The 574474-nt window shown below is 48.1% G+C and overlaps 3 protein-coding genes and 2 long non-coding RNA genes across 15 annotated transcripts; 1 reads left to right on the plus strand and 4 right to left on the minus strand.

Moving 5' to 3' along the window:
- Positions 1-59072: 59072 nt before the first annotated feature.
- LOC108176811 (translation initiation factor IF-2) lies at positions 59073-61566 on the minus strand. 2 transcript variants are annotated; one of them, XM_051849791.2, is made up of 2 exons: positions 60047-61566; positions 59073-59419 (listed from the first exon to the last, which is right to left on the minus strand). In XM_051849791.2, exon 1 carries the CDS (start codon positions 61288-61290, stop codon positions 60211-60213), a length of 1080 nt encoding a protein of 359 aa, XP_051705751.1. In that variant the 5' UTR covers positions 61291-61566; the 3' UTR covers positions 59073-59419; positions 60047-60210. The 2 variants fall into 2 exon arrangements, 1 of the variants encoding a protein (XP_051705751.1); XR_011387453.1 differs by lacking the exon at positions 60047-61566 and adding an exon at positions 59718-59856 and having other exon boundaries at positions 59281-59419.
- A 2401-nt stretch (positions 61567-63967) lies between these two features.
- Positions 63968-429844, plus strand: MKLN1 (muskelin 1). Of its 10 annotated transcripts, XM_070071316.1 has the most exons (25): positions 64174-64302; positions 97055-97204; positions 98671-98735; positions 238830-238904; positions 240282-240453; positions 240789-240922; positions 256891-256929; positions 260516-260722; positions 290113-290182; positions 307454-307596; positions 309900-309988; positions 321097-321206; positions 323314-323506; positions 340808-340885; positions 346844-346909; positions 361787-361899; positions 373300-373512; positions 382262-382483; positions 385530-385659; positions 413960-414107; positions 415014-415128; positions 415578-415717; positions 419103-419205; positions 425166-425220; positions 429497-429844. In XM_070071316.1, the coding sequence occupies exons 10-25, from the start codon at positions 307562-307564 to the stop codon at positions 429616-429618; spliced, it is 1932 nt and encodes a 643-aa protein (XP_069927417.1). In that variant the 5' UTR covers positions 64174-64302; positions 97055-97204; positions 98671-98735; positions 238830-238904; positions 240282-240453; positions 240789-240922; positions 256891-256929; positions 260516-260722; positions 290113-290182; positions 307454-307561; the 3' UTR covers positions 429619-429844. The 10 variants fall into 10 exon arrangements, with proteins under 10 accessions (XP_069927421.1, XP_069927420.1, XP_069927417.1 ...); XM_070071318.1 differs by lacking the exon at positions 260516-260722; XM_070071320.1 differs by lacking the exons at positions 97055-97204; positions 238830-238904 and having other exon boundaries at positions 63968-64302.
- LOC138849068 (uncharacterized) lies at positions 136189-137190 on the minus strand. Its single transcript, XR_011387454.1, has 2 exons — positions 137096-137190; positions 136189-136337 (listed from the first exon to the last, which is right to left on the minus strand). It is a non-coding gene; the product is annotated as an uncharacterized lncRNA (long non-coding RNA).
- Positions 250082-262169, minus strand: LOC103348641 (uncharacterized). The gene is made up of 3 exons (XR_516957.4): positions 261854-262169; positions 256341-256515; positions 250082-251165 (listed from the first exon to the last, which is right to left on the minus strand). It is a non-coding gene; the product is annotated as an uncharacterized lncRNA (long non-coding RNA).
- Positions 429845-441431: 11587 nt separating the features above from the next.
- On the minus strand, positions 441432-484128 carry PODXL (podocalyxin like; the record flags this gene model as incomplete). The annotated part of the gene is given in 9 exon segments (NM_001082766.1): positions 441432-444978; positions 445508-445675; positions 445805-445866; positions 446010-446157; positions 447859-447918; positions 448090-448161; positions 448435-448685; positions 451170-451793; positions 483763-484128. Coding segments are annotated over 9 exon segments (1653 nt in total). The 3' UTR covers positions 441432-444780.
- Between the last annotated feature and the right edge of the window lie 90346 nt (positions 484129-574474).

Raw genomic sequence — 574474 nt, forward strand, 5'->3', positions numbered from 1 at the left:
AAAATAAAATAAAATGGTAAAAATGTGGAGGCCGGGGTCAAGAAGGAAAACAGTGATCAAGAGGAACTGTGAACATGTTAAACGTGCCAGGCTTCCATGTGCTAGTTACTCCCTTCTGAAACTCCCACAGCATTCAAGGGTGACCTTTTTGACCTGTGAAGTGAGCTGGACTCAAGACCTTGAAACTACCCAAGCAGACTGCCAGGTCCTCGTGGGCTCCTGCTCGGCTCCCAGGGCTATGTATATGTGTCCTCCCCACAGCCAGACAGGCGGTGGATCAAGGAGGCTCCATTTGCTGCACGCCCTCATAAAAATCTCCCAGGTGGATTCCCGGTTTCCCAAATGAAGAAAGCAAAACTGCACCCCAGAGTACCTCGGATTCCCCACCCCTTGCCGAGGTGGCCAAAGCAAAAGCTAAACTAACCTCTGATGCCTTTCTCTCCTGTCGTCTTATCCTCTCGGTCACAACGTTACATCCCTCCCAGCCACTGAATCCCCACTCCACTGTCTCCTTTAAACCCAATGCCAGGGCTCCTCCGCCAGCACATGGGTAAAAGCCAAGTCCTATTCACCCTTGAAACTCAGCTTGGCCTCCCCCAGCGCCTCCTGACGCCTCTCTGGGCACCTGCCCACCCTCCCCCGCCGAAAGCTGGCTGGATACCCGCCACCCTCTCCCCAGCCACACACTGCTTTTATCCAGCGGCACTGTCTGTAGCACCGGGGTCTCTGAAATATAAATGTCTCATAAATCTTTGTTTTACAAAGCATTTGCTTTTAGGGGAGGAAAAAAGAACAAAAAAGGTGTAGTCTGCTTAAAGAGCTGGCACTTTATCAGGGAACATGGCTTAACAGATTTCAGTCATGGAACTGGTGATTTCCAAAACAGATTTTTTTTTTTCTGCTTCCATAGATTTAAGACAGACTCATGAGCAGAATCTTCTGAGGTCATTGATTTTGGCTTTAACATAAAGTTTTCACCGGAAAGACATCCACTTTTGCCCAAGGAAATAAAATTCAATCTCTCCGCTCTCCTACATGAGGACGGTCAGGAGCCGAGCGTGACGTCACCGACCCAGAGATCTTGGTTCCTAACCTGGGGCAGGAAACGGCCTCACAGTGGCCGGTGCTCAGGGAGGCGTCTCTCAGTCGCACCCCCGAAGGACTTCACACCAGGTGCCCTGACATCTCCACTTCCGGGGTTGAGAGCAGGTCTCTGAGGGTGTGCCTCTCTCTATCCAAAACACGCAGAGGTGCCGAGTCACCCACCAGCGCCATGCTTCCTGAAGAACAGAGAGCTGGCAGACCCGCCCAGCACCCGGGACTCCAGCTACTTCACCCAGACAGGGTCCTCGTCTAAGAAATGACGATAGCATACGTACACCCGGCCACGCTAAGCCAGCATCCCCGTGCCAGGAAAAGACAGCTATCGCTGTCAGGAAATCTGGGAAAGACCACTATTAACAGTCTGGGTGTTACAGTTTGACTCCAAAGAGCACCCGATACAATGACTCAGTGAGCACCACCCAAGCATCCCAAAGCAATCTATCGTAGCGAGTCAGCAAGAGCCGCCCAGCTCCTGGGCGGGCATTCTGGAAGAGTGGCGGCCCATACACTCTGCAGAGGTACCGACTTACAGGCCAGGGAAGTGAGTCATTTGCAGCGTGATTCTCCAGCTGTGCAAGGCAGCACCAGGGACTTCTATCCCGCACAGTTCCCTGTAACCTGCTGGTAGCCAGTCCCTGCTGCCATCCCTGGGCCCAGGCAATCACGTATGATACGATCGCATCTCAAGCTCCATGTAAGTGGTGTCACACAGAATGTAGCTCTTGGCGCCTGGCTTCTTTCACTCGGTGTGTTTGGGAGGTCGGCCCCTGTTTCAGGATGTATCTGCAGCAAAATCCAGACTTAGTCTTTTTTGTGGCCAATATGGATATGCCACTTTTAATAAAAGAGATTTATTTATTTTGTTTTAAAGTCAGAATAACAGAGAGGAAGGGAGAGACAGGGAGCGAGGTCTTCCATCCACTGGTTCACTCTCCAAAGAGCAGCAACAGCCAGGGCTGGGCCTGTCTGAAGCCAGGAGCCAGGAGCTTCTTCTGGGTCTCCCACGCAGGTGCAGGGGACCAACCACTTGGAGCACATTCCACTGCTTTCCCAGGCACGTTAGCAGGGAGCCGGATGGGAAGTGGAGCAGCCAGGATTCGAACCAGTGTCCATATGGGATGCTGTTACTGCAGACGGTGGCTTCACCCGCTGGGCCACAGCGACGGCCCCCATCCACATTTTGCTAGCCCTTCACCAGTTGATGACTCTGCCATGTTTACCATTGTTGGCTATTGTGAACAACGCTACCGTGACTATTTAGTTTTTGAATGGGCACAATTTTTTAAAATAAATGTATTGAGGGGCAACTGACATGCGACACACTGCACATGTCTGAAGTACATGGCCGGATGAGCTTGGGCATATGAGGCACTCGTGAAGCTATCACGGGCAATCAAATCAATAAACACACACACCACTCCCCAGCGCTTCCCTGGGCTCTTCCCTTGGGAATTCTCTGCTCCCTCCACCCCAAGCCAACCTCAGGCAGTCACTGATCTGCTGGCAGTACAGGTCAGCCTGCATTTTCTAGAATTTTTCCTCCATGAAATCAGACAGGATGGTACTGTGGGGAGGGGATGGTGTCCAGCGTTTTTCATGCAACCCAGTTAAGAGCACTGTGTTTGCTAGCTGCTGCTCCCCTTCCTTGCTGAGTGGCATTTCAGTGTATGGATATACCAAGACGTGCTTATCCGTAGACCTGCTAATGGACACTTAAGTTACTTGCAGATTTTGGCAATCACAAATAAAGCTGCTATGGACACTGTCTACAATCTTTGCCTCAACATATGCTGCCTTTCTTGACAAAATACCTAGGAACGGGAACTGCTGGGTCATAACTTTTGGGGGGTTTCCTGATTTTTTTACGTTTATTTACTATTTTTATTTATTTAAAAGGTATGGCAACAGAGAGAAGGAAAGAGAGAGAAAAGGAGGGGAGAGGATGGGGGTTAGGGGAAGGAGAGGAAAGGAGAGAATGGAGGGGAGAGGAGAGACCTTCCATCCACTGATTCACTCCTCAAATGCCTACAACAGCCAGAGCTGGGCCAGGCTGCAGACAGGAGCCAGGAGCTCCATCTGGGTCTCGCACTTGGGTGACATGGACTCAAGTACCTTAGCCATCACGTGCTGCCTCCCAGGGTGTGCCTCGGCAGGAAGCTGGATGCGAAGCACGGAGCAGCTGGGATCTGAACCAGGCGCTCTGAAATGGTGGTGGGGCTTCATCCACTGCACCACAACAGTCACCCGAGGGAAGGTTAAATTGTTAAAGAAACTGCCAAACTGTTTTCTCTCATGGCTGTACCGTTTTATGTTCCTGATAGCAATGTGTGAGGATTCTGGTTTATCCACATCCTTGTCAACACTTGGGTTGTCAGCCTTCTAAATTGTGGCCATTCTACTGAATGTGTAGCAGCATCTTCCTATGGTTTAAATTTGGATTTCCCTAATGACTAATGATGCCGAAGCTGCCCAAACACCTTGCGTCTGTGAGTGGAGCTGTCACGCAGGTTGAAGGGAACATTGAGAGCTGCCTCTGGGTCTCCAGCATCCCTCGGATTTCGCTTTTCGCTGGGCTCTCTGGAGTAACCTCCTGAGCATGACAAATTTAGCAGTGCGTCACAGACGTGTGCAGAGCGTCTCTCAGCCCTTCTATTTTCTCTCATGTGGCCCATTTCCGGGGTCTCTCTGTTAAATGGCTGGCTGGCAGCCCCAAACCAACAACTAGAAATGCAAGGCAGCAGAACTGTAGGTTTTTCCACTAGGAACTAAGTATGCCAGTGGCAGCCAGCCAAGCTGTGTGCTTTTGCCCTCTACCCTCATCTCCACTCCACGCTCAGGCTGTCGTTTCTGGCAAGACTGTGAACTGGTAACTCTGCACCTCTCGCCAGCTCAGCTAAGGGTGGAGCTGGAGAGGACGCCCCAGGCGGGAGGCCCACAGACCCCCAACTCTTCCACCTAGCTCCCCGTATGTTACTAATGCATCTCCATGTACTGGCTGCCTTCTGGGTTGACTTCCAGCGCTCACAAATATAAGTTTTCCCCATCTTGTCTGATTTTATACTTGTCTTACTGAAAATCGCCTGGCCTCCTCAAACCATTAATGGAAATGACCTTGGCAACCCATTTTTAATTTCTCAATTTCTCCTAACATAAAGCATGACCATAATTCAAAAATAAAGTATGGCTATAATTCTACTTCAAGCATCAGATACAGACACGCTCTCCAAGTCTGATATGAAATCTATCATCATAGCTTGACTGTTTTCCATTAAGAGAGTGACTCCTCCACACAGTGCCAGCAAGCTAGCATCCAAGTACCAAAACAGCCAGAGGTTCTGTCATTTTGAGACTCCAAGGGGTCAACCGACTGATTGCTTGGACCTCAGCCAAGGCTGTTGACCAGAGGAACCCAGTGATGGCCCAGACACAGTGGATTTTGTGCTGTCGTTAACAAAGCCTTTCAAAGGCAAAAGCAAGTCTTTCAGATGTTATTAGTAGCATTACGTATTACAATTATTCTCAACCGAGACTTCATTATATTCCATTTTTCTCCAGTCACTTGAAATACTATTTAAAACTATACCCAAGGCCAGCACCGCTCACTAGGCTAATTCTCCACCTGCGGTGCCGGCACCCCGGGGTTCTAGTCCCGGTCGGGGTGCCAGATTCTGTCCCGGTTGCTCCTCTTCCAGTCCAGCTCTCTGCTGTGGCCCGGGAAGACAGTGGAGGATGGCCCAAGTGCTTGGGCCCTGCACCCACACGGGAGACCAGGAGGAAGCGCCTGGCCCCTGGCTTCGGATCGGCACAGTGCGCCGGCTGTGGTGGCCATTTTGGGGGTGAACCAATGGAAGGAAGACCTTTCTCTCTGTCTCTCTCTCTCACTGTCTAACTCTGCCTGTCAAAAAAAAAAAATTTAAAAAAAAAAAAAAACCAGTATACCCAAGCCTTTTACCACCATTACTTGGTCTTTACAGGAGGCTTCGTAGTTCACTGAGCTCTTTCACCTACTACCTCATCGGATCCTAATCTCTGTGTGGTAGGTTGAGCACACATCCTCACTTTGTATCTGATGGAACTGAAACACATAGGGTTTGGGACTGGCATTGTGGTGCAGCAGGGCAAGCTGCTACCTGCAGTGCTGGCATCCCATATGGTCACCGGTTCAAGTCTCGGCTGCTCTACTTCTGACCCAGCTTCCTGCTAATGTGCCTGGTAAGGCAGAAGAGGATGGTCCAAGTGCTTGGGCTCCTGCACCCACATGGGAGACCTGGAGGAAGACCAGGTGGCCATTTGGGGGGTGAACCAACGGAAGGAAGACCTTTCTGTCTCTCTCTCTCTCTCTCACTGTCTAACTCTGCCTGTCCCCAAAAAAAAAAAAAAAAAAAAAAAAAAAAAACAAACAAAAAACAAAAAAAAAAAACCATGGGGATTAAGTGTCCCAAGTAGTTTGTAAACCAGATCTAAACCCCAATTATTCTGGCAATGTTGCGTTTCGTGTGACCTTGGGCATGTCTCTGCCTCAATTTTTTCAAGTGTTTCCATGATTTGCTTAAAAAAAAAAAAGGAAAATAGATTAGCCCCCAAACACCAGCTTTTTTCAACACTTGCAGGTGAGGACTAATTTCACATTTGTTTCATTAAATTTTTTAAGACTACTGGAACATGAAAGCAAATACTGGGGCCAGTGCGTGGCATAGCAGGTAAAGCCGCCGCCTGCAGTGCCGGCATCCCATATGGGTGCCGGTTCAAGTTTTGGCTGCTCCACTTCCAATCCTGCTCTCTTCTGTGGCTGAGAAAGCAGTAGAAGACGGCCCAAGACACTGGGCCCCTGCACCCGTGTGGGAAAACCAGAGGAAGCTCCTTGCTTTGGATCAATGCAGCTCCGGCTGTTACAGCCAATTAGGGAGTTAACCAGTGGATGGAAGACTCTCTCTCTCTCTCTCTCTCTCTCTCTCTCTGACTCTCCTTCTCTCTCTGTGTAACTCTGCCTTTCAAATAAATAAATAAATCTTAAAAAAAAAAAAAAAGAAAGTAAATACTAAGGAGAAATGAAGCCAAACTTAACAGTTGCAAAGGTAAACTTTAACATAATCAATGCCAAAATCTCCAAATCTACCCCCAGCCCCTCTCTCCCTAAAAGTATTTCTACACTACAGACTGGATAGACTGGATAGACCCCCCACTGTACTGGGCAGTATCTTATAGACATATTCATTGCATTTACGTTCAGAGTCTATTAAATCCTCTTACCGGGTAAGCACTAACCCTCTCCACAAACACACAACCAGGTACTGGGCTTCAGTGCCGCAGATCTGCAGGGCCTTTGTGGGAAGTAACAAGATTTCTCTAACACACACACTGGGGCAAACACATTGCAATTTATCTTAAAAAGATGACAAAAAGTCCTTGAGTGCATGGTTCCTCCACGGAGGGTTTATGCTCCCTCTTCCTTTTCCCCACTCCCCCCTTGCACCTGCCCTGCTGTGGCTTTGCTCCCCACCCTGCCTACGGAACCACCCTCGTCAGGGTCACTCATGTCCTTCTTGCTGCTGACCCAGGAACCCACTTTCAGCTCACACGCGAGCTGACCGGCAGCAGCTGCTTCCCCGAATCCCTTCTCCCCTTGGCACCCAGCAGACCTCAGGGCCCTGGTGCCTCCTGCTCCCTCCCCAGTCTCACTACCCCAGTGTTCCCAAGCCTCCCTGTGACTCTGAACAGCAATTAAACGCTGCTGGCTTCAAATCTGCCCTCTGACCCTGACCTCTCCCCGGACTCTAGACCGCCTACTTGATCTTCCACTTGGATGTCTACAGAGGCATCGCGAACTTACCAAGTCCGAACTGAGCTTTGAGCGCTGCCCCGGACTGAACCCACACAATCCCCCGTCTCCGCAGCCCCACTCCTCGGGTGTTCAGGCTGAAAACTTGGGAGGCATCCTGGCCATCTCCCGTTCTCCATACCCTACATCCAGCCACACAGCACCTCACAGCCAGCACTGCCTCGCGCTCATTCCTGCAGATGCCCCCACCCCAGACTACTCTCGGCACAGACGTTCTGGAGCGACCATGCTTAAAAACCCACCAATTCCTCTTCATCTCATTCCACGTCAAAAACCCCTGGAGCACCCACTGCTCACATGCCGTGACCACTCATTTCCTATCATCTCCTCCTCTCCCTCCTCACCTTCTGCACCCCAATCCCCAGCCGCCTTCTCTGTTCAAACACGCCAGGTTCACACCTGCCTCGTGGTCTTACTATTCTGTCTGCCCAAACATCCACAGGGCTCCTTCCCTCCTGGTGGGAGACTCTCTTCCGGGAGGCTCTCCCTGAACGCCCTACTTACTGCTGAGCCCCTGCTGCCTGCCTTCCGCGTGCTACCTATTACGCTTACTTCCTTGTTCTGAATCTGTCTCTCTGCCTTGTTCATTTCATTCACTACTATGCAGCCGGAGCTTACTATACCGTCTGCCGCATGGTAAGTATCTCATGAATGGGGGGGGGGGGGGGAGGTCCTCCAAAACGCTCGTGAACATTGCATTAAAGAAAAAGCTGCATATGGGTTTCCAAAACTTTTGCATCAAAATAAACATCTTTTAATTCCACCTCCCCACAACTTCTCTGAAGTGCCTTTGTACTTGATGAACCCAAGTATCGTGTTCTTTAAACAACACAGAGTTATATTAATTGACCCATACACAGACCAGAAAGTCCGAGGACTACAAAGTGCTCCGTAATGAATGCTGATCACGTGTGATGCCACACATCAGTTCTGGCCAAAAGAAACAGAAGGCAAGCCACAGGTAATTTTAAATTTTTAAGTCACATTTAAAAAAAAAAAACAGGTAAAATTAATTTTAATGCTTTATTTAACTCACTAAACCCAAAATACTACCATCTCAACATGTGATTATTTATTAATAAAATTTGTAACAGTCATTTTCTCACACTAAGTCTTTGAAATATGACAAGCATTTTATGCAAAGCACACCTCAGTTAGTACCTACCTGTATTTCAACAGTGACAGGTGGCCAGTGGCTACCACACTGGACACTACAGACCAGCTACACCCCACTGCGGTGTGCAGTATCTTATAGGTAAACTCACTGCATTTAAGTTAAGAGTTCAAAACCAGGTTCTGGTGCCATCTCATGGCTTACTAGTTTCGTAAAAACACTTTTCAAGGACAAAGCAAGAGGACCAATGGATGTTATTCTGAGAAACTATGTTTATCAAGACAGCTGACTCAACAATGAGAAGAAATGAATGCCCTTCTTCCCCAGCCTCCTCAATTAGGGAAGAAAGTTAAATCCAGGGACGCCCTTTGCTCTCCTCTGCGTTAGCATAAAAATCACTTCTACTTTCAGATAGGAAAAATGATTAAAATTCTGTTTCTACTAAATTTGTATGTACGTCAAGTTAACCAAAAGCCATCCTGTATTAAAAGACAATTTTAAATGCTTAGTAACAGCTGTCTTACCAATATTTCTGCATTTCATCGTGTTAAAGTCAAATGAAGTACTAAGAAGAATGCTCTCACATTTTTATATGCAAGTCCTTACTATACTTCCTCACAGCTAAAGCAGTACACATGGAAAGTGTTTTCATGAACTATTTTTTATCATCAGGGATTAATTTCTCTCAGAATCCATTTACAAATATGCACTTATTAGAATGATCATAATTGCCACCGTTATTCAACAAACATAATTTAAAAACCCAGTTAAAAATGTATCCTACTGTAAAACTTTTTTTTTAGTTACTTAATTTAAAGCAGTGAAGTAGCTTCACCTACTTCTTTGGCTGCTGCAGGGGGCTCTGAGCCGGTCTGCACTGGCATCAGCAGGGCGGGGACGTCCCGGCTCTTCTGACCCCCGCCCCATGCCTGTGTGGGGAAGGAAACCAGAGTCAGCACCACGCCAGCTCTGCCCACTCCTCCCCTGGTACTCCTCTGAACCGAAGCAGTGCTCTCCTTTCACTGAGACACCCGGTCTGCACACACCAAATTCTGTTAAATACGGGATACGCACCATTCTTTATTCATATGAAAACTGTAGCTCCTTCAGCTTAAACGTTTTTGCACATTTTTTTTTTTGGCCTAAAATCAGTGGGTTCCCCCAAGTGGTGCCCCCTCGCAACTCATTCATCTATTAACACTTCAGCAAGGGGAGTCTTCTCTCCCAGCGCAAATCTCTCCAAGTCATTTCTCACCTCAAAACTTTTCAAGAGCCTTCCCTTGCTCTTGGGAGTCGCCCTTGATCTTGGACAAGGCCTGGTGTGACCTGGTCCCTCCCCTCCCCAGCTCTCAGTTCCCGGAGCTGAGGGTCCCTCGCCCCAGCCCCAGCGTGCGGGCAGTGGCTCTTGTCTTTCAACCCTGAGAGGCCTCCACAGGGTGCAGACCACAGGACACCAGGCTCCTCTCTCAGCGGGCGCACAAGGACGCAGCACCTCTCCTGCAAAGTACTCAGCCGACCCTGCGTCTGTTTCCTTGCGTGTTCGCAGGAGGCCCAGCCCCCCAGACTGTAAACATCACTGCAGTGTAACGACCACGCTGCTTGGTTCACCCAGCACCCAGCCCGGGCTGCGACGCTGCGGGCCTCCAACCAGTGTTTGCAGAAGGAATGAACGAGGAGCCTGGAGAAAGGTGGTGGCAAGGGAACCTGGTGGTTTCGGACACTCTGTCATCACCCCTTCCCAGAAAACAGCAGGATCTCTGTCATCATGAAAATAGTCCCTCCATGCGACACAGAAGCCAGAATCGAGGGAGGGGGCCAGGGCGGAAGGGGACAGAAAGTCCTGGGACTGTTGATGAGCCCATGTCCTACTATAACTGTAGTCTCTCTATAGTATATGAATGCTACTAACTTAAAGAATTAATACGGGCCGGCGCTGTGGCGTTGCCGGTAAAGCCGCTGCCTCCAGTGCCGGCATCCCATATGGGCGCCGGTTCGAATTCTGGCTGCTCCACTTCTGATCTAGCTCTCTGCTATGGCCTGGGAAAGCAGTAGAAGATGACCCAAGTCCTTGGACCCCTGCAACCACGTGGAAGACCCAGAAGAAGCTCCTGGCTCCTGGCTTTGGATCTGCGCAGCCAGTGTAGCCAACTGGGGAGTGAACCAGTGGATGGGAGACCTCTCCCTCTCCCTTTCTCTCTCTCTCTCTCTCTGCCTCTCCATCTCTCTCTGTGTAACTCTTTCAAATAAATAAATAAATATTTTTTTAAAAAAAGACCAAAGCAGTGTATAAATCAGAGGTCATTTAAAAAAAAAAGAATTAAGTAGAATGTTTTTAAAATATGACACTTGGGTCTCAATAATTGGCACCAATTTTTCTAAGTTGATACTGCAACCACCCAACGGCCTCCTCCTCGGGTGAAGGGACGTATTTATCGATGTCACTCTTGGTGTGTGTGTTGTCTTGACAGAGTTGCTCCAGAACTCTCCCGCTGCCACTTGCTGCACTGTCCTTAGGTTTGCAGATGCTACCCCGGACGGCAGGAAGAAGAGCAGCTGAAAACCGAATCGGGGCTGCTTTCCCTTTAAGAAGTTCTTTGGTCTGCTCGGCTCTGAGTCTGTCGGTAACTGCTGTTCTCGGCCGTGGCCATGGCCCAGGCAGTCTGTACTGCTAGGGCTCCATGGCACTCACGCGCGGCACCAGCCCGCATGCCCTTCCATCTTCAGGCCCACACTCTTAGGCCTCCGCTGGTTCTTCGTGGACTCAAAGAGAATACTGCATCGATGCAGGATCTCTTAGGTGCTGGACTAAATTCCACAGGAAAAAAACTGGGCCAAACTGGATTCTGACACTATTACTACACTGGTGGACATGGTTAAACCTTGTTTCATCTCCCCAAAACATTCACAATCGTTTACATTATCCCTGGATTATCACAGCCTGTAATTTAACGAGTAGAAACTATGCACCTTCAACGTGTATTATTAGTGTTTTTCTTGAGAGTCCATATAAATGAACACTGCTCTAAGCAGTGTAGGAAATATTCACCACTACCAACAACTCCAGAAATACGCACCCATGTGATCTAGGATAAAAAAAAAAATCCTCCAAGAACCATATTCACGGCCATTATCAGCAACGAATGAGAGGCTGAGGAACTTCAAGGCAGGCGTTTTATCCACAGCATCTATCTTGATGAAAACCTCACGTGACTGGCATAAATCACCAATCTTCAAAAACACCCGAGGCACTTCACGGCCTCGTACACTGCTGGCCAGGAGCGCTCTGGGCTTCAGCAGTGGAGGACAGGGCTCGGTCTGCACCCCATCTACCCGGATGAGCAGCTGACTGATAACACCGCACCAGCCCACAGCATCTGATAACACGCGCAGATCAGCCCCAAGTCTACAGGACACGCTGAACTATTTTGCAAAGCCTCAGGATGCAAACATTCAAACACACATCACTGCCGCAGCCACACGGAAGTGTGTGCCTTTAGGGTGTTGTGCAAAACACGGAGAGCTCATTGTTATGTTTGTCCCTCAAATATTTCTGCAGAAGTCATTTCTCCCACAGCACATCAGTTGTGAAGACTTGAAACGTCACGAAAACTTGTGTTCATGAGCACAAGTTCCTGGAAAAAAAAAAAACAACTCTCCCCTGCTGCCCTTCACTGTGAACTGAACTAAATGACCTCCGTGCGGGCAAAAATAATTAGCCCAGCTCTTACGGTTCATGAAAGATGTTGTTTGCTTCCTTCAAAGTGTAAAAGCGTCACGTTCATCATCAAAAATAGAATTCTCCCCTGCAGGCGCTTGTAAGAGGACTTGACGATGAACAGAGCAAACTCGGCACCCCTGTGCAAGCCACGTGATGACACTGAATAGCCCTGCAGAACCACGAGTGTTCTCGTGCACGCGGCAGGGGCCCTGGCCTCGCCGCCCCCAGAATGCCCCTGCGCTCACGCAGCCCCGGTGCACCCCCGGATCCCTCTGCCTCCCACACGACCTAATCCACTGGCCACACACCGGGATCTTTCACCTCGCTGGGGCTCAAGATGTTTTTTCACTGGGTTCTTTAAACAAAGGTCCACGTGACAGGTTTCTGCTGGGGTTTAGTTCCAGGAAACACTTGGTTTCTTCAGATGTTTACTGCATCTGTCTCTCTTCTCCTCACTCTAGCGAGAGGCAAGTGTCAAGTCAAATGCAGGGTCCCACTCTGCACAGCACGGATAGGGCAATACTGCATCTTTTCATTTTTGCTGAAGGTTAAGCTGGCTTTATTTTTTATGAAGTTGTTTTCACCTTTTGAGCTGAAATGTGTACACTGCTCTAAATGTTCTCAGAGGTCTGAGAAGCTGTAAAATTTCCAGTATGACAGATATACATGATGGTGATCTGTTTCTGAGTTCCAGAATAAAATGGAGAAGGGGGACAAACCCTACTGCACTATGGTGCGATACTCTTTCCACTGAGAAGGCATAAACACTCACAACTAGATGCTCTGTCATCCAAAGACTCTGCAAGAAAACAAAACAGACCTCTATCCTCCAAATTCAATCCAGGCCCCCGAAGAAAAACACTAGCACATCCTCTTAATGGAATTTCTGTGCAACATTTAAAAGCCTGAACCTTTTCACAAATGACATCACATAGAATACGTGGATAATTCCAAGCGTTTTGGAAAACCAAGCTACCCTGGTTCCAGGACAGCTGTGCCCGCTCAGTCACCTCACCTGACAAGCAGTCACGGTTCCAGGTGTGGCCGTCGTGCTCAGCGCAGACCATGACTGCTTTTGGCTCTTTGCTTACTGCTACTGATGTTCAGGAACTGAAGTCGTGCGCGACTACAGGACCACTAAGAATCTGAAGACACTGTCTCCTTATACCCTATCTATACCCCACCTCTAGAAAATGCAGAAGTTAGAATACAATCACATTTTGTAAATGCAGGAATCCCGACAAGAAAATAAACAGAATAAGAAGATAAAAGTAGGGGTTGGCACTGTGGCATAGAAGGTAAAGCTGCTGCCTGGAGTTACCGGCATCTCATATGGGTATCGGTTCGAGTCCTGACTGCTCCACTTCCCATCCAGCTCCCTGTTAATGCGGCTGGGAAAGCAGCAGAAGATGGTCCAAGTGCTTGGGCCCCTGCATCCATGTGGGAGACCAGAAGGAAGCTCCTGGCGCCTGGCTTTGGCCTGGCCCAGCCCTGACTATTTGGGATATTTGGGGAGTAAACCAGCAGATGGAAGACCTCTCTCTCTCTCTCTCTCTCTCTCTCTCTCTGCGTCTCCTTCTCTGGAACTCGTTAAGATAAATAAATACATAAATCTTTTTTTAAAAAAAAAAAGGATAAAGACTTAAAAAAATTGATAGACCAGAGTTTTACTTAAACTGAGTTATAAATTTGGCCGTACATTCTCTGGTAGACAAAGCAAAAGAGGAACCCAATGAATCCTGATTAACCCCAAAATTAGCACTGGACATGGTGGGAAGGAGGAGTAGGGGTCTGTCCTGGTACTGAAACCTCAAATATGCCGGCCTCAGCCTGGCTCATTAGACAAGTAACACATCGAGGGTCTTCAAGACTGCCATGGAGAAGCCAACACTGTGGTGCAGCGGGTTAAGTGGTGGCTTGCAACAACCCCAAGCCAGTCCACATCCCACCTCAAAGCTCCAGTTCAAGTCCCAGCACCTCCGCTTCCCAGCCAACTCCCTGCTAATGTGCCTGGGAAGTAGTGGATGATGGCCCACATGACTGGGACCCTGGCACCCAGGTAGGAGGGAGTTCCTGGCTCCTGGTTTCCACCTGTTCCAATGCTGCAGGCATTTGGGTAGTGAACTAGCAAAAGGAATATCTCTTTCTTCTCCCCCCACCCTTTCCTCCCTCTCTGATGTTCTGCCTTTCAAAAACAAATCGTTGGAAACCATCGTTTAAAGATATGTGGAGTGGTTCATCTAGTGGTTTCCTATGGTAGATAGCATATAGACTAAGAAAAGTAAAGTTCTCTGACAATCGGGGTAAAGTAAAACCCAGATCTGTCCAAGACAACTTTCTGTAATGATGACAACGTTCTGTGTCCACTCTGTCAGACACGGTCACTACTAGTGTATGAGGCTACTGGGCACTTGAATTGTATTCTAAGAGACTGTATTTTTAATTAAATTTAATTTTAATATTAGAGAAGTAAAAATAGACACTGCAGGTCAACAGCACCTGTCACCAAACATTTTCAGTAGCAGAACAATGTCTGAGTTGGCAAACACACAGAAAATCCAACACATTTAAGAAAAATACGGTATATTACATCTATTTATTTTTAAAATCCAAATTTTAAATATTTTTATGGTAAATGAATATAATAGGTAAAAATTAGAAATTTACAGGATTACAGGTGACAATTATAAATTTAGATCACTCTCATTAAAATTTGATTTCTTTGAATAAGGTGCAAATTTGCTTTTTAAAGTTTTATTTATTTATTTGAAAGAATGACTGGGGACGGTGGGGGAGGGAGGCTTGGGGAGGACAAGGAGTAGGAAACAGACAGAGGGAAAGATTTCCCATCCACTGGTTCACTCCCCAAATGCCCACAATGACTGAAGCCAAGATCTGGAAACTGGGTCTTCCCTGAGGGTAACAGGAACCCAGGTACTTCGTCCATCACCTGCTGCCTCCCAGGCCCCTTAGCAGTGGAGATTAGATTTGAAGTGGAGGTGGGACGTGCACTCCGATACAGAATGTGGCCACCCCAAATGGTGCTTAACCCACTGGGCCACAACACCTGCTCCCAGCAATTCTGTACTTGGTTTGGATGCACGTGCAATGCCCAGAAGGGACTTCCAGGTGCACACATTGTGAGGCCCCAGCTACCAAAGACGCACACAGCAGCCTCCAGTTCAGGAGCACAGCAGGGTGGCTCTGGGTGCTTACCCTCAGTGGGAGGGGCTGGCAGGGAAGTCCACGGGGCCAGCCAGGAGCCATCCTCTCTGCCTCCAGACGACAATGCACGCTTAAGGAAATGGAAATCACAGCCACGCTGGCCTAGGAGCCGCGACATCCTACAATGCTCTCAGTGCAGCTCCCAGGATTCCCAAGGACTTCTCAGTTGCTGCAGTCAGTGTTCTCAGGGAAGCTCCGGACCGAGCACGGAGTGTTCCTGCCGAGTTCCTCCCCACCCAACAAAGGTCACTCTCATCACAACAACGTCGCCTAGTCACAAGGTTGACTTTCTCCTTTTATTAGGGTTCAGGGGAATGGAGGAGAAAGTTCATCCAGGGTCAGATTTGTCTGTCCCCACAGAATGAGAAACAGTTTTGTCAATTCTTTAAGCCACTTCCAAGATCCAAAAACAGTAAAAAAAATTTAAATCCTAGCATATCAGGAATAGAAAATAATTTCATGAAAACCTACAACAAAAATCATATTTAGTGGTGAATAATGGGACTATTTCCTTTAAAACCATGATATTTCAAGATGAATGCAATCATCACTTTTCTTGTCAACACAAAACAGATAGAAATGAAATATAAAAACTTAATGAAGTAACAAAGCTGTCTTTATCTTTGAGAGATAATTATTTATATAGAGAATTATTATGGAAAACTATTAAAATTAATTAAAAATACATTTATCAACTTTGCTGGATAGAAGATGAAGCATAAAATTTAATATAACTCCTATAACCCAGAAATCACTTTGAAATTTTAACAGGAACAGCCTGCTTTCAGAGAGGCAGCTAGAACTAGAAGCTATGAGTCTGAAACACCTGTAAGCGCTTTATGGAGAAAATTTCAAAGCTGAGTATTCATGTGGCAGTAAAATATTTTTATTTTTTAAAGTTGAATGAAGAAATGTATTTGTGGATCAAAGTTTTTCTTTTTTTTTTTTTTTAAGATTTATTTATTTATTTGAATGTCAGAGTTAAAGAGAGGCAGAGACAGAGACAGAGAGATCTTTCATCCACTGGTTTACTCTCCAAATAGCCGCAACAGCCGGAGCTGGGCCAATGCAAAGTCAGGAGCCAGTAGCTTATTCCAAGTCTCTCACATGTGTGCAGGGGCCCAAGCACTTGGGCCATCTTCTACTGCTTTCCCAAGCCATGGCAGAGAGCTGGATCGGAAGTGAAGCAGCCAGGACCAGAACCAGCGCTCATACGGGATGTCGGCACTGCAGACGGCGGCTTCACCTGCTACGCCACAGCGCCAGCCCAGACGAAAGTTTTGATTTCAATATGATCTCAATCAAAATATATGTAAGATCTTTAATGGATCATTGTAAGTTCACTCTAAATTTGTCAGACAGTTGGGTGTTGTGGCCCAGTGGGTTAAACCACAGCTTGGGACACCCACATCCAAGTTTAGGGTGCCTGGAACTGAGTCCCACCTCCACGTCCCATCCCGCTTCCTGCTGATGTGCCTGAAAGGCCGGAGAGGACGGCCCCAGAGTTCGGTCCTCTGCCATTCATGTGGGAGACCCAAATGGAGTTCCTGGTGCTTAGTTCCAGTCTGGCCCAGGCCCAGAGGCTGCGGCCATTTGGGGAGTAAACCAGCAGATGGAAGATCTCTCTCCCCACCCACCACCCCCAGCTCTCTACCTTTCAAATAAATGAGTAAGCATTTTTAAATGGTCAGTCTCCAGTTACTGTGCTAGTTCCCAAGGATCCGTAAGTGCACAGGATCATGTTCTACTCCCACAGCGCCTACAGTCAAGGGTGGTACTGACTGACAAGTAGTCTGTCACAACGCCGTACGGTGAGTCCCTGGCAGGACACGCACAAGGGGCGGTGAGGAATCAGACCTGAACAGGACGTGTCGGCTAGCTGCCTTTGACTGCAAAGAATAACAGTACCAAAACAACCAAGCTGCCTCGTCTTCACAAGACGAGAAATCCCAAGGACGGATGATTCGACACCGCCAGGAAAGGCACGGGTTCCAGCTGTCTGCTCTTCCACTCTCAGAGCGGAGACCGGGGCTTGGCTAGTTCCCTTCACGCAGGATGCTGGAGCTGGCCCACGGCGGGCAGAACTTCCCCGGGAACTCTGCTCTGTGGGGAAGGAAGAGCATTCCTGAAACCTCTCTGCTCCGCGGAGCGCTGTTACCGGGTCACACCCTCGTACACAAACCAGTCAACGGGCAAGCGCAGAGGCCAGGGCGGGCTGGGTGGAGCCCACTTCTCCAAAGCAGGTGGATGTGCAGAGAAGTGTGGATGCTCATACACAACAGAGGTCCTGTCAGAAGACGAGAGGGCACCGGAACGTTGCAGAGAAGGCAGCCCCTTTGTCTACAGAGGATCTGATTTGGCACTAAGGAGAAACACAGAGGTACACATGCTTGGCCGGTGACAGATCCAGGGAATGTCACAGTTACAAGTGCTGACTCTAACCGTTAAGAGGCCCATGCACCACATCAGAACAGTCGGGTTTGGTTTCCGGCTCCGGCTCCTGACTCCAGCTCCCTGCTGATGCAGACCCTGCGGGGCAGTGCTGGTGGCTCTCCCTGGGCTCCTGCCACCCACATGAGACAGCGAGACTGAATTCGTGGCTTCTGCCTTTTGCCCTGGGTCAGCCCCAGCCATGGTGAGCATTCGGGGAGTGGAACAGAAAATGTGAGATCTCCCTGCCTTTTCAAATAAATTAAAAAAAAAAAAAACATTTTAAAGTACATTTTAGAAGCCTACATAGTATTGCATATCTTAGATGTCATTGTGGGGGCCGGCGCTGTGGTACAGTAGGTTCATCTTCCACCTGCGGCACTGCTATTCCATATGGACTTCGGTTCGAGTCCCAGCTGCTCCTCGTCCAATCCAGCTCTCTGCTACAGCCTGGGAAAGCCATGGAATATGGCCCAAGTGCTTGGGCCCCTGCACACACGTGGGAGACCTTGAAGAAGCTCCTGGCTCCTGGTTTCAGATGGGCTCAGCTCTGGCCATTGTGGCCATTTGGGGAGTGAACCAGAGGATGGAAGACTGACCTCTCTCTGCCTCTGCCTCTGCCTCTCTCTGTCTGTAACCCTACCTCTCAAACAAATAAATAAAATCTTTTCTAAAAATGTTACTGTGTAACACAAAATAGGATGGCATTTTTAATCTAGCTCAGCTGATCTTGAAATTTTTCTAGATTTTATTTATTTGAAAGGCAGAGTGACAGAGAGGGAGAGACAGAGAGAAAGAGATCTGCTATTTGCTGTTCATTCATCAAATGACCACCAATAGCCAGGCTGGTCCAGGCCAAAGCCAGGGACAAGAACTCCATCCAGGTCTCTGATGTGGGTGGCCAGGTCACAAGCAAGCACCTGTGGCCATCTTCCACTGCTTTCCCAGGTACATTAGCAGGGAGCTGGACCAAAAGTGGAGCAGCCAGGACTCGAACTGGTGCTCCGATATGGGATGCTGGCACCGCACAACGCTGGCCCCTGATCCCAACTTTTTAAAAACTGTTTACAGCATTTGAACTAGATTCTTCCCCCTAGGTTTCTTTTCCAACTCTCATAGGAAAGATGCAGGCCTCAACTTGAATCCTCCGGAATCCTGCTCTCTGTGGCCCCCTAGTGCTAGCCATCTGGAACGACAGCCCTTTCATATAAGACTTGAGACACCAAATCGTTCTGCTTATTAAAGCAGTGTAAGCTTCCGTTCTCTAATTTTTCTTCTCTATATGTAGTCATGAAATCTCCAAAAGTAACATCTCAGACACCCTTCACAACCGTACTGAGACTGCGACTGAGACAAGCAGAACATCTACAAAGCCAGGAATTGTCGGATCATTCATGGTCAACAACATTGTTTCCTTTAACAATCGAAGTTACTATTGAGGATCCTTCCGTTTCATTTGGGTTTGTTTCAGACAAGTTTCTAATCGTTGGCTCACATGCTTTTTAGGCTTTGTTTCATTCCTGGAAACTACCTGTCTCCATGTCTAGGAACCATAAAAGATACAATCATTGCCTCTAAGACACAACCAGAGACGACTTGTTGACAGACATTCTTTCGACGAAGTACAAAAGGGGCTCCACTTCCCACCTGACCTTGAGTCCCTGGGAGGCGGTGGCGATGCCCCAGCTAACGTGAGAAAGGCAACTGCATTAGGTTAGGGAGGAAGGCTGAGCGCCGACTCATGTCCAGCCGTCTGTCTCATGCAATCGTAACACTTTTTTTTTTTTTTTTTGGACAGGCATAGTCAGACAGTGAGAGAGAGAGACAGAGAGAAAGGTCTTCCTTCTGTTGGTTCACCTCCCAAATGGCCACCATGGCTGGCGTGCTGCACTGATCCGAAGCCAGGAGCCAGGTGCTTCCTCACATAGCATGAATAGGGGAAAGAGTTCAGGAATAAAAAGGTAATGAGATTATAAAATCCAGGCATATGACGCCCTCCCCTCCAGAAAAAAAAAAGACAATTATTAATACCAGGAAAAGCAAAAATGTTTTGGTAAAATGAAAAGTAATGGAACCAGCATGTGGCATAGGAGATAAAGCTGCCACCTGTGAGGTCAACATCCCACATGGGTGCCAGTTTGTATCCTGGCCACTCCACTTCCAATCCAGCTCCCTGCTAATGACCTGGGAAAGAGCAGAAGATATTTGGGCCCCTGCCACCCACATGGGAGACCCGAATGAAGCCCAAGGATGACCGTTGTGGCCAATCGGGAGAGAACCAGCAGACCCCTATCTGCTTCTCCCTCTCCCCTCTCTCTGTAACTCTTTCAAATAAATAATGGAGATGGAGGAGGAGGGGGAGGAACAGGAGAGGGAGGAGGAGGGGGAGGAGAGTAGCTATATGACCCCATGGCACTGTGGCATAGCGAGCGGGTTAAGCTGCAGCCTGCAACACCGGCATCCTGTGTCAGCGTGCCAGTTTGAGTCCCAGCTGCTTTGCTTGCAATCCAGCTCCCTGTTAACATGCCTCAGAAAGCAGTGGAAAATGGCCCAAGTGCTCAGGCCCCCACCACCCATGTGGGAGACCAGGATGGAGTTCCTGGCTTCTGGCTCCAGCCCTGTTGTAGCCCCAGCCACTTCAGGCAATTGGGAAGCAAATGAGTGGATTAAAGCTCTCTGTCTCTCTGCCTCTAAAATATATAACAGAAAAAAATTGTTACAAAAACTAGCGGAGTACAGACTAGAACCAGAGTATGTCACTATGGCTATGCCATTGTAGAATCCTTGTATCTAATTAAGTGTTTTTTTTTTTTCACTCTAGAATAAAATATAGAGAAAACACTGATATTTTATTGAAATAAAATTCATTTTTTACTGTCCTTGTTGTGGCTATCTTGTTTCATTTTATGAAAGAAAAGCAAATCCACACAAGCTGAATTGGAGACATGGCAGTCTATACCAGGTGCTGGGAAAACACGGCGTCAGACCTCCCTGCAAAGGGTCACTCACTGTCCGAGACAAGGACAGGACGAACGACAGACACTCAATGCCACTGGGATTAGTACCGCAACCCTTACCTGTTCAGCGCCTCCACGTCCCCGTCTGCAAAGAGCTCAAAGAGAACCGTGACTGTTTATGAGTGGGTGCGTACTGCTGCCTGGCCCAGGAACCACCTGCCACATCAGAAGAAAAGGCCCCAAAGACAAACCCAGTCTGCCTAAAGCCCACACATGCCCTTGGAGGTCACGTTTCTAAAACCAGTCTATTATTTTTATAAACAAAAAAACCAACTGTACTCCTGAGTCCACAGTGCACAGGTAACTGGGAAAATTATGACTATTATGTATGTATGCATAGATGTATTTAAAAAGTGATGAATCTCAGGACCAGTACTATGACACAGTGGGTTAAAGGCCCAGACTGAAGTGCTGGCATCCCATATGGTTGCCGGTTCAGGTCCCAGCTGCTCCACTTCCAGTCCACTTCCCTGCTACTGTGCCTGGGAAAGCAGTAAAAGATGGTCCAAGTCTTTGGGCCCCTGCACCCACATGGGAAACCTGTAAGAAGCTCCTGGCTCCCAGTTTCAGATTGGCTCAGCTCCAGCTGTTGCGGTCATTTGGGGAGTGAATCGGCAGATGGAGGACCTTTCTTTTTCTTTCTCTCTCTCTCTCTCAAATAAAATAAAATTTTTTAAATAAGTGATGACTCCCTAAAAAACTTTTCAGTTCTTTCCTTTTTTCCAGTTTACAAATATTTTATTTATTTAGAAGTAGTCCCTTAAAATATGTCTTATGAACTACATATGAGGAAAAGTGAAGTTCCTTTATCAAGAAATAAAATGTAGGGGCTGTTGCTGTGGTGTAACTGGTTAAGCTGCCACCAGCAATGTCGGCATCCCATAAGGGCACCAGTTCATGTCCTGGCTGCTCAGTTTCCAATCCAGCTCCCTACTAATGGTCTGGGAAAAGCAGAGAACAATGGCCCAAGTATTTGGGCCCCTGCCACCCACTCAGGGAACCCGGATGAAGCTCCTGGCTCATGGCTTTGCCCTGGCCCAGCCCAGGCCATTGAGGCCATCTGGGAGGTTGAACCAGCAGAGAGAGGAGCTCTGTGTGTCTCTCCCTCTGTCTCTGTAACTCTTGAGAAAGGTCTTCCTTCCACTGGTTCACCCCCCAGATGGCCGCACTGCACCGATCCGAAGCCAGGAGCCAGATGCTTCCTCCTGGTCTCCCATGGGGTGCAGGGCCCAAGCAGTTGGGCCATCCTCCACTGCCTTCCCCGGGTCACAGCAGAGAGCTGGACTGGAAGAGGAACAACCGGGACAGAATCCGGCGCCCCAACCGGGACTAGAACCCAGGGTGCCGGCACCGCAGGTGGAGGATTAGCCTACTGAGCCGTGGCGCCGGCCTCCCTAACTCTTACAAATAAATAAATAAATCTTTAAAAAGAAAACAAAACGTGACAGTGAACTGTTTTCAACAGCCAGCCAAGTACATTATTTGTCACTAGATGGCACTGTACTGGGTTATTTTTCCTTCTTTAAGACTTACTCTTCCAGTCCAGCTCTCTGCTGTGGCCCGGGAGGGCAGTGCAGGATGGCCCAGGTCTGTGGGCCCTGCATCCGCATGGGAGACCAAGAGAAGCGCCTGGCTTCTGGCTTCAGATCAGGGCAGCTCTGGCCATTTCAGCCTACTGAGAAGGAAAGACCTCTCTCTCTCCTTGCCTCTCTTTCTCTATCTGTTTAACTCTTGACTTTCAAATAAATAAATAAATATTTTTAAAAATTTACTTTTTAGCACAATAAGATCAATTACAATTTTATTTGTCAAAAAAAAAAAAAAAGGGTTTTTTTGGAGCCAGCGCTGTGGCGCAGTGGGTTGACGCCCTGGCCTGAAGCGCCGGTTCGAGTCCCGGCTGCTCCACTTCCGATCCAGCTCTCTGCTGTAGCCTGGGAAAGCAGCAGAGGATGGCCCAAGTCCTTGGGCCCCTGCACCCGCGTGGGAGACCCGGAAGAAGCTCCGGCTCCTGGCTTCAGATCGACAGAGCTCCAGCTGTTGTAGCCAACTGGGGAGTGAACCAATGGATGGAAGACCTCTCTCTCTCTCTCTCTCTCTCTGCCTCTCCTCTCTCTGTGTAACTCTGACTTTCAATTAAATAAATAAATCTTTAAAAGAAAAAAGGCTTTTTCCAGAGAAAGATGGTAAAAATCAAATTAGTCCTGCTTTTTAAGTTATGTCGTGGCTTTAGAATTAGATATGGTGGCCGGCGCCGCGGCTCACTAGACTAATCCTCCGCCTTGCGGCGCCGGCACACCGGGTTCTAGTCCTGGTCAGGGTGCCAGATTCTGTCCCGGTTGCCCCTCTTCCAGGCCAGCTCTCTGCTGTGACCCGGAGAAGGCAGTGGAGGATGGCCCAACTGCTTGGGCCCTGCACCCCATGGGAGACCAGGATAAGCACCTGGCTCCTGCCATCAGATCAGCGTGGTGCGCCGGCCGCGGTGGCCATTGGAGGGTGAACCAACGGCAAAGGAAGACCTTTCTCTCTGCCTCTCTCTCTCACTGTCCACTCTGCCTGTCAAAAAACAAAAACAAAAACAAAACAAAAAAGAATTAGATATGGTTTCATGGAAAAGGAAACAACAATATAATCAAGATAAATTTTATTTTTAAGCTAATTTAAGCCTTAAATATCTGCCATCACCTGAGCAGAAATGATTCTGAAGGTCCCTCCTGCTTCCAATGCCCTAAATTAGAACCGAGCTGTGTTGGGCTGTTCCAGTGCGCTGGTCTGCTCTGACGGGCAGGCGGGTGTAACAAATAGATAACCAAGGTTGCATAATTCCATATAACTAATAGAACGCTGCCACTCGGGATGCAGGCAGCCCATGCCACAGGGCCTGGGATGGAGTCCCACCTCTGCTTCCCATTCAGTTTCCTGTTCACGCACCTGGGAGGCAGCAGATGATGACCCAAGTACTTGGGTCCCTGCCACCCACGTGGGAAATCTGGCTGGAATTCTTGGCTCTTAGCTTCAGCCTGCCCTAGTCGCAGCTGTTGAAGCCACTTAGAGAATGAACCAGCAAATGGAAGTGTGGTCACTCGCGTGCTCTCTCTCTGCCTTTCAAATAAATAAGTCTTAAAAAAGAATTATATTTTGCATGCAATCTCTTTAAATGTTTAGATACAGGCTGAACATCCCTGATCCAAATGCCCTAAATCCTCCCCGGTGTGAGGCTTTCTGGAGTGCTGGCATGACACCACAGCAGAAAATGCTGTACCATGAAACTGTTTAATGCACAAAATTATTAAAAACATTGCATAAAACTACCTTCAAGCTCTGTGTATAAGGTGCACATGAATCATGGGCCCCATTCCTCCAAATGTTTCATTATCCATGACATATATGTAAGTATTATTAAAATTGAAAAGAATTTGAAATCCCAAATACTCCTGGTCCCAAACATTTCAGATTAGGGAAACGCTATATGTATTTAAGCAAGCTGAGACCACAATGTCTAAGCAAATAAGAGAGGTAAAGAATTCTGATGTCATTGCTTTATTACTTATAACTATTACTTAGTAGTTTTATCCATTTTGCCTGAAAAGCTTTCACACACTTACAGCTACCTTTCCTTGACAGCCAGCCAAACAGCTGGCCAAACGGCCCCTGTCCCTGCTCCACTTTGAGGACTGATAAACTAGACGCAATGCTGGAAAAAGTGACAGGTGCAGGTGACAGGCTCAGCTAGGTATTAGCAGAACTGATGAGTTATCTTTCTGTCAGCATCAGTATGATCCAAGTCCCTTAACATCTAACTTATTACAAAAAGTAACGCAAATAAAATATCCAGAAACAAAAATAAAATTGCTGGGCTACGTTTATGGATTAAAATAAAAGAAGGTTCCCGGTCTGCCTTGGGGCTTGTTTGTTCTTTGCATTTGCCTCTGGCAATGTCACCTAGTGTCAAAAAGGCTTGCTTCCTCCCAAATCTTATCTGTTAAAGCTGAGTTTCCAGCAAGGTCGCTACCCCCAGGGCAATACACAGTGACCTGTGTGCCTGGCCTGTGGCCCAAGGCTCCTGAGCCCCCGGCAGCCCTGTGATACAAGTACTGTTATGCAGACCCTGGTGCTGGCATGTACTAGACAAATAACCAGGGAAGGCAACCATGGAGTGACAGCCTGCCCCGCCCCCACTGGACCAGCCAACTGGAGGCAAGGTCTGCAGCGGATCCCCCTTTGTATCTTCCCAGAGCAGGCAACAGCACTGGTACTTAGCAAATACATTCTGGGTGAGAAAGTCAGCCAAGGTGTCGCCTTTGCCCCAAGGGAAAGTCCTGCCCCATGCAAACTCAGTCTCATAAACCTTAACAGTGCAGGCAATTGAGGAAAAATAAACTAAGGTCAGCTAATCCTTCCGTCTTAACCCCTGCATCCCAGTCTGTAGGACAAACACCCAAATGCTAGCAGCCCTTCAGATGCTATATTCTAATGAGTATCCTGGGCTTCCTCCTCAAGTGAATGATGAAATGCTAGCTGCCCACCCCCCCACCCCCCCAACACACACACACACCTGCTTGTAAGTACCTGGTCCCCGCCATCCCCCACCACACACCTGCTTGCAGGTACCCGGGCCAAGTGCAGCCTTGTTCCACGAGATGACAGCCAGAGAATAACTTTCTGCGCGCCCCCACACAGAGATTCTCACTTGATTTTCATTACATGCGTGGCAGTTCTCTCGTAGGAGGACATATTCTGCTTTCTCCTGCCTGCTAATATGAATCCCCTACTTGGTACTCTGCAGGGAACAACAGAGTTGTATACCAAAACCTCACTGCCATGTTAACCTGGGACTGCAAATGCTACCATCTGGATCCCACGTTAAGCACGACAGTCTCACAGGGCTCAGCCGTCACGGTAGGTTGACAACATGAAAAGGGCTCTCCTGTGCCTCCCGTGACTGCTTTCCGTGTGACAACAATTCCTCAGTCAGTCCTCCATCTACGCCGCTCCAAGGCCTAGGCTGAGCCCTTCCCCCAAGCCCTGGGTAAAGAGAGGACGTCCTCTTCTCTGGGTCAAAGATCTAATCCTTCCGGGTCACAATCCCATAACCACTGGACTCTCCCCTCGAAGAGACTTCCTGCAGCAGACTCAGCCACACTCCCGTTCCATTGGCACGAATCACCTTTCCTGGCAAAAGTCAGTTTTTGCTACAACTTCCCAGCGTCACCCACTTACCTGACTCAGCGAGAGTCACATAAATTGCACACGATAAAAATATCCTCTGCTGTACCTTGATCACTGCTCTTGCCTTGACGTTTGAGTGAGACATACCGAATAAACATGTGCTTAGGGTTTAAGACCCGTGATCCTACTAGGTTAAGCCAATGTCTGCAGCTTACAGAATGAGAAATGTTTACCACGGACATTAGCTGCTTTCAAACGTGTGCGATCTGAACAAGAGAACAGCCTTCAAGTAAAGGAGAGGAGGTGCCTTTCTCTCTAACCAGCTGGGTGCCGACACACATAAACGAGCCACGGACGCCATCTTCATGAGCAAACAGAAAAGGAAGTGGAGAGCAAACAATACCCATGGCCATGACTTGGCAGCACCGTCTGCAGGAGGACTGAGGAGTGTTACGGCCCTCTGACTGACTGCCTTACTGCTCTGTTTCCGTCCTGACTCTCGAAGCTAATCTGATCCACTCTGACGGCCAGAAAACCACTCAACGTTTTCCAAAGCATCTCCTGCAAGACCGAACCTGGCCTTTGGCGCTCTGCTTTCTCTAAACTCATTCCAACAAAGCACTTGAGAGGATAACTTCTGAAAGTCAACACAGTCTTCAGACTCTGGGTCTCTCTAACAACTGGTCACAGGATGCAGCCGAAACTCGAAATCGCTGGTGCTCACAGAGCTTCAAGCCAGAGCACTGCACAGTGACGAGATACGCACGGCCTCCCCCTACCCACGCCCGCTGGCTTACTTCTAACAAGGACCCAGGTTCCAGAAGCCACCCCTCTGCCAAGGGCCTTGTTATTTTCTCAGGACAAACTCCCACGCTATGTTATGGTCACTGCCTAGATGTTCAAAGAAAATGTCTTTCACTGGCACAACATAAAGGATACAAGAATCCAGAGAAACATGAATAGACTTCAACAAAGCACTTTCAACACGGCAAATCTCAGATGGTGGCTTTTGGTTTCAAGCAGTGTAATCAGATTACTCGAGGAACATTTTGTTTTGGTGAGATCCTTAAAAATGAGTGGTTATGTATTTTCCATTTTTAGAAAGTTTCTCCTTTTCTATTTGTAATTAACACAGAAGCTACAAACTCAATTAAAAACAGTACTTTCCTTCAGAGTCCTATCCTACAAACCTATCAACTGAGTCCTACATACCACCCCAGATAAATACTAAGTTGGACAAATACACCATTAAACATTAAAAACTATGGGGGCCAGCGCCGCAACTCACTAGGCTAATCCTCCGACTTGCGGCGCTGGCACACCAGGTTCCGGTCGGGGCGCCGGATTCTGCCCCGGTCGCCTCTCTTCCAGGCCAGCTCTCTGCTGTGGCCAGGGAGTGCAGTGGAGGATGGCCCAAGTGCTTGGGCCCTGCACCCCATGGGAGACCAGGATAAGTACCTGGCTCCTGCCTTCGGATCAGTGCGGTGCGCCAGCCGCAGTGCGCCGGCCGCGGCGGCCATTGGAGGGTGAACCAACGGCAAAAGGAAGACCTTTCTCTCTGTCTCTCTCTCTCACTGTCCACTCTGCCAGTCAAAAAAAAAAAAAAAAAAAAAAACTATGGGAACTGAATTAATTAAAGGTTTGATCCTGGTTTTTAAATGCTCACATACCAAATAAGTGCAGTTTGCTGTCATGCACACCAGGAAAACCTTAAAAAGCACAAGTTCATTAAATTCAAAGCAGAGACCTCCAGAGACAGGACCTTGGGAGAGGCCAGAATGTCACTGTCGGTATCAGGAAGATCAGGATTCAAGGCTGACTCGGCTACTTGCCAGCCCAGTGACCTCACGCAAGCTACTTCAGTGGTCTGAAATCCAGTTTACTCAGCTGTGAGATGAGAACAGCCACAGCGTAGTCACCTCCCAGAACTGCTGGGCGGATCCAACAAGTCCAGTGAAGCATTTGCAGCTCCTGGCTCTGGACAGGATGTGTCTAACAAACGTGAACCTCCTCCTTCCAACTCCCTCCCCACGTACAGCGGGTACATGGTTCTTGAACACTTGTCGTGGTAGACCACAGCTGTAGGAGATTCTGATACATGCTACAACACACATGAACTTGGAAGATGATAGCCTGCGTGGAAGAAGCCAGTCACAAAAGGACAGGAATTGGTGGGATCCTCTCCAACGAGGTTCCTGGAGTAGTCAGGTGCACAAAGGCAGAGAGTAAAACGCTGGTGTGTGAGAGGAGGAGGGAGTGGAGGGTTGTCGCATGGGGACAGAGCTTCAGCTGTAGAAAATAAAGACATTCTAGAGACGGACGGCAGCGGCAGCCACAAAGCGCCAGTGAAATGCACACTTACAAATGCCTACGACAGCACATTTTATGTTGTGTGTATTTTACCTACCAATCACTCAATGTTTAAAAATTCTTTTGGAAAAATATTTAGGAAAATAAATAATTTTATTACTATATTTTACCTGTTCCAGCTCCAAGCTACAAAGTCCCATGGGAGAAAAATCCAGCAACTGCACCGCTCGGGAGCCACATGCTATCCCTTTGATGCTGACTACCTTCCGCTGCCTGCTGCTGGTGAGCGCTCCAGCCCTACAACGTTGGCCACAAGCGTTCACCGTCTTCTCAAACCCTCTAGCCCATCCATGTCACTGCTTCCTGCCTGGAGGTCTGTACGGGTGAAGGCACGCTCCCCTGCAAACCTAACTCCATTCACGAACATCCTCAACCCCACTTCTCAGCCTCTGCAGGAGAATGTGTACTTTTTTTCTTTTTGTTTTTGGACTCATCCTCTTGCCACTCCCTTTGAAAATGTTTTCCCTTGGGTCTATGTCTCTCTCCTACTTCTTGCAGTGTATAGGTGTAGACAACTAACTTATATTAAAGACCTGCCTACTCCCCTTGGTCTGTAGTCTACCTCCTACTTTAAATGACGTACCCAGAAATGGCACTCTGCACCCACTGCCACCTGCTGATGCTCACTACGCTCCATCACTGGAATGACGTTCCCAAAGCCACTATTAATTGTTCTTACCAAAACAGCCTCTGACTTGTAAAATGGCTTCATTTTACACCCCATCCCAGCTTGACCTCTTGGGGGCATCTGATATTATTAACCACCTCCCTTTTCGAAATTGTTCTCGGATGGCTCCTTTCCTGAGACGGGTACACCAGAGCCCTGTGCCTGGCCCCTTCTCTCAGCGAGCTCTCCCTAGGCAATCTCACCCCTTCACCGTGTGGGCCCCGAGGCCCTGCAACTTCCACCCCTCAACACTGGGCTGCCGTCTTTCTGCCAAGCATCTCGGTTTGGTTGCTCCCTTCTCAATCGGCTAAAACCAAACCCAATCACGCCTCTCTGCTCTCCTCTCTCTCTAGTCGGAAAGTCTCACAAACTCCAGGTCCCCGATCTGCATGGCACACGCCTGCACCCTGAGCTTCCCGGGGTCTGGCCTGGGCGCAGGTCTCCCCAGGGGCCATTGGCTTCACCCAGGCCTTGCCTGGAAAACACACTGCACCGGGCTGCCTCGTCTTCTCCTCGGGTGCGCATCCACACCAGTCTCCTGATTTTAAAACTTCCAATGAGGGGCTCATGGCCTGCAGGGCACGAATGTGTCATCACTCAGCTCTACACAGACAACCGTGTCCAGCCTCATTTCCTGTCCCAGTGGGTCCCACTTCCGGGGGCCTTAGGGTCCAGATGTACCGTCACGCAGCTCTACACACAGACAACCATGTCTACCCTCACTTCCTGTCCCGGTCAGTCCCACTTCCGGGGGCCTTAGGGTCCGGGTGTACCGTCACGCAGCTCTACACACACAACCATGTCCACCTCACTTCCTGTCCCGGCCGGTTCCACTTCCGGGAGACTTAGGTTCCATCTCACTCCCCGGAAACCAGTACTTTACGGCTCCACCGCGGGGCCCAGGCCGTTTCGAAGCGTGTTCCCCAGTCTCCACGTGCCGGGCGGCTGCACCCTCCAAGGCTCGGCTCCAACGCCGGCTTCCCAGAGGGGAGTTCCCAGCACGGTTCCTACACGAGGCTGCGACTGGCAGAGTGGCACCACACTTCCTTATTCCTCACCCCTCAGCAGGCTCAGAATCCTTTAAGACTCGCATCTGTGCCCCCAGTGCTCAGGGACTCCGCTGCCTCGCTGATGGGCCACAGTGTGTGTTACAAGGCTTGGGAAAAGTCCCTCATTCATTCACCTGTGGTCTGTTAGGTGTGGCGATGGACAGGTGCATACCAGCCGGCCTTTCCCACTGAGGAGATTGTCAGGAACACAAACACACCAACGGCTGTCAGGTGCAGGAGAAGCCGAGAGACACAAAGTGTTTCCCGGGACACTGCAGAGCGAGGAGAGGACGGTGTGCCTGGCCAGTGCAGGGCCCTGGGGGTGAGGAGCTGGTTGGAGGATGCATCTGGGACGGACGATGCCCACAGTGAACAAGCAGGGAAAGAGAAGCGGCCAGAAACATGGGAGGGGCAATGGGCAAATTCATTTCTGTCTCCTGCCCCAAGCCCTGGTACTCAAGGTCAGGACACAATCTTTGCAAATAGCCCCCATCTTCATTGTGAAAATAAACAACGACATCAGGATATCAGCGATCTCCGAGATGCAAACTCTCACTCCTGTTGTTCTGTCCCTCGCCATCAAGGCCAGGAACACGGGAACAGCCGCTCACCTGTGTATAGAAAGCTAAGAACCTGTGTGGCATACAAGCCTGGGGCTGCCCCATCCTTTGTCCAATTTTTTATCTGACAGGCAGAGAGACAGACCTTCCTCCCACCGGCTCACTCCCTAAACGGTCACTGGGTGCCAGGTTCAGGCATGGGGAGAAGGAGCTGCAGCAGGGGGAGCACCCTGGGAGTCTCTGCCCGAGAGCGCAATGTCAGGGGAGCGGGCAGTGAGGAGGGTAGGAGCAGGTGCTTGGTGGAGCCCTGAAGACAACACTTGGGCTGCCCACACCTCACGTCAGGGTGCCTGGCTTGTCCCAGCTCCACTTCGACTGCTCCAGCTTCCTGCTAATGTGCCTGAGAAGGCTGCAGATGGTGGCTCAAGTACTGGGTCCCTGTCAGCCACCTGGGACGAGACCCAGATGGAGTTCCAGCTCCCGGCTCTGGCCTGGCCCAGCCCTGGCTGCTATGAACCAGCAGATGGAGCGCTGTGCTCGCTGCGCTTGCGCTCTCTCTCTGTCCCTCCCTCCCTCCCTCCCTCTTGCTGTGGTCCTATCTTTCAAGTAAAATAAACTTTTAAACCGAAAATCTCATAGGTATTCATTGCAAGTTCAATGACAAAGCATCTGAATGATGGAATCAGGCTTTAAGTTGGGAGAGAAGGAGAGGAAAAAAACAGGTGGCCGCTGCGCAGGGTCAGGATCTTAGAGTCACAGTAGCAAGGAAAGGAAAAGGGTTGGGGTGGGGGACACATGTAGACAAGGGTAATTAAAAGCATCATGCGTAGTAAAAATAACATTCTCCGAACACAAACGAGGTGGAATCCAACTGCACTGCCCCCTATGTAAGATCTGAGCGGAGGGCCCATTCCTGGTGCGCAGGGGGCGTTGCAAGGAGGCAAGAAGATCCCACAAGAGCTCAGCATCCAGCAAGGAGCAGCACGCCAGCCCCTCCTCCTCCCACCTCAAGCACTTTTTTCAAAGTTAATCATCAAATTAAATGTTATAATCCAATTTCCAAAACCGTGCTACTCCACTTCAACTGCTGTCACCGATAATCATCTCGCAGGAAGCGCATTCCTTTCAGACGTCACTCTCTTCGCATTCTGCCACGTCTGAAGCTCTCGGCACCGCCGTTCCCCTTCCTGCCAGGGAGGAGCGGGCTCCTCGCTCTTGCGCAGGCTGCAGAGCCGGCTCTCCTGAGGGCACGCCAGGCCACAGCCTCCCCTGGAGGGGCTCTGTTCTTGCTACACACTCATCCCCTGGCCACACAGTTTACCCTTGGCCCTGGTTCTCTAGTTTCAACTCCCCAGGAATTTACCCTTGGATGTCCACAGCTAAACAGGCACCCTTGACCCCTCAAACTCCGTGCCTGATCATTCTGCACACCTGAAACCCTGGAGACCGGCACTCGTGCTCCGTCCCTCCCATCCCTCTGTGGTATCTGCTCCCTGGGGTCTCACTCCCTTCTCCCACTGCCCCTGACCAAAGCCATCACCACTTCCCTAGGATCAACCTCCCATTTCTCCCCTTCTTCACTGCTCCCGTGATAATAAACATGACTGTTTCCTTCTCAAAATTATACCCTCACTCCTTTTTTCTTGATTTATTTAACTAATTTAAAAGGCAGAGTAACAGAGAGAGGGAGAGACAGAGAGAGAGAACTTCTACCTGCTGGTTCACTCCCCACATGGCCGCGATGGCTGGAACTGCAGAGCTGCACCAGGCTGAAGAGTGTGGAATTCCTTCTGGGTCTCCCATGTGGGTGCAGGGGCCCGGGCTTTTTTTTTTTTTTTAAAGACTTATTTTAGGGGCCAGCACTGTGGCATAGCGGGTAAAACCACCGCCTGCAGTGCGGGCATCCCATATGGGCGCCGGTTCTAGTCCCAGCTGCTCCACATCCGATCCAATTGCGTAGTGAACCATCGGATGGAAGACCTCTCAACCTCTCTCTCTCTGCCTCTCCTCTCTCTGTGTAACACTGACTTGCAAGTAAATAAATCTTAAAACAAACAAACAAACAAACATGAATCTGTTCCTAGATTCCTCAACATTCGTCTCTTTCAAAGTTGGAAACTTGGGGCCGGTGTTGTTTTGCTCCCAAATCCCTGGGCCACAGAAACAGTTCAGAGATAATAAGTGTTTGTTGGTGTTCCAAGTCACTAAATTTGGGGAATCTGTTATATGACCATAGATTACTAGCTCAGAAGACTCCACTGCCAAGTGCATCACACCCAAACTTGCTGGTCTCAAGGTCAACCCTGCAGGGCCTTCGTTGCTCTCTGAATACACACTCCATCCAGCCAGCTGCTTCAGTGCCCTCCCGTGACCCCACAGTTCTGCCCCGACTTCAGCCACTGCAGTGCGCCACTACACTGAATTCTACACTTTTCTTGTAGGCTTCATTCAAGATCTACCTAAATAGAGTTTTTGATAATTTTTAGTGTATATAAATAAAGGTATCTGGCTTTCAAAACTACCTTCATTACTTAGAAATTGTGACTTCTACTGTCTTTATAGTCCCCGTATTTCTGAACACAAAGACACAATTTTTTGTTTAAAATTAGCTTTCACGATGCAGCTTTAAAAAAATTTTTGTGTTGGGGACGGCGCTGTGATGCAGCGGGTTAAAGCGCCGGCATCCCATATGGGTGCTGGTTCTAGTCCTGGCTGCTCTTCTTCCAATCCAGCTCTCTGCTATGTCCTGGAAAAGCAGTGGAAGATGGCCCAAGTCCTTGGGTCCCTGCACCCACGTGGGAGACCTGGAAGAAGCTCCTGGCTCCTGGCTTCGGATTGGCACAGCTCCGGCCATTGCAGCCATCTGGGGAGTGAACCAGCGGATGAAAGACCTCTCTCTCCTTCTCTCTCTCTCTCTTTCTCTCTGCCTTTGCCTCTGCCTCTGCCTCTCTGTAACTCTGGCTTTCAAATAAATAATTAAATCTTTTTTTAAAAATGCATACATAGAGAAAATGTTAATTTAGGGTACATGGATCCAATTTTTAAAATGAAATATATCAATATGTACTGAGCTGGTCAAACAAAATACACAGGTGAAAAAAGTAACAGCTGGCGCCGTGGCTCACTAGGCTAATCCTCCATCTTGCAGCGCCGGCACACTGGGTTCTAGTCCCAGTCCGGGCACCAGATTCTGTCCCGGTTGCTCCTCTTCCTGTCCAGCTCTCTGCTGTGGCCCGGGAGGCCAGTGGAGGATGGCCCAAGTGCTTGGGCCCTGCACCCGCATGGGAGACCAGGAAAAGCACCTGGCTCCTGGCTTTGGATCAGCGTGGTGCGCTGGCTGCAGCGGCCATTGGGGGGGGGTGAACCAACAGAAAAAAGGAAGACCTTTCTCTCTGTCTCTCTCTCACTGTCTAACTCTGCCTGTCAAAACAAAAAAAAGTAGCAACAAAAAATAATAATATACTTAACAAGAAATATGCAAATCTCAACTGAAGGAAACACTAAAACATTCATAAAAAGACACACATGAAGACAAGGGCATCTCTCTTTTTTTTTTTTTTAAGACTTATTTATTTGAAAGACAGAGTTAAAGAGAGAAGAAGAGACACACATACACACAGAGAGAAAGAGAGAGCGAGAGAGAAAGAGAGAGATCTTCCATCCACTGGTTCACTCCCTAAATGGCCACAATGGCCAGAGTTGGACCAGGCAGAAGCCAGGCACTTCCTCTGGGTTTCCCACATGCGTGCAGGGGCCCAAGTATTTGGGTCATCATCCCCTGCTTTCCCAGGTGCATTAGCAGGGAGGTGGATCAGAAGTGGAGTAGTTGGGACTCAAACTGGTGCCCAAAGAGATGCTGGCACTGCAGGCATAGGCATAACGTTCTACACCACAGTGCCGGCCCCAGCAATTGATCCTTATCATCGTGTCAGAAAACAAGTATAGTAACAGCCAGGAAATGCTAGAGGGAGGACTCAGTAAATCCAGACACTAAATTACTCTATGGGGGTGGGACATCAGCAGCCCACACTGGAGTGCTAGGTTCAAGTCCCAGCTCCCCTCCCAATTCCAGCTAACGCAGATTCTGAGAGGCAGCCATGATGGGTCAAGCGGCTGGGTCCTCGCCACCCACCTGGGAGACCTGGATTGAGTTCCCAGTTCCCAGCCTCAACCTTAGCAAAGCCCCAGCCACTGTGGACATTTAGGGAGTGAATTAGAGAATGAGAGTTCTCTCTCTCTCTCTCTCTCTCTCTCTCTCTCTGTGTGTGTGTGTGTACCTGCCTCTCTCTCTGTGTCTCTCTACATCTCAAATAAGCAATTAAGGAAGATTAGGAAAAAAACACAAATTAAAACTAAATCAGGGCCAGCACTGTGGTGCAGTGGGTTAAAGCCCCAGCCTGCTGTGCCAGCATCCCATATGGGTGCCAGTTCTAGTCCCAGCTGTTCCACTTCCCATCCAGCTCTCTGCTGTGGCCTGGGAAAGCAGTAGAAGATGGCCCAAGTCCTTGGGCCCCTGCACCCACGTGGGAAAACTGAAAAGAAGCTCCTGGCTCCTGGCTTCGGATCGGTGCAGCTCCAGCCATTGCAGCCATTTAGGGAGTGAATCAACGGATAGAAGACCTTTCTTTCTCTCTCTCCCTCTCACTGTCTGTAATTCTACCTCTCAAATAAATAAATAAATAAAATCATAAAAAAAAAGGAAGAAAGAAAGAAAATTGCCTTGGCCAGCGCTGCGACGTAGTGGGTAAAGCCACAGCCTGCAGTGCCGGCATCCCATATGGGTGCCGGTTCGAGTCCCGGCTGCTCTACTTCCAATCCAGCTCTCTACTGTGGCCTGGAAAAGCAGTAGAAGATGGGTCAGGTCCTAGAGCCCCTGCATCCGCATGGGAGACCCAGAAGAAGCTCCTGGCTCCTGGCTTTTGATTGGTGCAGCTCCAGCCATTGTGGCCAATTGGGGAGTGAACCATTGGATGGAAGATCTCTCTCTCTCTCTCTCTCTCTCTCTGCCTCTCCTTTCTCTGTGTAACTCTTTCAAGTAAATAAATAACTCTTAAAAAAAAAAAAGAAAGAAAGAAATTGCCACTTTTTCAGCACAAATGACCTGAATCCCACAGGAGTGATATCATGTTACTCTCAGTTGTTTGAATAAATGCACACATAATTTTAAGAGATGATTCTCTCTCTTTATGTAATAAACAGAATACAACCCAGGGAAACTCTACACACACCCTCCAGGAAGCGGGCTTTGAAATGTTTACAGCACTGTCATCCACAGTGGGAAAATCCTGAAACTCAAACATGAGCCACCAGCAGAGTGGAGGAGCACACAGTGTACTCCTGGTGTACACTGGGAATGTACAGTGGGAAACCAGACAGCAATGAAAATCAGCCGACCAGGCTTCCTGCATTGCTTAGCTACACGTGCAGTCAGTGTGGAGTGGAGTGAGGAAGACACAGCAGGGGTGGGCACTGTGGCACGGTAGTTAACCACATCCCATGCAGGAGTGCCTGGGACGGAGTCCCCCCTCTGACTTTAATTCAGTTTCCTGCTAATGCACACCCAGGAGGCAACAGATGAGTGTGGCTCAAGTTCTTATGTCCCTGACACACACATGGGAGACCCAGATGCAGTTCCTGGCTCCTGTCTTCTGCCTGGCCCAGTCCTGGTCCTTGCGTGCATTTGGAGAGCAAACCAGCAGATGGAAGAAAATTCGCTGGGGCTGGCACTGTGGTGTAGCGGGTAAAGCCGCAGCCTGAAGTGCCGGCATCCCATATAGGCGCCGGTTCGAGTCCTGGCTGCTCCACTTCTGATCCAGCTCTCTGCTACGGCCTGGGAAAGTAGCAGAATATGACCCAGGTCCTTAGGCCTCTGTACCCAAATGGGAGAACCAGAAGAAGCCCCTGGCTCCTGGCTTCGGATCAGCACAGTTCTGGCCATTTCGACCAACTGGGGAGTGAACCAGCAGATGGAAGACCTCTCTCTCTCTGCCTCTCTTCTCTTTGTGTAACTTTGACTTTCAAATATATAAATAAACCTTAAAAAAAAAAACTTGCACTTGTTTGCTTGCTCTCACTCTGCCTTTCAAATAAATAAAGCATTTTTAAAAGCAAATTTCCAATTATTTTTTTTAAAAAAGGAACAGAAGAATAAAATCCAGTATGATTCCATCATGTACAAAGATCAAAACCAGGCAAAATCAAAACTATTACTTGGAATTACGCATGTGTAGCAGTAACGCAAAGGGAGGGAATGAGGAGCGCCCAGCTGAGGCCAGCCGGGCCTTCTGTCAAGGGAAGCAGGAGGATGTGGTGAGGAGGGGTGAGGAGGGCTGTCCCCCAGCCACAGGTACTAGTGATGGCCCATCTCCCACAGCGGATATTAACTTTGTTACTATTCATCAACCCCTCCCCCCAACACACACACACCACTCGGACTGCAGGTACAACAGCATGTCCCAGCTATTGAAAAGTTTTAAAATAAGCATCTATCAAATGATGTGCGTTCAAGGCATCACAGGTTCATTGCTACTTGCCTCAGAGGAAGTCTCCTTAAACAAGAATCAACCAACCCAACTGGCTAAAGGGAGAAAGGCTATTTCCAAAGCCCTCCCCACTATCTTTTTCCAAGTTCTAGCTACAATGTATCACTTGTCTATTATAATTGAAGAAAGTGTGCAGATTACAAAACTCCCAAACCTGTTAGGTCAGCTGGATTGTAGCCTCTTTAAACATCACCCACAATTTTCCTGTGCCCGTGCTGTGACACAGCAGGTTACACTGGCGATGCCTGCATTTCACATCAGAGTGCCGGTTCAAGACCCAGCTGCTCAACTTCTGATCCAGCTCCCTGCTACTGCACCTGGAAGGCCCCAGTGCCTGGACCTCTGCAACCCAGATGGGAGACCTGAATGGGGTTCCAGGCTTCAGCCTGGCTCAGCCCTGGATGAACCAATGGATGAAGAGCTCTCTGTCTCTCCCTCTCTGATGTTCTGCCTTCCAAATAAACACATACATATATAAAATAATTATGTTCTGTGTGCAATCATGACAGCCCAAACACACGTTATGTGCAAGAGCATGTTTGTGTGTGTGTGTGTGTGTGTGCGCGTGCTTTTAGGGGTTTACTTACAAACATGCATACACTTCCTAGCTCGGTCAGCAGAGGGTCTCCAGTATTATTCCCCAATAGAAATAACCAGGGCTGCTTGAAGACATGATTGATTCTAGGGCTGGGACGGGAAGTTTCAAAATGATCCTTGAATGTCTTCTGAAGTGAGAAGGGGAGTGCTCAAAAAATAAAAAAATTCATGAGTGCCCAGCCAAAAGACATAGGAGCAGCTCTGAGGGACTGCCACTGGGCAAATCTGGGACAATCTGGACAACTGTTATGAAGCACAAACCAGCGGGGGAAAAATTCATGAGTCCATACTAATAACAAATAGACAAATTGGTGCAGGAGATTTGTACGGTGTTAACACGACTCCCCATGGATGGTGTATTAGTTACAAAAGGGGAGGCAAAAACAGAGTAATTGCACCCTGGAGAAATCAGACAACATCTTTTCTGGTAATCAAAATTAACAGTGCCAGAGAGGGACAGATGGACAACAGGTGCTCCAGATGCCGTGCCTGGGATGGGTACAGCATCACCTATGCAGTATTCTGGCCAACCTACGCCTGCCAAGTGAGGAAGCAGCAAACGTGTGCAAAATGAGGAACTTCTATTCTCCTTCTTCAAGGGGTCTGGTACCACCGTCTCTAAAAACATCATTCTGACAAAAGACCGACTGTGACAACATTGGTGGGACTGTATGTCAGACCTCACACCTCACAATAAGCATGATATGTGACCCCACACACTGGATCTCAACCCCAGGGGAAGTGTTTTGAAAGATGATATTACCATTGGTTCAACTCTTTACTTAACACAGAATTATTCTTAGATGTTTAAATCCCATTGAAAATTGATCCCTGTTAAAAATAAGAGAAAGAATAAGTGAGGGAGGAGATGCACAGTTTGGCACACGTTCCTTCGGACTTACCCCTAAGGGGAAAGCTAAAAACTTGCCATGGGACTCCAAATCCCATTAAGCTGGCAGGTACCAATGCCATATTACTTGTTAAAGTGATCATTTTAAGCTCATAACTGATCATAAAGATAGGATTAAGTGTCAAAGGGATCACATATATAAGACTAAACGTCTGCCAATAATAATTGATAGAATTAAAAAGGAGAGAACGATCCAACATGGGAAGCAGGGACACACAGCAGACTCAAGGAATGACAAATGCCCTAAACAGCACTCTTGCCTCAGAATCAGCCCTTAAGGCATTCAGATCTGGATAAAAAGCCCATGAGAGCATTTCATGTATGGAAAGCCAGGTCACTGTGGCAAAAAAATGACCTACATGAATGATCTCTCTGAGTGAGATCCTGGTGGAAAGAAGGGGCCATCGAAGAGGGAGATACCTTTCTCTGAAGGGAGGAGAGAGCTTCCACTTTGATTATTGCCATGTCTAAATAAGACTGGAGTTTGTGGACTCAGGAGGCTTCCATAGCCTTGGCAGCTCATGACAGGAGCCTCGGGTAATCACTGACTTCATAAATAAGAGTGTCAATTGTTAAATTAACAACAGGAGTCACTGTGCACTTGCTAGGACCTCTGTCCTTAATGTGCTATACTATGAGAATTATTGGTAAAACTAGTCTTCAAACGGTACTTTATACTTCGTGTGTGTGGGCGCAAACTGTTGAAATCTTTACTCAGTATAGAGTTGATCTTCTGTATATAAAGATAATTAAAAATGAATCTTAATGAAAAATGGGATGGAAGAGGGAGTAGGAGGTGGGATGGTTTGGGGATGGGAGGGCAGGTATGGGGGGAAGAACTGCTGTAATCTAAAAGTTGTACTTATGAAATTTATATTTATTAAATAAAAGCTTTCTATAAAAAAAGATGGTATTAAGTCACTTGGCAATACCACCACATAAGTAGCAGATTAAATGGAAATGTAACAACAGAAATCCAAGAAGCAGTAACTATTACCTAAGTGAATTTAGGAAACACACCCTGAAATATTTAGAAGCAAAAAAAAAAAAGGCTGTAATATATGTAACTTATCTTCAAATGATTCAGAAAAATGCATGTCCACACATGTGCATGTATACAGAGAGAAAATATGCACAAACGTTAATGAGGGGATTTAAATAGGTGACAAAGGACATAAAATAGGGGCCAGCACTGTGGCACAGTGGGTAAAGCTGCCAGTTTTGTGGGTGCATTGCCAGCACCCCACGTGGGCACCAGTTTGAGTCCCAGTTGCTCTACTTCCAGAACAGCTCTGTGCTAATGCACCTGGGAAAGAAGCAGAAGACAGTCCAAGTCCTTGGGCCCCTGCACCACGTGGGAGACCCAGAAGAAGCTCCTGGCTCCTGGTTTCAGACCAGCTCAGTCCCAGCCGTTGTGGTCATTTAGAGAGTGAACCAGCAGATGGAGGATCTCTCTCTCTCTCTAACTGTGCCTTTCAGTTAAATAAACATATCGTTTAAAAAGTGGATAAAATAATATAAAATAATGAATGGGTTTCCTTTGTATTATCCTTTGTTTTTTAGAGAACTTTAAGAACGTTTATGCCTATCCTCCAGATGAAATGCTTCCGCAATCTTTGAAAAGTAACTATCCTAACAGTTCCTCCTTCAATAGCCTAACGATAGCCCTGTTTGCTAAGTGTTCATCTGCGAGATCAGGTGTCTCAGAATGACCACGTGGTGTTTCTGGGGAAAACCTGAGGCGATGGAGCTGAAACATGACAAGCAGCCCTGTTCACATAGTGGCCAAGGCTGCTCTTGGCTCTGGAGTTGGGTCCCCGGCCTACGGTTCCCTAGGCCTTGATCTTCTCCTCTGTCGGATGGGAATGAGAGCAGAGTCGAGGCTGCCTCCCACTCACCGAGCAGCAGCAGCGGTGGTACTTCGACTGTAACCTATCTGGCATGGGGGCTCCTGGCCTACAGCGCTGACCACAAAGGAAAGAGCAGAATTAACTCCGTTTCCCCACACTACAGTAAGGATGCTCCGACTTCAGGTGACTGGCCCAGGGCCTCAGGCAAAACAACCCCTGGAGTGGAAACAGCCCCCATCACATCCCCACAATGAGATGCAAAGACCAACACTGTGCAGTCCTCCTCATCTTCTTTCTTTCAGGGAGTGGGAGTGGAGTAAGGGGAGGAAAGGAGAATGAAAAGAGGAGGGCAGAGAGTGAGAGAGACAAAGCCCGCGTCTCATCTGTACCTTCATCAAGTCATGATCCAAACTGTTTCCTTTCAACAAGCCCACAGGAAGCCATAGCCCGTCTCCCACTGCACATCAGCATGGTGGGGTGTGCAACCCGAGGTCAGCTCAGCCACTCTCCGAGTCCCCATCAGCTGAATGAGCTCACCAAACCCGACTTCCTCACCTGCAAAGTCGCATGCAGTATGCTGATACACGGTCTGCTGAATTCCTCTCTCTTGAAGGCCAAACAGAACTACCTACCACTCTTTCTTTGTTTTTTAAGCTTTATGTGTTACTTTACTCAAAAAGCAGAAAGAGAGAGAGGGAGGGAGAGGGAGGCAGAGAGGGAAGGAGGGATAGAGGGAGGGAGGGAGGGAGACACACACCTTCCATCCGCTGGAAGATTTGGGTTGACTCCCCAAATGCCCACAACAGCCAGAACTGGGCCAGGTCAAAACCAGCAGCCAATGAAGTTGTCCCATGTGGGTGCAGGGGCCCAAGTACTTGAACCATCATCTGCTGCTTCCCAGTGTGCATGAGCAGGGAGCTGGGTCAGAATCAGACACAGCCGCACCTCCCTTACTCCCTTACTTGCTATCATTTTGCCTTTCAAATAAAATAATGAAATCTTTTTAACAAGATTTATTTATTTAAAAGTCAGAATTACAGCAAGAGAAGTAGAGAGAGAGGAAAAAAAAAGAGAGACATTCCATCTGCTGGTTCATTCACCGCATGGCCCCAATCACCAGGGCTGGGCCAGGCCGAAGCCAGGAGTTTTGTTTCTGGGTCTCCCCCATGGTTGCAGGGACCCAAGGACTCGGGTCTTCCTTCACTGCTCTCTCAGGTTCATTAGGAGTGAGCTGGATCAAAGTGAAGCAGCCAGGACTCGAACCAGTGCCCAGACAGGATGCCGGCACTGCAGACAGCAGCCTAACCCGCTATGCCTCAGCACCCCAACTAAATCCCGTTTTACAAAAGAAGCGTCCAGAAGCATCTATCAAGGGGAGATCATCCGTCTGCATTAACCACAGGACGCCTAATGGACACTGGGAGCCATTCAGCACTGATGAATCAGCAGAGGCCTCCCAGAGAAGAGGCACCAAGTGCCGATCGATAGCTCTGTATTAATCATAGAGAGATTTGGCCGAGTTCTTTCTGGGATTAACTTTAACCCTTTGTGCAACATGTCTCAAAGCACTGAGAAGCCGTAATTCACAGGGTAGCTGCCAGAGACGCTCACTCTGAGGTTCATCATGTGACACGTGATGCAACCATCCGTCAGCAAAGGGGCACATGGTGGTCATCAAGTTTGTCACCCCGCGACCCTTGGATGGTTACACCACAGAGTCACCCAACACAGCTTTCAGGAAGCACGTTCAGCGCTGCGTGACGGGACATAAAACCCTAAGCCGGCGCCGTGGCTCAATAGGCTAATCCTCCACCTTGCGGCGCCGGCACACCGGGTTCTAGTCCCGGTCGGGGCACCGGATTCTGTCCCGGTTGCCCCTCTTCCAGGCCAGCTCTCTGCTATGGCCAGGGAGTGCAGTGGAGGATGGCCCAGGTGCTTGGGCCCTGCACCCCATGGGAGACCAGGAAAAGCACCTGGCTCCTGGCTCCTGCCATCGGATCAGCGCGGTGCGCCGGCTGCAGCGGCGGCCATTGGAGGGTGAACCAACGGCAAAGGAAGACCTTTCTCTCTCTGTCTCTCTCTCTCACTGTCCACTCTGCCTATCAAAAAAAAAAAAAAAACCCTCACACGCAATAATCAAATCGTGATCAACTGGAAGAATCTGGATTTCTAGAATTTACTCAAGATTTTGCTTGTAAACGTTGCCTCAACTTCAGTAAAAATCCAAGAATCTATCTTTAAAACAAACAAACAGAGGGACGGGTTTGGTCGTGAATCGCCCCTCGCCGGTTCTAGTCCCGGTTGCTCCTCTTCCAGTCCAGCCCTCTGCTGTGGCCCTAAGGACACCCTCATCCCCTACCAGAGCTCCAGGTTCGAGTCTAGACTGCTCTGCTTCTGATCTCTGTCACTCTGCCTTTCAAATAAAAATAAACATCTTTTTATCAAATTATTTCAATTACTCCATCTTTTTTAAAAAAATGAAAAAAACTGAAAAGAACGGTACTTCTCAATGCTCATTTTGACGTAGAGCTTTCTGATGCACTCATCACCTTTTATTATCAGAGGCAGCATGATGCATCCACAAGGTAAACTGAGCCCCATCTGCTGCCTTCTGTACTTTTCTACTGAAAATAAAACTCCAAACTTCTTGTTTCTCCTTCAAGGGAAGAAGACACAAGCATCCCTTTCTCCAAGAATAATAAATAGATTTCCCCTACATTTTCCTTTGTGCTTTTTCCTGTAAAACTTGCGCACTTAGGCTGGCGCTGTGGCATAAAAGGTTAAGCCTCCACCTGCAGTGCTGCCATCCCATGTGGGCGCTGGTTCAGGTCCCAGCTGCTCCACTTCCAATCCTCCTCCCTGCTAATGCACCAGGGAAGCAGTGGAGGATGGCCCAAGTCCTTGGGCCCCTGCACCCATGTGGGAGACCAGGAAGAAGCTCTTGTCTCCTGGTTTCGGCTTGTCCCAGTCCCGGCCATTATGGCCATCTGGGGAATGAACCAGAGGATGGAAGATCTCTGTCTCTCCTTCTGTTTATAGCTCTGCCTCTCAAAAAAATATTAAAGAAAGAAAGAAAGAAATTCACACACTTACTGGGCACTAGCTCCCCTCAAGTCTTTCCTCTCTCCCACTAGCAGCTCCTAAAAAAAAAAAAAAAAAAAAAAAAAAAAAAAAGACACACACACACACACACAAACAAACAAAAAAACCTCTTACACCACACACATCTCCTTTCCATTTGGTGGAGCAAACAGAATGCTTCCCTCTGTTAGGGACCAAATGCTGCCTGCAGCCCAAACCCTAGGTTGAAACTCTATCTGCTAATTCGATGGTGCTGGGCGGTGGGGCGTGCGGGAAGGGCCCAGGATTAGTCCAGGTCATGAGGGCTCAGTGTCCTGGTCAGGTCCTGAGGGTTTGCTTCCTCTCTGCCCTGTGAAAACACAGCAAGGCGGCGCCATCCGAGCAGCCCGGAAGCCGGTCCTTGGCAGACACAGAATCTGCCAGTGCCCCGGCTCTGGTCTGGCTCCTCCAGCCTCCGGAACTGGGAGAAATGATTCCCGTGGTTTGTAAGCCGCCTGGCCTATGGCGACCTGTCCCAGCAGCCTGATGGCCTAGGACACCTCCAAAAACAGAAAGCGTGAGAATGTTCCTCCCGTCTTCTTTGCTTCCTGTCTCATTCTCCAAATGTCTTTAAGATAACTGGGTGAAGATCCTCCTGCACACCACTGAACTAACAATAGCAACAACATACGACTCTAATGAATGATCCAAAACCCAATTCAAGAGGGCAAAGTCAAAAAGGACGTTCAGGGAGGATGTCCCTGGGCCCCAGCCACCTAATTCCTCTCTCCAAGGCACGAAATCTAGTTCATTCCCCATGCTTCCGGAAACCATGGACCTATATATAAGCAAACATTGATACATTCTCTTTTTCACATTCTTCTATGCCTTGTTCCTACTTAAGATTGTATCTTTGAGAACACAGCATATTGGGAAACAAAGAACTTCCTGATTCTATTTTTATGGCTACATATGACGCTACATACATATAAGCCAGTTTCTGCAGCTCGAGACTGTCATCCCACTGACTCATTCGATACACGTCGTGCCAGACCTGTTTGATTTTTATAGACAAGGGGCAGACACTGTGGTGCAGCAAGTTAAGTTGCGGCTTGAGACACCTGCGTCCCGTATCAGTGTGCCTGAGATCTAGTTCCACCTCTGCTTCTGACCCAGCTTCCTGCTGATGCACGCCCTGGGAGGCAGCAGGTAACGGCTCAACAGCTTGGGGCCCTGCCACCCACATGGAAGACCCGGGTGGAGCTCCTGGCTTCTGGCTTCCACCTGGCCCAGCCCTGGCTATTGTAGGCATTTGGAAAGTGAGCCAGGAGATGGAAGATCAATTTATCTTTCTCTTTCTTTCTTTCTCTCTCTCTCTCCCCCCACTTCAACTCCTCTGTCACTCTTTCAAGTAGATAAAACTTTAAAAATAAAAATAAAGGGGCCAGCACTGTGGCTGAGCAGGTTAAGCCGCCACCTGCAGCGCCAACATCCCATAGGAGCACTGGTTTGTATCCCAGCTGCTCCACTTCCGATCCAGCTCTCTGCTGATGAACCTGGGCAAGCAGCAGAAGATGGCCAAGGCAGTTGGGCCCCTGTCACCCATGTAGGAGACCCAGACAAAAGTCCTGGCTTCTAGCCTCAGCCAGCCCCCAAGCCTAGACCATTGCAGCCATTTAGGGAGTGAACCAGCAGGTGGGAGCGCGCTCTCTCTCTCTCTCTCTCTCGCTCTCTCTCTCTCTCTCTCTCTTTCTGTAACATAAAGATAAAACCTACACTGGCCATTTCCTAGTCCCAAGCCTGTGTCCTAACCTAGCCCAACCACTTCCCTTGCATTCTCCCAAAAGAAAATTCCGAAGGTGCCCAGTCCCTGACCCTGCTGCAATTTCACAGCCCCTCAGGGCCACTGCTTGGCTGCCGGGCCCATGTCCTCCTTTTATAGGAGGTGGGTGTCCCGCACTGTGCCAGGTGCTTCCTCCTTCCCTCTCCCAGCAGAGAGCACTCTGGGGGCACTGGGGCAGCCCCTTACATGGCACCCAGCCAGAGGACAAAGCCCAGGGTGAGTGCCATCCTTGCAACCCCCCACAGCACCTGGCGCAGTGCAGGACACCCACCTCCTACAAAAGGAGGACATGGGTCCGGCAGCCAAGCAGTGGGCAAGCGACTGCCCAGCTACCTAGGAAACGTGTGCAGTCTCACCTTGGTGGCCCGTACTGGAAACTCACTGCCGTCTTCCCCATCCTTCCAGATCATCTGCACAAGCGCCACCAGCGCCTGCATACCCTCCTGGGAACAGAAAAACCTGTTCCACAACTCCAAATAAGTTCAAGCGGCAACCCTCTCTAACATTTTTTTTTTTTTTTTTTTTTTTTGTATGGCAACATAAGTCCCTCGGACTGCAAGCATAGAAAGCGCCAGCAATTGTCCGTGCACCATTCCTGCGTGGTACCCGCTCACCCCTCACCGGTGTGAAACCCCGGAAGACCTGTCCGCCAGGGCGACACCTGATCCCCGCGGCAACCTGTGTCCGGGAACGGGGTAGGCGGAAGTGTGGTTCAGCAGCAAGAAGAAACAGAAGTGCCACTCACTGCAAAACAGGAACGGCACCGTCCACTCAACACAGCCAGAACCTCGTACACGGATGACAGGAAGCAGCTCGTTTCTCTCCCCTGAGTACATCAAGGACCTGGGAGAGGCCTTTTAAGATACAACACTCCGGCCGGTGCCGTGGCTCACTAGGCTAATCCTCCACCTGCGGTGCCGGCACCCTAGGTTCTAGCCCCAGTTGGGGCGCTGGATTCTGTCCCGGTTGCTCCTCTTCCAGTCCAGCTCTCTGCTGTGGCCCGGGAAGGCAGTGGAGGACGGCCCAAGTCCTTGGGCCCTGCACCCCATGGGAGACCAGGAGAAGCACCTGGCTCCTGGCTTCGGATCGGCGCAGCACGCCCGCCACAACAGCCCCTTGGGGGGTGAACCAACGGAAAAAGGAAGACCTTTGTCTCTGTGTGTCTTTCTCTCTGTCTAACTCTGCCTGTCCAAAAAAAAAAAAAAAAAAAAGATACAATGCTCCAAAAGCTAGGATCCAAAGAGGCCTGTCAACACCTGGTCCAACCCCTCACAGCCAAGGGAGTTTAGCAAATGCTCGCTTTAGCCCTCCAAACACTCTGCCCATGTCACTTCTCAATCTCCTAACGCAGAGGCAGAAATGGATACTATGGCGCAAGAGCTCAGCAGACGTGTGTCACAGTGTGTAAAGTTAATTGTCTGAGTCGGAAAACAAGACTGAACTCAATGCTCTCCAAGGCCCTTGTCCTCTGATCCTTGACAAGGGTACACTTACGTATCTGATAGAGATGAGACTGTCACATTTTTCAGTACCGAACTCTATCACAGTTCTACGCAATTTGAGAACTTTATGTTAACCCAAATGACATTTTTGTTTATTCAAAGACTTCTGAAGTAGAAAGAACCTTGAAATTCACACCTACTCGATTATTAGTGCCTAACTGTGGCAGAACATCCCTTAACCTGCAGCCTGAAACCTCCCTGAACACCTGCTGAGCCACCCCCAGGAGCTCAGAATATTATACATTTCCCATCTATTTTCCATTCAACATGGAATAATAAACATGTAAGGCTACCTTCAAAAAGTTCACAAAAAAATAAATATTACTTTACTCATTTATTTTTTGCAAAGCTTCAAAGGACTTTCTCGTAGCTCGATTGATCCTCTGCACAGGAGCCCAGCAGGGCACTGAATGCCAAGGTAAAGGCCCTGCACTGAACCCCACAGGCATCAGGAGATCAGTCGGGAGTTTGCAGCAGCTCCCAGGCTCAGAGAATGCTGGTCCCAGCAAGCCAGGAGGCAGCTGAAACATTGTCAGAAACTAGTGAAAGCCCCACCCAGGGCGGAGGCAAGGCGAGTGAGCACACAGCAAGGCAGCGCAGGACCTGGTGAAGTTCGGAAGATGGACAAAGCTACTTAGCAGATACAGACAGAGCGGACAAAGCTACTTAGCGGATACAGACAGAATAGGAATCCAGCCGCCGCCAAGTTCCGGGTGCTCCCAAGTGAAAGCAGAATGCAGGAGAGGAGGTCGGAGGAGGACGGGTTTTGTCCTCTGCGTTTACAATTGGAAGCAACTGTGGGACCCCCCCAAAGATACCCACTGAGAGTCTGCAACACAAAAAACTGAATTTTAAAACCCATGCATGTTTTTTAAGATCTATTTACCTATTTATTTGAAAGGTAGAGTGATAGAGAGAAGGAGGAATGGAAGAAAGAGGGTGGGGGGAGGCAGAGAGAGAGAATGTTGATCTTCCATGCCCAGGTTCATTCCCCAAAAACCCACAACAGCCACGCTAGGCCAGGCTGAAGCCAGGAGCCAGGAACTCCATCCTGGTCTCCTACATGGGTGGCAGGGGCCCAAATAGTGGGGTCATTATCTGCTGCTTCCCAGGCACATTAGCAGGGAGCTGGATCGGAGGAGGAGCAGCTGGGACTGGGACCAGCACTCAGATACGGGGCGCAGGTGTCCCAAGTGGCGGCTTAACCCACTGTGCCCCAGCGCTTTCGTAATACGCCTTCTCTGTGAACTTCTCAAAGACCCCTCACATGCACGGACTTCAACATTTTTGGCATCAAAATGAACTCATCTTTAAACTCCATCTTCCGTGAACTGTCTGAAGCAGCCTCATAGTAAAGTTTGCACCATCACAGAATTCTGCAGACCGACATCTGCGTTGCCACCCGGGAGGCTCAAAGAAGGCCTGCCGTGCGGCAGGATGTCTCTGGGCTATGTCTACCAGCAATGGGAGAACAGAAGAAACAGAAAACAACCCAAAAAGGAAGGAAATTGAGTGAGGAATGCAGAAGGAAAGGAGTCGCAACAGAAGAGAAAGAGCCCACATGCCAGGGCCCCGGTGCACCGGCATCCCACAGAAATTTCCAATGGATTCCAGACACTGTTAAGCCTTTTTATTTGTTTTCCTTTGTTTCGTTTTGGACAGAAAGTATACCCAGCGGGAACTTGTTTACTTGTGCCTGCCCTGAGACTCCATGTGGAGGATTAGCAGGATTCCAGGGTGGAACCCAACACACACTAGACAGTTTACCCACAACGTCCGAGGCCAGACGTGCTGGTGAAGAGGAATCCTGCCCGAGCCTGGAGCTCTCATTCCCAAAGAGCACAGTGACCGACAGCGACATTCCAGCAGGTGCCACGCGGGTATACTCACACGGTTATAATTCAGCACTGGAAAAAAACAACTTACAGGCAGAACGTGGGCCTTTCAGTCCAGGGACGCTGCCATGGTTTTACTTGTCCACAGTATATGGCCCTTGTCTGGGTTAAGAAGCTGAAACCAGGGGCTAGCACTGTGGCGCAGTGGGTTAAGCCACAGCTGTGGTGCCAGCATCCCACATGGGCTCCTGTTCAAGTCCCGGCTGCTCCTGTTTTGATCCAGCTCTCTGCTATGGCCTGGGAAAGCAGCAGAAGATGGCCCAGTGCTTGGGCCTCCAATACCCGTATGAGAGACCGGAATGAAGCTCTGGGCTCCTGGCTTCAGCCTGCCCCAGACCTGACTGTTGCAGCCATTTGGGGAGTGACCTAGTAGATGGAAGATCTCTCTCTCTCTCTCTCTCTCTCTCTCTCTCCCTAACTCTTTCAAATAAGTAAATAAACCTTTGAGGGAGAGAGAGAGAGAGAGAGAGAGAGAGAGAGAGAGAGAGGCTGAGACCACACAGACACAGACTGAGCACAGGATCCCAAGCCACCACCACAACCACACATCGGAGCAAAAGCTATTCAGCTACTACACAGCATGCTTTTGCATATGGATAACCAGTTAAAAACCTTACAGCAATTCTGTTTGGCCATTTCTGTTGTTCAGAATTCCAAATAGGTGGGCACTGTGGCACAGGGAGCTAAGGACGCAGCTTGCAATGGCCGCATCCCATATTTCAGCACCATCTGGAGTCCTGGATGGTCCTCTTCCAATCCAGCTCCCTGCTAATGAAGTGGAGGATGGTCCATATACTAGGGTCTCTGCCACCCACATGAGAGACCAGGAGAGAGTTCCTGGCTCCTGACTTAAGTCTGGCCCAGTCCCAGCTGGTGCAGTCATTCGGGGAGTAAACCAGAATAAGGAAGATCTCTTCCCCCACCCCCACCCCACCCCCAACGCTCTTTCAAATAAATAAGTCTTTCTTTTGAAAATAAAAATTTTACTTATTTATTTGACAGGTGGAGTTACAGACAGTGACAGGGAAAGACAGAGGGAGGTCTTCCATCCGCTGAATGACTCCCCAAATGGCCACAATCAGCTGGGCTGATTCAAAGCCAGGAGCCAGGAGTTTCTTTCAGGTCTCCCACGCGGGTGCAGGAGCCCAAGGACTTGGGCCATCTTCTACTGCTTTCCCAGGCCACAGCAGAGAGCTGGATCGGAAGAAGAGCAGCCAGGACCAGAACCAGCATCCAAACAGGATGCCAGCATCGCAAGTGGAAGATTAACCTACTGCTGGCCCCATAAATAAGACTTTTTTAAAAAACCCCAAATGACCTTTTACTTTTTAAAGGCATGAACTTTGCAAATATTCTGCAAATGATATGAAATGACTAAATAGGATATGGATTCACTAAACCTAGTAAATCCTTGTTCCAAACGACTTGTTAGGGAGTAACAAAGAGACATGGCGGCCGGCACCGTGGCTCACTAGGCTAATCCTCCACCTTGCGGCGCCGGCACACCAGGTTCTAGTCCCGGTTGGGGCGCTGGATTCTGTCCCGGTTGCCCCTCTTCCAGGCCAGCTCTCTGCTGTGGCCAGGGAGTGCAGTGGAGGATGGCCCAAGTGCTTGGGCCCTGCACCCCATGGGAGACCAGGAAAAGCACCTGGCTCCTGGCTTCGGAACCGGCCGCAGCGCGCTGGCCACAGCGGCCATTGGAGGGTGAACCAACGGCAAAGGAAGACCTTTCTCTCTGTCTCTCTCTCTCACTGTCCACTCTGCCTGTCAAACAGGCAGAGAGAGAGAGAGAGACATGGCAAAGAAAAAAAACCCTATGTTCCTTTGTCAGAAGAAATAATTTAGTAAAGGAAGGAATCTTAATTTACGACACTCTGAACATGGGAGCAGGGGGGAGCACTGTGGTACAGTGAGCTAAGCTGCTGCCTGCGATGCCTGCATCCCATATGGGGACCGGTTTGAGTCCCAGCTGCTCCACTTCCCAACCAGCTCCCCGCTGTTGCACCTGGGCAAGCAGCAGCAGATGGCCCCAGTCCTTGGGCACTGCCACCCACATGGGAGACCCAGATGGAGGTCCAGGGTCCCAGCTTTGGCCTGGCACAGTCCTGGCTGTTGTGGCCATTTGAGAAGTTATCCAGCAGAGGGAAGATCTCGCTCACTCGCCCTCTCTAACTCTGCCTTTAAAATAAATCAATAAATCTTTTTTTAAAAAAGGGAGTGACTTTGCTATCTTTTTCCAAGAAAATCACAGAAGCATATCAATGCTTAGGTCCAGTAATTTTTCACAAGCTAAAAGGCATAAAGTAAACCACAGATTTTAAAGATAAGTTCCAAAGATAGGCTATGAATGGTATTTAAAAAAAGAAAAAGAAACCTTTCACTTGTTATTATCAGTACGTGCATTTTCAGGTAATAACTGCTAAAAACCAGAAAGTCATCATTAATTCTCTTCGGAAAAGAACTTGTGAAAAGTACTAGAAAATTCTGAAAAGCTAAAAAAATAGGAAAAGCGAAAGGAATAGGAGCAGCAGTAAGGACAAAAGTGATGACGGAGTGTTCTGAGCACGGCGATAATTAATCTCTGGAAACATAAACAAAAAAAGATAACCGGAGATCTGTACAAATGGATGATACGTGCAGTGACTGCATGATACATCGGTTTAAAGGCAGAAAGCAAAACAATTTTCAGCGGCCTTGACAATGGACAGATAAGTAGCTTTGGTGTAGCTGTGAACATAACAAAAAAGATTCAGCGCATACTAACAAAAATTCCCCTAGAAATGGGACACGAGCGCTCAAGGTCACAGGCCATGTGCAAAAAACTCGGCAAGAGAAAACAGCTGCGGTAGCATTTTTTCAAAGTGAGCTGTACAAGAATTAGTAGAAGCAGGTTTCCAGAAACTCCCCAAACCACTCATATGAGGTCTTTAAATGAAGACGAAAACAACAGAACCTTCCAAATTCCAATCAACAGGGCTCCTGGTACAGAAAACACAATACAGAAAAGGGTACTCCGGCAAACCCATCCCTAACTCCCGGAGGACAAGGCGGGACGGCCACGCTGCAGGCGTCTAATTTAGGGAGCCCTGGGCTGCTCACCCTGGGACCACACAGAGAATCTGCCCTGATGAAGAGACCACCTCTCAAAACACTCAAGTACTTCTGGGGGGGCTACAGCCACACCAGTATACGAATAAACTCCACCCCAGTTAGACCTTCTTCACCCAACCCCTCATGTTACAGATGAGAACAGAGACTCGGATGCTGTCCCCAGGATGCCCAGCTGGTTGGAATACAGGGAAACCTGGTATCCCAAATGGCCATGAGTCATTACAGCAAGGAGCACTATTCTACCTCGAAGTTGTGTCCAATAAACTGAGAAATATCGGCCACGGCACGGAAAGCACCATTCCAACAGGAAAAGGCAGGGGAAGAGAACGTGACAGTGGGACCGTTGAGGAAATTCACATGGGGTCTCCAGCCAAGCAGAGGTGGGCGCGCTGCTGTGAAAGAGAAACGCCAGGGGTTGCAAGAAGGGAACTTGAAAGGATGTGAGAGGGCAAAGACAAGATGTGGCCACTCAAGCACTGGTCTCGCTGTGTGAGAGAAAAAAGACATGGTGGGGCGGGGGGGCACTGCTCGTGCCACCCACACCCCACAAGGGAATGCCAGTTCCAGTCTCGGCTACCCAGCTTCCAATCCAGCTTCCTGCCGATGCACCTGAGAGGCAGCAGGCGATGGCTCCAGTACGTGGGCCCCTGCTACCAGGTGGGAGACCTGGATGGAGTTCCAGGCTCCTGAGTTCAGCTTGGCCCAGCCCTAGCTGTTGTGTCATCTGGGGAGTGAACCAATGTATGGACGTTTTCTGTGTGTGTGTGTGCGTGTGTGTGTGTGTGTGTGTGTAAGGAGGGTGGTGTCTGTTATCTGTCCCCATCCCCACCCTGGTCACTCTGCCTTTCAAATAAATAAGAAACTATTTTAAAAGAGAGAAAGAAAACAGAAAAACATATGAAGTGTCTTTAACAACTTAAAGACAAGCACAGGAAGGGGAACAGGCATTTGGTGCAATTGTTACGTCACCACCTGGGACACTCACACCCTGATCTGGGTCCAAGTCCTGGCTCCACTTCTAACCCAGCTCCCTGCTAGTGCACACCCAGGGAGGCAGGGGATCATGGTCCAAGTGCTTGTGCCCCTGCCACTCACGTGGGAGACCTGGGTGGAATTCCTTGCTCCTGGCTTCAGCCTGTCCCAGCTCCAGCTGGTGTGGAAATAAACCAAAGGATGTAAGATATCTATCAAACTCTCCCCTCCTCCCCTGCCCGGCCTTTCAAATAAATAAACGAACAAATAAATTACAGAAGTGTTTTTTTTTTTAAGATTTATTTATTGGGGCTGGTGCTGTGATATAGCCGCTTAAGCTGCCACGTGCATCATCGGCATCCCATATGGTATCCCGGCTGCTCTACTTCTGATCCAGCTCCCAGCTAGTGCACTTGGGAAAGCAAGGAAGACAGTCCAAATGCCTGAGCCCCTGCCACTCATGCGGAAGACCCAGATGAAACTCCTGACTCCTGATTTCAGCCTGGCCCAGCCCTGGCCACTGTGGCCATTTAAGGAGTGAACTCGTGGATGGAAGTGCTTTCGTGCTCTCTCTCTATATACACAATTTTGCCTTTTTGTTTATTTATTTGAAAGGCAGAGTTACGGGGGGTGGGGGGTGCTGAAGGGGAACAAATCCCAAGAAAGATAAGAGTCACTGCAGGACAGCAGCTCCTGGTGGTCTCAAGCCCCCAGGGAGACTGCCAGGCCAGGCCCAAAATGCCAGGCCGGAATTCAAAACCGCTGCCCGGGTTTGTTACAAAGATGGTGTGTCACAGATATGAGTCAAGAAATGACAGCAGGCCTGGGTGGGAACCCACGCGTAGTTCTTCACAAAGGCAGATCCAAATCAAAGACTGCACCCTTGAAACATGGCTTAAAATCAATTCCATGGCAATTCCATTCCAACTCTAAGGTTTGAAGGTTCAACTATTTCATAAAAGCAGTTAAAAAAAAATACAAAATTTCTACAACTAAAACTTGAAGACGTGAAAGACACTGAGTTCTCATGGCCTCCGCCCAGCCTTGTAGCCTGCGCTATACAAATGATTTGTATCCTAATCCATAAAACACACTCAGGATTAAGCAGCATGGGCGCCTTCCAGAAACTTGATTTAAACAAGATAACGATCATAAAGCAATCTAAAAATGTAAGCACTGCATGAATTCTGGGCCTCACTTTGGAAATGCATTTGATATAAGTCAAATCGTAGCATCTGGTGGTATTTGGAAGTATTCATCGGAAATGAGAAGGAAAGCTCATTCATTCATTTTTTTTTTTCTAACAGAGAAGACCATGCTGTCTTGACGCAGGATGTCTGTAAAAGTTCCCCTTTAAAAACTCCTTTAAGAAATTGCATTTTTTATCCTCCCACTGCCTACGTCTCACCTGTTTCTTGTTCTATTTTCCTGCTCTCAGATGAGGCTCTCTGGAAGTCACGTGCCTCACAGAGACATCTGGGTTGACAGCGGACCACACGGGCCAACAGTGGTCCTGTGAGATTCTATTGCCTGGAGACACCACAGCCGTCTTAGCTTGTCCGGGTGTGTTCTAGTGTTCTTGCAATGACGGGAGCTCCTAATGATGCTTTCGCCACACTGGTACCATCAGTAAGCGATGCATGGCTGTGTACATTTGCCCCACGAAGTGTGAGTTTTGTTTTTGTTTTTTTTTTTCTTCATATTAGAACATACCGTCAAACCTCACTTCAACTCACCTCAAAGCTGAGAGCCTCTGACTCTGCACCTGGAGTCTGGTTGCACTTGCAATATGTCCAGGGCCTCACCTGCCCTTGTAGCACGCCTTGGAATCCCTGCCAAAGCCTCCCCACAGCCCCCTCACCATTATACACCTGTGCTTCTCAGGCAAGCGCTCCTTTAAGACGATCTTCAGGCACCCCTACCCGCCACTTCCTACTGGACTCCAGTCCCAGAGCCCCCTTATTCAGCAAGTGCAGAACCAGCCCTGTCCCCCAGAGCGCCTCAAAAATAAAGAACCACAGTCTCTGATGTACTGGTGAGCCATCCTGCAGCCGTGACTGAACCGTGTGGCAGGGTCTTCAGGGATCATCCAAGTTAATGCTGTCACAGTCCGCTGTGGCCTAGGACAACAGCTCTGTCTCACGAAAATCATTTTATTTAGGGAGCCCCCAGTTTTATAACATGCTGCATCATATTCCACAGCTGTACGTTAAGAGGCTAGCAAGGTGCTCGTTCAAATCTAATACAACATTTGGGTTTCTGGAGTGGCTAACAGCCTTCTCGTAGAAACATCCCAACATATTTTTATCCGGGGACTTCTAATTAAGTCTAATTAATACCCAGTCTGCATTTTAACAGACCCCAGGTTTTGGGAAGATACATGGAATTCTAAATACACTCTCAAAATTTAATCCATTTTAAACTCAGTCTGCCATATAGCAATTTTTTAAAAACATAATATTAGAGAAATCAAGTTACGTTACGTCCCACAACTTGAAAAGGGTTTGAAACAACAGGCAGAGAGGGTCCCGCCATCGTGGTACAGCAGTTTGAACAATACCAGCATCCCACACAGAGTGCAATGTGAATCCTGATGCTCCGCTTCCAACCCAGCTAATGCGTCTGGGAAGGCAGCGGATGATGGTTCATGGAGACCCAGATGGAGTTCTTAGATTTGGTCAGCCCTCAGTGTTGCTGCCAACTGGGGAGTGAACTAGCGAATGGAAGATCTCTGTCTCTCTCTCTCTCTGTTGCTCTGCCTTTCAAATAAACAAATCTTTAAACAAAAAAGAAAGAAAAAGGAAGGAAGGAAGGAAGATAGATCATAAAACTTCAGAAGAGACAGTCTTACCCAACAGTTCAAGTGCGGGCCTCTGTCTGAGCAACATTACCTACACCCTGTAGGAATGCACATTCCTAGGCCTGCCCTAGACCTACAAACCAGAGCTCATCAGTGATGCTGACACACACTGAAGTCTAAGAACCCCTCTGCAATGCAGCCAGTCCACTGAGGAGAAAGAAGGCAGCCAGTAACCAGTAACCACTGCAAGTTCTTCATGGAGTTCGTGACCTCGCTCAGGAGAAATGGTCAATAGTCTCAAAGATCGTTCTGACGCCATATACTGGAGCCCAAGGAGTCCCAAAGAATCCTTCAGGCAAAAGGCATCTGGACCACCTGCACTATTCACTACCATCACTAAGACTTAGACTCAGGCAGATACACAGTTTGGTCATAACTTATATTGAGCTTCAAAAAAAAAAAAAAAAAAGCAAAATCCATATGACTGAGCTCTTCACCAAAGTAACAACTCAAATCCCACAAGCTTTTCAGAATTTGTTCCATTAATTCTGGTTGCTACTAGCAGCCCTGGGCTGTGTCTTACTACTGTTGTGTTTCGGTTTGGTTTCAAGGGCAACAGTGGGAACTGATGGAAGCCATGATTGAGTGTTGTACGTGAGGGCTTTTTTTTTCTTTTTGCCCCACCAAAAAGTTCCACACCAAAGGTGTTAGGAAAATTAACCATAAAAAGACTTACAGACCAGACATTTCTTAAAACAGAAGTCCCCTCTCCACGATTTCATAATTTACCTCGGAACGTATGCTGGGACCTTTTTTTGTTTTTGTTTTTTTGCAGACAACAGATCTGTATTTCCCAGTGTGTTTTATTACTCAATAACTAGTTTTCATTTGTGGTAGAATGGAAGGAAGACAGCACGCCCTGGAAACAAGCCGCTGCGGATGAAGACAGGCCTAGAGTCAACCACACACAGAGCAGGGGTGTCGGTGCCCAGGACAGAGAGCAGACCAGCTGCGGCCTTAGAACAAGAGTTCTCCTTCGAAGCAGACGTCTGACGGTCTCATACCTTTCCATACACATACGTCTGTCTAGCCATAGTGATCAGCACAATTAAACATCTGCTTCTGTTTACCTCTTAAATACCCTCGTGGTGAAGCTTGTAACTTGGGTGTCAGGGTTGCCACAGGCAGAGACTTAGAGGCTTAGGGAACAAATGTCTCCATTCCTGCTTTGCATAGTGAAGCTGTTTTCTCAACGCTATGCCATGGGAAACAGTTCCAGTAGCTTTTCAGACTCTATTACTGGATGAAAATTACCTTCGATTCTCCAGACCAAACTCTCTTACTAGCATAGTCCATGCGCCATTTTATTTCCTCAAAATGAGCATTCACGAACCAGTTCCTGGAAGCAAAAGTCATGAGGACTTCAAATTGATTCATGCTTCCAACTCTCCACGCAACACAGGCACCAAATCTTCGTGTGCCTTTGCCCCTCAAATCCATCAGCAAGCGAGGATAACAAGTCCTGCTACCCGTGTTACAGGAGCAGGGCAAAGTCACTGGGGTCACTGGGACCTCCAGGGGCTGCACCCCTCGGGAGGTGTGCAAAGCCCGTGTGGTTAGAGTGGGGGCCTGCCTTCCCCTCAGCTTGGCGGTACTGCCTCTGAAATCATGGAACAATCATTCATGCACTCAACAAACATTTACGAGCACTCCGAGGTGGGAAGCACCATGACCAGCAAGACAGTCCCTGCCTCTCGAAATACATCTTCGGAAGGCACCGATTAAACTCACGGGATCTGCATTTTATTTCTACGGCCATAGAAAAAGCTCTCAGAACACACAAAGGGTCAAAACATCACCCATGGGAGCCATGATGTCAAGCCCTACAAGATGAACCAAGACTTTTCTTTGAGAGGCAGAATACCTTTGCCTGTTTACATGTCGAATACTAGATATAAATGTGAAGAAACCCTCTATCACCGTGCTGTCCACTACAACAGCTGAGAGCTTTTACCCACAAATCAACTAGAAACGCAGTTCTATGTGACACTTAACCGTCTCAGTGTCTGCCAGCTACCACCCTGAGAGTGCAGTGCACAAACCACCTCTATGACTCAGAAAGCACTACAGGAGGGCGCTGCTCTACAAACACCCTGCTAATACAGGCACGGGTGGGATGAGAGGCGGAGAAGGATCTGCACTGGGCTGTAGTAACAAAACAGCAGATCGGTCAGTAAGGAATGCCACTTCCTCCTTCCCAAATACAATGAAAAGTGGTCGGAACACCGAGCAGCCCCAGTGCACATTAGCAGCCAAGAAAACTGACGCGGTATGATGGGCCAGTGGAAAACGCAACTGGGAAGCAAGCCAGAGACTTAGTTCTTGTCCTTGATGCTGTGACCAGTGGTCTGTACTTTCTGTGTAAGGGTGTGTGTGTGCTTTTTTTTTTTTTTAAGATTATTTATTTGAAAGGCAGAATTATAGAAAGAAAGAGAGGAAGAGACAAACACAGAGAGAGGTCTTCTTCCCGATGGTTCACTCCCCTAATGGCTGCAACAACCAGAGCTCGGCCAAACAAGCTAGGAATCAAGAGCTTCTCCTGGGTCTCCATGTGGGTACAGGGGCCCAAGGACGTGGGTGCAGGGGCCCAAAGACCTGGTCCATCTTCCACTGCTTTCCCAGGCCATAGCAGAGAGCTGGATCGGAAGAGGAGCAGCTGGGACTTGAACTGGCACCCGTACGGGCTGCTGGCATTCCAGGCAGTGGCTTCACCTGTTATACCAAAACACTGGCCTCAGGGATGTCTGTTTTTAACTTGGCAGCATGAAGATGGGTGACCCTAACTACAACATGAATAACGCAACTCAGGCGGGAGTAAATTCAACTGGGATCCATGCAATAAACTTAAGTGCTTACTGTGTACCAGTGATACACAGATTTAAAAAAAAAAATCACCATCCACACCTGCGAAGATTCCAATTTACTGCAGGCTGCAATATACAACAAATACAATCATGTCAGGCTGTGATAAACACCTTGGAACAGTAGGTATGAGGGTGATGCAAAAAAAATTCATGAAAAAAAAAAAAACCAGAACTTAGAGATTGTGGTGCAAAACTCCATGCATACAGGGGTCTTCCAGAAGTTCATGTACAATGCATATTACTCAATGACTATGCACAGAATTCAGAAATTTCTTCTATCAAAGATAAACTTATCTTCCCCATAAACATACATGGAGAGGACACGGGGAGGCTACTTTTAAAGGGTTTCTGAGGAGAAATCAAGGAAAACTGCCTAGAGGAAGCACCCAAATGGGAAGTCATGCAAAGCAACCCATGTGGCTTGGCAAAGCTGGAAACAGATGCTTTGCTTGGTGACCCAATAGAGGAAGGTCGCAGGAGCCGCTTCCACCTGCGACCACCGCTGTCCCTGTTCACGTCGGCTTGCCTGGCTGAGTCTATAAACTCTCTCACCAAAACTGCAAGTCATGTGAAAATCAATCCAGTACCTAACAATAACACACCCACGTCCGCCATGGGGCTGAAGATATTAGCAAAAGCATCAAGAAAGGTCCTTATGACACAGGACCATTTAACAGATACCACTCCCACAAACACTGGCAGGGGTATCTACTGCGCTCAGAGAAGCCTCCGCTCCTGTTACCATCTGGTCTCTCCAAGAGATATCAACGGACACAGTTTCCAAACAAACGGATGGCTCCACCTCTGCATGTTTCCACCAAGAGTTTATCCGCCCAGGAGACAAAAGAAACAAAGCAAGGCGAGAAGGAAGACAGGGAAGCTGCTTCTGCACACCAGACCGGAGCTTTTTTTTTTTTTTTTTAATTCCCCCTCCAACAAATTCACTGCTGTGGAAAGTTCGTCTGCTCCGTTCGGAGCGTCTCGTTCAGGGCGACGTGAGACACACTTGGAACTTCAGTCCTCTTCAACTTTACACAACTTTAAACTTCCAGGAAGCTGATCTGTCCAAATTACTCCTCGCTCCACCAAACAATTCCATCTTCTTAAAACAGAAGCCTACAGGCCTTACAGAAGTCACCAAGGGCGTCCCCTCCCTTTAAAAAAAAAAGCAAAACTTAGGGGCGGGTAGCACCATTCGGGGAGCAAATCAGCTGAACCAGCGGATGGAAGACACACCACTGCCCTTGAAATAAAAAATACTTTTAAGGAAACAAGCAAAACTTCCCAGTTTAACAGTGGAGAGGCACTTGGGCGCACAGAAACGCCCAGGCCCACAGGCAAACACTAAGTCTCACAAACAGGCGGCGCACGTTTGGGCAAACGCACGTTTTCAGGCAAGCAAGCCTAAGGGTTCAAACTGTGGGTTTGGGGTCAGCCTCCCTGGGTACTAACCAGCCAAGGACTCCTTTCTGACCAGCTCCCAACGCGGGGCACATTGCGATTTTGTCCTAAAGATGATCAGTTTCTCGACTCTGCTCCTTTAAGCTGGTCACCTGTTACGTTCTCAAACCCAGCACAGCGCAGAAAAAATGACAGGGGGCGGGGTAGGAATACGCACTGGCCAAGCTCTCCTTAGTAGATCCGACTGGCCTAGGGCTGGGACAGGGACAAGGACAGGGACAGGGACTGGGACTGGGACAGGACAGGACCCCGTACGGGTGCTCAGGTGTAGCAGGCGTAGGAGCGCACAGGTCTCCCCACGTCCACAGGGAGGCACACACCTGTCGGGTCCGCTGGACCAGCGCGGACCGAGGCCCTCCTCCCTCCTCGCCGTGGAGACCGAGGAACCCCAGCGTCACTGAACTCGGCGCGAGACACGCGTGCTCGGGCTCCGAGGGGGCCCCCGCGACCCTCGCCGCCGCCTCGCGGCCCCAGCGGACGCCGCTCACCGCCCGCCCCCGGCCCTTCCGCCCCCGGCACGTGACTTGACACGCGCCAGCCGCACGCGGGCTCCACCAAAACAAAAACACAGGAGCCGGCGCGGCGGCGGCGCGCGCGCGGGTGGCCCGGGGCTCGCAGGGAGCGGGTGCGCGGGGGCGGCGGGGAGCGGGCGCGCGTCCCCGCCGTCGCTGCCCGGCGCCGCGCCCGCGCCTCCCAGCCCCGGGCGCCGGCCGCGCGCGCCCGCTCCCCGGCTGGCCGGGGGCGGGAGGGCAGAGGGCGCCACCCTGTTTACCGCCGGGAGCCGGGCCGCGCCCGGAAGCGGCCTCCAGGGAGAGGCCGGCGAGCGCGCCCCGCCCGCGGCCCTGCGTGGGAGGCGCCCGCGGCCGCGCGGACTCGCGCCGGCGCCGCGCTGTGGGGGAGGCCCCGCGCGGCCGGCCCCGTCACGACTCCGCGCGCGCTGGGCCCGCAAGCCCCTCACGTGGCCGCCGCCGCCTCCCGGCCGCGCGGGCTGCGGACCCCCGCACTCCGAAGGGCCTCCCGCGCCGGTCCCCGCCCGGCCTGGGACGTCAGCCCCCCTCTCGGACCACCCGGCCCACACCTTCCGCCTGGGCCGGGGGGGCGGAGACGGCCCGAGCTGTCGGGAGCCCCCGATTCTCACCGACGAAGCTCGCCCGCACCCCTCGCGGCGCCTGTCACGCAGCAGCCTAGCTGCGCACGGAAACAGACATTTACCACGGGAGCGAGGGAGGGCTGCACCGTCTTGATTTTTCCTCCCTGATTTCCAAAAAAAGGAAAAACGCGAAAACCCCAAACCGAAGCCGCAGCTCCGCCGGCGCGCTGGCTTTAAGACTCCCCGCGTCGTCCCGCCGCAAGCACCAGACTTACCCCGCAGCCAGGCTCGGCGCACGCACCTGCTCGCACCGCGTCCTCCGCGCACCGGGAGCCCCACCCACCCGCCTTCGGGAAAACTGCGCCTGGGGGGGTGGGGGCAGCGGCGCTCCGTGGCACCCGTCCCAAAGTCACGAGGCGGCGGGGACAGGCACCCCTCGCTCCACCCGGGAACGCCGGACCCTCCCGCCGCCATCACCCGGGCAACCCGAGGCGTCCCGCGACCCTCCTGGCGAGAACCGGGTCGGAGCCCCAGGCTCGGGTTCCAGGGGCGGCGGCTCCTCCTCCTGCGGCCCGAGTCGCCGCGACCCCAGCAGCCAGCACGCCCCCCGCCCCTATTTCTCGTGGCCCGCAGAGGTGGGCGCGTGGGCACGGCGAGAGTTGGCCGCAGGTTCAGCGGCGTGACGGGGTGGGATGTCCAAGTGCACACAGCACCCCCCTCCCGCGCCCTCCTCCTCCTCCTGGTCTGTTTACCTCAAGTTTGAATTTTATCTGCGCAACATGAGCTGGAATGCGGACATGGGGACACGCTCGCTCGCGGCCGGCCGCAGCTCGGGCGCCGCGCGCGTGCAGCCACCGCAGGGGTGCGCGTGGCCACACAGACATGGCGCAGCGCCCCCCAAGCCGGGGCGCGGAGTCCGGGGGGCAGCGCGGGCGGGCGAGCGGCAGGAATGCCGCGGAGGGGGCGAGCAGGCCCCCTCCGCCTCTCAGGGGTGAGGGGGCGCCCCTTCCAGCCCCCTCCCCCCCGCCCCGGGATCTCGGCGAAGAGTCGGGTTCCCACCCCAAGTCCGGCTGGGCCGGCTCCGCACCCTGCAGAACTTACCTCGGGCTGCTCACAGGCTGCCACGATCCTTTTCTCGTCGCTTCCTCCCGGGGCGAGGCGCGAGGGGAAAATGATGCGCAGGTCGATTTGCAGAGCGCCTGCTTGGAGAATTTCCCATGGACGGTGGCGGGCAGCGAGCGACTCCGGACGCAGGTGCAGAGCCGGCCGCGGCCGCCGGCTCAAAGTTGTGCGCGAACTGGGCGGCAGGGTCCCCGATGTGCGCTGGGGACCCCGGCCCCCGGTTCCCCCCCGGTCGCGCCGGGCTGCTGCGTGCGCTGGGCTGCCGGGGAGGTGGCGTAGTTTCTCTTCCTCCCACCTCTCGTCACTCACTTGTTTTCGTGGGCTCCCCTAATGCTTTCCTCTCCACGATGTTGTTTCATTATATCATGTCCATCATGTGACACCGGAGAGGCCTCTCTATGGAAACTTAAAGGGGCTCCCACGTGACTGCAGCAGCGACAACAGCGGCGGGACTGGCGGCGGCCGCGCCGGCGTGGGTTCCACCGCCCCCCGGAGCCCCCTGCGGCCCCCGAGAGCGCCCGTGGCGCTGCGGGAACCCGGGGAAGGGAGCCGCGGCGTCCCCGCGCGCGCTGGCGAGCCCCGCAGCTGGAGCGCCCCGAAGCCCCCTCCTCCGGCCGCAGAGCCCACGCTCGGTGAAAATGACAGCGCGTGGCTCCCACTGCGTTTCCCTCTAAGAGCCACGAGTGTTCTCCCCGGCCAGATCAGATTTCACCGAGTCCGAGAAAGAAAAGCCGGGCTGGGCCCTCCCCATGCGCGTTCAGTACCCATCGCGGGTCGAACCGAAACGGCAAAACCGTAAGGAGCAGCAGAAGCAGGCGTTGGAGACGTAATTACCGTCAGCGCCCGCTTGAACGCTGGCTGGAATGACAGTCCTCCCGGAACTGCGCGAGGCCAAAGGCGACGCGGTTTTTCTCTCTTCCGCAGCTATATGGTTGCTGTGTTGCTGACAACAGTAAAAAAAAAAAAAAAAAAAAAAAAAAAAAAAAAAAAAAAACTTGTTTGTGTCAGGAAGTGAGGTACGAAGATGTGACCTGGAAGGTAGAGAAGAAACCAGAGTGGCAGTGTTTGCATCTTGCAAATGGTGACAGCAGCCTAGCTGCTGTTAAAAAAAGAAAAGAAAAGAAAAGAAAAATGCACGGAAAAGGTAAAAGAATCAGAAAAGCATCTTTGTCCCTTCATGGCCCGGCACATGCCAGACACTAGAACCCGGTTACACTGCAAGTGCACGCTCATGCCGTGTGCGCACCTAGCCGAAGAGAAATACATGTGCGTGTCCAGAGTATGGTGAACCTCTCATGTTGCCATCACTTCTAGCATTTAACTGAAGCAACGCTTGGAGGGCATATTCAGGTCCAGAGAGATCTCAGCTTTGGGTAGCTTCCGCTAGTAGTGACTCACACCTGAAATCCCCAATCTTTACCCCAAAGTGGTTTTGGCCCGTGGGGACTTCATCCTGCAAAGCTAAGCTCCATGGTGCCATGCCCGGGTCCCAGTTCATGCTTTTCCATGTTACAAGGAAAGCTGCCTGGGTTGGCCGCATGATGAAGAAACTTCGCAAGAAAGCCGAGACTGGGTGGGAATCCACTGTCCTCTCTCTCCGCCTCATCAGTTTACCTACCCACCAGCCATGACGCATCACCACTGTGTCCCTTCCATGTCCTAGCAGGTCCCCCAGGTTTCACCATCCCAGCTCATGCCTGGTTCACCCCTCTCCCCCCTTTCTGGCCTTGCCTCCCAACTGAGTCCCTTTTCGGCCAGGGCGCCTGGCTCGGACTTCCCAAGTCCTCTGCGCCCCCTTTCCCAGCTCCTCGGCCTCTGCACCTCTCTCTCTCTCTCTCTCTGACCTCCTGTCATCTCCTCCCCAGGCTGGCCCTCGCCTTCCGGGGGCCTCAGCTTACCTCTCTTTACCTGAAACGTCCTGCCCCTTTACTGGGGCGTACTCCACCCCTCCTCTCTCGTCCCATCCCTTCTGCCGCCCAGCCCGTCTTCCAGGCACGGCCCGGCCTGCTCGGCTGCAGCCTTATTTTGCAGGCGTGACCCTGGGCTGGGGAGGGAATGTGTGGTGCAGCGTGGGGCCAGGCTCCCCCCCTGGGCTGGGGCCCCTGCCTCGCGCCCTCCGCCCCGCCCGAGGCCCGGGTGCGGCGCTTCCTGGGCGGACGGCGGGGACTTTGCTGCCGCAGCTCCGGTTCTGCTGTGTCATGCAACGAGGCGGCGGCGGCGGCGGCGGCCGGAGCTGGAGGGAGGAGGGGGAGGAACCTGATCCTCGCGTAGCGAAGGGCTGGAGGCAAACAGCGGGCTCCCCCAGAGCCGCCCCGGAGCAGGGAGGGCTCGGCCACCCCAGCCCCCGCCCCTCGCGGGCACAGGGTAAGTGGGGCGGGCAGGTGGTCGTCTCGGGAAGGGAGCGCGCAGGGGCTTAGGTGGGGCGGCGGGGAGCAGCGGGAGCCACCGAAAGGGCCCCAGGCCATCCTGCGGGTGGCCAAGGCAGACGCAGCAGTGGTTAGAAATAAAGCCCCGGCGCGGAGCCGCGCTCCCCCGAGGGCGGAGTCGTGCGTGCGGAGCTCGGGACGCAGCTGGAGGCAATGATTCTGGGGGTCTAGGGACGCGCGCCCCATCAGCCCCGGCGGTTTTGGGCGCCGCTGAGGAGCATACGCCAACGTACACCATATTCCTTGCAGCCTTGCCTTCTGGGTTGTCTCGTTTGAAACGAGGCACGGGGATGGGAAACCTGCCCAACCTCACTTTAGCCACGAAAATAAAGCTCTTGGCTTGGGGCCCTGGACAGGCAGCCTTTGCTGCAATTAAACAATCAATAGGAAAAGGAGCTTCGTTGCCCTCGCCACCCTCTTCCCCTGCGCTCCTTGGGGGTGGGGTGGGGGGAACTCGTTGGGCTCCAAGGAAGAACACGCGCGCCCTTCCCTCACACCCGACCCCCATCAGCCTCCGCTCCACACACACTGCGTGCGCCCCCGGGGGCTCACCCCGGCCCCCCTGGGGCCTGCGAGCCTGCGGGCCTTAGCAGGGCTGACGCCTAGACCGCCCCCGACTCTGAACGCTGTCATCTTCTTGCCCCCTGGGGCTTTCAGAAGCAGACGGAGCAGTGCAACTTAGGGACGGGCTGGCCGCCGGGGACCTGACTTCTTGCACCCCGGTGCAGTTCTGCGCACCTTACCATCACTACTGCTTCCCATGTCGCTCCTGGAAATTTCAACGCACTTTCTGAAGCATCCTTTCTTTAATGTCAGTCGTACGTTTGGAAGTCAGGGGTTGACGGGATTAACTGAGAAGCTAATGACTGTCTCACAAGCACATGCTGTTGCTAGGGAACTCGCGTTCACCTGCTCTCTGTATTCACCAGCGCGCCGTGGGGAGACCACAGTGCTCAGGGTGTTATTAAAATGAATGGCATTTGGTTGAAGGCATTCTTGCCTCGGCTGCAGCATCCCGGATTATCATCTATGGCCTCACACCCACGGATCTTGTTTTCCTCATTTGATTTCTGGGTTTGCGTCACTGCTAGGGACACTCAGGCTAGACCAGTCAGGTTCACTTCCCGTTTCTCAGAACTGGTTTGTATTTGTCTCGGAGCACTCCCTGGTAAAATATTATCAAGCCGAGGAAAAAAATCTCTGCTTTTTGTTGAAAGCAAAGTATCTCAATTAAATCCCAATTCCCATGGAAAACATCATCCTTTGAAGAATAAATTCGACCGCCAGTAGCCATTTGAAAAATCCATTCTTGAAATGAAAAACCCAGAAAAATCCATCTTCTGTATTTCTCTTACCCAGAATGTTCATTCCTCAGCACTGAGACTAGCAGAAACTCCAGAGAGTAGATTGAAGTATGATATTTCTAAAATGTGGCGCAAAAAAAAAATGCACAATGAAACTGGGGAAATCATTTTGACTAAATAAGGCACAGAATTGAATGGAATCCAGGCCCAGGAAGGACAAATAAGCCTGGGTGAGCGCTGTGGCTCTCCAAGAACACCGTGTGATTATGAGGCCAGGCTACAAATAGGAAGCCCCATCACTTTGTGTACTAATTGTTACCAATTCCTCTCTGTCCTGGACAGGACAACCTTGTCTTTTTTGTTTGTTTGTTTGTTTGTTTCCCCAGTTCCTTCCTCTTTGTAACAAAGACATCATAAAGATAAGCGCTAGGTAAACAGGTGAGTTCTGATGCAGATAATTTATTCAGATGGGATATAAAGCCCTTGGAAAAGGGTAGATATAATGTTGAGGTAAGATCAGCCAGGAAACTGGCTCCCACTGATGTAGACTGGATGACCTTGGACAAGCCCTTGGAGGTCTCCTTCATGGAAGCTTAAATGAAAGTGCTGAACTAACTACAGGATGGGTAAGGTTCCCTACATGGACAAAATGCTGTGGTTAGGTTGAACTCAGTATGTAGAACTTCATCTTTAGCAGGAGGTCTCAATGTCAGATATCAGCACTGAACTTTTGGTACCTTTCCAGAGAGCCTTTTGCTCATGGGAAACGATTTGCTGTTGGTACATCCATTTTTATTGTCAGGTGCCAAGCAAATCTACCTTGGTCCTGATGTAGAGACTCTATCCTTGCTGTGGTGGTGTCTTAGAAACAAGGTGATACAAAATACAAAAGGATATAGGAGCACAGGGAAAGGTCTTTCTGTTGCTGTACTTGTAGTTAATGCAAAGCTCGTAGACAAGCAAAGAGGCAGAGGATGGAGGAAAGGTTATACCAGAAATAATCAACTGAATCCTCATGGCACTAACAGTCTGTTACCCTTATTTAGTGATAGGCAAATATAGATAGTTTGCTTAGTGATTAGAATTTTTCAGATTCAAGATATGAAGAAGTAGCGTGAAGAAATGTGAGATTTGTGCTGGAGAGAAAAGACCTGACTTTGAAACTCGACTCTGCCACTTTATCCATTATTGAGAGCCTGCGGTGTGTCAGGTACTGTGCTAGACACTGAAAATATTAAGCGAAAGAAGACACAGCCCCTTGCTCTGCAGGTCTTCTAGGATCATGGGGAGACAGGTGCATACTGTGAGCCACACAACCGGGAGATGGGAGATGGTGTCGGCAGGGGAGTTCAGGATGGGTCCCTTACCCTGAGTGGTTCTAGTCGGGTCCCTATAACGCAGAGCTCATCTTAACGTAAGTTCTGAGGGGTAGAGAGAAATAAGCCAGATAAGAGGGCAAGTGAAAGGGAAGGTATCCCAGGTCCAAAAAAAAAAAAAAAAAAAGAAAAGAAAAAGAAAAAAGAAAAGAAAAAAAAATCACTGTGTGTAAAGACCTTGGTAAAAAGGTGTCCCCCGGGAGCTGAAGTAGTGCGCTCCCAACACCTGCGCTGTGCGGATCCACGGCAGAAGTCCTGCAGGCGATATCCACACAGCTCAGCAGGGCCTTTGCCGAGAAAGGTCCGGTGTGTCTCCCAGGATGCCTGGACTTCTCCTAAGCCCAGTGGAAAGTCACTGATGAATTTCAAGGAGCATAGTGAAGTAAGCAAATATGCATTTTGAGGAAGATCACTCCAGGGCCAGCATTGTGGTGCATCGGATCAAGTCGCTGCGTGTGATAGTGGTATCCCATGTCGGAGTACTTGCTCCAGTCCGGATGCTCTGCTTGTGATCCAGCCTCTTGTTGGTGTGCCTGGGAAGGCAGCAGATGGTAATCCAAGTGCTTGGGCCCCTGCCCGCCACGGTGGACTTCCAGGTTCTTGGTTTTCACCTAGCCCAAACCTGCCTGTGATCATTTGGGGAGTGAACCAGTGGATGGAAGCACGTGCTCTCTCTGTGTGTCTCTCTCTCTTTCAAATAAATTAATCTTAAAAAAAAAAAAAAAAAACAGAAAAGAAAAGAAAAGACATGGCAAGGATATGGTACAGTTAAGCCACTGCTTGGGATGCCCACATCCCATATCAGAATGCCTGGTTCAAGTCCCAAACACTCCACTTGCCATCCGATTTCCTGGTAATGTGTCCAGGGTGCACCAGGTGATGATTCAAGTACTTGGATTCCTGCCACCCAGTGGGACACCCAGATGGAGTTCCTGGCCCAGCCCTGGCTCTTGCAGGAATCTGAGGGGTGAACCAACAGATGGAATATCTATCCTACCTATCTATCTATCTATCTATCTATCTATCTATCTATCTATACATACATACATACATATATATATGTATATATCACCTAGCCTCTCCCCTTCTCCCTCCCTCCCTGTCTCTCTACCTTTTAGATAAGTTAATAACAAAAAGTTTTTTAAAGAGAAGAGGACCTCCTATGGGACCCTGTGAAGATGCCAACATGTACAAGGAGAGGGCAGATGTCCACAGAGGTGGGAGGAACAGGAGAGTGAGTGCCGCAGCCCGGGAGGAGGGGCGGCAGTGTGAAATGCTAGAGAGCGACCCGTGCAGAGGAGAGCTGGGCAGTGCGCGGAGTTAGCCTCAGCGAGGTCAGTGGTCTGTCTGGAAGAGGCCGGTGGCGGTAAAATGAGGACAGTAACCAGACTGCACTGGGTGGAGCCGTGGAGGAGAGTGGAGGAAGCAGATAGAGGAAGCGGTCTCCGCTAATCAGTTCATACCCTCTCCATGTGGGCTTCCCTGTAATGGAGTTAGCGTCTGATGATTCTTTATTATTAGAATAAAAACACTGACTAAATTGTGACCTTAAAAAAAAAAAAAAAAGCAACCCAGATAGCTACTAGAACCTGGAGATGAGAGTATTTGAGGAGAAACCAAAGTTCTCCTGTAGGGGAGTAGTTTCAATAAGGAAAACACCGACGATGCCAGACATTTGGGCAAAAGGTGTAATAAACACTGCAATGAAGGCAACACAGAAGGATCTTTAAAATATGTAAAAATGCTCAGCCCTTTTCATTATAAAAGGCATGCTCATTGCAACTGCAATGAATCTGTTATATATATGTGTGTGTGTGTGTGTGTGTGTGTGTGTGTATCAGGTTGACAAAAACCAGGAAGTCCCCTACTTTGGCCAGCCAGACAGGGAGGGAGGCAGGTACTTTCTCGGGCAGAGGGAGGAGAAGTTGGTGCAGTTCTGAGGAGGGCAACCGGGCAGTATTTAGCCAGTCGGTAAGTGTCCAGAGCCTTTGATCTATCAGCTCTACGTCAGTGTGTTGGTCCCAGAGATATACTCACACATATATCGAAGAATGGCTCTTGTAGTACCATCACTGACACATTATTTATAGCAGTTAAAGACTAAAAACAGGCCGGCGCCGTGGCTCACTAGGCTAATCCTCCGCCTTGAGGCACCGGCACACCGGGTTCTAGTCCCGGTTGGGGCGCCGGATTCTGTCCCGGTTGCCCCTCTTCCAGGCCAGCTCTCTGCTGTGGCCAGGGAGTGCAGTGGAGGATGGCCCGGGTGCTTGGGCCCTGCGCCCCATGGGAGACCAGGAAAGCACCTGGCTCCTGGCTCCTGCCATCGGATCAGCGCGGTGCGCTGGCCGCAGTGCACCGGCCGCGGCGGCCATTGGAGGGTGAACCAACGGCAGAGGAGGACCTTTCTCTCTGTCTCTCTCTCTCACTGTCCACTCTGCCTGTAAAAAAAAAAAAAAGACTAAAAACAGCCATCCACACAGAAGTGGTTAAATAAGTGATGGTAGAGCTACACAAGTGAAAGGTAGCTATTAAAATATGTGAGGTGAGATAAGGCATACTGATGTGAAAAGATCTTCGTGTGTATTAATAAGCAAAAAAAATTAAGATGAAGAACAACATGTGTATCTTACTAAGCTTGAACTTCTGTTTAAATTAATTATTCTGTTTGGAAGGCAGAAAGACAGACTCCAGATGCCTTCAACAGCCAGAGCTGGGCCAGGCCAAAGCAGAGAAATTCCATCTAAGTCTTGCAGGAACCCAAGTACCTGGGCCATCACCACTGCTTCCCATTGTGTGTATTGGCAGGAAGCTGGAATCAGGAGCAGAGCCTGCCCTTGAAACCCGGTGTTTGGATGTGGGCTGTGAGCATCCCAAGTGACAAGTTAACCTCCAGTCCCAATGCCTACCTTCTATTTCTTTTTTGAGGGACAATGTGCACTTTTTGGTCTGCGGGAAGGACAAGCACAGGTGTGAAGAGACCGGGGGAAGGGTATTTCAGTGGCTTGTGTGGGAGAGGGGGCTGCCCAGGTTAAAGGTAATGGCATGGGACAGAACTGTCCAAGTCAGCAGTTGTCTTAAATTATGTGATTGATTGGCGGGCGCCGCGGCTCAACAGGCTAATCCTCCGCCTTGCGGCGCTGGCACACCGGGTTCTAGTCCCGGTCGGGGCACCGGATTCTGTCCCGGTTGCCCCTCTTCCAGGCCAGCTCTCTGCTGTGGCCAGGGAGTGCAGTGGAGGATGGCCCAAGTGCTTGGGCCCTGCACCCCATGGGAGACCAGGAGAAGCACCTGGCTCCTGCCATCGGATCAGCGCGGTGCGCTGGCAGCCATTGGAGGGTGAACCAATGGCAAAAAGGAAGACCTATCTCTCTCTGTCTCTCTCTCTCTCTCACTGTCCATTCTGCCTGCCAAAAAAAAAAAAAAAAAAGAATGTGATTGATTGGGAAGAGGGGGTTGTGGCGAAGGAGGTGCCATCGTGGTTGATGGAAGCGTTCTTCCACGACTGGCTTCGTGAGCAGAGGCGTCAGTTACCAAGGTGGAGAATCCTGGGACGGTTGTAGAATTGCAGGGGAGACCAGAAGTTCCGTCTGAGAAGAGACCTGCACTGCAGGTTGTAGCTGAAGCTCCCAAGAGCCGCTGGGTCCGGATTTGTGAATCAGGAAGAAGAGTGCCTGGGGAGGGCAGACAGACTCAACAGGAGGGGCCGGTGCTGTGGGGTTGGGCCGCTGTCTGCGGTGCCAGCATCCCACATGGGCACCGGCTGCTCCACTTGCAATCCAGCTCCCTGCTAATGAGCCTGGGAAGGCAGCAGAGGCTGGTCCAAGTGCTGGGGCCCCTGCACCCATGTGGGAGACTCAGATGAAGCTCCTGGCTCTTGGCTTTGGCCTGGCCCAGCCTTGGCTGTGGTGGCCATTTGGGGAGTGAACCAGCGGATGGAAAAATCTCTCTCTCTCTCTCTCTCTGTAAATATGACTTTCAAATAAATAAATCTTTCAATCTTTAAAAAAGAATATCAACAGGAAAGTGAGCCCAGGACTAAACTCTGATCATTTAAAGACTGGATAGAAAAGAAAGGACACGCAGACCAGAAACCAGAGGAGTGAAACCAGGAGAGTGTGGGGGCCAGACACCAAGAGAAGAACGTGTTGTGGAGGATCAGCCTCTTGGGCACTTTTCGTTTTTTTTTTTTTTTTTTTTTTTTTGACAGGCAGAGTGGACAGTGAGAGAGAGAGAGACAGAGAGAAAGGTCTTCCTTTGCCGTTGGTTCACCCTCCAATGGCCGCCGCGGCCGGCGCGCTGCGGCCGGCGCACCGCACCGATCCGATGGCAGGAGCCAGGAGCCAGGTGCTTTTCCTGGTCTCCCATGGGGTGCAGGGCCCAAGCACCTGGGCCATCCTCCACTGCACTCCCGGGCCACAGCAGAGAGCTGGCCTGGAAGAGGGGCAACCGGGACAGAATCCGGCGCCCCGACCGGGACTAGAACCCGGTGTGCCGGCGCCGCTAGGCGGAGGATTAGCCTAGTGAGCCGCGGCGCCGGCCTCTTGGGCACTTTTAAGAGTCGAGGAAGATCCCTGCCCACCTCTTCTCAGACATCCCAAGCTCCTGGAGAGTTGGGATTACTTTGTTTATTTTTATATCCCCTGGGGCTTGCCCAGTGCCTCACACATAATGAATGATGGATAAACTTTTGTTGAATTGGGAAGAGACACAAAGGCATAGGCTAGAATGTATGTTTAGGTCTCAAAAAATAAACAAACAAAACAGATTCCCTTGAAGTTTACCGCAAAGCAACTTGATTTTCTGAAACTTGAGGTTCTGCCCCTCTGTTTTGCTCTCCAACTGACACATTGATGGCCATCTCCCGGTGCCAGGCTGTTGCAATATTCAGTGCCTTCTGGAAGCATTTGGTAAGTCACAGTCACCTGTGTGTCCTCCATCCAAGGCACTTTGATTTTTATTTAGTTCCTGGGTGATGACGAGAAGAGCAGTTTTCTTCTTCTGGTTTATCTGACTCCAGCCCACCAGCCCAGTCAGCTGATGGAGCCCGGGGGCGGTGGGGTCTGTTTGGGGCACTACAGCTGTGTAAGGCACTGGAAGCCCTCGGAAGCGTGCCCAACACCAGCTTCCCATCCCAGAGCAGAAGGACGCTGCATAGGAACAGGCCGCCAACCTTTCAGAAAAGCCATCAGCTTCTTAGTCCCTTGTTTGTGTAAGGGTGCAGCTGAGGCAGCACCAGCTTCCCTGAGGCTCTGTAGAGGAAAAGTTTGACTTTTTTCTTAGTACATGGAGACATGGAGACATGGAGATCTTATACAGAAATAAAGCATGCCCTGGATTTAGACGTTGGAGAAATTAAAATAGTAGCCACTGCTTAAACAATGTTAAATATGTTCTGACATCCTAGATTATTTAGTTAGACCAGAGATCAGCAAACTTTTTATTTTTTTGGTAAGAATTGCCTTATTTCATTTGAAAGACAGAGTGTGTGTGTGTGTGAGAGAGAGAGAGATCTTCTATCTGCTGCTTCACTCCCCAGTTGGCCACAGGAGCCTGGAACTACATCCGGGTCTCCCTTCTGGGTGCAGGGACCCAAGCACTGGGAACATCTTCAGCTGCTTTCCCACATGCATGAGCAGGGACTGGATTGGAAGTGGAGCAGCCAGGACTCGAACCAGCGCCTTGATATGGGATGCTGGTGTTACAGGCATCAGATTAACCTGCTGTGCTATACTGCCGGCCCCAGCAAACGTTTTGTACCAAGAGCAGATAGGGAATATTTGAGACTTTACCAACCACACGGCCTGTCCCACCTGCTCGGTTCTGCCATTGGAGTGCGGAAGCTGCCGGAGAGGACTCACAAATGCACGAGTGTGGCCGAGTCCCAGGACAACTTAACTGCAGACCCTGGGACTCGGGTTTCACATGATTTTCATGACACGAAACATCACCCTTCTTTTGATTTTTTTTCCCAACCATCAAAAAACTCGAGAACTATTTTTAGCTCCCAAGCTGTACAAAAACAGGGCGTGGGCTGACTTTGGCCTGTGGGGCAGGAGCCTGGCAACCTCAAATTTGGACAAGCTTAAAGATCATGTCATGAGAGAGATTTGCAGATTTCGACTTCTGCAGAAGATCATCTGTTTTCATATGCGTATTCCTTTATCTTTATTTTAACTCCTCAAGTTTACATTTGACTCTGCAGAATAAAGTATCTCCCCTCAATTCAGTATTTATTGAACATTGCTCCTCCTGTCCTGGCAATGTACGTGCACAAATGTAGTATTTTTGTAGAGAAATAAAAATCATTATTGCCACTTGACTTTATAAACACCCAAATCAAGAGAAAACACAGTAGTTCTAACCACATTTTTAAACTGCATTAATTCAAGTATGAATGAGCTACATCTTACATAGTACAATCCTAGGTAATATGGAATTACACATAAAGGAGGCTGGAGAGTTGCTAAGTAGGCAGGTAGGTAGAGGAAAAATCTAGTGTCTGAGAAGTTCAATTAGAATTGATTGAGTGCATCACAGTATAAATGCATAAATGTAGTCACTTACAACAACTGATTCAAAGGAAACTAAGCTTTTTTAAAAGGTTTATTTTATTTATTTGAAAGGCAGAGTTACAGAGAGAGAGAGAGAGAGAGAGAGAGAGAGAGAGAGAGAGAGAGAAATCGTTCATCCATAGGTTCACTCCCCAGGGCTGGACCAGGCCAAAGCCAGGAGCCAGGAGCCAAGAACTTCATCCAGATCTCCCCTGTGGGTTCAGGGACCCAAGGAATTGGGCCACCTTCTGCTGCTTTCCCAGTCACATTAGCAGGGAGCTGGATTGGAAGTAGAGCAGCCAGGACTTGAACTGGTACCTATATGGGATGGGTGGTTTAACCGGCTATGCCACAGTGCCAGCCCCCCAAGAAAACTAAGTTTCAATCTGAGCCTTTTTGTGTCCCAGCTGTGTGGCCTTGGGCTGGTTACATCAACCACATAAGCTTCAATCTCCTCTTAAAAAAAAAAAAAAAAGAAAAGAAAAGAAAAAAGGCAAACATCTGATTTTTATTTGTTTGAAAGAGTGACAGAGAGAGGTACCTTTCATTCATGGTTTACTTGCCAAGTGCCTGCAACAGCAAGAACTAGGCCAGGCCCAAGCCAGGAGCCAGGAACTCCATCTGGGTCTTCCACGTGGGTGGCAGGGGCCCACCCTATCCCTATGTTAAAAGGAAGAAATTGAGGGCCAGGTGCCTGGCATAGGAGGTTCAGTCATTGCTTGGAGTGTCTGCATCCCATATCAGAGTTCCAATTTGAGTGCCAGCTCTTCTGCTTTCTATCCAGCTTCCTGCTAATGCCTGGGAGGTAGCAGGTGATGGCTCCAGTCCTTGGGTCCAGGCCACCCATGTGGGAGACCCAGATGGAGTTCTGTGCTCCTGACTTTGGCCTGACCCAATTGTAGGCATTTGGGGAGTGATCAATCAAATGCAAGATCTCTCTCTGTCACTGCCTTTCAAATAAACAAATCTGGAAATAAATACATAGGGACAGTAATACCTGGGAAAAACAGGATAGTGTATATAAATCAGTGAATCCAGTACCTGGGATATGGTGAGCAATCAGTGAATGGCGGCTGTCATTGGGTTATATGGTACTATGAAGGGATGTCACTTTTGCAAAAGAAGCCCACGGCCAAAGGCAAAGCGGAGTACTCTTGTAAGCCAAGAACTCAGACACGTGAAAACCCATAAGCCCGAGGATTGATGCTTGCTAGAGAACATTTGGGTGACAGCAAAGGCAGAGGTGACATTGCCACACGCACTAAAGCACCTGGCACGTTGTCTTGCTTTGTTGTCACAAGCAACCAGCTCCTGGGTTATCTACGGAGCTCCCCCAGTGGCCGGAGCTCCCTGGCCTCCCTAACACTGAGATGTTTGTGGGGTCTGACTGGCATTAGCCCCACCATCCTGCTCCCCTCTGTCAGGTGAGCTCAGAGCCTCAGAGGTCTCTCAGTCCTCTCTGCTGCGCCCTCCACCTGCTGGCTCCCCAGTGCTGTGCTTCCATCTTGACCGCCACACCGGCCGTCTGTCCTCATTCTGCCTGTCCACTGGTTCCCCTAGATGTGAGGCTCGGTCCACTTCACTGTGACTACGATGCCGCATTGAGCTCAACTTCGACCAGTCCTCTTCCCCAGAGGCCTGTGTTTGGCAGCCCACACCCCTGCTCTTTAAACCATGGCACACAGGTGCCTTGCTCTCCAGGGACAGCTCACTGCTGAAGTGAGGCAGGACTGGGTCTCAGTAGCTTCCTGAACTTGACCTTGGTGTGAGAACCCAGGGCTCACCCAGCCCGGCTGCCCTGGTGCAGGCTGGCCCATGCGTTCCCAGCCCATCCCCTGGGGGGTACCCCCACCCCGGTTTTGGCTCATACCCTCTCCCCGCCGGCTGTGTGTTGTCAGCCAGGCACCAGCATGCCTTGTGATGCTGTGATGGCAACATCAATAATGCTTTCCCATACAAATGACAAAATTATTGGCACAGGGGCATGATATAGGGGTAACAGAGAGCTTCAATTTATCTGGCCGCTGACAATCTAAAAGTGAGCATCAAAGAACACTGGCACGACTTAAATTTAAACTAATTGCTTATTGAAAAGATACTAGTCTATGGTTAATTCTAACCCACTGAGAAAAATGTGTTGGCAAAGTAGAAATGGCAAACAACTTAAAACATGTGATTGTGGCACTCTTGACGTTGTCGTAACTAGAGAAGGCAATTTGCACTTGCTAACCCGACACAGAGAAGATGGGCAAGTCAGGAGAAAATGTGAACGTGAGACCTCCTGGCCAGGAACTAGAAATAAAGCTCAAGAGAAGTTAGGTAGTCCTCCGCCTTGTGGCGCCGGCACACCGGGTTCTAGTCCCGGTCAGGGCGCCGGATTCTGTCCCGGTTGCCCCTCTTCCAGGCCAGCTCTCTGCTGTGGCCTGGGAGTGCAGTGGAGGATGGCCCAAGTGCTTGGGCCCTGCACCCCATGGGAGACCAGGAGAAGCACCTGGCTCCTGCCATTGGATCAGCGCGGTGCGCCAGCCACGGCACGCCGGCCGCGGCCGCCATTGGAGGGTGAACCAACAGCAAAAGGAAGACCTTTCTCTCTGTCTCTCTCTCTCACTGTCCACTCTGCCTGTCAAAAAATAAAAAAAAAAAAAAGAGAGAGAGAGAGAGAAGTTAGGTGATGTGAAATGTGGATTCTTATCAGACCAGGGATTCCAACAGAGAAAGGGGAAGCATCTAAAAAAAGACCAGTGTGGGGCTGGCATTGTGGCACAGCAGATTAAGCTGGCACCAGCATCCCATATGAACATTGGTTCAAGTCCTCGCTGCTCCGCTTCTGATCCAGCTCCTGCTAATGTGCCTGGGAAAGCAGTCGAGGATGGCCCAAGTGCTTGAGCCCCTGCCACCCATGCGGGAGACCTGGAAGAAGCTCCGGGCTTCAGCCTGGCCCTGCCCCAGTTGTTATGCCACTTGGGGAGTGAACCAACAAATGGAAGATTTCTCTCTCTGTGTGTGTATGTGTGTGTGTGTCCCTCTTTGTCACTCTGCCTTTTAAGCAAATAAATCTTAAAAAAATTTTAAATTAAAAAACAGTGTTGGCTCAAGCAGTGTTCTTATAAGCTAGCATTGTGAAAGGCATGAACAAGGGCAAACCGTGTTGGTCCAAGACCTGCAGTGGCCACGCTGAAACCTTGGATAGTACCAAGTCCTGCGTGTGCTATGTTTTTTCCCTATACGTACATACTTACGATGAAAATTTAACTTATAAGTCATGCACAGCAAGAACTTAGCAACAGTAACTAATAATACCATAGAATAATTAGAACAGCACACAGTAAAAAAGTTATTTAAAACTCAAGACATGTTTCCTTTTCTTAATTTTTTTTTTAATCTGAAAGGCAGAGAGACAGAGAGACAGAGAGACAGCAAGAGAGAGAGAGAGAGAGAGAGAGAGAGAGAGAGAGAGAGACAGGGATTTTCCACCCACTGGTTCACTTCCCAAATACCTGCAACAGGGCTAGGCCAGGCTGAAGGTGGGAGCCAGGGAGTCTGCCAGAGTCCCCCATGTGGGTGGCAGGGGCTCAGGTCCCATGTGGGTGGCAGGGGCTCAGGTCCCATGTGGGTGGCAGGGGCTCAAGTTCTGGACCCATGACCTGCTGCCTCCCACGATGCCCAATAGCAGGAAGAAGGATCTGAATAGAGCCAGCTGGATCTCACGCACTCTGGTGAGTGATTTGGGCATCCCAAACAGCACCTCAACCCCCTGCACCACAGCCCCAGCCCCAGCCCCAGCCCCAGTCCCAAAGAAGGAATTGGTTCACTCAGCTCAGTCACTGTCAATTGCCCTTGGCAGAGGAGGGGTCCACTTTCTGTCCTCGACGCGGCACTGCTGCTGGTGACCACCAAAACTTAGTAAAAGCCAGGAAGGAGTTTGGCGCCACATTCAGAAGGGTGTTGCTACTGAGGAAATGGAGGGGGTTGGAGGAGCACCGCTGATGGGAGACTAGAGAGTTTTAAAGGCAGGCCTGAGACAAGAAAGGTCGGACCCCAAGAAGGGGTAAAGAGAGGCCATTGCCAGCGCACAGAAGCCAAGTCACCGGACGTGTGCGAGACAGAGCGGGCGGATGGACATAGAGATGTGTGCTGAGAAGATTAGGCGTGGCTGAGAAGCCAGAAGCGACAGAGGCCCTGCTCCGAAGATGCTCCGGTGTCTTGTCTGAGATGGGCTCAGAGCGAGAATGGCTTGCGTTTGGAGGGAGGTTCTGAACTGTGCCTGGTAGCTATTATGTGTGTCTCACTCTGTCCTGTCTCAGAATAAATCAAGTGATGGACTCAGAACCCTGGGGCTCCAGGCTCCAATTTATTTGGCTTTGCTAAGCCCGATGGAAGGCTCTGTTGAGAAGATATTTCGATCCAGACGTAAGTCTAGGATCCCAAATCAGGAAAAGATGTTCAAAAGTGGTATAAGCAAGACGCTGGGTTAATAAGAAAACATTTTTAAAGATAGTTATTTATTTATTTGAAAGTCAGAGTTACACAGAGAGAGGAGAGGCAGAGAGAGAGAGAGAGAGAAAGAGAGAGAGAGAGAGAGAGAGAGAGGAGGTCTTCCATCCGATGGTTCACTCCCCAATTGGCCACAACAGCCGGAGCTGCATTGATCCGAAGTCAGGAACCAGGAGCTTCTTCTGGGTCTCCCATAAGGGTGCAGGGGCCCAAGGACTTGGGCCATCTTCTACTGCTTTCCCTGGCCATAACAGAGAGCTGGATCAGAAGAGGAGCAGCCAGGACTCAAACCAGCGCCCTTATGGGATGCCAGCGCTTCAAACCAGGACGTTAACCCGCTGCAGCACAGTGCCGGCCCCAAAAGAAAACTTTTTTTTTTAAAAAAAGGGCAAGGAATGGTCCAGTTAAGTAACCAGGGAACAAAGTAGCCAGGAGCCAGAGTCTTCTTCAGAATGAATTCAAGGGGTGGGACTGGCATTGTGGTGCACAATATTAAGCTGCTGCCTACAATGCCAGCATCCCATATAAGCTCCAGTTCAAGTCCCAGCTGCTCCACTTCCTAACCAGTTCCCTGCTGATGTGCCTGGGAAAACAGTAGAAGATAGCCCAACTACTTGGGTCTTTCCCACCCACATAGGAGACCTGGATTGAGTTCCAGCTTTGGCTTCAGCCTGGCCCAGCCCCAGTTGTCACAGCCATTTGGGGAATGAACCAGCAGATGGAAGATCTCTCTCCTTCTCTCTCTTTAACTCTGCCTTCCAAAAAAAAAAAAAAAAATAGATCTTTTTTTTAAAAAAAAAAAAGTGAATTCAGGGAGAATTAGAGCTGTGGTCTATTTCTACTAGGTCTCTGGTATAGTCTTAAGGAAAGGGTTAGCGAGTCCATAGATCAGTTGGCTATGAAGGAAATTGTCCCAGCCACAGCTCAGACTTTTAGAAGCTGTGATATGCCATGTGACCTGGTTACAACTTGAACATAAAGGAAAGAGGCTGGAGCTGGTGCTGTGACGTAGCAGGTGAGGCTGCTGCCTGCAGTGCAGGCATCCCATATCAGTACGAGTTCAAGTCCCAGCTGTTCCTCTTCCGATCCAGCTCTCTGCTATGGCCCAGGAAAGCAGTAGAAGATGGCCCAAGTGCTTGCGTCTCTGCACCCATGTGGGAGACCTGGAGGAAGTTCCTGGCTCCTGGCTTTGGATCAGCTTAGTTCAGGCCATTGTGGCCATTTGGGGAGTGAACCAGTGGATGGAAGACCTCTCTCTATCTCTCTGCCTCTGCCTCTCTGTAGCTCTGCCTTTCAAATTAAAAAAGGGGGGGGGCATGTAGTCTCATGATTTTAATTCTCGTAGCTACCATGTTTAATTATTATTTCCATGTATTTGAAAGGTAGAGCCAGAGAGAGGAGAGAGACATACAAAGAGGGGGAGAGTGGGAGAGGTCTTCCATCTACTGATTCGTTCCTCCAAATGCCTGCAACAGCTGGGGCTGGGCCAGGCCTAACACAGGAGCTAAACCCAGGTCTCCCACGTGTGGGGCAGGAGCCCAGGCAATCGAGCCATCGCCTGCTACCTCCCAGGATGCATTAGCAGGGAGCTGGATTGGAAACAGAGCAGCTGGAGCTCAACCCAGGCCCTCTGATGCAGGGTGCGGGGGTCTCAAGTGGCAGCCTAACCTGCTGTACCCCAATACCTGCCCCTCACTTCCTATTAAATCCACAGTGTGGGCACTTGAAGACAGAGTTCTTATCTCTATTGTACCCACACACTTTCCAGCTCTCCCAGCCACTCCGTCTCCTGGAGTAGCTACGGGATTCTGGGAAAGTTGACTCCCTTCTCATCTCCAGGGGCAGCTGTCATTGCTTTGGCCCCAGTGACCCACTAGGGTATGGGCACGGGTCCTAAATCCATCCCACCAAGAACTTTGCTGGGGAAGCCTGGCCACAGATGCCTGCCTTCTGGAAGAGAATGCAAAGTGTGCGAACCTGGGAGTTTGGGGCCACCAGCCTGGTCCGAGAGGGGAGATTCGGTTGAGAATGGAGCTGTCTCCAGCGACCAAAGCAGAGACATGAAGGGCAGACTGTGAGGTCCTATCTGCTTGGTGGGAGCCACCTGACGACCAGCCCTGGCCTGAGCCTTTGAACTTTTCATTCCTGGGGCCAGTAAGTTCTGTTTGTTGTAGAAGCCAGCTTAAGTTAGTTTCTATATCTTGAAACCAGAGCTTCTCTCCAGGTCAAAAAGCCAAAACAAACATGACCAGGAAGGAATGGGTTAAAGGGTGAAATATGGAAAATGCACCCACTTAAGAGAAGTGATGTATATTGGAAAGATGAGAGTGGCCTTAGCATTTCTTGATCTCACTGTAATAAAGGTCTTTGTGAGCAAAAGAGTAAATGTAAATGGTATAGGAAAGAAACCAATAATATTTTTGATTACTTACAACTGTTTAAAAAAGATTTATTTATTTTACTTAAAAGGCAAAGTAACAGAGAGAGAGAGAAAGAGAGAGAGGGAGAAATTTCCCATCCACTGGTTCACTTCCCAAATGACTGTAACAGCTGGGGCTGGGAGCTGCATCCTGGTTTCCCATGGGGGTACGTGGACTGTCATCTGCTGCCTTCCCAGGTGCATTGGCAGGACTGCTGCATTGGAAGTGGACCACCTGTGTCTTGAGCCAGCACTCCTCATAAGCGGCAACTTAACCCACTGCATCACAACGCCAACCCCCCTACAACTTTTTAACTTTTATAGCTAAAAACCTACTTCTGAAAACAGAATTAAAAGATAAATGAGAGGGCCGGCGCCGCGGCTCAGTAGGCTAATCCTCCGCCTTGAGGCGCCGGCACACCGGGTTCTAGTCCCGGTCGGGGTGCCGGATTCTGTCCCGGTTGCCCCTCTTCCAGGCCAGCTCTCTGCTGTGGCCTGGGAGTGCAGTGGAGGATGGCCCAGGTGCTTGGGCCCTGCACCCCATGGGAGACCAGGAAAAGCACCTGGCTCCTGGCTCCTGCCATCGGATCAGCGCGGTGCGCCGGGCCGCAGCGCGCCAGCCACGGCGGCCATTGGAGGGTGAACCAACGGCAAAGGAAGACCTTTCTCTCTGTCTCTCTCTCTCTCACTGTCCACTCTGCCTGTCAAAAAATAAAAAAATAAAATAAAATAAAATGAGAGATTCTAGAACGTCATATATATATATATCTATATATGAGATGACAACGTTTAATGCCCTTAATATATAAACAGCTCTTGCACACTTATAAGACAAAGATAATATCTCAAACAAGAATGGGTAAAGAATATGAAAAGTCAGAAAGAAAACAAAAAAAGGAATTCAACTGGTCAATGACAATGAAAGTCCAGTTTCACTAATAATTAAATTAAAGTAAATGCAAATACAAGTAGACGTCAGATGCCTTTATGCCTCGCAAGGTGTTAAGAACTTTGAGATGATACCTTGCATGGATACAGCTGCAGGGGAATAAGCACACTCATACACTATCAGGAGTGGAAATTGGCACAAGGATTCTAAAGAGCAGGTTGACATTGTGCGTTACAAAACCTTAACATATGCAAACCATTCACTATAATTTCATGTTAAGATTTTATCCAATAAAATAATGATAGATCCAAGGTTGAATGTAAAAATTATTTTGTGCAGCTTTCTTTTTAAAAAGACATTTATTTAGTTTTTTTTTTATTTGAAAGGCAGAGTGGCTAAGAGGAGGGAGAGAGAAAGAATGAGAGAGATAGAGAAAGAGAGAGAGAGATCTTCCATTCACTGGTTCATTCCCCATATGGTCCCAATGGTCAGGGTTGGACCGGGTGAAAACCAGAAGCCCAGAACTCCATCTGTGTCTTTGACATGAGTGGCAGGAACCCAAGTAGTTTGGCCATCACCCGCTGCCTTCCCAGGCACTTTAGTAGCAAGCTGGACTGGGAGTGGAGCAGTTAGCACCCCGATGCGGGAGGCAGGCATCCCAGGCAGCAGCTTAACCCCTTGCACCACAAGGCCTTCCCCAGTGCAACATTCTTTTTTTTTTTTAATCTGGCTTTACTTTTTTTTTTTTTTTTTGACAGGCAGAGTGGATAGTGAGAGAGAGACAGAGAGAAAGGTCCTCCTTTTGCCGTTGGTTCACCCTCCAATGGCCGCCACGGCTGGCGCACTGCAGCCGGCGCACCGCGCTGATCCGAAGGCAGGAGCCAGGTGCTTCTCCTGGTCTCCCATGGGGTGCAGGGCCCAAGCACCTGGGCCATCCTCCACTGCACTCCCGGGCCACAGCAGAGAGCTGGCCTGGAAGAGGGGCAACCAGGACAGAATCCGGCGCCCCAACCGGGACTAGAACCTGGTGTGCCGGCGCCGCTAGGTGGAGGATTAGCCTAGTGAGCTACGGCGCCGGCTTGCAACATTCTTTAGAATATTGTATGCCTGTAATCAAAAAGAATTGCAGTGTTTTCCTATGATGAGATCTATGCAACCGTAAAAAGCAGGTTATGGAAGTTGTCACAACATCACAAAACGTTGGTCATTTATTTTTTTAGTGTATTTTCTCAAAAAAAAAAAAAAAGGCAGAGGCGGGCATTGTGGCTCAGCAGGTTAAGCTGCTGCTTTCTATGCTCATCCCATAGTGGGGCGCCTGCTCAAGTCCCGGCTACTCCAAGCTTTCCATCCAGCCCCCTGCTAATGTGCCTGGGAGGCAGCAGATGATGACCCAAGTCCTTGGGCCCTGCCACCACGTGGGAGACCTGGATGGAGCTCCTGGCTCCTGGCTTCCGACTGGCCCAGCTCCTGGCATCTAGGAAGTGAACCAGTGGTGGAAGACCTCTCGCTCGCTCTCTCTTCCCCCCTTTCTCTGTTTGCATTCCAAATGACTAAATAATTCTAGTCTTAAAAAAAAAAAAAAAAAAAAAGACTGCACTCTACACAGAACAAATTAGTCATAATATCTTGGTGGTGGAATGACAATGGATTTTATTTTCTCCTTTATGATTTCCATATATTCCAAATCTACCTCCGTAGACATGCATGTTCTTACCAGAATAAAAAAGAAATTCAAAATAAAATGAGAGCCCAAGATGAATGATAAGGGTGAATTTAAATGTGATTTAAACTTAAATTTGGATGAGATTCGAGTTTAAGTGAGAGTCCACTCTTCTGATCCATACGAACTACATCTAGCGACACAAAAGGAACTTCCAGGTAAGATCAGACTGCAGGAGAGCAATCCCAGAGGATGGGTGAATTCCTGCACACCTGGGGTTAGGCAACCATGCCAATTTTTGCAAGGGACAGCTGGTGGATTCCAGAACCTGAAGTCAGAAAAGCTCAGTCTGCTTAAGAAAGTTGGTGTCAACAACAATCAGCACAGACTCGCTTCGGCTAAATACTTTCAACTGTGCTCACGTCCTTACCCCCCCACTCCCCACTCTAAGTCGGGTGGGCCGCCTTCCAGACCTCTGTGCAAGGTATCGCTGCTCTTCTCCTTACACAGAACTCAAGCCGGAGGCCACGGGTGACAGGTGATTTGCCCCAGATCCCAAGGCTAGTTTAGTTTTTTTTTTTTTTTCTTAAAGATTTATTTATGTATTTGAAAGGCAGAGCTACAGAGAGGCAGAGAGAGAGAGAGAGAGAGAGAGGTCTCTCTCCATTGGTTCACTCCCCAAATGGCCGCAACGGCTCGAGCTGAGCCGATCCGGAGCCAGGAGCTTCTTCCAGGTCTCCCACACGGGTGCAGGCGCCATCTCCTACTGCCTTCCCAGGCCACAGCAGAGAGCTGACTTGGAAATGGAGCAACTGGGACTTGAACCGGCACCCATATGGGATGCCAGCACTGCAGGTGGCAGGTTTGCCCGCTATGCCACAGTGCCAACCCCGCTAGTTTAGTTTTATTGTCCATAAAGTTCCTAGGTCAGAAGATTAAAGGCATTTTTGTCATATGGTGGGAACTTGGTGGACCCTGTTATGGGACATGGGACAATGTGATGCAGTAGGATTAGGAGATGAAATGATTATACATAGAAGTGTGAATTGATTGGGGGATAGTTTGCCTGGAGATATCCCAGTGGTAACAATTACACCACGTGTTTCCTATGCACAAGCTTCTGTGTAGAGGTGCGTGCCGTCCCTCTCTCCATCTCAGAGAATGAAGCTGAAGAAACAGGATAGTTATCGTCCACGTTTCACAGTCGTGTGGATCAAGGCTCCAGTGGGTTATGAGCTTGCTTCTGAGTAGATGGCTAACAGGCAGGAGAGCGGGATTCAGTCACAAAGAATCTGGTTTCAGAACCATAAGCTTAACTAATATACTAATGCGTCTTCTTTCCATCCTTGGCTCCTGTCGTGTGCAACCTATTTTTTCTTTCTACTAAAAGAAAGATGTGTTAATCTGGAGTAATGACTCAAAAGGAGTCCTTTTGCTTTGGATAGAATGCTGAGAGACTAAAAGAAAGGAAGGCAAGAAAACCAACACTGCTCTCCCTTCAGCCTAGGGGTCACTTTGCAATGTAGAGAGGATTATCCCAATTTTCACTGATAAGTGAGTTGAGAGCCAAAGATCATGGGGGTGTTCAGGATTACTGGGCTACGTAACAAAACCAGAACTGAAATTTAGATTTGTTGGACTCCTAAGACTTTGCTCTTTTTTACTTTAGCTAACAAAAACCAAATGTAAGAATATGGTATTTAGTGGGGAAAAATGCAAAATGCTGCAATTAGCGTTAAAAAAGTCAACTGTCAACTGCATAAATACAGGATTTGGGAGACCCAACTTAGCATTTCAAGTGCAAAAGACCTCAGACTTTGGGTTGCTTATGAAGGACCCTGAGTTGAGAGCAGTGTGGCTGTTGGAATATTCATCCCATCTCAGGTGGCAGAGGAAGCATGTCGTAGGAAAGGGAGGGAATGCATCTATTGGTTTGTACACTGCTTATACCTGCTGGGGCACTGGGGGAGAATTGCAATTCCTTCTGAGTGTCACATTGTGAAAGGGACTTTGACAGCCTAGGCTGTGGATAGCCAGGGGAGAGCAGCCAGCTGGAAAGAAAACCCAAGCATGTACACACACACATGCTTGCAAGAGTGGATTATTTCATGGCAACAGAAAACCCCAGAAGTGGTGGGAACCTACCTTCAGTTAGCTGAAGGGCTGCTACATGCAAGACATCCTTTCACTGTGTGAGGCTCCTGAGAACAGAGTGCTGAGGTGGGCAGGAGGCAGATTTGGGCCAATGAGTGAAAAACTAAAACACGGCTGCCGCTTGCACATCTCTGGCACCAGCATGCCAAGCCTGATGCTTTCTTTATACATAGCAAGCCTTCAACAAGTGGGTGTTGAACGGAATTGTCTGTTACTGTGCAGACAGCTGTGCAGTGGTTGTCTTGTGGGGTTGTAAGCTCACTAGGGAGATCTGAGCAGAAGCTCCGTGGCCACCTGTTGTCCAGAAGGCTCTCATCCAGTAAAAGCTGCCCTCCACCTTGTCCACTTCTACCGTCTTCTCAGCCTTCAACAGGTGTGCTTTACCCAGCCTGTTGCATGGTGGCTCCCAGCCCCTAGAAACTGAGCTGAACACATCCTCAGACCGCCCTCATCCTATCCCGGGGGAAACGTGACTGTTGGCTCCTCCTGTCACCTGCAGACCTGTCCTCGTCCCAGGCTCCTCTTTGGCTCCTCTTACAGCTGCCTGCCTGCGTTCTTCAGGGCTGTGTGCCTGGCACTCTTCTCACTGTGTGCCCTCCCCAGGATACCCTGTCCATCGTGAGGGCTCAGCTACCACTGACCGGAGATATCGGAACCTCTACGTTTAACCCCCAACCTCTCCTTTGACTGGCTGCCCTGCCAGCTTCCTGGCTAGGATATCCCACAGTCACTGCAAGCTGAGTAGGCTGCTGATCGCCCCTCCACTCCTGTGCTCCCTGCCATATTTGCCTAGGTAACATTCTTGCACTTCAACCTCGACCAGTCTCCCCTACTCCCAAACCTCTACCTAATCAATAACTGTGTCCTCAGTGCTACTGGTAAATCTCCCCCTGGATTTGTCACTGCTTTGCATCCCCTGCTGCTATGGTGATTCAGACCTTAAGCCTTCTTGAGACTACTAAGTAGTCTTCTAATGGGCTTTCCTGGCTCCAGTTGCCCCTTACCTTAGCTCAGCCTTCATCCTGCCACTAGTTTTTATTTTTAAAATATGAATGACCACATTTCTCTCCTGATAATTGTTTATTGTCTCCAGTAGAAAGCCCAAACTCCTTAGCCATAAATCACAGTTCTTCATGATATAGCTACAATGTGCTCATTGGTCATGTCTAGTGGCAAACCAGATTTTTCTCTGAACACAGTTCTTCTTTTCACACCTCTGTGCCTTTTCTCATGCTATTCCCTTTACAATAAAAGCACTCTTCTCCTCTTGGCCAGCTCATCTCCTCCTTGGTGCCCAACTCAAATTTTAGTGCCTCTTGGAAAAGAATCCCTCTTCCACATCAGACCCAAGCCAGGAGTTTAGGGAGTGTGTCAGAGGAGTGGTATTTACAGGAATGGACTGAATGGGCGATTGTAGAGGGAACTTCCAACATTCAGAGATCAGGAAGGAGCCACTGAGAGAGACTGAGAAGGAGCAGACAATGGAGCGGGAGGAAAACCAGTGGGGTGTGCTGGAAGCCAAGCGCAGGAGAGGCACTGGTGGTCCTCAGTGCCAGGAGGCTGCCGGGAAGACAAGATGCAGACTGAGTGCCGACCTCTGCGTGTGGCATCACAGGAGTCAGTGACGGTCACAGGGGGGTTGTCAGTGGCATGACGGGGACAAAGGCTGATTGGATTGGCACTAAGAGATGGACGGGAATGAGGAAGTAGACGCACATTGCCTGGGTGAAGATGGATAAAGAAGTGATGTTTTAGAGAGGATTCCTTGATTGCTCTGGAACCGAAATAGATAAACAGTGATGTTGAGCTCCTGGAACTAAGCAACAAGAATGTGCAAAGCTTTTGTTAAGTTCCAAGGGAGGGGATTGCATTGTGGCACAATGGGTTAAGCTACCACCTGCAATGCCGGCATCCTGCATTTGCACTGGTTTGAGTCCCGGCTGCTCTAGTTCAGATCCAGCTCTCTGCTTATGGCCTGGGAAAGCAGTGGAAGATGGCCCAAGTGCTTGGGCCCCTGTACTCAAGTGGGAGACCTGGAAGAAGCTCTGGGCTCCTGGCTTATGCCTGGCACAGCCCTAGCGATATGGCCATTTGGGGAAACAAATGGATGGAAGATCTCTCTCTCTCTCTCATTCTGTGTGTGTCTGTGTGTGTGTGCGTAATTCTGCCTTTCAAACAAATACAATAAGTCTAAAACAAATTGCCAAGGGAATCAGGGCATGATGGATGAACAGTGTGGTTAGTCCAGAGAGGGGCTTGGCCTGAGCCCTGTTGTCCTTGGGTCTCATTACTTCCACGCACAGCTCAGTTAGGACTTATCAGAGAGTGCTGTGACCGAGAGCTGGCCCTGCAGGGACTTGGGTGCAGAATGTCCCAGACTATCTCCAAAAACCTCTTGATGGTATGCGGGGTTGCAGATGAGAAGCCCATGAGGCTGGCCCTCATTTTTGGGGGGGCTGAGCGGCACCAAGTCTGAACAGTTGGGAAGAGGTAAATGGGAAAAAATCTGGTCCATCCTGCATGCATGTCTGAAATTATGCATTTCGAAATATTTCTGTATTAAACTTTTTAGATTGAGATGACAATGGAGACGGGCTGAGTGGGCCCCTGGATTTGATGGCTCCATAGGTTTTTCTTTCCTCTTATCTCTGAGTCCAACAGTAAGGAACAATGGAATACAGGCCTTGGGTTGACCTTTGCTTCTCAAATAAAAAAATATTTGAGTTTCTTCATTATTAAAGAAGTTTTAGTTTTTACTTGAGAAGCAGAGAGGCAGACAGACAGACAGACAGACACACACACACACACAGAGAGAGAGAGAGAGAGAGAGAGCAAGTTCCATTCTGCTGGTTTACTCCCCAGATGCCTGCAGCAGCTGGGGCTGGGGCTGGGGCTGAAGCCAGTATCTGGAAACACAGCCAAGGTCTCCCACATGGGTAAGAGGGACCCAATTACTTGAGTTATCACCACTGTCACTGCATTAGCAGGAAGCTGGAGTCAGGAACTGGAGCCAGGTTGGAGCCCGGGTTGCCCAGTGTGGGATGCAGGTATGTCTCAACCTCTAGGCTAAATGCCCAGTCCCAGGCCTTGACTTTGTGCCGTTCCCTATGTGATAGTCCTCAGATAGGCCACGTTTCAGAGAGCACTTGGGTGCAGATCCCGTACAGAATGTGTTTTGCTGACAGAGGGTGGTACATTTCCCTTTACAGAGTCATTTATGGGGATACGCAGGGCCTGGGCTGTGAAATGGAGCCACCATGGAGTAACTGAAGAACCTCCCAGCCCATTGTGTTTCCTGCAGTATTCCAAATGCAGCAGTACTCTTCTTTGCTTGTGCCTTTGCCAGTGCTGGCCCCGTGCGAGGGTCACCATGCCCTCCTCTTTCGGGTGTGAGCGGCTCTGGGAAGCTTTTCACTTCTACTCAGATGGAGCTACATCCCACCTCTGGGCTTTGCAAACTGTTTTTGTGTCTTGGTGTTCTCCACGGTTGCCGGAATGAGTGGCAAGTGTTTGCTCTCTGCTGCGCTCCTTGAGCTGCGAGTTTCTTGAAGTCTTAGATTTTGTCTTAGAACAATTTGTGTCCATAGTGCTAGTACACCTGGGGCACACACTCAGTGTTTGTTGAACGGGTGCATGAAGGCTTGACTGTGAATGAATGAATACATGAAAAGATCAGAGGAATGCTATCCACCCTGTTTTAGCCAATAGGAGAATCAATGACTTTCCATATGTATATGCAAAAGTTGTGGATATAAATATAAACTGGATCCAAACCCAGCTGAGATGACAAGGTCATTGCAACTAGAGAGAAGAGGGGTCTACCCCAGTGACTGGCACCTGTGTGGGGCACAAGGTTATGAGAATTGTGCTGATGAAAAGCAGAGTTGGGTAGCAGGAATGGATGGGTTTCAAGCTAGATTTGTGAGACAGAGTTGATCTGTGGCACACATGAACATTTTTGTCTTTGTTACTTCTTTTATGCAAGGTATTTTTCATTTGAAAAGGTAAGGGCAAAGCACCTCATAGTGAATATGTTTATATAAAGCATGGTTTCGTTGTTTAAAAAAAAGTAAAATAAATCATCTATGACACGTGTAGAATGGAAGTTACATTGAACCAGTCATTTCATTCCCACAGCCCTCAGTTCCTTTCATGCATACTTTGTAAAATGATAATAGCCCTTACTAGTATTTACATTGTAAAAGTGTTGCTACTGTAAATTAGATCATCTAAATGGGTTCTGATGTCTTGTTTGATAGACAAGCATGATACACAAATGAGGTGTTATTATTTGGTTTTCCTTTGCAGCCCCGTTAAATGAGAATTAAATGGGAACTCTGCTTTGAGCAATATCTAGCAAGGAAATGATTACTGACTTGAGTCAAATGAAAACCAAAAAATCTTCAACTGAAAACTCAGTGTGTACAGCTTAGCCTGTCTGTGCATAAGGCAAAAATATCGTGTATAGTTCTACCTGAACTTTACTGTGTTCTTTATCGCCTCCCTGTGCCCCAGTCACACACTGGCAGCACTGAAGACCTTAGTGTGCCCTTCAGAAACCCAGGTACCTGGGATGAATACAACTTGGGGAAGACGCTTCCATTATTGAGCCATGCTGCCAGTTTGCTTGTTGATTCGGAGCGAGCTGGGTGGCGTCAACTCTTTCTGTGCGCTCCTGGTTCCTAGCATGGGGATAGCTGTTACTGTCACCTGTCCAGGTTGATTCCCACCTGTGCCTATGGCACCCATGAGCAGCTCCAGAGCTTTCCTGCTTCTTGGAATGCAGGATTCTGCTGGCAGGAGAGGGGAGCTGGGGAAATAAGGTTTTGGAAATTGTTGTTGGAAACTGCATTGCGTATCATGAAGGCTTGAGAATTGGAACGATGCCCTGAGGACCGCGGGTCACAGAGAGCTGGCTGCTGCTGCGGTTCCCATCTGTGTGGCATGATTGTGTCCGGCCCCTGTGGGTGCTCAGTAAGCTCCGCCCACTTGCGGTGCTTTGCTCCCTCCTCTTGCACTGCAGGAGCAGTGTCCAGACCTTGTCCAGACCCCTCGCAGTGCCCATCCATTATGTCTTGGCGCTCCTTCACTTCCTAGCACCGACCTTCGGCATTGCTTGTGGTGGTGGTCATCTGTTTCCCACCTGACCCATTTATTTTGGTTTCTGGATTTTGCTGTCACAGAGGCCCCCTGCTTGGATAGCTGCCTGGCCAGCTGTGGGGCCAGCTGCCTGCTCCAGGCTCCAAGGTGAACAAATTCCTCTCCTCTCCCTCTGATGGCTCCCGGTACGTGCGCCATGACCACAGACGAGTGATACTGACAGCGTGATAACTGTGTCTGACCATGTTTGTCCCTCTGCAGGTCGCTTGTTGGGGGGGGGGGGTGCTCAGAGAGCCAGATATACATTCTTGTATCACAGTGGGCCTTGGTCCTCGTAGCTTGTGTGGACCTTAGTGACCTACACAGAGAATAAAAAGGGAGTATCTGGCTTACTCCATGGCTTTAGCCAAGTGCAGCACAAATTGTTGTGCCACTGTCCTGAACATGGGCCATGACTAGCAGGAGCGTTGCCATGGAGGCAGCTGGGCTCATGGAGAGGTGGTAAGCGGTTCTGAAGATCCTGCAATATGGTGGTGGGGCTGGGGGGACGCTGCTTCCTTACCCTCAGGAAGAAAACTAGGGATTATGTCTTTCAGGTCCATTTCTATTTATTTGGTTGAAAGGCAGAGTGAGATTGAGAGCGAGAGATCGTCCATCTACTGGTTGACTCCCCAGATACCTGCAATAGCCTACCAGACCAATGTCAGGAGCCTAGAACTCCATCTGGGTCTCCCACATGGGTGGCAGGGTCACAAGGACTTGAAGCATCTACTGCTATCTCCTAGGGTGTGCATTAGCCGGAACCTGAGAGCTGAGCCAGGACTCAGACCCAGGCACTCCAGGATGGGATGTGTGTATTTCAGGCAGTGCCTTTTTTTTTATTTTTTTATTTTTTGACAGGCAGAGTGGACAGAGAGAGAGAGACAGAGAGAAAGGTCTTCCTTTTGCCGTTGGTTCACCCTCCAATGGCCGCCGCGGCCGGCGCGCTGCGGCCGGCGCACCGCGCTGATCCGATGGCAGGAGCCAGGAGCCAGGTGCTTTTCCTGGTCTCCCATGGGGTGCAGGGCCCAAGCACCTGGGCCATCCTCCACTGCACTCCCTGGCCACAGCAGAGAGCTGGCCTGGAAGAGGGGCAACCAGGACAGAATCCGGCGCCCCGACCGGGACTAGAACCTGGTGTGCCGGCGCCGCTAGGCGGAGGATTAGCCTAGTGAGCCGCGGCGCTGGCCTTCAGGCAGTACCTTAACTGCTGTGCCAGCCACATGCCCAGTCTTCCATTTTTAGGGCAAACTTTCTTATTTTTAAGATTTATTTATTTATTTGAAAGGCAGAGCTATAGACAGAGGGAGAGAGAGAGAGAGGACTTCCATCTACTGGTTTACTCCCCAAATAGCAACAAAGGCTGGGGCTGGGCCAGCCTGGAGCCAGGAGCTTCTTCTGGGTCTCCCATGCGGGTGCAGGTGCCCAAGGACTTGGGCCATCTTCTGCTGCGTTCCCAGGCCATAGCCGAGATCTGGATTGGAAGAGGAGCAGCCGGGACTGCGACCGGTGCCCATATGGGATGCCAGCACTGCAGGCAGTGGCTTTACCCACTACACCACAGCGCCGGCCTCCAAACTTTTTTAAATAGCTATCCAACATTCCCTGGTTCTGCTTACTCCTCACTTCACTGTGATTTGACTTTTTTTTTTTTTTTTAAGATTGACTTATTATTTGAAGGGAGGTGAGAGAGAGCGAAAGAGACAGAAGTCTTCCACCCACTGGTTCACTCCCAATAGCCTAGGCTATATTAGGCCAAATCCAGGAGCCAGGAACTCCATCTGAATCTCCCATGTAGAGGGCAGGGGCCCAAGCACTTGCGCCATCTTCCACTGTTTTCCTAAGCGCACTAGCAGGGAGCTGGATCTGAAGCAGAGCAGCTGGGACTCGAACCAGCACTTGGGTATGCAACACCAGAATGCTGTGTGGCAACTTAGTCCGTTGCACCACAGCCTGCCCCTGAGCTGCCTTCTGACTCCACAGAGCCTGCTCCTTGCCAGACTGGCCCAGCACCTCCTTGGTGCTCACCCTGTGGGTGTCTCTCTGCCTTTTTTCTGCCTGTTCTCTTGAGAGCACTTGATGTTGTTGAGACCGTCTAGGGGAAAGTGCTTTTCCATTGCCCGGCCATGCGTCTGTCTCTCCCAGCTCCCTGGCTGCTCCTTCGCACTCTGTCAGGGGTCCTGGGGGAAGCTTGGTTGTTTACCTCTGTCTCCCCAGCCCCTTTTCTCTTCCTGACCCTCTCTCCCAGGGTGCCATCCATCCCTGTCACTTCTGTTCTTGCCTGGCACGTACCAGTGACTCCTAAACCTGTGTCCCCCTCTACCACTGAGCTCCCCCGCCGCACAAAACAAACCAGTCCCAGGCTGAACGCGTCACCTTCTGCCTGCACTGTCTTCAGTGTTGTATTCATGTTTGTGTTGTCTTGGTGAGTGACGTCACTGCCCACCTGATCTTCCAAGCTGTCTATCAGATCCTGAGTCATGACTTGTTCTTCTTCAAACCTCCGGCATTTAATCAGTTGCGATTTTCCATTGCTTCTGTCTCCTCTGGAGCATGGAGTATAGATTTCTGCATCATTTGGTCTTGCAGACTTCTAGTGGTCATCTCTGACCACCCTGGCTAGGACCCTCTGCCTTAGTTTTACTTTCAGTGTTTAAATATTCAGCAGACATAATAACCTGATACTTCCAAAACCTGCGATGCTATGCCCTCCACCCTAAACAACCGTGCCTCCTCTTATTTTTGTTATGTATTTTCATTTTATTTGAAAGGCAGAGAAAGAGTCAGAGAGACAGACAGGGACAGATCTTTGATCTGCTGGTTCACTCCCCCAATACCCACAATAGCCAGGGCTGGGCCAGACCATAACCGAGAGTACAGAACTCAGCCCAGGTCTCCCACATGGGTGGCAGGGACCAAGAACTTGAGTCACCACCTGCTGTCTCCTGGGGTGTGCATTAGCTGGGATTGGAAAGAGAGCAGGACTCTGCCAGTATGAGCTGTGGGCGTCCCAAGTGGACGCTTAACCTTTACTGCTGCACCCAAAGCCACCTACTCCTTGTTTGACTCCCATCACTGAAGCCACTAACTTCCAAGTCTCCCTCTTCGACTTCTCAGAACTCTTCTCTCCGTGACACACTGCTTTCTCAGAGCTGGCTTTCCTATTTCTCACAGCCCTCTGCTGTGAGGTCCCAGTCAGCAGGGGCCATACGCATGATGTTAACCTTTCATTGCCAACCAAGTATTGGGTACACAATGGATGCTCAGTGAATGAACAGATGTTAACATCAGAAGTATCATTGTGAGGACATAAAGGGCATCTTTAATTACAGGATGCGATTCGTGTTTTACTGAGAAAAGCTTTGGCAGGACCCTGTAATCCTGTAATTTCAGAGGGGTTTGAGGAAATTATGTAGAAGAATTTATCAACACTTAGAATCATGGGCAGAGGATGATGGAGAGAGGTGGATTTCCACTCTCTCCTCTTCGGGCTCCTTTTCCAGAGTTCAGTATCCGACTTTCTGAGCCGGGTTTCGGGGTGACCCACGCCTTCCCTCCTCCTGTTTCTCTGTAAACCTCTGGACTCATAACCTACTCCAAGCTTGCCAACACGGGGATTGGAATTAGGTACATGTTAGATTTTCATTCCTTTTTTTTTCTTTCCAAGATTTATCTATTTGAAAGATAGAGTGACTGAGAGAGAGAGAGAGAGAGAGAGAGAATCAGATCTCCCATTTACTGGTTCATTGCCCAAGGGGCCGCAAAGGCTGGAGCTGGGCCAGGCCGAAGCCAGGAGCCTAGAGCTCCATCCAGGTCTTCAGCATAGGTGGCAAGGACCCAAATACTTGGGCCATCTTCTGCTGCTTTCCCAGGCACATTAGTAGGAAGCTGGATCAGAAGTGGAGCAGCTAGGACTCAGTGCCACTCATGTGGGATGATGGGATTGCGGCATCACCTTAACCCACTGTGCTACTGCACCAGGCCCAGCTTTTCAATTCTTTCCTCTATTATTTCGTTGCCATATGCTGCAATCATCTTAAAATTTTCCTCTGTGGATCTTTGTCGCAAGATGTTACTAGGGTGCGACTCGTTGTTATCAGAATCTGTGAGTATCTTATGCACGTAAAGAAACATTACAAAGTCTCCTTAGGATTTATGCCTTTCAGAGTTTTCTTTTTTGCTTCACAACTAATCAAATTCTTCCTTATTGTTCTACTGATTTTTTTTTTCTTTCGTATGATCCCACATAGAGAAAGGGGGGCTCTATGCCGGCGCTGCGGCTCACTAGGCTAATCCTCCACCTTGCGGCGCCGGCACACCGGGTTCTAGTCCCGGTCGGGGCGCCGGATTCTGTCCCGGTTGCCCCTCTTCCAGGCCAGCTCTCTGCTGTGGCCAGGGAGTGCAGTGGAGGATGGCCCAAGTGCTTGGGCCCTGCACCCCATGGGAGACCAGGAGAATACCTGGCTCCTGCCATCGGATCAGCGCAGTGCGCCAGCTGCAGCGCGCTGGCCGCAGCGGCCATTGGAGGGTGAACCAACAGCAAAGGAAGACCTTTCTCTCTGTCTCTCTCTCTCACTGTCCACTCTGCCTGTCAAAAAGAGAGAGAGAGAGAGAGAGAGAGAGAGAGAGAGAGAGAGAAGGGGGGCTCTGAGAAAGCAGGAAGACTGGCTGTGCTCTTGGGTACACCTCTTCGGGTCAGGTGCACAGGGAGACTGCAGGACGTGAGCAGAGCAGTCCGGCTTCCCCGCAGCCCTGCCTGAGCCCCGCGGCCGGCACACAGCCCTCGCGTTCATCCCCCACTCGCACTTCCTTTGTCTCTCACCTTTTGCTTTTCGTAACACTTAGTGTCATCTGCTCCCTTTCTCCGTGTTCATTGTCTGATTCCTCTGGGAGACTGTAAGCTTCCTGAGGGCAGGGTGCTCGTTTTGGTCGGCGCTGTACTTGTATGCTTGGCACACGGAACGGTAACTGGTACATGGAAGACACTCAATAAATATTTGGTGATTGGGGTTGGCATATTGGCGTGGTGGGTAAAACCTGCCTCCTATGACTCCGACATCCCACATGGACGCCAGTTCGAGTCCTGGTGGCTCTTTCTTTCTTTCTTTCTTTCTTTTTTTTTAGACTTATTTATTTATTTGAAAGTCAGAGTTAAAGAGAGAGAGGAAGAGAGAGAGAGATCTTCCATCTGCTGGTTCAATCCCCCACATGGCTGCAACAGTCGGAGCTGGACCAGGCCAGAGCCAGGAGTCAGGATTTCTTTAGGTCTCCCACATGAGTGGCAGGGGCCCACCCACCTGCGCCACCTTCCGCTGCTTTCTCAGGCCATTATCAGGGAGCTGGATGGGAAGTGGAGCAGCCAGGACATGAGCCAGTGCCCATATGGGATGCCAGCATTTCAGAGCAGTCGCTTTTACTGGCTACAATACAGTGCTGGCCCCTGCTTCTCCACTTCCGATCCAGCTCCCTGCTAATGGCCTGAGAAAAGCAGTAGAGGATGGCCCAGGTGGGCGGGCCCCTGCCACTCATGTGGGAGACCTAAAAAAACTTACGGCTCCTGGCTTCGGCCTGGCTCAGCCCTGGCCATTGCAGTCATCTAGGGAGTGAACCAGCAGATGGAAGATCTCTCTCTCTCTTTCTCTTTTTCTCTCTCGCAGTGTCTGCCCCCCCAACTCTGACTTTCAAATAAATAAATAAATCTTTAAAATAATTTGATTGAATGAATGATGTCTTTATTTTATTTATTTATTTAATGACAGAGTGGGGGAGAGAGAGAGATTTTTCTTCTGTTGGTTCATTCCTCAAATGGCTTTACAGCCAGGAATGGGCCAGGCCAATGCCAGGAGCCAGGAACTTGACTGAAGTGTCCGGTGCAGGTGGCAGGAGTGCAGTCCTTGGGCCATATCTGTCCATTCCCAGACCCATTAGCAGAAATCTGGACCAGAGCAGATCTGCTGGAACTGGAGCTCTTATATGGGCTGCCGACACAAGTGGCAGCTCAGCCTGCTGTGCCACAACACCCTCTCCAGATGCATTTTTTTAAGATTTATTTTTACTTATTTAAAAGGCAGAATAACAGGTAGCAGGGGGGGAAGAGAGAGAGAGAGAGAAAGACCAATAGCCAGAGCTGAGCCAAGCCAAGGCCAGGAGCCTGTAACTCCATTCAGGTCTCTGCCGTGAGTGGCAGGGGCCCAAGCACTTGGGCCATCTTCTGCTGCTTCCCCAGGTTCCATGAGCAGGACGCTGGATCTGTGTCGGAGCAGCTGGGACTTGAACTTGTCCCGGATACGGGACACTGGCAATGCAGGCAACAGCATTATCCACTGTGCCACAGTGCCAGTCCTCAGAATGATGTCTTTTAAAGCTGCTGTTTTAAAATTCTAAAACTTTATTTATTTTTAATTTTATTTAAAAAGGCAGAATGACAGAGAGAAATATCTTGTACCCTCAAATGCCCTCCACAGGCAGGGCTGGGCCGGGCCAGTGTCCAGAGCCCAGAACTCCATCCAGGTCTCTCCTATGTGGGTGGCAGGGACCCAGAGACTTGATCCAACACTGCTTTCTCCCAAGGATGCCCATTAGCGGGACGCTGGATGGAAAGCAGAGGAGTCAGGATTTGAACCAGGCACTGTGACCTAGGTTGCGGGTGACCGGAGCAGCAGCCCAACCTCTGCCAAATGGCTTGTCCCTGTTTGTTTTCACAGAGGCCGATGCCCACCAGGTCTCAGGGGATCCGGCGCGGAGTCTGGTTTGAGCCCTGTCCTGCTCAACACTTCAGTGGACGGCTAAGATGTTGGCACTGGTGGGCGTGCGGAACACATTTACAGAGGACACACAGCTGGCAAGGATTGCAAGTAGGTTGGAAGACGCACTCGGCACTCCCTCCTCCAAAACCTCGACAAAATGCAGTAATGAATCATATCTAACAATATAAAGTTTAATGGGTACACATATAAAGTACACAGAGATCCCAAAATTCAATTACACAAGCACAGGGCGGAGGCGGGATGGCTTACAACTCTGCACGTCAGGAAGATTTAGAGTCTCCTGTTGATTGTAAGGAGAGGATGAGTCAACCCAGTGTGATGCAGCTTCAAAAAAAAAAAAAAAAAAAAAAAAAAAACCAGTCTTTTGTTGTATTAATAGAAATACCGCGTTCTAGAAGGGGACTGGTTGTCTAGTTCTCGCTGGTGGTCAGGCCACATTTGTTCTCTGGAATTCTGGGAGTCAGACCTTCAGAGACGCTGATAAACACAAGAGTGACAAGGATGATAAGGGACCTGGTAAATTGTGTGATTCAGAGACAACAAAAGGACCTAAGGTTGTGTGTGGGTGTGTGAGGGGGAGAGTGAGAACCAGCATGTGTAGCTTCCTTTTGAAGTTCAGGAGCCGATCCTACAGAGGAGGGACCTGAATGACAGACTGGGGTCTGGGAGGAGAGGGGGAGGCGTGTTTATCTGAGCCAACTGGAATGTATCAGCAGCTAGATTTGCCTAGCAACCAAGTGGACAACCACTGGAGGTAGCAGATTCGCTGGTTCTGGTGCTGTGGCTGTTCTCCGGTTTGCTAAGTCTCTCTGTGACAGAAGTTCACACACAGGGATGAGGGAGTGAGGGGAAGTAGGCTGAATTCTAGCAGCAAGCACACATGGAGTGCTTGCCATGTGGAGAGCCCTGGAGTAGATGACTGGCATTTCTAATGTTCACATCCATCCGACTACAGCTGCACTTTAGAGAGGAGAGGGATGGGACTTAGAAGGACGAGGTAACCCATCCAAAGTCTTACACCCTGGTGCAAGGCTGAGCTGGGATTTGAATGCAGGCAGTCGGATCCCTGGCTGTCATTGTTAATCTGTAATTATTCTTTATTTCTAGAAAGCGACTCTTTTCCACGCCGAGAGTCTATCACTCTAATGGAGCAATCAAACCAAGGAGTTTATTATCTCAAGGGGTAGACGATTCTTTGGCCAGTACGTCCCTTCTCCTAGTTTGCAAGGGGTAAATCAGTCTAGACATTTGCCCCTTGTGGTGCAAAAGATGGAGCTCGGGTTAGGACCTGGCTCCCCCTGGGTGCTCAGTAAGTATTTACAAAGTGAGAGGAATGAGCAAATGCAACCCCACGCGATTGCCCGCATCTGAAATGACAGACTCTCAGTAGATTGCGCCTGAAGGAAGACAAGCACATTTCTGGGTGCTTTACTGAGGACACTTGGCAAAAAGGGATAATCCACGCTTCCTGGCCAGGGCCTGAGCATTCCTGCTCAACTGTTTGCATAATGTTCATTTAAACAAATATTTACGGAGCGCCTGTCCTGTGCCAGGTATGTCCAACGTGCTGAGGATGCAGAGGTGACTCGGAGATGCACTGTCAAGGGCACACGGACAGGTAAGCAGATCTTTTTGCTATGCTGTTCTAAGCGCCATAGAGGTGGGTGCACGTGTCTGCATGTGTGTGTGTGCGTTTTAAGTATTGTGGGTACACAGAGCAGAAAGAAACTAATTCTACTTGGTTGAAAGAGTTGTCTAATCCTCGACTAGGCTTTAAAAATAGCTTCTGCATATGTTGTTATTTGAGCTTATCCCAGCTCCCTAAAGACCGTGGGAGATTGTGATCTGTTCTCGTCCAGAAGATGAAACAGAAGCTCCTGGAGGTTAAGCGACAGCCTCAAGGTCATTGTAACTGCTGATAATAATTGTCAACTTTTACTGAGAGTTTATGTTAACAGTGGCTCTGTCGTAAATACCTTTAGGAATTTAATCCCCACGACGCTTCCATACAGTAGTTATCGATACCGTTGCCATTTTACAGATAACAAAACTGAGATACAAGATTTAGATAACGTGCGTAGAGTCCCAGAGGTAGAAAGTGGAAAACCAGGCTGGCACCTGCCCAGTCCAGTGTTAGCAGCCGTGCACTTACCCTGGCACCGAACACTGTGACCCATCTCCTGGAGACCAGAAGCTCACACTCGGCTGAGACTCCAAGTTCAGACTTCGTTCACGTGAACTTGCTCTCTATCAGACATTGTATCAAAGGAGAAGAAATGGTGGTGTGGTACAGCGCATGCACCTACGGTGTTTGGGAGATGGATGGTGAAATCCAGATTGTTTATAACACAACTGCTGACGAGGACGGTGGTATGTTTTAGATTCTGGTTTAGGTGCGCACGGTTTGTCAGAGCAGCCAGAAGGTGGCCTGTTGTTCTCCAGGTTGGCAGTCTGGGCTCAAGGGACTACAATTTTTTTACCCAGGGGAATTTACCACCAACACTTACCCTGTAGCCTTTTGAGATCTAATTGTTTTTTTCTAAAAGGAAGAAAAGATGTAAAGTGATAAGAATGAAAGAAGCTAAATCCAGCACCTTGTATATTAGCAAGAATGGAGATAAAGAAAAGGAGTGGTACCCAAGCTTTCTCTCCATAATAAAAATTCTTGGATTGAAAGATAATTCAACCCAGTCTTATTGTGCTTTCGTAAGAGTGAGCTGTGTGTCAAATCTGACTGCGAGAGAATCGTTTATTAAAAATGAATGTAGCTGATGTCCCCTTTCTCAACAATTACTACTCAGGCTACTGTGGCCTTGACCTGTGAGATCAAAGCTATTGTGTTTTGAGATATTCGTGTCCCATAACTTCTGGAGATTTAGGAATTTTCAAATCAGCTGGAGACTGGGATTTCTGTGGTCAGCAGAGGTGAACGTTCTTCTCACTGTCTCCCGCAAAGCAGGTGGGCTTTTGGGTTTTGTTTGGTTTTGAGCGTTTTGTTTGGTCATTTGTGTTGACTTCATAGATGCGCCTGATGGACTTGGCCTTTCTGTGTATGGATTTCTATTTTCTTGGCTTCGGTTCCCTGGAAACGTTTGTTCTGACGGCGGTAGGAGAGTTAGTTGAGTCATGCTTTATTTCTGCTGCTCCTGTCTATTTCTAATATCCTGTAGTTCAAGTCCACTTATAAGACGTTGTGTGACCTGCTTTTGTGCCTCTACAAATAGAATGTTCCTCTTTGTAGCTCTAGAGCAACCTTGCAGCAGTAGTTAACGTGGGGCCTAGACAGTGCACAGCAGGAGGATTCTATTGTGTTAATAGCCACCACCAGGGCATGTTTTGAAAATTATGTATGAAATTCTTAATTGCATTTAGCACTTATATGTGAAATTTCAAGTTTCCTAGATCAATTATTTTGTTATCAAGTAGCCATATACTTATAAAATTATTTTTCTTTTTTGATCACTGAGTCAAAAAAAGTTGGAAAATTCTTTTCTCACATATTCCATTCTTTTTTAAAGCTTATTTATTTCTATGTATTTGAAAAACAGAGAGAAATAGAGAGAGTTACAGCGAGAGAGAGAGAGAGTTCCCCTCTGCTAATTCACTCCCTAAATGCCCACAACAGCCAGGGCTGGGCCAGGCTGGCGTCAAGGAACCAGGAACTCTATCCGGGTCTCCCCTGTGGGTGGCAGAAGCCCAAGCACTTGAGCCTTCGCTTGCTCTCTCCCATGATGCATGTTAGCAGGCAGCTGCCTGGGAAACCGAGGTGGGACTTAGCCCCAGGCGCTCTGACATGGGAAGTGGATGTCCCAAGAAGCTGCGTAACCCACTGAGCCACAACGCCCGCCCTATATATTTCATTTTTTAGCTAAGCCTGAAGGTAAATTGCTTTTAAAAACCACATCCCAAACAAAAAACCGTTTTTCATGAAACTGAGAGTAAATGAATAGCATGGGCTCTGCTGGCATCTGGGATGTCCATCTAATTAGAACTCACAGAGTTCCAACCATATAATTTCCTAAAGCGGAGGTCCTTTATTCCTAACCTTGGGTCCTTCGCGATGAAACAAGTGACCCTTGGTGGAAGTATCTCAAGAATCATTCTCTCGGGTTGACCTTTGGTTTGAGGTCGTCAGCGGGAGATCCTGCCTGTCCCCAGCCTTGTCGGTGTCTGCACCTGCCTGTTTGTGTAAGGGCCGAGGCGTGCCCCTCTCTGCCCTCCTCGTCTCCTCTGACTGGTTTCCGCATCAGAGCAGGCTCCCCCTGGGCGCCCTGGCTCAGCTGGGCAGTCCCCCGCAGGACTCCCTGGAGGGAGGGGAGGCGCCGTACTCCATGATTGCAATGAGATGTTTGGAAGTCACCCGTGTGGTGCAAGGCTCAGTACCAGGCAGCAGGGACGGCTAGCAATGCTCTTGTGACCGTTGCTCATAACTTTAAACAGAAACGGGAGAGCTGGAGGGATCGGCTTCCTGTGTAACCTTCAGCACACGGCTTCACCTCCCGCCGAAATAACTGCTACCCAGGGCTGTTTTCTTAAATAATTGCTATTATATATGACAATAGTTAGCACAAAACCTGCAACATACTTGCAAGCGTCCACTGAATTTATGTGAAGCGTGTAATATTCCATGGAAACTCAATCAGGCAAATGCACCCACATGTATCCGCCCCTGGCCATTTGTGACACCGGCAAGGTTCACTTTAAATGGGTTAAGTGCGTCTATCTGTGTTTTTACTACGAAATCCTCAACAAAATTACAAAAAGCTACTTCAGTGATAATCTGCTAACATATTTCATAACAGGAGTCAGCTATAGTTTATTTAGAAGAAAATGATGTGTGTTAACAAAAGAAAAAAATCAGATAAATAAAATGACTTTCAAAATATTGAAGTGACAGTTATCTGATCATAGAACATTCAGATGATAGATGCATTTTTTTTTTTAAAGACAGAGTTACAGAGAGAGGTAGAGACAGAGAGAGAAGTCTTCCATGCACTGGTTCACTCCCCAGTTGGCTACAATAGCCCGAGCTGTGCCAATCCGAAGCCAAGAGCTTCTTCTGGATCTCCCACGTGGGTGTAGGGGCCCAAAGACTTGGGTCATCTTCTCCTGTTTTTCCAGGCCATAGCGGAGAGCTGAATCAGAAGTGGAGTAGCCAGGACTAGAACCAGCGCCCATATGGGATGCCAGCGCTTCAGGCCAGGACTTTAACCTGCTGTGCCACAGCGCTGGCCCAGATGCTTATAAAATATACTTGTTTTTTAAGTTGCTTTTTAAAATCTTTTCATGATTTTACAGGAATCTTTTTCTCATTATTGAGTGACCAGCCACGCTGTGCTTCACATTAACTATTTTTTTTTTTTAAACTAGTGCCCATTTGGGATACCAGCATTGCAAGCAAAGACTTTAACCTGCTACTCTACCAATGCCAGCCCTGGGCCTTCAGGGTTTGTTGTTTTTTTTTTTTTTTTAAAAGATTCATTTATTTATTTGAAAGTCAGAGTTACACAGAGAGTGGAGAGGCAGAGAGAGAGAGAAAGAGAGAGAGGTCTTCCATCTGATGGTTTACTCCCCAAGGGCGCAACGGCCGGAGCTGTGCCAATCTGAAGCCAGGAGCCAGGAGCTTCTTCTGGGTCTCCCATGCGGGTGCAGGGGCCCAAGCACTTGGGCCATCCTTCACTGCTTTCCCAGGCCACAGCAGAGAGCTGGATGGGAAGTGGAGCAGCCAGGACTCGAACCAGCACCCATATGGGATGCCAGCACTGCAGGCCAGGACGTTAACCCACTGCACCACAGTGCCAGCCCCAACGGTAACTATTAATACACCAAAAATGACCGCTCCCTGTCCTTTTCCTGAGTGGCACCTTGCTGTGTCCTCACGTTCATTTCAGGGACAGGAAAGGAGTGACTCACTGTGATAGCTGGTGCTCTCCCTGCGTACCAGAAAGCAGGGAAGAGACGCACCCCCTCCGGCCCCCTTCGCCTTGGAAGGAGTCTCCCAAGTTCACAGGCACCAACACTGCAGTAAACTTAAAAGACAATTTGCTCAGACACTTCTTTCCATCTGCAAGTTATTTGGACTGAAACATGAGGTGCTGGATTTCAGTATGAAGGTAACTTTGCAGGGGAAAGTTTGTTTCAACTAAAGCAGTTGCTTTTGTGTTATATAAGAAAATTAGCAACTTCTTCCTGAGCTATACATTTAACATGATCCTATTACATCAAATGACAGAATTTCCAAAGCTCAGAGTTCAGAGCTGTATTTTCATAAACTATTAGCTGTACCCACTCAGAACTAAATGTCTAAGTAATTAGCCTTGCTCAGTCATGTTTAAAAGGTACAATATTAGGCATGGGTGTTTGATCTAGTTGCTATGATGGTGGTTGGGGTACCTGGGTCCCACGTCAAGGTCTGGCTCCGTTTCCAATTCCGGATTCCTGCTTATGCGTACCCTGGGAGGCAGAGGTTCAAGTAGTTGGGGTCCTGAATTGAACTCCCAGCTCCTGTCTTGTGCCTGGCCCAGCTGGCCACTGTGGGCATTTGAGAAGTAAACCAGTGCCAGCCTCCAGAGAACTATTTCAGGTGGCCAGTTTGACTGCATAGTTCTAATCAGATCTATCTTACAGACAAGAGGACTTCAGAACAGGCATTTGGCACAGCAGTTAAGATACCACCTGGGCTTGAGCTTGGGTCCTGGCTCCGCGCCTGAGTCCAACTTCTTGCCAATGGGCAGCCTGGGAGGTTGCAGGTGATGGCTCAGACCGCTGGGTCCTTGCTGCTCCCACAGGAGACCCAGACTGAGTTCTGGGCTCCTGGCTTCAGTCTGACCCCGCCCCAGCTGTTGCTGGCAGTCCTTTCTCTCTCCCTCTCTGCCTCTGCCTCTGTCTGTCTCTGTCTCTGTCACTCTCTCTCTCTTTTCCTTTCAACAAATAAAAAGTAAAGGAACAGCGAAAACACTTTCAAACAGTCTTTGTCATCCTGTCATTGGTGGAAGTGCTGACATTGCCGTTCTGGTATTACGAGACACGCAGCTGGTTGTCATATAATGGGGTAGTCTACCAGGCTTGGTGCCCTTGAGAGTCAAGATTCTCAGCGTGGAAGAGGATGCAGACATAAATACAGACCCTGTCGTCCTGAATTTGACTTGAGTCTTTTAAAAAAGATTTATTTATTAATTTGAGAGGCAGAGTGACAGAGATAGAGGGAGAAATCTTCCATTTGCTGGTTTATTCCCAAAATGCCTACCAGCAACCAGGGTCAGGCCAAGCTGAACCCAGCATCCAAGAACTCTATCTGGGTCTCCCACATGGGTGGCGGGAGCCCAAGCACCTGGACCATCATATGTTGCCTCCCAGACACACTGGCACGAAGCAGGATCAGCAGTGTGGGGAAGCCAGGACTAGAACTGGCACTCGGATATGGGGTGAGGGATTCTAAGTAACAGCTTAACCCACTGTGCCCCAGTGTCCACCCCTGGAAGTTACTGATACAACCTGATGCTGTACATGAATGAGATGTATTCTGTGGCTCCTCCATTCTCCAAAAAGTACAAGTCAATAGTAATGCACACCCTGGTATCCATATTATAATAATCTGGCCACAGAAGGAAAAATATCTGCACTTATATATATAGACATATATATTGCAAATATGAATGTACACACTTAATATACATGTAACATGAGTTATTTAGCTAGTCTTCTATTTCTGATCATTTAGATTGCTTTTGCTTCCAATTCTGAATACTTATGTATAATTCTGTGACAAAGCGTTTGTGTACTTATTATTTTCTCCTTAGTATAAATTCCAACAGGGTAGGAACATCTGTGAGCTCTTCATGAGTATTGTCAAACTGCCTTGCAAACGTGATCTCAGGCCAGACGGCAGGGTGACCATGTCGATCCTTAAAGACGTGTTAGAAATTTACGTGGACACGTTTCTGTCAATCTGATATGTCAGCTAGAACTGCTACCACACTTCCTCCTCTCTCCTCCTTGATTTTTCTTATAGGAAGATTTAAAAAGTATTAATACCTTATGGAAAAACTACATTGATAGTACATTTTCATATTTAAATAGGAATTCATAATTGTATATCAAGCAATATTAAATGGCCTCATCAAATCTAATGTAGTACTTGTAATTGATGTTTGGAATTATAAATGTCTTAGTTGTAAACATACATATCATGCACGTATTAAGATATGGATTTTTGGGGCCGGCACCTGGTGTAGTGGGTAGTGCTGGCATCCCATATGGGTACCAGTTAGGAGTCCCGGCTGCTCCACTTCCGATCCAGCTCCCTGCTAATGGCCTGGGAAAGCAGCAGAGGACGGCCGGAGTCTTCGATCCTGCACCCATGTGGGAGACCAGAAGAGGCTCCTGGCTTCAGGCTGGCCCAGCCCTGGGCATTGTAGCCATTTATGGAGGGAAAAAGCAGATGGAAGATCGATTCTCTCTCTCTCTCTCTCAACTCTGCCTTTCAAATGAAATAAATAAATCTTTTTTCAAAAAACATATTAGTTCCCTAGATTTTGGTAATTTTGGTAGCTACCTTGGAAATTCCTAGGGATGTTTATTGTAGGCTTACCTTTGCAGAACTCATTCTGTGTGAAGCTTTATTTCCCAGCATTCTTTAGGAAATCAGCTAAATCTGTGGACATTGTTTCACATGCACCTCATGTATACCATTCCCTATGAAAACTGCAAGCCAATAAAAGTAGCCCATAGACAAAAGCATTAGACTCTTAGTGCTCAAGGCAACTTCAAGATCGTTAGCTTTGAACCCTGCATTTTCTATTATGGAAAACTGGGGCCAAGAGGCCACATGCACCTGTATGAAAGTCATGGACATACTTCACAACCACGGACGAGGGCCCTAGTCTGACTCGGCACAGGTCCTCCTCGTGTAGCTCCTTGGAATGTGCAAAACTGGAAGGCGGGATGCAAAAACAGGAATGCAAAAACAGGATTTGGGGTACAGACCTTCAAAATCCTATGATGTCACCTTTTTTTTTTTTTAATAAAAAGTATTTATTTATTTTGAAAGCCAGAGTTACAGAGAGAGAGGAAGAGACACACAGAAAGAGCTCTTCCTTCTACTGGTTCACTTTCTGGATGGCCAGGCCAAAGGCAAGAGCCAGGAGCTTCAGCTGGGTCTTGCACACAGGTGCAGGGGCCTAAGCACCTGGGCCATCTTCTGCTGCTTTTCCCGGGCCATTAACACTGAGTTGGATGGGAAGTGGAGCAGCTGGGACTTGAACCAGCACCCACGTGGGATGCAGGGGTCACAGGCAACAGCTTTATCCGCTACACCATTGTCACCTTTTCATAAAAAAACCTACAGAAGATGGATCAACAACTCCATTATAAAATCCGGGAAAGGAGCACTTCTGTTATCTGGGAAGCCAGAAATGAATTCCAGTGTTCTAATACTTAGTAGGCTTTTTTTTAAATGTTATTTAAGGTATACAAATTTTATATATACAGATTTAGGAACACAGTGATATTTTTCACCCTACCCTCCCTCCTGTCCCCACTCCCACCCTTCTTCCTCCTCTCTCTCCTATTCCCACTCAATTTTTACAAAGATCTATTTTCAGTTGCTTTATACTCCTAAGATGAACTCTACCCTAAGTGGAGAGTTCAACAAATGGTATGAAGAAAAAAACCACTGTTTGTCAACAGTGGAGACAAGGGCTGTAAACAGTCGTGGAATCTCGAAACGTCCATTTCACGCCAGTCCGTTACCTGTCAAGTACTAGTAGGGGTTTGGAGCCAACCAAAAGATCCAGTGTGTGAAGGCCCCCTCTGTATCCCTGTGAGTCATTGTAAGCACTCGGTTTGCATGGTCGCAGTGAATTCTAACAACAGTGCAGCCGGGAGAGGCCCTGTGGCTTACCCCCGCTAATGGCGAGGGTGCCGACTCAGGATCTGCTCCCTGGAGGCACCCACAGCGGCAGCTTCCGTGTGCCGAGCGTGGCCGTCAGTGTCACTGCTGCTTCGGCTGCCGTGGTTCCGACTCTCCAGCTCTGTCCCTCCAGGGTCAACGCCTCCACCTTAGCAATGCATTCCTTTGAATACTAGGACGGAACTCCTGAAAGCAAAGATTTTGAGAAACAGCCCTTTGGAAGCCCTCATCTGCTACTTGCCATGTGTCCCCTGCCCCTCAGTTCTCATCTATAACCTGTTTATGATCATAACTGCCTCACAAGGTTGTCGGAGGACTAAATAAGATGACTACCTGGCACTCGGTAAACATTCAATAAACGCTAACTGCCCTAATCGGCTACCATCGTCATCATCATCAGTGTTATTAATGCCATCCATAACAGCATTGTCATTTCTTTCTCTCCTGTGGGCAACATTTTAATGCAGAAACTCCTGGAAGGGACACTACATTCCCCAAGGGACAGGTGACTCATCAGTTGTTTTTGTCCGGACTGGCCAGAGCCGAGCTATATTAGAGCACCAGGCGTGAAAGAGAGGCAGGCACGACCCAGAGGCGACTTGGGGCAGGTCTGACCCCCAGCTTACGAACACTCTCCTGTCATCTCTATTGGGCATCCGGGGGGACCCGCTGGGGACTGAGGGAGGCCACTAGCGGCAGACCACGCAGCCAGGGTCCTGTGTCCCTGCCAGGGAGTCCCCTGCGTGGGCCACCTGCCTGTGTGTGCTGCTCTCCGCCAAGTCCTCTGTTGACTGTGCCTTTGGCCGTGGAAAGTTTTCACTCTGCCCACTCCGTATTGCACAATATGAAAGACTTGGGTAAGACTCCTTGTTAACCTGTGTACACGCTGTGCCATGAGACCAGAACCGAGTGTCATCTCCCTGTTCCTCGGGGGCTTGAAACCTAAAGGAAGTCCATGACAGCATCCTCTCCAGAATCCTGGGCTGGCCACTTATGCTGGAAGCCTGACCATTTTACGCTACCAGCTTCTCCCTTGGGTGTAAGTGTTTTTTGCTTTTCTGTATTTTATAATTCAAACCATTTTGTGTACTTATTTTCACTTGTACTTGCAAATAGAATCAGAGTGATCTTCCATCTGTTGGTTCACTCCCACCTAACGCCTGCAAAAACCAAGGGTGGGTCAGGCCAGACCCAGGAGCTAGGAACTCAGTCCAAGTCTCCCACAGGTATAGCAGGGTCCCAAGTACTTGAGCCATCGCCTGCTGTCTCCCAGGACGTACACCAGCTAGAAGCTGGATCAAAAGGGGAAGAATCTGGACTGGAACCAGGCGCTCTCATATGGGATTCAGGCACCCCAAGTCTTAAGCACTGAGCCAACGTCCTGTATTTTATTTCTCACTTTTCACCATTAGCGAAAGGAAATGAGCATGTGGTAAAACAGCAAACCCCGCAGACGTTGTTCAAGGTGTTTGCTCCCATCCTGGCCGCCTGGGAGCACTGACCACAAACACCCACGATTGATTCATTCACCCAGAAAATGTGGTGGGTTCCCCCTCCTTGTTGGCCGTGGCTCTTAGTGCTTGGAAGCCAGCAGCAAACAGAGCAATGAGATCCTTGCCTTCTGTTAGGGGCTGATGGCCACACACGAGATCCATGAGCAAATGACCGTGGCGGGGTGAGACAGAAGGAAGCATGGGTGGGGGCTGGGTCGGGGGACAGGGTCCCTGGGGTGGGAGTAAAGGACAAGAAGGAAGGCGCTGCAGTGGGGAGTGTTCCAGACAGGAGGAAGGCTCGTCCAAGCAGGGGGTAAAGGGTTTTCAATTTTTATCTATTTTTAGGTATAAAACACTTCTGAAGGGGTTGGTGTTGTGGCTCTGTGGGTTAAATCATTGCTTGGGATAACTGCATCCCATACTAGAGCTCCCTTTGTGATCCAGGTTCCTGCTAATGTGCCTGGGAAGGCAGAAGATGCTGGCTCAAGGACTTGGGCCCCTGTCACCCATGTGGCAGAGAGAGAGAGAGAGAGAGAGAGAGAGAGAGATTTTTCCACTTGCTGGTTCACTTCTCAAATGCCTGCAATAGCTGGGGCTGGGCCAGCCAAAACCAGGAACCAAGAACTCCACGTGGGTCTCTTACATGGGTGGCAGGGACTCAAGAACCTGGGCCACCATCTGCTGTTTCCCACATGCGTTAGCAGGAAGCTGGAGTGGAAGTGGAGCAGCTGAGACTCAAACCAGGCACTCTGACGTGGCATATCAAAAGCTGTGGCTTAACCAGCTGCACCACAGTTCCCACCCCAACAAATCAACTGTTTTTAAAACAACTCATTGATTTTTAATACTATATTAATAATCAAAAAGGTCTTCCAAAAGTACATGGAAAATATATGTAATGAAAAACAGTGCATGCGTTTTAATTGTTTTTGCATCAAAATAAACATCTTTTTTAAAATATTTACTTGAAAGTCAGAGTTACACAGAGAGAGGAAAGGCAGAGAGAGAGAGAGAGAGGTCTTCCATCCAATGGTTCACTCCCCAGTTGGTCGCAACTGCCGGAGCTGCGCCCATCCAAAGCCAGGAGCCAGGAGCTTCCCCTGTGTCTCCCATGTGGGTGCAGGGGCCCAAGGATCTGGGCCATCTTCTACAGCTATCCTAGGCCATAGAGGAGAGCTGGATGGGAAGTGGAGCAGCCAGTACTAGAACCGGTGCCCATGTGGGATGCCGGCGCTTCAGGCCAGGGCATTAACCCACTGCGCCACAGTGCCGGCCCCTAAATAAAACCTCTTTTAACTGAATTTTTCTAAAAGCTTTTTGAAGTACCATTGCCATTGCCTTATTCCAAAAGATGTCCCTCCTCCAGAAAGAAACCCCATCCCTTATCATTCTCATTCTCTCCTCGCTAAAGCCCCCAGCAACCACTAGCCTATTCATCTATGGACTTGCCCATTGTGAATATTTCGTATCAATGGAATCATGCAACATGTGACCTTTTGTGGCTTCTTTCAGCACAGTGTTTGCAAGACTCATCTATGTTGAAGCATGTATCAACCCTTCATTCTTTTTGATGGCTGAATAACTGTCTATTGTATGAATAGACCACATTTGATTCATCCATTCATTGGCTGGTGGACATCTGGGTTGTTTCCATGTCTTAGCTGCACATTTGTGTCCAGGTCTCTGTATGGACATGTTTTACAATTTTCTTGCATATATACCTAGTAGAATTGTTGGCCATAGGGTAACTCTATGTTTAACTGGAAGCAAGTTTTGAGCATGATGCATTGCTTAGTATCTCCCTTCTCGGAAGGGGAAGCATAGGACCAAGTGGTTGCTTTAACGAATGTCCTGCCCTCTTGATTTATTTGTTTTAAAAGTTTATTATTTATGTATTTGAAGGTTTATTTTATTTACTTGAAAGGCAGTTACAGAGAGAGAGAGAGAAGGCGAGACAGAGGTCTTCTATCCTCTGGTTCACTCTTCAGATGGCTGCAACAGTTTAGGGTTCTAGGGGCCCAAGCACTTGGGCCATCTTCCGCTGCTTTCCCAGGCACGTTAGCAGGGAGCTGGATCTGGAGTGGAGCAGCCGGGATGGTTACCAGTGTCCATATGGGATGCCTGCACTGCAGGCAGCGGCTTAACCTGCTAGGCCACAGCGCCGGCCCCTTGTTTTTTATTTGAAAAGGCAGAGCAGCACGAGAGGGACAGACAGAGAGGGAAAGCAAGTGAGCTTCTATCTGCTGGTTCACTGTCCCAAATGGCCACAATGACATGGGCTATGCCAGGCTAAAGCCAGAAGCCAAGAGCTCCATCCAGGTCTCCCACATATGTAGCAGGGACTGAAGTACTTGGATCATCTTCTGTTGCTTTCCCAGGTGCATTAGCAGGGAGCTGGATCGGAAGTGGAGCAGCTGGGACTCGAACCCGTGCTTTAAAATGGAATGTCGGTGTTGCAAGCAGTGGTTTAGCCCGCTGTGCCAGAATGCCAACCCCTGTCCTAATGATATAAGAAGGTGACAGATTGGGGGGGGGGGGCTCCTTAGCATTTTATGTGCCAGTACCCTCAAGGTCAAGGTCAAGGGTGCTCCATGGTTGTATTCTTCATACAGATACTACAGAGGCCCCCTCCATATAATGAACAGAAAGTGGCCATAAGGAAGCCCCCTCAAAGCAACTGGAAGTCCAACCTTGAGCAGCTGAGGGTCTCCAGTGGTAACTATGTAGCATAATGCACCATGCTTCCCACCCTTTCTCCTAGGCCCACACTGTCTCAAGTGGTGGCCACTGTGGCTATGAAGTGGTCTGAATTGACATTTTCAACACACAGAAGACTTGGAGAGACAGGGAAAAGACCTCATTAGATTTTTTTTTAACATGTGGAAATGATATTTTGGACATGTCGAGTGAGGGAAAATACCATGCTAAAAATTCATTGCACCTGTTTCTTTGGACTTTTCTTAGTGGGCTACCAGAAAAATGTAACTGACACGTGGGGCTCACATTGTGGCTTGCGTTATGTTTCTGTTGGACTGCCCTTGTTCTAGACCATTCCGCGCGGTAATTCGATCAGCGGGATGGTGCTGGCATCCCCACATTATGGGTGAGGAAATTCTGGCTTAGAGAGCTTAAGTAAATTGCCTGAGATCATGCAGCTGGGGCTTAAACACGGCTCTGTCTCCAGGCCTCAGCTCTTGCCCATTACCTCTGCCGTGCCCCCACGGTTGAGAAACGTCCCCCACAGAATACGGAGATGGCCGGGACCGTGGGCTCTGGTGAAGAGCTGTGTGTGTGTGTGTGTGTGTGTGTGTGTGGCAGGGGAGGGGGTGTCTCTGTCATGCTGCCTCTGAACACAGCCCCGTGCAGATGTGGAGGGGGCAGAATGGGGTGCAGTCCCAGAACCTCCCCCCCCCGGGGGGGAGGGCTCCCGAATGTTCCTGGTTTGCAGTGGCTTAGGGCTCCCCCAGTGAGGACACAAGGAAGACGCGAGCGCCCGGACTGTTACTTTCACTTCGTGATCCTGCAGGAAGGACCACGTCGGAGTCGCAGGTCAGCCTCCCGGTGAAGCTCAGGGACCTGCTTCCTCCCTGCTGTTTCCTTAGGTTTGCGAAGACCTCCCTGGAGCAGGCTTCCCGGTGCCCCCCCCAGCCCCCGTCCCCGCCCCTCAGTTGCGGTGGGGAGCCGTGGGGGAGCCGGGAAGGCGGACCCAGCCCTTCAGCTCCGGGTTCACGGCCACCTCCGCTTGCTCTCAGCGAGCCATCGGTGCGCTTCCCCCTCCCCAGAGACGTCTCCTGGGTGCATCCGTAATGCCAGCTGTGCCTGTTTCTTAAAGCGCTATGAATTAATTTTACATGCATGGTGAGGACCATTTTCTTATTTGACTTCGGATGTGGAAGAAGAAGCTCTGTTTGCAACACCAGCCCTTGGGGCTGTTTTCCCAAGTAGGGAAGGCAGGGGGTGTAGGATTGGAATCTTTGGGAATTAACACTTTGCTCCTTCCCAAACTTGAAACCCTCCCCCACCCACGGGGGCTAGAAATGTGACTGAGAGCCGTTAGGCAAAACAAAACATTTCTCTCTCCCTTCCCTCCCTAGACTACACATTTGAAGCATATCGAGAACCTCAAAAATGAAGCCCTAAGAGGCTAAGGATGCCCAGGCCAGTATGCGCTGTGCGTTTGGTTTGTTTTTATTTTTTAATTCACTGTCTAATTTTTAGTGCCACTCAATTCGGTTCACTTTGACCTAAATAACTACATGGAAAATAAATTCCAGCATTTGTTTTTGTTTAGTCATCCTTTCTGAAAATTCTTTAGCGGTTTCAAATGCGATTCAGACGAGATGACAATGAACCACAGACAGAGGAAATCAGAAAGATAAAATGGGGCTGGGAAGGGCAGATGGCACGAATTCTGGTCCTTTTTCCAGAATGGATTGGCAGGATGACCTTCAGGAGAAGTGAAGCTCTGCGAGTGTTTATTGAATACCTACTATGTTCTGGGCATGGTAGCGAGAGTTACAAAGATACACAGGACATGAATCCTGAAGAAACGTACCACTCAGGAGGACAGAGTGTGTTCACAAAACCATGCCCCAGATGGCCCAGATGTAGCAGGATCGAGCTTACCGGAGCACAGAAGAGATAAGACTGGTTCTAGCCGCCGGGGAGGTTGGGGCTGACTTGGTGAAGGAAGTGGTATGTGCCGTGGCCCTGGGAGGATGGGTGGGATCTCTGGGTGAATCTGATAGGGTAGGGCAGGGGGTGCAAGCAGAGGTGTGCAGTGAGGAAGCTCAGAGCTGTGTGCATCAGGAAACTTGTCAGACAGGAAGGCACTGTTAATTCTGAATAATAAGGGGAGATCAGTCTTGACTGCTAGCTTAGCATCCAGCTGTGGTAGGGCTTGAATTCCATTCTGCAGAACTGGGACCTCAGGGGAGAGCCGCACCAGTGTGGTTGATCCTGCAGCTCCTGGGTGCCATGAGTGGATGGGAAGGCAGGCTGCTGGGAGATGGGGGTTGGGAGACCCCAGTGGCCATGGGAATGGATGGGGAGGAGGCGCTCCGGGGACCCGGCAGAGCGTGGTGATGATTGGATTTGAGGTGTGCAGGGTGACGGAGGCTCTGAGATTGGTGAGTCAGACATGCCGACACTGTGGAAGATTTATCGGCAGCAATGCTCAGTTTGGTCTTGGTCAGGGTTCGTCTATTTTTTTTGAAAAAATTTTTTTATTTATTTGAAAGTCAGAGTTACACAGAGAGAGAAGGAGAGGCAGAGAGAGAGAGAGAGGTCCTCCGTTCCTCCGGTTCACTCCCCAAATGATCGCAACGGCCAGAGCTGAGCTGATCCGAAGCCAGGAGCCAGGAGCTTCTTCCAGGTCTCTCACAGGGGTGCAGGGCCCCAAGCACTTGGGCCATCTTCTGCTTTCCCAGGCCACAGCAGAGAGCTGGATAGGAAGAGGAGCAGCCAGGTCTCAAACCGGCACCCATATGGGATGCTGGCGCTGCAGGCTGGGGCTTTAACCCACTGCGCCACAGTGTGGGTCCCAGGGTTAGTCTATCCTGAACCCACCCAGCTGAAGTGATCACAGGAACCACGAGGCAACCCCTGACTGCCCCCTGCTCAGAGCCCTCGTGCCTTCTCGGCTTACTCTGGGTTGACTTCTTAGAAGACCACCGCCTTCTCCCTCCCCTCCCCTCCCCTTTCCACACCCGGCTTCTCAGTGGGCAGAGCCCAGCAGGCTGCCCAGCTCAGGGCTGACCCAGGGCTTTTCCCAGTGTTCCTCCAATGCTCCTAAGCCCTGCTCCCTCCCTTCCTCCAGCTCTTATTCCAATGGCTCCTTTTTGGTGATCACAGTGAGTCTACCTCCCACCCCCTTCCTGTTCTTGGTGACCTCGGCCACTGGCACTGGCTGGCTGTGTTTGTCGGTCCATTATCCCAGCCTGGAAACCGAAACTGTGAGGCAAAAAAAAAAAAAAAAAAAAAAAAAGCCTCCATAATGAAATAACCCGATGTCTTCCGGGCTGCAGTGACGTCTGTGACCCTCACACACCATTCCCTTGGAGAAGCCACTTGGCAGTGGGTATGCAGGGTGATAAAACGTTCATGTCCTGGAACTTTTTATGTTTTGGAAACTGTATAGTCACGTCGAAGAAGAGACTCTAAAATATGCAGGAAAATGTATACTAAGGTGAAATTTGTAATATCAAGAAAACGGAATGATTCTGGCTGGCAATATAAGGAGATAGTTAAATTAAGCAAATTACTGTTCATTTACTTAATGATATAGTACTCACTTGTTAAAAGGATAGTTATGCAAAGCTGGTTAGCAACAAGGAAATGCTTATGAGATAATGTTATATTTAAAAGAAGAGAGCACACAATTGCACGCAGTATGGTTTCAGTTGTCTTTAAATATGCATACGAAAAAGACCAGGCAGAAATGATCCCAAATGCTGCTATTAAATGCCCTAAGCTAATGGAGATATAAGTGGCTTATTTTTTTTCTAAATCTTTTTGGATATATTCCACATTCAGGTTGTATATCCTTTCTGTAATTATTGGATTATTTTTGGAAACTCAAAATTTTAGAACCGTGGCTGCAACACAGCGCCTCCTGTAGGCCGCCTCATTGGCTCTCAGTGGTAAGTGTGAGTTTCCAGGCTGATGGAAGCAGCCTTTGGAACTGAGGGCCAGGCGTTGTGGACAGCTGGTTAAGCTGCTGCCTGGGACAAGTGCCTGCGGTCGAGCCCCGCCTCCACTTCCAACCCAGCTTCCTGCTGATGCACCTGGGGGCGGGCACCAGATGACTTGAGTCCCTGCCACCCACAGGAGAGACCTGGATGCTTCATCCTGGCCTAGCCCTGGCTGTTGCCGGCATTTGGGGAGTGAACCAGCGGATGGAAGTCTCCCCGCCTCCTCACTCTCTTGCTTGCTCTGAACTGAGCGCCACTAACATCTGTGTTTGGCCCCACAACTCCTTAGAACCCCAATCTCAGTTTCCTACCCAACCCTTTCCTTTTCTCCACTTCCCTGCCCAGGGTTACCCTGTGTCCACCTGAAGGTGAAGGTCACACTCACGAGACATTGAAGAGAGGACCCCTTGCCCCGTGTACCTTGGCAGCTTCCAAGTGCACAGATTGGGGCCAAGCCACTGTATTCACGGCTCCTATTTTTCCGATTTTGGCTAACCCCTTCCCCATTGGTCGACATAGGGGTTCCCATGTTCCCGTCTCCGTAGTGCTCCTCACCATCTGACACAGTATATATGTGTGCTTGTTTATAACCATGCTGAGAAACAGCTATGATTGATAAAAAGGAAAAACAACAATACTCCAGTGTGTACCAGCTAAGTGCTAGGTAAGTTCCTTCTATCTTGTAGATCAACACAACCTTACAAGGCAGCGACATCAGTCTTACATTTTAGGGATGGGGAAACTGGGGTGTGGAGAGGTTAAACAACTCACCCACGTTCACGTAAGTAGGAAGTTACCAAATTCGAATTGATTATTTGTTCATTCATTCATTCATAGGTGAGGCAGAGAGACAGCAATAGGGAGACAAATAGAAAAGTGCCCACCTGTGGTTCTCTCCTCAAATGCCTGCAACACTAGGGCTGGGCTGAGGCACAGAATGCTTGTTAGGTGCCTCATATGGTGGTAGGAATCCAACCACCCGAGCCCTCATTGGGTCTCCCAGGGTCTGCATTAGCAGGGAGCTGGGGTCAGGAGCCGGAGCCAGCGCTGAACCCAGGCACTCTGATGTGGGATGTGGGATGTGGGTGTCTTTACCACCAAGCTAACCACCTGCCCCCAAGTTGGCATTTAAGCTCTCTCCTTTCTGACTTCAAATCTTATGTGGTTAGCTGCTACACTGAGCATGGATCAATTAAGACAGTGTAAGTTAATGTGTTATATATTTTTAAGATTATTTGTGGCCGGTGCCGCGGCTCACTAGGCTAATTCTCCGCCTTGCGGCACCAGCACACCGGGTTCTAGTCCTGGTTGGGGCGCCGGATTCTGTCCCGGTTGCCACCCTTCCAGGCCAGCTCTCTGCTGTGGCCAGGGAGTGCAGTGGAGGATGGCCCAAGTGCTTGGGCCCTGCACCCCATGGGAGACCAGGATAAGTACCTGGCTCCTGCCATCGGATCAGCACGGTGCACCAGCCGCAGCACGCCAGCTGTGACGGCCATTGGAGGGTGAACCAATGGTAAAAGGAAGACCTTTCTCTCTGTCTCTCTCTCTCACTGTCCACTCTGCCTGTCAAAAAATTTTTAAAAAAGATTATTTCTTTATTTATTTGAGAGGTAGAGTCACAGACAGTGAGAGGGAGAGAGAGAAAAAGGTCTTCCATCTGCTGGTTCACTCCCCAAATGGCTGCAATGGCCAGAGCTGGGCTTGATCCAAAGCCAAGAGCCAAGAGCTTCTTCTGGATCTTTCACATGGGTTCAGGGGCCCAAGCACTTGGGCCATTTTCCACTGCTTTCCCTAGGCCATAGCAGGGAGCTGGATCGGAAGAGGAGCAGCCGGGATTTGAACCAATGCCCCTATGGGCTGCTAGTGCCACAGGCAGAGGATTAATCTGCGCCCCAGTGCCAGCCCCTAATGGATTATATGGACATTACCTAGGTGAAATAAACCACTGAGTAAGTGAGTAATTCCACATGAAACTTGTACTTAGTTGACTGAGTTAGGCAGCCAGCTTATCGCCCCAGTTTGTCTCTCTGCGTGTCCACAGTGTCTCATAACAAATAGAGATTCTAAAATTAACAACAAGAAGTATTTTAACCATGACTGTCTGATTATCTGCAATATTATAAAACTTAGCAGTTAGCTAAAATGAACTTTATCTGTGTGGATTAATGATTTCACCTGAACGGTTTAGAAACTCTTCTTTGGGACGAACAGCAACTTTTTGTTGTTGTTGTTACAGCAAACCCTGTAGTTATTAAATATTCAGTGAGATCCTTTAAAATGGTGGCTTGGACTTAAGAATGAAGACTATGAATAGGAGACCAGGAAGATGTCAAAAGGAGTGCACATTCCGGCTATGACTAATAGGGTTTCAGAGGAAATTTCTAACAAAGAGATTTTCCATTTAATAACCCATTTATTTCAAGCAACAGTAAGTTTAATAAAGATCCTAAGCAAAGTCAGTGTAACAGAACTGAAGGAACTGAGTAGAATTCCCCAGGAAATATCACTCGTGTTCACCACTGTACCACTCGCATTTTCTTGGGTGTCAGCTTTGACAAAAATCCCACAGAGCAAACCCTCGCAGCTCCTGCCTTAGAGGGGAGGCACGTAAGTAGGGAAACAGAGAGAAGTCATACGATCGTCTCTCCACCGGGAACATTTGTGAGAGCTTCGCCTGAGCTGGGCTGTGCTGTACACTGCACTTGTTGATGGCATTCTAATGCTCAAATCACAGGCAATAGGAACAAGACTTGCACTCGTTTTATAGATAGGTTAATGAAAAAACCAAATCCCTGAGGCATAGACGTATTAAAGTAGCTTGTTCAAGAGAAAGTGTTTAAAGTAAAATACAGAGGTGGGCACCCTGCGACAGCAGGCTTAGCTACCACTCGGGATGTCCACATCCCATATGGGAGTCCCAGCTGCTCTGGGTCAGCTCTAGCTCCCTGAAAATGTGCCTGGGAGGTGGTACATAATGGTCCAAATGTTTGGGTCCCTGCCACCCACATGGGAGACCTGGATGGAGTTCCTGGATCCTGGCTTCAGCCTGGCCCTGTCCCAGATGTTTGTGGGCATTTGGGGAGTGAACCGGTGAATGGCAGACCTATCCTTTCTCTCTCTCGCTCTCGCTCTCGCTCTCCCCTAAGAAACAGAAGATATTTGCTGGCTTACCTTCACTGTGATGCTGAGTGAATAACCTTCTATAAGGAATGTCAGCTTGTATGTTAAAAAAGGAAACGGAAAGACCTTTTGAATTGCAGTGGCCGCTCGGCCAGGGATAGTTCCATGGGAGAACTGGTTCGGTGGTGCGATTTGAGACTTTAGAGACTGCGTCCCTTAGTTCTGGTTTGTGTTTTCCTGGCTCCGCGGGGTCTCCACCGCCGAGGAGTCTGCACTGGGGGAGCTGTCCTTGTGGGAGCGGTCAGGGAGGAGAGTTCCTGCCTGGGGTCTCTGGCTTCTCATGCAGTTGTCGCCTGTTTCAGCTGATCTGTAGAAATCTGCCCACCCGCTGTGTCAGACGGGTTGGGAAATTTTCTAGGGAGACCGTGCAAACTCTAAAGTACTGCATACGAGTTCATTTTCTTTCCCGTCTTAGATCAGGAAATGGGAACCTGGAGTTTTCTGATGAGTGAAATTGTGTCGAATGCCTATTTTGTACGTAATACAGTTGTAAACACTGCAAAAGGTCAGGATGACATACACACACGCATAAAAAAGTTAAACAGGGTGGGCGTTGTGGCACAACAGATTAGGTTGGGGGCACCTGCGTCCCATATCAGACTGGCTGGGATGGGGTCCTGCCTCTGCTTCCAATCCAGCTTCCTGCTAACACACACCCCGGGAGGCAGCAGGTAGGTGGTGGCCCAAGTATTTGGGTCCCACCACCCATGTAGGATACCTGGATGGAGCTCCTGGCTCCTGGCTTCAGCCCTGTGACTATTTTCCCAAAGGAGTTGTATGCATGTATTATTTTGTATAAATTAAGACATAGCAAACTTGCAAAGAGTAGGGAGGACTTGGGTTTGAGAAGTCATAGGAAAAGGGTACATTTCAGGTCGAGAGGAGGAGAAGAGCTAGAAGATCGCCTGCCCTTCAATGTACTAAGTGTGTGTGGGAACAGTGAGTAGACCAGTGGTACCTGCACAGAAGGAACAGAACAGTAGAGAAAGCCAGGCCAGGTGGAGAAGAGCTGGGGCATGGAGCGGGGAGTGTGACCCTCTCACCCTTGACCGGAAGCACTGCCAAGGGCTGTGGACAAGGTGGCTCGGGACTGATGAATCTGGCTGCCCAAGAGTGGTGATTTACTTAGTCATAAAGATGTTATTTTATTTTCATTTGATTTGAAAGGCAGAGAGACAGACAGACATGCACAGAGATTTTCCATCCCTTGGTTCACGCCCTAAATTCTCACAACAGTGGAGGCGAGGCCAGCTTGAAGCCAGAAGTCAGAAACTTAATCCGGGTGTCTCGCGTGAGTGGAAGGGATGCACATGCCTGGGCCATTGCTGCTGCCTCCCCGGACACACATTAGCAGCAAACTGGGTAGCCAGGACTTGACTCAGGCGCTCCCCCGTGGGAGGTGGGCCCCCAATCAGCTACTTAGCCGGTGTACCAAAAGCTCACCCCTCAAGAGTTAATGAAGACCTAGCAAAGTGAGCTGGTATGATTGCAAGCCTACCTGTCTTGCACTACATGAAAAAAACCACAGAAATGTCTCCGATTGTGACTGCAACAATGAAGACTGCCACTTCTGCAGACCTGTAGTTAGACTCTCCAGGAAACACTGACACACAGAAATGCTTCCAGAGGCCACAGGGGAGCAGCCACTCGCGTTTGGTCCATACTGTGAATTCCACTAGAAATCTTAGAGAATGTTTGACATCTGTGATGAGTGACTTAAGATGGAGGAAAGGGGTTCAGCTGCTGGATTCCCGGCTGCTCCACTTCCAATCCAGCTTGCCTGCTAATGCTCCTGGGAAAACAGCAGAAGATGGCCCAAGTCCTTGTGCCCCTGCACCCATGTGAGAGGCCCAGATGAAGCTCCTGGCTACTGGCTTCAGCTTGGCACAGCCCCAGCTGTTCTGGCCATCTGGGAAGGGAACTGTGGGAAGCAACTGGGAGCAACTGGGACTAGACTAAGTTACTGGAATTAAGACTTATTCTATGCATCTGCTCTCCCACAATATGGCGCTGGGAGAGGAGGAAACAGCTTCTACACAGCTGCCTCCAGTTCAACCAATAAACAGCAGGACCTGCTCCTGATTGGAGGGGAGCAGCATACTCGGCATGTGGGTAGCAGAGTTGGGATTGGTGGAAGAGGACTATAAAGGAGGAGAGAGACAACATGCACCAGGAACATCTATCTGAAGGAACACCTGAGCAGCCCCCGAGAGAGCCGGCCGGCGGTGTGCCGCTCCCCCGCGGAAGTGGGGAAAGTGGCAGGGGGAACCGCCCTTCCACGGAGGTGGAAGGGACGGTAGCCAACCCGGGAAGAACCAGCAGCAAACCCGGGGAGGGCCGAGCAGACAAAAGAACAGCGCAGGGTCCTGTGTCGTTCCTCTGCGAAGAGGGGGAGTGACATAATGGTGCTGTGACTCGGATAGGAAACCTAGGCAGGGTTTAGTGTCGTTCCCCCACGAAGAGGGGGAGCGACATAATGGTGCCGTGACTCGGATAGGAAACCTAGGAGGGAAGAAGCGGAAAGAAGTGGGAAAATACCGGAGAGAGAGACTAGCAAAGAGCCTAGGGAAAAGCCGGACGGAAAAGGTGCTGGAAGAAGCTATTGAAAGCCTAGGCATAGACTCGGATATGGACTACGGGGGGAAGCTGGGAGAAATCTCTAAGGTTGAAAGCGAAAGTGAAAGCTAGAAGAAACTTAGACTCGGATACAGACTGTGGGGGAGAAGCCAGGAGAAATGAGAGGGGAATATTGTTGGAAGAAAAGTTAGGAAACATACCGGGTAGAGAAAAATGTTAGGGAGGATAAAGCCGCGGGGGCAGGCTGAGGCGGAGACGTAAGCTAGCTTGGGATTCGTCAAGTCAGCCCGGGGAGCAAAAGGCGAAAAGCTAAAACCAGAGGCGGAGACGTGTAAGCTAGGTTGGAATCCGTCAGATTAGCCCGGGGAGCAAAAGACGGGAAGCCAAACCGAAGCGGAGACGTGAGCTAGGTTGCATTTCGCCAGGTTAGCCCGGGGAACTTAGACTGAAAACCAAGAAGCGGAAACGTAAGCTAGGCTGTGTGATTCGCGGAAGCTACCACGCGCAGAGAGAGCGCGCAGGGCATGAGCAGGGAGAGCGACAGGAACCAGGGGATAGAAGATCTCTCTCTCTCGTTCTCACTCCTCTCTCTCGCTCACTGTTTCTCCCTCTCTCTCTGTAACTCTTTCAAATAAATAAATACGTCTTTAATTGAAAACAAGTATGGGGACGATTTCAATCCCCAGCCCAGGAAAAAAGACTGGACCAAATTTGTGAAAATGGAGTAAATAGAACTTGGGCTTTAAAGCAAAAATCAGGTGTCTTCTGGAACTTGGCATTTGTTTCAGTTCATTTGAGCTTTCCTCTGGTGAACTGACAAAAATCAATATTTTCTTTAAACTTGTGTTTACAACTGTCACACCAAACGCCATAGATGATGTACACTTTATTCAAGTATTTTGTGCACACACACACACACACCTCATGCATTTGTACATATAATAGAATTTGCACGTAGAATGCTACAGCAAACACCTGCAGCTACTGGGTGTGGGGAAGGGAGTGGCCTAAAGGCGATCGTGGAGGAAGCAAATCTAATCTGAGGACAATCACCAGGGCCCGTGGAGCCCTGAGCCATGGCCCGCAGCAGGAGCAGCATTTCTTTATTGACCGACAAGGGGAAGGGGGACGCATCTGAGCCCCAGAATGGTGATGAGCTCTGGGCTGATGAAAACATCGTCTTTATCTACTGCAAATTCTCTTGGAAACACGCCTTGCTGCTTGCCGAACAAGCTGGTCGTTGACACTGGGTTCTGGTTTTCCTTGTGTGCAAACGGTGAACGCGCTCCAGCCCCGCCCTGCCCCTCACCCTACGCCCCACAGCTTCCCCTCCCACCCCATGCTGTCCATGCTACTTCAGGGAAGCACATGGAATCCGCCACAGGCAAAAGTGAGTTCCCACGCCAAAGATGCCACGCCAAAGATGGTAAAGTGAGTCACAAAAGGCAGGAAAAATTCAAAGAGGCTTTGAAAACCCCAAGGACAATGGGCAGGTGTTGAGTTGCAATGGGTTGAGCGTCTGCCTAGGAGTGCCTGGTTCCAGTCCGGGCTACTCTGCCTCCTGAGAGGCAGCAGGTGCTGGCCCAAGTGCTTGGGCCCCTACCCATACGGAGACCCAGATGGAGTTCCTGACTCCTGGCTTTGGCCCGGCCTAGTCCTAGCTGTTGTGCGAGTTTGTGGAGTGAACCGGCAGATGAAAGATCTCTCTTTCTATCTCTGTCATTTGGCCTTTCAAGTAGATAGAAATATAAATAAATTTTTAGAGTTTCCAAAAAATGTCTGCGGGAGGAGATTTTGGATTTCCTCTGTTGCATTTTCCTCGGAACCCTTTCTCTTGTTTCTTTAATCCTTCTTCATCCTTTAAAATCACCCTGTGGCATCTCTTCCCCTCCCGAGGGTGAGGGGGGCAGGAGGCAGCCGGCCTCGGTGTGTGGGGAGCGGGCACTCAGGCAAGCTGGTCCTGCGCCTTCCACCAACAGACAGACTCAGATGCATTGCATGGGGACATTGTTTGGAATCAAAGAAAATCCTTTAAAAACGCCCTCATCGTTTTCGTGGGTTCCTCCACACCCATCATAAGAGGGATTGGTAGTTCCATCCAGTTAATATTTACTGCTACCTGCCAAGGTAAATATAAGAAAAATTTCAGGTAGTCCCGATGGCTTTGCCCTCATCGAGAGGATTATAGAAGAAGAGCAAATACGGAACCTGAATTTCAGGCACAAGGCAGACAGGGCAAAGCTGTGCTCCGTCTCTGCCCGCTCTCTCTTCCGTCTCCCTCTGCCTCTCCCCCTTCCCCGATTCATTGGGCTGCTGTCCCTCCATCCCTCCTACCTCTTGTTCTGTCTCTCTCTCCCTCCTTAGAAACATGAAACAGCCGGAAGAGACCTGTCCCCGGGCTGCTCTTCCTTTTCCCCATGAAAAGCAGTGGGGCTGATGAGAGTGGCCCCAGCTTCAGCAAGGACTGAGCGAGCAGCAGTGACTGGGCCATCCTGCGTGAGCAGGAGGTGCCGCTGGCTTTGCAGTCACACCAGGTTCTTTACAATGGAGGGAGGGGCAGGTGGATGAGCAACGGATGCCCTACGATCGATCGATCGTGCGGAGAAAAAGTAGGAGCAGCTAGAAAGTTAGGAGACGTTTCGACCAGAAAAAAACACAAAACACCATGAGTGGCTGGTGCCACAGCTCACTAGGCAAATCCGCCTGCGGCACTGGCACCCAGGGATCTAGTCCCGGTTGGGGCGCCGGATTCTGTCCCTGTTGCTCCTCTTGCAGTCCGGCTCTCTGCTGTGGCCCAGGAAGGCAGTGGAGGTTGGCCCAAGTGCTTGGGCCCCTGCACCCGCATGGGAGACCAGGAGAAGCACCTGCCTGACTCCTGGCTTCGGGCTGGTCGCAGCACGCCGGCCGCGGCGGCCATTGAGGGGTGAACCAACAGAAGGAAGACCTTTCTCCCTGTCTCTCTCTCTCTCTCACTGTCTAACTCTGCCTGTTAAAAAAAAAAAAACAAAAAACAAAAAAAAAACCAACCACCATGAGTTTATCTATTTATACATCAAGGTGTTGGAAGGGAAATATGCAAATCTATGCAAAACAAATAGACTCTGATGATGCTGTCACAGGTTCCCACAAGCGAGGGAGCAAACTCCCTGTTCCTTCTGGGCTGAGCTCACTCACGGAACCCCTCTCCGGGGAACTTACTCTCTTCAGCTCATTTCTGCTTTCCCCTGTTGTTCAGGGATAAAACTTCTCCTATTTTAACATAGTTAACATTGTTCTTAAAGTGAACCTGATTAGAAGTACATAACATATTTTATGTTGCCTTTTTAAAGTTTTATTTATTTGAAAGGTAAATGATGGGGATGGGGGTACAGAGAGATCTTCCACCCACTGGATCACTCTTCAAATTCTTGCAAACTCGGGAAACAGGAACTCAATTCTGGTCTCCAACATGGGTGACGGGGACCCAAGTAGCGGAGCCATTATCTGCTGCCTCCCAGGGCGCACATTTGCAGGAAGCTGGATCAGAAGCGAGGCTGGAACTCAGACCCAGGACCTCTGCTGCGGGATATGAGGTCCCGAGCCGCAGCTTAGCCACTGCAGCCCGACGCCGACCCCTGTATCAAAACAAGGAATGCTTACTATTTATAGCACCGCTTACATGTCTATAATTACTTACGTGAATTAATAACAGCGCACCATACCATCAAAGCATTCTTCGTAGAATCACATCTCCAAGTACTTGTTTATAAAAATTATTCATTTCCTTACCTTTTAAAAAATTTGTTGGAAAAACAGAGAGGCAGTCGTACCTATGTTGCTTTCAAGATGTAGATGTGCTTTGGTAATCATAAAACATTTTCTTTTGCACTTTTTGTTGGTCTGAAGGTTCCTGTGACGTTTTTGTAAGCAACAGCCAATTTAGACATGCTAGCTTATGTCACCAATGAGCCTTGCAGTGCAGAGCTTATGGGCTGGGGGGCTGTGAAAACTTCTTGTCTGTTAAGCCTTCCTCGCGAAGTGTTTGTTAATTGTTCGCGCCGGTCCTTGGTAATAGCTTGCCAGCAACAAGCGAAAAGAAAGCTGGGACTGTGTCGGAAACCTCGGGCGGCCTGCATTGCCCCTTCTCAGGCGGGCTCTACCCAATAGTGGCCCCCTTTCAGCCGCTGCGGCAGCCCGCGGAAACAGCAGGCTGTTGTCTGAGACGAGGCATCATAGGAAGCATGGTGCCTGCTGCTTTTCCTGCAAGTAACAATCATCCATTTAGCATTCTGCCGGTGCCCTTGAATTCCGTGGTAGCCAGCTTTGTGTTCCATGCTGCGCTGAGGCCAGTCTGAGAAAGGCGAACCTTCCAGCCTGCTGTTGGCCCTTGCATGGGGACCGGGGCGGCCGTCTGGTGTGTCACCGGCACCTGGGTATGCACTAGCAGTGTTCCTGGAACGTGCCAGGCCGGGAGCAGTACTCTGCAGAAAGGATGAAGTTTGGTGTTCCTTCTGATCCTCGCTCAGTAGAGACACAAAGCCCAGAAAGGTTACATTCCAGACGGCCGCAACGGCCGGAGCCGCACCCATCCAAAGTCAGGAGCCAGGAGCTTCTTCCAGGTCTCCCACGCGGGTGCAGGGGCCCAAGAACTTGGGCCATTCTCCACTGCTCTCCCAAGCCATGGCAGAGAGTTGGACTGGAAGAGGAGCAGCCGGGACTCAAACTGGCGCCCATATGGGATGCCGGCGCCACAGGTAGAGGATTAACCTACTGCGCCATGGTGCCGGCCCCCAACATTCTATATTCTTTTTGTAAGGCGTACATGCACAGGGACTTCAAAAAGTTTATGGAAAGAAAGAATTAAAAGATAAACTTATTTTGGTACAAAAATTTTTTTTAATATTTATTTATTTATTTGAAAAGTCAGAGTTGGTGGTAGGGGAGAGAGAAGTCTTCCATCTGCTGGTTCACTCTCCAATTGGCTTCAACAGTCGGAGCTGGGCCAGGCCAAAGCCAGGAGCCAGGAGCTTCTTCTGAGTCTCCCACGTCAGTGAAAGGACCCAAGGACTTGGGCCATCTTTCATTGCTTTTCTCCGGTCTTTTGCAGAGCTGGACCAGAAGTGGAGCTGCCGGGACTCGAACCGGTGCCCATAGGGTAGCTTAATCCGTCATGCCACAGTGCCAACCCCGGTCCAAAAATTTCTGAAATACATGCATAATTGTTTCATAGTATACATTTTCCATGCATCTTTGAAGATGCCTCATGTGTATTTGTGCGTGGTTTTTTATACCATTGACCAGTCACTCACACGCACTCACATACCCGTATGCATATGTGAAAATTAGAGCCCGTTGTGACCTTCTGTATTTGTGCTTGTTTTTGACTTCATAGTCTATTAAATTCTGAAAGTAATATGTTAAAATCCACCAATATGGATGTCATTGCAGCCAATGCTCCTTGTCGGTTAATGTTTTCAATTTTGTGGTATGTATTTTTGTTACGTAATATGGCTGGCAACTGTTATACATTTGTCACTTTCATAATTTTACCACCAGAAATTTGGCTCACTGCACATAGAAGCATACCCAAACCATGGTGGCCGAATTAGACAGAGATACATTTTTCCCAAATGTGACCGAGGTGTGGGGGTGGGGCCCAGTTGCCCCTGTGGTCACTGGAATGCAGGATCCTTGTGTCCTGCTGCTCTGTCACCCTTCCTGCGTGACACCTGTTTTGCAAGTCATGGCTGCAGAAGGGCCCCTGCAGCTCCAGACATCACATCCGTATTCCGGTCAGGCAGGTGGAAAAAGAGGGATGCGACAGGACTGAAACAGACTTCCTCAGGCCCCGCCCTCCCACCTCTGCCCGGAACTTACTGTTTACCCCTCATCGTAAAAGGGGATGAGAAAAAAGATACTTTTCCATCTGGACACAGTGCAGCCCCAAATTAAATCAAGGCTTTGTTAGCAATGGGGCAGAGGCCAGGCCGGTGTGGGGGTGTGCGACAGCCTCCCTCATGCACCTGTCACTGTTCTGTCCTCTTGTTCCCACTGAATGCCCTTGGCCTTGAACCTCACACCGATATTGCCGCGCCTGCTTTTGGCTTTGCCTGGCATCAATTTCCCAGCCACACCACCTTCTCTGAGGCGCGTTCCTTACCCATAGCTTCATCCTTGTCTTTCAGCCGATCTGAAATGTTGTCTTCTGAAAGGAAAATCAACTCATTCAGATTTAGAAGGGCAGCAGACATATGTATGTTTGTTCTTTCCATTTTGTTTTATTTTTATGCTTAATACGCTGCCTTGGGACTTCTTTCTTCCCCCTTTCTTTAGGCTGATGGGCTTGATCATGTCGTTGGAGAACATTTCCCGCGTGCGTTAAGTAGCAAGTTTTCCTGTAACTGCTTACTTCCCCGAAATAAATGAACGCCTTTTTCTGATTCAATAGCTGTATCCCTGTGTCTGGGTGATTCATTGTGAGTATGCTGAGGGAGAAATGCAATTTATTTCTTTAATAGTGAAATAATAAATAAGGTCATTGGCGCCATGTGATAATTAAGGAAGTTTATTTCTTTCATTTCCCTTCGACATCACACGTAGACAGCAGCGAATATTTCACCAGTTCCCTTAGGAGGAGCTGGAACTGGGCCCGGCCTGGGTCAGGCTGCCAGGGCCAGCACTTTGCTGATCCTTTTCAGAGTCCACCTATCGGAAGAAAAAGGAAAATTCTGGGCCTCGCGTTCTCCCCATCCTCGCGGGACCAGATTATTCGAAGTGTTCAGCATTCGTCTTTCCACTTCTCTCTCACTCTTTACTGAAGGCAAAGCAAGTGTTCCCAGGGCTGGAGCAAATAACAACCCATGCTAACACCTTGTAAGCTTTGTGGGCTGCCAGCTCCATTTGCATTTGTTGTTAAAGAGCTTTGTAAGCCTTTTTTTAAAAAAAATTTTTTCCCATGGAACGTCTGAGTTCTACAAAGTTCCTTGTAGTTCTGGAAGGCACTGGCATGTGCAATGTAGCTCCAGATGAGCTGGCACAGGCATTACTCCTTTCTTGATATTTGTATATGGACATGAAGATGTCGCTTCTGAAAGGAGCCTTTTTTTTTCCCTGTCTGGCTCCAAATTATACCTTCCAGCTCATGCCACAGCGGTGCGTTTCTTCCCAAGAGTGATCGAGGGTCCTGAAATTCAGCGAGCGGTCCGAGCACTACCATTTAGGCAGGAATGTTGCTGTTTTTAGCATGAGAACATGATAAAAGGAGAAACCAACGTTTTATTAAAGCCATTTACCTTCTACTCCGCTCCATCGTCCTAATTGACTTCTCTCTTACAAATTATTATTATTGTAGATCCCTGTGGTGTGATGGGGCTGTAAACTGGCACACGTTCTGGAAAGTCTTAGAATGATCATTCTGCACGGCAAAGTTTGAGCTCTGCAAATATGTCTACGAGTGATAGACATATTTATAAGAAATTAAATAAAAAAGCAATCTATTTCATGCAGGAAATCTCCACTTTGAAACAGTCGGGGTACAGTGTCTGTCCCTGGCATTTTCCCCTGTGTTGCTGAGAGTGCAATATACGTGGCTGGAGCTGAGGGACGGAGACTTGGTTCTGCTCTTGGGAGGACCCGACTTCCTGCCCGCCACTGCTACGCTCCTGACACTTCAGACAAACCAGGCAGGTAACGGTGTCACAGGAAGAAAATAGCTCAGAAGTTTACAAAGTTTAGATCTCTTCCCCTCCTCCTGTTTTCCCTCTGGCACTGACTATGAGAAGGGCTTGCCCTCACATCAGCCTCAGGAGAAGTGGAAGAGATTTGGGAATGAGAAAGAAAACTGTCTGGGCCGGCGCTGTGGCATAGCGGGTAAGGCCGCCGCCTGCAGTGCCGCCGTCCTATATGGGCGCCGGTTCGAGTCCTGGCTGTTCCACTTCTGATCCAGCTCTCTGCTGTGGCCTGGGAAAAGCCAGTGGAAAATGGCCCAAGTCCTTGGGCCCTGAAGAGGCTCCTGGAGGCCTGGCTCTTCCACTTCCCAACCGGGTTCCCGTTAATGCATCCCAGTAGGCAGCAGGAGGCAGCGTAAGTCCTTGGGCCTCTACCACCCATGTGAGAGACCCAGATAGAGTTCTGGGCTCCTGGTAACAGCCCTGGCTGTTGAGGGTATTTAGGGAGTTAACCTACAGATGAACAATCTTTCTCTCTCTCCTCTCTCTGTCTCAAATAAAGTGGCAATAAATAAAAATATTTAAAAGTGATGAAAAGAAAATTATTAGGGGGAAGTATATAAGTAAATTTGCTGTCAAGTTTTAATATTAAAGTTTGAATTTTTGAGCCAGTGCTGTGGCACAGTGGGTTAAAGCCCTGGTCTGCAGTGCCGGCATCCCATATGGTCACCAGTTCGAGTCCTGGCTCCTCCTCTTCCCATCCAGCTCTCTGCTATGGCCTGGGAAAGCTGTAGAAGATGGCCCAAGTGCTTGGGCTCCTGCACTCACATGGCAAGCCTGGAAGAAGCTCCTAGCTCCTGGCTCCTGGCTTCGGATCAGCACAGCTCTGGCCATTGTGGCCATCTGGGGAGTGAACCAGTGGGTGGGAGACCTTTATCTCTGCCTCTGCCTCTCTGTAATTCTGCCTCTCAACTAAATAATAAATATTTAAAAAAAGAGTATTGATTTATAGTAGGAGTCTAATTTTACTGGTATCTGTTAAAAATGAGTCTCCCCCAGATCGGCCATTGGTTGCCAATTGCTGAGGCTGGATGACAATTACAAGAGTGCAAATTAGGGTCATTTTTTTCTATTCCTTCAACCTTTGGGTATCTTTGATACTTTCCATGACAAAAAAGTGGTTTTTTTAAAGTTTTTAAAAATTTATTTTCATTTATTTGAAAGGCGAAGAGACACAGGCAGGCAAAGAGATTTCTATCCACTGGTTCATGCCCCAGATGCCACAGTAGCCAGGGCTGGACCAGGCCGAAGCCAGGAGCCAGGAACTCCATCCAGGACTCCCACAGAGCGGCAGGGGCCCAAGCACTTGGGCCATCACCTGCCGTTTCCTAAGATGCATCGGCGGCGGGACGCTGGATCGGTAGGGGAGGAGCCAGCCCTTGAACCACGCACTGGGATACGGGCCACAGGCATCCCCAGGGATACCTGAACGGTGCCCGATCCCCATCAGCACCGATGCCGAAGCAGTCCGGATTCAGTTTGGTGACAAAATGCGTGGAACCTGGATGCGAGTCCCGCCGCTGACACCCTGTGATGGAACCCGGGGGACAACAGCTTGTACAAACAGCTGGGACGGGGAAGCCTCCGTAAGAAAAGACGGAGAGCGGCCCTTCATCCTCTAGTTAGCTTCAGCTTCGTGTTCCCCGGGCTCAGAGAACTAGACGGGGAATCAGGAGTTGCTGTTAACCTGCCTCAAAGCATTCCACTGACGGCGTCTCTGAGTGCCTCTGTTTCTTTTTCCACTGGAGTAGGAAGAAACCCCGAGACTAAACCTTGCATGGCCCTGAAGCTTTTTTGAAAAATTTTCTTTTTCCTACGGTATCCCGCAGAATTCTGTTCCTAAAGAGACTCCGGCTCGTTGGCCAAGGACAACTAGAGAGCAAAGGCCATCCAAGAATGAATGGTCCTGAGTCGGTTTGCTTGCACCACTGGTTTGTGAAATTTACCACGTCAGCTGCCACGGATTGCATTCTCTCCTCGGCTGGCCTGGGCGTGGGGCGCGGGCCGCTGACCTGCCACGCTCACGGAGCTCCTGTGCGCGAGCGCCAGCCACAGGCACGCTCGTGACCCTTGCCCAGCGAGCTGACGGCAGCATGAGCGAGGGTCTGAGGCCCTGGAGGGTAGCCCTGCAGTGACCCCAGCCAGGCCCCGCGGGGCCATGTGCTCATGCCACACTTCCTGACGCATGGCTTCACTCAGATGTCAATGAAATGTTAAGGTACCTGTGGCGTGGAAGGCACAAGGGGACATCTCACCCAGTATCAGGAAGACGTGGAGACGCCATGTTCCTCAAAGTGAAACCCTCAAAGGGACAGAACGCAGGGGACAGGGAGCAGACAATGCCTTGTCGTTAAAAATCAAGTAAATATTTGCCAAGAGGATTCCTTACATTTCTGGAGTGCCCAACTCTTGCTATATAAAACACTTTCACAGGGACTGGTCTGGTGACACAGCAGGTTAAGCTGCAGCTTACAATGAGGGCATTCCATAGTGGAGCGTTGGTTCGAATCCCAGCTGCTCCATTTCTTTTAGTTATTTATTTGAGAGGCAGAGTTACAGATGGGGAGAGAGAGAGACAGGGAGAAAGGTCTTCCTGGTTCACTCCCCAAATGGCTGCAATGGCTGGAGTTGGGCTGGTCTGAAGCCAGGAGCCAGGAGCTTCTTCTGGGTCTCCTGCATGGGTGCAGGGGCCCAAGAACTTGGGCCATTTTCTACTGCTTTCCCAGGAGCATTAACAGAAAGCTGGATTGGAAGAGAAGCAGCCGAACCTCGAACTGGTGCCCAAATGGGATGCTGATGCCACACAGGTGGAGGCTTAGCCCACTATGCCACAGCACCGGCCCCAACGTCCAGCTGCTCCGTTTTCAATCCCCACTCCCTGCTGATGTGACTGGGAAGGCAGCAGACGATGGCCCAAGTCCTTGGACTCCTGCCACCCATACGGCAGACCCAGATGGAGTTCCAGGTTCCTGTCTTTGGCCTGGCCCAGCCCTGGCTGTTGCAGCCGTTTAGGGAATGAACCAGCAGGCGGAAGATCTCTGTCTCACCCTGTCACTGTGCCTTTCCAATCATTAAATAAATCTAAAAAAAAAAAAAAAAAAAAAAAAAAAAAAAAAAAAAAAAAGGAGGAGGAGTTTAGGAACCAGTGCTGTGGCATAGTAGGTTAAATATCCACCTATAGCACCAGCATCCTATATGGGCACCAGTTCAAGTCCCAGCTGCTCCACCTGGGAGAGCAGTAGAAGACGGACCAAGTGCTTGGGCCCCTGCACCCGTGTTTGAGACCTGAAAGAAACTCCTGGCTTTGAATCAGCCCAGCTCCAGCCATTGCAGCCATTTGAGGAGTGGACAAGCGGATAGAAGTTCACTCTTCTGTCTCTCCCTGTCTCTGTCTATAACTCTGCCTTTCAAGTAAATAAACAAATCTTAAAAAAAAAAATGGGGCTTTCACATGTATTTCTATGTGTTCCTTCCAGTAAGGTAAGGCAAGGTAAGAGGGGCCTTGTGACCCTGAAGCAATCACATTTCCAACCTGAAAACCTGCACCTGGCTGGAGGAGCGAGTGACACCAAAGCCCCGCAGGTGTCCCGGTACCCTGTGCCGTGCCCACCCCTGACCGCTGCTGGCGTTGTGCGCCTCTGTACTGCCTGTGGTCCTGGGGGGGGAGGGGAGGCCGAAGGAGAGAAGGCATGAACTCTTCCTGTAGGAGTTCATGATCTCCAAGGGAAAATGCAAGCGTTCCTCCTGAAACATAGAATTATTGTGTCAGGCTGCAAGAAATAGTCTATAGATACAGTAACAATTGGATTGTCTTCATTGTAAGATAACGTACTACCAACCCTCCCCAATACCTTGAATAACATGCGTGTGGGTGCCTCGGAGTACTGCTCCATGGAATGTTCCAGAAGTTTTCCTGGAGAAATCCCATGACTCATTCTGGACCAAGAGGAAGGCCAATGCGCACATCCTGCCCGGCTCTCCGGGGACGCTGGTCACCTGTGAGAGCCAGTTCTTGAGTCCTTGGATTCCTGTTGGCCACGGTTGTCATCTCAGACCGAGCACTGGAGAATCCAGGGAGCTGGGCCTGGCCCGGGCCATGTCAGGGTCCCCCAGCCACCAAGGAAGCGCCTCCTCACCCCCTCCCACCTGCCTGGTAGGCACGGGCAGTGGAAGAGAAGCCTCAAAGCTTCTGTAAGGCCGGGGCAGAAGAACGGACGCTCGGACTCGGCGCCGACTTCAGTTTTCCAATGCCCCAATTAATGCTCAAACTTACCATTTTCCAAGCCATTATTTCTTTTAAAAAAAAAAGCTTTTAAAGATTTATTTACTTTATTTGAAAGAATTGCAGAGAAAGAAGGAAGAGACAGAGACAGAGAGATCTTCCATCTGCTGCTTCACTCCCCAAAATAGCCACATTGGCCAGGGCTGGGCCAGGCTGAAGCCAGGAGCCAGGAGCTTCATCCGGGTCTCCCACGTGAGTGCAGGGGCCCAAGCACTTGGGTCATCCTCCACTGCTTTCCCAGGCTTATTAGCAGGGAGCTGGATCAGAAGTAGAGCAACAGGATGCGAACCAGCATCCATAGCACATGCTGGCATGGCGGATGGCGCCTTAACTTGCTGCGCCACAGCACTGGCCCCCCTTATTTCTTTTTTTTTTTTTAAAGATTTATTTATTTATTTGAAAGGCAGAGTTACAGAGAGAGAGAGAAAGACAGAGACAGAGAGAGGTCTTGCATCCTCTGGTTCACTCCCCAGATGGCCCCACCAGCCAGAGCTGTGCATATCTGAAGCCAGGAGCCAGGAGCTTCTTCCAGGTCTCCCACATAGGTGCAAGGACTTGCATCTTCTCCTGCTTTCCCAGGCCATAGCAGAGAGCTGGATCGGAAGTGGGGCAGCTGGGACTCGAACCGGCGCCCATATGGGATGCCAGCACTGCAGGAAGCAGCTTAACTCGCTAGGCGACAGCGCTGGGTCCCCCATAAGTGTTTATGAAAGTATGACTGGCTTGGAAAAACAGGCGAGCACTCTAACAATTTCAATTAAAAGACAACAAGTAACAGCGACGAGCACAAAGCAAGTGCTCGGGACCACAGAAGCGTTCAGGATTTGAACTGTTAGTTGCGCAGAATAAGTGCTGAGCTTGCGTGCGTGGCCGCGCGGTGCAGGGCGAGGCGGTGGAGGTGCTCTCGGGGATGTCTTCCAAGAGGCAGTCTCGTGGAGCCGGGTGTTGATCAGTGAGTGGGCGTCAGCCAGAAAGAGAAGAGGGCTAGCAGTGTTCCAGGCTCAGGGAACATTGTGTGCAGAGTCAGAGAGGCGTGAAATAGCACAATACATTCAGGGAACTCCAAAGTGCGACCGGAGCCCCATCCTCTGCGTGACACACAGTGAGCATTTGTTAAATGAGTATTCGCGATGAGAGTCTAGGAAATGAGACCAAACAAACGACACGATGCTAGTGCCGTTCTGGCCAAACCACCAGGCAGCAGCCCTAGGGCTGGGGGACTTTGAGCCGTGCAGTGGAGTGCCTGCCCTGGTGCGGGCACCACCTCCCTCCCCCTGGGCAGTCCGGCTCTTCTACTGCTAGACAGAGGAAGTGCCCTGGCTTCCTTTATCTCTTTTTTTTTTCTTTTCAAAGAAATCGGGGTGAATGACAATGGAGTTGTTGGAGGTGCGGATGTGCCAATGTTTTTGTCCAGAAACATAGTGCTCTAGATCAGGGGTCAGCAAATTCTGGCCTGAGGGCCACATCCAGCCCACTGCCTGCTTTTGTAATTAAGTGTTATTGGAAGCCAGCCACGCTCGTTTGTTTACGTGTTGTCTGGGGCTGCCTCAGCACTGCAGCCGCAGCGCTGCGTGGCTAAGACGGAGGCTGTGAGGTCTGGAGAGCCTGACTCACCCCCCTGGCTGGTCCGTCACAGAAGGCGTTTGTCAGTGCTTCATCCATATGCGGCCCTTCTCATTGGATCTGCAGAAATCAGTATTGAAAGCAAGAGAGAGAGCTGGGTGAGAACCAACGTGACGAGCCCTAGGTTATGGAATTTTGAAAAGTTGACTAATAAGGAGAAGGGCCATGGCAATACATAAAGTATACACATAAAGTGTGCAATGCACCTGACTAGATGCATGCATAGAGTCTGATTGGCTTTCAAATTTTACTCTGAGCTCCTGGTTATCAGAAAAGAAAAGGGGGGAGAGGGACTCGGTTATCTGCATATCTGCACTCGTTAGCTCTGGCCTTATAACAAAGCCTGTTTGGATATAGGGACTTGTGACAGCTCCTGCCCGCTGTCTCCCCTAAGGCTGGGATTGACTGAGTGTAGCTTCAAAGCTGCGGGGCCCAGCTGGCCGTGATGAGCTCGTTGGCAGGTGTGTGGTCAGCAGGGGTGTTGGCTCGGGGCTGGCTGGGCGGTGGGGCTCTGGTCCACTCCAGCAGGCTAGTCCAGGCCTGCTCACCTGGCGGCAGCAGGGTCCGACGGAGAAAGCAGAAACGCCCTGGAGGGGTGAGCCAGGAACCGGCGCGATGTTACTTCCTTTCCACGCTAGTGGTCAGCACGAGTCAACACAAAGGGGTCAGGAAATGGACTCCAGCTTTCGATGGGAGGAGCTGCAGCAGCTCCCGCGGGAGCAGAGAGACAGTGGGGGACAGAACTGGGGCATTGGGGCCCTGTTTGCAATCACAAGCAATCATTCAGAATCCAAAACAGCATGTATGCCAACCACACATTTTTAAAAAGTCATCTCTGTGGTCTAAAGTGGAAAGATTCATCATCCATCAGTCCCTTCAGCCCCACCCACAGATATGAGTCACCAGCGTCTCCAGCTAAGAGGACCGCTATCCTGTGGCTAGTGACAGATACGGAGGAGGTGTGGGCAGCAGCCACGGAGATGTAGTACGGCGGGAGACCGAGCCCTGGCCCCCGACTCACACAGCACCTGCTGAATGTCACCAGGTCCTCAGACTTGGCTTTGATGGCTTAAGGGAGAAGGACAGTCATTATCACAGACATCCCTAAGCAAACATCAGCCTTTGAGAGCAAAGGCTGAGCCGATCTAGATGTTCAGGGCCGCTGTTCTGTTCCCCTCCACTTCTGCTGTCAGCTGGTGTTACAGCCGGATCCTGTCTTCCAAGAAGACATTGCTACCCATGGTAGGCACATAACTGATAAGAGAGATAGGGGGCAGTTTATTTTTTTCCTTAACTCACTAAACATAAGATTTTTTTTTGGACAGGTAGAGTTAGAGAGAGAGAGAGAGAGAGAGAGAGAGAGAGAGAGAGGTCTTCCTTCTGTTGGTTCACTCCCCAAATGGCTGCCACGGCCGGTGCTGCGCCAATCCAAAGCCAGGAGCCAGTGCCTTCTCTTGGTCTTCCATGCGGGTGCAGGGACCCAAGGACTTGGGCCATCCTCCGCTACCCTCCCGGGCCACAGCAGAGAGCTGGACTGGAAGAGGAGCAGCCGGAACTAGAACCCGGCGCCCAGATGGAGGCGGAGGATTAACCAAGTGAGCCACGGTGCCAGTCCCGTGGATATTTTTGATTTATTGTTAGGAAGATCTTTGCCATCACCAAACTTGTCTTGGTAAATGATATGTATAAATGAGCATTAAATAGCCACCATGATGTCAGAAAACTTCCTTGGTTCTTCCTGTCCTGGTACCACGTGGCTGTCGGTGAGAAGAGAACAAACATGAGTAGCCCTTGCTTCGTAGAATATTTTAGAACCCTCTCCCCAGATCTGAAGCAACAACGAAAACCCCAATTCCCAAACCAGCCAGAGGCAACCACGAGGCTCGGGTTCGAGCACATCCTTTCTGGCCTGGAGCTGGTCGAGGGCCTTGGCTGGTGCTGGGATGCTCAGACTTCCCTCTGTGGTGGCAGCAAGAATGGGTGGGGAGAGGGACAGGAGAGATTGTAAGGAATCAGCAGGTGCCTGTTGACTCTCAGGAAACCTACTTGCACTCAGATTCGGTGCAAAACAATGGCGCTGTTGGAAGGATTGACAAGCAGGAGGCAAACCCTGCAGGATGCTTGCAGATGACAAGCTTATGGGAAGCCTGGTGGAGGTGGGGCCGCCCCAAATCGTGGCTGCAGAACAGCAGACTTTAACCTGGGTTCAGTGGCGTGCCATACGTAGACTACCAGGTGGAGGGCCTAGCAGAGTACATGTCAATCACTCCAGGCTCCCCTCCTCCCGCTGGGTCCCCACCCACCTGAGGGACAGCCTGCCAGCCAGCCAGCTGTCACTGCAGATGTCAGCTGGGAGGAGCTGCGGATGCTTGGTGGCGACGAACAAAACGCAGGTCCAGGTGGCTGGAGCAGGGTGTGTCCCCTCTCCGCCCCCTCCCCTCCTCAAAGCGTGGAGGCGCGGGCAGCCAGCCCTTCCTTCTGCCGAGGAAGTGTGAGTGTGTTCTCTCAGTCCTACCTTGGCATTCCTTGATGTCTTAGAGAAGCAGATGACCCCGGCTGAGCAAGACAGTCAGCAGAATAGCAGCCCTTGGTGCTGCAATTGGAAATTTCCATTCTTTGCTTGCAGCTCTGAAAAAAAAAAAAAAAAAAAAAAAAAAAAACTAAAGAGCCCAGTAGCTGGGAAATTTCCATGATGGAAAATTTTAACATATTCTTTAGCTCTAAACTATGCAGGTTTATAGAGACTATTTTTTTTTCTTTTGGTAATTTCCTTCTTTAACAATAATTTATGAACATGGTGGCACCACAGCTGTGGGGGGAAGGAGGGCAGGATGACCCAGAGGGGAGTGGGTATGTGAGGCAAAGACCATCTCTTCCCCAGACCATACACTTGCAGATGTGGGAACGCATCCAAACTAGACCCATTGTGCCCTGGGGCACCGCAAAGGAATCTACTTGGGTTCTGGAAGTGGAGACTTGAATGGGTGCAACCTAGGAACAGGACCTGGCCAATTCGGTTGCAGGAAAACCCAGTCTCAGGCAGGTGCCTCAGACCAGGCACAGCTACAGAAACCTAGATATGCGCAGGAAACCCTGGGGAGCCTGTGAAGCCAGGGATTCTGAACCAGGGGTCTGGGGTGGGGCCTGAGCTCCTGGCTGTCTGTGCCCTTCTGCCCTTATGAGGACCACCCTGTGTGGGGTGGCTGAGGGGCCCTTTCGGGGTGCTGTGAGCTCACCTATAGCAGATGCTACCCAAGCTGGTTGCAGGTGACTGCCCTTAGCAGTGCTTTCTCAGATCCCACTACAAGGCTGCCTGTTCCAGCAGATTCCAGATGGAAGCTTCTAGAAACCACTGTCTTTCCAGGGAAAGCCCTGTGTCTAGCTGGAGACGATTCCTAACCCAGTCCTGATTCTCGAGGGATTCCCCAGCATTGTGGCGCAGGGGAAACTCCAGCGAAGCGGCATCCAAGCATTGAGGAATGGCTGTTGACCTGTGCGGGATGGGGACCACAGGGCCAGGATTCTTCTGCAGCTAGAATCTCTGTCTCGTTGTACTGAAATAAAACACAAGGGAAATTGGAGAATTTTCCATTTTATTAACAGCGATCTCACCGTTCTGCTACTTATTTTATTGAGAGCGAGCGAGCAAGCAGAGTGTGTGGCTCTGTCTTCCAGGGAGTTACTTCCAGGAGATCTGTCAAGTATGTGCTGTGTATATTTTTAAAGCACCATTGGTCCCATTTTTTGTTTTCTGTTCAACCGAGCTTTGGATGGGTTATTATTACTTTCTTTTCTTCAAATTAAGGTTCACAGAAGAGCATATGGAAGGAAACAGCAATCGTGAAAATGTGATGTTGAAATCAGTGTAAGAGGCAGGAAATAGATTTGACTCTATAATAAAGGTATTAAAAATATATTAGCAGTAAGTATTCTAGTATGCTAACATCAACGTAATATTTAAAAATTCTAAGTGGCTTACAAGATGGCTTGGGGATTTGGACATCAAGAGACTGGTTTATGTCTTCCTTTCAAAGGTCTTTGCCATGGGGTCAAGGCATGATTCAGCATTGAAACAGGCTTCCTGATTTTTTTCCTTACGTAAGAGATAAGTTTGCTTTTTTTTTTTTTTTCCTCTTACTATAAGTCTTGAGAAGCAACTTTTTAACTAAGGCCTACCTTAAAACCTATAATCAATCAAAGAGAATTCAATCCATATGAAGTCATATTTTTCCAGGAATTCTTTTTTTTTTAAGATTTTTAAAAAAATCTGTTTGAAAGGCAGAGTTAGAGAGAGTTTCCATCTTCTGGTTCACTTGCCAAATGGCGGTGACAGTGGGCTGGGCTGAGTCAGGAGCCTGGAACTCCATCTGGGTCTCCCATGGACTTGAGGCGTCTTATGCTGCCTTCCCAAGTGCATCAGCAGGGAGCTGGATCGGAAGTAGAGCAGCCGGGACTCTAATGGGCGCTCCTATAGGATGCCCGCGTCGCAGGCGGCAGCCTAACCTGCTGCGCCACAGCACCGGCCCCCAGGAATTCTAGTTTTATCTTTGGGGTAAAATTCATATAACATAAAGTCAACCATTTTGAAATGAACAGCGCAGAGCTATTTAGCATATTCCCGATGTAGAACAATCACATCTTGTATGTAGTTCCAAAGCTCTTCATCACCCACACGGAACTCCATCTCCTTCAAACAGTGGCTTCCCACTCCTGCACCCGCCCCTCCAGACCCTGGCAACACCGGTCTACTTTTCATTTCCATGGGTTTACCTATCCTGGGTATTTCATAATGGATTTATACACTATGTGGCCATTTGAAAAAAAATCACATCATAATAATAAACATCATAATTACAATAAACTATAGCATTATGGCATGCTTAAAATAGGTGAGGCTGGGCAGGCCTTGTGGCTCAGGGAAATAAGCCCCCCCCCAGATACCTGCACCCCATACCATAATGCCTGGGATCCAGTGCTCCCCCACTTCAGATCCAGCTTCCTACTAAGGAGCCCAGGAGGCAGCAGATGATGGCCCAAGTTCTTGGGCTCCTGCCACCCATGTGGAAGACCCAAATGGAGTTCCTGGCTCCTGGCTTTAGCCTGACCCAGCCTTGGCTGTTGCAGGCATTTGGACAGTGGACAATGGATGGAGGATCTCCCTCTCTCTGTGTCACTCTGCCTTTCAAATGAATGGATAGATAAATATTTTTTAAATGAGGCATTTAATCCATTGAACAAGCATATGAACGAGTGCCATTACTATAACCCATATAGATGAGAACACTGGGCGTTTGCTGGAATGAATTGCCTGAGAACCATAGGTTACAGCCAAGCAGGGGACAGCCTTCCTTGGCCAGGTCCACGTATTCTGGTGGTTTTCCAAGTGCCACAGTCACACCTCAGCTTTGTTCCGCTTATCACAGACAGATGGGTAGATCCTCCTTCTCAAGTTGAACAACCTCACGCAGCTTGATTCAGATCCTGAATGTGTTGTTAGGTGCTCACAGCTGCTGTTTCTCTAGCAGTGCAGTGAGTCCAGGCAAACTCTTTTGAAGAGCTCATTAAATCTGCTAAAATAAAGTCTCAGAGCAGGTGCATTCGTTAGCTGAAATGCAGATGATTATGTTAATATCGCATTCAGGTGACACAGTTAAAGGCCTCAAAATCAGGGAGGATAAAGGGATTTTCAAAGCTAAAGTTAACTTCTTCCTTTGCAGGACACTTTGTTCTGAAAAGCATGCCGCCGAGTGCAGCTGTCCAGCACAGGGACTTCCATTGTTACCTCCCAGAATTAAGGCTGCTAGCGGGTCTCCTCCTCTCTGCGGTGCAGTTTCTTGGGTCTCCATTCAGGAAAGACGTAGGACTGGTTTTCAAGCAGGGGGGTCTTGGCATCCCATTTGTAATTTCTGGTTGGGCTGGACCTAAGCTTACAGGAGACATGCTAAAGTGGATGATTAAAATATATAGACAATGGGCTGGCGCCATGGCTCACTAGGCTAATCCTCTCCCTGCAGCGCCGGCACCCCGGGTTCTAGTCCTGGTTGCGGTGCCGGTTCTGTCCCGGTTGCTCCTCTTCCAGTCCAGCTCTCTGCTGTGGCCCGGGAGTGCAGTGGAGGATGGCCCAAGGGCTTGGGCCCTGCACCTACATGGGAGACCAGAAGAGGCACCTGGCTCTTGCTATCGGATCAGCGCAGCGCCAGCCGTAGCTGCCATTTGGATGGTGAACCAATGGAAGGAGGACGTTTCTCTCTGTCTCTCTCTCTCTCACTGTCTAACTCTGCCTGTCAAAAAAAAAAAATATGTGGACAATGACTCTCAGTTTGGAAAATAGGGGCCAAGTCCTTGACTTTTTTCTCATCTCAAAGAAATGTTGAGCATGAACTATGTGTGTGACCACATGCAGGGCGTCTTCAAATTATCTGGGGACAAAGCATATTGGGAAAAAATTACACATGGGTTTAGAATTTTTGCACCAAAATAAAATTATCTCTTAATCCCATTTTTCTGTGAACTTTAAAAAATAAAAGATTTATGGACTTCATTTGAAAGGCAGAGTGATAGGGAGAAACAGACATGAGAGGCAGAGAAAGAGAGAGAGAGAAAAAAAACACGAGAGGCAGAGAAAGAGAGAGAGAGAGAGAGAGAGAGAGAGGGAGAGAATCTTGCATTTGCTGTTTCATTCTCCAAATGCTTGCAACAGCCAGGGCTGGGCAAGGCAGGCTCCAGGAGCCAGAAACTCCATCTGGATCTCCCACGTGGGTGTCAGGACCCCAGGAATTTGGGCTGTGACCTGCTGTCCCACAGGCCCATTAGCAGGAAGCTGGATCAGAAGCACAGAGTGGCCAGGACAGAAAGCAGTGCTCAGGATGGGACAGTGTCCAAGCTGGTGCTTAACCCGCTGTACCACAACTCCCATCCCTCCATGAATTTTTCCAAGTGCCCTCAAATGTATTTGGGAGACTGTACTCCAGAATGTTATCAAGATTTTCAAAGGATAATTTAAACTTTATTCAGCTTGTATTTTTTATGTTTCAAATTTTCTATAAAGAATATATATACATATATTTTGTGAGTTTTAAATTTAAAAAATTCTTAATTAAAAAACTTTATTTTGGGGGCCAGCATTCAGGCACAGCAGGTTATGATGCCGGCATCCCGTACGGTAGTGCTGGTTTGAGTTCTGGTTACGTCACTTCTCTTCCAGCCTCCTGCTAATGCACCTGCAAAGCAGTGGATGCCGGCATAAGGACTGGGGCTCCTGCACCTGCATGGAGCTCCTGGCTCCTGGCTTTAGCCTGGCCTCACCTTGGCTGTTGTAGCCATTTGGGGAGTAAACTAGCAGATGGCAGATGGAAGATTCTCTCTCTCTCTCTCTCTCTCTCTCTCTCTCTCTCTCTTTCTCATGCTGCTTTTCAAATACATAAGCAAATAAGTCTTTTTTTTTTTCAAAGATTTTATTTATTTATTTGAGAGGTAGAGTAACAGATAGTGAGAGGGACAGAGAGAAAGATCTTCTGTCCGCTGGTTCACTCCCCAAATGGTTACAAGAGCTGAAGCTGCGCTAATCTGAAGTCAGGAGCCAGGAGCTTCCTCCAGGTCTCCAGCATGGGTGCAGGGGCCCAAGGACTTGAGCCATCTTCTGCGTTCCCAGGCCATAGCAGAGAGCTGGATGGGAAGAGGAGCGGCTGGGACTAGAACCGGTGCCCATATGGGATGCCAGCACCACAGGCGGAGGATTAACCTACTATGCCACAGCGGTGGCCCACAAATAAGTCTTTAAATGTTTTAAATTTAAAATTTACAATGTTTAAAATATTAAAAATTATTATGGAGCATGTAATCTTCCCACATTCTGTTGCTTTACCTATAAAACTAGGTTACTCCTTAATTGTCTAGCATGTGGGGGCTGGATGAGATGTTTCCCCAAATTCTCTTCCTCTTCTCAAATCTAGGATAACTGTGGAAACGTTGGCTCTTCCTTTTAGAAGGAAGCATCAGAAAATAAGACAAGGTATCCAGCCACTTACTAGAAAACAAACATGCTTCAAGATTTTTTCTTTTTCTTTTTTTTATTTATTTGACAGGTAGAGTTATAGACAGTGAGAGAGAGAGAGAGACAGAGAGAAAGGTCTTCCTTCCATTGGTTCACTCCCCAAATGGCCACTACGGCTGGCACTGTGCCGATCTGAAGCCAGGAGCCCGGTGCTTCCTCCTGATCTCCCATGCAGGTGCAGGGCCCAAGCACTTGGGCCATCCTCCACTGCACTCCCGGGCCACAGCAGAGAGCTGGACTGGAAGAGGAGCAACTGGGACTAGAACCCCGTGTCAATATGGGATGCCGGTGCTGCAGGCGGAGGATTAGCCAAGTGAGCCACGGCGCCGGCCCTATCTTTTTCTTTAGACCCTCAATCAAGTGAGCATTCATTAAAGTGAGTGCATTTGCCCCTCACAACAGGAAAAATACTGAGCTTTTAAAAATTATTTGTTTAGGGACCAGCACTGTGGCATAGAGGTTAAGCCACAACCTGCAGCGCTGGCATCCTATTGGGAGCCAGTTCGAGTCCCGGCTGCTCCACTTCCAGTCCCGCTCCCTGTTAAAGCAACTGATAAGCTCTAGTCCTTGGGCCCCTGCACCTGTGTGGGAGATCTGGAGGAAGTCTTGGCTCCTGGCCTCAGCCTGACTGAAACCCAGCCGCTGCGGCCATCTGGGGAGTGAACCAGCAGGTAGAAGATCTGTCTTTCCTTCTTTCCCTCTGTTACTCTGCTTTCAAATAAATTTAAAAAAAATCTTTTAAAAATTTATTTTATTTTATTTGACAGGCAGAGAGGCAGGAGCTGACACTGTGGCATAGTAGGTTAAGCCTCCATATGGATGCACCAGCATCCATATGGGCGCCAGTTTGAGTCCTGGCTGCTCCTCTTCTGATCCAGCTCTCTGCTATGGCCTGGGAAAGCAGAGAAAGATGGCCTAAGTCCTTGGGCCCCTGACCCATGTGGAAGACCTGGAAGAAGCTTCTGGCTCCTGGCTTTGGAATCTGCCCATCTCTGGCCATTGTTTCCATTTGGGGAGTGAACCAGTGAATAGAAGACCTATCTTTCTGTCTATAACTCCATCTCTCAAATAAATAAATAAAACTTTAAAAAAAAGGCAGAGAGGAGGAATGATCAATCTCATGTCATATTTATTCCCCAAATTCCCACAACAGCCAGGACTGGGCCAGGTTGAAACTGGGATCTTGAACTCAACCCAGGTTTCCCATGTGGGCAGCAGGGACCCAAGTACCCAAGCCACCATCTGCTGCCTCCCAGGATACACAGAACAGTGCTTGGCCTGGATGGAGCCAGGAGCCAGGACCTCCGTCCAGGTCTCCCACATGGATGGCAGGGACCCACGTACTTGAGGCATCATCTGCTACCTTCCCAGGTGCTTACCAGGAAGCTGGATCAGAAGAGGAGGAGCTGGTTAAAAACTTGCCATGGGACTCCAAATCCCATTAATTGGCAGATACCAATGTCATCTTGCCAATTAACATGATTAGTTTAAGTTCATAGCTAATCATAAAGATAGGATTAAGTGTCAAAGGGATCACATATATAAGACCAAATGTCTGCTAATAACAACAGATAGAATTAAAAAGGAGAGAACAATTCAACATGGGAAGCAGAACACATAGAATGGCAACTGCCCTAAACAGCCCTCTGGCCTCAGAATCAGCCCTTAAGGCACTTGGATCTGGTTAAAAAGCCCATGAGAGCATTTTAGGCATGGAAAGCCATGACATTGTGGCAAAAAATGACCTACATGGAAGATCTCTGTGAGTGAGATCCTGGTGGAGGGAAGGGACCATCATAGAAGGAGGTACCTTTCTCTGAAGGGAGGAGAGAACTGTCGCTCCCCGTCTTCGTGGAGGAACGACACAGGACCCTGCGCTGTTCTTTCGTCTGCTCGGCCCTCCCCGGGTTTGCTGCTGGTTCTTCCCGGGTTGGCTACTGTCCCTTCCACCTCCGTGGAAGGGCGGTTCCCCCTGGCCACTTTCCCCACTTCCACAGGGGAGCGGCACACCGCTGGCCGACTCTCTCAGGGGCTGCACAGGTGTTCCTTCAGATAGATGTTCCTCCTAGATGTTCCTGGTGCATGTTGTCTCTCTCCTCCTTTATAGTCCTCTTCCGCCAATCCCAACTCGGCTGCCCACACGCCGAGTACGCTCCAATCAGGAGCAGGTCCTGCTGTTTATTGGTTGAACTGGAGGCAGCTGTGTAGAAGCTGTTTTCTCCTCTCCCAGCGCCATATTGTGGGAGAGCAGATGCATAGAATAAGTCTTAATTCCAGTAACTTAGTCTAGTCCAAGTTGCTCCCCACAGATCCCCCTTTCTTTTTATTTTTGGCGTTGATACGCGCCTGTCTTCGGTGCCCCGTGGCACACACTCTGCTCTGCTTGCTAGAGTTGCCCACAGGTGCTTACAAGTCCTATCAATCAGGCAAACCGAATCCGGGTCCTCTCTTCACCATGTTGCGAGGAGGTTTTTAGGCGCTGATGCGTGCCTGTGTTCGGTGCCCTGCAGCGCATGCTCTACTCTGCTAGAACTGCCTGCAGGTGCTTACAAGCCCTATCAGGCAAACCGAATCCAAGCCTTCTCATTGCCGTATTGTGGGGAGACTTATTGATGTTAATTCATGCCTGTCTTTGGTGACCTGCGGCGCATAAGCTGCTAGCCGCCCGCAGGTGCTTATCGTCCTAATCAGGCAGACCGAATCCAAGCCTCATAGCCGTGCGTGTTGTGGGGAGGCCTTATTTTTCTCTATTTCTCTATCTCCAGGCATTCCTATTTCTCCCATTTTACTTCTGTCTTCCAGCATTCCTATTTCTCTCATTTTACTTCTATACTTCTGTTTCTCTTATCCCTGCGGCTTCCCGGTGCCCGCCCCGAGGCTGCTTCTCGGCGGCTTCCCGGCTCTGAGCCGCTTCAGCCCGCGCTTCTCTCATCTGCGCGGCCTCCCGGCGCCCGCCCAGCGGCGGGCTCCCGGCTCTGCGCGGCTCGGCTTCGCGCGCACACTCCGCGGTCTCCACGCCCTTCGCGCCCGCACCACGGCCTCGCGGCAGCCCCGCGTTCCCTATCTATTCACGCCCCGTGCTCTCTCTGCACGCGGCGGCTTCCGCGAATCACACAGCGTAGCTCACGTTTCCGCCACCACCGGTATTCAGTCCAAGTTCCCCGGACTAACCTGGCGAATTCCAACTTGGCGGCCCACGTCTCTGCCTCTGGTTCCAGATTTTCGCCTTTTGCTCCCCGGGCTGACTTGAAGAATTCCAAGCTGGCTTACGTCTCTGCCTCGGCCTGCACTCGCGGCTTCATCCTCCCTAACATTTTTCTCTACCTGGTATGTTTCCCTAAGTTTTCTTCCAACAATATTCCTCCCTCATTTCTCCTGGCCTCTCCCCACAGTCCGTATCCAAGTCTAAGTTTCTTATAGGTTTCACTTTCACTTTCAACCTGCAGTCCGTATCTGAGTCTAAGTTTCTTCTTGCTTTCACTTTAAATCCTAACTTCTTTCCCACAGTCCGTATCCGAGTCTATGCCTAGGCTTTCGATAGCTTCTTCCGGCACCTTTTCTGTCCGGCTTTTCCCTAGGCTCTTTGCTAGTCTCTCTCTCTGTTATTTTCCCATTTCTTCCCTCCTAAGTTTCCTATCCGAGTCACGGCACCATTATGTCACTCCCCCTCTTCGTGGAGGAACGACACAGGACCCTGCGCTGTTCTTTCGTCTGCTCGGCCCTCCCCGGGTTTGCTGCTGGTTCTTCCCGGGTTGGCTACTGTCCCTTCCACCTCCGTGGAAGGGCGGTTCCCCCTGGCCACTTTCCCCACTTCCACAGGGGAGCGGCACACCACCGGCTGGCTCTCTCGGGGGCTGCACAGGTGTTCCTTCAGATAGATGTTCCTGGTGCATGTTGTCTCTCTCCTCCTTTATAGTCCTCTTCCGCCAATCCCAACTCGGCTGCCCACACGCCGAGCACGCTGCTCTCCTCCAATCAGGAGCAGGTCCTGCTGTTTATTGGTTGAACTGGAGGCAGCTGTGTAGAAGCTGTTTTCTCCTCTCCCAGCGCCATATTGTGGGAGAGCAGATGCATAGAATAAGTCTTAATTCCAGTAACTTAGTCTAGTCCGAGTTGCTCCCCACAAGAACTTCCACTTTGATTATAGCTTTGTCTAAATAAGGTCGGAGTTTGTGGACTCAGGAGGCTTCCATAGCCTTGGCAGCTCATGACAAGAGCCTGGGTGATTACTAACGTCATAAATAAGAGCATCAATTGCTAAATCAACAACAGGAGTCACTGTGCACTTACTCCCCATGTAGGATCTCTGTCCTTAATGTGTTGTACTATGTGAATTAACAGTATAACTAGTACTTAAACAGTACTTTATACTTTGTGTGTCTGTGTGAGTGCAAACTGTTGAAATCTTTACTTAGTACAGAGTTGGTCTTCTGTATATAAAGATAATTAAAAATGAATCCTAATGAATAATGGGATGGGAGAGGGAGTAGGAGGTGGGATGGCCTGGGGGGTGGGAGGGCAGGCATGGGGGAAAGAACCACTATAATCCAAAAGTTGTACTTACAAAATTTATATTTATTAAATAAAAGCTTTCTATAAAAAAAGAAAGGTAGAGAAACAGAGAGAAAGAGACGGAGCTCCCATTGACTGCTTCACTCCCCAAATGCCCCAACCCCCAGAAGTGCCAAAGCCAGGAGAGAGAGAGACCGTCTTGGTCTCCATGTGGCTGGCAGGGACCTAAGTACCCGAGCCATTGCTTGCTGCCTCTCGGGGTGCACATTGGCAGGAAGTTGGAATCAGGAGCAGAAACAGAACTCAAACCCAGGCTCTCTGATGTGGGATGTGGTTACCCAGACAGCATTTGACTGCCATGCCAAATGCCAATACTGGTAGGAAAAAAAAGGTGGGGGGGAGCTGGGACTCAAACCAGTGTTCAGATTTAGGATGCAGGAATCCCAAACAGCAGCTTAACATGTCTCAGCACTGCTCCTAAATTTATTTTTACCTTTTTTTTTAATTTATATGTGCTGTGATACCTTTTTAAACTAATATTTGACACATTCATTTCTTTTTATGATTTATTTATTTTTTGAAAGGCAAGTTACCCAAAGGCAGAGGGAAAAGGCAGGGTGAAATTATGGACAGTATCTCTGAGCCATATAATGTAATGGTTTTCTACCTTTATAAAAATAGATTTAGGCCAGCGCCGTGGCTCACTAGGCTAATCCTCTGCCTAGTGGCGCCGGCACACCGGGTTCTAGTCCCGGTCGGGGTGCCGGATTCTGTCCCGGTTGCCCCTCTTCCAGGCCAGCTCTCTGCTGTGGCCAGGGAGTGCAGTGGAGGATGGCCCAGGTGCTTGGGCCCTGCACCCCATGGGAGACCAGGAGAAGCACCTGGCTCCTGCCATCGGATCAGCGCGGTGCGCCAGCCGTGGCGGCCATTGGAGGGTGAACCAACGGCAAAGGAAGACCTTTCTCTCTGTCTCTCTCTCTCACTGTCCACTATGCCTGTCAAAAAAAAATAGATTTATTTAATTTATTTGAAAGGCAGAGTTACAAAGAGAGAAGGATAGAAAGACAGAGAGAGAGAGAGAGAGAGAGAGCACATCCATCTGTTGGTTCACTCCCCAAATTGATGCAATGGCCAAGGCTGGGTTAGGTTGAAGCTGACAGACAGGAGCTTCTTCCGGGTCTCCCACATGGGTGCAGGGGCCCAAGCACTTGGGCCATCATCTGCTGCTTTCCCAGGCACATTACTAGTGAGCTGGATCGGAAGTGGAGCAGCTGAGACTCGAACTGGCGTCCATATGGGATGCCAGTGCAGCAGGTGGCAGCTTTACCTGCTACACCACAGTGCTGGTCCCAGCTTTCCACCTTAACTAGGCACTTGCTGCACACTGTGGTCGTAACTTTTTCTGTTTGAGATGCAACAGCAAACTAGCATGAATTTCTTTTTCATTCTTCACAATTCCCTGAATAGAAGATTTGTTCTTACCGACCCATCCGGTAATAAGAACTTACTGTTCTTATCTGATCATAGTTACTTCAGCATATGATTTTTTTTTCTTTCCTCATTAAGCCAAGAACTTTGGACTTTTTGCTTAAAGGAAGAGTTTTACACCTTCTCTTGGACATACCCCAAGTGCCAGCATCACGCCTCTGTGCTTTGGGGCCATTATTAAGGAAAAAGGGGGTGATTAGATACAAGTTCTGCAGTACCTGACAATTAATCTGATGGCCAAGATGCCTGCAGATTGACGAACAGTGAGCAGCAGGGACAGCATGGATGCCCTGGACCAAGGGTGATTCGTGTCCTAGCGGGATAACATGAGATTTCGTCACCCTACTCAGAACACAGCACAACTTCAGCCTTGTGCATTGTTTATTACTAGGATTGTGCACGTAGTGTCTTCAGACCAAGGCTGACCGTAAGCAGTGAAACCTTGGATAAGGGAAACAACTGCTCACACATACGCATATGCACCCTCACCTGAGAGAAGAGCCTGGCCACACCCCTGCTCCAAACAGCCATGATGGCTCTCATCAGCCAGAACTCCTGGTGAGGCAGCTCCTCCAACTGCTGGACAGCTCCAAGCCTCCTAGGGACACTTTTCCACCCCACGCCACCCTGCTCCATTCACGGCTCAGGGCTGGCATATTCAGAAAAGCTGCAGATTCCACACAAAGTGAGAACAGTGGCCAGAGCGCACTCCTGTCCTCCCATAGCAATGCAGGACACAGAATTGAAACACTCGTGAGGAACCGAGGTTCTGTCTCTTCTACAGCATACTCGATGGTCATCCAACCTGAACCTGAAATTTTCCAATGGCAAAACATATGCAGGCCAGTGCCGGATTCTGTCCCGGTTGCCCCTCTTCCAGTCCAACTCTCTGCTGTGGCCTGGGAAGGCAGTGGAGGATGGCCCAAGTGCTTGGGCCCTGCACCCACATGGGAGACCAGGAGGAAACACCTGGCTCCTGGCTTTGGATCGGTGCAGCACAGCGGCCGTAGTGGCCATTTGGGGGGTGAACCAATGGAAGGAAGACCTCTCTCTCTCTCTCTCTCTCTCACTAACTCTGCCTGTAAAAAAAAAAAAATGCAGGGGCCAGTGCCGTGGCTCACTAGGCTAATCCTCTGCCTTGTGGTGCTGGCACACCGGGTTCTAGTCCCGGTCGGGGCGCCGGATTCTGTCCCGGTTGCCCCTTTTCCAGGCCAGCTCTCTGCTGTGGCCAGGGAGTGCAGTGGAGGATGGCCCAAGTCCTTGGGCCCTGCACCCCATGGGAGACCAGGATAAGTACCTGGCTCCTGGCTTCGAATCAGCACGGTGCGCCCGCCGCAGCGGCCATTGGAGGGTGAACCAACGGCAAAGGAAGACCTTTCTCTCTGTCTCTCTCTCTCACTGTCCACTCTGCCTGTCAAAAAAAAAAAATGCAGATTTTCTCACTTTTACACTGACAGATAGGCAGATAGATCCACAGAGGCATTATAAGCTATCCTGGCAAGAACGAGTCCTAAGCCTGCCACCCTCTGAAAACTCAGTGGTGTTCATATTTCTGTTACTGATGCAGGCCCAGTCTCAGGGAAGCGTAACCACCTTGGGTCCACCAAGAATGCAGGGAGGCTGAAACACTGAGCTGAAAGACTCTTTGAAGATTTTACAGGCTCATGATGTCCATCACACCACAAGAGCCCACCACAGAAAAGGAAAACCTGTAAAGAATTTATTAGCCTTGGGACTGGCTTGGGATGCCCACATTCCATATTGGAGTGCTGGATCCAATACTGGCTTCTTTTTAAAAAATATTTATTTATTTATTTATTTGAAAGGTAGAGTTACAGAGAGATAGAGGCAGAAAAAGAGAGAGAGAGACAGGTCTTCCATCCGCTGGTTCCCTCTCCAAATGGCCACAACGGCCAGAGCTGTGCCAGTTTGAAGCCAGGAGCCAGGAGCTTCTGCCAGGTCTCCCACATGGGTGCAGAGGCCCAAGGACCTGGACCATCTTCTACTGCTTTCCCAGGCCATAGTAGAGAGCTGGATCAGAAGTAGAGCAGCCAGGACTCCAATCAGCACCCATAGAGCATGCTGGCACTGCAGGTGGCAGCTTTACCCACTACACCACAGCGCCAGCCCCCAATAATGGCTTCTGATTCAGCTCCCTGCTAATGTGCCTGGGAAGCAGTGAATGTTGGCTCAAGTACTTGGGTCCTTGCTTCCCACGTGGGAGACCCGGATGGAATTCCTGGCTCCTGACATGGGCCTGGCCCAGCATTGACTGTTGTAACCAACTGTGGAGCTAACTAACACATGGAAGATTATTCTCTCCCTTTCTTGTTCTACTTTTCAAATAAATAAATGTTTTTTAAAAAGAATTTGTAAGCCTGAATACCACAGTATTGTCCGAGTCGCTTCCTAATGCATCCTGTTGTCCCTGTGACACCTGTACAACAAAAGACAACTTCTGAGATGATTTGTCTGGGGGATCTTGTCTTGAATAATATTCCACTTATAAATACTAAGTTGGGCAACGTGTTCCCAAGTTACCTAAATTTTACAGACTATGATGTTTCTTTCAGAAGGATTTGGGGAGTTCAGCACTATTCTGAAAGAACAAGACATGACACCACAAAGAACAAAAATAGCAAAAGATAATTCTTTAAAGAGAGAGTGCCCTGAGGAAGTAGGCAGATAGCTTGTCTTTTCACATTGGCTGAATGGGAGAATCTTTTAAATCGAGTTGTAATGATGGAAGTGACACTGGGTTTTGGGGAAACAGATTTGGAAAAAAATTAACCCATAGAGAGAGTAGAACACCGAACTATAATTTTAACTAAGTAAATAGAATGAAGAGATGTTGACACGATTATTATTTGAATGAATTGCAAAAAAAAAAAAATCAAGCAACACGAAAGAATGCAAGAACAAAACAAGAACCAACACTAAAAATACCACAGCTCCTAAAAATAGCCACCACAAACATGAGAGGAATATCACTTCAGACATGGAAAGAGAGATATTTTGGAATTTTAAAAAATGACTTCCACTCGAGCAACTAAGCAGAAGGTTGTGGACGATGGCTTAATTACAGTAGATCCAATTAAACGTCTATTTCATCCGAGAAGTTATGAGAGGAAGTGCATTAATTAGAATGCTCCGTCCCTCAGCAATTATAAATATTTTGATTTACCTTTATATATCCATGATCTAACCTTCGATTCAACTGCATCTGAAACACACTGTACTGTTTCCCTAATACTTCTCAGCTTACAAATCAGCATTGTACTGATTGTCCATTTTTCTCAGGTAAACCTCTGCTACTGATAGACTAAATATTTCCCTGAACCAAGATCCATTCTTTTCCTTTTTCGATCTTTGGTGTTATTAACATGTGTCATTCATTCTAGGGAGTGTGGTGGAGACAAGGATTTAGCCTTGTGGTTGAAACACCTGCATTCCGCTTTGGAGCCCCTGGGTTCACTTCCCAGCCCTGACTTGACTCCAGCTTTCCATTAAAGCAGATCCGGCAAGACGGTGGCTCCTGCCATGTAGCTGGGTTCCTGCCATGCATGTGGGAGACTCGCATAGAGTCCCTTACTCCCTCTTGGCCTAGGTCCCAACCCAGCCCTGGCTGTTGCAGGCATTTGGGGAGAGAACCAGTGATGAGCACTCTCCCTTCTTCTCATTCTCTTTCTCTGCTTCTCGAATAAATAAAGAAAATTAAAGAATTGTTTTTAAAATGTGTCACATTTTGATTCCTAGACATTGGCATGGGGAGGAAGGATGGAAAGAGGTTGAATAATGGATACCGCAATACAGCTAACCAGAAGGAAAAAATTCTGGTGTTGCCCAGTATATGGGTCGCTGTAGTCACAGGAACCTGTCCATAGTTTATGAAGGGCCGGTGCTTTGGCCTACAGGATTAAGCCGCTGCCTGCAGTGTCGGCATCCCATATGGGCAGTGGTTCAAGTCCTGGCTGCTCCACTTCCAGTCCAGCTCCCTGCTAATTCACCTGGGAAAGCAGTAGAAGATGGCCCAAGTGCTTGGGCCCCTGCACCCACATGGGAGACCCAGAAGAAGCTCCAGGCTCCTGGCTTCAGCCTGGCCCACCCCAGCCATTACAGCCATTTGGGGAGTGAACCAGCAGATGGAAGACTCTCTGTATATCTCTCTGTCTGTCTCTCTGTCTCTCTCTCTCTCTCTTCTTCCTCCTCCTCCTCCTCCTCCTCCTCCCTCTTCTTCTGTAACTATGAATTTCAAATAAAACAAATGAATCTTTTTAACAGATATGAGAGAAGTTTAAAGTTTCCAAATATAAAGAAATGATGAAGAGAAGGAAATGCTAACTACTGAGATTTGATCACTACATGTTATCCAAAGTCTTAAAAATCACACTACCCCATAAATATGTACAATTATTACATGTTAATGAAAGAGACATAAAACCCTGTAGAATGTAAAAAAAATTATAAAAAGGTGTCACTTTTAACCCCATGTGATTATCAAGTCCCCCCCTCAGATTCTTCTCTTGAAGAGATGGAGTAATATTTATGTGTTTGTTTATGTATAGAAGGAAGAAGCAAAATCTGCCTCCTGGGCTTCTAACTGCGCCTCACTAAACTACATCAGGGCAGAAATGTAACTGGAACTTTTCAAACTCAAGGCCATTGTGCTTCATTCTGCTGCCAAGCTTGGGGATAGTATGGTCTTCATTATCTGAGTTAAAATCGGGGTGCTGGTGCTGGGTGTTGGAATGGCAGATTGTCCCAATTATTCTCATTTGAAAGTTGTCGTTCGCATCTCCTACTTGTATTTGAATAATGATCATGCAGAATTAGATGTCATTTCCTGACTTAGCAACTTACATTGAGAAAATGCAGGTCAAGTGGGCTGAAGAAGAGAGCCGATATTTCCTTGGTAACCTGCATATCACAACCAGAGGAAATTGCTTAATCAAAAGAACAGATCTGTGCAATAATAGACACTGGAACATTAGACTACCTGATCATTTTTCCTGAAAAAAAAAAAAAAAGAAGGAACCAATTTTAGCCAATTAAATCGTATTTTTTTCAGTGTTCTCACTGAAAGAGATAAGTACATTTTTAATGGATCCTAAGCTGAAAGTGACATTAAACCTGTCTCTTACTATTGATAGCTAATACATAACAAACAATAGATAAGTCAGTGCCTCTGCTACTTTGTTTAAATGTTGTTGTATAGCAGGAGCCACATTGGATGTAAAAATGCTCAAGTTCTACTTAAAAATACATCCAAGAAATGGCCACTTTAGTTTTTTAATGTTTGACGCTTCGAACTCCATTAGCACTCACTAATATGCCGCAGTCGGGAAAAGGCCAACCTGCTTTAGTGAAAACTTTGAATGTGGTAACATAAGAAGCGTGTGGTGATGTCCCCTTGTGATACAGTATGAAATTGTCCCAGTCTGCTGGGAGGCATCTCCTAAAGGAGGCTTTGGCAGACGATAGCCCGACTTCTTAACCATGTTTGCTTAACCGCTGTGCCAAACGCCTGCTCCTGGGACAGTTTTGGTGAGATTCTTATGGAACCTTTAGGCAAATGAGTGTTGCTGAGTTATCTGAACCTATTCAGTTCCTATTCACTGAGCAGTTACTGTATGCTTGGCATCACGTTGGAAAAATTCCATCCTCCTGAGTTAACAATTCGCTCTAAAGTACCATTAGTTTTGCCTAGTGACACTTTATCTCATGCTTTATTCAGCACCTGTCTAAATGTACTCATTCATTCAAAAGATACGGTAACAGTTATAATGGGTTACAGGCACAAATTCAAAGTGGCTGTGGGGGGCGGGTCTTGGAGTGAAAGTCTCTTACCATGTGGACAAACACCCATCAATCAATTCACGAACCAGCCAATCCATCAACAAGTCCTTACTGCCAGCTAACATACCTAGCCCGAGGTTTCTCAACCTTGGTGCTATTGACATTTTGGATCAGATAATTTTTTGCTGTGGACGGCTGTTCTAGGCATTAGAAGAGGTTCAGCAGCAAACGGGGCTGCTTTTCATTAAATGCCAGGAGCACCCCCACTTCCAGTTCTGATCATCAAAAATGTCTCTGACATTGCCTACCCATCCTGGGTGGGGCCCAGGGACTGGGGCACCTGTCCCCGGGAGAGCTTCTGCACTGGTGTGTCTATCACGCCTTCTCTACTGGGTGATCAACATCTTGAGGGCAGAGACCCAGGGTGAGTCATCACTCTGCTACCCGTTCTCCACCAACCAAATTGAGTTTCTGGCACACAAATGCTTCTTGATGCAAGTTCTGCAAAGAATAAAATATCTCCAGGTACCTCTGATGTCATTAGCTCTGCACAAGGCACCTTGGTAAACCCAGGAGATAAATAAGGTATCTGGGATAAATTATACAAATTTCTATAAGTTAAACAGTCATCCCATGGCACACCCACTTTGGGGACAAATATGTACATCCGAGTGGGGGGCTTTGCCACATCGGAAATACGTTTCCCATGATGACCTTTGATCCAGATGCGACACCTTGGCCATCGCTGTTTATAATTTAAGTCCCAGAGTCCTAGAGCCATATTTGTTGGCAGGAGTGGGAGGTGTTTTGACTTCAGGGACATTGCCTTCATTTATTAAAAGAATCTTGGGTTTGGTTTAATAATGTGAAACTTACGGTTCAGATTCTTTTCTGTCATGTTAGAAGTAGAGCATCTGAAAGCCTTGTCAGTGATCTCAGTAATTCTGGTTTACTTCGATTCCTGGAAATTGCCATAGGGCTTTAAAGGAGGAGGGAAAAAAAAAAGAGTGAGGAAATTTTCCCTGCGGGCAGTTGGGGAAAACAAAAATATTTTTGTGCTTTGGAGACTTCTCAGGAAAGCAGGGCTGGCCAGCAGCGGCTGCATCTGCACAAGGGGGATTTCCACATTTGGGAAAACGTGGTCATAATTAATGACTTAGGAAAGCCAAGAAAATGGACCCTGTTGGAAAAATATGATCTTCAATGGCCAAGTCATTGTCAACTGATGGGGCCAGAAAATTGGATTCTTTTAGAAAGCGGCTTTTATTTGTGGACACTTGCCTATAGGTCCTTCCTTCTGGGGAGCTAATAAGTACCCCGCCCTTGCCTGGGAAATCAACTTCCCATAGCCAGAGCCACTCTCGCTGTCTCTCCAGGCCCCGGGGAGCATTTGCTTTAGCGTCTGGCCTGGACACTGGCCTGGAGTCTTCTGCTTTGAACATGATGTTTCGATCTAGCCAGCAGGGCTATTAGCATCCATTAGAATAGAGATGATTATCCAGGATTCTGGGACAAGGCTGGGAGGATGAGATTGCCTGATCCTAAGGGCTCCAAGTCCCGGGTCCTGTGCTGAGAACATTGCAAACTTATCCTGACTTGGAGAGGAGGAAGTTGAGACTCAGGGGAAGCCATGCAGCATTTAGCTGCCCCATGGTGCTCCTTGCATCTTCAACTCTTGCATAGGAAGTCCGCTTCCTAAACTGGAATTTGCTCGCTGCGTGTCAGCAGCCCCTGGCTTACTTAGCGGGTATGCTTAGCGTGTCCTGTTCCCCCATCGAGTTGTTTAAACTAGATCTGGGCTGGGGCTGGGCTCAGCTGTTCTTGTTCTCAAGAGGAGAAATGCAGGTTAGCAGGCTCAGCGCCATTCAGGGAACAGTCATGTGGTCAGAGCATTCTTACCCTGCCTTTTGGCTTTCTTTTATCTTGGTGATAAGTTTGATTAAAACAGGTAGGGTAAGGGCAGGTGCTTGGCCTGGAATTGACTCCCGTGTTCCACAGTGGAGTGCCTGGGTTTGCATCTCAGTTATGGCTCCCAATTCCAAAGTCCTGCGGATGCAGATCCTGGGAGGTGGCAGGGATGGCTCAAGTAGTTGGGTCTCTGACACCCTCAGGGGAGGCCCTAATTGAGTTCTTGGCTCCTGGCTTCAGCCTGGCCCCAGCCCCAAATGTTTCAAGCATTTGGGAGAATGAACCAGCAACTGTGAGATCTCTCTCTCTCCCTCCCTCTCTCTCTTTTTCTCTCAAATAAGTAAGTCAATGAAATTAAGGAAAACATTATGATCAATTTTTGCCTCTTCACTCGTCATTTGATCAAGATCAGAAATAGCTTGCTGAATTTCAAGAGGTTTTGCAAGGTGAAGGTCAAGGTTTTTAGAAAGGAATTTATAGCTAAGAAAAACACAAACCTGTTTTTGACATGTAGATTCCACTAACGAAATGTAGCACATTGCTTTGTGAGTTGAAAAGGTTGCAGGTTAAGTCAAGTCCCCGGAAGCAACAACTCCAGGCGCTAACCCCACGTGGCATGGCTTCTAAAGTTAGCCCAGTCTTGCAACCGCAGGGAATCTGGGAAAACAAACCCAACCAGGCTTTAAGAGCCTAACTGCCCTGGACTGAACTTCAGTGAACATTACATTCCATTGAAAAATCACAGCATTGGGAAATAACATATTTGTCGTCCGTTGAATTTGAAACATCAATTAAATTTTACAAATATGTGTTTGCTGAGAGCTTCCTGGACACAGCCAGGCACTGCTGCCTTTACTTAGAGATGGGAAAACCAAGAGGATGCATTGCTCTCTCCTGCTGTGTCACGGGTTACCACAAACTCAGGGCTTAGAACAACAGCCCATTGATTCTGTAGGTCTGCGCTTCTGTGGGTCAGAAATCCAGGGGGCTCGATCCTCTCTGCAGAAATCCAAATATTAGCTGGGCTGGGCTCTCCTCTGGGGGCTCTGGGGAAGAAGCTGCCCTCAGTCCCAGGCAGGTTTCTGGGAGAGCTCAGTCCCCTGTGACGCTGGCCCTGAGGTCCCCTTTCCTTTCTGGTTCTCAGCTGGGAGCCGCCGGTTGCTTCTAGGGCTTGCACACTGCTCCTCATGGGGTCCCTTCCGTCTTCACAGCCAACAGTCACCTTCTTTCTCATCCATGAAATCTCTCTGACTTTCTCTTCTGCTATCTGTGTAAGAACTTGTTTGTTCTCTGGCCGGCGCCGCGGCTCACTAGGCTAATCGTCCACCTTGCGGCACTGGCACACCGGGTTCTAGCCCCGGTCAGGGTGCCAGATTCTGTCCTGGTTGCCCCTCTTCCAGGCCATCTCTCTGCTGTGGCCAGGGAGTGCAGTGAAGGATGGCCCAAGTCCTTGGGCCCTGCACCCCATGGGAGACCAGGATAAGTACCTGGCTCCTGGCCGTGGTGGCCATTGGAGGGTGAACCAACGGCAAAGGAAGACCTTTCTCTCTGCCTCTCTCTCTCTCACTGTCCACTCTGCCTGTCAAAAAAAATTTTTTTTTAATTAAAAAAAAAGAACTTGTTTGTTCTCACCGGATTGGGCCAGGCTCACCGGGGGAATCTCTTTCCCTTGAACTAAGCATACCTGTGGGGGTGGGAATCCTAGGCAGCATCTTTAGAATTCTACCCACCAGAGGAAATAACCGCCCAGGTAACCTGAGATATCATCTAGAAAGAGACTCTTAACAGTAGTGAACCAAAGAATTAAATTTTCTATTTTATGGTTGTTTTGTTATTAAGCATATACACCCAGTTTGATTTAAATATATGGACATTTTGTGAGTGCACAGCCCCATGGTTTTCACTGATGTGTGATCAAGAATGTGTCCGGGGCTGGCTGTTGTGGTGCAGTGCATTAAGCCTCCACTTGGGAGGCCTGCATCCCACATCGGAGTGCTGGGTCACATCCCTGCTACTCCATTTCTGACCCAGCTTCCTGTAATGCACACCTGGGAGGCAGCAGATGATGGCTCAAGTGCTTGAGTTTCTGCTTCCCATGTGGGAGACCAGGATGGAGCTCCTGGCTCCTGGCTATGGCCTGGCCCAGCTCTGGCTGTTGGGGGGTGAACCAGCAAATGGAAAATCAGTTTCTCTCTCTCTGCCGTTCAAGTAGATGAAAATAAATATTTTTTAAATGTGCCCAGGCTGTGTTGGGACTGGTTATTTAAGGGGTCTGTAGAGGTCAGACAGGCAAGGTCCAGGCTTGAAACTGGACGTGGATGTGTGGAGAGGGAGTTGATGATGGTAGGTGAGTAAGGGTCAGTGGCTAAGATTCCAGTGACTATAGAGGAACAGTTACTTCCCACTTTCAATATATTCACTGAAGACATCTGTGGATGGGAATCCTTTTTCCTATCTTCTATGTTATTTAAAAGAAGATTTGTTTACTTGAAAGGTAGAGTTACACAGAGAGAGGCAGGGAGAGAAAGAGAAAGAGAGAGAGAGATCTTCCAACCACTCATTCACTCCCCATATGACCACAATGACTGCATCTGGGCCAGGACGAAGCTGGGAGCCAGGAGCTTCATCCGGGTGCCCCACATGGGTGCAGGGGCCCAAGAACTCCAGCCATCTTCCACTGCCTTCCCAGGTGCATTAGCAGGAAGCTGGATCAGAGGTGGAGCAGCCGGGACTCAAATCGCTGCACATATGGGATGCAGGTGTTGCAGGTGGTTGCTTAGCCCGCTACCCCACAATGCTTGCCTCGTCCTTTTTCTATTTTCTATGGGCTGCTACCTTCTTCCCCAGATCACTTTGAAATGACCTAAAGCTCAAAATCCAGGGGAGTCTATGTGTGCCATTTACAAGCAGTATTTGAGAACATTCTAAAGATGGAGGTGTTTTGGACCATGTGGGATCGACCGTACCACGATGTGGCACCCCTAGTGTGGATCTGAATTTCCCAAGCTCTGCACTGCGTGATCTCAAGAGGCATGGCCTGCCGGCTGCACCAGGGTCTGGGCTGCAGGGGAGACTGAAGGCCCAGCTGGCCACTGACCTGCAGCGTGGGCCCGCAGAGGGTCAGCTTGAGGTTGGAAGGGCTGGAAGAAGCTGAGAGGATCAGGGCAGGAGGATGAAGGAAAATGGTGTTTTAAGTGCTCCAATTCCGTCATTTGAGCTGAAGCACAGCCTGTTGGGAAATCTGGTGTTCTGGTCAGGGGAGCAGAGATGCCTTGAGCCTTTGGAAGGAACACACAGAGAAACATGCAGACCTACAGAAGGACAAGGATGTCTCCTTCCAGGGACGCTTTCACGTTCCCCTTCTTGACTTCCTGGCCAAAAGTGGAGGCAAAGGGGGACATGTCCCAAACGTTTCCTTTGAATTTTCCCATTCCTTTGGAAAGAGGTTGGGAAAATGCAATCCTATTATTAGACTAAGAGGATGAAGCCGATGGAGAAGGCATTCTGGCTGCACTGGGAGGGCCACGGGATGCAGAGAGTGTAGCATGCTTCGCTTCGTAAAGGAGAGCTCATGAGGAAAGAAGTAGGGAAGAAAAAATTAATGTCGCTTACTAATTGTGACATCTCAAAGCAAAACCACATTGTATACTTTTCACTCATAAAGTGATTTTGCTCTCTAAAGGAACACTAAGGGTGCTGATACTATGTTACAGATGTTAATTGTATTCCCAAACTTTGCACTTCAAAATATTTCCCTTCATTTAAAAATCCTTGAAAAGGATCAGCCAGGTGCCTTGACCTGGGAGTCAGAAATGCAGCAGTGAACCCAGCAGGCAACCTGATTCCCATAGAGCTTATACTCTAGTGTGGGAGAAGCCGGAAAGCAGACAGGCTTACACCTCAGTACCTGATACACAGAGGTCGCTATGGCTAGGTAGCAGTCGGTGAGAGCTAGACATGGAGGAATAGGAAGGAAGAAAACAGTGCACAGTGCTGGGTGACCAGGCGGCTATGTTAGGCTGGGTGCCAGGAGAGATCTCTCCGAAGAGATGACATTTGGACACTGATAGCCGTGACAGGGAGAAGATGATGGTGGAAAAATCGGAATGCCAGCCCTCTGCTTAGAACAGGTGGTGCAAAGGTCTCCAAGACAGTAAGATGGAGAGAATGAGGGCCCCGGTGGACTCAGTGGTAAATGAAAAAGGTATGTGAGATGAAGTTGGGCCAGTGGGCAGAGGCTAGCTCATTTAGGCTGGGCAGGGCATGGTAAGGGATTTGATTTTGAGGGAGCTGGGAAGCCATCAGAAGGTTTTGACAAGGAAGTGACTTTCTGTTTGGGTGGTGATTGCACAGAGCAAGCATGGAATATAGAACTGTGTGTGTGTGTGTGTAACTTTTTTTAAAGGAGATTTATTTATTTATTTGAAAGTCAGAGTTACACACACATATACACACGCACAGAGAGAGAGAGAGAGAGAGAGAGAGAGAGAATCTTCCATCACTGGTTCACTCCCCAAATGGCTGCAATGGCCGGGGCTGGGCCAGGCTCAAACCAGGAATCAGGAGCTTCTTCTGGATCTCCCAAGTGGGTGCAGGGGCCCAAACACTTGGGCCATCTTCTACTGCTTTCCCAGGTGCATTAGCAGGAAGCTGGATTGTAGAGCAGCCAGGTCTCAAACTGGCACCTATATGGGATGCTGGCATCACAGGAGGTGGCTTTAACCAATACACCACAATGCTGGCCCCAGAAATATAGAACTTTTTAGAAAGAATTTGCACCAATTCAGGTGATCAAGGTGGTTTGCACGAGTTAATAGCAGTGAAGCTGGAGAGAATGGAGTCGTTAGGATTTGTATGGTACTAAGAAGAGGACTTTCTGTCGTTTGTAGGTGAGATCCAAGTGAAAGAAAGCAATCAAAGACATCCCCTCTTGGGCTGGCGTTGTGGTGCAGCAGGTTAAGCTGCCACTTGCAATGCCCACATCCCATATGAGAGTGCTGGTTCAAGTGCTGTCTGCCCCACTTCTGGTCCAGCTTCCTGCTAGTGCACCTGGGAAAACATCCGATGAGGGCACAAGTGCTTCGACCCTGCCACTCATGTGGTACACCCAGATGGCACTCCAGGCTTCTGGCTTTGGCCTGGCACAGCCCTGGCTATTGTAGCCATTTGAGAAAGTGAACTAGTGAATGGAAGATATTCTCTCTCTCTCTCTCTCTCTCTCTCTCTCTCTCTCTTCCTCTCTCTCCCCTCCCTCCCTCCTTCCTATCTCTCTCTGTCACTCTGTTTTTCCAAGGAATCCCCTCTATCCTCAACTTGGGCGCTAGGTAGATGGTGATGCCACTAGTGAGACAGGCAGGCTAGGAGCAAAGAGTGTAGCAGGTGCCATTAACTCCCTCCCCAATAGTTATTCCTTTCCTCTTCCTTTGTAACAGAGCCCTGACTTCTTGTAGATGACAAGAATCCGTTCTTTTTTGCTGCACTGTCAATTTGCCCATCTCCTTGGCAGCTGATGGTGACTTATTTCTGTCTGAAGAGACCTACATGAGAACTTCTAGGGATGAATATGGCTGTCCAGAATGTAATTGCAATGGCTGTAACTAGAACAGCCACTTTCTGACTGTAAGATAAAAGGCATGAAGACTAAAGACCAATTGTGTCAAGGACAATGAAGCAGAAAAATAAAATACCTTTGTCCCGGACTATATAGTTGAACAGCTGATCCAACACCTCTAGCCCTCTACTGTCAGACATCTTGTTTACGAAAAGAAGTAAATTGCAATTTGTTTAAGCTTCTTGTTACTTGATGCAATGAGGTTGAGGGAGAGTCAGGAACTCTCTTTTGATTGTGTTAAGCTTGAGATGCCTCTTGGACATGCATGTGGATGTGACTGTCTAAGCTCTTCCTTTCCTTAATGGAAGATGAATCTTTAGGTCTTTCAGCTCTATAGATAGATAGATACAGCATAAGACTATAAAACTAGAGAATGTCTAAAGGTAAGTATAAAACAGAACACAAGGGCTGACGTTGTGTCGTGGTGGGTTCAGCCACCACTTAAGACCCTGCATCCCATATAGCAGGGTCTGATTCAAGTCCTGGCTACCCTGCTTCTGACCTGGCTTCCTGCTGGGATGCCTTCTGGGAGGCAACGGATGGTGGCTCAAGGATTTAGGTCCTTGCCATCCACATGGAAGACCTGGATGTAGTTCCCAACTCAGTTGTTGCACATATTTGGGGAGTGAATCAGCAGATGGAGGACCCCTCCCTCTGTCTCTCTCTCTCTCTGTCTCTCTCTCTCTCTCTCTCTCTCATCTCTCCTTCTCCCTCTGCTGCTCTGTTTTCCAAATAAACAAATATAAACATTTTTTTAAAAAAAGAATTGGTATAGTTTTTTTAAAAGCCAGCATATTTGCAGTGGTCACAAGGGAACTGATAGAGAAGCTATGGGGCTGGCCCCCCAAGTATTGTTAATCAAGGAAGGTTGAAGGTGTTGAAACAGGAAATAGAGCAAAGAACCAGGCAGATCTCTGCATTCCAAGCACCTTCCATCACCAGGCAACATTGGCCTGGAATAGAGTAGATACTTTATCAAGATATCTTCTTAACAATGTATCACAGTGTTCATGTATCTCTGAACCTCCTCCTCTGATACATAACAAATAGCCTAATGAAAATTTTCCCACTGTCTTACCTAGGGAACCTGAGGATGGCCAAATCGAGCTTTTAGCACAGTTTCTGGTTGCTGGTAAAAATCAACATCTACAAAGCAAATTGCACCTGTTTCCATTAGAGCCATCACCCAGAGCTAGGTCTCCAGTTTGGTACATTAAAAGTTTACGAACCCATGAAAAATGCTTTATTATGTGCTGGATGGTTTTGGACTCCATTTACAGAAAGCAACAATTTTTTTTGCCAGTGACCTATCAGAAATGACTATTGATTTTGTGTGTGTGAACAAGAACTGAGTCTGCAAAATTGACTTCCCAGGAAAAGTATTTTGTAGTCTGCTCATACTGTGAGTCCGTGTTCTCCTGATGTTAATTGCTCATCTTATCCTATTTTTGTGTTCCCTGTTTATCCCTATGCCTGAGATTTTTGCCCCTTCACCTTTCACTTTGTCTTCCCATCATTTGTTACAACCAAACCTTGTATTTTTTTTAACAGTTTGGATCTGCATTAATTTTTAAATCCCTGAAGGAACATTATGTTCCCAAACATTATGTTCTGTACTCTCATGCTCATATCACTTTGTGTAGTGCCAGACACCTCCTGGGATCTCAGGAAATGTTGTTTCTTTTTAGAAAATGGGTGATTACTCTGGGATGCCCATAAAATATTTCTCAGATGAGTTACTTTCACTGTTTATTTATCCCAAGTGGTCGAGGGCCAAATATTGGTTAATAGAAAGACTCTAAGTCTTTGGAGAGGCTTTGCTAGTCTCTCTTCACGTCTGTCAAAGCAGAGATAAATACCAACTGGTCTTATAGCAGCATTGGAGAGGAATGACAGAAATCACTGGGAACACTTCTGTTAAAAAAATGAAATGTGAGCGTAGACAATTAGCCTAGTGGTTAAACTTCCCCATCGCGCGTTGGCATGCCTGGATTTGATTCCCACCTCTGCCTGGGAGACCTGGATGGAGTCCTGAGCCCCAGCTCAGCCCCAGCTGTTGGTATTTGGGGAGTGAACCAGTGGATGCGACCTCTGTCCCTGTCTCTGTGTCACATAAACAAGTTTAAAAAGTGTTTTTTAATGTGAAATGCTAAAGGGAGGTATCATTCTTAGCCTCAGAGCTAAGCTGAGCTCATGGCCCTGACAGATGCTGCTGCTCACAACAAAGAAAGTCCCCCAGGATCCCTTTCTGCTGGTGGCTCCCACTGCAAACCTGCTGCAGCCACAGTAGTCCCTCTTCTCTCAGCTGTCTCTGGAATGTTCCAATGCCTTCCCCCAGGGCACTCTGGAACCTTGCTCTGAATTCCTGCAACTGTTGGAGACAGAGGAATAGGACCATGGACAGAGGTTTAGCCGAGCAGCCACTGCCAATAGGCAAGCCGGGTTCCCTGGGAGGGGGTCCCGGCGGCAGGCTCCTGTTCACCCAGGGTTTGTTTCCTCCTCTCTAGCTCCTTCCATGTGGCACAGTTGCTTCTGGAACCGCTGGCTCCATCCACACTCCATGCTCCTGAGACACATAAGGAATGTTCATTCTTGCAAATGCAGCTCTAAAAGCATTTTCAATATAAAATATTTCAAACAGAGAAATACAGAAAGTGGTTTAACAAACATATATGTATAAAACATCCACCTTAAAAAATCTGAAGATTGGACATATTTGCTTTAGGTTTGGTTGGTTGATTTATAAAACATCTTACAATACAGTTGAGGCCCCTTACCTCTCCCTTATCCTATGTATTTCTCTGTTTGCCTTCTCTCATTTCCCAAAAGTAACCATTATCTTCAAGTTGTTATAAATCATTCCCATGCATGCTTTTATGCTTATATTGAATGTATATATTAATAAGCAATAGAGTAGTTTTGTGTTTGCAAAGTGTGAAGGAATACTTTATCATGCTGTATTAACATTCCGCCACTTTTTTATTCATCAGTAATTTTCAGATTTGTATATATTGCAAAACAAAGAACAAGCTCCTTACTTATAACTGTTGTATAATTTTCCTTTGCTTGAAAATACATGTTATGTCTTGCTTAATGACATTTAGGTTATTTTAGTTTATTGTTTTCTATAATAAACAATATAAAATAAATATATTTAATGTTTACATAAATTTTGGATATTTGCATACAAATATTTTGGGTTTTCAATCTATTTACATTCATATGTCTAAAGCATATTTTTAAAATAAAATAAAATATATTTTATAAAACATTAAAATATATAAATAAGTAATTAATACTTTCCTGGGGAATACCATGTGAGAGTTTTCTTTAAAATTTTTTTTATTTAATTGGGAAGCAGACCAGCAAGGAGAGAGATCTTCCACCTGCTGGTTTACTCCCCAAATGTTGTAATAACTAAGGCTGGATCAGTCTAAAACCAAATTCCAAGAACTCAATCCAGGGGTCTCACCTGGGTGGGTGAGGCCCACCACGTGGGCCCTCACCTGCTGCCTCCCATGTTGCACATTAATAGCAAGCTACAATAGCCAGCAGGTTGGGACTCAAACCCACGCAGGCATCCAAAGGGGTGTCTTAACTGCTGAGCCAGACACCTGCCAAGTGTGCGCGTTTCTCTCAGGGTTTCTCACGTTGCATTGTTGATGTTTCGGATGGACACTTTGTTGTTGTGGGTTGGGATGGTGAGCAGTACCCCTGACCTGTACCCATTGGGTACTGGCAGCATCACTTCTCCTTGTCCCCAGGCTCGACAACCAAAAATGCTTCCCCACGCTGCCTAATGAGCCCTGGGGGACAGAGTCATCCTTGGTCGAGGGCCTTTAATCCAGGCAATATATGTAAGAAAGGAGATACTAGGTCTTAGAATTCATTTCCATCTATATGGTCATTTTGCTTTCCAAGAATTCAGTCTCTCCACATTTTGCTAACTTTTGGTACTCTCAAAATTTAAAGTTTTTTGCAGATTTATGGGTAGGAAATAACAACTTCAATTGTTTTATTTTGCTTTGCTTTTACTTACGGTGAGATTGAGCATCTCCTTGTATGGCTATTAAGTTTTCTCTTCTGGGACTTGCTTGTCTGTGTTCTTTGCCAAGTTTTCTTTCAAGTAGCCTGTTTCTCTTATTGCTTTGTGGGAGTTCTTTATAATTTTTGAATACAAATGTTTTCGGCTTTCAGAATTTTTCATTTATTTATTTAAGAAGTAGAGAAACAGACAGCTCCCATCCCCTGGTTCGTACTTGCAAATGTTGGCAATGGCAGGGCTGGGCCAGGGCCTGGATGTTACCCAGGGCTTCCACATGGGTGGCAGGGACCCAGTTGCTCGAACCATCACTGCTACCTCCTGGGGTCTGCATTTTATGGAAGCTGGAATCAGGAACTGGTGCCAGGAATGGAACATAGCAGTCCTGTGTGGGATGCAGGCACTGGAACAGCCAGGCTAAACACTTGCCCCTGAATACTGCATCCTGATGGTTTAATATCTGAGAAAATATTTTCTCCTGGTCTACATTTGTCTTTTCAGTTTATTGGGTTGTCTTTTTATTTTAAAGTGATAAAAAGTGTCAGTATTTTCCTTTACATTTTATTCTTTATTACCTCTTGTGCTTTATTTAGTAAGCTCTTCCCTATCCTAAGGGTGCAAAGATAATCTCATATTTTTTCTGAAAGTATGTTAGTTTGCATTGAGATCTTTAAATGTACTATGATGTGAAACAGGAAATAAATATTCAATTATTCCAACACCATTTATTAAATAGCGCATCTTTTCACTTCGGGCTTACTATGCCACCTCTGGCTTTGAATTGTGATGTCCCAGTGTTCAGAACTGACTTGGTTCTGGTGGGTGGTTACCCGGACAACAGACAAGATCTCCTTCTACCTGTAGCTGTGGTCTCCACCCCATAGTGTGCAGCCGGAGACTGGGGTCAGCCTGGAGGGGTGTGTGTGCAGCATCTCTGGCCAAGGGGATTCAAGTGACGTTGTGCTAGAGTGGGGGATGGCATGGGCTGGGCAAGTTCTCCTCTCCCCTAAAAAGCTGCATAAGCAGAAGCTTTGTCCTTCCTTCCTTGCACAAAGATGAAAGAGCATGTGATGCCTGATATGTGGTAGCCATCTTGCCACTCCGAGGGAACACATTGGAGACCAGCACCCTGAGAATGGCTGGGCAAACACAGAAGGGCCCTAGGTCCTGTGATGCCATCGCGTGGCCTGGTTAACCAGGATCTATCGCTGGACATCTTGTGATCTGAAATAAACCTCTTACAGCTTAAGCCTCTCTAAGTTGTACTTTTTAAGATTTATTTACTTATTTGAGAGGCAGAGTGACAGAGAGAGAGAGAGAGAGAGAGAGACAGACAGACAGAGACAGACAGACACACAGGGTGGGGCAGGGATGTCCCATCTCCTGGTTCACTCCCCAGATGGCCACAAAAGCCAGATCTGAGTCAGGCTTACTCCAGGGGCCCAGAGCTCCATCCAGGCCACCCCTGCGGGAGGCAGACACCCAAGCACTTGGGCCATCTTCAGCTGCCTTCCCAGGTGCATTAGCAGGAATCTGGATCAGACGCAGAGTAGTTGGGACTCAAACCAGCACTCCAATATGGGATGCTGGTGTTGTGAGCATTATAGATGAACCTGCTGAGCCACAATTGCAGCCATTTGGAGAATTAACCAACTGGTTAATTCTCTCTCTCTCTCTCTGCAACTCTACCTTTCAAATAAATAAATCTTAAAAAAAATATATTTGAAAGGCAGAAAAAAAGAGAGGGAGGGAGATATATATTTATTATATATATATATATATATATATATATAGAGAGAGAGAGAGAGAGAGAGAGAGAGAGAGAATCCCATTACCTGATTCATTCCTGAAATGCTATGCAGGTCTGCCCTGTGGGTGGTAGGAACCTACTATCTCCCAAGGTCTGTACTGGCAGGAAGCTGGGGTCGGTCAGGAGCTGGAGCAGGGAATTGAACCCACATCTTCTAAGGAGAGACACAGGCGTCTGACCTGCTGGGCTAAGTCCCCACTCCCTAGGTTGGTATTTTTCTCTTTTTCTTTAAAGATTTATTCTATTTATTTGAGAGGTAGAATTACAGAGTGAGAAAGGGAGAGACAGAGAGGAGAGGTCTTCCATCCAAGGGTTCACTCCTCAAATGGCCATAACGGCTAGAGCTGGGCAGATCTGAAGCCAGGAGCTCCATCTGGGTCTCCCAGGCAGGTGCAGGGGCCCAAGCACTTGGGCTATCTTTTCACTGCCTTACAGGTTCATTAGCAGTAGCTGCTGGGACTCGAACCAGCAGCCATGTGGGATGCTAGTACCACAGGTGGTGGCCTAACCCACTATGCCACAATGCTGGATTCCTGGGTTGATATTTTTCAAAGTGGGTTTGCATGGAAATTAAATGTTAGCTTTGAAGGAACTGACATCTACATGGTAATGAATGTTCCAATTCATGAGTATGGTACATGTCTCTACTCAAATCTTCTTGAATGTCTTCTATAAAAATACTTTATACATAAAGTTCACAACTTATTTATACACATAAATCCACATCGTATGTATATTTACTCTTAGATGGAGTGTTGCTTATTTCTATTAAGCAAAATTTCTTTTGCTCACTATTAAAGATTGAGATAGAGTTGCAGCGGAATTTTGCACATTGATCTTTTACCCATCAACCTTGCTGAATCGGCTTCTTATTTCTCATATTGTCTTCACATAATCTGCTTGTTTTTCTTCGTCAATAATCGTATCATCCAGGTTCAGAGAGTTTCTTCCTGCTCCTGTGATAACAGAGGTGGCATAGATTCAGTCCTGGAGGCCAGCAGGTGCTGGACTCGTGGTCTCGTCCCCTGCCCTTCCCTCTGGCCTCTCCTCTGGCCAGGTGGGGACTGTGTGCCGAGCCTGTAGTCCTGGGCGCAGGGCTGGCTTCCTGGCCAGTCCCATGACCCGGGGCAGGGCTCTGTTGGTCTCCCTTACCCCGCAGAAGCCCCATTCAGGCACCCACCACCTCCTTTCAGACCTGGGGCCTGATAGGTTCACATCTTCAGCCCCAGCCATTGCTTTGTATCCTCAGGGAAGCTGATGTTCAGGGCCAACCGTGTCTGCTCCTTTTTCTGTTTTACACGTTGGTAACCATGAGAGCTGAGCAGGTGCCTCAAGTGTTTAGCAACCCCAACGCAACCTGGAGCAGAGACTGTTATTCCCATGTTGGTTTTATAAGGGTTTCAGAGCCAGCTTCTCCCACTGCTGGTGCTTTGTGCAGCAGCCATCATCAAATACGGCGCCACTCAGAACTCTCACGGCAGCTTTTGGTCTCTGTGCTTTGTAAACTCTAGGATTCTATCTGTGCCTGCTATCTGGGTCGTGGGGCAGAGAAGTAAGGACTATTTTCTACACCTGAGGAAATGGAGGCCTCTTATTTAGTTGCTGCCAAGAATAACCAGGCAGAACCACAGGCTATGCGTTCCTCCAGAGATGAGCCTGTGTCTTGTGAAAATTAATCCTCAATGGAGTCTTTTTTTTTTTAGTCTTTTTTTTTTTCTTGGACAGGCAGAGTGGACAGTGAGAGAGAGAGAGAGAGACAGAGAGGAAGGTCTTCCTTTTAGCCGTTGGTTCACCCTCCAATGGCCGCCGCGGCTGGCGCGCTGCTGCCGGCGCACTGCGCTGATCCAATGGCAGGAGCCAGGTACTTATCCTGGTCTCCCATGGGGTGCAGGGCCCAAGCACCTGGGCCATCCTCTACTGCACTCCCTGGCCACAGCAGAGAGCTGGCCTGGAAGAGGGGCAACCGGGACAGAATCCGGCACCCCGACCGGGACTAGAACCCGGTGTGCCGGCGCCGCAAGGCGGAGGATTAGCCTAGTGAGCTGCGGCGCCGGCCCCTCAATGGAGTCTTGAAGCTGAGCAAACCAAGCTCTTGCTGTGGTTTCTCCGGGATGCTCCATGAACTGAGCAGACCCCTGATGAGTGTCTTCGGGGTCTAGGCAGCACCATGATGTGTGGAAAAGAAGGAAAGGAGCCAGTGTTGTGGTACAGTAGGTTAAGCCGCTACCTGTAATGCTGGCACCCGTATGAGCACTGGTTCGAGTCCTGGCTGCTCCACTTCCTACCCAGCTCCCTGCTCATGCAGCTGGGAAAGCAGTAGAAGATGGCCCAAGTGCTTGAGCCCCTGCCACCTACATGGGAGACCCGGATGGAGTTCCAGGCCCACCCCCGACCGTTGTAGCCATTTGAAGGGTGAACCAGCAGACAGAATCTCTTTCTCTCTGTGTCTCTCCCTCTCTCTCTGTAACTCTGTCTTTCAAATAAATAAATAAATCTTTAATAAGAAAGATCTTAAGTAAAAAGAGTAGGAATGAATTGTCAATGGCATTTCATCTGGAGAGTGAGTGTTGATTAAGATTTAGATATTTGTGATACCAGCCACCTTATATAAACTAGTTTAGTATGGAAATTGAATCAAAATAGCACTCATTAAAATTGCAAAACTTATTTATTAAAATATGCAAAATATCCAGCTGTGAAGGTAGTGACTAAGAAGTATAGAAATAAATTATTTAGTTCAATAAATATTTATTGAGATTCTACTATAGGCCCACCCTGTAAATGAAATGAAGATATGAAGACAGATAACCCAGGTTCCTGTACAGCTAAACATCTAGTTGGGCCAACTACTGGGCTAACACATCATGTAAATATGGGTGAGCATTTGCACAGGGGTTAAGATGCACTTGGGGCCGGCACCGCGGCTCACTAGGCTAATCCTCCGCCTTGTGGTGCCAGCACACCAGGTTCTAGTCCCGGTCGGGGCGCCGGATTCTGTCCCTGTTGCCTCTCTTCCAGGCCAGCTCTCTGCTGTGGCCAGGGAGTGCAGTGGAGGATGGCCCAAGTGCTTGGGCCCTGCACCCCATGGGAGACCAAGAGAAGCACCTGGCTCCTGCCTTCGGATCAGTGCGGTGTGCCAGCCGTGGCGGCCATTGCAGGTGAACCAACGGCAAAAGGAAGACCTTTCTCTCTGTCTCTCTCTCTCACTGTCCACTCTGCCTGTCAAAAAAAAAAAAAAAAAAAAAAAAGATGCACTTGGGACGCTCACATCCCACGCTGGGGTACCTGGGCTTGAGCCCTGGCTGCACTCCCAACTCCAGCTTCCTTCCGTGTGCTCCCTCAGAGGCAGCAGTGATGGCTCAAGTCCTCAGGTCTCCGCCACCCACTTGGGAGACCCTGGACTGAGTTTTCATCTCATGGCTTCAACCTGGCCCAGACCCAGTTGTTGTGGGCATCAGAGAGCCAATCAGGTGGGAGATCGCTCTCTCTGTGTGTCTGTCTCTCTGCCTTTTAAACAAATAAAATAATAGTGAAAAAAATGCAAATTTGGTGGGATGGGCTCCTTAAAGAGGATGAATCTGAAGAGGTATTGTACACTCACAATCATAGCAGCATCATTCACAGTGGTCAAGAGGTGGAAGCAACCCAAATGTCAGCTGACGAGTGAGTCGATCGAGAAAGCGTGATGTACACTTGCACATACGATGGCGCAGTGTTCATCTTCAGAAATGAAGGGGATTCTGATACACACGACAACATGGATGGACCTTGAGGTCATCATGCTAAGTGAAATAGACTGGTCACAAAAAGACAAATATCGCACGATTCTGCTTGACCAAAAGTAGAATGGTGGTGCTAGGGGCTGGACGAGGAAAAGGAAAAGGGAGGTGTTTAAGATACATAGAGTTTCAGTTTTGCAAGATGGGAAATTTGTGGAGCTTGGTGTGCAACAGTATCACTCTACTTAGAAACTGGTGAAGGACACTTAAAAAGGGCTGAGATGGTGCCGTGGGCACATGGCCCAGCAGCTAAGAGGCTGTTCGGGATAGCACAGTGCCTGGGTCCGAGTTCTAGCTTTGTTCTCAATTCCAGTTTTCTGCTAATGCGCCTGTTCAGAGGCAGCAGGTGATGGCGCAAGTACCTGGGTCCCTGCCACCCACGTGGGAGACCTGGATGGAGTTCCTGGCTACTGACCCGGCCCAGGCTGTCGTGGGTATTTGAAGAGCAAACCAGCTGATGGAAAATCTTCGTCTGTCTCTCTGTGTATTGTTCTGCCTATCAAATAAATAAAAATTATAAATAAAAAATGGATCCAATGATAAATTTTATTTTACCACAATTAAAAAAAATAATGTTAGCTTTCTGAAAACAGGGGCTTGTTTCATTCACTCTTGACTTCCTGGCTTCCAGCAGAAGGTCTGGCGCATGGTATGCACTTGACCAGTATTGTGCTTTCCCTTTGTGGCTGCCTCCTGTCCACCACCCTGCATGGCAGGACACAGGCCAAGTCCTTCCGGGAGCTGGTTCAGCAAACAGCACTTCTCCCCTGGGCGCAGAGGGGAAACGTCTCAAATATTTGTGATTTGATATTTGTCCTGGTCACACCAACTATTGTTTGCATCTCAAGTAGGCTTGTCTGAGCCCTTTTTGCATTTATATTTCCTAAACCTAGATCCTGTTCCTACTTCCTAAAACAGAATTTCCATGGGCTTTGAAAGAAAAAAAATGTGGAAGGAAGTCTGTGGAATGAAGTCATTATTGGGTCAAGATACAAAGGGCTCCCAGGCCCTGGCTGCAGGAAGGGGGAAGTAACCCACAGCGTTTGCAGTTCTGGAACTTGTCTGTCTGATCCTGGTCCCCAGGCTTATTTGCTTGTGTTTGTTTGTTTGTTTGTTTGTTTCACTTGGTCAAAAATAGAAAAAGTTTCCTAGTCCTGGGCTTTTCTACTTTTTCCTTTGGGTGTTTGGTTTCCTCCTGCCCTGATGTTCCCTTCCTCCTGCCACCTGCTGGCTTCCCTGCCCCTCATCCCTTTCTTAATTATGGCTCTTCTTGTGTTCTGTCGCACTGCCTTGGTGCAGGATGCCAGTGAGGGACGCCGAAGTGTGGCGTTTGCTGACCACACTGGTGTGTTGCCTGGCCAAGATCCGAGGGATTCGAATGGAGAGCTTCCCATTGGTGGCCCAGGCACCAAGCAGAGCTCTCCATTGTTGGTTTTGCATGGCTGGGACCCTGGGCATGCACACTGCTAGGATTCAGTCTTAGGGTATTTTTCTGCTACCTTCTCATGCTGGTATGGTAGGAGGGGAATTGTGGACCAGAACCAAGCAAAAGCCTTAGGAACATGGGTCACTCATAGAACTAACCAAATTTCGTGGAGCTGGAGATTTGACTTTTTTAAAGAATTAATTTGAAAGGCAGAGAGACAAACAGACAGAGACAGTGTGAGCTCCCATCTGCTGGTTTACTCCCCAGATGTCCACAATGGACAGGCCTGGGCCAAGCTGAAACCAGGAGCCAGGAACTCTATCCACCTGGGTAGCAGGGATGCAACTACCTGACAGGGTTGCACTGAAAGGAAGCAGGAATTGGGAACAGAGCCAGAATCTGAACCCAGGTATTCCGATGCAGGAATCAGGTGTCAACTGCTTGACTAAAACCTGCACCCACATTACCTTTTTTTTTTTTTTAAAAAAAAAAAGGTTTATTTTATTTTATTTGAAAGGCAGAGTTACAGTCGGGGGGTCGGGGAGAGTGGAGAGAGAGGCCTTCCATCTGCTGGTTCACTCCCCAAATGGCCGCAACAGATGAAGCTGGGCTGATCCTAAGCCAGGAGCCAAGAACTTCCTCCAGGTCTCCCATGCTGGTGCAGGGGCCCAAGGACTTGGGCCATCCTCCACTGCTTTCCCAGGCCATAGCAGAGATCTGAAACAGAAGTGGAGCAGCTGGGACTCGAACCAGCGCCCTTATGGGATGCCAGCACTGCAGGAGGTGGCTTTACCCGCTATGCCACAGCGCCACCCCACCCAACATTACCTTTTAAATGTAACACTTAAATGTTCTTGCTATATGATGCACTGTTCTAAGGGCTTTAAAATATTAACTCATTTCATCCTTTAAATATTAACTCAAAAACCCCGTGAGGTGGGAAGAACTATTATCTGAGTTTTGTGGATAAGGAAACCATGGCCCAGAGAGGTTAAGTAACACTGCTAACATCTCCCAACCTGCTCCTGCATCCATGCTTTTTATTTATTTATTTTTATTTGAAAGGCAGAGCTACAGAGAAAGAAAAGGAGAGAGGTCTTCCATCTGCTGGTTCACTCCTCAAAGAGCTGCAATGGCAAAGGCTGGGCCAGGCTGAAGCCAGGAGCCAAGAGCTTCTTCCAGTTTCCCACGTGGGTCCAGGGTTCCAAACACCTGGGCCATGCTCCACTGCTTTCCCAGGAGCATCAGCGGGGAGCTGGATTGCAAGTGGAGCAGCCGGGACTTGACCTGGTATTGCGTATGTTGGCTTAACCTATTATGCCACCATGCTGGCCACCTGAATTGATGGCTTTTGCTTTTTTTTTTTTTTTAAAGATTGATTTTATTTATTTGAAAGGCAGATTACAGAGTGGGATGGGGAGAGATAGACAGAAAGATCTTCCATCTGCTGGTTCACTCCCCCAAATGGCTGCAATGGCCAGGGCTGGGCCAGGCTGAAGCCAGGAGCTTCATGCAGGTCTCCCACATGTGTGCAGGGGCGCAAGCACTTGGGCCATCTTCCACTGCCCAGAAGCATTAGCAGGGAGCTGGATCAGAAATGGAGCAGCCGGCGCCGTGGCTCACTAGGCTAATCCTCTGCCTTGTGGCGCCGGCACACCGGGTTCTAGTCCCAGTCGGGGCACCGGATTCTGTCCCAGTTGCCCCTCTTCCAGGCCAGCTCTCTGCTGTGGCCAGGGAGTGCAATGGAGGATGGCCCAAGTGCTTGGGCCCTGCACCCCATGGGAGATCAGGAGAAGCACCTGGCTCCTGGCTTTGGGTCAGCACAGTGCACCGGCCACGGCGGCCATTGGAGGGTGAACCAACGGCAAAAAGGAAGACCTTTCTCTCTGTCTCGCTCTTTCACTGTCCACTCTGCCTGTTAAAAAAAAAAAAAAAGTGGAGCAACTGACGCCCATAAGGGATGCCAGCACTGCAGGCAGCAGCTTTACCCACTACACCACAAAGCCAGCCCCTGAATCCATGCTTCCAACCACTGCTCTCCACTGCTCTGCACTGCCTCTCTGCTTTATATTTTTAAAAACTTACTTATTCATGTTTTCACTTTTTATTTGGAAGTCAAGACAGAGATGGACAGAGAAAGAGATCGTGCATCCGCTGATCTGCTGGTTCACTCCCCAGCCAGAGCTGGGCCAGGCCAAAGCCAGGAACCTGGAGGTCAACCTCAGTCTCCCACAGGTGGCAGGGACCCAAGTTCTTGGGCCACCACCTGCTGCCTTCCAGGGTGCAAATCAGGACTCCAGCCAGGCACTCTGGTTCGGGACGCAGGCAAGTTAACCACTGCACTGAGCACCCACCCCAAGCCTCTCTGGTTTACATCCAGTTCCCCAGAACTGCCTTTGGAGAGTTCATGCCTGATTTTACAGACTCACTTCCCCAGGTCCAACGCCTCTGCTGGGTGTTGGACACCGTGGGGGTCTCCCTGAAGCTCCTGGGCAGCTCGTGGGATGTCTCCTAGCAGCCATGCACTCAGGCTGTCTCCCGTGGAAGCCTCCAGAATCTGACCTTTGCCTGTAGGGATCAGGGCATAAGGAAGGCAAAGAAAGAAAATTTCAGTGTGTACCAAACACTATTATTTGCCCAGCCCAATATCAGCAAGGGCAGTACCTCGGGATCTGTCACCAGTCAGGTAAGGTTGCAGGGAGCCTTCCACGCCCAGCTCTTGTGACCAGGGTCATGAATCTTTTAGGTGCTTGGCTGGAGTCAGGAGGCAGTTCAGAGCTGTAGGACGGACCTTCCAGGGAGGGTGGCACGCTGATCTTGAGAGAAGCCCTTGATGTTGGCGTCTTCACTCTGGAAACCCATAGCTACGGCCCTGAACCTCACACCTTCCTCAGGACTCCGCACCTGTGCCCCAGATGGCTTGCTTGGGTCTTTGCCAGGCAAACCTGAACCCAGAGTGCTAGGGAGTAAACCAGCAGATGGAAGATCTCCCTTTCTCTCTCTTCCCCTCTCTCTGTGTCTTTCCCGCTCTGCCACTTTGTTTTTCAAATAAAAACATAAATACATCTTAAAAAAAAAAAAAAAACCATGGAGTTCAAAGGAATAAAATTCTGTAAGATAGAGGCCGGACTCCTTGACATAAGAGAGACTGGAGGAGCTGGTATCTTTGCCCATTGGGCTGGTCAGAAAAATGCCATAAAGCAGGTGCCCCGTGACAGTAGGAACGTCTTGCTCAGCGGCCTGCAGGTTGGCAGGTGCAACATGAAGTCACTGTTGGATTCAGCGTGTGCTGAGGGTCGCAGACGCCGTCTTCTTGCTATGTCTGCACAGGTGGATGGAGGGAAGGCAGCCCCAGGGGACTCTTTTACAAGCAGGCTAATCTCGTCCTTTGCCTTTTTTTTTAAACTTATTTTTTAATTCCATTTTCCATGATTTTTTCAAAGATTTATTTTGTTTATTTGAAAGAGTAGCAGAGAGAGGGAGGAGAGAGAGAAGAGGGAGAGAGAGGTCTTCCATCCTCTGGTTCACTCCCCAAATGGCCACAAATGGCAGGGGCTGGGCCAGGCTGAAGCCGGGAGCCTGGAGCTCCATCCAGATCTCCCACCCAGGTGGCCGGGGCCCAGGAGTGCGGGCCCTCGTCTGCTGCCCTCCCTGGCACATCAGCAGGGAGCCGGAGTGGAAGTGGACTGGAAGCAGCACTCTGATTCGGGATGCCACCGTTGCAAAGCGGCAGTTTAACAATGTGGGCCCCACTTTCCGCTTTTGATGGCTTGGCCCCGTGTAACCTAATCACTCCCCGAAGACCGCACTACCCATACCATCAGCTTGTTGATGGGATTTCCAACATACATCTGTGGGGCACAGCCCCGGGGGCTCCGTAGACCACGCGGCACTTGCAGATCAGTGCACCTGAATTCTGTTTAAGGGCTACTGGAGCGGGGTCCTTTGTAAAGGGGGCGTTTCCTCTGACGTCACTGGGCCCGCTCATCCAGGCTTGGAGGAGTAGGGTGGGGTCTTCGCCAGGAATACCTGAATCCAAGAGGAGACTTGGCCTGCTGGGAAGAGAGCCGGGTGTTTCTCTAGGTCATTGCACTTCTGATCCAAGAAGGGAAAAAGACAGGGGAGCCTTGGTTGGCTGTGCTTGGGGGGGGGGGGGATGGCAACCCCAACCCTGCTGCCTCCTCTGCCCCCTCTCCCTGCACTAACTCTGGGTGCCTAGGTGGCACCTTTGCTTCCCACCCGTGTCTGTCTGTCCTCCTTCCAAGCCTCGCTGTCGGCATCTGGTTCCCCTTGCTGCGAAGGCTGCTCACCAGGGTCTTATAATTGCCTCTGGTTGAAGTTTAAATAGCCAGGTTTCAGCCCCAGAGAAAAATGTAAACAAGCCTTTTCTCGTGGCTTCCAGAACTGCTGCCTTCCAGGGCTTCGGGATTCTGTGCTAGCGAACCCGTCCTGGCCGGGAGGGAGCCGGGAGAGGCTTTTAGAGGGCCGCGCTGTTCCTTTTAACTCAATTAAGCCATCGGGATCCAGTTCCCGCCCTGGCGAGAGGTGAGAGTGCTGTGGAGCCTACGGAACAGGAAGGGAGGGGGAGGAACTGTCGTTTCCCTGCGGAATTTTCGCTGGGGGAGCGAGCGGGAGGGGCCCCGCCGAGGTGGTGTGTGGGTGGCGAGGGTGGGACCGCGGGGAGGGCCGGCTGGCTGGAGCTCCGTGCCCCCTCCCCACCCTGGCTGCCTTTTGACCTTCGATCAGCTGGTGTCAGGATGGATTCAACAATAATTTGGGGTGCTGTAGTTCAAGTTCAGGCTCTTCCTCAAAACCTTCGAGGGTCTGGCTCCAGCTCAGACTGGCTTCTTCCCCTGCGCTCCCACACAGCCAGAGCTGACCCCTGCCTGCCCGCCCGCGCGGGTCCCATTCGAGAAAACCCTCACTTCATCGCCCCGTTCAGTACTGGGCACTCACTACAGACTCGCGCTGCGAGTGTGGACCAATGAGGCCTGTCCCCCCACGTTTCCAGCCTCCCTTGAGGACCATCACAGGGGCCTCGCTAAATGTCCACTCTTTGTTTTCAGCCCCTCTGAGACTTCGAGGTCAATGTTTTAAAAACAGCTCTTGGGAGGAGTGGAGAGAAGTGACAGCTTTGGAGCCCCATGGACTTGGGCACTGCCGAGAGACTGCCCCCTAACTCCCATCCTTGCTGACCCCTGATTTCTTCCTCTGTAACTTGAAAGCAGCATCTCTTTGACCAGCTTTTGTGGGAATTAGAATGAGGTCCTACAGGTGGAGAACCTAACACAGCTCGGTCTCATCCTCATCCTCTCTTTTGATGTGAAAACCTTTGAAATGGTGAAACATTTCACTGTGCAACGTGAGTCTTTTTCGTCACATTTCCCCATTACCGAAGCAACCTTCCTGGACCTAATGGTTTCTTCTCCTGGGCTCTTGCACCATTTTCAAAGGCTGATCCTGTGACCACGGTTGGACTTGTCTACTGGGCACTGGAAGAACTTGGCAGTGGGAGTCAGGATATTGCAGTGGCGGGGTCTGTGCCGTCCATGATGGGAGATTGTCTTCATTGCCAATGTCAACTTTTTTTTTTTTTTTTTAAGATTTATTTGAAATAGAGAGAGAGAGAGCGAGCTTCCGTACACTGGTTCATTCTCCCAAAAGCCACAACAGCTGGGACTTGGAGGGCCAGAAGCCAAGTACCAAGAACTCCACGGGGGTCTCCCACATGCTTTGCAGTAGCTCAAGCAGCCACCACCTGCTGCTTTCCCAGGTGCTTTAACAGGGAGCTGGAGCGGAAGTGGAGCAGCTGGGACTTGAAGTGGCACTCCCATATGGGAGGCGACTGTCCCCTGCCAATGGCAACTTTAAAGAGGGGGAACGACCTCCACATGACAACACCCTACTTCCTCTTTCCCCCACCCAGGGTCAGTTGCTAATTCCCCATGGCGGGGGAAGTGGATTGCGTTCATCCATTCAGCATGCGCTGACTGCCCACTGTGTGCCAGGTGCTGAGAGAGCAGAGGACTCAGCCAAGGCCTTTCCCTTTAAAAGTTTTTCCATCTGATAGGCTTGAGCTGTGTGTGTGTGTGTGTGTGTGTGTGTGTGTGGCGGGGGTGGGATCATCTAACTAAACAAGGGTTGCAGAGGTGCAGAGGAGGGCACGGGCAGCATATGAGGAAAAGCTCCAGGCAGAGGTGGTACCTTGAGCTGTCTTGCAATGTCAGTGTGCAGTTGTCAGCAGACGGAGGGGACCAGGCATTTCAGGGGGGGCGGGCTCGTGTTCCTCCCCGTCTTCCCGCTACGTGCAGCCTGCAACATCTGCCTCCAGCATCTTGAACCTGCTCGGCCACCTCCCTGGTCCAGGTGACCTCAGCGCTTCCTTGGAAGCAGCAACGTGGTTACTGCCGGCCCCCGTCACAGAGCTGACACAGGATACTTGGATGCTGCTCCTGTTGCCAGGGATGGCAAACAGCAGGAGCAGGCTGAGCCGCCTGGGGAGGGATGGAAGGGTGGGGCCTGTGAGTGTGTGTGTGTGTGTGTGTGTGTGTGTGACTATCTCCCAGGGAGTGTGTGGGCCAGTGTCTGTGCACATGGGCCGCTAGATGTTTACGTGTGGGTGTTGCCACAGAAAACAGAAGTGGATATTCTGAGAATGAAGAGACAGCTCTGGGACCGCTCGGACAAGCTGCAGGATGGCTCAGAGCCTGGGGCGGGGATTGGGGGGGGGGGGGTTGAAACAGCCTTGACCAGAAAAAAGAGAGAAGGAAGTTGCGTCAGCAGAGGAACATTGCCAATGTCACGCTGAAGAGCCACAGATGTCACAAAAACAAGAATAAACTGTGGGACTCTTATTTTCCCCAGTTAAATGCTATTATTTATTTCTTCTTTAAAGCATTATAAGATTACTGAAATAATAACATTTGGTCTTGCAAGCATAAAGAACATAGAAAAAACACACACAAAAATTGCTATAATTTTTTTAAAGTTGCATATGAATATATTTTATTTCTTTGGGCAAATATGATTGATTTTAACTTTTCATTCTCTCTCCATGTAAGTTTTTTCCTCAAAACTTAAAAAATATTAAAAATTAGATCTGAAATTGACTTGCTGAAGAATATTTAAAAGGTCTCCTTATTACTGGCACAAATTGAGAAATTATTTTTTTTAAGATTACTTATTTATTTATTTATTTGAAATGCACAGTTACAGAGAGAGAGGGGGGAGAGAAAGAGAAGTCTTCTATCTACTGGTTCATTCCCCAGATGGCCACAATGGCCAGGACTGGGCCCGGCCAAAGCCAGGAGTCAGGAGCTTCATCAGGTTCTCCCATGCAGGTGGCAGGATCCTCCACTGCTTTTACGAAGCCATTAGCAAGGAGCTGGATCAGAAGTGGAGCAGCCAGGACAGGAACCGGTGCCCATATGGAATGTTGGCGTCACAGGCGGTGGCTTTACCCATTACACCACAATACCAGTCCCAAATTGAGAAATTCTAATAGACTCTAATTTATTGAGAGGACTGAAGTGTCAGAACAAGAAATACAGGCCCCAGGGATGGAGTTGAGGTTTTTCATTTCAGGTCATGGAGAAATGTTAATACCTGTGCCAGAAAGAAATAAAAGGGCAATTTTCCTTCTGATTAGATCCACGTAACTACACCCATGAAAAATTTATAGGACTGGCTTCAGGTGAAGGGATTTTACAAAAATAAGAGACTGGAACAGGTTTGGCATCCAAACTTTATAAACATAGTCACGGTGATTGGCTTTCTAGCACCTTCCTAGAATCATCATGGCTTCGAATGGTGAACTGGTTTGTCAATTTCACAATGAAAATCATGTTGCAGTGCTGGTGCAGTGGGTTACGCTGCATTTCCAATGCTGGCATCCTGTTTCTGTCAGTTCAAGTCCCGGTTGTTCTGCTTCTGATCCAGCTCCCTGCTAATGTACCTGGGAAAGCAGCAGAGGATGGCCCAAGCACTTGGGTCCTTGCACCCATACGGAATACCAGTATGGACTTCCTGGCCCCTAACATCAGCCTGGCCCAGCCCCCACTGTTGTGGCCATTTGGGGGTGAACAGCAGATGGAAGATTGTGTGTGTGTGTGTATAACTATACCTTTCAGATACTCAGTCTTTAGGAAAATGTTAGGGATAATTGGTTTACTCACAAAATTAAAACTTTTAAATCATAATTTATTCAAATAATACGTCTCCTAGTTGAAAGTGTCTTTTTTCACTCTAAATATGAATGGGGCTATAAGCTGCTGAACTTGAAAATGTCAACTAGCATTTGACTTTTGCCCACTGAAGAGAAACCAGCAAAATGTTCAATAAGAAGCTATAAGCCTCACAGTAAAAACAAAACAAAAACCCACAAAGTTATATTTTTATAGACTCACTGCCTCCCTTCCATAAGGCATTTATTTTCAGAAAAGATATAAAAAGAAGCATTTATTTTCAGAAAGTAATCCAAGGTAGGGGGCAAAGGAAGAGAGAGAACACAAACCTAACTCACTGACGGCAACTTTGTCAACCGTTTACATTTTGGTCTAATGAGTGAGTTCCCCCAAATTTGCCAGTTTCTTTGCTCTCTGGAGAGCAGGCTTTACTGCTTCTCCAGGGACCCCCCCATCTGGACATGCAGGGGGCCCCTCTACTGTATCTGTGGGTCCCGAACCCACAGACTCAATGAAGCTCACATAGAAAATGTAGTTGGGGCCAGCAGTGTGGTGCAGTGGGTTAAGTGGCCGCTTGCAATGCCAGCAGCCCATATCAGAGACATAGCAGAGTCCCAGCTGCTCCACTTCCAGTCCAGCTTCCTGCTGCTGTGCCTGGGAAAGCAGCAGAGGATGGCCCCAAGTGCTTAATCCCAGCCGTCCATGTGGGAGACCCAGATGGAGTTCCTGGCTCCTGGCTTCAGCCTGGCTCAGTCCTAGCTGTTGCAGCCATTTGGGGAGTAAACCAGCAGATGAAAGACTCTCTCTCTGTCTCTCCCCATCACTCTTCTTTTCAAATAAATAAAATAAATCTTCAAAAAGAAAACATAATTAGGCCTACAACGGTTGCATCTGTACTGAACACATACAAACTTCTCCCTTTGCCACTGTTATCATTATTTACATGGTATTTACGTTGTCTTAGGTGTTACGTGTAATCGAGAGATGATGTAAAAAAAATGCAGGAGGAGACCGGCGCCGCGGCTCACTAGGCTAATCCTCCGCCTTGTGGCGCCAGCACACCGGGTTCTAGTCCCAGTCGGGGCGCCCGATTCTGTCCCGGTTGCCCCTCTTCCAGGCCAGCTCTCTGCTGTGGCCAGGGAGTGCAGTGGAGGATGGCCCAGGTGCTTGGGCCCTGCACCCCATGGGAGACCAGGAGAAGCACCTGGCTCCTGCCATCGGATCAGCGCGGTGCACCTGCCGCAGCGCACCGGCCGCGGCAGCCATTGGAGGGTGAACCAACAGCAAAGGAAGACCTTTCTCTCTGTCTCTCTCTCACTGTCCACTCTGCCTGTCAAAAAAAAAATACAGGAGGAGGATGTATGTCGGGTACGTGCAGATTCTGCACCATTTCACCAAAAAGACGCAGCATCCTTGGCACCCGTGGGGGCTCCTTGCAGGCCCCAGGGACGTCTGTGTCTCCTGATCGGGAATGTGCCCGAGATCTCGTGCTCTACTCAGAGGAGCTGAGAACATTTCCACCTAAACAGCTGGGGTTCTGGCCGTGCTCGCCAGGAAGGGGAGAGAGGAAAGGCTGTGTGTGCCAGGCTCTGTCTTGCATTTTAAATGCGCAACTCTTGCCTTCAGTGGGTGTGGGTGGCAGACCATTCTTCAGTCCTGTTCTAAAATGCCTTGGAGCTCAGCATCACTTCCCTTGGAGATCCAAGGAACTTTGCTCTTTGCCCAAAATACCTCCCTCTCCCTAAGCAATTTCCCCTCCTCTGAGAAATGCTGGCGTGTCGGGCTGCACTGCCCTTGAACCAGGCGACGTTCTCTGCTTGTCTTTATCTGTCTAAATAAAGCTAACCTACATTTGCTGTCTAATTCATTCGGATGCTTGCTGATGCTATTTACAGCATTCCCGAAGGCCGAAGGCCCGTGGAAAACAAGATGCATTATCTCCAGTGGGGAGCTTTCGGATTTGCTGGCCATTTAAGGAATGCAAGAATCTGAAGAATCTCTTCAGTCTTCCGTGGCTCAGACCCGAAGGACAAAGGAACCCTTGGAGTTTTTTATTCCGGGCAGTCTTGGACTTGGACTTGCTACAATCAGTTGACAGAAAGAGGTAGCTAGAAATGCAGTCTCAAATTCTCTCTCTCTCTCTCTCTCTCTCTCATACAAGTGTGTATTTCCTCCTGGGCGTGACTGTTCAGTCCCCTGTCGGTTTACTCTCAGGGCACGCGTGTCAAAGGGCAGAAGCAGCTGTCACGTTAGCACGCAGACTCTTGGTGACTTTTTTCCTTCTGTCCACCGTGACCTCTTCAGCCTCCGTAAGGCATCTCATTAGAGAACCCTGATACTTGTACAGGAAAGGAAATGCTACAGGGAAGGGAGGAACTATCGGGGTGGGGGGTGGGGGGGTGGCTCTCGAGAGTTCTCCACAGTAAGCTTCTGTAGAACTTGGAGCTAAGTGAGGTTTCAAAACTGCCGTTTGGTTTTCCAGATCCAGTGTTTCGGTGGATCTGTTGGTTTGCTTAGCGGGAGGGAGCGAGCTGGTACAATGGGATTGTTTTAACCATTAGTACCCCGCTGCTACCTTACACGCAGGCTTATTATCAGCCAGGATCCTATGACGTTGGTCGTTGGTCGCAGGGAGTGAGTCAGAAGCCACAAGCTAACAGGTCTATTCCGTCTCACCGTCACCTAGGAAACCAGCGCATCATCCACAGGAAATGCGGCCCCGATGGGGAGTGTACCCAGATCGGGTTATAAAGCTGGCAATGAGGTTTTCAAAGGAGGTCCGATAATAATGTGTGGCATCTTGGTCTAGGGTGACAGGTGGGTGCAGCCTCTTAGACAGGGGTGGGGGGCTGTGAGGCAGATGCCGTGGGAGAAATTAATCAGCTGAAAGCCTTCCTCTGCTTTCAAGAAACTGGCCAAGGGCGAGAGAGAGAGATGCAGATGTGATGTGATTCCCCCAGCAGAAGGCTTTTATTTTCCCAAGGCTGAGGGCATTTGTTGGGTTGGTTGTTCGGTATGTGGAATGAGATAAAGAAATTCACAACATAGCAAACCAGGATTCCTGCTGAGATGGACATCCCCCTTTGCAGGGTCCCTGTCCTTGGGTTAATGCAATGCTGGGGAGACCCCTGGGGGTAAACCTCAGCTCCCCTGGTGCTCTCTCTCCCTCTCTCCTTGACCGTGATGGTTCAGCATAATCCGTTGGCCTTAGTGTAGATCTGCAATTTATCATGCAGCATGCAAACATCTGTGGGTAAAGCCTAGCACAGCTGGGAAAAGTGACCTGCACAGGTTCATGTTGTTTGATGAGCATCATGGTTTCAGGCCAATTTAGACTCTGCTGCATCGAGTGAGTGATTCCACTTCGAGGTGTGTGATGCCCTGTTGTGGATTCAGAGAATGGTCGAATGGGAAAAAAAAAAAAAAAAAAAAAAAAAAAACTCTGTAATCATCTGGCTCACCCCCTCTTCTTGCCTGTGAGAATTGAGTCTCAGGCGAAGTGACTTGTTCACGGAGAACTGGTGTGTGTGTCAGAGGTGCAGGAGGAGGAGAAGGAAGAGGCAGGAGCTTGCTCACAAGCCACCACTTATTAGGCTACCCCAAAGACGACTATCAGAATATTAAGCTGCTTGATTAAGTCCCGACTAGGAAGGGGCAATGTTTCCATCATGGGCTGCTCAGCACGTGCCCAGTATAACGTTCTGTTCTGAGGTTCTGTTGAATGGGGAATGAGGACAAACCTAGGTCAGCTGGCTCAGAGGCTGGAGAGGATTTGCCCTGGAAGTGGTGTGGGGAAGAACCATCAAATGTACGAAGGTCTGTCCTGTAGATTCCAAGAACGATTGAATGGGAACGTCGTGTGCCATTGAAGGAGCCTCGTCGATTGGTGTGTGTTCAAGGGTGATGCGGGTCAGCCTTGCATAAGTCATTTTCAATAATTCAAGCTGCTTGAAGGGCATTAAATTGATGAATATAGCAAAGAATTCTTTATCTCTGGAGGTGTTCCAGCGCTCGTTCGTTCCTTCATCCAGAAACAGTTCCCGAGCACCTGCCAAATGCCAGGCTTGCCAGGCTCCCGGGAGACAAAGATGACTAACACAGTCCAGGGGAGATTCTGTGGTGGCTGACGTACAAGGACCAACGCCCTGTGCTCTAGAACGCCGGGGAAGATTCGTGCGTTGGACAGATGGTGGGTCGGGGGGCCTCAGGTCTGTGTGAATGAAGGCAACACCGGCTGCTCTAATCATCAAATCTCAGAATGTCTATGGCTCAAACATGATAGGAAATTCTGGTTTCGCTCGTACACCATCCAAAATGGGCGTTCTGCTGGGGGGGTGGCTGTCTTTCAAGCAGTGATTCGAAGGCGCAGGTCCTTCTTCTACCTTGTGAACCCACCGCCTTCAATCTGTGGCTTACGAGCCAGCTCCAGGCATTGACATCTTTCTGAGGGACAGAGAGAGGACACGGAAGGCTGTGTGGGGACGGGATGATGGGCTGGGCCTCGAGTGGTGCTCATGAGCTCTGCTCACATTGTATGTGCTAGGACACAGTCACGTGGCCACCCCTAACCACAGGAAGACTGAAAGCACAGTCTAGCTGTGTTCCCAGTGAGGAGAGGAAATAGATTTTTAAAAATGATTGGTATTTTGGGGACTGGCATTGTGGCATAGTGGGTAAAGCTGACGTCTGCCGGGCTGGCATCCCATATGGGTACCGGCTTGTGTCCCGTCTGTCCCGCTTCCCATCTAGCTCCCTGCTAATGGCCTAGAAAAAGCAGTAGATGATGACCCAAGTGTTTGAGCCCCTGCCACCCACATGGGAGACCCAGATAAGCTCCTCGTTCATGGTTTCAGCATGGCCCAATGCTGGCCATTGCATCCATCTGGGGAGTGAACCAGCAGATGGAAGACCCCCACCCCCTTCCTCTGTGTGTGTGTGTGTGTGTGTGTCCCTCTCTCTGTAACTCTACCTTTCAAATTAAAAATAACCTTTTAAAAAGATTATTGGTATCTTTACTTGAGAGAGAGGAAGAGACAGATATAGAGAGACAGACAGAAGAAGCCATATGGGGAGAGAGAGCAATCTTCGCTCCACTGAGTCATTCCCCAAATGCCCAGAATGGCTGCAGCTGGGGCAGGCTGAAGCCAGGAAGCCAGAGCTCCATCCAGGTCTCCCGTAAGGGTGATAGGGGTCCAGATACCTAAGCCATCACCTGCTCTCTCCCAGGACAAGTTAGCAGGGAGCTGGATCAGAAGCAGAGCAGCCAGGACTTGACCCAGCGCTTGGATGTGGAATGCAGGTGGGCATCGCAAGCAGCCGCTTAATTCCCTGTGCCCCACACCTACCCCGGGCTTGGCTGCTAGCCTGAGGTGAAAGTAAGGATGAACACAATGGCTTTCCTGTTACAACAGGCATGTGTTGGGTTAATTAGAGATTTCAAAGTAAAGGAATGGCCGGCGCCGCAGCTCACTAGGCTAATCCTCCACATGCAGCGCTGATACCCCGGGTTCTAGTCCTGGTCAGGGCGCCGGATTCTGTCCCGGTTGCCCCTCTTCCAGGCCAGCTCTCTGCTGTGGCCCAGGAAGGCAGTGGAGGATGGCCCAAGTGCTTGGGCCCTGCACCCACATGGGAGACCAGGAGGAAGCACCTGGCTCCTGGCTTTGGATCAGCGCAGCGCGCTGGCCGTGCGGCCATCTGGGGGGTGAACCAACGGAAGGAAGACCTTTCTCTCTGTCTCTCTCACTGTCTAACTCTGCCTGTCAAAAAAAAAAAAAAAAAGTAAAGGAACAATAGTGCAGCAGCTTGCTTTTTATGTTGACGCATATGAAAGTCGCAGAGTATTTTTATATCCAGTATCTTTGTTTTCCTAACAGTTCTAGTAACTACAATGCAGACCATGTAATTAATTTCTTGTTTTGTAAGAGACTGTCGGAGCCAGAAACAGGAGGATACCTGTATACAAATTCATGATAGACTTGTAGATTTCTAGGGAGCATCGCCATTGGAAGTATGTGATAAAAATCCTGTGTACTTCCTAGTATTTCACAACTACCTTCTCATTTAGTGTGCTCATCAGCCAGGTGGATTAATTGATACTGGTGAAATTTCAGCCTTAGAAATAAAGCAACAGTGGTGGCTACAACAAGGAAAGTTAAAAGGCTAATAAAAAACTGGAGGAATGGAAACTCTCCTGAATATATAAAGCACTATGACACATCAATACTTTTTAAAAATGCATTTATTAGCCGGCGCTGCGGCTCACTAGGCTAATCCTCCGCCTTGCGGCGCCGGCACACCGGGTTCTAGTCCCGGTCGGGGCGCCGGATTCTGTCCCGGTTGCCCCTCTTCCAGGCCAGCTCTCTGCTATGGCCCGGGAGTGCAGTGGAGGATGGCCCAAGTGCTTGGGCCCTGCACCCCATGGGAGACTAGGAGAAGCACCTGGCTCCTGCCATTGGATCAGCGCGGTGCGCCGGCCGCAGCGCGACAGCAGCAGCGGCCATTGGAGGGTGAACCAACGGCAAAAAGGAAGACCTTTCTCTCTGTCTCTCTCTCTCACTGTCCACTCTGCCTGTCAAAAAATAAAAAAATAAAAAATAAAAAAATAAAAATTCATTTATTTCTGGAAGGTTGAGAGCCAGAGCCAGAGATCTATCTCGTGGTTAACTCCCCCAGATGCTGGCAGCAACCGAGGCTGGACCAGGCTGAGGTCAGGTGCCTGGAGCTCCATCTCGGTCTCCCTTCGGGTGTCAGGCACCCAAGTCCTGGAGTCCTCCTCTGCTGCCTCCCAGGGCGTGCGTTAGCAGGGAGCTGCATCAGAAGTGGAGCTGGGACTTGAACCCCGGGCCCTTTGATAAGGGACACAGGCATCCCGAGTGAGGCTTAGCCGCTCTGCCGAATGCTTGGCTCTACACATCCATAATTTAAAGGGAAATATCTCAACAGAAAATTTGGCAAAGAACATGAATTTAAAATCATAGAGATTTCAGGAACATTTAAAAAAACAGAATGAAGAGAGAAGAAAGATAGCTTCTATATCAACAAAGGTACAAGGAAATAGGAACGTTGATCATTTTCTGGTAGAGATATTAGTTGGCAAAATCTTTCCAAAGGTAAAACTGGAAACATTAAAACTTTAAACATATTTATTAAAGATTTATTTATTTATTTGAAAGAGTTACACAGAGAGAGAAGGAGAGGCAGAGAGATAGACAGAGAGGTCTTTTATCCGCTGATTCACTCCCCAATTGGCCACAACAGCCAGAGCTGTGCTGATCTGAAGCCAGGAGCCTGAAGCTTCTTTGGGGTCTCCCACATGGGTGCAGGGGCCCAGGGACTTGGGCCATCTTCTACTGCTTTCCTAGGAGCATTAGCAGGGAGCGGGATTGGAAGTGGAGCATCTGGGACTCAAAGCAGCTCCATATGGGATGCTGGCACTGCAGGCCAGGCCTTTAACCCACTGTACCACAGTGCTGGACCCAAGGCAAATGATTTTAATATCAGCATTCTTGTGAGTCCAGCCAAAAGGTGGATCAAATGACATAGTAAGGAAATGAGACTACAGGCTGCCATTTAAAAACTACATTTAAGAGCCAGCAAAAAGCCAAAGGTGAATCTCACTCCCCAACGGCAATGAGAAAGCACGATTTAAAAAACATACACAGAAATGTTTAGATACCTTACAAACCAGTGAATTCTGAAAGACTGTTAGTAAGACGAGCTGAATAAGGGTGATTTAAGCTTAGAAAGACACACTGATCCCTTAAGTTTTAAAACTAGGTAGCGTTCTCTCCTTATCGTTGATCTCCATTCTACTAGGCCACTTTTTCCCAAAACAGACCAATTCATACATATGGAAAAATCAGTCAAAAAAGCTGTTGATGAATTTGCCAAGCAACCCCCATTAGAGAATTCAATGTGGTGTAGGCCTAATAGGTCTAGAATCTGTGATACCATCCCTGGTGTTCCACAGAGGTTTCAGAATGAGAAACTTCACCACAGCTGGGTTTATTTTTAAATTTTGGTTTTGTATTTATTAGAGAGGCAGAAAGACCCTACCTACTGGTTCGTGCCACAAATGATCACAATGGCTGGGCCTGGCTCAGGCTACGAGCTAGAGCTCAATCCAGTTCTCCCACATGGGTGGCAAGGAGCCAACTGCTTAGGCCTTCACCTACTGCCTCCCACAGTCTGCACTGGCAGGAAGCTGGCAAGAGGAGCCAGAGCCAGTACTGAGCCCAGGCCCTCTGTGCTAAATGCCAAGCCCCATTTTTATATTGTTTACACAAAATTTTAGCCTTTACCTGAAATTTTTTTAATAAAGATTTATTTGTTTATTTGAAAGGAATAGTTACAGAGAGAGAGGGAGAGACACAGATTTTCCAGCCACTGGTTCTCTCCCCAAATGGCTACAATGGTCTGGGGTTAGGCCAGGCCAAAGCCAGGAACCAGGAGCTTCATCCAGAATTAATATCTGGATCCCAGCTTTCAAAGTTGATATCGGTCCTGCAATCACACATTCAAAATTATTTCTATTTCTTAGATTTTGTTTCCTCAATTTTTGTTCATTGCTGGTCATTGCATAGACTCAGCCAGCATTTTTCCCACGGTTGAATCTCTCCTTGTCATTCATAATCACCCCTATTATCCACACACGACACTGTTGATTTTTTTTATTACCAGGTTCAAGTTGCTAATCTCTTTTATTTCCATCATAACCATAAGACAATTCTCAATTGTACATTGAACATCCTCACTGCTTTTGTCAAAATCAGAGACACAAGGATTAATGACACTGCAAAACACCCAAAACTAAATTCTTTACAATGCTGCGGGCAACAGAAAACAAGTTGACCAAGGCTAAAACCTTCGGATCAATCACTCTCGCTCTCTGCTGGGGAGCAGGCCAAGTTGAAAGACTCCTGCTTTTGAAGCCAAGTATTTTGCATCTGCACGAACACTCACCTGTGACCGAGCTGCCCAGGGACTCCTGCCTGTCCACAGCCACGATGCCATGGCAGTGAGGACGTGCACTGGTGATACCAGTGCGCAAATTAAAAATATGTAACCCACCAAAATGATTTTTAGATAGCTCAGCTGCTTTACATAGTCTGAACAGGGCTGTGGATTCTGTATCTGTGTGGGTTATTTAACAAATGGAGGCAAATTGTATTTCCCCAGTAGTCTATATGTACATCCAGCCTTCTCACAAATGCACGTACATAGAGTTTGTGTATGATGGAGAACAGTCACACTATCTCACTATAGTCCATGCGGGACAATGTCCATACAGGACAATGCAGTTCCCAGCCTTGGAATCCTCGAGGTCAAAACCTTAATTATCAGTTAGCAAGACAAAAGACAGTCACATGCTTTTGTTTTTTAAAATATTTGTTTATTTATTTGAGCCACAGAAAAATAGAGACAGAACTCCTCTTATCCACAAGCTCACTCCCCAAATGCTTGCAGTGTCTGGGGCTGGGCCATGCTGAAGGTTGGAGTCAAGAGCTAGGAACTCTTGGAGCCAGCGCTGTGGCATAGTGGGTAAGGCCACTTCCTGCAGTACCAGCATCCCATATGGGCACCGGTTCGAGTCCCGGCTGCTCCACTTCCAATCCAGCTCCCTGCTGATGCACCTGGGAAAGCAGTAGAAGATGGCCCAAGTGTTTGGGCCCCTGCACCCATGTGGGAGACCCAGAAGAAGCTCCTGATTCCTAGTTTGAGCCTAGCCCAGCGCCGGCCATTGCAGCCATTTGGGGAGTAAACCAGCAGAGGGAAGATCTCTCTCTGTCTCTGTCTCTCCCTCTCTCTAAAACTCTAACTTAAAAAAAAAAAAGAGCTAGGAACTCAGTCCCAATCTCCCATGCTCCTATGTAGGAGCCAGGACCACTGTCCCCCAGAGTCTGCTTTAGCAAGAAGCTGCAGACGCGAGCAGAGCTGGGACTAGAACCCAGCTTCTCGGATGGGGGACACAGGCACCCTAACCAAACACTCAACCTGTTTTCATCGTTCTTTTATTTATTTGACAGGCAGAGTGGACAGTGAGAGAGAGAGAGACAGAGAGAAAGGTCTTCCTTTTGCCTTTGGTTCACCCTCCAATGGCTGCCACGGCTGGCGCGCTGCGGCCAGCGCACCGCGCTGATCTGATGGCAGGAGCCAGGTACTTCTCCTGGTCTCCCATGGGGTGCAGGGCCCAAGCACTTGGGCCATCTTCCACTGCACTCCCTGGCCATAGCAGAGAGCTGGCCTGGAAGAGGGGCAACCGGGACAGAATCCAGTGCCCCGACTGGGACTAGAACCCGGTGTGCCAGCGCCGCAAGGCAGAGGATTAGCCTAGTGAGCCGCGGCGCCGTCCCCTGTTTTCATCTTTCAAAATGGCAATCTAGGGGTGGATGTTGTGGCACAACCAGTTAAGCTGCTGCTCGGGACAGCCACATCCCATATCGGTGTGCCTGGTTCAAGTCCCAGCTGCTCCGCTTCCAATCCAGCTTCCTGCTAACGCACCTGGGAAGCAGCAGATCGTGGCTCAAGGACCTGGGCCCTGCTACCCATGTGGGAGACCCAAATGTGGTTCCTGTGTCTGACTTCAGCCTGACCCTGACTCAGCCTTTGTGGCCATCTGGGAGGTGAACCAGCAGACAGGAGATGTGTGTGTGTGTGTATGTGTGTGCACACGTGTGGGTGTGTGACTCTATCTTTGAAATAAAGAAATCTTTTTAAAGGTATCTATATATTAGCACACGTTGGATTAGGGTGTTCTTCAAGATGATCCTCATTTTCCAATTGAGATTTTTAGAAAATATGAGGTGGCACGCGATTCCCCTCTACTTCTCAGGGACCAATAACAATGAATTCCCATGGAGTTCGTATTGGAAGATTTGCCACAGAGCAAGGCCAGGGTCACGAGCGAATGCTGTATGTTTCTTAAAGTGCAGAAGGCTGCAGGATCACAGCTCAGCCTCCAGCCTCCCCGTCAGTCTTCAGGAGCTGCTCCTCCCTCGGATGTCAGGGCTGCAGGCGGCTCTCTACGTGACACCACGTCCCCGGCCTCCTCGCTCTCCCAGGCGACTGTGCCTCTGAGTCAGCTCATGAGTCATGGCGCTCGTTAGCGGGACTCAGAATGCCTCTCCATCCTCTCCAGTCCTTTTGTCTCTCCTCTTGTACCTGCTTTCCTGGCAGCCTGAGGTCTGTGAACGACCTTGATGCTAGAGGCGGGGTCGCTAATAAGATGGTCTGATCAGCAAAGGGGTTGGCAGAGAGCAGGCAAAATTGAAGGCGATGCTGGTGGCGATGAGGCCACGGAGGAGAATGAGCACAATTGTCTTGGAGGGATTTCAGCGACCGGATTTGCCATCTCTGTCCGTGGTGGTTCCTGGGACAGCGCTGGAATCCTTGGTTTCTTGGCCCCTTCTTTTTCTCTTGGTCTTTTCTTTCCCTCCTCCCTGCACCCCCCACCTCCCGTGTCCAGATGGCACAAGGTGAAAGCCGAGGGGCACGGCTCCTCTGGAGACAGTCAGAGGAGTAGCAACGCTCCCACGCTGCAAAACTCCGTTCTCCTGCCGTGTCGGATCTGTCCTCATTTCTACTCGTTTGATTTTACACCCCCAGTGTTTGCCTTTCTGCGACAGGTGGACTAGAGGGATGAACGAGAAAAAGATTTATGCCTTGCTGGTGTCTCCTGAGCGTGTGGAGAAGCCCCCTGAAATGACACTAATAAGGAGCTCTAAATTCTCTACAGCACCAAAGGACTGTTATTAATTCATGCTCTTACTTTAAGTCCTTTGCATTAAAAAAAAAAATCACTTCTTTGTAAGGCAGAGAGACAGAGACAGAGATCCCCTGTCTACTGGTTCACTCCCCTAATGTCTGCAGAAGCCAGGGTGAGCCAGCAAAAGCCAGGAGCCCAGAACTGAATCTGAGTCTCCAATGGAGGTGGCAGGGATGCAAGAACGTGCTGCCTTGCTGGGTGTACATTACTAGAACCTGAACTTGGACGTGGAGCGGGGACTGGAACACAGAACGCAAGCATCCCCAGTGGCATCTTCAGTGCTGTGCCAAATGCCCCCCGCCCCAAAGCCCTGGGTGAAATGGTTGGTAGTTTTCTCAGCTGAGCAGGGACAGCTTCCATGAGGTCTGATGGGTTGGTTCTGAAAGGGACCCCAGAGTCATCCTGTCCTCCCCTTTCGTTCACTTGGCAGGCATTTCTCCAGCACCTACGATGAGCGAGCCCTGAGCCTGGAGCCTCAGGGCGGCACTTTGGAAGTCACTGTGCACACACAGCCCCTGGCCAGCTCTGTAAAATGTAGGCCCTGGGTCTGGAGGCCTGGGGTGGGGGCTCGAGGTTGCACGTCTCACTAGGCTTCCTAGAGATGCCCACGCTGCTGGCCTACGGACCGATTACTCCCTTTGAGTAGCAAAACCACGGGGGCTCTGCACAGTGAGACCAGGCTCTGTTCCCAGGTATGTCAGACCCACAGGTTCCTTGATGCAGCCTTCGGCACTCCTCTTCCTCAGCCACTGGCATTTGTCCACGAGGCCCAGGCCCTGCTTACCTATTCTTCCAAATGCTTTTGACTTGTTCACGTCTTCCGTGTCGCTGGCTGGTGTTAAAGCTGCCAGATTCCAGTTTGGTATTTGTGCAAGGAGAAAGAGCAATATTCTTCAGCCATGGCTCGGAGCTCTAGCCTAGGCCAAATCACCAGTCACATTGTGGGCGGGCCCCAGTTAACAGCAAGGTGTCCCTTGGATTGCATTTACAGTTTCTTAGATATCTCCTTTTACAGTTTGTTAGTTCGCACCCTTTGCTGGTTTTTCTATTGGGATCTTTGCCCTGGAATTATGGAGTAAAACAGCTCTTCCTTCACATATTAAGGAGAATCCCTTTTGTCCCAGTAAAGTGTTGGGGGTTTCTGTTTTTCGTATTTTGACTCTATTAACTTTGGAGTTTAGCTTGTGAGTTTTCTTGCTAATCTGAGCAAGCTCCTTGACCTGTGAAGACAGTTTCTTCCTCTCCCAGTAGGTGGAGGCGGGAGAGACTTCATATTGCAGGGACAGTGGAGAGTTAAAAAGCAAGAACCTGTGGAACAGTGCCGTACAAACATGGGACACGGTTAGTTTGCTGTCCGACGTCATGTGGCTCTGGTAGTTGTACTGAACCCAGCCTGGGACGTAGATGCCTGGTATAGACAAGCCCCAGCTTTGTTTCGTTCTGTTTTGAGTTTGGTTCTTGTTAAGCAAACATTGACTGAGCACTTGTGAGTTCTGTTCTGGGTTCTGGGTGTGTGGAGATACGGAAGCTGGCCTTGGAGGCTGTCTCTTCATTGCGTTGTAGTGCAGAGGGGCCTAGGGTTTCTGTTCACCTTGCGCCTCCTCAACACCCCCCTCTGTCAACAGAGATCTGCCACCACTCCCAACACGTCCAGTGATGCAGCTGCCTCCGCACGGAGGCAGAGTGTCAGGTTCTTCACAGGTGCCCACACTGGCTGCTTCCTCTGTTAGAAATTTATACTGGGATAGATATCGAAACACCTCTGTTCCCATGCTGGGGTACCTGGACTCAATACCTGGCTGCAGCCTCCTGCCGATGCAGCTTCTGGGAGGTAGTGGGTAGTGACTCAAGTTTTGGATTCCTGCCACCCATGCGGGAGACCTGGGTGGAGTTCTAGGCTCCTAGGGTGGCCCAGCCATGGCTGTGTAGGCATTTGGAGAGTGAGCCAGCAGATGAGAGATTACTCTGTTTTTCTCTCTCCATCCCTCTGCCTCTCGAATAAATAAATAAAAAGTTTAAAACATAAACATGTGAGAAGTTATTTATTTGATTTTTTTTTTCATTTTATTTGAAAGGCACAGAGAGAAAGAAAGAAATATCTTCCGTCGGCGCCGTGGCTCACTAGGCTAATCCTCCGCCTAGCGGCGCTGGCACCCCAGGTTCTAGTCCCGGTCGGGGTGCCGGATTCTGTCCTGGTTGCCCTCTTCCAAGCCAGCTCTCTGCTGTGGCCAGGGAGTGCAGTGGAGGATGGCCCAAGTACTTGGGCCCTGCACCCCATGGGAGACCAGGAGAAGCACCTGGCTCCTGCCATTGGATCAGCGCGGTGCGCCAGCCACATCACTCCGGCCGCGGTGGCCATTGGAGGGTGAACCAATGGCAAAGGAAGACCTTTCTCTCTGTCTCTCTCTCTCACTATCCACTCTGCCTGTCAAAAAAAAAAAAAAAAAAAAAAAAGACAAGAAAGAAAGAAAGAAAGAAAGATCTTCCATGTGCTGGTTCGCACTTCAAATGCAGCAGGCCTGGGCCAGGCTGAAGCCAGGAGCAAGGAACTCCATCTGGGTCTCCCACATAGGTGGCAGGGGCCCAAGGACTTGAGCCGTCACCTGCTGCCTCCCAGGGTGTGCATTAGCGGGAGGCTGGATCAGAAACAGAAGCTGGGACTCAAATCAAGGACCCTGATATAAGATGCAGGCATCTCAAATGGTGGCTTAAGTGCCTATGCTAAAAGCTCATTCTGAGAAACTTATACTCATTAAAATTATTTTTATAACAGAAGTTTGAAGAGTGCTATGTCCATTTAGACTGATGGACTTTTGTCTTTGATTCAAGCAGTAGAAAGTTTAAGTTTCCCTACATTTATTGTGTTTTATGCAGGAAAAAGAAGAACATAAGAGTGGGGGTTGGGATGCAGGGGGTTAAGCCATGGTTTGGGATGCCTGCATTGCAGGTCGAAGTGCCTGGAGTTGAGCTCCACCTCTATTCCCAGAGTGGGAGAGAGAGTGAAATAGTAGATGGAAGATCTCTCTCTCTCTTTCTCTCTCTCCCCACTCTGCCTTTCAAATAGATAAATCTTTTTAAGAAAGTTAATGGCACCACTACATGTGAGAAAAGAGAATATTAACCATTCATAGTGTAATAGAAATGCCTGAGAACATTTGTGTTTGCCTCTGATTGGCATTTGTTGCTAATAGAGTCAAAGGAAGGAATCTCTAATGGCGACGTTCAGCAGTCATCCAGTAGCGAATGTTCTCCTCCCCCTGCTGACTCCCGCATTATTCTTCCTACACACAGATTCACCTTTTGGGTCCCTCCATGGAGCAAGGATAAAACAAAAAAAGTCAATATTATCGAATCCCTTCCATTTGCCAAGCACTGTGCTAAGTGCTTTCCTATACATTTTCTCATTTAATGGTTCCTTTGCTTACTGACTGTGGAGAAGAGAGTGAGGCTGTGCCTTCGCCCTGCCACCTCTTCCACCCAGAAGCCTCCCTGTCTGTCTGCATCAGCCTCATCCTGGTGGCCAGGAACCGAGATGGGGACAAAATCCATTCTTCTTTCATCTTGTCCAGGAACGCAGCAAACACTCGGTTAGTATCTCATGTCTAGAAAATGAGAGCTGTGTCGATTTTGGAAAAAGTGAATGGGCAGGGCTGAATGCTGAGTGTTTTTTAACAACACACTGTGTACCCGTGTGGGTGGGAGGTCTCTCTCGTCCTGGCGTCTCGCCCAGCTATTGCACAGCACTCTCTGGGAACCAGGAGCCACAGGCATCTGACTCCTGTGCCGAGGTATTTATCTCAGGTCACTCAGCACTTCCCTCTCTATCCCCACCCCAGCTAAATGACCTCCTGGAGACACGTGACAGGGCTTCTCCGATCCTGGGATTACCTGCAGTTTTCTCCTCTCACCGTGATTCCAAATCTTAGGCTGCACTAAGGAAGACGTTGCCCGGGTGATGTTGCACAACCAGCAGCAAAGGACTCCTCCTGGGTGGGAGCGAGGAGCTGACGCACTCTCTCAGCTCTTAGGAACGGTTCCCCTGCTGCTGACGGACACTGCAAGGGTTCAGCCAGGAGGCTGCCAAGGACCTCCCTGGTAACTGTCAAAAAGGAGGCAGCCAGGACTAGCCAGAGCTGAGCTGGGGCAACTGAGTCGTTGCACCCAAGATTGGCAGCCAGCTGTCCAAGTCTCAGTGCCTTGGCACAGTGACAAAGCCATAGCTGGCTGGATCTGGAGGGTGATTAGTGCCCAACGACAGAAGACTCTAGAAAAGGATGTGCTTGTAATTGACATGTGGTGACATTGTTATTCCAGAGAGTTCTTTCTCGTTCTTTCACTTGCACACTAGGCATTTGAGTGCCCATGCCAGGCCCTAGTTTGGAGCGAGGCCACCCTACCCTGCCCTCGGAGAGCCGACAGGTCGGCATAAGGGGGATGTGCACAGGGGGCTTTGGAGAATGGGGAGGAGTCACTGAACGTGAGACTGGGACAGTTGGGCGAGTGTCCCCCAGAATGTGGGAAAGGTGCATACAAAAGGCGAGGGGGAGGGAGATTCTGGGTGGAGTCAGCAGTGCCAGGGAGAACAGGTGGCCCCGGAAAAGTATAGGGTGCTGATGTGGCTGCATCAGAACACACAGGGTAAGGCTCAAGAGACGACCCTGGAGATGGGCCGGGGTCAGATTCGGAACCGCCTCACAGGGCCAGCATCATAGTGTAGCCTGTGACACAGGCATCCCAATAAGGGCATCAGCTCAAGTCCTGGCTGCTCCACTTCTAATCCAGCTCCCTGCTGGAAGGGAAGACATCCAAAAGACAGCCCATGTGCTTGGGCCCCTGAATCCACGTGGGAGACCCCGATGAGGCTCCTGGCTTTGGCCTGGGCCAGCCCTGGCCATTGCAGCCATTTGGGGAGTGAACCAGAGGATGGAAAATATCTCTCTCTCTCTCTCTCTCTCTCTCTCTCTCATCCTCTGTAACTCTGCCTTTCAGGTACATGAATAAATTAACCAAAGAAAGAAAGAAGAAGCGTGATGTTGTGTGTGGTGCTAGAGAGTAATGGGAACCAATGGACTTTGTGGGGGTGGGGCGTGGGCAGGTCTGTCTTTGTAGGACTTGTTAACTTATTTGTACTGTGGAGACCAAGGGCCAGGGAGGCCAGCTCAGAATCAGCAGGACCAGACTGGGGGATCTTGCACTAACTGAAGAAGGGAGAATGTGGGCCAGAGATGACAGGAAGGCAGAGGAAGGCGGCTGCGAGGTGCAAGGGGTTGGGCCAACTGCCCGTGACAATGATGAGCCAAAGAGGGCCTGAGCAGGAGCTCAGAGCGGCTTTCAGCTTTGGGGGCTGGGAGGAAGGTGAGAGGAGAAGAGGTTTGCGGGAAGGCGAGGGAGGGATCCATCCGGCTGAAGCAGGGCTCCGGGGAGAAACCTTTTCCATCCACCCAAGGTCGGTGGAGGAAGGCCAGGGAGAGTGAGGGCTGCGGGAGTACCCCAGTGGAGGCTTGGGTGAGAGCGGAGGGGGCTCGCACGCTGCCTGGCTGGTTCAGATGGCGTCTGTGCACGACTGAGGCTGCACACGAGAGGTCTTGCGTACCTGCAGCCAAGCGGAGCCTGGCAGGCTGTTTCCATGGTGACGCGTGCGCTGTGCGCAGGAGGGAGTGGGAGGCTGATCCCTTCCAGAACTGCGGGTCACAAGGCTGTGGCAGGCTAACAGACAAACAGGAAGAGGACGGAGTCAGTGTGCAGAACTGCTGGCAGTCCACCGGGGTTGTGCCGTCATAACTCCGGATGAAGCCGAGCGTTTCAGAAGGGTTGGGGCAAGCCAGTGAACGCTCCTGCTGGGTTATTCTGGGTACCACTTAATGAGAGCAGAGAGAAGTGGGCGCCAACTCGGGACAACTCCAAGTGTGCAGATGCCCATCATAAACCCTTCAGTATCCCGGGGCTCTCAGTAGCTACAGATCACTTCCAGGCTTCGGGAGAACCAGGTGGAGATGTACAGAGGTTTGGTTTGGTTTGGTTTGGATTTTTTGTTTTTGTTTTTGTTGTTTTGGTCTGCCACACTAACAGCAACAAATACGCAGGAAACTTCTGGAGGTCTTTGGAAAACTCAGATGCTGGCAAAGGTCCAGACTGGATATTGTTGTTAAGAAATTTTAGGACCAGGGCTGGCTTTGTGGTGCACTGGATTAAGCCGCTACTGGAGATGCCAGCATCTCATATCAGAGTGCTCTTTTGCGTCCCAGCTGCTCCACTTCTAATCCAGCTCTCGCTAATGTGCCTGGGAAGTCCGCAGATGATGGTTCATGCTTAAGGCCATGCTACCCGCATAGGAGACCAGGACGGAGTTCCAAGCTTCTGGCTTCAGCCTGGCCCAGACCTGGCTGCTGTAGCCATTTGGGGAGTGAGCTAGAAGATAGAAACTCTGCTTCTCTCTGTCTCTCTCTGTCTCTGTCTCTGTCTTTGTCTGTCTGTCTCTCTCTCTCTGTCATGCTGACTTTCAAATAAAAAATCTTTAAAAACATAAGAAAGAAATTAATTTGAGGACCATTTTGCACAGATGGACAGAAGCAATGGCACCCTGAAGCTCTGGTTTTCCAGTGTATGTATGTAAAATAGACATAAAGTTTACCATTTTTACCAGTTTTAAGTGTGTATTTCCAAAGCATTAAGGATAATAATCACAATCTCGTGCATCCATCACCACTAGCTGCTTCTTTTTTTACTTATTTGACAGGTAGTATTAGACAGTGAGAGAGAGAGACAAGAGAGAAAGGTCTTCCTTCCGTTGGTTCACCTCCCAATGGCCGCCACGGCCGGCGCGCTGTGCCGATCCGAAGCCAGGAGCCAGGTGCTTCCTCCTGGTCTCCCATGCAGGTGTGCAGGGGCCCAAGCACTTGGGCCATCCTCCACTGCCTTCCTGGGCCACAGCAGAGAGCTGGACTAGAAGAGGAGCAGCCGGAACTAGAACCTGGTGCCCATATGGGATGCCGGCACTGCAGGTAGAGGATTAGCAAAGTGAGCCACGGCACTGGCCCACTAGCTACTTTTAAAACTTTATCGTCAGGCCAGTGCCGCGGCTCACTAGGCTAATCCTCCGCCTTGTGGCGCCTGCACACCAGGTTCTAGTCCCAGTCGGGGCGCCGGATTCTGTCCCGGTTGCCCCTCTTCCAGGCCAGCTCTCTGCTGTGGCCAGGGAGTGCAGTGGAGGATGGCCCAAGTGCTTGGGCCCTGCACCCCATGGGAGACCAGGAGAAGCACCTGGCTCCTGCCATCGGATCAGCGCAGTGCGCTAGCCGCAGCGTGCCGGCCAAGGTGGCCATTGGAGGGTGAACCAACGGCAAAGGAAGACCTTTCTCTCTGTCTCTCTCTCTCACTGTCCACTCTGCCTGTCAAAACAAAAACAAAAACAAAAACAAAAACAAAAAACAAAACAAAACAAAAAAACCTTTATCGTCATCCGGGGCTGGCATTGTGACATAGTGAGTTAAGCTACCGTCTGCAGTGCTGGCATCCCATATGGCAGCCAGTTGGAGTCTTAGCTGCTCCACTTCTGGTCCAGATCTCTGCTAATGCACCTGGGAAAGCAGTGGAAGATGGGCCAAGTGCTTGGGCCCCTGCACCCATGTGGGAGACCTGGAAGATGCTCCTGGCTTCAGATTGGCCCAGCTGCGACCATTGTGGCCATTGGCAGAGTGAACCAGCAGATGGAAGATCTCTCTGTCACATAATATTTGAGAGCCAGAGTTACAGAGAAAGAAAGAGATCTTCTAACGGCTAGGTCACTCCCCAGATGGCCACAACAGCAAAGGCTAGGACAGGCCAAAGGCAGGAGCCTGGAAGTCCGTCTGGGTCTCCCGAGCACTTGGGCCATCCTCAGTAGCTTTCCCAGGAGCATTAGCAAAGATCTGGACTGGAAGCAGAGCAGCTGGGACCTGAAGTGGTGCTTCCATGTGGGATGCGGGCATGACAGGTGGCAGTTTAACCCACTGTGCCACAATGCTGGCCCTGTTCAGTTACTCTTAAAACAGGCCTGGGGTTATTATTATTATTATGGCAAGAAGATCCTCCTCCTGTGGGTGACCTTGCTAAACCTGGCCTCTGGGAGAGACTAATTTTAACCATCTTAATGACGGACGGGATGTATTAACCTTGCTCTCCAAGGTATTCAAATGGCTGATAGCAGAGCTTATTAAGAAGTCAGCTAAAATCAAGTCGGGGCATGGGCCCCCATCCAGGCGAGCTTTGCTCCAAAGAGAGTGGAGCATAATTATGGGAGGGCTTGTTTAGGGAGCAGCTTCACTGTAAGTAGCCACAAGTACAGTGCCTGGGGAGGGTGAGACCTCGTTGTGCCTCAGGATGCCGGCATGACCTGGGAGACCAGAATCTGCAATTGCAGATATCCTAGTCCCCTTTCTTTCCCTAGCGCAAACGTTTGCTGCAGGCAGGGATAGGCCTTTGTGACTTTCGCTCTTCATCCAAGAAGCTCAAGGTGGCTAGAGCAGGGTCCGTATGGGCCAGGGCTCAGGCTGGAGTCCTCAACTCCAAAGCAACAATAACCCCCAGAGCCCAGACTACCCCACAGATGCGTGCTGCTATCACGTGGAGAAGCAGACAGAAGAAGGAACGCGGCTGCGTCAGCGAACACCGCTCCATCATAACTGCCATAGAAATCCCATGGCCTGCCTTGGAGACCACGGCGAGACAAACACTGTTCCTGGGAGCTGGAAGGCAGACGGGATGACTGGCTACATAGAGTCACCCAGAAAACCAGGGAGAGTGCTAAGAGTTAGCCCCATCTCCCAGTACTCAGTCGAGTCATTGATTTTGTTCAGTTTTTGTAGTACTCCATGCTTGAAATGTGTATGGTGGGGGGGGGGGGTCCTCAGAGTCTCTCTATACAGCTTTGATTTACAAGTAGGCGCGGACAATTATCCATCAGCACCTTATCTCTAAATTCATCTGCAATTTAATCTTCATATTGCACTTATTTTCTTTATTTAAATTATTTGTTTGAGAGGAAAAGAAGGTAGGAGAGGGAAAGAGGGAGGGAGGGAGAGAGAGAGAGAGGGAAGAGAGAGAGAGAGAGAGAGAGAGAGAGAGAGAGAGAGAGAGATACCCATCTGCTGGTTCACTCCCCAACAGCCCAAAAGCTGGGATTTGTCAAGATCAAAGCTAGGAGTCAGGAACTCCATCTAGGTCTCCCACATGGGTAGCAGGAACCCAAGTACTGAGCCATCACCTGCTGGCTCCCAGGGTGTGCATTAGTAGGAAGCTGGAATCAGGAACAGAGCCAAGACTCAAATCCAGGCACTCCAAAATGAGATCTAGGGGTCACAAGCAGCATTTTAACAACTAAGCCAAACACCTGCCTCTACACATTTTCTTTTTTTAAAAAAGATTTATTTATTTATTTCAAAGTCAGAGTTACACAGAGAGGAGAGGCAGAGAAAGAGAGGTCTTCCATCCAATGATTCACTCCCCAATTGGTTGCAATGGCCAGAGCTGCGCCCATCCAAAGCCAGGAGCCAGGACCTTCTTCTGGGTCTCCCGTGTGGGTGCAGGGGCCCAAGCACTTGGGCCATCTTCTACTGCTTTCCCAGGCCATAGCAGAGAGCTGGATGGGAAATGGAGCAGCCAGGACTAGAACCGGCACCCGTATGGGATGCCGGCGCTTCAGGCCAGGGCGTTAACCCGCTCGCTGCACCATAGCGCTGGCCCCCTCTACTCATTTGCAGTCAGAAACAAAACCCTAGATAGAAGCTTAAGAAAATGTTCAGTGTCATTAAGATCAGATGAGGAGACAATTTCCAGAATGGTGGCACAGGAGCTCTCCAGACCCAATGAAACAGTCATAGCTGGGAAAATTATTTTAAACACAACCAGTTGAAGTCTCTGGAAATTGTCCTAAGGGCATAGAACAAATGAGACATTTATTCAGGAAAAATCCACTAAATCTCAGTTAAAAGAGTGGGAGTCTGTGACATCTGAACCACATACTGCTCCCACCCCCAGCTAGACTAATGTGATGGAAGCTCCAGCCTGAATAGCTGTGGCCAAGAAGACAGGGCTGTCCCGCTCCCAGCTACTGCCAAGGACCACATCTCCCTTGGAGGAGAAGGTTGCCAGCTTTTCTCACTCCCCAGCTCCATGTAGCAGAGGCTAAACTCCAGGCAAGACCAGCCAAGAGGCAGAGGGCCATATTTCTCCACCAAACCTCCATTTGTAGGGCACAAGCTCTCCCACAGGTGCAGTAGACTGATACAACTTGGATCCAAATGCTGCCCACCCCAGCTTGCATGCAGGATGGGGTCCCACAGAGAGGGATGAAACCCAAGAAGACAAAAGGCTACTGCCTCTACCCAGCGTCCTACTTTACAAGGGTATCACTCCAAGAGTAGCGGATCACTGTCCCCGCCCCCAGTTCTGGAGCAGAGATCTCAAAGATTTTGCCAAAAGGAAGAGACTGGGGGGCTGGGGAGGGGGGATGGAGAATGTTCTGAAGCTCCTGTAAGGGGAAATGAGTCTGTTTTCAACATAGCATGGGCGAGTTCAAGCTCAAGGGAGCTCTTGAGAGAAACGGGGCTGGTGATAATAAGAGAGAGACATTTGACGGCTTCATGTGAGCAACAAGTTGAGCTGTAGGCTGGCTACTTTACCAGAGGGAGTCAGCGACAGGGATGGCTAAGAAGAGCCCTTCAGGGGTCAGAACAAACCTTCAATACTGGCCTCAAAATCTATCTCTGCAGAGGTGCTCAGGTTTAATTGTATCAGACCATGGAGCAATTTTTGCCCTGGAGCATGTGCAAAACAATAGAGCAAGTAGCTGGAAAGTAGTGGCACCTAACAGCGGGGTCATACCAATAGGCGAAGACAGCAGACAGAGGCGAAGAATGCTCTGCTAAAAGCACTGTCCACATAACAAAGCCTTCATCTTCCAAGGAGCAACATCAGAGGTTTCCTGCTGTGGCGAAGCAGACTTCAGTAAAACTCCTAGCCAATCCACTAAGAAATGAACAATAAGCCCTGGGTCAAGAAAATCAGCATTCAGTGTTATCATAACTTATTACCTAAATTATCTGATCTTCAACAAAATTTATACAAATGTGCAAAGAGATAGGAAGTGTAGTATCATGTACACATAAGAGTTAAAAAACAGTCAGTGAGGGGTCCATGCTGTGGTGCAGAGTGTTAAAGCCCCAGCCTGCAACACCAGCATCCCATATGGGTGCCGGTTCAAGTCCCGGCTGCTCCCCTGCTGGTCCAGCTCCCTGCTAATGTGCCTGGGAAAGCAGTGGAGGATGGCCCAAGTCCTTTGGCCTCTGCATCCATGTGGGAGACCCAGAAGAGGCTTCTGGCTTCAGATCGGCTCAGCTCCAGTCATTGCGGTCATTTGGGGAATGAACCAGTGGATGTAAGACCTCCCACTCTGTCTATGACTCTGCTTCCCAAATAAATCTTAAAAAAAAAAAAAAAAAGTGAAAACTGCCCATGAGAAAGCTCAAATATAAGATTTAACAGGTAAAGATTTCAAAATGGTTACTATGAATATATGCAAAGAACTAAAGAAAACCATGCATAAAGAAGTCAAAGAAGGTATGATAATAGTTTCACACTAGAGATTATATCAATAAAGATAGAAAATTTTTTTTTCATTTTAAAGAACCTATTGGGGGCCGGCACCGCGGCTCACTAGGCTAATCCTCCACCTTGCGGCGCTGTCACACCGGGTTCTAGTCCCGGTCGGGGCGCTGGATTCTGTCCTGGTTGCCCCTCTTCCAGGCCAGCTCTCTGCTGTGGCCCGGGAGTGCAGTGGAGGATGGCCCAAGTGCTTGGGCCCTGCACCCAACGGGAGACCAGGATAAGTACCTGGCTCCTGCCATCCGATCAGTGCGGTGCACCGGCTGTAGCACGCCGGCCGCGGCGGCCACTGGAGGGTGAACCAATGGCAAAGGAAGACCTTTATTTCTGTCTCTCTCTCACTGTCCACTCTGCCTGTCAAAAACAAACAAACAAACAAACAAACAAACAAAAAAAACACCTACTGGAAGTTCTGGAATTGAAAAGTACAATGACTGAAAAGGAAAATTTGCCAGGACAGTTCATTGCTAAACTGGAAAAGAATCAGCAAATTTGAAGATAGGTACAGATTATTTTATCTCAAGAAAAGAGAGAAGAAGAAGGAGGAGGAGGAGGAGAAAGAATATTAGTAGTAGTACAGGGATACTTCAAAAAGTTTGTGGAGGGGCAGGTGTTTGGCACAGTGGTCAAGTCACTGCTTGGGTTCCCCACACCCCATATCAGATTGCCTGATTCAAGTCCCAGCTCTGCTTCTAATCTACCTCCCTGCTAATGTGCATCCTGGGAGGCAGCAAGTGATGGCTCAAGTATTTGAGTCCTTACCGCCCATGTGGGAAACCCAGATGGAGTTCTTGGCTCCTGGTTTTTGCTTGGTCCAGCCCTAGATATTACAGACATTTAGGGATTAGAAGAATAGATGAAAGATATCTCTCTCTCTCTCTCTCTGCCTTTTAAATAACATGAAAAAATATACTTAAAATATTTTTTACAATTTGTAAAGAGCTCATAAAAATTAAAAGATTGGCTTATTTTGGTACAAAAACAAATTTTGAAATCCATGCATATGAATTCTAATCATTTTTCTTTAGTAATATGCATTTTCTGTGAACTTTTTGAAGACTTTAAAGCATGGATTTCAAGAAAAACTTTGCACCAAAATAAACTTATCTTTTAATTCCATTTCTCAATTCTTCTTTTTGAGTAAGAGAAAGCACTTACATCCACGGTTCCCTCCCTAAATGTCCACAATAGGTGTGGCTGGGCCAGTGCTAGATCTGGGAGCCAGGAAAGCAATCCATGTCTCCCATGTGGGTGTCAAGGGCCTTCATTTGCAGGAAGCTAGAATTAGGAACACAGCCAAGAATCGAACCCAGGCATTCTGATGTAGGGTGTGAGCATCTTGAGTACCAGGCTAAACTCCTGGGCCACATGAACTTTTAGTATGCTCATTTGAACAGAACCTCAGAAGAATGTGGGACACCATTGAGCACATCAACATATGCATTGTGTAATTGCAAGAAGGATCCAAGGGGAGAGGCGCAGAGAAGAGAAGTCAGGAAAAGAGAAGAGAGGACAGGGAAGAGGAGGGGAGCAGGGTAGGGGGAAAGAAGGGGATGGAGAGAGGGAAGAAATATTGGTTGAAAACTTCTGAAACCCAATGAAACACATTTAAGAAGTTAAACCAACTTTGACAGCCACATCCAGACACATCAGAGTAAAGATACTGGAAGGGAGATGAAGAGAAAAACCTTGAAAGCAGCAAAAAAAAAAAAAAAAAAAAAAAAAATATATATATATATATATATATATATATCCAGCGCCACGGTTCACTAGGCTAATCCTCCACCTTGCGGCGCTGGCACACCGGGTTCTAGTCCCGGTCGGGGCGCTGGATTCTGTCCTGGTTGCCCCTCTTCCAGGCCAGCTCTCTGCTGTGGCCAGGGAGTGCAGTGGAGGATGGCCCAAGTCCTTGGGCCCTGCACCCCACAGGAGACCAGGATAAGTACCTCGCTCCTGCCATTGGATCAGCGCGGTGCGCCGGCTGCAGCACACCGGCCACAGCGGCCATTGGAGGGTGAACCAATGGCAAAAAGAAGACCTTTCTCTCTCTCTCTCTCTCTCACTGTCCACTCTGCCTGTCCCCCCCCCCAAAAAAAATCATATAGAAGGGAACCCAGGTAAGATTAACAGCTGACTTCTCAACAGAAATTATGGATGTCAGATGGCAGTGAGAAGGCAGGGCTAAAATGCTGTAAGAAAAAAAAAAAAAAACCTGTCAATTAAGAATTTTATCACCCAGTAAAATTATCTCTCAAGAATAAAAGTGAAATAAAGGTATTCCAAGATAAACAAACTCTGAGAGAATTTAGTTGCTTTAGTTGGAATTCAAGTAATCCTAGATGATAGTTCAAATCCACATCAAGAACAAGAGCACAAGTAAATGTAATTAGCATAGATAGTATAGTTGCATATTTCTTATTTCTTTTTTTGAATTACTTAAGAAGTAATTGCATAAAACATTGTTTCTGATAATGACAGCACGGGGAAGTGCATATAAAGCTGAATTAGGAAAAAAAGCTGAATTAGAGCAAGAAGTGACACCTGATGGTAAGTTAAATCCATAGGAACAAATGAAGAGAACTTGACATGATAAATAAGAAGGCCTGTATAGCAAACTCTACAATATGTACTGGCTTTCTTTCCTCATTTTCTTTAAAATATATAAAATCATATTCACTAATAACTATAACATTACAACATGGAGTCTTTAACAATACTATAATTCTAGACCTGACACACATCTACAGAAACCTACTAGAGAGGCCAGATTGTGCCCCAGTGGGTTACCTGCCATTTGCAACTCTACTATCCTGTATCAGAGTGGTCTGTTCAAGTCCTGGCTGCTCCATTTCTGATCCAGCTCCCTGCTAATGCACCTGGAAGGGGATTAGAAAATGGCCCAAGTATTTGGGATCCTGCTACCTGTGTGGGAGACCCAGATGGAGTTCCTGACTCCTGGCTTCAGCCTGGCCCAGTCCTGGACATTGCAGCCATTTGGGGAATGAACCAACAGATGGAAGATTCATTTCTCTCTCTCCCTCTCCCTCCCTCCCTCTCTCTTTCTCTCCCCCTCTCCCTCTCCCTCCCTCCCTCTCTCTTTCTCTCCCTCCCTTCCTCTTCCTCTCCCTCTCCTTCTTTTCAAATAAGTAAATACCTCTTTTTAAAAAAAACCTATTAGACCTAACAGACCTCTATAAAATGCTCCAAGTAACAGCAGAACATAGATTTTTCTACAGAGAGTAGGGACTATTCTCCAGGATATTCTAGATTATAGAACGAGCCTCAGTAAATTTGAAATCATAAGCCGGCGCCGTGGCTCAATAGGCTAATCCTCCACCTTGCGGCGCCGGCACACCGGGTTCTAGTCCCGGTTGGGGCGCCGGATTCTGTCCCGGTTGCCCCTCTTCCAGGCCAGCTCTCTGCTATGGCCAGGGAGTGCAGTGGAGGATGGCCCAGGTGCTTGGGCCCTGCACCCCATGGGAGACCAGGAAAAAGCACCTGGCTCCTGGCTCCTGCCAGGATCAGCGCGGTGCGCCGGCTGCAGCGGCGGCCATTGGAGGGTGAACCAACGGCAAAAAGGAAGACCTTTCTCTCTCTGTCTCTCTCTCTCACTGTCCACTCTGCCTGTCAAAAAAAAAAAAAAAAAAAAAAAAAAAGAAATCATACAAAACAAAACTTTTGGCCAAACAGAATAAAAGAAGATAAGGGCATTTTATAAATTCACAAATATTTTTAATTAAATGATGAACCCCTAAATAACCAAAAGGTCAAAGGAGAAATTTCAAGGAAAATTAGAAACTATTTTAAGATGAATGAAAATGAAAGCAACACAAACCAGCACTAGGATGCCTAGATTTTTCCTGAAATACAAATGCCAAGCTATATGGTAAAGCTGACATGGATCTCATAGCCCAGATTGAAGATTTGGGGGACATTTTTTTTTAAACTTTTATTTAATGCATATAAATTTCCAAAGTACGACTTATGGATTACAATGGCTTCCCCCCCATACCGTCCCTCCCACCCACAACCCTCCCCTTTCCCACTCCCTCTCCCCTTCCATTCACATCAAGATTCATTTTTGATTATCTTAATATACAGAAGATCAGCTTAGTATACATCAAGTATGGATTTCAACAGTTTGCTCCCACACAGAAACATAAAGTGAAAAATAATAGATGATTTTTTTTAAATGATGATGAAATCAGAGCAGACCTATTGTCATGTTTAATCCCAGTGAGAGTCAAGTTGGGAATTGATAATTTCTTTTTTTTTTTTTTTACAGAGGATCAGTTTAGTATGCATTAAGTAAGGATTTCAACAGTTTGCACCCCCATAGAAACACAAAGTGGAATATATTGTTTGAGTACTCGTTATAGCATTAAATCTCAATGTACAGCACATTAAGGATAGAGATCCTACATGAGGAGTAAGTGCACAGTGACTCCTGTTGTTGACTTTACCAATTGACACTCCTGTCTATGGCATCAGTAATCTCCCTATGCTCCAGTCATGAGTTTCCAAGGCTATGGAAGCCCTCTGAGTTCTCCGACTCTTATCTTGTTTAGACAAGGTCATAGTCAAAGTGGAGGTTCTCTCCTCCCTTCAGAGAAAGGTACCTCCTTCTTTGATGACCTGTTCTTTCCACTGGGATCTCACTCGCAGAGATCTTTTGCCAGAGTGTCTTGGCTTTCCATGCCTGAAATACTCTCATGAGCTTTTCAGCCAGCTCCGAATGCCTTTAGGGCTGATTCTGAGGCCAGAGTGCTATTTAGGACATCTGCCATTCTATGAGTCTGCTGAGTATCTCACTTCCCATGTTGGATCACTCTCCCCTTTATTTACTCCATCGGTTAGCGTTAGCAGGTACTAGACTTGTCTATGTGCTCCCTTTGACTCCCAGTCCCTCCACCATGACCAACTGTGAACTGAAACTGATCACCTGGAACAGTGAGATGGCATTGGTACATGCCACCTCGATGGGATTGAATTGGAATCCCCTGGTATGTTTCCAACTCCACCACTTGGGGCAAGTCAGCCTGAGCATGTCCCAAATTATACATCTCTTCCCTCTCCCATTCCCACCACCATGTTCAACAGGGATCACATTTCAGTTAATTTTCAACACTTAAGAATAACTGTGCATCAATTACAGATCTAAACCAGTCATATTAAGTAGAACAGATAAAAAAACTACTAAGAGGGATAATGTATTAAGTTGTTCATTAACAGTCAGGGCTATGCTGATCAAGCCACCGTTTCCCATAGTGTCCACCTCACTCCAACAGGTTTCCCTCTTGGTGTTCAGTCAGTCATCACCGATCAGGGAGAACATATGGTATTTGTCCCTTTGGGACTGGCTTATTTCACTCAGCATGATGTGTTCCAGATTCCTCCATTTTGTTGCAAATGACTGGATTTCGTTGTTTCTTACTGCAGTATAGTATTCTAAAGAGTACATATCCCATAATTTCTTTATCCAGTCTATCGTTGATGGGCATTTAGGTTGGTTCCAGGTCTTAGCTATTGTGAATTGAGCTGCAATAAACATTAGGCTGCAGACCTCTTTTTTGTTTGCCAATTTAAATTCCTTTGGGTAAATTCCAAGGAGTGGGATGGCTGGGTCGAACGGTAGGGTTATCTTCAGGTTTCTGAGGAATCTCCAGACTGACTTCCATAGTGGCTTGACCAGTTTGCATTCCCACCAACAGTGGGTTGGTGTCCCTTTTTCCCCACATCCTCGCCAGCATCTGTTGTTGGTAGATTTCTGCATGTGAGCCATTCTAACCGGGGTGAGGTGAAACCTCATTGTGGTTTTGATTTGCATTTCCCTGATTGCTAATGACCTTGAACATTTTTTCATGTGCCTGTTGGCCATTTGGATTTCCTCTTTTGAAAAATGTCTATTGAGGTCCTTGGCCCATCTCTTAAGTGGGTTGTTGGTTTTGTTTTTGTGGAGTTTCTTGATCTCTTTGTAGATTCTGCTTATTAACCCTTTATCTGTTGCATAGTTTGCAAATATTTTTTCCCATTCTGTCGGTTGTCTCTTCACTCTCCTGACTAGGGGACATTTTTCTTGCCCTAAGCCTCAGCCTTGAATCTCTCAATCTTAACCACCCTCCACAAGTTGTATAGGAAACAATCAAGAACATTTAGAATAGATGATAACCAAATGACTGAACTTCACCCCACATGGGAGAAATGCCTTCTTAATATCAGGCACCTTGGAAAGAGGAAGAAGAGGTGGAAAAGGTGGGAGGGAGTGAGGGGAAGAGAGGGAGGGGAAGAGATCTTCTACCATGTCGGGGGAAATTCAGGTGCTTAATTTGCCATTTCAGCATAAAGAAAGTAGTAAGAGAGGACAACAGCAGAGAGGAAGTGACACCTACATGTGTGAACTTTCATGCTCTGTGACCCTATTCATTGTGCCTGATGGCCTAGGCCAGGTACATGGGGTCAGATAGTCTTGTCTCTCCTTGCAGAATAGGAAAGAGAGGGTAGACAGACAGGTAGAGGTTCCTCTCCTGAGATGCTCTTTTGTAGGGAGGAAGATTCTTAGCAGAGCTACACGAGGTGCAAATAGTGGAAAAGATAGGGTCAATGCAAACATGAGCAGACTGCCTTAGTGAATAAAAATGATTGACAGTTCCTTGCAAATTGAAACCCCATTAGAGAGGCTGGCACTATGGCACAATAGGTTAATCCTCTGCCTGCAGTGTCAGCATCCCATATGGGCACCGATTCTAGTCCCAGCTGTTCCTCTTCTGATCCAGCTCTCTGCTGTGGCCTGGGAAAGCAATAGAAGATGGCCCAAGTGCTTGAGTCCCTGCACCCACATGGGAAACCCGGAAGAAGTTCTTGGCTCCTGGCTTCGGATCAGTGCAGCTCTGGTCATTGCAGCCATTTAGGGAGTGAACCAGCGGAAGGAAGCCCATTCTCTCTGTTTCTCCCTCTCACTGTCTGTAACTCTACCTCTCAAATAAATAAATAATCTCTTAAAAGAAAACATTAGAAGAAGCTGCATCTTTCAAGATTCTCAAGTAAGATTTTAACTGAGAAGGAAATTGCAGACTTAATGGAGTGATTTGTATATAACAAAGTTACAATTCTTCATATAAATGAAGAGCTTTGAAGACGTCATCAGATATTTTGGGCAAGGGAAGCCATTCATTTACATCCCCAGGACTTTATAATATTAGCGCCTGGTGTGATTATTTTTTCCTCTCTCCTTCCCTTCTCTTCTGAGCTCACTTCTAGTCAGTGAACACCAATTTTCTATTTTCGAAAAAGAATGAGGATGCGGATGAACTTCATAACCGCCCAGAAGAGATAGAACCTGACAGCGTGCTTCCTGGTGAATTGCTTTGTAGAGGGGCAGTGCCCCACACGGCGTCTTTGCCGCAGTCAGTCCCTTCCCCCTGTGTTTAGCTCCCAGAAATGCCCAGCCATTCAGTGCAATTCAGCAGCACGCCCTCGAGGGAGAACGTAGAGTGACCTGGGAAGCCAGTTACAGCGGACGGCACTGGTTCCGTGCACAGATTTCCGCGTTCTGGTTTGGAGTTGAAACTTTCCTGCTCTTCTGAACTTTCTTTTTTGGATTTTTTTTTTTTAATACATAACACCTGTTAGACTTGTAGGACTGTGACCTCCACACTCATCTCAGACACTCACCTTCTTACTCTAGAAGCCACCCTCAGGGATGCTGCTGGTTAGCACTCTCATCATAGGTGGGCTTGTATGGAGAGGATCTGTCCATGGTGCCCCTCTCCATTGCATAAATTAGTATATTCATGAAGGAGACAAAATGATACAATGCACAGAGTATATCTATTACCTAGATCAAATGATGGCTAAGGTTTTTAAAGGTTTATTTATTTGAAAGGCAGAGAGAGAGAGAGAGAGAAGACACAGAGCGAGATCTTCCATCTGCTGGTTACTCTCCAGATGGCTGCAATGACCAGGGCTGGATCCCTGAAGCCAGGAGCTTCATCCGGGTCTTCCCCATGAGTGCAGGGGCCTAAGAACTTGGGTTTTCTTCTGCTCCTGTCCCAGGCACATTAGCAGGGAGCTGTTTTGGAAGTAGAGCAGCCAGGACTCAAACCAATGTCCATATTGGATGCAGGCACTGCAGGTAACAGCTTAACTTGTTGCACCACAGCGCCAGGTCCAATGGTTAAGATTTTTACCATATAATCCTCATCCTTCCTTTTTTTCTAAAGTTAGAGGTAGGCGTCTGACGCAGTGATTAAGATATTTCTTGGGAAGCATCCCATTTTGGAGCCTGGGTTCAAGTCCTGACTCTACTTTTGATTCCAGCTTCCCACACACCCTAGGAGGCAGCAGGTGATGGATCAAGTGTTTGGGTCCCTGCCGCTCACATGGGAGATCCAGATTGGGTTCCTGGCTCCTGGCTTCAGCCTGGCCCAGTCCTGACCGTTGCAGGCATTTGGGGAGTAAAACAGTAGATGGATATCTTTCGTCATCTGTCTCAGTCTATCTCTGTCTCTCTGGCTGCCAAAATAAATCATATAAATTAATTTAAATTATTTTAAAAAGAAATGAAGAAAGTGGTAGAAATACAAATATATTTTGCCCCTAAAGACCTAACATTTTTGTTAGATAAATACAATTCAGTTGTAACACTTCGTAAGATTCACATAATTTTTCAATAGCACTAAATAGTTATCCGCATTAAAAATATCACTTTTTGCCAACAAAATGTCTTTTTTTATTGTAGTGAAATATCCACAATGTAAAACATAGCATTTAAACCATTTCACATGCGCAGTTCAGTGTTGTCAGGTACATTCACGACCATTATCTCTGTTTCCAGAACTTTCTCACCTCCCAAACAGAAACTCTGTACTCATTAAGAATAACCTCCCACTTCCGCCTCCTCTAAAATGCATTTTAATTCTGGCTCATTCAAACAAGACCCACCCAGTCACTCAAGCATCACGTTTTCCTTAGGCTCTACACAGTGACCTGTCCTCTCTTCCCACACTCACACACAGTCTCCCCCCGCACCCCGACACTGATTCTGGGCTAACTTGTTCTACAGAATGTCTTTCCTTCTGTGTTTGTCTGGTTGCTTCCTGATAGTGTTATTAAATGCGTTCTCCTGTTCTCTGCGTTCCTATGAACTAGAAGCTAGATTGAAACATTTGGTAAGAGTCAGTTCAATTTTTTGTAAGAATTCTTCATAGGTAAGGCTGTGTATTTCCTACTATATCACTTTTTTCCTCTTTTTTGGAGGTAGAAGCAGTAGTTCAAGTCTATCTCTATCAATCAGGCAGAAATTTCTGAAATTTGAGATCTAGTAGAAACTATATTTTTCTCTGGGCCTAGGAGGGATTACTCTGAAATTGATCAGAATTTAACCATACACAAATAGATCATTTTGCTAACAATTACTAAAGACAGAACAATTGGGAATCCAGCCATTGAAGAATCTTTGATGACATTTTAAAATAACAGCTATCTTTTCCTCTACCTTACCCTGACAAACACTTATGTTTGACAGCAATTAACTACCCATGTCAGTTAAACTCTTCCCAAGGTTGCTCTGTACATTTGGGTCGGGGCGGGGGGTGCAGTTTTCAGGTTATTATTACTTGTTTGTATTTCATATTCATTTTTGTCTTTGTTATTTGGTTTTTCAGCTAGGGCAGTAGCTATACATTTTCTGGAGAGCAAAACAGAACTTAATCTTAGGATACTAAACTAACAATTCTTATCTTTTCTCTGTTTAGTCTGTACACTCTAAGGATTCTGGCCTCAAAGTTACCAGTTGGGTTTGGGAGAAGTCCTGATGAGAAAATTATCTTGTACAGGGACCCTCCCAGGGGCCCTGGTCACACGTGCTTATCACCTCCAGGAAGGTCACGGTGTCTTTGCTGACAAAGACCCCAGTAGTTGACAAGGTCAAACTTTTTTTTTCCTTTTCCTCTTCTTCCCTATAATATATGCCCCCTTCTTCTCTTCTCTCTTCTGCTTTTTTCCTGTCCCTCTCCTTCCCTTCCTGTTCTTTTTTTTTTTTTAAGATTTAATTATTTATTTGAGAAACAGAGTTACCGAAAGAGGTAGAGAGAGAGGGAGAGGTCTTCCATCTGCTGGTTTACTCCCCAAATGGCCGCAATGACTGGAGCTGGGCCAATCCGAAGCCAGGAGCCAGGAGCTTCTTGCAAGTTTCCCACGTGGGTGCAGGGGCCCAAGGACTTGGGCCATCTTTTACTGCTTTCCCAGGCCATAGCAGAGAGCTGGATCAGAAGCGGAGCAGCCGGAACTTGAACTGGCACCCATATGGGATGCCGGCACTGCAGGCAGAGACTTAGCCCACTACTCCACAGTGCCGGCCCCCTTTCCCAGTCTTCCTTCTCCTGCCCTCAGTCGCCCGTGCTTCAACGACTCTCTGTAGTCCCACGTCTGTGTTCAGAGGATTCTCTGCCCCCCAATAGCTGGTGGGACGGCACCAAGCACTCAGTGGAATCAGGAGAGTGGAAGGGGGCGGGGTACAAGCCCAGTCTCTATCTTGAACTCCCCCCTGATCAACTTCTGCCTTGAACGGCCAGCCCCAGCTTCTAGTCTGGTTTCTCGAGCCTCTTGGAGCGCTATAAAGATAGCAAGGGAAGTACCGGAACTGTGTCTAGTATTTCACAGAAGCCTTGAAGATGTTATGCACTTGCCTCCAATAAAGGCTGAACAGATTAGCTGAACTCATGGAAAGTTTCCTTCCTCTGCGGGGGAGGGAGGGGCAGGAAGGTTGGGGAGCTCACAGTTCCCAAAGCCATCAAGGCTGCGCCTCCTCCCAGGAAGTGCCAACTGGTTATTTCATGTTGTCTCTAGGGTAGAGAGAGAAAGTCCTGGAAGGAAGGGCATGGAAGTGAAGCCAATGAGATTTTAGCTTCTAGCAATAAGGCTTGGGCAATTTATCTGACACCCCTGAACTTAAACAGGGCTTAAAATGTCTACTTTTCAGGCTACTGTGAGAACTCTAGAGAATGTGTAAAGGACTTATCATTACAAAACCTGGTACATAATAAATAATATTGTTTGTAAATGTAGTTTATTTGATAGATAAAGATATTGCAAAGCATACAGGCTTGTGGAGAAGAAATGAATGTGATCAGTGCCAGAAGAAGTTGGAAAGCACTCACGTAACAGAGCTCTGAATGGCCACATGGGTCTCCCTTAGGGACTCCTGTCAATCTCAGGGTTCTGACCAGGGGATATATGAGGAGGTCCCACAGACTGTGTTGATGAGCACACCCTACCTTGAGGGAGATACTCAGTTTCCTGGTTCAAGTCCCTCAGTTTTCCAAGGCAGCTAATACTATTAACACTTTTAGCACCATTTCCATAAAATGCACCTGTTCCTCTGCTAGATTCCCATGTGATTTTTATTAAAATGATTTGTTTTTTTATGTATTTGAAAGGCAGACCTACAGTGAGAGAGAGGTAGAGACAGAGAGAAAAAGAGGTCTTCTATCCGCTGGTTCTCTTCCCAAATGACCACGAAGCCAGGAGCCAGGAGCTTCTTTAGGGTCTCCCACGTGGGTGGCAGGGGCCCAAGCACTTGGACCATCTTCTGCTGCTTTCCCAGGCACATTAACAGAGAAGGGAACTGGGTAGGAAGTGGAGCAGCTGGGACTCAAATCAGTGCCCATATGGGATGCTGGCGTCACAGGCAATCTTTACCCGCTATGCCAAAACACCAGCCTCTCCTATGTGATTTTGACATAACTCTGGTAATGAACTCCCAGAAGTACCAGATCTGCTCCTGGCTACCTGTTTACGGAGGCTTGGAATTTTAGGTTGGAAGAAAAAAGTAGAGTGTCTTGGGGAAATGAATAGAAGATGAAATATGTGGAAGACATGAGGCTAAGTTAGAAGATTATCAGAACCTGGTTTATACCCCGTGAAAAAAGGTGGTAGAATTTGTCCTAAGTCAACTTCTCCCATCTCAGCCCAACACTGACTCTTCTAAGAAGTGATTTTTGGAGGCCGGTGTTCTAGCGTGGCAGGAAGAGCTGCTGCCTGTAACAATGGCATCCCATGTGGGTACCAGCTCATGCCCTGGCTGCTCTACTTCCAATCCAGCTCCCTGATGATGGCCTGGGAGAAGCAGCGGAAGATGGCGCAAGGGCTTGGGCTCCTACTTCCACATGGGAGACCTGGATAAAGCTCCTGGCTTTGGCTTGACGCAGCCCTGGCCTTTGCAGCCATTTGGGAGGTGAATTACCTGATGGAAGTGCGCTCTCTCTCTCTCTCTCTCATTCACTGTCTCTCCCTCTCTCTCTGTAACCGTGACTTTCAAGTAAATCTTTTAAAAAAGAAGAAGGAAATGAGACTTTCATCTAGATCTCTTCCCTCCTCCCTCTCCCTGAGCCCAGCTCTGTGAATTCATCCCTCTCTCAACAAGATCTGTTACTACTTTTCCATTTAGCTGCCAGTAGCTATCTTGTGTTTTCTTTTACAAAATAATAATAATAATAATGAGTTACTTATTTAAAAGGCGAAGGGATAGAGAGATCTGCCAGCCACTGGTTCACTCTCCCAAGTGCCCTCAACAGCTGGGACTGTCCCAGACCAAAGCCAGGAGCTAGGAAGTCCACCTGGGTCTCCGACATGGGTGGCATCATCTTGAGCCATCATCTGTGGCTTTGCTCAGAAGCAGAGAAGCCAGGACTCAAACCAGTCCTCTAATATGGGCTGCAGATGTCCCATGGTGGTGGCTTAATCCACTACACCATAGTGTGGGCCCCACAGTAGCACTTTCTAGAGCCCTAGTCCCCAGCCTCTGCTAAACCTCATTTGGTGGAAATCCTTAGAGAAATGACCTTGTAGCATCCACCTTTTCAGCTTCGTATTCTACTGGGAGGCCAGATGAATTTCAAATATTCTGTTTTAAGCTGAATTTACCCCTTATTATTTTAAAGGCTAAATCGAGCTATTTTTTAAATGTTTTCAATCTGAAAGTCTTTATTTATTGTCCTTAACACCCAGAGGCTACTTGAAGAAGGATTTAAATGTCAAGGTTTGGTAAGGAAACAAGGTCTGGTAAATTTCCCAATAACATCTTCAGGCAAGCACCCAAAAACCTCATTTTTGCTGCAATGTTTGGGTCCCCCATAATTGTCCATTAATACTGTGTTCAACCACAATGTTTTATAATCATGTAAAAAACATTCCTCCAAACACTAAGATGACTACCAGTTTATTTTTTCTTCTCCATCATCGTGTTTAGCAAAAAACAAAAGCAAAAACAAGCCAAGTTTAAATGTGGTATTATTTGACTGGACCCTAAATAGATTAAATTGAATAGACTGCTGGGAGTTCCTATAACAACTAGTTTGGAGTTGGTTATTCATTGTCCTCCCAAGAGGATGCAAATGCCCAGCGGGGAGGGTTAGGGAAACAGAGGCTAGCATACGTGGCTCCAGTTCTGTGGGAATTTCTAAGGCTTCAAAACTCACTCCAGCATCTGCTACCGACAGTATTACCTGGTACGGGGCTTGATCACTCACTGACTTCTGTCATCTTGGTTGTCTGAAGCCCTGCATCAAGTCTGCTCCAGTACTAATCTCTTCCTGCTGGTGATCAAGGGAAAAGTAGGTGTTTGTCAGGACAGGCTAAGAGAGTCTGCAGAGAACTATACAGAGGGTTTGTAATGGGGCTGACCTAGTACTGGTACCCACCGCTTCCACATTGCTTTGGCCAAAGCTCAGTCGATGACTCTGCCCAACTTTAAGATGGGCTAGGTAGTGTGGTTTAGCTGCATGCCTGCTCATCACAGTTCCTACCACAAGGGGAGACAGAGAGCTCCCCAGGGCAAGCACAGTTCTGTTCTTGAGTGATCCTTTTCTCAGGTCATTTGATACTTAGACCTACAATTCACGTCTTGGCTGATTTCTAGAAAAAAGCCCATCTGTCATCATCGGCATCAGCTTTATTGATGGAACTTACTTGTGTATACACAAGATTTTCCAGAGTTTCAAGATACCTGGAGTGAGCCCATAGCAACGTTCTGGTTGTAAATTTCCATGCATGTGTCCATTGCTTTTTCCATCAGGATTTTGAGCAGTAATCTATTTGAAGGCATGTGGACATTTTAAAGCCATCTTTGGGATCTATGAGGAGAATAAATGTGGTGTAAACATTTAAAGAACTCTTTTCATACCCGTCTTGGTCCATTCAGCATCCTGCTTTAAAAAAAAATCTATAAGTTGAGTAGCTTATGAACAGCAGAAATTTATTTCTTATGGTTCTGGAGGTTAGGGAGTGTAAAATCAAGGCACCTGCAGGTTCAATGGCTGATGATGGCCCCCTTTCTTGTGCGTAGACATCAGTTTCTAGATTGTTCTAAGGTGGTGAAAAGCGTGAGAAATCTCTCCGGGGCCTCTTTTATAAGGATGCAACTCATGAGGGCACTGTCCCTTTGGCCTAATTCCTCTGCAGAGATCTACCTTTTAATCCCCCTCATCTTGGGGAGTAGGTTTCAATGTATGAATTTTGGGGAGAGACAGACATTCCATCTACCAGGCATCTTCACGAGTATTTTTAAATGTTTCTGTCTTTCTTCAATCAGTAAAATGTTCTCTGTTGTCATGGCTCTATTATTGTCTGTACTTTTTCTTCCTGTTTTTCTCATTAACCAGTTTCCAAGGGCTATTTCGTAGCTCTGTCATTTGAGAGACAAGCATTTGTCCTCATGTGCCTGCAGGCTAGCGTCCCTGTTGAGATTTTAGCTTCCTCACATGGTGTTTGTTCCTCTTCTATCAGGAGGAGAGCGACCGGATGGTAACATCCTCCCATTCTCTCTGCTGCTTTTCATGTGATGGTAGTCACTTCTCAGTGGCTCAGCCCTGCTTTCCTTGGATGGTCCAAGTCAAGGAGGTATATTTGCATGTGACTCGTGGGGTTCAGGGGGCAGCTTTCATCTACGGATTGATCCATTCCTTTATGTGTTTATTCATCTCAAAATATTTGCCAAGTACTTACTATGTGCTAGATAGGGTGCTTGGTACTGGAGTCAGAGCAAAGAACAAGAGACACAAAGTCCCCACCCTCATGGAGATTATGGGAGAAAATATGAATTGCTATTGTAACATTTTTACGAGACACTCACTTTCCTTTTAACGTTGGATAATCTTGAGTCACCATTTTCTCCCCTTTAACTGGGTCCGCTACAAAAACCCAATTCTTTCATTCACTCATTCATCCACTATCATTATGAAACTGCAACTAAACCAGACACTATGACACGAAGTGCTCAGAATACCAAAGCTAAAAGACAAGTATCCTGCCCTCAAGAACCTTAGTCCCGTAGAGTTACTGGCTTGCAAACCACACGACACAATGTGGCACATGTCTTAGCAAAGAAGCCTGCAAAGTGCATGGGAAGATCTGTCCACACAGGTCAGAGTCTCTGCGGAGGATGCAGTGACCAGACTGAGCCTGGGAAGGTGACGGAGCCTGTGCCACGTGGACAAGTCGAGGAAGGGAGTGAGATCCTGGCCGATCATCCAACACTGGACCTCTCCCTTCCACAGTAGGACATTTTTAGGGGAAGCAGCCCAACCAACTTCCAATCACCAATGTAGGCAGGGCCATAAGACCAGTTCCCGTTAGCGGGATGTGAACAGAAGGGCTCTGCATCCCATCTGGGCCAGGTTAAGGAGATAAGCCTGGGCTACCTCTTCTTTCCCAGCTGCCAGATTTGTTCAGTTAAGGTCTCTGAAGCTTAGAAGATGGCAGAACTGCAAAAGAGAAAGGCCCTGGCTGGAAGGCTGTTTGCCACACTGAACCACTATTTCCACGTGGCTAAGAAATAACCTCAGGGCCAGTGGTGTGGGGTAGCATGTTAAGCTGCCACCTGCCATGCTGGCATCCCCTATGGGCAATGGTTAGAGTCCTGGCTGCTCCACTTCCAATTAAGTTCCCTGCTAATGCACCAGGAAAGTAGTGGAAGATGACCCAAGTCTCTGGGCTCCTGCACCCACATGGGAGACCCAGAAGGAGTTCCAGGTTCCTGGCTTTAGCCTGGCCCAGCCCCAGACAAGGCAGCCATTTTGGGAGTGAACCAGGGGATGGAAGATGTCTCTCTGCCCTCCACCAATAACTCTACCTTTCAAATAAATAAATAAACCTTTAAAAACAAAATGAAATAACCTTACCTTGTGTTAACCTACTAATATTTTCCAGCCTGTTTCTTAAAGTGGCAGGCTCTAGCCTAATTCATATAAGGCATTCCAAGCAAAGTGAGCACCATGTGCCAAGGCTGCGAGTGTTTAACACAAAAGATATGTTCAAGAAATACTTGACATACGAGAAAGGGCACTAGAGGGAAGTGCAAATGGCCTCATATTGCCAGAGCAGAAGCTACCTGATTGGTGGGAGTGAGGGGAGGGTGGCTGGATAGATAAACACGAGCCAATCACAAAGAACCTTAAACGCCTTGCTGGAGATTGTTGGTTTAGCCTTGTAGGGGAAAAGGAAGCCAATGAAGACTATGAAAAGGAGCGAGGTATGCTCCCTGGGATAGCAGAGTCTCTATGGAAAATAATACCCTAGAACCTGCTTTAATTTTTTGCAAATGTCAGATGCTAATCCAGAGATGAAAGATTTTTGAACCAGAATGCATCATAGTCTGGTCAAATGTCATTGAACAAATGAGACAAGTAAGACCCAGAAAAGTCAAGGACCTTTGCCAGGATCACCCAGCTAAAACTTGGCAGAGCTGGGCATCGGAAGGCTGGTCTCTTGCTGCCAGCCCTACAGCGTTGCCCTTCCCGCTGGACCACAGTACTTCAAAGCAGTTGGGACCAGCTGGTTTGCCTGTGTTTTCGGTTTCCTAATGAAGGCATTAGGGATTTGGAGGCATGGTATTTTCCATGGAAGACCGACCATCTTTTCTGTAACTCCACATCTGAGTTGAACCGCTGTTTTGGAAAAGATCCACTTTTCAGTGTCGAATTCCCCTGAAGGACAACCGGGAATGTGCTCAGTGGCCTGTGGGGTTCTCTTACACTTTCTGAGTTTTTCTTAGGAAGCCATGAGGAAAGTAGCAGGGATCTGAGCTCCTGGCAACACTGCATGGTCTCTTGGCATTTGGGACTTTGTTGGCTCGCTGAGAATGACTGTGGTTCAGCCGGCCAGCTCACTGTCCTACAGTTCAAAACATTTTCCGCTTTCCTCTTTATAGGTCAGCCACCTATGTCTAACATTTTAATTTCATTTTCTGCTCATCAGTTCGCTGCTTCTGGCTTCCATATGTTGTTAAGCTGATCCATATTCATTGTAATTATTTTTATTCCATGTGCTACCGAAGACACTATGACACACATTTGCTTTTTAATGGCAAATAGGAGTGAAGGGACAACTGGGTGACATCCAGTCCCAGAGAAACATGACATGTGATCTGACTGAATTGTGGAGTTATTTAACAGCTGGGAAGTCATCTGTTGAAAAGTCTCCCCAAAGTGCAGGGAGAAACAGACCCCTGTATGTGTTGGTGGTTAGGGCCCCCTTGTTCCTTGTCCTGTGGTTGCATCTGCATTGCTCCACTGATACTCCAGTGGGTTACAGTGAGGTATGAATGAAGAGAAGGTGGCTGCCCCCAGCCCTGAGGGGTGCCTTGGTGGCATCCAAAGGCTGTTTGCTGTGAGAACTAATGGGATTGCAGGTTGAGTTTCACCATGAGCTAGATCTGTTTCTCCTGTCACAGTCACGTTTGACCAGGAGAGCCTACGCATGCTGGGTTGGAGGTTGGCAGCACCCCAGGAGCAGAAGAGCAAGGGGACCTCCTCACTGTGAGCAGACAGGCGCCTAGGAAGAAGGGTGGAGGAGCTGCGATGCACACGCCCTGCACCTGCCCCACAAACTCACCGAGCAGATTCAGATGCGGCTCCCAAGAGGAGGACCAAGAGCAGCCAAACCTTTGCAGGAAAGGAAACCCAGAAGTGTTTCCCCCAAGGTCTCCTTCCCCTGGTCCCCTCCCCTGCTCAGGGAGGACACAGGTGCCAGGAGCTGAGAGCAGCCTCAGAGCACAAAGATTGGGAGCCAGGTACGGAGTGTGGGGGTCGGGAGAGGTTTGGTTGAGTCGTTGGTAGTGGGGAGAGGGATGGAAGTTTCAGTGTTAGAGGTCCGTTCTAGATGTGTGCTTGGGATCTCCAAGCATAGGGGGCATCCTGAGGCCAAATCCCAACTGGGACAAGTGGACAGCAGGGGTTCCATGACACTCGGTTCTGATCCGTGGGCCCCAGTGTTTTATGTCCTGGACATGCCTCTCAATCCTGGCATTGTGTTCTATACCCTCTGCTCCAATTTTTAATCTTTCAAATATGACCGCATTTTGGGATTATAAAAATAATGATGCTCAGTGTGAAAAATCCAGAAATGCAGAGAGGTACAGAAGAAGAAAACGAGGGCCAGTGATGTATGGGTTTAAGTTGCTGCTTGCAATTTGCTCCCATATTGAGTCTTGGCTGCTTGGCTTCCTATCCAGCTTCCTGCTCAAATGCCTGGGAAAGCAGCAGAGGATGGTCCAAGTGTTTGAGCCCCTGCCACCCACTTGGGAGACCAGGATGGAGTTCCAGGCTTCTGGCTTCAGCCTGGTGCAGCCCTGGCCATCCTTGACATTTGGGGAGTAAACCAGAAGATGGTTTCTCTCTCTGCCTCTCTGTCGGTGTCACTCAGCCTTTCAAATAAATAAATCATTTGAAAAAAATAAAAGAAGAGGCCATAAGTGATTGAAGGCTCTAGCTTTGGGGAATAGAGTAAGACATACTAGCAAACACATACGGCATCTCCTAGAAATATGAGTATGATGACATCACTATGGTTATCACAGCCACCAAGCCATTTAGCAGGATTCTGCCCTTTCCCAGTACTCAACAAGTCATCAACTGCACCCCATGCCATTTCCTGAAACACAGGATGTCTCAGTCCCCAGAGAAATCAGTGGAATTCCCCAGTGTGCCCAGGAGGGTCGGGAAGAATCTGCAGCGGTCCAAGGGACACATCATCCGAATCTCATTCTCTTGAAAACCGGACTTCTTGAAGGGCTTCTACTCTTTTGTTTGTATTTTTCTTCTGTCTTGACTTGAGTGTTTTGCATATTTTCTTACATATGGTAATTTATTACAGTGTTCTGGTAATCCATTTCATCTGTGCTTATTTTTTGCTTCCTACCAGAAAAGGTGTGAGGCATTATTGAAATTTAAAAGATAGACCCCCTTCAGGCACTTTTTTCAAATTCTGAAATTTGTAAATACAACTTGCATTACTTCAAACATTCCAGGTCCCCCTCCCCCGCCCCCACCATGCCTCTCCCTATTGGAGGATTGTACCTCCTTGCCTTGCTGCTTTGGCCAGCGATGTGTGAACATAGAGTATGTAGCAGGTTGGGGCAGTGTGTGGTTTGCCATCTTTGTTTTCTCTTTCTGAAGTAGGCAAGCATACAGGTTAAAATTAATCAGACTTGTAAACTGGAAGACCACGCCTTTGCCATGCCCCTGTGTGGCCTCATGCCCCTACCTGATGCCTTTGCCACGCCCTTGTGTGGCCTCATGCCCCTACCTGATGCCTTTGCCACACCCCTGAGTGGCCTCATTCCCCTACCTGGCCACACCTGGGTGCCCACCAGCCAATCAGGGTAATTAAGCACTCCCCTTTGGAAGTGGGTTAAAAGCCGGGACACGGTGTGGCCCAGCCGGCTCTTCTTCCCTGGACTCTTGTCAGGAGGGGGCTTGCTGTAGCCCCGTGCCTCCAGGGCGCATGGCCTTTGGGCCATGTGCTCTAGGCTTCCTGGCCCAGATACAGGCCTAGATGCTCTTCCACGTGGCTGGTTCCTGGTGCTCAGTATGAACCCCTATTCATCTCTCTCTCTTCAATAAAGCTCTCACTCTCCTATGCATCTTTCTTACTAAATAAAAGCTTAAAACGTACCATGCTGCCTCGTTTATCTGTGCCGGTATTTAGAATTCTTCTCTAAATATTAGGCAAGAACCCTCTTGGGCTTATTAATATCGGGGATTTAGTAATAAGCCTGTGGTGAAATCATAAGGCACCCCAAATTCCGGTAGCACATGTGGCACCCCAAATAGCATTTCTAGGGAACTTTAAGGGGCCACATTTTAGTGTAAATTTTAGGGGGTCTACTCTGATTTCATTTCCATGACCTCCAGTGATGTCTCATGGTATAGCTGCTCCGTTAGTCTGTGTATGGAGTGAAGACAAAGTGGAGCAAAGTCCACAGCGGACTACAACGGGCAGGGAGCATGAATGAGACACAAACTCTTGTTTTCATCAGCCACTAAGATTTTGGAGTCATCTGTTCTTAGAGAATAGCCATTATTTTCCTGATTGCTATGTCATAGAGCATATTATTCCTTTCACAAAAGACAGTAACAGACGGTTTTCGGTGACTTGATCTGACTTTTAATGAGCACTTCTACAAACATAACAAGGCTAGCTCTGGGTTCAGATCAGCAAGTAAAAGTCATTCTCTGGTTCTGCACACCAGTGTCACACCTCCTGTGGTTCACATTTATGCTCCAGTGACTTCATGACATGGATCTTTGAAGCCACCAGGGCAGAGTAACATATCGAGTGGCTGCTGTACTTGTAGTCCATGGGTGCTGATGAAATTCTTATGGAGCAGTTGACATCTGGATAAAAGATGGTGGATTATGACTGCTGGATAGAAGATCTGTCCATCGCCTCCTCTCTTCCTTTTGAGCCATGTTTCTTTAGGCCTCTTCTGTTTCCCCTCCCTTTGCCTTCTTTTTTTTTTAATCATTTTCCCATCTTTATAATACAGGTGATTTCAGTAATAACTACAGCTATGATTTATTGAGTTAGTTTCAGTAGGGGTCCAACGCTAAGGACCTTGGATGCAAAACGTGTCTGACCTTGAAGACCAGACCCAGATATTCTTTTTCCATTGATGGTCCCTTAGCTCAGGTGTTAATTACCCTCATCCAGGCCATGCTAATATGTAATAGTAGTGATAGTGAAACTAGTAACAATAATTATGATTGGCATTTGTTGAAAGTCTACTGTGAGATATATTTTTTCAGTTCTTAACAGCTGTGTGGACTAAGTGCAATTATTATCATGCCACTTTGTAGCTAGGAAGTGAAGATTTCAAACAATTAAGGGAAGCTTAGAGGTTAGCCACCTTCCACTCAGGCAACATCCACTGAACGCTCTCCAGTATTTACAGTATGCCACTCACGGATGCAGACATAAGGATACAGTGGTGGCAAAAAGAGAGAGGGTCCCTGTTCTCATGGAGCTTGCACTCCAGCGGGAGAGATGGTTAAGTAAGAAATAAGATTATTTTGAATAGTGACTGAATGTGACTGATCACAACTGACAGGGATGAGAGAAGACTATACAGTGTCAGAGGGTGGATGCAGAAGACCTAAGCGAAGAGGAGGCCAACAGTGTAAAGACTTAGGGAAATCACAAGTGCCTTCCTAGGTTCAGCATCTTGAGAAACTGCCCAGCTGTTTTCATGCTCACCAACGATATATGAGGATTTCCTCTTCTCCATATTTCACCAGCACTTCTTACTGTCTGTTTTTATGATAGCCATTGACTGATGATGTCAAGTATCTCTTCAGGTATATAGCGATCGTTTGTATATAGTCTTTGGAGGAATATTTATTCAAATTCCTTGCCTATGTTTTAGTTGAGTCTTTTTATTATTGCGCTGTAATAGGTTTTTATACCTTGTAGACACATGTTCCTTGTCAGATATATGATTTGCAAAGATTTTCTTCCATTCTGTGGATTTCCTCTTTACTTTCTTGATGGTGTCCTTTGAAGCACAAATTTTTTTACTTTGTTTTAATTAAAATTTTTATTTATGTTTATTTGAAATGTGAGAGACAGAGACAGACAGATGGATAAAGATCTTGCATCTGCTGATTCATGCCCCCAATGAGTCATTAGTCAGGGCCAAGGTAGGCTGAAGCTAGAAGCCTGTAACTCAATCCTGGTCTCCCACAGGGATGATAGGGACTCAAGTACTTGAGCCATAACCTGCTACCTCTCAGGGTGTGTGCATTAGCCGAAAGGTGGAATCAGAAGTGGAGCTGAAACTTGATCCAGGAACTCTAGTATGGCATGAAGTTTACTCTTATGTTTTCTTGTAGGAGTGTTATAGTTTTAGTTTATAAATTTAGGTCTATGATCCACTTTTAGTTAATTAATTTTAACATATGGCGTGAAGGAGAGTCTAATTCATTCTTTCCTGCATGGGTACGCGGCTGTCTCAGCACCATTTGTTGAAAAAAACTATTCTTTCCCCCATAGAATTGTCTTGGCATCTATGTCAAAAATTCAATTGCCATAATGTATGAGTTTATTTCTGGGCTCGCAATTCCATTCCCTTGATCTGTATGTGTATCCTTATCATTATGTCTTGATTCGTAATTTTCTTGTGGTTTTGAAATTTGGAAAAGTGCATTTTTCAACTTTGTTCTTCTTGGAGTTCATCTTGACTCTTCTGTGTTCTATTTGCCTGTGAATTGTGTGATCAATTTCTTGTCGATTTCTGCAAAATTTTTAAAAAATTGGGGATTTTGAGAGGGTTGCATTGGATTTCATTTTCACATTGTTCACTGGTAGTATGTAGAAAGGCAGCTAGTTTTTGTATATTGATCATGTATCCTGCTACATTTCTGAATTTTTATCCTACCTTAATACTTACTCTGCATGACGTATTCCGTTAGACACCATAGAAAATATAAAGATGGACAAGATACAGTCTTTGTCCTGGAGAAGGTATGGTGTGATTCAAGAAATAAGTCATAAAGGTATTGACTAAATAGTAGGCCAGTATAGCAGTGCACAGGGAAGTACATAATTGCCAAATGAGTCTTACAAACGCTCAGAATGCTATCAAAGTTCAGGGGAGGAAGAGACAACTGCAGCGTGGAGAGGTCCAGGAAAAATGCAGAGAGAAGATGGATTTGGGCTGACTGGAGGCTCGCTCGGACCCACCTTCCTGCTCTTCTTCCTCCCTTGCCTCCTCTACTTTTCTTGCTTCTTTTCTTCATTTTTTTCTCCTTATCTGACTTCTTCGAAAACATTAACAGAGCGTAACAGTGGCTTGTAAGTTCTCAATGTGTCTGATCATCAGAATCTCGCAGCAAGTCTTAAAAATACAGGTCCAGAGCCTCATCTCAGAACTCCTGTGTCATCTTCTCAGATGGCGGGAAATGGACAACCGCATTCACCATCTGCTCTTATTTTCAGTGATGTTTGGAAAGTTCTAGGTCTGTCTGTGTGGTCATCACATGCTCCCGTGGACCGATCCCTCTGGGTAGTCCATTACACCTTTGACTGCATTTGGGACCCTCAGAAATCCAGGTGGTCACAAGGGCAGCAGGGCGAGAGAATGTGAGTGCACCTGTAAAACAAATCTCCATCAATGCAAAGCATCTCAGGGTCCACACAGCACTGAGGGCTTGTGAGTGCCATGTGTGTTTATGGGAATGGCTCATCTTATAGAACATACCTTCATCTTTCATTGCAAAGCAATTACCAGAATTGATTCTTAAAAATACCAGAATTGATTCTCATAATGGAATTTCATAATTGAAAAGAATCTCAAAATTGAAAATCATAATAATCTTAAAATATTCTTCTGTTATAGAGGGCCATGAACCTCATGATCATCTGTGGGACAAGTCTCCACTACTCAGATTTAGTAAGTAATAGCAGTGTGCCACAGCTGGTTAAGATTTAAATATATAAATTTAAATATATAAATATTTATATATATATAAATAAAATTTAGTTATGAGAAGGCCTTTCCATCTCACTTCTTTCTAGAGGCAACCAATCTCTTGGAGATCATGGAAATGCTTTCTACACTTTTTTTTTTTTTGCACTCACTACACAATATATACATTTTGAATATTTAAATCTGTATATTTTGGGGCCGGTGCTTGGCGCAGTGGGCTAATGCGCTGGTCTGCAGTGCCGGCATCCCATATGGGCACTGGTTCAAGATCCAGCTGCTCCACTTCTGGCACAGCTCTCTGCTGTGGCCTGGGAAAGCAGTGGAAGACGGCCCAGGTCCTTGGGCCCCTGAACCCTAATGGGAGACCTGGAAGAAGCTTCTGGCTCCTGGCTTCAGATCGGAACAGCTCCAGCCATTGTGGCCAATTGGAGAGTGAACCATCAGATGGAAGACCTCTCTCTCTCTCTTTTTGCCTCTCCTCTCTGTGTAACTTTTTCAAATAAGGAAATAAATCTAAAAAAAAAAAAAACAAACTGAATATTTTTCTGCAGTTTGTTTTTCTGTCATCATAATGATTTTGAAATAGACCCATGTGCTACTTATAGAGCTAGTCCATTCTTTATAATACAATGATACCATATAAGGGCAATTCCAAAAGTTCAGGAAAAATGAAATTAAGAGGTAAATTAAGGATGGATCATTTGGCATATAGGTTAAGACCCCCACTTGAGACACCTGCATCCCATATGGAAGTCTGGCTTTGCTTCTAATTCCTACTTCCTGCTAATGCACACCCTGGGTGCAGCACGTGGTGGTTCACATGGGCCCTGCCACCCATATGGGGACCTGGATTGAGTTCCAGGCTCCTCACTTTGGCCTGGCCCAGCTCTGGCTGTTGGGGGGCATTTGTAGAGTGAACCAGTAAATGGAAGACCTCTGTCTCTCTCTGACTTGTCTCTTCACCTTTCAAATAAAATAAAAATTTGTTAAAAGACAAGTTTATATTTGTCCAAAAAATTTGTGAAATTCATGAAGTTTTATCATACTCTGTATTTTCCATGAACTTCCTGAAGACTCTTTGTACTCTGTGTATAGTACTGCGATATGGTAACCCTTTATGTAAATAGTCTAGAACCTATGTGTTCTCCTGTGTGAGGCCATTTGCTGTGTCTAGTGTTTTTGCTACTTCAGTTCACGGTGGTTCATGTCCTTCTGTGTGTCTCCTTGGATACATGTGTAAGAGTTCTAAGAAGCGTGTCTGGAACAGAAATTGCTGGAGAATAGAGATTGCACATCGAGACTTTGCCAGACTGCTTTCCTGGGGACTCTCCACAACAGCTGAATCCGTTTCTTACTTTCATCAAGGACTTGGGAGAATTTCTTTTGTCCCCACATTCTAATCCAAGCTGTCAATACAAAGAATATATGTATACCAATATCAGGCCCTATTTTTCATAGAGTTGGTAGGATAACCCCATAGCGTGGTTTCAGTGAGGTTATTACAGGTGATTATAAAACTCAAAACAGAGTTGAGAGTCTCCACTCCATGTTTGTGTGTACAAGGTCTGATCTACTGATATGTGGACTGGCACGGAGAGACTGCCCTGGCCCTGGCTGGTAACCTCTGTATTGGCTGCAGGTAGGGCTTTGAGGGAAGGCTACAAAAGGACCACCATCCAGCATGCCTTGCAAACGCATTTTGGACGAAATAACATCCTGTGATTTACCAGGTTCACTGGGCGGGGCTCAACCTAAGGTCCACCTTGGCCAGCTAGGCTGAGAAGGGGTGGACCCTTCTTGGATGCCTTCCTGCCTCCTCCTAGGTGTGCGACCCAGTGGCAGTTGTCAGGGCTTGCAGGGCAGGGCGCGTGTGGGCGCCGGCTGCCAGCCGGCTGGGTGGTGGCACTGTGTGGAGCGCTTGTGGCTTTTCCAAAGCCCTGAGGAATCTGAGAAGCGAGCAAGGGGAATGATGCATGAAAACAAAAGGCAATGGAAAGAGTGACCAGCCAGCAGGCTCCAGCAGGCCAGAACGCTCTGTCCTTGTTGTTACTCTTCGCAAAAATGCCGCCGGCTTCCTGGCAAGGGCTGGAAGGTAGAGGCTTCTTGAGAAAACAAGGACGAGGGCTGTGCACCCGGGGGCTGAGATGCTGGTTCCCCGGCTTCCCAGGGGGAGCTGCAGGGGTAGGATGGGCATCCCTTCGCCTGTCGGTGGATTTCGGCTTTCTCTCTCTTTCTCTCTCTTTCTCTCTCTCTCTCGCTCTCTCTCGGCTCTGTCCCAAGAGATTTTCCCTCCCATTCCTAAGCAGCAGGGCTTTGGGCTCAGAAGCTAGCAGGGCTGACCTGGGAGCAGAGAGGTTGGGTGGAGCCCTGGCTGGAGCTGTTCCCCAAGAAGTGATCTGAAGGTCAACCCACAGGAGGAAAAGGTCCTTGGCCGCGATTCCCACTTGAGAAGTGTTTGCTATGAAGAAGTGCTGGTTTGGCGCAGGGAGACAAAGGCTTGCTCTCATCCCTTGCCTGCTTTGCTCCGAGTTATAAGTGCCCTGTGGCCACCCTCTCTCCCAGACCTCAAAAACGAGGTGGACACTCAGGAAGGGCCAGCATTTTTCCATTTTAACTCATTACTGGACAGACAGCTGGATGCCTCGCTAGCAGACCTGTTAGACGGCAACCTCTACTTTTCCCTCCCGGTCATCTCCTTTCTTGGACGCTAAAATGCCTGGATGCACAATAGGGAAGTAATCAGTGTGCTCTTAAAAAGTGGCTGTGAGGATAATGAATAAAAATAGGCCGTTGTGGACACAATGGGGCCGGGCAGAGGGTGTGGTTCTCTTGGCAGCGGCTTAGGCAAAGCTGAGGTTCTGGAATGTTCCTGACTTCGCCTCTGCCTGGTGAACTCGGAGCGGCTCAGCTTGAATGTGACATGTTTGGGGTAGAATTCCATCAACGGAGATAATCATTCCTTTCTTTCTCAGCCCATGGTATTTTACTCTTATAAAAGCATTCATTGGATTGTGTGACGATTATGCTTACATGGGATTGTGCGTTATTTGTGTGTGTGTGCGTGTGTGTGTGACCTCCACATCTGTGGACTGTATTTTAACATTGCAGTTCTTTGAAAAATATTTACTGAGTGAAGCAAGGTTCCTACGCAAACATCAATCCTAGCTCTTCTATGTTCTTCATTATCTCCTGCTTTTTCCTCCTGGGGGTGAAGTGCTGGCCATCTCAGCTCCACACGGACAGGAGCGTGCATGAAACTCAAGCAATTCTTTTTTTTTTTTTTTTTTTCCGGAGAAACGGCTCCAGCAGGAACGAGTGTTTTAGAGATATCATCTGTTACAGGTACAGAAATTGTTTCCAGGAAACACTGCTATCATTACCTCCGAAAGGCAAGTTGGTGGAAATGGTTATTTTCCATTTGCACATGGACACATAGAAGCTTTCTTTCTCATTTGCCAATTAGAGTCGGTCTGCTCGCTCGCTCCAGTACTGTGCTAGGCTTTTAGAGGATACAAAGAAGGACACGTTTCTTCTTCTAATGTGAGTGACAAGATATTCGGTTGCAAAAGGAGCTCTAATTTGGGAGCCTATGATTGGAAGCCCATGAGTGGTCCCCAAAGAAGAATCAAAAGGAATACCAAAGGTGGGCAAAAAAAAAAAATCACCCAGCCACCAGGGCCATTGTCAGGCCATCTGGGACTGGCAGCTTTGCTGCCGCTGTCACTTGGCCCCTGTGTGGGTTTCCCGTGACTGCCGTAACAAATTACTGCAAACTGGGTGGCTCAAAACAACAGAGCTGTATTTTTCTCACAGTTGAGGAGGCCAGAAGTCTTCAAGCAAGGTCTTGGCAGGCTCCAGGGGAGACTCTGTCCCCGTGGCCCCAGGCTGCCCTGGGCTGGGGACCACGTCACTCCAAGCCTCTGCTTCTGCCTTGTAAGGATGCCTGTGATGGCATGCAGGGCCCAGCCTGGTGATCTAGGATAAGCTCCTGCTCCCAAGATCTGGGACAGAATCACCTCTTTTGCCATATAAGGCGATACCCTCCGGCTCTGGAGATTAGACTGTGTGGGCTTATTTGGGGGTGAAGAGAGAGGGAGCGGGGATCATCATTCAGCCCTCCGACACCCCATATGCTGCTTCTCTGTCCCACTCTGCACCTGCTCCATGGCTCTCTGGTTTACTGTGGGGTTTGGCCAGTGGGAGGCGTCAGTGAGTGTCAGAGGGTAGTAGGACAAGGGCATGGAGATGCTTCTCCTCCTCTCCCTCAGTGGCTATTCCATTCAGCTCTTCCCATCCACCAGTAAACCCAGTTCCCTCCCTTTTCTCTTCAGTCCTGGGCTTCCACGTGCGAGCCTCAATACCGCCTCCATCCTTGTCAATATGCTATATCAAGTTATTTTCAAAAGCCCGTGCCTTCAGTTTCCTGCCGCGATCATGACCCATAGAGAGTCCATGTGAGGCGCAAATTTAATTTCCAGAATGGGAGATATAGTCGGCTTCCCTCGGTCCAAGTTGAAGCGATGACCGGTGGGAACTGGAAGGTGACTCAGCGCGCAGCGCAGCCCCAGCAGCCGGGTTATCTTGTGGGCGGGCGCTTCGGCGTAAGTAGCTGTTGCCTTGCTCTCTAATTATCTGCTATTATCGTCACTGCCGCTGCTGCCCTTGCTGCTCAGGACTTTCTATTCTTTCCTCCGTCGCCTCATGGTTGCTGCTGCCATGTGATGTCAGCTTTGTTCCTTCCCTCTGCCCCCTGCTATGCTCACTGCTAACTCCCTCGGATATTTCATACGCACTCCCCAGCAGGACCTGACGGGTGGCTGTGCACCAACAAGGATAGGTTGTTGGGCTAAGTGTTTTTTTTTTTATGATTTACTTATTTATTTGAAAAGCAGAGTAGCAGAGAGAGAAGGAGAGACAGAGAGAAAGATCCTCCATGTGCTGCTTCACTCCCCAGATGGCCACAATGCCAAGGGCGGGGCTAGATCGAATCAAGGAGCTAGGAACTCTGTCCAGGTCTCCCGCATGGGTGGCAGGAGCCATCAGCGGTTCTTTCTGCAGTGAGCTTAGTCAGAAGCCGAGCGGCCGGGACTCCAACCGCAGCTCTGATACCGGCTAGGGTGGCACAAACAGCAGTTCAACCTGCTGCACCTCCAGGCTGATCCTGTTGGGCTCAGTTTTCTTGACAAGCTGGGTCATCAGCATTGGTTGGATGCCCTGTGTTAGGTGCCTAAATAGCTTTATTTGGAATGGCAGGAAAAGTTGATGCATAATTTGGTGACCTGTGTAAAACCCCCAGCCAGGGGTCACAGGGGTGCTAGGCATTCCCATACCTGTGCGTGGGCAGGGCTGGGGACAGTTATCCAAGCCCACAGGTACTTTTGTCGTCCAGTTTACCAGCAGAGCTACGGTGGTCTCAGAAAGGCGCAACTCGAGGTTAGGGGAAACAAGCAGCCCAGGCCATCTGGCCTAATCCACATAGAGCAACTCTATGGTTAGTGAGTGTGCCCTGGGAAACACAGGTTTTACATGTGTGAAGGGCTTTTTGCTGCTGTCACAGATCAGGGGAGATTAGTCTTAGGAGAAGCGCTGGGCATTATTCAACAATGAGAATAATAAGCAGAGTGAGACAAAATCCGTTCTAGGACTGTTTACCTGGAGGCAGTGGTATTCAGATTGCACGCGGAGTTGGAGAATGTGAAAATAGAAGGGCAAATTAGGAAGCTAGTGTCGTCATCTCAGTGAGAATAACCAGGGCCGAAACCAGGGCAGGACTGGAGAGGCAGGAAGAATGCAGTTGTGAGACTCAGGAAATGAGTGGGTTTAGAAGTGAGGCTGGTTTTGAGCTGCTAGATCAGAATCTTTTAATTATTTTTAATTTCTTCCGAAGCAACTTTTTTTTTTTTTTTTTGGAGAGTTAACACACCAATTGCATCAGGTGCGCTAATAATTCCGGCGAGATTATCATCAGCTCTTTTTATCATTTGGGGCAGATTCTTGGCAGCTGGGCTTTGGGTCAGGGGAATTTAGGAAGTAGCGGTTCTTCTGAGAGAAGCTGAGCCCAGGATTTCGTAGCCCATGTTTAGGAGATGCAGTGAAAGTGCGAACAAATGGCAAGAGCTGGGGAGCCAGGCAAGGTGATGCTTGCAGGACATGCAGAGAGACAGAGCCGCCTGTCCACCCATGAACACTGCCTGTAGGTGCCACGGGGAGACAACACACCCCCGCTAAGCTCTTGGGAGGAGAGAGAAAGGAGGCCGGCCTCTTATTTTCCAGTGCTCACAATTCATCCCCCCAGAAATGACTCTCCTGGTGCTGTGGGTTGTGTCAAGTGTTCCCACTGTGCCTCTCTTCATTGTGAGCCTTTCATCGTAGTTGGGAAGCAGAGAGGCAGGCCAGAAGTCCATGGCAAGTCCTTGGTGAGCCTTGCTTCTCAGTGGCAGTCCAGGGAGAGGGCCAGGCTGGGAAAGTGCCAGATAAGCCCCCGTGCTAGGTAGCAGGATGACGTGGACCCAAACAGAGCAAGTCAGCTGCAGCCGTACAAGAGAGAGAATGCTGAGAGACTCTGATGAGGCACGTAGGATGGATCTGAAATACTGAACAGAAAAAAGGCTGAGACTGAGATTTGCAGCTAGGTTCCACCTGCAGTTGCACGTTCAGAACTGGAAATGCCAGCCCAGATAGTTGCAGCAAGAGTGATGGTTCACGTGTTAGACAGGGTTCTAGTCCCACATGGTGAAGACTATCCTGTAGGAACAGGAGCTTCGGAGACAGGCAGAGCTATGCTCCCCTCACACTGTGTGTGATTTGAGTAATGAATCTAAGTCTTTTTTTTTTTTTTTTTGACAGGTAGAGTTAGACAGTGAGAGAGAGAGAGAGAGAGAGAGTTATAGACAGTGAGAGAGACAGAGAGAAAGGTATTCCTTCCATTGGTTCACTCCCCTAATGGCCGCCACGACCGGCACTGCGCCAATCCAAAGCCAGGAGCCAGGTGCTTCCTCCTGGTCTCCCAGGCGGGTGCAGGGGCCCAAGCACTTGGGCCATCCTCCACTGCACTCCCTGGCCACAGCAGAGAGCTGGCCTGGAAGAGGGGCAACCGGGACTAGTACCTGGTGCCCCAACCAGGACTAGAACCCAGGATGCCAGTGCCGCAGGCTAAGGATTAGCCAAGTGAGCCACGGTGCTGGCCCTCTTTAAGTCTTAATTTCCTTACTCGTAATGTGAAGATGAGGACATGGGCTGGCTCACGCAGGTGAAGCATTTGGCGTGGTTCTAGGCACACAGTCAGTGCTAAATAAATAGTGGCTATGGGTCATGATCATCCTGTTCTTAGAAGACTGTGTCATTTTCCCAAATCATTCTTCCTCAGATGGACTCCTCCTGGGCAGATCCTGAATGTTCCTGGAATGGCCAGAGTCTGGGTCTTTTGGGGATTCTGAGAAGCAGGTGCCTCAGAATCACTCCAGGCTTAGAGTCACCGAGCCCCAGGAAGGCTATTACCTGAACGAGACATCCGTCCGTCGCCTTTTGTATGTAGGTAGTACATATCTTAAGTGGCCTACTTGTCCTTACTGTTCCTTTCCCCATCCAAAAGAGAAAAACAAAGTTTTGCCATCAAAACTGATTTTGCGCCCGAAGAAAGCATAGCCAAGTGCATAAAGCATTACTTGAGCCACATAATGAAGAGTTCCAGTAGGACTTCAGAAGTGAGAGATGACTGTATGTAGCGTATTGAAAGGATCTTAGTTCTAAATTATACAGGGGAAATCTTTTGACTTTACCCTAAGCATCAGAAATGCTGAAAGTAACGCATATCCAAAGTATGCAAATGCTTTGGAAATTTCTGAAACAACAAAAATATACATGACTCTTCTGTTTGACACATATTACTCAGAGTAAAACCCCAAATCTTTTTTACAAAGGTTTATTTTATTTATTTATTTATTTGAAAGGCAGAGTGACAGAGAGGGAGAGAGAAAGAGAACCTCCATCTGTTGGTTCACACCCCAGATGTTCTCAGCTGCCAAGGTTGTTCCAAAGTCAAGAGTTCAGAACCTCATCCAGTTCCCCCAGGTGGGTGGTAGGGGTTCAAGTACTTGAGCCATCTGTTGCTGCCTTCCCAGGTACATTAGGAGGGAGCCAGGTCAGAAACAGAACAGCCAGGACTTGAATCAGTGCTCTGATATGGGATGCCAGCGTTACAGGTGGTGGCTTAACCCACTATGCCCCAACACAGGTCCCCAAACGCCAAGTCTGCACTGTCGGTCTGCAGCAGCCTCTGCGGTCCAGTCCCCACGTTCCAGCCCTCGCCTCTCACTGCTAAGAGTAGCACGGCATACTTCGGCGCTCATGAGCCTGGCTCGTGAGAGGCAGACGACCTGAGCTCCCCTCCCAGCTGGACAGCTATGTGACTTGGGAGCAGTTATTTACCTGTTTCCTCATCTTGAAACAGAAAATCACCATCTGCCTCACAGAGTTGTTAGGAGGATCAGTTAGTATTTTTAAGTGCTTAAAATAGTGCTATCAGTAAGGGCTATTTAAGTGTCTGTTGCATAAATAAAATGCTTCCCTTTCATCCACTGCATTGCAGCCATACTGGGCTCCTCGCTGTGCCTCCAGCAGGACAGTCAGCTCCTGCCCTGCCCATTTGTATTTGTTGTTTTTCCAGAGGCTCCCATGGCCATTTCCTCACCTCTTTCAAGTCTCTGTGCAAGCATCACCTTATACATGCATTTTTAAAATTTTTTATTATTTTATTTTATGTACTTGAAAGGCAGAGAGACGGTAGAAGAGAAAGAGAGGGACAGAGACTGCTCATGTCTTGGTTCATCCCCCAGATGCCTGGGTCACTCCCCAGGTCCTCCTCAACCATTATGCCAAATGCCCATCCCTAGCTCTCACCTTTGAAATGACAACACCAGGTAAAATTGGAATCCGCAGTATATTCTGTTTTGTTTATTTATTTTTTTAAAGATTTATTTTATTATTTATTTGAAAGACAGAGTGACAAAGAGAGGTAGAGACAGAGAGAGAGAGGTCTTCCATCCACTTGTTCACTCCCCAGATGGCCGCAACGGCCAGAGCTGTGTCGATCCAAAGCCAGGAGCCAGGAGCTTCTTCCGGGTCTCCCATGCCAGTGCAGGGGCCCAAGGACGTGGGCCATCTTCTACTGCTTTCCCAGGCCATGGCAGAGAGCCGGATGGGAAGAGGAGCAGCAGGGACTAGAACCGGCATTCATATGGGATGCTGGTGCTTCAGGCCAGGGCTTTAACCCACTGTGCTACAGTGCTGGCTCCTGTTTTATTTATTTTTATCTCCAACACTACCTGTGTCTAATATCCCACATGATTTATAGATGTGTCTGCTGTCTCCCCCAGCAGGGGGTAAACCAGGGCAGCAGTCTCTGTGTTAGTCTCCAGTGGATCCCAGGTGCCCAGAGCATCGCAAGGCACATGGCACATGGCGGCAACCCTCTTTATGGATTGGATCCATGTGCTGTTTCCAGGAGGACAAAGCTGGAGTCTGCCTTGGTGATCTGTTTGTAAATGAGCTTCCTGGTGTGCACGTGGAATGCCGAGGTTCCCCCCTGAAGTTGTTTCCTCCAGTTGAATACATATACTCTCCCACAGTCATCTTGAAGAACGCTGAGAGCTGGCTTTGTCCTCCTCTCAAAGATATTTAAAGGTAAACTTTGTCTGACACTGCCTTGCTCAAATTATCTTTGGTTCCTAACAAGCACACTCCAAGGCAGATCAAGTGCTGGGAGACTCTGGGGCACCATTTATATACAACATGACCCACAGATCACAGCGTATCATCAAGACATGCAAAGAGGAGAACTAATAGCATCCAAAAGCCCCTATTCTGGGCTCCTATCTGTGAAGCAAATATCATCATCACCATAGGATGTATAAATAAACCAAGGCCTACAGAGGCCCCAAATCACAAACCCAGTAGATGGGTCTCCCAAATCCGCGCTTTCTCCAGTATCTCCTTTGCAGCTTCAGAATTCTCATTTGTAGTGTGTGTCATACTACTTACACACAGAATTGTTGAGACAACTAAAAATAGTATGTGTCGGCCTGGGTGCTGTGACACAGCAGAGCCCCCTGCACTCCGTACCAGAGAGCCAGCTAGAACCCAGCTGCTCTGCTTCCAGTCCAGCTTCCTGCTAAAGAGCCTGAGAGGCAGCAGGTGATGACCCGAATCCTTGAGTCTCTGCTACCCACGTGGGAGACCCGGATGGGATTCCTGGCTCCTGTCTTTGGTTTGGCTGAGCCCTGGCTGTTGCAGTCATTTGGGGAGTAAAACTGCAGAAGGAAGACCTCTCTCTCTCCCTCTCTCTCTCTTTTTCTTTCTCTCTCTCTCTCTGTGCCTCCCCCTGCCTTCTGTCGCTCTGCCTTTCAAAGTCTTTTAAAAAAAATAATGTATGTAAAACGGGCCATGCAATAAATGACAGCTTTCATTCTTCATGTTCTTTAGGAATGATGATGAGATTCTTCCCATGGGGACAGTCGCAGAGCCTCGCAGGGAGAGAAATTGGTCCTATAGAAAGAGGTGAGTTAGTTGGAATGGTTTATCTTTTTTTTTAAAAAAAAAAAAAGAATTTTAAATTTAAAACAGTTTACATACTTATCTGTACCTTCTTTGACAAGGGTTGGCCTGTTGGACTCTCAATAGTCAAACTTGAGACAACCAGATCATGAAAATGTTGTTTGTATGGTAATATAAAAGGGATAGCTGTACACAAAGCAAAAGCCAGGCTTTCAAAGTGATTTAAAGGGGGGGGGGGGGAGCAATGCTGTGATGTAGTGGGTAGAACCATCACCTGCAGCGCTGGTGTCCCATATAGGTGCTGGTTCTAGTCCTGGCTGCTTCACTTCTGATCCAGCTCTCTGCTGTGGCCTGGGAAAACAGTAGAAGATGGCCCAAGTCCCTGGGCCCCTGCACTCACATGGGAAACCTGGAGGAAACTCCTGGCTCCAGATTGGCACAGCTCCAACCATTACAGCCATTTGGGGAATGAACCAGCAGATAGAAGACCTCTCTCTCTCTCTCTCTGTGTAACTCTGACTTTCAAATAAATGAATAAAACTTTAAAAAAGAGAGAGAGAGGAAGGAGAAAAGGAAAGGAGGAGAGAAGGGGAAGAAAGCGCAACAAGCTGGCGCCGTGGCTCACTAGGCTAATCCTCCGCCTTGTGGCGCCGGCACACCGGGTTCTAGTCCCAGTTGAGGCGCCGGATTCTGTCCCGGTTGCCCCTCTTCCAGGCCAGCTCTCTGCTGTGGCCAGGGAGTGCAATGGAGGATGGCCCAAGTCCTTGGGCCCTGCACCCCATGGGAGACCAGGATAAGTACCTGGCTCCTGCCATCGGATCAGCGCAGTGCGCCGGCCGCGGCGGCCATTGGAGGGTGAACCAACGGCAAAGGAAGACCTTTCTCTCTGTCTCTCTCTCTCACTGTCCACTCTGCCTGTCAAAAAAAAAAAAAAAAAAAAAAGGCAGAACAAACACACACTGCTTCTTTAAGGGAGAGAGCCAGCTAGTAACTGTTAAAGAAAAGATGAGGCCAGAGAAATACACTGTTGTGCAGTCCCCAAGGAAACCACTGATTCAATCAAGGACCCTCCGTGGGTGATAAAACCATTAAGTGAAAGGTTGATGGGTGGGAGTTGCAGGTTGAATTATGCCCTCCATAAAAGATATGCTGGAGTGCGAATCCCCAGCACCCCAGGATGAGCATTCACTTGGGACCAGGAGCACTGCAGATACAGTTAGTCACGACGGGGTCTTAGCAGAGTGGGTGGGCTCCGAGGGCAGTGGGACCAGGGGTGCCTGCCGCTCTCCTCTCGGAAGCTGGATGGGGAAAGGGAGGAGTTTTCCCTCCGGGTCTCAGAGGGAGCACAGCCCTTACAATGCATTATTTTCATACTTTCAGCCTCTGGACAACGAAGTTCTGTTGTTGTGGATCCCCCAGTTCACGAGCACGTGGTTACCAGCACCTCAGAAAACCAACACAGCGGGGAACAGGATCGCACAGTGCACGGTCGCCCCACCTCCGAGGGTACTTCCCAGAAAGTACATGGGAAGATGTGAGTAAAGGAGTAAAAGTAAGTTAATCCTGAATTCACGCATTGATTTTTTCATAAGCTGTATTTTCCATGAACATCTTGAGGGCCTCTTGTGTGCAAAAGAAAGAATTTCTACAGGAGAAATCCATTACCACTTAACCAATGTCAGTGTCATCGTATCTCCTGGTACGATGCAGTAAGAGGTACAGAATCACTCTGACAGCCTGGTTGCTGTAGGAAGTGGAATTCACTTCTTTCCCACTGCACTTGCTTCTGCCAACATAATGCTGTTGAACTGCTGGTGCCAGTTCTAAGCCTGGGTCTCCATGGGTGCTTCCACTCTCCTATAGACCCTCCCTTTTCCATGACTACAGGTGACGGCCAGCTTGCTGTAACAGAGTGATGAAACCGAGTCCAGTCACCTCAGCAGAGGTCAGCCCAGACTGACCAGCCACCAGTCAGCTTTCCAAATGACCCGGGACTTGTGAATGAGTCTGGCCAAAATCAGGTAAGCCCAGCCCAGAACAGTGACACTACCAACCCAGCGACTCTCGGTATTATACTGCTGTGTTTTTGTTTTTAAAAGATTTTATTTATTTGAGAAGTAGAGTTATAGACAGAGAGAGGGAGAGACAGAGAGAGGTCTTCCATCCACTGGTTCACTCCCCAAATGGCAGCAATGGCCAGAGATGGGCCAATCCGAAGCCAGGAGCCAGGAGCTTCTTCCAGGTCTCCCACGTGGGTGCAGGGGCCCAAGCACTTGGGCCATCCTCCACTGCTTTCCCAGGCCACAGCAGAGAGCTGCTAGGATCAGAACAGGAGCAGCCGGGACTTGAACTGGTGCTCACATAGGATGACGGTGCCATGGACCGATGCTTAGCCCACTATGCTACAGTGCCAGCCCCCAGCATTTCTGGAGCAGTTCGCAGTGATAATAAATTGTTAGTCATCTCTGTCATATTCTTGCTGTGTAAATAGAAGTTGGTTGTGAGGAAATGATCATAAAAACTTAATGTGTTCTTCAAAACAAGCAGACCCGATGCCATAAAAGCGTCAGTGTGTGACAGACTCAGCAGGGAGAGGTTCTAGACGGACTAGAACGGGGTTTCTCAGCCTTGACACTAATGGATATCTTGGGTCAGGTTGTGGGGCTGCTGTCCTAATTGTAGGATTGTTTTTTAAAGGTTTATTTATTTGAAAGCAGAGAAAGAGAAAAAGAGAGACAGAGAGAGAGAGAGAGAGAGAGAGAGAGAGAATGAACTTCCATCTGTTGGTTCACTCCCCAGATGACCACAACAGCCAGTACTGGGCCAGGCTGAAGCCCAGAGCCTGGAACTCCATCTGGGTCATTTTCTGAGGCTTTCCCAGGCACATTAGCAGGAAGCCAGATTGGAAGTGGAGTGGCTGGGACTTGAACGGCAAGTGGGATGCTGGTGTCGCAAGCGGCAGCTTTGCCCACTGGGCCGCAATGCCGGCCCCAAGAACTGCAGGATATTTAGCAGGCACACTGGTCTCTATACTTAAAAAAAAAAAAGATTTATTTATTTTATTTGAAAGGCAGAGTTACAGAGAGGCAGAGGGAGAGAGAGAGAGAGAGAGAGAAAGAGAGAGGTATTCCATCTGCTGGTCCACTCCCCAAATGGCCACAATGGTTAGAGCTGCACCAATCTGAAACCAGGAGCCAGGAGCTTCTTCCAGGTCCCCCAAGTGGGCTCAGGGGCCCAAGGACTTGGGCCATCTTTTACTGCTTTCCCAGGCCATAGCAGGGAGCTGGATCAGAAATGGAGCAGCCAGGACTCGAACCAGCGTCCATGTGGGATGCCGGCACTGCAGGCGGCGGCTTTACCCACTGAGCCACGGTAGCGGCCCCTGGTCTCTATCCTTTATATGCCAGTAGCACCCTCCATCGTGACAGTCGAAACTGTCTCCTGGCACTGGTAACTGTCCACCTCTGGCCTGGACTAGAGAGGAAGAATCAAATACAGTGTATGGAGCTTGTTAAGGGTAGGATCAAAGAAATAAAAAAGCTGTAGAGACAACTGAAGAAATCTGAATATGAACTTAAAGGTATTAGTGAATCGTCATTGGTTTTCCCGTGCCTGATAATGGTGTTGTAATTAGGTAAGAAAGTGTCCCTCGGGGCAGAGGCTGCAGTGCATCTTGGGATTCCCGTATCCCATAATCCAGGTGCCAGTTGGAGTCCTGCCTGCTCTGCTTCCTGCTAGGGTATCCTGGGAGTCAGCAGATGATGGCTCAAGTATGTGGGAGGCACCCACATACTTGAATCAGGAGACCCAGATGGAGTTCGTGGCTCCTGGCTTTTGTCTGACCCAGCCCTGGCTGTTGCAGGCATTTGGGGAGTGAACCAGCAGACAGAAGTTCTCTCTCTCTCTCTCTCTCTCTCTCTCTCCCCTTTTCTCCCTCTCTCTCTGTCACTTTGCCTTTCAAACAGATGAAAATAAATAGTTAAAAAAAGAGAATTCCTTTATTGTTCGGAGAGGTTTACTGAACTATGTAAAGTATCATGACATATTCAACTATTTTGAAACGCTTCAATGGATAAAAGTCTGTATATATTATTATTATTTTTATTTGAGAGGAAGAGAGAGAGCCCATCTGCTGGTTCACTCCCCAAATGCCTGCAGCAGCGTGGGGCTTGGGGGCCAGGAACTCATTCCAAGTCTCCCAGGGGTGGCAGGCACCCAGTTACTTGAGCCAGCACCTGCTGCCAGCCAGGGTGTGCGACAGCAGGAAGCTGGACTTGGGAGCAGTGCTGGGACTCTAGGCTCTCCATTAGGGACATGGATGTCCCAGCCAGAGGTTTAACTGCTAGGCCAAACACCCACCCCCAAAATGTCTATTTGTAGAAGAGATAAAGCAAAGGTGAAAACAAGCTTAACAACTGGGAGATCATGGGGGCATTCATTGTATCATTCTTTTGACCTTTGTGGGTTTGGAAAACTTCAAGATAACAAAGTTTGGGGGGGGGGAGTTAATTGCATCTCTCCTGCCAGAGTCTTTATTCAAGAAGTGTGGCAGAAGGAGCAGGATTGCTTTAAACGAACCCAAGGGCTCCGTCCACCTTGCCTGCACAGTGTGCTCCCTTGGGTGTGGGGGTTGGGGTTGGGCCAGGGCTTCCCCCAGTCTGAGGAGCCACCCACAGGTTCACCTTCCCAGGGAAACACTGGCTTCCTTCCCCTGGGTGGTATCCCACGGGACCAAACGTCCAGGTGCCGGGCAGCTTGGGTGCATTTCCCAGGCAACTCTGGTAAACAACCCCCGGATCCAGGCTGCCTGCTGCCAGAAAAGTCTGATTATTTCTTTTACTGGTAAGCCTGCTCTTGCACTGTGTACACAAGAAGTTTCCACGCCTTGAACGAGGCCAGGAGGTCGCCCAGGGGACAACAGGAGGGTGGGATGCTGTGCCTTCTTCCCTTCTGTGAATGAGCCTGGCTTTTTAGTTTTCTCTCCCCACCTTTACCATGTGTTGTAGTGGAATTCAAACAAGCTCTGGCTCATCAAAGTAAAAACCACAGAGACCCAAATGCAAGGGAGCTGGCATTTAAAACAAGGCAAAACTCAGAAATCCAAAAGGAAAATGCTAATCAATGCGTTTCTAGAAAACATTTACAACTTTTACATGGCAAAAACAAACGTGAAGAGGAGGGCTTTGGCATAATCTGTAAGTCACTACTTGGAGCAGCGCATCCCACACTGGGGTGGTCGGGTTGGAGGCCCAGTTCTGCTCTTGATTCCAGCTTTCTGCTAATGCACACCACTAGGAGGCAGCAGGTGATGGCTCAAGGGGTTGGGCCCCTGCTACACCTGTAGGAAGCTTGAACTGAGTTCTGGACCCCTGATTTCCAGCCGTGGAAGATCTCTTTCTCTATGCGTCTCTCTGTCTTGGCCTTTCTAATTAAATGTACTAATTTAATAATTGATGACAATAAGAAAATGTCATACAGAGGGCCAAAGACAAACGGCACAGTAGAAAGAATTATTTAAAACAGAACAGAAACGTACTTATTTCTTTATGACACAAGAGATCATATGGTTTTACAAGGAAAAAAATGAGCAGGAAAACAAAGAATATGAGCAAACATTCATGAAAAAATGAGAATGACAAAGGTATTTGGGAAAAATGCTCAACTTCATTAATGCTTATTTGAAAATCCCCAATCAGCAAGGTGCCATTTTTACCTATGAGTGAAAAAAAGCTTAAAGCTCAATAAAACATAGTTTTGGCAAAGTCAAAGTGGAAATTACACTGTGGATGGAAAGGTGGAGTGGAGTCTTTTCAGGATTATAATTTGAGAACATCTAATTCAACTGACATGCACATTTGCTTTGACCCAGCAATTTCACTGAGTGGAATTTATCCTACAGATAGAACCGTGCAAGTCCCCAGTGACATATGCATAAAGAAATTCATGGAAAAATTGTTGATAATAACAATATAGGTAGAAATGATTTAAATGCTCAACAGTTGGATAACAGCTAAATAAATTTGTGGCACATCTCATAATTAAAAGATCTACATGTGGGGCCAGCACCACTGTGGTGCAGTGGGTTAACACCCTGACCTGAAGTGCTAGCATCCCATATGGGTGCCAGTTTGAGACCTGGCTGCTCCATTTCTGATCCAGCTCTCTGCTGTGGCCTGGGAAAGCAGTAGAAGAGGCCCAAGTCCTTGGGCCCCTGCACCTGCGTGGGAGACCTGGAAGAAGCTCCTGGATCCTGGCTTCGGATCAGTGCAGCTCCGGCCATTGCAGCAATTTGGGGAGTGAACCAGTGGATGGAAGACCTCTCTCTCTCTCTCTCTCTCTCTCTCTCTCTCTCTCTCTCTCCCCCTCCCTCCCTCCCTCCCTCATTCCCTCCTTCCCTCTCCTCTTTCTGTGTAACTCTTTCAAATAAATAAATAAATCTTTAAAAAAATAAAATCTACATGTGCTGATGTAGAAATATTTCTGATATGTTCTTAAATGAATAAAGTAAGGTATAGGATATAGTGTATGACCTGCTATGTGTAAAAATACTGTATCATATATTCTTATATGGAAAAATAGTTAATGAGGTTACTCTTTAGTAAGAAATAGTTAACAGTGTTGACCTTGAAATAATAGCAGGAAGAATTATTTTTGTTTGTTTATTTAAAAGGCAGGGTTACAGAGAGAGTGAGAGAGAGGTTTTTTCTTTTTTTAAGATTATTTATTTATTTATGTAATTATTTATTTATTTGAAAGGCAGAATTACAGAGAGGCAAAGAGAGTGAGAGGAAGAGAGAGAGAGGTCTTCCATCTGCTGGTTCACTCCCCAAATGGCCACAATGGCCAGAGCTACACCATTCTGAAACCAGGATCCAAGAGCTTCATCTGAGTCTCACACGTGGGTGCAGGGGCCCAAGGACTTGGGCCATCTTCTACTGCTTTCCCAGGCCATAGCAGAGAGCTGGATCGGAAGTGGAGCAGCCAGGTGTCAAACTGGCGCCCATATGGGATGCCAGTACTGCAGGCAGCGGCTTTACCCATTATGCTACAGCACCCACTCAGGATGAATTCTTTCCTTCCACTTTAAACTTTTAAGTTTTTTTTTTAATATTTATTTATTTATTTATTTACTTGAAAGGTAGAGTTACAGAGAGGCAGAAGGAGAGACAGAGAGATCTCCCATCCACAGGTTAACCTTCCAAATGGCTGCAAGGAGCCAGGAGCTTCCTTTGGGTCTTCCATGTGTATAGCAGGGGCCCAAAGACTTGGGCCATCCTCCACTGCTTTCCCAGGCACATTAGCAAGGAGCTGGATTGGCAGTGGAACAGCTGGGACTCAAACCAGTGCTCATATGGGGTCCTAGTGCTGCAGGCTGTGGCATTAACCCACTGTGCCACAGCGCCAGCCCTGAAATTTCTATTTTTATTTTTATTACAGTCCTGTGTTTTACTATGAAAAAAAAAATCATAGATTTAGCCTTGAAAAAGCTTTCAAAATGTCAATCAACATCTCTTCTAATATTTTTATGGAAAATACTTTGAGCCCGCGCTGAGGCGCTGGCATCCTATATGGGCACTGGTATGAAAGTCCCAGCTGCTCCACTTCCTATCCAGCTCCCTGCTAATGCACCTGGGATAGTAGCAGAGGATAGTCTAAGTGCTCCTGCAAGCACATGGGAGACCCAGAAGAAGCTCCTGGCTCCTGGCTTCGGATTGACCCAGCTCCGTCCATTGCAGCCATGTGGGGAGTGAACCAGCAGATGGAAGACCTCTTTCGCTGCCTCTCCCTCTGTCTGTCTGTAACTCTGCCTCTCGAATAAATACTTTAAAAAAAAAAGTACTTTAATTAATTACTGAAATAGGATAACATTGGGTGTGGGTAAATTGTTTTTAGCTCGAGAGCAAATATGCAAATCTGTGGAGCTGTTGCAATAAGGACTACGAGGTCCGAGGTCCGAGGTCCGGAGCCTAGGAAGGTGGGATCCGAGCAGCAGCTAAGTGAAGCAGTCCTGGGTCATTCACGTTTCCCAAGAGGCTCTGGCCCAGCGTTCAGCAAGGCTCCTGCAGGGCAGGGAGGGCCCAGCAGGGGAAAAAAAAAAATAGTGTGATAGGAAATTTTCTTTCTCTTTCTTCAGGAGCATGAAAGTGAAGTTATAAACACGAATCAAAGGGATTAAGATGCGGGAAAAATGAGTGATGGCACGTGGCTGATGTCACTGTTTACAAATGCACCTGTTGGTGCTGGCTGGTCCTCTTTACAGCACCTCAGGGATTCATCTGCGAGGACCTAGGCTCTCAGGGGAACGGGTTTTGTTCTCAGTGAAGTGGCACGTACAGTTCCTGGGGCAGGCTCCCTTAATTCCTATTAGTCATTTCACAGCTGTATCTTGGGAAGAGAAAATTGCAAATACTTTTGGTTGATTTCACAAGTAAACTAAAAACAAGGCCTTCACAGTTCCCATTTGTTTACAATTTTCAAGTGAGTAAGACATGGCTCCCCTCACGGCTGTTTCTCCCGGAGTCGAGGTTGTCTGTTGCATGACCTTCCCGGTTTCCACGCTGCTTGTGTGTGGAGATTTGCTGGCTGTCATGTCCCAGGTGGATGCTGAGCCACCTACCCCTCGTCTGTTATTAAACTGCTGGTACTATTTTTGTTCGATGATTTATGATTCTAAGGTTGTTCAGGGACACTATTTGAAAACACAGGTCAATTACTGAGTGAGACACCCGATCTGATCATAGGTTCGTTATTTTTTAGGTTGTTTAAGGACATTAGATGAATGCACAAATTTGTTATTGTAGAACAGCTATGACTCCTGAAAGTGCACATACGGGGATCATTATTATAGACTGGGTTGTGACAGCTGGCCTTGATTTAGTTATTTCCTCAAGAAGACACTTTGAGCAATTATTGGAATGCCTCCCCTCCGTAATTACAATAATAATGACGATGGTTTTGCAACTGAATGTGCAACTCAGGGTGTATACACTCAATCCCTGTTTTTAGCTTGTTTCTCTTTTGACATTGATGTCAGCTGCTGTTTTCAGGTTTCTTGAAGAACAGAGAACCATTTCTCTATGGAGAACCAGTGAACTACATGGAGAAAGTAATCTAGGACCAATGCAGCAAGCTATGCGAAATCATTACTAGAGATGGTATTTAATTTTTTAAAATATTTATTTATTTGTTTATTTGAAAGGCAGAGTGACAGAGAGAGGAGAGATAGAGAGAGGTCTTACATCCACTGGTTCACTCTCCAAATGGCTACAATAGCTGGGGCTGGGCCAGGTTGAAGTTAGGAGCCAAGAGCTTCTTCAGGGTCTCCTATGGGGGTGCAGAGACCCAAGCACTTGGGCCATCTTCAGCTACTTTCTCAGCTGCATTAGCAAGGAGCTGGATTAGAAGTAGAGCAGCTGGGACACAAACTGGTGCCCAGGCCAGCGCCGCGGCTCACTAGGCTAATCCTCCGCCTTGCGGCGCCGGCACACCGGGTTCTAGTCCCGGTTGGGGCGCTGGATTCTGTCCCGGTTGCCCCTCTTCCAGGCCAGCCCTCTGCTGTGGCCAGGGAGTGCAGTGGAGGATGGCCCAAGTGCTTGGGCCCTGCACCCCATGGGAGACCAGGAAAAGCACCTGGCTCCTGGCTCCTGCCATCGGATCAGCGCGGTGCGCCGGCCGCAGCGCGCCGGCCGCGGCAGCCATTGGAGGGTAAACCAACGGCAAAAGGAAGACCTTTCTCTCTGTCTCTCTCTCTCACTGTCCACTCTGCCTGTCAAAAATAATAAAATAATAAAAAAAAAAAAAAAGAAACTGGTGCCCATATGGGATGCTGGTGTTGCAGGCAGTTTCTCAACCTGCTATTCCACAATGCCAGCCTGGATGGTACTTAAAAAAAAAGATTTATTTATTTATTTGAAAATAGGAGTTACACACAGAGAGAAGGAGAGGGAGAGAGAAAGAGAGAGATCTTCCAACGGCTGGTTCACTCCTCAATTGGCTGCAGCAGCCAGAGCTGTGCTGATCTGGAGCCAGGAGCCTCCTCTGGGTCTTCCCATGTGGGTGCAGGGGCCTAAGGACTTGGGCCATCTTCTACCAGTTTCCCAGGCCATAGCAGAGAGCTGCATTGGAAGTGGAGCAGCTGGGACTCAAATCAGCGCCCACATGGGATGCTGGCACTGCAGGTGGCAGCTTCACCCGATATGCCCCAGTGCCGGCCGCAGCCCGCATGGTACTTAATTGATGCTGTGTCTGAGCTAGCTTTTTTTTTTTTTTTTTTTTTTTGCCTACCTGGAGAGAGGAATATATTTTCATTATTTGCTTTTTAAATTAACAAAACATCTTATTTAACAACTATAAAAATATCTGACAGTGCTTTTGTTCCATATTAACCAATGAAGGAGTTGCAAGTGGGAAAGATGATGATATAGAGAGGAGAGGTGTGTGTTGTGGGCAGACAGAAGAGAACAGAGTAGAAGGAAACAAAATACATGTAGAAAGAAGAGGAAGGCACGGAGAGTAATGAGGTAGACAAGGGGTAAGAGGACTGAGGATGACTGCTGCCATGGGAGAGCAGGTGCAGGAGAAAGCTCAAAGAGAAAAAAAAGTAAAAAAGGAGGCGAGGGGAAAAATTTAGCAATTTGGAGGATTTTTTTATATTTATATTTTATTTTATTTAATGAACATAAATTTCCAAAGTACAGCTTATGGATTACAATAGCTTCCCCCCCCATAGCATCCCTCCCACCCACAACACTCCCCTCTCCCACTCCCTCTCCCCTTCCATTCACATCAAGATTAATTTTCAATTATCTTTATATATAGAAGATCAATTTAGCATATATTAAGTAAAGATTTCAACAGTTTGCACCCACACAGAAACACAAAGTGTAAAATACTATGAGTACTAGTTATAGCATTAATTAAACACCTAAGAGTAATTGTGTATTAATTACAGAGTTCAACCAATAGTTTTAAGTGAACATAAAAAATACTAAAAGGGTAAAGTATTAAGTTCTTTTTTTTTCTGTTTCTTTTTGTTTGTTATATAGTTTTTTTTTTATTTAATAAATGTGAATTTACAAAGTGCAGCTTTTGTATTGTTGTGGCTCCCCCCCAACCTCCCTCCCTCCCGTGGACCTCCCCTCTCCCACTCCCTCTCCCATCCCGCCCTTCATCGAGTTTCATTTTCAATTACCTTCATATACTGAAGATCAACTTAGTATATACTAAGCAAGGATTTCAACAGGCTGCCCTCACACAACCGCACAAGGTATAGGGTATTGTTCAACTAGTAGTGTTGTTTTTAAGTTTCATAGTAGAACACATTAAGGACAGAGATCCTACGTGGGGAGCATGTACCCAGTGACTCCCGTTGTTAACAATTGGCACTCTTATTTATGACGTCAGCAATCACCCGAGACTCTTGCTATGAGCTGTCTAGGCTATGGAAGCCCCTTGAGTTCACCGACTCTGACCTTGTTTAGTCAAAGCCGTATCACAGTGGAGGTTCCTTCCTCCCTTCAGAGAAAGGCGCCTCCCTCCTTGATGGCCTGTTCCTTCTGCTGGGGTCTTGTTCACCAGGATCTTTCATTTAGATTGTTTTTTGCCACCGTGTCATGGCTTTCCATGCCTGTGAGACTCTCATGGACCTTTTAGCCATATCCGAATGTCCCAAGGGCTGATTCTGAGGCAGGAGTGCTGCCATTCTATGAGTCTGCTGTGTGTCCTGTTTCCCCCGCAGGATCATTCTCTCCCTTTTAATTCTATCCTTCGTTATTTGCTTACACTGGTCTTATTTGTGAAATCTCATAGACACATACCCTATCTTTTTGATCGGTTGTGTATTTATACTTATCACTTTACCAAGTGCGCTGGCATTGGTACTTGCCTCCTTGGTAAGATTGAGTTGAAATCCCCTGGCACATTTCTAGTTCCACCATTGGCGGTAAGTCCGAGTGAGCATGTGCCAACCTATATATCTAATTTGGAGGATCTTTTTAAAAAGCATTTATATTTGTTTTTTAAGTTCAATGTGGGATCTCTACAGCATGGCATCACACCAGCAGCACCTGTTAGCGACTGTCTTTGAAACAGGGATTCACTACTGTAGTTGTCAGCCTTCTGTTGCTATAAAGAAATACCTGAGAGAAGCTACTTGTGAAGCGAAGAGATTTGTTTTGGCTCGCTGTCTTGGAGGCTCACGGCTCGGAAGACTGGGTGGGCTCCATTGGTTTGGGCTCCGGTGGTGGCCTCCTTGCTGGAAGAGTCCTGAGGCCGGGCAGAACAGATGGCAAGAGGAGCACATATATTTATTTACTTATTTTAAAGATTTATTCATTTATTTATTTGAAAGTCAGAGTTACACAGAGAGAGGAGAGGCAGAGAGAGAAAGAGAGAGAGAGAGAGAGAGAGAGAGAGAGAGAGAGAGAGAGAGAGAGAAAGAGAGAGAAGTCTTTCATCTGATGGTTCATTCCCCAATTAGCCGCAACAGCTGGAGCTGCACCGATCTGAAGCCAGGAGCTTCTTCCAGGTCTCCCACGCAGGTGCAAGGGCCCAAGGACTTGGGCCTCTTCTACTGCTTTCCCAGGCCACAGCAGAGAGCTGGATTGGAAGTGGAGCAGCCGGGTCTCCAACTGGAACCCATATGGGATGCCGGCGCTTCAGGCCACAGCGCCGGCCCCCGCATGTACTTATGTCTATGTCTTTGTGGTCTCTTAGAAAGCCACCAGAATCTAATCATGGGCCCCACCCTAATGACTCATTGCAATCCAATCACCTCCCAAAGGCCCTGCCTCCAAATATGACTGCATTAAGTGTCCACCATTAACATAAGACTATGGGGACCAAACCTTTATTTAACACATGGGTCTTTAGGGCACATTCAGCGTCTACATCACAGCAAATGCTGTGGACAGCTCTTTACACTAAATCATTTTAATTGCAGACTTAGCAATAAAGTGGGAAAGTTGAGAAGGACACGTTAGGGAGTGCCTGTCCAAGCTGGCTGCCATTGAGTATTGGGTTTCTTTTCTTTTTTTTTTTTGACAGGTAGAGTGGACAGTGAGAGAGAGAGAGAGAGACAGAGAGAAAGGTCTTCCTTTTACCGCTGGTTCACCCTCCAATGGCTGCCTCGGCTGGTGCTTTGGCCGGCACACCGCGCTAATCCGAAGCCAGGAGTCAGGCGCTTCTCCTGGTCTCCTATGGGGTGCAGGGCCCAAGCACTTGGGCCATCCTCTACTGCACTCCCGGGCCACAGCAGAGAGCTGGCCTGGAAGAGGAGCAACCGGGACAGAATCCTGCGCCCCGACCGCGACTAGAACCCAGTGTGCCGGCGCCATAGGCGGAGGATTAGCCTAGTGAGCTGCGGTGCCGGCCGAGTATTGGGTTTCTGGATGCTGACTTCCCAGGAGGAATTCCAAAGGAAAGAGGGGAGCTCAGCTGTCACTTACTGACAGTTTTCTGCGACCCAATTACCCCAAGACTTGTGGGGGGAAAGTTTTCAATCTCAGCTGCACACAGAAATCTTTTGAGGAACTTAAAATATATGTGGATGCCTTGGCCCCGCCCCTAAGATGGCTTGGGGTGTTGTGTGGGGATTTTTGAAACTTCTCTCACGTGAGTCCAACATATAAGCCAAGGGTGTAGACCACTGCTTAGGGGCTTCCCCTCTGCTGCTGCTCACCAGAGAATGCCATTGTCGTTCCTGTTACTTTTTGGGCTATGAGAGCAGTGACCCAAACAGTGAGCTGGATAAAACTAAGTCACAGGGCAGAAGCTGTCATTATTTAGCAACAGGCATGGCTGTCAATCAGTGTGGAGTTGGCGTAAGGTGGGGGAATACTGTTGAGTTTGAGAAAATTAGCAATATGATTAAAAAAAAAAAAAAGGTCTCTAAAAGTTTGCATTTGAGAAGTGACTTGATTCCAACGTTACGATGGCATCTGGTATCCCTCTCAAGGCAACTTCAGTGGCCCTTCAGCTGATCTGCGGTGTCGGGGAGCCAGGAGAAGGGGTGTGCACCTTTTCTGCTTGTTTGCTGTACTCTGCGACTCAACCTATCCCTAGCTGCACTGCCTACCCCGTGCTTCCGTGCTGTCTGACCCCTCTCGAGGTTGGATCTGCTTCTCTTTTCCAGGGTGCAGCCATCTAGGACTTGCTATCACCATGCTCTCCTCTCGCTGTCATGCTCCAGTTCCCTCTTTTTTGGTAACACGGAAGCTTATTTACCTGCTAATATTCTCCAAGGGAACAGAGGAGGAAGCTGTCCTGAGATAGCCCGGTCTTTTCATGCTATGTAACATAGACACACATTGCCATTTATAGTGGCCATCTGGAGCCTAAAGCTCCCCAGACCAGGAAGGGATTCTAACACGATGCCTTTCATGTCAAACAGGAATTAAGGGCTGCCTTCACAGACCTACAGGGGCCAACACCTATGGGACTAGGGGTCACCTCCAGATGATTCTACTATATTCTAGGGGTAGTTTTTGTTAGGAATTACATTTAACCCGTGGTCCTCTTGTGAAGACAATATTGCTACTGTTATGGTTTACCTTTAGCCAAAATTTTATATTTCAAGTTCTTGCTGTTTACTTTAGATAAGAATCCTAAGCACCGGCCCATGCAAGCAGACAACATGGGAAAGTTCAGGACTTATTTGGAAAGGGAGAGAAATACACAGGATCGTGCAGGCTTTATTAAGGGAAAGTGGGTCAGCAAGAGTAAACGGGGAGTTCCATACCAGCCTTTTCTAGGGAGTAGCCCAGAGACTATAAGCGAGAGAGGGCATGCAGGTGAGAGCAGGCACAAGAAGCGGCAATGCCTCTTATCCACTTTTTTTTTTTTTTTTTTTTTTTTTTTGCAGGCAGAGTGGACAGTGAGAGAGACAGAGAGAAAGGTCTTCCTTTGCCGTTGGTTCACCCTCCAATGGCCACCGTGGCTGGCGCACCGTGCTGATCCGAAGCCAGAGCCAGGTGCTTCTCCTGGTCTCCCATGGGGTGCAGGGCCCAAGCACTTGGGCCATCCTCCACTGCACTCCCGGGCCACAGCAGAGAGCTGGCCTGGAAGAGGGGCAACCGGGACAGAATCCGGCGCCCCGACCGGGACTAGAACCTGGGGTGCCAGCGCCGCTAGGCGGAGGATTAGCCTATTGAGCTGCGGCGCCGGCTTCTTATCCACTTCTAAAAGGGGTGTGCTTATGTAGTCTGATTGACGGGTGGGTCGATATAGGTGAGATCATGTAGGGAGCAGGGGGCGTGGCCTTTAGCTCCCCGATTAGTCCCTTGTCTCTACCACCACCTTCTCTGAAGGCTCTCTGTGTGTTGATTCATTCCATACCCAACTGCTTGGTTGTGAGCTCTTCAATGGCCAGGTGTATTCCCAGTCCCTTCCACAGGGGGAGGTGACCAGCAAGTGTTTACCAGATGAACAGATGAATGTTTAACCCATCTCAGTGCTGTGGGCTGGAGCCAGCAGGAGGTGCAAGGGGAAGGAACTCCTACTCCCTCCTACAAAGCCCAGGGTGCTCTGCTGGCTAAGGCACAGGGAGAGAGCCTGGGGAGCTCCTGGTTGAAGAATCCCCTTAACCTCAAGCCTTTCTACCCAGAGGTCTGGGATACTCCTTTTCTGAGCCAACTGTATGCTTCCCCAGAGGCAGTCTGGTTCCAAATCATTAGGAATATGTTAGTTGCTTTCTTGAAATACCATTTTGTCAGCTTGCTTTAGATGTGGCAATTTGCAAAGCACCCCCCAGCAGTTGACAGCTCATCCCTAGCTGTGTGGTGTCCAGACGTTTCCTGGGATTCCTGCCCACCCCCAACGCAGCACGAGGTGTCTGCCAACCCCGGGCTATGTTCTCTACTCGAACCAGCAGCACTTCATTGTGCCTGAGATTTTAAAAATTCTGCATGGGTGAATGTCCAGAAAATAAACCATGCAGTACTTCATAATTTAAGAATTATCATGCAGGGCCAGCTTCATAGTGCAGTGGGTTGAGCTACTGCCTGAAAAGCTGGCATCCCATATGTTGCTCCCCGTCTTCGTGGAGGAACGACACAGGACCCTGCGCTGTTCTTTTGTCTGCTCGGCCCTTCCCGGGTTTGCTGCTGGTTCTTCCCGGGTTGGCTACCGTCCCTTCCACCTCCGTGGAAGGGCGGTTCCCCCTGCCACTTTCCCCACTTCCGCGGGGGAGCGGCACACCGCCGGCTGGCTCTCTCGGGGGCTGCACAGGTGTTCCTTCAGATAGATGTTCCTGGTGCATGTTGTCTCTCTCCTCCTTTATAGTCCTCTTCCACCAATCCCAACTCTGCTACCCACACGCCGAGTACGCTGCTCTCTTCCAATCAGGAGCAGGTCCTGCTGTTTATTGGTTGAACTGGAGGCAGCTGTGTAGAAGCTATTTCCTCCTCTCCCAGCGCCATATTGTGGGAGAGCAGATGCATAGAATAAGTCTTAATTCCAGTAACTTAGTCTAGTCCGAGTTGCTCCCAGTTGCTCCCCACACCCATAGGAGGGCTGATTTGAGTCCTGGCTGTTCCACTTCGGATCCAGTTCCCTGCTAATGTGCCTGGGAAAGCAGTGGAAGATGGCCCAAGTACTTGGGCCCCTGCTACCCATGTGGGAAACCCAGATGGAGTTCCTAGCTCTTGGCTTCAACCTGGCCCAGCCCCAGCCATTGTAGCCAGTTGGGAAGTGAACCAGCAGATGGAAGATCTCTGTCTCTCCGTGTGTCTCTTTCCTGCCCTCCCTTCTTCTTTTTCTCTTTGTAACTCTACTTTTCAAATAAGTAAAATAAATCTTTTTTTTTTTTTTTTTTGGACAGGCAGAGTTAGACAGTGAGAGAGAGAGACAGAGAGAAAGGTCTTCCTTCTGTTGGTTCACTCCCCCAAATGGCTGCTATGGCTGGCGCGCTGTGCCAATATGAAGCCAGGAGCCAGGCGCTTCCTCCTGGTCTCCAATGTGGATGCAGGGCCCAAGCACTTGGGCCATCCTCCACTGCCTTCCTGGGCCACAGCAGAGAGCAGGACTGGAAGAGGAGCAACCGGGACAGAACCAGCGCCCCAACCGGGACTAGAACCCTGAGTACCGGCGTCGTAGGCAGAGGATTAGCCTAGTGAACCACAGCGCCGGCTGTAAAATAAATCTTTAAAAAAAAGTAAGAATTAGAAGGATTAGCAGGCACCTAGGGATCACCCAGTCCACACTGGCTGACTAGGTCAGCTGGTTGGTACTGGGAGTACCACATCTAGAACCTGTATTCTTTGTGTGGGACCTCACTGTGAGCTGGCCTCCTCTGGATTTATGCTTGTGTGGATGTAACTGTTGCAGTTATTGTTTCTTTTTGAAGTTCTTTTTCCCTGGCCAGAGACTTCTTGATCCTCCTTTATAGAGGCTTCAAGGTCATGGCTCAGACCAGAGTGTTTACAAAAAAAACCAGGCACTTACAGAGAGGTCTCATTGCCAGCTCCTGCACTCCTGATGCTCTGGCTCCAACCAAGCTCAGCAAATGAAGGAAGGGATAGAGTGGATTCTGGAAGCAGGGATTTCTAGGTTTGGATGCCAACAGGAAAACAGATGAACTCCGATTCCTCCAGCAGGCTGCGGCTGCTGCTGCCACCTCCTGGGAGAAGAGAAGACCTTAGCCTCCTACCTGAGCTGGTCTCAATGCTCACCTGCGACTTGGGCAAGGGTCCCCCCTGGGGCAGGGCTGAAATCCTTTGTCCTTGGAAATAAAAGGATAGCTTCCTGCTTAGCAAACTCTGATTTTCACCCATTTCTGACAGCAGTGCTGTGCTCACAAGAAATCATTTCAAACCACAAAGTTGAAATTGGGAGCCACCAGAGAACAGAAATAAGATTGAGACGTAGCTGTTAGCTTTAGGAATCGGTGCAAATCCTTTTCCTGTCCTTGTGGATCCTGAATCTTGGGGTGATGTTAGGTGGAGAGGATCCATGTGAGTCTGGTGAATCTCAATGTCCCTCTTTTGACTTGCAGGGCTGTCGTGAGGACGGATTGAGAAGATGTGTGTTCCTGGTAAGCAAGAGGAGGTTTGATGGGCATTGTACCGGGGACATGCTCATTCTTCTAATCCCACCAGTGATTTTCCTCATTTTCTGGCTAAAAAAGTGTCAACAACCCCTATGCCTTTATTTTTGTCCAGTATTCTGATTTATAGATGACCCCTAAGCAAACTCCTTTTATGTTATTTTAAAAATTTACTAGAGAAAGAGAGAAAAAGAGAGAGAGAGAGAGAGAGAAATATGCTCCTATCTGTTGGTTCATTGGAGATGGCCGCAGCAGAGCTGGGGCTGAAGCTGGCAGCCGGGAACTCAGTCTATGTGGGTGACAGGAAACCAGTCGCTTGAGGCATCACCACTGCCTCCTAGGGTCTGCTTTAGCAGGAAACTGGAGTCAGGAGCATGTCAGATATTGAAGCCAGGTAACTCCAATATGGGATATGGGCATCTTACTTGCTAGGTGAAATGCCTGCCCAATCATAAATTAGTGGTAAGAAGTTCAGGAGGTCTAAGGGTTTCAACCTAGGAAATATTTATTTAAAGAATAATGTAGATGTAGACCTCAAAAATTCCATATTAAGCACATCAAGAAAGCAGCAACTAAGAACTTAGGTTCAAGGTTCAGATCTGCAATAGCTGTTGTGGGCTTGACAGCTAACATATTTGGGTGACAGCTAACATATTTGGGTATCATTTTTTCATCACTTGATTAATAATGTCACCAAGGAACATTTTTTCATTTCAAGCAGAAGTTGAATACTGTGTCATGCTTTGCCTGTTCTGACCTTCTAAAAGATGTTAAAGAAACCATGGGGCTGGCATTGTGGCATAATGGGTTAAGCCACCATCTGTAATGCCAGCAACCCATATGGATGGATGATGGGTTGCATTCTGGCTGCTCCACTTTTGATCCAGCTCCCTGCTGATGCACCTGGGAAAGCAGTGGAAGATGGCCCAACTGCTTGGGCCCCTGCCTGCCTGTGGGAGAACTGGAGGAAGCTCCTGGCTTCAGCCTGGCTGGGCCCTGGCCGCTGTGGCCATTTGGGGAATGACCCAGTGGATGGAAGCTCTCGCTGTCTTTCTCTTTCTTCCTCTGTAACTCTACCTCTCAAATAAATAATAAAATAAATCTTAAAAAAAGAAACCACGAACTTTAAGTGATCCTCATATGATAAAGTAAGTCTTCTACAGATCCCTATAAGACCTATCTGAAGATTCTTTCCCCTTTGACCAATGAAATATAGGTCTTATTTTAACCAATCGCATACAGAGCCATGGATTCATTCCAGCTTAATCAGAGTGTTTGTTTCTAATCCTTTGCTATGGTTTGAATGGCTGTATCCCCTCCAAAATTCATGTTGAAATTTAATCCCCAATGCGACAGTATGAAAAGGTCGATAATGAGGCTGTGAGGGCTCTGCCCTCATAAATGAGATTAGTAGCCTTGTACAAGGGCTGCAGCCCTTCCCCTCCATTCCTCCTGCCACGTGAGGTCACAGTGTTTGTGCCCTCTGGAGGACATGGTAATCAGGCACTACCTTGGCAGGAGACAGACTGGGCCCTCACCAGACGCAGAACCTGCAGGCGTTGTATTCTTGGCCTGCAGAACTGTGAGAAAGAAATGTCTGTTCTTTATAAAGTACCCAGTCTTGGATATTTTGTTATGACTAATTAGCGTAACAACCATGAAACCCCTTCCTGGACAATGAAAAACACCCGCTTTTTGCCTTCAGACAAATGATGTGCTCCTCTGCCCGAAAATAAACTCAGCTGTATTTATTTTGCTTTTTGACTATGGTGGCCTTATTATTACTTCACTGTATCTTGCATTTGAATAAAACTTCACAGTTTCCCAAATTTCTTCCCATTTATCACCTCATTTAAGAAGAAATGTGATGCAAGCAGACAGGATGGGTTTTTAATTGAGAGTTGGGCTTTGTTACTGGCTAGCTGTATCTCCTGGAATAAATCATTGTACGAGTCAGGGCCCCATTCTCTGTCTGAACGCCTTAACCAAGCCTTTGCATGAATAGCTCTTTCTCATTGTACAGGTTTTAGTTCAAATATTACCTTCTTAGAGAAGCTTCCCTTACCATCCGATCTGAAAACTTCCTGGGTTTGGTCTCTTCTTAGCACAGACTAAAGTTACCCAGTTATTTGTTATTTATTGCCCCACCAAAATGGAAGCTCCATGAAGTAGGGCCCTTGTCTTCTAGGACGGGGCCTAGTACATCCTAAGTGCCCAATAAATCTTTCTTGCAGGAAGAGATAGTGGATAGCAGACAGACCAACTATCAGTTAAGTCTCTGGGAAGTGTCTAAGGCGAGATGCAAAGTGAAAAGCCCTCGGGGATGATGACTGGGTGATTAGAGTTACAGGGTTATCACAGCTACTGCTGACCTCTGAAAAATGAAGATCCACTGTCCAGCTTCCCAGGGTACTGGAATATGTCCTGGCCTTTGAAGTGTAGGGGAACGACTTCCAGGCCTTCCATGTGCATCCTTAGAATAAACCCCATCAGCTAAAGGCCTGACACAGGAGAGAGTAAAGTGTATCCCTGGAGGGTGTAGCCACTGGTGGCCTTCTGCAAATTTTGACAATTCTTCAGTCTTCTATTTTATCTTAACATTTATGCAATGTTGAGCTCAGTATCATATTACATCCGTCTGTATTTATGTTAACACAGGAATGCTTTAAATGGCTTTATCATTTGTAAAATTTGTGCTGCAGGAAAGCTGTGCCCTAGGTCTTGTCACTCTCTGTGGCAATCAGACCTCAAGGATATTTGTTTGAACTCTGAGGTCTGGCCCTCTTGTTCACTTGCAATGAGTATATCCCTAGTTCAAGTTCTCCTTTAGCCGAATTCATTAATAAATATTTATTGAGCATCTGCTATGTGCTAGACACTATAGCAGGATACAACTGTGAACAAGACATGCAGGACGCCTACCTTCCTGGAAGTTTCCTTTTAGGGAGAAAGGGAAATAAAAAGGAAATTAAAATCTATTGTGATGTTTGCTCAGCTAAAGAGGGGAACTCAGATTGCTAAGGAAAAATGTTAGAAAATGTCACCTAACCTCAGAACAGGTGATGGGGGAAAGAGTGTCCCGGAACAAAAGAATCTGAAGGATGAGCAGGAATTAGCCTGGTGAAATCTGGGGAGAATGTTCCAGGAGTGGCTTAGGTTCAGTCCTGGAGGCAAGAACACAGAGTGTAGAGACAATTCAGTGTGCTGGTCCAGTGTGACCAGAGTACAGGGAGAAGGAAGGAGGGGGCCGAGAGTGGGCGTGGAGGCGGCCCTCGGGGCGGGTAACCAGTGGCCTCCGTTCTACAGTTTACAGGGGAACGGAAGTCACTGGAAGGTTTTTAAGCTTAGGGAGAGCTGGTTTATATGTTTTAAAAGAAGATTGCCTGTGAACCATAACTGTTTTAGAGAATAACAAAAACTTAATATTGACATTAAGGGAACAAGTATAATTAGCAAATTTTGGCCCCCAAATTAAGCGAAGGGCGTCTCCATCTCAATCTTTTCCTGTTTACAGTTTCTTTTTTCCCCAAAAAATAACCGCTTGGTGTCTCTGGGACTGAGCAGTTTCCCGCAGGTCCCAGCACTCTCTCAAGGAGCAGACACATTCCATTCCGCCTGGCGGCCTGGATCTGCTATCCCAGCAATGGCCACTACAAAGGATCCTCCCTACAGCAGCCGGGACACAGGAGAGGCTGGAGCTGAGTGACCACCGCCAGAAGGGAAAAGCAGTATTGCGGGGTCGGACTCCTTTGGTCATTCACTCCGGCGCCTCCATCATCAGGTGGGAAGATGGCACTGCCCAGGAGTAGCCACTGAGGGACTTTGGTAACCGTGTTAGAAGTTAGAAATCCACCTATGTGTGTGAACCGCCGAGGGAAACACAGCTCCCCAGGAAAGGAAAGGAGCAGCCTTGGGAGCAGCCCAGTACTGTACACCGCAAAGCCCTGTCCACACCCCCCTAACTTTCTTTTCTTTTTTTATTTAAGGTAAACAAATTTCATGCATTTCATATATACAGCTTTAGGAAATAGTGATATTTCCCACCCCAGTAACTTGAAAGGTGGCCCGAACCTGCCCCCCAAGGAAGGCATCCCAGGAGAGACCTCTCTGCCTACTGCCAAGTGGGCCCCCAGTCCGCTAACACTGGGTACTAAAAGCTTGGGAGGAACTCCAAACACCCCACACCCAGGAAACCCTTGGTCCGGGAGAAGGCGGTGGAGGGTGGGGGGAGGAGAAAGGCGGGAGGCGAAGTCTGAATGCAGCCGGTGCGCTCAGCTCTTGCCTGAGCCGCCCGCAGGGTGTAGCAGGTGTATTTCAGCTCTTTACGGTCAAGCCCACTGGACCTGTCCGGTGTATTCTCTCGGTGAACTGATGTAAGCTTGCTGAGCCCAGGCTGAAAGACGGGTGCTCTCCCTGATCTGTCTGGAGAGGCGCCCATCCGTCCTGGCCCCCGGGGAACATTCTACCCCCCTCTCTCGCCGGAACCCGCTCCCGCGCCAACAACCTCCCTTAGGCTCACCTCCCGCCCGGCAACCGCGGCAGCTAAGCCCAGACATCAACTCGCAGAGCCCGGACGCGCAGGTGCAGCGCCGGCGCCTCTGCTGCAGCTGCCAGACCCCGGGAGAGCCCGCGACCCCGCGTCCGTTTCGTGAGAAGCCGCTGCGGGGAGTGGCGGGGGTGGGGTGGGGGCGCCCCGAAAGCTTTCCCACGCCGTCTAGGAAGGGCTGGCCTGGGCCTCCCACGCTTCTCCACTGTGTGGGGCTCTATTTCGGTGGGCTGGACACCCAGCGCTCACCAGCTCCGCCGGGGGCCGAGGCCAGCCTGGAGCCAGCGGTGCCCCGAGATCCGTGGGAGGCCCCCGAAATGCTGCCGGCGACGGGGCAGGCGCCGGGCTGGTCTCCCTGCGACTCACCTGGCAGCCCCCGCAGGACAGGACTCGGGCCGTCACCCTCTAGCTCCTTTCAGCGCTGTTTCCTTAAGGGATTTACGACTTGGCCGGAGCGGCCCTTTTCCTCGTGCGTCTTCCACAACTGTAATTGGCCTCCTTTCCTGAGAAGTCTTGGCTTTTTTCCTCACCTCCGCTCCTAAAAGACGTCTTCTGCGCCCCATCCCTGGCAAGGCACCCCCTAGCCCCTCCAACCTCCCGCCAGAAGAGCCCCGCAAGCGCTCACAGCCCAGACGCGGCCACCAAGCCGCGGGCGGCGGGGGACGCCCGAGGACACGACGGCGCGGGCCTCGGCCCCTTTAAGAGCAGGCCACGCCCCCTCCCGGCGCGGCGGGCGGTCGGTGGCGGCCGCTCGGGTGCTGACAAGATGGCGGCCGGCGGGGCTGTAGCTGCGGCGCCCGAGTGCCGGCTTCTGCCCTACGCGTTGCACAAGTGGAGCTCCTTCTCCTCCACCTACCTCCCCGAGTAAGTGCCCGGCCGGGCTCGAGCTGGCCTGCGCTTTGGCGTCGGCACGGGCGGGCCGGCAGTGCCTGGAGGGCCGCTGAGCCGAGAGGCCCAGTTGGGGCCTGGTGGGGGGACGCGCGGCCTCGGGAGGCCCAGGGCAGCGGGGCCCGGAGCCCTGCACGGCCCGGCTTGGGAAGGGCGAGGCTGCCGCGAGCGAGCCCCGGGAGCAGCCCGGCGCGCGCAGGAGCACCGGAGCCGGTGCGGCGGCGCCGGGCGCCCGGGCCGGGGAGTCGCGGTTCGGGGGGCCGGCGGGGCGCGGCGGGGCGCGGCGGGGCCCAGGGCTTTGGGGCCGGCGCCGGGGGCGGCCCCGTCTCGCTGAGACGGGAGAGGAGGGCCTGGAGAGAGCTCGGCTCCGCCGGGGGCCGAGAAGTCGGCGAGTCGCGTCCGCGGGAGGAACCCTGGGCCGGGCCGGGGCATCTCTGCTGGCCGAAGTTCTCCGGGAATGGGGAGGAGGCAGGAGGGACGGCGCCCAAGAATTCCCTTGCATCCCGGCTCCTGAGAGGGCGGGCTTGTGGAGCACAGACCCGGACCCCATCCCAGAAACTCAGCTAGAACGGAAACGCTGCCTTGATCAACTTCAGCGGCAACTTGGTTCGCATCCCGGTCAGGTGTTGTCAAAAACCTTGCCTTGCCTTGCTACCGCCGGTTTCTTTGTAGCGAGTTCCTTCTGAGACGCCGACAGCACTTCCTTAGGTGTTTCTGAGCTCTCTCTCTCTCTCTCTCTCTCTCTCTCACTCCTGGGTTGCGTGCTGTAGGAGAAACAAAGGTACTGGTTGTTCCCAGGGTCCCTCATCTCAGGCTCAAAAAACCCTGGAGTGAGATATTTTTTTCTCGTCCCAAGCAAAGTGACTAGATCTGCAAAGCATACTCAGATACGTTTCGCACTGGAATTTTGAAACTAACTTCTGCAATTTCCCCAGTTTGATTGCTCTGGTTGCTTGAGTCAAGAATCCCCAGGTGGAGCTGTAACTAGAAGACTCTTAGCTCTTGATTGCCGGAGTGTGGTCCTGTTGACGTCAGGCCGGCAGTGGGACCACCTGAAGGGTGCCAAGTGACCTGGGGTCTCTCCTAGTGCCTTCTGGATGGCTGCTGCAGGGTCATGTCTCTGGTGGATGCTGGCACCCACCTGGAATCTGAGAGTGAGCCAGGTGGACATTCTTCTCACCTTAGGCCTTAGGCACGTGCCCTCGGATTTTCTGGGCCGACTTAGTCTTGGATCTGCAGATACTCAGCGTATTTCTATACGAAGACAGCTGGGACTTGGGGGTGGTATCGCTTCCTTTAGTAACCGCAGAGACATTTTTCTGATCTTCAGTTAGGCAGCTCCCAGGATGTCACTCCATCATCTCCTGGTGTAGGTGTGAGATGTGGGTATCACAGATCCCACCTGCGTTATTTGTTGTGTGGTGTGCATTCTAAGAACGGGTACATTTTAAGCAGGGTGTGGTTTGGTGGGATGGGGACTTCAATGTGACTGCCTTGTTATCTTGGCCGCTGATTAGAAAATGGGTAGAACACCCGTCATGGAGTTAGAAGGGAATTGTTTGACATTGGAGAAACCTATTGTTATAATTTCAACAAGTACTTTTGTAAAATAATGTTTTAAAACGTACAAGGGCACTTAAAGTTCATGGAAAACAATTTAAAACATTTATTTTGGTGCAGAAAATCTCAATTCATGATAAGAGGAATCTTCAAAAATTTAATAAAAAAAACCTGTTATGAGAAAACTGTTCAACTTTTTTTGTACCAAAAATAAACTTCTATACATTAAGAGTTTTATGAGAGAGAGGGATGAAAGAAGGGAGATAGATATCCTTGGATCTGCTGCTCTACCCCTCAAGTGCCCTGGATTGCCTGGTGGGTCTGGCCAAACCCAGGAGCCAGGAACTCAGTCCAGATCTCCCGTGTGGTGGCAGAGGCACAACTCCTGAGCTGTCACCTGCTGCTTCCCAGGATCCTCAGTCGCAGGAAGCGGGAATCTGGAGCAGAGAGCAGACTCAAGCCCAGGTCCACTGATGCAGGACATGCACAGCCTAACGGGCTTCTTAGCCACAAGGCCAAATGCCCACCCTGTATCTTTTAATTCCATTTGCCATGCAAATTTGACTTTGATTTACTGTATTTTACTTAATCCTTTGGCATTCCATTCATAGATGCAGTGTGCTGTTGGTTTCAAAGCGCTGAACTTGTACGATAAGGACAATCATTTTTTTCCTTTGAAGAGCTGTGTAGTTTTAGTTGAGAATTTGGTGTCTCCTAGGTTGGTATGTGCCATACCCCATCTATGAATGGTATGCTGCAGGATTAAGTAAAATACAGTAAGTGGAAGTCAGAGTTACATGGAAAATTTTTGGTTCTGAACTTCCATTAGCAAGTTACAGATTTGTGTCAGAGGAAGTGTTGGAAAGGGATTGACTATCCTTCACTTTGCCCTAAAATCTGCTCCCAGAGAATTGCTTTATCTTTACTAGCCAAGGAAGTCATGATAAGGTACTTCCTAAATAAGTTTCATTTTAGGTAAAGCCATTTGCCTACAAAGTAGCAAGTATTTATTGACATAGGTGGCAATAATGAAACAATAACCAAAATTGTAAACACTTATAATGAGCCCACCTTGCTCTAGGCTATTTTTTTAATAGTTTATTTTTTAAGATTTATTTATTTATTCAAAAGTCAGAGTTACACAGAGAGAGGACAGGCAGAGAGAGAGAGAGAGAGAAAGAGGTCTCCATTTGCTGGTTCACTCCCCAGATGGCCACAATGGCCAGAGTTGAGCTGCGCCAGTCCGAAGTCAGGAGCTTCTTCCGGGTCTCCCACATGGGTGCAGGGGCCCAAGGACCTGGGCCATCTTCTACTGCTATCCCAGGCCATAGCAGAGAGCTGCAACGGAAGTGGAGCAACCTGGACTAGAACCAGCGCCTGTATGGGATGCCAGCACTTCAGGCCAGGGAGTTAACCCGCTGTGCCACAGCGCTGGCCCCTATCTAGGCTATTTTATGAACATTTATCAACTCATTTAATCCCTACAACAGTCCTGTGAGGAATCTATTTTTTTTAGACAAGGAAATGGGCCTGGGGAGGTTGAAGCTTGCCTGAGGTCATATAGCTAATTGGAGCCATGGTTTGAACCCAGGCATTCTGGTTGCACAGTCTTTATTGCTTCTGCACAAAGATAGTGCAGGAACTTAGAGATTTGAAAGAGTTCTTATGTTAAAGGCACTTACATTTAGTTGCATGAAGACATGTGAAGTCATGAAAACAAATTCTGATCTCTGTTTTCTAAGAGCTTAGAATTCTTTTTTCCTTCTGCCAAAGGCAGAAAAAACAAACACATTGAACTCTTATTTATTTGGACCTTAAAAATGTTAACACAGATGTAGTTGTAGATAACACATTTTTACTTTGAAACTAACAAAATAACCTTTTATTTACAGTATACTTAAAAGAGTTTGACTTTTCTCTGAGATTTATACCTAATTTGGGAATTAACAGAAATACATTTATTTAAATAATTTGTGGAATTCCATACCCTCTGTATGTAACACTATTCCATAAATTGATAATCTCTACACTCAGATGTTTATTGTAGCTAATGATGGTAGCTACAATTTATCAAGCAACCTGCTGTGTCTAAGATACTTTTTTTTTTTATTTCCATCTACTTGAAAGGCGGACACACACACACACACAAACACTCATAGATATTTCCATCCACTAGTTCATACCCAAATACCCTCAATAGCCGATGATGAAGTCGGGAGCCAGGGACCCCATCTGGGTCTCCCACATGGATAGCAGGGGTGCAAGTACTTGGGCCATCTTATTCTGCTTTCCCAGGCGCATTAGCAAGAAGCTGAATCAGAAACAGAACAGCCAGGACTCAGACTGGTACTCTAGTGTAGGATGCTGGCATTGCAAATGGTGGCTTAACTGTTGTACCACAAGCTGGCCCCTTCCCTAAAATTTATATTGGTTTACAAGTGACATATTGGATAGGAAATATTTTTGGAAACTATGAAACGCTTTTCCTTAAACAAATTGATACATAAATTTTTTTTGAAGATTTATTTATTTTACTTGAAAGTCACAGTTACACAGAGAGTGAAGGAAAGGCAGGAAGAGGGAGAGAGGGAGAGAGAAAGGTAGGGAGAGAGGGAGGGAGAGAGGGAGAGAGGTCTTCGCTGGTTCACTCCTAAGCTGATCCTAAGCCAGGAGCCTCTTCTGGGTCTCTCGTGCGGGTGCAGGGGCCCAAGGACTTGAGCCATCTTCTTCTTTCCCAGGCCATAGTAGAGAGCTGGATTGAAAGTGGAGCAGCCAGGTCTCAAACTGGCGCCGTTATGGGATGCCAGCACTGCAGGTGGAGGCTTTACCTGCTACGCCACAGTACCAGCCCCACATAGATTCTTTTAAAAGTTATTATTTTATTTATTTGAGAGGCAGAGACTGAGAGAGAGAAAAAGCAAAGGAGAATTCTTACCTGCTAGTTCACTCCCCAAAAGCCCTCTACAGCCAGGACTGGGTCTGTGCCTGGGCGGAAGCTAGGAGCCAGGATCATAGTCAGGGCCTCCTAATTGGATGGGGCAAGAACCCGATTATTTGAGCCAGCACTGCTGCCTCCTGAGGTCTGCATTAACAGCAAGCTCTGGAGTCAGGAATTGGAGCCAGGAATTGAACATAGGTCCTTGGGTAGCTGAAACCTTGGAGCGGTGCTTGATACACAGTAGGCCCTTGTGTCAACCCTGGATTGGAGCATCTGCATCCCTGAGGCATGGGTTCCTAAAGAGTTGAAAATAACTTGTTGTTTGACAGGCTTTAGATATCCAGGTCTGAAAGTTTAAGTCTTTGGCATCTATTGATATCTCCGTTTTCTGCCACCTAAAATGCTGCTATGAGTGATAGATTTGCTACGTTGTGGTATATGAGTTGCAGTTAAGAATTTTCAGGCCAGCACCGCGGCTCACTAGGCTAATCCTCCACCTTGCAGCGCCGGCACCTGGGTTCTAGTCCTGGTCGGGGCGCCGGATTCTGTCCCGGTTGCCCCTCTTCCAGGCCAGCTCTCTGCTGTGGCCTGGGAGGGCAGTGGAAGATGCCCCAAGTGCTTGGGCCCTGCACCCCATGGGAGACCAGGAGAAGCACCTGGCTCCTGCCATCGGATCAGCGCAGTACACTGGCCGCAGCGCGCTGGCCGTGGCAGCCATTGGAGGGTGAACCAACGGCAAAGGAAGACCTTTCTCTGTCTCTCTCTCTCACTGTCCACTCTGCCTGTCAAAAAAAAATTTTTTTTTCAAATTTCTGACTATCTTTGCCATAAATAAACTACTGGGGGCCTGTTGACTCTCTCTTTGAAGAAAGGAGAGAGAGTCTTGGTAATGCACTGTCCATCCCTAAAGTGGTTGAATAGAAGGTGGAAGAAGCAAATGCTGCAGAAGTCTCATGTGAATTCAGGGGATGGTGATTCCACTGCTGAGTAAATGTTTGAAAGGGGCAAACGCCTTCCTCTGTGTACAGATCCAGTTCTTTGACCGTTTGCTTCCTTTGTGTACAGATCCAGTTTCTTTGACCGTTTGTCACATTTCTTAGAAGTTGGCGTGTGACCTTACACACGTGGGAAGTCAGGTTAACATTTGGAACTTTTTGGTGAGTGTAGCATGTCATTCCCACATGAGATGCCTGGATGTCTGCATTGTAAGCTGCGTCGGAACTGGCCGGATATGTGTCTTTTCTATAGTTATATACAGATACATAGAAAAAGATTTGGAGCCTAGAACAAAAAGAAAAAGGTGAAGAAATATTAGTGAGTACTTGAACATGGAGGCGGCCGTGGTCCAGCGTCTTACCTTCAGCACATGGTTTGGTCAGTAGAGACTGCTTTTCGGCCAGGATGCAGGACCAGATGACTGGGTCACAGACTGGAATTCAGCTTTCACTCCTCAGTGGGGTCTTTGTGCAGGTATACCCCCATTCAACTTTATGTAGCAGTTCTGCACTTTGGAACTGATAGTAAATCTAGAAAGAGATGAAAAAATAGAAAAATAGGAAAAATTTTCAAAGATGTAGAAAGTTCAGTTCAAGTCATTAGTTTCAAAAAGGCTTGGCTAGGCCTGCTGAATGTCAAGAGATTGCATGCAATAATACTAGACATTTTGATATAGGAACGTGGTGTCAGACAAACTGCTTGTGTGCAGGGCCTGGGCATTGTGGAAGTCACTTAGTCTGAGTGGTAGAGAAGCCGGTGTGGAAGGAGCCCAGAGCTGCCACAGTGGTATGTGCTGCAGGATCTGCAGGGCCAGAGTACCTGAACCGGGAAGCCACAAATGACGCTTGCTTTCTGGATTGACTCTCTCATCTCCCTTAGTGATAAAAGTTTAACATTATGCCAGCTAGCAAAGGAAAAATAGTTGTATTTACAGGGCCCAGATCCATTTCCCAAGAGGAGACAAAGGTAAATTGGAGTTGAGAGTGCATAAATTCATATTTGGCCCACCCGTACCTTGGTTAATGATGTGAATTTTTTTTTTTAAGATTTATTTATTTGAAAATCAGAATTACAGAGAGAGGGAGAGACAAGGAAAGATCTTTTACTCACTGGTTCACTTTCCAAATGGCTGCACTTATTTCTTCCAGGGCTGGGCCAGGCCAGAACCAGGAGCCTTCTCTGAGTCTCCCATGTGGGTGCAGGGACCCAAGGACTCGGGCCATCCTCTTCTGCCTTCCCAGGTGCATTAACAGGCAGTTGGATCATAAATGGAGCAGCCAGGACTCAGACTGGTCCTGGCCATGATGGCAGTGCTTTGGAAACTGAAATAATAGCTGGCAGGCAGGACCATGATGGTACAAGAGATTGAACTATGTATAATTTCTTATCAACTGATCAACATTCTGTTTAACAAAGGAAAGGCTGTAAGCTCACTTGAGATACATAAACGAGTTGTCTGAAAGTTGTGAGGAAAGTTTATTAATCATTGTCTGTAATAAACACTAAACTGTTCAAATTCCATATAAGAAAGTTAGAAGAGTACTCCATATTAGCATTCTTTTTTAATTTTAAAATGTATTTTTTATATTTGAAAGGCACAATGATAGGGAGAGACAGAGAGGAAGAGATCTTCCAGGCTGAAGCCAGGAGCCTGGAACTCCATCCAGGCTCCCATGTGGGTGGCAGGGACCCGAGCACTTGGGCCATCTTTCGCTCCTTTCCCATGTGCATTAGCAGAGAGCTGTATCAGAAGCAGAGCATCTGGGATTTAGCTCTGACAGGATGTGCTGGCGTTGCAGGTGGCTTAGCCTGCTGTACCACAAAACTGACCCTGCACATTTAAATTCTGCATGCAGTGACCTATAACGTGACTTTCCATCTGACATATCTCTTATTAATCTATGAGGAGAGCATTACAACCAATAAGCTTGCCCAACTATTAACTGAATATATTTTAGCTATGAATTTGTAAATTTTACATGAACAGACATATGGAACTGAATAGTGCTAATCAGTGACACATTTAGAAGGACATCTGGATTGTTTTCAATTTGGGGTTGTTAGAAATGAGGGCAGGCATTTGGTGCACTTGTTAAGATGCTACTTGGGATGCCTGCATCCCATTGAGAGCACCTGAGTTTGAGTCCTGGCTCTTTCTGATTCCAGCATCCTGCTGATGTGCACCCTGGGAGGTAGCAGGTGATGACTCAAGTGGTTGGATCCCTGCTACCCATGTGGGAACCTCGGTTGAGTTTCTGGCTCCAGGTTTTTTCCTGTCTCAGCCTCGGCTGTTGAGGACATTTGGGGTATGAACCCGTGGATGGCAGATCTTTCTCAGTCTTCTGTCTCTTTGCCTTTTCAAATAAATAAAAAGTAATAAAGTCGGCCGGCGCCGCGGCTCAATAGGCAAATCCTCCGCCTGCGGCGCCGGCACACCGGGTTCTAGTCCCGGTCAGGGCGCCGGATTCTGTCCCGGTCGCACCTCTTCCTGTCCAGCTCTCTGCTGTGGCCCGGAAGTGCAGTGGAGGATGGCCCAAGTGCTTGGGCCCTGCACCCGCATGGGAGACCAGGAGAAGCACCTGGCTCCTGGCTTCGGATCAGCGCGGTGCACCAGCCGCAACGGCCATTGTGGGGTGAACCAACAGAAAAGGAAGACCTTTCTCTCTGTCTCTCTCTCTCTCACTGTCCACTCTGCCTGTCCAAAAATTAAAAAAAAAAGTAATAAAGACCAGTTTACCAGTTTTTCTCATATATTGTGCTTTTTGTATCTAATATTAAAACTGTCTAATCCATGTCACTTCGGTTTTTCTTCATGTTACATCCTAGGAGTTATGCTTTAGTGTTTTACACTTATGTCTAAGATCTATTTTGATTCTTGTGAAAGGTCTTTTATTGGGGTGGGGCAGCAAATAGGTGTCCAGTTAATGCAGCACTGGTTTTTGAAAAGACCATCTTTTCTTCATGGAACTGCCTGAGTTCTTTGTCAGAGACTATTTTGTTTTGGTCATTTTCTGGACTCTGTATTCTATTGCTCTGGTAGCTAGTCGTTTGCCATTATTAGACTACCCTGATCACTGTGGTTTTGAGGCTGTGTGAAATTAGTTCACTAACTTAGGCTGTTTCAGTATTTATTGGCTATTCTGGGTCTTTTGTTTTTCATGTAAACTTTAGAATTAATTCATTGGTATTCATAAAATAGCATACAACGATTTGTTTGGGGTTGAGTTGATTGTATCTATCAAGTTGGGAGGAACTGACATCCTAACAATATTGAATAGTCCTATTAACAGAAAATATCTCCCCATTCATTTATATTTTCTTTCATTAGAGGTTGTGGTTTTCCTCAAATAGATATTGTACATATTTTACTAGATCTATTCATAAGTACTATAATTTTTGAGTGCTAATATAAATGATACTATGTTTGTATTTTCTTTTTTTTAAAGATTTATTTATTTTACTTGAAAGAGTTAAACAGGGAGAGAAGGAGAGGCAGAGAGAGGGAGAGGTCTTCCATCCACTGGTTCGCTCTCCAATTAGCTGCAACATCTGGAGCTGCGCCAATCCGAAGCCAGGAGCCAGGAGCTTCTTCTGGGTCTCCCACCGGGTCTCTTGGGTGCAGGGGCCTAAGGACTTGGGCCATCTCCTGCTGCTTTCCCAGGCCATAGCAGAGAGCTGGATAGGAAGTAGAGCAGCCAGGACTCAAACCAGTGCCCATATGGGATGCTGGCACTGTAGGCAGCAGCTTTATGTTTTGCGCCACAGCGCCAGCCCATAAGCTTGTATTTTCAAAGTCCAATCATTCATTGCTTATATGTAGAAAGGCAACTGACTTTTGCTTATTAAACTTTTGTCCTGCAGCTTGGCTAAAATTGCTTATTAGTTCCAGGCTTTTGTTGATTCTTTGGAATTTTCTGTATGGACAGTTGTGTCGTCTCTGAATGATGATGGTATTATTTCTTCTCAAACTGTTTATCCCTTAGCTTTTTTCTTGTCTTATTAAATTAGGTAGGACTTCAGATATGTTGAACTGACACAGTCTCAGGAGGAACACATTTAGTTCCTTACTATTAAGTTGAATGTTCAGTGCAGGTGATTTGTACGTATTCTTCCTCCTGTTAAGGAATGTCTCCTTTATTACTGATTGGGTGACATTTCAGTCAGCAATAGGGCTGGGTTTTGTGAAATGCCTTTTCTGTATCTATTGATATGGTCATATGACTTCTTTTGCTGTTGATGTAATACATGACATTGTTTGATTTTGGAATGTTGAATTTACTGGTGTACTGGGAATAAATACATTTGATTATGATGTGTGATTATTTAAACACATTATTGAATTTGACTAATATTTTGTTGAGGGGATTTTTTCATTTGTATAAGGGATATTGGGCTGGAATTTTTCTTTGTATAATGTTTTTGTTTGTAAAGAAGATTAATGCAGGTTTCAAAGAAACAGTTGGGAAGTGTTTCCTCTGCTGTTATTTTCTGAAAGTCATTCTAGAGAATTGGTATCATTGTTTTATTCAAATATTTGGTGGAAATAACCAGTGGAAACTGGAGTTTAATTTTTGAGGAGATTCATTAATAGTTATTGATCTATTCACATCTTTTACTCCTGAGTTTTTTTATTTTGTTTTATTTTTTAACACATTGGCTCAGTTTATATTACCACTTTTGTGGGGATATGGTTATTAATGATCCATTTTGCTGTCCATTTAATATCCAAGTAATAAGTCCCGATGACCCCCTTTCACTCTTTTTAAAGATTTACTTACTTATTTGAAAGAGGCGGCTGGGACTGGGCCATACTGAAGCAGCAGTCAGGAACTTCTGGGTCTCCCGCAGGGGTGCGGGGGCACTTGAGCAGTCTTGTGCTTTCCCAGGCGCATTAGGTGGATCAGAAGTGGAGCAGCTGGATTTCGAACTGGCGCCCACATAGGATGTCTGTGTCTCAGACAGTGGCTTAACCCTATGTGCCACAATGCAAGTCCCTCATTTCTTTTTTTAAAGATTTTGTTTTTATTTATTTGAGAGATAGAGTTCCAGAGAGAGAGAAAGACAGAGAGAAAGGTCTTCCGTATGCTGGTTCATTTCCCACATGTCTGCAGCGGCCGGAGCTGGGCTGATCTGAAGCCAGGAGTCAGGAGCTTCCTCCAGGTCTCCCATGGGGGTGCAGGGGCCCAAGTACTTGGGTCATCTTCTGCTTTCTCAGGCTGCATCAGAGAGCTGAATTGGAAGAGGAGCAGCTGGGACATGAACTGGTGGCCATATGGGATGCCGGTGCCGCAGGCAGAGGCTTTTAGCCTACTACACCACAGCACTGGCCCCCACCTCCCAATTTCTAATATTAGTAATTTGTATCTTTGTTAGCCTAACTAAGGGCTTGTCAGTGTTACTGCTTTTTTCAAACAGCCAGCTTTTGGTTTCATTGTTTTTCTCTATTTCCTATTTTAAATTTTGTTCATTTTTGCTCCAATTTTAATTTGTTTTCTTTGGTTTCATTTATGCATAAATAATTCTTCTTTCCTAATTTTATAGGGCAGAAGTTTAGGTACTTTTAATTTTTTTGTGATTTTCTGTTGTGCATTCTATGTTACAAGTTTCCGTGTAAACTACTTTCATAGTGTCCCACACATTTGGTAAGTTTTGTTTTCATTTAATTCAAACTAGTTAAAAACTTATCTTGAGGCTTCCGTGATTCATTTTTTTGGAAGTACATTGTTTACTCAAGTTTTTAAAAAACTTGAGTTTTATAAAAGTTTTTTAAACTTTTTGGAGTTTTTTTAAAAAAATAAAATTTTATGTAAAATTGAAATAAAAGATGTTTATTTTGGTGCAAACATTTTTTTGAAGTCCATGCATACTGGTGACTTTCTGTGAATGGTTTCTACTTTATTTCCACTGTCATGTGAGATTATATTTTGTATTCCTTTTGTTACTAATACATATATTCTGACCTGGTGACTGTTGAGTGAACTTGAGAGAGTGTGTTTCTGCTGTTGGGTGAAGTTTTCCGGGAATGTCAGTTAGATCTAGTTGAGTGATGGTGCTGTTCAGTTCAGTGATATTCTGAGTCTCTGCCTGCTGGATCTGTCAGTTACTGGGAGAAGGAGGATGTTGATCTCTCCAATTATGTAGTGCTTCTTGCAGTTCTGTCAGTTTTTTCTTCGAGTATTTTGACATTTTTTTGTTTGGTACAGACACGTTAAGGATTGTTATGTCTTCTTGGAGAATTGACTCTCTTCGTTATGTAATTCCCCCTTTATCCCTGATTTTCCTTGTTCTTAAGTCTGCTTTGCCTGATTTTAATCTATTCCAGCTTTCTGGTGAAAGCATGCTATGTCTTTCTCCATTGCTTTACATTCGTCTGTGGGTGTCTTTGTTTTTATTGTGGATTTCTTGTAGACAACAAATTTGAACTTTTTTTTTTTCTGCATTCACTCTGACAGTCGGTCTCTTATTTAGATCACTCACATAAATCAATTTTTGATAGTTATTATATAATGGTATCTACCATAATTATGATCTTTCTAGTCATTGCACTCATTCTTTGTTTTTTCCCCAATCCCCTTTTTCTGCCTTCTCTGACTTGAAATGAGCATTCGGTGTGATTCAGTTTTCTCTTGTGTCTTAGCATATCAGTCATACTTTATAACTTCTCTTAGTAGTTATGCTAGGATTCGTAATACACGTTTATAACTAAACTCAGTACAATTTATTTTTTTTTAAAGATTTATTTATTTACTTGAAAGTCAGAGTTACACAGAGAAGGAGAGGCAGAGAGAGAGAGAGGTCTTCCATCCACTGGTTCACTTCCCAGATGGCCACCTTGGTCAGAGCTGCCCCAATCCGAAGCCAGGAGCTTCTTCCGGGTCTCCCATGAAGGTGCAGGGGCCCAAGGGCTTGGGCCATTTTCCACTGCTTTCTCAGGCAATAGCAGAGAGCTGGATTGGAAGTGGAGCAGCTGGGTCTTGAACCCACGTCCATATGGGATGCTGGACTGCAGGTAGCAGCTTTACCAGCCATGCCATAGCGCTGGCCCCAATTCAGTCCAATTTGAATTAACAGTGTACTGCTTCTCGAGTAGTGGAAGTATCTTATGTCCAAGTATTTTTTATTGCTATATTTTGTAGTGCTTTGACAGAATGCCACAGATTGGGCAATTTACAACGAACAGAAATTTATTGGCTCATGGTTCTGGAGGCTGGGAAGCCCAAGTTCTAGGGGCCAGCATCTTGTGAGGGTCTTCTTGCTGTTTTCACCCCTTGTCAGAACAGCAAAGAGGGAAAGAGAGTTGAAAGGAGGCCAAACTTGTTCTTTTGTAAGGAACCCACTCCCACAATATTGAACTTCCATGATTATGTAATCGATTCGTGAGTTGGGTGCTCATGGTCTAATCGCCCCCAAACCCTTATAATACCGTTACCAGTGGCAGTTATCCGTATCACTTACGTATGTGCTGTAGTTGCCCAATGCATTGTTGGTACTACTACTTCAAACAGTTCTCAGTTAGATCAGTTAAGAATGTAAAAGTACAAGTTTATGTTTTATTTTCCTGACTTTGTTTATGTAGATTATGTTTCTGAACTACATGATTTTTCTTCTCTCTGAAGAAGTTATCAGTTCTCTAAGGCAGGTCTACTGTTGACAGATTCCCTCATCTTTTGTTTTATGAAGTATTTCTCTTCCACTTTGAAGGATAATTTAATTGGATATAGAATTCTAGGTTGGTGTTTTTTCTTCTTTTAACACTTTAAGTATTTTTTTTAAAGGATTTGTTTGTTTATTTGAAAGGAAGAGTTACAGAGAGAGAGGAAAGACGGAGGTCTTCCATCCACTAGTTCCCCAAATGGCGCAAAACAGCCAGGACTGGGCCAGGCCAAAGCCAGGAGCTAGGAGCCTCTTTCAGATCTCCCACGTGAGTGCAGGTGCCCAAGCACTTGGGCCATCCTCCGCTGCTTTCCCAGGTGCTTTGGCAGGGAGCTGGATGTGAAGTGGAGCAGCTGGGACTTGAAGCAGTGCCCATATGGGATGCTGGCGCTGCAGCAGCTTTAACCCCCTGAGCTACAGCGCTGGCCACCACTTGAAGTATTTCATTGCACTCTTTTCTTGCTTGCATAATTTTTGGTAAGAAGTCTGATGTCATTCTTAATTCTTTTCCTCTGTAGGTAAGGATTTTTTTTCCTATGGCTTTTTTTTTTTTTTTTGACAGGCAGAGTGGACAGTGAGAGAGAGAGACAGAGAGAAAGGTCTTCCTTTGCCGTTGGTTCACCCTCCAATGGCCGCTGCGGCCGGCGCACCGCGCTGATCCAAAGGCAGGAGCCAGGTGCTTCTCCTGGTCTCCCATGGGGTGCAGGGCCCAAGGACCTGGTCCATCCTCCACTGCACTCCCGGGCCACAGCAGAGAGCTGGCCTGGCAGAGGGGCAACTGGGACAGAATCCGGCGCCCCAACCGGGACTAGAACCCTGTGTGCCAGCGCCGCTAGGCGGAGGATTAGCCTGTTGAGCCGCGGCGCCGGCCTCCTATGGCATTTTTCAACAGTTTCTCTCCAGTTTTCTGCGGTTTGAATATAAGTATGTCTAGGTAGAGATTTTTGTGTTTTTAATCCTTCTTGTTTTTTTCTGAACCTCTTGGTCTGTTATTTATTGTAGAAATTTCCATCCATCATTACTTTAAACATTTCTTTCTTCCCCTTCTTTTATTATAATTATACAAACGTCACTGACTCTTTTTTTTTTTTTTTTTAAGATTATCTATCTATTTGAGAGGCAGCGTCACAGGTAGAAGCAGAGAGAGAAGTCTTTCACCCACTGGCACACTCTCCAAATTGCCGCAGTGGCTGGAGTTGGGCCTAACAAAAGCCAGGAGCCGCCTCTGGGTCTTCCATGTGGGTACAGGGGCCCAAGGACTTGGGCCATCTTCCGCTGCTTTCCCAGGCCATAGCAGAGAGCTGGATCAGAAGTGGAGTAGCTGGGACTCGAGCTGGCGCCCATATGGGATGGCAGCACCATAGGCAGCAGCCTCACCTACTGTGCTGACCGCCTTTTTATTTATTTTTTTAATGATTTATTTTTATTTATTTGACAGAGTAACAGAGAGAGGTAGAGACAGAGATATTCCATCCGCTGGTTTATGCCCCAAGTGGCCACAACGGCCAGAGATGGGACAAGCCGAAGCCAGGAGCTTCTTCCAGGTCTCCTACATGGGTGCAGGGGCCTAAGCACTTGGACCTTCTCCCGCTGTTTTCCCAAGCACATTAGCAGAGAGCTGGATTGGAAGTGGAGCAGCTAGGACTTCAACCAGTGCCCATATGGTGCCAGTGTTTCAGGCAGTGGCTTTACCTACTACTCCACAATGCTAGCCCCTTGACTTAATTTTCTTATGGTCTTGGATATCCTTTTTTCAGTTTGGAAACTTATTGCTGATGTATATTTAAGCTCACTGATTCCAGAATTCATTACTCATTTCCTTTTTTTTTTTTTTTAAAGATTTATTTATTTACTTGAAAGTCAGAGTTTACACAGAGAGAAGGAGAGGCAGAGAGAAAGAAGAGAGAGAGAGAGATCTTCCATTCACTGGTTCACTCCCCAATTGGCCGGAACGGCTGGAGCTGTGCCTATCTGGAGCCAGGAGCCAGGAGCCAGAAGCCAGAAGCTTCCTCTTGGTCTCCCATGCTGGTACAGGGGCCCAAGGACTTGGGCCATCTTCTACTGCTTTCCCAGGCTATAGCAGAGAGCCGGATCAGAAGTGGAGCAGCCAGGACTCGAACTGGCGCCCACATGAGATACCGGCATTGCAAGTGGCGGCTTTACCCTGCTATATGCCACATTTGACCAGATGTTATGCTGAAACTTTTCAGGTAATTTCTTGGGTATGTGTAGTTTCTTCTTTAGTGAGTTTTTCAGGGAGGGGTCAGGGAAGAAACATATTGTTAAGTATCTGTGCCTTTAAAGGCACAGTTTACTATAAAGTCCTAGGCTTACATTTTTGGTGCCTTTTTATATCTTGAAATTTTCTATTTATTGCGTTTGGGTATAAAGCATACCTGTTGTGAAGTTTTGTGACAGTATAATTTCTGGGGCCGGTGCTGTGGCGTAGCAGGTAAAGCTGCTGCCTATGGTGCTGGCATCCTACGTGGCCGCTGGTTTGAGTCCTGGCTACTCCTTTTGATCCAGATTCCTGCTAATGGCCTGGGAAAGTAGTGGAGAATGACCTAAGTGCTTGGGCCCCTTCCACCCAAGTGGGAGACCTGAGTGAAGTTCTTGGCTCTTGGTTTCAGCCTGGCCCAGCTCTGGCCTTTGCAGCCATTTGGGGAATGACCTAGTCTGTGGAAGATTGATCTCTGTGTCTCTCTCCTTCTCTCTCTCTAACTTTGCCTTTCAAATAAATCTTTTAAAAAAATTTTTTTAAATTTATTTGATAGGTAGAGTTATAGACAGAGAGAGACAGAGAGAAAGGTCTTCCTTCCGTTGGTTCACCCTCCCAAATGGCTGCCATGGCCGGCGCTGCACCAGTCCGAAGCCAGGAGCCAGGTGCTTCCTCCTGGTCTCCCATGCGGGTGCAGGGGCCCAAGCACTTGGGCCATCCTCCACTGCCCTCCCGGGCCACAACAGAGAGCTGGACTGGAAGAGGAGCAACCAGGACTAGAACCTAGCGCCCATATGGGATGCAGGCGCTGCAGGCGGAGGATTAACCAAGTGAGCCACGGTGCTGGCTCCTCAAATAAATAATTTTTTAAAAATATAATTTTTTTCTTTCATGTAAGTGACTTGATATTTTTACCTGGATGCTTAAAGAACTTTAAAGTCCATTGTATTAGATATTCTGAGTTGGCGTTCCCTGTTACACCATGTATCCTTTCAGTATGTAGGTTTTAAGATTTGTTTTAGGTGTATTTGCTTGAAGTGCAGTTTAAAATGTCTTCTTTCAGTTATATTTATTTTGGATCAGCTACTTTTGCTTTCTTTTGGATCTATTTCATTATTTTCATTTACTTTTTTTTTATTATTATTATTTGACAGGTAGAGTTATAGACAGAGAGAGAAAGGTCTTCCTTCCGTTGGTTCACTCCTCAAATGGCTGCCACGGCTAGTGCTGCACCGATCTGAAGCCAGGAGCTGGGTAGTTCCTCCCAGTCTCCCATGCGGGTGCAGGGCCCAAGCACTTGGGCCATCCTCCACTGCCCTCCCAGGCCACAGCAGAGAGCTGGCCTGGAAGAGGGGCAACCGGGACTAGAACCCGGTGTGCTGGCGCCGCAGGCGGAGGATTAGTCTAGTGAGCTGAACGCTGGCCATTTTCATTTACTTTCTAACTCATTTTGCCCTTATTGGGCATTTTAAATCCCTCACCCCTTTGAAGAAGAAGTATCTTTTTCTTTCTGAGAAAAACTTTCCCCTCATTTGTGAGTTTTATTAGCTCTTCCTATTGCCTGGTCACACTGTGTCTAAGCCGTTGTCATTTGACTTATTGCTTATTAAAGTATCAACTATTTTTCTTGGGTCATTTTGAAATAATGAACAATTTTCGTCTTTGTGGGCACATTTTTCTTGAGTGTTTATTATCAGTTTGAATTTGAGTATTCTGTTTCCTACAATATCTTATGTGGTCTCTCTGTTTCCTAGTGTTTGAAGAAGTTGGTTTCCTGATAGTTTTAGAAGGAGGAACTTGCACAGAAGAAGAAATGGAGCAAATAGATGTTCAGCATTGGCTTCTTGCATTAGTGAAATGTGTTAAAAATTGGACTCTTGAGATACAGTGGATATGTGTTTGCTAGGTATTTTGCTTTCTGGGGAGGTTCCTTTAGATGTATTGCATTTGTGGGGCTTTTGAGCTCCGTGTCACTTGGATCCCTACCCAGCTGGAATATGAATCTTATGCCTCCTGGGGTCTCGTTTTGCTTTCCTTAGGGTTTTTGTTTGTTTTTTCCCATTTTTGCAGTTCCTCCTCAGGATTGTTCGTTCTCTCTCTCTCTCTCTCTCTCTCTCTTTCTCTCTGGAAGGTTAGTTCTGAAACCCACTTGGAGTCCAGCATCAGCATTTTCTGAATATTACTTAGCTGTTGTAGAGGTTTCCCGTCATCTTCACGTTTAGCTGCATGTTCAAGCCTGTGAAGGACACTGTCTTTTACCTCATTGCCAGAATTCCTTGGTAAAATTATTTCCTGTTGTCAAGATTTGAACTTTTTGGTTCCTTTGTAAAAAAAAAAAATAGGGGTTTTTTCCTAGTTTTTTTTTATGAGTGGCTTTGTCTGATTAGTGTGATTAAATTTTTTTCAGAGTGCAAGGTTTATATCTATTTTTTTTTTAAACTGATTTACAGGGAGAGACAGTGAGAGAGGTCTTCCATTCTCTGGTTCACTGCCCAAAATGAACATAATGGCCAGAGCTGGGCTGATGTGAAGCCAGGAGACAGGAACTTTTTCTGGGCCTCCCATGTTGGTGCAGGGACCCAAGGACTTAGGCCATCTGCTGCTGCTTTTCCCAGACTCATTAGCAGGTAGCTGGATTGGAAGTGGAGCAGCCAGAACTTGAACCGGCACCCATATGGGATGCCTGCACTACAGGTGGAGGACTAACCTACCCCACAGTCTCCCACACAGATGCAGGGGCCCAAGGACTCGGGCCATCTTCTGCTGCTTTCCCAGGCCATAGCAGAGAGCTGGATTGGAAGTGGAGCAGCCGAGATATGAACTGGCACCCATATGGGATGTCTGCACTGGTGGCAGCTTTACCTGCTATGCCACAGTGCCGGTCCCAGAGCCCTGCATTTATTTAATAAATGGTTTGTAAACCCTCTGGCTATAGTTATGAATTTGAAAAAATTTGTTTATAGAAGGTGAACAAATTTCACATAATTTGTATATGCAGATTTAAGAGCCTGGTGGTACTTCTCAGCCTACTCTGCATCCGCCATGCTCCTACCCTCCCTTCTTCCTTCCTTATTTTTTCTTTTAATTTTTACAGACATACTTTCAGTTTAATTTATAATCAGAAGCTTAACCCTCTACTAAGTAAAGAATTCAGGTAGTAAGTAGAAAGACCATTGTTGCTCAAGAGTATAGATAAGGGCTGTAAACAATCTCAAAATGTAAATTTCACTCATATCCATTACATTTTTTTGTGCTCTATATATTAGTTACCACAAATTAGGGAAAACATGACATTTGGTTTTTTTGGGACTGGCTTATTTTACTAAGTGTAATGGTTTCCAGTTGCATCCATTTTGTTTTAAAAGACAAGATTTCATTCTTTTTTATGGCTGAGTAGTATTCCAGAATTTATATATACTACATTTTCTTGATCTAGTCATCAGTTGATGGGCATCTGAGTTGATTCTGAATCTTAGCTATTGTGAATTGAGCTGCTATAAACATAGGGGTACAGATAGCTCTTTCATGTGCTGATTTCATTTCCTTTGGGTAAATTCAAAAGAGTGGGATGACTAGTTCATATGGTAGATCTATTTTCAGATCTCTGAGGAATCTCCATACTGTTTTCCATAATGGTTATACTAGTTTACATTCCCACCAATAGTGTTAGGTTACCTTTTCCCCCACATCCTCACCAGCATTTATTGTTTTATGATTTTTGGATGATAGCAATTCTAACCAGTGCTAAGTGAAACCTCATTGTATTTTTTTTTTGTTTTTTGTTTTTTGTTTTTGCCTTTCCCTGATGGCTAGTGATTCTGAGCAATTTTTCATGTGTCTGTTGGCAAATTGAATTTCATGCTTTTAAAAATGCCTGTTCATGTATTTTGCCTATTTCTTAACTGGATTGTTTGTTTTATTCATCCTGGATATTAATCCTTTATCAATTGCCTTGTTTGCACATACTTTCTTCCATTCTGTTGGTTGCCTCTTTACTTTGTAGATTTGCAGTGCAGAAGCTTCTTATCTTAATGTAATCCCATTTGTCTGTTTTTGCGTTTATTACCTGTGCTTCCAGGGTCTTTGCCATGAAATCTTTGCTTGTGCCAGTTTCTTACAGTTTCCCTGATGTTTTCCTCTAGTAATTTATGGTATCAGATTGTAGATTTAGATCCTTGATACTTTTAGAGCGGATTTTTGTATAAGGTGTAAGGTTGGCATCTTATTTCATACTTCTGCATGTGTAGATCCAGTTTTCCCAGCACCATTTGTTGAAAAGACTATCCTTTCTCCTGGAATTGATTTTAGCTCTTTTGTCAAAGATTACTTGGTTATAGATGCATGGATTGATTTTTGGGGTTTCTGATGTGTCCCACTGATCTACATGTCTTATTTTTGTGTCACTATCAGGCTGTTTCGATTATAACTGCCCTGTAGTATGTTTTGAAATCTGGTATTGTGATGCCTCTGGCTTTCTTTTTTGAAGATTGCTATAGTTACTTGGAGTCTCTTGTGTTTCCATGTGAATTTTGGCATTGTTTTTTTCTAAATCTCAGAAGAATGTCATTAGTTTTTTGATTGGGATCACACTAAATCTGTAAATTCCTTTGGGTGGTATGGACATTTTGGTGTTATTCTTCCAGTCTATAAACGTGGACAGTTTTTCCATTTTTTTGTATGTCTTCTATTTCTTTCTTTGATGTTTTATAATTATCATTGTAGAGTTCTTTCACATACTTGGTTAAATTAATTCCAAAGTATTTAAGTTTTCTTGGTAGCAACTTTATTTTTTAAAGATTTATTTTTATTTATTTGAAAGAGCTAGAGAGATGTGGGGGTATATCTTCCATCTGCTGGGTCACTCCCCAAGTAGTCACAATGGCCCAAGCTGATACTTTCTGAAGCCAGGTACCAGGAGCTTCTTCCAGGTCTCTCACGTAGTGCAGGGGCCCAAGGACTTGGGCCATCTTCTGCTGCTTTCCCAGGCGCATTAGCAGGGAGCTAGATTGGAAGTAGAGCAGCTGGGACTTGAACTAGCACCCATATGGGATGCTGGCATTGCAGTCTGAGGCTTTAACCTCCTGCACTACAGGCTGGTCTTGGTAGCAACTTTGAATGGTACTGATCTTTTAAGATTTATTTTTATTTACTTGAAAAGCAGAGATATGGAGAGGGAGGGAGAGAGGGAAGTTTCTTTCATCTGCTGGTTCAGTCCCCAAATGGCCACAATAGCTGGAGCTGGGCCAGGCTGAAACCAGGACCCGGGAGCTTCTTTCGGGTCTCCCACATGGGTGCAGGGGCCCAAGTCATTGGGCCATCTTCTGTTGCCTTTCCTAGGTGCTTTAGCAGGGAGCTGGATTGGAAGTGGAGCAGCTGGGACTTGAACTGTCACCCATATGGGATGCTGGCACTGCAGGTGGCAGCTTTACCTGCTATGCCACAGCATTGGCCTCATAAACTTCCTCTTAACACTGCTTTTTCTGTATACCATAGTTTTCATATGTTGTGTTGTCATCTTTGTTTCCAGTAATTTTGGGGTTTATTCTGCTTTTCTTTTATCATCCCTTAATCAAAATCAGCCTGTCTTTTCCCTATTCAACCATCTTTGATCTCCCAGATACCAATTCTTATATGGTTGCGACATCACCCCAGCCGAGTGGTCGCACATAATGAAAGGTTTGATTGTGTGTTGCTGCTTACTGCCATGTAGGAGGGAGATTATACATGATACCTTGAGTAAAGAACAGGAGTGTTTTTCATAGAATTGTGGAACCTCCGTGAATAGTATTTTCTAGAGTCGTGCAGATCAACTTCCTGAATTAGATCTGGAAGTTTGAGACTGCAAAATTTACCCTTTCCCTTTCCACTGAAGATAAAGGAATTAAAGCCCTGAGAGATTGCGATGGATTATCTAACCTGTTAATGGCCAGGTTCTGGTCTTATTATTCTTGGTTGAGATTGATTTCTTCTGGGTTCATTTGATTATATCATTCAACAAATGGCACAGTTTTTAGGACAGTGTTTTTAAACAACCGAAGGGAAAACATTCCAGCAATGAATTCTTCTATACTGTTTACTCTGCTTGACTTTTCTTCATATGAAAATTAGATGTGGCTTTTGAGTATCCCAAACTCTCAATTTGTTTGTTTATTTTTATTTTTTAAAGATTATTTATTTCAAAGGCAGAGATTGGGGGAGAGAGGGAGAGTGACAGTGAGCGAGAGAGAGGAGAACTTCCATCCTCTGATTCATTCCCCAAATAGCTGGGGCTGGGCCAGGCTAAAGCCAGGAGTCAGGATCTTCTTCCAGGTCTCCCATGTGGGTGTAGGGGCCCAAGCATTTGGACCATCTTCCACTGCTTTCCCAGGTCATTAGCAGAGAGCTAAGATCGGAAGTGGAGTAGCTGGGACATGAATCAGTGCCCATATGGGATGCCAGCACTGCAGGGGAAGGCTTAACCTGCTATGCCACAGCACTGGCCCCTATTTATTTATGTTTAAAGGTTTATTTATTTGAGAGGCACAGTTACAGACAGAGGGAGAGACAGAACAGAGGTCTTCCGTCTGCTGGTTCATTCCCCAAATGGCTGCAGTGGCCAGAGCTGGGGTGATCCAAAGCCAGGATCGAGGAGCTTCTTCTAGGTCTCCATGTGGTTGTAGGGGCCCAAGTGCTGGGCCATCTTCTGCTGTTTTCCCAGGCTATTAGCAGAGAGCTGGATCAGAAGAGGAGCATCTGGGACTCAAACCAGCGCTCATATGGGATGCCGGCGCTGCAGGTGGAGGCTTAACCTACTACACCACAGTGCTGGCCCCTGTTTATTTTTTAAAAAATGATTTATGTATTTGAAAGTCGAAGTGTAGGTGTGAGAGATCTTCCACCTGCTGATTCATTATCTGAATAACCACATGAGCTGGGCCTGATCTAGGCTAAAGCCAGGAGCCAGGACCTCCAACTGGGGCTCCCATGTGGGTGGCAGGGACCCAAGTAGTTAGACCATCTTCCGTTACCTACTGGAAGGAGGCAGAAAGCCAGATTAGAAGCTTGGAGTAACTTGGACTCCAGTCAGGCATTTCAGTATGGGATATGGGCATCCCAGGTGGCAGCTTAGCCCCCTGTGCCAAATATCTGCCCCAGTATTCTCAAGTTAATGCCAGCTGGACTTTCTAACAAGTACCCTGAGTAGCCAGTAGCAGGGATAATATTAAATGGTCTGTTTTTTTCCACAAAACCATTTATATTCAAGTATTCTTAAGAGCAGTAATTTTTTTTTTAAAGAAAAGATTGATTTATTTATTTGAAAGGCATAGAGAAAGAAGGAGAGAGATCTTCCATCTGTTGGTTCACTCCCCAGATGGCCCCAGTGGCTGGCACTAGACCAGGTTGAACCAGGAGCCAGCAGCTTCTTCTAGGTCTCCCACGTGGGTACAGGGGCCCAAGCACTTGGACCATATTCCACTGCTTTCCTAGGCATTTTAGCAAGGAGCTGGATGCATCTGGGAAGTGGAGCACCTGGGACCTTAACTAGCACCCATATGGGATGCTGACACTGCAGGCAGAGCCTTAACCTTCTGCGCCACAGCGCTGGCCCCAGTAGCGATAATTTCAAGGATATTGCTAAGGATGCTTAGGGCTGGAACATGTTTAATCAATAAATAAGTTTACTTTGTTGATTTGAAACCAAAATGTCCAATAATTTGTTTACTTGTTATGAATTTCAGTAGCTTCTTCCTGCCCCTCCCCCCCCGATTTAATTTATTTATTTTTATTTACTTGAATTGCAGAGAGAAAGGGAGGGAGGGAGAGATAAATCAACAGCCATGGCTGGGTTAAGCTGAAACCAGGAGTCAGGAATTCCATCTGGTTTCCAATATGGGGCAGGGCCCAAGCACTTCTTGGGCATCTTCTGCTGCTTTCCCAGGCACATTAGCAGGAGCTGGATCTGAAGTGCAGCAGCTGGGGTTTGTTATTTTTTTAAAAGATTTATTTATTTATTTTGAAAGTCAAAGTTACATAGAAAGAGTAGAGGCAGAGAGAGAAAAAGAGAGGTCTTCCATCTGATGGTTCACTCCCCAGATGGACCTAATGGCCAGAACTGTGCCTATCCGAAGCCAGGAGCCAGGAACTTCTTCCAGGTCTCCCACAGGGGTGCAAGGGCCCAAGGACCTGGGCCATCTTCTACTACTTTCCCAGGCCATAGCAGAGAGCTGGATCGGAAGTGGAGCAGCCGGGACTAGAACCAGCGTCTGTATGGGGTGCTGGTGCGTCAGGCCAGGTGTTAACCTGCTACACCACAGCGCCGGCCCCAGTGGCCAGGACTTGTACCCACCTCACAGACTGCACTGCTCAACCCACTGAGCCACAATACCAGCCCCTCCTGACTTTGGTAGTATGTGTTGGTACAGTAGGAAAAAGTTAGCACTGGATTGTTTTTAAGTTACCCTTATGTGTTTCACTGTAAATTTTGTAGTCTTCATATAAGTATTTAATTACAACCTTGCCTTTATGGTCTTTGTCTAAGAGACCTAAAATGTTCCTCATTTTTATTCTCTTTTAGTTTTCATCCAACATTGGAAGAAATATAAATGCATTTTAAACTGAAATTAACTTCATATAAATATGAAGCTATTTTAGTCCTTGATCCATTTCCCTTTCCAGTTTTCTTGACCAGTTTTGAATTATTATTTGGGTGTTGCATTTAAATACGTCCTAAAACAGTAGATACTTAATTTAATCTTAGTATGTAAATCTTATTACTTCTGTAGTTTTGGTACTGAATTATGACTGTTATAATTTTTCTTTTTATTTATTTTTCTAGATGGTAGTATTAGTGAACATTCATAAAAGAGTGTTCTGGTTGTATTATTTTGATTGCCAGAAGCAGAGACTCCTGGCAACTAGAACTAAAGTCATCAATTTCTAGTCTGTTATTTCGTAGAGTTCATTTTTTTTTTTTTTTTTAAGATTTATTTATTTCAAAGTAAGAGTTAGAAGGAGAGTCAGAGAGAGAGAGATCTTCCACCCACTGGTTCACTCCCCCATTAGCCGCAGCGGCCAGAGCCAATCCGAAGCCAGGAGCCAGGAGCTCCTCTGGGTTTCTCATATGGGTGCAGGGTTCCAAGGAGTTGGGCCATCATCTGCTGCTTTCACAGGCCATAGCAGAGAGCTGGATCAGAGGTGGAGCATCTGGGACCTGAACCGGCGCCCATATGGGATGTCGGCCTTGCAGGCGCTACACCACAGTACCAGCCCTGTTCATGGTCTTTTAATGTCTTTTCTTCTATTTCTATGTTTGCTACATCCTTGTGATATTAAAGACTGGCTTATTTTCCTTTTACAGCTTTAACTATCACTGTTTAATTTCTCTGTTTCATTGATTCTGTTTATTTATACATTTTTGTCATAATTTTATTTTACTATTGGCCCATCTCATATCTTAGGAAATAAGCAGTGTGGATTATCTGTCATTGAGATAATTATAAGGGGAAAGTCACAAGTATGACAATGGTTGTGGATGAGATATTTCCCCTCTTAAGAAACCAGAAAGGGGTGGATATTTGGTCTAGTGATCAAGACATGGGTTAAGGTGCAGGTTAAGATGTTCATATTCCACATGGGAATGCCTGTGTTCAGCTACCAATTCCAGCTTCCCACCAATGGAGATGCTGGGAGGCAGTGATGCTGGCTTAGGTAATTGGGTTCATGCCACTGATAGGAGAGACCTAGATTGCGTTCCTGACTGACCTGGCTCATCCCTGGCTTTTGCCAGCATTTGGGGAATGAACTTTAGGTGAGAACTCTCTCCCTGCCCCTTGCCTGTCAAGTAAATTAAGACAAAACATAAAACCCCAGGGACAGTGACCTGGTATCATGATTGAAATATGTCTATGAAAGATTACTGACTCTTGCTTAGTCCTGAGCCTTAATAGGTGATACCTCTAAGTTTTACAGGTGTTTGGGAGTTTTATAAGGTAGGATAATAATGAACATTTTTGGGTCAGGTGTTGTGTTCTATTAAGTCACTCTTTGGGATACCTGCCTTCCGTGTCAAGTCTCAGTGTAGTCCTACACTGTTAGTTGTCCTGTTCATGGCTTCCTGCTCATGGCCCTGAGAAGCAGCAGAGGATGAACCTGGTACTTGTTTCCTGTTATCCATATGGGAGATCCAGATAGAGTTCCTTCCTGGCTCCTGGCTTTGGCCTGGACCAGCCTTGCTGCTGTGAGCATCTGGAGAGGGAATCAGTGGGTGGAAGATCTTTCTTTGTCTCTCCACATCTTTTTTTTTTTTTTTACTATGCTTCCATAGTGGTAAGTGATCTTAAATGTCGGTGAGGGCTCAAGTTACTAGGCAGTGTTTAAACTAACTTCTCATCTGCCTGCAGGTTCGTGGAAATGCATTGAAGGAAGATCGTGATGTTTCTCATTCTGGGCTTGTATTTGTACTTGCCTTATATAATTTCATAAAAATAATAATTTTTACACGGAGTCATATGCTTCTTTATATCTTTTATATAGAAATTTCTCCAGAAATATTCTGTTTTAACTTTTAAAATTTAATTTTTGAGAGGCAGAGTGACTGAGAGACAGCGCACCCACATGAATGGGGGGAAAGGGGAGGAGGGAGAGAGAGAGAGAGAGAAAGCGAGAATGCTCCCATCCACTGCCTCACTCTCCAGATGCCTGCCCTGACTGAGGCTGGGCTGAGGCTGGGCCAGGGCTGAAGCCTGGAAGGGGAGTGCAGTCCAGGTGTCCTCAGTTACTTGAGCGTCTGCACTGCTTCCCGTTGTTTGCTGCGGCAGGGAGCTGGGAATAGAACCTGATGCTGCCCTGTGGGGTGTGGGCGTCTTAACCGCTAGGCTAGCTGCCCACCCCTAAAAACGTGTATCTTGGTTGGTCCTGTTATCTCTCTTGAATTCCAGCCTTAGATATCCAGCTGCCTTTTCTCTCCAGAGGGCCGTCTTGCAGGCCTGTCAAATTCACAGGACCAGGACGTACTGTAGCTGTTGCTCCGCTTGCCTTTGCGTTTAGTGGTCCATCTGCTCATTTCTCAGATTGTGCCTTGGCTAACTCCCTCACACCATTCAGGTCTGTTTCTCCCTTTATTTTTCTTCATAATATTCCTTCCAACTGCCTTGAACATATAGGTGCTTGTTTTTTGTTTAATAATTTTTCAGATGCTGAGAGACAGTAATCTCCTATTTTTTAGATCAGTTTCTTCTTATCTTTACTGTTATCTTTGCTTTATTTTCGTTTTGTTTGGATTATTACCATGGCAGATTATGTCATTGTGTTACTGTTTTCATCTGATAGTTTTTGTTTTGTATTCTGCTCAGTTTTAGAAAGTGTAATCTGTCTGGTGTATCTTCTTTGTCGTGACTCTGTTTGATACTATATGTGTGCCTTTATGTAGATATTGTGTTGACTTATTTACCTGCAAAGAATATTTTGCAATGTTATTTTAAGACATTTGTATGTATGGCTCTCAGTATTTGGTGTAAATATTGTCATTTTATTTAAACTGTTTTTATGTTTTCAGCTTTAATCTTTTATTTTCTGTATTTTGTAAAAATTACCAAGTTTTTTTTGTTGATTTTCTGTCTCAATTTGTAAGGTGATTGTATTTTTTCTTTATTCAGTCTTAAACTTTAGTAGTTTTAAATCTTTTTTTCTTTTTATCAACCATAGAAACATTGTTTTTTCCTAAGAACTGTTAAAGATGAAGGAATTCATTTATATGTCATGCTATCTTCTTCCTCCCCAAATTTATTCTTTTATTTTTGCTTTATATGTCCCAATTTATTATAGTAGAACTCGTTTTGAATACAAAAGTTACCTTATAAAAACTTACTTTTTCCATTGTTTGAAATTCCACCTTTATCTTTCTGTGGTGCTGCTTCTTTTTTTTTTTTTTTTTTTTTTTTTTTTTTTTTTAATTTTTTGATAGGCAGAGTGGACAGTGAGAGAGAGAGACAGGTCTTCCTTTGCCATTGGTTCACCCTCCAATGACCGCCATGGCTGGCACGCTGTGGCCGGCACACCACACTGATCGGATGGCAGGAGCCAGGTGCTTCCCCTGGTCTCCCATGGGGTGCAGGGCCCAAGCACTTGGGCCATCCTCCACTGCACTCCCTAGCCACAGCAGAGAGCTGGCCTGGAAGAGGGGCAACTGGGACAGAATCCGGTGCCCCCACCGGGACTAGAACCCAGTGTGCCGGCGCCACAAGGCGGAGGATTAGCCTAGTGAGCCGCGGTGCCGGTCCTGTGGTGCTTATTCTATTTTCTATTCTTACTTTCACTAGCTGGTAGATTATTATTTTTGTCTGTTTTCATCTGTTCTTTTAATTAATTGCTACAATTTTCTTTTCTTTATTTCAGGAACATTTTAGTGGATAAACCAAATGACCAATCTTCAAGGTGGTCTTCAGAGAGTAACTATCCTCCCCAGGTAAGATTACATATAGCCTCTGATGCTGTTTAGAAGTCAGAATTTAAATGGGCCTTTATTCAGTTGATACAAGTTATCTGTAATACATTAGTAGTTTATTGAGTATTTGAAATATAAGGTCAAATTTTATTTCCTCTTTTTTTTTTTTAATTTATGTATTTGAAAAGCAGAGTTAGGCAGAGAGAGAGAGGTCTCCCATTGGCTGGTTTACTCCCTAAATGGCTGCAAAGATCAAAGCTGGGCCAGGCTGGAGCCAGGAGCCAGGAGCTTCATCTGGGTCTCCCACATGGGTACAGGGGCTCAGGACTTGGGCCATCTTCTACTGTTTTCCCAGGCCACAGCAGAGAGCTAGATCGGAAGTGGAGCAGTCAGGACTTGAACAGGCGTCCATATGGGATGCAGGCATTGCAGGCTGCTGCTTAACTTGCTGTGGCAAAATGCCAGCTTCTGTTTCCTCCTCTTGTTTGTTTAAATCTTGGAAGGATTTTGATCTCATAAGGCTAATGCAGTGTGGGATTTGATGAAGCATAGACTTCTGTCTACTGGAAGATTTAAAATCTGTTTATTTTCTGTATTACTAATGATACAAAACTAGATATTAACCAAGAGGTACTAAGTAGGTTGCTGTTGCTGTTTTTATTTTAGCCTGTGTTCTATTATATTCAATGTGTAACTGTTTAAGGAAAACTGAACTATGACTCAGTGACTCATTGCTTTTTGGGGAAAATAAATTTAATACAGTTTGTTATTTTATGAAAATAGTATACATCAAGATCATTAAATACTTTTCCTTGACAAAAGTAGTACCCAATATTTTCTGAATTTAAAAGTAACCGTTTTGGGGGCCAGCATTGTGGCATAGTGGGTAAAGCTTCCATCTGTGATAGCATCCCATATAGGTGCCAGTTGGGTTCCCACCTGCTTAACTTCCTATCCAGCTCCCTGATAATGCACCTGGGAAAGCAGCAGAAGAGGACTCAAGTCCTTGGGGCCCTGTACCCATGTGGGTGACCCAGAAGAAGCTCCTGGCTCTGGCTTCGGTCTGCAGCCATTTGGGGAGTGAACCAGCGGATGGAAGATCTCTCTCTCTGTTTCTGCCTCTCTCTTTCTGTAACTCTGCCTTTCAAATAAATAAAAATAAATCTTTTTAAAAGGTTACCATCCTTTTAGTCATATACTTTCAGCATTAATGCTTGTTATGTACTAGGCCCACTTGGTATGTCTTTATTCTTGAGGAATCAGTGCTTTGACAGGTAAAGCACATGGGTAAATAAAAGTTTGTTTTTTTTTAATTCTTGTGCTACTTGTGAAAACTTGTATGCCCATTAGACCACCTGCCATTTATGTGTTTGTATTGCTAAATTTGTCTATTATATGTTCATCCTTTATGTGTATAGTATAAAGATAATAAAACAAGTAACCTGTTTAATCATCAGCCATTTTTAGAAATGAAAAATGATTATAACCTTTTAGAGCCTCCTGTGAACCCTTTTTTATATCTGTCTTCTACCCCTCCCCAATAACTATTTCATATTTTGTTAAGTGTCTTCTTACAGTATTATCTATGTATATGTATATAAATATGATTTAGTTTTCTTTGATTTTGCATAAATTAACTCATTTATAAATCTGACTTTTTTTGCTTTATATTACGATTATTTTTTTTAAAAATTATGTGTTTATTTGAGTCACAGAGAGAGAGGGAGAGACAGGAGTCTTCCATCTGCTGGTTTACTCCCTATATGCCCCCAACAGCCACGAGCCAAGCAGAAGCCAGGATCCAGGAACTCCTGCCTGGGTAGCAGGGATGCTACAGCCTGAGCCATCAGCCTACAGCCTCCCAGCGTGTGCATTAGAGGGAAGCTGGAACTGGGAGTAGAGCCAGGGGAGGAACCTGGGCACTCTGACGTGGGATGCCGTGGTCCCAAGTGGAGTCCTCACTGTTTTGCCAGACACCCACCATAGCAGTTTGTTTCTTTTCACTGTAATAATATATTCCAGTATATGAACATGCCAAAATGTGCTCATCCATTTTGCTGTTGGTAGTTTTTTTTTTTTTTTTTTTATAATTTGCTATCATGAAATAGGCTGCCATGAACATTGTTGTGTGTTGTCTCCTGGCACACTCACTAGTAAGAGAGTTTCTTCAGGATATATTCATTGGAGTAGAGTTCCTGAATCATAGGATGGGTATGTGTGTGTTCAGCTTTAGCAGATATTGCATCACTGTTTTCACAAAGTAGTTGTATGACTTATTCTCTCATTGTGTGAAAGTTGCGGTTGCATACATGTCCCCATCCCTTGCATGGCTGAGTTTTAGATTCTGTGAGTCTGGTGGATTTTTCATTGTAACTGACATTGGTTTTAATTTCCTTTTTCTTCTCTTTTTTTCAAGCCTCTTTGCGTATGTTGATGAACTTACTTTGTGTTTTTAATCGTGTTTTTGTTTGCTGAAATTTTGATGCATTTGTGTCTTTTGTTTCATTTTTTTAAATGATGATCTTTTTATTTATTTCTAACAGAAACCATGATAACCTCCTTACTGTGAAATTCCCTTTATTTATTATTTGGAATATTTGTTTGTTTATTTGGGAGAGAGCTCACAATGTACACACATACTCCCATGTACTGGTTCCATCCCCAAATTCACACAAAGGCCAGAGTTGGGCTGAGGCACAGGGTTGGGTCAAAGATGGGAGCCAGGAAACCAATCCAGGTCTTCGGCGAAGGTGTCAGGAACCCAACTACTTGAGCCATCGCTGCTGCCTCTCATAGGCATCCTAACCAGCACCTGGACTGCTGGCTAAATGCTTGCCCCTGGACTGTATTTTCAGTGCAGTTGAAATTGTGTGTGTGCCTATCTATGTGTGTTACGTATTTGTTTGCCTGTGCATTCATTCAAAGTTTAGTTAGCTGCTTTTATTTTATGTGACTATTAGGTTATTAGCACATAAGTACTTATTTAATTGGTTGGCCCTAACTACTCAATAAACTATTGATTTGGGGGGGTTCTAAGATGGTATATTAAGTTATCTATTGCTGAGTAACAAATTACCTGCAAAACTGAGCAGTTAAGAAAACTGAGCTGTATTGTTTCACACTGTTTCTGAGTGTGAAAAATCACCCGTTAGCTGGGCAATGCTGGCTCAGGGTCTTCTGTGAGGTGGTGGCTGGTGTGTCAGCCAGCTCTGCAGTTACTTGAAGGCTTGACTGGGGTTGTCACACTCACTTCCTGCCTTTGGCTGGGGGCCTTGACTCCTCACCTTTTGTCCTTCTCTTGGGTCATGTGAATGTCTTCAAGACCAGGTGGCTGACTCCCCCAGTGAGCTAAGAAGCCCCAGGAGCCTCAGCATCTTTTATGACCTGGCCTGAGGCTGTCTTCAGATTCACCTGTTATCTCTGTTTGTCCATTTGACTGGACAGTTCATCCCGTGACTTTTTTTGTTCTTTCTGAATTTTTGTTTCTCTTTCTGTGCTGAGTTTTCATTCATTGAAAACTTATTTTGTTTAACTTCATGATTGAGGATATTGAGAATATTGAGGATAGCTATATGCCCCTTGTTTGTCCCAGCATCTGGTTCTTTTTGGATAGGCGTTGAGTGATTTTCTTTTCTCGGAGGATGTATCCCGCTCTCTTGGTTCTGCATATGTTGAGTACTTCCGGGTTGTATTTTGGACGTTGTGAGTGCCAGTTCTGGGGCTTCTGGATGATGTCACTTCAGTGAGGCAGCTCCTTTATCAGCCTAGGTGTTTTGTCTTTGGCTGCTGTTTTGAGTTCTCTGTGGGAAGTCAGCGATTTGGGTAGTCAGATTCTCCTTAGTACTTTCTCTGGGATTCCCCCACTATGCCCAACTTTTTTTTTTTTCCCCCCAACCTTACTTGTTTGATTCCTAGGCCAGAAAGGTTGTGAGTTTTCCACATTTGCTTCTGCTACTGCTGCGCCTGCTGTAAGAGTGGACTAGGCCCATGGTAAAGATTTGGGCTTAGGGGACTTTGTAGCTTCAAGGCTCCCTTTCTTCAAGTGAATGTGGGCTTCTCATCACGGTTAGCTTCTGTTCATCAAGGTACTCTGAATTTTCTGATACTTATTTTTTGTTTTATGTTAAGGTTTTATGGTTGTTTTCTTTTTCAGTATGTAGGTTGAGAGACATTTAAAAGAATGATTTGGGGGCTGGCACTGTGGCTCACTTGGTTAATCTTCCGCTTGCGGTGCTGACATCCCATATGGGTGCTGGGTTCTAGTCCTGGCTACTCCTCTTCCAGTCCAGCTCTCTGCTGTGGCCCGGGAGGGCAGTAGAGGATGGCCCAAGTGCTTGGGCACCTGTACCCGCATGGGAGACCAGGAGGAGGAACCTGGCTCCTGGCTTCAGATCGGCGTAGCTCCGGCCGTATTAGCCATTTGAAGGGTGAACCAGCGAAAGGAAGACCTTTCTCTCTCTCTCTCTCTCACTCTCACTGTCTAACTCTGTCTGTCAAAAAAAGAATGATTTGGGGGTTGGTGCTGTGGCCTACAGGATAAAGCTGCCACCTGTGGCACCAGTATCCTAAATGGGTGCTGCTTTTGAGTCCCAGTTGCTCTACTTCCTCTCCAGCTCCCTGTTATTGGCCTAGGAAAGCAATAGAAGATGGACCAACTACTTGAGCCCATCACTCGCATGGGAGACCCTGAAGAAGCTTCTGGCTTCCGCCATTGTGGCCATTTGGGAAGTGAACCAGTGGTCAGAAGATCTCTCTCTCTTTCTGACTCTGCCTTTCAAATAAATACATAAAGAGTGGTACCCATACATTGTGATGAAAATACTGACTTCTGAAATGTAATCTAGCAAGGGCTATTGATATAGAAAGTATACCTGCCTACCCAGTATTCCTTCTCAGGACTTGACCTTCTAAAAGCATCTGTCGGTAAGGATGTTAGATGTTACACAAGTGCTTAATGCAGTAGTTACGGAGTGATATTATTCTGTGGGTAAAAACTTTACAGAAGAATACTAGGATATGTCTTTTATGGGATATTGTTAGTCTTCAGTAAAATGAACTGTCTTTATAGCTATTAAATTGGAAAGATTGCCTCTGTGAAGTAAGAAAAGCAAGTTGGAGCAAAAGATCTGCAGTAAAATACTATTGTTTTGTTGATTTTTTTTAGCACTAATTAAATACTTTATTGAATAAATACAATACCAAACAAAATGCATTCAAATGCTTTCTAAAAAAAATCAATTTTAAAGGCCTTTCTATTCAGGCTAATGACAAACACAATAAAGGCAGATATGCTAGTTTAACATAATTGGCTGATTTTATACAGCACTTACATCTTTTAGTCCACAAGTATATTATTAAATGATAGAGAACATCTACTACAACCATTTCTACAGAACTAGGAAATAAATGTCTAAGAAAAAGATTTTACAGACCCCCATCTTTTATACCCACCCCAACAGTCTAACTCTAAAGAGGATTAAGCCAATGCCTTTCCTCACAAGAGCTCACAACTAATGTCGCTTTGCTATCAAAATCTGTATTTCTGATCTGTTATGAGCATTGAGACAAGATTCAGATATTCCCAAAGAAAGAAGCAGAATGCACGTTGTGATCACCTATTCAGCAACAGCGAGCACTGCATTCAAACTATCTCATCCCAGGAATTAAATAAGGTCAGCCACATTCATGGGCATTTCCTAGTAAAATACTATTGTTAACTAAGTAATCATTCTCCTCCCCTTGCCAGTAAGTGTGTGTGTGTGTGTGTGCGTGTGTATGTTGTATAACATATATGTGCCTACGTTTATGTATTTATATTTGTATTTGATGGAGTGAACCCAGACTAGCATATGAATAGCACAAAAATACTTGTTAGCATTGGTTACTTAAGCAGGGAGATGAGAGGACAAAAAGGAAAATTCAGCAGTTTATTTTAGAAACAGCTGGGGCCAGCGTTAGTGGTGTAGTGACTAAAGCTGATGCTGCAGTGTGGGCACCCATATGGGCACCAGGGCTTGAGTCCCAGCAGCTCCACTTCTGGTCAGGCTCCCTGCTGCTGGCCTGGGAAAGCAGCAGAAGACGGCCAAGTGCTTGGGCCCTGCACCCGTGTGGGAGACCTGCACCCGTGTGGGAGACCAGGAGCAGCTGCATGCTCCTGTCTTTGGCCTGGCACAGCCCTGGACATTGTAACCATTTGAAGAGTGAATCAGTGGATGAAACACCTCTATCTCTCTAATTCTGCCTTTCAAATAAATAAAAATACATTTTAACAATTTTGCTTGAAAAAGTTATTCCCATTAAAAGCAGAACGTATGATATTGCGTGTGAGTAAAGTATGTATCTGTGTGACTGTGTCCATAGAGAATTTTTTTTCACTTTTATTTACTAAATATAAATTTCCAAAGTACAGCTTATGGATTACCATGGCTTCCCCCCCACCCCCATAACTTCTCTCCCACCCGCAGCCCTCCCATCTCCCACTCTCTCTCCCATTCCATTCACATCAAGATTCATTTTCAATTCTCTTTATATACAGGAGATCAATTTAGTATATATTAAGTAAAGATTTTAACAGTTTGCACCCACACAGAAACATAAAGTGTAAAATACTGTTTGAGTACCAGATATAGCATTAATTCACATTGAACAACACATTAAGAACAGGATCCTACATGAGGAGTGAGTGCACAGTGACTCCTGTTGTTGACTTAACAAATTGGCACTCTTGTTTATGGCATCAGTAATCTCTCTAGGCTCTTGTCATGAGTTGCCAAGGCTATGGAAGCCTTTTGAGTTTGCCGACTCCAATCTTATTTAGACAAGGTCATGGTCAAAGTGGAAGTTCTCTCTTCCCTTCAGAGAAAGGTACCTCCTTCTTTGATGGCCTGTTCTTTCCACTGGGATCTCACAGAGATCTTTCATTTAGGGTTTTGGTTTTTTTTTTTTTTTTTTTTTTTTTTTTCCAGAGTGTCTTGGCTTTCCATGCCTATAATACTCTCATGGGCTCTTCAGCCAGATCCGCATGCCTTAAGGGCTTATTCTGAGGCCAGAGTGCTGTTTAGAACATCTGCCATTCTATGGGTCTGCTGTGTATCCCACTTCCCACGTTGCGTTGTTCTCTCCCTTTTTAATTCTATCAGTATTAGCAGACACTAGTCTTGTTTATGTGTTCCCTTTGACTCTTAGACCTATCATGATCAATTGTGAACTGAAATTGATCACTTGGACTAGTGAGATGGCATTGATACATGCCACCTTGATGGGATTGAATTGGAATCCCCTGGCACATTTCTAACTCTACCATTTGGGGCAAGTCAGCTTGATTTTGTCCCAAATTATACATCTCCTCCCTCTCTTATTCCTACTCTTATATTTAACAGAGATCACTTTTCAGTTAAATTTAAACACCTAAAAATAATTGTGTGTTAATTACAGAGTTCAACCAATAGTATTAAGTAGAACAAAAAAATACTAAAAGGGCTAAAATATTAAGTTGTTCATCGACAGTCAGGACAAGGTCTGATCAAGTCATTGTTTCTCATAGTGTCCATTTCACTTCAACAGGTTTCCTTTTTGGTGCTTGGTTAGTTGTCACTGATCAGGGAGAACATATGATATTTGTCCCTTTGGGACTGACTTAATTTACTCAGCATGATGTTTTCCAGATACCTCCATTTTGTTGCAAACGACCAGATTTCATTGTTTTTTTACTCTGTATAGTATTCTATAGAGTACATGTCCCATAACTTCTTTATCCAGTCTACTGTTGATGGGCATTTAGGTTGATTCCAGGTCTTAGCTATTGTGAATTGAGCTGCAATAAACATTAAGGTGCAGACAGCTTTTTTGTTTGCCAATTTAATTTCCTTTGGGTAAATTCCAAGGAGTGGGATGGTTGGGTTGTGTGGTAGGGTTATCTTCAGGTTTCTGAGGAATCTCCAGACTGACTTCCATAGTGGCTTAACCAGTTTGCATTCCCACCAACAGTGGGTTAGTGTCCCTTTTTCCCCACATCCTCACCAGCATCTTTTGTTGGTAGATTTCTGTATGTAGGCCATTCTAACCAGGGTGAGGTAAAACCTCATGGTAGTTTTGATTTGCATTTCCCTGATTGCTAGTGATCCTGAACATTTTTTCATGTGTCTGTTGGCCATTTGGATTTCCTCTTTTGAAAAATGTCTATTGAGGTCCTTGGCTCATCTCTTAAGTGGCTTGGTTGGTTGGTTGTTGTGGTGTTTTTTGATCTCTTCGTAGATTCTGGATTAAACTGTATTTTCTGTGAAATGGAGGAGGTGGTGATGATCTCAGGATGATGGATTTCAAGTGATTGTGAATTTCTGTCTTTTTTTTTTTTAGAGAGCTTTTATTTAATAAATTTCTTAGGTACACATCAGTACAGCTTTTGGAATATAGCGGTTCTTCCCTTCATAACTGCCCTCCCACTCCTCCCTCTCCTATCCCATTCTTCATTAAGATTTATTTTTAATTATCTTTATATTCAGAAGATCAACTCTATACTAAGTAAAGATTTCAACAGTTTGCACCCACACATACACACTAAGTATAAAGCACTGTTTGAAGACAAGTTTTACTGTTTAATTCCCATAGTACAACTCATAAAAGACAGAAGTCCTACATGAGGAGCAAGTGCACAGTGACTCTTATTGTTGATTTATTTATTTTTTAAAGATTTATTTATTTATTTGGAAATCAGTTACACAGAGAGAGGAGAGGCAGAGAGAGAGGGAGGGAGGGAGGTATCTTCCATCTACTGGTTCACTCCCCAGTCTGAAGCTAGGAGCCAGGAGCTTCTTTCATGTCACCCATGTGGGTGCAGAGACCCAAGGACTTGGGCCATCTTTTGCTGCTTTCCCAGACTAGAGCAGAGAGCTGGATTGGAAGTGGGGACTCGAACTGGCGCCCATGTGGGATGCCAGCACTGCAGGCGGTGGGTTTCCCGCTGTGCCATACCGCCGGCCCTTCCTGTTGCTGATTTAATAATTAACATTCTTACTTATGTCTGTGTTATATTTTTATCTCCTTTTGATTCTCACTTTGAATTAATATGTATAACTTGTATAGACAAAAAATTAAAGCCGTTTTCATTATGGTGGGGGCAAATATTTTAAGACTTAATGAGAAAACATTACTGTTAATTCTGGATCATTTGTGCTGGTGCTGGAAATAAATGTAGCATGAATGAAACCCCATAAATGCTTTAAAATAGCAGTTTTACCCTTCTCCCTTGTCCAATATGTGTTATGAGAATTAATGATAATGTCGTTGGAAAATATGCCTTTCAGGATGACAGGTGAATTCGCTAGCATTTGTTAAATCTCTGTGCAGTCACAGATGTCTCGATAACTGCTCATACCTCTTCTATTGCAGATAGGGGCTTCCAAGTAGTGTAAGTAAACGTGTGATGTTAGGTCATTTTTTTCTTTCTGGGGCCAGAGAGGGCAGTTAAAGTTGTTAACAGACACAGTGTTCTGTTTTAGTGTGATCTAAGCAGGTCAAAGTAACTTCAATGAGTAATATAGTACATTGTGTATCTTTAGTATATGTTTTAGCTTTTATGATGCACTCAGATTATTCTTTTTTTTTTTTTTTTTTGATAGGCAGAGTTAGAGAGAGAGAGAGAAAGGTCTTCTTTTTTCCGTTGGTTACCCCCCAAGTGGCCGCTACGGCCAGCACGCTGTGCCTATCTGAAGCCAGGAGCCAGGTGCTTCCTCCTGGTCTCCCATGCGGGTGCAGGGCCCAAGCACCTGGGCCATCTTCCACTGCCCGGGCCACAGCGGAGAGCTGGACTGGAAGAGGAGCAACCAGGACTAGAACCTGGGGTGCCGGTGCCGCAGGCAGAGGATTAGCCTAGTGAGCCATGGCGCTGGCAGATTATTCTTTTTTTCTAAAAATTTTTATTTCTAAGTTTTTATTTAAAAGGCAGAAAGAGAGAAAGAGATATCTTTGATCCACTGGTTCACTCTCCAAATACCTGCAACAGCTGGGCTGGGCCAGACTGACGCCAGGAAAATGGAACTCAATCCAGGTCTTCTCTGGGGGTGGCAGGGACCGAATTACTTGAGCCATCATATGCTGCCTCCCAGGGCGTGTGTTAGAAGGAAGTTGGGTTGAAAGCTGAGCAGAGACTAACCAGGCACTCTGATATGGTATGTGGATGTCCCAGGCAACATGTTAACTACTGCTGTGTGTTTGTGTGTGCGTGTGTATCTGTAGTCTTTGTATCTGACTTTTTATGAACATGTTTTTTGAGGGTCATCCACATTGTCATAGGCAGAGATATTTCATTTCTTTGCAGGAGTGGGGAACCTTTTTTCTGTCAAGGGCCATTTGGATATTTATAACATTGTGGACCAGACAGAATTCTCAACTTAAAATTAGCCTGCTATATACATTTCTTGAATTTCAAGTCTCTCCTGCAGTTGCCTTGGTAGGGCCAGACCTTCCCTTGCATTACAGGATAACATTGCATTGTATGGATGTTCCACAGTTTATCCACTCTGTTCTTTATGGGCATTTGTGTTCTTGTGATGATCAGTAGAGTCATATAAGCATTTTTTTTAGATTAATTTATTTATTTGAAAGGCAGAGAGAGAGAGAGAGAGAGAGAGAGGTCTTCCATCCTCTGGTTCACTTCCCAAATGGCCACAATGGCCAGAGCTGAGCCGATCCGAAGCCAGGAGCCAGGAGCTTCTTCTGGGTCTTCCACATAGGTGCAGGGGCCCAAGGGCTTGGGCCATCTTCCACTGCTTTCCCAGGTGCATTAGCAGGGAGCTGGATAGGAAGTGGAGCAGCCAGGACTCTAACCAGCGCTCATATTGGATGTCGGCACTATAGGTGACGGCTTTACCCACTATGCCACAGCGCTGGCTCCTAAACATTCTTTTATAAGATTTTTTAAAAGTATACATTTTCACTTATTTTGGAATAATCTAGAAGTAGAATTGCTACATTATAAGGTAGGCATGTATTGACTTTATGTAAAATTATTGCACTGTTAGTTGCTTCAACAGTATTTGGTATTGACACACATTTAATATTAGTGGTTACTGTTGGTAACTGTCTGACTAATAATATTAAACATTTTGTTTCTTTTTTCTATTGGCAGTTCATTTATTTTTTGTTTATGAACACTTATTTAAAAGAAATGAAGCTGTTTGCTTTTGATTTGTTTACATATCCATTTCACTTCAACAAGTTTCCCCTTTGGTGCTCAGTTAGTTGTCGCCAATCAGGGGACATATCCTAGTACATATCCTAGTACATATCCTAGTATGCATGTGCATAGACTTCAAAAATTTTTTGCACCAAAAAATACTCTTGTATTCTGGGTATAAGTTCTTTGTCAATTATGTATTGAGATAATTTCTCCTAGTCTGTGGCTAGCCTACTCATTTTCTTAGTATTAGCTTTTGTTCTTTTTTTTTTTTTTTAGCAGCTGTTGAGGTATAATTGACATCCATTTTAATGTACAATTCTTTTTTAAAGATGTATTTATTTATTTGAGAGGCAGAGTTACAGAGAAAGGGAGAGACAGAGGTCTTCTTTTTGCCTGTTTACTCCCTAAATGGCCTCAATGGCCAGAGATGGGACAAGCCAAGGAGCTTCTTCTGGGTCCCCACATGGGCGCAGGGCCCCAAGCACTTACTTCATCTTCCCAGGGCCATCAGCAGGGAACTGGATCGGAAGTAGAGGAGCTAGGACTTGAACCCACGTCCATATGAGATGCTGGCGCCACTGGTGGAAGCATAACCTATGCTACAGCGCTGGCCCAAGCATACAATTTGGTTACCTTTGTATGCACTTTTTTTTTTTTTTAATTATATATTTGAGAAGTAGAGTTACATTCAGAGAGAGGGAGAGACAGAGAGAACAGTCTTCCATCCTCTGGTTCACTCCCCAAATGGCTGCAATAGCCAGAGTTGAGCCGATGTGAAGCTAGGAGTTTCTTCCACATGGGCTCAGGGGCCCAAGCACTTGGGCCATCTTGCACTGCTTTCCCAGACCATCAGCAGGAAGCAGCAGGAAAAGGAGCAGCCGGGACTCAAACTGCACCCATATGGGATGCTGGTGCTGTAGGCTGAGACTTAGCTCACTGTGCCACAGCGCTGGCTCCTGTGTAAACCTTCGAAAATTACCATTGCACTTAAGATTCTCAATATATCTGTTACCTTCAAAAACTTGCCATGTACTGTTATAATTCCTCCACTTTCACCGCTTTAGTCTTTACCCCCTCATCTATGGGCAGCAGCTGATTGTGTTCTTTCAGTATTTATCTGTTTGTGTTTACTAGGATTTTATATAAATGGAGCAATACAGTATTTTTTTGTATGACTTGTTTCACTGAAAATAATTATTTTGGGATTCATCTCTGATTGTTGGCAAAATTTTGGGTATCACAAATACAGATGCATTGGAATTAAATGTACAAGTTTTGTGGTTTTCATTTGCATTATTACGTGATTAGTGATGCTAATAATTTTTTCATGTTTGTTTGCTTTCCAAAGTGTTCTGTGGAACTCTAAGACACTGTGATCTGTAGAAAGCCCGTTTAGCCTCCTTGAGGATGAAAGCCATCAGAGTCAGTCCAGCTAAGCCTACTCTTCCAGCCAACCCACTAGCTACATGAATGAGTACAGGGGATCCCAGTGGAAGAACTCTTTAGTATATCTACGGAATCACAAGTCATACATTATTGGTTTTTTTTTTTTTTTAAAAAAGATTTATTTATTTAATTGAAAAGCAGAGTTACAGAGAGGCAGGGGGGGAGAGAGAGAGGAAGGGGGAGAGAGAGAGAGAGAGAGAGGAAGGGGGAGAGAGAGAGAGAGAGAGAGAGGAAGGGGGAGAGAGAGAGAGAGAGAGAGAGGAAGGGGGAGAGAGAGAGAGAGAGAGAGAGAGGAAGGGGGAGAGAGAGAGAGAGAGAGAGAGGAAGGGGGAGAGAGAGAGAGAGAGAGAGAGAGAGAATCTTCCATCTGATGGTTCACTCCCCAAATGGCTGCAATGGCTGGAGCTGGGGCGATCTGAAGCCAGGAGCAAGGCGCTTCTTCTGGGTGTCCCACGTGGGTGCAGGGGCCCAAGGACGTGGGCCATCTTCTACAGCTTTCCTAGGCCATAGCAGAGAGCTGGATTGGAAGTGAAGCAGCTGGAACTCGATCCTGCACCCATATGGGATTCAGACACTGCAGGTGGTGACTTCACCCACTACACTCTGGTCCCAAATTATTCTTGTTTTAAAACACTAAGATGACTTATTACACAGCCTTAGATACAGATAATCTGGACTTTCTTAGTCTCATTTCTATGTTTCTTACTTTCTATGATAGTCCTTCCTGTCAGAGTAAGTGATATTACCAACTACCCTGTTGTTCATGTTAAAAACCGAATCATTATCTTCTTGATACCTCCTCCTCCTCCCTTCCCTACACCCTCTTATTACAAATCCCATCAATTATTTCTCCATTACTTAGCTCAGAATACTTAGTATTCTGTTTTCCATCTCCACACCATGATAATCCAAGTCTCTTCATCTCACCTCTTACCTGAATTACCATAAATGGTGTTAGTTCCTCTAATCCCTTCTCAGCAATACAGATATTGTGTGTGTGTGTATGTGTGTGTGTGTGTGTGTGTGAGAGAGAGAGAGAGAGAGAGAGACAGAGAGATGCTGAACAGATCATGGTTTTCCCATTGTGCTTAATAGAGCCCACTGCTTCTGTAGTTCGAACTTCATACAATGGCACAGACTGCACGCCCTGGTGACTGCAGCCTCCTCAGTCTCAACACGTGTTCTCTGCCTTGCTTCCTAGACTCTGACTGTACTGACATTTTAGCAGTACCTCATTTCTGTGAAATTTCACTGATTCTCTTTGCCCCCTTTGGTTGACTCTGTGTAGAGGATTCAATCGTACCTACGTCTGTCACGCACAAAGTACAAGATATGTAGAACCTCAGAGTGCAACCTTACCTGGCGTTCAGGTCTTAGCAAGTGGACCTAAGGTAAAGATCTTGTATTGACACCACCTTGGTTAAGGTGACAGGTGTCCTCAGTAGATACCTAGAAGGGAAAGACGGACACAGGAAGAAGGCCACTTGAAGACAGAGGCAGAGGTTGGAGTTCTGTGGCCACCAGCCAGGAAACACCAGAAGCCATGAGATCCTGGAAAACCCCAGAGGACCCTTCCATAGATCCTTTGGAGGGAGCCTGGCACTGCTATCACCTTGATTTCAGACTTTTTATTTGAAAGCATTTTTTAAGGTAAAATTCATATAAAAGTGACCATTTAAAAGTATGTTTCAGCAGCATTTAGTGCATTTATAGTGTTGTGCTACTGTCACCTCTATCTAGTGATCAGGTATTTTTCTTAGCCACAAGAAAGCCTCGTATCCATTAAGCAGTTTCTCCTTTTCTACTTCGGCCTTGCTCTTGGCAATAATATACATTCTGCCTCTAGATTTATGTATTATTGTTATTTCATATAAACATAGTCATATAGCATGACCTGTGCGTCTGACTTTTCACTTTAGTATGTTTTTGTGGTTAATCCATGTTGTAGCATTAAACAGTACTTCATTCTTTCCTGTTGCTGAATAATACTATGTTTTGTGGTTTGTTTGGTTAGTCATTAGTAGATGTATATTTGGGTTGTGTTGTGTAGACTTTTTGGCTATTACGAATAGTACTACTCTTGACATTCATATACATCATGTGTTCGTTCAAATACTTTTTTTTTTTTAATTTCTTTTGGGTATATGCTTGGAGTAGACCTTCTTGATCATGTAGTAATTCTGTTTAACTTTTTGAGGAATTGCTAAATTACCCACAATGTTTATAATTTTAACATTTCTATCAGCAATGTTTGAGAGGTCCACTTTGTCCTCAACATGCCAATACTTGTTATTTTGCTCTTTCTCTGTCTTTGTCTCTCTTTCTCTGTCTCTCTGTGTATGTGTGTGTGTGTATGTGTGTTGAGAGTGATATTTCATTGTGGTTTTGATTTGGCTTTCCCTGATGATCAATGTTGAACACATCTTTTCATGATGTTTAATTTTTTAAAAAAATTTATTTTATTTATTTTGAAAGGCAGAGTTGGAGGAGTGGGGAGGGGAAGAGAGAGAGAGATCTTCCATTCAGTGGTTCACTCTCCAAATGGCCACAACAGCTAGGGCTGGGCCAGGCCAAACCCAGGAGTCAGGAGCTTCATCTGGGTCTGCCAAATGGGTGCAGGAGCCCAAGCACTTGGTCCATCTTCCGCTGCTTTCCCAGACACATTAGCAGGGAGCTGGATCAGAAGTGGAGCAGCTGGGGCTCAAGCTGTTGCCCACCATATGGGACGCTGGTATTGTGGGTGATAGCTTTACTCGTTATACCACATTGCCAAGCTGCCCTCTCCCCCTTTTAAAATTTATTTTATTTATTTGGAAGGCAAGGTTAGAGGGCGAGAGAGGGAGATACAGAGGGATCTTCCATCTGGTGGTTCACTCCCCAAAAGGCCACAGCAGCCTGGGCTGGGCTAGGCCGAAGCCAGAAGCTTCATCCAGGTCTCCCACATGGGTTCAGGGGCCGAAGAACTTGGGTCATTTGCTGCTGCTTTCCTAGTTGCATTAGCAAGCAGCTGGGCCAGAATAGAAAATTTAATTAGCAAGCAGCTGGATTGGAAGCTCAACAGCCAGGTCTTGAACTGGTGCCCATATGGAATGCTAGTGTTGCAGGTGACAGCTTACTCCACAATGCTGGTCCCATGATGTTTAATCTTCTTTAGAGAAAGAGCTATTCATGTCTTTTGTCTATTTTTAAATTGAGTCAATTGTCTTTCTGCTATTGGTTTTGAAGTTTTAGTGCTTATGTTTAGGATGTTGGTCTTGGCTCAGTTTTGATTCATTTTGAGTTAGTTTTTGTGCATGGGAATAGGTGTAGGACCGCTGACTGTTATCACCTGCAGTACCCATTAGCATTATGAAACATGAAATCTCTGCAACAGACGTCTCAGTTGGTTTTCTGGGTAGCTTTATCCTCACGTAGTCAATCAGTGGTAATTTCCTGCTTAAGCTTTTAATTGAAAACTGTCTGCTAATGTAAAATGTTTTCCCTAATTAACTGATCCTGTTTTATCCAGTGTGTGGTAGGGAAACTTGAGCTACATTAGACATCTATAGTAGGTCTGGATTGTTTAATTTGTAAAATTGTCAGGGGTGGTTAGTAACTCTTGAAGTTTATTTGTAGGTTTTAGGTTTTGTCACTGGCTTAGAGCATTGATTTAGTTATTGAAGTGTAGTTCATGGGAACATGAACTTGTTATTTTTGCATTCTAATCTTGCTTTATTTGATAATTAATTCCTTGGCTATGTTACTTACTTATTGAATACTGTTCTGTGGTTAGAAATTCTCACTTGGTTAATCCTCCGCCTGCAGCACTGGCATCCCATATGGGTGCTGGGTTCTAGTCCCGGTTGCTCCTCTTGCAGTCCAGCTCTCTGCTGTGGCCCAGGAAGGCAGTGGAGGATGGCCCAGGTGCTTGGGCCCTGTACCCGCATGGGAGACCAGGAGGAGGCACCTGGCTCCTGGATTCAGATCGGCACTGCACTGGCCGTAGTGGCCATTTAGGGGGTGAACCAACGGAAGGAAGACCTTTCTCTCTGTCTCTCTCTCTCACTGTCTATAACTCTACCTGTCAAATAAAAAAAAAAAAAGAAATTTTTCCTCACCTTTAATCTGCAGTATTCAGGATGATACAGTTTCTGGGATTTACTAGATTAAACAAATGGGTGAGTTGTTTGGTATATTAGTTAGGTCACCATTTCAGACTCCTGCATCCCGAGTTGGAGTACCTGGTTCAATCCTTGCTTCCAGTACGGCTTCCTGCTAATGGGCACCTTCGAATAGCTTAAGTAATAGCTTAAGTACTTGGGTCCCTGCCACCCACACGGGAGACCTGGATTCAGTTCTGGGCTCCTTCCTGGTTTTGCCTTGACAGCTCAGGTTGTTAAGAGCATTTGGGGAGTGAACCATTAGATGAGCCATCTTTCTTCGACTGTTTATGTCTCTCTGCCTTTCAAAGAAAATTAAAACAAAGAAATTGAAAAAAAAAAAAGTGGTGATTGTGTGGTAGCCTTTATAGGACTCTTGTGTTTTATTCTTTACTTTTCAAAAAATAATCTTCCAGTGGAGAGGGGTCCAGATAGACCTTCTGTTTAATTGTCAAGTGTTTTAACTTTTAGAGTTGTCTAATTATTTGTTTTAAACAGAGGAAGATATGATTTGGTTGTTTCTTTTTTTAGTATTTGATTCTGAAGCTTGAAAGGCCTGCTATAGTTCAGAATATCACATTTGGAAAATATGAGAAAACTCACGTCTGCAACTTGAAGAAATTCAAAGTCTTTGGTGGAATGAATGAAGAAAATATGACAGAGCTGTTGTCTAGGTGAGTTGTGGTTGTGAGGAGAGAAGTTGTCTTCTAAACAAACTGCAGTTCTAGTTTCATCTCTTTCAAAAGAGAAAAGAATATTTCTCCTATTTTTTAATACTGTGGCTTAACTTTTTTTTTCCCTTTAAACTACTGGGTACTCAGTGTTATCAAGCAAAAATGAATAAAATTTTTTGATATTTTTTATTTTCAATTGTATTTTTAAAATGTTAATGACTTGAGCTTTAATGAAAACCTTTGCTATAAAAATATAGTCTCTATCCAAAACGTTGGTTCACTGCTGTAATCCAGAAGTAATCTTCTAAGAGTTTATTGTAAGTGGGGCACTGAAAAAAGGAAGTTCTTGTAAATGGAAAAGCTACATGATTTAACATAGTGCTTGCTGCAAGGAGGGAGGAGGAGCTCAGGAACCATCAGAAATAAAGGTGTTAATTTGCCCCTCAGAGAGTGAAAAATCATATAGCAGTGGAATATGCAAATAAAACCATGCAGATATAGAATATATTTGTGGGGCCAGCACTGTGATGTAGCGGGTAAAGCTGCCCAGCACATCTTATGTGGGTGCTGGCTGGTTTGAGTCCCGGCTTCTGATGCAGCCCTCTGCCATGGCCTGGGAAAGCAGTGGAAGATGGCCCAAGTCCTTGGGCCCCTGTACCCCCACGAGAAGACCCGGTGGAAGCTCCTGGCTCCTGGCTTTGGATCGGCACAGCTCCTGCTGTTGTGGCCAGTTGGGGAGTGAACCAGTGGATGGAAGGCCTCTCCTTTCTGTGTGTAATTCTGACTTTCAAATACATAAATAAATCTTTAAAAAAATATATATTTGTGACATGGTAGATCCCATTAACTCAGTACTTTAAGTAAATATTACTCCAATACTGCATTGATTTTAGTCAGGAAGTATGTTAGGGCATAATCAGAAGGTGACTTTCACATTTCAAAAGTTGGATTTCAAAAAGTTGAAAATGTATAATTTAAAGCTAAGTTTATTTTGGTGAAAAATTAAAAAGAAAAATTCAGGCATAATGTTATCACAGTATACATTTTCCAGGAAGACTTTTAAGACTCCTTGTATGCAAGGAATTAAAAATTTACTGGCACCAAAATGTTTTTAAAGATTTATTTATTTGAAAGGTAGAGTTACAGAGAGAGGTAGAGACAGAGAGGTCTTCAATCGATTGGTTCACTCCCCAAATGGCCACATTGGCCGAAACTGAGCCGATCTGGAGCCAGGAGCTCTTTTTGGGTCTCTCACGTAGGTACAGGGGCCCACTGCTTTCTCAGGTGTGTTAGGAGGGTGCTGGATTGGAAGTAGAGCACCTGAAACTAAAACCGGTGCCCATATGGGATGCCCACACTGCAGGCCAGGGCTTTAACATGCTGCGCCACAGTGCCGGCCCCCAAAATAAGCTGCCTTTTTTTTTTTTTTTTAAAGATTTATTTATTTATTTGAAAGGCAGAGTTACAGAGAGGCAGAGGCAGGGGCAGAGAGAGAGAAAGAGAGGTCTTCCATCCATTGGTTCACTCCCCGGGTGACTGCAGTGGCAGGAGCTGTGCCGATCCAAAGCCAGGAGCCAGGAGCTTCTGGGTCTCCCACGCAGATGCAGGGGCCCAAGGACTTGGGCTATCTTTTACTGCTTTCCCAGGCCATAGCAGAGAGCTGGATCGAACGTGGAGCAGCTGAGACTCAAACTGGCCGTCCATATGGGTTGCTGGCACTACAGGCGGTGGCTTTACCTGATACACCACAACACTGGTCCCCAAAATACTCTTAATTCCATTTTCTGCTAACTTATGATGTATCCTTGTTTATATGTCAATTCTAATTGTTTAAGTGGAGTAGTGCTGTGAGTTCCTTTAGGATAAAGCATGTTTGTCTTTGAATTTTTGTTTAAAAGGAACATTAACATCCCATTCAGAAACAAATGATTTAATTCTTAGACAAATTCTCATATTTGACTTTTAAGTTGTCAGTTATCAATGTGACTTTTTTTTTTAGTTTTTCTTCTTACCACCTGAAACTTCAGTTATACATTAATGACACTAGGTCCTGTAATACATGTCTGTGCACTGTTGCCAACTCGTTAATACTCAGTGTTTTTCATTAGCTGTCAAATAATTAATAGAATATAGTTATGATGCAGTTCATTAGAATATAAAAGTTTTAACTTTATTTGCATGTTGGACCACTTAGTCATTTATTGTGAGCATTGTTTTAAACTGAAAATTTGAGTATGACATCTATATTTTAGTGTATTTCTTAATTATGAAGTCAGATTTAATAACTTTTTTTTCTCTTTCAGTGGCTTAAAGAATGATTATAACAAAGAAACATTCACCTTGAAGCATAAAATTGATGAACAGATGTTCCCTTGTCGATTCATAAAAATAGGTAAGGTTTTAGCATTCAGGAATGGAAAAATTTTTTTTTATATCATCAGTCAGGAAACTATAGCCCATGGACCAAATCCTGCAGGCCTCCTCTTTGTTTAAAATAAAAAACTATGGGAGCACTGCTCTGTTGGCTTGTTTATGTTACCTGTGGTTATTTTGTGCTGTAAAGGCAGAACTAGCTGCAAGAGTTCAGTAGTTACTCACTAAGCTCAAAAGGGTTGCTATTTGATCCTTTACAGAAAATGTTGTTAGTTTTAAAACTTTAGCATTCTAAAACGAAAACCAAAATATTGAAATGTTTCTTAAGGTAGTATATTATGGTTACTTTTTATTATTTCTTTTTTTATTGAAATATTGGTCATATTCACTAAATTCATTTCATGACTTACTAGTGTGTTGTAAACTGCTGTTTGACCATTACTACTTTAATGAAAGGATAACCTTAAAGGCCCAAACCTCACATATTGATTTGGTGGAATAGAGTGTTTGCTAGTCTGTCAAGAGCCGTTCTGTTCTATCTTGATGCAGTAATTCAGTTGTGCAGAAGGAATACCTGAAGTCTTATTGAAGATTGCTTAGAGAGGGAAAGCCATCTTGGAAATAGTTGGGTGTCCAGTGTGTTACTTTCTTTTGTAACTGTAATTTCTTTTGTTAAATAATTGTAAATAAAATCTGTTTCCTGTTCTATTTAAGAATTTGTGAGCAAGCAAATTTTTTGGATAAATTTAACTCTTGGTTATGTACTTCTTCTGTGCTAGTGAGTAACTGTTTCTTTAGTGTTTGGATCACCCAGTTCCTCCAGTGTCTTTCGTAGCTTTAATAATTCTGTGATCTTTTATTTCAGATATATAAGCAGTGGAAATTAGAACCCTTCCCAGCTCTTTCTGTTAGCCTTTTATTTTATTTTGGTGAATTTTTGCTTGTGCATTTTTAATTTCCCCCAACTTTATTAAAGTCTAATTAGTGAATATAATAATTTTATATGTTTATGATGTGTAGTATAATTTTGTGATGTAGGCATACATTGGGAAGCTGATTAACATATCCTTCAACACACATTTTTTGTAGTGAGGCTTTTTTTTTTTTTTTTGACAGGCAGAGTGGACAGTGAGAGACAGATAGAGAGAAAGGTTGGTTCACCCTCCAATGGCCACCTCGGCTGGCGCACCGCACTGATCCGATGGCAGGAGCCAGGTGCTTCTCCTGGTCTCCCGTGGGGTGCAGGGCCCAAGCACTTGGGCCATCCTCCACTGTACCCCCTGGCCACAGCAGAGAGCTGGCCTGGAAGAGAGGCAACCGGGACAGAATCCGGTGCCCCGACCAGGACTAGAACCCGGTGTGCCGGCGCCGCAAGGCAGAGGATTAGCCTAGTGAGCCGTGGCACTGGCCTAATGTGGTGAGGCATTTAAGTTCTACTTTCTGAGCAGTTTTCAAGTATGCTGTACAGTAGAGCTCTAGCACTCACTTACCCTGAAATCTTATCTCTTTTACCAACATTTCCCTCTTCTCAGCAGCATTCTAACTGTAGAACACAATATCTTTTCTTTTTTTTTTGACAGAGTGGACAGTGAGAGAGAGAGACATAGAGAAAGTTTTCCTTTTCCATTGGTTTACCCCCCAGTGGCCGCTATGGCCGGAGCTACACTGATCCTAAGCCAGGAGCCTGGTGCTTCCTTCTGGTCTCCCATGCAGGTGCAGGGCCCAAGCACTCGGGCCATCCTCCACTGCCCTCCTGGGCCACAGCAGAGAGCTGGACAGGAAGAGGACCAACTGGGACTAGAACTCTGGGGGCCGGCGCCGCAGGCGAAGGATTAGCCTATTGAGCCACGGCGCTGGCTGATATCTTTTCTTGACCTGGAGTTAATCTTATAGTATTCAGGCAGGATGTTAATTGAAGCTTTCCAGGTAATTATAGCCACTGATTAGCTCATTTAATATTTAGGACACTACTATTTAGGTAAATTTGTATTTCTTTTCTGTTAAAAAATGTTAATACTGGTCTGTAGTCTATTTGCTTTTCAACCCCTTTTTAACATCTCTTGATAATTTTTGTTTGAAAGTTATGTAAGCAAAATGTGAAACTAAAAGCCTGTGTGTCAGGTTGGCATCTTTGGTTTATCACCATATTTACTGAAAAAAAAAAAAATCAACTATTGGAGCAGGTGTTTGGCACAGTGGTTAAGTTGCTGCTTGTGATGCCTTAGCCCATATGCCTGGGTTTGGATCCCAGTTCCTCTGCTTCTGCTCCAGCGTCCTGCCAGTGCACACTCTAGGTGATTGCAGGAGTGGCTCGAACACTGCCATCCAAGTGGGCAGCCCTTGCTGGAGGTTCTGCTTCAGCCTGGCCCAGCTCTGCTACGTAGTCATTTGGAGAGTAAACCAGAAAATGCAGGAGATCTTGATCTTTCTCTCTATCTCTCTGTCCCTCCCTCCCCATCACCTTGCCTTTCATATAAAATGCAAAGAAATAAAAATTAAGAAGATGTCAGAACACAGTATACAGAAAGTTTACAAATATTCACAGAAACTGTTCTGCCAAAGGGCATGAATTATGGTAGCTGTCTTTGGTGGTGGTTTAATGCAGATATTTGTTGAACTGGGCAGGCTAAATTGTTACAGTTAGAAGAAGAAATGTGTTTGAATAATTAATATTTACATTCTGTAGTGATATATTTGAAAGATCTTGCTTTATTTAAAAAGAATCTTGTCTTTTTTTTTTTAAGAAAGCTTTTATTTAATGAATGCAAATTTCATAGTTACAGCATTAGGGATAAAGTGGTCCCCCCCCCGCCCACCCTCCCCCACTCCTGTCCCACCTCTATTCTCTCTCCCATCCCATTCTTCATTAAGATTCGTTTTTAATTAACTTTATATACAGAAGACCATTTTATACTAAGTAAAGGTTTCCACAGTTTGCACCCCACACAGACACACAAAGTATAAAGTAATGTTTGGAAACAACTTTTACCGTTAATTCTCATAGTATAGTGCTTTAAGGACAGAGGTCCTACATGGGGAGCAAGTGCACAGTGACTCCTGTTGTTGATTTAACAATTGGCACTCTTATTTATGACATTAGTGATCACCCGAGGCTCTTGACATGAATTGCTATGGAAGCTTTTTGTGTCTATAAACTCTGTCAGTATTGACAGGACCATAAGCAAAGTGAAAGTTCTCTCCTCCCTTCAGAGAAAGGTACCTCCTTCTTTGATGGCCCCTTCTTTCCATTGGGATCTCACTCACAGAGATCCTTCATGTAGATTTTTTTTAAAAGATTTATTTTATTTATTTGAAAGAGTTACAGAGAGAGACAGGGAGAGAGGTCTTCCATCCACTGGTTCACTCCCCAGATGGCTGCAGCGGCTGGAGCTGCACCCATCCAAAGCCAGGAGCCAGGAGCTTCTTCTGGGTCTCCCAAACGGGTGCAGGGGCCCAAAGACTTGGGCCATCTTCTGCTTTCCCAGGCCATAGCAGAGATCTGGATCGGAAGAGGATCCGCTGGGTCTTGAACCGGCGCCCATATGGGATGCGGGCGCTTCAGGGCAGGGCTTTAACCCGCTGCGCCACAGCGCTGGCCCCATGTAGATCGTTGTTTTGGTTTGGTTTGGTTTAGTTTGGTGTGGTGGTGGTGGTGGTGGTGGTGGTTTGTTTTTTTTTTTTTTTTTTTTTTTTTTTTTGCCACAGTGTTTTGGCTTTCCATGCCTGAAATGCTCACCTGGGCTTCTCAGCCAGATCCGAATACAAAGAAGCTCATCTCGAACACACTTTCTAAATACAATCAGCATTCAGTTTATCCATAGTAAGGGGAAAGAACAGAAGCAAGACTACCTCAATAACAGGCAATCTCGAAGTCATTGGGTTTGCATCCAGTGTAATTTTATTTGTAACATACATAGCTTTTTCCATTGAATTTTGTTTAAACTGAATTTAAAGTAAGTTTGGTCACAAGTTGTTAACAGGGAAAAATAAGCCCACATTTTTATTGTGTGGCAGGTTTTAGGCTTCAGAATCTATCATGGATAGTCCAGAGTACCAGCCAGCACACTACACTGATACCATTGGCATCCTTCCTTCAGGTCTGTTTCACTTCCCTTCCTTACGTTACCTTTTCTGTAAAAAGAGGATGATACCTTTGCTGTCTGATGGTAAGGTAGCTTACCTTATTGCACATGTCTTGAGTTCTGTTCTAGGTTATGATCTGTGACAGTCTTTTAAATGTTAATGTCATATTTATAAAGGAAATGCTTCTATTTTGAACATCTCTCAGCTTAAATTCCTAAAGCATTTGTTCTTTTGTTTCTTTAAGATTTATTTTATTTATTTGGATGACAGAATTACAGAGAGAGATGGAGACAGAGAGAGAGCTCTTTCATCCGCTGGTTCACTCCCCAAATGGCTGCAACAGCTAGAGCTGAGCCGATCTGAAGCCAGGCGCTTCCTCGGGTCTCCTACATGGGTGCAAGAGCCCAAGGGCTTGGGTCATCCTCCGTTGCTTTCTCCTGTGCTTTAGCAGGGAGCTGGATTGGAAGTGGGACAGACAAGACCATATGGGATGCTGGCACTGCAGGCTGGCCTTTAACCTGCTTCACCAGAGCGCCAGCCCCACCACAGCGTTTGTTTACAGGCCTTCTTACATGCAGTATTTTAGGTTTATATAGAAGGAATATGTATAAGCGTAATTTAAACTATCATGTCATTTCAGCAGTCATTATTTTAGCTTGTTATGTTTTTTAATGACTCGATGGTTTTGTATTTTCACATATGGTAAGTCCTTTGAGCATTTTAATGGCAGATAAAAATTTTTTTCCTTTTCTAGTTGAAGAAACTGAGGGTAGAAGTCCAATGACCTGTCCTAGGCTATACACATGAATCAGAGATACAGCATTTGATACTTGCTTAATACTTCTGCAAGTATGCTAGTATTGCTTCAGAATAAAAGCACTGTTCATGAAGCACTAATTCAACCAGCATTATGAGATCAGTGTTGCTGCACTCACTTTACAGATGAGGAATTTGAAGTTTAGAGGTGAACTGACATGGCCAAAACCATATAAGTAGTAAAAAGCAGAGATGGGATTTAAACTCAAGTCTGTCTACTTCCAAAGGTTGGGTTCTTTTATTGTGTTACATAGTTACGTACTGTTTTCTCAGGACCATTGGAAAATACTTGGGGATGGTAACCTTGTCTTTTGTTTCCTCATATTTCAGAAGTGCCAACCAGACTGCTTTCCTCATTACAGATGTTGTATCTGACCATTTGAATTTATTGTATAAGAGTTTGTAAATTAGTGGCTTTGTGATGATCTGAGGAAAAAGTTATGTCTTTCTGTTTTCTAACCTCTCAGTGATATGTTTAACTTTCCTTTAGTTATGAATATGTGATAGTCTTTTAACTTTCCTTTAGTTATGAATATAGCCAATACTCTATAGTAGTAGCAGTGCCTATGACCTGCTGCAGGTAGAAGTTACAAACTTTGCATCACATCGAGGAGTGGTGTACTAACTTTGAGATGATTATGAGACTTGCCACTGGATCTTATTAATGTGCTAATAAGAAGACATTTCTGTGTAATATTTCATTTTTCATTATGTTTACATTTCAGGATGATTGGTTTCCTCTACCATTTTGTTTTCTCTGTACATTTAAAACTGAGGGGGGCGTTGCCACAGGTTTTGCCTAACAGCCAAAGGGGTTCATGGCAAAAAAACCTAGAGTCCATGATGGAGTGATACCTTTGATGGAAATGAGTGTCAAAATGGAGAGCTGGGGCCAGTGCTGTGGCATAGTAAAGCTGCCACCTGCAGTGCCAGCATCCTGTATGGGCGCCAGTTCTAGTCCTGGCTGTTTCACTTCTGATCCAGCTCTCTGCTATGGCCTGGGAAAGCAGAAGATGGCCCAAGTCCTTGGGCCCCTGCACCCATATGGGAGACCCAGAAGAAGCTCCAGGCTTCCTGGCTTCAGATGGGCCCAGTTCTGGCTGTTGCAGTGATTTGGGGAGTGAACCAGTGGATGGAAGATCTCTCTCTGCCCCTGCCTCTCTGTAACTCTGCCTTTCAAATAAATAAATAAATCTTAAAAAAAAAAAATGGAGAACTGGCATTGGAAAGAAGCATGGTTGCATCGTTTTAGGTAAGCCCTGGAAATAAAAGGAAATTATGTATAGGAATTGAGGTTATTAATTCAGGAAGTATGTTCCAGAGAGCAACTAAAAAGTTTAGGAGAGAAAACCTCAGTGGTCGTTTAGATTAGGGAGGAAGAAAGCTAAAGAGGAATGGGGTGAGGATATTGATACAGATGATTGGATCATTCACAGCCAGGATAACAGCTGTATGAGCGGACAGTGCAGGGAAGAGGAGATGCCGAGTCCTGGAGAGATTCAGGAGGCGTCTGGATTTTGGGATGGGGAGCTGTGGGTTTCTGTGCAGGAGTCACTTGCAGCCTGAGTGGCTGTGGAGACTTCCAGAGGTTTGAACTCTGGCTGGATACAGCATGCATTCTCCCAGCCCCAGCTTCTTACATCCTAGGAGGCAGCAGATGATAGCTCAAGTAACTGGGGTCTTGCCAGCCACAGGTGTGACCCAAATTGGGTTCCAGGCTCCTTCCTGGCTTCAGGCTGGTCCGTTGCAGGCATTTGAGGAGTGATCCAGCAGACGGGAAATTTCTTTCGCTGCCTTTCAAGTAAATAAATGATTTTTAAAAATTCTAGAATTTTTGTTTTAGAAATATATATTTTTTAAAATTTTAAAATTAAAACTCAAAGTTAGAGAAAGAGGGAGAGACAGAGCTTCCATCTGCTGATTCACTCCCCTGATGGCCACAATGGCTGGTACTGCGCCAGGCAGAAGCCATGTGGGTCTCCCACATGGGTGGCAGATGCCCAGGCCCTTGGCCTTCATCACTGCTTTGCCAGGTCATTAGTAGAGTTCTAGATTGAAAGTGGAGGATCTGGAACATGAACTTGTGCCCATATAGGATGCTGGCATCGCAGGCAGCAACTTTCTACCTGCTATGCCATAATGCTGGCCCCTCTAGAAATATTTTTGTTAGACAGTTAGGTATGCAAAAGACATCTCATTAGCAAGCATTCAAAAAATTTTAAAAAATGAATGGTTTACTGGTACTTACATAAATACGAGTCCCCTTCCCCCATTTAATTGAGCTTGGATCTGGAACTCTAATTGATATTTTATCTTATTGATATACACACACACACACATACATGATGTTGGGGATTTGGGTTTATAATCCTCTTTTATTATGTTTATAGTCCTTGATAGTTATTGCTATATTATTTGATAGACAAACTTTTAAATGACACTTCTAGATAAAGAAATATACCCCAGGGTTTATTTATCTGCTTGTGGTACAGCAGTTAAGTTGCCACTTGGGGTGCCTGCATCCCATAGCAGAGTGCCTGATTGAGTCCTAGCTACTCTGCTTTTAATCCAGCTTCCTGGCAGGCAGCATATGATGGCTCAAGCACTTGAGTGCCTACCACACAAGTGGTAGGCTTGGAAGGAGTTCCAGGATCCCAACTTTGGCCTGGCCCAACCATGGCTATTGTGGGCATTTTGGGAGTGAACCGATGGATGGACGATCTCTCTTTGTCTCTCTGCCTTTCAAATTAAGTGGAAAAAAAAAAAAAGTGAATGCCAAAACAATGATGATAATTGAATATTTGTTGATATAAAACTTTTTGAAGTTTTTGTTGTTTTCACACTTATACTAAGAGCTGTAACAAACATCTCAGGCATATTTCATATGCCCTCATGGCTGGTTGCTACTGCCTGTGTGTCCCTTACATAGCATGTTTAAGGTGACAACAATGGGAATGTATGTGATGCAGTATGTCTTACTTCCTCACTTAGTCTGGTACGGTGAAAGAGAGATGACCTTGGAAAGTAATAGTCCTGGTATGAGATATTGTGGATATTCTCTTTGATACTTCATCAAAGTTGGCAAATGTTAGTTTCTTAAAGGTAGTTGTGCTATTGACTATGAAATTACCAGTGACCTTACTTGATTACAATAAAATTTTTTGGTCTTACTTAGACTTAACCCATGCATGATTTTGAAGTGTCATTTATTGGTCATTTAGAAAATGTGGTTCAGCAGCAGGCGTTGCATTGCTGTTTGGGATACGTGCATTCCGTATGGGAATGCTAGGTGCTAATGCAGGTGATAGCCCAAGTACGTGAGTCTCTGCCACCCATGTCAGAGACCAGGATGGAGCTCCTGGCTTCTTCCTGGCCTTGTCCTGGCTGTTGTGGCCATTTTGAGAGTCAACCAACTGATGATTTCTCTCTTTCTGTCTCTCTCCCTCTCTCTGTCACTCTGCTTTTCAAACCATAGATAAATCTTTTAAAAATCTGGTTCATTGAGATAAGCTTATCTTCCAAATATGGAAACATTTCATTATACATTAATTTAAAAGTCAAATTTGTAAATAGCACCTCCAAGCTCCTCAGAAGAATCTTAAGAATTGGGAAGCAGTCAAGCTTGTAGTGGTAGATAGCAATTTTCCAGAGTTCTAATTTTCAATTGAAAATTTGATTTTATCTTTGCCAGTAAATATCATTAGTTGTATTCCTTGAAATGATAGGTAAATGTCTGGCAAATACTCAAACGTAAATAATCATAGGTTGCCTGCCAGTTTTCCTTTCAAGAATAAAATGGTGTCCCATACCAAAAAAACCATTAGTTCTTTTAGCTTGCAACTCAAAATAATTTTACAAGTGCCTTTTCTTGGAATAACAATTATGCTTTGGTATTCAGCAAAAGTGCTTTGTTTGCTTTCCGTTTTGTCACACAAGATGTTGAAAATATGTGTGGGTAATGAGAGGAATGTAATAAATTTTTATCGCATCATCAAGGACATTCTTAAGTGATTTCTCCCTTTGCCCAAAGGAGCAAAAGGAGACAGAAGGGACTGCAGGTGCATTGTGGTGAGACGTACGGTTCAGTTTGTACTGCAGGAGAGAGGACAGTACTTTCTGCTGCCATTGTTTTGGAACCAGCTTACAGCATTGTACCCATATTGCTTTCACACTAGTGCACATGTTGGGCTGATTAAAACATTGACAAATTCCTAGTGTTACAGAAACGTTTGATCACTCAGGAGCACCTTGAAGTATTGCAGGGCCCTCAGGAGTCCGTGGCCAGGCCTTTGTCCTTCCATGGTGGTAGCACAGTGCTCACTGAATGCTCAGGGGAGTCTGGAAGGCTCTCTCCTGTCCCACTGACTTCACTCTCCTTTCCTGCACTGGTAGAAATTGTTATAGTTACTGTACCTTTGTAGAATGCGAGTCTTATTATTTTGAATATTCTTGTGTTTTCAGATCAAGATGTTCAGTTATATGTCAAGAAAAAAAGTGAATATATGCCATTGGAATTTTTGATTTACTTAATTAAACTAATAATTAACTAGGAAGAATACAACATTGAGTTTTCCTGTCTAGGAACATAGTATATTCCTTCATTTATTTACTTCTAAAACGGAATTCTACATTTTCTTAATACTGCCTATTTTCCTTGTTTGTTTTCTGAGTTATTTAGCTTTTTGGCTGTTAGGAAGGAGTCTTAAAATATTTTAAATTGGCCATTATAGGTAAAGAAAATACTGATTTTTTTATGTTTCCCTTGAACAAATATGCAAATTTTAAGGACACTTTTCAGTTGAATCTCTTGATGTTTTTGGTAGACATCTTTATAATCTTTAAGTGACAATTTTCCTTTACTTTTTTAAAATTACACTGGGTGAGAATTCATATAACATTGAATAGTAGAGATATTGTGCTGCTTTTTCTTTTTCTGACTTGAATGGGAATCCTTAATATTTCTTCATTAGGTTTAATGTTTAAAATTATCAGGGGCCGGTGCATGGAGCACTAGGTTAATCTCCTGGCTTCAGATTGGCGCAGCTCTGGCCATTGCGGCCATTTGGGGAGTGAACCAATGGAAGGAAGACCTTTCTCTCCGTCTCTCTCTCTCACTGTCTGTAACTCTACCTGTCAAATAAATAAATAAAATCTTTAAAAAAATATTTTTTGGTGCATTTAAAAAAATCTAGGTAAAGAAGTTTCTGTTACCCTCTTTTCCTTAGTTATTAGGTCTTTTTTGTTGTTGTTGTTGTTTAAAGATTTATTTTATTCATTTGAATGACAGAGTTACAGAGAGAGAGAGGGAGGGAGGGAAGGAGGGAGGGAGAGAGAGAGAGAAAGAGAGAGAGAGAGGGAGAGGTCTTCTATCTACAGGTTGGTTCACTCCCCAAGTGGCTGCAATAGCCCAAACAGCCTATCCGAAGCCAGGAGCCAGGTACTTCTTCCAGGTCTCCCACATGAGTGCAGAGACCTAAGGATTTGGGCCGTCTTCCACTGTTTTCCCAGGCGTGTTAGGAGGGAGCTGGATTGAAAGAGGAACAGCCAGGACTCTAACCGGGACCCACTGTATCACAGTGCTGGCCCCCTGCATTAAATCTTTTAAAAAATAATAGTCAATGGAGCATATGTTTAATTTTTTTAGTATCTATTGAAGTAATCAAGCATGGTTTTTTATTTTTGTGAAGATGATAGGTTATATTAATATAGCTCCTATTTACTGAACCATCCTCTCATTCCTAAAATGAAGTCTATTTCATTACAGTAAAAACTTGGTAGAATTTTTTGGGAACTTTTCCCCTTTTGATTTGAATATTTATTCATAGCTAAGATGAGCCTTTTTCTTCTGGTTTTGTTTGCAAGTTTATAACACTGATAAATAATTGAACTTTCAACCTCTTTCTGTACTCTGATATTCAAACTATAGAATATTGGCTACTTGTAGGTTTTGTAAATTTTACCTATTTAGTCACTTCATTTTGGTTATTTTTGGGGCTAGATACATGACCACTGTTAAGTTTGTCTTATGGTGTTTTCATTAACTAAGGAAAACTCATGCTGGCCTCAGCCACATGTTTCTTTTTTACTATTGTAGGCTTAACATCCAGTACTAGGCATTTAGAAGATGGCTTAGAAAATTTGTTGAATGAATTCTGATGGGCTTATGTAATGATTTTACTTTGCTAAAATTTTATTTGAACTATATTTTTTTTTCCCTCTTCCTTAAAGTTCCGCTCTTATCCTGGGGACCCAGCTTTAACTTTAGCATCTGGTATGTTGAACTTAGTGGCATTGATGATCCTGATGTAGTACAACCCTGTCTCAACTGGTATAGCAAGGTAGGACTGCATTTTAAGATCTTGATTTTAATGCCTGTACAGTGAGAAATGTGCCTTTGTTGCGAGTAACTTAAAAGATTGTGAATTATAATGAAATTAAAATGTTTGATCAAATATTTATTAAGCTATCACAGTCAGCCAGATTCTAAGCAATCTTACCAACTCATTTAATCATTATTAGTATATGAGATAGGCACAATTATAATCCGTTATTTTCCATAAGAGGAAATGGAGCAAAGAGAGGTTGAATATTTTGCCTATGGTCACCTAGTTCTAAGGTGCTTGAGCCGGACATTCAGTACAGACAGTCTGGCTCCACAGTCTGCCACTGTATTATTACATCGATTTGATAAAAATTTTTAAACCTCTCTATGTTGATTAAAATATGTTGATCATAGGTCATGCTGGGATAGTTTTGTAGCCTAATAGAAAATTTAAGTTGTCCATATAGATTGAGACTCCTTAAGTTAACATGATCAAAGGCATTGTTATTTATTATATACTACCACATAGTTGTAATAAATTATTTTTAGAAGTCAAGAATATGCAACTATTAATGTAAAATTGGTATAGCTATAAAGTCATTATGAGAGGAGGTAAAATCTTGGTTAAGTTTGTGTAACAGACATTTGATGCAGCTGTGGTTGCTGTTTGTGATGTCTGCATCCTGTATGGGGCTGCCTGACCTCAAACACAGCAGTGTTTGCTCAAGTAGGTGGGTCCCTGCCATCTATGTAAGAGATCTGGACTGAGTTCCAGGATCCTGATTTTGTCCTGTCCCTGTCCTGGCTGTTGTGGGCATTTGGGATTGAAACAGTAGATGGAAGATCTCTGTCTTTCAAATAAATATTTTTTTTCAAATTAGAAATAATTGACATTTAATATATTTTTATTAGTCAAAAAGTGAGCCAATGTAAATTGGTTTGTGTTTCAAGCCTTGTAAATTATCCTAAACATTTATTTTTATTTTTAAAATATTTGTTAATTTGAAAGAGTTGAGAGAGAGAAGAGAAGAGACAAAGAGAAAGGTCTTTCATCTGCTGGTTCACTCCCTAAATGGCATCAACAGTAGGGGCTGGGCCAAGCTGAAACCAGGAGCTTCTTTAGCATCTCCCATGTGGGTCCAGGGGCCCAAGGAGTTGGGCCATCCTCTGCTGCTTTCCCAGGCACATTAGCAGGGAGCTGGATCAGAAGCAAAGCAGCTGGAACTCGAACCAGCACCCACATGGGATTGCCAGTACCACAGATTACAGCTTAACCCACTATGCCACAGTGCCGAGCCCTTCCTGAAGATGTTATTTTATTTTCCTGATTTGTCATGGGTAATGCCTATGGGTAAATCATGATTATTTGATTGTCATTCAGTCTTCTGTGCCATCTCTTTTAGTAATTGTTTTAAATTTTTTACTTTTAACTGTACAGTGATGTAATTTAGAAAATTTGAGGTATTCCCAGACAGTTTCTTGAAGTTGATGTGTTTTGAAAAAAATCTTTCTATGAGCTTGTGTTTTTGCCATTCATTTTGCTAGGGATAACACTTAGTTAACTGAGTGGCCTTTGTTGGAGTTCCTATTTATTGAGATGTGTACTTTATAGCTATTTAATAGATAAGACAATCCAGTGTGAAAATGATAAAATTTAGTCCTGCAGATTATTGAGTCATGAAATCTGTTTGCAAGTTTGGGATATCTGTATATTTGGTAATTCTTGTCATTCAAGTAATAGCTTATTATTATGAACCAAGAACAAAAAGTATAATATAATTCATCATTTCTGTGTTTTCAGTACTTGGATTGCAATGTGATTAGTGGATACCATGAAGATATCTTAATAATAAGATATAATAATGAGTTCTTGCTCTTGAATTAAGTCTCACTTTAAATGTTTTGTTAGCATATTCTTTGTCCTTGGCAAGTTATTACATTGGTCTGAGCTTCAATTTTGCTCTTTGAAAGATGGAAGTAATGATCCCTAATAAATAGGGTTAGTACAATACTTGTCAAATAGTGAAGGTTTGCTGGTTTAGGTTAGATTTTTCACTGCTGTTATTTCCTGCAGAAACAACTAAGCAAGTGTGTCTGTTCTTGCTTGTCTTGTGTTCTAGTAGTACCGTGAACAGGAAGCCATTCGCCTTTGTCTGAAGCACTTCAGGCAACACAACTATACAGAAGCTTTTGAATCGCTGCAAAAGAAAACCAAGATTGCACTGGAACATCCCATGTTAACAGATCTGCATGACAAACTGGTGTTGAAGGGTGACTTTGATGCTTGCGAAGAATTGATTGAAAAAGCTGTGAATGGTATGAAACTTAGATTAATTTGTAGCGTATAATTATAAATATATAAGGGAAACTTTTTCGAAAAGAATATAGGTTTATGCTGTTTATTACTGTATTAGTTTTTTTCCCTATTTTTGATTTGGGGAATTCTTTCATGTAACATAGGCCTATATTGTAATGGGACTTTAAAAAAATTGCTCGGACTCACATATCTAAATTTCAGTTGTCATTTTAGGAACCCAGGCCTTTAAGCATGATAATATTAGCTAGCTTTAAACCATATTAAAAAACATTATTTGGTCTTATTTTAGTATTAGTGACCTGTTCCTGTATGAATTTTTGTCAATAGCCAATACTCCTTTATCAGTGTAATTTTGAGTAGAAAAAGTTGGATAGTAAAAAGAAAAAAATGTTACTAGTATTATACAGTTACAATAAATGAAGAGATTTATATTGAAAATAGCATCTGTGTGGTATGAATGTTATATAATTACTGAATTTCTGGCTTTGAAAGAACTGTGGATATTTGAACATGTAAATAATCTCCCAAATGCTTTGAAGGATGATACCCATTTCTATATTCAAGTTCTAGCATGTTTGTTATTTAAAATAAAAAAGGACTCTGTTCTGTCTTATAGAGTACCTTTAATTTTTATGTCTTCCAAATTAAGTTTCATAGTATTAAAGAGTAGGAAAGGTGCTCAGTGTAAAACTTGTGGAATTGAAATTGGTTATCTATTAAAAAAAAAAAAAATTATTTGAGAGGTAGACAGTACCCACCTGCTGACTTACGCCTCAAATACCCACATTTTGGCCAGGCTGAAGCCAGGAGCCAGGACCTCAGTTCAGGTTTCCTGCATGGGTAGCTTCGACCTGAGTATTTGAGCCATCACTGCTGCCTCCCAGAGACCATACTGGCAAGGAGCCAGAATCAGGAGGCAGGCCCGGACTGACTGACACGAAGGCACTCCAGGGTGGGATCAGGAGGTGAGCCCGGACTGACTGACACACAGGCACTCCAGGGTGGGATCAGGAGGTGAGCCCGGACTGACTGACACGCAGGCACTCAGGGTGGGATGTGGGCCTTCCAAATGGCATCCTAACCACCTAACCAGGTGCCTACCCCATGTGTCTTTTTTATAGAAAGAAATTATTTCAGTGCTTTGCTTCCATATATTTTAATATGATTGCTGTTACTGTCCTCCAGTATTATTAGATACGCATTTTTATCAGATACTGTGGTGAATATTTTACAACTAAAGAAAACAGAGCCCTTATTGCCTTCTTTGAGTTTATCGATTTAAATTAGGTTGAAATGAGTTGCTTGCAGCTCTGTTTAATTAAATGTAGTGACAAACGTACCTCTAAGTCTTATCCATTATTACTACTTACTCACTTGATGATGCTTGGAAGTAAAAACGATTGATGTGTCTCGAAAGGAGTATACTTTCAGAGCATTTGATAATTAATCTCTTATCAAAACATTAAAAAAATGCCACCAGTGGAAGTATATATGTATGTCATTTCTAAGAGTGAATTCTATATTTTTTTAACCTGAGAGGATAAGGGAGGCATAAGTAATATTATGTTTGTTTCAAATATTTAAGTGATTTGGTATCATTTTGTTAAGGAAAAGTACAAGAACCACCACTACCATGTTGCAGCTTTATGTAATTATTAGGGTAAAGAGTTACATTTTAAGGTGATTTCTTTAGTACTGTATACTCAGTTAAGAGAAGCTGCTAAAAATGTGTACAACTTTTATTAGTACAGAAACTTAACTTATCCTTCTGGTTCTAGAAGGGAACCAAGTTTAGGGAAATTGTTAGTACTCTATTCTTGAACTTAAAGCATGCACGTGTGTGTGTATATGTGTACACATTACTATGGGCGTTCTTCTCACTGGTTTGGAATACTGATAGTTAATAAACATTCCTTCCAGAGTTGAGTTTGCTACTGACTTCACTGATGATTTGTTGGACAAATAAGGAAGTAAATAGTGCAGAGTTTTTTGGCTTCTGCTCTACTGAAAACATAGCAGAAAAGGACAAGAAGTTCCAGCTTGCTAAATTGGAAAATCTGAAGAATCAAAAACATCTTCTATCAAGATTGTAATAATAGAGGGAACAAAAACTGCTTTTGGTATATTTAGTATGTGTACTAATATGATTTTCAAGTTTGAGCTGTATTTAAAAGCATCAGGCTGTATTTATTTCTCTAATATGCTTCCTATTTGCCTAGAGACATTTAATTTCATGAGAGGCGAGTCATGAATCAGTAATTGCTGCTACTTCTCTGCAATGTAGAATCCAGTGATGATGGGCAAAGTAATCACCGGGAAGGGGGCATTTGGTGCAGTGTTTGGGATGCCCACATCCTGTGTCGCAGTTTTGAGTCCTAGTTCTGCTTTCAGTTCTAGCTTCCCACTTGTTTATTACCCTGGGAGTGATGGCTCGAGTAGTTGAGCCCTGTCATTCACATAAGAGACCAAGATTGAGTTCCCAGCTCCTGACTTTGGCCTGACCCAGCACTGGGTGTTGCAGGTACTTGAGGAGTGAACAAGTGCATGGAGGATCTCTCTGTGTATCTCTCTGCCTTTCAAATAAAATGAAAATAAATAAGTTTTTTTTTAAATTGGAAAATTTTCTAAATTATAAATAACATGGAAGTAAAAGATGCTTATTTTGGTATAAAAATTTTTAAATCCATGCATAATTTTGATGACCCCTTATGTGTGTATACATGTTTAACTTTTTAAGAAGCTGCCAGTACTCCAACTTTGTCCTGTTTTTTTATTTTTGTTTTTAAAATATTTTATTTATTTATTTGAGAGGTAGAGATGCAGACAGAGAGAGGGAGAGACAGAGGGAGAGGGTTTTCCATCCGCTGGTTCACCCCCCAAATGGCCACAATGGTTGGATCTGAAGTCAGGAGCTTCCTCCGGGTCTCTCATGCAGGTGCAGGGGCCCAAGCACTTGGGCCATCTTCTACTGCTTTCCCGGGCCATAGCAGAGAGCTGGATCAGAAGAGGGGCAGCTAGGACTAGAACCAGCACCCATATGAGATGCCGGCACCACAGGCAGAGGCTAGTCCCCTATACCACAGCGCTGGCCTCTGTCCTGTTTTATATTTGTACTAGTAGTGTATGAAATGCCCCATATTTTTGCCAATATTCAGTAAGGTCAGTCAGTTCCAGTATTACCCATTTTAGGGGAAGGCCTTGCAGCGCAGCAGGTTAAGCCATTGCTTGGGACACCTGCATCCCTTATCTGAGTTCCTGGTTTGAACCCTGGCTACTCTGCATTTCCAGTTCACTTTTTGCTAACGTACTTGGAGACAGCAATTGATGACTAAGTCCTTGAGTTTCTGCCATTTGCGCGAGAAACATGGATAGATTTCCAGGTTTATGGCTTTGACTTGCCTAGTGCTGCCTGTTAACAGGCATATGGGGAATAAGTCAGTGGATTGAAGAGTGTGCTGTTTCTGTTTGTCTTTCTCTCTCCACCTTTCAAATAAAATAAATCTTAAAAAGTAGCCATTCTAGAAGATGGACAGTATCTCGTGGTTTTCATTTGCATTTCCCTAATAACTATGTTTTACATATTTACATATTCTTTTTTGCCATCTCTGTCCTTGGTGATGAATTATCCAGATCCTTTTTCAACTTTAAATTGGGCTGTTTTCCTGTGATTTTACATTTTGAAAATTCTGTATAAATTCTGGATTGAGGCCAGCACTGCAGCTCACTTGGCTAATCCTCTGCCTGCAGCACTGGCACCCCAGGTTCTAGTCCCAGTTGGGGCGCCAGATTCTGTCCCAGTTGCTCCTCTTCCTGTCCAGCTCTCTGCTGTGGCCCGGGAAGGCAGCGGAGGATGGCCCAAGTGCTTGGCCCCTGCGCCCACATGGGAGACCAGGAGGAAGCACCTGGCTCCTGGCTTTGGACCGGTGCAGTGCGCTGGGAGCAGTGGGCTGGCCGTAGTGGCCATTTGCGGGGTGAACCAACAGAAAAGGAAGACCTTTCTCTCTGTCTCTCTTTCACTGTCTGACTCTGCCTGTCAAAGAAAAAAAAAATTCTGGATTCAGGTCCTTTATCAGATACGTGATATAAAAATATATTCTCTGTTACTTGCCTTTTCATTCTCTTGCTGTATCTTTTGAACATCAGAAGCTTTAAATTTTGGTAAAGCTCAGTTTATCCAGTATATCATTTTTGGATCATAATTTTTGTTATTGGATCTAAGAAATCCTTATCTAGCCAGAGGTCATAACGACTCTTTGTTTTCTTCTGAAGGTTTTATAGTTTAATATGTTTACTTAAGTGTATGATTAATTTTGAGTTAATTTTTATATATGGTTCCAGGTTTGGAACTGAGATTTTTGCATATGGTTTTCAGGTTTTTTTTAGTACCTTATTAAGAATAATATCCTTGGGGCCAGCGCTGTGGCATAGCGGGTAAAGCCACTGCCTGAGGTACCGGCTGCTTCACTTCTGATCCAACTCTCTGCTGTGGCCTGGGAAAGCAGTAGAAAATGTCCCAAGTGCTTAGGCCCCTGCACCCATGTGGGAGACCCAGAAGAAGCATCTGGCTCCTTGCTTCTGATTGGCACAGTTCCAGCCATTGTGGCCATCTGGGGAGTAAACCAGCAGATGGAAGATATTCATTCATTCATTCTCTCTCTCTCTCTCTCTCTCTCTCTCTCTGCTTCTGCCTCTCTGTAACTCTGCTTTTCAAATAAATAAATAAAACTTTTTAAAAAAAGAATACTAGCCTTTTTCTATTGCTTGTTTTGACATCTTAGTCAAGAATCAACTTATCATAGATATGTGCTGTACTTTCTAGACTTTCTGTGTTCTTTTGTCTGTTGTTTTACTAACGTCCCACTGTCTTGTTTGCTTACTTTTTGCTAACTCTTTAAGATCAAGTTAATACAAGTTTTCTAACTTTATTTCAGAATTATTTTTGGGTAGTTTGAGTCCTGTGAATTCCATATGAATTTTATTCATTTTATAAAGATTTATTTATTTGAAGCAGAAATAAAGGGTATGGGGGAGGGAAGAGAGAGAGAGAGAGAGAGATAGCTGTCTTCCATCCATTAGTTCACTCTTCAAATGTTCCTCAATGGGCAGGGCTGGGCCAGGTGAAAGCCAGGAGCCTGGAACTCCATCCACGTCTCCCACATGGGTATGAAGGACCCAAGCACTTGGGCCATCTTCTGCTGCCTTCCCAGGCACGTGAGCAGGGAGCTAGACTGGAAGTGGGGCAGCTAGAACTGGAACTGGTACCTGTGTGGGATGCTGGCATTGCAGGTGGCAGCTTAACCTGCTGTGCCACAATGCCAAGCTCTGTGTATGAATTTTAGAATCTGTCAGTTTCTAAAAAGAAAAAAAAATCCTGTGAAGGTTTTATTTAGTTTGCAATAAATCTCTAGATCAATTAGACAAGAGTTGAGATCAACAATATTGGGTATTTCACTTGTGAACATGGTATTGTTTAGTTCTTTTCAAATTTATCATGGGAATATCTTACAGTTTTTGTGGCTAGGTTCTGTCACATGCTTTGTCAAATTTATCACATTATATTTTCTGTTATTATAAGTAGCTGCTTTTTTAATCCATGGAGTTTTTTTTTTTTTAAAGATTTATTTATTTGAAGGCAGAGGGGAGAGATATCGATCTTTTATCCACTCTTTTGCTCTCCAAATGGCTGAAATGGCTGGAGCTGGGCCAGGCTGAACCCAGGAGCCAGGAGCTTCTTCTGGGTTTTCCACGTTGGAGTAGGGATTCAAGTAGGTGAACATCTTCCACTGCTTCCCGAAGCACATGAGCCGGGAGCTGGTTCTGAAGTGAAGCAGGCAGGACTTGAACCGGCATCACTCTTGGATGTTGGGACATCAGGCAGAGACTTAACCCTCCATGCCACAGCACTGGCCCCTAGAATCCTTGGAGTTTTAGTCATGTCATCTGCTTTTAAATACAGTTTTATGTTTTCTGGTCCAATCTTTTTATTTATTTTTTCCATGTTTATTTATTTTCATCTACTTGAAAGGCAGAGTGACAGAGATCGAGAGAGAGAGAGAGATCTTTCATCTACCGGTTCACTCCCTAAATGCCTGCAACAGCCAAGGCTGGACCAGGTGAAACAAGAAGCCTGCACTTCTTTTGGTTTCCCATGTGAGTGGCAGGGGCCCAAGCACTTGGCGTCACAGCTACCTCCCAGGATGCGTCAGCAGGAAGCTGCGTTGAAGCACGGTAGCCAGGACTTGAACCGGCAGCCTGATATTTGATGTGGGTGTGGCAGACAGTAATTTAGCCTTCTGCACCACAGCACCCCCACTTCTGGTCCAAGTTTCGTGATTCATCTTTGCTTTTCTTGTTTTATGGAAAGAAGCTTCAGTAGAATGCAGAGTAAAAGTGGTGAGAGTAGGTGTCTCTGTGTTTTGTAAAGCAGTTAGGTCTTCATGAATTAAATATGATGGTAGCTTCAAGGTTTGGCATATGTCTTCTTTCAGATTAAGGAAGTTTTTCTTTCTTTCTTTCTTTTTTTTTACAGGCAGAGTTAGAGAGAAACAGAGAGAAAGGTCTTCCTTCCATTGGTTCACCCCCCAAGTGGCTGCTACGGCTGGCGCACTGCGCCGATCCGAAGCCAGGAGCCAGGTGCTTCCTCCTGGTCTCCCGTGCGGGTGCAGGGCCCAAGCACTTGGGCCATCCTCCACTGCCCTCCCGGGCCACAGCAGAGAGCTGGACTGGAAGAGGAGCAACCAGGACAGAACCGGCGCCCTAACCGGGACTAGAACCTGGGGTGCCGGCACCACAGGCAAAGGCTTAGTCTAGTGAGCTGCAGCGCCAGCTAGATTAAGGAAGTTTCTATTTGTAGTTTGCTAGATAGAGGGAGAGACACAGAGAGGTTTTCCATCTGCTGGTTCACTCCCCACATGGCAGCAATGTCTGGAGCTGAGCCAATCTGAAGCAGGAGTGAGGAGCTTCTTCTGGGTCTCCCACGTGGGTGCAGGGGCCCAAGTACTTGGGCCATCTTCTGCTTTCCTAGGCTATAAGCAGAAAGCTAGATCAGAAGAGGAGCAGCCAGGACATGAACTTCTGGCTGTATGGGATGCTGGTGCTGCAGGCGGAGGCTTAGCCTACTATGCCACAATGCTGAAGCTGAGTTACCATTTTTTTTTTTTAATTTTTTAAAAATTTTCTTGAGAGGCAGAGAGTGAGCAAACTAGCTAGCTCCCATCCGCTAGTTTACTCCCCAAGGCCAGCCATGGCTGGGGCTTCACCAGGGCTGAAGATGTGCACCAGGAGCCCAATTCAGGGCTCCCATGTGGATGGTAGGAGTAACTACTTGAGCCATTGCCTCTGCCTCTCAGGGTATGCACACTACAGGAAGGGAATTGGGAGCTGGTAGCTACTGAACTCAGGCACTGATGGGAGACGTGAGCATCTTAACTGGAGTCTTAGCTGAAGGCTGCATATCTGCCACCCCCCTGCACCATCCTGTTTTTAAAAAACTTCTGATCTTCTTGTTTTGTTCCTTTCTATTTGTCTGATAGTGATTCTTTATGTTTAATGTATTTGTGGTTAGTTTAGTAGAAATTAGAACAAGTCTATATAGTTAACAGAATTGACCAGTGCTTTTCCTTTTTCACATGCTGGAATTTAGTAGACTTTGAATTCATTTATTCACCTTCTAACTTATATTCTGTTGTAATTTATTTTGATACCACATTTGAAGACCCTTTAAAATATTGCTATTCTTTTTTTACACAGTGTACATCAGTTTTATCCAAACAGTTTCTTATAATTACCATTTTTGTCTAATCTTATATTTAGGATTGCATTCCTTATACCTTAAGGACATCCTTTAAGGCTTCTTTTCACACAAGTCAACTCTGTTTTTGTTTGCCTGAAAATTTTGTCTCTTTTATAAAGGAATATTTTTCTGGATGTAGAATTGTAGCTTGACAATTATTTTTTTTAAATACACTTTGAACATCTACTGTTAGACAGCCTCCATTGTTGCTGTTAATGATTTTGCTGTCATTTTAAAATACTAATTCTTTGAATGTTATCTCTCTTTTCCCTCTGTTGTTTCAGGTTGTTTTGTAGTTATAATAACAGAGCTGTCTGCAGGTACAGTGCTAAGCAATGTGGTAGGCCTGTTAACTAGCCTGCTTTGGTTTTCTTTCAATTAAATGCATGTTGTCATTGTCTGTCATTCACTTTCTCATTTATCCTTTCTGACTGCACATATCTGATTAATCTTTCATGCTTTCAATCCTTTTCCCCGTATTTATTTTTAAAAAAGTTTTGTTTATTTATTGGAAAGTCAGAATTACAGAGAGGGCAGGAGAAGAGAATGATCTTCATCTGCTGATTGACTCCCCAGATGGCTGCCACAGCCAGGGCAGGTCCAGGCCAAAGCCAGGAGTCAGGAGCTTCATCTGAGTCTCCCACGTATGTGGCAGGGGCCCAAACACTTGGGCCATATTCTGCTGCTTTTCCCAGGCCATTAGCTGGGAGTTGGATCAGAAGTGGAGCAGCCCAGACTCCAAACGGCCCATATGGGATCCCAGGTGGTAGCTTTAACCGCTAGAGCACAACACTGGCGCTTATCCTATTTCCATTTCTGTGTCTTCTCTTCTTACAGTTGGCTTTCATTTCTGTGATATTTTCATTTTTTTGAGCCTCTTTCAGTATTTCCAGTTGTCTTACCATATCTTTGCCACTTTTATATCAGTACTTCCCAACTAATTATGTCTATTCTTTGCTCATGTTTAATATTAGAGAATTAGTTACTTAATTTTTTATATTTATGGAAATGTATTTGTCCATTTTTATTTATTGTGTGACTATCTTTGTATCAGATTCATTTGCCACTTTTCTTTTAACTTTTTCTATCTTGATATAAGTAGTCTTCTTGGGTATTACTAATCTTTGAGTGAGGTAGGTTTTTCCTAACCATTTTAAGAAGCTTCTTGTGAGTCAGGAACCACAGCTGTGTTCAGAACAGCAGAATTTCCTCTTAGATGTTTCTTTTCCCTCTGGACTTTGTCTCTCAGCTTTGCCGAGACACCCCCACCTTCCAGACTGCTTTCTGAAACATGGTTTCTTTCCATAATTCCTGCTCATTCACGCTTTTGTTTGTTACATTTCCTTCTCTAATTATTTCTCTTTTATAATTATTCACTTCAACTCCATTTCATATATTAGAATGATTGATTAATTTTGGACAGCATAGCTAGGAAATTAAAGAGGTAAGATTTGAATCAGGCACTCAAACACCAAAATCCATTCTCTTTTAACTCTTTTACCACTGTGCTTTATTGTCCTAGTAAATATTTACTTGTTCAATTTCCCAATACTGGTTATTGTATTGTTAAACTGGTGTAATTCATGCATTTTTTCTCCAGAATTTGAACAAACCGCTAAAATGAATACAAATATTTTAAAAACCTTTTTTTGATCCAACCATTTTTATTTTTCAGTGTTGTTGAAAAATTACTTTATGCTTTACAAGTTATTTACTCTTAATTGTATTTTTAAAAAATTAGTTATTTATTTGAAAGGCAGAATGACAAAGCCAGAGATCTTTTTTTTTTTAACGGTCGTGATTTTGCCTTTTTTTTTTTTTTTTTTTTTCCAAATTTGAGAGTTAGAGTTACAGACAGAGAGAAAGGTCTTCCTTCTGTTGGTTCACTCCTTAAATGGCTGCAACGGCCGGAGCTACACCGATCAGGAGCCAGGAGCCAGGCGCTTCTTCCAGGTCTCCCACGTGGGTGCAGGGACCCAAGGACTTGGGCCATCTTCTACTGCTTTCCCAGGCCATAGCAGAGAGCTGGATTGGAAGAGGAGCAGCTGGGACTAGAACTGGCGCCCATATGGGATGCTGGCGGCACAGGTGGAGGATTAACCTGTGTCACAGCACCAGCCCCGACAGAGATCTTCTGTACACTGGTTCACTCTCCAAATGATTCCAGTGGCTAGGGTTGGGCCAGGCCCAAGCCAGGAGCCTGAAATTCCATCTAGGTCTCCCATGTGGGTGGCTGAGACCCAAGTAGTGGGGCCATTTTCCACTGCCATCCCATGCACAGGAGCAGGTGGCTGGACTGGAAGCAGAACTGTTGGGATTTGAACTGGCACTCAGATGTAAGATGCTGGTGCTGCAGATAGTGGCTTGGCCCCTGTAATTGTATTTTTAGTTATTTCTAGGAAAGTAACTTTTGTTTTGAGAAATCAAGTTTGACAGAATTTTAGGTATAGACACCAATACTGCATTCTGTGTGTTTACTTATGTTTCTGTAGATATAAATGTCGTTATTTCAATAGAGAGCTTAGGTTTTTGTTTTTTGTTTTTTTGTTTGTTTGTTTTTTGTTTTTTTGCTAAATCATATAAAATACATATAAGTGTAGCGAAACAAAACCTTTAGTGATACATTTCAAAATTAGAAATATAGGGAATATGGGTTGAGTTTATTTGGGGTACAAATACATCAACTTTTCTTTGTAGGTGTTGGACAATTTAGGAAATTCTTTTGCACTAAAATGAGGTGATGACAGCAATGTATTTAAGAAATATTTGCTTGGCATATGTACATGTATGTATGTACATATATATGTCAGTGTGTGTATATGTATAGTGCTTTTATTGATTACCTCAAGATTTCAAGCTTAAGTCTGTTTGATCTCTTAAAAATTAACTTGTTTTATGAAATAATGAAGATTCTTAGCATGTCTCACAGGGTTTGAAAGATAATTTACTATTTACCACACCTTTAATAAACATTTGTATTATCATTTTTCCTTGTGAAGGTATAAAAGAAGATTCTAAATCTTACTTTACTAAAAACACTCCTGGAACCAGCTCCATCTCTGATTGAGACTATTCATTGGTACCCAGCTTCTTGGACTAGAGGCAATAAAGTGTACTATGAGGGATCTTTAAGTAGTTCATGGAATGTGTGTGTTATGAAAAACTGCATGATTTCAAGAACTTTTTTGCTTCAAAATTAAAATCTTATTTTATTTGAAAGGCAGAGAAACACATCTTCCATGTTCTTGTTCACTCCCCAGAGGTAGGCTGGTTTGATTTATTTTGTTTTGTTTTGATGGGACAGCCAGCTTTCCAAAGTAGCTGTTGTTTATGTGGAGTAGCTCCATTGATACGGATTGAGATAATGGCAGACAGTATTCCAGAGGAAACATGAAGCATAGAAAGTAACCATTAGTGACAGCAGCCAGTAGATTTTTTTTTTAAGATTTATTTATTTATTTATTTGAAGGTAGAGGCAGAGAGGGAGGTGGGGGGGGGGTCCTTCCATCTGCTGGTTCACTCCCTAGGTAGCCGCAACAGCCAGAGCTACACTGATCTGAAGCCAGGAGCCACGAACTTTCTCTGGGTCTACCTGGCGGGTGCAGAGGCCCAAGCACTTGGGCCATCTTCTACTGCTTTCCGAGGCCATAGCAGAGAGCTGGATCAGAAGTGGAGCAGCCAGGACTCTAACTGGCACCCATATGGGATGCCGGCACTGCAGGTGGCAGCTTTATCCACTACACTACCCACAGCACCAGCCCTGAGTAGGTCTTTATTTAAGAGGGAGTAAATGTTTTTTTCTTTAAATCATAAATAATACATTTGAATTAATTTTTAGTTTTCTATCTTTATTATATTGGATTTGTTTAATATTATAGTAAGATAGTCTGGGATTGTAAGTTTTGTTTACCGAAGTGTTACTCTTTTTCATGTGTTCTGGAGTAGGTAAAATGCATCCTGTTTGTTATTATAATGTTTTAGCTGTCATTTAAGAAAGTACCCTGTGATATGGCTATATCTGTGTTTTCCAATATATGAAAAGGTTAAAAGAATATGGAGGCTGGCACCGCGGCTCAATAGGCTAATCCTCCGCCTGTGGCGCCGGCACACCGGATTCTAGTCCTGGTCGGGGCACCGGATCCTGTCCCGGTTGCCCCTCTTCCAGGCCAGCTCTCTGCTGTGGCCCAGGAAGGCAGTGGAGGATGTCCCAGGTCCTTGGGCCCTGCACCCGCATGGGAGACCAGGAGAAGCACCTGGCTCCTGGCTTCAGATCAGCGCGGTGCGCCGATCGTGGCAGCCATTGGAGGGTGAACCAATGGCAAAAGGAAAACCTTTCTCTCTGTCTCTTTCTCTCACTGTCCACTCTGCCTGTCACCAAAAAAAAAAAAAAAAGAATATGGAGTTTGGAATTGGGCTTTATACTTTTTGTAGAGCCTTTGGGTATGTTATTCAACTTTTCAGAACTTTGATTTATTAATCATTGTCATTATTGATGATCATTAATTTTTTTATTTTAAGAAGAAAATCAGTTAACCTAGGTAGTATTTTGCATTCAGTAGGTATTCATAAAAGTTTCAGTTCTTTTCATCTTTGGTAAAATATCTTTAATCCCAGGTTTAATAATGCTACCTCTAAATAATTTTCTTAAGGTTTCCCATTAGCCTCCCTGGAAGAGTAAGACATCTCAAAGACAGTGTGTGACTTTGAAGTAGTGGAGACAGATGGAATGAAGTGAGAGAGGAAAATTAAAAAGTTCTTAAAACAATAATTTTTAATGTTTGCTTGACTAGTCTTTGTAAAATAAACCAGACTACCTTTGGTAGAAACATGACTTAGCATAAGACACAAGACTTAGAAACATTCCAGCCATTGTGAACTAGGGATGTGGTGTTCTGGAAGTAGAAGTTTTATGAGCAATTTCAATGTAAGGTAGCTGCCTCAAAGGAAGTGTCAGCCATGTGGCTGGGGAAGCTGCTCTGCCCCCACCTGATTTTAGAATTCTGAGTTCTTATCATGTACCAAGCATCTCTGATGCTTTACTACCAGCTATTCATGAGGTTAGTTTCATCTTACCTAAAGTAAAATCATGGTAAGTTCTCTTTCTCTTTCTTTAATTCATTTTTTAAATTTTTTTCTTTGAGAGGCAAAAAGAGACAGATGGAGAGTGAAAGCTCCCGTCTGATGGCACCCCTCAGCTATCCACAACAGACTGGAAGCTGGGGACTCAGTCTACAACAGGAACCTAACTGCTGGGGCTGTCCCCGTGCCTCTCCTGGTCTGTCCAGCAGAAAGCTGGAATCAGGAGCTGGAACTGGGGACTGAGCCCAGGCACTCTGATACGGTTGTGGGCGTCCTAACCAGCATCTAAACCAGTAGGCCACATGCCTTTCCCATTATAATTACTAATATTTTAGATTTATGGTACTTAATATTTTACATTTTGAGAGTAATTTCTTCTCCAAGCCTTATTATAAATATTATTATAAATGCCTTTGAACATAGTTGGCTCTCTCTATTGTTTTTAAAAAAGGTAATGTCAGTGTAGAAAGCACTGCTTGTAGAAATGTGAATGTGTCTAGTAAGGTATGAAATAGATATCTCCAGGGTAATAAAACATATAAAAATAGCTTATATTGTTAATAGCAGTATGTTACAAAGTTCTTCTAAAGTTTAGAATATAATTCCACATATTTAGTTGTTTTAGGTTTTACTTCTGGTAATTGTTGTGCTTGATCTAAAAAATTAGGAAAATAGACAAATATAAAGAACACATCCAAAACAGAGATCCTAATCCTGCCAACCAAAGAAAATCATTTTTACCTTTCTGATGTCTGTCAATATTATATTTTTCCATCTGTGTGTGTGTGTGTGTGTGTGTGTATGTATACATATTCAGAAGGAAGGTCAGGCCCACTCAACTCATAAATCCCACTTTTACATGTAAGGAATATATTAAATGTCTTGTATTGAATCAGTGTGACACATCTAGGCAATGTTAGCCTGGTTTCACAGTTAAAAGTGTGATTTGTGGTTCCCACTGTCCTGCAGTTTCCTTGCGTCTCTATTTCCCCCATCATTTACTCTCTATCTTTCTTACCATCTCAGCCGTTATGTAGAATTAATGTATATTTTAAAAGTCATTGCCTTATTGAATAATTTTATATTCAATGTCTAAATTTTTATAAAAGTATTTCTAAATTTTAGGTCCCATTTTAAAATCCAAATAAGGTTTCATTACTGTATTTTCTTTCTATAGAATTAAATTTTCTGGTTTTTTTTTCTTACTATCATTACTATTAGTAAGAGCCTCAGAACATTTTATCTGGAAAAAACAGGTTTCCAACTCTTGCAATAGGAGAATTTTGTTCAGAGTTGGCTGGATGGTGCAAGAATCTACAAAAAAGTCCATGGGGTAAAAATTATATGATGATAGAAACACTGTTACTAAAGGATGTTGTCAAGCGACTTGTTTGTCTTGCTATAATAATTAAAATGTAAATGCCAATTTATGAGTGTCAATTTAAAAAGGAGCTTTCATTATATAAAAATCTTGAAAAGTCCCAAAGCAAAGAAAAAAAATTTGATGAGTGTATAGCATGGAATTTCTGGTGAAAGTAACTGAAAAGACTGGAAACCTTAAAGAATTATTTATAACTGAGCTTCATAATTATCAAGAAAAGAGAAATTAGGGAGATTTCTGTAATTTATTTGGTCGCTGGTGAGTAAGTCATGAAGAACAGACCATTTCACTTAGATATTCTTTGGATAAGTCTTTGCTTTCAGTAACTGAAGGAAAAATCTTTATTGAGCTTGAAATCTGGCTCAGAGGACGCATTTATAGTAAAGACAGTTATAGTAACATCTATTTGAGGGCGTGTAAAAGAAAACTCTTAGAAAGTAAGGAAATGTTATTCTATCACTTAAGAAGTCTAGAGGTAAGGTGGATTTCATGGTTGGTTGATTGAGTGATTCAGTTGTTTTTTTTTAGATCACTCTCTGCTCTATCATTGTTACAGAATTTATTCATTCTTACATTTCTCCAAATTGGCTTTAGCATATATATGCATTGCATACAGAAGAGAAATTGTCCAGAGGAATAAAAGTGATTTTTGTTCCCCCTGTAGATCAGTTAAGAAGTTAGGAAACATTATCTAGAAGTCTCCAAGAATATTCCTGTTTCTTTAACCTGAATTGCATTCCATAATTCTTAAATTAACCTTTTTTTAAAAAAATTATTTATTTATTTGAAAGAGTTACAGAGAGAGGGAGAGACAGAGATCTTCCATCTGCTGGTTCACTTCCCAGATGACCGCAAAGGGCAGGACTGAACCAGGCCAGAGCCAGGAGCTTCATCTGGGTCTCCCCTTAGGGTGGCTGGGCTCCAAACACTTGAGCCAATCCCACTGCTTTTTTCAGGCCTTTAGCAGAGAGGTAGATCCAAAGTGGAGCAGTGGGGACACAGACTGGTTTCCCGTATGGGATGCCTGAGATGCCAGTGTCACAGGCAGTGGCTTGACCCATTTAGCCACAATGCCAGTCCCTTAAATTAATCTTTGTTGAGGGACATGGAGTAAGGCTTCATCCAGATGAACTGGTGTCTGTAGGGAGTTCAGTCTCCAAATACTGTAGTAACTAGTGTAAGAATTCCTCTTTCAGATATAGATTAAAAATTTATTGATGGGGGTCCTGGCATGCGGCATAGCAGATAAAGCCACTGTCCCATATGATGCAAGTTCAAGTCCTGGCTGCTCCATTTCCAATCCAGTTCCTTGCTGATGTGCCTGAGAGGGCAGAGGAAGATGGCCCAAGTCCTTAGACCCTGCACCCATGTGGAAGATCTGGATGAACCTCTTGGCTTCAGACTGGCCCAGTTCCAGCTATTGCAGCCATTTTGGGAGTGAACAGCAAATGGTTCATATACTCTGTGTCTTTCCTTCCCTCTGTCTCTTTAAACTCTGCCTTTCAAATAAATAAATACATCTTTAAAAAAATAATTTATTGATGAAACATATTTTGAAGTAAAGCATAGTGGGATTTGAGTCTCAGCCCTACCAAAGAGCTGGATGCTTTTGGCAAAGTTCCTTAATTTCTATATGTATTTATTTCTTGCTCTGTTACATGTAGACAATAACGCTTAGTTTGTAGAGTAGATTTTAGAATTAAATAAGTAGAACAGCATGGATTCTAACTTGGTATTCACTAGTGAGTATACTTCTATTACTGCTGCTGGAACTTTTGGTCTGTGTAGTTTTATACCCTGTGAAAACAATACAATAACAGAATTTGTAGGTTAAAGCATGAGTTTTATCTTTTCTTGAAAGTGCACTATGAGGGCCCCACCAGAGTCCTTAGTGCTCTCATTCCCTTCTCTAGTTCTCTTGTGTGCCAGTGACAAAAAGCACCAGCACACAGCACTGTCAGTGGGGCGAGACTGGAGAGTGGGACTGAATCCATTCCACTGTAAGGGTGTAAAGATGAGAAATTTCGTAACTAAAGTAAAGAAAGTGATGAGAGATCACAAAAAGGAATTAAATACAAATATGAATTTTTCCATCCTTGTTTATTTCTGTTCCCATTTGTATTTATATTAGTGCCAGAAATGATTTTTGTTTTTTTGTTTTTTTGTTTTTTGTTTTTTTTTTTTTGACAGGCAGAGTGGACAGTGAGAGAGAGAGACAGAGAGAAAGGTCTTCCTTTTGCCGTTGGTTCACCCTCCAATGGCCGCCGCGGCTGGCGCGCTGCGGCCGGCGCACCGCGCTGATCCGATGGCAGGAGCCAGGAGCCAGGTGCTTTTCCTGGTCTCCCATGGGGTGCAGGGCCCAAGCACCTGGGCCATCCTCCACTGCACTCCCTGGCCACAGCAGAGGGCTGGCCTGGAAGAGGGGCAACCGGGACAGAATCCGGCGCCCCGACCGGGACTAGAACCCGGTGTGCCGGCGCCGCTAGGCGGAGGATTAGCCTAGTGAGCCGCGGCGCCGGCCCAGAAATGATTTTTAAAGAAATAGAATTATATATCTCAATGAAATAGAACATTTATTGATTATTTTTTTATTTTCTACTAGTTCTGTTTCACAGCCTTGAATTTCCCTCCTTTTTCCCTCCCAGATGACTCCATTTTCCTTCCTTGGTGGTTTCTGCTTAAACCCTTTGTTCATGTCACATCAGTATCCATTTAGTATAGCCATGTCTTTAAATCTATCTAAAATATGTAATATTGATGGAAAATAAGTTTAATATGAACTGCAACTAAAGCAACTTGTTTATGTGGTTGTGTCAACTGATAGCTTTACTATTTATATTTTGTATTTGGAATAGCATCAGATGAAATTGAAGTAATTCATACTTCTTGAAAATATACTATTTTATTAATGACATACTAGTAATTGGTGGTTCTCTTAAAGTAGACTCCTGCATTTTGAAGTTGTGTATGTGTGTGTGTGTGTGTGTGTGTGCTTGAAAGTATGAGCTAGTTTAGGTGTAATTCTTTCTCATTCTTTGATATTTGCAGATGGCTTGTTCAATCAGTATATCAGTCAACAAGAGTATAAGCCACGATGGAGTCAGATCATTCCCAAAAGCACCAAAGGTAAGCCTTGTAGATTGTGCTGCTTATTCTTTTTCTTAGTCTTCATTTTTCCTCAGGTAAGTCAAGTGCCGTAGTTCTCTGTTATTGAAAAGCAGGTGTTTAAAGGAAGACATAAATCCCTTTGCTTATAAGAGTCAGTGTATGACATTAAATTTTCTTTGAAATCTTTTTGTTTTTCTGCCATAGCAGAAAGTTGGACAGTTTTCACACAGAATATGATCATAAACTGCTTTATGGATATACTGTGGAAAGTAACAGGTGTTTTGTCATATACCATACATATGTGGCTGAAAAAACCCCAAGTTCTGCAGAATTGCTCACCAAACCTAACAGAGATGAGGAAAGTGGAGAGGGGGCAGACTAGTTTAAATCTGTGGAACTTTATGATGAGCTGTTCATAAGCATAAATACTAGTACAGGTAAAATTTTCATTTATTTAAAAGATTTATTTATTTGAAAAAGTTAGAGAGAGGGAGAGACAGATCTCCCATCCTCTGGTTCATTCCCCAGATGGTCGTAATGGCTGGGGCTGAGCCAGGCCTAAAGCAGGAACCAGGAGTTTCTTCCAGGTTTCCCATGTGAGTAGCAGGGACCCAAGTACTTGGGACATCCTCAATGGATTTTCCCAGGCCATTAGCAGGGAGCTAATTGGAAGTGGAGCAGCCAGGACAGGAACCAGCACAAACATGGATGCCAGCATTGCAGGCGGAGGCTTTACCCACCATACCATAATGCCAGCCCCAGGTAAATTTTTTTTTAAAGCATTTACTTATTTATTTGAAAGGCAGAGTTACAGAGAGACAGAGAGAGAGAGAGAGAGGTCTTCCATCTGCTGGTTGGTTCACTCCCCAGTTGGCCACATCAGCTGGGCCAATTTGAAACCAGGAGCTAGGAGCTTTATCCTGGTCTCCCAAGGGAGTCCAGGGACTCAAAGATTTGGGTCATCTTCTTCTGCTTTCCTGGGACATAGCAGAGAGCTGGATCAGAGGAGGAGCAGCCAGGACTTGAACTGGCACCAATGTGGGATGCCGGCTCTAAAGGCGGAGGCTTTACCCGCCACACCACAGCACCGGCCCCCCCAGGTAAATTTTTAAAGACATGAATATTTAGTGTCCTAATGAGTTTGGAGCCTTCAGTCTTGAGGTTTATCCTTCCTTTGAGATTTGGATCCTGGAGGGCATTTTTTTTTTTTTTAAGAATGTATTTATTTGAGAGAGAGAGAGTTATAGACAGTGAGATGGGGAGAGAGAGAGAGGCCTTCCGTCGGCTGGTTTACTCCCCAAATGGCCAGACCTGTGCCAATCCAAAGCCAGGAGCCAGGAGCTTTTTCTGATCTCCCATGCAGGGGCCCAAAGACTTGAACCATCTTCTACTGCTTTCTCAGGCCATTCCAGATAGCTGGATTGAATAGGAAGAGCTGGGTCTAGAACTGGCGCCCATATGGGATACCAGCACTGTAGGAGGAGAATTAACCTACTGCATCACAGCGCTGGCCCTAAGGGCATTTGCTTTTAGTAAAAGCTGTTTTCATCAAAACTTGAAATCTTATTCCTTTGTTAATCTGTTAATCTGTTCTGTAGTTTTGAGCTTTTATTCTTATGGTCGCCATGTATTGCTAAGGTCTTCTGTTTTGTTTTGAGAAACATTTCTTTTTCTTTTCTGTTTATTCATTTTTAAAATTTTTTTTTAAGATTTATTTATTTGAAAGTCAGAGTTAGAAGGAGAGGCAGAGAGAGAGAGAGAGAGGGAGGGAGGGAGAGAGGGAGGGAGGTCTTCCATCTACTGGTTCACTCCCCCAAATGGCTGCAACAGCCAGAGCTGGACCAATCAAAAACCAGGAGCTTCTTCCCGGTCTTCCACACGGGTGCAGGGGCCCAAGGAATTGGGCCATCTTCTACCGCTTTCCCAGGCCATAGCAGAGAACTGGATCGGAAGTAGAGCATCCAGGACTCAAACCGGCGCCCATATGGGATGCTGGCACTGCAGGCAGTGGCTTTCCCTGCTACACCACAGCGCCGGTCCCTTCTATCTATTTATTGTGAAAGAGTCACAGAAAGATCTTCCATCACTGGTTCACTTCCCAGATGGTTGTAACGGCCAGTGCTGGTCCAGGCTGAAGCCAGGAGTAAGGAACTTCATCCGCATCTCCCATGTCCACATACTTGGGCCATCTTTCACTTCTTTCCCAGGCCATAAGCAGGAAGCTGGATTGGAAGTGGAACAGCGGGGATTTGAATCCCATGTGGGATTCCAGCATCACAGTTGGCAGCTTTCTTTTACCCGCTACAGCACAACGCTGGCCTCAGAAGGCTTTATTTTGATAGGCTTAAATACTGATATGCAGGGAAAATTGCTTGTGAGTCCATTCTGTGTTATGTGAACATCAATCTCTTATTTGACAGTCACTTCTGAGGCAATTTTCTTTGAAGACATATGTGTTGTAGCAAGCAGACTACCATTGTGTATTGGATAACTAAGTGATTAGTATATAAAATGCAGACATACTGAAAATGAGTTTATTTTAATGTTTTCTAAATCAGTGGCAACAGTAAGTAATTGGGTAGAGGAAAGGAGAAAAGACCAAAGTTTTAGTGATAATGAACTGTAAGAATGTGAAGGCTACCTCACTATTAGAAAGGAGAAAAGATTTGCAAGGAGCTTCTGAATGATTAGCTGTTGAATGCTGTGGTAGTGAAACACTTCAGTTTTGCATCTTCTTTTCTGAATATATTTATAAGAACTGACACTTCAGTCATTTTTGTAAGTTCCCTTGTGAAATTAATAAAAAGAGGTGGTCTGAGGGCCATGCTGTGGCACAGCAGGTAAAGCTGCCGCCTGCGGTGCCAGCATCCCATATAGGCACCAGATGGAGACCTGGCTGCTCTTCCTCCTATCCAGCTCTGTGTTGCTATGGCCTGAGAACACAGTAGAAGGTGGCCAAGTCCTTGGGCCCCTGCATCCGCGTGGGAAAGCACCCCCTGGCTCCTGGCTTCAGATCAGCCCAGCTCCAGCCATTGCGGCCATTTGGAGAGTGAACCAGCAGGTGGAAGACTTTCTTTCTGCCTCTGCCTCTGCCTCTCTGTAATTCTGCCTTTCAAACAAATAATCTTTTTTTAAAAAAAAAATACAAAACAAGAGGTAGTCTCAGTTTTTCACAGGAGAAAATTAATATAGGAAAATTTATTAGGCATGGTAATATATTCAACCTAATGAGAAAGTGAGGAAAACCTTAGGCTTTCTGCTTTATATCAAGTTATACATTAGAATCATATAACTTTTTGAACTATTGAAATGAAGTTTTATTTTCATTTATGTAAGATTTTGTGTAAATTATACGTTGAATAGTTTCTCCTTTAGAAAGTTTAAAGTTTCACTGATTATACATCTTTCATTTACTTACTGAGAAACAGAGCAAGAGAGTGCAAGCAAGTGAGCGAGCTCCCACCTGCTAGTTCACTCCTCAAGTGCTCACGGTGGCCGGGACTGGGCTGGGCCGAAGTCAGGAGCTGGGAACTCAGTCCAGATCCTCCACATGAGTGACAGGAACCAAATTGCTTGAGCCATCACCCCTACCTACCATGGTCTGAATTAGCAGGAAGCCTGAGTCAGGAGCCCCCACTGAATATCTAACCTAGGTGCTGTGATGTGGGAGGCGGGTGCCTTAACTTAAACACCTGCCCCTGAATGTATAAAAACTGCCTGATAAACTCTGTAAGGAAGTGAGAATCAAAGTAATGCAGACTCATCCTGCGAGGCCCACAGTCGGGATGGTGGGGGGACGGTGTTCTTGGAGAAGCAGCACCGGAGACAGTTTCAGTGAACGTGTCCGTTTATTCACAGTCAGGCACAAGCTTGTATAGGGCGGGCAAAGGGGAGCAGCTAGCTCAGGGTAGCAACGCTAATTCCATAGGATAAAGCAGGTACTGGTGCTCTACGCTTCTCCAGTCAGCTTGAAGTTCTCATAGCCCATGTAGCCTTCTTATGGGTCTGGGCCACACCCAGGAGCCATTCACCTAGTTGACAATCACAAGGTCCCTCAATAGGAAGTGGGGGTGGGAGAAATGTGGCTGGGGTTTCTGCCGCCTGGCAGCAGTCGAGTCATACGTGGGTCTCAGTGTGCTGAGCCCCCGACCAGGGTCTTTGCTGTCAGGCATGGTGTGCCATGCCCTCTTACCCTCCTGCATGGGCTAGACAGGCAGTCTCCCAGCCAGGCACAGGGTCACCCACAAAGTAAATAAATCTAATGCTTCCTCAGTATTGCTCAGATAATAATAGCTGATAAATTTATGTGGGAACTGATTTCTGAAATATTGGCACAAGTTTAATACAATAAGGAATTTATCATTAATATAAAACTTGAGGGCTGGCGCTGTGGCATAGCTGTATTCCACTGTATGCAGTGCCAACATCCCATATAGGCTCTGGTTCAAGTCCTGGCTGCTCCACTTCTGATCCAGCTCTCTGCTGTGGCCTGGGAAAGCAGTAGAAGATGGCCCAAGTCCTTGGGCCCCGGCACCCGCATGGGAGACCAGGAAGAAGCTCCTGGCTCCTGGCTTCAGATCTGCGCAGCTCCGGCTATTGCGGCCAAGTGGGGAGTAAACCAGCAAATGGAAGACCTCGCTCTCTCTCTGCCTTTCAAATAAATAAATAAATCTTTAAAAAAAAAAATTTGATAACATCTTAGTTCTCAGTAGCTGGTTTTATGAACTGTAAAACTTTTTTTTAAGAATATTTATCTATTTATTTATTTGAGAGAGTTATGGCGGGGAGGGGAGAGGGACGGAGGGAGAGAGAGAGAGAGAGAGACAGAAAGAAAGAAAGTCTTCCATTTTCTGGTTCACTCCCCAAATGGTTGCAGTGGCCAGAGCTAGAGCTAGGCTGATCTGAAGCCAGGAGCCAGGAGCTTCTTCTGGGTCTTCCATGTGGATGCAGGGTCCCAGGCACTTCAGCCATCTTCCACTGCTTTCCCAGGCCACAGCAGAGAGCTGGATCAAAATGGAGCAGCTGGAACTCGAACTGTGCCCATATGGGATGCCGGTGCTACTGGTGAAGGCTTAACCTACTATTCCAACCCCTGAATTTAAAACTTTTTATTTAACTATGAGCTATACCCATGAAATACAAGAATACTTCAACAAATTTGTGGAAGATAGAGGCCAAAGATAAGTTTATTTTGGTGCAGAGTTTTTTTGAAATCCATCCATAATGAGAAGTCTTCAGAAGATTCATGAAAAATATATATTATGAAAAAAACTGTGTATAGATTTCAAAATATTTTTGCACCAAATAAACCTTACCTTTTAAATCCATTATTCCTCAGATATTTTGAAGTATCCCTCTGTAGACATGAGATATAATTTTGTAAATGTTTTCCACCTTCACTTTGGCACTCTGGTAACTTAGAAATTCTTGTCTTATGTTTTTGTGGAATATCATATGTCTTTGTTGTGTTATGGCATTGATCATAAATAAAATGAAAATAGCTTCCAGTTGCCTTAGTGTAACTTAAAATCAATTGGAAAAAAGAATAAGGTAATTATTAAAACACAGATTTAAGTCACATTGTTCCTAGATAATTATTATAAATATAGATACAAGTCATATTGTTTCTTTTACTTATAAAGTTTTTGAGAATGTAAATGTGGGTGATTTTTAGTACAAGTTGAATTTCCTTTATCCAGAAGGTTTGGGGTCAAAAGTGTATTCACATTTCAGAGGTTTGCTTTTTGGATTTCAAACTGTTTGCATAGAATTTAGTGGTTAAGCATGCGAGATCTGAAGTCCAGAATGTTCCGCACTTCTGAAACCTTTTGAGTGTCATGTCCGCATTGAAAAGATTTGGATTCCTAATTTGGAAAGGCATGCTCAACTTATACTCATTACAGCCTTCTGAATAAAGTCATTCTGGATTTGCAGTTGTTATTTGTTAGTTCTTTAAAAGAACTTGTTTCTCTTCAGGTGATGGAGAGGATAACCGACCAGGAATGAGAGGGGGCCATCAGATGGTTATTGATGTTCAAACAGGTGAGTAACACTAGCAATAAGAAAGAACATCTTTAAAAAATGATCTCCTTTAAAAATCAGATAAACATGATTTTACTTTTTTTCATTCACTACAAAGGTTAAATATTATTGGGTACAACCCAGTAGCAAAGAAAATAAGCATTGACCATAGCTATAACCCAAGCCAGGCAGTGTTACACAAATAAAACTGGATCACTGAAAATCAATATAACGGGCAACCTTCTGTGTGTGTGCATGTGCTTGATTTGCAAATATGTAGTTTATCTGAGTTGTATTAACATTAAAAACTAGAGTATTTCTGGATGTTCAGTGCATTCATATTTTAATATAGTAATATAGGAGTTATTAAAATAAAAATATTTTAGAGAATATCAAATTAGCTAAGTGTTGATTTGTTCATTAATTGCTGAACACTTAAAAAGATTATAAATGAGGGGTGTGTGTGTGTGACTGACTTTTAAACTTGATTCCCAAGAAGTTTGACAACAAAAATTTTTCTTAGGTTTCTATTGCTTATGGCAACTTCAATACCATTATTTCAGAGGTTAATGCCAAATTCACAGAATTCAAGACAGCATTTTGAAAACAAATAATATTAAGAAGTAAGGTAATTATGTTCTTGATTTTAGAAAACCTCACTGCATGGGATGGCAGTACACACCCAAGTAGTATTTTCCTTTTTCTAAGAGTTGCAGATTCTTGCCTTGGTTCTGTTACTGTGTCACACTGACTCACAGTGCTTTGGGAATTAAAGAACTTGACTTTGTAGACTCATAGAGTAATTGCCAGTAAAAGTTATTATGCAGTGCGGGTACTGAATCTTGGCATAAATGTATTTTTGTAAGATTTTTAGAAGTAACAAGGACAGCATAATTTTTTCTTTAAAATTAACTACCAAATTTGTATAGTGACCTCTGAGCTGGTTTGAGAACATTGTTCCATTCTCTTTGGACAAGTTCCCTTCAAATTTGCTTTCCTCTTCGTGGCTCCTGTCTCCAGACACCCTCTGTCCTATGGAAATTTGCTCGAGTCAGCTTGAGTCTTGAGCATCCCTTTTCAGTCTGCCTGAGAGTTCAATATATACACCCTTCTTTATTGAAGAAGCAGATTTATGTACAAGTTTTTTTATTCAGAAAAATGCTTTGTTAAAATAGACGACTCGTGTGAGATTGACTGCATTAACTTTTTCCCTCTTGAACATAGGAATAGAAGTTGTAATGCTTTTCATTATCTCCCTCAGTCTTAACAGGGAAATATTATTTAGTCCTCAATTTGCCGATAATATACAAACTGAGAGTATTTATTTGAAAATGTCCTTTAGTTTTTTAAGCAAAGTTCACTTTCCTTAACTATAAAAATAATGTGGTTTACTTTTAACATTTAAGACTCATTTTATCTGCAGGCAGAAGGAATTTCATAGGGCTTATTAATGTGTTGATTGTGGGAGATGGACCATACATGATAGGTAAAATCTCCTATGTAAAAAATGTGAAAAAAATTTTATAATCTGTCACATTTAAGATGGAAAATAATATCTGAATGATAGACAAAATGTAATGACAGAACTCAGTGTAGGTAAGGACATCGACAATTAGAAAGAAGCTAGGTTTGCAGATCGGCCTTTAAAATAGAGAGATAAATGGATAGATCTTTAAAATATTTTTGAGTAAAGAGAATTGAGTAGCATTTATTTACTGTAGAAATAATAATTATAAGAAAGCATAGTGGAAATGACTATTGTAGTCACAGGATTTTACTGTAAATAAGAACTTTAAAGGAATAATCTTTCTTATGGCTGCTAAGGATTTATTATAGGTTAGGAAACATCTACAGTGACAAATTTTCATGTATCCACACTTCAGGAGTGGTACTATTTTATAGAAAAAAATATATATACACACACAAACACACACACACACATATATATATACACACACACACTTTTTAAAGATTTGTTTGAAAGACAGAGTTACAGAGAAGGGAGGTAGAAAGAGGATCGTTTCCATTTGCTTTATTCCCCACATGCCTGAACAGCCAGGGCTGGGGAAGACTAGAACCAAGAGCCCAGAACTCAGTCTGGTTCTCCCACTTGAGTGGCGGGAACCCAAACACTTAGGCCCTCATCTGCTCCCTCCTAAGTGCATTAGTAGGAAGCTGGATCTGAAGTGCAGAGAAGCTGGGACTTAGCTTAGCATTCCCATTGCTATACATATTCCCAAATGGGATGTCGACATCCCAATGACAGCTTAGCTCACCTCACCTTGCCGCAGTGCCTACCCTTGGGAATGTGTTTTTAAGCAGACATTTCCAGCATAGAAAATTTAGGCTCTTCCTGTTTGTAGAGTGACAATTTATTTTAAGCTATTTTGTACCTGTTTGAATACCCTTTCTTTCTTCCTTTCTCTCTCCCCCTGCTTTTCTTAACTTCCTGAATACTGCATCTTTATTTAGGTCATGAGTAATGACAAAACTAGATTTTCAGGCTTTAAAAGGCACTAAAACAGTATATATAACAAAATAATTACGGTGGTCACTTAGCATAAAATTGTCCAGAACTCGGTTGGGATTGATTTTCAATATATTCATCATTGCCACTTGTAATGTGGAAACAATGGTAGCTATATATGAACATTAAAGTTGAAAGAATTTTACTAGATTCAAATAATCCTTGGGGTGAGTAATAGACATGGTGTATAAACATCTTGATGTGGAATTTATTCTTTTTTTTTTTTTTAATTTTTTAGTTAGAAAATGTTTCACAGAAGATGCTGTCTGAGACCTCTCATCCCCATTTTGATATCTTGATCAGGAATTGGAATAAAGATGACTATTCCTTTTAAAATTTTTTTTAAAGATTTATTTATTTACTTGAAATTCAGAGTTACACTGAGAAAGAAAGAGAGGCAGAGAGAAGAAAGGGAAGGAGGGAGTGAGGGAGGAAGGGAGGTCTTCTATCCGCTGGTTCACTGCCCAGTTGGCTGCAATGGCTGGAGCTGCACCCAAAAAAAGCCAGGAGCCAGGAGCTTCCTCAGGGTCTCCCACGCAGGTGCAGGGGCTCAAGGACTTGGACCATCTTCCACTGCTTTCCCAGGCCATAGCAGAAAGCTGGATCAGAAGTGGAGCAGCTGGGACTTGAACCTGTGCCCCACCCGCTACACCATAGCACTGGCCCCTCCTTTTAAAACTTATTGTTGACTCTACATGGGAAAACCAGAAGGACACAAACTAGAATACTGACATTAGCTGTGTCTGGTAGAACAATTACCAGTGCTTTAAAATTTTCTTCTTTAGCAAATAAATGGGCAAAAAATTCTATGATTTTAGGTATTCAAATTTGGAGAAAATTTTATTCACAGTGTTCTTTTTAGGAAGAGAACTGTGTTTATTTCTGAAGATGCTTTTTGGTACAAAGTAAAATACAAAGGACATCTGGTTGTTGAAGGAACTATTTTTGTAGTACTAAGGAGAAGGATTGCTTATTAGAATCAGAGAAAGGGAGCACAAGAAAAGGTAGCTGGCAGTGCAGCCAGCAGGGTGGCAGATTGACAGCACTTTGTGTCAGAACTCTCTTTCCCCATCACAGTCTAGAAGTTTGCTCTACTAAAATTGATTTGGGAGTTGATTTTTATTTATTTATTTTTGGTAGAAATTTGTCAGCTAGATTTGAGGTCCGAGTTGAAGCAGGGTGGAAGCAAGGGAGGTTCTGAGGACTTGAGTGTCTCGGAGCAGAGAGGAACAAGGAAGGATGTTCTGGATAACAGTCTGGACTGTTGGATCCTCACAGTTCTTGGTTCAGGACTTCAGCTCTGTTCAGAGAGATGGGAAGCCAGTGTTGGCTTTTGAGAATTGTTGTGAACCGACTTTCCATTTTAGCAAAACAACTTGAGTCAAGTGCAGAAGCAGAGAGCCCTTTAAGGAAGTTATTGCTCCCCTAAGAAGTGGTGTGAAAATTGACTTACATTAGACTGATTGATAGTAGTGTTAAGAATTGCTCTGATTTGGGATGCATTTTGAAGAAAGCCTATGGACCTGACAGGATTTGCTTGTGGATTGGATGTAGGTTGTGAGAAAAGCAGTTGAGGATTACTCTGAAAATTTTGACCTGTGCAATTAGAAAAATAGTGTAGTGATTCTTTAACATGTATAACAATAGGGTCAGATAGATTGGGTTATCAAATTAGCAACTTGGTTTCAGAGATGTTTGAGATGCCAGTTAGACATCCAAGTACGTGTCAAGGGAGCCCTTGGCTGTTTTACTTTGTGGTTCAGGAGAAAGCCCAGGCAGAATGAGCATTGCATCCTTACATTTATATAACATTTTTCTCGTGCTATTATTTCTACTACAGTAATTTCCACATTGTTGTGATTTTTTAAATTTATTTTATTTTATTTATTTGAAAGAGCTACAGAGAGAGGCAGAGATAGAGATCTTCCATCCACTGATTCACTCCCCAAATGGCTGCAACAGCCAGAGCTGAGCTGATCTGAAGCCAGGAGCCAGGAGCTTCTTCCGGGTCTCCCATGCCAGTGCAGGGGCCCAAGCAATTGGGCCATCCTTCATTGTGTTCCCAGGCCATAGCAGAGAGCTGGATCGGAAGAGGAGCTGCCAGGACTAGAACCAGCACCCATAAGGGATGCTGGCACTTCAGGCCAAGGCTTTAACTTGCTGCACCACAGCACCGGCCCCTCCATATTGTTTTAGTTGCTTGTGTAGTTGTTCTGTATACCTTTCCTGTCTGTTCCACTCTCCAGCATTAATGGACTTATTGAGGGAGAAAAGGTAAGGAATCTTACCTTATTTGTTTTTATGACCATAAAGCCAGTATGTACTTGATACACATTAAATATTTGTTGAATTAAATAAAAATTAAAATCATTTTCCTTCAAGTGGAAATAAAAAATTTACTTGGAAAATATGGTCAGATATTACTGTAAACCTTGATAAGTAGATCATGCCATGATGTCATTTATTATGATAATATGCTAGTATTTTTCTGAGACAAATCTGTTTAGTTGATCTTTTTTTTAAAAGATTTATTTATTTATTTATTTGAAAATCAGAGTTACACAAAGAGAAGGAGAGGCAGAGACAGAGGGAGGTCTTCCAACAGCTGGTCCATTCCCCAATTGGCCGCAGTGGCTGGAGCTGCACCAATCCGAAGTCAGGAGCCTGGAGCCTCCTCCAGGTTTCCCAATCGGGCACAGGGGCCCAAAGGACTCGGGCCATCTTCTACTGCTTTCCCAGGCCATAGCAGAGAGCTGGATCAGAAGTGGAGCAGCCGGGACTAGAACCAGTGCCCCTGTGGGATTCCGGCACCGCAGGTGGTGACTTCACCCGCTATGCCACAGTTTAGGCCCCTGTTTTGTTGATCTTATTCTAACTGATTAATTTTTTTATGAATTGATAGCTTTTATACTTTTAAACTGTGCTTCTAAGAGTAGTAGCCAATCATGACTTTGAGATCTAGTTAAAAGCTGAATGTTATCTAAAACATGGCATTCTTTAGCATTGTATTTGGTGCTCTCTCACCTTAATTTGAGCATGAGAACAGAATCTAGTGTACACATGAGGTCATGGGATTTTTCTCTTTAAAAATCCTTCTGTTTCTTTTATCCGACTGTTAGCATCATGCTTTACTGAGGTGCTTTTGCTGTATTTACTTCACCATGTAGATGATACCAGAACCCTTGTATTGCTGTTGCAAGGAGGTTGATCTCAGTCATCTCCAAAGAGACTGTTTTTTTTTTGTTGTTGTTGTTGTTGTTTTTTTTTTTTTTTTTTTTTTTTGACAGGCAGAGTGGACAGTGAGAGAGAGACAGAGAGAAAGGTCTTCCTTTGCCGTTGGTTCACCCTCCAATGGCCACCGCGGCCGGCGCGCTGCGGCCAGCGCACCGCGCTGATCCGATGGCAGGAGCCAGGAGCCAGGTGCTTTTCCTGGTCTCCCATGGGGGTGCAGGGCCCAAGCACCTGGGCCATCCTCCACTGCACTCCCTGGCCACAGCAGAGGGCTGGCCTGGAAGAGGGGCAACCGGGACAGAATCCAGCACCCCGACCGGGACTAGAACCCAGTGTGCCGGCGCCGCTAGGCGGAGGATTAGCCTAGTGAGCCGCGGCGCCGGCCCAAAGAGACTGTTTTAATCATAGATCTTTGAAAGAACTTTTTATAGCCTGTTCTTACGATATAATAGCCAAATATTGTGGTCAGCTGTTGAGTTTGTGAGCATGGTGGGAGTGTGCGTCTAGCACACCTGGTGTTGAACCCTAACTCCTCCGTGGACTTTTGTTTGAATGAGTCACATTGCTAAAATGAGATCAACTAAGTTGTTTTGAGATATAAGCGAAATAATGAATTTCACATATAAGATATGTTATTTATGTAATATGCCTATTGAATATACGAATATAAATGTAGTGACTAGTTATACTGAGAAAATTTTATATAATCCAAGAATGTTTTTATTGATAAAATTTCACTATGGGAATATTTTTTTGAATATTCATTTTTTTTCAACTTTTATTTAATAAATATAAATTTCCAAAGTACAACTTTTGGATTGCAGCAGCTTTTCCCCCCATAACCTCCCTCACCCACAACCATCCTATCTCCCACTTTCTCTCCCATCCCATTCTTCATCAGGATTCATTTTCGATTATCTTTATATACAGAAGATCAACTTATTATATACTAAGTAAAGATTTCAAAAGTTTGCACCCACACAGATACACAAGGTATAAAGTACTGTTTGAGTAGTAGTTTTACTGTTCATTCGCATAGTACAAAACATTAAGGACAGAGATCCTACATGGGGAGTAGTTGCACAGTGTCTCCCGTTGTTGATTTAATAATTGACACTCTTATTTATGACATCAGTAATCACCTGCAGCTCTTATCATGAGCTGCCAGGGCTATGGAAGCCTCTTGAGTTCACAGCACTATGGGAATATTTTAAGACAATTAAAATATTTTTGTAAGATTTATTTATTTATTTAAAGGCAGAGCTACAAAGAGGCAGAGAGAGAGAGAAAGGTTTTCCTTGGGGCCGGCGCTGTGGCATGGCAGGTGAAGCCCCCGCCTGCAGTGCTAGCATCCCATGTGGGCTCTGATTTGAGTCCTGGCTGCTCCACTTCCGATCCAGCCCTCTGCTGTGGCCTGGGAAAGCAATGGAAGATGGCCCAAGACCTTGGGCCCCTGTACCGACATGGGAGACCTGGAAGAAACTCCTGGCTTCGGATTGGTACAACTCCAGTTGTTGCGGCCATTTGGGGAGTGAGCCAGCGGTTAGAAGACCTCTCTCTCTCTCTCTGCCTCTCTTTGTCTCTCTCTCTTTAACTCTGCCTTTCAAATAAATATTTTAAAAAAAGAAAGGTCTTCCACCTCCTGGTTCACTTGCCAGATGGCCAGAACAGCCAGAACTGGGCCAATCCAAAGCCAGGAGCCGGAGCTTCTTCCACTTCTCGGGTGCAGGGGCCCAAGGACTTGGGCCATCCTCCACTGCTTTCCCAGGCCACAGCAGAGCCGGATGGGAAGTGGAGCAGCCAGGACTCAAACCAGCGCCCATACTGGATTCTGGCACTGCAGGCAGCAGCTTTACCTACTGCACCACAGCGCCAGTCCCCAACAATTAAAAATTTTTAAAAACTATTTTAAAAAGTTGAAAAGCAGCATTGAAGGGAACAATAATTCATGCATAGTCCACCATTCTGAGAAGACCAGTTTTATTTTGTTAAATTTGTTCTGTCTTTAATTTATTTAAAAATACGTTTATTTATTTGAAGGGGAGCATTATAGAGAAAAAGAGTGAGCCAGAGTGGGCGCGCTTCCATCTGCTGATTGACTCTCCAAATGGCTACAAGAGTAGGGACTGGTCATTGTGGAAGCTAGGAGGCAGGAACCCTCTTTGGGTTTCTCATGTAGGTAGCAAGGACCCAACTACTTTGACCATCATCTGCTGCTTTCCCAGGTGTGTTAGCACGGAACGGGGTTGAAAGTGGAGCAGCAGGGACGTGAACGGCACTTCGACTTGGTATGCTGGTGTTGCAGGTTGCAGCTTATCTTGTGCCTGTATTCCAACCCTGTTCCATCTTTTAAAAACACATACACTGTCCTAATTGATGGAAGCCTAGCTAAACTGTGAAGAAGCAATGTTAAACATATTTAAGAATTTTGTTGATCGAGGCAGGTGTTGTAGTCCATGGGTTAAGCTGCTGCTTGGGATGCCTGCATCCCGTGAGAGTGTCTGATACAGCTTCCTGCACATACACCTGGGAGGCAGCAGATGATGGCCCAAGCATTTGGTCTGTGCCACCCATGTATGAAACCAGAATGCAGTTCCTGGGGCCTGGTTTTGGCCTCTCCCAGTCCTGGATGTTCACTGCATTTAGGGAGTGAACTCTTGGGTGGAAGATCTCTTTGTCTCAGTTTCTCTCTCTCTCTCTGTCACTCTACCTGTCAAATCAATCAGAATATCTTTATTTTATTTATTTATTTAAAGATTTATTTATTTTATTTGAAAGGCAGAGTTAGGATCACCCCCAGATGGCTGCCAATGGCTGGGGCTGGGCCAGTCCAGAGCCAGGAGCTCCATCTGGTTCTCCCAGATGGGGCCTAGGCCCAAGGACTTGAGACATCCTCTCCTGCTTTCCCAGGCGCATTAGCAAGGAGCTGGGTTGGAAGTGGAGCAGCTGGGACTCATATGTGCACATATGAGATGTCCACATCACAGACTGCAACTTAACCTGCTATGCCACAACACCAGCGCCAGTCAGTGTATATGCTGGTTCAATTCACTGATGGCCTTGATGGTCAGCTCTGGGCAAAGCTGAAACCAAGAGCTCCATCTGGGTCTTTCACATGCTGAACACTTGGTCATGTTTTGCTGCTTTCCTCAGGCCATTAGCAGGGAGCTGGATCAGAAGTGGAGCAGCCAGGACTTGACCAGTGCCCATATGGGATGCTAGTGTTGCAGGTGGTAGCTTTACCCACTGTGCTGCAGTACTGACCCCTGTGGTGGGCATTTGAAGAGTGAACCAGCAGTTGGGAGAGTTTTGAAGTTTTGTTTTTCATGTTGCTACCAGCCATAAGGATAGAGTGACCGTAAATGTTCCTGAGGGGTAATTTTACTATTTACTTTTCAAAGTGTTCTTCCTAAGGAAATTGTATTATACATGCTGTAGTAGAGAAGGAATGTATTCTGTCTTACTGAATTTATGTATTGGTTTTATTGATTGTAATCCCTGCATCTGATACTTCCCCATAGTCTTCAGCTGTGAGTTGGGTTTCAATTCTGGGTGAAATAAGGTGCAAAAGAAGAGAAAATGCATATTAATTTGCTTTCAGTGTTAGAAATGTAAATGTCCACTGTATGAAGCTGTTCTTTGTTGTGGAACTCTCATTAAATTTTGAGAACCTACAATACAAACCTTTTCCTCTCTCAATCAGAACAGGTACTAAGACTCAGGTATCTTCAGGAGAGGCTGATGGGAGATGCTTGTCTCCTAGGACATCCCTTTTATTGAAATCTGAACCTTTATTCTGTAGCAATTGCATAAAAGTACTTTCATTTTTTTACATGTGGTGCCACATGTGGTTTTCATTGATATTCCTTAAAGAAAAAAGCAACTTTTGATAGAAGTGAATAAACGTGGATTTTGGTTGTTAATCACGGATCCATTCATGTGACTGTATTTCTGAAGCTACATATTATATGAATGTTCTTCATTCATGCAGTTTTCAGAAAGGAATTCTGAAGTACACTTAATAAGGAACACAAGGTGTATTATCACAGGTATAAAACAAAACCTTTTAGCAAAGGAAGTAGCCACATGCTTACCTAGAGAGCACAGTCTCTGGAGTGTTGTAATTGTAGCTTTACATAAGAAAGAAGGGCTATGGCCAGCGCCGCGGCTCACTAGGCTAATCCTCCGCCTTGCGGCGCCGGCACACCAGGTTCTAGTCCTGGTCGGGGCACCGGATTCTGTCCCGGTTGCCCCTCTTCCAGTCCAGCTCTCTGCTGTGGCCAGGGAGTGCAGTGGAGGATGGCCCAGGTGCTTGGGCCCTGCACCCCATGGGAGACCAGGAGAAGCACCTGGCTCCTGCCATCGGATCAGCGCGGTGCGCTGGCCGCAGCGCACCGGCCGCGGCGGCCATTGGAGGGTGAACCAACGGCAAAGGAAGACCTTTCTCTCTGTCTCTCTCACTGTCCACTCTGCCTGTCAAAAAAAAAAAAAAAAAAAAAAAGGGCTGTGGGTGAATCCTGCTGATAATCTCCTGGATCATAATAGTTAAGGGAATGGTTTAAGAAAGAAAGCTAAGACGCATATAAAATACCTTTTCGTATCTAATGTATTCCCTTCAAAAACTCTTATGTCAGTTTAGGGTCTTAGTAAACAGCACTTTTGAAAGATTTAAGTTCTTAATCTAAATGTCCTCACAGAATTTAATTTTTTTATCTTGAAGGTAAATTTATGTTTCTTAAAACCTATTTTTGTATTTCACTTGTTTTTCTCTTGGTGTCTAGTTAAACCAAGAATTAAACCAACTTCCTTCACCACCCTTCCTTTTCCTACCTTTTTTTTGATGCATGAATTTTGTCACATCGTGTCAGTGTATGTGATGTGGGTTCTGCACAGCTGCAACCTGGGGAGCTGGTTTAGTCATGGGAACAGTGTGCCATCTTGTGGAGAATTGTGCAGCAAGCGTGATCTGACGTTACGCCTAAGAATCAGTAGGACTGTGGGTATTGAAGTTGAGCACTTAAAATAAAAAGCCTGCTTCAGTGTGTTAAATGGTCTGAACACCAGTGACTTCATGTTTTAACATTTCTACCTTTTTTTCTGTGTGTGTAAGATGTGCAAATTGGTGCTACTGTTAGTAAGAGTTCTAGAGTTTATTTGGTACTGGTACCAAGTTGGTGCATACTCAGTACCAAAGAATATAGCTGACTTTTATTTTTGTGGTTGTCTTTCTCTCATGAGTAATGACTGATTGATTTAGTGTCTTAGAGGAAGTTGTCTGACATTTTGAACACAAGCTGTTATCAGCTACTTTATCTGTAATCCCCCTCATTCATTAACGCTTCCTTATTAGTGAGCTCTGTTTGTTAACAGTTCCTATCTTACCTTGTTGTACCTGTGCTTAAATTCTTCTTTGTGGAGTCAAGTTCAAAGCCCTGATCTTAAAATTTAATGGTGGGGCCGGCGCTGTAGTGCAGGGGGTTAAAGCCCTGGCCTGAAGTGCTGGCATCCCATATGGTTGCCTGTTCCAGTCCTGGCTGCTCCTCTTCTGATCCAGCTCTCTGCTAAGGCCTGGGAAAGCAGTAGAAGATGGCCCAAGTCCTTGCACCCCTCAACCACATGGGAGACTGGGAAGAAGCTCCTGGTTTTAGCCTGGCCTCACCCTGCCTATTTTGGCCATTTGGGGAGTGAACCAGTAGGTGGAAGATTCATTCTCATTCTCTCTCTCTCTCTCTCTCTCTCTCTCTCCCTCTCTCTCTCTCTTCTTCTGTCTCTGTAACTCTGACTTCCAAATAAATAAAAAAATCTTTAAAAATCTTCAGCTACTACCTATTTTGTTTTATGTCAGACAGTGAATTTATTTATCACACAGTTTAACTGCTTTACATCCATTACTTAATTCTCATAGTCACTTTATGCGTTAAGTGCTGTATCCCATTTTAGAGATTAGGAAACCTCTGGTTAAGGAATTTAACACGCTGCTATAGCTGTATGATAGAACCAGGATTGTAGTGAAATGAACCTGACCTTTAAAACACCTCTGGTGTGTTTTTGTGTCTCTGTACTTCTGTTATTCTTTCTATTCTGCTTGAAAGGGCTTCTTTTCTGTCCGCTATTCTGCCTACCAGAACACAAAGCTGCTTTCTGATGCGTGGATCAAATAGCACTGTCACCACTAACCTTTCCCGAGCCCTCGGCAGGTGTACTGCCTTCCCTCTGCTGCTTCTCCCCTCGTTTTGATCCCTAGTCTACCCTGAGTGATGGTAATTTGTGTTCCTGTTTTGTATTCCTGACTAGATTGTAAGCTCTTTGAGGACTGATTCTCTGTTTTATTTCTTCTTCTTCTCTTTAAAGTGTGTTACCAGTTCAGATCAGTACTCAAAAATATTGAATAAACATTCCCTTCAGTGCCAGGAGAAATGGAGACAGTAAAACCCAGGCTCTGTAAAAAAAAAAAAAAAAAAAAAAAATGTTGTTGCTTGAGGGGATCCTACTGCCCCAGGAGGATGTATCTGGATTGTTACAGAACCTGGGCCGAAAGGGCTTGCAGTAAACAAGTCTGTTACCCTGCCCAGAGATTAATGCTTTCTTCCCAACTGTTTCCATAATTCTCAACCTTATGCATCAAATAATGCTTTTGGTGGTATTTATTTCTAGACAATAATTTATCTCCGAGAGAATCAAGTAGATGATTTAATCAAACTTTTTTTTTTTTGCCCCCCTTTTTTTTGCTGTGTATTTTAATTCGAATACGTCAGTAGGTCCATTTGATTCATTTAATTTTACTATTAAACTTCAACTGAGACTGCAGAGCTTTTATGGACAGAAATGACATCTTGGCTTAATTCCATTGAGAAGCTTGCTCTGCGCCAGATTTTATTTTGCTCAGCTATCAATGAGGCTGTTGTGGAAATGTGGGTTTTCTTTGCTGTGAGAATTTTTTTGTACAAAGAGACCTGCTTTTCAGAAAGAACATTGAGAACCCAGAGCCCATGAGGAAGGGTTATTAAAGTTAATGAACCAGGGTAACCTTATCCAGAGGGTGCCCAGAAACACTATAAAACAAAAGGTCAATTGCTATTGCTGTTTTAGTTATATACTGTCTCTCTCCAGGCGTCGGAATCTAAGTGTTAATTGCCTTTATAGTGAGGCCTTGGCAGATAATTTTTAAGCCAGATGAAAATTCTTTAATTTCTTTTTCTATAAAATTGTCAATGTCTGGATGTAACGTTGTACCATTTGGGAAACAGAATATTGCTTCACTAATGATAATGCGTTGTTCTGTAATTGTGAGATGTGACAACTTTTTAGTAGTTTAAAATAATTGCTGCTATTTCACATTTGTTCGGGTTCAAAAATGTTCTGAGTACTGAATTAGGCATGGAATCAGATAGAACAATACTGTTTTTATTGCATCTGTGATACTTGTTACAGATAGATGGTGTATTTTGTGCATGTTAAGGTGGGAATGTTGGCCATGTTTGACAGCCTTGAGAATGTTTTCAGGTATTTTGTATTTGAAGAAGCTCAAACAGTGAGAAAACTAAGACTCCAGGAGGTTACATGGTGTGTGTTTGCTCAGCCAGTTAGCACTAGACCTCAGTGCTATTCCAGTGGGCTTCCCTTACCCAGAGCGCAGAAGCGCGTTGTGACTCCCCCAGATTGTTGGGGCAGAGAACGAGTGTTTCATTTAGAAAATTCACTTAGAGTTTGAGATTATCTGAAAATATGACAAAAATCTCTGAGAAGACAGCCCAACTGTGAAAGGCAAGAAGTTCCTTAAATGCGTCACAGTACTTCCAAGTGCACTTGAATCGTAGCCTTTCATGATACGGGATTAGATGATGGTCATAACATATTAGGCCTAGATCATGCCATTTAGAGAGTAGATGGCTTTGTAAGTTTTCCTGTATTGTTAACTTAAAAAAAAAAAATAGCTGAGCTTACGTAACCAATAGGCCTAAGACATTTGGCAAAGGAGAAAAATGCTTGAAGGAGAGGGAGGCACTGCAGTTGTGTGAAGAAGGATCTATGAGGTAAAATGTTAGTGTAAATACTCATTATTCACAGAGACAGAAATCAGTTTTGTCACAGTGATAAAGAGAATTCATAACTGTAATAGGTATTTTAGAGTCAAAAATAACTAAATTCTTGATACCTGCAATTACATAGAGGTTACTTTTTGAGGAGTACCACAATATATTTAGAAAAATTTCACCACCTTTATTGGAAATAGCAAAGTTAAACATCACTTGATTCTGAAAATATCTAACTTTAACCTACAGTTATTTTTTTGTTTAAAGGTTTATTTTATTTAAAAGGCAGAATTACAGAGAAAGAGAGAGTCTTCCATCTGCTGGTTCACTCCCCAGTTGGCTGCAAGGGCCAGAGCTGCCTGGAGCCAGGGGCCAGGAGATTCTTCCTTGTCTCGCACATGGGTGCAGGTCCCAAGCACTTGGGCCATCTCTACTGCTTTCCCAGGCCATAGCAGAGAGCTGGATCGGAAGTGGAGCAGTCGGGACTCAAACCGGCGCCCATATGGGATGCCAGCACTGCAGGCGGCAGCTTTACCTGCTGCACAACAGCTCTAGCCCCTATAGCTACTTTTAAATATTGTTTTCAGTATTGCAACAGAGAAAAAACCACCTTTAATGTAACAGTTTTTCAAAAACAGCTAGATGTCTGTATGTTATCCTCTTAGGCTATGTATTCCTCTGGGGTTTCTCTTTATTACATTCTGAGTAAAAAGATTACCTAGGTCTCTGGTAGTAAAATATAGATTGTTAAGAAGCTAAAAATGTAAACTTTTCATGTTTTAACACAAATTCCTTAACTGGCTTAACATCAGATTCACTTGAGATGTTTAAAAAATACAAACTGAAGACCTTGGAATTAGAATCTTGGGAAGCACTTCCTCATTATCCATAGTTTTGTAGATTGCTCCAAACAGTGATTCTGCAGCAACATTTCTGTTTTCTCATGTATAGGAAATACTGGCAAGTTACCAGTTTAAAAACTTCATTTTAAAATTTATTTAGATGTACTTTCCCAAATGATTGTGGAAACAATTGGCAATGTCTGGTTGCCATTGCTTAGTTTCTCCTAAATTTTATTTTTTACACTTATTTTTCTGACTTCCACAGAAACTGTGTATTTGTTTGGTGGCTGGGATGGCACACAAGATCTGGCCGACTTCTGGGCATACAGTGTGAAGGAGAACCAGTGGACATGTATCTCCCGGGACACTGAGAAAGAGGCAAGTTCGTGGGCACGTTAGTCCACTGTTACACCAGGGCACGGGTGTGCACTACTCTTTGTGTGATTGTATTCTTCTCTAATGTCTGTCTGTAGCGGTATCAACACAACTTGTGGTCAGCAAGTTTGGTGTAAGTACTCTTGGATTTCAGCTTCTGTACCTAATTTTTTTTTAACTACTAGAATACAAGCAAATCTAATAGAGATAAGTAGAAATGGCTATTTTTATATCATTTACTTTTTAAGCTGCTTTAGCCCAGAAATAGAACCCTATATCTTTCTTTTTTCGCATCCTTGTCACCTCTATTATTTTTATTTCCTTTGGAAAAAAATACTTCTGATGTTCTGACCTCTCACTGTCCTCATTATTTTGGCAATTTTCATAAATGATATTTTTAATATAAACTGTGTATTTGTATGCTTACTTCATGGTGAGTAAGATGGTTTAGGCTTACGGGTTTGAATTAAACATGTGCATAATTATATGCTAAGATAAAGTATTCTTTTTTCAATTCTTTGTAGAACTTTTTTTTTTAAGATTTATTTATTTACTTGAAAGAGTTACACAGAGAGATGGAGACGCAGAGAGAGAGAGAGATAGAGAGAGGTCTTCCATCCGCTGGTTCACTCCCCAGGTAGCCACAACGACTGGAGCTGTGCCAGTCCGAAGCCAGGAGCCAGGAGCTTCTCCGGGTGCAGGGGCCCAAGGACTTTGGTCATCCTCTACTGCTTTCCCAGGCCACAGCAGAGAGCTGGATCAGAAGTGGAGCAGCCGGGACACAAACTGGCGTCTATGGGATGCCAGCGCTGCAGCTGGCAGCTTTACCCACTGAGCCACAGTGCCGGCCCCTGTAGAACTTTTTTTTAACTGTATCTTCCTTCTAAGCTCATTTAGATTATAAAGTGAAAAATAAGCTATACCAAAACAGTAGAAGTCATGAATGAAAAGGAAGCTAAAAGATCTGATTTAAAACTCAATGAATTTGCTCTTGAAAGTCCACCTCAGAAGAACTGATGCTGTGTCTGTAATCCTAGGAATCTGGTTCTCCTGCACGTAATTATTTGGCTACTTTTTTTCAAAGATAACTTGAAATTCTGATTTCTTTTCTTAACACTGGCAAAAGTATGTAAAAATGACTATCCCTTTTCAGTATTAAAGTAGTTTTCTGAAATTATTATTCTCAATAAAAACATCTAAAAAATATGTGTTTTATACCTCCTAAACTATTTTAAATCTAAACTGATTATATCCATAATTACTCTTGGAGTCAGCCCAGGGCTCCTTTTCACGTGCTCCCTCCTCTCCCTTGAGTGTATCTGAATTCGTGCGTAATTCCCCTGGCTGGGCAGCCAGTGCTGCATTCCCAGTTTCTTTTCCTCTCTTCCTTTTGGCTGATTCCAGCTTTGTGATTTCTTAAACTGTTTGTTAGGGCTGGCTGTTGCTTGTGACACTGACATCCCATATCAGAGGGCCGAGTCAAGTATTGGCTGCTTTTCTTCTCATCCAGCTTCCTGATAATGTGTCTGGGAAGGCAGTAGATGATGGCCCAAGTGCTTGGGCCCCTGCCACCCGCCAGCCGAGGCTGTTGTGACTATTTGGGGAGTGAACCAGCAGATGGAAGATTTGAGATCTCTCTCTCTCTCTCTCTCTCTCTCTCTCTCATATAAATAACCAGATCTAAAACAACCAACAACAAAAAAACCCACAACTTTTTTGTCTTCATTGTTGATACCCAGATCCATTGTTTATTTTTCAATACAGTCCTTAAAAACTTATTTGTCCACATAACACCTCTGCTTGAACTGTATGGTTACCTTCAGTCCCTCTTTCAATTATCTGTTAATTCTGTTATAAACACCCACAAAACCTCAGTGGAATGATAATAAACATTTATTTGCTCATAAGCCTGGGTAATTCTTTGGTTTTGGCTGAGCTCATTCATTACCCCTGGGAATCACATTCTTTTGGCCAGTCTAGGACAGCTTTAGCTGGGACTGCTTGATTGTGTGATTGCTCACTTTGCTACAAGCTATGGAGAGCCCTTCTCATGGCAAAGGAAAAAGCTGCAAGGGAGATCCAGTAGACGGGTACAGTCCATCAGATTTGCTCCTCTCCTGTTAGCCAAAGGAAGTGATGTATCCCAAGTCCAAAGTCCATGTACAATGGGGTATGCTGTTAAATGGGATGGATGTAGCAACAATAAAACAGATCTCTACTTCATTCCATTTTCTTAGAGTAGAAGCTCCCAGTTTATTCTGAGAGTTTGGTCTCCATCTACTTTTCCAACTTCATCTCTGGACTTTATGTGCCAGCCGTACTTGGAGTTGCTGGCTTTATTCAGCTTTCTCACCTGTGCCCTTTGACAATGTCTTTTCCCTGTTTGGGATTAGAAGAATTTCCCCTTACTTTTACCTAGTAAGTATTTATTCTTTAAAACTCAAGTTCAAACCTTACTTCACCACGAACATTTTCTTGATTTCCCCAGAAGAATTGAAAACTTCCTTTTGTGTGTCCATTTAACCATTTTAGAACACAGGCGGGTTTTTGTTATGCTTGGTTTATGTTGGCTAGGAATCATGTCCTTTAGAATTTATATATTCTAGGAATATAATATATGTGCTTATTTTTTAATAAATGAAATAGGTGAGGTAAGTTAAATGAAAATTTAATGCTGGAGAAAAGTAAAGTAGTGAAAAACTTCAGGAGAGTGGCTGCTTTGGGGTGGGGGGTTCATAGGGTAATATTGATGCTCTGCTTCTGAAGCTGCATATGGGTAGTGAACCGTTCATTTGGTTATTTTTTTTTAAAAGATTTATTTATTTATTTGAACATCAGAGTTATACAGAGAGGAGAGGCAAGGAGAGAGAGAGAGGTCTTCCATCTGCTGGTTCACTTCCCAGTTGGCCACAATGGCTGGAGCTGTGCCGGTCCAGAGCCAGGAACCAGGAGCTTCTTCCAGGTCTCCCACAACAGGTGCAGGGGCCCAAGGACTTGGGCCATCTTCCACTGCTCTTCCAGGTCATAGCAGAGAGCTGGATTGGAAGTGGAGCAGCCGGGACTCAAACTGGCGCCCATATGGGATGCTGGCACTGAAGGCTGCGGCTTTACCCATTACTCCACAGCGCCGGCCCCTTGGTTATTTTTTATGCTATATACCTGCTGTAATATTTAGAATGCAGTTAGTACTTATTTTAAAACAAGCACTAGAAAACTACAGATATTATTTGATGAGAACATTTTGTTTCTGTTATTTGAAGTCAGTAGAGATAAGTAGAGTAGTGTGATTCAGTACTGGAGCTCAGGTTTATTGTTGGATGTTAGTACTTTTCATATAAATACCTAAAAACCTTGTCAATTTACCTGTGAATTGAATATTAATATGTGGCTCTGGCATAAATACTCATTTCTTCCAAACTTGGACAGTTGGCATTTTGTATATCTTTTTTAAAATTCATTTTTTAAAAATATTTAATAGAAAGGTAAGTTACAGAAAAAGAAGGACAGCAAGAGGTAGATTTTCCATCAATGGATTCAGTCCCCATAATGCCAGTTACAGCCAAGACTGTAGTCAGGAACCAGGAATTCAATTCAAATCGTGCCCTTGTGGTGGAGGCCCCAGTACTTAGCCACCTTCTGTTGTATGCTAGAGTGCACAGTAGTGGGAAGCTGGATGGGAGGGAAGTGGGGTCAGTACTGGAACCCTGGCACTCTGATGACGAGATGCAGACATTCCTAGTGGCAGCTTAACTAATATGCCAAACACCCATCTCCTAATTTTATTTTCTGTTCCAGTGAGTCTAAGTGTTAAATTTTTATTTACTTGAAAGGCTGATTGATTGATTGATTGATTGATACCCATCTGCTGGTTCATTCCCCCAAGGGCCTGCAACAGCCAGAGTGGGCCAGCTTAAGGCCAGTAGCCAGGTACTCAGTCCAGGTCTCCAGTGTGGATGATAGGGACCCAGTTACCTGAGCCATCATCACCTGTCACCTCCCAGGGTGCACATTTAATGGGAAGGTGGAGTCAGGAGTGGAGCCAGGGCTTGAATCAGATGCTCCAATATGGCATGTAGGTGTCCCAAGTAGCTTATTCAATTGAGAGAATTAGGGACAGAGAAAGAGATATCTTCATCTCCTCAGATGGCTGCAACAGCCAGGGCTGGACCAGGCTGAAGCCAGGAGCCCCATCAAGGTCTCCCATGTGGGTGTCAGGGCCACCCTCCCCTGCTTTTCCCAGGCCATTAGCAAGGAAGTAGATTAGAAGTGGAGCAGCTGGGACTCAAACCGGCACCAACATGGGCTGTGCCAACACAGGTGGCGGCTTTACCCACTATGCCACAATGCCGGCCTCTGTTTTGCATTTTTACAAATTTTTTTAATGTCTAACTAGTAGAAGACATTCAGATTCTCTTGTCTGTTTCTGCATTGACTCTCTTACAGTATGTTGTTTTCTTTACATATAAAAGGAAATTGGACCTCATATACATGTGTTGTTGGAAGGAAAGTAGTATTTTAATGGGCTTTTTGGATGATTGCATATGTTCTTCTTGGATCCCATATGCCAAATTGAAAAGTGGATTTTTTTTAAGACAGTTGCTGTATAGATTCTTGACACTGTATCAGCCAACTTTTTTTGTTTTGTGTTAAAATATGTTGGTCTGTCTTGCTCTTTGAATGAATTGTTTACCCACGCATATTTTTTTTTCTTTTTAACCCATGCTTGGTCACTTGAGAAGTATTGGTTCACTAAATTATGCACATCTCCAAATACTGACATTTTGTTAGACAAGAAACCATGTTTTCTTAATATAGTTATAATTTGATTATTGGGAAAGTGTCAAGATCACAGTGGCAGAAACTTTCCAAAATTCTACTTTTGCTTAAAAACATGTATTGTGTCATTGGCAACAAGTTTTGTCAGTTTTCCTTCAAAGTGATATGCTTTCTACATTCATTTTTGAGGGAACTTCTACTTAACTATATGATAATCATTTCTGAATAACCATGCTTTATTAGTTACTTTCAATTAAATTAAAATTGTTCTATGGAAAAAGCAACCGCATGAACTTGCAACTCAAACCATTGCATAGGTATTTTTCGTTGAAACAACCATCATATATCAAGTAGTATTGTTTTATAGTTTTTTAAATCTATTTCAGTGTTTGGCTTAATAGAAGGCAGTTGGATTCAAATTTGCTTTTACATTGTGAGTTTGTTGCTCTATCAGATAGTTATGTTTTCAGTTACAGTCAAAGATGATGAGAGTGAAAAGACAGATTTTTATCTATTAGGAATTTGTACTGTTAGGAAAATAGCTTTAACTTTATAGACTCCCTAACATACTGTGGATACTTGAGACTACACTGAGAACTGCTGCTCTAATCCAATGCACAATCCCTGTTCAGATACAGACCATTCCAGTAAAACCCCAATCATGTTCTCTACAGGCATCCCATTGTCGCTTCTCAACCCTTAGCCCTGAGCCAAGATTTAGTACATGATCATATTTGCATTTCACTCTTGTATTTCTTTGGTCACCTTTCATCTGGAATAGTTCTATAAACTTTGTCATTTTTTAAGAAAATATTTCTTTATTTTGAAAGTCAAGAGTTAGAGAGGGAGAGACAGAGAGATCTTCTGTCTGCTGGTTCACTCCCCAGATGGCAGCAGCAGCCAGCGCTGGGCCAGGCCAAAGCCAGGAGCTTCATCTTGGTCTCCCAAGTGGGTGGCAGGGGCCCAAATACTTGTGCTGTTCTCTGCTGCTTTTCCTGGGCCATTAGCAGGGAGCTGGATTGGAAGTGGGGTGGCCAAGACACAGACAGGCAGTCACATGGGATGCTGACGTCACAGGCAGCAGCTTTGCCCGCTATGCCACAGTGCCTGCCCCTCTTTGTCTTTCTTGACTTTTGACATTTTTGAAGAGTACCAAGCAGTTATTTTGTAGCCTATCCCAGAACTGGATTTATCAGATGTTTCATTAGGATTGAATTTGAGTTGTACATTTTTAGCAGGAATAACACCTGGAAGACATTGGCTCCTCCTCAGTGTTTCATAGATCACATTGTCTAGTTTGTCTGATATTAGCTTTGTCATTTACCTAAGGAGGTGCCCACCAGATTACTTTATAATTAATAAGTAATTTGTGGGGAGCATTTTAAGATTATGAAAGTATCCTGCTGTTCTTTAGACTTTGGAAAGCATTGATGGAACTGTTAAAGCTTTTCTGGAGTGGTTATACTATTTATATTCCTGTCACCAGAACAGGACACTTCTCATTGCTCCCTGTCTTCTTTCCTCATTGATTGCTTTGGCACCTTAGTTAAAAATCAGTGGATCACATAAGCATATGTCTCTTTTTTTGGACTCATTCCATTGTACTTTGGTCCCTTCTTATACCAGTATGTCAACATGATGCTCCTTTGATCATAGTAGCTTTATAGTAACTCATGAGTTCAGATAATGTAACACCTCTTTATTCTTTTTTTTAACTTTTATTTAATGAATATAAATTTTCAAAGTACAGCTTATGGATTACAATGGCTTCCCTCCCACCCGCAACCCTCCCCTTTCCCTCTCCCTCCCCCCTTCCATTCACATCAAGATTCATTTTCAATTCTCTTTATATACAGAAGATCAGTTTAGCATAGTAAAGATTTCAACAGTTTTCACCCACATAGAAACACAAAGTGAAAAATACTGTTTGAGTACTAGTTATAGCATTAAATCACAATGTACAGCACATTAAGGACAGAGATCCTACATGAGGAGTAAGTGCACAGTGACTCCTGTTGTTGACTTAACAAATTGACACTCTTGTTTATGGCATCAGTAATCACCCTAGGCTCTTGTCATGAGTCACCAAGGCTATGGAAGCCTTTTGAGTTCACCAACTCTGATCATATTTAGACAAGGTCATAGTCAAAGTGGAAGTTCTCTCCTCCCTTCAGAGAAAGGTACCTCCTTCTTTGATGACCTGTTCTTTTCACTGGGATCTCACTCGCGGAGATCTTTCATGTAGGGTGTTTTTTTTTTTTTTCTTTCTTTTTTTTTTTTTTCCCCAGAGTGTCTTGGCTTTCCATGCCTGTAATACTCTCATGGGCTTTTCAGCCAGATCTGCGTGCCTTAAGGGCTGATTCTGAGGCCAGAGTGCTATTTAGGACATCTGCCATTCTATGGGTCTGCTGTGTATCTCGCTTCCCATGTTGGATCGTTCTCTCCCTTTTTTATTCTATCAGCTAGTATTTGCAGACACTAGTCTTGTTTATGTGCTCCCTTTGGCTCTTAGTCCTATCATTATGCTCAATTGTGAACAGAAATTGATCACCAGAACTAGTGAGATGGCATTGGTACATGCCACCTTGATGGGATTGAATTGGAATCCCCTGGTATGTTTCTAACTCTACCGTTTGAGGTAAGTCAGCTTGAGCATGTCCTGAATTGCACATCTCTTCCCTCTCTTACTCCCACTCTTATATTTAACAGCAATCACTTTTCAGTTAAGTTTCAACACTTGAGAATAACTGTGTATTGATTACAGTATTCAACCAAAAGTATTAAGTAGAACAAATAAACAAAAAAAAACCTCTTTATTCTTCTTAGGTTTTTTTTTTTTTTTTTTTTTTTTTTGGTTCTTCTAGGTTCTTTCCATTTCCATATGAATTATGGAATTAACTTGTTTCTAAAATTATGGTTAGGAATGTGATAAATCCATAAATCTTTTTTTAATTTTTAAAAAGTTTTTTTGACAGGCAGAGTGGATAGAGAGAGACAGAGAGAATGGTCTCATAAATCATTTTTAAAAAGGGTTTATTCATTTGAAAGAATCACAGAGAGAAAGAGAAAGACAGATCTTCCATTTGCTGGTTCACTCCCCAATTGGTTGCACCAGGCAGAACTGAGCCAGGCCACAGCCAAGAGCCTGCGCTTCATCTGGATGCCCTGAGGGTGGCAGCAGCTCAGGCACTCAGGCCATCTGCTGCTGCTTTCCCCAGGCCAGTAGCAGGGAGCCATATTGAACAGACGTTGAATCTTCTAAGCCATAAACTAGTTTAATCTCCATTGATTTACCCTTCATTATTTCTCAGCAGTTAGTTTTCAGGTTAGAGGTCTTGGTTATTTTAACTAAATTGTGTATTTTGTTTTTTCATGCTGTTATAAATATTTTGTTTTCTGATTGTTGACCAGCAATACAGAAAATACAATTGGTTTCTTAACATTGGCCTTGTATCCAGTCTCTGCTAAGTCTACTTTTTTATCTTTCTTAGGATATTTTAAATAGTTTGTGAAGAGACAGTTCTTGTTATCAATCGTAACTTTTTATTTTTTAAATGTCTCCCTTATTGCAGTGACTTGGACTTGCAGAGCAGGGTTGTACTGAAGTAGTCAGAATAGACGTCCATGTCTTGGTTCCCATGTTGGCAGGAGTTTGTTCCGTAAGTCACCATGAAGTGGAGAATCGGACGTCAGGTCATCCTCCTAAATCCTTTACGAGGTTGAAGCAGATTCCTTTGTCTTGTTATCTTGTTTTTTCATAATTTCATGTGGAGTCTTAGGAGCTGTTTTTCTGTACGGGTATCATCATGTTTCCTGTCATTGTCCTTGTCAGTGTGGCAGATTACTCTTGATGATTTTCAGATTTAAAATCAGCTTTGCATCCCTGAAATAAATCCTTTTTTAGTTATGAAGTATTCTTTTCACATGTTGTCACACTGCATTTGGCAATACTTGCTAGACTCTGGTTTTGCGTCTGTGTCCCTAAGGGGCACTGGTCACCTGTAAGTTGTGTCTTCACCTTCTCTTTCCCTATCCTTCCCCTTTCTCTGCCTCCAGCTTCTTCTCTGTAGTGTGTTATTGGTGTCAGTGTTCTGTTCCTTGCATGAAATAGAATAGAATTCGGGTAAAGTTTCTCTTTCGTTTTCTGAAAAAGTTTGTATTATTTCTTCCTTAAATGTTTGATAAAATTGACCAGTGTCCTCATCTGCATTCAGAGTTCTCTTTATGGGAGGATTTTAAATTGTGAATTAAATTTTAAGTTTCTCAGTAGCTACAGTGACTTCAGATTTTCTGTTTTATCTCACATCATTTTGGTAAGTTAGGTGTTTTCAAGGTATATGTACATTTTATCTAGGTTGTCAAATTTTACCTTTTTTTTTTTTGTTACAATCCCTGATTTTTAATATCATATCTAGAGTCCAGTTATTCCTCTTTCATTCTGATATTGGCAGTTTGTATTTTCTTTCCCTTTATAAAAATTTAGTCTTTCTAGTAGTTTATAATTCTATCAAACTTTCAAAGAACCAACTTTAAAATTTTTCTTCATTTTTAATATTTTCTATTCTATTTATTGCTTTTATATTTATTTCCTTTTTTCTTCTTGCTTAGGGTATAATTTGCTCATCATTTTAATACTACTTGTGCTAATTTAGCTGAAACATGAGTTTCTACTACTCTCCCCTCAAAATTTTGAATTTACTACTTCAGGAATTACGGCAGTGATTTATCACATGTTTTTGAGTTACTCAATTGTGAAGGCAATCCTTTCTCTTTTTTTAAGATTTATTTATTTATTTGAAAGTCATAGTTACAGAGAGGGCAAGGCAGAACGGGGGGCGGTGGGGAGTCTTCCATTCACTTGTTCACTTCCCAAATGGCCAGAATGGCCAGGGCTGGGCCAGGCCAAAGCCAGGAGCCAGGAGCTTCATCTGGGTCTCCTGTGTGAGTGCAGAGTCAAGGACTTGAGCCATGTTCTGCTGCTTCTCCAGGTGCATTAGCAGGGAGCTGGATCAGAAGTGGAGTAGCTGGGTCAATATTTCCTTAAAAGGTTGTAATAAAAATTAAGTAAAACATACACATATATTCACATTAATAATATGAACAGAACTTGGGGATTTTCTTTTTCATTTCCCCTTTTCAGCTAATCAAACCCTAGCCAACTGAAGTTCTGTTCTTCCTCTTACGAACTTTATTAGTTATACTACAGTAACTTGTTTTCAACTTCTTATTCAACTTGTAATATAAGTGATCTCAACTAGTTTATTTTTGTTGATCATACACTATTTTTGATAGTATTTACTCAGAAGAGTTTGTTTTTATGTAACGTCAAGAATGGATGGATAGGGGCCAGTGCTGTGGCATAGCAGGTGAAGTTGCCCCCTGCAGTGCCCGCATCCCATAGGGGCACCTGTTCGAGTCCTGTGTGCTCCACTTCCTGTCCAGCTCTCTGCTAAGGCCTGGGAAAGCAGTAGAAGAGGCCCAAGTCCTTGGGCCTCTGCACCTGTGTGAGAGACCCGGAAGAGGCTCCTGGCTTGGGATCAGCCCAGCTTTGGCTGTTGCAGCCATTTGGGAGTAAACCAGCAGATGGAAGATTCTCTCTCTCTCTCTCTCTCTCTCTTTGTCTTTGTCTTTCTCTTTCTCTCCCCCCCCCCCCAACTCTGCCTTTCAAATAAAATAAATAAATCTTTAAAAAAAAAAACAATTGATGGATGAAGAAGTCGAAGACATGGATTCTTACTCTACTTCTGTCATTAGCTTTATTAGCTTTCAAGGTGATACCTTTCCTGTCTGGGCTTAAGTTTTCTCATCTTTAAAAAGGGAGAATTAAAGTAAAGATTATATTATAGTTTCTTCCAGTTTTGAAATTCACTATTTGTACTCGGAGTGATAATTTGAGTACCTATATGTGCTAGATTCATATGAGAAATATAAAAATGTTTTTTAAAGAATGTGTCGGGGCTGGCGCTGTGACTCACTTGATTAATCCTCCACCTGCAGCACCAGCATCCCATATGGGCGCTGGGTTCTAGTCCCGGTTGCTCCTCTTCCAGTCCAGCTCTCTGCTGTGGCCCGGGAGTGCAGTGGAGGGTGACCCAAGTACTTGGGCCCTGCACCCGCATGGGAGACCAGGAGAAGCACCTGGCTCCTGGCTTTGGATCAGCACGCTCCGGTCTTAGCAGCCATTTGGGGAGTGAGCCAACGGAAGGAAGACCTTTCTCTCTGTCTCTCTCTCACCGTCTATAACTCTACCTGTCAAATAATTTTTTAAAAAAATCCTTAAAAAAAAAAAAAGACCGATGTGTCTTAAAGGAACTTGACATGTAAATAGGGAGTTGAACTGTGTACACAAATGATTAAAGTACAAAACAATGTATGATAGAAGACATATAGATGTTGTAAGCGAAGTGCCACAGGTGCATTGTAATTCATCTGTTCTGGAAGGTTGTAAGCATTTTAGGGTAAGATTTGTGTTTCCAGATGCTGCTTTTGCTTTCCATTAGAGATTTAAGTCTACCATTAGACTGAAATTAGTTTAGTTGCAAATCTTTTAATGAGAAATAACAAAAGGGGCATTTCATTTTATTTTCTGTTATTTGTTCTTCAAATTTTTCTTTGTTTGCTCTACAGAATGGTCCAAGTGCCAGGTCATGTCATAAAATGTGCATTGACACCCAGCGGAGGCAGATCTACACACTGGGCCGTTACTTGGATTCCTCTGTGAGGAACAGCAAATCTCTGAAAAGTGACTTCTATCGCTACGACATTGATACAAACACATGGACGCTGCTAAGTGAAGACACTGCAGCTGATGGCGGGCCCAAGTTGGTGTTCGATCATCAGGTTTGGTGCTCAGTTAAATATATGGTGGAATTAATCTTCAAGAACCGCAGTGATGGTTGCTTTAGAGTTTATTTCAGATGTTGTGCAAGTTGTGAGTGATTTCTGCTACAAATTACTATAACAGACAATAAAAATAATTATTGTTTTGGTGGGTACATTCATTACATTTTTGGCCCCTGGTTTTGTGCAGGATGAAATAGTTTTTAATTTACAAGAACTTCTCAGGGGCCAACACTGTGGCGCAGCAGGTAAAACCACTCCCTATAGTGCCGACATAACGTATGGGTGTTGGTTTGAGTCCAGGCTGCTCCACTTCCCATCCAGCTCTCTGCTATGGCCTGGGAAACAGTAGAAGATGGCCCAAGTCCTTGGGCTCCTGCGCCCACATGAGACCTGGAAGAAGCTCCAGGCTTCTGGCCTTGGATTGGCCCAGCTCCTGCCTTTGCAGCCATTTGTGTAGTGAACCAGTAATGGAAGACCTCTCTGTGTCTCTCTATGCCTCTGCCTCTATGTATGTAGCTCTGCCTTTCAAATAAATAAAAATATCTTTAAAAAAAACTTTTGAGAGTAGATGGAGCAATATTAGAAGAAACATTTTCAAGTTTGTGAAAATATCTAAATCATAACAACTTGCCCTTCTAACATTGAATAAAAATTCAATCTTTCTGAAAGAAATTTAAAATCATTTTATAATGGGCTTGAGAATTTAAAATCTAGAGCATCTCTTTTAATTAGTCAAAAATATTTAATTCATATTAGTTATTTTGGTTATGATCAAAAATTCATTGTAAACCCAGGTACTAAATAAGATATATTCTAGGTTAAGTTTAAACTCTGCATCAGCAGCAGTCATGTAATGGGGTTGTGTACAAGAAAACTACAGTAGAAATATTAGAAGCTACTTTAATGTTAATGTGCATGTAACTCTTTTATTATTCCCATCAGTGTCATTATCATTGTCATAATGTCTTTGAAAAACTTACTCTGTATCAATTCAGTATAAGACAAACAGGCATTAATTTGAATTCTGTACATACTTTTACTTTGCTGAGCCCATGTCCAGATTTTTTTAGGAATATACAGAGAAAAGGGACTTAAGAGATGTATGATGCTATTTTGATGAATATTGCTTTATCTAGTAGTTGGAAAGGTTATACCAGAATTATGACAGTTTACTTTTTTATTTTTTGAAGGCAGAGTTTAAAGAGAGAGGGAAAGAGAAAGAGAGATACCTTCCCTCTTCTGGTTCACTTTCCAAATGGCTGCAAAGGCTGGGTCAGGCCAAAGCCAGGAGCCAGGAGCCTCATCCAGGTCTCCCGCATGAGTGCAGGAGCCCAAGCACTTGCACCATTTTCCACTGCTTTAAGCAGGGAACTGGATCAGAAGTGGAGCAGCCGGGACTCGAACTGGCACCCATATGGGATGCTGGAACTGAAAGTGGCAGCCTAACCCACTATGCCACAGTGCCAGCCCCCACAATTATAACAATTCAGCTTAGGCCTAAAATTTTCTCTGGGAGTCTTCACAGATTTTGGTAATTCTTTGTTTTGTAAAACTATCTACTTGTGATATTTATATTAACATATAATCATTATAGGAAACTAGTAAGAAAAACATGATTAAGTTGTGTCTATCAAGTAAGTAGTTGGTGGAAAATCAAAAGCATATTTTCAAGATACATTCCATATTGAATTAAGAATTTCTGCCTGCTCTGTATAACTGAGCACTGCAAAGCTGGACACATCCCTGTTGGCATCTTCAGTGTCATTCAGGTAGAAAATAAGAACTCTAAGGAAAGTTAAGCTGGTTCTGATCTTTAAAAAAAATGCAACATCTGTGGATAATATTGTTAGGGAATCATTTATATTCTTGTTCCAAATGACTACATGTTTCTTTTACAAAACATACTGCTGTCATTATTTTTACAGGTTAAAAAAAGAATGGCTCAGGATAAAATGCTTACAGCACGTGTTGAGTTCTTTTATGTGGCCTTTGTCTCTCCTAACTTTAATGCAGTAGGGTGTTCCTTGGGAGCTCAGTTCTGTTAAATAAGGCTTGTTTTTCAGCTCATTAGATGGTACACTAGAACGCTGAGGGTAAAGAAACCAAGATGTTAGTCCTGACTTAGTTCTGTTTAGCTTTGTGACATGGAGCAAGTAGCATGATCTGTATAAGCCTCTATTTTGTATTCCATCTCATTTAAATAAAACATGTAGGTTAGAACTTACAACTCAGGATGTTTGTGATGACTTTGGATCTAACACTGAATGTTCATGATGTTCTAGGATTTAACATGATGCTCACATTAAAGTAGATCATAAGAAAGCTAGAGGCATGAAGAAACGTTTAAAAGTCATTTTTCTACTTAGAATTTTAATATTTAAAAATTATAATTTAAAGTTTTTAGATTTCTTTTCTATTATTATTATTTTTATTTGACAGGTAGTTATAGACCGTGAGAGAGAGACAGAGAGAAAGGTCTTCCTTCCGTTGGTTCACTCTCCTAATGGCTGCTACGGCCGGTGCTGCGCTGATCTGAAGCCAGGAGCCGGGTGCTTCCTCCTGGTCTCCCATGCGGGTGCAGGGCCCAAGCACTTGGGCCATCCTCCACTGCCCTCCCGGGCCACAGCAGAGAGCTGGACTGGAAGAGGAGCAACCGGGACTAGTACCTGGTGCCCTAACTGGGACAAGAACCCCGGGTGCCGGTGCTACCGGCGGAGGATTAGCCAAGTGAGCCACGGCGCCAGCCAGTTTTTAGATTTCTTAAGAACACAGTTACAGCTTAGTTCTTAGGGTTTGCATGTTATTGCTTTGCGTGAATTTTCAGGAAGAATGAGAATTCAAACAAAAAGGTTTTTATAAAGACATACACAAACCACATATTCAGCAAAACTAACACCAGACAAAACAGACAACAACCAGTTCTTTCTGAGTTTAGCCAAAAATGAAATACCCAGGACTTGTGTTGAAGTCCACAACAGTGCAAAAGGGAGAACTGGGAATGCCGAGTGACCTAGCTGGTGTATCATGGAGGGAAGTGCCAGGAGCAGAGCAGCCATCGGCCAGGTCAGTGAGTTCACGTGTGTACAGTGCGCAGAAAGCTTCAAGGGTGACAGCACTATTTCCTAAAAATGAGGGAAATACCATGAGGAAAGGGGACAGTGGCTCCTTGTTCATTGGCTAGTAAGGACCTGGAGGAACTCGGTTTGAGAAAGATTCTCCTCACTAGATGAGGCTCACCGAGTTTGAGAAGACATTGCTTCATGGAGGCACAAAATTGTGAAGGAACCGTTCAAGTTGGCAGCAGCAGTGGAGAGAGAACTTAAGCAGTGACATCCCTGCTTCACGGGAACCTCTGTAAGATTATCTGGTCCGTGGAAATTCGGCTAACTTACATATAAAAAACTAAAATGCGGCCGGCGCCGCGGCTCGCTAGGCTAATCCTCCGCCTTGCGGCGCCGGCACACCGGGTTCTAGTCCCTGTCGGGGCGCCGGGTTCTGTCCCGGTTGCCCCTCTTCCAGGCCAGCTCTCTGCTGTGGCCAGGGAGTGCAGTGGAGGATGGCCCAGGTCCTTGGGCCCTGCACCCCATAGGAGACCAGGAGAAGCACCTGGCTCCTGCCTTCCGATCAGCGCGGTGCGCCGGCTGCGGCGGCCATTGGAGGGTGAACCAATGGCAAAAGGAAGACCTTTCTCTCTGTGTCTCTCTCTCTCACTGTCCACTCTGCCTGTAAAAAAAAAAAAAAAAAAAAAAAAAAAAAAAAAAAAAAAAAAAAAAAAACCTAAAATGCAATAAACGCCAAATTTTTATAGAGAGGTGCACTAAAGAAAACCAATAAAAAGAAAAATAACAGCAAGACTTCCCTTCACAATAAAGCAGATGAAAATAATATCCCAGTATTTTAACATGAATTAAATGACTTAACGAAGCTTGAAACTCCGAAGAAAACTTCAAAGATATGCAGATGATGTAGCCAAATAGTAGGAACAGATGAAACCAGACCTGACAAAACTCAGGAAAAAAATTTGAGAAAAATATAAAAATAAAGTTTCCTATTTACAGTCGAAATAATAAGGACCACATGGCATAGAAGTAAGAGGTAAAGAAGATTAGCCTGAAAATCATAGATTAGACAAGCAAAAGAGAGCCAACATTTACATAATTGGAAACAATTAAAAAAGAAAATCCAAACAGTGAAACAAATATTTGTATATAAAATTCAAGAAAAATTTACTGAATAAAGAAGACTAATCCACATAATAAATGCACACACTACATTCAGGGTAGGTTCACGCAGTCAGCTCTGAGACATACATTAGTTACACTGAATTTAAAAGATAAAGACAATTTTTAGGCAGCTAGACAAAATGAACAAGCTAGCTGTAAGAGCTAAAATGAGACTGGTATCAGATTTCTCTACATCTAATAAAAAAAAATAAAGCAGCATCTAAAAGATACTCAAGAAATGACAGCGTGAACCAAGTATTCTGTTCTAAGTAACAAGTTGTCCTTCAAGTCTAAACACTTTAAGGAATTTACTTAAAATGGGATATGAGCTAGCCAAGAAATGGCAAGAAAAACATAATTTGAAGTAATTGAAAATCTCAGCTTATTGGTATTCTCTGTGGGTCGAATTGGGTCACTGGCAGGATGAATATGTACTTTGACTGTCCTCCTGCCCAACAGCCTGTGAAATGACAAGGGGATACATTAGCAGTATACTGTGGGCAGACACATTGGGATTTTCAGATATAGAAAGGATTAAGCACCCCCACCCATTCTAAGTATTTGGAAATAATACCACGAGAGAGAGGTACTGAACTCAACAAAATTCGAAATTAATTAAAACAGCTAATAAACTGAAAAATGTTTAAGATGTTAAGAGTTATTTTTAAAGTACTTCTGGGAGATAGTATATTCATGAAGAAGGAATAGCTAGAAAAATTATAAGTTAAAGATATGATAGTAAAAATGTCACTAAATTGATTAAAAAGCAGGAATGTCATATTCATCTCTAACTTGGCAAATTAGTGAGCTAAAATTATGAGAGGAAAAGAACAGAAAAAAAAATCCTAGGAGTTCTAGAGAGAATGAAGATTAAAGAGGGGGGGATCATCAGGTGAGGTCAGGATGAAAGAGAAAAATTCCTGCATAGAAACTTCCTCAGTGACATTATAGAACCAAAGATTAAAAGAAAATTCTAAAGCTTCCCACAGAGGGAAGGTTGGTTGCCTTTTTAGGTAAATGAGAACCAGATTGGCATGAAGCACTTTTGGAGATTGGCAGAAGGGAGGGTGTAGTTTAAACAACACGGATACCTAGAAGGCTTTATAGCAATGCCTTCAATTTGTGGGAAAAGAAAATTATTGTGAACCCAATCTAACCCTTGCCAGTTTTGTCTTCGGTGAGAGGATAAAATAAAGTCACCTTTAAGTTTAATTTTCTTTACAGAAAAAAAAAAAGTTTATTTATTGTTTATTCGATTTTAGAAATTAAGTATCTAACTTGGAGACAGATATTCAGCCTACCAGTTAGGTTGCTCCTGCCCTGCATTGGAGTGCCTGGGTTTGTTTCCCGGCCCTGGCTCCAGCTCTCTGCCGGTGCAGGCCCTGGGAAGCAGTGGTGGTGGTTCAAGTGACTGAGTTTCTCCCACTCACTTGGCTAATCCTCTGCCTGCGGTGCCAGCATCCCATATGGGCGCCGGTTCTAGTCCCGGCTGCCCTTCTTCTGATCCAGCTCTCTACTGTGGCCCAGAAGGGCAGTGGAAGATGGCCAAGTGTTTGGGCCCCTGCACCCGTGTGGGAGACCTGGAGGAAGGTCCTGGCTCCTGGCTTCAGATCGGCACAGTTCCAGCCGTCGCAGCCATTTAGGGGTGAACCAACGGAAGGAATACCTTTCTCTCTGTCTTTCTCACGGTCTATAACTACCTGTCAAATAAAAAAAAAAAATATTTATAAACCTGGCAGAGTAGATGAATAGTCTTCCAATTTTTGGCTTAAAAGATTTCTTGAACACGTTGACAGAAAACACATTATTGTACAGAGCTTTATTAAGTTACTGATTTTTCAGAAATATTTTTCAGATATTCTAAGCGAAAAAACAAATGAGAGCAAAAATTCCCTAGAGTGATTAAAATTTATTTTTGTTCGATAATTAACCTTCAGTGAAACTACTCATTTTATCTAGGAAAGAATCAAGTTTAGAATAGGTAGCTGAAGGAATAAAATTGTATTTTGTGTTGTTTGTTAAGATATCAGGAAGAAATATCATTCTACTAGAGTCTTATTCTTTTCCTGAGTTGGTTTGGGCTGGTATGCTTAGGTGAGCCGCCAAGATAAAGATGGTTGCATGTCAGCCCTGGTAACAAATGAGATTAAGCTACATCAAAGTTAAGTTTAAATATCCCCAAAAGGAAAGAGAAACTCCCTTTTCAGCCAGACATTTGGGCTTGTTAATAGAGATGGGCTATTAGTATGAATCTGTGAATTTATGAAAATGGAAATAGATTCATTTAACATAGTTCCCTTGGGATGTTCAGCATGATCCCCAGCTCCCCATTAGGAGAGATGAGCTATAAATTCTTAGACCAGGATAGCACACCCAGCTTTGTTGAAACCCTAGTGACAAGTAGTTGAGCTGAAACCCTTCTGAGTAGTCGCTTTCAGCAGTGTATGGATTGTCTTCAGTGACATGATCACTTAAGATTAAAAGGTGGGAACACTTTTTATATGGAGTGCCAGGAACATGAAAACCTTGGTAACTTATTTTTTCAACCATATGTACCAAGATTGTTATAATCTTGTGGAATAGATTTTTATCTTACATTCTGGTAATCTCCGAGAAGCCTGGAAAATGGCAAATAAGGTTGATCTTTTTAGGGTAGGAAAAGCTTAGGTGATGCTAGAATTTCTTCTTTATTTTTAATTAATTAAGAGACAGGGTGAGAGTGAGAGCCAGGGAACGTACTGCCATCCACTGGTTTACTCTTCAGATGGCTGTAATGAATAGGGCTGATCTGCAGCCAAACCTGGGAGCCAGCTCTCCCGTGTGAACTTCACAGGAACGCAATTGTTTGAGCCATCACTGCTGGCTCCCAGGGTCTGTATGAGCAGGAAGTTGGAGACAGGAATGGAGCCAGGTTTCCAATCCAGGTACCAATGCAGAATGTAAGCATCTTACTGCTAGGCAACACCTCCCCTCTTTTTAATAATAATAGCAATACAAAACAGCATTCAAAGGTTGTAAAGCAGCTTCTTGTTTAAAAAAATGCAAAAATTTGATAAATGTAGTTTGGTGGGAGGGGAAAGTTGAATATATAATGATAATATTTATGTCTTAGCAAAAGAAAGTTTTGTACCTGCAGTTTATTCTTTTTTTTTTTTTTTTTGTAAAGATTTATTTATTTATTTGAAAGGTAGAGCTACAGAGAGGCAGAGGGAGGAGGGAGGGAGGTCTTCTATCTGCTGGTTCACTCCTCAAATGGCTGCAATGGCCAGAGCTGGGCTGAACCGAAGCCAGCAGCCTAGAGCTTCTTCAGGGTCTCCTACTTGGATGCAAGGACCCAAGGACTCAGGCCATAGCAGAGAGCCTGATTGGAAGAGGAGCAGCGGGGACTCGAACTTGTGCCTGTATAAGATGTGGCAGTTTTACCTGCTATGCCATGGCGCTGTCCTCATGCAATTTATTCTCTAACTATAAATGTCATTTGTGTTTAACATTTGATTTCCAACTTGGATTTATATATTCTTTTTGTTTTTAAAGATTATTTATTTGAAAGACAGAGTTAGAGAACAAGATCTTTCATCTGCTGGTTAACTTCTCATATGGCCACAACAGCCAAGGAGCCTGGAACTCCATCCAGGTCTCCCACATGAGTGGCAGGGACCCAAGCACTTGGGCCATCTTCCGTTGCTTTCCTAGGCACATTAGCAGGCATCTGGATTGAAAGTGGAGCAGCTAGTACTCAAACTGATGCTCGTATGGGATCCCAGTGTCGTGGGCCGTGGATTACCCCTCTGTGCCACAACACCGGCCCCACATGTTCTTTAAAGTAGAATTTGAGTCTTATTATCTTGTTGACAAATGGCTGTTTTCTCACATTTTTATGAAAATCTATAATCTTGAGTTTGGAAGAATCAAGGTTGGCTTTGGAACATGAAAATTAAACTTAGATAATATTATGAAGAGAGATAAAATTCTTCCCTACTGTAGAAATCACACTGAAGACTTTTGTTTATTTTGTAACATCATTTGAGATTTCTAAAATAGAGGTTCATTTAGCTATGTCAGTCTTCCTCACATGTCTGCTTTATTATTTTATTGTAGTGATATTAATGTGATGCTGGTATAAAATAGAAAAGGGAGATTATATAAGGAGAATGAAAAGAAAGTATAATCAGCCTTCGCCCATAGAGTATGATGAGTGTTCACTCCTAGGTAGAAGTCAACACTGTACTTGTTACCATTGGTCAGTTCTGCAGAAAAATTATACAGTTTGAATAAAGCAGAGAGCTCTTTACCCTAACATGTTTTACTCTCATTGGGCAAACTGGAAAAGATATTCAGAAATCCATCCTGTCTCTGCTAGATGGTGAACAATATTATATTATGTGTATATGATAATGATGTGTACTATCTTTAAGGTTTTTTTTTTACTTTTTAAGAATATAAAACTGTACACTTGGATTGCATCATAGAACATATGATTGGAACAAACTAAAGCTATTCAATTTGTTGCCTTATTCTGATAGATGTGTATGGACTCAGAAAAACATATGATCTACACCTTTGGTGGCAGAATTTTGACATGTAATGGCAGCGTTGATGACAGCAGAGCCAGTGAACCACAATTCAGTGGGTTGTTTGCTTTCAACTGTCAGTGTCAAACCTGGAAACTTCTTCGAGAAGACTCCTGTAATGCTGGACCTGAAGACATCCAGTCTCGGATAGGACACTGCATGCTGTTCCACTCAGTAAGAATCTTCTGTACATGCACTGTGTTAGTTTTGTCATGTATATCTCTGTAAGAAAAGCAGTGTGAAACCAAATTCATCAGTAAGAGATCAGGGCTTTCCATTAGAAATAAATGATTTGTATAGCAGTGACAAAGATTAAAACTTCCTTTAACAGTGAACAGGATCTTCCATTGTATGATTATCTTCAGTGTTTATCCATGTATTATGGCTATTATCCTTATCCCTTTCTACTTACTGACTTCTCATAATAATTAGGAAAATTTTTATCTATTCTTATTTTCTCTCTGCCACTCACCATTAAATACAAAGAATTAAGAATTGATTTTATAGACTTAAGAATAAAATTTATCAGCAGAACCAACTTAACAGACTTTTCAGATGTTTTAATGAAAGCTTGATCTTTTGTGAACACAGTTTTCAAACAATATTAAATAGTGTAGACATTCTTTAACATTTATCCTATTTTTAAATTCATTTTATTTATTTATTTGAAAAACAAGGAGAGAGAACTCCTCTGGTTCACTCCCCAAATGCCAGTAACAGCTGGGGCTGGGCCAGTCCAAAGCCAGGAGCCAGAAAGTCAGTCTGGGTCTCCCAAGTGGGCGGCAGGGACCCAAGCATGTGGACTGTCAACCGTTGCCTCCCAAGGTATGCATTAGTAAGAAGCTGGAATCCAGACTTGAACCCAGGCACTATGATGTGGGAAGCAGCATCTTAAACGCTGTGTCAAATGCCTGTCCCTAACATGTATTTTAAACATGTTCTCTCTACAAAGAGAAGGAAATAGAGTATAATAATACATTTCTGTGTATTTGTCACTTTCAGCAGTTACCAGTAATATATCTACTCATTTACATGTATCTACCTGCTTTCATTGAATTTTATTCATTTTCTTGGTTTTCCTTTGATTTTTAAGTTAATTCTTACATTTTATTTTTCTGGCATATTTTAAAGCAGATACCATTTACTGTCTCATTATAGGCATAAGTACTGTAGTGTGTAGCTCTGAACACTAAGGGCTTTTAAAAACATAATTGTAATACCATTAACACAGCCAACCAAATAACTGCACTTTCTTAGTATAACTTAATACTCATTCTATGTTTACTTTTTTTATAATATACTGAAAATGCCTGCTTAATAGCTGGCTTGTTGAATTTAGATTCTAAAGAGATCTATATATATTGCAGGTGGTTGTTAGGTCTCTTAGATTTTTTTAATCCACAGCAGTAGACTTCCAACCTTCTATTTTATTCCCCTACATGTATACCACTTAGTTACTTGTTTTAAAAAAGTGAGTCATTTGTGCTCTAGAATCGCCCATATTCATAATTTGAGTATTTTTATCTTCATAGTGTCATCTAATACATTCTTCTGTCGTTCATATTTTCTCTGAACTGGTAATTATATCCAGAGACTTGATTTTTAGATTCACCCCCCTCCCCGGGGCGGGGGGGCTAGAGGGAGGTAAGAGAATATTTCTTAGGTACTGATTGTAAAATATGAAGACATTTAATGTCTAGTCATGCTCTTGGTTGTGTTAGTTTGAGTGTTATCAGGCTGACCAGTTGTCAAGTTTCCTGTCAACCTTCCACTTAATGACTTCAGTGGCCATTGATATTCTTTGCCTAGATTTTACTAGTCAAACAACTGGTGAGTTTCTTATTCATTCTGTTTCTTCTGCATTTATTAATTGAGATTCAACTAGAAAAGAACTTCCTATCATTAACTGTTTCATTACCCTGAAATGTAAACATACAGAATAGGCAGCATAAAATGATTATTTTCCATAACTGATTTTCACATTAATGAGTTTAGATTTCAGTTACCTGATGAGGTTTTAAAGAAAATATTACTAACTCATGGGATTTTTATGTATTTGATTTTTTTTAAATTAAATGCTATTATTCTTTTTGATGCTCAAAATTTTCTTCCTATGTTGAGCCAGTAGGAGGCTCCCTCTATGTGTGTATATTTTTTAGTCAGACAAAAATGAAATCATGAGTTCATACTGATAAATTCAGTTCAAATTCAAGATTTTTAAAGTCTTTTACTTAATGTCTGTTTTGGTACATGTATTTGTGTATCTTTTAAACTTAAAAATCCTATTTCATAAGGAAAATATTGCTTTATCTGTAATGGTCTTTACAATAACAGAGGTAATAGATCAGAGAGTGCTGTTTAAGATTACTTTCTGATGATTTTTCTGCTTAGAATTTATCTCCCATGAATGGATCGTTTTTAAAAAATGGAAAATCACTAGAAATACCATTTCTCTATTGATCATATCTTTATATAGATCTATTTTTTTTTCAAATTTCAGAGATTTTTCTCCTGAAAAATTAATGCTTTATTCTAAAAAAATTTTGTTCATGATTCCAAAATCAAAACCATAAGTCAAGATACTTACAGAGAAATCTGATTTTTATCTCTGTCTTCCTAGTGTCTTTATCAGACTTGGCTTTTGAAAAAAGCTGACTCCTCTCTCTGTCCCTCTGCTTCTGCGCTCTCTCCCTTCTCACTTGCTCTCTAGAATGCCTGCACTCTCCCCTGCTCTCTCATACACACGTCCCTTTTTCTCGTATCTTAAACAAAAGCCCCAACCTGTATACATTGTCTGTACCTTGCATTTTTACTTTAACAGGTTGTCCTGGAGATCATCTCTTAGCTTCCTTTTTCTTCCTTATTCAACATAATGCTTGGGTCGTGCAATCTATCACATCGTTACTTTTGGGGTGGGCATTTGGTTTGGCTGCCGACATTCCATGTGGGAGTGCCTGGGTTGAGGCCTGGTCTGGCTGCTGTGGGAGCACTGGGTTGAGTTCCTAGCTCCCAGCTTCCGCCTGACCTAAGCCCTGCCATTGTGAGCGTTCTTGGGGTGATCCAGCAGATGAGGGCCTGTGCACACATGCCCTCTCTCTCTGTCTCAGGTAAGTAAATAATTGAAAACAACATTACTTTTTTAGAGGTTTAATTTTAAAAAAGATCATTCTGAATTTTTCATGGAAGTGACAACTCTCTCCCTTTTTTTTTTCTTTTTCAGAAAAATCGTTGCTTATATGTATTTGGTGGTCAGCGATCAAAGACTTATTTGAATGATTTTTTTAGCTATGATGTGGACTCTGATCATGTAGACATAATATCCGATGGCACCAAGAAAGACTCTGGGATGGGTAAGGGCGTTTAGCTGATTTCTCCTTGCATGTCTTAACTACTTCAGAAGGAAAACCGCTTTCCCTTTTTTTCTTTTTTCTAACCATTCTTCACCCTGTTCCATTTCTTTGGTGAGTATAATTCTGAGGAATGCAACTCTGCCAGCTTTCCAATCCTGTGTACAGTACATGAATTGTTCTTACAGCTTCCTTCAAGCAGGAGGACCGTGTGTGAACTTGGACAGGAGCCGTGTATGTGCTTGTTGTGGGGAGATGACTTTGCAAAAATCAGTATTTTAAAGCTCATTATTCTGTGTTGGCTGATCCTTTCCACCATCTGTTTTTATTGCAGTGGTCTGTATGTAGGCACTGGTGGAAGTGTATGTCGTTGAAGGGAGGACTTCGTGTGACTGGTAGCACCTGACAACTTTAGAAGCACGGCATTTAAGAAGTTAAGCTCCTAGTTATAGTGCCGCTGGTTTGCTCAGTTTGTGCATAGTACCACTGCGTAATTGTCAGTAGTGCCCTGTTACTCTCAGAAGCGTATTGTTTTGATAATTTACCTTACATGGTAGTTATTTTGCCTGTGATTACTGTAGGCAGAAGAGTGTCTTTGATTAAGGCCTAGTGGTTTAAAGTGCCTAATTTTGAGAAATAGTGTGAGAAATCAGATCAGTTTGCTTTTCTTTCTAATGTTATTTATAAAGTAAATCTTTCTATGGTTGACTCTTTTGTAAAACAACGATAAAAATAACGCGATCAGAGAACATTTGTGGGTGCTATGTTAACACAAATTTCTAAAATAAAGAAAAACAAAGAGATCTTTTTATTATAGTTCATATTTAAGAAGAAAAGCACCTTTTTTTTTTTTTAAGATTTATTTATTTGAAAGAGTTACACAGAGAAGGAGAGGCAGAGAGAGAGAGAGAGAGGTCAGTCTTCCATCTGCTGGTTCACTGCCCAATTGGCTGCAACAGCTTGAGTTGGCGCCTCTCTGAAGCCAGGAGCCAGGACCTTCTTCTGGGTCTCCCATGTGGGTGCAGGGGCCCAAGGACTCAGACCATCTTACACTGCTTTCCCAGGCCATAGCAGAGAGCTGAATAAGAAGTGGAGCAACTGGGACTTGAACCGACACCCATATGGGATGCCAGCACTGCAGGCAGTGACTTTACCCACTACGCCACAGCGCCAGCCCTGTATGGAATAGTTTTGACTCTTGGGCTTTACTCCTGTCTTTTGTTCTGGAAAAAAGTTAGAGGTTTTTTCTCTGGGAAGAAGACTATGCAGGCAGAGGGGACAGGGTAGGAAACAGGGGAATTAGGCCTGCTATATAACTAATTCTTTATTCCCATGATGCCAGGTGTATGTCTCCTGGCAGAAGACTTGGAATCACCTTTGTAGAAAATGTATGACTTCAGAGAAAAAGTCTCAGATATTGTTCCTGAAGATAATCTCCCCTACCCAGAGCCACCATCAAAATGGCTGATATTGCTAGTAGTCCCTAATACAATGGCCGGGTTCATGGCCTGGTCCCCCTACAGTGTTGCCCACTGTACACATGCAGATTTCAGCTCACGTTACGTCTTCACTTTTAATGAACAATTGGTTTAGCATTTTCTGTGTTAGGGCCTTTACCATGAAAGAGATAAAAACCAGAAAACAAATCTGAAGTAATACACTGAGCCCAAGTGACTAAATGTAGTAATAATCAAGATCACTTTTCTTAGGGAAAAATATTTTATCATTAAATGGTAATAGCATCGGTGGAAGATCAGAGACTAAGAGAAAGATTTTTAAAAAGAGATTTTGTTAGAATGAAAAAAAGTAGAATGGGTGTAAGATCAACCAAAGCGAAGTTTACCAAAAAGTGGACATTATGACAAAGATTTGGAAATTTGAGAAAATTAGGATCTTGAAAAATCATTCCAGGAAGTCCAGTGTTGAACTAATAACAGTTCCTCCAACCATAGAGAACAAAGAAAATGAAAGAGGCTAGTGTAAAGTAATAAACTAAATAGAAAGTTTTCCCAAAATTGAGATGATTGGTCTCCAGATTATAAATGGCCCCCTACAGAAGTCAGTGCATTGAATTAAAAGCACAACAAATGGAAACACTCCTCTCTCCCTGCAGAGACATTTTTGGGCAGTGTCCATTTTCATGTATTGAGAATTAAGAGAAAATCCTAAAAGCTTCTAGAGAAAAAAAAAGTTGTATTCAAAGGAACAGGATTTAGTATGATATAGAAATAAGAAGCAGCATTAGAAGAGAAAATCTCTGGGAAAATTATCATTTCATCATTTTGCAGTTCTATTCCTAATACAGTGAAACAAGAGGAAAGAAATGTTTTCAGATACGCAAGGTTTCTCAGTGGAATGTGTTTGCCTGCAAGAAGTAGAAAGCCCAGTAAAAAATCACTCAAATACAAACTCATTCCTCTCACAGAACAGGAATTCTAGAGGTAGACAGTCTGGGGTCGATACAGTGATGAAGTACTTACAGTGTCATCAGGCCCTTAGGTCCTTCTGCCTCATTTGGTCTGTTTAAGATCAGGTTGTAGGAGCCGGCAGCATGGCATAGTTAGTAAAGCCTCGACCTACGGTGCCGGCATCCCGTGTAGGTGCCAGTTGGAGTTCCAGGTGCTCTTCTTCCGAACCAGCTCTCTGCTATGGCCTGGGAAAGCAGAAGAAGATGGCCCAAATCCGTGCGCCCCTGCACCCCGGTGGGAGACCCGGAGGAAGCTCCTGCTCCTGGCTTCAGATCGGCCCAGCTGTGGCCATTGTGTCTATTTGGGGAATTAACCAGCAGATGAAAGAGCTTTCTCTCTGTCTCTCCCTCTCTGTCTGTAACTCTTCCTCTCAAATAAATAAATAAATAAAATCTTAAAAAGAAAAAAAGAGGTTGTAATCTCACAGGAGCAAGTTGTCTGAAGCACCTCAAATGTCATTTCTTCATTCCAGGAAGGAAAAAAGGCAGGAAAGCAAAATTTGTCCAGAAAACTGCCAGCAAGCTTCTACTTACAGTTCATTGAGTATTGGCTTCAAGAGAACCTGGGAAAACAAGTGTTTAGCTTTTCCAGCTTTCGTAGAGCAAACGAGGAAAGGGTTTAGAAACGGCGGTTGGGTTACACAATCAGCAATCACTGATACACGAGAGTAAAAATATGTAGACCTTTTAATGAACTTTTTCTTAAGAAGTTACTATACCATGTACTCTTAACAAAAAGGACTAAAGGTAAGAAAAGAACAGGAGCTGGGATTAAAAGGGTCCAATATAGGAAAGCAGGAGAGAGGCATTCCAAGGGGTACACCTGAGAGCAGACTTAATGAGCGTGTGTCTCATACTGCAGCAGGAGTGTGTTGGATAGCAGACCTTTCTTCCTTACACAGACTCACATTTCCTGATCAAGGTTGACTCAGTAGATATGTTTGAGCGTTTGGACTTAAACAAACAAACAAACCATGCATAGGTCAACAGCCTCTGAAGTAGAAGACTAAGGCCAAGAAGATAATAGGAAGAGCAAATGTTTTTGTAAGAAAGGAAACATCATCACAGTAAATTTCTTGGCTCTCCATTGAGCAGTATTTCCGTAATAAGGGAACAAGTACAATCAGTTTCACAGGAAATGGGGATAAAACATAGTGGGAGGATAGTGTAAGTGTAGTAAAAGTCGTCTTCACCTACTGCAGTAGGAAGTCAGTAGGTGAGATCTGAAACAGCAGCTTCAGCATCTTTAGAAATACGGACCCAAATGACTCGTAACTACTTCCTCTGTCTAAACCTACCTGGCTTGTTTATTCATCTGTCTTCTGTTACTATAAATGTGGGGGTATATGAGTTGATCTGTGACTTTCTCTGGCATTTCAGAGTTATTCTGGGGCTGACGTGGTGTAGTGGGTTAAACAGCGGCCGCCAGCGCTGTCATCCCAGATGGGCCCTGGTTTGAGTCCCGGCTGCTCTACCTCCAATGCAGCTCCTAGTAATGCACCTGGGAGAGCAGCAGAGGACGGCCAAAGTGCTTGAGTCCCTGCATGTATGTGGCAGACCACGAAAGCTCCTGGCTTTGGCTTGGCCCAACCCTGGCCAGAGAGGCCATCTGGGGAGTGAACTAGGTGATGGAAGACCTCTCTGTCTCTCCCTCCCTCTTCGTGTAACTCAGATAAATAATTTTTTTAAAAAGTTATTCTAACTTTACATTAAAATAACTAGGAAGATAAAGGTAGTAATTCCCCTATAGTCTTAATGTAGCCCTCCCTGAAAAAGGTAGTAAACACAGTATGATATGACAATTATGTGTTGAAAATTAAACATGCTGACACAGTGCTAGACTAAGATTACCGTAGAACAACCAAAATCGGTTTTCAGAGTGCTTGTAGTGTAGTAGGTAGTATCATTCTGATAGATTATGATGACTTTTCTTGACTGCTGTATGCCAAAATGTCTTTAATAGATTGAGACTCCTTTATAAAGTGAGAAAATTTGTGATCAGTGAAGTATATTTAGCATCACTATTAGATAATAGCAGAGCTGGAATTTTGAAGTTTGAGTGCAAAGAAGGTATTCTTTCTACCATACTGAATTGCTTCCCAAGATTAAAAGAAAGAAACATGGCCGAGTGATAGTGGCAGGAAATGGTAGAAGCATTTACTATAATAAGTGGGCTTTAATGACTATATTAATAAAAAATTATAAAAATGAGTTACAATTATGTAATTTGCAAAGTTCATTGTTACAATGTCTTAGTCAGGGTCAGAGCTAGCTTTAGAGCTAGCAGAGTATGATCATTGTTCTTCCTGCTCAGTGTTCTTGTGATTATAAAAGTGATGATATGCATATTGTAGACAGTTTGAAAATACAGAATGATGCAGGAAACAATGTTGAAAACCACCCAGAGGTATGTTAACAGATTAATGTCTTTGATTCTTGTCTTTTAGACTTATTTGTGGTTTGAAATTTAGCACAGTTTTGTATTCTTCTATTTTGAAATTTGTATTAAATTGTGGGTTTTTAAGTTATTGTGTTTTTATACTATCGTGAACTATGGGTTTTGGTAGAAAAGACAAGTGGATTCTTTCCTTAATTACTGCATTAATCACCTCTAAAATCAAGATCGCCATTTTTGCTGCACATTGTTCAGCTTTTAATTGGTTTGTAGTCAATTATCTGACAGTGCAATTGAGTTCCTTCATTAATTTATGTATACATTTCCAAAGATTTATTTATTTATTTGAAAGGCAGAGTCACAAAGAGGCAGAGAGAAATAGAAAGAGAGAGAGAGAGAGAGGGAGGGAGGCAGGCTGGCGCCGTGGCTCAATAGGCTAATCCTCCACCTGTGGCTCCGGCACACCAGGTTCTAGTCCTGGTCAGGGCACCAGATTCTGTCCCGGTTGCCCCTCTTCCAGGCCAGCTCTCTGCTGTGGCCAGGGAGTGCAGTGGAGGATGGCCCAAGTACCTGGGCCCTGCACCTGCATGGGAGACCAGGAGAAGCACCTGGCTCCTGGCTTTGGATCAGCAGCCATTGGAGGGTGAACCAACAGTAAAGGAAGACCTTTCTATCTCTCTCTCATGGTCCACTCTGCCTGTCAAAAAAAAGAGAGAGAGAGAGGTCCTCCATTTGCTGGTTCACTCCCTAAATGGCCATAACAGCTGGAGCTTGGCCGATCTAAAGCCAGGAGCCTGGAGCTTCTTCCAGGTCTCCCATGCAGGCGCAGTGTCCCAAGGCCTTAGGCTGTCTTCCACTGTTTTCCCAGGCCACAGCAAACAGCTGTATCAGAAGTATAGCAACTCGCACCCGAACTGGCCCCCTATGGGATGCCACAGTGCCTGCCCCTAATTTTTATTTAGATAGATAGATAGATAGATATGTTTTAAGATTTATTTATTTATTTGAAAGGCAGAGTTACAGAGAGGCAGAGAGAGAGAGAGAGGTCTTCCATTCACTGGTTCACTCCCCAGGTGACAACAATGGCAGGAACTGTGCCAATCCAAAGCCAGGAGACAGGAGCTGCTTCTGGGTCTCCCATGTGGGTACAGGGGCCCAAGGACTTGGGCCATCTTTCGCTGCTTTCCAGGCACATCAGCAGGGAGCTGGATTAGAAGTGGAGCAGCCAAGGCTCGAACCAGCACCCATATGGGATGCTGGCACTGCAGGCAGCTGGCTTTACCTGTTACACCACAGTTTCAGTTCCTAATTTATATTTTTGATTGTTTGCTGGCATCTAAGTATCTTGCCACAATTCATTTACTTCTCTAGGCCAAGTATTGTTTTAGATACCTGGGATTCAGCTATAGATCCGGAAGATAAAATCCCTTTGCTCTAAGGGCTCACATTCCAGAGGAGAGAGACATATATTTACATTCTAAACATTGTGTAAAAAGTCAGATGCTGTGATGACAAGTAATGTAGGAGGTCTTAGAGTGGGTTGGAAAACTGTCTCTGAGAAGGTAATCTTTCAGATTCAAAGTGAGTAGTGAAGAATTTGGAAGAACTGAGAAGAGCAAGGACAAAGTTCCTGAAGTGAGAAAGAAGTTGGGGTAGTCTGGAAACAGATGAGGAAGATGCACAGTGAGTGGCGGAAGTTGATGTGAAATGAGGTTAGAGATAGGGGCTGAGTAGTTTCTTGTGCAAATGTAAGAAGTTTGGATTTTTATTTTATTTTTGGTAAATAGATTGTTGAGAGGTTTGATCAGATTAGGCCCTTCATCTGATTTATTTTTTGAAGATTTATTTTTTGAAAGGCAGTGTTACAGAGAGGCAAAGAGGGAGGGAGGGAGGGAGGGAGAGAGAGAGAGAGAAAGTGTCTTCCATCCACTGGTTCACAATGAATGAAATGGAAATGCTGATCTTGCAACTGGTGGATCTTGGCCAATCCGAAGCCAGGAGCCAGGAGCTTCTTCAGGATCCCCTATGCAACTAGAGGGGCCCAAGGACTTGGACCATATTCCACTCTTCCCAGGCCATAGCAGAGAGCTGAATTGGAAGTGGAGCAGCTGGGACTCCAACTGGTGCCCATATGGGAGCCGGCACTGCAGCTGGCAGCTTCACCTGCTACACCACAGCGCCAGCTCCCCTTCATCTGATTTTAATTTAGAAAAATTTCACTCCTTGTCTAGATATGCATTTTTCAGTTGATTAATTTTCATAGGATTCCTGAGTTTCAGTGTTCAAAGGCTTTATGTGCAATTGCTGTTTTACTGAAAATTTTTAATGGCAGAGTTAAGCATCTGTTTATAACTACTTGGAAAATTTTCCCACCTAAAACTGTTGCAGCCATACTGGGAAGTGAGGAATCTCAGTGTTGGCACAGTAGGGTGAAACAGATTCATGTTTACTGTTACCTGCCGTTCCCCTCTCCTCTCCTCCCCTTGCTCCTTTTCTTTCTCTCTCTCTTTCCCCACATTCCCTTACCTTTACGCCCCTCATCTTTCTCTCTGGAGGATTATAGTATGTGGCCAGGATTGAGAGCCGCTGTTCAGGCTCTCCAGATTTTATTTCAGTCCTTAAGCAGGTTACTTCATGTCTCAGCCTTTGTTTCTGCATTTGTAAATAACCAGATTGTATTTTAAAGAAAATAGTGTCCCATGCTCATGGCTACTCCATGAAGTGGAGCAGGATTAACATTCTAGTTTGGGCAAGGGTTATTATTGGATGCCTCAGTTTTCAAGAGGATGTCAGGACCTCACTCGGGCTCACTGATCTATCCAGTGATTATCAAGTCAAGCCAGTTTTACCTCCATCCTCTCCCTCTTCCTGCTGCTGTTTCATTAAGTGCTGCTTTGGGCTGTCGTCACCTATCTGGTCTCTGTGTCTGGTTTTCTTCTCCCTGAGTATTCTACCACACACTGCATGCCACCCCTGTCCCCGCCCAACCGACCCAGGCCACACACTGTAAGCAAATACAGCCATTCTGTATTACCAATTAAAAACAAAACCATGTATCTTGTATTAGCTTTTCATTGCTATACCAATATACCTGAAGCAGGGTATGTTACAAGGAAAGGAAGTTTATTTAATTCACAGTTTTGGAGGCTGAAAATTAAAACAGCCAACACAGGTCCTGGCAAAGGACCCTATTGACTTCATCATTTATGGTGGTTGGCCTTCTTGCTGGCAGAATCCTAGGGGAGCACATGACATCACATGGCAAGAGACAGGGTGCATACATGCCTGTCTGGTCTCATATCCTCTTACACCACCACTGAGATTCAATCAAGATTCAATCGTGGGGGCTCTCCCCTAATGATCCCATCTAAACTTGGTCACTCTCCAAAACCCCACCTCCAAGCACGAGTCACATTAAGTATGCCTTCCTATTTGTTGGTTACCGGCACATGCTGAATGTTAACTTAAGCACTAGGAATACAGCTGAGAATAAGGGCTTTATCCGCATGGAGTTGTAGTTGTACATGAGGAGGAAAAGCAAGTAAATTGCCATCTCTACCTTTTGTTTAATGCTAATTAAGAAACAATCTTTAAAAGTATACACCTGAGGGGCCAGTGCTGTGGTGTAGCAGGTTAAAGCCCCGGCCTACAGTGCCAGAATCTCAGGGGCACCGGTTTGAGTCCCGGCTGCTCCTCTTCTGATCAGCTCTCTGCTATGGCTTGGGAAAGCAGTAGAAGTTGATCCATATCCTTGGGCCCCTGCACCCACATGGGAAACCTGGAGGAAGCTTCTGGCTTAGAATGGGCTCGGCTCTGGCTGTTGCAACCATTTAGGGAGTGAACCAACAGATGGAAGACTCCCCCCCCCCCCTTTCTAACTCTGTCTTTCAAATAAAATAAAAATATAAAAGTCTTAAAAAGTATAAACCTGATTGTCTTTCTTCCTTCCTCAGATTAAGTCTAAGCTGAGCCAGACTCAAAAACTCCTTTATGATGTGCCCTCGCTTACCCTGCAGCCCCACTCTTGTTATCTACTCTGCTTGCCACCAGCTCTGTGTCTCATGACTGCTGAATATGCAGTCTGCTTAGGTGGCATTCATTTTCTGACCTTGGGTTTTTTACCCATCCTGTTCTCCCTGCCTGAAGCATTCCCAACTCCAATATGCAGCTAACTTGTCCTCACCTCTAAAATCTCAGCTTATAGGACACTGTCTTGAAATTCTCCTCTAACTCCTCAAATCTAAGTTAAGAATTAAACATATGACTCTAGCCATAATTACTATTCTTTAAGGATCTATTTACTTGACAGAGTGGCAGAGCCAGAAGGGGGAGAGAGAGAGATTATGTCTGCCGGTTCACTCAGCAAATGTGCATAATCAGGGTGGGGGTGGGGGGATGCTGGTCCAGGTCTCCCACATGGGTGGCAGGGACCCAAGTACTTGGGTCATCTTCCACTGCTTTCCCAAGCACATTAACAGGAACATTTGCAGGGAGCTGGTTTGGAAGCAGAACAGCTGGGACTTGAACAAGTGCTCCAATATGGGATTCCAGCTTAATCGGCAGTTCAACTTGCTACACTACAATACTGTCCCTCTAGCCTTAATTATTGGCACAATTCTAGGAATTCATCTGTCGGTATATCTTGACACTGCTTTTTCAAACCTATGAAAAGCTCAGCTTAAATATATAGACTTTTAAAAAAAGTTATATATTTGAAAGGTAGTTAGAGATTGATAAAGAGATTGACTTACCTTCCATATACTGGTTCACTTCCCAACTGACCACAGTGGCCAGTTCTGAGCCAAATTGAAGCCAGGAGCCTGGAGCCTGGATCTCTATCCTATCTCCTATGGTTGGGTGGCAGGGACCCATGTATTTGGGCCATCTTCTGTTGCTTTCCCAGGCCCATTTGCAGCGAGCTGAATCAGAAGTGGAGCACCTGGGACATCACTGGTACTCAGATATGGGTTTCCCATTGTTGAAAGTGGCAGCTTAACCCGCTATGCCACAGTGCTGGCCCCATATATATGTAGATTTTTATTCAGGATTTTTGAAGCAGCATTCAAACTCTTCAGTACTCTAGATCTCCTAGAAATCTTCTATTGGGTTGTTAGACTGTTCAGAAGACTTCCGGTCAGAAGAGTGGTATATTGTTTGTTCTGCCCTGGAATTACTTTTACCTTACTTTAGGAAACACAGTTACATTTAATTTTACTGTATTACTAATTACTTTGGAAAACATGAAAAGTCCTTTTATGGACAAGACAGGATACTATTTAATATTTAAATTCCCACATCATTACATATTATTTGAAAATTCCAATTTTATCTATTATGCAGATGCTCTGTAACTTATTTAACCATTCTGTTATTAACTATTCTTCTAAAGTTTTTTTTTTTTTTTTGCCACGGTTAATTACTGTAATTTGAGTTGGATTTAACATGTAATTACTGTTTATCTGTGATTCTGTAATGTGGGTTATTTGATTTCAAACTGCATTTACAATGTGGGTTTCAAATTAGATTGTTGGAAGTCATAAAAGAAAGTTGAACTATAGAAATCACCAATTAGAAATAGTATAGCTGATGATAAAATTATTATTTCTTGCTGTAATTTTGTATTGTGTCAGATAGAATAAAATCTTTTTTTTCTAAATTTTGTTTAAGGAATACAACTTCATGAATCTAATATATACAGAATTGGGAACATGATGATTTTTCCCCCTCTGCCTCCCTCCCACCCATATTCCCACCTTTTTTCCTCCTCCTCCTTCCTTTCCTATTCTTATTTTTTACAGAGATCAATTTTCTATTAATTTTTCTACTCGTAAGATTAACCCTACCCTAAGTAGAGAGTTCACCGATTAGTATGAAAAAACAAACAAACGAACAAAACCATGATTCCTCAACAGACAAGGCAAGGGCTGTTCAAAATCATCACACCTCTAAATGTCAGTTTCATTCCTATAGATTACATTTTAAGTACTCTATTAGTTATCATAGATCAGAGACTGTATGGTATTTGTCTTTTTGCGACTGTCTTATTTCACTAGGTATAATGGTTTTCAGTTGCATCCATTTTGTTGAAATTGACAGGATTTTTTTTACCGCTGTGTATGTATACCATAATTTCTTTATGCAGTCTTCAGTTTATGGACATCTGGGTTGATTCCACATCTTGGTTATCGTAAATTGAGCAGAAGTGAACATGGGGGTGCAGATCACTCTGTTTTTAAAAAGATTTATTTATTTATTTATTTGAAAGGCAGAGTTAGAGGCAGAGACAGAGGGGGTGAGAGGGTCTTCCATCTGCTGTTCACTCCCCAAATGGCTGCAAAGGCTGGAGCTGCACTCATCCAAAACCAGGAACTAGGAGCTTCTTCCAGGTCTCCCACACGGGTGCCTGGGCCCAAGGAGTTGGGCCGCCTTCCACTGCTTTCCCAGACCATAACAGAGAGCTGGATCAGAAGTAGAGCAGCCAGAACTCGAGCCGGTGCCCATATGGGATGCAGGTAGCATTTTACCTGCTTCGCCACAAAACTGGCCCCATGATCACTTTTTTTTTTTTTTTTTTTTTTTTTTTTTTTTTTTTTTTACAGGCAGGGTGGACAGTGAGAGAGTGAGACAGAGAGAAAGGTCTTCCTTTTGCCGTTGGTTCACCCTCCAATGGCCACCGCGGCCAGCGCGCTGTGGCTGGCACATCGCGCTGATCCAAAGCCAGGAGCCAGGTGCTTCTCCTGGTCTCTCATGTGGGTGCAGGGCCCAAGGACTTGGGCCATCCTCCACTGCACTCCCGGGCCACAGCAGAGAGCTGGCCTGGAAGAGGGGCAACCAGGACAGAATCCGGCACCCTGACCGGGACTAGATCATGGCCGGCGGCGGCGCTGCAAGGCAGAGGATTAGCCTATTGAGCTGGCCATGATCACTCTTTCATATGATGATTTCATTTCCTTTGGGTAAATTCCCAGGAATGGAATGGCTGGGTCATATAGTGGTCTATATTCAGCTTTCTGAGGTATCTCCATACTGACTTCCACAGTGGCTGTACCAGTTTACATTCTCACCAATGGTGGATTAAGTTACCCTTCTCCCCACACCCTCACCAGCATTTGTTTGTTGATTTCTGTAGGAGAACCATTCTAACAGGGTGAGGTGAAACCTCATTGTGGTTTTGATTTGCATTTCCCTGATGGCTAGTGATCCTAAGCATTTTTTCATGTGTCTGTTGGCCATTTGAATTTCCTCTCTTGAAAAATGCCTGTTCAGGTCCTTTGCCCATTTCTTGACTAGGATGGTGGTTTTGTTGTTGTTGAGTTTCTTTAGCTGTTCATAGATTCTGGAAGTTAATCCTTTGTCAGTTGCGTAGTTTGGAAATATTTCTTCCGTTCTTTGGGTTGCCTCTTCACTTTACTGAGTGTTTCTTTTGCAACAGGAAGCTTCTCAGTTTGATGTATTCCTACTTTGTTAATTTTGGCTTTGATTGCCACTGCTTCTGGGGTTTATTTTAAGAAGTCTTTCCCTATGCCAGTGTCTTGTAGGGTTTCCCCAATGTTCTCTAGTAATTTGATGGTATCTCATTGTAGATTTAGATATTTGATTCATTTTGAGTGGATTTTTGTGTAAGGTGTAAGGTAAGGGTCCTGTTTTATACTTCGACATGCAGAGATCCAGTTTGCCCAACACCATTAGTTGAAGAGACTGTCTTGGCTCCAGGTGTTGATTTTTGCTTCTTTGTCAAAGATAAGTTGATTGTAGATGCGTGGATTAATTTCTGGAGTTTCTATTCTGCTCCATTGGTCTACACGTCTGTCTTTGTGCCAGTATCAGAATAAAATCTTGAAATATTGCTCTTTATTATTAAATGTGTCATCTTAGATTTTACATCTGAAGATCTGAAGAAACTTCAAGTCTTATTTTTTTAACTAGAATATAACAATTTTATGCTTTCAGAGGAAAATTATAATTTATATAAATAAGTGGATTGACAGCTGCCTGGGAAGTAGAGATTTATTAGTATCGTGTCTAACACATACATAATTACCTCAGAATTCAGCATATCTAAAATTTGGGTTTATTTCTGAATAACTTTTGGCAATAAGACTGAACACAACGGGTAGAGTCGCCATATGTAAGCTCTGTATTTAACACTAATTGAAAGTTAGGTTTATCAGATGATCTGTCATACCACCAGAGCTGTATGGTTTGCTACAGAGATTCACTCTTAAAATAAGAATATGTTCTCAAATATGTGTTTATTCAAAGTGGAAACATACTGAATCTCCGCTGTTGGCCAGAGGCAAAGTCAAGCGCTAGTGATATACAGAGCTCTTTCAGCTTGATTCCTGTTTGTGTTTACTGTTTTGTTCCTTCTCTTCTGTCAGTTCTTTATTTTCCCACATTTGCCATTGTTCATGCATTCTGTTCTAACCATTGTAGCAGATGTATGTAATTGAAAAAACAATGAATTGAGAATCAGAAGACTTGGTCTCTCTTCATCTAGGTCTGCCACTCATCCTTCTGCAACTTTGGCAAAATTGTGTGACTTCTTTGGGTCTGATTATTCATCTGAAATGAGGGGATTGGAACAGTTGATCCTAAGGCCTTAACTAGCTCCAATGACGTTTCTTGCCTTCTGTTATACTGTGAAACTAACATGTGTGAGGGCTATGTGAGTTACGTCTGCAAGATACAGTTCATCTACACATATGTTTTCATGAAAGTTTTAAAAGAAAAAAATCTTAATGGTTTATATTTTGACCCTTGGAATGGTCTCATTGCGCTTATTGACATGAAAAATCATCAGTATGATACAAGTCTTAATGTTGTTGACTCTGGGGCTTTTTCCAGTTGACTCAGTACAACCTGGTCACCAGTACGGAGAAGACACTGAGGTTGGTGATTTGCTGTCATTAACATAGATTGGTGACTGAGCTAGGAATTAGTAATGCTCATTTTCAATATAACTAGGCTTCACTGCTTTCCACTAACATCTTTTTTATTTGGTATGCCTCTATTTCAGTGAAAACAAATTATGTACTTCTCCCACCACCTCAATTATTGCTAATAGTAACTTTCACTAAATTCCCTTTCCTAACCTTCCAGGGTTATTTGGTAGCAAATGAGAATTACAGTTTACCTGTAAAACAAACATGCAAGAACACTACAATCAGTTTTGAAAATGAAAGGTAGTGAAGTAGTACTAGTACTGTCAGTTATTTATACAGCTGTCATATGGTACAGATTGAGGAAGGGGGGTTTAAGAGATAAAAATTCCCAAATACATTTTAGAATTTAGCAGTAGGGAAAGTTGGCATTTCTAATCAGAAAGGAAAAATGAATTGTGTGAAAAATGACATTGATATGTTTCTTAAGAATTGCCATTTTTTAGAAAACGGAAAACCTGATTGCTATTTGAATTTTGTATGTAAAACAAAATTCTTGGCAGATGTAAGTTTTCTATTTAAGAAGTAAAGTTTTAATTTTTTTAAGATTTATTTATTTATTTGAAAGTCAGAGTTACACAGAGAGAGAAGGAGGGAGATCTTCTCTCTGATGGTTCACTCCCCAGTTGGCCGCAACAGCCGGAGCTGAGCCCATCTGAGGCCAGGAGTCAGGAGGTTCCTCCGGGTCTCCCACGCGGGTGTAGGGGCCCAAGGACTTGGGCCATCTTCTACTGCTTTCCCAGGCCACAGCAGAGAGCTAGATCGGAAGTGAAGCAGCCAGGACTCGAACTGGCACCCATAGGGGATGCCAGCACTACAGGTGGTGGCTTTACCCGCTAAGCCACAGCACCGACCTATAAAGTTTTAATTCTAATTGTGTTTAATAGCCTAGAATTGGGAAAAGACCTTTCCAGATGTGCCACAAAACTCAGAATTCATAAGGAAAGAAACTAAGTTTGATTTTTTGCTAATTAACAAAATATGGTGTTGCTTATTGTGACAGTGGCTTAAGCTGCTCCTTGGGACATCCGCGTCTCATATCGAGATGCTGGGTTGTGTCCCTTATGCTCCACTTCAGTCAGCGTCCTGCTATTACATCCTGGGACACAACAAATGATGGCTCAAGTGCTTAGGCCCCTACTATGCCAAGGGGAGACATGGATGGAGCTCCTGGCTCCTGCTCCTGGCTTTAGCCTGGCGCAGCCCTGACTGTTGAGAACATTTGTGGAGTGAATTAATGGATGGAAGCACACACTCTGTCACTCTACCTTTTAAGTAGATGAAAATAAATGTATGTAAATAAAAATATGAAAAATTCTTAAATAATATCCTAGCTACCAGGACAGTCTTTGAAAATATAAAACATATAAAACTCATGGACTGCACGGTTTTTTTTTTTCCCAGAAATTTATACTCACATACTTTTACAAATGCAAAAAAAAAAAAAAAAGAGAGAGAGAGAGATGTACAGAAATATTTATTGCTGTAATTTTTTACAAGAGGAAAAATTTGTGAGCAACTTTAGTTGTCCAGTAATTTATTTCATTATTTGTCTATCAGGTAGATATAGGTGATCCATTCAATGAGATTCTTTGTAGCACAGTGAAACTGAGATACATCAATAAATGTTATATCATTGGGTGTCAAAAGCTAGTTGTTAATTTTACAAAAAGTAAATAAGGGAATTGTAGAACCCTGTTTTATAAAATAAAATAATGGAAGTTCTAGACTGGAGTTACTGCTTTGACTTAGCAGGGTACCATCTACCATTTAGAGTAGCCCAAATTTAGAAGACAGGAATGTGGCAGACACTGTTGTCTCCCTGCCCGACCACCATTGGCCCTTTCATGTTCACAAAACTGTAATTTTGTTTGCTGGCAACTTGTCCAGCCCCAGAGGAAGACTCATGATTCGTCTAAAGTAGTCATTGTTATCCTTCGGCAGATTGATTCATGTTACGTCTCTCCCATGTGAGACAGTCCCTGCCAGTGTGAGGTACGAAAAGTCTGCGTGAAGACATATGTGATGAAAATATGGATGGAAATCCTTTCCATCTTTGCTTTGGATATTTTATAAAAGGATGTGATGCTTAGAGTGGACACAGGCAACTTTGAGAAATCAGAGGAAAGCCAAGAAAACTGTAGAGATGTTACCCCTGCACCACAGTTTGGCTGACTTGCTGCAACAGTTCTGAAACTATCTACTTGCGAGGCTAATTAACCCATTCTCAGTTAAGTTTTCTATTACTTGCAGCTGATCATTTCCTAACAGATAGACAATACATGGGGAGTTGTTTTTGTTAAATTTTACGTTTCTGAGATAGTTCTACAAATTGTTCTTTCCCTGTCCACTGGGCCATGAAGCAAAAATACAGTTAAAATTAATTCATGAATTAATGAAATAATGTAGCTTCACTGAAGTGAAAGAACTTCGAAAATGTTTCTGTTATCTTTCTACTCCGCCTGCAGGGTTTCCTTTATGTTACAAATTCTGACAATTGCTCTCATTTGCCTATTGGGTAAACAGGAGGAAAGAAAAAAATGATTCAGACTGTCAGATTAAAAACATATTTTATTTCCCCTTTGCTGTCCTGTTTTAAGTTTTAAAGATGCTAAAGAAGAAACAGGAGAATTGATAATTTGTGGTTGAAATTTCTTTAAGTAAATTTAATTACAAAAATGCTAAAAATAAGTGATTGGTAGTGATTGTTAGATAATTCTTACTGTTTGTTTTCTAAGATGTGTGCTTTGAAAATCTGTTCATGATCAACATACAGTCTTGTTTACTGATCTGCTTCATTAATTTTTCTTTGTGAGTTAGTTTATAAAGACTGGTTACAATTCCTATCATCCAGGAAGTCTTTTTGGCAGTTTGATCTAAAAGCTTTAAAATCTTGTATGTTGGCTGGCGCCGCGGCTCAATAGGCTAATCCTCCGCCTTGTGGCGCCGGCACACCAGGTTCTAGTCCCGGTCGGGGCGCCGGATTCTGTCCCGGTTGCCCCTCTTCCAGGCCAGCTCTCTGCTGTGGCCAGGGAGTGCAGTGGAGGATGGCCCAAGTGCTTGGGCCCTGCACCCCATGGGAGACCAGGAGAAGCACCTGGCTCCTGGCTTTGGATCAGCGCTGTGCATCGGCCGCAGCGCGCCGGCCACGGTGGCCATTGGAGGGTGAACCAACAGCAAAGGAAGACCTTTCTGTCTGTCTCTCTCTCTCACTGTCCACTCTGCCTGTCAAAAAAAAAAAAAAAAAAAATCTTGTATGTTGAGATCTCCTGTCCTTCTTCCCTGCCCTCTACTACTATCCATTAGAAACTATTAATTTGAAAAGAGAGACTTCTTTTCTTCTTGGGAAGAAAATTTATACAGAAAACTACTAAGAATTATGCCATATTAGACTAAAAGCTTCTTTCTTGGTTGTTTTTTTTTTTTTTTCTAAGATTTACTTTGTTTGCTTGAAAGGCAGAATGACACAGAGAGAGAAATCCTTTGTATGCTGGTTCACTTTCCAAATGGCCGCAATGGCCAGGGCTGGACCAGGGCAAAGGCAGTAGCCAGCAACTCCATCTGGGTCTCCTACATGGGTGGCAGAGACCCAAGCACTTGGGCCATCTTCTGCTTTCCCAGGTGCATTAGCAGGGAGCTGGATGGGAGGCAGAGCAGCCCACGCTCAAACACTGGATGCCGGCATTGCAGGCGGCAGCTTAACCTGCTTGTACCGCTGCATTGGCCCCTCTTTCTTGGTTTTGACCTTTAGATCTTTATTGTTTTTTGATAATGCCATTTTTATTCAGCTAGATTTTTATCTTTGTTATAATTAGTATAAAAATAATGCAGTGTACATAGTAAAAACAAAACTTAAATAGTGTAGTTTGCTAGAAAATGAAAAATATTGTTTACCAAAGTAGCAGACCAGCATGGACTGCTGATTCCTTTCCCCCAAATCAACTACTGAGAAATAAAAGAGGCAGCCATATTTCAGACCTCTTTGAGTGAAACTGAAGGCTGTCTCTCAGTTAGAGTTGATCCCTGCCTGTTCACTGTGGAATCTGGCAGCAGTAGCCCATTCCCACTAGTGCCCGAGTCCAGAGAGCAGTATTATAGCAGTGTGGGAGTTCAGAATTGAAAAAAGCAAATGTGGACTCATGACCCATCTTTAGTAGTCGATTTTTTCCTGTCTTCCACAGAGACTACCTTGTGCTTCCTCTAAAGGGTTAACAGGCTTTAAACCCCTACATAGGAGCGTGCGAGTATAAGACGTCATCACCAGTTCTTTCTGCGGAGCTTCACCGCCACCTGCCCCTGCCCCTCAGTTTCCCTTACACTCCCTGATGCGCAGGAGTCTCGCCCGTGTCCCTCAGGAGAAGGAGTAACTGATTCCCTGCACAAACATTGCCCAGACCAACGTAGCTGGGAAGTTGAGCACCACAGTGATCTCAAGAGAAGTGAATAAGCTGCCAGCCTGTATTACCAGGTGCAGTAAAAGACAACTGTGATCAACATGCCAGTATACTTAAATAGTAATAGTGAACAGGATCTAAACATCATAAAAGGAGAACTAAATTGGAGTATTAGATAATTAAAAATGTAATTGAAATGAAGAACACAACAAATATAAAGAGGATGATATGAATGGATAATCAGTTCTGAGATCTGAATGAACACTCTCCAGGAAGAAAGAGAAATTTAAAAAAAAAAAAAAAGAAAAGAAAGGTAAAACTAAGTAATGTGAAAAGTAGTTTTATGGGTGCCAGTATCTTAAATGGAGTTCAGAGGGCCCATATTGTGCTGTGGTGGGTGAAGCCATTGGCTGTGCCACCAGCATCCCATATGAGTGCCAGTACAAAGCCTGGCTGCTCCACTTCTGATACAGCTTCCTGCTAATGGCCTGGAAGAAAACAGTAAAAGATGGCCCAAGGACTTTGACCCCTGCACCTATGTGGGAGACTCAGAAGAATCTCCTGGTTTCAGCTTGGCCAGCCCTGGCCATTGCAACCATTTGAGGAGCAAACCAGCAGATGAAAGATCTCTCTGCTTCTCTTTCTCTCTGTGACTCTGTTTCAAATAAATAGATTAAAAAATATTTCCAGAGGGAGAGAAAAATTAAAATTTAAGGTGAAGTAATTGAAGAAATAATGGACAGAAATTTTCCATGATTCATAGCATACCAAACAGGACAAAGGAGGCAAAACACATTCCTAGGCATATTAAAATTAAGAACAACAAAGACAGACAATTCTGATGTGTAAGGCAACAGGAAGGTGGGTAGCTGTGGGGCAATTCCACAGCAATGCCTAGTAGGAAAGAAGACATTAAACAGAAGAAGGTAGGTTTGCTGCCTGAAATGCAGAAGTCCAGTCTGTGACATGGGTCTTTTGTTGAGGTACTAGCAAACACAGCAGGGGACTTCTGAGTTTCTGGTGTGTCAAGAAGAGACCAAGTTATGGGGCAACAACCTGGTGTTGATGTAAGAATTGAGAAAACCATCCTTTAGTGGTTTTGGCTCAGAGAGTTTGCCATCTGTGGATGCACAGTGAAAACCTTTGGGAAGCGGGCTTTGATGAATACTGCGTCTAGGAAATGTTACAAGTCTGTGATAAATGGTAGTCAGCAGTTATCCTTTCTTCAGGAATAACTCCAGGCCAAAACCCAAGTATTGAAACAGTGATTGGGAGAAAGGGAGTGGGAAACCAGTTAGGTTCACGTATTGTGATTAGACTTATAAATTAAGAAGAAAATACTCGGCTGGCGCCGCGGCTCACTTGGCTAATCCTCCGCCTGCTGCGCCGGCACCCCGGGTTCTAGTCCCGGTTGGGGTGCCGGATTCTGTCCCGGTTGCCCCTCTTCCAGGCCAGCTCTCTGCTGTGGCCCGGGAAGGCAGTGGAGGATGGCCCAAGTGCTTGGGCCCTGCACCTGCATGGGAGACCAGGAGGAAGCACCTGGCTCCTGGCTTTGGATTGGCGCAGCGCACTGGCCATAGTGGCCATTTAGGGGGTGAACCAACGGAAGGAGAACCTTTCTGTCTCTCTCTCTCTCTCACTGTCTAATTCTGCCTGTCAAAAAAAGAAACTCTGCATTTTTAAATCCTTTTCATTCTAAAATGTCTTAAACAAGCCTCAAGGTCTAATGAATTTTCATTTTCTTTCCAACTGCTTTTTCTCTTCTTGTATATCATATATCACCAACACTGTTTTTTATCTCATGCCATTCTTTTTCTTAGATTACTTTTTTGATTTGTTGAAATACTTATATCTTCTCAGAGTTCTTTACATAAGCAGTCATAGATCTGAACTTTGATATTGAAACTGAGCCCCCATGCCTAATGCCTGTGATGTGGGTACTAGACACTGTGAGACCTCAGTCTCCCTCTCTTTGCTTAAAGTTTCTTTGCAAATCTACCTCTTACTAAAAAGTTAACTCACTGAATTGAAGGAGGGGTGTAGCAGGCCCAACAGGTCCCTGATCATAATTGAGGATGTCATTTATCCTCCTCTATTATAAAATCTATGTTCAGCCTTGTCTGGGGAGTGTTTCCAGGAACCCAGGCCCTGAGCAAAGTGAGTTTTCCTGACCAATCAGAGGAGGACCAGAAGCACTGGGGACCAAGCTGAGTTCTGCACATCAACTGAACATGGACCTTGCAACCCCAACTTCAGTCTATAAGAACCTTTATTCCTGGCTCCTTGCTCTGTGCTTTGCAAATAAATTTGTTTTTTCGTCTACTCCCACCACCACTGTCAGTGATTGGCTTGCATGAGTAGACCCAGGTTTTAAAGGTTCTTCATCAGGATTTCTACTGGTCATATTCTTTCATTTACCCTCATTATTAGCATTTCTAGTCTAATTGGAAATGGAATTTTAGTCCCATATTTTACACTCCTCAAGATGTTAAAGTTTTTCATTGTATTCACCGTTACTCATTAAAGGTCTGCTGTCAATTTTAGTTTTTATCCTTTGTTTGTAATGGCCCACTTTTCCCTTTCCATTCAGTTTTTAGAATTTGGCATTTTTTAGAGTATTTCATTGAAATCCAGTATACATATCAAGAAATGTACTTAAGTGAATAGATAAACGAGTTTTGTTCTTCCAACCACACTCATAACCAACACCCAAATTAAGAACAAACATTACTAGAACCCTAAGAGTGCTCATTACTCCCTCCTCCATTTCTCTGTGTTGCCAGCTACATGGTGTGATGCAGTGAGGCTATATTTAGAACTGTACCAAATAATACAACATACAAACAGTTTTTATACTCTTTATATTAACTACCACAAATAAGAGAAAACATTTGTCTTTTTGGGTTGGGCTTATTTATCATAATGATTTCTAGTTGCATACATTTTGTTGCAAGTATCAGAATTTGATTTTTTTAAATGGCCAAGTTATAGTCTATCATATACATCTAGTCATCAGTTGATGGACATCTAGGTTGATTCCGTATCTTAGCTATTGGAATTGAATTACCATAAACGTGAATGTGGTTAACTTGTAGAGTTTCTTTTATTGTGAATTTCCAGCTTTATTCCATTGTGGTCAGAAAGATTCATGGATGATCTGATTTTTTTTTTAAATTGTTGAGACTTGTTTTATTGGCCTAATGTACAATCAGTCCTCGAGAATGCTCCATGCACGGATGAATAAATGTGTATTCTGCAGTGTTCTATAGAATATCTGTTTGGTTCATTTGGTCTGTAGTGTGACTTAGCTCTGTGGTTTCTCTGTTGATTTTTTTTGTCTGGTTGATCTCTCCATTAATGGAAGTGGGGCATTGAAGTCCCCTATTATTGTATTAGAGTTTATGTCTCCCTTTAGAACCATTAACATTGGTTTTATAAAACTGGGTGCCCTAGCATTGGGCACATACACATTTACTGTAGCCACATCTTCTTGTTGAATTGATCCCTTAATCATTACATAATGACTATTTTTGTCTCTCTTCTATAAGATTCATTTGTTTATTTGAAAGAGAGAGAGGAGAGACAGAGATCTTCCATCTGCCACTTCACTCCCTAAATGGCCACAATGGCCAGGGCTGGGCCAGGCTTAAACCAGAGATTTTTTTTTGGTCTCCCACGTGAGCAAAAGAGCCCACGGACATGAGTCATCTGCTCCTGCTTTCCCAGGCTCATTTAGCAGGGAGGTGGATTGGAAGTGGAGCAGTTGGGACCGGAACCGGCACTCATATCGGATGGCAGCACTGAGGACGGTGGCTTAACCTGCTGCACCTTAGCACTGACCCCCGATTTTGTCTCTTTTAACACTTTCTGTCTTAAAGTCTATTTCATCTGATATGTTTTTAGATGCTCCTGCTAGCTTTTGATTTCTATTTGCATTCAGTATCTTTTTCCATCCTTTCATGTTTGGTCTGTGTGTATCTTTATTAGTGAAGTATGTTTCTTATAGGTAGTGTATAGATGTCTTTTTTCTTTTAATCTATTCAGTCAGTCTGTATATTTTAATTGGGGAATTTAGTCCATTTACATCAGGGTTATTATTGATAAATGATGATTTAGTCCTGTAATTTTTTTCATAAATATTCCTATTGTTTGTTTTGAATCTCCTTTTTTTTTTTAAAAGATTTATTTTATTTATTTGACAGGCAGAGTTACAGAGAGACGAGAGTCAGAGAGATCTTCCATCCGCTTCCAGATAGCTGCAATGGCCGGAGCTGCACCTATCCAAAGCCAGGAGCCTCCCCGGGTCTCCCACGTGGGTGCAGAGGCCCAAGGTCTTGGGCCATCCTCCACTGCTATCCCAGGCCATAGCAGAGAGCTGGATCAGAAGAGGAGCAGCCAGGACTAGAACTGGCGCCCATATGGGATGCTGGTGTTTCCGGCCAGGGCGTTAACCTGCTGCACCACAGCGCCAGCCCCGAATCTCTCTTTTTTTTTTTAAAGGTTTAAAGGCGGAGTTACAGAGAGGTAGAGAGAGAGATCTTCCACCCACTGGTTCATTCCCTAAAGGGCTGCAGTAGCCAGAGCTGGGCAAATCCAAAGGCAGGAGCTTCTTCCGGGTCTCCCACGCTGGTGCAGGGGCCTCAGGTCCTGGGCCATCTTCTGCCTTCCCAGGGGCATTGGAAGGGAGCTAGATTGGAAGTGGAGCAGCCAGAACTCGAACCAGCACCCATATGGGATGCCAGCATTGCAGGTGGCAGTTTTACCTACTATACCATAGCACCAAGCCTTATTTGACTTCTTATATACTTCATTTCTTTTTTTTTTTTTAAGATTTACTTATTTTTTATTTGAAAGTCAGAATTACACAGAGAGAGAAGGAGAGGCAAAGAGAGAATGGTCTTCCATCTGCTGGTTCACTCCCCAGATGGCTGCAGTGGCCGGAGCTGCACCCATCTGAAGCCAAGAGCCAGGAGCTTCCTCTGGGTCTCTCATGCAGGTGCAGGGGCCCAAGCACTCGGGCCATCTTCTACTGCTTTCCCAGGCCATAGCAGAGAGCTAGATTGGAAATGGAGCAGCCAGGGCTTGAACCGAAGCCCATATGGGATGCTGGCACTTCAGGTGGTGGCTTTATCAGCTGTGCCACAGCGCTGGCCCCAAATACTTCATTTCTAATATTTGTTTGTTTGTTTTCAACATCTCTGTCTCTTTGCAGAATTTCTTACCCATGTCATGTCCTGATTTCCTCTTTCATATAAACTGTTTCTCTGTTTTTGAGTGATCTTGCGATCATTCTTTGACTTCTTTTTCATGCATTTTGTTATTCTCTCTTCTCTACAGCCCAGTGTTAATGTATTACTGTGCTTCTTTTGGTGAGTCATATTGCCTTCCTTGGTCATGTTTTCTTTGTTCTTTTTTTTTTTTTTAAGATTTTTTTTATTTATTTTAAAGTCAGAGTGAGAGTGAGAGAGAGAGAGAGAGAGAGAGAGAGGTAGGTCTTCCATCCTATGGCTCACTCCCCAATTGGCTGCAACGGCTGGAGCTGAGCTGATCTGAAGCCAGGAACCAGGAGCTTCTTCCAGGTCACTCACACGGGTGCAGGGGTCAAAGGTCCTGGGCCATCTTCCACTGCTTTCCCAGGCCATAGCAGAAAGCTGGATCGGAAGTGGAGCAGCCGGGTCTCAAACCGGCGCCCATATGGGATGCCAGCACTTCAGGCCAGGGCATTAACCCGCTGTGCCACAGTGCCGCCCCATATCTGGAGCAATCTCTACTATGACCTCTGGATGAATTTTTTTTTATTCTTTTTTGATTGAATTTTTTTTATTTATTCCTGGAAATGTGCCTCTGTGGCTTAGTAGAGTGCTTAAAGCCACACTTGAGTTCCAGATGCTTGGGCCGGGGAGCTCTGGCCATGGTTTGTGGTTGGAGTAAGAGTCCAGAGTTACACCCTAGATGAGCATGGTGGAGGGGGTGTTGGAGTCAGCTAGCGTGTTTGCAGTCCCAGTCCTTCTCTGTGCACTTGGGTGAGCCAAGTGATTCACAGTCTAGAGTGAACTCACAGTGCCACTTACACGACTGAGGTACCTGTGGCATCCAGAGCACAGACTCACTCTGCAGTATGTCTCCCAACCCCTCTGAGATCCATCCCCAGCATGGCGGGAGTGCCAAGTCTGTAGTCAGACGTGGGGAGTACCTGGGACCCCGACCTCAACCCTCTTTGGCCTGTGCCCAGAACTCCCACTGTCACAAGTGCAGGGCGTCTGCTCTCTGCCCTGTCCCTGATCCTGGCAGCCTCTGGCTGCTAGTCCCTGCCTCAGGACAGAGTGCAGCTGCAACTCCATCACAGCAACTTGAGTCCGGTGCTTTATTGGGGGGAAGGAACAAAGTGGTCCCGCAGACACCTGGCAGTTCCCCAGACTGGACTTAAAGCCAGTGGGCACTCTGAAATCTCCATCAGTCACAGCCACCAGTGGTGGGGTCTGTGGCAGCCTCTAACATGACCTTGGCAAGATGGTGCTACTGAGCCAGGAGCCACCTGTGTAGATGCAGACATGGCTCGCACTTCCTGTGCTGCAGAGCCTCTGTCCATTCTCCACTGAAATTTCTGTCAGTTCCTTGGGAACATGGTCTTTGCTTTGCTTTTCTGCTGTCTTTCTGTGGATGAGGGTAGTGTAGCTTCTGTGGAAAAATAAGTGCCCCCTGAGACCACCTAACCAAAGGATGGACTCAGAAACGTGAAGGAAGCAGAAAGGAGGCGTTTATTAACTCAGTCTCCAGAGTGGTGACGGCCGGTGGAAACTGGCACCTCCCTTATACGTTCAGTTCTTTTTAAGCCTGCTAGGCAGGGGTCCCTCCCCCAGTTCCTCCTTGGTTGAGCACCTTAGGAGTCACAGTCTAAATGCAATATGATGCCTAGAGCAAGGGCAGTGGGAGACAATGGTTCTGGGTGTTGCTGGGCAGGTAGGATGGGGGAGGGATAGGTTACATGTGGGGCCTGAGGAAAAAAAAAACTTTCTTCAAAAAGGAATGTGACGGTTTTGGAAGCACACCCAAGAAACAGCCCTGCATTCTACACTGCAAAGTTGTGCCCATACCCGGTAGCCTTTGCCCCCAAGGAAAGACCTCTCCCACCATCACCAAAGGAGAATCACTTGCGCCTGGTGCCAAGTGCAGCTATCCAGTGGTAACACTGGGTAGTAAGACCTTGGGAGGAGATCTACCTAATTCACACTCAGCAAACCCTTTGTCCAAGAAAAGAGGGAGGAAGGGAAGGGCAAATGGCAGGAAGAACTGGATCCCATTCCCTTAGAAACCCCAGTCTGAATGTAAACTGTGCACTCTCAGATTCTGTATGGAGAGGTCCCTACCCCATTAAATTTGCTACTCTGCTGCTCGATCTCATGTCTGAATTCTTGGCGTAAAGACAAGAACCTATTCTACTTATCTCTACTAAGCAAACTTGTCAGTTCACCTTTTTTTTTTTTTTTTTCCAAGCCCCTTTGCAGCTGGGGGACTAGGCCCTGGCATCATGGCTCTACTTAGCCTAAGCTAAGTTCTTATGAAAATACACCATTGGTTCACTTCTAGCAGTTTCTCACCATTTAGCCATCTTGAATCTCCCTTTAGCATCATTTTGTTACCAAAATCTTGGTCTCTGTCCCTGGTGCTAAATCAAAATAATGAGGACAAGGTTTTGGGGTGAGACAGAGCATTTAATCTGTTGACAGATGATCATGGATGGCATCAGGTGTCAAGGACTGCTACTTTGCTGGCTGAGAGTCTTGGGGCTCATCAAGGGGCTACAAGGAAGGGGGTGCTGGTATGGTGAAATCACAAAACAGCTGTAGGTCCTGGTGCCAAGTCCTAGTGCTCTTTGCGGTGCACAGATGGTGGTAAGATTAGAGCCAGCCTGACCAGGTCATCCTGCTCTGCCACACAGGCTGCAGTAGGGAACGAGGCAATTTTTGCCTTGGGACATGGGTGAGCAGGAAGCCAGCAGTTCACTCTGAAGCATCAGCTTCCTGGCTTTACATTTAAGTGGTAAAAGTCGTTGGCTTATGTTATTTTATACCTGGTTACATTTTCATAGTCCTCCAAATTTTTTAATCTTTTTTTTCTTTTTTTGACAGGCAGAGTTAGACAGTGATAGAGAGAGATAGACAGAAAGGTTCTCCTTCCGTTGGTTCACCCCACAAATGGCTGCTACGGCAGGCATGCTGCGCCGATCTGAAGCCAGGAGCCAGGTGCTTCCTCCTGGTCTCCCATGGGGTGCAGGGCCCAAGCACTTGGGCCATCCTCCACTGCACTCCCGGGTCACAGCAGAGAGCTGGACTGGAAGAGGAGCAACCAGGACAGAACCGGCGCCCCAACCGGGACTAGAACCTGGGGTGCCAGCGCCACAGGCGGAGGATTAGCCTAGTGAGCTGTGGCACTGGCCTGTCTTTTATTTTTTTTTAAGATTTGTATTTATTTATTCGAGAGGTAGAGTTACCGAAGGAAAGACAGAGAGAAAGGTCTTCCATCCACTGTTTGACTCCCAACATGGCCGCAAGGGACGGAGCTGAGCCAATACAAAGCCAGGAGTTGCTTCCAGGTCTCCCACGTGGGTGCAGGGGCCCAGGCACTTAGGTCATCTTCTTCTGCTTTCCCAGGCCACAGCAGAGAGCTGGATCAGAAATAGAGTAGCCAGTACACAAACCGGCACCCATATGGGATGCCAGAGGAGAAGGCAGAGGCTTAGCCTACTAAGTTACAGCACTGGTCCTAAAAACAATTTTTGAAAAGAAAATTTACTAAAGGTTATTAAGAAAATACTACATTTCATATAACTACTAGATTATTAAGATTAGGTTGATATATGTGGGTATAAATATAAGTATTGTGTATTTATGCATGCAAATTATGTATTATGTTTTGCTTATACACATATTGTAGTTATTTGTTCTATGGATTGATTTGGATAACCTTTGAAGTTTTCTAAATATATTGAATAGGATATAAGAGGAAGCATGAATTTAAGATAAACTAGGAAAAATCAATTAGTGGATGCTTTGGTCTTGCAAAAGTAGAAAAAGAAAAATCAAGATCTGTATTGACTGGCATCTTCTGCTATAATGTCCTAGGTTGATTTAAAAGTTTTCTTCAGTTCTATGCTTATTTAGCTTTGAGAGTGGTCATTTCTTCATAGGTAAAACAGATGTCACCTTGAGGCAATGACATTGTCTTCGATTGTGGCATTATGCTGTGAAGCAACTCAGTCTATAAGATGCGCTTTCTGTATATAAAATTAAATTTATTTCCAAATAATGATAAAGAAAAATTTATATGTGTATATCAATATCCTACAAATTACTAGATAATGTAGCATGGTGTCACTTATTTAATGAATTTCTTAGAAAAATAAAGCCTTATTAACTCTGGGGCATTCAAGCTACTCAGGAAAATAAAATGTCGTGTTTTCTTTATATTTGGAAATTATTGTTTATCATAGACAGATATTTTAAGTGGTTTTGACTTTATCAGACAGACCTGTGTGTTACTTTTTGTCAAAATTTGCCTTTTCAGGTCAAGAATTGAATGTTTTACTATTAAACTAGAGCTGGCCCAGATAATAAGTTAATTAAAGCATTACACTTTTCTAGCTAATTCTTTTACTTCATAAAAATAATTGCAATATACCTCTTTCCTTCCTCTAGCTCCAGACCTGGTCATTGACATTCATCTTTTCTTTCAGAAAGAAGTTTCTTGTTCAGTCAGTTAATGGTTTCTGGCCGGAAGTCAAGAGAATTGTATTTTAGTCTAGGTTTTGCTATCAGGTAGATGTGTGAACTTGAGAACAGTGCTTTTTTAATATCCCAGACAGTATTCTAGGCACTGGGGACGAAATGGTGAACAGAACCTCCTCTGCCCTTGTGGAGTTGACATTCTAGAGCAGAGAGAAGGCGGTGGACAGTTGTTCATTGTTTAATAATGTTATATATTGTTAGAAGATAAGTATTGTGAATGTGAACATGGAATATGATAAGCATATGTAATTTCTTCAAGTGTAAGTTCTAATATGCTATCTAATATGAGTAAGGTCATCTTATTTTTCCTTCAATTTTAGTTCCAATGACAGGATTCACACAGAGAGCAACCATTGATCCAGAACTGAATGAAATACATGTCTTATCTGGACTCAGCAAAGACAAGGAAAAGAGGGAAGAGAATGTCAGAAATTCATTCTGGATTTATGACATTGTGAGAAATAGTTGGTAAGCTTCGCTTGTCTGTCTTGCCCAGTATACCATTTATTTGAGGCTATTGGCTTATTCGAAAGAAAAAAGAAATGAGAGACTAATATTGATTTGCAACATTATATATTTATGGGTCAGTATTAAAAAAATTTCAATCCCTGTGTATAGAACAGTGTTCAGTGAATGAATTTTACTGTTGCCTTGTTCAGTTATTTAATGGTTTCTGGTCTGAAAGTTGGAAGAATTGTCTTTTAGTCTAGGTTCTGCTATCAAACAGATGTGTGAACTTGAGGATGGGGTTTTTTTGGGGGTGGCAGGGAGGGTTTGTTTGTTTTTATAGAATGGAAAAGTATAACTACAGCAGAATGGGGCTGTTAACTACTTAACATCTCCAAACTAGCACCCATTTGTCACCTGTGATCTCACAGATGTAGTGCTGCACATTTTGCTTTTAGAAACACTGACGGAGAGATTCCAGTTCTAACGTTCTGTGATTGCTCTGTAAGTGAATATTCCACAGAGACACTTCAAGAACTCCATTCATTAAGCAGTCGTAGTGCTCAGCAACTAAGGAATTGATTATTTTCCCTTTGGACACTTGCTGTTAACATAAAATGGATCTGTGAGTCTTCTTGTTAGGAGCAGATCTGATTGCATCTCTTAACCTTTAGTCTGAGTCATCTTTGTTTCATATCACAAGGTAGGTTGGTCTTACTGGACATTTGAAATAACTCCAGAACGCAGTCCTAACTAATTCATAGTATTTTCTGAAAGTGACTGAATTGTAGAATTTGATGGGAACATATTTATCATTTTTTTCTGTTGTTAATTGGACATACAGTTAGTTTCCTTGCTACAGTTGAATTAACATTGTCTGCTGTTAATTTTCTGGGATAGAATGTCTTAAAAAACAGTGTCTTGCAGGTCTTGTGTCTACAAGAATGATCAAGCTGCAAAGGAAAATCCAAGTAAAAGTCTTCAGGAGGAAGAACCATGTCCAAGATTTGCCCATCAGCTTGTATATGATGAATTACACAAGGTATCCTGACTGCATTGGCCTGCGTGCTTTCCACAGCCTACGTCTGAAAGAATCCCCAAATACACGTTACCACTTTTTATTATGATCAACATTTGATTAACTGGATAATCCCCATCACTGCTTATCTTAAGCAAACTATACTTTGGGTTAGCTTCTTCCTATCACTGTTTTTGTTGTCTCTCTGCCACTGCCATAGTAATTTTGGTAATAGAATTCATTTTAGCAAAAAATGTAATTGCAGTAAATGTAGTGCTTTAAAGTAAAAAGGAAACTCAAGGAAAACCAAGAGAGAAGCCTTTGGTAAAAATGCAGTACTTCTTTTTAAAATATGAATTGGGATAATAAAGTTAACTGTAGATACCGCTTCCAAAATAAATTTTACTCTGGCTTCTGTAGTTTCTTTAATGTGCATGTATTTTTGAAAATCTGGTTTGTTTTATTTATTATAGGTTCATTATTTATTTGGTGGGAATCCAGGAAAATCTTGCTCTCCAAAGATGAGATTAGATGATTTCTGGTCGCTGAAGCTGTGTAGGCCTTCAAAGGATTACTTACTGAGACATTGCAAGTACCTCATAAGGAAACACAGGTACAGAATACTTCAATGAGAATCTTTAATTAAAATGTTCATCAGCTGTTATTGGTCTTCTAGATTCAACTTTTCTCTTTTCAAATTTAATAATGAGACAACTTTGATATTGCAAAGATCATGCATTTCTTGAATGCCCTGTTATTCTGCTGCTTTATTATTTCCTCTTCCAAAAGAGACACCAAAAGTGAAGATAGGTGATTATGCTAAAAATTTCCAAATACAGAAAAAAAATTCTGTATATGTGGACATGCCACCTTGGTATAACTCAAGGTCTGATGCTACAAACTTGATCAATTCTAGAATGTTAACACAGGCCTGACCTGATGATAGTAATTATATTACTAGTAAATGTGGTAATATGAATGACTACAGAATGTACTTATAATTTGTTACTCCACAATACAACTTCAAAATATGATTATAGTTTCACATCATTACCCTTGCCATTTAATTGCAGAATCATGTAATCAAACATTTTAATAGATATTTCATGTTTGCAATTTAGCTTTAACAGCTGTTAAACTACTAAATTGTAGATAAGTCTGTTTGCCTTTTGGTTACTGATAGTATTAAAGGGTAATAAAAATTTGTAGTTTTGAAGGAGAAGGTTAGCCTTTAAGGATGGCATAGCTATCATTTATTGAACAATTAATTATGTGCTAGATCCTGCATATTATTTTCACAAGTTAATGAACTAAGTATTATAATTATCATAATTTTATAAAAGAAGAAAACAGATATTTTGAAACTTATTATATAACTCATCATGAAAGTCATATAACTGTAAGCGACAGAACCTGGATTTGATCCTGAATATTCTCTCTCTAAGGCTGACCACAAGATCACCATATGTGTGTGTATGTATGCACATGTACAAATATGCATATGTATACATTTATATATATATATATGCTTGCATATTTTGTGTAGAATGTGAGTACACAAAAATCTATGTATGAATTAGATTTTCCTATCATGTATTTACATAGTGTTCTTTTCTTGGCTTTCACATGTTGTGCTTAAAAGATAAATTAATGCAGAAGCTAGTTTGGGACGTTAAGTGTGAATAATAACTGTATTTGTTATAGAGTTTGTGAGGGGGAAGGTCTTCATCTTCACGTTGTCTGATTGGCAAAGGATAAACTCTGTTAAAACAAGATTGAAACTTTGATGTACCTTCAGCCAATGTTTATATCACTAAAAGTCACTCCTTAATATATTACTTCATGTTAAACTGTGTTTAAGAGAAAAGACAGAGGCAGGCATTTGTGGGATGTCCGCATCCCATGAGAGTGCCCAGGTTTGATGGAGTCCCACCTCCACTTCCTATCCAGCTTCCTGCGATATGCCTGAGAGGCAGTAGGTGAGGAATTCAAGTACTCGAGTTCTGCTACCCATGTAGGAGACCCAGATAGAGTTCCTAGCTTCTGGCTTTGGCTTGGCTCAGCCCCAGCTTTTGTGGGTATGTGGGTTTGAACCAGCAGATGAAAGATCTGTCTGTCTCTCTCTCTCTTGGTCTCTCCCTCTGTAAGTGTCTGCAGTCTATGCCAGGCCAAACCCACGAGCCTAGAACTCAATCCAGGTCTGCACGTGGACGATGGGGACCCAAGTGCTTGAACCGTCACTCCGCCTCTGAGGATACGTGTTAGCTAGACACTGGATCAGAAGTACTGCAACTCGAACTGGGCAGTCTGATATGGAACATGGGTGTCTGAAGAGGAATCTTATCCCTGTGCCAAATCCCACCCCCTGAAAAAATTTCTTTATGAGAATATTCAAGAATTTAAAGCACTTTCTCAACATCTGAATAGCGAGGCCCAGTGGGTACAATTCGAGTAGCTAAGAACTATTGTAGTGGCTTTTCTTTATGCCTCTCTCTCTCTCTGCTTTCCTATACTATTATCCTGAGTTTGTTTACCCTCAACCTCATGGCATAGATAGATACATAGATTCTGCCATTTCATGGCTTCTGCTTACTACCTATCTATTTTTGTCTGCCTTTTATGTGTCCTTGTATATGTCACCTTCAGATTCTCTGAGAGGATTCCCTGGAGAGAGTGTCCCTACTGGGAAGAACACTGCCAAGCCATTTTATAAACTGCTGATCAGGACGATTGCCTTTGGCTCAGGTGCCAAAACACTGTTCTAATCTTTTGTGGACAAGAGGGTAGAGTAACATGAGCTCTGTATTAGGGGTTCTCGTATGAGGGCTATAAGAGTCGCAGTCACTCTCGAGGTGCTGTCTGGTAGAAGAGAGCTATGATATTTTGCTAATGTTGTCCCTGCCTGAAGTACGGATGCTCCATCACCGCCCATCTGAACGCCGTTGTGAAAGGCTCGTCACCATTTTCTTTACCCAAAGGAAATTAAATGAGTTTCTTTTCTTTGTGTAGTGTTTTGAAAAACAGGAAAATTTATGAGAAATAAATCCTTATGTAATTATGCTATGATAAATGTACATTATCTTCTTCAGGTAGATAAATAGAACCAAATCTTTTTTCTGTTTTAAGAGAGATCATTGTTTCCTTTTCGGCTTTGGGATCAAATAGATCCTGTGTTTGATTCTGCTTTTGCCACTTGCTAGCTCTTACCTTAGCCATATTCAATCTTTGGTCCACAATTTCTCACTTATTTTTTAAACGGTAAAGGGGCAGGCCTTTGGAAACACCGTTTAGATACCACTGATATGCCTGCATCCCATCTAAGAGTTCCAGGGTTGGAGTTCTGGCTCTGTTTCCAGCTTCCTGCTGTTATGCCCCCTGGGAAGTAGCTAGCTGTAGCTCAAGTACTTGGGTCCCTGCTACCCACATGGGCGACTAGGATGTGTCCCCAGCTCCTAGTTTTGACTTGCCGCAGCCCCTGCTGTTGTAGGCATTTGGGGAATGAACCATAAGATGGGAGATCTCTCTCTCTCTCCACCTTTCCAGTGAAGAAAAAGAAATGCCTGACCAGTGTTAATGATACTCATGAAAAAAGGGATCATACTTATATCCATTTCTGAAGTATCTGCTAGCGTCTCCACTGGAAAATATATTCTAAAACAGAGGCCAGTATTTTTATTCCTTCTGTTTGTTTTAGATGGAACGTTGGGCTTTTTTGCTGTTCTCTTATGTAAATTATTTAACACATTCACTGTGTTTTGTAGCTAGTGAGAGGAGAGTAGGCATGCTCTTACCCACAGCTGCCCAAGGCCACCTGCATTGCTTTCCATCTCCAGGTGTCTACATCTGCAACATCTACATGGCTGGATTGTTACTGTGGTTTCCCAAACACAAGTTTTTTAGAATAGAGTAACTCCTCATACACAGTGTATTCCACTGGAGGTCTGAAAGACATTCCTGATGGGTTCTTATAATTCAGCACAATTTTTATTCCTTTCCAGATTTGAAGAAAAGGCTCAGATGGATCCCTTGAGTGCACTGAAATATTTACAAAACGATCTTTATATAACTGTGGATCATTCAGACCCTGAAGAGACGAAAGAGGTAAAGAAAGGTGGTAATTACACTTCAGAAATTGAGTTTTTTGAAAAGTCTTTGTTTTTGCTGATTTTGCTCTTGAGTATTTAAAATAAAATGAAGAAGGCTTGATGACACAATCTTTAAAAACGGCACAAACAAGCTGAAATCAAAATTGAACAGGCAAGTTTTTGAGTGGTAATAGATGACTCAAGTCACATAAAAGCAGATCCTTTCAGAAAAGGATTCTGAGGTATAAAGTTTTGACTTAGACATTAGGTTTGAATTTGGGAAAGAAACAGAAATTTTTATACTTCTTCCATAGTTCCTTAGTTCTTTTACTTTTTTTTTTTTAAGATTGATTTATTCACTTGAGATAGGCATAGTTACAGGTACAGGGAGACACAGAGAGAGAGGTCTTCGTCTTCGATCTGCTGGTTCACTTCCCAATGGCAGCAATGGCCGGAGCTGAGCCAGTCCAAAACTAGAAGCTTCTTCTGGGTCTCCTATGTGGGTGCAGGGACCCAAGCACCTGGGTCATCTTCCACTGCTTTCCCAGGCCATAGCAGAGAGCTGGATCAGAAGTGGAGCAGCTGAGGGCCGGTGCCGTAGCTCACTTGGTTAATCCTCCGCCTATGGCGCCAGCATCCCATATGGGTGCCGGGTTCTAGTCCTGGTTGCTCCTCTTCCAGTCCAGCTCTCTGCTGTGGCCTAGGAGGGCAGTGGAGGATGGCCCAAGTGCTTGGGCTCCTGCACTCATGTGAGAAACAAGGAGGAGGCACCTGGCTCCAGCTTTGGATCGGCATAGTTCCAGCCGTAGCGGCCATTTGTGGGGTGAACCAACGGAGGGAAGACCTTTCTGTCTGTCTCTCTCTCACTGTCTAACTCTGCCTGTCAAAAAAAATTTGGAGCAGCTGAGACTCGAACCGGCGCCCATATGGGATGCTGGAACCACAGGCAGATGCTTAACCCACTGTGCCACAGCACCAGCCCCTGGTTCTTTTACTTAATGATTATGTAATCGTTTATTATAAATTTTTTGTCATGAGTCATGATCCCTCAAGAGAGAAAATAAAACTCTCCTTTTCTGTAGGGAGAAAATGAGAGGTTGGTGGAAGTAGAATTCTTGCTTCTGTAAATATTGTTTAGTTATATGAATGTTTTATCAGTATTGCTTGACTAGAAGTCACTAGATTTATTTATCAATAGATCCTAAGCTGAAGAACTGAGTAGATGATCATGACTTCATTATTTTGTTATGTAACATGGGATAGAAGCAACAGTTCCTAAAAATTTCATATTCTTATGGGCCTATTTGCTTATCTACAGTGTATGAATATCTGCAATGTGTTTCATAACTTTAACTTTACAGCCTTTCTTTCCACCAGCTTCTGAGATTTTGTCATTTTTCGGCCATTTTTTGCTTTTGCCGGCCATTCTTATACATCAAGCAGTACCTAAACTGCAATCCCTTTGACCTTCCACTGTGAAAACTGGTGCTGATTATATGTAGTTCTATCCCTGTGTGTCTTTCCCTGTTAACTGTTGCTTGCTTTGGCTTTGTAATGGCAGTATCACGCTGCAGCATTGGCACAGGTTTCCACTTTAATGACGGATTACTTTGAGAGTCACTGTACTTTCATCCAGTAGAGTCTGCATGTCCACATGTAGCCCTTGCAGGCTTTTCCCAGGAACAGCCTGCAGCACCTGGCACACCGTGTGTGTCCCAGTCATTCCTTTAATGGGGATCTTGAGTGATGAGTTGTTTTTGTGGATCACGGCTCCTGGGTAGTTTGGTTTGCCTTTGCAGTGTCTAACTTGATTACTTTTTTTGTTCAACTCTCTGAGATTGCTTCCTTCCATACGTGGTATGTAATCAAACGTGGCAGACTCTTTGATAACCTGCTGGACCACATTGCTCATGGGTATACCATGCCGTCTCGTGAAGTCCTGCCCATGATAGTCAGGGAGGTTTCCTATCTCAGGGTCAAGGCTGCACTAGCCTGCAGTTACCGGAAGCTTTTTGATCAGGTACAAGTTTTCTGAAAATGGGTGACCCACAAATTTTACCCAGACACACAAACAGCACTGACTTGGATACCTGCTTGGCCATATTCCTGGATCAGTAGAGGTGCCCAGTGACTATATCTAACTCAGCTTTCAAAACTTACTGTAGTGTTTTTTAAAAGATTTATTTTATTATTTGTTTGAAACGCAGAGTTACACAGAGAGAGGGAGAGATCTTCCATGGTACTTGGGTCCATCCTACCCACATGGGAGACCTGGATAGAGTTCCAGGCTAACGGCTCTGGCCAAGATCAGCTCCGATTGTTGTGGTCATTTGGAGAGTGAACCAGTGGGTTGATCCCTGTGTCTCGACTCTGTCACTCTGCCTTTCAAATAAATAAGTATATCTTTTTAAATTGTTTTTTGAAGATCTGTTTATTTGAAAGGCAGAGTTGCAGAGAGGCAGAGAGAGAGAGGGAGAGAGAGAGGTCTCTCTCCATTGGTTCACTCCCTGCTGACAGTTCCCGTATTTTCATGTGTACTTGACAGTACTTGTCAGTGAGGCATGTTGTTGTTTCATTCATTTATTTATTCACTTGAAAGAGTTACAGAGAGTGAGAGATCTTCCCTTCACTGGTTCACTCCCCAGACAGCCTCAATTGCTGGGGCTGGGCTAGGCCAAAGCCAGGAGCCAGTGTCCTCCTCTGGGTCTCCCTCCTGTGTGGCAGAGGTGCAAGGACTGGGGCCATTCTCTGCTGCTTTTCCCAAGCCGTTACCAGGGACTGGGTGAGGAGTGGAGCAGCTGGGACTTGAACTAGCACCCATGTGGGATGCCTAGCTAGGATAAGGAAGAAATAAACAGCATGTAGATGGAAAAGGAAGAAGTACATTTCTTTGCATTTATAAATGATATGAATGTATATGTAGAAAACCCTCATGAAGTCTACAAAGGATAAATGGATTTAACAAGTTTATAGAAGACACAGTCAGTAGAAAGCAATGAACAGCCAGAAAATGAGAAGTTAAAACCTGCTATTTCTGTTAGCATCAAAAATGATCTCATATGGAGGTGGCTGTTTGCCATAGCTGTTAAGACGCTAGTTGGCATGCCTGTGTCCTCTATCAAGAGTTCCTGTCACGCCTCGGCTCTGCTTCTAATTCCAGCTTCTTGCTAGTGCACACCCTGGGAGGCAGCAGGTTTCAGTCCAAGTACTTGGGTTCCTGCCACTCACACGGGAGACCTGGATCCACTTCCAGGCTCCGGACTTTGGCTTGCCCAGCACTGGCTATTGTACTCATTTAGAAAGGAGCTGTCAGATGGAAAATCTCTCTCTGTCCCTGTGACTTTGCCTTTCACATAAATTTTTAAAAGTTCAAAATTCTAAAAATAAAATATGTCCAGTCTACGTCTTTTGTAAGAAATTAATGAAGTTGGGGTCAGTGTTGTGGTGCAGCAGGTTAAGCTGCTGCTTGGTATGCTGGCGTCGTTATGACCACTGGTTCAAGTCCAGCTGCTTCATTTCCATTCCTACCTGGGAAAGCATCGGAAGATGGCCCTAATAGTTAGGGCTTTGCCACCCACGTGGGAGACCCGGATGGAGTTCCTGGCTCCTGGCGTTGGCCTGGCCCAGCCCCAGCTGTTGTGGACATTTGGGGAAGTGAACCAATAGATGGAAGATCGATAGCTCAAACTCGCTTGCTTGCTCTCTCTCTCTCTCACTCCTCCGCCCCCCGGCTCCTTTCCCTTTCCACCTTCCTCTCTATCTCTGTATTTATATATAAATATTTATATATAAATCTATATCTGTATTTATAAATATAATGGAGAAACACATTTATGGGTTGAAAGACTAAAAATTGGTTAAAGCTTCCCATTCTTCACAAATTATTTTTTTAAGTTTATTTACTTATTTGAAAGGCAGAATGACAGAGATCTTCCGTCTATATGTTTACTCACCAAATGGCCACAGCAGCCAGTTATGGGCCAGGCCAAAGCCAGGAGCCAAGGTCTGCTTTAGCAGGAAGCTGAAATTGAGAGTCATAGTCAGGAATCAAATGCAGGCATTCCAGCTGATGATGCAGGCCCCTTAACTAGCATATTAACTGTCAGGCCAAACACCTACCCAATAACTGAAGTTTGTTTTTATTTAAGATAGATTTATTGGGACTGGCACCGTGAAATAGCTGGTAAAGCTGCTGCCTGCAACACCAGCATCCCATATGGGCGTCAGTTCGAGTCCAGCTGCTCCACTTCCAATCCAGCTCTCTCCTATGGCCTGGGAAACAGTGGAAGATGGCCCAAGGCCTTGGGCCACTGCACCTGCCTGGGAGACTTGGAAGAAGTTCCTGGCTCCTGGTGGCTGTCCTGGCCATTTGGGGAGTGAACCCGTGGGTGGAAGACTCCCTTTCTCTCTCTCTGCCTCTGCCTCTGCCTCTCTGCAACTCTGCCTTTCAAATAAACAGATCTTCAAAAAACAATTTAAAAGGATATATTTATTTATTTGAAAGGCAGAGTGACAGAGTCGAGACACAGGGATCAACCCACTGGTTCACTCTCCAAATGACCACAACAATCGGAGCTGATCCTGGCCAAAGCCATGAGCCTGGAACTCCATCCAGGTCTCCCATGTGGGTAGGATGGACCCAAGTACTTGGATCATTTCCCACTACTTTCCCAGTGCATTAACTGGAGCTGGATCAGTAGCGGAGCAGCCAGGACTTGAACTAGTCCTCTGATACAGGATGCTAGCTTTACAAACAATGACTTAACCCACTTTACCACAATACCGGCCCCCAACACCTGAAATTTTAACGGCTCCAAACATAAGATATGACATACCTTCAGAAGAATTCATGGTATCACCTCCTAAAGCCTTGAGAAGTGCCACGTTTGTCTACTCTTACTCTTTCCTTGACTTTGCCTTTTTTCTAGCATCCTCATTTCAGGTAAATATAAATATTCCATTAGTTGTCATGAATTATTTTATTTTTATTTTATAAATTATTTTTATTAATTTGTTAAAAATCCCAGCATTTCAATAATTTTCTAAAGCATTTTATTTATTTATTTGAGAGGTAGTTACAGGCAGTGAGAGGGAGAGACAGAGAGAAAGGTCTTCCTTATGTTGGTTCACTGCCTGATCCGAAGCCAGGAGCTTCTTCCCAGTCTCCCATGTGGGTGCAGGAGCCCAAGCACTTTCCCAGGCCATAGCAGAGAGCTGGATTGGAAGAGGAGCAGCCAGGACTAGAACCAGCGCCTATATGGGATGCTGTTGCCACAGGCAGAGGATTAACCTACTGTGCCACAGTGCCAGCCCCAAAAAGTTTTATTTGACTTATTTGAAAAGCAGAGTTAGAGAAATAGGGAGAGAGAAGTCTTCCATCCATTGGTTCACTCTCCCAAATGACTGTAGTTACCAGACCTGGGCCAAGCCGAAGCCAGGAGCTTCTTCCGGATCTTGCGTATAGGTGCAGGGGCTCAAGCACTTGGGCCATCCTCCACTGCTTTCTCGGGTACATAAGCAAGGAGCTGAATCAGAAGTGGAGCAGCTGGCACTTGAGCTGGTGCCCATATGGAATACTGTAATTTTGTCTTACTGTGTCATAGTTCAGGTACATTTTCTGTTTTAAACTAACCTGAATTGGCTATTATTTCTGTTGAAAAGGCCTTGGAATTTTAACAGTGTAATTATGCATGATTGTGGAATCACAGAAACAACCTATACACATGCTTTTTTCTCAGAGTTTGAGTCATGCAGCAGAGACATCAGGTGTTTTACAATAGCTTGTATTTATTTTTGAGATGAGAATGTGTTGAAAAGGGTGATCGCAGGACTTGTTCCATTCATCTAGCTGGGGTGTTCTTGCCACTGATCTGGCGATGAGACCGGTGTTACACAGCTGCTCGGGAAGAGTCCCAGGTACAGAGTTTGTTTTCCTCCAGTGTAATTAGCTAACCTGTTCCTGTTTCTCTTTTACAGTTTCAGCTCTTAGCTTCAGCTCTGTTCAAATCTGGATCAGATTTTACAGCTCTAGGTGAGTATTCCAGGATAGCTTACCCAGCCAGATCCCTTCATATTTAGGAGCTTGCATTTTGTTTTCTTCTAAATGAAACATCAGGGAAAATGCCCATCTAACAAATGGAGTGCTTTGGAGACCACAGGCAAAGTTTCTGATAACCCGCCGCAGCAGTACTTTCCACGCACGGTCCACCAGTTCGTGGATCTGTGTGTCACTCCTGTTATACCAGTTGCTGTGCCATAATGCAGACAGATAGCAATAGAAACCTGAGCAAGATAAATTAAACTGAATGGTGCTGCTTGGGTTTCAGGCTGCATTAGTGATACTCATTAGGAGATTGGCACTGTTGGTTGAACGGGTTCTCTCTCAGTTTGGTCTATGTGTGGTGTCAAGAGAATGGTGATGGGGTAGGCAATAAAGTGAATGTATTGAGAACAGAGAAAATGAATTCTCTTTCCTAACAATGAGAATTTTTACTTGGTATCTTAATTGTTCAAGATAAGTTCCAGTTGAAAATCATGTTTTTCTCAAACATCTCAGATACACACATAGTCTTTTTTTTTTCCAAAGATTTATTTATTTACTTGAAAGTCAGAGTTACACAGAGAAGGAGAGGCAGAGAGAGAGAGAAAGAGAGAGTCTTCCATTTGCTGGTTCACTCGCCAGTTGGCCACAGTGGCTGGAGCTGCACCAATCTGAAGCCAGGAGCCAAGAGCTTCTTCGGGTCACCCACACAGATGCAGGGGCTCAAGGACGTGGCCCATCTTCTACTGCTTTCCCAGGCCATAGCAGAGAGCTGCATCGGAAGTGGAGCAGCCGGGACTCAAACTGGCACCCATATGGGATGCTGGTGCTGCAGGCAGAGGCTTTATCTGCTATGCCACAGCACCGGCCCCAAACATAGTCTTCATTTAGTAATACTCTCATTTGCTTTCTAAAGAATATTTAAACTGCATTTTAATCAGAAACTGGAAAGTGACTCACTTGTTAAAATAGGTGTTAACAACTACCACATTTTTTTTTAAAGATTTATTTATTTATTTGAAAGGTAGAGTTACAAAGAGGCAGGGGTAGAGAGAAAGTCTTCCATCCACTGGTTCACTCCACAAATGGCCACGATGGCTGGAGCTGGGCCAATCCAAAGCCAGGAGCCAAGAGCTTCTTCAGGGTCTCCCACACGGGTGCAGGGGCCAAAGCACCTGGACCACCCTCCACTGCCTTCCCAGGCCATAGCAGGAAACTGAATTGGAAGTGGAATAGCTGAGACTCGAACCGGCACTCATATGGGATGCCAGCACCTCAGGCGGCAGCTTTACCCGGTATACCACAGCACCGGCCCCTACCACATAAGTACAGTGTGTCAGTATGCTTGGGCTGCCATAGCAAAATACCACAGACTGGTTTCTTAAGCAGCGAATTTATTTCCTAGTTGTGGAGGCAAGAAGACCAGGATCCAGATGTGAGCAGTGTTGGTCTCTCCTGAGGCCTCTCTCCTTGGCTTGCGGATGGCCGTCTTCTCACTGTGACCTCACTTAGTCTTCCTCTGCACTCATGACTCCCTACTGACTCTGCAGTTACCATTTGTAAAGCATTCAAGCAGTTAAACTAGGCTATAATAAAATGGGGAGCCTGTTTAGTTGTCAGTACCCAGGGTCATAGTCAGGTAAACTTTCATGGGTATTTATGTTAGGATAACTCATTGGTAGCTCCAGTTTCTTACCAAGATAGTTGTCATTTGATTATGGGGATTTCTAGCTTTCCGCTTGTCATAATAAAATGTAGTTACACAGAGAATGCATATTGGTGCCCTGAAGCTGTGCTCTTACTATTTTTCTAAGAGTTGAGCAATAGTATTGAAATTTTCCAACATACCTATTATACATACTATTTAAAATTTTTTCTTGCTTTATTTTTATTTTATTTGAAAGGCATGAGAAGGGGGGGAGAGGAGAGAGGGAGAGAGAGGGAGCGCACGAATACCTTCTATCCTCTAGTTCACTAGCCTCAGCCAAGCTTTCAGACTCATTTCCTTCATAATTATTCCAATTTATGTTAACCTCCTAGGGTCTCCCACGCAGGTGCAGGGGCCCAAGGACTTGGGCCATCTTCCACTGCTTTCCCAGGCCATAGCAGAGAGCTGGATCAGAAGTAGGACAGCCAGGACTCGACTCAGTACCTGTATGGGATGCTGGCACTGCAGGCAGTGGCTTTCCCTGCTACACCACAGCGCCGGCCCTCAAACAGTGCCTTTTGATAATTGTTGCCACTCATGAATTAAAAGTCTTCAGAATTTCTCATCATTTTCTGTGTCCTTTTAACTTTATACTTTTGCTTTGTGCACTAAGCTTAGATTCAGCAAGGTCTTTTCTTCAGCCTCTTATCTGCAACCCACTTGTTTACAGGAGCTTTTAATGTAATAATACATTTACTGGAAATAGTGCAAATTTGAAAACTTATATGCCAGGGGAAAATGAGAGTTTTTGCCTTTCCATGAACTTTTGAAGCACCCTCATAATATAGTGGTTATGTAAAGTATATTGGCTGAAATTAGTTCAAATTTTGAAGAGTGAATGCCTGTGATTTACTTTCAAAGAGTTCCATGAAAAGATTGGGATTCACATACCACAACACACACACACACACACACACACACACACAGCATATTTGACAGAATGTTCATTGATGAATCTAAGTGAAGAATATATGAATGTTGTACTATTCTTGAAATTTTTCTGTGGGCTTAAAATTTTTCAAAATAAAGAGTTGAAAATAAAGGAGTTTAGAAATTTAGAAAAGTATGAAACAGGAAAAAATTATAGTCTCACCACTCAGAGGTAACTTCGTTGATATTTTTGGAGTATTTCCTTCCATTCATTTCTGTGATATGATAGTAGGTTTTATTGAATCTTAAACTCAACTCAAAGAAGTAACCATTTTCCTTCAAACTTGAAACAACAACCATAATAAAATTTAAAAAACACAACCTGAGGCAGGTGTTTGGTGCAGTGGTTAAGATGCTGCTTTAAGGTCCGGGCAAGTCCCGCCTCCTCTGCTTCCAGGTCCAGCTTCGCTGATGGACTCCCTGGGAGACAGCAGGTGACAGCTCAAGTGCTTGGGTGCCTGCCACCCACAAGGAAGACTTGGAAGCAGTTCCAGGTTCCTGCCCTGGCTGTTGTGGGCATTTCTGGAGTTAACCAGCAGATGGAGGAGCTCTGTCTGCCTTTCAAGTAAAATGAAAACAAATAAATAAATTAAAAAAAAAAAATGAGAGTGGCCAGCGCTGTGGCACAGCGGATTAATGCCCTGGCCTGAAGTGCCGGCATCCCATATGGGCGCCAGTTAGAGACCTGGCTGCTCCACTTCCGATCCAGCTCTGCTATGGCCTGGGAAGGCAGTGGAGGTTGGCCCAAGTCCTTGGGCCCCTGCACCCACATGGGAGACCAGGAGGAGGCTCCTGGCTCCTGGCTTCGGATCGGCACAGCTCTGGTCGTTGTGTCCATTTGGGGAGTGAACCGTTGGTTGGAAGACACCTCTCTCTCTCTCTCTCTCTCTCTCTGCCTCTGCCTCTCCTCTCTCTGTATAACTCTTTCAAATAAATAAATAAATCTTTAAAAAAAATTCAGTGAGAAGGAGCATGCCAGTCTCGAGGCATGTAGTAGAACCATAAATGTATAGTTATTTACTATGTGCCAGATATATAGTGTATGTGTCTTTCTTTCTTCAGTCATCTATGTTTTCATTCAATTCTCTGAGTCTACTTCCAGCTCCAAGGGCCTTACTGGTTTTACACCATTTTCTAAAGATCCCTTTCATTTTGACTTTATTATATTTTTATTATCAAAAAACTTTTAGTGGGTCTGAAGCATTAATGATTCAGAAAAGAGGAGTGGGATTTCCTCAGCGCTGGCCAGCAGAGGAATAGCCTTGGAAGGGAGAGAGGAGAAAGCTGTGACCTGGTTCCTGAAGCGCCAGTCTTGCGAGGAGTACCCTTGTAGTCACAGGTGGTCCCACAACAACCCTGAAGGGAGCAGGCGCATCCTTGTAGTCACAGGTGGTCCCATAACAGCCCTGACATGAGCAGGAGTACCGCAGATTTAGGGGAAACAGAAGGGCTGAAAGGAAAGTCTGGTTCCTTTACTGGGATCAGACCACTGCCGGGTAGAGAAACCGGGAACGATTCAGTAGAATCTGGTCTGTCCGTTACTCATTGCTGCTGGTTTCGAAGAGCGTGTCTGGTACAGGTTGAGTTTTAAACACAGTGGCTGAATTTCTTTTCTCTCTTCTGCCCCAGGCTTTTCCGATGTGGATCACACCTATGCTCAACGAACTCAGCTCTTTGACACCTTAGTAAATTTCTTTCCTGACAGTATGACTCCACCCAAAGGCAACTTGGTAGACCTCATCACGCTGTAACCGAAGGGCCGCTCGATGGGGACGTGCAGAACGGAGCCTGCTTCGTCTTGGACTGCGACTCTGGGCTGCCGCTGCGCTGTGATGGAGGCCTGCACCAGAGCCTGCAAGGGATCTTTACCGTCACGAGTTTCAATCCTCTTCTTTCACGCCTGACCGCAACCCCCTTCTCCTCGTCCTATTCCCAAACTAGGCTAATAAAGTGAAATTGGTATACTTTCCATTTAAATATATACATATATTTTTTCTTACTTTAACTTTTAAGAATTAATGAATATAAGAGAAAAAAATAGGCAGTTCACCCTTCTCTGAATTTTATTTCTCTTTCTTTTTTTAAACTGGGGAGCTGAGCACTGTTAACAGACTCAGTGCTGTAAGAACTTTGGACTTTGCTGGATTTTTTTGGCTAGCTTTCTTCTTTTTCTTCCCTTCCGATTTCACTTTTATCTCACATCACACAACTGCTTGTGAGTGGTGTCGCTTGTTTACCTCGTTCTCAACAGATACGTAGTACTGTACGACGGTGGCTGTACGTGAAGGTGATGTTGTGTCAGTGTTGTAGCACAGTAAATAATAGGCAGAACCGAGAGCTCAAGTTTGCACTCTTTGCCATAGAACAAAGAAGCGAAATCCAAGACTGACCTGGACACCCATCTGAGATTGGTGTGTAATATTTCTACAGTGATACATTTTATAGTGGATACTATAGTATCATCTGGCTTTAAGTCACAGAACTTTAAACTGAGGAGACCTTAGTGTGGAACCTTTAAGAGCCATTCCAGAAATGACAAGCAGGAGGGATCTAGGGTGACTAAGGTGTCCTTCATCTCTTTGTAGCCGTTTTGGAAGACAGTGGCTCTAGGGCACAGGTTGGTTTGTGCTGTGTCTTTGTAGCATTTTCATTTGGGAAGCCCATTTCTAAAGCCACCCCTTTCTTTCTTCCCCATACACATTGGCTCTGTACATCTGCTTCTGTATACTGATATTTTGAAGAATAATGGTTTGTGATTGTCCACTGGTGTGCAGCTAGCAGCAGATCCTGGGCTTTTTTAAATGGAGAAAAAGCAGAATATTTTTTCATTAAACAGAAAGGCATGACAGATGGTCTTTGCCACAATTCCAGTTGGTTTGCAGGGGGTGAGGCACGTATCTTGCAGCAAGGTGCTGTGGAGTGCAGTGTGGGAAAGCGGCACCTGGTCAGTGTTCACGTTTGCTCAGCCAGAGTGCTGTGTGCGCCCGACAGCCACCGTGCTGGAAGCAGACTCAGTATAGTAAGTGTCCGTCAGTCAGCTCTTAAGACTGAATGACTCATGGAACTGAGTGTGTGCCTGTGTGGCAAGGTTAGGCGTCACCAGAGAGAACAGAGTGACCTGCACTTTGAAGAAGTGTCATGTGTAGGAGTCAGACTTTGAGATCCATCTTCCCTCTGTCTTTATGGACACAGGTATTTTTGCTGGTTCTATCTTGAGCCATCGGTGGCTTTCCAGTTATCCCAGAGCAGTCAGTAGTGATTTCTTACACAAGCTATTCCCTACCTTACCTTGTGAAATGTATTCTGTATTTCAGCAGGTTCCAGATTGTGTAGATGTGGAGTGACCAATCGATTATAGTTAAATAAATACAGTTTACTTGCACTTGTACAGTTCCATAAAATGATTCCCCTGAGTAACAGTCCAGGACAAAAAATATCAGTGTAACTAATATGGTAGCCTGATGAATCTCATTTTGTGAAGACAGGTGCAAGTCAGAGGTTGACAGGGAGGAACCTGATACGACTGTCTAGATTTAGAAGCTCTGGTTTTGCTTACTGTGAATCCTGGTACTTTAAAACATTAACCAAATGAAGCTGGCTGCCCTTGCCTTTTGTTTATAGTGCTTTTATAACTTTTTTGGTCAGTTCCTTACACTCAAATTATTTGGAGGAAACTCAATTCTTGACCTCAGTGATTTTGGTTTTGTTTTCCCCTAATCATGTCTACTGGCTTTTGTTTTTAAAATCTGCTTTAAATAAATATGTGCTTGTTTCAGTTTCATCTTTCCTCACTTTGTGTAGATGGAAATTTCCCCCTTCGTTTTTTGGAATTTTTTGCACTACCGTGTTGAAATGGAGTTGAATCATGGTGGCCCATTTCCGAAGTGAGGCGGCAGTCCACTAGAGAAGTCGGCTTCGTGGGGCATCACTGGAATGTTTGCCAGGAATGCAGGCCTCATGTACCCATAAGCAGGACTGCAAGCGCTCACATTATTTTCACCTTAGAACCCTGGTCTCAGTCACGGAGTTAGTGAGGAACTGTGTGTATTTCCAAGAATTCCAGTAGTGTACTGTAATTTAAGTTTATAATTTGTATTTGGATAGATAAGTTTTGTTTAGGTAACTACATATATGCTTTACTACTTAAAATTTCTTTGATTTTTAACTTAGTGAGTCCTGAATCGAAATACTGGCTGATGCTTTAGACACGTAATTATCGGGACATGGTTTGCTTAATTTTGTCCTTAGCTTCAACTTCTCTCCTATTTCTTTTTCCCAGTGGAATATATTATTTTCAGCGAGAAATAAAGTAGATCTCACATCATTTGCAGTGCCTGTGCTTCTTGAGAAATGATCTGATTTGCAAGACACTTCTCAAATGCATTTGCAAGGTGTCTTGTGAAACGGCAGAAACCTCACATGGCCAGCTTGATTAATTCAAAGTATATCATTCTCTGCAGTCGAGGACTTGAGAGTTGAGCACCTTCCTGTGTGCTAAAGCTGACAAACAGTGTCAACCTCTGTCAAGGTCATGTTTTTAGACTAAACTCTAAAACTGACCTGTGTCTAGTAAGTAAAAGCTGTTAGAAAATTAAGTCCCTCGATCTTTTCCAATTGAGAGCATGATGACTGGTTGAAGTGTGTAAAAACTGCATCCTCAAGTGAAATAACACTGTGTGTGCCACCTTATCAGTCCAGTGGCTCTCCACAGCTGCCTTCCAAGTGCTGTGTGGAGATCCGTTAACAGTTCCGCTTCATGAAGTGCCGCTTCAGAATCTAACTTACAGTGAAAACTAGCTTGAGGCACTGAATCATTTAGTGAGAGGTTGAGAATAATCAAAAAGCACTTAGCAAGGAGTATGTGCCTCATTTTATTCTGTGAATTATATTAAATGTTACGGTAATTACATAAAGAGTTTGCCATAAAATTATCCTGAACACCACATGGAATTCATTGGGTAATTGTGGGCCGTCTAATTTTTTTCCTGAGTTTTTGCTTTCGTTCTGGGAAATCCCTTAGCTGGTTGAATGTTTTGCAAAAGGTGAGAATTACAGTTGGCAGTGGTTTCGGTGGGAGGAATCGTTACTGTGTGTACTCTGAAGAAAGTCATGTGGCAATACAATACATCTTCCTAACCCTTCTTTGCTTTAGAATACATGTCTGTCCGCAGTCTCATGCTGTGACAGATTCTCATGTGAATTCTCACAGTGGCTCGTCCTCGATCTGGGATGTGCAGGCTTCCCTGGAGACAGTTTGTAGTCATGGGAGAGCATAGCGGGTCTGCATATGACAGTACTTAGAGATGAAATCTGGACTCTTTTTTTTAACTAAAATGTTTTTGTTTTGTTTTAGTCAAGTAACACCTGTGATGTGTTTAATGCTGAGATGACTTGGTTATCCCAAAGTTGCAGTCTAGAGGTATGTCAGCTGAAGGTGGAAGTCTTCTAAGTTTGTTGAAATAATAAGGAGCGAACCAGCTCAGCTAAATGCTGCTGTTGTCATCACAGGGGCGGGGCACTCATTATCGCAATATATTGATTTCTCACCAAACGCTCCTTTTCTTTTTCTGAATAAATACTATTTTAGAGATTGCACTTAACACATTTTTTTAACCTCGGTTTGCTCCTACTCACCAAATAGTGTGAATTGTTTACATTGATTTTTCTCAGCTCCTATCGCTGTTCTTGACCGTTACAGCCATAGACTTGATGGGATTCCTGTAGCATGGCTGCTGCTTGAAAGAAAGATCAACGTTGTTGTGAAGCAAACATGCTCTCCACGTTTACATTCTTGTTTATGATGGGGGTTAGTGAAATTGAAGTTGTATGTTACAGAATTAATAACATTGAGATACTGCAACAAACACTTAAATCATTTTCATTTGAGGGTAGTGATGATTGCTGTGGCAGCTCTTTTTTCTTGAAATTTGGGAAAGGCAGAATGCTCCCAGTCTCTGATTTACTCCCTCCATGCCTGCCATGCCCAGGGTTGGGCCTGGTTGACGCCAGGAACTCAATCCAGGTCCCTCACATGGCAACGTGGACCCAACCACAGGAGCCATCACCTGCTGCCTCCTAGAGTCCTCACTGAAGCTGGAGCCAGGAGTTGAACCCGGGCACTCCAGAGTGGGCTGCAGGCATTGTAGCTGTGTCTTAACCATGAGGCAGTGCCCACCCTGGGGCAGCTTTGATGGAAGAGTCCATGTTGATTCCCTTTCCTGGCACTAGGAAGCACTGTCATACAACTGTTGGTAAAGGAGCAGTTTTATAGGAGAGCTCATGGAATTCAGCATACAAACAGACGTTCCAGTTTGCCTATAGTCTTTATGGTATTTTTTTAGCCTATTTTCTTCTGGTCCCACCTCCTATGAACAGTATTGATATGCTATTGAATCTGGAATTTGTGTTAAGAATTGACTTTCAGTTATTGATGTAGTCATATTAGGAATAGCTTCAATGATCATGAACTTACTGGTATTCCTTTTTTTTTCCTTCAACAAAAATAGTACGGCCTTAGAAATGTCTCTTCCCTTGAAGAATGTGAATTTAATCCCAATTCCAAATGACTAAATTTACTTTCAGTTGTAACCAGTGGTAAAAATCATCTGAGTCATTAGATGTTAAGGTAAATTTGATTTTCTGGTGGTACATAGAGAAATACCTTCATGCAAAACCTATCGTTGCCTGCCTTTCTCTGTCAGGTAGAGAGATCTGGAACTGGAACTCAGCTCACAATTTTAAAACAAAATTCAAAGGATGGTTCTAGTTAATCATCTACATTAGAGTCATCATTTGGAATGAAGTTTGCTAATATGCAACAGTTGTCCTCAAACATAGTCAAGCTTGCCAGAAAACAATTCTGTGTGGGTTTTTTCTGAGGGCTGTAGAGTCAGCAGCAACCATAGGAAGGGGTAGAGCTGGGGGATGTTTGGTTGAGAGGTAGATCAGTTCTAAGACAGCAATACAGATTATTAAATCATTTGTCTTCCTTTTTTTTGAGTTTTTTTTTTTTTTAATTATTTATTTGAGAGAGAGAAGGAGAGACAGAAAGGTCTTCCTGCTAGTTCATTCCCCAAATGGCTACAGTGGCCAGAGCTGGGCTGATCAGGAGCCAGCACTTTCCTCCAGGTCTCCCACGTGGGTACGGAGGTCCCAGGACTTGGGCCATCTTCCACTGCTTCCCAGGCCACAGCAGAGAGCTGGATCGGAAGTGGAGCAGCCAGGACTTGAACCGGTGTCCATATGGGATGCCGGCACACAGGTGGCGGCTTTACCCGCTACACCACAGCGCCGGCCCCAGGTAAGCAGTTTCCTAAAGAGAAGCCAGCAATAAAGCATTTTAATGTGCTGTTTCCTGGCTCCCAGAGGGCTTGGTAGGCGTGGAGTTTGAGCTCTTGCTGCCGTATACTCCAGTGCCCTCTGCGGTGCCAGGCTTTGCCGTGCAGACAGCAGCCCAGGATGGCTCTCCAGTTCCGTTCAGTACTTCATGGGAAGCAGCCCTCTGTGCAGTGTGCTGAGCAGGCCCGCAGTTGCTCAGCTAGCCAGTTTTGAGCTTTATTTCTCTCCTTGTTAGCAGATCTCAAGAAAGCCTTCTTAGTGTTTAGCAGCATCATTACTTCTGTGTCATTATTTGGTATTCGTTTTCCAGCCCTCTGAAACAGGACACGTCTGGTGTAGCACGTAAGCCTCCGCTTGGAACACCTGCATCCCATACAGGAGTGCCTGTGTTCCAGCCCTGCTGTGAGTCCAGCTTTGTCTGATGCAAACCCTACAAGGGAGGCAGCTTCCTTCAAGGGAGACCGAATGGAGTTCAAAGCTCCTGATTTCAGCCTGGTTGAGCCCTAGCAGGTGGGAGATTCATCTCTCTCTCTCTCTCTCTCTCTCTCTCTCTGTCTGTCTTTCTCTGCCTTTCAAATATAAATTTAAATAATAAATAGAATATTGTGACTTCATGTATGACTTTGAACCCACACAGAAGTGAACTGATGTTAGTTTGCAAGCTTTAAAATTATTATATATAATCCCAAGGTTTTTTGTTTGTTCTGCTTTGCAGAGAAACATAATCAGGTCTTGGCATTAGAAGTGTTTAATGATTTCAGTTTATTCTCGCAGTGCCCTGCACATCCGTACAATGGTTGCAATAGAGACAGTCTAGCTCGTGTTCTGGGTCCATTGCAGCAGTAGAGTGGACCCCTGATGTGTGTGTTCCGAGGGTTGGGGAGCTTATCCATCCTGGCCTGGCCATCAATGTTTGCACACTGCTTATAGTCCCTGCATTTACCTTCTTGAGATGAACAGGGGAACAGGACAGCATCGCATGCTTTCCAAGTTCAGAGTCCTAGGACACGTCTAACTTTGTGGCTTAATTTTACGTATACAAGTTACCTGTGCTCGTGGAAACACTGAATACAGTTATAAGACATGAAAGTGATTGTCAGCCTGACCTGAAACTCAGTAGAACATCGAAGGCCGAAAAATATGAGGGTAAATATGAATGCTCTCCTACAGGGGAAGATAAACTGAAAAGTCACATACTTCATCTCCTTGAGATTTTGGTTTTTTCCTCTCTTAGAAAAAATGATATTGGCGACTGATGTTATAAACAGTTTTCTCCCTTTATTGTGAAGAATTCATCTGGAAAAGTGAAAGTGATTTCCTCTCCTAAGCAGCACAGTTAGCCTGGGCAAGTGATGATGTGATTGTGTCGCCTTTAAGCCAGCCCGTTTTTTGACTTGTGTGTATTGTCTTTTGAAATGAATTAAACTGGACTGTGTGGTATGAATTGTCTTTTATGCACACTCTTCAGCTCAGTTTAGGAATTAATTGCGTAATACCGTGAGCAGATCTCTTCATGGAGTACATGCACTTTCTTCCTAATGAACTGCTTCCCGTGCCACCCTTCCCAAAGAGTCAGCCTCAGGAGACGAGCACGAGAAAGCTAAGCTGACTGCGTCTTTGCCGGTCGCAGTCTTGGGAACAGCATTCTTGTCTTTCCAAAATGGCATATTTATAAGCAGCTTGAGGAACATGTTATAAATTAGAAGTCCTCAGTAGCCAGACATTAAGATCCCTTCTGATCGAGATAGACCCTCAAAACCAAAGTAGACAGGAATTAGACTGAGAAGGAAGTTACAGCTCTCCCAAAGCCGGCAGACCAGCTTCCCGGACTGTGTGCTCACGCGGTGGGTGGCTCCTTTTGTGAGAACATCTCCTGGACTGGAAGTGGGTAACGGACAGCACCCAGCTCACCTGGAGGCTGGAGAATTTTAATATCTTGTATGGGACTTGACAACATTGATTCTTGTGATTAGAAAAATGCATTTTCATAGAAAATGACTAAGTGTGAAGAAGGGGAGCCACTGTCAGTTAACTGATGAGACTCACTCTCTTGTCCCCGATTTCCGTCATTATTAAACAGGGTAAAGGCCAGAGAAGGTTTAAGGAAAACAGACATTAACAAAACGTTTTCTCACAGTCATTTTCATTGTCTTATGCCGTGGGCATGGAGAACCAGATTGCAAGCACACTGCCCCTGTCCTAATTACGTTATTTTACTCATGACCCTCTCCTAGATAGTCTGAAAAAATTCTCTGTATATGTATCTTGAACCCTGACGTCTGGATGTCAGCTACTACCTGGGAGCTGTGGGGAGCTGCCTCACTCCGGTCACTGGAAATCTCATCCTTAGACCCCTGATGTTTCTAATTGGGACGTTAGTGCACCACTGGGGGAAGTGGAGCATACCCACACCATGAGGAGCCTTCCGTTTAGGAGTGACTCAATGGATGAGGTGCTGTCGAGAGGCCGGGGAGGCTGGGGGAAGCAGAAGAGAGACAAAATGAATGCAATTATCAGTGAGGGGCCCACGGAACAGTTCCTGTGCTTAAGCAGTGTCTATCAGCAATGTTCCTTTTTCTGCACACCAGCTCAGAATCAGAAGCTTTGCACAGGATCCGTGTTTTAGATGAGACTCCTTTCCTTAGTGTGTGGAGGGGGAAACTCGCTGGGTTTTGCTGTCAGTGGGGTTAGATCCACATCCTAAAGTACCCTAAGTCAGAAGTGGAAAGAATGGCGTCAGCTGGTGGGAGCTTTAAAACCAGTGCTTTCTGGGTATCAGATCTGTCCTGACAGTAATTGTTCCAGGTCATTGTTGGGCTGTGTTGTGTTCTGTGGTCTTCCTCATTCCCTCTGATCCTCTTTGCTTTAAATTTAGTCCATATGGGCTTTTTAGGATTTGGGTTTTTAGTACATGTAAATTTCTGATCCCAGGTTTGGTACATGTGTTAACACTACTATGTGAATAAGTAAATTGATCTGCTAAACAATTGCGATTGTAGAATTATGTTGTATGTAATGTACATATGGAGAAAGAATGTATTTTGTTCATTTTCTTAATTAAAAGTTATATATGGACCTTACAAGGTGTCGCCTGTGTTTGCTTCTGTAGTTGTTGTATTTTTCCCTCAAAGAGGTTTTCTTCAGGCTCCCAGAGGTGGAACATGACCCACCGTAGAAGGGCCCTTGGGACGCCGCTCCAATGAATGAGCTCGCGGAATTTCTGGGGGAAGCTTCCGTCTCTAAAGACACCCTCAGCTACTTATTGAGGAAATGCTTTCCTATCTGCTATGAATGGCCGCTTGCGCAGTTTTCACCTGATCTCTGTAGAGTTCAGGAACTAGGAGAAGAAACTGACCTGAAATAGAGAACTAATTGTAGACAGATAGTAAAGGGAGCGAACTTGGACATTTACCGTGTTGGGAAAATCCTGGTCTCTGTCCCCAGAGCAGAGAGGAAGTAACAAAGGGCCAACCTTGAAAAAACATAAACTGAGCCAGAAGCCGGATACGGATGCCCGATGGACTCCCATAAGCAGGTCTCCCCTCCGCCTGTCGTCTTGGGGATGCTGTGGCCTGGTGTGAACTCCTAATAGAGTTGTGTTTTTTCAGTGTTAAAACCAAATAATCTATATCTCACCACATGGTTCTCATTTCTAGGATGTGCTCCGAGTGTGGCTCAAAAGTTTGTTTTCAAAACAGGAAAACATGAGGCACAGTGATAAGGTAGGGAGCTGGCTTTTCCTTGTTAATGCTCCAGAGAGTTCATACCGAAGGCGGAGATGGAGGGCACCGCCCTGAATCTGTTTTTCTGTCTCCTGGCGGGCAGGGGTGGACACGGGGCTCGGCTGCTGACTTTGGCTGAGATGCTAGCTGCTCCACAGCCTGAGTATGGGGACCTCCAGAGGTTTGACGGCGTTACTTTGTGCTTGTCTGAGAGAGGATACGGCTCTAGTAGGGAAATGGCCATACTCCTCCTCTATCTGGCAACCACAGAATCCGTAGAAATTAAAAAGGAAAATATTGTTCCATTCTTGACGTTTAAGCCCTGAAGGCTGAAGGCATCCCTAGAAGGGGCGGCTGACGGCTCTCCCGGGACCTGTGCTAGTCAGCCCACCCGCGAGTTTGCACACGACTTGCTGACTCCTTCCTTTAGCACCATGTGTTACATCACCTCCTTTGCCCGCTGCGTGTCTTGGAAGGAGCAAAGGAACAGAGAGTGGAGACTGGGGGCTCTGTGCAACCTCAGGAAGGTGAGCCAGCAGAGGCAATTCCCAGCCTCCCTGCTGTCCAGCTGTTCTGTCCCTGGAGGGCTGCCCTCTTGCTGGACACCCACCCAGGAGAAGTAAGGGGACCCAGCCGCATCCAAGCAGAGATGTTCTTAGGAAAGAGGGGAGAAAAACTTGGTCCAAGCTGTGGGGAGCAACTCGGACTATACTGTTACTGGAATTAAGACTTATTCTATACATCTGCTCTCCCACAATATGGCGCTGGGAGAGGAGCAAACAGCTTCTACACAGCTGCCTCTTGCCAACTTGACAAGCTGCAGGACCTGCTCCTGATTGGAGGAGAGCAGCGCACTCGGCGTGTGGGTAGCAGAGTTGGGATTGGTGGAAGAGGACCATAAAGGAGAAGAGAGACAACATGCACCAGGAACATCTATCTGAAGGAACACCTGTGCAGCCCCCGAGAGAGCCGGCCGGCGGTGTGCCGCTCCCCCGCAGAAGTGGGGAAAGTGGCAGGGGGAACCGCCCTTCCACGGAGGTGGAAGGGACGGTAGCCAACCCGGGAAGAACCAGCAGCAAACCCAGGGAGGGCCGAGCAGACAAAAGAACAACGCAGGGTCCTGTGTCGTTCCTCCACGAAGACGGGGAGCGACATAATGGTGCCGTGACTCGGATATGAAGCCTAGGCAGGGTTTAGTGTCGTTCCTCCACGAAGAGGGGGAGCGACACCAAGCGGGCTGCCCAGCACAGCGCCAGAAAGTTCTGAGGGTCGGCAGTGCCTAAGAGGGGAGGGGAGGACGCTTGGCACATGGGTAGCATGCATCGCATCGCCACCCTCTGAACCTGGGCCACAGGATAGGTCACCCAGGAGCCAGGCATTCTGCTGTTTGTTTCCAGATCCACTAGTAACGTCCATGTAGCGCTGGGTACCGTCTCAACCTCTCTGCCCCACTTGTCACTAATGTTCATCAGCGTAGCCAGTCCTGTTTTATTTACTTCTAACTTGGGGTAAGTGGTTTGGGGAGGAGCTTATAGAATGGGGAGGTTGAGAGTGGCAAACAGGTGGAACAAATCAAAGATGACAACCAAGAGAACGTCTTGGTTGGCAGATTAGGGAGCAGAGCAGGGTCAGTGCCCTACGCAGGAAGGGAATGGAGCCTTAGGTCTGATTTGTGGCCCACGATAAGCTCTGAGTCACCCTGTGGGCCTCGGTCCACGCCTTGTGTATCCCTGGCATACCCTGGAGGTGAACCTCAGAACGCCCTGGCACTGCAGGGCGCCAACTGCCTCTCAGAACTCCACATGAAAGGGAACTGCTAGCAGCAGTTAGCGTTCCAGAAATGTGTTTGGTGGCTGTTGGAATTTGAGCGTCAGCGTGCACTTGGGCAAACACGCAGAGTCAAGGCCTGGGGTTCCTCCCTACTTCTGCCGATGAACAAGACAGGTGAGAAATGTTTTGTGAACTGCAGGAGGCCTGCAAGCAGACTGTTGTCCAGCAACTAGGAACACTGACCCTCTAACAGTTTCCCTCCTGTAAGTTGGGAACACGGGAGTGTCCCCCCTTGCACAGAGAAAGGGTACCAAGATAACCGCAGGGTCAGCCTTCCCTAAACCCCTTCTGCCTCCCCTGTGCACCCACAGGAGAGACGGGCAGAAACCTTCCGTGGCAAGAGGCAGATCCTGTTAGGGGCTGTGAACCACTGAGTGGAAGTCTAACTGGCTTTAAAATAAAGAGTGTCCGGGGAAGTGAGGTCCTCTAGGGTAGCCTGAGATAAGGTGGAAACCTCTCCACCAGCCTGTTTCCCCTTTTCCTTCATCCCCCTCCTCCCGCCCACCCTGCACCTGTTGGGCAGGGTAACCAGGAGCGCAGAGGGCCCTGCCCACGCGTCCTCAGCTGCTGGGAGAGGCGCCTCGAGCACAAGTGACAAGTTCAAGGCAATCAGAGCAGAAATACGGGGGCTTGAGCCAGCTTTCCACAAAAGCACTTTAATAGTGTACAGTTTTCCAAAATATATTTTTTGTAAGAAAATGCAATAATTATAAGTCTTTACAAACAAGTTTCTCCATAAAGTCCAGTGTACTTCAGACCCCTGTCCACTAAGACATCTGCTTCCCCAGTCTCCTGGGAAAAATGTTTAACACTTACTGACAATAATAACAATAAGACCCACATCAAGTAACAGTGCCCCCTCCCCCTTGGTGTCGGGTTCTCAGTAGACCCGAGGTCAGCTATGACAGTGACAAAAGCTATGCTGTGGTTTTACTCTGCCATCTCCGCTCCCCCTGTCTTGTTCCCTTTGGTCCTTGGTCCTGCGGGGAGAAGTTCCGCCTGAGAAAGTTCATTCAACAGCGTTGGCAGAAAGACTCCTCCTCCAACATCGCTGACTCACAGGAAGTGCATGCGGCCTGTGGATGGAGTCCCCGTTGTCTTCGTGCCCTCCCTGGCCTTCCCGGGTAAGGGCGGGGGGACTGCGGGGTAATTCCCTCCCCTGTGTCAGTCTGGTGCCCACAAGTGGCAGCCCGCGAGCCGCTGACTCTGGGGCTCAAAGTACTGGGCAGGCTACGGCTGCAGCTCCCAATCCTGTCTAAATAACCCTGGGAGTTTAGCATGTCGCTGCGGGCTTCAGAGTCGGGAAAAGATTGGACTAGACCTCCCACTAGAGCATCACAGTCCAGCCATTGCGAGCTGACTCCAGCCAGGGTCACATTTTAAAATAAAAATGCCCGATCTACAAGACAAATACTTTGTCACCAACTTGTCTTGTTACGTAACATTTAAAAAAAAGAACACACAGTTTTCATTTCTAGTAGGATAGACATTTACATTCGTGTTCAGAGAAAGAGCTTAGCCATCTCTCCTAGCTAACACATGTTTTTTTTTTTTCAAAGTATATTCACTTAAAGCAGTGCAAGATAGATTAACACGTGGCCACTGTATTTACATAACCAAAAAAAAAATAACATATGTAAGTTTCTCCAGTATATTGTCAAAGAGAAAGCCCAAGAAGTGTTGACGCTCTCTGCTAGCTCTCCTCCAGACAGGGGCCAGCCTGGTGCCTGGACTGGATCAGGCCCGTGCCATGCTCTGCACCTCCTCCGTCAGCACCGCCCAGGCTGCCCAGCAGACCCCCCGCTTGTCCCTGAAAGAAACGGTTCCTAAGCTCTCTTTGGTACAACTTGCATACAGTCCTGCTGAGCGCCTGGCGTTCCTCTCACCTCGTCTCAGCCCCAGAATCTCAGCGATCGGACAGCATTTAGAATCCAGAAAAGACAGGGAAAGAAAATGACCTCCACAGAGGCATGGTAACGTGGCCTGGTCCTACTGGCAGGAGAAAGCCAAGGCACCATACCAGATTCTGAAGACACCTGAAAGGCAGGAGCCCTGGTGGCAGTCCTGGGAAAGCTGTCCCAGGCTCTCCATGGACACTGCATGGCCATTCTTCTCACCAGGCCAGCGTCCTGCTCTCTAGTCCCTGCCAGTCGTCATCTCTCAGAGCTGCAGCCCAGGCATACTTGCTGCCTTTGTCAAATGCCCTGGCTGGGGAACATGACCCCGAACCAGCACAGGAGAAACGATCCAGTCCGGCCTCTCCCCCAGGGGCAGGTGCAGAAGCCGAGACCGCTCTCCAGCATAATGTTTCACAGTTGCCCAGCCCACACCTCCAGCTGCTAGAGAGGGCGGATGCTTGGGGATGCTCGGGCCTAGCATTCCCCCAACTCTCGGGAAACTGGAGAGGCCACCCTTGACTCTGACCTTTCTCTTCCTCTAGGATAGGAAATGGCTACAGCCTGCATCAGGGAGCAATCTGGCGGCCAGGGAAGGCTCTTCCCTGAGCCCCACCCCCTTTTAAAAACAGCCTGGGCCAAAGCAGAAAGCCTGATTCATTCTAACCAGTGCAGCCTGGCTCTGCCTCTAGGACCCTGGAGAAGTGCGTGGATTTTAGCCCTGAAATGACGATTTTCGTTCCCCTAAACAGTTCTGCCATTTTCCTAGTGGGTTCCAGGTGACTCATGCCCAGAACAATAAAGGCCATAAGTTCCAGATTCTAGGCAGGATTCCCCCTTCTCAGATCAGCTTAAACCTCACTCTGCCTTCTACCCGCCAGCTGGCTGCTGAGCCCACACACAGGCCTCCCATGTTGGGGAATGGACATGGCTTTGTGCTTCCCTGAGATGCCCCCAGTAGCCCCAGTGGGTTACGGAGAAGACAAACAGCACGGTGAGTTACACACCTTAGCGTGCACTGCGTATCCTGGGCCTGCCTTCCTGTGAGGCCACAGGAGAACCAGGCCTGGATTAACTGAGTCCCCAGTCATTTGAGCTTTGGCCTTTGGCAGTGGAGGGCTGGGTTAGAAAACAAACGTGCATGCAAACAGAACAAAACCCTCAGCAACTTGAGAAGTCCCTGAGTTCTCTATGCAGTGGAGAGTCATGCCTGTCTTCCTGGCTGTTCCAGGGGATTGTCCGGTAAGACACGTCTGGGCGGGGCCTGTCCTGCCCCTCCCTGCTGGGGCTCTGGGATTCACCCTGGTCAGTGAACTGAACCAGAGGAACACTTTGCTACTGCAGCTTTTAGTCCCTGGGAGGGGGGAGGTTGGAAGACCAAAGGAGAGCTTGGGGAGCCTCTCCCTGGAGAGCCGGGGGTGACCGACCAGTGTGGGTGCAGGGCTCCCCTCTGGACCCCGTAGGCAGAACTCGCTCACACTGAGAGGCCCGTCTGGGCTAAGTCCCAATTCCGTTAAGCAAATGTAAGGAAATCAGAATGCAGAACAAGAGGTCCAAGGTCCGGAAATGACCTGTGCAAACCCCCAGGGGCCCTGGGACCAAGTGGAAAAAAGGGGAGAAGGAAGAACTGCTGGCAGGCGAGGCGGGGAAAAGAGATGAGAACTGGGGACCTGTCCTTCCGAGTCATCGGACCCCACGGAGACCTCCAACCAGGTCTGGGCCTGCTCTCCATTCCAGCCCACCCACCAACTGCAGTTTCACCCTGTGCCCAGGAGAGGGCGCAAGTGAGCACCACGGTGTAGATGGGTGCACAGGAGCATGGGACAGAAGGGCGGGGCCTGTGAGTAGGGGAATGGAGGTCCGCTGCTTCGCCCTGAGCCTGCCTGGCCCCTGCCAGCAGCACTGCGCTCAGGCACTCGTGGGTTATCTTACAGGAGGGATCTGCATGGGCTGTGACGTGTTCAGCTTGAGAAGGGAGAGGCAAGGCCCTGGGGGCGCTGGGAGGGGGCGGCCCTGGGAGCCGCGCTCCCCCAGTCCTCTCCTGGAGCCGGAAGGGGACGTCCTCCCCGGTCCAGCGGCACTTGAGGTGGTCAGTGAGCAGTGGTGGGGGCGGGCGGCGGCAGACCCGTTAGAGGTGCGTGTCTTCCTCCTCGTCCAGGTCGTCCTTGGTCAGGTTGTCCAGCGGGACAATCCAGCTGTCCCCCAGCTCCCCGTTAAGGTTGACCACCTTCTTCTCCTGCATCTCGGCCGACGTCTCCATCACTTCTAGGGTCGGGTTGTCATGGTAACCGTTCTCCACGGTCTGCAGCTCCTCCGTGAGTCGTTGCTGGAGCGGGGAAAGAGCAGATTTGGAGGGGATTTTGGAATACAGGTGCCCTGGCAACCCAGGGACTGGCTGAGCTGCGCACTCAGCGCTCACAGGTGGGGGCCTCGTCCAAAGGCCAGCCCTCCAGGCTCTGTCTCTGATCCCCTCCCCCCACCCCCTCCAGGCGCCCATCCATCAGCGTGAACCGGCAGGACTGTAGAGACGACCCCCCAGCCTGGGCAAGGTGGCCACGGGGTCCCCACGGACACCTGGCAGCCGTGCCTGCTCCCTCCCCGAGAACAGAGGGCCTGTCCGAGGGTCCGTGAGGACGCTGGGCACCGGGAGCCGGCTGCCCCCTCTGCAGCGCCCAGGGCCCGGCTGGAAGTGTAACCACGGGCAATCCAGGAAGGGGTTTGGGAGAGCCGGGCACGCGTGGGTCCATCCACAGCAAGGCCCACGCAGGTGAGGCTGACTCCTGCTCCCACAGGTACCGGGGCAGTCTGCCGGCCCCCTCTGCTTTGCTGCGGTACGGGGAGGAAGAGGCGCCCACCTGGTCCTTCCTATGGGAGAGGCGCTGGTGGCAGCAGCCGTAGAGGGCCGCGACAAGCAGCAGGAAGGAGGCCATGCAGACGATGGTGATGATGAGCGGCAGGCTGAAGCGGTCCTCGGTCTCCTCCGGGGGCCCCTGGTCCCCCAGCTGCATGTCGCTGACGCCCTCCTGGCCGGGAAGGACAAGGGCAGCCGTCAGGCCCGGGGCCGCCGTGCCCTCTCTGGGTTTGCTCAGCCTAGGCTCCTCCACGAGAGAGAGGCCACACGGGGGTCCCAGCCCACAGGGGCAGCCCTGTACCTCTCTCAGGTCATCCCATCTGTCCTTCAGCAGCTCGAACACGGCCGTGGGCAGCAGATTCGCTGTGGGAGGGGCGAGAGGGGCTGCCTCAGCATCCAGCTCAGAGCCTGCGCGGCTCACTGGGTGGGCCGGAAGCGGAGTGGAACTCCCCCCACCCGCCCCCCTCCCACAGCAGGGGCCTCGGCGCCCCTTGCCCTCAACTCACTCTTGATGGTGATTTCTTTGACCACCACCGCGTGGCTCCCCAGCATGGGCGCCAGCAGCACGTGGCACTGGTCCTGGGCGGGGTTGAAGGTGGGCTTGGCCGCTCGGCACAGCAGGGTGACCAGTTTGTCTTCCGGAAGGCTGTCTGTCTGTTGTGGGGAGACCACCGGTGAGTCCTTGTGGCAGCAGCCGGGGCTCCCGGGGCTTGAGCCCGGTCACTACCCCAGCCCTCCTGGTGCCATTCCCAGTCACGAGTATGGTGCCAGGGCCCAGTGGGTTGAGCCGCTGCTGCCTGCAACACCGGCATCCCATATGGGCGCCAGTTTGGTCCCAGCTGTTCCACTTCCTGTCCAGCTCTCTGCTCATGTGCCTGGGAAAGTAGCAAAAGATGGCCCGAGTGCTTGGGACCCTGCACCCACGTGGGAGACCTGGGTGAAGTTCCTGGCTTTGGCCTGGACCAGCCCAAGCTATTGTAGCCATTTGGGGATTGAACCATGGATGGAAGACCTCTGTCTGCCCCTCTCTATAACTCTACTCATCAAATAAATAAATCTTTTTTAAAAAGTTAAAAGAGCCATGTGCTGTTCTACCGAGTCAGTGTTTGCTTGTGTCTGCCTCATTCCTGTCTGCTGACCCCTTCGCTGTTCACCGTGGTTATGGTCCTTTAGGGATCGTGAATGGGCGCCTGCCTCTCCCCGCAAGGGGGCGCCACCTCGTGCGGAGCCTGCCCTTGGCCAGCCTGGCCGGCCTCTCCGACAGGTACTCTGCGAGCTGCAATGCGCATGCTCCTCCCCGGCTAAGGTCCTGCTCTGAAGCCAGGAGCGGGCTGGGGACAGGAGGCGGCATAGGGCAAAGCAGGGGTCACCCAGCTGCCCGTGCAGGAGGAACCAGCTGAGGCGGCTCCAGTGCTGCCTGCTCGCCGCTGTTTCTCTGACCTGACTTTGGAACGTGGGGCACGGCTTCCCTGAGGACACCCGCCCCCCCAAACAGCCCCTGGAATCCCTCGGGCTTACTAACGCCCCATCCTGCCTTAGGAGGGAATCCACGGCCAAGCTCGGGGCAGTCCGTGCCTTGTGCAGTCATCCCAGCCCCAGCAGCGGGCGGCTACAACGGTCACTTGCAGACTGGCTACACAGAAGGAAAAGATCTGCCGGAAACAAGACCCCTCTAGCCTTGGGGTGCAACTTCACTTCGTGGGCTACGCGACCAGGGGTGGCTGCAGACACACACTCACCAGGAGAGGGCAGCAGCGAGCCGGCAGCACCGGCACCCCCAGGCCCCAACAGCCAAAGGACTGCAGCTACCACAGCCTCTCTCCGCTGGGGCGTCCTCACCGCAGGGCCTGGCTGCTTTGCGTCCAGGGGCCCGTAGTTCTGGGGTCTTCCTAGCTCCCAGCCAGCTCCCTAGCTCCCCAGGTCAGGGGAGAGCTGCCCACTCTGTTCCCTCAGTGAGACTAGGAAGCATGAACCCAATCAGAAGAGCAGGAGTTGGGCTGACCACACCTGTCACTGTGAGGTGAGTCTCCGAAGCCCAGAGACAGAGGCAGAAGGGACCAGGTCCAGAGCCTTCCAGCTCCCGGAGTCAGGAAGACCCGGCTCCTTTCCCTGACCCTGCCTTGTCCCGACTGCTTGCTCTGTTCAGACTGGGGGGCGGGTGTGGCGCTGGGGCACAGCGGGCTAAGCTGCAGCCTGCAGCTCCAGTGCTGTCTCGAGTCCCAGCTGCTCCCTGCTAATGCACCTGGGAAAGCTGAAAACGATGGTCCAAGTGCTTGGGCCCCTGCACCCACCCACCCAGGTGGAGTTCCAAGTTGCTGGCCCAGCCCTAGCTGTTGCTCCCATTTGGGGACTGACCGAGTGCATGGAGATCTCTGTCTCTCCTTCTCCCTGACTCTGCCTTTGAAATACATGTATCTTTAAAAAAAAAAAAAAAAAAAAAAAACAAACAAACAAACAAACAAAAAAAAACAACTTGGAGTGGGGAGGTACCGCTCACCGCCTCATTCCTCCACCTTCCCCACCTGGATGCTGGCTGGCTGCCAGCCTGGGGCGGGGTCCTGGGGCTCTGGGGGGCCAGGTACTCACGCAGGGGCTGCTTCTGGTGAGGTTCAGGATGAGCAGCTGCTCGGTTGGTCTCTCCGGAGGCCCGCAGCTTACCTGGAAGAGGCCGGTAGAACAGGTCGAGGCCCACAGCCAGGGGCTCTCCGACCCTGCCCGCCCCTGGGTGGAAGGGAGGAGCAGCTCGTGGCAAGCTGGGCACCGCTGGACCAGGCTCGGAGCCGGGCATGGCCCCCACTGCCCAGCCGTGTGAGGCAGCATCGGGCCATGCCAGGCAAAGGCGGTGAAAGCAGATGGCTCCCAATAGCCCCAAGCCAGGGTTCCGGGTGAAGGAGGACTAGAACCGCCCTCCTGCCTGGGCCCGGGACTCACCCTCTGGTCTCTCACTGCCGAGGTGGGGGAAAGCGTGCTGGGGCCGTGCAGGGCAGTTGAAGCCAACTCAGTGCTGGAGCTTGTGGGGCCCCTGCCGGTTGTGTCCTCTGTTCCTGCCGCCGAGGGGCCCGAGGGCTGCAGTGCGGGGGAGGGGGAGGGAGAGGAGGGAAAGGGGGAGGAGGAGGGGGAGGCTGGGCTGGGTGGCATCGGGCTGGGCATCCCTTGAGTCTCTGCTGAGCTGGCCACGGGCGCTGCAATCGGGAACACAACAGTCAACCACAGGAAGCAGTGCCCTGCACAGGCGGCTTTCTCGGGGTGTTTGGTCTCAGCCGCCACCAAGCTGGAGCCAGCAGGCTCTGGGGAGGGAGGCAGGGGGATGACGTGGAGCCCTGTGACAGTCGACAGGGGGCTGGGACGAGCCAAAGAACCAGCCACGGGAGTTGACGCTACAGCAATGCTGCCCTTATAGAACCTCACACCCGCACTCTGGGGGAGGTCCCGTCGTCACCCTGTTCTGTAAGTGGGGAGACTGAGCCTCGTGATCTGCCCAAGGCCACACGCCGAAGGGTGGCAGAGACTTGGACCCAGGCGCACCCGGCTCAGGGCACTCTCACTGCAGCACACGGCCACCGTGACCCCCAGTGTGCACCCAGCACCCTGGAGCTCCCAGGAATGCAGGCTCCCAGGTTCACGGCCAGGAGTTCCGCTTCGACAGATCTGGACGGGTCAGGGTCTGGAGGTGCATGGCCCATCTGTAGATTCTGAAGTTAATTTTCCAGACTAAGATTATCACTTGAAAAACCGAGGGGCTGGCATTGTGGCGTGGCAGGCTAAGCCACCGCCTGCAACAGCGGCATCCCATATACACCAGTTGGAGTCCTGGCTGCTCCACTTCTAATTCAGCTCCCTACTAATGTGCCTGGGAGAGCAGTGGAAGGTGACCCACGGACTTGGGGCCCTGCACCCATGCAGGAGACCTGGATGGAGTTCCAGTCTCCTGCCCCAACTGCTGTGGCCATCTGGGGAGTGAACCAGAGGTTGGAGGACCATCCTTCCTGGCCCCTGCCCCCTCCCCCTCCCCTTCTGTCACTCTGCCTTTCAAATACATTTTTTTTTAAAAAACTAAATAATAGGAAATGGAATACAGTAGACAATATCAGGATGTATAATAGAAAGCTGAACTCTTATTTAGTGAAACTTCCGAATCAATTCATGTGTGTGTTAGGTGTATGTGTTCCGGATCATGATGTAAAAGTAAAGTGTGTTTCTTGTTTCCTAAATATGTATTTACTTATTTTTTAAAGGTTTATTTATTTGCAAGGCAGAGCAACAGAGAGAGAGAGAGAGAGAGAGAGAGAGAGAGAATCTTCCACCCTCTGGTTTATTCCCCAAATGGTCACAAAGGCCAATTCAGGGCCAGGCTGAAGCTGGGAGTCCGGAGCTCCACCTGGGCTCCCACATGGGTGCAGGGGCCCAAGCACTTGCATCTTCCTCTGCTTTCCCAAGTGCATGAACAGGGAGCTGGATCAGAAGTGCAGCAGCTAGAACTTGAACCAGCGCTCACAGGCTGACGTCCCAGGCAGCAGCTTAACCCACGGCACCACAATACCGACCCCTAAAATGTGTTTCTTACTGTGAGTTGTCGTGGGACAGTGGGAGATGCACTGTCCTTTCTAGAGTGCAACCAACACCCTGCCGTGGGCACGCAGTCTCCCGTGTGGCTGAGGCGCTGGCCGGGGCAGGCGGAGCACTGAGCTCCACCTGCGCGCTCAGCTCTGCTGGCCTGCGCTCATCACTCACATGGGAAGCCGATTCTGAAGGAACTGTGTTTAACTCTCAGCATGAATTTACTCTGCCTGCCAGCTGAGCACCTGTATGGGACACAAGGGGCTTCAAAAAGTTCCTGAAAAACTGAATTAGGGGGGCCGGCGCTGTGATGTGGCGGGTAGGGCCCATATCGGCACCAGTTTGAGTCCCGGCTGCACACTTCCAATCCAGCTCTCTGCTGTGGCCTGGGAAAGCAGAAGACAGCCCAAGTCCCTGGGCCCCTGCACCTGCAGGGGAGACCCGGAGGAAGCTCTTGGCTTCGGATCAGCGTAGCTCTGGCCATTGCGGCCATCCGGGAAGTGAACCAGCAGATGGAAGACCTCTCCCCAGCCCCGCCTCAGCCTCTTTGTAACTCTGCCTTTCAAATAAAATAAATAAATCTTAAAAAAAAAAAAAAAAAAGTAATTGAGAAGCTTCCCTATTTAAGAAAAAAAAACTGAATTAGGGGCTGGCACTGAGGTATAGCGGGTATAGCCATCGCCTGCAGCGCCAGCATCCCTTATGGGTGCCAGTTTGAGTCCCGGCTGTTCCACTTCCAATCCAGCTCCTTGTCAATGCACCTGGGAAAGAATGGAGGATGGCACGAGTGCTTGGGCCCCTGCACCTACATGGGAGACCAGGCTCCCAGCTTTGGCCTGGCCCAGCCCTGGATGTTACAGGAATTTGGAGAGAACCAGCAGATGGAAGATGGAAGATTTTCTCTCTCTCTCTCTCTCCCTGCCTCTCAAATAAAAATAAATGAAAAAGGAGCTGAAGGAGCTGTTTATTTCAGTAGAAGAACTGAGAAATTCATGCAGAATTTTGTCACAATTTGCATTTTCCACAAACGTTTTGAAGGCCCCTCATATAAGCACTGAAAAGTTTATTCTTCCCTGAAAATAAAAGGAAAACCAAGCAGTCACACTCACTCAGTGTCGCAGGCTTCCCCTGGGGTGTGGAGAGGGTGCCAGAGCCGGTGCCAGAGCCAGTGACAGGGCCCAGGCTGCCAGCAGCCGTGGGGAAACTGAGCTGGGGCCCCTCGGAGGGCTTCGGGGTGGCATGGCCCAGCAGGTCAGGGCTGGTCGAGTTGGTCACAGGAGGAGCAGTGGGTCCCGGGGTGCCGACATCTGTGGTCTGACGGGGGGCCTGGCTCGTGGCCTCTGTGGCCAGAGGCTTTGTGGTGATGCTGTGGTTGCTCGGAGCTTTGGATGCAGCTGGGTCCTGAGCTGCGACCTGGCTGCCACTGGTGACAGGCCGAGCAGAGCCGGTGACGTGTGCCGTGGGGACGCCACCTGCATCCTTAGCTTCAGCCTTAGTAGTAACACTCAGGCTCTGCTGTGTTGTGGTCGAGCCCTGGGCCGGGGCTGAGTTCTCCACGGAGCTTCCAGGGGATGCAGAGGGGCTCTGGGTGGCTGGGGCTTTCGTCGTCATGGGTGTAGTGTTCTGCTCGGCCGGGACCGAAGCCGCCACGGAGCTTTTGGGGGCTGGGGCTGAGGCTGGGGCAGGCCTGGTAGATGTTGAAGTGGCCATGGGGGTTGGGCCGGGCTGGGGACCTGTTGACAGACACAACACAGAATCAGGTTAAGGTGTTGGCTGTAGGTCCTGCTCCTCCCTTGGGCCCGAGAGACCCAGCTCCCTGCCCTAGACGCATCCTGACTTTACCAGGGTCCAAGAAACATCCAAGGGGGGCGGCAGAAAGAGAACAGAGGAAGCCCAGGGAAGTCCTGCCCGGGAGGACAGCACAGCCTGGCTGCGCCACAGGCCCCATGCACACCCACACCCAGTGATCGGCCCACATGCCTGCCTCTGCGCCCCAGCCCCCAGGCTCACGCCCAGGGAAGACATCACCCTGCCCTGGTCTGAGTGCAGCCTCTGTTACCCCACAAGTCACCCTCTAGATTCTACAAGGAGACATCGGCGATCGAGGGAAGTCCCACACGCCATGGCCGTGGCCTAAAGACCCCTGCGGGCCGTGCTGCAGGAAGACCTTTGGCTCCACTGGGCCCGGCAGGTGGCAGGCTCGGGCTCAGGCCTGGGGACGCACAGGCGAGCAGGCCTGCAGGACACGCAGGCTCAGGTGCAGAAGCCCACGCGTGCCTGGGCGAGCAGGCAGAATCACTGATGGTCTGGGAGCTCCGGGTGCCCGGAGAGACATGCGCCAGGGCGGGGCACAACAGCTTGGCCAGCCAGGCACTCCTGGGGGTTTGTGGGGAGACACGCACATTCCATCAGCTGAGCACCACGCCCCGTGGACCCCCACATGGGGAAGGAAGCCTCAGCTGGAGCACGGTGCAGGGAGAGCCCTCAGATCCAGTACTGGGCTGCAGCTGCTTTCGCCGTCTCCCACCACCACGGCCCACGGGGCAGTCATGAGGGGACAGGGAAGCCACAAGCTGTGCTGTCATCCAGAACCTTCTGCAGATCTACCCCGGCAGTTCTGCGCATCCCCCTCCCCCCCCAGGAGGTCCACGGTCCTGACCACCATTCCAAACTCAGCAGCCACCACCTAGGAGTTACTGGGAGGACCCCACCTCGGGGTAGTCACCTTCGACGTTCCCAGCCAGACAGCTGTCCTACACTAGCCCCTAGGTGCTCCCCTAAATGGTGTTAGCAGCCCATAGCAGTCCCCTCTCACAGGTACCAGCATTTGGCCCCAAATCCCGTGAGCTGGCTGCTCACGGGAGCCCCTTCTGGGTGAGGGAGAGGTGGGGGCAGGGGCAGGTGGGGCCGTGCTGGTGTCAACCAGAGTCGCACCTCGGCTTCTTGAGGACCTGCCCAGGCTTTCAACTTGATGATGGAGAGCTGCAAAATAAGCCTAAGGAAAAACAGGAGGCATGACATGAGGACAATAAAGTCAGAAGTGAGAGTCACAGAAACCGAACACAACAAGCAAATGCCAGAGTGTGAAGAACCGGGTTTTAGAAAAGGCTAATAAAATATTAAAGACTTTGATGAGGATGATCAAAAAGGGGAAGGTTCAAGGCATAAAACAATAGGAGGTATAAAACAGGCATTTGCCATCACAGGCAAGTGCTTATCAATTTCAAGGCGGGATGGACAAATTCCTTGCTTAAGAAAAAAAAAAAGCAACACACCAGGATGACTCAAGAAGAAATGGAAAGAATAATATGTCCTATACTCAACAAGGAATTGACTAGGTAATTAATACTTTCCTTACAAAGAAACTCCCTGACTAAATCCAAGATCACATGATTCCAGCCTTACACAGTCTGATCCGGCACGGTCTGATCTGTAATGATTGTGCATCTACAGAAGGGAGCAGTTCACATGCATTTACCAAACAACAAAGAAAACGACTGGCAAATCTGGCTTCATCACAGTTAAGGGCTTGGCGCCAGTTAGCTTAAGCTGCTGCTTGCTGCATCGGCGCTGGTTGAAGTCCCGGCTGCTCCACTTCAATCTGGCTGCCTGTGCCTGGGAAAGCAGTGGAGGATGGCCCAGGTCCTTGAGCCCTGCACCCACGTGGGAGACCCGGAAGCTTTGCACCAACCCAGCTCCAGCCATCTGGGGAGTGAACCAGCAGATGGAAGCTCTGTCTCTCTCCCTCCCTCTCTCTGCCTCCCCTGACCCCAACCCTGTAACTCTGCCTTTTGAATAAATATATTTTTAATAAAATAAAAAAGGTGAGAGCTTATATGCATCCAAAGAAACCACTGCCCTTCCATCGAACAAGAGCAGACTGTAAGAGAACTTCCGCTCTCTACAGGAGGAAGAAGCTTCCTGCGACTGGGCTGGAGACCACCAGAGAACAGAGGTTCTGGCCTGCAGACTGGAGAAGGGAGGCACTGCAGGGAGAAACTGGACCCCAGATGTCAGCCCGGGAGCCCCCCAGGGTAGTCATAAGGAGCCCAGAAAGCCCCTCCCGGCCTGGGCTGTAAGCAGCAGAAGCCCAGCCCCCGTGTCCCCTGTGTGGAGGGTCAAGAATCTCTCAGGTGACTGGGGAAGCCCCCGCTGCTGATGGGACAAGAACAGGAAAAAGAGAAAAGCTGCTTCCCGTGGGGGCGGGGCGAGTATTTGCCCTAGGCCCTGTGCAGAGTCCACCACTACCTCCAGGAAGAGGCAGGAATGCCGGCAAAGGCCACGTCCTGAAGCCAGACCATCAGAGCAAGTCCCGTCCCCTCCCCTACCCCCGCACGCCGAAAGTACAAAGCAGAAATGACGTGGAATACGGCTGTGGGGAGTAGCACAAAGCCCAGACCTATAGCCAGACAGGAAGGGAAGACGGTGCAACTCTGAAAGTATCCATGGCAACAACAAAACTTAAAGCCCAACTCCCATCTAGCCTCTCACACTAACGAGATGGCAGAAGAAAAAAGTGAGACTCTCCAGAAACGCTCAGGATCAACCAGCTATCTGGGAAATGCAAATCACAACCACACAGAGGTTCCACCTCACTCCTGTAAGAGCGGCTCTCCTACCGAAATCAACAGATGACAAGTGCTGGTGAGGCTGTGGGGGAAAAGGTCCTCCAACCCACTGTTGGCGCGAACGTACACTGGTCCAGCCACTGTGGAAGACAGAGTGGAGATCCCTCAGACATCTGAATAGAGACCTACCACGCGACCCAGCCATCCCACTCCTGGGCATTTACTCAAGGGAAATGAAACCAGCATGTACAAGAGTGATCTGTACCTCCATGTTTACTACAGCACAATTCACAGTAGCTAAGACAGGGAATCAACCCAGATGTCCATCAGCTGAAGAGTGGATAAAGAAATTATGGGATATACACACCAAGGAGTAATCCTGTCTTTTGCAACAAGGTGGTCGCAACTGGAAACCATATACTTAGTGAAATAAGCCAGTCCCAAAAACATATCCTGTTTTCCCCCATCCGAGGTAACTAATAGAATACCTGAAATATAAAGTATTGGAGTGTAATGGACATTCTGAGATTAGAGGATTGTTTACAGCCCTTGTCTCTTTCATGGAGGAACAGTGTTTTTTTTTTCTCTCTCTCTTCATGCTATTTGTTGAGCTCTTTTACTTAGAGTAGGGTTAACCATATGATCATTAAGCAAGCTGAAAAGAGATCTTTGTAATAATTAAGAGTGGGCATCCAAGAGGCAGAAGGGAGAAGGGCTGGAGCGTGGGCGGGGGGAAGGGCCACTGTGTTACTAAATCTGCATATATCAAATACAGGAAACTTGTATAACTTAAATCAGATTTTTAAAAAGCAGAGAAAAGTGGTGCCGTCGGCAGCTGCCACGTGCTGTCTGGCTCTGGATTCGCCTGTCCTGGACATCACTCGCGCTTCCTGTCGGTGCAGTCCTGCGGCAGGTGGTCTCCCGGGCCACCTTCTTCCACTTAGCTGTGCTGGGCTCCCTCTGCTTCCGTCCCCCCTCTCCGTCCACTCTCCTCCTCTCCTGTCCTTTTTTCCAGGGTAATTTATTGAAAAGCCAGGACTCCAGCCAGGCCCTCTGATAGCCCACACACACCGGAAGCTTGGCTTTCTTTCCCAGCTTTTCTTCTCCACGCTTGTCCTCAAGGTTCATGGGTATTGTGGCCTACTGTCAGTTCTTTAATGATATTCCACTGTGTATTCCTATAGCACTTTGTTTATCCACTATTTAGCTGATAAACAGTGCAATTGTTTCAATTTTTAGGTTACTGTGAATAATGTTGCTATGAACATCCACGTTTTCCTGTGGACCTGTGGTTTCACTTTTCTTGGGTAGAAACCTACAATAGAATTATTGGATCATACAGTAATTCTGTGTTTAGCATCAAGTAAAGATGCCAAGCTGTTTTCCCAAGTGGCTGTACTATTTTACATACCAGCAAGCAATTTTCCATGAAGCCAGATTTTCCACATCCTCACCAGCAACTGTCATCTTTTTTTTTTTTTTAAGATTTATTTTTGTTTATTCGAAAGGCAGAATTACAGAGAGGCAGAGGAAGAGAGAAAGAGAGGTCTCCCATCCGCTGGTTCAATCCCCAGATGGCCACAATGGCTGCAGCTGTGCCGATCAGGAGCCAGGAGTCTCTTCTGGGTCTCCCACGTGGGTGCAGGGGCCCAAGGACTTAGGCCATCCTCCACTGCTTTCCCAGGCTATAGCAGAGAGCTGGATCAGAAGAGGAGCAGCCGGGACTCGAACTGGCACCCACATGGGATGCTGGCACTGTGGGCGGTGGCTTTACTTGCTACGTCACTGTGCCAGGTAAGAGGGACCAGGATGGTGCTCCTGGCTCCTGGCTATGGTGGAATTTAGGGAGTGAACCAGCTGATGAAAGATCTCGGTTTCTGTCAATTTGCCTTTTAAACAGATAAATAAAATGGGCAAAGGATGACCAGGTAACACCGCACACAGGCACAGTTCCTCTCAGGGCTAGTGTTGAGCCCCCATATTGACAAAAAAAAAATAAATAAATAAGAAAAAACATAGGAGGACCATGACATACACAGAAAAATCATCCACAAAATGCAACATCCATTCATGGTGTTTTAAAACAATCTCAGCTAATAGAAGCAAATGTCCCTTGCCTAACAATTGATATATCCAAGGGGCCGGCACTGTGGCATAGCGGGTGAAGCCGTCGCCTGCAGTGCTGGCATCCCATATGGGTGCTGGTTCAAGACCCGGTTGCTCCACTTCCCATCCAGCTCTCTGCTGTGGCCCAGGAAAACAGTGGAAGGTGGCCCAAGTACTTGGGCCCCTACACTCATATGGGAGATTGGGAGGGAGCTCCTGGCTTCGGATCAGTACAGCTCTGGCTGTTGCGGCCAACTGGAGAGTGAACCAGCAGATGGAAGACCTCTCTCTCTCTCTCTCTTTCTCTCTCTGCCTCTCCTTCTCTGTGTAACTCTTTCAAAAAAAAACTTAAAAAAAATTAAAACACAACTGATATATCCAAATAAAGCTACAGTTTAACGCCCTTAATGGGCAAACTGAACGCTTTGCCTAGAGGCTTGGGAGTGTGGCGAGAAGGTGCTACGGCACACGGTACCAGGAGTCCTAGCCAGCTGAGCAGGAGGAGAAACAGGGCAGGCTTTGGCGCCGGGGTGAAGACCCCCTTTGGCTGCCTGCATCCCACCTCAGAGCGCTTGGGATCAACTCCCCGCTTTGCTTCGGATTTAGCTTCTGGCTGGTGCACCTGGGAGAGAGCAGATGTTGACCAAGTACTCGGGTCCCTGCCACCCACGTGGGAGACCTGGATGGGGTTCCTGGCTCCCGCCTACTGCAGCATGTAGGAAGTGAACCAGCAAGATCTGGGTTTCTCCCTCTTGTCAATTTGCCTTTGAAATAAATAAAATGGGCAAAGGACACCCAGAAGACAAGTGAGCATAAGACTCAACATTGTGAGTCATGAGGCAACGGAAAACACCAAGCCCCAAAGAGGAATTCTGCTGGGAATGCACAATGGCACACACACTGGAGACCAGTCCAGCAGTTTGAGTGTGTAATTATCATACGACCCACCAATTCCATTCTTAGGTATTTACTCAAAAGAAATGAAGATCTGTGGTCAGACAGAAAGCCTACATGTCAAGGTTTAGAGCAGCTGTATTTATAATCATAAAAAACTGGAAACCATCAGAATACCCTTCCACAAGTGAATGGTTAAACCGTGCTACACCCATGCAATGACTTCTGGACAGAAAAAGCCATCAACTATTGGTTCACCCTACACCAGATGAATTTCAAACACATTGTGCTAAGGAAAAGAGGTCAAAAGGCTGCATGGTGTTTGATTCCATCTATATGACGTTATGCACGAGGACAAACTATAGGGACAAACACAGGTTTGTGGGTACAAGAGGTTGGGGGCGGAGCTGTCTCAAGTCCACACAAAGTTACGTTAGGACGAGGGAGCTGTCAGGCGCGGCACTGACTGGTGATGTTGCCAAGCCCACAGATTGTACACTGCAAAGAATTTACTTAAGGCAAATCTGGTGAAATGACCAGCTGGGTTGTTCGGGAGATCCTAACATGTACAGAAAACTATGAAAGTTAATCGAATGACATGACAGAGGGCCTCCCAACATCACCTCTCTGCAGGGGGCCGAACAAGAGTAGACCTAAGTAAAGTGGGCAACCTGTTACTTAACTGGCTACTGTAACAGAGCCAAAAAGAACAGTGACTTTTTTTTTTTTGACAGGCAGAGTGGACAGTGAGAGAGAGAGACAGAGAGAAAGGTCTTCCTTTGCCGTTGGTTCACCCTCCAATGGCCGCCGCAGCCAGCGCATGGCGCTGATCCGATGGCAGAAGCCAGGTGCTTCTCCTGGTCTCCCATGGGGTGCAGGGCCCAAGCACTTGGGCCATCCTCCACTGCACTCCCGGGCCACAGCAGAGAGCTGGCCTGGAAGAGGGGCAACCGGGACAGAATCCAGTGCCCTGACCGGGACTAGAACCTGGTGTGCCGGCGCCGCTAGGCGGAGGATTAGCCTAGTGAGCCGCGGCACTGGCCAAGAACAGTGACTTTTAAGTGGTGCGGTTTATTTTATTTATTTATTTATTTTTTTGCTCACAGGGGAAGGAGTTATCAATTTCAAATCCATTTTACATGGATACCAGTGTTGAATAAACAAGTAAACTAATGAGAGACAACAGGAGCCTGGTCTCTCACTGCTGTCGAGAGAAGTGACACAGGTAGAAAGGAGACCACAGGGACCCTGAGATGCTTGATTAGAGACAGAGAGTACAGCATGAAGCCACACACACACACACACACACACAGAGGCAGAGAACCACACACCATGTGCATTCACGGGTTAGCACACAAACCTGTGTCTCCCAGCTCTGGTTAAGGAAAGCAAGTGGAGGCAGTGACACCAGCAGCCCAGAGCACATCCAAGCAGCCAGCCTTAGGTTTGTAATACCAACTCCAAGGAAGTGAACCAGGGCTCCGTGGATGGCCGGCTGGATGCCACTACTAATGGAGGGAACCACAAGAGGAGCCTGGATAACTTGTATCGCCCGAAGGTCAGAAGTGCACCTCCCCTCCCCCTGCAAAACAAAGCCTGAAAAAGCTCCCAGCGACCAAAGCTGCAACAATTTGAAGTAGGAAATCAAAACTGTAACATAGACATCCCAGAGCCCATTCTGATAGATGATAGAACAAATAAACGCAGAAGAAACAAATCAACCTCAACGGTACTATTCCAAAGCTTCCTCCACAACTTGTCTACATGAGAAAGCAACCCAATAGAAAAGTCGATGGAAGAATTAAGTAGGAGTGAGTGTTGCGGCGCAGTGGGCTGAGCCATTACTTGGGATGCCTGCATCGCCTACTGGAGTCCTCCGCTTCTGATCCACACTCCTGCTGCGGCACCTGCAAAGGCAGCAGAATGGCTCAGGTGCCTGGGCCCCTGCCACCCACTGGGAGACCCAGATGAAGCTCCTGGCTCCCTCCCGCCTTGGCCTGGCCCCGCCCTGGCTGTTACAGGCTTTTAGGGCATGAGCCAATGGATGGAAAATTTCTCAATCAATCTCTCTCAATCTCTGTTTTGCAAGTAGATGAAAATAAACACTGATAAAATAATTACATGGGTATTTCACAGAAAAACACCATCATTAGTCCATAAACATCTGAAAATGTTTGGCTGGGATTTTAAGGTCACACAATTACAAGTGGCATCAAGAACATACAGGGCAAATTGGTACAAACACGTTGCAAACTATCAGAAGTGGGGTACTGCTGAATCAGGTCTGACACGCGCAAATCCATCCACCTGCAACTTCCACTTTGACCTCCACGCATTTGCCCTTGGGAAACAGGATCAGGACGCCCCTGTAAGGACGCCCCCCAGAGTAGGCTTATATCGGCCCCTTCCATGTGTCCCCAGGACAATCCTATACTGAAATGCTATACAGCACTGAAAAGGAGTGAGCTTCAGCCACGGGCATGAGCATTAATTCACACATTGCAAAACAGTACAGAACAAGAAAAGGCAAGACCAAGAATACTTAGGAGCCGGTGCCGCGGCTCAATAGGCTAATCCTCCGCCTTGCGGCACCAGCACATCAGGTTCTAGTCCTGGTTGCCCCTCTTCCAGGCCAGCTCTCTGCTGTGGCCCGGGAGTGCAGTGGAGGATGGCCCAAGTCCTTGGGCCCTGCACCTGCATGGGAGACCAGGGAGAAGCACCTGGCTCCTGGCTTCGGATCAGCGCAATGCGCCGGCTGCAGCGCATTGGCCGCGGCAGCCATTGGAGGGTGAACCAATGGCAAAAGGAAGACCTTTCTCTCTGTCTCTCTCACTGTCCACTCTGCCTGTCAAAAAAAAAAAAAGAATACTTAGGAGATTCCAATCACACAGGTCAAAAAATGGCAAAACTAAATCATATTTTTAGGCATGCAAACCTACAATCATACACAGAATGGAGCACAAGGTTTAGGATAAAATCGTTACTTCTTGGGGAAATAGGGCAACGCAGTGGGCACTTCCGGCCTGTTTTGTAAGCGGGGACATGGTTGATGGCGCTGATGAGCAGACGGGCAACCTTGGCACATGACACCACGTAGCGTGCTGTGGCAGCAGCCTCACCCCAGCTGAGCCAGAGCAAACGCCACTCTCAAAGCGAGCTTGCCTGTGCACACTGCTCGTCATCACAGGTTAGGGAGGCAGAGGACAAGGCTGGGGTAGTAAAGAATGTCTCATGGGGCTGGCACTGTGGCATAGAGGATAAAGCCACCACCTGCAGTGCTGGTATCCCATATGGGTGTCGGTTCAAGTCCCAGCTACTCTACTTCCGATCCAGCTCTCTGCTATGGTCTGAGAAAGCAGTGGAAGATGGCCCAAGTCCTTGGGCCCCTGCACCTGCTGTGGGAGACCTGGAAGGAGCTCCTGGCTCCTGGCTTCGGATTGGCACAGCTCCGGCCAATGCAGCCAACTAGGGAGTGAACCAGCAGATGGAAGACCTCTCTCCCTCTCTTTCCCTCTCTCTCCCTCTCCCTCTCCCTCCCTCCCTCCCTCCCCCTCCCTTCCCCTCTCCCTCTCTCTCTGCCTATCCTTCCCGGTGTAACTCTGACTTTCAAGTAAATAAATAAATCTTAAAAAAAAAAAAAGGTTTGTTTTCTATTTAGAGGTAGAAGACACACACTGGAGTTGTTAAGATTGCTCCTTGAAAAAAAAAGTAGGTTCTTGGGGCTGGAATTGTGGTGCAGCGGGTTAAGCCATCACCTGCAATGCTAGCATTTCGTGAGTGTTGGTTCGAGTCCTGAATGATCCACTTCCGATCCAGCTCTCTGTTGTGGCCTGGGAAAGCAGAAGATGGTCCAAGGGCTTGGGCCATGTGGGAGACCTGCAAGAAGCTCCTGGCTCCTGGCTTTGGCCTGGCCCAGCCCCGGCTATTGTGTACCAACAGATGGAAGTGTTTCTCTCTCTCTCTGACTTTACTTTTCAAATAACTAGAACAAAATATATTATATAAAAATATATTTACTTTATATTTTATATTTTATTATATATGTGTGTGTGTATATATATATATATATATATATATACACACACACATATAAAAGCGTCCTCTCCTGTGTTTCAGAGGGTCCTGAAGCTGCAGGGGACACCTGTGGGACACCCCCACCCTGGTGACAGCAATGAAGAAGGTGGGGACAGGTTTAAGTATTTTTTTTTAAAGTTTATTTTATTTATTTGAAAGGCAGAGTTATGGAGAGAGAAAAAGGGAGACAGAGAGATCTCCCATTCACTGGTTCACTCCCCAGATGGTCCCAATGGCCAGAGCTGCGCCAATCCGAAGCCAGGAAACAGGAGCTTCCTCCTGGTCTCCCATGTGGGTGCAGGGGCCCAAGGCCTTGGGCCATCCTCCACTGCTTTCCCAGGCCACAGCAGAGAGCTGGATTGGAAGAGGAGCAGCCAACTCTCTAACTGGCGCCCATAAGGGACGCCGGCACTGCAGGCAGCCGCTCAACCTGCTGTGCCATAGCGCTGGCCCCTTAAGTACATTTCTAAATTGGGTAATGGGAACAATTCACATTTGACAGCTTTGATTTTCTCAATGAAGCCTGGATGAAAACAGGCACAGTGACGTGGATGAGATGAGCGAGGAGAGGTTCCGTGGAAGGTGCGTGGAGAAAAGCGTGGGCTCCTCGTGTTGGAAACAGGAGCAGCCATCAAACCGCGCAGCCAGGACTGACAAGGCCCAGGGGCTGCTCACAGCCCCGCCCCGAGGCGAGCGTCTGTGCCTGCACAAGTCCCCAGCCGGTTCCCCAGCCGCTGCTGCACTTGTAGAACCGTTATGCTGCAGAAGCGGGACTGCTATTAGAGCTTGGTGCCAAATGAGGTGCGCTATCCCGAGCTCAAAGCGCACCCCACCAGCCGGGTCCTGCGGCTGCAACCACTCCTCTGGGAGGGGCTTCTGCGAAGAGCAAGAGAGCAGAGGAGACATGGATGAGTGACTATGGGATGGATATGGGGTCGGTGCTGTGGCATAGCAGGTTAAGCCTCCACCTGCAGAGCCGGCATCCCATAAGGCTAAGAGTTCTAGTCCGGGCTGCTCTACTTCCCATCCAGCTGCCTGCTACCGGCCTGGGAAAAGCAGTGGAAGATGGTCCAAGTGTTTGGGCCCCTGCCACCCACATGGGAGACCCAGATGGAGTCCCTGGCTCGGGGTTTCAGCCTGGGCCATCCCTGGCTGTTAGAAAGGTGGAAATAAACCCTGACAGGGGCTTCCGGGCCGTCAGCTTGTCTGAGGTTGCAGTGTGATGACACAGGTGTGCAGGCAGCCCTCCTCCAGAGTCAACTCATTGTGGATGGAAAATATTTGAGAATACATTGAGCCTGTGCCAGACATGTAGGGTTTTCCTTGTCACTGTTCCCCACACAACGCAGCGAAATAACGGCTGACATGGCACTGACTGCATCAGGGAGTGCAACAACCCAAAGAGGAGGTAAAACAGACCGGAGCATGTGAAGAGGCGACGTGCAAATCCTACACCATTGTATGCAGACGTGAGCAGGCACGGACTGGGGTGTCTGAGAGCGCTCCTGGAGGCAACCCCCCACGGATCCCGAGGGACAGCTGCACTTGGAAGCCAGAGGGACAGCGACGTAAAAGCGCCCGCAGGGCAGGCATTGGGGACACCCCCTTGGGAGAGGGCCTGCGTTTGAGTCTTGGCTCTGCTCCCAACCCCACTTCCTGCTGATGCACGCTACGGAAGCTGGGTCCCTGCCACCACATGGGAGACCTGGGTTGGGTCCCTACACCCAGCGCTGGTGGGCATTTGGGGAGTGAGCCAGCTGATGGAACATATTCTCTCTCTCTCTCTCTCTCTCTCTGCCTTCCATAGGAAATGAAATGAAACAAGTAATTTCAGAGGTGGTGCGGCTTATGGGGTGGGGAAGTTCCCACCGTGAAATGGGTACCACTGACTGACAGGAGGAGGCGGGGAAGAGGCCAGGGTATTTGACTGTGGATCCACCGAGAGGGGACCGGAACCGAGAGGGAGAGGCTTAACAGCAAGTGCACCAGGTGAAGCTGTATGGAAAAAATGGCAGCGGCTGGTTTGGGAACTTCTTTGGTTTGGGAATTTAGCCGCTTTGAAGGCGGTTAATAATTCCTCAGAGTGCTACCAGCCCAGGCTGCAGGGTTTCGCTTAGCGTGTTGCCTACGAATACACACAATGGCACATCCTTTAACCAGCGTAGTGTACGTCACGCCACGTTGTCAAGGAAAGGATGACCCAAAGAATTGGGGGGAAAGAAAAAGTGAATGGCGGCACTTCACGGACCTGCCCGCAGTAAAGGAACAAAAAGCAATGAAGATGGACGTGAACTTGAAAGAAACGCTGCCGACTTCAGGAGGAGGCCAGCGGCGAAGGCGGCCGTGCCGAGCCCCGGATGCATTAGATAACGCTGTCCAGGAAAGAGCAGAGGCCCTAAGGCCAAGAAAAAGCTAGAACCTGGTGCCTGGGAAGAGACATCTTTGGAAGAAACATCTGGCGCAGTGACCTACGCCACGGAAGCTCAGTAAGACACAAAAGGGAAGGACTCTGCGATGCCTCACGCGGACTTTGAGTTTGAGTGGCAGCAAAGAAGGAGCATTTACAGAGAAAAAGGATGGAACCTGTCTTCAGGAGAAGTGTCCACATTCTGAAGCCCGAGGCCAAGTCTTGTCTGAGATGTCGACTCCTAATCTGCCCTTTTTCTTGCATAACAGTTTGTATAGAATTCTAAGTAGGGTTAAGTGGTTAAAGGAACAGAAAACAGCGCATCAAGGGATCGAGGGCTCCAGAGAGGCCACGAGGTGGCAGCAGGAAGGGAGGTGGCCCGGGTATTTGGCGCCTGATACCTGGGTGCAGGGGACAAGACAGGGACAGGACAGGCTGCAGTCTCCTCCCCTCTCCCTGCCCCGAGGCTAACGCTGCTGCAGCCCTCCAACAGGGCCTGCACACACACTGTTCCACAGGCTTTCTCAAGATCCCTCATTAAACCACAAAGTTCCAAGGGCAAAGTCAAAAACACAAACACAAACAAACCCACCAGGGAAGATGAGCGGCCGCCTCCCTGCCTGGGTAATGGGCACAGATGGCCCAGTCTCACCCACCTGCCGCCTGGCCAGGTGACTTCCAAGTCCCTGAGGGTGTGGGCGAGGGTCCTGAGCAGGACGCCGGGGCCTGCCTGTCCACGCCTCCCTCCTCCTGTTCCAGCGGCCGTGCTCTGCTCTGCCAGCCCCTTCCTTCCCAGGACAAGGGGCTGCCAGGAAGTGGAACGGGCACGGGGTGAAGCCGCCCCAGGTCCCACCAGGGGGAGGTCTGAGGCGCTCACAGCTCGCTAGAGCCCACCTTTCGCAGCCCCCAGCGCTGTGGCCCATGGCAGGTGGGTAACATCTGTCGCCAGGCTCCAGATGGGAGCTGAGCAGCAAGGTGGGAACCGAGGGCCCTGGGGCAGCCCCCCACCCATCTCCGGTGCTGAGAGGAACCCCCAGGCCCACCTCTGACCTGTCCTGCCCCAGCGTGTCAGGTGCTCCTGCACGCACGACAGGTGCTGATGCTCCCCCAGGTTACTGTGTGCACTTAGTCCCCTTGCGCCAGGGCTGAGTCCCTGCCCCAGGCTGAGCGCTCATTTCCCTCAGCCAGAAGCCCACGCTGACCCCGGAGCCCCTGTGCCCCAGCCCTACCTCCACCACCAGGGTCCTAACCAGATGACCTCCGGGAGAGAGCAGACCTGAAAAAGGACTGGACAGTGGGCCTCGGGAGAGGGCGCCCTGGGAAAGGGATTCGGGGTGTGGGCCCTGGGGAGCCACTAGGGGGCGCTGACGCTCCTCACTTAGGCCCTCCCGCATGGGTGAATCCTGGCTCCAGACAGGACGCAGGGGCACGGAGGCTTCAAACACACTGGGCCTCTCCCTTGTTCCCAGGACAGCCCCTGGGAGGCTCTGGGGAAGCACCAGTCGTCCCCGCCGCCGCTGCTTCTGGCTCCCGGCAGCCGCCATGCCAGCCCTCGGTTTGCTGGGGGTCCCTGCAGCCTCTGCCACAGGGGTCCCAGGGCCCCTTCTCCTCTTCTAGGGACACTTGTCATTGATGCAGGGCCACACACACACACAGTTCAGAATGCGCTCCGGATCCTAAGTGTAGTTCCACCTGCAAAGACTGTGCAAAGAAGATAATAATCACAGTCTGCAGGAGATGCCCATGGAAGTGCCCTCTGCCCGGGCTAAGGGCACCACAGCCGTGGCTGCAGAACTTGACGTAAAGGGTGTCACGGACTGAAGCTGCGCCACAGAGGCAGGCTGACGCCCTCCAGGGGCAGCGCACAGTGTTGGGAGCTGGGCCCCTGGGGGAAGAGATCAGATGAAGTCAAGAGCGTGGGAACCCCTTAAGAGCGCTGTCTTTTTAAGAGGAAGGGGGTGGGTGTTTGGTGTAGCAGTTCAGACACTGGCTGGGACAGGGCATCCCGTATCCGGAAAGTGTGGGTTTGAATCCCAGCTCCGCTCCAATTCCACCTTCTGCTGATGCACACCTGGGAGGTAGCAGGTGATGGCTCGAGCAGTCAAGTTCCTGCGGTCCACATGGCTGACCACGACTGACTTCCTGCAGCCTGGCCCAGCCCTGGACGTTGTGGGCATGCAGGGACTGAACCAGTGGGTGGCATCTTTCTTTCAAATCAAAAAATTAAAATTAAAAGAACAGGGCCAGGGGCTGGCGCTGTGGCATAGTGGGCTAAGCCTCCACCTCCAGCACTAGCATCCCATATGGGTGCTGGTTCCTGTCCGGGCTGCTCCATTTCCGATCCAGCTCTCTGCTATGGCCTGGGAAAGCAGTGGAAGATGGCCCAAGTCCTTGGCCCCTGCACCCGCGTGGGAGACCCGGAGGAAGCTCCTGGCTTCAGATCGGCCCAGCTCCGGCCATTGCAGCCATTTGGGGAATGAACCAATGGATAGAAGACCTCTCTCTCTGTCTCTCCTTTCTGTAACTCTACCTCTCAAGTAAATTAATTTAAAAACAAAAAAAACAGGACCAGTGTTGTGACATAGCAGGGTAAGCCACTGCCTTTGATGCCAGCATCCCGTATGGGCACCAGTTTGAGTCCCTGATGCTCCACTTCCAATCCAGCTCCCTGCTAATGCACCTGGGAAAGCAGCGGACGATGGCCCAAGTGCTTGGGCCCCTGCACCCACGTGGGAGACCTGGAGGAAGCTCCTGGCTTTGGTAGCCTATAGGAAGTGAACCAGTGGATGGAATCTCTCTCCCCCTCTTTCCTCTTCTCTCTGTTAACTCTGCTTTCAAGTAAATCAATCTTTTTAAAAAATAAAATGCAACAGACTGTTAACAGAAGAGGAAGAGACACTTGGCTTCCTCACTCTGTTGAGTGTGCACACAGCAAGGGGGTGTGGCCCTCACTAGAACCTCAGCCTCCCAGCCCCCAGAACCGTGAGGAAGCACCAGCTCCGTGGTCCAGGGCAGCCAGTCCTCCAGCAGCCAGAGGGGACTAGGAAAAGGGTTCAGGAGGGCATTGGGTAAGCACGGAAGGGCAGGCCCGTGACACAGCAGCTGAGACATGCTTGGGATGCCAACCCCTCCTGGAGGGCCTGCTTCCAGCCCCAACTCTGCTCTCCGTTCCACATTTCTGCTCATGTGCGCCCTGGGAGGCAGCAGTGACAGCCCAAGTGCTTGGGCCCCTGCCAGGCATATGGGAGACCCGGATGGAGTTCCCAGCTCCAGGCAGTGGCCTGGCCCAGCCCTGGCTGTCGTGGGCTTCTGAGGAGTGAATGAGCGGATAGGAGGATCTGCTTCTCTCTGCGTGTGTGTCTTTCAAACAAAATTTCAAAATCAGGTGCACAGACACAGTAGGAAGGGTAGGGTTCCCCATCCAGAAGTGTGGCCAAGGCTCCAGCCATGTCCCTCCTCTTGGGCCCCTCTGCTGGCTACTGCAAGTCTTGGTACCAGTGGGGCCACCGGGCCTGGCTCGGCAGCACTGGTCTCCCATAAGGGCCAGGAGCTGCCCCGAGGAAGGTGGTTGCAATCTTCACACCTGGAGTTGCCCCACCCTCACTGGCTTCCTTCAGCTGGCCTGCCCAGCACCCCCAGTTCCCCACAGTGGGGCTCCGGCTGCTCATCTCTGAGCAGGAGAGGCTGCCCCAGGCCAGCATGGGGCTTACCAGGGGACAGGGGACGCGCCTGGGCACATCCTCCCTGCAGGCCCACACACACCCCTTCTCCACGTACGCCCTGGATACGTGAGGATGAGGACAGCCCCGCCCCGCCCCGAGCTGCACAAGCCCCGACAGCAGCAGAGGACGGAGGTCGAGAGCCCGCCCCAGCTTCCAGTCTGCACGCTGGCTGTGCCACCTGTCCAATGTGGGGAGGAGGGACAAAGAGTAACTGGTTTGAGGCTGGCGTTGTCCTGCAGCAGGTTAAGCCACCGGCTGCAAGGCCAGCAATCCCACACGAGCACCAGTTCCTGTCCCCGCTGCCCTACTTCTGATCCGGCTCCCTGCAAACACACCTGGAAAAGCAGTAGAAGATGACCCAAATACTTGGACCCTGCACCCACGTGGGAGACCCGAATGGAGCTCCTAGCTTTGGCCTGGTGCGGGGGGTGGAGGACCTCTCTCTCTGTCTCTCCCTTTCTCTCTTTCAAATGAATAAATAAATCTTTAAAAAGAAAAAAAAAAGGCACGTTCACACCTTCTAGTACTCGAACAGCGCTTGCACATAGCAAGTGCTCAATTAACAGGAGCCCCAAAAACGTTCCCACCGAGCTGTGCCTGGGAGGGGAGGTTCCTCACCCCGTTCCCTGTCCCCAGGCCACACTGACCACCTCTCCTGCAGGTGCCCCCTGCACAGGCCTTGACCATGGCAGGGCACACACAGCTGGCCCAGACCCCCTGGGCTCTTCCCTCCCAGGTTTCCAACTCCTGTGTGGAGGTAGACAAGATGACCGTGCCAGGCTGCCAGGGTCAAGAGAAGACTACACAGGGGTTAAGTGGGGCCTGGCTCCAGGGAGCAGTTCCTCAGGGAAGCTGCCAGGGAGGCGGGGAGGGGCTTTCCTGCCATCAGCCTGGGGTCCTGCCTTGACGGCCACCCCAGGGCCCAGTCTGGCCCGAGCCTCACCTCTTAGCACTATTTAGGGCCAGCACCTGGTGTTAGGGCGCAGGGGTGGAGTCAGAGGGGCTGCTGATGCTCCGACCTTGCAGGTGTACCCTTGTCCCCTAGGCTTGCGTTTCCTGCTCAGGGGAGTGAGGCTCGGTGCCTCCACCTCCCTTCCCTCCAGCCATCCCGACTGGCGTGGCTCCAGACAGGAGGTGGCTAGAAACACTGGGCGAGTGTTTGGTGCTGTGGTCAGGGCGCTGCCTGGGATGCCCGCATCCCATGTTCCAGTGCCTGGGTTCAAGTCCTGGCTCCACGTCTGACTCCAGCTTCCTGCTAACGTGTACCTTGGGAGGCAGCGGTGATGGCTCAGGTACGTGGGCCCCTGAACCCACGTGGGGGACCTGGGTGGAGTCCCTGGCTCCTGACTTTGACCCAGCCCAGCCTCAGCTGTTGTGAATATTTGAGGAATGAGCCCCTGATGGGAGACCTCTGTCTGCCTCTTTCTATTTCAAGAACAAAAATGAAAACAAATATACATTTTGAAGATACACAGAGACTGGCATTGTGGCGCAGCGGGCTAAGCCACTGCCTGCGATGCCGGCATCCCATATAACAGCCAGTTCAAGTCCCCGCTGCTCCACTTGTGATCCAGCTCCCTGCCAAGGAAAGCAGTGGAGGATGGCCCAAGTGCTTGGGGCCCTGCACCCAAATGGGAGACCCAGATGGTGTTCCAGGGTCTTGGTTTAGGTGTGGCCTGGACCTGGCTGTTGGGGTCATTTGGGGAGTGAACCAGCAGGTGCGAGAACTCTGTCTCTGCATTTTTATATACAACTTTGCCTTTCAATTAAATATTTTAAAATATATGTGTGGGGGCCGGCGCTGTGGAGTAGTGGATAAAGCCGCCGCCTGCAGGGCCGGCATCCCATATGGGTGCCAGTTCGAGTCCCAGCTGCTCCACTTCTGATCCACCTCTTGGATCACAAGAAAAAGCAAAGAAATTGAGGTGGAGGAAGGTTAAGTAATCCACTCAACACCCAGCAAGCATGTGGCTGAGAGCGGCTCCCCCTCCAGGGTCCCGTGTGTGGCAGCCCTGTGTGCAGGAAGACACTGTGACACAGAGGCTGCCAAACTGTGTCTAGGACCGGGGTCAGCGACATACATGGGTTTCGGCCACAGCCACCATGAGCCAGAAGCGGCTGAGCTCGGATGATCTAGTGGTAATGGGTGTGGCTGTGGCCCCATAAAACTCCACAAATACTGGCAGCCGGCCACAGAAAATGTGTATGACATGAGGCCAGCGCTGTGGCGTAGCGGGTAAAGCCACTGTCTGCAGTGCCGGCATCCCATATGGGCGCCAGTTCTAGTTCCAGCTGCTCCACTTCCGACCCAGCTCTCTGCTATGGCCTGGTAAAGCAGTAGAAGATGGTCTGAGTCCTTGAGCCCCTGCACCCACGTGGGAAGCCCTGAAGAAGCTCCTGGCTCCTGACTTTGGATTGGCCAGCTCCAGCCATTTCAGCCATTTGGGGAGTGAACCAACGGATGGAAGATCGATCGATCGATCGATCGATCTCTCTCTTTCTGCCTCTCTGTAACTTTGCCTTTCAAATAAATAATCCTGAAAAAAAAATGTGTATGCTAAAAAACTTAACATGAATTTCCAAAGTTTTTACCCCAAATAAACTGATCTTTTCTATTCCATTTTCCAGGATCATTTTGGTCTCCTCGTTTTAGGTCCTTCCCGACTTTGGGGCTAGAAGCCCAAGTTTTTTTTTGTTGTTGTTTTTTTTTTTTTTTTTTGACAGGCAGAGTGGACAGTGAGAGAGAGAGACAGAGAGAAAGGTCTTCCTTTGCCGTTGGTTCACCCTCCAATGGCCGCCGCGGCCGGCGCACTGCGGCCGGCGCACCGCGCTGATCCGATGGCAGGAGCCAGGAGCCAGGTGCTTTTCCTGGTCTCCCATGCGGGTGCAGGGCCCAAGCACCTGGGCCATCCTCCACTGCACTCCCTGGCCACAGCAGAGGGCTGGCCTGGAAGAGGGGCAACCGGGACAGAATCCAGTGCCCCGACCATGACTAGAACCCGGTGTGCCAGCGCCGCTAGGCGGAGGATTAGCCTAGTGAGCTGCGGTGCCGGCCAGAAGCCCAAGTTTTTAATCCCACCATGGATCCCACCCTGTGACTTCCCTAGAGAAGGTGCCAAGCCCACCTGTGCCATGAGAAACCAAGCCACGTGAGGACTGCCCAGGAGAAACCCCCTGCGCCTCGCAGCTATGCAAAAAGCAAACACACAAGGAAGAACACGGGTACGGATCCGACGGTCCCTCCGACGGTCCCACAGTGCAAGAACAGACATCAGGGATGCAGGTACGGCGTGCGGGGTCCCCACAGAGGCGCCACTCCCCGGTAAAGCTGTCATCACTGACCAGCCAGGCCACCCGCAGCCCTGCTGTGGAGGGGCTGCAACTGTTCACGCTGCGTGCCCTGCACCAGCACGGCACCTCGCCCCAGGAACCCGAGAGCCAGTGCTCGCCTCTCCCGTCCCGGCTCTCACAGGAGGGAACAGCCAGGGACAGGTGTCCAGGCACCTCACACACAGTAGGGCCACAGCGCTGCTCGTCACCATCAGAAGCTTCTCAGGGACTAGCCCCTCCCCCCCTTTTTATTTTTTATTTTTTTTATTTTTTTTGACAGGCAGAGTGGACAGTGAGAGAGAGAGACAGAGAGAAAGGTCTTCCTTTTGCCGTTGGTTCACCCTCCAATGGCCACCGCGGCCGGCACACCGCACGGATCCGAAGGCAGGAGCCAGGTGCTTCTCCTGGTCTCCCATGGGGTGCAGGGCCCAAGTACTTGGGCCATCCTCCACTGCACTCCTGGGCCACAGCAGAGAGCTGGCCTGGAAGAGGGGCAACCGGGACAGAATCCGTGCCCAGACCGGGACTAGAACCCGGTGTGCCGGCGCCGCAAGGCGGAGGATTAGCCTAGTGAGCCACAGCGCCGCCGCCCCTCCCCCTTTCAAATCGGAGTTTCATTGAAGAATGGCAGACATTGAGAGAAGGCCACGCACCATGAAGGCACGGCTTGCTGAACGAGCATCGGTGAACACGCACGTCACGTGGCGGGACACCGGCCCTGCAAGCCCTCCCCGTGGCCCCTTCTCCTCCCCTCCATCCGCGGGGGAAACCACGATTCCCGCTCAGAGCGCCAGGGGCGAGCGGTGCCTGCTGTGGAACGCTCTGTGAATGGCATCGCAGTCTGCACAGCCCGGGGTCCGACACCACTCACGTGGCTTTCCCACGCTGCTGTGCGGCTGCGGACGGCTCATTCTCAGGGCGGCAGAATGTTCCATTGTGTCGACACGCCACCATTTATTCACCCATTCTGCCGCCGACAGGCATTTGGGCGACTTCCAGTTTCGAGTTATTCTGAATAGGGCTGCCGGGCACACTGCAGCCCGCGCTGTTCACACATCTGCGCGCGCTTCAAACGGCACCCCCGCGAGGCTGCACCGGGCCCCTCGGGGGCACACGGAGCCCTGCTCCAGGAAATCCCTGCGTGGGCCACCACCCTCAGCTGTGCCCCAGACCCACCCCTGGCTGGCCAGCTGTCACTCAGAGAGAGAGAGAGGGCTGTCCGCGCACAGGGCCTGGAGGAGGCCGAGTGGCAGGTGCACAGGGAAGCCAGGGGCCTGTCGCAGAGCTGTTTCCATACCATGCTCAGTGCGGGCAGCGTTCCATTACCTACAAGTGCAAGTCAGAGGCCCAGCACTAGCGACACCCCCACCTCACCTGACCCCCATCCAGTAGGAGCCAAGGCTGCCAGCAGGAAGCCCCCTCCTGGCCCCCTCCTCTCCCAGCCTGGGAGAGGGCCCCAGCTGTTCCTAACAAGAGGGGGTCCTTGGCTCCTGTAGACCCTGTCTAGGAGCAGCCAGCCTGCCCCTGCAGGGCACGGGGCTCTTCCCGCAGGGGGCAGGCTCACCTCCTTAAAGCAATATTCTCTGGGGCCCCCTAATCCCTGCGCCTGTTGCAAACCATGTGAACCCAGAGCTGTCCGGCCGGGCAGCAAGCCCAGGAGCAGCCAACCCAGCAGCCAGAGGGGGCCGGGGCCAGGGCAGGTGGTGCCCGCCTGCCTCCGCCCCTCGGCAGGGCCCCGAGCAGGACAGCACCTGGCACCTGGCAGAGGTCCGCACATCGACTCAAGGAGCAGCCCCAGTGGCCGCGTGTGTGATGAGACCTGGGGGCTCCCATGTGGGCCGGGGACATCGGGGCTACGTCTGGTACAGGTGTCCTGCCGTACCTGTGACGGCTCTGAGACCACAGGCAGGGGCAAGGCTGGGTCACCTGGCTCTCACACACTGGAATCCGTGTGCCTGCTTCTACTGGATACCCAGCTCCCGGGGGCAGGTTAGCATCACTGTGCAGAAGCTCCGACCCTTGCATTTCTGGGGGCGTCTCCACCCTGGCCAGAACCTGCGTGATATCCTCCCCTGGTAGGGCAAGACCTCGTGGGCGTCACCTAGCTCCCTTTGATGAGGTCATGCGTTACGTTCCTGGTATGGAATAGGGGAGTCAGATGGAGGAGGCACGGGGGGGGGGAGGAGGGGGAACTCAGCTCCTAACCCAGGCTGTCTAGGAGACACCCTCCCCCCACCCAAGACGATGCTGCCTGGCTCGGAAGCAGCCAGCCCTGTGCTCCATCGGCTCCCAGCAGCACCTGCTCCACCTCCTTGGGCCCAAGTATGCCTGGACCAAAGCGTGTGCACATTTGGCACTAGACTCTTCCCTTCGCGTAAGCGCAAAACAACCTTGGGAAATACTTTCTCGTTCCCACGCCACGCCCCTCTCCCGGAGCCGTGAAAACAACCAGATGTGTACAAGCTGCTCGCGGCCCCTGGAAACCTCGGTGAGGACCAACGTCCGCTCCAGGTCTGAAACAGGGGCTGGGAGCCGGTGGAAAGTTCTGTAGCCACAGCCAGGGGAGCCTGGAGCTACCAGCAACTCCCACCACCTTGCGCTCTGTCCCGGAGAGGCCGCCTCCCTCCCAGGGCTAGCACCTGCTTCCTGCTTGGTGCAGAATAACCCACAGACACGCACGTTCCCCAGAAGATGTACGGGAGTGCTGGGGTGGAGCGGGGGCAGCTCAGGCTCGGCTGAGACTCCGCTAAGCAGGAAGAAGAAAACCAAAGCTCGGCACCAACCCTGCCCTTGGCCCCCATCAGCTCTGCCCCCATTGGCTCTGCCCCCATCTGGTGGTGTTAGCAGACAGTGGTGTTGCTCCTGGCTGGCTGGCCAGGTGAGGAGTGATGCGGGGACTGGAACAAACCAGGGCAGGTGTCATGGTGCAGCAGGTTGAGCTGTTGCTAGTGATGCTGGCATCCCATATCAGGGCACGGGTTCAAGTCCCGGCTGCTCCACTTCCAATCCAGCTCCCTGCTAATGCACCTGGGAAAGCAGTGGAGGATCACCTAAGCGCTTGAGCCCCTGCACCCATGTGGGAGACCCGGATGAAGTTCCTGGCTCCTGGCTTGGGCCTGACTCAGTCTCAGCTATTGCTGCCATTTGGGGAGTGAATCGGCAAATGAAGATATTCTCCCTCTGCCTTTCAAATAAAATTTTAAAACATTAAAAAATATCAACTCAGGAAAAAAAAAAAAACAACAAAGCAAATGAAAGGATTTAACTAAACACTCGAGACTGGCTCCCCAGGCCTGCCGGGAGGGTTAAAGGCCAAGTTTCTTTTAAACAAAGCCAAGTTTGAAGCTTGTGAGCCGGTCAAGGAAGCTGGGGTTTCCTGCTGGCTCCACCTAGGAAGTGAGTCAAGAGCCCCAGAGCCAGGCTGCTTGGAGCCAGGTGTGCATGCAGCTGGAAACACAGCCTCCAACCCCGGGAGTGGGGGAGGGGCCTGATGACATCAGAGTGGGAGCAGAGATGGGGCGGCCACAGACACGCAGGTGGCGACTTCCCTGTGACTTCTCAGCCCCAGTCACAGGGAGCGAATGAATGTCCCCGGGCCGGAGAGAGGCCAAGTCCAGGGCTCCCCGCGGCTCTGGTGCCAGCCTCGGTCCTCACACCCTGCCCTCCCCACCTCTTCTCCCTCTTCTCTCTGCTGTGTTTCCAGCCTTGTCCTGCAGCCCCCTGCCCGGGGCAGACAGCGGCACGGCTCCAGGGAGGGGGTGGGCGCAGGAGAGCCAGGCCCAGATGACTTCCTGGTGCGTTCCCCCACAGCCTGGGCCAGCGATGATCTGCTGCCCAGGGACCCCGGCGGCAGGGCGGAGGCCACTGCTCCGGCACAGGGAGGCAGCGTGCTACCGAGTCCCCAGAGCCCCGTGACCAGGCGCTGTGTATGCTAACAAACCAGTGAGTCGGGCGTTTGGCACAGCTGTTAAGTTGCGACTTGAGAAGCCCATATCAGAGTGGCAGGGTCCAAGTCCCAGCTCTCTTCCTGCTTCCTATGATCCACACCCTGGGGGGCAGCAGGTGCCGGCCCAGGTACAAGTACTCAGGTCTCCGCCACCAGGGGGAGACCCAGGTCCAGTTCCCCACTCCTGGCTTCTGCCTGACCCCACTGTTGCCTGTGGCGGGCAGGTGGGGAGTGAACTGGTGAATGCAACCTCTGTCTCTCTGCCTTTCAAATACAATGAAAATAAATAAAAATTTAAAAAGAAACATGCCATCACACACAAATTAATAAAAAAAAAATAGAAGCCACAGTGTGGGCATCCCACCAGGGTCACAGCATCATCTTCCCCGTGCCCGCCCCCGACTGGCGCACACATCCGAGCACCTACACATCAGAGCATCCAGCCTGATTAGCAAAGAGCTCCCAGCACCCATCAGGCTGGGCATGTGGGCGCGACTGTGGAATTCAGGGCGGCGCGGACAGAACCAGACTTCCAGATTCAAAGCCAGAGTCTGCCTGGTGGACAGCGCCCTCTGCAGGATGCCAAGGGGAATGCGCATCAAGACGGAGCTCCTGTCTGACCCAGCAGCTGGCCAGCTGTGACCACTGACCACACCTGCTGGGCGCCTCACCGACAAGCACACAGCCCTGATTCCAGGAACTATGGTGGCCCAAAAGCAGACGAGACCCACACACTCAGCCAGCCCTGTTGACTGAGACACCCCGGTCCCGGCTGACAGAGCCTCTGCTCCACACTCCCCCCAGGACGGCCCAGCAGGGTGAGGGAGTGACAGGGTGATGGGACTCAGGTGCTGACAGCGGGAAGGCAGCACCAGCCAGAAGCAGCCCACCAACCCTGTTTACTCTCATCTACGCAGAATGACCACAATCAAAACCACTCGCAGCCAACTTCCACGGCGTGCCGGCACCATCGCGACACTCACCCGGGACCGCCAGCCTTGAGTGCAACTGGTGCCGGTGGACCCTGGGACAAGCCGGCTTCACATGGCCGTGGTCCCCATGTGTGTTCCTCCAATGCCCTGGGGAAGGAGGGCGCCCTAGGATTCTACTTCTGCTCCACCAACCTGGGTTGTGCGGCTGTGGCTTCTTCAGTGTGGCCGAGAGCCCCAGGCAGTGGGGACAGCTGGTCACCCTGCCTGCACACGCTGCGTCTGCACCGTGGTTAAGGTTCATTTGGGGAGCACAGGGCTAAGGACAGGCACTAAGAAGTCCTACACAAGGGCCAGCGCTGTGGCAGAGCAGGTAAAGCTGCTGTCTGCAGTGCTAACATCCCATATGGGTGCCAGTTCGAGTCCTGGCTGCTCCATTTCCAATCCAGCTCTCTGCTATGGCCTGGGAAAGCAGTAGAAGATGGCTCAAGTCTTTGGGCCCCTGAACCCACGTGGGAGACCCAGAAGAAGCTCCTGGCTTCAGATCAGTGCAGCTCTGACCACTGTGGCCAATTGGGGAGTAAATCAGCAGATGGAAGATCTCTCTCTCTCTCGCTCTGCCTCTCTGTAACTCAGCCTTTCAAATAAACAAATAAATAGAAATCTTTAAAAAGAAATCCTAAGGACTACTAGTAGGTTTTTGGACACAGTTTGATATACAGCTTGCTTTACGACAAGTAGAAGTAAAAACAAGAAATAAATAGTGTTAGTCTTGATTTACCATTTGGGGTAAGCTGAGGCACAGGTGATGCTCTCCCGGGGGTGGGGGGTGGAGTTCCCAAGCAGGGATCCGCAGGTCCCGCCCCGCCCCCCTGCTCCCAGTGGCTGGGCTGTAGCGCGCATGGGCACCCGCCCCTGCGGCCCCTCTCCCTTCCCTGAGGTGGCAGGTGCAGGGCTGGGAAGCACACAGCACACCTCACTGCAGGAGGCTGGAGCTGGGGTGAGGTGCATGGGAGGAGAAAGACGGGACACAGGCGAGGGACGCACTGTGAGGGAGAGGAGCGTGCAGCAGGGCCGGCCCAGAGCCCGGCGGCTGGCGGCCAGCGCCCCTGTCCATGGGCGCAGCCTCTGGGGCCGCCTGGTCAGTGTGCCCTGGGGGGCTTCAGGAAAGCATTTGGACTGGAAACCAGAAAGTGCAGGGCAGCGCCCTCCAGTGGCTGGAGTGAGAAGCACCAGGAAGGTGGGGGCCGGCCACCTGAGCCCCTTCCTAGCTTAGCACACCCTGGTCCTCTCCTGTGGGACTGGGGTCTGCAGTGAACCCCTCAGAACTGGGGGCTCCACTCCAAATAAACTGGCTAGGGGGCAGGGACCAAGTGGGACAGGGCCACAGGAGGAGGCTCCGGGGCTGCCGAGTCGCACATCAGAAACCAACAGTGGCGACACTTAAGGATGCCGCGTCCGCACCACCCCCACGGGTTTGCCTTCCGTCCTCACCATCGGGGAGACCTGGCACCCATTCCACCTCTGGGGAAAGGGGACAGGTGAGATCCCAAGGCTAGTCCTTGCCTCAACGCCAAAGCCCAGGGCACAGCACCAGGAGGCTGCCATCTACCTTCTCCTCCAAGCTGAACTGTTTTCTCTCGGCTGCGGGGAGCACGCACAGCACCGCTGCACACAGTAGGGGGACCCGCAGCGTCGTCCGAAGTCTGTAGAGTCCTGCCCTGCATCGTACCCACAGCACCGCTGCACACAGTAGGGGGACCCGCAGCGTCCCCGGATTCTCCTACCAGGACACGCACACCAAACACCCTCACCCTAAACCGGGCTACTCTTCATCTTCCCTCCTAGGCACACCCCAAGACTCAGTGGCCCCCAGGCAGCTCCCCAGAACACCTCGTCCAGGTGTGCGGCCCAGGTCCCCGCTGCTCCCACGGAGGGCTCACGGACCAAGCCCCCCCCGCCCCCCCCCACCCCGAGACCGCGTCTCCCTTGGTGGCCAGAGCCACAGACCAGGGGCTCAGTCCGGAAGGGCTGGGCCGGGCTGGGCCACTGCTCTTGCTTCACCCCTGCAGAGACGAAGCTGTCATGGCTGCCAGTCACCTGCTCTGACATCCTTTCTCTGCTGCTTCTTCATAAGCCCGCCACGGACTTTTGGTACCGGAAATTAAAATTACTCTTTGCTAAGGATGAGGTTTCTCTTTTCTGCTTCCCTTGCTGCTAGATACGGCCACATCATTAAGTTCCAGAAGTGTCATGCGTGGTTTCTGGGAGGTGCCCTCAAAGGAGCCGCTGCAGCCTTCCTGTTCCTTCCTTTCTCCTGATGGCTGGAACCCCAGCAGCTATCATGGGCCATGAGGCCCCATGCTAACAATGGAAGAATCACTACGCCAGTGCCCCAAACGTGTATTACATCGCAGTGCTAACTTCCGTCTTGTTTAATATCCTCCTTTTGTTGTGGCTATGAGGAGCCAAACCACACTCTAACAAACAATAGCTCTGATGCTTAACTGGAGGACCTTGTGGGTGCACAAGGAGGCCAGGAGGCTGCTCCGCCTCCCACAACCCTCCTACCACCGAGTCCCGGCTCCTGCTCACACTGTACCACCTGGCAGCTGGAATGCGCCGGTCTCTAACTAGCACTGCCCCGCACTCATGCACCCAGCTAATGTTTACTGATCGCCCACGATGCGCTGTGGCCGCGCCACTGAGCGACAGGTGTCCCTGCCCTGTTGGCGCTTCGTCCAATGGGGATGAGACAAGGAAATGAATACCTCTCGGGTGATGTGTGCTAGGAAGTACGGGGAGGGGGGCTGTCCACAAGGCACTCCTGGAAGGCCTCCTTGAGGAGGCGGCATTCAAGCAGAGCGAGGGGAAAGGAGGAGTGGAGTCTGTGGGCACTTGGGGGACGAGCTGCTGGTGGGACCTAGTCCCAGCGGCTGCCCGGATGCGACCTCAGCCGAGGGGCCTTGTCCCTGCGACACAGCCGTGGCTTCAGCCCCCCACATCGCCATCACGTGGACGAATCACCGAGGGCCACTCTCCCACCCCTGGCAATCAGAGCTCAGGCAGCCTTGGGCCCCCCTGGCCTGCCCATGGGTCCCCAGGGGACTGGCCCTGGGAGGGCCCGTGCACCCCAGCCCTGCTCGGCCACCGCCCAGCATTCTCAGCCCCCGGGCCGAAGGACGAAGCCTTCCTGCAGTGACAATTGGCGGACGGGGTGCCACCCTGTGCCCTGGCCCTAGGGAAGTGCGAGGTGGCTGACCCGAGGGGGATAGGCTACAAAGGAAGAGAGGGTGTGTGTGCGCGCATGAGTACTGGGGAAAGCGCTGGGGGCCGAGGGGGCAGCAGTGGCCCCCAGGTCTGAGCTCGGGGGGGGGGGGTTTCTGGATTCTGAGCCGCTGAGAGCAGGTGTTGGGGGAGGGCGCTACTGTGGAACCCACTGGGCCCCTGCCCCTGGCAGCTCTCCCCCGGCCTTCCCCCAGACACACACTGGCTGGGTGCTGTGCACGCTAGAGAGGCCCCGAGGCCCACGGGCGGCACAGGCACCTGCAGTGAGCACGCACGGTGGCCAGCGCTGGGGCACGTGACTCACTCGAGGTGACAAAGTGGGCTCGAGCCCAGTGTACCCTGATGGTGGGAGGCGGGTGGGGAGAGAAATGGGATGCAGTGTAGACTGGTTTCTCACCATCATAAAATCCTTCTTCATTATTTAAAAAAAGATTTATCTACCCATTTGACAGGCAGAGTTAGACAGAGGGAGAGCCCCCTCCCTCTGCAAGGACACTCCCCAAATGACCACAACGGGACTGAAGCCAGGAGCTTCTTCCGGGTCTCCTACACAGGTGCAGGGACCCAAGCACTTGGGCCATCCTCCACTGCTTTCCCAGGTGTGATAGCAGGGAGCCGGATTGGAAGTGGAGCAGCCAGGACTCAAACTGGCTCCCGTACGGGATACTGGCACTGCAGGTGGAAGCTTAACCCACTACGCCACAACGCGGGCCCCACAAACTCCCTTTTTAAAAGGGTGCTTAATGTGGGTCTCCAACTCCCAGGAGAGAAGCAGCAGCCAAAGGGCCAGGGTCTGGGACAAGGACCTGAGGCTGCACGCACGTGTTCATGCTCCCCTCCTGGAAGGCTGCAGCTGGAACCTGGGCAGGGGGCCCACCCCCCCTCCCCGGGCTGCTGTCACCTCAGAAAGGAGTGGGTTGAGGTCGCTGGCCAGCAGGTGCTCAGCTCTGGGATCCAGGCTCTTAGCGAGCTTTGGGTTCTTTAGAGGAACTGCACAGTTCACCCTCTGCCCACTCAATTCCATTTCTAAAAACTGAATTTACTTGAAAGGCAGAGTGATGGAGAGGGGGAGAGGGGGAGAGGGGGAGAGGGGGAGAGGGGGAGAGATTGATTCCAATTCATTGGGTCACTCCCCAAATGGCCACAACAGCCAGGGCTGGGCCAGGCGGAAGCCAGGAGCCAGGAACTCCATCTGCGTCGCCTCCATGGCCAGCAGGAGCTCAAGCCGCTGAGCCACCGTCGGCTGCCTCCCAGGCGCACTGGTAGGAAGCCGGAACTGGGAGCAGAGCTGCGACTCCAACAGAGACTCAGATACGGGACGCCCGTGTCCCAGGGGGCAGCGTGCTGACCACCCTGCCAGAGGCCTACTTCCCTTCTCCACACTGGGCGAACAGCTGCTTGAAGGGCTCTTAAGGTCTACGCAACCACAAAGAGGCTCCCGGGCCGGCTTGTGGTGCAGAGTTTCCCATCTTCAAAGAGGACGCCAGGAGTTGGGCTCGAGTCACCATCGGCAACCTCGCGGCCCTTTGGAGAGCCCCAGGGAGCCTGCTCCTGGGAACAGGGCAGGACAGGAAACCCCGGCAGCTGACCTCCCTGTGGGGCACCGATGGGAGAGGAGGCCAACCCAAGCGGCAGGCTCCAGCTCCTGGCAGGCGCAAGAGCGCCCCCTTCAGCTCACCTAACACGGCCCCAAGTGTCTCTGCACCTGATCCCAGCCCCCTCCCAAGAAGTGCAGGGGGTGTAGGGAGGGCGTCTCCCACTTCCAGCGTCCCAGGTACAGCAGCTACTGGCCGGGGACCCCTCACTGGATGCTCACCACTCAGACGCCAGGGCCCAGGGACACCCCTTCCAAAGCCAGCTGGGGCCAGCCCATCTATAAGAGGCTCAGCACACGGTGGGGAGACATACCATGGACTGCAGTGACTCCATCACAGAAACCAGGGAAGGCTTCCCGGCGGAGGGGACCCCTGAGCATGGATGGGAGCTGGCTCTGCTGCCTTCCCTGCCCAGGGGAATTCTGCAAGGACGGTGGGTGTTGGAAAGGCAGCCGCAGCAGCAGGAACCCCCCTCTCCCTGGGGAAATGGCAGAGCAGGTGCAGCCTCCACGCCTCCCCCCCACCCCCGCCGCCACCCCCTGCCCCGCCCACCCCAGATGGATCCTGCTCACTTCTGTCACCCCAGGGAACACTGGCCACCCAACACTGACCCCCCTCCTTCAGGCTGCCTCTTCTCCCCCTCCCCCTCATCTGTATCATTCCACGGCACCCAGTGCTCACACACACTCGCAGAGTTCCACACGTGGCCTGCCTCAGAGACACGGGCTGGCAATGGCCATGGCTATCATTCCTTGAGCTCTGACCCTGAGCTGGGCACAGCACCAAGCCCCTGCCATATGTTCCCTTTCCACTTCAGGGGGGCTTGTTACCATTTTACAGACGGGGACACTGAGGCTGCGAGACACAGGTCCGACTGACCGGAAGCCTGTGTGCTGCGCTGCCCCCTTCCTCGTGCCTGGAATCCACCCTTTGAATGACTATCACGGTGACAGCCATGATCAGCCTGCCTCTTCAGCTCAGAGGGGACACGGAACCCCAAAATTTCAACGAGCCATCCCTTCCACTCTTCCACACCGACGTCTCACAGCTGAGGACATGGAGACTTGCAGGGAGGGCTGGCTCTCCCAGAGCACGGCCAAGGCCCCAAGGGTTCAGGCTTCTCCCGGAGCAAGGCGAGCCTGAGTTACAAGGTGAGCTCCGGGGACGTGCCTGGGGACTTCCTCGCTCCAGAGACTTATGCTAGAAACCTGTGTTGCTTTGCGTCAAGTCACAGAACTCCCCGTGTCAGCAGGACACATCTGCAGCTGGGAGGAGATGGAGCTGGCCCGGGGCCCCAAGCTTGCACCTCTCAGCCTTTTTGGGCTTCACTGTATGCAAATCACCATCATGTCCCCTCCTCCACTTCCTTTCCAACTGCACAGGTAGTGGTGGCATGGAGGCAGTGGGGGCTGCGCACCCCGGGGCCAGGTGGCTCGCTGGCTGGCGCAGGGCTGGGCACGGTCTTTTTCGTTTGCCACATGTCAAGCTCCAGCCAGGGCCACCACACACTGGGCTTGGGAAAGACTATTGGGAGAGCCCAGGTGCCTGGCAGGACAGTCCCAGCCTTGAAGCCTGTGGTGAGCTGGCTCCTCAGCAGTACCTGCCCCTGGGGGAGAACAGTAGGGGGCCACTCCCACCTTCTCCAAGGAGGGGTGGCTCAGCCACCAGGGACTAAGCCGGCTTTCCCCCCTCCCCCACAAAAGGCTGTCTGGGAAGATCCAGGAAGATCCATAAAGACCTGGGGAACACACACACTCCAGCACCTTCTCTGGCCCACAGGCTGTGCAAGCCCACAGTGCCTCACACCCTCAGAGCTGTACCCACGGTTTTTCACTTTCACTCAGTCGCCCCTAAACGATGCTCAAGCCTGCAGTTTCTGCCAGCATCACCCCTCCCCACTCCACCTCCCAGACCACCAGCCAGCCCCCTAACCCACCCAGGCTGCCACTACTGTCGGGGAACCGTGGGGGGCGGGAGGAGGGTGCTCCCTAAGCCCTTTCTCCCAGCAGACCTGTGCTCAGGTGGGCTCCAGAGAACATGAAAGTCCCATGAGACGCCTGCTCTTCCTGGGGCCCCCACCTGTCCCACCAGAAAAAGGTCTAACATCTCACCTTCAGGAGAAAGGGGGGCGGGTGTTTCCAGGGTTCGGCTCTGTTTCAGGAGCCAGGTGCCCTTTCAAAGGTGCTTTTTAAGATGCGACCCAATCCATTTCAGAAGACAGAGTTCTTTTCTATGTCGGGGAGAGGAGGGGATCCCACTATGCGGGCCTTGCACGGCTAAGGATCTGCTCCTTTGGAGACACGGGGACCGAGCCCCCTCACTCCCTCCACCTGCTCTAGCGCGGGCGCAGGTGGAGTGAGCTTGCACTCTCCTTGGACGAACCGCCGCGAACCCCAAGCACTCCGCCCGCGCGGGCCGTTCCCGGGACCTTGTCACCCACCGGCTGCGGAGCCTTCCTAGCTAACTCCCAGCCCGCTGCGCTGTCCGGAATCCACGCCTATTCAGCGCTGTCCCTTATCCCCGCCGAAGAGGACGAAAAAGCTCGGGAGACTCTGCGGGTCCCGCGGAAGCGCGAACCCTCGCAAGTTTCCCATCTTTCTCCACCTCCCCACTGGGCGCCCGCACCATCCACCGCCCAGTGCCCGGAGTAGGGACGCAGCCTCCCCCCACGCCCAAGGCCCCGCACCTGCGGCGCTCTGGAGTTTGGAGCGGCCGCAGCTGGTGCAAGGCCAGGGCTCCGCGCGTGGCCCGGGCGAGAGAGGGAATGCCTGGGTCGGACCCTGCGGCGCGCGCGGGGGACGCACGGGTATGGCGGGGTCCCGGCAAGCGCCCGCGCCACTCACTGTTTTCCTGGGAGAGCGACGGCGGCGACAGCAGCAGCAGCAGCGCCGCAAGCGCCAACGCGGAGCGCATCGCGTCCTCGCTCCGGGGGCCTGGAGCAGGTGCAGCGAGGCTGGCAGACGGAGGGTCCGTGCGCGGCGGCGGGAGCGAGCGTGCGCGCCGCTCCGGCAGGCCCGGCGGCGGCTCTGGCGGCGCCCGGGCTCCCGGGTCTCGCTGGCGCGGCTCCTCCTCCCCGCCGCTGCGGCAGAGCCCGGCTAGGGCGTGCGGCCAGCGCTGGAGCGGCGGCGGCGGCGGCTGCGTCCCGGGCGGCGGCTGCGCGGCTGCACCTCGGCCGGCGGCTGCAGCGGCGACTCCGATCCCGTCCCGTCCGCGCCGGCCCCCGCCCCTCCCCCAGGAGCGCACCCGCGGCGGCGGCGGCGGCGGGGCCGGGCGGGGCCGCGGCGGGGCGGGCGCTGGGCCGCGAACAATGAGCGGGGAGGAAACTCCGCCCTGGAGCGCGGCGGGCGGGCGGGGGACTGCGGGGGGCGGCGGCTGGGCCCGGGCACGGTGGGGGTGGAGGGCGCGGGCTGGGGCCCCACGACCGAGCCGCTGGCTCCTCGCACGGGTGCGGTCAGTGGAGACGTTGAAGGGACGTCTTGGGGGGTGGGATCCCCAACACGGCCAGTGCCGAACAAGAAGGACCCCCCCTCCCAGTGCTGCGTTAGCCTAGGACCCTTCCCGGCTGCAGGGGGGGCTGCGGCGCGCTCCGCCTGCCGCCGCGCCCGGGAGCACGTGTCTCACCTTCCAGGTGCGGCCCACCTGCGGACCGGTCCCTTCGGCTTGCTCGACTTCACGGTGTGTGCAGGAGCGCCCCACCCCCACCCCCGGACAGCCTGGCCAATGCGTTGCTTAACCCCTCCAAGCCTAGGCTGCTCTCCTGTGAAATGGAAGTGAGAGTTAAAGAAAAATGCGAAAGACAAAATGTTCACAGGTGAATGAGTGCGGATCCGTGTTCCCAAGGCTTTTCAAGTGTCAGCCTCCCGCAGCTGCCTTCGCTTAAGCCTCATTTTGGAGACAGGAAAATTAAATCAAAAAGAGGTTAAGGGACCTGTTGACACCTGTTGGGATGCCCGCATCCCACCTTGGAGTGCTTGGGTTCCATCCCCAGCTCAGCTCCTAATGCACTCCTTGGGGGGGGGGCAGGTGATGGCTCAAGGAGAAGGGTCCCTACCGACCCCCCTGGGAGACCAGGATTGAGTTCCTGGCTCTTGGCTATGGCCTTGCCCAGTCCAGCCCTAAGTCGTTGTAGGCATCTGGGGAGCGAACCAGAGGCTGGAAGATCTAACAAATTATATTACAAAAAATTTTTAAAAATATAGAGATGAACTTGCTCAGGATCACAGACCTGGTGAGACTTGCCTCAGAAACGCGTTGCAAAATGCCCAGTGTTCAGTAATTGCTCAGGAAGTATTGGTTATTCTTGCTATGTAGTGCGCAGCAATCAAATCTTGGGGTTTGGGGGCCAAAACGGGTGACGGCTCAGAACCAGCTATGCCAAGGTACTAGCCCTAAGACTCTGCGCGAGTTACTCTCTGGGCCCCAGTCCTCGCGTGTGGAATAGGGGCCGTCACACCTGCTACCTAGGGCTGTTGAGAAGAGCAATTAGTCCAGGGCCAGGAGCCAAAGAAGTGGAGAGAATGGAGTCGAGGATCAGAGAAGTCTTGGGGTGGAGGGAGGGGTTGGAGAATCCCATAGCCCGATGTACCCCGTGACAGAAATAAAGAGGCCCTCCCCCCGCCTCCCCCACGCGTGTATTTTTTCAAAAACTGCTCTGTGCAGGGGTGAGGATGGGGGGAGTCAGCTACATAGACCCCCGTGGAGGAGGCTCACCCACCGCCCCGGTGCGGAGCTGCAGGGGGTGGGGTGGGCGTGAACTGGGCTCACGTGACTCCTGAGCTGCTAATCTGCGGTCTTTGTGCCAGATCCGGCGGGCTGGAGGGCTCGTTCCCGGGGGCCCAGCCGCGTCCCTGGGCCGGTGGGCTGTGCGCAGGCGCTGCCTGCAGGTGGAGCGGTGGAGGGTGTGCTGCGGGGTGGGGGCAGCCTCTGCAGGACCGCTCTGAGCCGCGTTTCCACGCCGCATATGGGAACGGCAGAGGGTGTTCCCCGTGGACACTCGGGCTCTGTGTGTGTGTGTGTGTGTGTGACGATCTTCGATGTTTTGTGTGCCCTGTGCCCCTCCATCCTTGTCAACAAAAGGCTTGTTTCTGCTCTGACACCAAGCAGTACCTTTTAAAAACATGTGCTCTGCACTCTCTGATTTCAAGTGTTCCTGCACGCGATGTATCACTTTTCTTTCAAAACTCAGAAACAGTCCCGTTAACTTTGCAAAGGGAGGGTCTATTCTCGAAGCTTGGGACATTTTAAATTCCTGTGGGTTCCGGTGGGCCCTATCACCAGACGGTGTAAAATCAAAAAATATCATCTGGGTTTGTATCTGAACACACAGCAAAGGCAGAATTGTGCTGGGTCTTGCCCAGTGTCCAGTGGGACTTTGTACACAAGGGATTTTCCAGAGCCAGGCTCACTGGCTTTAAGGTCACCTGTGGTTAGTGAGCAGAGCTGGCCCCAGATAGCCGGCCGGCGCCCGTGGCCCCGTTTAGCCATGTACTCCAGCCTGCTGGTCCAGCACTCCTGAGCTCGCAGGTGGAACCCCAAGCCCTCTGCACCAGCGAATCCACAAGTCCCGGACTTTGTTGCATGGTGATTGTGTGTATCCATGCGTTAGCCCCCCAAGTGGATTTTAAACTCAACACGGGGTCTTTCTTACTCTCCTGTTACTTCCTGGGACCACCTGGAAGAGCGTATCACATGGAGAACAGATACACATGTGGTGAATGTAAACTGGGAGGTACAGCCCAAGAACCTACAGCACAAGGCTTAAAATAATTTGTCCACGGTCCCTGGCGGCTAGGCATGGTGATCTTTGGCCCCTAAGTGTGATTTGGTGATGTTGCTGAACACAGCCCTAAGTGCAGGCTCATGAATCCTCTTGGTCCCCCTCCTAAATAACTCCAATCCCCAGTGAACACCATGGGGTAGGACAGAGCCTCCCCACACAGCCACCAGTGAGGCATGGGTGCACGCATGTGTCTGGCCCACGGCCGCAACTCCTAGTCCAGAGGAGGGGGCTGCTGTTAGGGTGTCCCACTGCTTGCTGATTGGATGATCTAATGCCGCAGCTGCGTGGGAGAGTCAGTGGTTTACCTGTGATGGCGAATGGAAGAAGAGAAGCACGTTTGGGAGGAGAAAATGACGGGTGCAATTTCACACATGTTGACTCTGCTACCCACGGGCCACTCAGGATCCGGGTCCAGGAGTTCCATCTGTGACGCTGAAGCTCAGACCAAGGTCAAGGCTAGAGACAGCAACTCAGAAGCCATCATGGGTGGGCACGTTGAGTCCCATCCCCTATCTGAGTGCTTGAATCAAATCCCAGCCCCTCCTCTTTCAATCTAGCTCCCTGCTGATGCACCTGGAAGGCAGTGGGTGATAGCAAGTGCATGGGTCCCTGCCACCCACATGGAAGACCCAGATGGAGTTCCAGGCTCCTGGCTTGGGCCTGCCCAGACCTGGCTGTTGCCAGCATTGGGGAAGTAAAATCAGCAGATGGGAGACTTTCTGTCTCTCCCCCTCTCTCCCTGTCACTCTGCTTGTCAAATAAATAAATAAGCCTTTAAAAACAAGAAGAGCCATCAGTGTGTAGGTTGTAGCCGTGGCTGTGGGTGGTGAGCCAGGAATACTCCGTGGTGAAGAGAAGTTGAAGGCAGAGCCCTTTGAATGGGCTGGGGGAGGGGCAATGGAGAACATGTGGCTGAATAGGAGGTGGACCGAGAGGGAGGGGTGCCGTGGAGATGGAGGGAGGAGTCAAAGTGCCCCAGAGAGTTACCTGTGGCCAGGACTGCTGTCCATGCCTGATTATGGCAAGACAGGGGCTTGGGTCATGCCCAGAGCGGTTCCAGTGAAGGGGGAGTGAGTGGGGCGCGAAGGCGAGGAGGGGGACCTGGGGTCTGGGGGAAGGCCTGTGTGCACTGGCTCATGACTGTGGCTCAGAGGAAGAAGCCAGCCCAAGGAGAATTCAGAGACAGTAGAGAAGGGGACTAGCCTCAGGCCAGGGAGCTTAATACTATGGGAGTTTTAAAAAGATTTTATTTATTTAGCAGAGAGAGAGAGAGAGAGAGAGGCTCTTCCATCAGCTAGTTCACTCCCAAATGGCTGCAATGGCTGGGGTTGGGCCAGGTTGAAGCCAGGGCCCAGAACTCCATCTGGGTCCCCCTGGTGGGTGACACCAAACACTTGGGTCATCTTCTTCTGCCTTCCCAAGCTCATTAGCAGGGAGCTGGGTGTGAAGCAGAGCAGCTGTGGCTCTCACCTGCTCTCCTATGCGATGCCAGTGTCATACGAAGCAGCAGCTTAACCCGCGGTGCCACGACGCCCCAGTGGTGTGGGACTGAGATGCCGTCGGTCATGGTGGCTGGCGAGTGATCTTGGGGCCAATCGGCCCAAGATCCTGCGCTGTGATTTAGCAGCCGTGCGGCTGTGGGCTTTCACGTAACCTCTTGGGAGCTGCAATCTGCTCCCCTCCATAGTAGATAATAGCCCCAGTCCTGCAGGCTCCTGTGGGAATTTGAGGGGGCGCTTGATGCCAGGGGGTGCTGGGGAAATGGCGGGTAGTGGTCTCGTGTCAGCAGAACTGCTCCAGTGGCCGTTCCAATGCCCCGGAGCCTTCACTTCCCTCCTGGAAGCCCAGAGGAACAGGTCGTGCCCCAGGGTGCCCACAAAGGCTGTGTCCATCACAGACCAGAGGCAACATCCAGGCCCCCCTGGGGCTCGGACACAATGGAGTCACTTGTCCCGGGCTCCCCAGAATTCACACACACCTCAGACTCAGCGGGCTTTGAGGCCCCCTGGATGGTAGCGGTCACTTGGTCCCACGCCTTCTTCCCAGGGGGAGAAATGGAGGCGTGGATGGACGCTCACGCAGCTGGTAAGCAGTGTGGGTCCCAGACTGGCCTCGGAGCCCTGCTATGGGCCTAGCAGCCTGCGGCTTCCCCGTCAGCATGATCCTCTTCATCTGTGTCTCACAGCTCAGGAAGCCACAGGTCTCCTGGCAGGAGCAAAAGCAGGTATCCCATGAAAATGGACCTGGGGGAGGAAGCCCCAGGTCAGTTCCTGATGCAGCTGAAATCAAAGAAGCCCCAGGCACTGGCTTGGGCTGTCTTGGTCCTGCACCCCAGCCTGCCTTCAGCCCCAGCCCGCGCTCATCAGTCCAGTTCCTCGGTCCAGGGCTATAGCAGCTTCTTCCACCCTGGAGGCCAGCAGGGGCCAGGACCTGAGCCTGGGGAGTGCAGCGCGGGCACGTGCGGCTGCCACTTTGCACCTGCCCTTCGGGATGCAGAGGGCCTGGTTCCAGCACGGCTTGCAGACACCCAGCCCAGGATGCCCAAGTCCTGGATGTAAACTGGCACGGGCTTTGCAGGCACCTGCGCACGTCCTCCTGCTAACTTCAAGGCATCTCTGCAGGACTCATAATCCCTAATACAACGTCAGTGCCGTATAAACACTCACTCCCCTGCATTGTGTAAGGAACAATGACAAGGAAAAAGTACATGCTTACTCAGATGGCTCTTTTTTTTTCCCAAATATTTCTGAGCCCTTGATGGTTGAATGCGTGGATGCAGAACCCACGGATATGCACTTTTCTGACATGCCTGGATCCTCATAAACCCAGACGCTGTCTACGTAGCCATCACCCATTCTACAGATGGGGAAGGGAAACCCTCGTTTCCCTGGCATCCTCCTGAAGGTGGACGTGGCCTTGCTATGTGGCAACATCCTCCCTCGCACACTCACCTCCATGCTTCCATCTCCCCACGAGCCCCGAGCCTCGCGAAGATGGAGCTGCAACTGGCTCCCCTTTGTACTCCCTTTTTTTTTTTTTTAAAGATTATTTATTTTGGGGCTGGGTCTGTGGGATAGCAGATGAAGCCACCACCTGCAGTGCTAGCATCTCATATGGATGCCGGTTCGAGACCCTGCTGCTCCACTTCCGATCCAGCTCTCTGCTATGGCCTGGGAAAGCAGTAGAAGATGACCCAAGTCCTTGGGCCCCTGCACCCACCAGGGAGACCTGGAGGAGGCTCCAGGCTCCTGGCTTCAAATCGGCCCAGCTCCAGCCACTGCGGCCATCTGGAGAGTGAACCAGCAGATGGAAGGAACCATCACCTGCTGCCTCCCATGGCCTGCATTGGCAGGAACTTGGCATCGGGAGGCAGAAACCGAACCCAGGCACTCTGATGGGGGATGTGGCACCTTAACTGGTGTTTGCCCGCTAGGCCAAATGCCCACCCCCTGATTTATTTTTTTTTCCGACTAACTTTTCTGTCCTTTTCCACAGCCCCTGGGAGCGGGCTCTCTAGGTTCAACCACAATGCTCACTTTCTCCCTCACATCTTTGCAGATGCTGTTTGCTCTGCTCCTTGTGCCTGGAGTTATTAGCCTGCTTCCCTCCAGCCTAGCATTTGAAGGCTCGGTGGTCACGGGGCCTATTCTGATCTGGTCCCAGCCCCTGGAGCAGAAATAACCACTTTCTCCTCTGGATTTCCCATGCCTCCTGCTGCGCCTTAACTCACCGTCTGACCCCACACACAGACCTCACGTTCTTCCTTTGAGGGCAAGAAGCTCACTCGGTGGATGCGTGGGTCCCTTCTGCACTCAGCACTGCGCCTGGTGCGTGTGGAGCGCTCGATATCAAATACTTGGCATTCATTCGGTAAGGACAGTGTGGTGGGGCCGGCGCCGCGGCTCACTAGGCTAATCCTCCGCCTGCGGCACCGGCACACCAGGTTCTAGTCCTGGTCAGGGTGCCGGATTCTGTCCCGGTTGCCCCTCTTCCAGGCAAGCTCTCTGCTGTAGCCCAGGAGTGCAGTGGAACATGGCCCAAGTGCTTGGGCCCTGCACCCCATGGGAGACCTGGATGAAGCTCCTGGCTCCCTGGTTCACTTAGGGAGTGAACCAGCAGATGGAAGATCTCTGTCTCTCTTTCTCTAGAGAGACTTTCAAATAAATAAATCTTAAAAAAAATCAAACAGGCTATGGATAAAGCAGACTGGGGTTTTTCTCAGTTCTAGGAAATGATTGGTTCACACACAAACCCCTCCTACATTTGTGCAGTGCACAATTTGCGTAACTCCAGAGAACGCCCAGCTCAAATAAAAATGGAGGTGGGATGCTGGCATTGCAGGCTAAGCTGCTGCTTGCAATACCACCGTCCTGAATCAGAATGCTGTTTTTTTTTTTTTTTAAGATTTATTTATTTACTTGAAAGAGTTATACAGAGAGAGAAGGAGAGGCAGAGAGAGAGAGGTCTTCCATGCGCTGGTACACTCCCCAGTTGGCTACAATGGCTGGAGCTGCGCTGATCCGAAGCCAGGAACCAGGAGCTTCTTCTGGGTCTCCCACGCAGGTGCAGAGGCCCAAGAACTTGGGCCATCTTCCACTGCTTTCCCAGGACATAGCAGAGAACTGGATCAGAAGTGGAATAGCCAGGACTTGAGCCGGCGCCTATATGGCATGCTGGCACTGCAGGCTGGGGCTTTAACCCACTGCGCCACAGCGCCAGCCCCCAGAATGCCAGTTTGAGTCTCTGGCTCAGCTTCTATTCCAGCTCCCTGCTAATGAGCCTGGGAAGACAGTGGAAGATGGCCCAGATCCTTGGGTCCCTGATACCCATGTGAGAGTCCAGGTTAGCTTTGGCCTGACCCTGCCCTGGCAGTTGTAGACATCTGGGGATGAGCCAGCAGATGGGATTTCTTTCTCTCTCTCTCTGTCACTCTGCCTTTCAAATAAATAAATAAATCTTAAAAAAAAAAAAAAAAAAAAAGGCTGTGGACATAGCCTGACTGTCTCCAACAGCTGCATCCTTGTTATCCCATGCACACGGGGCCGCACCCTGCGTTAGGTGAGACACACAGGATCCTCGCCGTCTCTGGGCCGCTTCCTCCCACTGCAGAACTCAGATCCTCTGCCCCCCTGCCGTGGTTTCTCCCTGTGCTCCCCCGCAGCCCCCCACCCCACGGGGCTCGAGCTCCCTTAGTTGGTTGATCACTGATACGGCTTTGCATTCACTTTCCCCGGTAGCTTGATTCACAACACCCGGATTTGTGCAACCCCAGTATGTCTTCTTCTCTTGGGGTGCACGGCTCCATTGGTGAGTGTCTTGGGTCTGTGGCCAAAGCATCCAGCCCAGGGGTCCTCCCTGGCTACAGCAAGCACAAGGGCAGCCCTGCTGGAGCCCACGAGGCAGGGCTGTGGCCTCACAAAGGTAAACAAAGGACAGCAAGGAGCCGGGGCTGGGACCCAGCCCCAGGGTTCCCATGACTTCACAGCACTGCTCTTGCCGGGTCACCGGGGCGTTCTGATAACATTGCAAGCTCGCCTCGCTCAGCGGGGGCCTGTGCGGTCTACGCCTGCGCAACAGGAAGCCGGGGCACAGGGCTCCGGAGGGCCCGAGGTGGGGGCCGCAGGGGAAACGGAACCTCTCCTGCTTCCCACCCTCTCTGATGGTTTTGCAGAAACCTCCTGGGAATGCCAGCGCTCTCCATGTGGGAAGCATCCTGACAATCAGGTAGCTCAGGGCCTGAATCAGATCACAGACTGGAGAGCCCCTAGCGCTCAGGGTCTCCCTGCATTTGCTGCTTGCTGTGTGCGGGAGGGGCACGGGGCTGTGGGTCATATCACTGTGCTCCACTCAGGTCTCAGGGCCTGGCAGGTGCCTGCCCCTGGCATGTGCTCCATACGTACTGACTGGATAGGGGCCGGCGCTGTGGCGTAGCAGATAAAGCCCCAGCCTGCAGTGCCAGCATCCCATATGGGCTCTGGTTCAAGTCCTGGCTACTCCGATTCCGATCCAGCTCTCTGCTGTGGCCTGGGAAAGCAGTAGAAGATGGCCCAAGTGCTTGGGCCTCTGCACCTGCATGGGAGACCTAGAGAAGGCTCCTGGCTCTTGGTTTCAGAATTGGCACAGCTCTGGCTGTTGCGGCCAATTGGGGAGTGAACCAGCAGATGGAAGACCTCTCTGTGTGTGTGTGTAACTCTGACTTTCAAATAAATAAATAAATCTTTAAAAAATACTGATTGGATAAGTCAAGCCATCTCCAGAGGTGGCTTAAAAAATCATGTAGCACAGCTATTCTTTGCTCCCCTCATGATATTTTATTTTGATTTATTTACTTGAGAGGCAGAGAAAGAGCTCCCGGCTGCTGGTCCACTCCCCAGAGAAGCACATCAGCCCCCGTCCAGGGCCAAAGCCGGGAAGTAAGAACTCAATCGAGGCAGGGACCCAGACACTGGGGGCATCACCTGTTACCTCCCAGCGTCTGCCCTAGCAGGGAGCTGAATGAAGTCAGGCGCTGGAGCCGGCTGTGACACCAGGGCCTTCTGGTGTGGGTTACGGGCATCCTGACTACGAACCCAAGTCCCCACCTCTCAGGAAGCTCTCCATTCCTCTGAAAAGACTTTTTATCTATTTGAAAGGCAGAGTGGCAGGGAAAGGGAGAGACGGAGATACAGGGAGATCTTCCATCTGCTGGCTCACTCCTCAAATGCCCATAGCAACCAGGACTGGGCCAGGCCAAAGCCAGGAGCCAGGCACTACATTCAGGGCTCCCTCCCACATGGGTGGCTCAGGCTCAAGGACCCGGGCCATCATCTGCTGCCTCCCAGGGACGTTAGCAGAGAACCAGATTGGAAGCACAGGGTAGCTGGGACTCCAGGCAAGCACTGTGAGACGAGATGCTGGTGTACCAAGTCCACAGTACCACCCAGAAAACGTGCTAGGTCTTAATTTCCTTATTGGAAACTGAAGCCAACAGTTGCCAAAGAGCTTGGAAAACTCCAAACACTCTTTTTTTTTTAAAGATTTATTTATTTATTTGAAAGGAAGGGTTACAGAGAGGCAGAGGCAGAGAGAGAGGTCTTCCATCTGCTGGTTCATTTCCCAAATGACTGCAACAACCGGAGCTGTGCTGATCTGAAGCCAGGAGCCAGGAGCTTCTTCTTGGTCTCCCAGGCGGGTGCAAAGTCTGGTGACTGAAGGGTCTTCGCTGTTCCAACATCACCTGCCTGGTATAGGATCAACAGACGGCATTGTGGGTGGCTGCTCAGTGTGCAGCTTCAGCCTATCACTTCATATTCAGGGTCTTCAAAAAGTTCACGGGAAATGCATGTTATAAAATTTGCATAGATTTCAAAATGTTTTTGTAATTTTTTTATTATTCCATGAACTTTTTGAAATATTATTGTATTGGGGCTGGTGTTGTGGCAAAGTAGGCTAAGCCTCCGCCTGTGGCACCAGCATCCCATATGGGCGCAGGTTCGAGTCCTGGCTGCTCCTCTTCTGATCCAGCTCTCTGCTATGGCCTGGGAAAGCAGTGGAAGATGGCCCAAGTCCTTGGGCCCCTGCACTGGCGTGGGAGACTGGGAAGAAGCTCCTGGCTCCTGACTTCTGGCTTTGGATTGGCACAGCTCTGGCCACTGGAGCCCTTTGGAGAGTGACCCAGCAGATGGAAGACCTCTCTCTTGGTCTCTCCCTCTCTCTGTCTGTAACTCTACCTCTCAAATAAATAAATATTTACATAAAAAAGAAATATCATTGTACACAGAAATAAGACTCTGATAATAAATAAATGTCCCTCTTTTCTGCCCAGTGCTGGCACAATCCCAAACCCCAGGTCTCCACTCTGCTGCCACCCCCAAGCTCAGCCTCCTTGGTTTCCTCCCGTGACCCAGCAGCATTTTCCGCTCTACTTTTAAAGACAAAAGCCCGGGTGGGTGTTTGGCATAGCAGGGAAGGTGCCCCGTGCGATGCCCACATCCATGTGGGAGTGTCTGAGTTTGTGTCCCAGGTCTGCTCCTGGTTCCTGGTCCCAGCTTCCTGCTAAACGACACCCTGGGAGGGAACAGGGATGGCTCAGGTACTCCCATGCCTGCCACCCCCACGCGAGACCTGGGTGGAGTCCCCAGCTCCTAGAAGACACTCCCCAAGTGTTTGCCGATTGAAGTCATGATGGAGACTCAGGTGTGGAGCTGTCATGAGCAATTCCGTGCAGCAGGCGAGCACCGCACTGACCTAGAATCCTGGAGGACAGAGAGTGAGCGGCGTGGTCCTGGGCTTTTAGACTGTTAGGGTTAACTGGCAGGTGACATGGGCATAATTTGAAGCACTTAGCTTGAGGCTTTATGAAGCAACGTATCAGCAAAGGGTGAAAAAGGCATATATAGTTACTGCCGAGGGACACGGAGAAGTGGGAACGCTTTCTGGAAGGGGCCTGGCTGCGACTTGGGTGCCTGTGACCCTCCACATGCAAACGAGTGGCCAAGGCGGTGGCTTAGAAGGCAGGGCATCTGTGAGGTGGGTAGCTCAGGAGGCCCCGCCCTCGTGGAGGGGACGGGGCCCTTGCACGGTGAGGGTGCAGCAGTGAGCCCGCCCTCAACCAGACCCCGAATGCGCAGGTGCTTTGAACCCAGACTTCCCAGAACTGTGAGAAACAAAGCATTTCTGTGACTTGTAGACAACCGAGTCTAATCTCTACTGTTGTAGCAGCCCGGGTGGGCGAGGGTGGTGGTAGTTCCCACAATTCCTGGAATCTGCTGAGCCCTCGCCTCACGCTATCCCTTGGCCACTCGTGCCTCTGCTCCTGACAACCAACGCTGCAGCTTCTTCTGCGTTCTTCCAGGGATATTTCATGCGTCTACCAGAAACACCTAGCACGTATTTCAGCCATAAATGAATGTATGCAGTCATGCACCCCTTAATGACAGGGATGCATTCTGGGAGGTCATCGTTGTACAAACATCAGGGTGTGTGTCTGCAAATCTAGGTGGACCAACTAGGCGACACGGTTGTATGTGCAGCCGCTTCGTTTTTAATTTTAAAGATTTTTATTTATTTGAAAGGCAGAATGCTGGAGAAAAGAGGAAGAGATAGACAGACAGACAGACAGACAGATGATAGATATCTTCCCTCCGCCAGTTTACTCCCCAGAGGCCCACAACAGCCCAGGCTGGGCCAAAGCAGGAGCTAGGAACGCGATTCAGGTCTTCTACACGGGTGGAAGGACCCAAGCACTTGGGCCATCAGCTGCTGCCTTCCCAGGTGCATTACCAAGAAACTAAGTAGGAAGTGGAAGAGGCGGGACTCCAGCACTGGGATATGGGAGGTGGGTGTCCCAAGCTGTCAGTACCTTTGTATGTAGCACATGATGGTACATGTAGAATACAGTTTAGATATGCATGTTCATAGGCTGGGACATTCAGTAGCATAGCAGGCCATATAATTCAACAGTGGCTTCGTCATGGCTTGGGGGCTATTGTGGGCACCTGGGGAGTGAACCAGATGATGAGCCCGTTCTCTCTGTCTCTCTGTCTCTCTCCCTCTCTCTCTCTCTCAAATACATAAACTTAAATCCAACATTTAGTAAGCTTGCTACATGCAGCTACTTTGTTAGTAAATGGACATACGCTCAAATTTATTCACAAGACGCATATTTCAGGAAACTAGAATCCTGTCTTCAAAGAGCTCCACTTGGGCTGTGCTGAGACAGGCACTTGTCAGTTCACTCAGCCTGCACCCAGGATGTTCTGGGGCACGGGGGGCGGGAACAGGGAGGTAGGGGAGAGGGCATCCTGGAATTGAGTTTTAAAGGAGAACGGATCATCTTCTCTGGAGACTAATCAGAAACTGAGTGAGCACAGGCACATCCCATCATCCCCATGCAGATAATGCCGTTGGTGGAGGTTACATCCTGAAATGAGGGCCTGGCATCAAGAATGCAGCTCTGACAGCAGAGGTCATAAGATCGCGGAACTATCAACCCTCAGAGTCACAAAAGAATACAGGTGTGCTCCAGAGCTTCTAAAAAATGTACATAAATGTGCCACTCACGCTGATTACACCAAGGGCCCCCATGAGCCATAAAATCTATGTGCAGCACATAAAAATACAACATTACTGGCTCATAAATTTTCCCTAAGACTGGTGCATTACTACGGTAAACGCTAAGACAAATTAATAGAAAAAGACTGATTAATAATAATTCTCCCTGATGGTTGTAGAATTTAGAAAGAGGTGGGGTTTTTTTGAGAATAAAAATATTTTCAGATAATAATTTGGAGATGTTTTTTGATTTAATGATTTAACTTTGGGCCGGTGCCGTGGCATAGCAGGTAAAGCCACTGCCTGTGACACCAGATCTCATAGGGGCGCTGGTTCTAGTCCCAGCTGCTCTACTTCTGATCCAGCTCCCTGCTGATGTACCTGGGAAAGCAGTGGAAGATGACCCAAGTCCTTGGGCCCCTGCACCCACAGGGGAGACCCAGAAGAAGCTCCTGGCTCCTGGATTTGGATCAGCCCAGCTCCGGCAGTTGTGGCCATTTGGGGAATGGACCAGCAGATGGAGGACTTCTCTCTCTGCCTCTGCCTCTCTCTGTCTATAACTCTGCCTCTCAAATAAATAAATCTTTTTAAAAAATTCGTTATAGTATGAGAGCATTAAGTAGAAGCCTTTTTTTTTTAAAGATTTATTTGTTGAGTCAGCACTGTGGCATAGTGGGTTAAGGCGCTGTCTGCAATGCCAGCATCCCATATAGGCGCCAGTTCATGGCCTGGCTGTTCCCTGCTAATCCAACTCCTTGCTAATGTGCCTGAGAAAAGCATCAGCAGAAAGACAAAGTCCTTGGACCCCCCCACCCACGTGGGAGACCCGGAAGAAGCTCCCGGCTCCTGGCTTTGGCCTGGCTCGGTCCCAGCAGTGCATCCAGGATGCTGGCATCACGGCTTGTGCCACAACCCCAGCCCCGTAGAAGCCATGTTCTAACTCTGACGTTTGATCTTGTCCTGGGCTGGTGACAACGTGTGGCGTGATGCTGGGCAGCCGCCACCACTGTCAGTCACCCCGTGGGCGTGAGGGGACTCAAGTGTTGCTCACAGCAGGTGAGGTGGGACAAACGCATTTTCCACTTAAAAACTCTCAGCTTATGGAGTTTTAGGCTGCAAGCCCACTGTGAATCGAGGAACCTTGGTAGGGTCTCAGCAGACACAGGTGGTGAGGGTGAGGTCACACCCAAGAAAGGTGGCGCCGCCTTCTCCTAGAACTGGGGATCTTGGAGGAGGAGGAGGAGGAGGAGGAGGAGGAGGAGGAGGAGGAGGAGGAAGGTGAAGAGGGGCTGCCTGTGACGATGCAGAGCACACAGCGGGGAGAAGACGCACGTGAAGGTGGAGGTAGAGACACAGCTTGGAGCCAAGAAGCTCAAAGCAAGCTTGCAGCCACCACTGGCCTGGGAGGGGTGCGGGACGGATTCAGCCTCTGAGCCTGGGGAGAAGGGGCACAGCCTGGTGTCAGGTTTCCACCCCACCCCCACCCCTGGCACTGAGACACAGTTTCTGTCGTTGGAAGCCATACAGTTTGTGGGCCAGGGCTGGGTCTGTCTCCCTCCCCCTTTCTTTGTTTTAAAATTAATTTATTTTATGCATTTGAAAGGCAGAGTTACACAGAGAGAGACACGCACACACACATACAGAGGTCTTCCATCTGCTGGTTCACTCCCCAAATGGCCACAATGGCCAGGGCTGGGCCAGGCTGATGCCAGGAACCAGGAGCTCCTTCCGGGTCTCCCACATGGGTGCAGGGGCCCAAGGACTGGAGTCATCTTTAGCTGCTTTCCCAGGTGCATTAGCAGGGAGCTGGATAGGAAGTGGAGCAGCTGGGACTAGAACCGGCATCCCTATGGGATGCTGGAGTTGTAGATGGCAGTTTAACCTGCTACGACACAATGCCACCGACCCCTATCCACTTGCTTACTGTGGCGGGGCCAGAAGTGCCTGGCAGTGCCCACTCTGGCTGTGCAGAACACGGGGAGGCTGCCTGCCTCTCTGCCTGCACGCGGAGGTCAGGGAAGGCTCTCAGAGGAGGAATTTCTGAGCTGATGTGGCCCAGCAGGGCAGGTTGCTGCTTGGATGCCTGAATTCCATATCTGGGTGCCTGGGGTTAAGTCTCCACATTCACTTCAACTTCAGCACCACAAAGGGGGCACAGCAGGTTGAATCACTCCCTAGGACACTGGCGTCCCATATCCGAGGAGTGCTGGCTTGAGTCCTGGCTGCTCTGCTTCCAATCCAGCTCCCTGCTAATGCACCTGGGAAAGCAGCAGAGAATGGCCCAAGTGCTAGGGCCCTGCACCCATGTGGGAGACCAGGATGGAGTTCCAGGCTCCTGGCTTGGGCCTGGCCCATCCCTGGTTGTTTCAGCCATTTGGGAAGTGAACTAGCGGTTGGGAGATCTCTCTCTCTCTCTCTCTCATCCTACTCTGCTTTTCAAACAAATAAAAAAAAACTTAAAAAAAAAAAAAAGAAAAAAAGCTCCATGTGAGTAGGCACTGTGTTTGGCTCCTCCAGAGAACTACGTTTAAATGGATAAAGATTTGGGGCTGGCACCGTGGCTCACTTGGTTAATCCTCTGCCTGCGGCGCTGGAATCCCATACAGGCACCGGGTTCTAGTCCCGGCTGCTCTTCTTCCAGTCCAGCTCTCTGCTGTGGCCCAGGAGGGCAGTGGAAGATGGCCCAAGTGCTTGGGCCCTGCACCCGCATGGGAGACCAGGAAGAGGCACCTGGCTCCTGGCTTCGGATTGGCACAGCTCAGGCTATAGCGGCAATTAGGGGGTGAACCAACGGAAGGAAGACCTTTCTCTCTGTCTCTCTCTCTCACTTGTAACTTTATAAAAAATAAATTAAAGAATAAATAAATGGGTAAAGATTTGAGCAAACTTCCTACCAGTGACAACAATTTAAAAACCAAGTGGGTGGCCCCAAGGGGCGCGTATAGATGAAGGGATTCAGAGGCATGGCGAGGGACGGGGACCAAATCACCTTGAGACCCTGAGGTTGGCTCCGTGCACAGCTGAGCCTCTACTTAGGACAGGCTGTCTCCCCTGGGGGCACAGGCCTTTTCCTGCTCGGAGCGCTAGGCAGCCTCCCGACAGGGAGGTTACTCTAAGGAACAAGAGAACTACGCACCGTCTCAAAGCTAAGATCAGAAAGGGTCTGTTCTTCGGCCTGTCCCGGAGCCCAGCTCCTGTGCAGAGGAGGCTGGGTCACAGGAAAAGGTTGCTCCAGTCTGGGGGGGAGGGGGTGGGGGTGGGGCAGCGAGAGGGCAGCTGGCTGCTGTGGCCTGGGCTCCGTCATGGACAGTGAGGAGCGGCTCTGCAGGTGCGCAAGTAGCGGGCTGTGCCCTGCTGTGGGTCCTGCCCGGGGTGTGTGACACCCTTGCCTAACAGGCACAGAGTTCTCATGTGGACCTGGAACTGTGGCGAGAGAGCAAGACATCGGTGGCCCCTTACCTGGGGCACTCCTTGGTGTTGCTATTGGGCCTCGCGGGCTGGGACACAGGAGACAAGGAAATACCATCCTGTTTACCTTCTCATCCTGGTTGTATGTTTTTTTTTTTTTTTTTTAAACTGCGGGACTGGTTTGGCCTGGGAAAACAGAGCAGCAACTGTTCCTATGACCACGAACTGATCTTTGCTCAACCTCGAGTGTCAGGCACTTCCTGCCCATCTCTTGCCATATTGCCAGAGCACTTCGCATTTCGACGGTGAGCCAGAAAGGAAGTTGATAGCATTAGAGCCGAGAGGAATTGCTCGTTGATTCGGTGAGCCTGGGACAGCTTGCCTGGCCCTCGTGGTGCTTGGCCTGGTGGGAGAATTCGGCTCTCGTGGTCTATCTCAGGTCTCGAGGTTAAGCACAAAGTAGCCTCATGAGGGACACAGGCGATTGTTGGGAGTTCAGGGGTCCATGGAGAAGGGGTCCAGGGAGCAAGGGGAGACACGATAGCCAGCAACCAGGTCTTGGTGTTCAGAGGGAAATGCAACCTCGGAGGGCACCTTTGGAGAGAGAGCTCTGAGTTACCGGGTGTCGCTTCTGCGGCAGGCGCTGGGCTACAGGTAGATGCTGCATGTTAACTCAGGTCTTGGAGCAACCCTTGAGGGAACAGTGTCACGGACGCTCAAGGAGGTGGCCCACCTTGCTCTGCGGCCCAGCAGGACCCACGCAGAGGACGTGGAAGAAGAAAAGGAGATGGATCCCACGAGGACAACATCATGGGGGCCTTTCTCGTTTTACTTTCATCATTAGATTCCTGGGGCCTCACTCAGCGCCCAGAGCACAGCAGGTACTCAGTGAATATCGGGGTTGATGTCCCAAGAGCAGGTTCACCTGTACAGACGCAGGGTTGGCACGCGTTCCCGGCACACACGGATGGCAGCTAGTGAGCCGGAATCCACAACAAACCACCTGGAGTGGATAGGGAAGCTCAGCTCTGACGTCAGACCCTGAGCTCGCTCCCTTACTCAAGGGTAAGCGTCTCTACCCCGCTGGGGAAGGAGGCGACGCTGACGCTACCACTCCCTGTCCCGGCCTGCCTGCAGCCCCTCTGCTGAGCTGTTGCACACACTGGGAAAAGCCCTGGGCTGGGACCTTGGGGATGAACGTCCCCTTGGCAGGGAGGGAGTGCTGCGTTGTGTAGGAAGAGGCTACTGCGTGGGACTCCCACATCTCCCATTGAAGTGCCTGGTTCCAGTCCTGGCTTCCCTTCCAATGCCAGCTTCCTGCTGATGGACACCCTGGGAGGCAGCAGGTGATGGCTCAACTGCTTGGATCCCTGCTGCCCACATAGGAAACCTGGGACTGCTGGGTTCCGCCTGGCCCAGTCCCAGCTGTATGTGGGCATTTGGGGAGTGAACCAACAGATGGAAGATCCCTCTCTCTCTCCCCTTCCCCCACCTCTGCCCTGGCTTTGCAATAAATAAAAATAAATAAATGAAACTTGAGAAAAAGAAACTTGGATGTGGCCGACTTTCACCCTAGGGGAATTTCTGAGTAGCCAGGGATAACCCCATTCTACCGTAATGGATCGGATTCCAACTGTGTGCCCCAAAGGCATAGCAGAGACACCGGTTTAGGTACGGCAGCCGCACTGCGCCAACCTCAGCCTTCTGGCGACTTCAGTTCTCTAGAACAAGGTCAAGAACGAGGCAGCTGAGGAACTGGTCCACCGGGCACAGACCCGAGCATTGCCTGTTTGCTCTGGGCCTCTTTACTCTTCTTCTGAAACATATTTATTTATTGGTTTGAGAGCAAGGCTGACAGATTGAAGGAGCTCCCGTTGCTGAAACAGCTCCCCAGATGTCCGCAAGCAGACAGGAATTTAACCCGGAGTGGGTGGCAGTGACCCAGGTACTTGAGCCACGCCTCACTTGCAGCCTCCCAGGGTGCTCGGTCAGCAGGAAGCTGGAATCAGGTCTGAAACCCAAGCACTCTGATAAGGGACACCACAGCCGCCTCGTCCCCACATCCCAGGCAGCAGCTTAACCATTAGGTCACACATCCGCCCCATTTATTTACTCTTAATTTGCACATAGTTTCCAGCAGATTAACAAGGCCCAGACTTGAGCCAGAGAAGGTTGGATCCATAAATAATGGCCTCAAGTTAGCCTAAAAAGCTAAAAGGTTGGAGAGAAGGAAATTGACCAAAAAGAGCTAAACATTCCAAAAGGGAGCTGTGGCTGTGTGTGGGACAAAGGCCTTGAATACCCTAGTGACCTTCCTGTTGACATCATGGCATGACCACATGGCACCAAGCAGATCGCGGACCCGCAGAACGTGAGGATGAGGGGGGACGCTACCCTGGTGGGCATCAGGCACTGGGATAAACACGCAAGCCATGTCTCAGTGCTCAGGCTCAAGGCCCAGCCCGGCTCCTGATCCCAGCTTCCTGCTGGTGTGTACCTGGGGGGTAGCAGGTGGGAGACCCCAGCTGACTTTCTGGCCCCTGGCTTGCTTCAGCCTGGCCGGGCCCAGCCCTGCAGGTAACTGGAGAGTGAACCAGCACATGGAAGCTCTTTGTCCATCTCTCTTTCTCCCTGCTTTCCAAATAAATTTGAATAATTTTAAAAATCGATCTTATATATGGGAAAGGTGAACCGTATGGTCACTGGGTTAATGTGTACAAACCACAGGAGTGAAGGAGGTTGCTCCCGGGCCCACAGCCAGATTTCTCAGGCCTCCACGGTCCTGGTTCTTCCCACGGCTCCACACAGGCCTTGGAGCCCAGGGTCCAAGGTGAGCTCAAATGCTGTCCTTTGTCTTCTGTGTGTGTGACTTCCTCTGGAAAGAATTCTGTAAATGAGGACGATGGAGATGGGTCTGGGAACACGGCGGGGGACCCCTGGGCGTGCTTGCCCGCAAGCATCTGTCGCACCAGCTACGTGGAGGCCGGCGGACCCCTGGGAAGCCCGCTGGCAGGGTGTCCCATGCTGGAGAAAAACGGTGCCTTCCTTTAAGGGCTGAGGGCCAGGAGGGGTGGGCCGGGCCCCGGGTGGGGGCTGACGCCTGGGGGGCTGGGATGCCCCGTTGCACGCCTGGGGTGCGTGCCTGCACCTCCGCAGGTATATAAGCACTAGCAGGGCTCATCAGTAGGTGCCTGTGGTGGCGTTGTCACCATGGGCCTGGCCTGTCTCGGCGGTGGGCACCCTGCCAGTCTGCACTCCCACATCCTGCTGCCGGCTCGGGCCCACCCGTTGCTATATTGAGGAGCTCCTCTCCATAAATAAAGAACAGGAGCCAGGCACGAAAGAAAGGCTATTGGGAGCGCCGGGAAGGCTGTCCCAGGGGCCAAGAAAGGGCAGGAAGTGGCGGGCGGTGGCCCCCACGACGGTCCCTGAGCCCAGCTCACCTGGCTGGGGCTGTGGAGCCTTTGTGCAAAAAAAGTCAGGCCCAAGTCCCTAGCTTCCTGCCATTTGTCAGGCTGTGCCGTGACCCCGGGTTCACCAAAACGCTCGCTGCGCCCAACAATACATGCATACATCCTCTGGAAAAATTCTCCCCTGTCCAGGCAGCTGTGGGTTTTTTTATGGAAGTGGCTGGAAGGGCCCCAGGGCTGAGCGGAGCCAGAGGGGCTCACTGGCTGCATAAGCTCTGCTCAGATCAGGGAGAGAGTGGAGGCCCAGGGGTGGGGGGCTCGCACCCCCTGTACCATGAGCCATGCGGTGGGGCAGGTGGGGCAGGTGGGGCAGGGCTGTTTCTGTGACTCCTCTGCCTCCTGCCCCTCCCCGAAGCCCAGATGCTCCGTCCACTGCCACCCCCGAGTCTCCAGGAGTTCACGGCCCCAGAACGGGAAGCAATCGGGGGCCACCGACGGCTGCCTGCCGGCTGCTAGGGGCAGAGATCAGCACCATTGTCTGGGGCAGAGTCTGAAGGGAGGGAAGTCTGGGTGCAGGGTCACCCCAGCCTGGGGCGGCCACGTCCCTGGCTCCCAGGCTTGGCCTCAGGAGGGCAGCCTCAGGGCAGCTTCTCCAGCAAAGCCATGGACCAACCTCTGTGCTCAGGAGAGCGTGGACGTCCTTGGCGAGGTGGCCAGCGCTCCCCTGAGCAGCAGAAGAGGCGTGTGATGACTGACGTGAAGGGAGAGGAAATTGTGCATTGTTTCTTCCCGCTGAGCTTGTCCCATATCCAGGAGTGTCCTGCACCCCCTTTGTTCATGGTGATCTGCGCTTGCCTTTACGACAACGGGCGCTCATCTTCCAAACAGAAAATGGAACAGCAGCTGTGGTTTGGGAAGTACACAGGTCCAGGAGGGGCCCCAGAAGATGCAGGTTGGAGCATGACACAGGAGCGGACCACCAGCGACTCTGCATGTGGCAGGCGCTACGCACACTGTCGGGGCTCGGAGGGGGATGGGCAGTGGAAGCCGTCGGCCTGGGGCCGAGTAAGCACACGGTTGACACTGGCTGATTACAGGGCTGATGGAAAGGCATCATCCAAGAGGATCTAACGAGACCTGAGATGTGGGGGGACGGCCTTGTAGTGTGGCAGGTTAAACCGCCACCTCTAACACTGGCAACCCATAGGAGTGCCGGTTCGCGTCCCGGCTGCCCCACTTGTGAGCCAGCTCCCCGCAAACGCACCTGGGAAAGCAGTGGAAGATGGCCCAAGTATTTGGGTCCCTGCTGCCCATATGGGAGATCAGGATGGATATCCAGGCTCCTGGCTTTGGTCTGGCCCAGGCTGTTGCAGCCATTTGGGGGAGTGAACCAGTGGATGGAAGATCTTTCTTCCTGTCTCTACTTTTCTGTCTGTAACTCTGCCTTTCAAATAAATAAATCTTAAAACAAAACATGGGGCCAGCACCGCGGCTCACTAGGCTAATCCTCTGCCTTGCCTAGTCCCGCTCGGGGCGCCGGATTCTGTCCTGGTTGCCCCTCTTTCAGGCCAGCTCTCTGCTGTGGCCAGGGAGTGCAGTGGAGGATGGCCCAGGTGCTTGGGCCCTGCACCCCATGGGAGACCAGGAGAAGCACCTGGCTCCTGCCATTGGATCAGCGTGGTGCGCCACTGGAGGGTGAACCAACAGCAAAGGAAGACCTTCCTCTCTCTCTCTCTCTCTCTCTCTCTCTCTCACTGTCCACTCTGCCTGTCAAAAAAAAAAAAAAAACACAAACAAAAACAAAAAACAAACAAACAAAAAAAACCATGGGACGTGGAGGGTAGAAGGTCTTGACAAGGTAGAGGAAATTCTGAAGGGTTTTCCTGGCCAGGAGGGGCCCAGCTTTGGCCCTAAAGAGCATGGCTGTGCGTGGAGCAGCACCTGTTGGAGTCACGAGATGCAACACTAAGGAAGTGGGGTGCAGCTGCAGAGCCAGACACCTCCAGATGTGACGCAGCAGGAGCAGGGAGCCATGGAAGGTTCTTGAGCAGGGACGTGAGAGTCGGAGGCTGTTTCTGGGGTGACTGTGTGTAGGAGGCTGTGGGAGGCTGGAGGGGGAAGCTGTCAGAGGCCCCTTGCATGGATGGGGACGGGAATAGATGTCAGTGGTGGCACTGGTGATGGGCACTGTCAGGTGCCAAGACTCAGGAAGGTGAGGGACATCCCACCCCAGGCGTCTGGGAGGGTTTTGGCCTGACTGCACTTGGCAGTGGGGGAGAGGAGGAGGGTTTGCAAGAAGGGGGCGGGTGGGCTTGGCCTTTGCCTTCCTGACTTTGAGGCAGGACAGGGAGAGCATGTCGGGAGTCCAGCTAGAAGGGAAGGAGGCAGATCCCACCCACGGGTCCAGCCATCTCCCCACGGGCAGAGAGGAGGAGAAGGAGCTGTCGCGAGCTCTCCTGGGGACCCCAATGTTGGGGGAGTTCTGGGCCTTTCCCAGGGAGGTTCCAGCTTGACCTGATAATGTGAGGAATTCAGGTCTGGATTACAGGAGGAGGGACTGCCAGGGCTGGGCGGGCCGTCTCCCTGGAGGGGCCTCTGTGGGATGGGGGGCTGCCAGGCCAGCAGGCCCCTGCCCTAGCACCAGCAGCTTAGATAACCTCGAGCTATTTAAGGAAGAAAGCCCTAAGAAGATAAAGAGCTCACTGGCCAGCAGATGGACAGATAACCTGGGCTTATCCCCAAGGAATGGGGTGGGGTGGGGGGAGGGGGTGGGGTTGTCTTGGGGGTGTGGGTGGACCGAGGACGCTGTTTGTTTTATGTGTGGTGGGAAGGGCATTGTGTGTGAGACGTGAGGCCGGAGTGTGTGCACATGCGCCTCTGGGCAGGTGGTGTGTGGATTACAGGTGTGAGTGTGTACATGTCAGTGTGTGTGAGGTGGTGTATGAGTGTGTGTGTAAGTGGCTGAGTGGCATGCGTGTGGTGCAGTAAGTGGTTTGTGCACGTGCGTGTGCCATGAGTACGTGTGTGGTGTGGATGTGGTACAGTGCACATGGTGTGTGGTGTGACTATGTGAGTGTAGTGTGGTGTGGGTAAGTGTGTGCACATGCTGTGTGTGTTTGGTGTGAACGTGGCACAGTGCATGTAGTGTATGGTTAAGAATGTGTGCAGTGGGAAGGTGCAAGTGTGTGTGTGTGTGTGGCATGAGTGTGGTGCAGTGTGGTGTGTCTGAGTGTGCATGTGGTTAGTGTGCAAATGTGTTGGTACAAGTGTGCAAGTCTGTGTGGTGAGTGCGTGTGCCATGGGTGTTGTATGCTGAGTGTGTAAGTGTGTGGTGCCATATGTGGCATGTGCTTGTAAGCATGTATGTGGTGCTGTGTGTAGCACGAGTGTGTAAGCATGTGTGTAAGTGTGTGTGTGGTGCCGTGTGCAGCGTGTGGCCTGCGAACAGCAGGACGACCCCTGGGGCTGCTGTCCGGCTCCCCTGGCCTGGACTCTCTCTCAGAAGCCGGGCTGGGTCCCTCCCCGCTGGGGGACAGGGCGGTCTCCGAGCCTTCGGGACTGGGTCGGCGTCACTGTCCACCTTGGCCCCGGGCCGGGGGAGGGGGGGCCTCCTTGCCTCCTTGCAGGCCACGGTGTTCCTGTGTCTGTGCTGTCTACGCAGTTTCCTCCCGGGGGAGGGCCCTGCCCATCCTCTCCACCCTACAAGGCATCTCAGTCCCTGGGGGCCTGGAGGCCGAGTTCCCCACCACCACCATGCATCCTCGCACACAGCTTCCTGTGCCCAGCGTGCCCCACCCACCCACTGGCTTGGGTAGGCACAGCACCGTGGGCACAGAGGGCTAAACTTCCCCCAGACAGGAGAGGCTCCACCCACTGCCCACCCTGGGGCCTCGCCCAGTGGCACCGGGGCTGGCCCCTTCCTCTCTAATCTCCTATGCCGCAGCTCAGGGTCCCTCCCCAGAGACGGTTTTTATCTACTTCAATACCTTCAGCAGCTATCTACCAAGCATTGTTTGAGCTCAGAGTCAGACGCTGAGCTGAGCGGAGGGAGCCCCCCAAGAGGGTCCCTGGCCTCAGAGATACTGCGGTGCTGAAGCTGCAGGGCCCGGAGACAGTTCCTGGGCTGGGTCCCCACGGCTGTGGAAGACCCAGTCCTGCCCAGTGTCATCTCAGGGCACTCAGGAGCCACCGCACCAACCCACACCCAATCCTCCCTTCCCTTATGACCACGGCTTCACCTGCTCCTTAGCTGGGGAGGGGTCCCCACCTTCTGCCAGGCTCTCTCCGAGTTGATTTCTGAAGGTCTCCGTATATTCAAGATCCTAGTGTCCATCTAGAATTGGAATAAAATCTGTGTCAGGCGCAGCAGTTAAGCCACCACTTGGACCACCCACATCCCCTACCAGAATGCCTGGATTCCTGTCCCGGCTTCCCGCCTGGGAGGCAGCAGGTGATGGGTCAGGTCACTGGGTCTCTGGCACTCACACGGGAGACCTGGATGATGTTGCCTGCTCCTGGCTTCAGCCTGACCCAGCTCTGGCTGCTGCACAGCTGGGAACCCTCGCTCTGTCTTTCTGCCTTTCAAATAAATAAATAGTTTTTAAAATCTATGTTGGAGGGGCCAGTGCTGTGGCTCACTTGGTTAATCCTCCACCTGCGGCGCCGGCATCCCATATGGGTGCTGGGTTCTAGTCCCGGCTATTTCTCTTCCAGGCCAGCTCTCTGCTATGGCCTGGGAGGGCAGTGGAGGATGGCTCAAGTGCTTGGGCCCCTGCACCAACATGGGAGACCAGGAGGAGGCACCTGGCTCCTGGCTTTGGATCGGTGCAGCACTGGCCGTAGCGGCCATTTGGAGGATGAACCAACAGAAGGGAGACCTTTCTCTCTGTCTCTCTCTCTCTCACTGTCTGTAACTCTACCTGTCAAAAAAAAATCTATGTTGGTTTTAGTTGTTATTTTTAAATCACTTATTTCTCTCTCTCTCACACACACATACCCGTTCTGTCTTCTGGTTCACTGCCCAAATGCCTGGGAGCTGGGAAGTCAATCTGAGTCTCTCACAAGGGTGGCAGAGACACAACTACTTGAGCCACCACTTGTTGCCTGCCAGGCTCTGTGTTAGCAGAAAACTGGCATCAAGAGCAGAGCTGGGGCTGGGGCTGTGGCCCAGCGTGTTAAAGTGCTGGCATCCCATAGGGGCGCCGGTTCTAGTCCCGGCTGCTCCTCTTCCAATCCAGCTCTCTGCTGTGGCCTGGGAAAGCAGTAGAAGATGTCCCAAGTCCTAGGGCCTCTGCACCCAAGTGGGAGACCCAGAGGAAGCTCCTGGCTTCGGATTGGCACAGTTCCGGCCATTGTGGCCATCCAGGGAGTGAGCCAGTGGATGGAAGACTTCTCTCTCTGTCTCTACCTTTCTCTATAACTCTGTCTTTCAAATAAATAAAATAAATCTTAAAAAAAAAAAAGAGCAGAGTTGAGACTCCAGGCCAGGCACTCTGATACTGGATGCAGGTGTCCCATTTGCCTGCTGCACCAAACGCCCACTGTGTTGGTTTTAGATCTGATGATGGCTTTTCCCATCCACCTTCCATCTACTCTGTTCATGGTACCCGTTCCTGACAATAAATCTGTTTCTGATGTATTCAAACTCAATCTTTTAGACTTTCCTGTGTGCTTTTCAAGTTTCACGATGTCCTTTCCAAATTTCTAAGTCACAAAAGCATTCTCCTGGGGCCTGCATCGTGGCAGAACAGATTAACCTGCAGTGCCAGCATCCCATAGGGGCACCAGTTTGAGTCCCAGCTGCTCCACTTCTGATCCAGCTCTCTGCTGTGGCCTGGAAGGCAGCGGAAGATGGCCCAAGTGCTTGGGCTCCTGCACCCACATGGGAGACCTAGAAGAAGCTCCTAGCTCCTGTCTGTTGTGGTCATTTGGGGAGTGAACCAGCAGGTAGAAGATCTCTCTCTCTCTCTCACTCTCTCTCTCCGGAAAACACACATTTTGAAAAAAACAATGCAAGGATTTCAAAATATTTTTGCATCAATATAAACTTAGCAGGGAGGCATGTGGCCTAGCAGTGAGATACCTGTTAGACTGCCTGCAGTAATGGCTCTGGCTTCTGATTTCAGATTTCTGTAAACACATAAATAATTTTAAAAAGCCAGCTTCTTTCAAAAAGGTTAAGCTCATGTATTTATTTTATTTATTGCAGGGCAGAGAGACAGATAGAAAGAGCTCCCATCTGCTGGTTCCATTCTCACAAGCCCACAACAGCTGGGGCTGCGCCAGGCCAAAGCCAGGTGCTAGGAACTCAATCCGGGTCTCAAAATGTGAGAGGCAGGAACTCGGCTTCACCAGCCATCACCTGCTGCCTCCCAGGGAGCCCATTAGCAGGAAGCTGAAATTGATGGAGGAGCTGGGACTTGAACCAGGCACTCAGGTATGGGACGCAGGTGTCCTGAGCAGTGGCTTAACCATTACAGCTAGTGCGTGCCCTTACATATATACTTACAAGCATATGCATTTATAACCCCTTCTATCCATCTGTCTACACACACACAAACACCCATGTGTAACCCATGTTCCCTTGCCTTTGTTCCTCTGCCGTAGTCACATGTGAGCAGGTCCAGGGCGGCCGTGGAAGAACAGCAGGCCCACACGTTCTGGGGTGCACCCCTTTCCGTAGCCCAGCAGGCAGGAGATGGCACTGGGCCAGGTCCACGTTAGTGCCTCCTCCCCCTGTGGCCTGGGTGTCGTTACTCTGTGACGTCTCAAGGTGGTCAGGGGACTTTCTTCTTGGTAAAGCAGAGCAAAATGCTGTCCTGCCTGGAGACGGATGTGAACGCGAGAGGGGAGGGTGTGAGTTCCTCTCCTAGGACTGCCGTAGCAAAACTCCATACACCGGGCTTCCAACAACAGACACATGTTGCATCGCTGTGCTGGGCCGGCAAGCCCGGTTCCTTCTTGGAGGGGTTGGGGGAGGGGGGCTCTGGTCCCTGCCTCTCCCCTGGTCCCAGCTTCGGCATTCCTCGGCTGGGACATCACCAGCCTCCTTCGTCACATGGCATTCTCCCTGTGTGTCTGTGTCCAAATGTCTCTCCCACAAGGTCACCCACCCTGATGACCTCATCTTAACCTGCTTCCACCTGCCAAGGTCATCTTTCCAATAGGGTTACGCTCACAGGTCCTGGAGGTTAGGACTTGACCGGATCTTCTTGTGGGTGGCACCATTTGGTCCATCAGAGAATCAAAAGCCGTGTCCCTCATCATCATCATCATCATCGTCGTCGTTGTCATCATTGTCCTCATCAACACAAAGGATCAATGGTAGAAGCCAACCACCCCGGAAGTGCATCATCAGCTTGTCTGCGTGGGGTTGCCACCTTACGTCGCCAGTCCACCTGGACACGGTGCAGTGTTGAACCGTTTGCAGGAAGCTGGGAGAGACAGGGTGACCTGCTCAGTGCTTCTCAAACTACAGGGGCAACAGCTCCCTGGGACTCTGACCTCCCCTCTGCTCCGCATGTCTGTCTGGCCCCCGGGCGACGCCTGTGCAGCTGGCCTTGGCCACTCTGAACACCAAGGGGGGCTGGTGGCTTTCGACATGAGGCCCCAGCACGGTCACCTTGGAGACCAATCATGTCCTCGCCCTCTTCCTCCCATGACCAGGCTGTGTGCGTGTCACCTGCCCACTCCACGGCTCCAGCTGTGATGTCTTCCCTCTCTTTTCTCAGCCCTCCTAAGTAGTCCAGAGTAGCCACGCATAAAACGCACTCATCCAGCCAGAGACCTCCAGTCCTGGACCCCGGCCAGACCCGTCCCTTTATTATTTTTGTTCTCTTTCCTCTTTAGCTAGTTCTTGCCTGAAAACAGCCTGGGCGTTGCTAAGGTAACGCCTCGGAGCCTCCCTGAACACATCATTGTTTGATTCCCAGCCTGAGTGGCCCAGAGGAATTTGCTATTTGTTTAAGAGATGAAAGCTACAAACTTCCACTCATTCTTCTCCAGTTTCAGTCCCCTGCGACTGGAGGAACCAGCCAGAGCGGAACACACTGGGTGGAGGGGGCCTAGGGAACCCAACAAAATCATGGGTGCCGGCAGGTGGCTTTGCTCCCCAAGGACAGGGAGATCCAGGGCCCCTGGGGACCGGGAGCTGCGAAGGGGGGCTCCAGGGCGTGCCGGGAGAGGAAGACCTCTTAGCGCTATCTCCCTGGCCTCGAATCCTAGTGGGGACGTGATCCCCGTGTCTCCCGTGGGCCTCGGCTCCGTTTCACATCCTGTAACTGCAGGAAAGGCACCAGAGACCCCGCAGAGCCGCACTCAAAGGGAGGGCTGGCTTCCAAGGGCGCCAGGGAGAGCCACGCCAGCCGGACAAGGCGTGAGGGCAAGCAGGCGGGTCAGGAATCCGCGCAGGCGCCCTGTTAGCCGTTTTTCAGGAACGCACACAGCGCACCTGCGGTGCATGTGAGCTAGGACTTATGACGCAAAGGTGCCGAGAGGCTGCAGGGATGGCCGCCCCATGCCGGCAGGAGGGCAGGATCCAGCGCTCTCCGGGCTCCGCTCCTGTCTCTGCTTTTCTTCCTGCGCCTGTCCTGCTTCTCTCACTGACAACCACTGGGCTTCCCGTCTGCTGTGCATCCAGCCCTTGATTGGTTCAGGAAATCACTAGCTCCGGGCTGGTGCTATCTCACAGGATGCTGGCTGACCAATGCAATGGCAGCCTCCAGGCCCAATCATCTGTGGCCCAAGTGCACGTGGTAGAATGTTTTGTTTTGCTTTTGAATTGTTTATTTATGCAAAGTTATTATGCACATTGAGAGGGAGAGACACACAGAGGTCTCCCATCTGCTGGTTCACTCCCCAGATAGCCAGGAGCTTCTTCCAGATCGCTCATGTGGCAGGGCAGGGGCCCAAGTATTTGGGCCATCTTCCCCTGCATATCATTAGCAAGGAGCTGGATCAGAAGTGGAGCAACCAGGACCAGAACTGGGATGCTGGCACTGCAGGCAGCGACTTTACCTGCTACGCCGCCACGGCGCCAGTCCAGTAGAGCATGGTGTTTTTAAAGGGGCCACTGTTGTACTGGTCTTCCATCCATCCAGTGTAAATTACATGATAAAAGTGACACTTTCAGAAACACAGGGAGAGCCAAGATGGCCAATGAGTGGCAGGAGTTGAGCTGCAATGGGTTAAGCCACAGCTTGGAATGCCCGCGTCCCATGTTGGAGGGCCAGGCTGAGGTCTGGGCACTCCTCTTCCAATACAGCCTAATGCTGTGTCAGAACACCCCCTTTCCCAGGACTTCTGGTGTTCCTTGGGGACCTGCGGAAGGGTCACCATGGAAACATGTGTATTAAGCTCCAGGTGGAATTTTATGGAGGTGTCATAAACTCCCCAGATGACCAGATCACCTTACAAAACGAGGTGCTGAGGGTATCCCTCTCTCTCTCTCTCTCTTTCTGTTTCCCTTCACTCTCTGGTCCATTCTAACTATGCCAGTGTGTGTGTGTGTGTGTGTGTGTGTGTGTGCACTCTTACCTTCTTGATAAACTTTATCACTTTGTGCACCATATATGTGCAAAAAAGCAGGGCTAGGCATTCTTTTGGAGAAATTACCACAAGGAAGCTGACTCTGACAGTCTCTGGGGGCTGCCTGGGACCCCACCCCAACCCCTGCCGTGGCCCAGAGGGTGGCCGCGGGGAAGCTGGGCCTGTAGCCTCAGGCTGTTGCGGCTGGAAGGAACCTTCTGGTCCAGCACTTTCCTTTCTCAGAGGAGAGGAAGGAAGCTTTGGGGCTGAATGCGATTAGTAAATGACAATTAGTGAATGGCAATCCCATTGACCATTGGCCGCCACCTTGGACTTTGCCCAGTTTTTTCCCCTTGGAGGGGGTTGGGGGTGGGTACCAAGGTTGGCCATAGGCATGGGGGTCTCTGAGAGGGTACTGAGAAACTGCACAAGAAATGTGATGCACTTTCTGTAGGATCACTTGATGAAGACTTCCTTTGGGTGACAAAGGGACAGAGTGACTCGGGCGACCCCTTCTCAGAACTGCAAGACACACGGAGAGCACCAGCCCTTGGGAGAAGAGTGAGGGGACAAAGTCGGGGCCGGCTCTGGGGTTAGACACGGTGTGGAGGCTCCGGCTGCCTCCTCCCGCTGCCCCCCAAATCAGTTAATTTAGATGCAAAGTGGCATCCGGTGGGAGAGCGCTCCCTGGGGCCATCAAAGGACAGGGATCTCAGACCGGCTACGGAGATCCTGCTTACATGACCACTGCAGAAGCGCGGTGGACCCACAGGTGCGTGGGTGTCTGAAATAGGGGGCCGAAGAGGGCTGCAGCTAATCTCGCGATGGAAGGTGGCCGCAATGTCCCTGTCCCCTGCTACTGTGCTTACAGCAAGCACGCCGGGACTGTCCCCTTTGGAGCCCTCGCTCTTGGGAAGGGAGAAGGAGGCCAAACCCTTTCTCATGCTGGGATGCCGAGGCAACATGGCTTGCAAATCGACAGTAGTTTTTGCTGGAGATCCGGCTGCAGGTGTCCTGGCTCCCGGTCGTGTCCACCTGCCCACAGGTGTGCTGGAGACCCTCTGGGACCCCAGGGAGTGTGAGAGGGCTGCTCGGCTCCCAAAGAGGCATCGTATTTGCATTACTTAGGATCAGGCTAAGAGACCCTGGAGGGAAGTGCTTGGCGGAAGGAGCAGAAGCAAGCAAATCTCTTTGCTCTCCCATCCCCACCCCCACCCCAGTGACTCAATTGGTCATTGAGATGAAAAAAACAGCCCGGGAGCTCTTTCAGCTCTGTGCTGGGATCTTCCTTTTGAATGCAAAGGGGGAGACTGCGAGCTCTCCGCCCGGGTAATAGAGTAAAACGTGGGTCTCCATCTCAATGCCCAGAGACAAAGGCCAAAAAATGTGAGGAATTTCCAAAGCGCTTCCTTCACACGCATCTCCCCCACCCTCTGGCTCCGCTCCGCAGGCGGGCGCTGCCGGTGGGAAAGGCAGCTTTCTTCCCCCAGCTCTGCCTGGCCCGCTGCCCACCGGCTAAAAGCGAGTATCGCCGGAGAGAGGTACTGAGCGGCCTCCCTGTGCAGCCTAGGCACCTGCCCTCCTGTACGAGATGCCTCCATGCACCGGCCGACCCATGGGCTTTGCGCGTGTTCCTGGCAGGGACGCTTGTGGCAGCCAGTGTGCACTCTGTCCCAGACCCGAGAAGCCGCTGGGATGGGGCAGCCTACCCGCCCCAGGGCGCTGGGGACACTTTCAGGTTCCAAGGAACCCTCCTGCCTCCTGGCTCAGGGCTCTTTTGTTCTCCCTCCCCACTGGAGGATGGACAGGAGGGAAGCAGCTTTGGTAGCATCATGCTGACCCAGGAAGGGCACTTGGAAAGAGCCCATAGAGTTCTGAGCTAAGGACTACAGGAGGAGGCCGTGGATGACAGGCGCTGTGCCAGGGGCCTCCCTAGGCCAGTTTACTTAACCCCAATCTCCCGCCCTTCTCTGCAGTGCCCCAGGCTCCTTGAGGTCACTGCCATCGCGGACCTCAGAGATCATCTTAGGGGGCAGGAAGGGTGAGGACCCCGTAACTGGGCTGTCAGGTGGATGTTTGGTGTAGCAATTAACTCTGCACCCCGTGTTGGGGTGTGTGGGCTCGAGTTCCGATCCCGCTCTTGATCCAGCTTCCCACTAACGTGCAAGTACTTGGGTCCCTACCTTCTACGTATGTGGGAGACTTGCATGGAGCTCCTAACTCCTGGCTTTGGCCTGGCCCAGCCCCTGCTGTCATGGGGCTGGATGGTGATGAGCAGGGAGTTTGTGCAACATCTGTGTAAAGTGAAACCGAATGCCTGTGTGGTGCCTGCGGTGACTTGAGTGCAGATGCCAGATACCGCCAGCCAGGTGTCCTCACCCTGCTAATCAGCCCTTACTAAAATTAACTCACTGAATGGAGGGAGGGGTGCAGCTGGCCCTAATCACCGACTCCTGAGGTCATTTGTTTCTGCAGCAGATAACATCTCCAAGTCTTGTCTCCAGTGGTTTCTTTTCCAGGAATTCCAGGCCTGCCACACAAAGTAAATACCACCTGCTTGTCCTTCCCAGACCAACCAAGCCCACTTTTCCATCAGAAAGAATGAGGTATTGTGGACCAATCAGGAAGGCCATGGGCACCACTGCCCAACCAGGAACCTGGACGTGATCTGAAACGCCCCCTCATCCCAACTCCAATTCTTTAAAAAAAAAAAATTATTTGATAGGTAAAATTAGAGAGATAGAGAGAGAGAGAGAGAGAGAGAGAGAGAGGTCTCCCATCCGCTGGTTCACTCTCCAGTTGGCCGCAGTGGCTGGAGCTGTGCCGATCAGGAGCCAGGAGCTTCTTCTGGGTCTCCCACGGAGGTACAGGGGTCCAAGCACTTGGGCCATCTTCCATGGATGAATTGGAAATGGAACAGCCAGGACGCAAACCAGCGCCCATATGGGATGCTGGCATTGCAGGTGGTGGCTTTACCTGCCACCTCACAGCGCCAGCCCCTAAAACAGGCATTTCTAAAAAGCCAAGACATTTGCCCTCTGACCTGTAAGGTCCCCATCTGCGGCTCTGTTACTCAGAACTGACTCCGTCCTGTCCCTCAACATAGGCCCCTTCTGGACAGCTCTTTCCTCCCCGCTCAGCTCTCTGTGAGAGAAGAAATTCTTCCATCTGCTTTATTCGTGCGTGTCCTCCCACTGACGTTTCGCGGCGGCAGCAGGAGCTTGGATGCCTGCGCACAGAGAGGTACATCAGCTCTGGGAAGACCCACTGGTGGGCGTGGGCTCCCCAGCCTGCTCCTCTCGGTACCCAGTGCGGCTGCCTGGTACTCAGGCCCTTGATTTCACTTCAAGAAAGAATTCAGCAGTGAGCTGAAGAGTAGCAGATGGCCAGCAGCAAGTATTTTAATGGGAAAGCAATGACACACACCTCATAGCGTGGGGCCTACTCGGAGGGGAGGAGACCCACCTCTGAACTATTTTAACGTTATGTGGGTCATTTAATGAAAGGGGAGGTGCATTCTAATAAGGGGGAGGGGTATTCATGGCCTTTCCAGGAGGTAGGAGAGAATCTTCTAGAATCTAGCAGTTGCCCTTTTTTGCTCCTTATGTGGGCCCGTGTTTCCTGTTATGGTGGCTGATAGGTGTGTCACTTAGAACAGGAGTATATTATAATGAAGGTATTCTGAACCATAGGTTAATCTAGGTCAGTCTTGGCCTGGTCCAGACAGGGGCAAAGGGAACCAGACCCCATGCTGAAGGTCTTAAGACAGCAGAAAGGATCCCCAGGTGGCTGAGCTGCTCCCTGCAGTTCCCATCTCTTCCCCCATCAGAGAATCCCCTCCTTAATCTTAGGGGTGAGGAGGGGTGAGGCGCTGTCTTCTGTAACTTCTTCAGTGCCCTGTGTGGACTTGGCCCCACCCATCCTGGATACCTGATCCAGGACTTCCAGCAGTGGAGACGGTGAGGCAGGAGCTGAACGTCACTTTGACGAATTGCTGGATCTGGAGGGAACAAATGTAACAGTAAATTGAACAGACGTAGAAGAAAACTGGTAGCAACTTTAAAGCTATTCAGTGTCCCAGGAGAGGTAAAACCCCAGTGATGCCTGGAGGAGCAACTTTTCCCACTTGCCAGATAGCATTAGGGCCCCTTGTCCAAAGAAGTGTAGCCTTTTAGCAGATCATAAATTTCTTTCTTTTTTAAGTACATTGTTTCTTTTAAAAAATATTTATTTATTTGTTTAAGCAGTAGAGTTACAGAGAGAGAACTTTCATTCGCTGGTTCACTTCCCAGATGGCCGCAAATGCAGCACCGGCACACCGGGTTCTAGTCCCGGTCGGGGCACCGGATTCTGTCCCGGTTGCCCCTCTTCCAGGCCAGCTCTCTGCTGTGGCCAGGGAGTGCAGTGGAGGATGGCCCAAGTGCTTGGGCCCTGCACCCCATGGGAGACCAGGATAAACATCTGGCTCCTGCCTTCGGATCAGCGTGGTGCGCCAGCCGCGGCGGCCATTGGAGGGTGAACCAACCGCAAAAAAGGAAGACCTTTCTCTCTGTCTCTCTCTCTCACTGTCCACTCTACCTGTAAAAAAAAAAAAAAAAGTTGCTTCCAGGTAAGCAATACCTCCCCAAGGAGTGGCTAACACAGCGGCCACCCCTGTGCCTGCTAAGATCAGCCCCATGGCCCATTTCTTTCTGGCCAGACTTGGCGGCTCATGGACAGAGACACTCATTGGTGGGAGAAAGGGCCGCTGGACTCAGACCATGGTGTCTGCAGACTCTGCCCTATGTGGGCAGGGCACAGGTGTTGGGTTTAGAGTGTGGTTTTAGGGATTTTCAAGTGTCAGCATCTGCTTTACCCAGGTGAAAGTTGTTAGCTCTGCCGTTTGGTGATTTCTGCCACTTGTCAGGCCTAAGTAGGTCTCGGTAGGCCAGGGCTTGGTGGAAAAACCAAGGGAAAGCGCTCCCCCAGCAGGTGTCACGTGGCTGACTCCTTCCACCTGCAGGGCACCCATGAGTGTAGTTCGGGGTGCAATAGGGAAGGATTTGGCTCGGCTGTGACGGCTAAGGAAGCTTTCTCGATAGTTGTGAGGGCGGGCTCAGCGATTCCCTTGCTTGAAGGAAGATGTGGGGTACGAGAAGAGGCCGTGCACTTAGCAAACAGAAATGGGTGGTGGAGAAAGCGTAGTGGGGTTCAGAACTGCTGAGGGTGTGGGGCTCACAGACTCGTTCTTAGATCCTGAGGTGGGTGGTGTGGTGCCGCAGGCTGGGTCACTGCTTAGGCTACCCACACATCGCATACCGGAGGGCTGGTTCAAGTCCCAGCGACCCTGCTTCTCATCCAGTGTCTTGCCAGCACATCCTGGGAGGCAGAGAATGGCTCAGGTACGTGGGCCTCTGCCTATGTCAGAGACCAAGATGGAGTTCCTGGCTCCTGACTTCAGTCTGGCTGTTGGGGGCATCTGGAGAGTGAACTTGTGGCTGGAAGAGCTCTCTGTCTCTGTCCCTTCCTCTTTCTCTGTAACTTCTCCTTTCAAATAGATGAAAATAAATAAATAACTAGCCATTATCCTTCAGAACGGGTGAGTTAGAGGGGTTGGACAAAGCCTTATTAACCCACACTTGAAGAATTTTGAGATTATGGGTTGTAGCTCTTTTTTTGGGTTCAAGTCAGGTGAGAGATTGTCTTTTACAAGGGCATGAGATGGGGTCTCGGGTCTCGATGGGCTTGACAGCCTTTGCCCTTGTGGGTTTCCCAGTGTCCCCCCACTATAGTATGTTAGAGACCCAGCAAGGAGGTATCTTGGGGTGAGGGACCCCGCTCTTAACTCTTCCTTAAGAGACAGAAAAATAAGGGCACTGGCTTCTAGAACTTCGTTGACCTGACTATAGTATCTAGTTTGCTCAGTAGGTCTCTCCCCAGGAGGGGCACTGGGCGTTCTGGCACTGATGTGGAAACTACAAGAACATGGCAAGTCTGCCATTGTGCAGATTCAGGGGGAGTGTGGCTTCTTGTGCCAGGGTCAGAGGCCCAGGGTCCAGAGTGGTTGACCAGGACAACATAAGCCTCTGTGAGCCTAGGTGTCCCCAAGGTGGCAGGGAAGCCATGACCACAGTAGGAAGTCTGGCCTAGGGGCTGGGGTTGCCACACAACAGGTTAAACTCTCACTGTGATGCCAGCATCCCCAAAGCACTGCCAGTTCACATCCTGGCTGCTCTCTTTCCAACCCAGCTTCCTGCTGATGTGCGTGGAAAAGCAGCGGGTGATGGTCCAAGCGCTTGGGTCGCTGACACCCATGTGGGAGGCTTGGATAGAGCTGCTGGCTCCTGGCTTCAGCCTGGCTCACATCAGTCTTTGTGGCCATCAAGGGAGTGAACCAGCAAGATGGAAGAGCTCTCTCGGTCTCTCCCTGCCTTTCAAAGAAATAACCGCTCTCAAAGGGAGGAGGTCTCCTGGGCTTTGGTTCTGTGCCCCACGGCGAGGACGAGGAGTTGTTGAGTCTGGGGCTCTGATCATCACAGCTGGGGAGCCCCCTGGGGGAGTGGGATAGGCCTCCCAAGGGAAGAGGGGGTGGTGCAAGGTTGTTGAGATATGGTGGAGGAGGGCCCAGGAGGAGAAGACCATCAGAGGTCAGAGGTGAGAGAGAAATTGGTGGGGCAGTGGCCTCCTTGGAGAGGGCCCAGTAAAGATCACCTAAGATACCAGGCTCCAGGATAGAAGCAGGTTGATGTGCACCTGCGTCACCTGCTCAGTTTGCTGACACAGGACCATGAAGGTCTGAGCCTAGGGCACCCCCCCACATCTTCACTCCCTCTTACAACGCAGATCCAATTGGAGCAGTGTTACTGTTAGTGGACCTGTTTATCCTGGGGTGGAGGGAGTTCCTACTCTCTCAGGGGTGGGATTTTTTTTTTTTTGCTAAGGAGCATTTGAGTTTTGTGCACTACCATCTTTGCAAACACCACTGCACCTTGCAGGGGCTTCTCACTCTTTTTGCTTTAGAGAAACTCCTAGAAGGGTACAGAAAACCTCAGACACATAAATTACAGCCCCGGACCCTGGAGATAAATTCACACACATTGGATCTCCCAGCGGAGAAGCAAAAGGAAGAATCCGTGTGAGCCAGGAAGGCAGAGACAGACGTAGGAAAGGGAGGGGGTGGGGGAGTAATTGCCGGTCGGCCTTCAGCACGGCATGGACTGGCGTCCCCTGCACTGCTGTCAGGCAGTGGCTAGGACCACTTGAACCTGCGTGGTGTAGCGAGGGCCACAGAAGGCCCTGGAAATCTGATCTGGCTCTGCCGAGGCCACCACAGGCAATGTATCTATAGCAGGATGGTTCTAAGTTGAGGATCTTGTATGGCTTGTGAATGATGTTACAAGCATCCGAATGACCATTGTCAGAGAGTGGGCTCCCCAGGCAGAGTGCAAATTTGCACCGCCCCGTGACCTAGGGGAGTTGCAGTGCTTGGAGGGGAACCAGACTGGCTCACAGGGAGGTCACTGTTGGCCACAGACTCACGCATCCCAGAGGATCAGAGTGGAGCATCGTCCCCTGCCTCCCGCATCTCAGCTGGCACCCAAACTGAGACATCTGGGGGCCTCAGTGAGGTGAAGGGAAGCCTTGGCAGACAGATGGGCTCACTGGAAGAAGCATTGGATGAGGTGCACGTGCCTTGCTGGAGTCTGGCCTGCTCTCTCTCTCCTGGCTGGCTCGCCAATAAAGATGGCACTGGACGGTGATGGCTGCCAGTACCCAGGGTCCGACTTCCCGTCAAGAACCAAGTCCTAACTGAGTGGAAGGAGAGTGAACAGCAAGCAGCCAAGACTTTTACTGAGGAAGCAAAAATACACACTCCACAGAGCGGGGGCCACTCAAAAGAGAGTGACCCGTTAGCATTCTGTGGACTGTTTAGTGAAAGGAGAGGGACTGGCGCTGCAGCTCACTTGGCTAATCCTCTGCCTGCGGTGCCAGCACCCCGGGGTTCTAGTCCCAGTTGGGGCACTGGATTCTGTCCCGGTTGCCCCTCTTCCAGTCCAGCTGTCTGCTGTGGCCCGGGAGGGCAATGGAGGATGGTCCAAGTCCTTGGGCCCTGCACCCGCATGGGAGACTGGGAGGAAGCACCTGGCTCCTGGCTTCGGATCGGTGCTGCGCCGGCCATAGCGGCCATTAGGAGAGTGAACCTACGGAAGGAAGACCTTTCTCTCTGTCCCTCTCTCACTGTCTATAACTCTCTCTCTCTCTCTCTTTCTCTCTGCCTGTCCAAAAAAAAAAAAAAAAAAAAAAAAGAGGTACATTCCATAGAGGGAAGGTGCATTCTAACAGGACAAGGAATCTTTATGGATTTTGGGGAAGTAGATGGAGATTCTCTGTAATCCAGTAGCCACCCCTTTTTGTGCCTCCTATAGCCCGATGTTTCCCATCATGGCGGCTGGCAGGTGCATCCCTTAGCATGCTAATGTATTACTGTGAATGTACAATGAGCTGTAGGTCAATCTACTATGAGCCTGGTTCACACAGCAGGCTGTGTATCTGGAGCAAGGGGAACCAAACCCACATCCTGTAGGTCTCGCGATAACAGGAAGTACCCCCGGGGACACTCCGAGCACACTTCCCTCTGGTTGATGTGTGCTCCCTGGGGTCCTGTTGCTCTGAGCCAGAGTCACGCTTCCCCAGAAGGTGGATAGTAGATGATGCTGAATGGAGGGGGCGTGTCCTGCCAGCGTGCCCTTGGCCTCTGTAGACTCCAATGGGGAAGATCCCCCCATAGCCCAGGCAGCTCTCCTCGGGGAGCAAGGGCTGCCTGTGTGGCCAACAAGAGCTAGCCTGGCATGAATGGAGACCTTGTCCTGAAGCCCTCACTGGAGCTGGGAGCCACACACAGGGACTTTTCACGAGGAACCTGGCAACAGAGGCAGCATTGAGCGTGACGGGTAGCTTGCAGCAGACGTGGGCACTGGCGGGCGCGTGGCATCAATGGAACAACATTGCTGCTCCTTCTGACCCTGCCTTGCCTGGGGGAAGGGCCGGGGGGGGGGGGTCTCCTCTCAGATTTCCTCTGAGAGGAGTCAGTGTCCATAGCTGAAGCTGTCCCTACCCCGAGGCTGTGCCAGGGGTCATCAGGCCACAGGCCACAGGTGGAGGTGGGGAATGGGGGGCTTAATGCTTCCAAAGGAAAACCGCCCTCTCCCCCCTGTATGGAGACCCCCTTGTCCACCTCCCTGTGGTGGCCGCCCAATGAATTTACCAGATCCCTCTCCTCTCCTTATGCGGGTGGCCAGATGCTCATGCACTAGAGACCAAAGGTTGCCCTGGGACATGGGGCACGCACGTGTGCACACAGACATGCACATGTGGGTACACACGCCCAGCACTGTTCGTGCTGCTAGCACCCTGACCTCCATTTTTCTGGGTTAGCTGCCCCCCACTGAGGTTCCATGAATGGTTGCTGATAAACACATGAGCACATTACGGCAGTCTCCCCACACCCACGCCCTTATCTGCCGTTTTGCTTTTCACACTTTGTTACCTACTGTCAACCATTGTTTGAAAATACAAAATGGAAATTTCCAGAAATAAGTTGTAAGTTTTAAATAGTGCTCTGTTGTGATACAATCTCTCGCCACCCTGCTCTGGCCATCCTTCATGTGAGTCATCTTTTGTCCAGTGTCTCTGCTGTAGGCCCCGCCCACTCGTCAGTTATCTGCTGGCTGTCTGGGCTGTCAGACCCACCGTCACCGTCACGTTCCTCCTTGCTTGTGTTCAGGTGACCCTTCTGTCTCTACACCATGCTCCCAGGGCACAGGAGTAATGGTAATGCTCAATTTCGTTAGAGTATATTGCCACAGTTTTGCTGCCTTTTATTACTTAAATGTTTAATTTTTTTAGATTTTTCAGAAGAATGTTTCTCTTCCTCCTTTTTGTTTTTAAAAATTGTATTTGAGGGGCCGATGCTGTGGTGCAGTGGGTTACGCTGCCATCTGCAGCCCCGGCATCCCATTTGGGTGCCAGTTCAAGTCCTGGCTGCTCCACTTCCGATCCAGCTCCCTGCTAATGTGCCTGGGAAAGCAGTGGAAGATGGCCCAAGTGCTTGGGTCCTTGCATTCACGTGGGAGACCCGGGAGAAGCTCCTGGCTCCCAGCTTCAGCCTGGTGCAGCCCTGGCCATTGTGGCCATTTGTGGAATAAGCCAGTGGATGGGAGATTCTCTCTCTCTCTCTCTCTCTCTCTCTCTCTCTCTCTCTCCTCCCTTGTCTCTCTGTAACTCTGCCTTTCAAATAAGTAAATAAATCTTTAAAAATTTTTTTGAAAGTTATAGTTACAGAGAGACAGAGATCTTCCATCTGCTGGTTCACTCCCCAAATGGCTGCAACAATTGGGTTTGGACCAGGCCAAAAGTAGGAGCCAGAAGCTCCATCTGGGTCTCCCACATGAGTGGCAGGGGCCCAAGGATTTGACTAATTTTCTGCTGCCTTCCCAGGTACATTGGCAGGAAGCTAGATAGGAAGCAGAGCAGTTGGGACATGAACCCGTGCTCTGATATGGGATACTGGCATTGCAGATGATGGCTTAACCCACCATGCCAGCCCTACAATTTCTTAAAAAAATACTTATTATTTATTTGAAAGGCAGAGAAAGATTCACTCCCCAAATGCCCACAACAGCTAGGGCTGGGACAGGTGCCCTGGCTTTCTGTCTGGCAGGGACACAAGAACCTGAACCCTCACCGCTGCCTCCCAGGGTGCACATTAGCAGGAACCTGGATCAGAAGCAAAGGACCCAGGGCCAGGACTTGAACCCGGCACTGCACCATGGCAGGTGAATGTGCTAAGTGACATCTTAACTGCTGCACCCCAACACCCACCCCGACTCTGCTATTTTATTATGAGTCACGGTTGTTAATCTCTCACTGTGCCTAATTTGTAAATCAAGCTTTATTACAGGTGTGTATGTACAGGAAAAGCCAGCATAGAACTGGATGCTCTCCATGGCTGCTGTGGTCCACACAGGCCAGAGACTTTGAAGAGACACACAATAGGCATGTAACAGCTGGCATCAGAGTGAGGAGGGAGGGATGGAACAGGCCAGGTGACTCCTGGTCAGCGTCTGCCCCCACCCCGTCGGCTCTCCTCTCCTCTCCCGGCAGCCCTCATCTGCCGGCAGAGCCAGGCTGGGCAGCTGTGGCAGTGCCTGGCGAGGCAGAGCTCCCTGGAGCTCACTTTGCTTCCAGCTCTCCCTGACAGGCAGTCCTGGAGGCCCCATCAGTGTGACAGCCGCCTCGGGGCCCTTGATGTTCCAGGAAAAGGCTGTCACATTTCCTGTCTCCTGCCAGAGACAAACGCACCCCACTGGGTCACCCTGGGGCCCTGGAGGCTTTGCGAGCGGCTGCCACTCATGGACTTCCTTTTCCCTGCTTCAGAGGCCTCCAGGGGCCCTGCCCAGCGTCCCCCTGAGCTCAGGGCCAAGGGCAGAGTGGGGAGGCCACAGGTGAGGCCCCGGTAAGGCCAGCACATGAGCCACCAGCAGCTTTCGGCGTAGCTAACCAGGGCGGGCCAAGGCCACCTTTGCAAAGGCCGGGATCTCTGTGGCCTCTCTGCACCCTGTCCCCTCTGCCAGCCTCATTGCCCTTGTCTTGCTTCTCCCGACGCGGGCCCACTGCATACCAGCTTTCTCCCCCGAGCCAGCCCGCCTGCACCTCGGCCCCAGAGCGGAGGGTGTGGATGATGGCAGTTGCCTTTCCCTCCCTGGTGACACCTTTACACTGCCTTGTTTTGCTCTGTGCTCCTTGTTAGTGAAATCGGAGAAGACCCCCTAAAATTTACCCTGAAATGTGGCCTCTTAAAGTTCCCTAGAAATGCTATTTGGGGTGCCACATGTGCTACCGGAATTTGGGGTGCCTTCCGATTTCACCACAGGCTTATTACTAAATCTCCGATATTAATAAGCCCAAGAGGGTTCTTGCCTAATATTTAGAGAAGAATTCTAAATACCGGCAATAAAGATAAACGAGGCAGCATGGTACATTTTAAGCTTTTATTTAGTAAGAAAGATGCATAGGAGAGTGAGAGCTTTATTGGAGAGAGAGAGGTAAATAGGGGTTCATACTGAGCACCAGGAACCAGCCACGGGGAAGAGCATCTAGGCCTGTATCTGGGCCAGGAAGCCTAGAGCACATGGCCCGAGGGCCCTGCACCCTGGCAGTGCGGGGCTACAGCAAGCCCCCTCCTGACAAAAGGCCAGGGAAGAATAGCAGGGGCCGGGCCACATTGTGTCCTAGGCTTTTAACCCACTTCCAAAGGGGAGTGCTTAATTACCCTGATTGGCTGGTGGGCACCCAGGTGTGGCCAGGTAGGGGAATGAGGTCACACAGAGGCGTGGTGAAGGCGTGGTCTTCCCGCTCACAAGCCTAATCGATTTAACCTATATTCCTGCCCACTTCATTCCCCCCTTAGAGACTCCATCCTTTAATCCTAAGGGGAGTTGATGGCCGTTGAATCGTCTCTTCTGTAACTGCTTCCTGCTTATGAGGGGTGTAGTGCAGGCCCTGCCTATCCAGGGTCTGGAGGTCTCTGCCTATTTTAACAAATTTGCTCTGTGAGCTGGGGCAGTCTCGGTCATTGCCAAGGTCTGTGTCCCCTGTGTGGTCAGTTACTCCCAGAAGTCGAGTTCTGAAACATATAAGTTGTTAATTACTATAAGCAAAACTGGGGCAAAACCAATTATAGGTGGGGTTCCCCTTTAAATAAAAACAACATATCTTACAGATTCCCAGAGAGTGGGTAATGATAGGCTACCCTTATTTAGATTATAAACCCATTTAGTTTGAGTATAAAGAATAATAGAAGAAATCATTAGGTAGCTTTATCCTCAATAACAGTTCCCAGAGATAATTAAGAAAGGCAGGTACAGCATGTTTGCCTTAAGGAGACAAAGGCAAAGTTTTACTGATCCTTTTTGCTTTGAAGTACTTAAGGTTTCTGATTGGCTTATAGGAACAGTCAGGCATGTCTTTCGCATTCACCTGTGAAGACTTAAGAGGTAGAAGTTTAATCCTAATTTCATGGAGGTAGTCGTGTTCACTAGCACCTGGTCAGGTCCCTTTTATTTAAGCTGCAACTGATCTGAAGAGGATCTTATGGATGGCTTGCTCAGGAATTTCTAATATTGGAGTTTTTGTTAAAAACTCCTTGACTCCTTGGAACACCTTTGCCGCTCCCCTGTCCAGCACAGTGTCTGTTTCAGAGGCTTTTAAGCAAACACAAGGCTTAGAATCCAGATCCTGGAATCTATAACTCTCGTAGCTACCCTTTTCAGTGCGGAGTCTGCATCAGGGCCTCTTTAAAGCTATACACAAAAGTTTGGAATCCAAATTCATGAAATCGGAGAAGATCCCCTAAAATTTACCCTGAAATGTGGCCCCTTAAAGTTCCCTAGAAGTGCTATCCGGGGTGTCACGTGTGCTACCGGAATTTGGGGTGCCTTCCGATTTCACCACAGGCTTATTACTAAATCCCCGATATTAATAAGCCCAAGAGGGTTCTTGCCTAATATTTAGAGAAGAATTCTAAATACCGGCAATAAAGATAAACGAGGCAGCATGGCACGTTTTAAGCTTTTATTTAGTAAGAAAGATGCATAGGAGAGTGAGAGCTTTATTTAAGAGAGAGAGATGAATAGGGGTTCACACTGAGCACCAGGAACCAGCCACGTGGAAGAGCATCTGCGAAGGCCATGCGCCCTGGAGGCGTGGGGCTACAGCAAGCCCCCTTCCTAGGAAGAGGACAGGGAAAAAGAGCAGGGACCCAGCCACATTGTGTCCTAGGCTTTTAACCCACTTCCAAAGGGGAGTGCTTAATTACCCTGATTGGCTGGTGGGCACCCAGGTGTGGCCAGGTAGGGGCATGAGGTCACACAGGGGCGTGGTGAAGGCGTGGTCTTCCAGTTCACAAATCTAACAATTTTAACCTGTATGCCGGCCTGCTTCATTAGGACTTGAAAGATGATGGTTCTTTATTTGAGTAGGTGCCTCCTAGACCTGAGCAGAATGAGACTCTTCCAGGCAGGCTATGCCCCAGCGCTCAGCCGGGCTCAGCTACATCATCCTTGGGCGGTGGACAAGGCCACATGTCCAGTCCCAGACTCCAGGCTACAGCTGAGTGCTGGGCGGGGCCTGGGCTCTAGGTCTGGGAGGTCCCTGAGAGAGAAAGAGAGAGAGAGAGAGAGAAAGAGAATGGCATGGACAGCGCCCACCCCTACGGTTCTGTAGCTCCTTTTCACCCTGAGTCCCTACTGTGTGCCAGACACCTCTCCAAGGCGCCCGGTATATTACCATTCAAAACAATGGGACGATGCCATCAATATGACAAAAAAAAAAAAAAAACAGGATTACTACCTAAACAACTGCCAGGTGTTCGTCTTCTGCAGTGTGTTGCGGGCTGTGCTGTGTGCTTTGCACGCACAGTTTCATTTGTCCTCACCCCAAGCCTCAAGGGAATTCCTCTCAGCTGCCGAGGCCCTGGCTTCACACCCATGGCTGTGGCCTAGCCCTCAGCTCCCAAGAAGAGGCGGGACTGGGGGAAGGTCCCCAGGCCGCCGGGGACGGGCCCTGGGAGAGTGGTTTTCCTGGGAGGTTGGATTATTTGACTTCCAGTTCTACCTAGCTCTTCTCTCTGCTTCCCGGCTTACCATGCAACTGTCCCCCACCCCGCCACAGTGAGCTCCCACTGGACGCAGGATGACAGGTCGCCTGATCCTGAACTGTCACTTCTGAACTATGAGCTGAAAGCCAGCTTTGCTTTACCAATAAGCTCCTCTCTGATACTGTGAGGTCAAACTGACAACATACATGCAAAGTCTACACAGTGGTCCCGGGGCTGGTGTTGTGGCCACGGTGGTTATGCTTCATTCCAGGCCCAGCTTCCAGGCTCCTGCTAATGCACACCCTGGGAGGCAGCAGGTGATGGCCCAAGTACTTGGGTCCCTGCCACCCACGTAAGAGACCCAGACTGAGTTCCGGGCTCCTGGCTTGGCCTGGCCCGGTCTTAGCTGATGTGGGTATTTGAGGAGTAAACCAGCAAATGACGACCGTTCTCCCTTAGGTGGGGGCTACAGGGGAGATGACGGGGGCCACACAGGACTTCACAGTGCTGGGGGCATTCTCCATTCAGCTGGCCATTCTTGCCTGGGCATTGCTTATATTCTTCCCATGTATTATTCCTAGAGATGTAACAGCCAATTAAAATGTAAAAATGGGAGAGTGCTTGTAGTCTGGCCTGTATGTATGTACGTGGTCGGGGAGGGGTGTCTAAGGAAAGGGAGGAGGTACAAAGAGCAGACCACCTGTGCTGGTGTTGGCCCCGCAGGGTGGAGATGAGAAAAGACAGAGCCACTGGCAGAGATGCACACGGCACTGGCCAGGGACGTGGGATGACAGCCTGGAGGCTGGGTCTGGGGACCTGATGGTGCGTTATGGTCTGTGCAGGGAAACATTGGTGCATACACAGAAGGTTACTGAAGAGAACTTGATACAGGGACTACTTACAACTGCTGAGCAGGGAGATGGTACAGTGTAAGAACGGCAAGGGCTGGGAGCCATTCCTCTCCCCTGGCTTGGCGGGAGGGTGGCAGGGAGAAGCTGGAGGCAGCTGTATGGGGAGGGCCACCTGGGGGGACCTCAGGCAGCCTTGTCTCACTTTCCTCCTGCCTTTCTATCTCCCGCTGCTGTTCCCCGTAAACTGGCTGCACCCAACCCGAAACCAGAGAGAAGCCATTCATATAGTGTGCAGGGGAAGAGTCTTGTAAAGAAGTAGCCTCCAGAAGTCAGAGGGTTCTGGAGGGCGGGTGCCCGAGCACGCCCCAGGGCAGTGGTACCACACTGCGGAGGCTGGCGCTGTGGTCCTTGCTGTTGGACGTGTGCAGGAACAAACAAAAGCTGGCGTCACTCAAGAGTGTCTTTGGGGAAGCAGGAAGAAGTACTTGTGTGCGTGGATGTCAGCACCTTCGGCACCACTGGAGTGCACGTGTTTTGACTCCAGTTTCCATAATGGTTTCTTTCTTTCTTCTTCTTCTTCTTCTTCTTCTTTTTTTTTTTTTAACAGGCAGAGTGGACAGTGAGGGAGAGAGAGACAGACAGAAAGGCCTTCCTTTTCTGTTGGTTCACCACCCAATGGCCACTGCGGCTGGCACACTGCACTGATCCGAAAGCAGGAGCCAGGTGCTTCTCCTGGTCTCCCATGGGGTGCAGGGCCCAAGCACTTGGGCCATCCTCCACTGCACTCCCGGGCCACAGCAGAGAGCTGGCCTGGAAGAGGGGCAACCGGGACAGAATCCGGCACCCCGACCAGGACTAGAACCCGGTGTGCCGGTGCCGCAAGGCGGAGGATTAGCCTAGTGAGCCGCAGCGCCAGCCTCCATGATGTTTTAAAATATCCTCATATTAATTTTATTAAGCTGTTTTTAAAAAGTATTATAGCTTCTGCCATTGGAATTTGGGGTGTTGTTAAAAGATCTATTTATTTGTAAGGCAGAGTGATGGGGTGGGGGGAGAGGTGAGAGATATTTTCCATTCACTGATTCATTCCCCAAATGGCTTCAACAGCCAGGTGCACACCATCTTGGTCTCCCACATGGGCGACAGGGACCCGAGCACTTGGGCCAACTTCCACTGCCTTAGCAGGTACATTAGCAGGCAGCTGGATCAGAAGTGGAGCCACCAGCACTTGAGGAAGCCCTCTGATGTGGGATGCCCGTGTTGCAAGCAGTGCCACAAAGCCAGACCCTCATTTCCCTAAGTCTTAACTCAATGACTCTTCATTTTTTCATGTGATGAAATAGGAAGCATGCATAAACTTCCGGTGCATACATAGTCTAGTCTGGTATTTGTTTTAAGGGAAGAGCATATATGATTTGGTTTTGAGCTACAAGCTGAGGTAGCCACTTTGCTCGTGCAAATTTTTCTACTTGAAAGTGTAACTAGCCGGCGTCGCGGCTCACTAGGCTAATCCTCTGCCTTGCGGCGCCGGCACACCGGGTTCTAGTCCCGGTCGGGGCGCCGGATTCTGTCCCGGTTGCCCCTCTTCCAGGCCAGCTCTCTGCTGTGGCCAGGGAGTGCAGTGGAGGATGGCCCAAGTGCTTGGGCCCTGCACCCCATGAGAGACCAGGAGAAGCACCTGGCTCCTGCCATCGGATCAGCGCGCCGGCCGCAGCAGCCATTGGAGGGTGAACCAACGGCAAAAGGAAGACCTTTCTCTCTGTCTCTCTCTCTCTCTCACTGTCCACTCTGCCTGTCAAAAAAAAAAAAAAAAAAAAGAAAAGAAAAGAAAAAAGAAAGTGTAACTGACAAAACTAAGTTGTTCAGAATGAGATACTTTGCAGATATCTTATTGACAATGAACAATGTGAGCTTGTCACTTGAATGACAATAACCGATAGAATTTGCTGTCAGTTAAGTAACTTCAGCTTTAAAGCAGAAATGAGAATTTTGTGAAACTTCTCTGTGCTGTGCATTTGACAGCTGTCCAATAGTGAAAGGCTTTTATGATAAGATGGGCGTTGATAGTTACACATGTGGCTTCTTTATGTTGTTTGAAATGGGCCCACATGGACGATTTTTATAATTCAATGAACCGAAATCTTTCATGCCAGTGTGTGAGATGACACAGCATTATGTGGATAAAAGACCCATTCAAAACGCAAGAGAGGGGGCCAGCTTTCCATATGGGTGCCAGTGTGAGTCCTGGCTACTTCACTTCCAATCCAGCTCTCTGCTAGTGGCCTGGGAAAGAAGTGGAAGATGGCCCAAGTGCTTGGACCCCAGTACCCATGTGGGAGACCCGGAAGAAGCTTCTGGCTTTGGACCGGACCAGCCCAGCTCTCACTGTTGTGGCCATTTGGGAAATGAACCAGTGGATGAAGCTCTCTCTTTCTCTCTGTCTCTGTTTCTCCATCCCTCTCTCTTAAAAAAAAAAAAGTATAAGAGTATAAGAGGTTCACTGATGAGGTTCAGATTTCACTTTGCAGCTGCCCTTAAGAAGTTACCACTAGAACGATCTGAAGCCACTATTAAAATACTCCTGCATTTTTCAGCTACAGATCCGCAAGTCAGATTTGCTTCCTGTTCCAACAAAACACTGCATCACAGCAGATTGTGTGCAGGCGCAGAGAGGCGAAGCCAGCTGTTGGCTGCCAATCCAGGCAACAGAGAGGTTTGCAGACATGTGAAACAATGCCACTCTTCTCATAATCACATTTTCGCTCTATAATATAATGGTGTTTAATAAAAATGTGTTATTTATTAGCTTAATTAATTATATGTAATACAAACGTTAAAAATGTTTTTAACATGCTCACATGTAACGGATTTGCTATTACTTTAAGTGAACAGATATTTATATTTTGTTTGAATTTCTATCATGACAAGTGTCAGCACATATAGAATCCACCAGTTAGTGACTTTGGCAATATTCGAGAATGGAGGGGCCAACACTGTGATTCGGTGGGTTAAACTACTGCTTAGGATGCTGCCGTGCCGTATCGGGATGCCAGTTTGAGTTCTGGCTGCTCCACTTCTCATCCAGCTCCCTGCTAATGCATCTGAGAAAGCAGCAGGAGATGGCCCAAGTGCTTGAGCCCCTGCTCCCAATATGGGACTTCCAGATGGAGTTCCAGACTCCTGGTTTCAGCCAGGCCCAGGCCCAGCCATTGTGGTCATTTGGGGAGTGAACCAGCAGATGTAAGATCTCTCTGTCTCTCCCACTGTCACTCTGCCTTTCAAATAAATAAATAAACCTTAAAAAAATAATATAAAGGGTGTGCGGGCATTTGGTATAGTGGCTAAGATGCTACCTGGGGTCTCCCACACTCCATATCGGAGGGCCTGGGTTCAAGTCCTGGCTCCACTGCCAATCCAGCTTCCTGCTACTGTGCACCCTGGGAGGCAGCAGGTGATGGCTCAAGTAGTTGAGTCTCTGCCATGCACGTGAGTTCCAGTCTCCTGGCTTTGGACTGGCCCAGCCCTGGTTGTTGCAGGCATTTAGGGAGTGAATCAATGTCTCACTGAGACCCATTGCCACTGAGGGAACCTAACAGGTAGCAGGTAGCTAGTTTTAAGGCTATTGAAATTGCAGAACCTTCTAGGAGAGGTGATAAGGAAGCTAGGGGGAGTAGCCCCACTGGGACTCTGCCACTGTCCTTTAGTCAAGGGACAGCACAAAGGAGAGCCACCTGGCAGGGCTGTGCCCGGTCAGCAATGCCCAGGGGGCAAGGAGATCCATCGCAGGTGCAGCTCCTGCTGGAGGAACCCCACCCCACCGCAAGGCAGAGAGAAGTGGGGAGAAGGCCGTGTGTGCTTGTGTGTGTTCTCCTGTTCCCCACTCTTGTGGGCTGGCCCTGTTTGCAAGCTGGTTTGTGGTGGAGCTGGAGGATCAGAATTTGCCAGAGTGAGTCCTCTCTGCAGGGCAGGGCAGAGTCGGGGAGAGCTGGGCTGCAGGGGTGGAGCAGCCAAGGAAAGGAAGGGGATGTTCATGGTGGGGTGGTCTTGTACTGGGGTGCGGAGGCAGTGGTAATAGAGGAAGCCACGTAGGTCCAGCCTGAGTGGGTTCAGGGTCAGAAGCAAGGAGATGGCGGACTCGGCAGAACGGTTGACCTTGGAGACAGTGGCCACCGGATCTACACCTCCCATCTGAAATAGCTCTGTGGGTCTAGCTGAAAGTAACCATGAGCGGGGAATTTGTTTAGACATTGTTTGCAGGACCAGCATTGTGGTATAGCGGGTAAAGACGCTGCCTGCCGTGCTGGCATCCTGTATGGGCACTGATTCCAGTCCTGGCTGCTCCACTTCCCATCCAGCTCTCTGCTATGGCCCGGGAAGGCAGCAGAAGATGGCCCAAGTCCTTGAATCCATGCACCTGTGTGGGAGACCTGGCAGAAGCTCCAGACTCCTGGCTTCAGATCAGCCCAACTCCGACTGTTGTGGCCATCTAGGGAGTGAACCAGCAGATGGAAGACTTCTCTCCCTCTCTCTGCCTCTGCCTCCTGTAACTCTGCCTTTAAAATAAATAAATAAAGGAAAAAAAAGGAAACTGCATGCTTTTCTGACTTAGGATCTGCTTATTTGGGGAGATGGTTGGATGCTGGACATGGAAAGGCTAAGCCCTCCATCCCTGAGTTAACACTTTGCAAGTCTGCACACAGACCCCTGTCACAACCCAGTGCCTGCTGATGTTGTCCGCCTGGATCCAGATGATGGGGTGTCCTTACCCTGCCTCTTCCTCTGCCACTCCTGTTTGCCCTCAGGTTGCGATTTCTTTTTCTTTCTCTCTTTTTTTAAGATTTATTTTCTTTATTTCAAAGACAGAGTTACAGAGAGCGAAGTAGAGGCAGAGAGGGAGAGAGAGGTCTTCCATCCGCTGGTTCACTCCCCAAATGGCTGCAGAGTCCGGGGCTGGGCCAGGCGGAAGCCAGGGGCCAGAAGCTTCATCTAGGTCTCTCACTCAGGTGCAGGGGCCCAAACACTTGGGCCATGTTCTGCTGCTTTCCCAGGCCATAGTAGAGAGCTGGATTGAAAGTGGAGCAGCTGGGACTCGAACCAGCGCCCATATGGGATGCTGGCACTGCAGGCCACAGCCTTCACCCTCTGAGCCACAGCGCCGGCCCCTCAGGTCTCACTTTAAATGAATGTTTTCCAGGGGCCCGTCCTTGGCTCCCGGACTGGATTCCCGCAGCTGAGGCTTTGTGTCGTTGGTGGCTTCCGGCCCCTCTCTTCCCACTAGAATGCAGCTGCACCTCTCCCTCCAGCTGTTAGCACCGGACTAGGTTAAAGGCACTCAGCGTGTGTTTGATAAGTGAACCACCTGCTGGCTGTCCTGCGGAGACAGTGATGGATGGAGATACAGCATGTGGGCCCATCCTCAAGGTGCACATCGAACACCTGTCCCCTCTGACCTGTCCCCACAGTCCCAGGTGTCAGAGAAAAGAACTTAGCTGGATACGCGCACGCCCTTTGCACTGGAGAGCAGGAGCCCGCGTGGCTTAGTCTGGCTGTCGGGTGATGCTACAGCTTGCCCAAGCAGGAAGCAGCCGGTCCTGCATGCTCGCCCCACCCCTCCAGGAGGTCGTGAAGGTGGGAGCTGATGTGACCGATAAGGGAGCCCCTGCACAGTCCTCCCTGGCATGAGGCACTGGTGGTCCCTCCATGCCGCCGGTGCCGTGGTTTGTCTCCTCCAGGGAGGAGACGCTGACTGGCACACGAAGGGAGACAGCTGCCCAGGTCTCCTCGGGCTTCGGAAAGCAGGGCTGGCCCAGCTGAGGGGCCCTGACTGCTTCCCGTCATCACCCCCACTGTGGGCTGGTGTGTGGAGTGGAGGGACTGGGAGCCAGCGATTCTGATTGGAGGATCCGCTCTGGTCTCAGCACAGGCTCTCGTTGTGCCAAGGACAAAAGAATGAGCCTGACCCTGCGGAGAAGGAAGCTTCCATCAGCACCAGCATCCCTTCCCTGAAGACGTCGCTCAGCAGAGACCAGCCGGAGCCAAGCCCTGGGATATGAGGATTAAAGCCTCCGGGACGGGTGTCGGGCACAGTGGCTAAGTCGCTGCTTGGAACTCCTGCTTCCCTTATCAGAGTGCCTGGCTCCAGTCCCGTAGCTGCCCTGCTTCTCACCCAGCCGCCTCCTAGTGCACTCTTGGGACACTGCAGGTGACGGCTCAAGTGCTGGGGTCCTTGCCACCCACAGGGCATTGAGTTGCAGGCGCCTGGTTGTAGCCTGGCCCAGCCCTGACTGCTGTGGGCACTTGGGAAGTGAACCAGAAGATGGAGGGTCTCTGTCTCACTTTCTGTGTGCCTCTGTGCCTTTCAGATGAAATGAAAGTAAAATTAAGGGAAATAATTTAAAGGCACAGCTCCGGCTCATCAGCTATGAGCTGCCCCTTTGGGGAGCAGTGAGGACCCAGGCTTGTCAGGGAGTGGGGCTGACCCGGGCAGGGCTCTGGGGGCTCCTTTTCCTGTAGGGATGAGCAGGGTGCTTCCTTGGTCTAGGCCCTGGGGGCTGACTCAGGGGCAGTGGGAGGAGGATGCCATGGGAAGGGGCTGGTCTGGGAGGAAGGCCCCGAGGTTCCTGGGGAGAAACAATGTCACTTGCTCATTTCTCCAGCGGAAACGGAAGTGCAGCCCGTCCGGCCTTCCTGGGGTGGCCTGGCCTGCCGAAGCCTGGGAGGCCCCTACCGGCAGCGGTGGGTGGGAGGTGGTCTGTAGGAATGCGGGAGCCCTCCCCCGACAAGTGCCCTAATCCCCAGGGCCTGGGGAGAAGGTGCGGCTGGTACGAGCTGGGACGGGGCTCTCACCACAAGGCCCCTCGGAGGCTGGAAGGCTGGGAGGCCCACTATGAGTTATGGGCCAGGCCCGGCTGGGCAGGGCTGACAGATCAAAGGGAACCGCCCGGGGGCCCACCCCTCACACCACCGGCCTTTCAGTGGCTGGAGGACAGGTGATAAATATGTGGGGGTGGGGGAGGGGTTTCTTCCTTTTATCTGTGCGCACGCACTGCACTGTACGCACCACACAGGGTGCCCATGAACCAGACCACTGGGGTTGCTCCCCTCTAGGTCCTCCCATGGGGTCTCTGGTCTCTGTGCCGGGCTGGGGACCAGCCGCCACGTGCTTATCTGAACCCCCCAAACCCTGGGAGCAGTGTGAGGATCCCTTGGGGGCTTGTGAGGGTGCGCAGGAGGTCACCCCACACAGTGGCCAGCCAGCAGTACTTTCCCGCAGATGTCCCTGACCACTAGGCTTCTCTGCCCTTGCCAGCCTCCTGGTTCCTTGGCACCGGTTCTCAGGCTGCCTCCTCCCTTCCTGCTCCGTAGTCAGACTTCAAAATCCCAGGCACTGGGGCTTTTCCCAGAACCTCCCCGCCGGGCTGCTCGGGCTGCCTGGGGTTCTCCCCAGCTTGCAGACTGCAGCTCTCGCTGGGCCAGCAGAACCACAGTAGCAGAAATGCAGGCCCAGGATTGGCTGTGCTGGCTGCCCGTCTGTCAGACCCGCCTGCTACATCCCCTGTCTTCATTCTGCCCCTGCTGAGAAGGGGGAGAGGGCAGAGGGCCAGCATGCCTCCTGCCCAAGTCCATGCCCAGCCCAGGCTTGGCTCCCAGGGCATTTCCAAAACCCAGGGCTAAAGTCTCCGGGCCCCCTTAAATATGATATCGGCACGTGGCCCCCTTAACGTTCCCCCAAAGTGCCATCTGGGGTGCCATACGATATCATTGTGTGCTTATTAATAAATTTCCAATATTAATCAGTCTGTGTGGGTTCTTGCCTAATATGCAGAGAAGAATTCTGAATACTGGCATAAATGAACAAGGCAGCATGGTACATTTTTAAGCTTTTATTCAGTGAGAGAAATGCATAGGAGAGTGCGGGCTTTATCTAAAGGGAGGGATAAATCCGGATTCATAAGGGGTATATCTAGATTCATACTGAGTACCAGAAGCCAGCCACGTGGAAGAGCAACTAGGCCAGGAAGTATGGGGTGGGTGGCCCAAAGGCCACGCGCCCTGGAGGCGCACCCTGGAGGCGCACCACGCGCCCTGGAGGTGCAGGGCCGTGGCAAACCCTGCACTGGCAAAAGGCCAAGGAAAGGAGTGAGTGGGGCACACCATGTCCCAGATTTTAATCCACTTTCAAAGGGGAGTGGTTAATTAGCCTGATTGGCAGGTGGGCACACAGGTGTGGCCAGGTAGGGGCATGAAGTCACACAGGGGCGTGGTGAAGGCATAGTCTTCCAGCTCACAAACCTGATCAGTTTTATTCTATATGCCTGCCTACAGCAGATCCAGGAAGCCATTCCCAACCACCGCAGACTCCAACCATCTTTCCTCCTCCCAAAAGGGCTGGATCTTTGATTTTTTAAAAAAGTTTTACTTCTTTTTGTTTATTTATTTGAAATTTAGGGAGAGAGAGAGAGAGTGAGCGAGCATACTCAGGGGCTAGGCCAGGACAAAAGAATCCAGGAGTCTGGAACTTCACCCAGGTCTCCCACCTGGATGGCAGGGACCCCAACTACTAGATCCATCACCTGCTGCCTCCCAGGGTGGGCACTGACCGGAAGCTGGAATCGGAGCACAGAGGACAAGGACCCAGGGCCTCCAGACTGAACCTCCAGGAAAAGGCCTACGTTAGCCCTTTGTAATTACCAACTCCTTTAATCTCAGTGCTGGAGGGTGGGGGGGGGGAGGGGAGAGGAAGATCTTTCTGGTTCCTGTGACTTGTGAGTGAGTCCCCAGGGGTGGGGCCTGGGTGACAGACCTCTACCCAACCTCTGGGTGCATTCCTGGAGTGTTTGCTGATGGAATCAGCCCGAGGTTGGGAGGTCCCGCCCCATCCTGTCACTCACTTGCCCTTTCTCTTTAAGTGGGGTGAGGTTTCCTGCCCCTGCCTGCTCTCTCAGGGGGAGGGGCCGACTGCAGGTGGGACAGAGTGCCTCTCCAAGAGGCCCCTGAAGAGGCCAGCCCCAGGAGGCACACGTCGGCTTTATGGGGAGGAGAGGTAAGGTCTCGCCCTGTGCCTATCAAAAGTGCCTGGAAAAAAACTGCACCTGTATTGACCATGGACATTTTTTTCTTGTCGGTCCAAATGCAATACAGTGAAACAGTGATTCACGTGGCGTCTCCACTGTGTTAGGTACTATAAGTAATCTAGAGATGATTTCTAGTTTATCGGAGGGCGTTGAGGTTGTGGTGCCACCATTAAGCCACCACTCGGGACAGCCGCATCCCATATGAAGGTGCTTGCCTGGCCACTCTGTGCTTCCAAGCGACGCTCCTTGGAGGCAGCCAAGTACTTGAGTTCCTGCCACCATACGGGGAGATCTGGATGGAGTTCTTGGCTCCTGGCTTTGGCCTGGTCCTGCCCTGGCTGTTTTAGGCATTTGGAGAGTGAACTATGGACAGAAGATCTATGATGTGTGTGTGTGTGTGTGTGTGCGAGACTTTGTCACTCTGCCCTTCAAATAAATAAATATTAATTTTGGGGCTAGGCTGAGGCGTAGTGGGTAAAGCCTCTTCCTGCAGTGCCAGCATCCCAGATGGGGTGGGTGGAGGGCTCCTCACACTGGCAAATAAACTCTTCGGTCCTGTCTGAGGGCTTTCTTGGTGGGGGGGGGCTCTAATCTGAAGAGTCAGCCCCCACTGAGGCTCCCTGACTCCCCCGGCCCCTGTTCGGTCAGCGCTGAAGTCACCAGGACACCCTGGCCGGCCTAGGCCGTGAAGGACACGAGCCGCTTGTCGGCTCAGCTCCGCCCTGCAACACCCTGCCTTGTTTTCAACCCCACGGGAACTTGGGTGCGGAAGTGTTTCTGCATCCACCCAGCTTCAGCGTTGGGCTCGGTTCCAGATAAAAGGAAATTTAGTCAGTTTTCCCAGACGCGGGGACAAAAATAGAGTTGACAGGAACCTCAAAGGGTCTGCTGGGGTAGCAGGGTCACACCTAGGAAAATGGATGGAATCTCTGGGCTGGAAGCTGCGGAGGGGCCCGTTTGTTTGAACCTGAACTTTGGGTGGTTCCCAAGGCCTGCTCTAAAAGGCGACACGGCCCTACAGGAGGGCTTTCTGTCTCTTCTGGGTGCTTATTGAGTCTGTTTGACCAATCGGCTGAGTACAAGGTCCCGGGGTCCGTAGAGTTCAAATAGATCGTGGTCATGGTCACGGAGCTTATATTTGGGTGGGAAAGGAACTGGAAGGCTCCCTGGCACCTGTACCTGGGTTCAACTCTGCATCCTGTCTCAGGTATCTGCATCCCTTTTGCCAAATAGAGCATTTAAAAAAAATATTTATTTATTTGAAAGGCAGAGTTACAGAGAGAGAGTGAGTGAGCTCCCATCTCTGGTTCATACCCCCAAAAGGCTACAAGGGGCTGGGCCAGGCTGAAGCCAGGAGCCAGGAACTCCAACTTGGTCTCTCACCTGAGTGGCAGGGGCTTAAATACTTGGATCATCTTCCACTGCTTTTCTTGGTGGGTTATCAGGGAACTGAATCTGGGACTCAAATTTGTGCTCTGATATGGGAAGCTGGTGTCGCAAGCCACCAGCCGCAGCCTCACCCACTGTGCCACAATGCTGGCCACTTAGCACCTGCACTGTTGACACAATGGTGGGGGTGGGGCAGGCTCACCTGGGCCTCACAGTGGGGTGGGGGGAGGGGAGAGCAGGTTTCCCAGCAGCTGATGGGTGGAGGTCAAGCCAGGACTGAGTTTCTTTTTTTTTTTTTGACAGGCAGAGTGGACAGTGAGAGAGAGAGACAGAGAGAAAGGTCTTCCTTTTGCCATTGGTTCACCCTCCAATGGCCGCCGTGGCTGGCGTGCTGCAGCCGGCGCATGGCGCTGATCCGAAGGCAGGAGCCAGGTGCTTCTCCTGGTCTCCCATGGGGTGCAGGGCCCAAGCACTTGGGCCATCCTCCACTGCCTTCCCTGGCCACAGCAGAGAGCTGGCCTGGAAGAGGGGCAACCAGGACAGAATCTGGTGCCCCGACCAGGACTAGAACCCGGTGTGCCGGCGCCGCAAGGCGGAGGATTAGCCTAGTGAGCCGCGGCGCCAGCCAAGGGCTGAGTTTCTATGGGAGCCTGAAGTTGAGACTTTGTGATTCTCAGCCAGTCCTGCCCCAGGCTCGCAGCGTGCCAGGAGGCACCCAGGGGCTCCAACAGAGTGTGCTGGGCCGGAAGTGCATCCCCAGGGTTGGAAGGGGCTACTTGGCAGCCGTGTCTCCACGCACCTGCGAATGTGGCTGTGCTGCCTGAGCCCAGGAGGTCCCTGCAGACAGCAGGATCATTGTCCCCCTCCCCCACAAAGTGACAGCACCCAGTGCCCAGGGTGCTGAGGAGGTGAAGGGGAGACCACATCCATGAGCACTGTGCACAGGAAACCACGTGAGGCTGAGAAAGCCACGTTTCCTTTCAAGGGCTCTCTCTGTGCTGGGCCAGCCTTCCGTCTCCTGTGAGCTCATGAGGGGAGGGGTGACGGGTCTGTCCTGTGTCCCCGGGGGGAAGTGACGTGTCCCTGAGGCAGCAGTGAGCCCAGCATCTCCCTGTCCCCCAGGCCTCTCTCTGTTCGTGCCCTGAGTTTCCGCCTTCCCCTGCGTCCATCTTGCTGCAGTAGCCTGCCGGAAACCCCGCCCCATTGTCCTGGGCGGCCGCAGGCCTGGGAAGTCCGGCTGCACTGGCCGGCAGCTTCCTCCTGCGGCTGAAATAACTCCAGGAGATGGCGGTGGGGTTTGCAGTGGCGAGGAGGAGGGGGCACGAGCCAGACCTCTCTGCCCAGTGAGGGGTGACACCAGGCAGACAACACTTAGGAAGGAGGTCAAGTTCTAGCACTTTCTCCCCTGCTCTCCACTCCTGGGCACACACACCCCCTCCCCCCTCCCCTGGCATTGATAGGTCCTGGGCAAGCTTGGGTGTGAGGCTGTCGGGAGGCAAAAGGACCCCTCCCTGCACAGCCTTTTGGGTCCCAGGAAGTGGGGAGAGGCCAAGAGGTGTTCAGGGCTGGGGAGGTTGTGGCAGGGACGGTCCAATTGCTCTAGTGCCAGGAGAAAGCTTTTAGGTGGCTGAGCTTTGGCTACAGATCTGAGTGCAAATTCAGCTCCATCCTGGCTGAGCCTGGGAAGCCAAAGTCCCTGCTACAAGCCTCCGTTTTCTCATCCGTTAAGTGGGCACTCGGATGGGTAGAGAAGCTAACAGAAGGCCTGGCCTGAGGGAGCCAGTCTGGCAGGTGGCCTTGTGACAGGAGTGAGTGGGGGTACCGCACGGGCACCCTTTGCTGGAACAAGCAGCTCTAATGCTGATGGGAAGTATGGCGGCCCCCCAGCACGATGCGTCACTCATTGAGTAAACATGGACTGGGGCAGTGAGCAAGGCAGTCAGTATCCATCCTCGGGTCTGGGGGACGAATGGGCAGAGCAAGGGTGAGGCAGGAGCAGACAGCACTCAGGTAAAACCCAGTGAAAAATAGAGCACCCATACGTAGCCATGGGTGCTGGGAAGACGATTAGACAGGAGGGCTTGAAAGGGCACAGGCTGCCTGTGTGCCGTGTAGGTGGGGCGTGCGCGGGCGACCTTGGACCGTGGGGATACTGGGACAGGATTTGACGGAGGGGAGGAGCGGGCAGTGGAACTCCACGGCTGGAGAGCTGCAAACTGGGAGGCCCCCACGGGGAGACCGGAGCAGCTGCCCAGAGGGACCGAGGTGGCAGGACCAAGGCCACTTGGGAAACCTGTGCACAAGGAAAGAGGCGCCCTCCAGGTCCCAGGCGTGCCCTTGGGGCCATGTGGAGGGGGCACCAGGGGACACTGGAAAGCTGACCGTGCTGGGTTGTGGTGTTTTCTTTAATTAGGGTGATGGCAGGCAGCTGCTGCCGGCTTCTTTTCCTTATTTATTTTGTCCCTGCTTTCTGATTAAACTTTCTGGTGCTATTTGCTGATGCCAGAGGCAACCTTGGGTTCTGAAAACACAGCAGGGCCCAGCTGCTGTCCTGGGGCCGGCAGCTCAGCCGTGGGCCGCTGTGCAGGAAGCAGCGGGCAGCCAGTGGCAGTGCGTGGCACATGGTTACTGCTGCCAGCTCCGTGGGCCAGCCTGGAGCCCTCATGAGCACCAGAATTCAGGGAGAGGGAAGTCACCTCTGTCCCCGAGTCGCCTGGCTGCACTGACTGATGTATCCCCTCATCAAGCTGATGTTCACTCAAGTCATTGCAATGCAGCAAACATTTTTTGGGACCCGCTCAGGTGACAGTCCTGGGGATGGTGTGCTGGCGGGGGAACCGTGCCCCAGTTACTACCGGCTTTACTTTGTCCCACTGCTTGGACACAGGATGGCGGGAAGAGCATCTTCACCCTCTCACGGAGCAGGCCCCTGGGCAAACCACTTGGCCAGCTGCCCAAGAAACCGGGTGGTGACTGGGTAAAACATGATGGCAGCCGTAAAGTGTACCAAAACTCCATGTTTCCCGGTCCGCCTCTAGCTGAGCTCACACCAAGTGTGGCCCACGCCGGCCATCCCAGGAAGATCCCCTTGCAAACTCTGTGCTGTGCATCCTTAGGTTTCCGCTGGGTCTCCCCCATGTTGTCACCTCTGAAGGACCCAGGCTTGGGTCAGCTCCTGCGGTCCACCTATTCATTCTACAGCCTGCTCATTGGAATCACTGTGTCCCGGGCACCGGCCGAGCCCCACAAGGACCCCATCGGGCACGCAGCTCAGGGCCTTTTGTGGGTTTCACTCCCCAGCGTCCCCATTCAGCCTGCCCTCCTCCAGCTCCCTACTGGACACAGCCCATGGCTTCCTGACTTTTTCTCTTTGGAACTTCTAGCTGACTCTGACACTGCCTGTCCCAATTCCAATTCTGCCACTGTGGGGTCTCCTCAAGCCCCTTGGTGTCTGGAGACTCTCACGGTCACCAAGGGCACGGCTGCCCATTCCAGGCCCCAGCCCTCAGTGGGCGGGCTCAGACCCTTCCAGGAAGCCCTTCTCTGCTCACCTGTAGCTCTCCCTCTCCAGCTCTGATGACGTTGGTGGGCTCTGTGCCCTTCCAAGCTTCCCTGGGGCAAGGAAAGTACATAGAGGGGCAGTGGAGTGTGCCATGGTACCAGGTGGGGAGGGGTGGCCTGCTGGGGAGGAGCCCCAGTGGGGCTGGACCCTTGTGGGACATCGGTGGTGGGTACGGTGGTGTGGAGCAGCCCTGTCTTCCTGGCCTCCCTGGCCTGCATCTTCCTTTGTGTCCCCTGGACCAGAGGCTGCCCCCAGCTGCCGCTTGCTAATGTCAAGGCTCAGCTGACTCCTAGGATGGGCTGGGGGCTGCCTCTGTCTCAAGCTGAGCCCCCGGGCTGGTGTGGCAGGGCTGTGGAGGGTGTGACCGGGGGTGGTCCCCAACCTCCTGTCTACCCACTCCTTGAACTGAGCAGTGACTCGCTAGGGACAATGATGTGCGCCAGGAACCGCGGGCCACGGGGTGCAACATTGGGGTGCCCTGGGGCGGTCAGCAGGGACATGGGCTCTGATAACGGAGACCCTCCTGGCATGGGGCTCTTTCCACAGCCCCTCGGACACCGCCTGGGATGTGAAGCACGTGAAGCGGGAGAGCTGAGGGTAGGGGGCTTGGGTGGGAACTTCAGCTGGAGCGGCGGGCAGCACGTGGGGGCCAGGCAGGTCTCTGGCTGCCCTCAGGATGCCCTGATGACCCCTCTCTTCTGTGCTCCCCCAGCTTTGTCCTGTGGACACCAAGCAAGGGTGCAGAGTAAAGCAAACCCGACGGAAGTCAGGGCTTCTGTCCTCGCCGACTTTGGATGCTAAGAACCACGGGCGTCTCCAGGCCAGCAGCTCTCCATGCGCTGGCCGCTGCGTGCCAGGCTCTGGGGCAGGCGTGGGATGCCCCAGCCCTCAGTTCACTGTATGGTGGGGGAGGCGGACAAACAATTAATTGGAGAATGGGATGAGCGTCTGGTGGGGATGGAAGCTGTGGTTGTGGACAGAAACGGGTTCAGCTTCTTCCTTCTTCCCCCTCTCCCTCCCTCTCCCTTCATTCTTTTGGGTCTTGGCTGTGTCTGTTGAATTCAGAACCTTGGTTTCCAGCTTCCTGCCAGACTTGCACCTGGATGGCTCACAGTCTCACCCCAGTGGGAACTCAATACTTTCCCTCCCTCGCCTGCTTCTCAGCTCCGCTCGGTGGCCCTACCAGCAACTCCGATGCTGCTTTTGACCCCTCTGCCTTCCTCGGACACATGTCCCCTCCGGGACACGGGTGAGGCTCCTGCTCTGCTCTGGCCACAATCACCTGGCCTCTGCAGTCCACACGGGGTCCAACAAAATGAGACGCGGATGGCAATAACCATAGTTTACTGGCTTCACTATACCTCCGATTACAAGATGCTCCTGATTTTTTTTTCTAAAGATTTATTTTATTTATTTGAAAGGCAGAGTTACAGACAGAGAGAAAGGTCTTCCATCTGCAGGTTTACTCCCCAAATGGCCGCATTGGCCGGGGCTGGGCCCGGCCGAAGCCAGGAGATTCATCTGGGTCTCCCACGCAGGTGCAGGGGCCCAAACACTTGGGCCATCTTCTACTGCTTTCCCAGGTACATTAGCAGGGAGCTGGATTGGGAATGGAGTGGCCAGGACTTGAACCGGTGCCCGTATGGGATGCCGGCACTGAAGGCGGCAGTTTTACCCCCTGCGCCACAGTGCCAACCCTGCCACTGATCTTTCTTATCGTTTAGGGTTTTTGCTGTATACTTAATGAAATAGCTGTTTTAGACTTGTGTAGGCATGGATTTTTGAACCCATGCACCTAGCGTGAGAGTGCTTAGGAAGCTTAGAAGGGAAGGAAGTGAGCAGCCATGCCATAGCCATCCCCAAGTACCCAGTCCCATCCTTTTGCACCGTCTTGGAACTGAGTCATCGTAAGTCAGACTTTTGTTTCTTTGCACAATATCCTCTGTACCACTCAGAAGGACGCAGTCTCTCTTAAAAGTGCAGATTTTCTTCCAAATGGCTGATACTGCTTCTGCAATATTCGATACACCTGCAGAAGTGATGACAACAGTATCATTATTGTCACCAAGCCAGAGATGCTAAGCTGATGTCAGATGTGTCAAAAGGTTAAAAACAGAATGAAACACTGTGTATCTTATGCCTTAAGAAAGATGCCATCCCATTTACAGATGGCACAACCGAGGCACAGAGAGGTCAAGTATCTTTCCCAAGGTCACAAAGCAGGACGAAGACTGGGATTTGAAACAGGCTGCCTGCCTCTGAGGGCTATCGCCACCAAGCCCTTGCTGGAGACTTGTCTCCCAAAGCCTGTGAGATCCACTGCCTTGCGGTGTCCGAGTTTGGCCTGGCTCGGCTTCCGTAATTAGCCTTGCCCCTCGGCTGTGCTGCCCTCCCCCAGTCACCTGCAGGCTCCGGCCTGTTGCACCTGGGCTCACACTCCCGGGCCCTCCCGCAGAAGACGGCGCAGGCAGCACTTGGAGAGGACGGCTGGGCTCCAGGGCCAGCCCCTCCGTGCTCTGGCAGAACGCAATGCACAGCACTGGCTATGGTGTGGGCCCCTCGGCAGGGGTCTGGCTTGCACCCTGTGCCTCTACCCCAGCTTTGCTCCATGGTCTTGGCTGCACCAGCCTCTTTCTTTCCACCTGCAGTAACAGGAAGCCGGGGGGGTTGAGGAGCACTTTGGAGATCTAGAATATTCTGTGACCGCCGCCTAGATGTTGACCAGCAGGGCGGGGGGAGTCCCTGTGTCCATGCATTAGTCATAGCCTGTCGTGGGGGGTTGTTCTTGATGTCATGGGGAGGAGGGAAACACCCGTGCACCACCCTTGTCTGTAGCCCTGCTGAGTTAGGCACCCAGTGACTCAGGGGTCGCTCGCTGGAGGGCTCACAGGTGTAGGAGCGTGCAAGCGCGCGCACGTGCAGGGAGGAAATGCTGGTGGCCCTACCTCCTTCTTTGCTGCTACAAATCTCATTTCCTGTGGCAGACAGATCCCGGGACCCTCCAGGACCCGGTCTCTCCCTCCTCTGCTCCCACGGCTGTGGCTGCGAGCCAGTGGCTCCAGCCCAAGTTGCGCAGGCCCTTGGCAGCTCCGGCTGGCTCCTGGAAGTCCTCCTCCACGCGTGGGAGAAGCGGAGCCGGCATGTTCCATTCCTGCTCAGTTATTAAATACCCCTCAAGATAATGAAGCCCAGGAAGAACAAAGAGACAGGAACGCAGCTAAATTAAAAACTGCCACTCCCTGCACTTGGAGCCCCAGGCTCAGGGACAGGCATTTGGCCCACACTCAGGCTGCTTGGGAGGCAGCTGCTGGCTGTACCAGGCGCGAGGGTCTCTGGGTGCACACCCGGGGTGCAGCAGATGTCCCTCTGGTCTGGGTCTGTGCCTTGCAGAGCTGAGGGGCTGTGTCCCTTTTAGTAACCCTGGATTTGTGGGTGAACACTCTCTCTGATGTCAAAGTTATAGGTCAGGGGTCCCCCCACCCCAATCCTGTCTTGCTCTTTAGATTCCGCTGTGGACAGACCTTTTCTCACTTTGAAAGTCTTGCTGTCGCTAACTGGAGCTGTCTCGGCAGAATCCCAAGGATTCAAACCGCTCTCTTCCTTTCCCCTTTTGGAGCAGTCTACTGGGGTCCTGGAATTTGAAGCACCTGCTAACTGATAGGAGACCACAGCCATCCTTGATTGGAAAGATTTAAAATGCACAGAGAGAACATACTGTCCCCCCACTCACCCCCGGCACACACACATTGGATTGAGAGGCATCACACCTGAGCTTCAAATTCTCGTTGGGGCCGCTTCCTTCGCTGGGTTGCAGGGGTACCCATCCGCGTGTGAGCCCTGCCGGGGTGGCATCCCTGGGGAGGCAGCTCCAGCTGAGGACGAGTTCATAAGTAGTTCTTGACGTCTGGTCTCTGCAGCACGGAGTGGCACCGCTGTCTGTTGGCGGCATGCCTGTGACACGGCCACCGCCAGGAGAGGCCATCTTGCTTTCGCACTCACCAGCCATGCCTGGCCCTTGAACCTGGTGGAGACACAAACACCAGCCTCACCCTTCTGTCCGCCCCTCACGATCACCACCTCCTTCCTCTGCCCTGGCTCTGGGGAACACCCAGGAGACCTTAGAGGCCGCAGAGCCGTCTGACCTCCTCTTTGCCTGAATGACAGCAGGTTGATGGGTGCTCCCGGGACAGGGCCGTGTGCATGGGAAATGTGCTTGTCGGCTCCCCGGCTCTTGGCTGTGCCCTGAGGTTGAGGGGGTGGGCGGCTGCCTCTGGAAGAGGGGCCCATACGGTTCCTCCTGTTCTTCCACCCAAGGGCCCCCTGGAGTTTTTCACATCAGGACTTTCTTGCGGTTTTGAGCTGGCTTCGCCCTGTCGCGAAGAGTCAGGCTCTGACTCAAGGTGCAGGCGGCTGGCAGCTCTGCTGAGGGGTCCTTGCCGGCCAGATCAAGGACGAGCTCTGTGACCATGACCTTCAGAAGGGTGATGGGGGAGGCTCTTGATGTGAGGGAACCTGGCAACAATATATTTTTTTAAGATTTTTTTTTTATTTGAAAGGCAGAGATACAGAGACACAGAGGCGGAGAGACAGAGAGACATCTTCCATCCGCTGGTTCACTCCCCAAATGGCTGCAATGGCTGGAGCTGGGCCAGTCTGAAGCCAGAAGCCAGGAGCTTCCTCCAGGTCTCCCATGCAGGTGCAGGGGCCCAAGCACTTGGGCCATCTTCTACTGTTTTCCTGAGTCACAGCAGAGAGTGGGATTGGAAGTGGAGCAGCCGGGACTCGAACCAGTACCCAGATGGAATGCCGGCACTGAAGGCGCCAGCCCACAACAGTCTCTCACTAGGTCTGTGTTGTAGCTCCACCCCCTGACCTGTCAATCCAGGAAGTCCAGCTTCCCATGATGCACCTGAGTCTCACCCAGGAAGGAGCAGACGCCTTGATGAAGCCCCTGGAAAGCCTCGGGCACACGGAACTCCACCCGTTTGTATATTCCATTAGGACACCACTTGCTGGTCCCTTGTCTGCCCTCCCCGCCGGCTCTCCTCACAGGCGTCTCCTGACTGGGGTTTCCGTGGGGTCCCACACGCACGCGTCACTGTGTGCTCCCTGCACACTTAGTCCTTAGACGAGCACCGGGATGCAAGTTGAGATATTTATGCTCGCAAGAGGCTCACCTCTGCAGGGCACGTGGCTGGGAGGTGCCAGAGGCCGCGAGCAGGCGGAAGCAGGACGGAGAGGGGGCTGGAGAGCAGGCTGGAAGCCATAGACGCCGGCTCCCGGGTCGGCATCCCGCCCAGCTCCTGGGGAAAATACTGCGTTGCACCCAGAGCCAAGGCAAAAGGCCTTGCTTCTCCATCAGCATGGACTAAAGGAGAAAGCCGGCTTGGGGCCCCCAGGAGCGGAGTGGGCTGTGGAGTGCCCCAAACAGGAGTGGCACGGGAAGCTGCCTTTGGCCCCGGGGAGCCCGCCTGGGCCAGGCCCCTTGTTCATCCTGGAGGTCAGGCCCACGCTTGGCCCAGCTTGTCAGAGCTAGGAGACGGGGGCCGGGACCTGAGTTCACCGGGATGGACAGCCAGGGGCAGAGCTGCCAGTCGGTGACGGGCGGCCACCAGGAGGGAAGCGAGCAGTAGGAGCACAAGGGTCCCTGAAGGCACAGTGCTTTACGTGGAAGGAATGGATGTCTAAGGGTGGAATTTTGAGCATCAGCCCGTAGGTGGGAGTGCTGTTTCTCCAGTGCCCTCATGCCCCGGCTCAGTCCCGGGCTTCTGCACGGATGCTGGCTGGCCCTGATGCTGATGCAGTGTAGCCGGTCCATTCAACCTCACCATGGACGTGGCCAGGTCTTCCTGCTGTGAGGATCGCATTGCCCCACTCACAGCTCCAAAGGTGGAGAGTCGGAGCTGGAGCAGGTACATGGCGGAGGGAGCTGGGGGATGGGCTGCAGGGTGTGCCTGGGGTGAACTTGCTGACCGCGGGTTCCCCGTGCAGGGTGAGCACTCCCAAGAGACAGACCCTCACTCCCCCAGACTCTGCTTATCACTGCCAATGACACCAGAGCCTGCTGAGAGCTGGGTACCGGGAACTGAGGCCCTGGGCCACATTCCTTTCATAAGTGGAATAACACAATGGCCCTTTTAACTTCCTCCTTAATTGCAGACAGAGCCGTCCATCATCCCCTCCACCTCCACCTCCACCCCACGCTTGTCCGTCCTCGGGCCCTGCTGCGGGTGCCGGTGAGGCTGGGCTGTGATAAAGGGCGCTGCTGGCATCCCCTGTGAGCTGCAGCTGGGGGCTGCGGCTGGAGCCGCTCCGTACCCAGGACTGCTGTTTAGAGAAAGTTCCAGCGGATGATGGGCTGCCCCGGTTCCTGGTACCACCCGGGGAATGATGTCAAGTGGAGTTGGTAGGGAGCCCTGGAATTCCATTGGCCCCGTTCCCCCAGCCGCCCTCGATGGACATGGAAAGCCAGGGGGAGGGAAACACCGGCACCCCCAGAGAGGGGAACAAGGCAGCCCCAGGAGTTCACGGCCATGCATTGCGGTGGTCTTGGCTGAGTGTGGGGGGCGGGGCATCCAGAAAGCCAGTTAGGGATTATAGACTATAAATTCAAGTATACCTGTGATCAGCACTGGGCCTTGGCATTGGGTGGGTGGGCCAAGCTTCAGGGTCTGTGACATCCTTGACCTGCACAGGAAGCACTGGTGACCCCAGGCCTGGCCCTAGCCCCAGCCCCAGCCCCAAACATGCTGGATGCTGGACAGATGATGCTGTGGGGTGGAAAGAGGAGGCCGAGGTGGCCAGAGTCAGCTCGGAGCAGGTGGCGCTGGCTGGGAAAGGCTTGTGGACCGGCACAGCCCTTGGGGGTCACGGGGAGGCTCCGTGGGGATGGGCGACAGCCATCAGCAGATTTATGGAGCGCTGTCATGTGCGGTGGGCGGGCGGCGGGGGGGGCACACCTCTAACGCTCTGTGTATGTTATCTCTTCACAGTCCTGCAGAGATTTTTGGTTGCTGGCAGAGATAGAGACACAGATTTTGTCTGTGGTTGAACCATCTGCTGGTTCATCCCCCAGATGCCCACAACGGCCAGGGTTGGGCCAGTCCCAAAGCCAGGAGCTTGGAATCCAATCCAGATCTCTCATATGGGTGGAGGGGACCCAAATCCTTGAGCCATCACCTGCTGCCTCCCAGGGAGCATATTAGCAAGCAGCTGGAATCAGGAGCTGAGCTGCGACTCCAATCAAGACTCCAATGTGGATGTCGCAAGTAACATCTTAACAGCTGAGCCTAATACTTGCCCTAAGATCCAAAGTTATTATTTTTTTGACAGTCAGATTGGACAGTGAGAGAGAGACAGAGAGAAAGGTCTTCCTTTGCCGTTGGTTCACCCTCCAATGGCCGCCGTGGCCGGCGCGCTGTGGCCGGCGCACCGCGCTGATCCGATGGCAGGAGCCAGGAGCCAGGTGCTTTTCCTGGTCTCCCACGGGGTGCAGCGCCCAAGCACTTGGGCCATCCTCCACTGCACTCCCTGGCCACAGCAGAGAGCTGGCCTGGAAGAGGGGCAACCGGGACAGAATCCGGCACCCCGACCGGGACTAGAACCTGGTGTGCCGGCGCTGCAAGGCGGAGGATTAGCCTAGTGAGCCGCGGCGCTGGCCAAGGGTTATTCTTTTTTTAACAGGTGAAGTGTTGAGTTGCGTAGGAGCTGTGCTCCTGGCCTAAAATCCCGAGGGAGAGCGCTGTCCCCTCTCCTGGGCCCCTGTCTGCAGCTTTCTGCTTTGAAGGAGTCTGGTGCTGAGGAGGGCTCTGTGTCAACTTGATAAAGAACACGGTGACTCTGCTTAGTTCCGGGAGGACAGTGGCAAAAGGAAGACCTTTCTCTCTGTCTCTCTCTCTCTCACTGTCCACTCTGACTGTCAAAAAAAAAAAAAGAATAACCCAGATCTTTGGCTGCAGCGGCCATTGGAGGGTGAACCAACGGCAAAGGAAGACCTTTGTTATCAATCAGCACCCCAGCAGGAAACAAATGTCCCCTTCAACCAATGTAGGAGAGTTTAAAAAATACAAAGGGACTGGGGTGGGCACTGCAGCTCAGGTTAGCCTACTGCTTCCCATATCGGAGTGCCTGGAATCAAATCCCAGCTACTCGGCTTCCAATCCAGCTCCCTGCTAATGTGCCTGGGAGGCAACAGATGATGGCTCAAGTGCTCGGGCCCCTGCACCCATGTGGGAGACCTGAATGGAGTTCCTGGATCCTGGCTTCAGCCTGGCCCAGCTGTTGTGGGAATTTAGGGAGTGAATCAGATGATGTAAGATATCTACCTCCCCCTGTCACTCTGCCTTTCAAATAAGTAAATGAAACTTAAGAAAAAATAAGGAGATTGTTCACAAAGATGCAGACCAGAAAGGAAGCAGAAGAGATGAGGCTGGTAACAGGGTGGCCACTTGACCCTTAGGACTGGGGGGGGTGGCGCGCGGCACAGGGTCACCCCACAGTGAGGGAACTCGGGAAATGCCCAAAGCATCCTCTTCCATCTCACTCATCTCCTACCATCTCCCCGCACTGGCCAAACCCAACTGGAAACCAGAGGGCACGAGTCTGCACCAGGAGCTGAGAGACCAGCAGGGCTGGGTGCCCGGGGCGAGAACAGAGGGCTGCCAGCACACTCTGCAAACCGCAGGCAGCTCCTGAGCTCGGGACAGCTTTGAGACAACAGAGGAGGGGTCCTGGTGAGGGCTGTGGTGGGGAAGGAGCGAAGATAGGGGTGAGAGGCAGCTGGGAGGTGAGCTAGCAGCCTCTCACGACGGCTGGATGTGTGGCTGCCCCAAAGTGTAGATTTCAGGGGAGATGGGGTCCCTGGAGAGGAAGGACAGACTGTGGTGCCAGCCAGCCGGGCTGTGCGGCGGCACCTGGGGGAGCCACGGGCCAGATGAGGGTCCCGCAGGCGGTCGGCTGGGGCGTCGTGCTGGGCTCTGTCAGTCTAGGGGGCCAGGTTCCAACCCTCAGCAGTGTGAGGGGAGGGGACAAGAAGGGCAGAAGAGGGAGCCTTGGGTACCCCACTCTCAGGGTTGGCTATTGTAGAGACTGGGGCAGGGGGTGGCTGCGGGGTGCAGGACAGCCCAGAGACAGGGGATAGACGCTGAGAGATGAGCCCAGACTTGGAGGCCTCAGGAAACCGGGCCATTCTGGGCAGCTGGAGAGAGGAGCATGCTCAGAAGGTCCTCTGTGGGGGCAGGGGGCATGAGCACGGGCCCCTCACATCCTGGGAGTGTGGCGAGGCAGGTGTCCCAGGCTGCTGCGCCGGCGAGGCGGAGCCCCTGGCTTCTCCCTGTGGCAGCTCGCAGAACCTTCCTGCCCCCACCGGCTGTGTCTGTCTCTGTAAACAGGCCCTGACAGCTCTGAGCTGCTTAAGAAGCTATAAATATGCCACCTATTAGGCAAAGAGCAGCTTGTGACGTAGGGAAATCAATTCCCTTGTCATAATCGATCAGGGACAAGCAATCCCCAGAACTCATGCTGCCAGGGGAACCTGCCAGGGGCAGCCCTGCAGGGCTGGCTCCCTGTGTCCCTGAGCCGCCCAGGGTGCTTCCTTCCAAGGATGTCCCTGTGGCAATGTCGGCATGTCCCAGGGGCCGAGGGTAGGAAGGTGGGGTGCCGTGTGTGTGTGTGTGTGTGTGTGTGTGTGTGTGTGTGTGATGGCCTGAGGGGGAGGGTCGCAGCCCTGAGCCCGCTGGTTACAAGGACACCCCAAGGGCAAGTTCACATCTCAGAAGTTTACATCTCAGATAAAACCCATGCTTGGGTGTTCTTTCTTTGCTTTTATTTATTTTTTTAAATTGAGATCTTTCTGTAGAACCTAGATTTTTAAAATTTTATTTTATTTTATTTAAAAGGCAGATACACACACATATGCAAAGAGAGAGAGAGAGAGAGAGAGAGAGAGAGGTTTCCTATTTTCCTATCTGTTGGTTCACTCCCCCAGTGCTGGCAAGAGAAGGGCTGGGCCAGGCCAAAACCAGGGGTCTGAAATGCCACCCAGGTCTCCCAGGAGGGGAGCAGGGAACCAATTCCTTGAGCCATCATGGCTGCCTCCCAGGATTGTGTTAGCAGGTGGCTGGATCTGAAGTAGTAGAGCTGGGACTCGAAGCAGGCACTCTGGTGTGGGATGCGGGTGTCCCAAAGAAGTGACTTAACTGCTGCACAAAGCACCTGCCCCATGAGCTATTGAGATGGTTCAGCAAGTCCCAGGAGGCCCCTGTGATCTGGCCCCACCTCCACCCTCACCTGCCTTCGTTGCTCGGCCCCCTCGCCTTCCCTCTGGTCAGCCACAATGGCCCCTGCCTTTTTTATTTTTTAAGATTTATTTCTTTGAAAGGCAGACTTACAGAAAGGGGGTGAGACAGAAAGAAAGAGATCTTCGATCTACTGGTTCACTCCCCAAATGGCCACAATGGCTGGTGCTGGGCCAGGCAGAAGCCAGGAGCTTCATCCGGGTCTCCCACATGGATGGCAGGGGCCCAAGCACTTGGGCCATCTTCCACTGCTTTCCAGGTACATTAGGGAGCTAGGTCGGAAGTGGAATGGGACATGAACCGGCACTTGTATGGGATGCTGGCATCGCCTGCAGCGGCAGCCCTCTCCTGCTGGGCCACATAACTGGCGCCGGCCCCCACTCTCTCTCACTTGTCCAGCTTGCTCCCGGCTCCTGGAGTGGATTGCCCCTGCCAGCCTGTACGGTTTTGCAAGCTGTGGGACTCAGCTGGGCGCTTCCTTCCCTGAGAGTTCTAGCTAAGGCCAGCCCCTCTCTTCGTATCTGCTGTCATTTTCCTTCCCATTAATGGGTTGTTTCCTTTCCAGCTCTTGTCACAACCTGCCGTCTCTCGGCTGTCTGGTTGTTTATGCCCTCTCTGTCTGTCTTACCTCACCAGACTGTCAGTGCCCTGAGGACTGCGACCTGCTCTGTCCTATGCATCACTGTGCTCTAGTGCCTGTCACAGAGCTGGGGCACAGATGTCTAAAACACAAGCAGACTTCAAAAGTTTCCTGAACGTGCATATTATGAAAAAGACGCATGGACTCATTCATTGAAATATGGTCAGTACGGCCATCAGTTATTCCTTTTCTTAAAAAAAAAAAAAGATTTCTTTATTTGAAAGAGTTACAGGGAGGAAGAGACAGAGAGAGAGGAAGAGAGAGAGAGAGAGAGAGAGAGAGCGAGCTTCCCTCCACTGGTTCATTCTCCAGATGGCCACAATGGCGGGGGCTGGACCAGGCCATAGTCAGGAGCCAGGAACTTCTTCTGGGTCTTCCATGTGGGTGCAGGGGCCCAAACAGTTGGGCCACCTTTTGCTGCTTTCCCAGGTGCATTAGCAGGGAGCTGGGCCAGCAGCAGAGCAGCTGGGACATGAACTGGTGCCCAGATGGGATGCTGGTGCAGCAGGCAGCAGCTTACCCCACTCCTCCAGAACTCCGGCCCCAGTTACTCCTTTTTCTAACTCCTCCTGGACAAGGGGCCCGCAGCCCCGCCCCCGTGGAGGCACAGGTGGAGCTGTGCAAGTGTGGAAGCACCTCTCACCAGCACCGTCCCCTGTAGCCTGGAACCTTCGAGAGCCCCTGTGTGAGGCCATGCGAGGATCAGAGGGACAGGCCTGGGATTCCATGGGCGCTGCCCTGTCCTTGCCTCAGTTTCTCCCTTTGTCATAAACGGGCCACCCTGGAGAGGGGCCAGCCTCCCAGGAAGGGCTGTGCATAGCTCGGGAATCTGCCCTGACAGCTCCTCGGGCCGCTTCTGCTCCTTTTCACAGTTTTACAGCTTCCTCTGGACAGGCTCCCATGCCAGAGCACACATCAGCCCCAGAGCTCCTTTGAAGTGAAGCAAGCCCTTCAAAGTGCAATCAGCTCCAGATAACCCTGAACCATGCCCCCAACCCAGGAATGTCTCCTCCCCCTGCCCCAGCCCACCCTGCAGCCAAGCCCGTCTCCCTCCCTCGAGGGGCCTCTCCCAGGCGCAGGGATCAGCTGTGTTGGTGCTGGTGGTTGTGGTGTTTGCTTTGTGATCTTGGAGGATCGATGTGCGCCTGGCAGGGTGCTCTGAGCAGGATTACAGGCCTGTCTGCTGGCGGGCAGGGGAGACCAGGGAGGGAGGATCAGGGGAAGAAAGACGAGGAACTCAGAGCTACAGCGGCAAGCTATTAGCCTAGCAGATAAGACAGTGGTAAGAGCGCCAGTATTGTGGTGCAGCAGGGTAAGCCGCCACTGGGGCCCCTGCCACTCACATGGGAGACCCGGATGGAGTTCCTGGCTCCTGGCCTCAGCCCGGCCCAGCTCCAACCACTGTGGACACGTGGCGAGTGAACCAGCAGATGGAAGATCTCTCTTTCTGTCTCCCTCTCTCTGTCACTCTGCTTTTCAAATAAGTAAATAAATAAATCTTAAAAAAAAAAAAAAAGACACTGGTTAGGATGTGTGCATTCCATAACAGAATCCAGCCTCTGGCTCCTAATGCCATCTTCCTGTTCAAAGTAGATCCTGGGCACAAGTGGTTGGGTCACTGTCACCCACCCACAGTACCTGGACTGAGTTCCCAGGTCCCAGCGTCTGCTTGACCCAGCCCCAGGCCCAGCTCTGGCTTGTGTAGGCATTTGGGGAATGAACTAGCTGATTGGATCTTTCTTTCTCTACAATAAATACATGAAATCAAAACAAAAGAAAACTCAGAGCTACAGCAGAAGAGTCCTACCCAGCAGGGAAGCGAAGTTTCTGGTAGGTTCTATGCCCCCCGCCCCCCCCCCCCCCCGCCATGATCTGAAGCTATTGAGGCAGGAAGGGACAGGAGTTAGGTTTCTATGCCCGAGGGTGGGAGGGTGCTCCCCAGGAGCTGACCCTGAGCTGGTCTGGGAAGTTGCTGTCATGTTTAGTTTCCCCAGGGAGGGGTGGGGGGGGGCGCCAGGCTGGCTGCCTGTGTGAGACAGAGTGGAGCAGGACCTCAGAGGCACATCTGAGTTCTCATGCCGCCTCCATCCCTCCTTGGCCTGTCTGGGCCTCTGCCCCCTCTTCTGCAGGATGGAGCAGTCGCCCCACCTTGTACGGTGCTAGGACTCCGTCAGGTCAGCTGTGTACCGGTCCTGCGTTTTAGCCCAGAACTGGGCTGGTGGTGATGGGGGCTTGGCTCCCGTCTACAGCCCCACCATCCAGGCGCATTTATGTCTCTGAGGTCACACAAAGCTCTTTGCCCAAAGGGTCAGAACTGCCCTAGCACCTGGCTTACCCTTGGCCCACCCTGCTCCCACCGCGCCCGGGCACCTGCTCTCCTAACGTGCAGGCGACAATGCAGGCCTAGGCAGAAAGCACACAGTCCCCGGGGAGCACTGGCTGGCCGCAGTCTTGGAGGCTCCCTGCGTGGATGCTGTCAAGACCCCAGGACTGGAAGTGCAGTGGGAACTCTGGCTCCTGGGGGGCAGGGGTCCAGGTGTAGCCAGCCCTGAGCAGGTGCCCGCAGCTGGGGCTGGGCTGAGAGTGAGGCGCCTGGGAAGGAGGCACTCTCTCAGCTCCAACTGGGCTCATATAACAGACAGTGAACTGCAAATGCTGCCAACCACCGCGAACCCAACTCCCATCCACCTCCACCGAGGGGCTCCTGGAGACTTCCTTTCCCCTTTGCAGCCGGCGTGGGTGTCTGTGGAAACCTGGTGTGAAACGGGGGAAGTGGGGGGAGAGGAGGGATGCTCTGGCAGGGCCATGTTGGATTTCCAACCCAGCATGCTGTCAGGCAGCGCTAGTTCTCATTCATTCATTCATTCATTCATTTGAAAGATATATTTATTTGAAAGAGAGAGCGAGCGAGAAGGAAAGAGATCAGACCAGGGCTGAGCCAGGAGTCTGGGACTCGATCTAGTTCTCCCATTTGGGTGGCAGGACCCATCACCTGAGCCAGCACTTGCTGCCTCCCAGGGTGTGCGTTAGCAGGAAGCTGGAACCAGAAGTGGAGCTGGAACTCCAACCCAGGCGCTCTGAAAGGGGATGCCAGTATCCCACGTACTGTTTTAATGCCCACCCTGAAACTTATCTTTTCATCCTGTTTTCCATGAAATTTTTGAAATTTTTACTGCTTCTGAACAAAGGATTCAGCTGTACATCTGTACTGCTTAGATAAGCATTTCAAAAAACTTGAAAAGAACAATGGATTTTGTAGCTAAAAATGGTTTGGGAGTCTTGGCATTATCTCGTGTGGCCATCACACTGACAATGTCAGATTTCAACCTTTGGTTTTCAGTGGAGGAAACAGCAGTATTAATATCCTGGTTGGGGAGGAGGTTGGGAAGGGAAAGGACAGCCATGGGGCTGGGGTCCTGTGGGGTCGTAGAGTGGCAGTGAGGCGCCCAGGGGGCAGTGCCAGCCCTGAGAGCCCTCCCCAAGGCCAGCAGTGGATGGCCACAGCTCTGAGCTCTGACAGCTACCCTGGAGGGGGCTTGCTCTGTGAGGGGCTGAGGGTCGGAAGGTGAGGAGGCCCCTGGGGGCTGGGCTCCCAGAAAGCAGACTTCGGCATGGGAGGCGCTGAGCCCTGGACCTGTACCGTGCGGAGTCACCTGCTGTCCCCCTCCCACACCTGTCCATTGTCTTAAGTGCTCTGTTCTAGTGACTGCTTCTCTGGGTCCACGCAGGAGCCCCTGAAGGCACTGTGGATGGGGACAAAGAACCTGCAGGCACTCAAGGCTCCTGCAGGTGCCTCCTGCCTCCGGAAGGGAGTCTGGGTCCCTCTGTTGCATTTAACACGACAGGAAGGCAGCAGTCGTGGGTGGGGGGGTCTCAGGCCGCCTGTCCCCGGGGCCTTCGGTGCTGAGTGGTAAACTCCTGTAAGTCGCTGTGGCTTTCCAGGTCTGCTTTGCTCTGGGGCATGAGGGCCCCAGAAGAGTCAGCTCTTGTCACACACCCGGGGTCTGTAGCACAGGGGTGGGGCTGGCTGGCAGGGGTCGGTGGTGAGCCAGCAGCAGCAAAGACCCTGCGGCGTGTCTCACCTCCGCAGCACTGTGTCTCACCTTGGGGGGACTCCCCGTGGAGCTGCAGGAGCGGTGTGCAGGGCCCATGGGAAGGCAAGAGACAGCACGCGGCCAAGCAGCCGCTGGGCTCCGTGCACGCAACATCGGGGTGAGGTTGGTGGGAGAGGACGGCCCGGCCAGGAGTGCCTGGGGAAAGACGGGGAAGAGAGGAGTGGGGTTTGTAGCCATGAGGAGGACAGCACTGGGAGGATGGATGTGCGGAGGGAAGAGGAGAGACTAAAGCCCCCCAGGGTGGTGCCACGGTGTGCAGGCATGTGTCAGGTTCCGAGGGTGTGGTATGTGAGGTGCCTATTGTGGTATGCATGTCGTGTGTCAGATTTGTGCTGTGTATGTGTTGTGACCCGTGTTTACGGGGCGTGCGTTGCGGGGCTTTCCACCCTCTCAGTGCGGCCTCTGCTGGAGGCTGCCCGTCCCCGCTGCTGCCGAGCCCCGTGGTCGGCGCAGGTGGCCTGAGCCTGCCACCTGGTGGCGAGAGTGGCCGGAGACTGTGGCTCCGCGGCTGGGGTCCAGGCGCAGCTGCCTGGCTGCCATCCGGGGGTCTCTGTCACCACCGCCTCCTCTTCTCTGTCTCCCACCACAGGGCCAAGGGGCGTTGGGGGTGGGTTTCTTCCTGGGTTTACTTGAACTTCCGGTGCTCCCAGCAGCCCGCCGTGAGGGTGCAGGGGTCGAGGGGAGGGCTGTGGGGGAGCTGGTGCTGCAGGCCCCTTGTGGGAGACACCAGGGGAAGCCACTCCTGACCCGGTGCCGTTGGTGTCATTGTCCCCACAGGATCCTGCCACAGTCCCAGCCCCGCCAGGACTGGGAGCAGCGACAGGTGATGTGTGGGTTGTTGGGTTCAGGCGGTTCTAGCTCACTCAACACCCACCTGCTGTATTTCTTTCTAAGAAGGATTTTCAAAACAAAGGGATTCTTTGAAGCCAGCACGGGGTCGCTGTGCGGATTAGCTAAGCCAGGCAGGCAGGCACAGGGGCTGTGCTGGTTTCGGTTACTCATCCCTTCCCCCGAAGAGCAGGCCTGGGGCCTCCAGACGCAGCCCCACGGGTGGGCATCTCTGCCTTCCTTGTAGCCAGCTGCCTGGCAGCAGGTGTGCCCTGAGTGCCCAGCCCTTGCACACACACACACACACCACCCTCCCTGGCTTCGAGGCCCCCTCAGGACACATGCCCCAACAAGGCTGCAGCAGGGGTGTCTGCCCGAGCCCAGGCTGTGTCTTTAGGACCCAGCGGTTCCAGGATGAGCCACGGATGTAATGAGACCTCTCTGTGCAAAGCTCAGATCCTGGGGCCCAGTTAGGATGTCTGCAGGCCACCTTGCAGCGCCTGGATTCCAGTCCAGCTCCTGCTAATACGCACCGAGGAGGCAGCAGATGATGGCTCAAGTACTCGGGCCTCTGCCACCTGTGTGGGAGACCCGGATGGACTTTCCTGGCTCCTGACTTTGGCCTGGCCCAGCCCTGGCTGCTGCGGGCATTTGAGGAGTGAACCAGCAGATGGGAGATCTCTGTTTCTCTGTTTCTCTGCTTCTCAAGTCAATAATAAAAATGAAAAAGAAAAAAAGCAAAACAAAAAGCCCCAAGCCCAGTTCTGCTGCTCTGAAGTTTTAATTCAGGAATCAGACTTTCTAGAAAGCACTATGTGTAGCTTCCGTTCTGGAACATGATGGGGTAGCAGAGTGGAGACTGGCCGCAAGTTCAAGGTGACAGGCTGGTCGCCCCTTGAGAAGAGTTGCTCTGGGAGCAAGTGGGTGCCTCTGCTGATTGGAGATTCCAGCTCTGTCCTTGCTCTGGGCCGGCCAGCTGCTGTGGGCTGTCACCAGAGGCAGCTTCGTTCTCTGGCACCTGGGGAGCCACAGACTTTTGTTAAACGAGCGAGGGCTTAGGGACCTACTATTGCACCCTCCTGCCCGCCTGTGGCCCTGCTGCCTGCGCCTGGACAGAGCATGGGGCCATTGGCTGACACCACGCTGCCATCGCGGCACTGACCGTCCCAGCCCTTGGATCTGGTTGGCCTGATTCAACTGCCTGAGTCATAGAAAAAGCCGCCTATTCACTTCCTTGGTGGGTAAACAGGGTACCGTCCCCAGAGAGACTCAGCTCGGGAAACAGAGCCACTGTATCTGCGGCAGCGTTTCCACAAGTCTGTTCTGGAGCTATTAGCTCCAAGTGTAAACACCCGTTTCCATCGCAGAGCGAGGAAAGAGTTGAATCTGTGGCCCACTTAATTCAGGATGTATTGGGGGTAAAAATAATAAACCCGTCTTTTATTTTTAAAGGAGCGACTCAGTTTTGGTAAAATGACTTTCCGAGGGGAGGTCCGGTGTTGCCACCAGCATTGCCCAGGTGAATTCAGGAATTTGGTGGTAGACCCCCTTATGTGCCTCTGTGCACCAGAGTTCTAGGGGGCAGTAGTTTGGGAAATACGTCCTCATGGTTTTCCCCATTCCTCCTGCCCACCTGCAGCCAACGCAAGAGACTGCAAACCCTGCCAGCCTTTTCAGCAGGCTGTTGTCACCTAAATAGTAGCAGACGGCAACCGACAACCAGACAAGCTGGCACTGTGGCACAGCGGTTTAGACGCTGGCAACGCTGGCCACCCATATCAGAGCACTGCTCTGCTTCTGGTCCAGCTCCCTACTAATGTGTCTGGGAAAGTAGCAGAGGATGGCCCAGGTGCTTGGACCCCTGCCACCCATGTGGGAGACCTCGATGGAGCTCCTGGCTCCTGTCTTAGGCCTGTGCCAGCTCTGGCCATGGAGGAATATAGCTGCAGATGAGTGATGTCTATCTCTCTCTCTCCTCTTTCTCTCTGTTGCTTTGCCTTTCAAACTAGCAAACAACAAATAAATAAATATATATTTTTTAAAAAACCCAACCAGGGCCGGCGCCACGGCTCACTAGGCTAATCCTCCGCCTTGTGGCGCCGGCACACCGGGTTCTAGTCCCGGTCGGGGCGCCGGATTCTGTCCCGGTTGCCCCTCTTCCAGGCCAGCTCTCTGCTGTGGCCAGGGAGTGCAGTGGAGGATGGCCCAAGTGCTTGGGCCCTGCACCCCATGGGAGACCAGGAGAAGCACCTGACTCCTGCCATTGGATCAGCGCGGTGCGCTGGCCGCAGCGCGCCGGCCGTGGCGGCCATTGGAGGGTGAACCAACAGCAAAGGAAGACCTTTCTCTCTTTCTCTCTCTCTCACTGTCCACTCTGCCTGTCAAAAGAAAAAAAAAAAAAAAACAACCAGACAGAAGGATTCGTTAAAAAATAATACTCGCTTGGGAATATGAGACCATTGCAAAGGTAACACCTGAGCTGACGTAAACTGTGAGCTTATTCAAGGAGACTGAGGTAAGGGAAAGTCTTTAAGGGATTATATGAGCTCTCCCGAATCCATAGTCTTTGGCCACGCTGATCGATAACCAGGGTGAGCAGACAGTTTCTGGGCAGATATCCTTGTGGCAATACATTTTGCATAGGATTGTGGTTTTGGCTTAGGCAAGTATGCGTCAAAGCCCATTCTCCTTAACCTCTGGCTTTATTTGCTGAGGGAAGGTTGACACAAGCGACTCCATCTTTTTTTTTTTTTTTTTTTTTTTTGACAGGCAGAGTTAGACAGTGTGAGAGAGAGACAGAGAGAAAGGTCTTCCTTCTGTTGGTTCACTCCCCAAATGGCCGCTGCGGCTGGTGCACTGCACTGATCCGAAGCCAGGAGTCAGGTGCTTCCTCCTGGTCTCCCATGCAGGTGCAGGGCCCAAAGACTTGGGCCATCCTCCACTGCCTTCCCGGGCCACAGCAGAGAGCTGGACTGGAAGAGGAGCAACTGGGACTAGAATCCGGCGCCCCAACCAGGACTAGAATCCGGGGTGCTGGTGCTGCACACAGAGGATTAGCCTAGTGAGCCACAGTGCCGGCCAGTGACTCCATCTTGACTCTGACAGCTCTCAAGTCCTTTCACCCCAAAGGGATGAAATTGGTTCCTGAAGAGCAAAAAAAAAATTTTTTTTTTGTATAACGCACAGGCATACATCTAGTCTGTAAATGGATATATGAGGTATCTGTGATATTACAATTTCATGAAGGAGGGAGTATTAGGACAAAACATCTGGGGCTGGCATTGTGGCGTAGCAGTAAAGCCACTGCCTGCAATGCCAGCATTCCGTATGGCTGTTCCACTTCTGATCCAGCTCCCTGCTAGTGGCCTGGGAAAAGCAGTGGAACATGGCCTAAGTCTTTGGGCCCCTGCACCCACATGGGAGACCTGGAAGAAGCTCCTAGCTCTTGACTTCGGCCTAGTCCTGCCCTGGCCATTGTGGCCATCTGGAGAGTGAACCAGCAGATGGAAGCTCTCTCCATGTGTCTCTCTGTGTAACTCTGATTTTCAAAAATAAAATAAATAAATCTTGCTTGACACCGCAGCTCAATAGGCTAATCCTCCACCTGCGGCGCCAGCACACTGGGTTCTAGTCCTGGTCGGGGTGCCGGATTCTGTCCTGGTTGCCCCTCTTCCAGGCTAGCTCTCTGCCGTGGCCCGGGAGTGCAGAGGAGGATGGCCCAAGTGCTTGGGCCCTACACCACATGGGAGACCAGGATAAGGCACCTGGCTCCTGCCTCCGGCCGTGGCGGCCATTGGAGGGTGAACCAACAGCAAAAGGAAGACCTTTCTCTCTGTCTCTCTTTCACTCTCCACTTTGCCTGTCAAAAAGAAAAATAAAAAATAAAAAAAAATAAATCTTAAAAAAAGTCTAAAAAATTTTACTTAGGAGAGCAGTTACAAAAACGTTTTTAAAGGGTTGAGAAATGTGGACATAGAGGCTGTTGGCTGGCTGGGCTGGTTCAGATTTGGCTCTGCCCTGTGCATCTTTGGGGGTGGGCGATTTACCTCTGGGAGCTCGGCTTCCTTACCTGGGAGATGCAGGCTCTGGGTACCTTGTGGGATTGCTGTGGGCTGTGGCGAGACAAGTAGCCGTTCATGGAAAAATGGAACCAGAAGTTCCATTTCACTCACCACTTCACTGTGGTGCAGCTACAATGTGGAAATCCACGCATAGTTTATCACCAGATGCATTGTCCTCATTTTAAGAAAATATTTCTTCGACACCCCCTAACTTTTTTTTTTTTTTTTTGGACAGGCAGAGTGGACAGTGAGAGAGAAAGAAAGGTCTTCCTTTTGCCGTTGGTTCACCCTCCAATGGCTGCCGCGGCCGGTGCACTGCGACCGGCGCACCGCGCTGATCTGATGGCAGGAGCCAGGTGCCTCCTCCTGGTCTCCCATGGGGTGCAGGGCCCAAGCACTTGGGCCATCCTCCACTGTACTCCCTGGCCACAGCAGAGAGCTGGCCTGGAAGAGGGGCAACCGGGACAGAATCTGGCGCCCCGACCAGGACTAGAACCCGGAGTGCCGGCGCCGCAAGGTGGAGGATTAGCCTAGTGAGCCGCTGCGCCGGCCAACACCCCCTAACTTTTATTTTTGGTACATACATTGAATGCCATTGTCCCACAAAGCTTTTGAAGTACCCTCACATAAGGCCTAACGAACACAAACAGGTGCTTGAAAAATGGCGCCCACAGCCAGCTCTTTGGGTCTGAAACCGCCATCCTCGAGGGGCAAGGTGGAGTAGGTGCCTCTTTCACTGCCACCACCATGGAGGGTGACTGCCTTCAAGGCCTGCCCTGCTGCACAGAGATGCATGGAGCTCAGGCTAGGCCTAAGGAAACGCAGACGGGAAAGCATTATTTTAAAGCTTGTACAGTAGACAATGAGGACAGTCAGTCTGGGCGGGCTGCTGGGTCCTGGGCAACTGGGGTCTGACACTTCCTCCTCAGGCCCACCCTGACTGCACCCTGATATCAGAGGTGGAGGGCAGGCTCCAGGGTGGGTGGGACGGCAAGGCAGGAAGTGTCTGCTGGATCTAAAAATAGGACGGGAGGGGACAGGAAGCAGAAAGTTTGGGCCAACGTGGAAATGCTTTCTGAATTATCAGGAAATCAGGACCAGGGCGGTGGGGGCAGCCACCGCCCTGCAGTAGACTGCGGTTCCTGGAGAGCCCTTGGCATGGAAGGAATTGGAGAAAGCTGTAGTCGGGCAGTGGGCTGGAGGGGTGTCCCCTGGGAAACACAGGGCTCTAGCCTTTGCGTTGTCCCAATAGCACAGCTGTGCCCTGTTGATCTGCACCTGTGCCGTGTCATTCTTTACCAGGGCAACCCATGTCCTGGCTTCTCAGGACTGCAGGGGTCCTTGGACATGGAAATGAGGGTTAAAACTGGGGCTGTGGCAGACCAGCTGTCAAGCTAGCAACAACTTTTATGGATTTGTTAGAGAGGCAGAGAGAGAGTGAGAGCGAGAGCTAGAGCGAGCGAGAGAGAGAGAGAGAGTCCATCGTCTAGTTCACTGCTAGCGGGCTGCAGCTGGGAGCTGGGCACTTAGTCCCTCTCTCCCTTGTGGGTGCTGGGAACCTGATTACTGGAGCCATCACCTGCTGCTTCCTGTAGTCTACATTAGCGGAAGCTTGAGCCAGGAGCCAGAGCTGGGAATCAAACCCAGGTCTCAGATGTGGGGCACGAGCATCTGAACTGGCGTCTCAACCGCTTGGCCAGACACCTGCGTCTGGTCACCACATCCTTTCCCCAGAGGCTCAGGAGCGCGAAGCTTTCCTGCCATGAGTGCCAGGTCTCCTCCACTAGGGGTCCCGTTGTTGGACACTCCCGGCAGACGCCGGGGTGGCATCCAGGCGTTTGTTTGATCCGAGGCCCTGCGGGAGGTGACGCCTGTGTGTGGGCGAGGTGGAGAGCTGTGGCGTGAGCCAGGATGAAATGCCACAACTAGAGATGCTTGCAGCGCCTGGCGCTGGAGGCTGAGTCGCTTCCCTTAAACCAGTCGCACGGGGTTTTCCTGGGCCCCCCGGGGAAACACAGGCCTAGCGTTTCATTCCCTTATGGATCTGCTAGCTTTGAACAGAAAGGGACATTCATTTTTCTTTTTTAAAAATATTTATTTCTATTATTTATTTGAAAGGCAGAATATGGGGCCAGCATTGGGGTGGAGCGGGTTAAGCCGCCTGCAGCCTGCGATGCCGGCATCCCAAATGGTTGCTGGTTCAGGTCCTGGCTGTTTCACTTCCTATCCAGCTCCCTGCTGGTGCACCTGGGAAGGTAGTGGAAGATGACCTAAGTGCTTGGGCCCCTGCACCCATGTGGGAGGCCTGGATGAAACTTCTGGTTCCTGGCTTTAGCCTGGCCCAGCCCCAGCCATTTTGGCCATTTGGGGAGTGAACCAGCAGATGCTCACTCGCTCGCTCGCTCACGCTCTCTCTCTCTCTGCCTTTCAAATAAATAAAATAAATCTTTAAAAAACATTCTTGAAACCTATGCAAAGTGTTTTCATGATGTGTGATTTCATGGACTTTTTTGAGATCCCCAGGCACCTGCTGCCTGGCTGTTCTCTCTCCCTCTCCTCTCTGTTACCACGGCTGTTGTCACCCGGGAGTGCTTGGGTCTCTAAGGGCCCAATGCCTTAGTCGTTCTTCTCCCCATGCAGATGTGTTCTCTTAGGCCAAGCTGTTGCCACCCACTCACAGGATGGCTGTGCAAGCCCTTTGTGAGCAGCGTGGGGGTTGTTTGCACAGCGCCCTCATAACCACAGAGTGCAGGACACTGGGTCCTTATAGGCAGGTGGTCCAAGCCGTGCAATTGAAAGGGCAGTGAGGACAAAGACAGGTGACCATTTTCCCAGGGTCAAGGCCATAGCTCATTGATAGGCGGTTGTGACGACTGCCCAGGACTTCTGACTCCACCTGGCGCTCCTTCCATCTGCTCAGTCCCAGTTCTGCTCCCAGGGGTGCCTCTTGTCACCAGTGGTAGTTCCCCTATGTCCCAGACCTGGAACTCACCTAAACAAACCCCTCCAGACGAAACTGGCCATTGAGGTTTTCATCCACTGCAGAAGCAAATGTTGGGAGTCTGGTGACCAGAACCATCCCAGGCCAGCTGCATCAAGTCAGTGAATTCCTTTGGGTAAAGGACAGGCAAGGACACCTTGAACTAAGGGAGACAGATGGGAGGCTGGTTCTGCCTTTACAGTATAGGGGTTTGGTCTCCATGGCGGGTGGTTTCCAGAACAGAAATGCACTGGAGGTGTGTAGCTCAGAGAGCGAGTGTAAGGTACCTGCTGTGCCATGCCAGGGAAGGACCAGGCTTCTTGCCCAACTTCTGGTTGTTCCTGGTTGATGGTAGCAAAACTCCAATTTTCACCTTGCTCTCCCTGCCTTCCAGTTTCCCCTTTATATAAGGGCACCTGTCAGACTGGGTCAGGGCCCAGCCTACTCCAGTAGGACGCACCTTTACCCTGTGCATCTGCACGACTCTGTTTCCAAAGATGGCCACATTCTGGGGTGCTGGGGGTGGGAACTTGGACACACACCTTCTGGGGGACACAACCTGCAATAAAGGCTACAGCATCTCGAGTAGCTAATTAACCTACTGTGCCACAGTGTTCACCCTTGGGTTTTTTTTTTTTTTTTAAGAAAGTTTTTATTTAATGAATACAAATCTCATAGGTACAGCTTTAGGAATATAGCAGTTCTTCCCCCCAGTTACCCGCCCTCCCACCCCTACTCCCTCTCCCATCTCATTCTTCATTGATTCATTTGTAATTATCTTTATATACAGAAGACCAACTCTATACTAAGTAAAGATTTCAACAGTGTGCACCCACACAGACACACAAAGTATAAAGTACTGTTTGAAGACAAGTTTTACCTTTAATTCTCATAGTACAACACATTAAGTGCACAGTGACTCCTGTTGTTAACAATTGACACTCTTATTTATGATGTCAGTGATCACCTAAGGCTCTTGACATGAACTGCCAAGGCTATGGAAGCCTTTTAAGTCCACAAACTCTGTCAGTATTTAGACAGGTCCATTTGCAAAGTGGAAGTTCTTTTTTTTTTTTTTTTTTTTTTTTTTTTTTTTTTTTGACAGGCAGAGTGGACAGTGAGAGAGAGAGACAGAGAGAAAGGTCTTCCTTTGCCGTGGGTTCACCCTCCAATGGCCGCCATGGTCGGCGCGCTGCGGCCGGCGCACCGTGCTGATCTGAAGCCAGGAGCCAGGTGCTTCCTCCTGGTCTCCCATGCAGGTGCAGGGCCCAAGGACTTGGGCCATCCTCCACTGCCTTCCCGGGCCACAGCAGAGAGCTGGCCTGGAAGAGGAGCAGCCGGGACAGAATCCGGCGCCCCAACCGGGACTAGAACCCCGGGGTACCGGCACCACAGGTGGAGGATTAGCCTAGTGAGCCACAGCACTGGCCTATGGGATCCCTTTGACAATTATTGCTATCTATATGATCAGTTACACACTTAAAATGATCACTTTAACACATAAGATGGCAGTAGTACCACCCAGCTTAATGGGATTTGCAGTCCCATGGCAAGTTTTTTGCTTTACCCTTAGGGGTAAGTCCATGGAACATGTGCTGAACTGTACCTCTCCTCCCTCTCTCATTCCCACTCTTATTTTTACTGGGATCAATTTTCAATTGGATTTAAACACATATGAATAATTCTGTGTTAAGTAGGGTTGAACTAATGGTATTAAGTAGAAAAAGAAAATAGTAAAAAAAAAAAATAGAATAATTAGCTGTTCCTTTACAGGCATCTCAAGTAGCTGCTTAACCTACCTTGTTGTTGTTGTTTTTTTTTTTTTTTTTTTTTTTTTGCAACAAAACTGTTAGTAACAGACTAAGTGTTATGATAGAGTCTTAGAATGAAAGTCCGTAGAGGCTGTCCAGGGAACATTCCCAGAGACGGTATGCGTAGACGTTTCTAGAATGAGTGGTTAGAGGCAGACTGCATAATAGGTATTTAACAAATTTACTTTAAGCAAAGCATCACTAAGAGGAGCAGTGGCCCTGCAAGGCTCCAGGGTCCAAACTGGCAGTGCTGAAACGTCTACGATTCATCCCAGCGCAGGAATACTGCTGAGCAGCAGGGTCAAAGTGAAGGTCACCCTGGCCCAAATGCTGGCTCACAGCAAGAGGTCAGGAGGGGCCATGTCTAAGCCCCATGGGCTCACGTGGGGAATGGTGGTGTGTACACGGGACACCCCGGAGCCCCTAAGGGGCCATCAGCTGGGGGTCTCACACCCGTGGTCATGTAGGTGTAGTCTCACTCCAGGACCACCCTGAGTAGCAGAGCCTGGGGTGAGGGTGGGGGTGGGGGCGGGGGTGGGCTCCTCACTGAGACCAGGTGCAACTCATCAGTCTCGTTGCCCATGCACAGTGCTGACAGGCTGGCCCCGGGTACCCCAAACTTCCCCAGGGTGTAGTTACAGACAGCACTGTTGGTCAGGGTGCATCCTGCCTTGACGGAGCTCAGTCCCTAGGCACAGAGTGGGCTCACCCCAGACCTGCCGGGATGAACCCTCATGGCCCAGGGGCAGAATGACGTCACACAGGTGACCCTCACACCAGGTACCAAGTTCCCCTGTCCGTGTGTCAATCGGCTGGGAATTCACCTGGCCCTCGTGGATAGGAACCTCAGCTCTTAGAGACCAGGCAGCTCTGCTACCTGTGGTGGTTCCAGCCCAAGTGCCAGGGGTTCTGCAGCTGTGTCACTGGGGTGCTCTCTCCTCCTCCTCTCGCTTTCTCTCTCTCTCTCTCTTTTAAAGATTTTATTTATTTGAGAGGTAGAATTACAGACAGAAAGGTAGAGACAGAGAGAAAGGTCTTCCATCCCCTAGTTCACTCCCCAAATGGTCGCATTGGCCAGAGCTGGGCTGATCTGAAACCAGGAGCCAGGAACTTCCTCTGGGTCTCCCATGTGGGTGCAGGGACCCAGGCATCTTCCACTGCTTGCCCTGGCCATAGCAGAAAGCTGGTTTGGGAGAGAACCAGCTGGGACTAGAACGGGCGCCACAGCAGAGGCTTAGCTCAGTACACCACTCTCCTTAGCTCTGTTCCCCGTCTCCTCCCCTCCTGCTGTTCCCTCAAGTCCCTGTCCAGGCATTTTGGGTCCGAGGTGCCCTCAGGGCATGACATATGGGGCATAAAGTGACTTTGCAGATTCCTGGATGAGACTGCATCTCTGGATGTCAGGGAGAGCGGGGGTGGAAGGTGGAGTGAGCAGAGCTGGTGGACTGTGGCCCAGGGGGCCCAGAGCTGAGACAGCAGGGCACCTGGGCAGGCAAATCAAGGGAGCATGAAAAAGGACCAAAGAGCGCAGGCTGGCTCAGCGCGGGGACAGAAGGCTGAGTGAGTGCTGGGGAAAGGGGGGAGGGCGCGAGTTTTAGGCAAGGGGCTCTGTGACGGGCAGTGCTGCTTAGATCAGTGTCACAGGTCGGCCTCAGCGCTCAGGGGTCTCCTGCGTAGTCAGTGCGCTCGTTTCTGCGTTTTATGTCTCCTAGGAGTAAAGTTTTACAATCTTAGCCACATTCTTGTGTGGATGCTCTGCCTGATTCAGTAGAAGTGAGGCCTTGCCTGGTTAAGGAGAAGTTGGAAAGGCCACTCCGTGGGGCTGAGCTGGCTGGGTCCCTCCTCAGCCAGGTGACCCTGGCCAAGCGCTTCTCTGAGCTGCAGTTTCTTGTGTACAGTGAGGAGAGTGCACGGCCTACCTCCCCGAAGTCAGGACAAGGTGTCTGGGAAAGTCCCTTCTGTTCTGCACAGCGCCGTCCGGGAGCAATGCGTTCTCCCTCCTGGCGTCGTGCAACAGAGCATTGTTTCCACGGGAAAGCCCCACCTGCCTGATGACCGCTGGATTCACAGTGTAGTTTCCAGGAACACGTTTGTCTGAACGTGGTCCCCTGCCAAGAGCCACATAACCTGACCTAAGGATAAAATGCGCCGTGGCAGAAGACGGGAAATGCCTCCGCAGGGCTCAGCGGAAGAAGAAGAAGCTGCCGGGAGCGGTGACGCTCGTCTTGCCCCACGTTGCCCTCTGGTTAAGTCCTTGTGTTAGTGTTCTGCAGAGGAGCAGAAAAAAACGGGTAGCTGTCTGTTCTAGCTATGCATCTGTCAGTCCCATCTATCATGTATCCATCATCTATCAGTCTGTTATCTGTCATCTGTCCTTCCATCATCTGTAGTCCCGGCTACTCCTCTTCCAGTCCAGCTCTCTGCTGTGGCCCAGGAGGGCAATGGAGGATGGCCCAAGTGCTTGGGCCCTGCACCCGCATGGGAGACCAGGAGGAAGCACCTGGCTTCTGGCTTAGGATCGGCGCAGCTCCGGCCGTAGTGGCCATTTGGGGGGTGAACCAACGGAAGGAAGACCTTTCTCTCTGTCTCTCTGCTGTGTTTTATACATAGCACTGCTGCAGGGGGTTGTGTGTCCAGGTGGTGGGTAATGCCGCGGTCTCAGTTGAAGACAAAAGAAGGGGTGTGAGGCTCTGTGGAAGGATTTACCCAGGGACCAGCAGCAGCGTTCCCAGCCCTCATCTCCCACGAGACTGTCACTGAGGCTGGGATTCAAGATTCCAGGAGGTTCTGTGGTGTCTGTTGTTGCTAGGGAGCTCCAGGAAGGACAAGTGGGAGGTGCCTGGCTCAGGCCACAGCCCGGAGGCACATCCTCTGCCCCTTGGGGTGCCAAGTGCACCACTGTCTGACTCTCACTGGAGGGATCTGAAGGGTGGTCACTGGCTGACCAGCTCCTTTGAAGGCAGAGCCAGGGGGAGGTGGCTGCACAGGGTGCACCTGCCCTCCTGCAGTTTATTGGAGAGAGGATCTCGAGCCCTGTCTGGGCCTCCCTTGTGAGAGAGCTACACGGGATCCTCCTGGAGCAGCTGAGAGGCTGCCCGGAGCAGAAGTGAAGAGTTTTCTGCAGAGAGAAGCTGCAGATTCCCAATGCCAGAGGCCGAGGAGCAAGTCTGCAGCCATCAGCAGGCGACCAGCACGCTGGAGGCCCAGGGAGTGCTCCTGAGAGCCATCGTGCGCCATCTCCTGCCCTACACACGGGCACACCGCTGCTGGCTGAATCAGGGCTCTCTTGCCCTGTCTCTCTCCTTTCCCTTGTCTGACCTGGTGGCGCCAGAAGCCAGGGTCTGCGAGGTGGGAGGGGTGGACAAAAGCACCAGGAAGGGAAGGCGGGAGAAGCCAGCCTGCCCCCCACCCCCACCCCTGGCCATGGCTTCTCTGCAAGTGGCCTGAGCTACGGGGATCCTGTCGACTTTTCTGCCCCTCCCTGCCCCTGATGGGGGTGCACACTTCCCCATGAAAAGGCCCTGGGCTTGGCTGTGGGATTTTGCATCAGGTGAGAGCCACTCACCTCCCTCTTTCCCCTTTTGGAAGCCTAAGGAGGGGAAGTAAGGAGGAACAAGCCCCTCACAGGACCCACGCCTGGAGCCCAGCCCAGCCCTGATCCACAGAGCCCCTGGCTGACCCCTAGTGTGGCCCGCTGGGAACAGATGCTCATTGCCACGTGCCCTTGAGCTTGGAGGTGGTTCATTACATGGCATTACTAGGCAATAATGGAGTGACGGAAGGAGCCACCTAATAAAATTTAAAATTACAATGATTGCATTAAGGAACACATTATTTGTTGACTGGGGGACATTACTTATCGACCAGAGTTGTCTAAATGGGGAAAACCATGCATCACCAGTAATTTAAAGGAACATTAATTGAACAACAAAATTATATTGGATTATATCTACGAGTCCTGCTTCTTCCACTAAGCAGTTACCTGTAATGCCATAATGTATGTGCATCACGCTTTGCATATATAAGGTATGTAATCATGCCGCAATATGCTTAAAAATTTACAGACAGCACCATGCTGTCCTCTGAAGGTTGCCCCTTTCATTGACTATTAACAGCTTTACGACGTAGAGCCATGTCGATGCTGATAATTTTAGTTTTTCATTTCAATTGTGGAAAACTGTTCCCTTATCAGGATATACTGCACTTCAGGAAAATCAGTCCTTCCAGTCATGTCCACTGAGGTTGTCCCCATCTGGCCTGGCTGTCACAGAGCCCGCAGCAGGAGCCAGGCTCGTCAGGAGCCCTCGTGTTCACTTGAGTCCTGCAAGGGTATAGATGGGGAATGCAGTGGTGACCCTGGGCGCTGTTACCCAGGCGTCCAGTTGTTCCATTTCTCCTTCCGCTGGGCACGAGTGGAGCTGCACTCCCTGCCCCCTTGAAGTCAGGTGCAGCCGTGTGACTTGTCCGGCCCGTGAGGTGCAAGAGGAATGGCAGGAGTCTCTCCGCAGCGGGAGCTCCCAACGCCTGGCTTGTGATTTGCGGCAGTGAGCAGCCTGCTTGCTGAGGCCTGCTCTTGCTGCCTGCAATGTGCATCTGAACGTGCACCAGGCCATGACGGATATACAGCATGAGTGTCGTGGGCAGGCTGGGTCTGGGGTCTCGTCTCCCTACAAGAAGGAATTTGAGAATGACTATAGGTAAAGGGGGGCCTGAGTTGTGCCACAGTGGGTTAAGCTGCCACCTGCAATGCTCGAATCCCATATCGGAGAGCTGGCTCAAATCCTGGCTGCCATGCTTCCCATCCAGCTCCCTGCTATGGCCTGGGAAAGCAGTGGAAGATGGCCCAAGTGCATGGGCTCCTGCACCCACGAGGGAGACCCGGATGGAGGTATAAAAGTATATGGAGTATATGAGGTATTAACTCAAAAAGAGATGTGGCCATACTGAAGACACTTGCACCCAATGAGGCTTGGGGCCACCTCTTTATGTGATCTGGGGTGATGTGTGGGGTGGAGTTTAATCGAATATTCATAAGGGGTGGAGCTTTGGGCAGGGCCCGAGTACCATCCATTTCCATGCATTTTTGGGGAAAACTTGTAAGTGTCATGGCCTCAGGTGCACGGGTGTGCCCACAGTGGTAATTCTATCCTAATGACCTTAATAATGAGCTGAAGTCATCACAAAAGGATACTTTTGGCCAGTGCATGTTCCGAGCACTGGTTTCGTGGGAGCTGCTGTTTCCCGGTGCAGAGAAAGGGGATGTTTGGGGGGAGCAGGTGGGGGTGGGGCTGCAGTGTAGGCTGGGCATTGAGAGGGGCTGGCAACCTCAGCTCCTTCTTGCCAGTTACCTCCCTATTTCATGGGGAAGAAATATCCCCTGAGCACAGTGCCACCTTCCTGGCCTGTCTGAAACATAGATCAGGGGCTGGTGTTGTGCCGCAGGTTAAGCTGTTGCTTGGGATGCCTGTGTCCCGTACCAGAGCGCCACTTCAAGTCCTGGCTGCTCCACGCTTCCCATCCAGCTTCCTGCTAATGTAAGCTCTGGGAGGCAGCAGCTGATAGCCCAAGTGCTTGGGTGCCTGCTGCTCATGTGGGAGACCTGGATGGAGTTGTGGCCCCTGGCTTTTGCCTGGCCCAGCCCAGCTCTTGGTTTCTGTTGCTCTGCCTTTAAATACATACGTACATACATTTTTTTTTTTTTTGACAGAGTGGACAGTGAGAGAGAGAGAAAGGTCTTCCTTTTTTTCCATTGGTTCACCCCCCAGTGGCTGCTGCGGCCGGTGCACCACACTGATCCGAAGCCAGGAGCCAGGTGCTTCCTCCTGGTCTCCCATGTGGGTACAGGGCCCAAGGACTTGGGCCATCCTCCACTGCCCTCCCGGGCCACAGCAGAGGGCTGGACAGGAAGAGGAGTGACTGGGACTAGAACCCGGTGTGCCGGCGCCGCAGGTGGAGGATTAGCCTAGTGAGCCGTGGCGCCGGCCATACATATATCTTTAGAAACTCATAGGTCAGTACTAAAGAGGAGCTGTGGTGCTGGGTCAGGAGTTGAGAAATGGGTATCGAGAAAATGAGTGAAGCTCAGAGAAACAGCCACCCCCTCGGGCAGTGGAGACAAGTGGTGCGAAGCTGCACCTGTGGCGAGCTGGGGGTGGGCGGCAGGTAACTTACCCTAATGAACCTTGGGCTTAGAGGCAGAGGCTGGGAAGCAGAATACTAATTATGTAAGTTGTTTGCTCTTGCCAGTCCTTGGCAAGGTGGGAGGAGGAAGGGGTGAGCTCAGCAAAGAGTTGGCTGAAGTGCAACCCATTTAGAACTGGAGAACTGTTTGTTTCTCATCCCCAAACGGTACGAGATCAGACTGAGAAGGGCTTACAGAGACAAAGAATGGTGGAAACTCAATTTTGTAAGCAATGATTAAATCGCTCTCTACATGTACTAAGGCATCTTCTACTCAAGGCCAGGTTCTTTCAAGGATGTATCAGGGAAAACTGGTGATGTGGACCAAAACACCTGCAATTATACCTAGAATGGTGTGGTAGCAAGAGAGTAAAGAAATGTAGTGAATAGAAGATTTGTTTATAAAGGGACTTGGACACTTGGTGTTGCCTGGAATCAGATGATTAGAGACAGAGTTTTTCTTTCTATTTAGATTTATTTGAAAGGCAGAGATTCAGAGGGAGATGGAGACACACACACACACACACACACACAGAGATATCTTCTATCAGCTTGTTCACTCCTTTTTTTTTTTTTTTTTTGACAGGCAGAGTGGACAGTGAGAGAGAGACAGAGAGAAAGGTCTTCCTTTGCCGTTGGTTCACCCTCCAATGGCCGCTGCGGCCGGCACACTGCGCTGAACCGATGGCAGAAGCCAGGTACTTCTCCTGGTCTCCCATGGGGTGCAGGGCCCAAGTACTTGGGCCATCCTCCACTGCACTCCTGGGCCACAGCAGAGAGCTGGCCTGGAAGAGGGGCAACCGGGACAGAATCCGGCGCCCTGACCGGGACTAGAACTGGCGCCGCAAGGCGGAGGATTAGCCTAGTGAGCCGCGGCGCCAGCCACTCCTTTCAAATGGCTGCAATAGTTGGGGCTGGGCCAGGCTGAAGTCAGGAGCCCGGGACTCCATCTTGCACCCCCTGGCCCGGCCTCGTGGGGG

This window comes from Oryctolagus cuniculus, chromosome 3 (assembly GCF_964237555.1).
Source record: "Oryctolagus cuniculus chromosome 3, mOryCun1.1, whole genome shotgun sequence".
In the NCBI taxonomy this organism is placed as follows: domain Eukaryota; kingdom Metazoa; phylum Chordata; class Mammalia; order Lagomorpha; family Leporidae; genus Oryctolagus; species Oryctolagus cuniculus.

Excerpts from the sequence above, each read along its gene's own strand:
- LOC108176811 (XM_051849791.2), bottom strand. The coding sequence starts at position 61,290 with ATGGCGGCGGGAGGGTCCGGCGTTCCCGGGTGGAGCGAGGGGTGCCTG.
- MKLN1 (XM_051849786.2), top strand. The coding sequence starts at position 262,254 with ATGGCGGCCGGCGGGGCTGTAGCTGCGGCGCCCGAGTGCCGGCTTCTG. Across the intron at positions 323,507-340,807 it reads GATTGAAAAAGCTGTGAATG|ATGGCTTGTTCAATCAGTAT; the intron begins GTATGAAACTTA and ends TGATATTTGCAG. Across the intron at positions 415,718-419,102 it reads TACCTCATAAGGAAACACAG|ATTTGAAGAAAAGGCTCAGA; the intron begins GTACAGAATACT and ends ATTCCTTTCCAG.